Source organism: Camelus bactrianus, chromosome 19, assembly GCF_048773025.1.
Source record: "Camelus bactrianus isolate YW-2024 breed Bactrian camel chromosome 19, ASM4877302v1, whole genome shotgun sequence".
NCBI classification, from domain to species: domain Eukaryota; kingdom Metazoa; phylum Chordata; class Mammalia; order Artiodactyla; family Camelidae; genus Camelus; species Camelus bactrianus.
In genome coordinates, this window is record NC_133557.1 from 10,377,648 (window position 1) to 10,947,923 (window position 570,276).

The following is a 570,276-nucleotide window of genomic DNA, read 5'->3' on the forward strand; positions in this document are numbered from 1 at the left end:
CTACTCTCAGAGCAGCCGTTTACTCAGCTTAAAAGCAATAAGAAGACAATAAGAAAAGAGACCTCTCAAGATCAAAGAAAGGGATGGAACAATATGTGAACACTTTGGCAACTAGGAAGTGGCGTGTGAGCATCCAGTGATTGCCAGTGGGTTACTGGGGTGCCTGCCCCTTACTTCCAAGTGCCTGGTCTCCTACCCTCCTCAGACCCAGACCATCGAAGGTAAACAGAGGAGAGGATGGAGAGGGGGCGGCGAAGAAAAGAGGAAAGAAGGAAGTGGAGAGGGAGGTGGGGGGTGCTGAGAGGCAGAAGGCATGAGACTGGGGCCCCAATCCTCCGAGAAAGGAAGGAGAGGGTGACCTGGAATGCTCTCCCCTCCCCCTCTCCACTCCCAAGGGGGCTGCCCCCATCCGGCCACAGCCCTGGCGGGGTGGGGGAAGGGCGGGGGCGGCGCCGAGGGGAATGAATAATTGAAGTAGAGGGGAGGAGGAAGAAGAGGAGAAGGAGGAAGAGAAGGAGGCGGGAGCCGCCCGCACAGGGTCCTCCCTACTCCGCACCCCACCCCCTCCGCCGCCCGGAAGTCGCTCCCCGCCTCCTGCTCTGCCAACATGGCCGCGAAGTCGGATGGAGCGGCGGCCGCGGCCGGCCCGGAGCCGGAGGGGGCGGCCGGAGGAGCCCGAGGCAGTGCGGGCGGGCGCGAGGAGGCGGCAGCGGCTGCCGAGGGCCCTGGGGTGACCGGGGCGGGAGGCCCGGGGCCGCGCTACGAGCTGCGGGACTGCTGCTGGGTCCTATGCGCGCTGCTCGTGTTCTTCTCCGACGGCGCCACGGACCTGTGGCTGGCGGCCTCCTACTACCTGCAGGGTCAGCACACCTACTTCGGCCTCACGTTACTATTCGTGCTCCTGCCCTCGCTTGTCGTGCAACTGCTCAGTTTCCGCTGGTTCGTCTACGACTACACGGAACCAACTGGGGCTCCGGGACCCGCCGTCAGCACCAAGGACAGCGGTGTCGGCGGGCCCGTCATCAGCACCAAGGACAGCGCCGTTGCCTTCCGGACCAAAGAAGGCAGCCCGGAGCTGGGCCCCCAGCCCGTGCCCTCCTCGGCCAGCACCTTCCGCCGCCGCTGCTGCCGCCTCTGCGTCTGGCTACTGCAGACCCTCGTCCACCTCCTGCAGCTCGGTCAGGTCTGGAGGTAGGAGAAGCTCAGGTGGAGATAACTGAGTCCGAGGAGTAGTGATTGTGAGGGGCTGATTGCCACCCCAGGCTTGCTCTGACCCCTCTTGTCCTGACCTCAGCACCGCCCCACCCTATTGCAGCTCTGATTTCTTCTCTGCCAGCTCCTCCCTGACCTCTGCCCTGTAACTCTGACCAGCCTCAGTACCATCCTCTCTGATCGGGCCATTGAGGGAAGAGGGAATGGGTCAAGAAGAAAGAGAAAGATCCTCAGGGGTGTGTGGATGAGGAGGTCCCAGGGTCGATGGAGATGAATGTGAAGCTTGGCACAGGGCCCCAGGGCTCGAACCAGCCCTCTCCCACTCCTCTCTCTTTGAATGCTGGGCCTGGGCTTAGGGAAGATCTCAGAAATCCTTCCCTGCTCTCAAAGATTCTCAGTTTGGAATTGTAGTCCATTCCCAGCCTCCCAGGAGAAACAGAATTTGAGGCAGCTAAGTGAATATCCCGCCCAAACTTTTTGGGCTTTTGGGAAAGGGTGTACTGGACCCAGCTGGTCTAGCTCCTTCTGTTTTCCAGCATTTCCCCAGAGTCTCTCCAAGTCTCTCTTTGAGTCACCCCAAAAGAAACAGGGCCATGAGGATCTGGGATCTTGAATCTAAGATTAGATGGCCACTAGCTGTCCTTTCATCTCAAGACAGTAAGACAAAGTTGAGCTTTGTGTAAGCAGCTCACTTCTAGGCTTCTTCCTCTGCCAGGACGGAGGGTCCAGCTGAGCTGAGCTCAACTGAGTTGACTGGAGATGGGGAATTCTGAACCTCGGGTTCCCCTTGGGTCGGTATTGCTCTAGTAGCTAAGGCCCTACTGTGCACTGCAGAATGAACTTGCCTACTATGAGATTTTTGGCAAACCCCTCCTCCCTCCAAGCCTCAGTTCCCTCATCCGTGAAATGAGGGACATTCCCTATTTTTCTCATGTCACTGACCTACCCTTATGTTTTCTTACCTATTAGGATGTTCAGGTGAGAGAAGGTCTTCGTAAAGACCCTGCAGATTGTAACATATTTTAGGATTGCAATAGATTGTCATGATTATCACAGATATGGGGAAAGCACGGAAAAAGTCAAAGTCACTGTGGAGTAAAAGGTGACCATTGCTGTTGTTATATTTATTCTGCTACTTGTTAACATATTCTGCTTAACTCAGAAGATTCAGTTCTGTGTTGAGGGTTGGAAACAGGACTCCCAGGGTTTGTCCCAGCTGCTCACTTGCTGTGTCACCCTTGTTGTGTTGCCAGATCTCTCTTTGCCTTGGTTTCCCCATCTATGCCGTGCCTAGATAATGTGTATATTCCATTTATCTTGCCCTGGGGGAAAAGGTGGGTGGAGCTCTATCCACACAAGGTGGTGTTATTATTATTAGCTTGACACATAAAAATATTCATGTCTACATCCAGGAACTAATCTGCATTTATCATTCTGTGCCCGAGTGGACAGATGGTGAAAGATATTTTTAGATTCTGAAATGGTAACTTCCTATTCTTGGTAGCCAAAGCTTCATCCCCCTTTCCCTTCAGCCTAAAGTGGGCCAACTGCCCCTTGACTCACTCGCTACCTCAAAACCCCCTTCTCCCCTTGCTCAGAATCTACTTACAAGCAATGGATACTTCTTCCTTGAATTTCCCTCAAACAGAAAAAAATGACCATGGGGTGGGGGTGAGGGGGGTTCTCAGGGGAGCGGCTGCAGATGGCTGAGGGTCCATTGAGCACCATGCTTTCTTAGATAAAAGGGCTAGCGATTTCCACTCTACCCTATTTGTAAAGTGAGGGGGTTGGGATGAGATGATTTTGCAGGGATGACAGACTAATGGCTCTTGGGTTAAATCTGGCCTACCGAAGTGTTTTGTCTGGCTTGTATAGTATTTCAAAAATCCAGAGACCTAGATTCTCTTGAAAAAACAAAACAAAACATCAAGCAGCATCAGGCTTGAAACAATTTAGACAAGGTATATGTGCTTCAGTTTGTCTAGTTCCATTCTCTTTGAGCACAACTGGACTATTCCACTTATGCAGTAGGGGTATGGGAGCCCTAATTTATAGTTCTATAATAATTATTTTATTAGGCACTCACTTTGTGCCAGCCTATAGGTTGCATTTTTACCTGTTTCATCTCTTGTATCCTTCCTAATAATGTGATGTGGTTGTATTATCATTCCTACTTAACGGATGAGGGAATGGAGGCTCAGAAAGGGGACATCCTTGCCCAAGGTCACACAACCAGGGAGTAAAAGCGCAAGGACTCAAGACTCTCTGCTTTCAGAGCCCAAGTTCAATTTATCCACCCTGCAATTCTGCCACTAAAGTGTCCCCTATGCTCAAAGAATTATGAGTCTGAGATCCCAAGATTCCAGAATGGTAGAAAGTCAGGGCTTCTGCTGGACTGAGATAAGAATGGGAAAGGAGGGGGAGGGAGTTGAATAAGGATGAGGACACACTGTATATTGCAGGGAAAGTGCTGGACTGGGGGTGGGGTCGGATCAGGAAACTTAATCTGGGTTTGTAACCAGCTTGCTAGGTGACCTTGGGTGAGGCTCTTCTCACCTCAGTTTCCCTGTATGTGAAATGAAAATATTAGGTTTGATGACCTTAAGAGTCTCCCCTTTTCTGGAATTCTGACTTTGGGTTCAGTTATCAGAGCTAAAGTCCCTAGGCCCCTGACCCAAAACTTAGGATTCTGAAATGGCTAAGGGTCTGGCTAAATGGAGGGAAAACCGGACAAGAAGCCACCAGGGTTGGCATTCCTGGAAACCAAGCAATGTTGGTGCAACATGTTTGCTTACCCTGTGAAAATTTCCCACAAAGAATAGGTTCACTGTTCAGCAGGACTTCGTGCAGACGTCCTGAGGGGTGGAACTCAGGGTAATGAGGAAGGAGATGTGTGTCTAAGCCCTCAAAGCTGGGAGATTGGCTAGTCATTCACCTCCCAATCCCACATCCCTATTTCTGAATAAATTAATTTGAATCATAAAGACATCTTTTAACTCCTCATGCTTGTGAGAAGCTTGAATACTTTGAGGAGCCAGGTAACACGGACCTGTGTCAGTACATGGATGTCAGACAAGAAGACAGTATGGGACAAGCAGTGTCCTGGAGGAGAGGAAGCTGATACTCAGCTCCATCTGATGGTTCCATGAGAAATCATGTACCAGGTATTGTCAAATCTTGATTTCTCAAGAGAAATGGGAAATTGGGACTTTTTTTCTTTTGGTGAATTCTGCCAATATTCAACTATTAATTAAGGTTTTTAAAAAACAGTGTCAACTAAAGGAAACACATATGTGGGCCCATTCTCTTTGCAATCTCTGGTCAGCTCCTCACAACTGATTAAGGTCCTTTATTATTCTGTTCCCAAACCACTCTGGGAAATGAGTGTTATTCTTATAAATGCAAAATGGGGCCCTGAGGGTGGAGAGGAGGGGAAGGAATCCACAAACACTGTGCACCCTCCATGTCCCAGCTGGCCCCATGTGAGGTGGTCCAGGCTCATGATCTTGTTTTACCCTGAAACCTTCCCTCTGGTGGCAAATTGATATACCCATTTATCAGATGAGAAAGTGAGGCTTGGAGAAGTCATGTAACTTGCCCAAGATCACTCACTGAAGAAGTAGGGGAGAGGTGAGGTGCCAACCCACCTTTGCCCAATTTTCAAGCCTGGGTTCTATCCCTGGCAGCACCACATTGGCAGCTCTAGAGGATCCTAGAGAAATGGCCCTGTACATTGGCAGATTGATCCCCGAGAGAACACTCAGATCCTTGGGTCGGACATGCAGCTGGCTGTGGGCTGGACACCAACCTGTGTTTTCATCTCTTTCTGCCCACCACCCCCCTCCCCAACCCTCTGAGCTGTTAAGCCACTCAGGGCTGTTAAGCCAATTAAAGTCCTAACCCTGTCTCCTCTGACCCTGTGTGCAGCAGAGCAGTAAGCCATGAATCCTGCTTTCTCTAATCTTAAACTCACTGGGCCCCAGCTTTGGCCAGATAAGCATGGTTTTTTTAGCCAATTAATGGGAGGCGATCTGGCATGGGATTCCTCCCAGGCTGTCAGGATCTGGGGGACCCCATATTGGCAGGGGGCGGGGGGAGATGGAAGCAAACTGGGCATTGAGGTTCTTCCCTCTAATACTCCCTCTATTTCTAGGCCCCGGAGCTACTCCCTCTGCTTCCTCACAAGCCCTGCACTTAAGAGAAGTTCTGAAATAGTGTCTTTTCTGGTGGTCAGGTCTGGGTCTCCTCTTTGGGAATCTATATTCTTCACATGCTGGTTAAGAGCATGAACTCTGGATTCAAATGTCCTCAGTTCAAATCTGGACCCTACCACTTTATATATGTGATCCTGACAAGCCGCATAATCTCTTTGTGCCTGAGTCTAGTCTCAGCCCTTGTAAACTAGAGACCATGATGTCACCACCTCTTGGATTGTTTTGAGGTTTTTCCAGGTAATGTACCAAGGGTTTAGCAGAGGGCTGGCCCATCGTTGAGTGTTCAGAACCTCTGGCAGTGATTAGTGCCATCAGCCTGGGCTTTGTTCTCCCTTGGAAAGGGGTTTGTGCATTGAGCAGGTGGCCTGGGAGGGGGCAGGAGGGCAAGAGGGTCTTGAAGGCCCCTGAAGCCATAGTGACCTGGCAGCTGTGCATTTAATCTGTAATCATTCATTCCACAAATGGAGCACCATATAGCAGGAGCACCTGCTATATACCAGGCACTGTGCTAACTGCTGGGAATAGAGGGGTGAACAAGACAAAGTCCCTGCCCTTGTGGAGCTCAAGAGTCTTGTGATGGGAACCAATAAACAAACAAAATAAAGTATGTATTATATAAGATAAAATAATATCATACATGACTTAACGATAACACAATGTAAAGTATTGTGTTCAGTGCTAGGGAAAAATGAATCAGGGTGGTGTGTGGCTCTTTGAGATAAGGTGGCCATGGCAGCCTCTGTGAGGAGGGGGCATGCGGGCAGAGGGCTAAATGGGGTGAGGGCGAGCTGTGTGGATGTCTTGGGAAGGGTGTTCCAGGCTCAGAGAAGGAGAAGAGCAAGGATGAGGCCCATGTGGCAGAGGCAAAGAGGGGTTGGGGGGAGAGTGTAGGAGGCGATGGTGGACAGGTTGGCTGGGGTTAGATGCTGTAGGGCCTCACAGGCCACGGGGAGAATGTGGACTTTCAATCTGCATGAATCAGGGAGCTCAAGAGGATTTGAATAGAGAAGGAATAGGGTCTTGACTTATGTTTTTCAATGCATGCTCTGGCTGCTGGATGGAAAATAGACTGGAGGGAGGGCAGGGTAATCTTGGAGACCCATGAGGAGGCTGCTCAATGATACAGGTGAGAGAAGATGGGAGCTGGACCAGGCTAGTAGCACAGGGGGCAGGGGTTCTGTTCAGGCAAAGTGGACCCGATATCTTTCCTGTTTTTGGTTAATTTCCCCAGTGGAGTCAGACAGTTAATGATTAAGAACTCATACTCTGGAACCAGCCTTATCCTATGTCTGCCACTTTCTGTGATTTGGGGCAAATGGCATAACTTGTCTGTGCCTCAATTTTTGTCATCTGCAAATTGGACATTCTGAATAATAGTACAGTTACATGTGGCTGGGGGAGAAGTAAACTAAAGAACGTATATGGTACAGTGCATGCTTACCACGCACAAGGTCCTGGGTTCAATTCCTCAGTACCTCCTCCAAATATAAATAAATGAATAAACCTAATTACCTCCCCCTCATAAAAAACCAAACCAAAAAAAAAAAAAAAAAGAACATATGGACAGTATTTAGCATAGTGCCTGGAAAGACAGGAAGTCTTCAGTCTTAGTAGCCATTATTATTTGTATTATTATTCATAAAAAGGTCAGGAATTGGATTTCATAGTGTTTCACAGCCCTCTTATCATCATTTCAACCTGAGTATCTCTGAGTTTTTCTTTTTTGATATGTTGGTTACGCATCTAAGATTTCGTTTTGACAGTCCCACAGCTGAAACATGTTTACAACCCCCTGAACTCAGTGACTCTCTCTCTCTCTCTCTCTCTCCAAGGGCCCTCCCTGCTGTGACCTGGCAGGGTTGTTCCACCACCCACCTCCTGGGAGACCCCTCTCCAGGACGCTCTCCTCCCCCACCGCCCTCCTCTCTCTGCCCAGCTGGCAGCAACAGGCCATTAGAGCAGCTCCGAACAGACACAGCGGCGGCAGTTGGGCCCAGCGTCCCCCCTTTGATCTATAAAGACCACACAGGAGAAGCCCTGAGGGAGGAGGGAAGAGTGCCAGGAAATGGCTTTGAACCCCCAGCAGCTGGGGCGAAGGGTCCTGAGGGAGAGGAAGGAAGATGGGTTGGGATCTACTCTGGCCTCTCCATTCATCGCTCTGCCTTTGTTTGGGCCTCGGAATTCCTCCCCAGGGAAATCCTATCAGCCTCCAGTGCCCCACCTCCTGGGCCCCCACTCCACCCCATCCTGCCTCCACCTGCAGCCGGAATGATTGTTCTAAAGCTCAGAGCTGACCCTGCCACTCTGCAGCCAGAGGGCCAGCCTCGAGCAAGTCTTAATATTTCAGCCTTGTGACCAGCCCCTTACCTCCTGCCCTTTTGGCTCCTCACTGCTCTGCCCACCCCCCAAATAAGCCACCTGCTCCTTTCCTTCATGCCTCTGAGCAGCTGCCTGCAGTCCTTCCTCCAGCAACACCCCATCCCATCCTCCTCCAAGTGAAACTCTGTACATCTTCAAGGCCAAGCTCACATGCCGCCTCTTCCCAGGAGGGGAACAAACCCAACACGTGCCACCCTCTGCCCCATAGACCCCATCTCCCATTCCCTCAATCAGACAAGTTGTTGTTTTTAATCTAGAAAGGACATTGCTTGGTTGTTTTGTCTGTTTAAAAAGGAACCGAACACTCTTGTTGAAACCTCAAGCAGCACAGAAAATATGGAAAGAAGACCCCTCTCCTCTCATTGTCTCTAGGGTCAGAGAGGTGGGGTGAAGGGAGATTCTCACTTACTAATTAGATATTTCTTGTGTTGCTTGTGATGCTAGTCGCATCGGTGAAATGGAGATAGTGACAGTATCCACCTCGAAGGTTCTTGTAAAGATGTCTTGAGATAATATAAACGTACAGGCCTTTCACATACTATATGCTCAGAAAATATTTACCACTAATTATTATTGGCCCAAGTAGCAGCCCATCCTAGTCGCTTAGTAACAAGATAGGGGGTGAGAGAGGGGCATCAGGGGTCCTAACGCTCACCACCCCTCACCCATGGGCCCCCTTTCAAGGAAGGAGGCTTATTCTGTGACTCCAGAGACAGTGGGAGAGTAGGTGACAACCCGAGGTTAAAGGAAGGCAAAATCTGTTTGATAAGAGGAAAGCTTACCCTGACAATCAAGTTGCCCCCAACAGAGCGGGCTGCCCCAAGGGCATGAACTCTACATCCCCGGACACGTGCGGACAAAAGTGGCTGACTTTGGCAGAGAAGCTGGAGCAGGGCCTCCTGCCTTCAGTTTGGAGGAAAAACTAGATCATCTATAAAGCCCCTCACAGTTTTAAGAGTCTGGTGGATCTAATCGGGTGGCTTTATGATGCTAATCTGCCAGACCACAGGTTGTAAATCCAGCCTAAGAAGGTGTTTGTTTTGGTCCACACAGTGTTTTTTCCCCCTACTGTTCAGTGAAACTTCTGATTATGGAAAAAAATTTAAATGTACAAAAGGAGAGAGAGAGCAGGATAATGACCCCCCATGTGCCACCATCCTGCTCCAAGAATGATCAACTCCTGGCCAACCTTGCTTTATCTAAGCCAGCACCATCCAACAGAACTTCCTGCAGGGATGGAAATGCTTTATATCGGCACTGTCCAATACAGTAACTACCAGTCCCACGTGACTATTGAGCATTTGAAATGTGTCACTGAGGAACGAATTTTAAATTTTATTTACTTTTAGTTAATTTAAATTTAAATCACCGCACGTGGCTAGTGCCAGACACATAGATGCTGGAGAGCATAGGTCTAGACCCCACCCCGTTTTTTCCCTTACATGCTATTTTTGAAGAAAATCTCAGATGTCATAGCACTGCATCCATGAATATTTCAGTATATCTCTAAAATGAAAGACTTTTTAAAAGTATAACTATAAGTATGTAATACTGTTATCACATCTAAAAAAGGAATAATAATTTATTTTAAATTCATATAGCATTGTTAAAATTAGTTGCCAACATTTCCAAATTGGGGTGGTTTTTGTTTTTGTTTTTGTTTTTGCATAAATATCCTGATTTCCACTTCTTCTTGAAAAATTGAAATTCCAGCCACAGTGGGTTCACATTCTCCCATCCAAAAATCAGTTGGAGCTGAGGGACAGCTGCCTTTTTAGACGGGGCACCTCTTTATCACTCCCTGGAGTCCCTCATCATATCAGCCCGTCCCCTCTACCATCTAGGCTCTCACAGACCAGAGACAAATAGACGTGGTGATTTCTGCCTGCCTTGATCTTCTAGTACCTTCAGATGCTGCCAGGAGACTAGGATCTAACTCCCTCTCCTTCACAGGTTCACGCCATCCCAACTCCGCACAGGGATATCAGGAAAAGAGGAAAAGTGGGAGACAGGGGGCCATGGGCTAAAGTATGGAGTCGTCAGTTTTAGTCTTTGCTCTGTACCCACTTCACAGATGGAGATAGTGAGGCCCAGAGAGAGAAGGAGATCTGGCTGCCCTCATACAGTGTAAGACATGAGGCGAGAACCTGGTTGCAAATGCTTTGCTGGAGAGGAGCTGCCTGCTTCCCCACCTGGCAAAGAGAGGAGAATTGGCTGGGAGCTGATAGCAGTGGGCGGGTTGGGAGAGGGTCTCAACTTTTCAGCCAGAGCCTAAAATTAGTGGCAGAGAAATGTTTGGCCTTAACCCAGAAAAAAAAAAAAAAAAAAAAAAAAAGGTACTGTGACTCTGCAGGGGGCTGCGAAGGAGGAAGGAAACAGCCCAGCTACCAGCACCACATGAAATGGGAGCCAAACGTGTAAAATCGCATCCTTTACTGACATTTATGACTCATTTGGCTGCCAACTCCAGGAAGGTCCCATTTTGCATCCTTGCAGGAGTGCTCAGCGTTGAGGAGTGGACAGATGGGGAGGGGGCCTCAGGGCCATTCCCCCCAAGAGCTTCCTTGGCCACATTGCAGATGATGTAGCTGTAGAATTGGACACCCTGTGGTTCCCAGCAAACTCATAGATTGCACCTGGGTACCCAGGGCCTGGCTCAGCTTGATTTGTGCCCTAGGGTGAGGTGGGGGATTCAGCCATTCCTAATCTGAGGTGCAATTCTGATGCTTCTGGCTGTTGACCTTGGGCAAGTCACTTTCCCAAATGTCTGCTAAATGTCTCAGGGGTTCATCTCTTCTGTCTGGGCCATCCTCACCCCTCTCCTGGTAACTGGTCTCCCCCCTCCATCCTTGCCTCCCTCCAATCTGTTCCCTGCAGCCAGGGTACTCCTTCTAAAATGTGGAAGTGCTCTCTAACACTACCTTCTTGTTTAAAACCTACTCCCTTGTTTAAAATCTTTCTACGGCTCCCTACCATGCTTAAGATAAAGATCAAATGCTTCACCATGGCCCACCTCATCCTTTATTTTCTCACCTCCTTTTCTGGAGCTAGAGCCATCCTGACCACTTACCTCTCCCTCCCAACTCAGGATGTTTACCCATGTCTTTCCTCTGCCAGAAACTCCCTTCCCTCTCTTCACCTGGTTAACTCCTGTGCCTGCTTCAGATCATGGCTCGGTAGCCACCTCCCTCAGAAAGCCTTCCCTGATTGCCACACCTTTCCCAAGCTAGGCCCTTCTCCAATAGCACTGCCTTCCTTGGTGCAGGAGCACAGAAGCCCATTGGAGCATGTCTGGAACCCACAGAATGTCTGTTTCAAGTTTACATAACGATTTCATTAATGTCCAGGTCCCCCAGTAGACTATGCCAGATGGGCTGGGTCTGTCTCGCTCACTAGTGTCCCCACCAGCATTTTAGCCCAGTTCCTGGCACACAGTAGGTACTCAAAACTGCTGGGTGAATACATGTCAAGTATTCACATATCAAGTCTCCCTCTTTTCTGAGATTCAATTTCCTTATCTGAAAAACGAGGATCATGCCCATGAAACCTCATAGGGCTGCAATGAGGAGTTTAGCAAATTGCCTACAGAAGGCCTTCTATGAATGGCAGTTATTTTCTGGGGGAGGACAAAGACCCCAAAGAAGACGCTGCCTTGTGAACTTGCCCTGAAGGGACTTCTCTGACCATCTCTCTGTCTGAGGACAGATTCACTGAACACCAGGGAAACCAAGCGAGGAGTAGTATCAGCCTCACTGGAAACTAAACTGGAATCTGTAAGACCTCCTCTTCTCACCAGGGCCTCTGAGTTGGTGAAGTTCGTCAAATTTCTTGTTGGTTGAGTGCCCAGCACTGGGCTGGCCATTTTATACATATCGCCACTTTCTGATTTCATAGCTGTCCCATACGGTGGGCATTGAGCTGAGGGGTTCAGAGAGGGAAGCAACTTGCCCAAAACAACACAGACAGTAAATGATGGCCTCAGGATCTGAACTTGGGTCTCCCTGACTCCCAAAGCTGATTCTTTCCCTCAGTACTTGACAGCCTTCACTTGGGGGCCTTATAAAGTACATTCACACTCTTCATCCATTCACTCATTCAAGAAACAAATATATATTGAACATTACCTATGTGCTAGGCACTAGGGGCACAGCAGAGAAAAGGGCAAACATGGTCCCCACACTCATGTAGAGATAGACAAGAAATATGTAAGCAATAAATAAGGTGATTTCCAGTTGTAATATGTGTTATTAAGAAAAGAAAATAGGGTAATTGAACAGCCAGTGGCCAGAAGGGTGGGTAGAAGTGTTTTGGAAGGGGTAGGGGGCAAGGGGAACCTGGGAAGTCTTCTCTGAGGAGGTGGCACTGAGCTAAGATGGAAAGAATGAGAATCTGTGAGGCATTGGTAAAGCCCTTTCCACGCAGAGGTCCTGAGGTTGGAAAGAACTTGGGGTGGGCAGGAAGAAGCAAAACCAGTATCGCTGGAGACAGGGGAAGTGGGGAGGGTGGAGGGAGATGAGGTCCTAGAGGTGGACAGAGTTTATTGCAATGGGCTCCGAAGGTCGTGGTGAGGATTTTATTCTAAGGGCAATAAGGAGTGACCTGACCTGACCTAGGATTTTACAGGACCACTCAGGCTGCTCTGTAAAGAATACAGTCTAAGAGGGCAAGGATGGAGGGAGAGATCAAGGTGGACAGAGGCTGCTGCTGCTTGGATGTGGGTGGCTTAGACCAGAGTGATGACATCGGGGTGGAGAGAAGCCCTTGGGTTGAGGATACAGCTGTTGGTCCTTAATATTATCAGAATTGGATATCTGGGGTATCCAGATGTTATCCAGAATTGGATGGGTATTGGATTCTTGGGGTAGCAAGAATCAGGTTACTTGGGCCTATTTTGTAGGAGGACTAAAGAACACAGAAGGGTTGGACTTTTCCAGAAAGTCTAGTAAAAGCCTTGAGTCAGGGGCTCCTGCTTCTCCAGCTACTTATTGTCACCCCTCCCCTAGTTTTCTCTAAACCCACATAATTCCAGGCAAAGCTTCTAGCCCATCCCTGTCCAACTTGGGTCCTTCTGGGCAGCCCTCTGCTTGTCCTTTGTTCAACTGAATCACCTTTTCTGGTACAGGGGTCCATGAAGAGTCAAGGCTGAGTTCTGGGTCTGGCACTAACTTGCTGTGTGACTTTACATACGTCCCAGGCCCTTTCTGGGTCTCAGTTTCTTCGTCTGTAAAGTAAGGATAATCACAGTACCCACCTCAAAGATTTGTTGTGAGGAATGGACAATATGTATAAAAAGGCTTAGCACAGCCTGTCACACAGTTGGCGCTCAATAAGTGTGAGCTATTATCAACCCCTGCACACTATCCCCCTACAGACTCACAGAGCAGTCATGGGCTCAACTGGTGGTGTGTTCCTGCTCCTTCCCGTCAGACCAGCCTCCCCAGCCCCACCCTGGTCACCCTCCAGAGCCTCCAAGCCTGGCCAACGTTAGGGACCGGAGAGCTGGCCTTGGTGAGGGGCAGTTCCTGGATGGAACAGGAGTGAGGGAGCCGCTGGAAACTGCTGTGTTTTTGGCCCCGAGCTGTGAGGGGGAGTGGAGAGGGACGAGAACACACACTCGGAAACGCCGAGATCGACAGATGGAAAAGCCGAGGATGTGAGAGACGCAGACAGACAGAGAGAGCCCCAGAGTCGGGAAAGGAGGAGCAGGCAGGGGAGGGTGGCTGGAAAACTGGCAGTCACGCGAGCCACGAGCTGAGCAACAGACCGGCAGATGGACCGACCAGCCAAGAGACTGAAAGAAGGACAGACCCACAGACAGTATCCAAGAGACAGCCAGAAAGACAGACAGGAAAGCAGGCCTGGTATCCAAGGGGACAGACAGGCTATCCTGACGTCCAAGGGACAGACAGACTAATGTTCCTGGTCTCTAAGATCAGACAGACAGGCTGACCCAGGATGCCAGGGTCAAGATGACAGATGGACATAGGATCTGGGAGACAACGTGACCCATAGTTCGAAGACAGATAAGTGGACTGACCCAGGGTCCTCGGGTGACACTGACTGATAGATTAACTGACAGTAACTGAGGAACAGATAGGTAAATAGAATGACCCTGCATTCAAGGGGCAGACACAACAGGCTGATGTGAGCCACAGACAGAGACAATAACTGAGGATCCGAGGACCCACAAAGAGATGCGTCCAGGCTGACCATCTGCATGGAGACTGAAGCTCAGGCCAGCAACCCCGGCTGGTACCAGAGACTCCTGGGTTGCCCCAGGAACAAAGCACAGGAGAGAGGCATGGGGAGCCAGATGCTGGGCCCATAAGCTTCCTGGCTTCTTGGGGATGTGGGATCCCCTTATCCTTCTCCCTTCTGCCTGTTAAGAGAGGAGCCCCCCAGCCCGGAGGATGCTGGGAGGTCCCTGGGTCACAAAGGCAACCAGGCCTAGGGAGAAGGGAATGAAGTCTGTCCATCTCTTGCCCTGCCAGCTGCTCACAGAGGGCAGGGCGTCTGGAGAAGACAGCCTTTTGGATCCTGAATGGAGGGCTTTCAGAGCCTCACTGCTGGCTTCTTTCTTCTCAAGGCTTGGTTGTTATGTTCCCAACCCCACCCTCAATGATACACACTTATCTCCAATTTCCAGTTTCCTCCCAAACAGGTTTCTTCTCTGAGCCCAAGACTGGGAGTCAGCAAATTAGATCCAAAACAGATTTCTAAGCACCTCTCTCCTCATCTGCAAAATGGGAGTGGTAGAAACTCTTTGTTAGGTTCTGGCTTAGGCCAGCCTCAGGCAGTTTAAGGCTGGGAGATGTTAGAGTTGGGGAGGCCCAACCAGGCTGAGGAGCATTGGGGAAGGCTTCCTGGAGGAAGAAGGACAGATGTGCTAGCTCTATGAAAACAGGCAGAGAAGCCCCAGGGCCTCCAAGGTCAGGAGGGAGACACTCGCACTCACTCACTCACATGTATTCATTCAACAAACACTTAATTGAGTGCTTACTACATGTATGGATGCTGGGCACACAATGGTGACCAGGACAAATGAGGTCCCAACCCTCAGCAAGCCATGGTAGTAAAATAGAAAATTAATGTGTAAATTAATTTAAAAGATTGTTTATAGTGTATATTAAGAAAATAAGTGATATAAGAGATGAGAGTGATTTAGTGACGGGGGAGGGGCTGACATGGGATGAGTGGCCTTGGGGAGGGTCTCTCTGAGAAGGCGATGTGGGAGATGAAGATTCAGCCAGGCAGAGCAAGTAGCAAGTGCAAAGGTCCAGAGTCAGGAACAAGTGTGGCTGGCTTCCAGGAACCTCCAGGGCATCGGGAGTGCCGGGACAAAGGAAAGAGTGGTTTGCCATGAGGTGAGAGAGACAGGCAGGGCAGATGGTCTAGGGCCTGCAAACCAAGGGAAACTTGGACTTTATTCCAAGTGGGATGAGAGGCCCTTGGAAGCTTTTGAGAAGGGGAATGACACAATCTGACATAATCAGTTTAAAAAATATCCCACTGGTTGCCATGTGGAGAGTGGACTACAGGTGTCAGGAGCAGATGCAGGGTGCTTACTGAGAAGGCAGAAGATGACAGCAGCCTGGACCAGGGTGGTGGCAATGAGGGAATAGACAGACAGGGGATGTGTTTTGAAGGAGAGCAGAGGCACCGCCTCCAAGGCTGGACTCCTTTCCCTAAGATGGGGCATCCTTCTCTGCGGGGGCTATCTGTCCCATTTGTGGGGAAAATCAACTTCTTCCAACTTCCCTTCAAATAGAGTGGAATAGAGTGGGCTCCCTGGCAGAGGTTTTAAGGGAGGCTGCTAGTATGCCAACTACATTTCAATTATAAAAGAGAGGCTTCTTGGTGATCAGGGGGAGCCAGAGGCCTCTGGCTAGCACATGTTCCTCGTCACTATGTACAGGTTAGAAATGCTCACAAGGGAGAAAATGAGACTCAGAGAGGCAGAGAGATTACTCAAGGTCACACAGCATCCAGGGCAGGGCTGGAAAGCAAACCTACAAAAAAAGGAGTAAGTCCCTTTTTAGAGAAAGTGAAACTGAGGTCCAGGGAAATCAGGTTGAATGTCCTGGGCAGGGCTGTTTTAAGACCTGTGTGGGCCCCACATCTATCAAGCACATTAAAATGCAGCCATATCAAACATCAAAGGTAAATTATATATAACTAGATAAAAGCCAAATTGCAGTTGACCGGCTGATATCATGTTCTATTTTGCAGACATTTAATTAAACATTTATTAATTTTTGATTCTGCTGTTTTTCCCTGTGTTTTAGAGCCAATTTTTTCCCCCAGGCCTCTAACATTTTCGTAGACCCATGAAAACCTCGCAAGCCCTTGGCAGCGAGCATTTAGTGCTCACTGGAAGGGACCACCAGTTTTTGGTCCTGTTTCCAAAGGAGGGCAGAATAAGGCTGAACACCGTCCTGCTCATCCTCAGACTGCGGCACGGTCTTTCCACGCTCCCCGCTGACCCCATGCTCTTGGGTCTCAGTGGCCTTCTTTCTTCCCCTCCCCCTTCCTGGCTCCAGCCCACAGCAGCCCTGGCTGGATGTGCCCTTTGTCTGCGGCTAGCTGGGGTGTGGGGGCGCATGGGGTGTCGGGAGCTGGCACAGGAGGGGGCAGGAGTAGGCGGGGAGGTGGGCAGGCAGCCTGTCAGATGGTGATGGATGCTGGCCGAGCCGGGGCCTCCCTCATGCTGACCCAGGCCGGGAAACAGATGGTCTTCCAGCCTGAGAGAAACTTCCAGGGTGTTGCCCTCCCCCAGCTCCCTAGGCCCCTTCACGTTGGACCAGCTGGTCTCTCCTTCCTGTTCAAAGCCAGAGCCACAGGACTGGGGAAGGGAATGGGGAGGGAGGAGATGCAGGCTGGGAAAGGTGATCTGTGTTCTGAGCCCTGAGAAGCTCTGGAAAACATCTTGGTGTCTCCCCTAGTCACCCTCACTTCCGGCCATCTCCAGCTCTGCCTTTGGCCCCTCCTCTGTGCCCTGCCTTAACTCAGCCCTGTCATTTCAGTCCTGGACCAAACCCCAGCCTCACCTGGCCTTCCTCCCAGCTGGCCTCCAGAGCGAGCTTTCTAAGCCACCGAGCTGATCGTATCACCCCTGATTCTGGGATAGAATTCAGATTTAGAATAAAATATGAACTCTTCAATCCAAAATTTGATGCCCTTCATAATTCTAGTCTTCTTATGCCGCTGCCAGAGAAAATCCTCCCCTCCAGGCCTGGCAAAACACTGGCCATTCCCCTAAAAAGCCATGTTCTCTGATGCCGCTATACCTTTGTCTCAGCTGAGTCTTCCACCTGGCATACCCTTCCGCCTCTTGTGTGCCTTCAAATACCTACACGTGCTTTAAAATAGAGATCAAATGTTTCTTCCTCCAAGAAGCCTTCCCTGACTCCCTCCCCCAGCTAAAGTTACCAATCTCTTCTCTGGGTTCCGCGGCATCTTTGAGCATCTATTTCAGCTCTTAGCTTGTCTCTCTCCCATGGGGTTATGAGGTACTTAAAGGCATAGGGCCTGGCACAGAGCTAGGGGTCAAGAGACACGAATGAGTGATTCTAACTCGAGAGATCCTTCTGTGGGGGGTAGGCAGGAGCCCAGAGAATAGAAGTTACAGGGATACAAATTTCTGCTCATCAGAAGAAATATCATTCAGCCCTGGAGCTGCTCAGAAGCCCAAGGCCCTGCCTCAGGAGGTAGGGCCTCCCTGTTCTGGAAAGTGTGTGAGCAGGGGTGTAAGTGCGTGGCGCTGGGAAATGCTGCAGTGATTTCAGCATTGGATGGGAGAGTTAGACTGCGGGGCCTTCACATTTCTTGAGCCAGCTTCTGAGGGAACAGCCCTCTTCCCCATCCTGGCTGCCAGTCCCACACTGTGTCACACTGAGGGTGTGTCTATACCACTGGTTGGTCCTGGGAAGACCCAGGGGTGGGAAGGAGAGCCCTAAATGGGATGTTTCTGGCTACGTATTGTTGGGGGGAGAGTTTGGGTCCCAGAACATTAGCTCTGAAAGGACCTCCAGTGTCATCAAGCCCATCCCTTTTGTTGCCAGATAAAGAAACTGAGGCCCAGAGAGGGCCACACCATTGCTAAGACCAGGCTACTCATTTGGGGAAAGTTTGGGTATCGGCTGGTCACAAATTCCAGGGAGCACTGTGGTTCCTCCCTTGGGCTGGTGACACAATTGAACACAGTTAGTCCCAAAACAACATCCTGGAAATGCCGGCACTTCATATCTGGGAACAGACCCCCAAACCCTGGCTGCCCGATTTTGCATTCAGGCAGTAGAGTCACTGAATCTGGCGGGATTTTCTCCCATGGTTTTGGGGGATCTCATTTCTAGAGGCACCCTCTCTGGTTTTAGCCTGTTGCATGCATCAGAAAACTTGGGGGTTGGAGGGGCAGGGTCTGTAGCTGCAGTGTGGACAGGTCCTTTTTCACCCTAATGGTCACTGCACTTTATAGTTGCAAAGTATCTCATCCATTTAATCCTCACAGCCACTTTGGGAGGGATCACCCAGGGCTCAGAGAGGATCTTGCCCCAAATCACATGGTAGATTAGAGGCAAAGTCAGGAACTAAGCTAAGGACTTCAGGATCCCTTCCATACCGCCTACAGGGTTACTAGAGTTCCACTCAGTTAAACAAACTTGCAATCATGCACACATTCATTCATTCTGCTGACACAGAGTGGCACCTACTTGTGATAAGAAGTGAGGGCATAGCAGTTAGTAAGCTGACCTAGTCATCCTCATGGAATTCAGTCTGGGGGGAGTGCATAAACCAGGCAGTTACAACCCACTGTGACGAGTACTGGGTTGGAGGGCAGCTGGGGAGAGGCCCCTACCCTGGGTGAAGGGAGGTCAGCAGAGGCTGCCTACCTAGAAGTCATATTTAAAAGCTGATTCTTGGAAGAAAAACAAGAGTTATCCAAATTTGGGGCTGGGGTAGGGTTGGAGGGCAGGGCACAGTATTCTAGGCAGAGGGAACAGCAGATGCAAAAACTTAGCATTGTGATCTCTAGAATCTGTGACGTGTGCAAAGCAGCTGGAGCTGTGAAGTTTGTTGGGAGAAGTGGCACCAGAGGAAGTGGCAAAGTCTCAAACGCAGGGGGATCTATGAGCAGCTTCCCTATGGGGAGAACTGGGCTCTCAGAGATGGGGTTGAGGAAAAGGCCAGGAAGCTCCTAGTGGCAACAGGACTTGGGGCTGGCACCAGGGACTGTCTCTGAAGGATGTTTTGTGTGGGCAAACTCATTATGGCTTTCAGTGAGAGGCAGTGTTGTCTCATGGTTAGAGTATGGGCCTGAGACCAGCCCACCTGGGTTTGAATCCTGGTTCCATTGCTTCCAAGCTGTGTGACCTTGGACAAGTGACATACCTCTCTGGGTCTCAGTTTCCTCATCTATAAGATGGGGATAATAATAGGGCTATTGTAAGCTCAGGGTAAGGTATCAGGAATCCTGCAAAGAAAGCAGGCCCTACTTGCCATAGCAATAACGATGCTGGCAACGCTGTATTAAAGGCTTACTTGTGCCAGGGCTTTAAGCTAGTGAGCCCATTGGGAGCTGCCCAACAACAGCCCGGTGGGGCGATCCTCTCAATATGTCCATTTGGCAGCTGAGCACAGTGACTTTCCCAGCGCTACACTGCGCCCTGGCCCTTTGCACTTGCTGGGTGGCCAGGGACCAATTGGGAGGGGGCGAGGGGCACGAGCGCGAGAGAGCCTGACCCCTTGAGCACCGCGTCCTCCCGCAGGTATCTGCGCGCCATGTACCTGGGGCTGCAGAGTCGCTGGCGTGGGGAGCGGCTGCGGCGCCACTTCTACTGGCAGATGCTGTTCGAGAGCGCAGACGTGAGCATGCTGCGCCTGCTGGAGACCTTCCTGCGCAGCGCGCCGCAGCTCGTGCTGCAGCTCAGCCTCCTGGTGCAACGCGGCGGCGTGCCGGACCTGCTGCCCGGTGAGCCCCGCCCCTCCGCCCTGCCCGCCCCGGGGCTCACACATCTTCAGTATTTTGATGGCCCTACCTGTCCACTCTCGCAGCTTCAGGTCCCCTGGGGAGGCCCTGCCCATTTCCCCACTCCTCCTGCCACCCCTACCCCCGGCCTACTCACTGTCCAGGTTTTGGAGGCTCCCCTTCTACTCTCACTATCCTCCAGGCCTCTGGAGACCCCCATGTCCCCTCTGATGGCCCTCTTACCCTCAGGTAAGAGACCTGACTCCCGTCACCTCTTGCCTCCTCTTAGGCCCCCTGCGCGCTCCCCTCTCCCACCTTCCTCCCTTCCCCATTGCCAGGGTGGAACAGACACTCCATTTCTGCTAAGTCCGAAGAGGCCCTTGACCCCATCACCACACCTCAGACCCTCAGGGAAGTCCCCTGCCTGTTTCTTTCTCCAGACTGTCCTGGTCCCAGCCTGCATCTCCTGGGGACCCCACCGCCTCACAAACCTTCTTAAACACCACCAGTTTCCAGAGTGTTTCCATGCACCCTCTTGCTGCTCTTCAGCCCCTGGGGACTCCTTCCAACAGGCTAAAACTCCTGTCCTGGTTCCCATGTAGTCACCCCACCCACCCACCTTGTCCCTTTCTCTGATCCAACAGACTGGGCCAACCCCTTCAACGTCAGAGATAAAACACATAGCCAGTCTCCCTGGAGCTCCCCACACTCCTCCCATCCAGACGCTGCCCAACATACCTGCAGGGTTTCAAGAGACCCCATTACCACCTCTCAGGCCCTTGGCAATCATCCCTTGCCCAGGACTGGGCCCCAGTCAAAACTTCCCACTGGGATTTTCTTCCCATGCCCTCAGCTGTGCTCAGCTTGGAGATCCCTCTTCACACCCCAGCCACATCCTGGTGGCCTATAGCTTCTAAAAGTCCCCTCTGGCTCCTCTGTGCCCTAATTGTGACCCCCCTCCCCTTCACCTCCTTTTTCACTCCCAGAGTCCTGGACCCTATTTTCCCACCCTTTCACCAAGACCCTTGAACCCTAACAGCCCCAAACTAGATACTTGGTCCTGAAACTTATGAAGACCAAAACCATCTACCTTCCCTCTCCCTTTATGCTCCCACCCCTGTAGAAATACCCAACCCTATCCACTCTCACCCCTGCACCATTGCTCTTGAAGACCACCCACCTGGACCCTCCTCACACCCCTCTTGATTTATAGAGCCTTTCCTCACAACTCCTCAGAACCCAACTCCTGACCCAGAACCCTCCCCCTTTCCCCAGACCCCAACCCAGACCCACCCCTAACCCAGCCCACCCCGCCCCGACCCTGTCTTCACAGCCCTCTCCACCTCGGCCTCACTCGTGTCCCTGGCCTGGACGCTGGCCTCCTACCAGAAGGTGCTGCGGGACTCACGGGACGACAAGCGGCCTCTGTCCTATAAGGGCGCTGTGGCCCAGGTGCTGTGGCACCTGTTCACCATCGCGGCTCGCAGTTTGGCCTTTGCACTCTTTGCCAGCGTCTACAAGCTCTACTTTGGCATCTTCATCGTGGCCCACTGGTGCGTCATGACCTTCTGGGTTATCCAGGGCGAGACGGACTTCTGCATGTCCAAGTGGGAAGAGATCATCTACAACATGGTGGTCGGCATCATCTACATCTTCTGCTGGTTCAACGTCAAGGAGGGCCGCAGCCGCCGCCGCATGACCCTCTACTACTGCATCGTCCTGCTGGAGAACGCTGTGCTCACCGGCTTCTGGTACTCCAGCCACAACTTCACCGACTTCCACTCGCTCATTCTGGTCTGCGTGGTGGCCTCCAGCTTCGCGCTGGGCATATTCTTCATGTGTGTCTACTACTGCCTCCTGCACCCCAATGGACCCATGCTGGGTCCCCAGACGCCTGGCTGCATCTGCCGTGAGGCTCCAGGGCCCTGTGGCCCACCAGCAGATGCTGTCACAAGTCCCCCAAGGTCCCTGCCCAGGACTACAGGCACTGAGCGGGATGGGGTCTCAGCGGGAGGCGAGCGTGCGGGGACTCCCACACCACCTGTCTTCCAGGTGCGGCCTGGCTTGCCTCCTACACCCGTGGCCCGCACCTTGCGGACAGAGGGGCCCGTCATTCGGATTGACCTGCCTCGTAAGAAGTATCCTGCATGGGATGCTCATTTCATTGACCGACGGCTCCGGAAGACCATTCTGGCGCTGGAGTACTCCTCGCCCACAACGCCCCGGTTGCAGTACCGAAGCATCGGGACCTCCCAGGAGCTGCTGGAGTATGAGACCACAGTGTAGGCCAGTCTTCCCCCAAGAAGGGATGAGTTTCGGCTGACCCCACATCGACCACAGTGTTGAGCCCAGAATTTCAGGGCCACTGGGCTAGGGGGGAATGGATCTGTGGGTCCAAGAGGAGAGTGACCCTACCATTGGGTTCTTTCATGGGAGGAGGCAGCCTTGTGGAGGCCCCAGCCCTTGGCCCTGTTTTCAGCCCTGTGGCCCATTTCCTAAACTCCCCTGAACCAGGGCCCAGGGAACCAACTGGTGCTACGCTCCTGGTGAGCTGCCTCACCTTCATGGAGGCCTCTGTATCATGGCTGGTGCCAGGGACCCCGTACCCTCCCCCCTGCCAGGAGTTGCTCAACTGGTGGACCCACCAGAGAAGGGGGTCCATGACCTAGGCCCTGTGCTCATCAAGGGGTATGGGGGTGTGGGAGGAGATCTCTGAGCAGGATGGAGGAGGCCATGGAAGATGTGGGGTGAGGTGGGAACATCTGGTGGACAAAGTTGCTCCAGTTCCTATGGGGTCTGAGTTCTGGAGCCTGGGCAGGAGGGGAATTAAAGGAGGGAGTTGGGGTTGGGTGGGGAGTTGGGGTGGGGAGGGTTGACAGTGTTGGAGCTGGACAAGAGGAAGAACCCTGAGACACCTGAGGGGTCCAGGCTGGCAGAAGCTTGAAAGGGAGGCAGATGTGGGGGAGGGGAACCTTGATCCGGAGCATAGAGAATGTTCCTCAGGAAACACCCTTTGTTGTGGGCTCTCTTATGGATGAGGTCCCAGACACCTCAGGTGAAATGTTTCAAGGAACCATTCTTTGTTCTAGTGAGCATCTAGAACATTTCTTCTAGATAAAGGTCTGGAACACAACTGTCTAGAAAGATACTCTGGGCTCAATTGTAGATGACGTTCTGGCACATGTAGCAGAGGAACTGTTCTAGAGGGACAGTCTTAGTTCTAGATTAAATTCTGGGACACATAGCTGATAAAGTGTCCTAGGGAGTCACTCTGATCTGGATTCTGTTATAAAGGGGTGACTGGCAGACTGATGTTCTGCCACGGGGGATTCTAGCTCCTGCCTGGGGGCGGGGGTGGGGGCTCTAGAACCCTATGAGTGGAATATCAAGGAACAGGTACTCCAGTTCTAGACTTCGGAGGTGTATATGAGTTCTGTGCCCCTGTCCGCCTTGGTCCATAGCCATCTTCCCAAGAAGAAATTGTCCTCAGAACCCCTGGGACATTTCAACTGCCAACTGGCTTCCAGCTGGAAAAAGGTAGCTCTGGGGACATGACAGGCATCTTGGCTCTTAGCCACCTTGCGGATGCAGCTCCCTGGGGCAGCAGCTGTAAAACTGACTTGATTTGCCTCAGATCTGACAACCCTCCAGGACCTGTGGTTCATTTCCATGGCCCCAAAATCACAGGGTATCCTTGGGACCACTCACCCAGCACCACTCCCCTCCAGTCCCAGATAGCTTGGAGGAGGAGGACAGGACCAGAGAAGTAGACAGTTCTGTCAGGTGAGGGGCAGAGCATCTCAGCAAAGCTTGGAACCCCTCCTCCCAAAGTCAAGTTTCCACTCCCCCCATGCCTACTAAGGCGTGTTCACTGCGAGGGCACAGCAGGTCATATTAAAGACAGATGCAGACCTGAGCTGAGGTGAGGTAGACATAAGAATCCTAGACTATGCAAATTAGAAGGGCACTTAACCCTTTCTGGTTCAGCCTCCCTTGGGTTATTACAGATGGGAAACTGAGGCCCAGAGTGGCAGCTAGTCTCACAAGGTCCTAGATTCCTGCTGCCCCATCCGATAGTGATGGGTGATAGTGAATTTGCTGAGGGTGCTTGGAGAGGGCCACACTCAGGGTGCGGGGTGACTCCAAAGGCCGAGAAGGCAGGACTGCGCATGCACACACACACCCAAACGCAAAAGCACACATCACACCTGAGACACAAGTCACCTCACTGCCCGTCCCCTGCATCATGGGTGACTGCACAGACACCCACACAGGCCGAGATGGTGTGCGCATCCTTCCCGTCAACATTTTTCCTTCTTTCTTTCTTCTACTTCCCTGATCCCTAAGACGCCTCAGGAATCAGGCCTCAAGGTGATGGGTGGTGAGGGAAGCCTAAGGCTGACCCAGGCTCTTTCTGGTGGGTTCCCCCATCCTCCTTGTCCTCTGTTCCTCTGTCTTCAGAGACCAAATTCTATGCCCCTTTGTGAGACAGGAGCATTGAGAATGTGGACCCAGATCCAACTGACCATTTCTCCTGGGTTGACCATGCTGAGAGTTTTCACCTGTATTGTTTCACTTAAACTCTCCCTTGCTTCCAACATCCTTATAAGAGAGGTGTTATCAATCCATCTGACAGAGAAGGAAACTGAGGCTCAGAGAGGTGACATGAAGTTCAGCCTTGGCAAGTTATTTTACTCCGCAGTGTCCTAGGATGGTCCATCTGGCTGCCCCCACCCCCCGAATCCTAGAAGGAAAGGTTACATGTCCTCCGTGGGAGCTGGGAGTCCTGACAGCTCCAGGAGCTGCCCAGAGAGTAGGGACGAGCTGGCAGTGCTGAGGCGTGGCTTGAGGCTGTCAGAGAAGCCACGGCCAAGGTTTTGGACCTTACTCCACCCCCACCCCAACATCTCCTCAATCCTACAAAACTTTCCTCAAGGACCTCTGCCTGCAAGGACACCTGAGCACCAGAATGGTCACAAAGAGTGGCAGGAGAGGGCTGCAGGCCCCTTCTGCCTCTCACCCTCAGGAAAGGTCTCAGCCCCTTAAGGACTCCCCGCTCCCTCTATGCCTAGGAGCTCAGAACCTATCCCTCCCAGGCCTGAGGTCCCTCTCTCTGCTGGCCTGTCCCCCACTTCATCTTGTCCCTGCCAGCCACCTGATTCACTGGGTTGGAGGTGTCAGAGAGGCAAAGTGACACCATCCCATTCGAGCTGTTTTATTTTCCTTCCTGTGACACAATCTACCTCAGCCATTCTCTCTTCTGTGCCAGAACTGGACACCTGGGTCCCTGCCTCCTGCTCCCCATTCCGTGTCCCCCAACCTAGCCTGGCTGCTCAGTCCTTCCCAGAATCCCTTCAGGGTCCTTGTGGTGAGAGAAAGTTCTAGAACCACAGCCCAGAGGGGCCCTTGGGGCCCCCTAAGCCACCTGCCCTCCCCATCTACTATAGAGAAGAAATGGAGGCCCAGAGAGGGCCAGGGACTTGCCCAAGGCCACATAGGAAGTATGTGGTAGAGTTAGGCTTTTCCCAGGGATGAGAGGGAGTTGGGTCCATCTTATTTGCCCAGGATAGAAGAGAACAGGACACTCTAAGTACCAAATATGCCAGACCTACTCTACCCTCAGTATCTCAATCCCCACGAGACCATGTCCCCATTCCCAGGGCTGACTTCTGTCTCCGTTTTTTGGAACTGATGCCCCAGGCTGCTGTCTGTGCTCCCAAAACCTCTCCAGGCACCACACACCCCTCATCACACCCCCATGCACTGATGTACCACGTGCCTTGTAACTATCACCCAGGTTGGACAGCACAGACCCCCACCCCTCCCCAGCAGGGGACTCCCCAGCAAGAAAGGCTTTCTTGGTCCCCTCTTCTCATCTGCCTCATCCTTGTGTCTCCCCCATATCTGCCTTACCCCCAGCTAGCTCCCTGCTACACCTGTGTCCCACAGAGTCATGTCACCCGTGAGAGTCGAGGAAAGCAGAGGGCAGGGAGGACAAGACCTAGAGAATATCCAGGTCTCAGGATCAGGACCAAGGGGGCTAGGAACATCCAGGAAAAGTCTTGCCTGGTGGCCCCAATGCCCTCCTAAGGGCTAAAGTCCCATGGGTCCTTCCCTTGGAGATCACCTGGATTTGGAGTTCATAGAAACCTCAGGCAGTGGGGAGAAGGTTTTCTGGGGCAGTGGTGCCTGGGTTGCAAATTCAAATGCCTTCAGTTAATGAAAATAGAAGTACAGGTGCCAAACTAACCACCCATATCTGACCCGTGCACCACCAGTTTGAAACCTCTGGTGCAAAACGTTGATAAGGTTCTGGGAAGCCCAGGAGAATCTGGAAACTCCTTTGAGACTTTTCTAGTCCAACTCTAAATCCCCACCGCCTGGCTCCAAGCCCTCTCAACCAAAAAATCCAGGGAGGTCTGGGCATCCACAAGATGCCTGGTTTGGGAACCATCATCTGATAAGGACTACAGGCTCCTCAAGTGCCTGGCATGGGGAGCAGGGTAAGGGCTGGGGTCTTCAATCTGGGGGCCCCTGGTTAGGAGCCCGCACTGGGTACAGGGAGAGTTCAGGTACAGGATGAGGACTGAAAGCCAGGACCCAACTGCCCCCCCCCCCCCCCCCCGTGCTGGGCCATGCCACCCTTTGGTAACCCCAGGATGGCTCCCTCCCAGATAAAGCTGTAGATAGGGCCTGTGGGGGAGGAGCTACAAATCTCTGTACTGTGCTTTGTGATGTCTCAACAAAAAAGACTGAGTGAGTGCCAAGCCACGTGGGCAGCAGTGGGGGTGGGGCCTGCAATCTCTGATCCCCCTTCCCATCCAGAGGAGGCTTCTGAGACTGGGGCTGGACCAAAAAGGGACTCTAATGTGCCCTTCTGGTTGGGAAGGGACTAGGACATTCCTGGGTTCTTGGTTGCTCCAGGTAGAGGCAAGGGGAGGAAGAGTAGGAAATTGTGGAAGTGGGAGACGAAGGCCTGGTCTAGGGATGGCCTGGTTCCTGGAAGAAGAAAACTTCCCAAGGGGAGGGGGATGGTCCTCTTGTGCCTGGCCTTCCCCCAGCAAGAAGGGGGCTGCCTCCTCCCCAGCAATCCTGGCCTTTATTCTATGCACAATCGTTGTAAGGGCAGCCCTAGGCCAGGCTGAAGGGGTGGGGGCCTTGGGACACCTGCAATAATCCCAGAGTGGAGGGTAGCTTGAAACAAAAGGGGTGAGAAAGGCGTCAGGTAGGAAAAGGATATTCTACCATCTCCCTCTAACCCACATCCCAGAATCCGAACCAGGCCTGTCTCCTCTGGGCTAAACAACCAAACTTGGAGGGACACCGTATAAACAGCCCCCAAATGCAATGGCTTTTTTCATAAACTAGCTGGCAGGGACCTGAAGGATTCCCAGAGCATCCTGTCGTTTGGGATCTTAGTATTTTCACCCCCGAGGATCCTATAGTTTGGGAGATTTTTCTCCCAAACAAGCCTCACTTCTTGAAGGATAATTACTTTTCCCTCATTAAATTAACTCAAGCTGAGCTTCTGATTGCAGACAAATGCTTCCAAGGCCTTGGGTGAGCTTCTAGGGCTTAAGGGTGGGGGGAATATCTGTATTCTATTGGAGCGTTTAATACACAATTCTCAAGAGCACTTGTAGGCCCCCATTCCTGCCTCCACAGTCAGGCAGGGTCTGGGACCCCAAGTTGGGAATCTATTTAATCATCCAGCATCCATTTTACTGACGGAGAAGACCCAGAGAGGCAGCCATCGGAAGGTCACACAACGAAGGTTCTTCGGGGTCCCACCAGAACACCCCCAGCCCTGATGCCCTCTCGCTTCCACTTTTTCTCCCACTCCAGGAACCACTAGCCATGCCTGAGGGGCTAATTTCCCTTCCTCAGCACAATTCTAGGTGATTCTCCCCTCCAGGTTCTTTCTTCCCTCCCTAATCGGCCCCTACCCTCTGCTCACCGGTGTTTCCAGTCCTGGTCCCACCTCCTGGTATTTACTACATCTGTGCCATTCTCAGTCCCGACCCCACTCACCCCTCTGCCCTTCCCCCAGGAGGGGGAAGGGGCCCCAAGCTGGGACTTCTGTACTGAGACTCTTTTGTACACCACAAACTTTTTGTATATTTTTAATTTTGCTGCGACATGAGATATTAAAAGTCATTTCAGTACGTTCTGTTTGTGTCCTATTGTTTTGGCTATTTTGGGCCAGAGGAAGGAGATGAGGAAGGAGGAAGCAGGGAGGAAGGATACTCTCTGCACCAAACCCTGTGGCTCCTTTAAGAGACAAAAGTATTTGATTGGAAGAATCATGCAGTACACCAATCTCCCTGTTGATTGGACAGAGCCTCAATCAATCAACCAGAATGGTGGGTGGGGCTTAAAGTTTTAGGGATTATCTTCAAATTGTTCGTTTACAGATACGGGAAAAAAGAGATTGGATTCCGCGGGCGTCGGACGGGGTCGTCGGCGTTGGCAGCAGTGTCGACGGTGGCTGCCGGTGAGAAATGGCGGAGTACTTGGCCTCCATCTTCGGAACCGAGAAAGACAAAGTCGACTGCTCATTTTATTTCAAGATCCGAGCGTGTCGCCATGGAGACAGATGCTCTCGGCTGCACAACAAACCGACCTTTAGCCAGACCATCTTGATTCAAAACATCTATCGTAATCCCCAAAACAGTGCACAGACGGCTGACGGCTCACACTGTTCCGTGAGCGATGTCGAGATGCAGGAGCACTATGATGAGTTTTTTGAGGAGCTTTTCACGGAGATGGAGAAGTACGGGGAGGTGAAGGAGATGAACGTCTGTGAAAACCTTGGAGAGCACCTCGTTGGGTATGTGTACGTCAAGTTTCGCCGTGAAGAGGATGCAGAAAAGGCCGTGATTGACTTGAACAACCGCTGGTTTAACGGGCAGCCCACCCACGCCAAGCTCTTCCCTGTGACCGACTTCAGAGAAGCCTGCCGCCGAGATGGGGGAGTGCACGCGAGGAGGCTTCTGCAACTTCATGCATCTGAAGCCCATTTCTCGGGAGCTGCGGCGGGAGTTGTACGGGCGCCTTCGCAAGACGCATAGGTCGAGGTCCCGGTCCCGGGAGCGTCGCTCTCGGTCGAGAGACCGCGGCCGAGGTGGCGGCGGCGGCGGCGGGGGACCGGAGCGCGACAGAAGGCGGTCGCGAGATCGGGAGAGATCGGAGCGGTTCTGAGCCATGCCGTTTTTACGTATGTCTGCTAGAAAGTGTTGTAGTCGATTGACCAAACCAGTTCATAATGGAATTTGTTTTTAAAAAAAAAACAACAAAAAAACCAAAGATGGATTTCTGAATAAAATTTGTAGTTATACAGTGAAAAAAAAAGATTGGAGACAAACTTGCTAGAGGTCACAGAATGAGTCCATGACAAAGTCAGGACCTAGACTGAACTCCTAATGCCACTAAAACAAATGTTTTTTGAGTACCTACTACATGCCAGACACTCTTCTAGACATAGTGAACAAGAAAGATATAAAACCGTATATGATCCCTGCCCTCAGGGTGGGTATTGCCCCTAAAAGATCTCCCTACCTCCAGTGTTTCCACCCTTTAATCCAGTGGTTCTCAAACTTCAAAATGCATCAGAATTAGAGGGGACATACTTAAAATGGCAGATTTCCATCTCCACAACCAGAGGGTAGATAGAGCATGCCTGGAAATCTGAATTTTAAAGGCTCTCCAGAGGATCTGGAGCAAGGGGGGTCTGAGAATCTCATTTTGAGGACCACTGCTTTAATGCATCCTCCCCCAAATCTGATCATGGCATTTCCTGGCTTTAGAATCTCCCATGGCTCCCCAGGGCCTTCAGGATACAGACTGTTGATAAAAAGATGCACAATATAAAAAAGACAAGTTTATTCAGTGTCTCGCTGAGGACTCTAGCCCGGGAGACAGTCTCTTAGATAATGCTGAGAAACTGTTCCAAAGAGGTAATGTGAGAGGTTAGTATATATGCGATTTTGGTGAAGGAGGTATATGCAACCAAGTATACATCTCACTGAAGGTTGCTGCTAGCCTTGAGGAACAGGTATCTTAATTAATGGTATCAGTGCTTTTCTAAGTATGGGAAGATACAAGAATCTAGGTTCATTAAAAATTTCTCCTGAAAATATCTAACTATCGGAAGGCCCATTCTGCCAGTTTCCCGGAGTGCAGAGTGCCTCATTCCTGATCTCTGCCCTGCACTCCTTTCAGGGTGTGTCAAAGGTCAGCAGCTGCAGTGGCTTATGACTTAACCCTTGTAGAGCCAGATGATTAGCAACCTTCCTTAGTTGGCAAGATCAAACCCTTTGCCTGATGCTGACTTTTCACAACCTGAACCCCAATTCCTCTTGATCCTCACCTCCATCATAGCTTCACCTCAAAACTTCTCCAAACCACCATCTTCCTGTTTCTGTGAGCCTCTTCTGGTTGCCAGCCAAAGGCCTTTCTCACCATTCTTCCATGCAGGTAGAGTCCTATTTACTAGGATCCCCCATCCCAAGTGCTCAGGGAATGTAGCTCTTACCTGGAGGCAAGTCGTGACTGGCCCAAGACTGTAGTTCTCCAGCTGTGGTATCCAGATCAGCATCACCAGGAAATTTGTTGGAACTGTTGATTCTCAGACCCCACCACAGACCTACTGAATCAGCCAGTGTTGAGGTGGGGAGCAGCACGTTTTTATAATCACCTTTCAGGTGATTCTGATCCACACCCAAGTTTGAGAACTATTGGCCCAAGATAATTCCCCTGAGGATTGGTGGGGGCAGTATCATGTGACACAATTCCCCCAGTATCCATGCTCACCTTTTTTCTATAAAGGAATTTTTAGCTGGGCACATGGCAACTCAGAATAAAAGACTGTATTTCCCAGTCTCCTTTGCAATTAGGCATTGCCATGGAAACAAATTCTGGCCAATGGGATATGAACAGTAGAACTTTGTGCTGCTGCCAGGTCATCCCTTTAGATGGAGGAGCTGTGCTCTCCCCTGGCTTGGTTTACCCTTTCTAGGGCTGGACTTTAGCTGTGTGGAGAGCCATCTTGAAGTTGAGAGCAAACCCTAGCATGGTGGAGCAGTAAGACAGGAAGCCCCTAGGTCCTGGACACATGGAGTGGCCATACCTGCCCGGGACTTCTTATGTGAGGGAAGAGATCAACTTCTGTTTAAATTTAAGTCACTGTTATTGGGGCCTTTGTTACAGATGAAATATATCTTGGCTAATATACCTGGCCCCTTGATTCCTAAGGGAAGTCTTTTGAAGAATCTCTGAGGAAGTTTTTCCTTCTCAACAAAAAGACACCCAAGAAGGGGAAACCCTGGCCTCATCAAAGGTTGATAGCATCAAAAGCAGGATAATGATGAATGGCTTCATGTCTTTCTTGCTTGCTTCTACAACCGCCACAGCCCTCTTGCCAGCTGTATTTAGTTGGCTGGGGCTCCCAGAACAAAATACTACAGACTGGGTAACTTAACAGAAATTTGTTTTCTCACAATCCTGAAGGCTAGAAGTCCAACTTCAAGGTGTCAGCAGGATTGGTTCCTTACGCAGTTCCGTGCTTGGCTTGCAAATGGTGGCATTCTCTCTCACTGTGTCCTCACATGGTCTCTCCTCTGTGCGTGCCTGCCCCTGGTGTCTGTGCATCCAAATTTTCTCTTCTTAGAAGAACACCAATCAGATTAGATTAGAACCCACTCTATGGCCTCATTTTAATTTAATCACCTCTTCAAAGGCCTTATCTCCCAAAACAGCCACATTCTGAGGTACTGGGTGTTAGGGCTTCAACATTTTGGGGGTACACAATTCAGCCTATAATACCAGCAAAGCAGAAAATGTAAGGAACTTGATGTCATTTCTGAGCTGCTCAATTAACCAGCCCTAAAATCACTCACCATTGGACTTTTTTTTTTTTTTGTCTTGAGAGATAATAAATGTTCCTTATTGTTTAAACCAGCTTTGATTGGATAGTCTATTCTTAGTAGCAAAAAACATTGCATCTCAGGCACTGAATGCTCCCTCTGCTTAGAATGACCTTCCTGTCCACATGCCCTTCAAGGCTTGGCTTGAAGGCCACAGGCTTGGTGAATGGCTCCTGATTCTGCCTTCCCCAATCAAGTTGTTTGCCTTGTATCAAAGTTCTTTGCCTGTTTGTCTTTGTCTCTCATCAGATCAGTGTCAGCATATGCACTGCACACCGGCTTCCACATCCCCCGCCCCACCTCCTGTCCATTGACAGGCATTAATAAGCAATTTCTTTTTCATTAGGAGTAGATCTGATTTTTATAATCATCACTCCAGGGCAGCCCCTGCTGGTCAACTGGAGATGGCTCAAAAGAAGTGAATCCTGTTTGCCACAACTGTTAAGTCTTTGAGGGCACAAACTGTTTCATTCATCTCATTTTTGATTCACAAGCAAGATTGTTAATAAGGGTTACCGTTGTATGCTTCTGATTCCATTTAATCCCTGCAGCAGCCTTCTGAGACAAGCGCCATTATTATCCTGCTTTTGACGCATGAGCCTGAGACAACGAGAGATGAACTACCAGTTCAAGGTCATACACATTTGAACCTAGGTCCACTTGTCTCCACCCATTTCCACTGACCTGTTCTAAGCACTTGATCTGTTCATGGTCCTAGATGGGGCAATGCAGGGACTACAGGGACCGTTTGCTATTTCTAGTGGCATTTGGAACCCTTCTTACCCTGTTCGAGAGTCCCAGCAGTTCAGTGATGTTTGGAGTTAGTCTGGGAATCACAGAATTTTCTATTTTACAGATGGGGAAACTGAGGCTCAGAGAGAAGAAAAGGCTTGCAAAAGTCAGTTATAGAAGTGCCAGAGCAAGAGACCGGCTTTCCTTCCCTGCTGCCATACTGAGGATGGGACTTTGGGACCTGCTCAGGGGTTAACTGGGAGTTTCTATGTCTGGGGCAGTCAGGGGTTGGGTAGTACATCCTGGCCTCTTCCTGTTGGCCCGGCAGGCGGAGGGAGATCTCACTTCCTGCTGTTGGGAGGTGACTGGCAGGATGTGGGGGAGCAGGAGCGGGTGGCTGTGTGAGCTAACACTAAGCAGCCTGGGCCATTTCCCTACCTCCGAGAGGGGGAGGGAGAGGGAGAGGGAAGGTGGTGTCCGGGAGTCCCCTGTAGCCCTCACATCCAGAGGCAGTGGGCAGCTCGGGCCCTCGCTCCCAGGGGCACTGATCTGGTGCACCCAGGCTTTCAGAAAAAACTTTCAAAACAATCCTCTGCATTGGCCCCTGCACTTCACACTTTCTGACAGCCTTCTCATCTGCTCATCTTTTCTGCCATACCTCTGACTGCAGGACAGGGCTGTAGGGATTACTCTTCCCATTGGAAAGACAAGGAAGTTGAGGCCCAGAGAGGTTACAATAAGACACATGCCCTGGATCATACAGCAAACCAGTTCCAGGACTCGGGTCTCCAGAACCCAGGGGTCGTGGCCAGGTGAGGAGGGGTGAGTCAGAACCTTCCCAGCTGTCCTGGGTGGGCTGTGCAGAGTGCATAGGCCCTAGAGGTGAGGAACCAGGCTTCAGATTGAATCCAGACAAGGCCGCAATCCCTGGTCTTCGTCTCCTTCACTGTGTGCCATCCTTGGGTCAGCCTCTGCAGCTGAGCCTGTCTTTAAAATCTGTATAACAGGTATAATAATGGTACCCTAATGTGAGGTATCAGTGAGATGAAAGACATAATAAAGTACTCAGCCCCAAATCACAAGGGAGCCTTGCTTCCCTAATGTTATTCTCTCAAGAGACAATAAAAGAGCCCAGGACACACAGATAGGTAGTTGATATTTATTGAGTGTTTCATATGTGTCAGGAGTTTTTCTAAGACCATGTAATTTTACAAATTCTCTCTGAGATCAGGCTGGTAATATGCCCATTTTATAGATGGGGGAAATTGAGGCACAAGAGGTTACAGGCTTGAGGTCATAACCCAAGTAAGTGACAAAGCCAGGATTCAAACTCAGGCAGACTGTCTGGGAAGCCCATGCATACTGCCTCCCTTAATTGTAATGATTCCTTTTTAAAATCATACCTTGCTTGGACATAGTATTTCACAGTTTTTTTATACAGTATTTTCCCACCCACTCTTTAATTTACTTCTCATCACAGCAGCCCACAGAGGAAGGCAGTGCTGACTCCTAATTTATAAAGGGGAGGGGGAAACAGAGGCTGTCAAAGGGGGAACTGATTTGCCTTGCCAAGGTCACACAGCAAGGTCAGTGGCAGAAGTAGGGGTGAAATTTGGGATTTTCTGATTCCAAATTCAGGGCACCCTTCCCAGCCTTACTCAAATCCCAAGCCCCCTCTTTAGAAAGCCCATTGGCTGGAAGCCTTGGGGCTTTCTCCCCAGGTCAGTTGCTCTGGCTGGGATCCTACCGTTCAGCTGGAGGGTCCCAAGGCTGCATCCTCCACACCCCCACCCCTCTACCTCCACTCACTATCAGACAGGAGGGGCAGGAACTCCGGAGCTGGTGGAGTTTCCGACCAGGCAGGAAAAAGAACAAAGGAACTGCGTAGGGGAGAAGGTGGAGGGGGTGGCCTGGAGGGTGGCAGGAGTGGAGGGGACGCTTCACCATGGAATATGAAGTCAAGAAAGGGAAAAAGGTAGGTGGGAGTTTGGAAGGGATGTAGGGTAGAGAAATGCCCCCGGAGCTGGAGAAGTGGGAAGCCGGGGGTGGGGGGTGGGAAGATGGGAACAAGTGGCATCAGGAAGGCTTTTTTTCTTATTTGGAAAGACCTTCCTCCTCACCCTCAGGCAGCCAAACATTTGCGTTCCAAACTCCCTAACCTGTCTCCCTGCTCTCAGTGGCCTCTGCCATCCCAGCTACAGACAGACAGACAGGCACCTTCCAGGGAAATCCAGACAGACAGATTAGTTTGGGAGATACTCCCAATTTGCTTCTCTGGTGTTCCTGGGAATTTCCTCCTGTAGCTTCTCAAACAGAAGGACAGACAGATGCCCAACAAACACATTCCCCTGCTCCCTGCCTCCCCAGATAGAAGGACCTCAGCCAGGGTAATTCTGCAATATGAGGTTGCCTATTCAGGCTTGAGACACCTACCTGCTGCCCCGCTGGGCTCCAACCTAGACTGCCTCCTCCCTGTCTTTATACAGGGACCAGCTCTACTCCAAAGGCCTCAGTCTGGGGGTCACTCCCCCCAACCCCTAGATCTTTACCCCTTCCTGACTCTCAGAAATTTTCTAGTCCAGTTCTCCAGGCATCTCACCTTGTTGTCTTTGTGGTCCAGGGAGCCTCTCGGATTCCAACTCCCACTCCCACAGCGCCCTCTTCCCCCAGGAAACCTAGGTCGGGCTGTTTGAAAAGGCTCCGATGTGAACCTTGAGGGCTCCATAGGGAGCCAAGACACAGGTGCTTGTCCCCTCTTGGTTCATTCCTTCTATAGTTATTTATTTATTCAGCACTTATGATGTGCCAGGCACTGTGCCAGGTGCTGGGGATGATGCAGTGGTGAGCGAAGTCAGACAAGGTCCCTGCTCCCTCCCCATAGCTCACAGTCTAGTGGAGGAAGCAACTATTATTAAAAAAAAAAAAAGCAATTAATTTAAAATTGTATGAAAGTCTCCATTTTGCAGTGCTGGGAGACAGAATATTAAGGGACCCAGCCCTAGACTGGTCAGTTTGTGCTGCGGTCTGATGGGTGGAAGGAAAGGGCGTAGGGAAGGGTGTTTCAGGCAAAGGAACAGCATGTGCAAAGCCCCATGGTAGGAAGGAATGTAGCAAGTAGGAAGAACTGAAATATGGCCCTATAGCTGGAGGGCAGGAGTGAGGGGCAAGTTGGGTGAGATGAGGCTGGAGAGGTGGGCAGGGCTGGACCTATGAGGGCCACAGACAAAATATTTACTTCCCCACTCCACTCACACATACACACATGCTACACACACAGGATAAAACCCCAGCTCCGTAGCTGGCATTCAAGCCCTTTATAATTTGTTAATCTCATCACCCAGCCACAACGGACTACAGCACACATTCTCCAGGCTCCTGCTTATCCAGCCCTTGAAGCAGCCAGGGTTTTGCACATGCTGTGCACTCTGCTTGGAATGTCCTTTCCCAGATTGCTTGTTCTCATTTCTCAGGGCTTCCTTAGACTTTGTCCAGGCTCCATGATACTGATGGTAAAACGAGCTGGGCGTGCAACAGAACTGCCTGGGGCACACACTGAGGGCCACACTCACACTTTCCTATGAGGTTTAAATTCTGTCTTGGGCTGAGCTGGGGCCCTGGAATTTGCTCCTTTAACCTTGCTCCAGGCCATTTTTATGCAGGTATCTGCTGGATTATACTCGAATGTACTTATTAACCATTTCTAATTTTTAGGAAAGCACAGAAAATAGCTTAACAAATACCTATGCACCCACCACTCAGCCACGTTGAATGTTAATATTTTTCTGTCCTTGCTCCAGCTGGGCCGCTTCCTTAAACCTAAGCCTGGGCCTGGGCAGGGCTTCCGCCTTCACCTGGGTGTTCAGAATCGAAGGTTTGGAGCCAGACTGCCCAGGGTGAACCAGTGGTTCTACTGCTACTAGCTGGGGACCTCTCTGAGGCTTAGTGTCTCCATCTGTAAAATGGGAATCACAGAGGTAACCCCTCCACAGAGTCCTTGGAAGAATTAAATTAGACACTGTAAGTAAAATGCTGGGCATGCAAGTGCTGGATAAGATAAAGTCAGTTGCTGTTTTTGCTGTTTCCCCCCACCCCGCGACCCACCTCCCCCAGGGCTTCGTGTCCCCTATCCGGAGGCTGGTGTTCCCCAAGGCCGGTCGCCGGGCAGCCTTTCGGACCAGTGTGAGCCGCCGGCCCCTGCACTCGATGCCTCTTTATCCTCCCGACTACCTCATCGACCCCCAGATTCTGCTGTGTGACTATCTGGAGAAAGAGGTCAAGGTGCGTGTGGGATGAAGAGGAGGGGTGGTTCTTGGGGTGAAGGGTGTAGGGGAAACAAGTTTTCTTCAACACTCTTAGGGGCCTTGGCTAGGTCTGAAAATTAAACTGGACAAAGACAGATTAACAGGAGAAAAGCATACACGTTTTAACAAATTTTCACATGTACACAAGAGCCTTCGCAAGAGAATGGAGACCCTGAGAAGTGACCAGAGCAGGAAGCTTTGACATCTTTTTGATAGAGAAACAGTAAATTTGTGAAGAAGAACTGCCAAGGCAGAGGGGTTTGGACTAGGTGTAGTAAGATGAAGTACCCAGACGTCTCAGGCCTCAAGTCCTTGTCTCTGATGATAAGGATTTCTCTCTTCTTCCTGGTTCCCTGAAAGGAGGGTACCTCTCACCTGGAAGACTTATCTTCTGCTTTCAGAGAAGAAGGGTGAGGTAGGGGAAGTCAGAGTGACCTTCCTGCCTCTGCTGTCTTCTCAAACTCCTTCTGCTTAAGATAGTCAATGTGCCACAGTGCCATGTTTTAGGGTGGCACATCCTGGACCCCATCAGGAAAGATCTTACCTCCCCTGCCACCAACACCTGACCAGCCTTTTCTCATACAGGGGAGGCTCAGGGGAAAGAGGCCTGGATTCAAGCCAGCCTCTCCCCTGCATCATGCTGTGGACCCTCAGCAAGTGTCCTCCACCAGCTCAACCTCAGTGTTCCCATCTCAACATGGGGCTCAAAGACTACCCCCAGGGGAGAGCAGATGGGAAAGTGCCCTGTGCACTGAAAAGCCAGACCTTCCTGTGAAATTTTACTGCAGTGACGTTGCTGCTACTCGGACAGTGTCTAAATTAGAGGAAGCCACTTCTGCAAGCCACAGGGACTTAGATCAACTCAAGGGCTTGACTTCTATTTCATGAACTCCATGATGGAGCAGTGGAGAAACCCCACTACCCAAGGAAGACTGATATGGGAGTAGAAGTGTCAGATCTGGCAAAAACAGGTGCCCAGTTAAATTTGAATTTCAGATAGGCAATGAGTCCTTTTAATATTAGTATGTCCAAAATATTGTGTGGGACTAAAAATACTAAAAAAAACAAAACAAAACAAAAACTACAAAAACATTAGTCGTTTATGTGAAAACCAAACTTAACCAGCATCTTACATTTTACCTGGCAACACTATATGAAGGGAAAAGCTGACAAAGAAATCCCTTTTAAAAATTTGGCATAGAGGGAGGGTATAGGTCAGCTGTAGAGTGCATGTTCAGCATGCAGGAGGTCCTGGGTTCAATCCCCAGTACCTCCATTAAACAAACAAACAAACCTAATTATCTCCCCCACCAAAAAAAAAAAAAAAAAAAAATGGGGACTGAAATTTCATTGAGAATAAAAAGAAGTGGCTTAATTGGTAAAACTCAACTAGAAGAATAAAACTAAAAATAATGAAAAAAATAATGAAAAAATTCTTATAATGAATAATATTTAAGTTGTGATAACACTAAGCTATGTCTAAGAATGAATGAAGAATTAATTTACTGATTTGAGATATCATTTTTCTAACAAAATTATATATTAATTTGATACAACACATTCTTCCCTTTCCATTTAACTTCTTCAACAAGATTATAAAGAGGGCCAGTGACCTGCACAGTCAGTTGACACTGTTCCTTGGGGTGGACAGAGCCAATCAGACCAAGCAGGAAATCACAGGTGGTCAGTTCCTTCAAGTTATTATAGTGACTTTTGCTTCCACCATAGCTAAATAGCTATGTGCTCATAAAATAAGCTGATTTTAGCAAAAATAAGTTAACAGTGTGAGTGTGGGCTCTGTTGTGTGGGGTCCAGTATTGCCACTTGTGGCTTTATCATATTGGGTAGGTTTAGCTTTGCCATGCCTTAGTTTTCTTATCCTTAAAGCAAGTTGGGGCAATGGATGGGTATAGCTCAGTAGTAGAGTGCATGCTTAGCACGCAGAAGGTCCTGGGTTCAATCCCCAGGACTTCCATTAAAAAATATGTAAAGAAAAAATTTTTAAAGCAGGATGAATAAGTGCATAATGCTCTCTAGACTATATCTGGCTCCTATGACCACTTTAATAACAGTTAATATCAGATTATTATTATTAATTATTATATTTATTATTATTAATTTAGATATTTCTATGTCAGTCTACCTGCACTGCGTCAGTGAGGTCAGGGTCCTCCAAGGCTTCATAATGACATCTCTCTGCCCTTCTCCCACCCCCCGCACCCCCACTCTGTTTCCATCCAGTTCCTGGGCCATCTCACCTGGGTCACCTCCTCACTGAACCCCTCCAGCCGGGACGAGCTCCTACAGTTGCTGGACACGGCCAGGGTGAGGCTCCGAGGAGAGGGAAGGGCAGGGTCTCCTCCCCTCCTCTTCCACCCGAAGCCCCCGGGACTCAGGAGATCCGACTCGCCCCACAGCAGCTGAAAGAGTTGCCGCTGAAGACCACGGCGGAGCAGGACAGCATCCTGAGCCTGTCCGCCCGCTGCCTGCTGCTCACCTGGCGCGACAACGAGGAGCTCATCCTGCGCATTCCCACGCACGAGATAGCCGCCGCCTCCTACCTGCAAGACGATGCTCTGCACCTGCTGGTGCTTAAGACTGGTACAGTGGGCGGGCCTGGCCGGGGGCAGGGCGGGGATGTGAAGGGGTAGAGAAAAGGCCCAATGCCTAGTCTTGGGAATGGGCGTGACCTGGAGCAGGAACGGGGCCTGAAACATGATGATGGGGTGATGGAAAAGGCCTGACCAAATTACCCAGAGACTAGGGGCAGGGCATGGCCGTCTGCAAGAAGACGGAGCCCAAGGATGAGGCTGAACCGTGGGCTGCCTGACCCAACATCCTGAGGCCAGGAGGCTGATCCTGGGAAGGATGGAGAAGTCAAAATCCTGAGGCCTGAAGTTAAGGGGCGTGAAGAGTAGAGTTGTGGCAAGGCTCTGAAGCTAGGAGAGAACCTGGGGCTAGAGGCGGGGGTCTGATCTGGGAACTGGGCCATACACCGTGGAGGCGGAGCTCGCGGCTGGGTTAGCCGCTGGGAGATGTCAGACCCTGCCTAGCTAGGGGCGGGGCCTGAGGCCAGGACTGGGATTGAGGGGGAATCCGGAATTCAAGGAGGGGTTCCTGAAACGAGGGACAGGGTCTGAGTTAAGTGTAAAGAGGGAGGGGACAGTCTGACCACTACTGTCGGACCAGAGGGCAGGATCTGAGGCTAGGAGCATCGGAAGGGGGTTGGGCCGGCGGGACGGGCCAAACCCAGGGGTGGAACCCAAAAGGGAGGACTCGGAGCCCGGCTGGGTCCCGCCTCCTGACTTTGACGCCTTGGGTGGGACCTGAGAGCAGAGGCGGGACCAGGCGCGGCTGGACCACTCCCCCACCTCTCAAGCCCCCACCCCCGAGCGGCGGGGTCTGGTCCTCCAGCTGGCGATAGAAGAGGGCTCTCAGCCCGGATCTCCTGCTGCTGACGCCCACCCGGCTTCTCCTAGGTCTGGGCGTGGATCCGGTGCCAGCCGGCGTAGACGCCAGCCCCGGCGGCGCAGGGCGCGACCCCGGCCAGCCAGGCGCGGCGCCGGAGAAGCGGCGGGTGGGCACCACCGAGCGGCGCCACACCATCTGCAGTCTGGACTGGCGGATGGCGTGGGGCGGGGGCTCGGGCTCCGAGGCCCGGGCTGGGGGCGGGGGCGGCGGCGGCGGCGGCAGCCTGGAGCGCCAGCGCGCCGGGGCGCGGGCGTCGGGCAGCTGGGAGCGGAGGCAGACGTTCAGCGGCAGCTGGGAGCGGCGGCACGGCGGCGGCGGCGGCGCGGGCAAGCCGGGCGGCAGCTGGGAACGGAGGCAGGCGGGCGGCGGCGGCAGTTGGGAGCGGCGCCACCCGGGCCCCAACCCTCTCGACCCTCAGGACCCCAGCCCCGACGCCTACTGCAACCTCGTCATCCTGGCTGTGGCCAACAGGGTGAGCCTGAGAGCACCCCGCGCCCCTGCGCCCGGTCTGCCCGGAGCCCTCCCACCCCCGACCCTGCCCCATTCTCGAGGTTCCTGAAGTCCACCCCGGCCTCTTTCCTTCTCCCTCCTTCGGCCCTACGCAGGACTTCTGGTACTACCTGCGTGCCCATGACGCCAAAAGCCTTCTACACTCCAGCCCTGGACACCTCCAGGACACCTCCCCCTTCCTGTCCCAATGGGCTGAAAGCTCAAAATGCCCCAAACAGACTTGATCTAACCCCTCCACCAGCCCTGCTCCTTCTCCAAAATCGTCAGTGTCGGCACTACCACAGTTACGATCATGAGGACAGTAATCACCAGTGCGAATTGAGTGCCAACCTGTGCCAAACAGGAAACCAGCCTTAACTCATTTCATCCCCACAGTAACCCCTAGAGGCAAATATTGCAATCATCCCCATTCTATAGAGAAGGAAGCAGACCCAGAGGCTAAGCAACTTGTGCAAGGTCACACAGGAAGCAGGTGGTGATTTACTGGGACCCAGAAGTTCAGAGCCTGTACTCTTGTTAACGGTGGCAGTCACCCAAGGCAGAAGCCTTCCTGCCTTTTTGCCCTCCCCCTCCCCCATCCTCCATATTTACATTTTACATTTTATTCATTTGATCATGTTCATTGAGTGCCAGTGTATGCTAGGCATTGGGCTGGGTGTTGTGGATACAGAAATGAACAAGACATATTTAGTGTCCTCCCTTAGGGAGTTCAGACTCGCAGACACATTCAAAGCCCTGAGCCTTGTAAGCTTTTTCTCTGACCTCTATATATCAACCCCACACGGCGAACAAAACAGACATGGTGCCTGTGTAGAGGAAGAGGTAGATAGTAACCAGTAAACTCAGACTCTGGAGCTGACTTGAAACACTTTCTCACTTGGCGTCCAGCTCTCCACATTCCCCTGGTTTTCCTACCTCCCTGGCTCCTCCTCAGGAGCTGGTGCCTCCTCTTCTTTCCAGCCTCTTAAGGTTGGAGTCTCCCAGGCTTAAGTCCTCGATCCTCTTTCTCCTTTGTCCACACTCATTTCTGGGTGACCTCCTCTAGTATCATGGCTTTTAAAACACCGAGAACTCCCTAAATGTTATCTCCCACGAAATCTCCAGATATGTTTCTCTTCTCAGCCTCTCCATTCAAAGGTCTAATGACTATCTCACACCTAACACGTCCAGTTGAGCACCCAGTCTCCCCAAATCTGCACCAAGAACCGTGCCTGGCACATGATAGGTGCTCGATAAATATTGAATGGATGGATTAGCGCATCCTCTGTTGCTATACATTGTGATGGGGACCAAGAAGAAATCAAGCAGGTTGTCATGATGATGATGGGGGAATTCCAGAGGGAAAATGAGTTTGTGCTTTTTAAACTGAAATGTGGAGGAGAGGAGAAGAGCAAATTCCAAGCAGAGGGAACAGTGAGCCCGGTTTATCCCATTGGCCTGTGAGGGATTTAGGCCTCATCTAATTCACTTCTGAGACCCCAGAGCCTAGCCCAGTGGCTGCCACACAGTAGGACTAAATAAGAATTTGTGGAATAAGCAAATAACTGAAGAGTTGTTTTCCAGGAGTATCTGAGCCTCTGATGTCCTATCTGAGGCATTGTGGTCCCAAGGAGGGTACAGGAGTTAGAGTCAAAAAACCTGGGTGCCAAAATTAACCCCAAAGCCATGAGCCTGCTGTGTGAGCCTGGGCGAGTCACTTAACCATTCTAAGACTCCATCTCTTTAACTATAAAATAAGGATCCTCTCTTCCCTATCCGTTCTGTAGGGTTATTGTAAAGATCAATCCTGGTTTAATGATTATTTCACCTTCCCATCCCCAAATGCCTATCCTGAGTTACATGTTAATTATACCCAAGGCTGACTTTTTTAGAAGCACAAAATAAGAAATGGCTTCCTGAAAATGGCTTCATCTTTCTGTCTCTTGCTTAAAGACTTAAAGAGTTAAATTAAAGAGGCAAATTCCTCTTTGAAATTTGCGATCGCAAAAAAGTTTCACCCGAGAACTTAAATGCCTTTCTTCTATCAGAGACTAAAGCCTATGTATTCATCCTGCTTCATGTATTCATTCTGCTTCCATTTTTGCCCTGGGTGCTGGGAAGCTCATATCTAAATATGGCATCCAGTAGTAGTAACTATGTTGAGCCTAACATTTTCTTCTTTTTTTTTCCTTAAATTGAAGTATAGTTGATTTATAATGCTATGTTAATTTCTGGTGTACAGCATAGCAGCTTTCTACCTATAAATTAAACTAAATTAGGGCTTATTTTAGATAAGTTTTAGGAGGGCCCATAATTCCCCCAGATATTTGGGGTGCATGTGTGCATTTTTCAGGGCAGAAGAGTTACAGTTGTCACTGGATTCTGTGAAAGCCAGTAAGTGGCTATTTCTATAAATACATTTCACCCAGCGTGGGGCCATATAGTTTTCACGGGAAATGTCCTCTAAGTTGATTTAAAAGCATCCCTAGGTGTGTGTGTGCCCCTGTGAGCCTCCTCACACTGCATTTAGGAAGCAGGGGCATCCTGGTCACTGGAGAGGGCCTGAGCTCTGCCCTCCTCTCTGGACCAGGATGCTGCCGAGGAGTCCTGCGCCCTCATCTGTCAGGTCTTCCAGATCATCTACGGGGACCAGAGCATTGAGTGCGTGGACCGGGCCGGCTACCACTACATGTCCACACCCGAAAGGCCATGGCTGTGCAGCCGCAGTGAGTACTCCCACTTGTGGCCCCCTGTCCTGTGAAACATCCTGAAAGGCCAGGGGAAGGGGGATGTCCCTGGACTGGGGAGAAGGAAAGCCTTTAGGGGTCTTGACTCCTTCAGCAATTACAGCATATCCACAATATGTAGCTAAAACAAAATATCCAATTTCATAATCACCTCAAACCTAGCTTCTTCATAGGTGTTCCGGTTGCCAGATTCAGATCGACCCCCTCAGAGCTGACCTTCTCTTTCTCTCTTTTGTCTTTGGTGTCACTGCTTTGCCAGAACCTAAGCACGTGCATTGTTTATTGAGCCGTCTAGCCCCACTAGACTCTAGGTCAAAACCGAGATTTCTAGACTGGTCCTTGAATGCAGTCAAGGGCTGGGATGAGAATGAAACCAATAGAGGTATTTATTGAGCACCAACTAGGTGCTAAGCACAGTACTGTTGTGCCAAGTCTTATTTAATCCTCATAGCAACCCTGTCTGTCCCGTTTGCCACTGCATCTCATGTGCCTAGGGCAGGACCAGAGATAGATGCTTAAGGCGTATTTTCTGAACGGATGAAAGAACTCTCTGAGGCCTTATGAATCCAGTTTTACAGATGAGGCCATTAAGGCTCAAGGTAGCCAATAAATTTCTCAAGGTCACACAGCTGGTGAATGGCAGAGTCGGGATTCCAAGCCAGGTGTGTCTGATTCTAAAGCTTCTCTCTGGGACAGCCTCGCTGCCCATGCTGCCTTCAAGGCCACTACATGAGCTTCCTCAGCCACAGCCCCTCAGCATGGTCCCTATTTGCATAGCTTCAGCATCAGGAAGCTGGCTCTTCCCTTCTGAAAGGCACTCTCATCTGTGGGAACGGTGGTTACTGAGAATTTAGGAAAGTTCATTGACTCTCACAGGGATGATGGACAAATAAATGAGATCATTCAACAAATATTTCCACAAATTCATTCAACAAGTATTTATTGAATGCCTCTGTGTCAGATTCTGCTAATCAGCAGGATATACTGGTGAGTAAAACCAGACATAGCCCTCCCTCGCTCTGAGGCTTGCATTGCTGGGGGAAGCCAATAATAATTAAATAGTTACACAAATGAAATGTACCCACACACTGTGCTATGAGAACAGATAAGGAGGAACCAGCCTCTCCTGGAAAGTCAGGGGAGTATCCTGAGGAAGTGACATTAAGTAAACCAAAGTCAGGAGGGCAATCAATATTTCAAAGATTGCCAGAGAGCATGCAAACTTAGATGAAGTGATTTTTTCTTCTCTTAAAAGATCAGATGGCTCATCAAACACCATTTTATAGACTATAAATGAATTTTATGTGTTATTACTTTCCAAAAATCTTTTAAAAAATGTGTTCTTTTTTAGAAAATTTCTTTTGGGGGAGGAAGTAATTACGTTTATTTACTTACTTATTTCTAATAGAGGTACTGGGGACCTTGTGCATGCTAGGCATGCACTCTACCACTGAGCTATACCCTCCCCACATTGCATTTTATTTATGTATTACCTGTGTATAGAATTGCTCTTTTCATATAAGATAAATGTCAAAGTAGTAAAAATATGCATTAAATCAATTATGCACCCCTTCTTCCCCAAAAAAGATCAGAAGGGTGAGGCTACTACCTGAATTCACTGAAATGACAGGGCGAGGGACAGAGCAAGTTCTCTGGAACTGGTGCTGTTCTCCCCTTGTGATTTTGAGTTCTTTTCCCTCAAAGTTCTTCTTTGCTTGCTCTCAAACACACACAGTTTATAAAGCACTACCTCACCTATTAACCTGGCTTGCTATCCCCAAGGCCCCCATGAGGTAGGCAGAAAGGTGGTATTGTCCCAGCCTTGAGAAGTTGAGGGCCAGGAGAGGGGTAGTGAGTTGCCTAAGCTAGGCTGTGTGTTGGTGGTGGGGGCACATTTCACTCAGAGTAAAAGCCATCACCTGTACAATTGCTTAAAAAGCTATCTGCTCTCCAGCCAGGGTTGGGGCTATCTGACTTCAGGGTGGGGCTGAGCTTGGCACCTCTGGGAGCCGAGGATTTTGGCCCCTGCTTTGCTGCTTCTGACAGCCCTCTGTCTGCTGACCCCAGGTGAGAGCTGCCGCACGGACGGGACTTACGCCTATGACGCCGACTTCAGCTGCTGCAGCTCCTTGTGGGTACCCTGCCAGGGACCCCATTCTGGTCCCCCCTAGCCCTGCATAAACAAGGTTGCTCTTTGAGGCATTCTTGAGACCCTGCGGGCAAGAGAGGTGGGAGAAAATGACCCCCCCACCCCCGCTTGATTTGTGCTGAGACACTAAGCCCTGAGGATGGGGGTGGTAAACTGAACTTCCCAGGCTCCGCTGAGCTCGTAGGATCTGAGCCCCCGAGAGGCCCAGGGGGCAGCCAGAACCTAGAACTGGGTCCTCATGGGCCTGCGGCTCTCTCCCAGTCATCCAGACACAGTGGCCTGCAGAGGCCAAAATCACAGCCAATGCCAAAAAAAGAAAAAAAAATCATTTTGATTTACTTTAGTTTGGGCTCCATGGAATAGAAAACCCTGAAAAAAGTAGCTTGAACAAGATAGAGCTTTTTCCCCTCTGTCTTTTATATAAAATAGACTAGGAGTTCATGGCCTCGTGGTCATCTGGGACCTAGGCTTATCTTTTCCTCTCTCTTTAACATTTGCTTTCATCCCCAAGGTCACCTCATAGACCAAGATGGTGGTTATAGTTCCAGCCATCACAGTAGCATGCCAAGGACCTCTTTAAAGTGCTCTGCTAGAATTCCCATCTGACAGCCTCTGCGTACAACTTGTTGGCTAGAATTTGGTCTCGTGGCCACAACTAGCTATAAGCAAGACTAGAAAATGCAGGCTTTTTAAAAAATCTAAGTTGGGAACATTGTCCAGGGTTCTATTTAGGGTGACCAACCACCCTGGTTTGCTCAGGATTAAGGGGTTTCCCAGGACATGGGATTCTCAGTACAATAACCAGGCAGGTCCTGGGAAAACTGGGACAAGTTGGTCACCCTAGTTCTTTACTAAGACTTTTGACTTGATAAGGAACAGTCTCTGCCAGTGATACATGCCTTACTTTTTTTGTTTTCCTTTTTAGTGGCAATATATTTACCTTCCTAATACTGTGTGCCCTTAGGCCAGTCCTTAAACAAGGACAGATGACAATCATGAGCTTGCTGTGTGCCAAGTGTTATTCTATAATGTACTTCATTTAAAAAATCTACATGACAACATAACAGTAACTGCTGTTTATTCATTGCTTTGTTCATGACTCTAAATGCTTTACAAATATTAACTCCTCTAATTCTCATGATGACTTTAATTTTTATCATCCCATTTTATAGATGGAGAAACTGAGAAATAGAGAAGTTAAGTGGCTTGACCCAAGGTCAAGCAGCTAGTAAGTTGTAGGCCTGGGGTCTGAATCCAAGCAAGCTGGCTCCAGAGTCCACACCCTTAACCACTAAGCTACACTGCTTCTCTAAGGGTAATAACGGAAGATGGTTCTGGAACAATGTAGAGACCAGGAGGCAGCGGCCCACGGCTGACTTTTATTTAAGCAATATTTATTGAGTACCTACCATGTGCCAGGCACTGTGCTGTGTGCTAGGGATACAGTGGGGAGCAAGACAAGGATGAGTCCTGTGCTTGGCACATAGTAGGTACTCAACAAGCAGAGAAAACCAAGATCCCCACTCTTGCATGGTTTACAGTTTAGCACAGGAGACAGTAAAATCACTATTATTCAATAGCAATAAGCATCAATGAACACTAAAGAGAAGCTTAGAGTCCTGAGAGAGGCTGTGGAAACGCTATAGTCACCCAGGGAGTCAGGACAGCCTCTCCGAGGTGATGACATTTGAACTGAGATTTGACGAATAGAAGGGGGAACAGCGCTCCAAGTGGAGGGAACAGCAAGTGCAAGGATGCTGAAGCAGGAAACAGCCTGGTGTGTTTGAGGAGCAGCCAGGAGGCCACTGTGGCTGCAGCAGGGGTGTGAGGGCCAGAGTGTCAGAGAGGACATTTGGTGGGGGCATCTGAAAGGCCTTGCCTGCCACAGGTAGACTTACAGACTTCGTGACCACATTTGACAGAGGGTCTAACCTGGCTAAGGGGATCAGGAAAACTTTCCTGAGGAGGTGACATTTGAGATCCAATGATGAGGAAGAGTTAGCTAAGCAAAAGACAGGGAAAGAGAGGCATTCCAGGCAGAGGGAACAGCATGTACAAAGGCTCAGAGGTGAGGGGGTACTTGGAGTATTAGAGGAAAAGAAAGAATGCAGGGTGGCCTGAGTATAAACAGCAAGGGTGAGACCAGGCTTGAGAGATGGTCTGGGACCTGATTATATGGGACCTCGAAAGCCAAAATAGGATCTAGGATGAGGCCCCCAGCCCAGGCATTGGTGGCAGAGCTCCTACCTTCAGCCTATCACATGGACAGGAGCTGGAAGGAGGCGAGTGAGGATCCCTTTCCCCCTGTCCCTGCAGCAATAGCTCCCAAGACACATTCGAAGCGTGTTACAGCGGCACGTCCACACCCTCTTTCCATGGCTCCCACTGCAGCGGCAGCGACCACAGCGGCCTGGGCCTTGAGCAGCTGCAGGACTACATGGTCACGGTGAGCCGGGGCAGCCAGTGCAAACAGCAGAAGCAAAGGCCTGGAGGCCGGAGAAAACGTGGGGTATTTCAGGAATCATGAATTGTCCTTGACTTAACTGATGCGTAAGACCTCAGAGGTCTGGGAAGGATGTGAGGTTAGGAGAGTAAACTGAGTCATCTTGTGAAAGGCCTTAACGAACGTCAGCTGGCATTAACTGAATGCTGGCTATATACCAGGTGCTGTTCTAAGCACCTTTTATGCATCATTTCTTTTAATCCTTTCAACAACCCAAGAGGACGTGCTTTCACTATCCTTACTTTGCAGATGAGGAAAAGAAGGGTTAAGGAGGTTGTCTCCTACCCACAATCCCAGAATTGATCAGTGAAGGGGCTAGGATTTGAAATCAGGCAGCTTGAGGTCACATCTCGTTCTTAGATGCAGCCCAAGGGGTCTGGATGTCCCCCAATAGGCTGGGTTTTCCGAGGAGGGCTGGGCCAGATACACCCTTAGAGAGGGCTCTGGGTCTTTTGGGCAGGGGTGGGGTGGGGGTTGCTTTTGGGATTCATCTTGAACGGTGTCTCCACAGTTGCGGAGTAAGCTGGGGCCCTCTGAGATCCAGCAGTTTGCACTGCTGCTGAGGGAGTACCGACTGGGGCTGCCCATCCAGGACTATTGCAACGGCCTGCTGAAGCTCTATGGAGACCGGCGCAAGTTCCTCCTCCTTGGTGAGCCCCCTGCCCGGGTTAGGAGAGTTTAATCCGTAACCCTCAGCCTCCAATAAAGCTAAGATCAGGATACCCATGAGGCACGGTAGGAAACCAAGGTGCAGAGAAGGGAGAGGACTTGCCTGCAGTCTCAGAACCAGGAGAGAGAGCACAACACAGCAAAGCTGGGAGAGGGAATGATTCTTCCTATTTTAGCCCATGAGGAATCTGAGGCTCAGAGAGGCTAAGGAAGTTGTCCAAGGTCACAGAGCTAACAAGGAGAGCTAATGATAACAGCAACAGGAATGAAAATGTTAATATAATGATATATTATATAGTACTATGTAATTATTATAATACGAATAACATGTATTTGGCAGTAACCATGTGCCAAACATCATCTCATTGAATGCTCTCAGTTCTGGGAAGCTGAAATTATTACTTGCCCTCATTTTGCAGATGAGAAAACTGAAGCTTAGAGAAGCAAAGTACATAGATCACAAAGCTAGTAAGTAGCAACGAAAGTAAAACGGAGCCCACGATGTGTACTAAGTACCCTGTTTAATCCTCACAGCTGCATCAGGAGAACAAGTGCAATTATCTCAGTTTTACAGGTGGGGAAAGTAAGTCTCAGTAATTATTAAAGGAGGGTTGCCCAACTAGTAAGTGGAACTATAACAATCGAAATAATAATGACAATAATAAGCTATCATGTAGTGAGCAATTACGGTGTGCCGAGCATTGTGTGATTATTCTCTGGCTCAGAGAGTCAAGGAATTTTGCAAGGTCACACAGCCAGCGAATGGCAGGGAACGGATTTGAACTCCGCTCCCCAGAGGTGAGTCCTACGTGGGAGGGGAAGGGTTGATCCGCGAGGAATCACCCTGCCCCTCGGCCCGCAGGAATGCGGCCTTTCATCCCGGACCAGGACATCGGCTACTTCGAGGGCTTCCTGGAGGGCGTGGGCATCCGCGAGGGCGGCATCCTCACCGACAGCTTCGGCCGCATCAAGCGCAGCATGAGCTCCACGTCGGCGTCGGCCGTGCGCAGCTACGACGGCGCTGCCCAGCGGCCCGAGGCGCAGGCCTTCCACCGGCTGCTGGCCGACATCACGCACGACATCGAGGCTCTAGCCCCAGACGACGACGAAAGTACAGATGAGGAGGCCCGGGGCTCCCCGGGCGGGGGCGACGCGGCGGAGGACAACTACCTGTAGCCTGTGCCGCCTGGACGGGGAAGGGGATGTCCCCGCACTCACTCTTACCTGTGGACCCCATCTCCACGGCCCCCTCCTCAAACCCCAGCCCTGGGTCTCCCCGGGTCTGTCCCTGGGGTCTGTTTCTGCCCTGGGGGCTCCGGTCCATGCAGTACCGAGAGTGTCCTGCAGGGGGCGGGACCCTAAACCGGGCTCTGCCTGCTGGACTGAGCAGTGAACAACTTTGCCCCGTTAGCTCCGAGTGCCCGGCCTCAGGACACTCCCTCCTTCTCCAGACTCCGCAGCTTTCTGGAGGCCAGAGGAGGGATGAAGAGTAGGCTCCACCTGCTGGCCAATTGGGAGAAGAATTCCCAGAGCCAGGAGACCTCTGTTCCTCCTATTTTACAGTTTGAGAAACTGAGGTTCCAGAGGAGGAGGGACTTGAGGGAGTCTCCTGACTCCCCTTAGATGTTACCTCAAACTGACCTACTAAATAGTGTAGAGGATCTTTTTAAAGCTCTACATGGCAGGATCTCCCCTTCCCTGATGGCATGAATTAGATGGTCAGTGTGGAAAAGAGGTTTCTCTCTACTGAGAGTCCACCGAGAGGTGGGTGATCTGGGTCCCAGTCCTGACTGCAAGGCTCTGAACAGGCTTCTTGTTCAGATCTTGCATTTGGAGCTGGACAATCCTAGGCCTCCTGTCCGGTAGGGGTCCTAGCCTCTCTGTGACTCTGATTTCCTCTTCTGACCAAGAAGTCTGCCCCACCAACCTCACAGGGTGGTCATAGGTGTTATGGAAGTTCAAGACTATAGTGCTGGGTCAAACACATGGTAGGCACTCAATAAATGCTGTTCCCTTTCACATTGAACACTTTCTGACTCAGTTTGCCTGTCTTTGCCCTGTGTGCAATGGGACGGGAACTGGGGTGGGGGTGACATCTCAAAGAGACCCTCAGGGAGCTCACAGTTTGGGAAGAGGAAATAGGACTTGCCCCTCACAGCTCTGTTACAGTCTGGCTCCATGCTCAAGGTCCAAACGAAAAGTACAGCCACTGAGTCTAGGGTAGTCCAAGAAATCTGACAGGGTTGGAGGGGGAGGGAAGTCAGCGTCAGGACAGCACTCAGCACAGCCTCAGTAAAGACACATAGGCTGAGAGGAAGAAGCCCTAAGAAGAGACCTGCATAGAAGAGCTAAAATTTAATTCTCAAACTTTACTTGGCTTTCCATGGCCAGGTACATGGTAACTACTGTGAGGCTGGTACTATTATCACCATCATTAAAATAATATCATCATTATTATTAGGGCTTTGGATCCGGAGAGTTCCATGGTTCATACTCAGTTCGTGGCAAATGACCATCATAATTGGTCCATGCAAGGCCCTTCTGATGTTTTACTTACATTCCCCAAACTCCATCCACACATTCCTACACTCCTTCCCCTCCCCACCACGGGCACCCATGTGTGTATTTTTATATATCCCTGGACATAAAATATACGATGTTGTGTGTGTGTGTTTATATTACATAAATGGTACTAGGTAAGTATTCATTTTAGTGTTTCCTTTATCACCCATAATATGTTTTTAAAGATCTACTCATGTTACTATGGAAAAACCTAACTTTTTATATCCAACCACCTCTAAATATTCCAGGCTGAGCATCTGCTGTTTTGTTTATCTGTTCCCCCACTGATGGACATTCAGGTTGCTTCCAACCCCCTCTTACAACAAACAACACTGCGATGAACATCTTTGTGCATACCGTGCTGTTTGAAAACTTTTTTGGTTTTCTACCCAAGGACAGAATTACTGGATTACAGGGCATATATGTTTTAATTTTCACTGAAATCTGCTAAAATGACTCCACTAACAGTATGTGAAGGATGCTGTTCCCACATTTTCAGCAACTTCTATGGTTTCTGACTTTGTACTTTTTTGCATAGTTTGAATGTAAGGTGGCAACTCATTGCTGTTTTAACTTGCATTAAAATCTCTGGTAATCCTGAGATTCAGAACCTCCTCCTATACTTGACAGGCAATAAGGCTTCCCCTTCAGTGAATTGCCTGTTTGTATTTTTTCCCGTTATCTATTGGGTTTCCTGTCTTTTTCTTGTTGATTTGCAGGAGTAGCAGATATATTTTAGATATTAATCTCTTATTGGATATTGTTGTTCCAAATATCTTCTCCTAATCAGTTGTCCATCTATTAAGTTTATTTATGGCAGTGGTTCTCAAACTTTAGCATGCATCAGAATCTCCTGGAAGGACCCATATCTGGCTTACCCCATATGTGAGGCTCTTATCCTGTCTACCAGCCTTTGGGATACAATGATCACAGGCTGAGGCATTTGGACCTGCGGCTATGGGGAGCCTTAGTAAGTTCCTGAGTGAGGCAGCCGTGAGGGAGAAGTCCGTGGGCAATGGGCAGGGGCCAAAGAGATAGGAGTCCCCTTTAAAGGCCAGCAGGCTTTGCAAGAGGATCAAACTCAGAAATCACCTAGTCCTAATATAGGTCCAGCAACAGGGCTGCTGAGAGATGCTGGGACAGCTCTTACCCCACAGCTCCGAGGATGGAGCAATTTCCCTCATACCCCACGGAAGTCCCCACCCACTCCGGAGCTACTCTCTTACCAAAGCCATGTAACCCCTTGATTTCTGAGGTCCAAAGAACCCAGGCTCTGAGCATGGGGCCTCTGACCTTGCTTCCTCCTGCAGTGTTTGGAAACCCTGCCAGGATCATTTCCCATCAAGGTTCAGTTCCTAGCACAGCAAGACGGGAAACCCCCCGGGGGGTGGGACAGTTGATTCCTAAAGACCTTTAGGAGTGGGGTAAGGATGGAACTTCCCTCCCAGCTGGATCCCCTATGGGCAGTGTCAACCCACGGACAAATGGTGGTTAGTGAAAATGTCTCCAGCTGCCCCTTATACCCAAGCCCCTCCCATTTGGGGGCACTGCAACTTCTTACCCTGTCCCAGACTCCAACTGGAGACTCCTAGCAATCCTTCACAACCTGGGGCCACTGCCATTCGGTCACTGTCGTTTAGAGGGCACCCACACTGTGCCAGGAACTGTGAGTCACTAGAAGGAGAGACAGAATAATCCCCACTTGCTGGAGGGCTCCTAGCCTGATGGTCCCCAAATTATCACTGCACAAAGTTCTCAACTGTAAAATCAAAGAATGAGAAACCAGCACTTTCTGGGGAAGCTGGAAGGAGCTTCTCGAAGGTGACATATGAGCAAGACATTGAAGGATGAGTGAGATTTGGGGCAGGTAGAGAATAGCAGGGAGAGCCCCCCAGGCAGGCCCAGCCTGGGCACAAGCGGCGGGGGTGGGATGTGGAGGGGAGGGGAGCTGAAGGAGCAGGGCACACACCAGGACTGGTAACCAGTGGGTACCAGTGCACAGCTTTGGTGTTCCAGCTCCAAGGTCCGACTGAGAGGTTTTGAGTCCTAACCCTGTCATCTGCTAGTTGGGTGACCTTGGGGTAAGCCCCGAAATGTCTCTGGATCTTGGTTTCCTCATCTATAAAATGAGGTAATAATAACATCACTCTCATGGGTCTCAGAGATTGTGGTGAGGCTTAAACAAGATAATTCACATGAAAGGGCATCTAGTAAGTGCTCAGTAAATGCGACCATTATTGTTGCTGGAGGAGCACAGGGTGTGTGAGGTGAGGGTCAGGATTTGTAGGAGAGGAAACCAGAGAAATGGTCAGACTGAGAAGGCCCTGCCATGGCAGGCTAGGAAGTACAGGCAGAAAGGAACGAACTAATGGGCCTGCATTTTTTTGAAATGAATCTAGCTACTTGCATTTATAACATTTTCAGCTGCTAAATTTGGGGGTAATTTGTTACACAGCAATATATAACTAATACAGTCAATAAGTCTTTATTAAGCATTTACTGCATATCAATTCTGTGGGGAATGCAAGAGAAAAAGACACGGTCCTGCCCTCAGGGGAGCAGACCATGTGCACATTCAACCATTCAACCAATATTTATTGAGCACTTACTACATACCCAGCCCTGTGTTGAATGCCGACTCACAGAATGTTGGCAATTAAAATACCCTTCAGGACAAAGGGGAAATTTCAGGATTGATGGCAATGTCTATTTTAATGGCGTTGAAGTTACATAGATGTATATGCATTTGTAAAAATTCAGCAAAGAAATACTTAATCTTAAGCACTTTGTTGTACATAAATTTTACATTAAAAATACCATAAGCAAACACTGAACTCTAGGTAATATTATGTGTGCCAAAATAAGTTACTCTGAAACACATTTTAAAGATGAACTGATGGAGGGCTAGATGGATGGACATGTGATAAAACAGGTAGAATGTATGTGGTGAGTCTAGGGGTTTTGTTGTAAAAGTCTTCCAAATTTGTTTTACGTTTGAGAATTTTCATAATAAAATATTTGGGAAAAAGGACTCTCGATAACCATGTATACCAATCCTCTCATTTATTATTATTATTTTAACTACACAAATAAAAACAAATAGAGTCTAGTTTAAAAAAAGAGAAAAAGGTCACCATCTCTTTCTCCCTGACCCCAGTGTTCCTCTCTTCTTCAGTGACAGTCTCTGTTCTCGTCTACTGTGTAGTTTCCAGGCTCTTCTCTACACCTTTACACACATATATAGGTAAATACAAAAAACATGGGGGGTTGTGTATTTTTTAATGAATGTACTCTCCATACTATTCTGCAAGCATGTCTTGGAGGTTCTCTCCATGTTAATTCATATGCACCGTCTGTTTTAAACTGCTGGGTAGTTTGTACCCGCTCATTCAAGATGCGAGGCTCAGAGAGGAGGTCTTGCTCAGGAACAAACAGTACGTTAAAAGAGCTGAGGTGCCAACGGGTTCTCCTAGCTCCAAGCTTGGGAGCATTCTGCAGGAGCTCTGCCATCTTAGAATGGGACGGGGCGGGGCCAGGCCCTTTTATCCGGCTGAGCGCTGGCGGGCGGGCAAGTCCCGCTCTGCCCCGCCCCTTCCGGGCCCCGCCCCCTCCGTTTCCCCTGCCCCTCCAAAGAATAGGCCTGGACTCGAGCGCACCCGGACCCAGGAGGAAGTCAGCGTAGCGCTTCCTCTTTTCTTGGCCTCCGGAGACGCTGGGGGAAGGGAGGGGGGTTGTGAAACCGAACGGTCTCCCAACCCCTCCCCCTCGGGGAGACCCATCAGCTGGAGGTGGCCACGCAGCTGGGGCAGAAAAACAACTTCGTGGACACCCCCTAATATCCCCATCCCCGCCACACCCCTGAATAGGAGGCCAGCTGTTTCAAGGATGGTACCTGGGGTAGGTAAGCTTCCGAGAGGCCTACAAGCCAGCCTCCCTTGGTCACCCACACGAGAAAGCCCCAGCTCCTTATCCGCTGCCGCTTCTGCTGCTGCTACGGTCCCCAGCCTCATGGCCCGTCTGTTCTTGCCTAGGGCTTCAGGCATCAACCACACAGAAGTTTTGTGGTTCCTCAAACAGGCCAGGCTCTTCCTCCCTCAAGTCATTGTCAGGCTGTCCCTTCTGTTGGAATACCCTTTGCTATGACATTCCACTAGCATCATTTAAGCCTCAACCGATTACCTTCAAGAAGTCCTCCTGATGTACACCAGGCTGGACCAGTATCCCTCCTATTTGGTTCTACAATATCATGAGCCTCTCTCTCTACCCCAGAATTTTCCACTTCTCTAAGTTATCGGTCTAGTTTTTTGTCTCCCTATTTGGATTGGGCGTTGCTTGAGGGCCCAGACTACCTTGTCCAGTTTTGTCCTCCTAGCTCCTGGCGGCATTTGGAGAGATAAAAGGGCCTAGGCCCCAGCCATGCCCCCGTTCCTGCAGGGTGTGCCCAGACCTGAGAGCTAGGACAATGCGTTCCCATCCCAGCTATTCTAACTTACTTTCTGTTCCTGAGCAAGACCTCCTCTCTGAGCCTCCAATCTTGGATAAGAGGGCACATCCTACTCAGCAATTTAAAACTGAGAAGATATATATGAATCAACATGGAGAGAGCCCCAAGACATGCTTACAGAATAGTATAGCAAGTATGTTCATTTTTTTAAAAAATAACATGGTTTTGTGTTTACCTATGTATGTGTGTAAATGTGTAGAGAAAAGTCTAGAAACCACCCTGTAGGCCCTTAATACATGTTAATAGAATTAATCAAAAAATGAAGGGTTTGGATCCCAGCAGTGTCATTCAGTAAACGCACATTCATTTAGTTTCTTTCATTCATTCAATTTCCTTCATTCATTCAGTTTCTACATCTGTAAAACGTGCACATGAACAGTACCTGCATGGAACTTGCACAAAAAAAAAAAAAAAGTAGAAGAGACAGACAACAAACAAGTTAACATATAAATATGTATTAGAGTGCCTGACGGTGACAAGTTCTCTGGAGAAAAATAAGCCAGGGCAGGGTGGGGTGGAGTGAAAAGATGGGGGATGAAGGAGTTTTTTTTAAGAAGAGCGGTCAAGGACCTGCTGAGGGCTGTCTTCTCAGATTTTCATTTGCCTCTTGGAAAATGGGGTCGGCAGTGACCTCCTGCCTGAGAGGGTGTAGCGGTGAAGTGAACACTGGCTACTTTGCAAATAAAAGGGGAAATATCTGAGCCCTGAAATAATCATTGTGGCTCTCTTCCCCATCTGCTATCCTGTTTTGAATATAGAACAATCAGCAGTTCCCAAAGAACTTGAAATAGGAAAATATATTTTTTAAAGAGCCAGCTTCTGACTCCCTGTAAAGTGAACCTACTTTGTTCCCTAGCTCCTGCCCTCCCTCCAGGACTGAGCCCTGTGTCTGTCCTGTAGTCAGTATCTCTCTCCCTACTCCTCAATCTCCAGATCACACTTCCTAAGTTTGTGTAGCTGTTACAATCATGGCCTTTGGGGACACACTGGAGGCTCACAGACCTGGCTTGGAATTTGTTGCTGACTGTATGACCTTGGGCAAGTGTCTTTACCTCTCTCAGCCATCCACTTATAATCATCTCCATCTCAAAGAGATTAAATGAGATGGTGTAAGTGAGGGTATAATAATGAGTTTGCAATGCAATGATTCAATGATCCAATGATCTGGTGAAGTAAAAATTCTTACCATTCCATTTCACAGAATAGGAAGCAGGGGCAGGAGCAGTTGAGTAACTTACCCAAAGTGAGAGGCTGTCAGTCCATTCTTGATGCCTTTGCTTTCATCATTCCGACACCCCTGGCCACAGTGTCAGGTGCATATTCAGAAACTTTCTTGACTCTTCATCCTCTAAAAATCCTACCCAGCCTCAATTCAATCTTGTCCATGAAGTCTCTGAGTTTTTAAAAAATGACTTAATTTTTGAATAGTTAATATTTTCAGGTGGTTCAAAATTCCAGAGGACAAAGGGTATACTGGGACCAATAAGTCTCCCTCCCTCCTCTGTCCCCCAGCCACACAGTTCCATTCCCTGGAAGAAACCACTGGGACTGTTTCCTTTGTGTGCCCTTCCTGACGCAGTCTAGGCATATGCTGGTAAATTCCCACACACTTGTTCTTTTGGTTGACACAAATGGTAAAATACAATAGAAGCTTTTGTGCACCTTGCTTTCCCCCCTTACTCACTTGTTCCATATTAGTACATAAAGGTTTTCTTCATTCTTTTAAAAAAATTTTTAAATTGAATTATAACTAACATATTCATTAATTTAAATATAAAATCCAGTAATTTTTAATATATTCCCAGATTTGTGCAGCCATTACTACAATAAATTTTAAGATATTTTTATTACCCCCCCAAAAAAAACAACCACTCCTTATTTCTCCCCAACCCCAGCCCTGGACAACCACTAATCTACTTTCTGTTTCTGTAGATTTGCCTATTCTGGACATATCATATTAATGGGATTATACAATATATGATCTTTTGTGACTGGTTTCTTTCACTTAACACATTTTCATCCATGTTTTAGCATGTATCAGAACTTCATACCCTTTTATTGCCAAATAATATTCCGTTGAATGGATATAGCACATTTTATTTATCGATTGCTGGACATCAGAGTTGTTTCTGGTTTTGGGCTATTATGAATAATACTGCTATAAAAATTTCATGTGTAAAATTTTATGTAGACATATATTTTCAATTTTCTTGGGTAGAAACCTAGGAGAGGGTTTGCTGGGTCACATGGTAACTTTATGTTTAACCTTCAGAGGAACTGCCACACTGTTTTCCAAAGAGCCTGCACCATTTTACATTCTCACCACAGTATACAAAGTTTCTAAGTTTTTCATATTCTCATCAACAGTTGCTATTATCTGTCTTTTTTATTATTAGCCATTCTAATGGATGTGAAATAGCATCTCATTGTGGCTTTAATTTGTATTTTCCTAATGACTAGTGATATTAAGCATCTTTTAATGTGCTTATTAGCTATTTGTATAGCGTCTTTGGAGAAATATCTATTCAAATCTTTTGCCCACTTTTCAATCATGTTATATTTTTATTATCAAGTTGTAAGTGTTACTTATATATTCAGGATACCAGTACCTTATCAGGTCTATGATTTGCAAACATTTTCTTCCATTCCATGGGTTGTCTTCTCATTTTCTTGACTGTATCATTTGCAGCACAAGTTTTTCATTTTTATGAAGTCCAATTCATCTGTTTTTTCTTTTGTCACTTATGTCACACCTGAGAAGGCTTTGCCTAACCCAAGGTCATGAAGGTTTACTTCTTTTTGTAAAAATTATTTTATTTATTTTGGGGGGGAGGTAATTAGGTTCATTTATTTATTAATTTTTAGAGGAGATACTGGGGATTGAACCCAGAACCTTGTGCATGCTAGGCATGCACTCTACCACTTGAGTTAATTCCTCCCCCCTCACAAAGATTTATTTCTAAGAGTTTTATACTTTTAACTCATACATTTAGGTCTATGATCCATTTTAAACTAATTTTTGTGGATAATGTGCGGTAGGGGTTCAATTTTATTATTTTGCATGGGGATATCCTGTTGTTTCAGCATCATTTGTTGAAAAGACTTTTCTTTCCCCTCATTGAATTGTCTTGACCACCTTATTGAAAATCAATTGGCCATGAATGTGAGGGTTTACTCTGGACTCTCAATTCTGTTCCATTGATCTTTATTTCTACCTTTACCACAGTGTCTTGATTACTGTAGCTTTGTAGTAAGTTTTCAAATTGGGAAGTGTGAGTTCTCCAATTTTGTGTTATTTTTTCAAGATTGTTTTGGCTGTTCTTGGTTCCTTGTATATTTCCATGAGAATTTTAGGATGAGCTTGTCTATTAAAAAAAAGACATCTGGGGTTTGACAGGGATTAGGGTGATCACTCTGGGGCATATCAATGCTAAGTTTTCCAATCCACTAAGGGATGTCTTTTTCCATGAGATATTTTGTCCATCCTGTAAGATGACTTTATTTAGTTCTTCTTAAGCATCTTTCAAGAAAGTGTCTTAATTTTCAGGGAATCTTGCACTTGTTTTGTTAAATTTATTCCCAAGTACTTTATTCTTTTTGGTGATATTGTAAGTGAAATTGTTTCCTTAACTTTATTTTCAGATTATTCATTGTTCCTGTATAGAAATATAACGCGTTTTCACACATCCTTATCCTTTCTGACAACTGCTTGGTACTCCATTATTGTGTTATTGTTTATTTTCCCAGTCCCCAAATGATGAACATTTAGATTATTTCCAGTCCTGTCCTAGTAAAAGTGGTGCTGTAGTGACTCTCCTTGTACATACCCATGAAGTCTCAGGCATTCCGATCTTTTTTCTCTCTGAGCTCCTACAACTGCCAGTTGCCACCACCTTGGACCATGCTGCCCTCATCTTGCCCTTGGATGACTGCCTCAGCCTGCTCACTGGGTTCCCTGCTTCCCCCTGGGCCCTTCAATCCATTCTCCCCCCAGCAGCCAGAGAGATCCCATTAAAACACAAGCCAGTGTGGCTTACTCCTCTGCTCAGAACCCTCCAGTGGCTCCCATCTGGTGTCAAAGTTTAACATCAATACTAAGATGTTCATGGCCTCACAATCTATCCCCACAACTCCTCCAGCATCATTTCTATTCCCCTCCATGCCCACTCTGTTCCATCTACACTGGCCTCCTTGTGTTCCTTAAACACATCAAGTGCAGTCGCACCTCAGGACCTTAGCTATTACTCTTCCTTCTACTTGGAACACACTTCCCCTAGACTATCCCATGACTCACTTCTCCCATTCAGCAGATCTCTGCTGACATGCGCCCTCTTCAGAGAGGCCATCCCTGACCACTCTGTCTCCAGCCACATCATCACTTCCCCCCAACCCCTGCCACCTCTCCCCTTGCTTTCCTTTATTTTTCTTAATAATCCTTATCATTCTCAGGCATAAGATGTTAGTTGATTCTCACAATGACTCACTGAGGTAAACACTATTATTATTCCCACTTGACAGATTAGGAAACTGAGGCTCAGAGAGGTGACTTGACATGTGCAAGATCACTTAGTTGATAAATGGCAGTGCCAGGGTTTGAACTCTAGTTTGACTCCAAAGGTGCAATGTTTAGTGCCACTACTTATGGTCAGCTATGTTCCCCATGACAGTGAATGAATGAATGCACGAATAGACAAAATGTTTTCCATCCCAAACCATGGTAAGGCAGTGTTTTAGGATAAAATCTGTAATTGTATCAGTGTTCTTTAATGTTAATATGAGTTAGGTGGGAAATTTTTTTTTTTATTAAAATGACTGAATTGGCTAGGATGGGGAGAAACTGGAAACCATACATCACTGATGGAAATGTATAATAGTATAATTACTTTGAAAACCAATTTAGCAGTGTATTATAATGTTAAACATATACTTACTATATGACCCAGCAATTCCAGTCCTAAGTATTTACCCAAGAGAAATGAAAACATGTTCACACAAAGACTTGTACATGAATATTCATAGCAGCTTTATTCATGTAACAGAAACAATCCAAATAGCTATCAACAAGTAAATGGATAACTAAATAATGATATATCTATACTATGGAATACTACTCAACAGTAAAAAGGAACAAAATACAAGAACATAAAACAACATGGACTCTCAAAAGCAATGTATGAGAAAAAAGAAGACAAAAAAAAAAAAAAAACCCCATAGTGTATGACTGCATTTATGTGAAATTCTAGAAAAGACAAAGCTAATCTATAATGATAAAAAGCCAATCAGTTGTTACCTAAGGAAATGGGTGGGAGAAATTGACTGCGACAGGGTGTAAGGAAAATTTTCAGAGTGATGGAAATGTTCTATGTCTTGATTAGGGTAGTGGTTACAGAGATGTATACAATTGCCAAAATTCATCAAGCTGAATGTTTATAATGGTGCATTTTATTTATAAAATTATGTCTTAATAAAATTGATAGGGGCTTTAGGAACACATACACAGATTTTACTGCAGCATTACTTTAATAGCAAAAAAAAAAAAAAAAAACTGGGGAAACTGGCTGTTGACAGGAGAATGTTCTGGCTGTCAGTGGTCCTTTACCATCAGAATGGCAAACTTGTGGAATAAGATGTAGCCAAAGCTGACAATGACATTCTCATATCCCTAACATCTGCATCTCTCTTCCTAGGGGCTCTCTCTGGTGGCTGAACCGTGCATGGGGCAGGCCAGAAATCCTGGAGCATTAAAACCTACCCCACCCCGGGAGCAGCCCTCATCCAATGTCTGACAGGAGTTGGTGTATAAATGCCCCAGCTCCCTCATGTCTTACATGGGATAACTCTGAGGTGGGAATAGCACACTGTCCAGAGTTCCTTCCCCACTGGAACTGAGCTCCAGAAGCCCACAATTGGGGCTTGTTTGATAATGTCTTAATTGGCTTCCTTCCCTTCCCTGTCTCAGTCATCCACTCCCCTACCAGTGTTTTCTGCATCTTCCAAATAACCATCTTTCACTTGAATCCATGTCTAGAGTTTGCTTCTGGGGAATTCAAATTAAGATCAGCAGATGATACCAAGGGTCGGTCAAGGTATGGGGAAATGGTGGGAGAGGAGTCCCAGCAGCCGCCATCCTACAAGCATCTGTCATTCTCAGCAAAGCAAGTCTTTATAAAATCCTCACGTGGGTTCACAAGGGGACATGTATGAGGATGTCCCCTTATGGCATTGTTTATGGTAGTGTGAAGTTGTGTGCAGTCTGGGTATCCATGACTAGGGGAATGGATCAGTAGACTATGGAGGATGTAGAAAATGACCTTCAGCAACATGGCTAGATATCAATAGTATCTAGTGATGGACTGGAAAAAAAGTACAAAATTGAATAAGTACCACCCAAGTAAATTAAACACATAATTAAAATGTTATCTATTTTTTAAAGTGCATGAATGTATTTAAATACATAAATCAGACACATAAGAGCAAGGTCATTATCTTTCTTATTCAGGATTCTGTCCTCCCTCCCCACTGACTCCCAGAAGACGTTTGGTCATATCTGGAGACATGTTTAGCTGTCACAGTTGGGGAAGTGGGTTGCTACTGGCATCTACTGGATGAAATCCAGGAATGCTGTTCAGCATCCGACTATGCACGGGACAGCACCCCCCACAACAAGGAGTTCCAGGACCTAAATGGCAATAATGCTGAGGCTGAGGAGCCCTGTGTAGCCCAGTGCCCAGGATAGTATTGCTGAATGAATGAATGAATGAGAGATGATGGTGACCTGAACTGACTGGTAACACTTGGACTAGAGACTCAGTAAGATTCCTGTACATCGTGGAGGTGTGTTCGGCAGAATTTAGGGTGACAGCTCTCTTCCCAGGAGCAGGTGTGCTTTGCCCTTGTCTGGTCTGAGCACATCTCTCATCTGCAGCCTCCAGCTATGCCCTCCAGCCCCACTTTCCGCCCCCTCGATTTTCAAAGTCCTCTGAGCTGCCTGGAAGCCGGCAAGGGGTGAGCCAGGCTGGTTCCTGCAGGCGAGGAACTTTGCCTGGCGTTTGAATAGCGAGGGGCCTGCAGAGCGGAAACTGTAGACCACAGAAGGGCAGGAAAGGCTTGGGACGCAGCTTTGGGGAAGGGCCTGGGGCTAGAAGAAGGGGGTTGGAATGGTGGGGAAAACGGATTGGAATGCTTGGGGGAGGGGAGTGGATTTAGAATCCTGTGAGGGTGACGAGAGTGTGATTAGGATCCTCCGGAGCCAGTTTAGAATCTTTTGATAGGTGGCATCAGAAACCCTGGAATCTTTGGATGGGCCAGATTAGAATCCTGGGGAGTGGAATAAAATCTTACAGAAACAGGTTGGGATCACCTAGGAGCAAGATTAGAATCCCTAGGATTAGGGTCATAACTCTTGAGGGCTGGGTTAGAATCTTTTGAAGAAAGGTGTTATGATCCTTTGGTTGGGTGGGTTAAAATCCTTGGGGGCAGAATTAGAAATCTCAGGTAGGCGAGGTTAAAATTCCTTCAGATATGAGATTCAAAATCCTTTGGGGCAGAATTAAGATCTCGGGAGGAGGAGATGAGGTGTTGGGGTTCCCCGGAAGGGAAGGGTTTAGAATCCTTTGGGACCAGTTTGGGGCGTTGGGAGGCGGAATTAGAACGCATTCGAGGAGGAGATTTGGACCTTTGAGGGACCGGCTAAAATTCTTGGGAGCGGAGTTATTATCCTTCAGGGACGAGATTAGGATTCTTGGGGGCAGGATAGAAGCCTTAGATAGGTGTTTTTAAAAAATCCTTAGACGACTTGATTAGGATCCTGGAAGGTGGAGTCGGAGATTACAGTCCCTGGGGTGGGGTTAGAATCTTGGGGGCAGGGTTAGGATACTTGGGGGCGGAGTTAGCATCGCCCCGGGCGCGGCTAAGGCACCCAGTTGGCCTGTGGGCGCCACCGCGTCCCTGATTTCAGCTCGAGCGCACCGCCGAGCCTAGAGGCGAGTGGGAGGGGACGCCGACAGTCCAGCGCGAGTGGGGCCCCAAAAGACCCACGGAACCGAAGCCCCTCGGAAAGCAGCCCCGTTCTCTTCTCGAAAAGTCAGTCCATCTTCACTTGGGCACGGACTCCCCGGGATCCCGGGGGCTGCCAACCTGGGGGGGCGTTCGAGCTGCGAGGATCCGGGCTGCCCGCGGGACGAGGAGCGGGCGCCCAGGTGAGTGCCATGGACCCGGGATGGGGGACGCTGGCCTGTGAGCTCAACCTGAGAGTCTGAGCTGCGGAAGGAGCCGGGGGTGCTGGGTCGGTCAGCCTAGGATGCAACGGGAAGGGACCGTCGAGGGAGTTCGGACAGGCCGTGGGATGTGGGGCTGAGCTGCAGGGGAGGGTGCCCAGATGAACAGGGGAACTGCCCAGCTGTGAACTTGGGAAAGCTTTAGCATGACTGTATGCCTCAGCCGCCACTTCTCTAGGCTGTCCAGGTTCCCCTTCTGCGAGGGAAAAAAAAAAAAAAAAAAAAAAAACCAAGAAGGGCTTCACGGAGCTCGGGAGGGGAAGGCCCTTATGGTTCCTGGTGGGGGTGGGTGATGGTCACGGTCACGGCGGATTGGCAGCCATAGTGAGGAAGGGGACAGCTGGCCATAGGCGTGACGTGTGAGCCACACCCAGACAGGGCTGCAGCTGGGTCTGCTGGCTAAGCTACCTCCTCCCACGCTGGGCCCTGATCCCCAGCTGGTCTAAGTCAAACCCCAAGCCTCCTGGACAGACCACAGGACACCTGGCCCCTCACTTTTCCTCCTTGTGAGACCTTGGACAAGTCACTCTCCCTCTTTAAAATCCAATTCCCTCATCTGTCAAAGGGGGCGATTCAGTCTTTCCTCCAAGGCTGCAGTGAGCTAGAGTATGTTCGAGGTTTTGTATGTCAGACTTTACTGTAGTGGTTAAGGAAGGGGTTTCTGGAAGCAACCAGCCTGTTGGACTTTGGGCAAGGAATTTAGCCTTTCTGTACCTCCTTTTCCACAAATGTAGGATGGGGATATTAAAATAATGGCTCCCTCATAGAGTTGTTTTGAAGATTAGATTGCGATGCTGAAGGAAAGCTCTTAGAGCACTGCTTAATACATGCTAACTATTGTCTGGGCACCCGGTGATTCTCAAACTTCAGCGGCACATCAGAATCACAGATTTCTAAACCTTGACCCCAGAGTTTGTGATTCAGTAGGTCTGCTGCAGGACCCCAAGAATCTGCATTCCCAAATGATGGTCATTGCTGCTGGTTCAGAGGTCACACTCGAGAACCACTTTGGCCTGCACAGGGAAAGGCCTCAATAGATACCAGTTCTCTCCACTGCTTTATATCCCTTTTTGGGACGAGGGGGAGGGGGTTAAAATACAGAAGTAAAGAGACTAGCATGCTAAAAATCCCAGGAACCCACTACTCAGAATTAACAAATGTTCGCATTTTGTCCTGCTTGCTTCAGATTTTTGAAAAATAATATCACTAAAAGTAACAGATAAAATTGAAGCCTCCCCACCTGGTATTCCTCTCAGTCCTGTTTTTCTCCTTCCCCAGAGGCAACCGCTGTCATGAATTATAGCCCTTCCAGTCCATGCCCTTAAAAAATTAATACATACATGTGAGTGCATAAAGAATACATAGAATTGTTTTCTATGTTTTAATGGAAATGCTATCTAACTGTGAGATTCTTAACAAAATTTCATTTTCCCCTGCCTTCTTGTCATAAGCTGTCATGGTCTAGCCAGGATGAGAAACAGAGTTCTACTTTATAACTTCTAAGTGGAGGACCCCAGCAGGGGAACACCCTACCTTATTTCTCATTCCCCTGGTGATGAACATTCAGATTGTTCCAGCTGTTCACGACAACCAACAGCACTGCTGGGACCAGCCCGGATGTGTGGTCTTGGGCACATGTTATAGGTGTTTCTAGGGGAAAGCACCAAGAGGCTGGATGGCTCTCCAGAGGGGCAGCTGTTGCCTGCTTCTTTTGTGTATGAGGAGGACTGAGGCTTGGAAAGGTGACCCAGAGAGTCTGAGGCAAAAAGGGAAGAAAGAATCTGGCTCTGCTGACCTCCCAGCTCTCTCTAGACCCAGGGCCACTGTCACCTGCTCTCTGCTGCAGGAGAGCAAAGATTTTCATCCACCTCGTTCACTGTGCCTGACACTTAGTAGATACTGAAACAGTGGAAACATAAATCTTTTTAAAATTTTTTGAATAACGAGCATTTCCATTTATTTTTAATGGTCTTTTCTGAGCATGTTTTATTTAATGTAATTAGTAAAATGCTGCATGTACAATTTTTATCCCACTTATGTACCTAGTATTACATTGTAAGCATTTTTCCACATCATTAAAATGTCCTTGAATTTTTTTGGGGGGGAAGTAATCGAGTTTACCTGTTTATTTTAATGGAGGTACCGGGGATTGAATTCAGGACCTCATGCATTCTAGGCATGTGCTCTACCACTGAGCTATACCCTCCACACCCAAAACGTCCTTGTATTTTTAATGGGCGCATAATATTCCACTGTTTGGATGTGCCATAATTTGTTTAGCCATCATAGCAAGGCACTTTCATGTAGTTTGCAATTTTAAAAAATATTTTAGGGAAGGAAGGTATAGCTCAGTGGTAGAGTACACGCTTAGTATGTATGAGGTCCTGCATTCAATACCCAGGACTGCCATTAAAAATAAATAAAAATATAAACTAAAAAAATCTAATTACCTCCCCTCCAATTTTTAAAAAGTATTTTTAGGTGAAATCCACACAACATTGCAAAATTAACCATTTTAAAGTGAACAGTTCAGTGACATTTATTACATTCACAACCTCTGTGTAATTCCAAAACATTTCCAACTTCCTGAAAGCAAACACTGTACCCATTAAGCAATTCCTCCTGTCCTCCCTCTCCCCAGCCCTTGGCAACCACCAACCTGCTTTTGGTATCTATGGACTAATTTATTCTGGATATTGCATATAAATGGAATCACACACTGTGTGACCTTTTGTGACTGGTTTCTTTCACTTAATGTAAGATTTTCAAGGTTCATCCATGTTGTAGCCTATGTCAGTATTTAATTCCTTTTATGGCTGAATAATATTTCATTGTATGTGTACACCACAATTTGCCTATCCGTTCATCTGTAGAAATTCGAATTGTTTCCACCTTTTGACTATTGTGACTAGTGTGCTGTGAACATGCATGCACATATATTTGAGCACCTGTTTTCAATTCCCTTGGGTCTCTACCTAGGAGTAGAATTTCTGGGTCACATAGTGACTCCATGTTTAATGCTTGAGAAATTACCAAATTGCATTCCACTATTTTACATCCCCATTGGCAATGTACAAGGGTTCCAATTTCTCCATGTCATGGCCAACACTTGCTCTTTTCATTTAAAAAAATTATTATTATAGCCATTCTAGTGGGTGTGGGAAGCACGAATCTTAATCTCACCCCAGCCGGGCTGCTCTCTGGGGGCCCTTTCCCCAGAGGGTGAGGGGAAGGTTGTCTGCGTTCAGAGAACCAGCCAGGATTTGGACTTTAAATTCTTTAATAAAGTAAGTCCCACAAGGGCACAGACATGCCTGTCTCCTAAACTACTGTATCTCTAACACATGGGACCTGGCACATAGTAGGGCCTCAAAAATACTGAATTGTGACTGTTGAACAACTCCTCCCCTCCCTTGCCTGAGATATTTCAGCACGTAGGTGTCTTTCAGTTGGCCCTACCTAGTTACTCTTTTAAAATTAGTTGCCAACAATTAAAGTCAAGAGAGCGCACATAAATCAGGATTTCTGTCTTCTCTTGAAGAACTGGAAGTGTTGGCAGACCTGGGACGAGAACCTTGGTATCCTGTGCTCCTCTGCTATTCACTCATGGCGGCATCAGGGATGCTGAATGGGGGCTACCCCATAGACAGCACCTGAGCGGTCCAGTTTTCAGCCCCCTTGCCTGGACCACCTTCCTCCTGTAGGTGGCCCTATGGGCCCCTGCAGCCATTTCACAGCCCTCCACCTGTGACAAGGCCTCCTTTTTTTTTTGTTTAATCGATAATAATAAATCTGGATTTCTCTATGGAGTGTGGCTGAAGACCTCCCTTTTTATAGAAAAGGGATGTCTAGCCCAAAGAGGGTAAGTAACTTTCCCAAAATTACACAGAAAGTCCACAGTACAATCACTCTTAGCCTTTGACTTTCTAAACAAATCTCCAAAGCACTTTGATCCCCACCCCATTTCTCCAGTTTCCTCTACCCCAGGCCTGGGAGTTTCAGGGTACTTTCAGAGGCATGGGTAATGATGCAGAAGAAATCCTTGCTTGAATATAAAACATGCCCTATTCTTGGCCAGTGTCTGTGGCCACCCATGCTCACCCTTTGCTGTCACTGCACCTTCTGGATGGCACCGCACTGACGTTTGCCTTCCTGATCCTGCCTATAACACCTGCCCGAGCTCCCACCATCACCATGAAATCCTTTGGTCCAGGAGACCTAGATGCAGCCAAGAGAATAGGAGCACCTCCCTCAACTCTGCCAGAGAAATGAAGAGCAGGAGACAGAGCCCAGGACACCTGAGTTTGGGTGCTGATGCTGCCTTATACAGGTTGTGATGAATTGGGCAAATTCCTTCACTCTCTGAGTCTCAATTTCCCCATCTGAAAAATGGGAATAAGAAGAATACTGCCTCCCAATTCATACAATACAGTATTTCTTTGATGTTAACATACAGAAATGACATTCCATATTTTCTATGAGTTTATATTTCTCAGCTTGAGTTTCTTCAGAAGCAGACCCTAGAAAAGATTTCAAATGCATTTACTACTTAGTTTATTTGGGAGTGGATCCAAGAAAACCCTGGTAGGAAAGTGGGGAAGCAAGACAGAAAAGAGAAGGCAGCCAATAAAGGTGTGTTATGTTATCAAGCCAGATCCACTGTAGTCACCTGGAGCTCAGAGGCACTGAGAGCTCCAGGCTCCAGTGAACCCGCTCAAGAGATGAAGGAACCGGGATATTTATCCACCTGCTCCTGTATATCACTGGTTGAGGGCGGCTCCTGGGGGATGATAATTCTCTAGCACTTCCACTCGCCAAGCTCATGGGCAGAGCAGGCACCAATGGCCATGGAGAAATCTCTCAGGCAAGGAGATGCAGGTGCTGGCAGTTGGAAGTGCCGCAGAAGTGTTCCGAAATGGTGAAGAAAGGGGGAGTGAGGGGGCAGGGCACGGCAGCGTCTGTTTTAATACAGTGTGTGTCTGCAAGCGCACATGCAGCGACTACCTGGAGGTGGGGGCGTGGCCGTGGAGGACCTGTAAAGGGAGTAATCCAGAGGTGCCTTAGTTTTATCTGTATTGTTTTCATTTTTAACAAGGATGACATACTCTTTTACTGGGTGATGAAAGGCAATTTTTAAAATTGTTTTTAGAATATTTTATCTTTTTATTTTTATCTTTTAAAATTGAAATATAGTCAGTTTACAATGTTCCATCAATTTCTGGTGTACAGCGTAATGTTTCAGTCATCCATATACATACATATATTCCTTTTCATATTCTTTTTCATTATAGATTACTATAAGATATTGAATATAGTTCCCTGTACAGTAGAAACTTGCTGTTGACCTATTTTATGTATCTGCAAAAATGAAAGGCAATTTTTAAAACAAAATTCATACCCTCCAAAACAGAAAAGAACAGGCCCTGTCAGCTACAGAAAAATAAGTGTAAAAGGATCGGAGCACGTGATCTTGAGGCTTTGAGGCTTCCATTTGTGGGGGACAGGTTTGGAGGCAGCTGACCTTGGAGCATCATGGGAAGTTGACATGAAAAGTTGTCCCTGGGGCAAACTGGCCACCATGTCCTTTCTGAAAGGGGGCCATCTCCACTCAGCTCCAACCAAGGAAAGACTTTGTTCCCCTCCAAGCAGAGGTGAACAAACATGGACAGCCCTTCTCAGTTTAAACACACATTTGTAACTATTGTTTAAATGCGGAAAACTAGGTCACCCGGGCAGCTAAAGGAGACTTCATTCAATTAGTCAAGAATTTATTGAGCACCTCTAATTGTGAATTATGAAATGAATCATAAATATTTCACTTAAATTATAATGGAAATCACCAGAAGGCATAAAAAACAAAGAGCATTTGGAAGTAGTACTAGTGCTCCCTTTGAGAAACAGAATTAGGGGTAGAAAGAGATAAGAACTGCTAGTTTTCATTTTATATATTTTTTCCTTATAGTTGGAATATTTTTACTCTGCTGCTATAATCTAAATGTTTGTGTCCCCCCTAAATTCATTCATCCTGTCTCCTCTTGCCTCTTGCTACTCCTCAATGCACCAACCATGTTATGGGACAAGTAGTTGGAACGCATGTATCTCAGAGCCACCCCTCTGGCTGAGTCAGGCAAATGATCCAAGGCCCGAGCTCCTCTTCAGTGTGTTGCTCTGTCTCTTGCTGTTGTGTAAACCGGGGCATGACACTCGCCCTCTCTGGGGTCGCTGGTCCCACCTGTGTAACAAAGGTCTCTCCAATCCTTTCCTGTTTGCAAAGTCAAAGTTTTGGGCTTTTGATCAGAAAGAAGGGAAGAGATGGGGAGTTAGGGGTGACTCCCAAATGTCCATTAGGGATAACAGTCTCTTGGCAATTTGGGCGGTTCATTCAGAAGACAGTCAGGGAACCCAAGGAGAGGGAGGTGTAGGACTCCACACTCCAGAAAACTCTTCAGGGCACTGGTCCCTGATAAGGGAAAACTTTCTCCCCTACCCCCACGGCTAAGCTGTTCCGAGAAGGGAAAGTTCCTCTAACTGGACAGTCTCAAGCCCTGGGCCCCTGGCGGTCTGCCTTCCTAAGCTTCCTGTTTTGGTTACTCACGTCCCACCTCCCCCTTTCCCTGCTGCACCAGCTGACTTGGTGGAGGATGAGAGGCAGGAGAGCTGGGTTCTTGTTCTACCTGCCACTGACCACGCGGGGATCCTCTCTGCTGTGGGCCTCCATTTCCCCATCTGACAAATGTGTTCATAATTCTGGTCCTGCTGACTTCAGCCAAGTATGGTCAGGCCTATAGAGAGTTGAATCCAATATATTCACTCCACAAATGTATATGGGGGGCCTAATATACACCAGGCACATTCTAGGCATGGCTTCAGTGCTGTCAGCTTCATGGGGTCCATACTATACACACCCTCACCTACTCTAATGGGTCTAGTACCCTCTTTACTTTCTTCTATCAAAACCTCCCAGCAAGGAAGTCTTTACCATAAGCCATTTACACTTGAGTCTGAATTGCAACCCTTGTAAGAATTTCCTTTGTACTGGGCAGGACTCTGAAGATTAAGGAGGCAGAAATCCTACTCAGACTGGCTCATTCAGAAAAAGAGGTTATACTGGAAAGTCCATGAGCACATCAGCTTCAGGCGAGGCTGGATCCAAGGACTTGAGAATCTGTATTTCTTCATTTCTTGGCTCTGCTTTGCAACTGCAAGCCTCTTTTCCAGCCAAATGGATGGTTTTCATTGGGCAGGACTGAGTCACATGCCCACCTCTGCTTCTATTACTGCAGCTCTGACTGGTCAGACTTGGTCACAGATCCACCCCTACAGCCAGGGGCTGAAGTCAGCTCTACTATAATCCATGAATTGAGAATGAGGGAGCTGTTACCACCAAAGGAAAGGAAAATTGGGGAGCTGTTGTCAGAAGAACGGGGAGCAGTTGCTACTCAGGAAAGAACTATTAGCTGTGCCCTTCACAGAACTTATCACCCAATGTGTCTCTTCATATTTGGGGAAACTGAGGCCCAGAGAGAGGTTGGGACTTGTCTGAGATCACAGAGTGAGCTTAGGGCAGAGGTGGGAACCAAAATCCAGGGTTTCTCACCCCTAGTCCTCACAGGCCTCTGCTTGAGCCTAAAGCTCCTAGAAAACCACCTCCCGCCCACTCCTCGGGTTGTGCTGGCAGGGCCCTGGCCTCTCCTCCGTGGGCTTGACTCTGAGGGTTCAGGAGGAGTCTCTGAAGTCTCCACAGCCAGCATGGAGACCGTGGGAAGCAGCCAGGCTAAGCAAGCTGATCTTTCTCATTTCCCTCCCACACAGGGCCTGCAGAAGCTAAGGGACCAGAAGCCGGTTTCAGGTCTCAGGAGTTCAGCAGGGACCTGAGGAAGTGCCTTTGCCTGGAATCAGCAGTTCTAAGCTAGTTTGAGGCGAGGCAGGCCACTTCTGCTCTCAGAGCCTGGTTTTCAATCACATTAGACAAGAGATGTGTTTTCAGAAGTTTCAAAAAGCCTTTCATATCCCTGTCCCTTCAAGACCTCAGGCCAAGCCTGAGAAGCAAGGGCCTCCTATTTTACAGGAAAGAAAATGCATCTCAGAGAGCGGAAGTGACTTACTCGAGGTCACACAGCCATTCAGTGGCAGACCTGGGATCCAAACCCACATATTCAGACCCCACGATTGGTCTTCATTCTCTTACATTGGTCAGTCTCAAATTTTAGTGTGATAAGAATCTCCCAAAGCATTATTAGAAATGCAGATTCCAGGCCTTCATCCCCAGAGACTCCAGTTCATTCGATCCAGAGTGTGGCCCAGGAAGAGTCCAGTGAAGGCTCTTTCGGCATAGGTGACAGAAATTCAACTCAAACTGGCTTAGGCAAAGTTGAGAATTTATTTTCTCATGAATTAGAAATTTTCTGAGGTCGAAAAGTTTCAGGCATGGCTGGATCCAGGTGTTCAAACATGTTTTCAGGAATCACATTGTCTCCATTGCTCAGCTCTGCTGTCCTCTGTGGTGGCTGCACTTTAAGGCAGCCCCTCCCTTCATGATGTCAGGATGGCGCCCAAGAAATCCAGGGTTCACATCTACATCCCCACCTATACCTACATCCATATCCACATCTGCAACAACAATTATAGAGAATTGCTTTTTCCTAATTTTTCCAGCAAAACCCCAGGGCAGATTCTGCCTCATCTAGGATCACATGCATACCTATAACTGAACCAGCCACTGTTGGTTGCCAGGGGGACATGGAATTCTCTAATAGAGTCTGAATCGAGTTGTCAGTCCCCGAAGGCAAGGGTGGGGTTAGCCCCCTGCACTCCCATGCATTGAGTGGAAGAAGGCTGGTTTCTCAAGGAAAATCTAGGTGCTGTTATCAGAAAAGGAATGTATGCTGAGGAAGCAAGAGCAGATAGATGTTCACTCTGCCTGGGTCCCAACTAGGATGATCACACGAATGACCTGGGCCTTGTTAAAATGCACATTCCAATTTGGGAGGTGGGGCCTGAGAGTCTGCATTTCTAACAGCTCCCTATGGTGATGTTTTCCTCATGCTGGCCAAACTCTGAGCAGCCAGGCACTCTGTTACTTTTCTAAACTCACTTCAAGCCACTCTCTCACAGGGCCTCTGTAGTCCTCACCCTGCAGAGAGGCCCTGGGATGTAAAAACCTCTTTCCTTATCCTCTCCCCACCCTACTCCCCACCATCCCATGGTTCCCAAACCCACCCAAAGATTAGCGCCATCTATTTGGAAACCTCTCATCAACATATTGCAGACTCCGCTGCCAAATCACAGTGGGAGAAACTGTCCATTGTCTTCTTCAGTGACCTTTACATGAGGATCCACATAATAAATTTTCTTCTGAATTTAGTGCTCAAAGAATAGTTGTTTCTGTCAATAAATTGCCATGCTTCCTGGGATTTTATGGTGACAGTATACATATTCTCATTTTTATCTTGACTACTAGGAAGCTTAGAGATAAATCTAGTACCCGATGGCAGTAACTTCGCACCCTCGGATTCTGGTTCAATAATCCGTCCCTTCTAAATGGTGTAGCATAATCCTTTTTGAGTCTTGAAGTGCTCTGTGTATCGTTTAGTATTACATAAGCTCCCTCAAATCCTTTTTGAAAGTCAGTGCGCCCTTGGAACCTTGAGTTTCCTCAAATTTTTATTGAAAATGTTTCCATTCTTCAAAATCCAACACATTATCCTACTGCTCAATTGTTATAAACAGGTAGTTCTTCCTACGAACAAACTAACAGACACATTAGTGGCAGAACCGAGATATATATTCATTTTACAAAATGGCTTGATTTCATATATGTTTTGCAGTTTACTTTTTTTTTTCATTCTGTAAGTATTTTAGCAGTCTTTGCACAGCAATAGACAGTCTTTCCCCAGCACTAGACAGTCTTTGCCAATCCCTAACAGCTTCTTTGGAATGCAATTCTGTATGTCCAGTCTTCCCATCCTAACTGGAGCAAGAACTAAGTCCCGATGCTGGTACATTGGGCTGACTACATAGAGCACAGGCTGTGGGCATGCCTTTACTCCCAAACTGTGCATTATGCTCCTACTGTATGCCAGGGAGGTACTAAGCTAAGCGCTAAGGGACACAGACATGAGCAAGACCAGACTTTGCTGTGAGGCAGCAATGGAAATGTTCTGGATCTGCACTGCTGAGTACAGAAGCCTGAGCCACAGATAGCTATTGAGCCCCTGAAGTATGACAAGTCCTAGCTGAGATGTGCTGTACATGTGAAATGCACACTAGGATTTGAGGACTTAGCATGAAAAATAAAGAACGTAAAGTATCTCACTGATAATTTTATATTGATTACATGCTAATAATAACTTGGACATCTTGGGAAAAATAAATACATCCTAAAGTTAATTCACCTGTTTCTTTTTACCTTGAAAAAATATGGCTGTAGAAAATTTTAAATTATATATGTGGCTCACATTACTTTTCTGGGTCTAGTGGTCATGAAAATGAGCATTTCTGAGACCACTCCAGACCAGGCAGCGGAATGGTTTTCTTGGTTTAGGGGGAAATCACATTTCATGCAAATCTGATTCCTGTCAGTATATCACTTAAAAAAAAACACACACACTTTATTGTGCAAAAATTGAACTAATGGGAATTCCCTATTTTAAAAAGTGAACTTCTCAAGTACTGTGGTATCTCTAAACTTGTGGACCAAAGGACTTACAAACAGTACTTAATATATGCTCCAGGGCACCGCCACAATTGCTAGTGCACAGAAATGGTTATGGTTCACAATTCTGTAGTGCTTACTGCGTGGCAGACAGCTTTACACTTATCAACTCACTCTGTGTTCACCCCAACCCTGTGAGGTGGAACCCCACCATCCATGGATCATGCCTGAACACAAGGTTTTCGGAGACCCATCCTTGGGACCCTGTGGCCACCCTGAATATGTAAATTGATGATGTCAGGGATACCAAATAGGTACTCAGAGAGGTGAAGGGAGCTGCCCTACATCACACAGCCATCCTCTTCCCAGAACACGCTTAAGTGTATCAAAATATACGAAATGTAGTATTTTATGCTGTACAAAACCACACAATATGCTCCTTTATTTCCCACAATAGTAATAGCTATTTATCACAAATCAGAGGGGTGTTGGGTTTTGTTTTAAATGCATACAAGTACATTTTAAAGCAGTGATTAATTGCAATAATTTTTCAGCTTAATGATCCAACCCTCCAGGAATCTGAATCTGTTCCTTAGTTTATTCGCAAAAGGCAAATGAAGTGGAAACCGCTTAAGTCTTGAGGTGGTAAATTGTTCCCAGTTCCCACTAGGACAGACAAAAACATCCTTGTAAAAAAAAAAAAAGGAACTCTCAGCCTACAAATTTGGGTTTTTTTCTTAAACCACAAGCCTACGAATTTGGGTTTTCTTCTTGTTTATTTTAACAAGATAAGTATAACTGAGTTCTAACTGCTTTAGAAGAAAATTACAATTGTGTGGAGATGAGGAAAACAATTACTTCCTCATGTGGCTGCTCACAGCCTGTCTTCTCAGCAAATATATGTGTGCACTTTGAGAAAAGAAATGAAACATTTCTACCACTTTAACAATTAAGTTTTGACTTTGATCAGGTAAACGTGTTTTCTTTAAGTGTCTTTAAATTTGGTTAACCCATCAGCAAAGATGATGGGTTACCTCCAAAATATCTACCTCTAAAATGTCCCCCGAATATGTCTGCTTCTTACTTCATCGAAAGCCACCACCCTGGGTCAGGCCACCATCATCTCATGCCTGGACTCCTGCAGTGGACAGAGCTCCCTGCCCAGCTCACCAAGGTCCATAATCTACCCAGCATCCAGGGGATTATTTAAAGTGCAAATATATAAAAAAAAGAAAGAAAGAAACACAAATAAATTTAAAAGATAATAATTAAGTGCAAATATAATCCTGTCATCCTTCTGCTTGAAACTTCCATAGTTTCCCATCATCCTTAGAATCAAATCCAAATTCTTCACTGGCTGTACGAAATGGGGCAGCTTCGTCACATACTATCCTCTCCCCTGCCTGTGATCTTCAGCTACCCTGGCCTCCTTTCAGACCCTCGTTCTCTTCAAGCACATTCCAGCCTCAGCCTTTGCACTTGCTGTTCCCTCTGCCTGGAACACTGTTCCCTCAGAGTGTTTCATGACTGGTTCTTTTGTGTCAGTCGGGCCCCAGGTCCAACATCACCTCCTGAGAGAGGCCTTCCCCAACCCCCTTGTCTAAAAGGGCCCCGCCCAGTTGTTCCCTATCACATCCTCTTTTATTGTCTTCACACTTTTCACTAATTCAGTTTATCTTATTTATTTTTTTACCTATTTATTGTCTGTGTCTCCCATCCATCTCCAGTGTGAGCTCCATAAGAGCATGAACTTGCTTGTCTTTTGGTTTAGAAAAGTACTCAATAAATGTTTGAGTAAATGAGTGGATGGATGACCAGATAAATCCATGAGAGGAAGAAGTGAAGAAAGAAAAAAAGGAAAGAGAGGGAGGGAGGGAGGAAGCTGTTAAACGGCAATTATAAAATGAGAGGAAGAGCATGCTGCCTTGACTATTATTTAGCTAGACTGAGCCACGTTATGTGACCTCATCTTTGTCATTTAATATAAACTGTTAATTTATTATATAAAAAGCATAGTTATGCTTTACTGTTTGCTCTCTGACCCCAGAGCTGGTAGCTCCCACCCCCTACTCTGCTCTGAGGCTCTACCTGTTGAATTTCAATGATCCACATGATTTATTCACTAAATAAACTCCCCATCGCCGTCCTTGGGAGCATGCCCATGACAACTTGTCAACTCTGTGTGGGTTCTTGATGAACATGGACATGGGGAGGTCCACAGGTGATAAGGACAGTGTAAGCTCCATGTGTTGAGGGTGAGGTGAAGGGAGTTGACAGTGGGAGGGGAGACTGGGAAGTTGAAGGGGAGCCAGCCTGGGAGCAGAGGGTCTGGGACCCAGCATCAAAGGCTCCCCCCAAGTACCTCAGAGTAAAACAGGCTCACCTCCTTTCTCTCTGCTGCAGGATGGGCTGCGTGAAGTCAAAGTTTCTCCGGGAAGGAGGCAAGGTCTCAAAAACCGAGTCCAGCTCCAACCCACACGGCCGTGTGTATGTGCCAGATCCTACGTCCTTAGGCAAGCGGGTGAGTGGGGGAAGAAAGGGGAGACCGGCAGCAGCCCCGGCGACAGCCCCTGATTGCCCTCACAGCTTCCTGTTTTCCCAAGGGTGAGCAGGGTGTGTTTGGGGTGAAACTGAGCTGACCAGTCACCAGCAGCACCCAAACTCTTCAGGATACACCTGCACTGAGCACCCGGGGCAAGGACATCACTTCTCCTTGTCCTGCTGCCCATCGGCCTGAGCTTCGGTGACCAGGTCCCTGTGGGCACTGCAGACCTCACACATGGGCAGTAGCATAAGCAGTGCTGAGAGTAACGAATGACCAGATTAGTGACAACAGCAGTTCAAGTAATTATGACACTATCTGCATCATGGCAATAACTGTAAAACAATTGTATGATGATAGGGACAATGCTAATGGGGACATAACGGCAACCGCAGCAGGAACTGTGGCAGAAATAGTAAATGAGAGAAGTGGTCATACGAGCAGAGGTATTTTCTTACTTAAATTACGCTTATACAGAGCTTACAATGAACCAAGCACTATCCTAAGTGCTTTCCGGTTATTAACACTTTTAATCCTCACAATGATGCTCTTGTAGGTCACGATTTGTATTATACCCATTTCACAGATGAGACACAGAGAGATATTCAATAACTTGCTGAAGGCCACATGGTTAATGAGGATTCAAACTCAGGCAGTGCAGTTTCCAATGTCCCAGTGGTAGAAGCAAGAGTGACAGAGGCAGAGGCCAGTGCTGCTGGTAGGAACAGTGGTCACAGTGGCAATAGTGGTGGTCACGGTAGCAGCAGTTGCCCCGGAAGTAGCCCCACTAGTAATGGCAGTGGTGATAGTGATCAATGGAAGAGCAGTAACAATAATGATAGTGATGGTAACAATAATAGTACTAGTAACAGGAATGCCAGTACTAAGAGTAGCAGTAACATTTAATAATCATTACCATTCTTTGAAAACCTACTGTGTTCCGGGCTGGAACACTGGAATGAGGTGTTTCTACATCATTAATCCTTACCAGAAGCTGTGAGGCAGGAGTTACACTGCTTTATAGCCAGGGTGACTGAGGATCAAAGAGGTTAAGCCAGGAAGAGCTGGCTCATACCACTGGGATGGGGCAGAGCCGGCTCTTCCTAAACCCAAGGCTAGGGTTCTCTCCCACCAGGGTTTGGTTGTCCTCTCTGAGCATCAGATTTAAGGGATGCTATTAGCAGCCATTCACTGTTCCCCTCCTGCAGGGCATTAGTTCGGGGGTAAGTTAGTAAGTAAGAAAGGGTTCCCAGGTCAAATCAGTTTGTGAAACACTGGGCAATACGCTCCTTCCCTGTAGGACTTCTTAGAGCCTTTATGAATCTTTGTAATGGGCTTTGTGAATCTCCCAAAAATGGACGCGCTTCTCAGTGTTTCCCAAACCTGTTTCTCTAAATTAATGTTTACTTATGTGTGTGACACACAAATTCTTTCTCCTTGAAAATAAAAATCACAAATTACACTTAAAGCTACAGTGTCTGCTGACCATTGTCCCCCTTCCTAGAAATACCCCACCCCTCTCCAGAGATATCAGCTGTTGTCAGTTTGGTGTGGACCCTTGCAAACTTTTTCCATGAATTTACACTCATATAGTATGTTTCCACAGAAAGTGTTTAGGATGTGTGAATACACGTTTTATATGAATGTGTCATATTTACCATTCTGAAGAACTAGCTTTGTTCACTCAACAATGAATTTTTGAGGTCTAGTTGTGTCAGGAATGAAGCTTGGCCTCCCTCTTATAGGGGCTCCTTAGAGCATCACAGCATAAGCGCCATTTCCCCTTTGGCTGGACACATAGGTTGTTTCACATACACAGCAGAGCCTTTATTCATGGGCCATGTTGGTGGGCCTAGGGTTTCTTCAAACATAGCTCAGAAAACACTGATCTGGACCAACCTCCTCACTGTATGTCAAGGAGAAAGGACAACCCAGTGTCCCCCAGGATGCCCAAGGCTGAGGGCAGAGCCCACAACCCAAGAGACCTGGAAACTTGTGCTGGTGATGTCCTGAATGCACTGTGTGACCTTGGGCATGTCTCTATCCCTCTCTGGGCCACTTCCCATGACACACAGGCCTGGGAGGAGTTGCTTTGGATATCATTTTTGACACAGACCTTCCATGACTCCACACACACTATTCGATTCACCCCCTTCTCCTGTTTCTTCCCCACAGTGGCATGACAGCAGCAATGGCAACCTACCAGGGCCCATGGAGGGTAAGTATCTGGCAAGCAGGTGCAGTGGGGTCTTGTGTGATCTAGAGGATGGGGTGAGGAACTCAGTCAGAGCAGGAGGCAAAAATCCCAAACTGTCAAAACCACCCTTGAAAATCCCCTAAATTGCCCCACAGTACTTTGTACCAGCTCTTGTGTTTCCAGAACACTGTTTCATAACATGCACAAAACTCTGTTAGCTTTAAACTCAAGAATCACACCCTGCATGGCAAATGAGACAGACACATCAAGGGGTCCAGGACCGGGTGCCAGGGATTGGGGTGGGAAACACCCAGGGCCGTGGGTGTGCTCAGATAAAACCTCACCATCCCATGTGTCTCTCTTCCCAGCAGGTTCTGAGGACATCATTGTGGTTGCACTATATGACTACGAGGCCATTCACCATGAAGACCTCAGTTTCCAGAAGGGGGACCAGATGATGATCCTGGAGGAGTGAGTCCCCAGCCCACTCCCCCTAAGATGTACCTATCTCCAATACTCAATTATACTCTCTTTAGTTCTTGAATAAAGAACCTGATAGACTATCTTATACTAGAGTAAATGACTGATGCGAACCCGTCATAATAAAGGAAGAAGGGTTTGCTACTAACCTGGGTTAAAGTCACAATAAAGGGGCTGTGTGCTTGCTCCGAGTGCACATCCAGGCAAGGAGGGACCGCTGAAAGTGCTTTCCCAGGGAAGCCTTCTTTGGACTCCTGTGATTAGGCTGCAGGCTTACCTAGGGACCAGACCCTGTTGAGGTGACTTTGCATTCAGAAATCCTTGGATCTCTGAGTTAGCTACCTCCAGTCTCCTACAATCTTCATCATCAATGGGCGTAGTGTCCAGTATGTGCTGGGGCCCAAGGATGGGAGCAGTTATGTTTGGTCAGACTCCTGAGCCCAGTAGCTCTGGCTCTTGGCCCAGGCTGAACCACTGTGAGTCTGCCATAGGCACAGGGCCCCATCTTAAGTATGGCTGGTAAGGCCAAGGCCACAAGCCCAGGGAAAAAGATTGACCCAAAGACTAGGGCTGTGAGCTGTGAAAGCAGGGATAGGGCTCGATTCCAGGCCTGGATGGACCCTTAGATGCATGGTGGGGACTATTGTAAAGACACTTACATTAATCAGGGGTGCAGACTGGGGGCTGGGACAGTGGTGGCCCTGCCCTTCACCCTACCAGCTACCTGGGGTTGGGAATATTCTAGGCCAAAGCTGGGCAGCCCAAGAGGACTGGGATGGTCCTCCTGGCCCCTGACCCCATTGCTGCCTCCTGTCCCTCAGGTCTGGGGAGTGGTGGAGAGCTCGATCCCTGGCCACCCGGAAAGAGGGCTACATTCCAAGCAACTATGTTGCCCGCGTCAACTCACTGGAGACAGAGGAGTAAGTATTCTATTTCCCTGCCCTCCAGAGGAAGCATGAGCAGAGCCAGGCTTGTTCCTGCCCCAGGGCCTTTGCACTCACTGTCTCCCCTGCCAGGCATACCCTTCCAAGGGTTCTTTGCCAGGCTGGCTTCTTTTCATCCTTCGGGTCTCAGTGAGGCCTTCCCTGGCCACCCTGTCTGAAACACTTCCCCTCTGTGACTCTCTCTCGCTTTCTCATGGAAACCTGTTCTACTCCTTTCTGAATCCTTCTCATTGGCAACAATGATCTTGTTTCTTTGGTTGTTCACAGATTCACTGTCTGCCTCCCCTGTTAGAATGGAAGAGCATGAGGTCAGGGACCTTGTCTGTCCACTGCTGCATTCTCAGCACAGGCTGGCCTGCAGTAGGTGCTCTATGAATATTTGTTGGATGAAGTATACAGTTGTGCCAAGTCTATGGTTGCCTTTCAGGGTCCTCTGAGAGGCAAGCCAGCCCACACCTGGCCAGTCATCCCTCATGTGACTCATTCAGCAAACATGCCTGTGCCTCACCAGGCTCCGTGCCAGGCGGCGGCTGCAGAACCAATGAGACACTCCTCACCCTCAAGGAGATCCCCATCACCCGCTGTTCTTGGCTGCAGGTTCTTTGTGTCTAACTTGACTCTGAAAACATAGTTATATTTCATTCATTCACCCCTCCACCCAGTCATCCCACAGACACTGGAGCACCTACTATACCCCTAGTCCTATTCCAGGGATACTAGATGACTCAGGCAGAGTTCCTCCCTGGAGATGTTCACAGTGTGGGGGGTGAGACTGACAAGTAAAAAGATGGCCATACCAGCAATAGATCCAGTAAATACAGCAACAGATCCAATTTAGAATCATCCAGTCAAATAGTTGAAAACTGACAATCCCCATGATTTTATCTCCTCTGCCTCCTCCCTCTGGCTAGATGGTATTAAGAGTTTGGGATGCTTGCCTGTTAAAAATTAAAATGTTTGGGCTTTTTGCATCTTAAAGTCACCCTCTTCTTAGTGCACATGAAACCACTTTGCCCTTGGAAACCTCCCCTCTGTGGTCTGTGGTCCCCGCTCCCACCACTGACCATTCTGTCCTGGATCTCCCCCAGCAGGCCCCCTACATGCTGCAGGGGGTCTTGGCTGCTTCCCTCTGCCTCCAGGTTTTCTCCTGGGGCATCCATGCTCTGCTCCCCAACTGAGGGCTGTGACCATTTACAGAATCCCTTCACCACACCTCACAGCAGCCTTGGAAGAGGCATGGCTGGTATTACTCCTTAAAGGCAGCATAACTGCTAGGTGGAAAAGGCAAGGTGCAGATAACATGTGTGGTGCGTTATCATTTAGGTGATAACTTACATGGCTGATTCTCAAACTTGAGTGATCACCATCACTTAGAGTGCAGTTAAAATGCTGGTTTCTGGGCCCTACTCCCCAATTGCCTGGCTCCTAATTTGCATCGCTAACAAGGTCTCAGGTGAGGCTAATGCAGCTGGTCCAGGGACCCACCTTGAGAACCACAGATCTAAATACCCGTATAAGTCTTGCACTCCCAGCTTCTCGTGTCTGCATCAAGAAACCATTAACAGTGGCTGCCTCTGGGGAGGGCAGCTGGGGCCCAGGGAATCAGAGTGGGATGGAATCTTCCTTCCTCCTCTGCCTTGAAATAGGCAATATTTTCAAATGTTTCAAAATGTAAATGGTGTGGAAGGATGGACATAGAATAAAGAGTGAAAAGTCTTTCTCCTACCCTGTCCCTAGCCAGCTACTTCCTCTCCCCAGGCACAACTAGTCTCTTATAAGTCCTCTCATATGCTTTGCACTTGATTAAGAAAAAATGTGTATCTCCCATTATTTTACACAGTGGTGGGTATGACATACACTGTTCTGCATCTTTTGTTCAGATCTTCCATGCAGCACCTACAGTGACCTCTTTCCTTTTCCCAGCTGCAGTGTCTGTCCCGGAGATGCCCCACCATCTCTGTCAGTAGTCACTTAAGCTTCCTCCAGTCTCGTGCTGAAATAAATCTCCTTGTGTGTATGTCATTTCTTCCTGTGCCAGATTGGTGGGATAATTTCCGAGGGGTAGAATTGCCAGGGAGACAGCTTACAGTGTACCCTTTAAGATTGCTTGAATATTTTACCAGGGCATGAATCACTTTACAAAATGAAAGCAAAGAAGGCAGGTGGCCAGTGTAGTATGGTGATTAAGATCTTGGGCTCTAGAGTTAGACTTGTATCCTGCATCTGTCACTTCCTAGTTGTGTGATGCCAGGCAAGTTACTTGCTCTCTCTGTTCCTCAGTTTCCTCATCTATAAAATGGGGCTAATAAAGCCACCAATTCCATGGGGTTGTTGGGTGGATAGGAAGTACCTGATAAATGCTAGTTGTCTTTTTTCCCAGTTGATAGCAGAGGAAACAGAAGTCCAGAGAGAGAAAGCAATGTGCTCAGAGTCGCACAGCAGGTTCACAGCAGGGTCAAGGCCAGCTGACCTCTGATTTGGGTTTTTTTCGATCACAGCATGTGAACCACTCCTCAGGGAAGGAACTTGGTTGCTGCTGCTTGAACTTTTCCACCTAAGATCCCAAATATTCAGGGAGGATGAACAAAAGGTCCAAGGATATTGTCCCAAGTATAAAGTGATTTGTAATCTCACAATTTAGCTTAGAAATTCATGCCAACTTTATATTCAACTCTGTATCCACAGACAAGGATTATCTGTGAAGGTAATGAAGCTTTGGCCTTGCTCATATGGGCCTCAGAAACCCTGAGAGGATGGTTATATGATCTATATGAAATTTGCAAAAGTAAGACTTTTAACCACAGTTGGTCACAACTGCTGTGTCTTTCCACCCGGTCTTTCGGTCATCACCTTATCCTTCACGTTAGGTAGTGCTAGAGTGACCTGTGAGCATTTTGTATCTGTTATTATTTCCTTCAAGAAAGCTCTCCAAGTTGCATAAGTTTCAGCCTCAGCAAATTGTATTCAGCTGTGGTAAAATGCCTGTTTTAGTGTCAAAAGAATGGTTGTTTTCCCCAAAAGACTGAGTAAAATCGATGCCGCAGGAAGCTGGGCCCTCACGATGCCAGGCGAGAGCAGTGAGAGCAGGACCAGACTGGCCCGCGGTTCACACGCTGCCCTGCCCCTTCCCTCCAGGTGGTTCTTCAAGGGCATCGGCCGGAAGGATGCCGAGCGTCAGCTCCTGGCCCCCGGCAACGTGCTGGGCTCCTTCATGATCCGGGACAGCGAGACCACCAAAGGTGACGCCAGCCCTCCACGCCCTGTCCCCCTGAAGGGGTCCCCCAGGCATGACTGGCCACCACCCCTCCCTTGAGGAATCCCCTGGGGGATGGAGGGGCTGGACGATCCTCAAACACATCTGGCTGCCAGGCTTCCTCCTGACCTTTGCGCAAGCCTGTTTTGGACCTTCTCAGTCCCCAGTAGCTCTTGGCTTAGGTTTATGTGGAAGGAGGAGGCAGTGGTTACTGCCCCGAAAAACAACATCCTGGTGAACTTGATTTTCACGAGCTTGTATTCCTTTAAATACACATCAAAATATATCTTGTCCCAAGCCTGAGTCCTCCCTCCCTCCGTAAGGAAATGAGGTGAGCTCAGGCCACAGGAGGAGCTCCAAGCCAGCCTCCTCTGGCACCCTGCTTAAAATGGATCCTTCAAGGTATTTAGAAGTTTTGATGTTGGTGACCTGCTTCCCAAAATTCCTATGCTGTGAGGGTAGCTTTGTGCCCGGTCACCACCCCACAGGAGTCAACAGAAGTGCCCGAAAACATCACATAACTCAAACTCCAGTTTTCCCAAGGAATGAATGTAGGTAGTGATTTCAGATTTCACACACGGAGTGCACCTTCACTACTGTGTTGAGACTCAAGACTTCTTGGTTGAATTGTATAAAGTGTGACCTCACAGTACCCTGGGCAAACAGCTGGGGGACATCGATTGAAGGCACCTGTGTGGCCTTCTACTTGCCCCCTCGGTGTCTGAATTGGGGAAGCCTGGATGTGGCTGGAGGATGGCACTCCCGGTCAGTGTTTCTGGTCAGTGAATGTTTAGGCTTTATTTCCTCCCTGCCAGCAAGCCCCCTTCCAGTCCCCAGCGGGAAAGAAACAGGACAAAAAGGTAAAGCCAGAGGCAGCCCTTGGTTTCTCTTCTCCCGCTGGGCCATCCTGCACACAGGGGCAGAGAAACCAAAGAAACAGTGGCAGACCTGGGGGGCAGGAAGGTGAACCTGGGCCAGTTTCACAGGCCTCAGAGGTTGGGGAATAGGTCCTCAACACCCCCCCATAGGGGTTCACTGATTTAATAAAACTTGCAGCAGGAGTGCCCTGAATCCCGCTGCTTCTTGGATTCTGCCCCACCCCACTCAGCATCAGCCTAAGCCAGCCTCACCTTGACTGAGCAGGGTGGTTCAGTGGGATCCCAGAGCCAGCTGCTGGGTTTGAATCCCGGCTCTGCTAATTACAAGCTATGTGACTGGGGGTGAGTTACTTCACCTCCCTGGACCTCAGTCTCCTCGTCTATAAGATCATGATGATATAAAACTTCTACCTTGTGGGGTTATTCATTCATTATAATGAATAATATAATTTATTATAACGTGTATAACTACAATTCATTATAATATATGTTATATCTATTCATTCATTGTTTATTCCAACAAGGTTCTTAGACAGTGGATGGCATGTGTGGTCAATTGTTACTCTTGCAACAATTTAAGTCTCTCCCAAATCCTATGACATAGTGCTGTTGTGGTAGAGAAAACTGAGACACAGAGAGACTAATAACTTGCCCAGGGACATACAACCCACAAATGGTAGAACCATGGCCATGGACTGAAAGATGTGTGTGTTTCTGGTCTATGTGATGCCACGTGTACTAGGTTCCTATTGCTGTTGTAAAAAAAAAAAAAAAAAATCACCACAAGCTCAATGGCTTAAAATCAGATAAATGTATTATCTTACAGTTCTGGGGGTCAAAAGTCTAAATCAGTCTGAAGTGAAGGTGTCAGCAGGGCTGGTTCCTTCAGAAGGCTTCAGAAAAAAATCTGTTTCTTTGCCTTTTTCAACTTTTCAAGGCCACCAGCATTCCTTGGCTCCTGGCCCCTTTCTCACATCTCTTTAACGTCGACTCTCCATCTTCATACATCCTACTTTCACCTTCTTCCTTCCTTTTATAAGGATGCTTGTGATTACATTGGGCCTACCTGGATAATCCAGCATAATCTCCCCATCTCCAGATCCTTAATTGAATCACGTCTGCAAAATCCCTTTCATAGAAGGCAATACATGCATAGGTTTCAGGAATTAGGACCTGGACATCTTGGGGGCTTTCAGCAGACCACAGCATTTTTTTTTTAAGTAAGTCTCTTTCTACCTATTGATCTATCAATGGATAGATAAATAGTTTTCTTTTTAAAAATTTTTTTGCAGGGGGAAAGGTAATTAAGTCTATTTATTTATTTATTTTTTAGGGGGCAGTACTAGGGATTGATCCCAGGACTTCATGCATGCTAAGCATGCTTTCTACCGCTGAGCTATACCCTCCCTGCCAGCCAACCACAACATTTAATGTTTACATTTACATTTAAGTGTTTATATTTTAATAATTGAACTGGATTTTTGTTTGTTTGTTTGATCTTTTTGCTTATTTGTTTCAGAGTAGCATAACTTTTTAGCAAACTGATATGGTATCTTGGATTCTGAGATAGATAGATAGGAAGGAAGGAAGGAAGAAAGAAAAAGAGAAAGAGAGAGAAAGAGAGAAAGAGAAAGAAAGAAAGAAAGAAAGAAAGAAAGAAAGAAAGAAAGAAAGAAAGAAAGAAAGAAAGAAAGAAAGAAAGAAAGAAAGAAAGAAAGAAAGAAATATTAAGGAAGATGATGACAGCCAACATTTACTGAGTGTTTCCATCCCAAGTAATTTACAAGCATTACTTCTTTTAACCATCAGGCCATGTGATGAGGTGGTGAAGTATGGTGACCAATCCCATTTACAGATGAGGACACTGAGACACAGAGAGGGTCTCACAGCTGGGCATGGAGGAGACTGACGAGAACCCAGGCAGCCTGACTCCACAGCCCACTCCTACCCTATACTCCACTGCGCAGGTGCCAGGATGGTGCCAGCAGTGGGTTTACCGGGTGTCAGGGTGCTGATACGAGGTGGCAAGCCTCTGAGATTCCACCCCTGAGGGGTTTCTTTCGGACTAATGCAGGGAGCTACTCTTTGTCTGTGCGAGATTATGACCCCCAGCATGGGGACACAGTGAAACATTACAAGATCCGGACCCTGGACAGCGGGGGCTTCTACATCTCCCCACGGAGCACCTTCAGCAACCTGCATGAACTGGTGGCCCACTACAAGAGTGAGTCCTGCCTGGGGCTGCATCCAAGCTGGGTGGGCCTGTCTCCCGGGAATCCTAGTCAAGGGGGTACTGCCACTTCCAAGGCCTGCTGAGATTTTCCTGACCCTCCCCGGACAAATGCTTGCTTTGGATTCTCCTGAAGTCTTAGGCCTGTTGAGTAGGAGGGCAGAGAGGGCATCTCATGTGCTCTGCTTTCTTGGGAATGTCCTTGGTGGTGGCAACTCTGGAACACTGGCCAGATGCAGTGGGCCAGGAAGGGAGGCCTCCAAGGGGGAGCCTATGGCTGACTTGGAGCTGGCTGCCCTCGACTGATCAGGGGCTCTGTTCCAGAGGGGAGTGACGGACTCTGCCAGAAGCTGACCGTGCCCTGCGTGTCCTCCAAACCCCAGAAGCCTTGGGAGAAAGATGCCTGGGAGATTCCCCGGGAATCCCTTAAGTTGGAAAAGAAACTTGGAGCTGGACAGTTTGGGGAAGTCTGGCTGGGTAAGGACCCGGGGCCAGAGAGGGGAGGGGCGAGAGGGGAGAGGGAGGTCCTTGCTTCCAGGAATAGCCCGAGGCAGAGTGAGAATACCCCCCACCCAGGGCAGAGGGGAGATTTGAATAATAACCATAAAGGGGCAATTCCTCTGATAGCAAACCAAATTGTCCTGTCATGCAAACCCTAATTTGCCTTTGAGGCCAGGCCTGTTGGGATTGGAAACTTTCTCTTGGGAAGCAGAGTCCTAGATGAGGAATCTGCTCCCTCACATGGCACTGGGACAGTCTACCAGCGTGGGATTAAGGTAACTAGAGGCCTCTTAGGATGGTGAAATTAAGTATGGGGAAGGACAGCTTGCAGATTTCCAGGTGAGTTCAGCATTGACAGCTGATGAACAAGCTGTTCTGAGCACTCGCCGTGTGCCCAGCACCATGCTAGGACACTGGGAGTCACCAAACAGGCCTATTCCACCCATACTGTCTGGCCTCTAATAACCTGAGAACAGAAATGCCTGCTTTGCAGAATTGTGGGGTAGACACAATGCCTGGCGCAGTGCCTGGTGCAGTGCCTGGTGCTCCCCATTGTGTCTCTACTCCACCACGTTCCAAATGAGAGTGAAGACAACTTTCAGAGATACAAACAATTCGGCTGTAAAAAAAAATAAGTTTAAAACCACGTATTTCAACTACATTTATTGAGAGCTGGCTACATGCCAGGCACTGCATAAGAGAATGTGGCAGAGAAAGTCTGGAGAGGAAGGTAAGGCAGAGCTGACTGATGAGGTTGGAAAACTTAAAAAATAGTATATAAAGCCTTAGATTCTTACTACAGGAAGGCCTCAGATCTGGATTAGAGCTTCCTGGCAGCCAAAGCAAAAATGGAAACACAAGCAACAGAGAGACTGACAAGATCAACAAGATGAAGCAGGGGAGGGGTGGGGTGAGGTGAGGGAGCAACATGTACAAAGTCCCTGTGGTGGGAGGGCGGGTTGGGTGCTTGAGGGACTGGATGACATGCAGGCTGATTGGTGCACAACAGGCAGGGGGTAGTTTGGTGGATGATAAGGCTGGCAATGTGGGCATGGCCAGATCATGCAGGGCCTTGTGAACCATGATGAGACTGGTATTTATTTTGAAAGTAGTGTTAAGATGAAAGCATTTTAAGCAAAGACAGTGTGTATGTATGAGTGTATGACAAAACAAAGGTAGGTGTGTGTGAGTGATGTAATCTGAGTGATGTCTTAAGGTTATTCTTTAATCCTTGTAAGAGCCCTTTAAAGGCAATGCTGATTATTTCCCACTTTGCAGATTAGGCAACCGCAGCTCAGAGAAGTTAAGTGACTTACCCAAGGGCTAGGAAGCCTTCAACCCCATTTCTGTCTCAGGATGAGACTTGTGTCTCCCCTTCCCCCTCTAAGGGCTGAGATGGGCAGGAAAGGCTTCCTGAAGGAGGCAGGTCTGCAGCTAGAGCTTCTGGGACTGCAGGGAAAGAGCAGTGCGTCCTGATCCCCTTTCCTGCTTCCTGTCCCACTCCAGCCACCTACAACAAGCACACCAAGGTGGCTGTGAAGACGATGAAGCCGGGGAGCACGTCCGTGGAGGCCTTCCTGGCAGAAGCCAACCTGATGAAAACTCTGCAACATGACAAGCTGGTGAAGCTGCACGCAGTGGTCACGGAGGAGCCCATCTACATCATCACCGAGTTCATGGCCAAAGGTGCTGCGTGCCAGGAGCTGGGGATGCAGGCTGTGGCTCATACTGGTCAATTGCAAACCCAAAGGTGGCTCTGACATGGTTCTTGTCCTCAAGATGCCCACAGTCGGGCTGGGAGCTCTTCTGACACTTCTGAAGTGTTCATTGAGCATCTTCATATCCAGCCCCCCAGCCCTCCCCCTGAAGGGGGTGAAACCATGTGAGAGGAAGGGGGCACATAGGCTCCAGGAGAGAGGGTGGGGCCAGAATCCTTCTAGATGATAGAAGAGGTTTCTGTGAGTTCACTGTGACCTCTGGGGACTCAGGGCGACTCCTTCAAGCATCACCTTTGGCCACCTTCCCTTGGTGGACCAATGTTCCAGAAAAGAGAGTCTGCAAATCATCGCTTAGGAGCTGGCAACGCATCCATTCCAGGCTGCCCCCCCACCGTGCCTGCAGATGATCCAGGATTTCTCAGGGATATTTTTTAGGCCATCATTTCTCAATCACTTTGAATGCCTGCCCATTTTTCGAAATACAGAAACATCTCACATGACCTCCATTTAGAGTGATTTGAAATCTCAAAGCTTTTTATCATTTTCCAAACACACAATTATGCCAGCCTTATAAAAACCACAGCTCCAGTCATCCCGGCTCAGAAAGCTGTCTCAGTCAGAGAACCAGTTTAGCAATCACAAAGTCATTTTCAAAACCCTCAAATTCTGTTTCTCAGACACTCAGAGCAGTAACTAAAGATTTCTGTTTAACTCCATTACTCTGAATGATTTTACCCACACCCTAAAGTCGAAAGAGTAGTAAATGTTGCTTCTCCCCTCCCCCCACCACAGGCAGCCTGCTGGACTTCCTGAAAAGTGAAGAAGGCAGCAAGCTGCCACTACCAAAACTCATCGACTTCTCAGCCCAGGTGAGAGTCTAGCGGAGGAGTTGGGAGAGGGAGCAGGAATTCAATTATTTATTCAACAAACATTTATTAATCACATACTGTAATAATAATAACAGTAACTGCTAACTTGGGTGCTCAGGATCAAAGTGTCCTTTTTATATGTGCCTTATATGTGCAAACTCATGCAGTCCTCCCTTCAGCCTTCTATGGTGAGATTTTTCTGATCCATTCCTTTGTAACCAACCACTCCAAAGCTCAGTAGCTTGGAACAACAGTTTGTTATTTCTCATGATTCTGTGGGTTGACTGCGATTGCCTGGTTTTTCTGCTCCACGGGGTAAAACTGAGGTCAGTCTTGTGGATGCATTCTGTAGAGACTTGCCTGGAGCTAGAATGTCCAAGATGGTGGCTCATCTTCCGAGTCTCTCTCCAACAGTCCTACATCACTCAATAGTCCAAACAGAGCTCCTTTACATCATGGCAACGAGGGCTTCTTCGAAGGCCATATGAGCAAGTGCCTGTGAAGCCTCTGCTTTCATCACTCTTGCTAATGTCCCCTTGGCCAAAGCAAGTCACATGGCCCAGCCCAGAATCAGTGTGGGAAGGACTGCACAAAGGTATGAGTCCCCAGGAGGCATGGTTCACTGGGAACCACTGATGACAGTCCAGCCATAGGTAGGTAACTGTCATTCCATTTTACAGAACAGGAAATTGAGGCATAGAGAGGAAGTGAAGTAGAGATGACAAAACTGAGGCCCAGGGAGGTGAAGGAGCTTGCCTAAATTACCGTGTTCTTTCTTGGGAATACAGCAGTGAACAAAGGGTTCACTGGAAAGTATTGCTGTCCCCAGCAGGGTTTACAGTTATCTGACAACTGAATCTCTTAGGGAGCCATGATCCAAGTGGTCTTGGCTCAGTGTCCAAAGAATGCAGTACCCAACAAAATTAGTAATGTCCATAAATCACAGAAACACTTCTTAAAACCCCATTTTCTTTCTCACCTTATCTTTACTCTCTGCAGCTCTTCTTATCCTCAGCCTGAGTGCTTTTTACTTCTATTCTCTCTCATTCTCTCCTAACTGGGAAAACAGGGGAAGAAATGGGTGCTATGGGAGTACCCAGCTGGAGCACTTAAGCCCAGTACAGGAGCAATCTGGGAAGCCTTCCCAGAGGAAGCAGTCTCTAGGCTGAGTAGAAGTTAGGCAGGACAGGGAAAGTTATTCTACAGAAGGAACAGGCTGTGCCAAAGCCCAAAGGGAAAAACTAGAGCTCAGCCTGGGCCATTGGAGCCTGGGCCGTTGGAGCCTGGGCCTGACAAAAATGAAGAGGGTGTGAAAAAAAGAATGAAGGGGGTATGACTTGCAGCCTGGAAGGTGTTGAGAGAGATGGGCACCTGGGCCTAATGTTGGGCCTTCTGGAGATGACCAAGGCAGAGCTCATTTGAGTATGCAAATCCTGGGGGGCGGGGTATCATAAAAGGCTTTATCTTTCAGAGCCCTGGGATGCCAGAAGCATATGGAAATCAAGGCCTGGCATTTTCCCTTCAATGGGCCCTGCCCCCAGGGGGTCAGGGTGGGGAGATGGGGAACAATAGTCTAGCCTGTTGCTAAATGATAACGATCAAACTGGCAGAAACCGTGCCAGGTGGAGAGTCATAGCCTGGCGTAAGGGCCACTCTCCCAATTGCACAAATAGGAAATCAGAAACCACCTGAGGGAAAGAGGTTCCTGGCCCTTGTGCATTCAGGAGCTGAGGTAGGCTCAGTGTCCAGAGGCGGGAAGGAGCCAACCTGGGGACCTGGCCTTTGCCTCCAGTCCTAGAGAGGTGGGTGGGTGCGGGTGGGACGCTGCGCAGCCCCACCACCAGCTGGCAGGATGGCCTCAGATCCACTCTGCTCCACTCAGATCCACTCAGGGTCCCAGTGTCTCCATTTGCCAAATGAGGGAATTGGACCACCTCTGTGGTTTTCAAGTTCGAAAGCATTTTTTCTTTTGTTCTAGCCGTAACTCTTTTAGTCAAATGAATCTTGTACAGCAGCTGAATACTTTAAAATAAGTCAAAAGGAGCTGCTCTGATTGGAGGGGGTGGCCTTTCTTTTGTCCCTCCACCCCCAAGATGACCTTTAGTTTTCAGTTGGATACAGTCTGAAGAGCCCTGAGCTGGAATATCCCTATAGGTCCTTCCAGCCGATTCTGCGAGTCCGCCATACTCTCAGAAGCAAACCCAAGTTCCAACGCCTGACATCATGGCAGCCCACTTGGTGGTCATGAAATCTCACTACCTCATCAACCCCCAATTCTTAAACCAACTCTGAGATCAGTAAACCTATCCATTGTTCATTCAGTTGACAAACTCTTGAGAAGCAGCACTACATGTACATGAGCTTAGGAATCACATAAAAATTTTGCTGTTGACCCCAGCTCTGCCTGTGTGGCTTTGAGCAAATTGCTTAACCTCTCTGAGTGTCACTTTCCTCAACAGGGAATGTTAATAGCCACTGTTGATGGCTGTTGGATCTCCGGTCTTCCCTCCACTTCGGTCAGTTACTTCTCTGGGATTCAGTTTTCTCACCTGTGAAATAGTGCTGATCATACTTGTACCTCCCCCAAGGCAGAGAGTAAATGCTATTTAAGTTTATTAAGTACAACTTATAATTAATGTATAAGCTACAACGTCTGACATTAAAGTAATATCTGATGTCAACTGTTCGTCTAAGGACTCCTTATAAATTTTCCACAACCCCTAAGCCAAGACTCTGTCTCACTTACCCATAGTGGGCTACCTCAAACAAAATCAGAAAGTCTCACATTTTTGTTGGAAAGGCTGGAGCCTCAGACCTCAGTTCCCATGGCCACGGGTGCTCCCTGCTGGCCACTTTCCACAAGTGCACCATCCGCTTGCTTCAGACTTTGAACTGGCTGGTGCCTTGTTTGGTCTGGCCAGATGCCCCTTCTCCCCAAATAATCTCACCAGATTGCACCTAGACGCAGTTCTCCAGAGCACTGGCGTTCTAGGTAATTAGAGGCAGCCTGGGGGACTGGGACTGGAAATCTGCAGGCTGGTTTGAGCCAGAATTTCCCGAGTGGTGTGATCTGGGAAAGGTGTCCCTCCTCTGTACAACAGAAATGGTGATAATGCTTGGCTCAAGGACATCAAAGGCCAGTTTATGAACTGTAAATGCTATTTTCTGACTTTCTGAGGGTTAATAATAAACCTCTTTATGAGGGTTGATACACAAACCCTTGTAAGTGAAAAACATCTCTAAGGAAGAATCCCGTATCTTTTCGTCAGGCTTCTGGGGGCCCCACTGTGAATAAGAATCCTGCGCACAGTCTAATATTCACTCAGCAGCCATGATGACATTAAAAATATACCTCAGACCATGTCAGTCTCCTGCTCTCAGACTTTTATCTTCCCTGTGTGCCCAGAATACAGTCCCATGTCCTCTTAACTCTCAGCAACTTCTACTCAGCCACCTGTTCCACAAATACTCAAGCTCATTCCTACCTCCGGGCCCTTGTATATGATATTCTCTCTGCCAAGGATACTCTTATTTGACACATTTATTATCATCACTCAGATCTTTGCTAAAATTTCACCTACTCAGAGCAGCCTTCCCTGACCATCCAATACAAAACAGCTGTCTACACTTCGTGTCCTGCTACCTGCTTTATCCTTTCTTTATGCTACTTATTACCACCTGCAGGGACTTTGGTTGGCTCCCCACCTGTTCAAGAAACATGTCTGGCACCAACAAGATACTCAGTAGTTAATTGTTAAATGAATAAATGAATTTTCCCTACCCAGACTTGGGGATAAAAAGGCGTAAGAGATAGAGCAGAATATGACGTGAGCCTAGGTTGTCCCCAGAAAGGGGACTGGGGATAAAAGCCCTTCATAGTATCCTGGTGTGTGTGCGTGTAGGTCCTGGAGAAATCATGCTTTTCCTCAAAGTGTTCTCTGGAAGTCTTGGAACTTGAGAGAAGCCCCACACTGACCCAGGCCTTGAGGATCCCCACAACCTGGCTGGGTAGACAGAGAAATGCCAGTCTGAACCTGGGACCCTCCCACAAAAAAGGGGGAGCTAGTATACATATTTTTCAGCTTTCTCACACTTGGACACCCCTCTTCTGTTTTGGGGTGGGACCTGCCTTGGGCTGGGCCAGATCTGAGGGTTTCTCTGTTCTGGGTGGAGATTGCAGAAGGCATGGCCTTCATCGAGCGGAGGAACTACATTCACCGAGACCTCCGAGCCGCCAACATCTTGGTCTCAGCGGCCCTGGTGTGCAAGATCGCCGACTTTGGCCTGGCGCGAGTCATTGAGGACGAGTACCTAGCTCGGGAAGGTAAGGGTGCTGCCACTTGGGTGGGTTGTGAGTGTTGAGAGTTAAGGTCTGTGAAAGTGATGGGTAAAATGTAAAGATCTGTCCTGGTATCAGCTGTATGTTATGAAGCGTGACGACTCCTTCTAGCCTTAGGGTCTTGGCCTGCAGAATCTCACCCAGTGACTCTGATCAACTTTAGATTGAGTTAGTCAAGTCACATTGAAGTTACAGGTAAGAAAAACTTTGTGTGTAATAGGCAAAAACTGAGGAGCATCTGTATGTCCATAAGTAGTAGAATGGATGTTTAAACTGTGGTATATTCACACAATACAACATTATGCAGGAAGAAGAAGTTACAAACTACTGCCACGTGCAAAAAATGGATGACTCTCACAGGCATAACATAGAAATAAGTCAGACAAAAAAATAGTGCTGGGTAGTTCCATTTATGTAAAATTCAGAAAGAGGCAAACTTGTACGTGAGCATTCCCAGCAGCATTATTCTTAACAGCCCCAAAGTGGAAGCAATCCAAATATCCACCAACTGATTAAACAGATACACAAAAATGTGATATATATATATACATATATATGTGTGTGTGTGTGTGTGTGTGTGTGTGTGTGTATAAAATGGAATATTATTTGGCCATAAACAGGAAGGAAGTACTAATACCCTAAACATGGATAAACTTCAGAAACGTCATGTTAAGTGAGAGAAGCCAGATACAAAGACTACATATGTTGTGGTTCCATTTATATGAAACCCTCAGAACAGGCAAATTGTAGAGACAAAAAGTAGATTAACCCCAGCCTAGGGCTGGAGTGGGGAGTTGGAAAAAAGTGGGTAGTGACTGCTATGGTTTTGGAGAGATATGCTGAAAATATTTTAAAATCCACAACATTGTGAATATACCAGAAAACACCGAATTGCATTGAATTGTACTTTAAGTGGGTGAATTGTGTGGTCTGTGAGTGTATCTCAATAAAACTATGAAAGGAGAAAACAAAACATTTATGGTGCTATTCTGACCAGAATAATGGTTACCTGGAATTAGGGGTGGGGTTGGAGGGGTATTGATTGACTGGGAGGGGGCAGGAGAGAGCCTTCTGAGATGCTGAAAATGTTCTATATCTTTGTTTTGTTTTTTGCAGGAGGAGGTAGTTAGGTTTACTTATTTATTTTTTAGAGGAGGTACTGAGGGTTGAACCAGGACCTTGTGTATGCTAAGCATGCACTCTACCACTTGAGCTATACCCTCCCCCCAAAAATGTTCTATATCTTGATCTGAGTGGTGATTACAAGGAGATATACATATATAAAATGCATCAAGGTGTCTATGAAAGACATACACTTTATTTCATGTTTGTTATGACACAAAAAATATAAACTAAGGGCAACCACTGAAAGAATAACAGAATGTGTAATTTCTAAACCAGGAGAGGATAAGCAGGAATAAAGAAAACGAACTCAATCCCAAGGAAAGAAGACATGGGGAAAACCCACACAGACATTTTTAAAACTTGACTGTGCACTCAGTCATAAAGCAGATCTCAACAAACTCCAAAGAACATGTATCCTATACACCACATTCACCACCTGCAATAGAATTTTGATAGAAATCACTCACCAAAGGTTAACTAAACCTAACCCAGACCAGATGGAAGGAGGCAAGGACTAGAGGGGTGACACCCAGTCACTGGGTGAAATCTCAGAGGCCAAGAGCCAAATTCTTCCCTTCCCCCATTCCCAGTGGTTAGGGGTTCGAGGCATCAGCTGTGACCTGGACTTAAAGTCTCTTGAAGTTCTACTGATCCAGAGATCCTGGGACCTCTGGGACTTCACTCTTCAGGAGCTGGAGTTCACCAGGACATCAGCTTACCGAATGAGGCGGCCCCAGAGAGTGCATTCCCCACCTCTGCCCACTCCTCCCCACTTTAGCCATCTGTCCTTAGGATGGTTGTTCCTGCTTCCACGGAGGCCAGTTTGAGGGAAGTCGCAGTCCTGCAGGGGGCAGTTGTCGGCAGCTGTGCCACTGTCCTGAACCCTCACCCTAGAAGAGACCCAGCCCTGACGACTCCCCAGACTTCCCCTCACTCTGCTCTGTCCAAACCACAGGGGCCAAGTTCCCCATCAAGTGGACAGCTCCTGAAGCCATCAACTTTGGCTCCTTCACCATCAAGTCAGACGTCTGGTCCTTTGGTATCCTGCTGATGGAGATTGTCACATACGGCCGGATCCCTTATCCAGGTAGGAGACAGGGCATCAGCTTGGGGCTGCTACCAGAGCCCAGCCTGGTTCCCTTCTCTTGTCAGCGGGTCCATTCAGACTGAGTTCTTGACCCTCACCCCCAACCTCCCCTCGCCTGCCCTATCTCAGTTAAAGGCACCGTTGTCTATCCAATTTCTCAAGCCTGAAATCTGGGAGCTTCCCTGGACCTTCCTCTCTCTCACCTCTTTCCACATCCAAGAAGTCACAGAGTTCTGGCCATCTGATTCCAAAACATACCCCAGGTCCACTCACTTCTAACTCCACAGCCTCCACCTGCACCCAAGCCAACATCCTCTCTCACCTTGCCGCTGTGCCAGCCTCCTGATCAGTCTCTCCTCTCTCCTGTGGGCCATTCTCCACCTGTGGCCAGAGAGACTTTTCTAAAATTGTGAACCTAATCTTGTCCCTTCTCCACCGCTAACTCTTTAATGGTCTCCCAGCATCAATATGACAAAATTCCAAACTCCTAATTGTGGCCTTCAGGTCCTGCATGGTCCAGCCCCCTGCCTATTTCTCCCACTCACCTCATGCTGTCCCCCTACCACCCAGTCATCTAAAGTATTGTATATGTCCCTATGCTTCTTGTTCATAACACCCTATACTGTTTCATTCACAGCATTCATCACCATGATAACTATATATTTGTTTGGTATTTTCCCCATCAGACTCTTGGCCTATGTGAGGCCAGAAATCATGTCTGTATTCCTCACTGCTGTATCTGCGCTGCCTACCTCTGTGGATATGGTGGATGCTTACTAACTATTTATCAAATGGATGGATTTATCCCCATGCCTTCTCAGCCCCCTACACTAAGTAGAACACATGGGTATATGAAGATATACCTAATGTGTAGGTGGCCTGGGACTCAGTAAATAACGTTCTTTGTTCCTTTTCAGTTGGGATGTCTCCTAGGGTATCTGTAGCCAGAATACTGGGGAGTGGAGGCAAGGTGGCTATAAAGAGTCCCTGATTTTTTAAGTGAATAGTCCTGAGTTTTAATCCTGTCGCCTTCAACCATTCCAGTTTGAGAAATCCACTTCCCTTCTACCCCATTTCTTCATCTGTAAAATGTGTGTGTGTATATATATATATATATATATATATATATATATGATGTCTATTTTGCAGAGGAGGTCGTGAAGATCAGAAATAAAAAATATAGACACTTGGTCACTCATTGGTTCTTACCAAATTCCTACTGTATGTTAGGCACTGAGGATACAGGGAGAGACAAGGTTCCTTCTCACCAGAGCTCATGTTCTAGTCTGGAGGAACACACACTAAACAGACGCACCATCTTAGTGGAGATCACTGCTGAGAAGAAAATGAAGCAGGGGCATAGGAGGGGGAGTGACGTGGGCCTCCTGTGGACCGGGAGCACCTGTCAGAGCAGATCTGAGCTGAAAGCCAGCTGAATGAAGATTTAGGGAAAGGATTCCAGGTTAACAGCACCGCCAGCTCTTAGGGCCTGAGTGTGTCTGAAGAATAGCAAGGAAGCCAGGTAGCTGGAGACAAGGAGTGAGGCAGATGGTAGATGATGAGAACAATAAGCCAGGATCCATGGTCTTGGTGAAGAGTACGGGTGTTAGGCCAAGTGTACAGAAGCTGTTGGTGGATTTTAGGCCAGGAAGTGGCATCATCTGATTTCTGCATTTAAGTGAATGCAGTGTGGAGAATGGATCAGGGACTTGGGAGGTGGTGGAAGCTGCAGCAGTGACACAGGCAGTTGTGATGGCGGTAACAGACATAAGTTGATGAGTTGGTGCTCTGTTTTAAAATAAAAAAGGATGTGACTTGCTGATGTAGAAGATGAGGGAAAGAGAAGAATCAAGGATGAGTCTCCTGGTTTTAATTGAGCAACTGGGTAGGTGATGGTCTGGGGATAGAAAATCAAGAGTTCTGTTTTTGACATGTTAAATTTGAGGTGACCTGGAGACATCCAAGTAAAGATGTTCAAGGAAGTACTTGGAGATATAAATATGTTTAGAGTTCAAGACTGGTAATATAAAATTGGGAATCATAGATGTTTAAATGGTTATTGAGGATAGCTAACATAAACTCTAATTGAACAAAGAAATGGTCCCACTCATAGGGTGACATTGAGTTTGGCCACCTGACTGTTTTGTCTTGAGGGTACAGCAGTAAAAACCAGGCAATGGGTTATGGAACCCTGTATCCTATAGGATGCATTAGGCTGCAAGTGACAGTTTAACAGACTAAGAGTGATGGAAACAGTAGGTAAGTTATTATTCCAGGAGTCCAGCACTGGTGACTGGTCAGTTTAGCTGCTCAACAGCTCTCAGGATTCTGGGTTAGTTCTTCTGTGATTGACTTCCCCATGTGATCAGATGGCTGCTGCAGCTCCAAGGACCACATTGAGTCCAAAGGAAGGAGGAAGTGTCTGTCCTCCAAAGCCTCTTTCCTCTTAAGGGAGAAAAACCTTCCCTGAATTTCTCCTGGGAGTCTTCCCCTCAGCCCCACTGGCCGAAACTGGGCACCATACCCCTTTCCTTGCTGTAGGGGCAGCTGGGGAAGGGGTGCCTGGCTTTCACAGTGGGAGGGGCTCCCATAGGAAGGTGGGGAGTGATGGCTGTTGGGGAGGCAACAGTGCCTGCCACCCCAACACCTATCCCTCCCTTTTTAATTCCACGGCTCCTTCCCAGGAATGTCAAACCCCGAGGTGATCCGGGCGCTGGAGCGCGGGTACCGGATGCCTCGACCAGAGCATTGCCCTGAGGAGCTCTACAACATCATGACTCGCTGCTGGAAGAACCACCCCGAGGAGCGGCCCACCTTCGAATACATCCAGAGTGTGCTGGATGACTTCTACACGGCCACCGAGAGCCAGTACCAATAGCAGCCGTGACAGGCAGGGACAGGCAGGGCCAGGTGCTGAGGCCACGCCTGAGCAGTGGCTCTAGCATCACCTGCCTGGTACCCGCTCACCCTTCCCACTCCCAGACACCTACCTTCACTCCAGCCACAGTTCCTCATCTATCAAGTAGGTGGATTGGACTGGACAATCTCTTTCTGACTCTAGCGATACATCCAGAGTGTGCCAGGGGCCCATGGAATCTGTGCTGAATTGATTCTTTAGCCCTGAGTACCACAGCCTGTCATCCTCAGGACACCCCTGGTTGATATTTCTATTGCCTGGGACAGCTGGATTCCAGTTACAGCTGTAACTGGTTTGGATGGGAAACTTTAAAAATAACAGAATAAATATTTAAGGAAAAGATATGAATGCTAAAGATTTTACTGAAAATTGGCTTTTCTTGTCCTGCCGGTTCCTGAGTGTCTCCTTGCCTTTTGGCTGGCTGACAATAAAAGAAGAAAGGACTTGCACAGGGCTTCAGTGCTCCAATTTTTTGAACTACCCCCCAAATAGTTGCTGACTGTGTTAAGTTTCCTACGGCTTCTGTAATAAGTTATCCCAAACTTGGCGGTACATTCATTACCACAAATTTATCATCTTACAGTTCCAGAGGTCAGAGTCTGAGATGGGTTGGCAGGGCTGAGGGCTTTCTGGAGGCTCTAGGGGGAAATCTTTTCCATCCTTTTCCAGCTTCTAGAAGCTGCCCACATTCCTTCACTTGTGGTTACCTTCTGCTCATCACTCCAAATTCTGCTTCTGTCATCACATCTCCTGTGACTCCAAGGCACGTGCCTCCCTCTGTTATTTGTCAGAACCCCTGTGATTACACTGGACCCACCTGGATAATCCAGACTAACTTTTCCATCTGAAGATCCTTAATCATATCTGTAAAGTCCCATTTGCCACAAAGGTAACATCTTCACAAGTTCCAGGAATTAGGATGTGGACATATTTTGGGGATGGAGTTGGGTGAAGAATTATTCACCTATCACATTGGCCCTAGGGCACTGGAAGGATTTTTGTCTCCAAGGAGCTGGTTCTGCCAGGATGACAGGAATGATTTTTCACAATATGGGACACTGACTCTTCTGCCAGGCCACACTGCTATGCAATTTGGTTGGTCTGGATCTTCCCTAGGGCCGGGGGTTGCCTGCAGCCCCTGTATATCCCATGGCCAAGCAGCCATCACAGTTGTTAAGATGGTATCCCCCATTGCAGGAATCCTTGGGACTGGAGACGTGGCTGCTGAGCGGTATCTGGTACCCTGTGTGGGAAGCTCTCAAAGGAGAGTGGTGAGGAGATGTGGGAAGGAGGCAGAAAAGACAAGGTGCCCATGGGGTCTTCCTACATGTTGTCTCAGTTGGAAGTCCTTAGTAGTTAGCTTGGTTGTAGGGGAGCGATGAGAAGTGGACAGCGGGATGGGAAGCAAATGACACCTTACTATCTGATTGTATCCCCTAAAGGAGCTATCTCACAGCACCTGCCAGGGGCCCATGGAATCTGTGCTGAATTGATTCTTTAGCCCTGAGTAGCACAGAGTGTAACCTGAGGCACTGGGTATGAGAACAGTGGAAAATAAAGGTGGGAGTGCTTCAGTTTACCTACTTTATAATTGAATTTCTTTCTTGCTTTCTGGTTTAGGATTTGTCTTTGGGTATCACAGAGCCCAGGGTCCTGTGATAGGAATTTTCACATATGATGTGTGGTACACTGAATTACTGTTTAGTAATCTATAGGAGAAATGTATTTCTCTGCTCTGTTGCTATTGAGCTTGGCCATGGGCTTGCTTTAGCCAGTGGGATATTAGCCAATTGATGTGAGCAGAGGCTTGAAATGTGCTTATGGAGCTGGACTTGTTCTCCTGCTTTTTGCCCTGAAAAGAACATGGTCCAAAGAAGGTGAGTGACATGTAGAACAGATCTGGACCCAACCTGCAGCTTGGAGTTAAACCCAGCTGAGCTCAGCCTCAATCAACTGAAACCCAGCTGACCTGTGGACATGTAAGATGGAAGTGAATGCAATCATTGTACACCTTTGAGTTCTGGGGTTGTTTTGTTACATAGCATTGTTGTATAAATAGGTGAATGAAACATGATTTCAAAAGTTGGAGCCTATATGGACAAGATCAAAGGGTCAATTCCCACCCTCCTCCTCTTTCAATTTACACTGCCCTCTGCACCCCATTAGCCTACACTCTGATTTATCCCTTTGGTCACAAGAAAGACTGATGGGAGTAGGTACACCATCAAAAGTATGATCCGTGAAAGAAAAAACATCAACAAATGGGACTTCATTAAAATTAAAACTCTGCTCTAAGACATTTAAGAAAATGAAAAGACAAGCTCCAATCTGGGAGAAAAATATTTGCAAAACATGTATCTGACAAAGGATTCATATCCAAAATATACCAAGAACTCTTCAAACTCAACAATAAGAAAAAAAACAACCTAATTAAAAAACGGGCAGAAGACCTGAACAGACACCTCACAAAAGAAGATATACAGATGGAAAATAAGTATATGAAAAGAGGCTCAATATCATATGTCATTAGAGAAATGCAAATTAAAATAACAATACAATACCACTACACGCCTATCATAACAGTCAAAATTTAGAACACTGACACCACCAAATGCTGACAAGGATGTGGAGCAGCAGGAACTCTCACTCATTGCTGGTGGGGATGCAAAATAGTGCAACCACTTTAGATGACATTTGGCTGTTTTCAAAACAAGCACTCTTACCATACAATCCAGCAATTGTACTCCTTGGTATTTACCCAAATGAGTTGAAAACTTACATCCACACAAAAATCTGCACACAGATGTTTGTAGCAGCTTTATTTATAACTGTTAAAACTTGGAAGGAAACAAGATAGCCTCTGAAAGGAGAATGGATAAACAACCTGTGGTACATCCATATAATGGAATATTATTCAATGATAAAAAGAAATGAGCTATCAAGATATGGAAGAACCTTAAATGCATATTGCTAAGTGAAAGAAGCCAGTCTAAAAAGGCTACATACTGTATGGTTCCAACTATATGACATTGTGGGAAAAGGAGAACTATAGAGACAGTAAAAAGCTCAGTGGGTGCCAGAGGATTGATGAGGAGGGAGAGAGGGAGGGTTAAAGAGGTGGGATGAAGAGCATAGGGGATTTTTAGGGCAGTGAAAGTATTCTGTGTGATATTCTTAATGGTGGATACATATCACTATGTGTATATCAAAACTCATAGAAAGTACAACACGAAGAGTGAACCCTAATGTAAACTATGAACTTTGGTTAATAATAATGTATCAATGTTGGCTCCCACTGAGGCAAGATGTTAGTAACAGGGGAAAGAAGGGTCTGGACGAGGGGGTACATGGGAATTCTGTACTTTATACTCATTTTTCTGTAAACCTAAAACTGCTCTAAAAAATAAAGTCTATTAATTAAATAAATAGAGGGATAGATTTTTGTGTCACTGATTTTATGGGAAAACTGCATGCACTCCTGTCCTGGAAGATGGCACAGAAGGCATGGGTAAGATGCCCATTCTAAGATGCTAATGACTTGCTTCAACCTTTTCTCTTACTGTAGCTTTGAGTTTACATATATGGAAAGCACTTGTTTAATTTTTTCCCCTCTATGATTTGGAATAAAACTGCCTCCTTATTCCCCTACCTGGGGAATTTTGTCATGTATCTGTCCTCATCACAATGTATTCTGACATAAGGCTACATCAGTTTGCATTCTGTTTGCATCCCTTCCATTTGGGGGGGGGGCTGGCAATGACTGCTGATTATCCCTATATCCATGTTCTTCATTCTTCTAGAGAAATAGAATTTTTATCAGGGATGCATAATTCCCCAGAATGAAGATTACATTTCCCACTCCCTCTTGCAGCAAAGTGTGGCCACTTGATTAAGTTCTGATCAATGGATTGTAAGTGGAAGTGTGTGGCATCTTCCAAAATCCTTTCTTAAAAGACAATTGATGTGGGCTCTTAACCTCTTACTTTTCATTTCTTCCTCTATCTTGCTGTCTAGACTGTGCATGTGAAGGCTGGAGTTCTAGCTACCACCTTGGACCCTGAGGAAAATGAATTATTTCTAGGGATGGCAATGGTGGATGGAGCCTGAATCCCTGAAGATATTTTAGGCATAGCCACCATATTAGCTAGGACAGTCCTCCTCAGACTTTTTACCTTAGAGGATGTGACATGCACTGTTGGTATTCCTTAAAGTGGGCTGGACTTTTAGCTTTCATTATCTGCATCACTGTGCCTAAGGGCTCTTCTAAAACTGCAAAAAGCCTCAGCTGCCAGTGTTCCCAGAAGGCCAAAACTGCTAAGGCGTTAACACCCAGTAGAATCAGTCCTCAACTAATGACTTTTGGGAGTTGGTGCATAAATACTGCAGCTCCCTTGCCCTTTGGGTGGGATAATGCTGAAGTGTGTGTTTTGCATTGTTTCCCAGAGTTTCCCTGAAGAATTAAGCTTCAGTTAACCACAGTAGTAACTTGCTTAACAACATATGCTCTCCAAGTACAGTTCCAACACGAATGTGGGTTGATAGTTTCATTTATATTCATGACTCAGATGAAAAAATAAAATAATGAACATGTACATCAGAACTTCACTTGTTAGTCAATGACATGAGCAACTTCTTTGCTGAATAAATAGTTTCAAATGCTGTCACATTTTTCTGCTAATCAGACACATAGTCTTAAACTTTAATCTGCATTGACACTATCCATCGCTTTAAGGCTAGGCTAGGGTTTGGCAAACTATAGCCGCTGCATGTTATTGAAACACAGTCACACCCATTATTTATTGTCTGTAGCAGCTTTTGTGCTACAAGGCAGAGCTGAGTAGTTGTGACACAATCACCTGGTCTGCCAAGCCTAAAATATTTACCATCTGGCCCTTTACAGAAATATTTGCTAACAAAGTAAAATTTCAAGCCCTGATTTGTAGCATTTGCTGATTTTTGTGGTGTAAATACCCTCACCACGGCCAATGTCAAGCTACCAACTAGAACTGCACTATTACTTTCATGGGCCTTAGGCAATTTTGCCTTTGTAGGACCCTTCCTCTCTAAAATATATAGTATGTTTTATAAATATAAATATTTATGTAGATAAATTGTATTGAATACAAATGATAGTCAACAACTGAATTGATATAAAAATGAATACACTAATACCATATATGAAAAATTTTCCTTCAACCCCAAAGTTTATTTTTGTCTTCTGATTTTCAAAAGAATTAATTTATTTTAAACATTTTCATGGCCCCATGGTGGGCTTTGGGCACTGTACCTACTGTGTTAATGGATAAATTGGCTGTGCTACCAACCCAGGGCCACTGAACACAGAGCAGGGAAGAGATGTGTCACAGCACACCAACGATGAGTATTTCTGCTGTACACATAAAATAGATGTGAAAAACCTCAAGGGCATAGATACTAGTAAAATAAAGTAAAATTATTAGGAAGTGATGAGTTTTGAATATTTAATACTTTTGTTTGTAATATCATTTAATTTTAAATTCACATAACTTAATTTTCAATAATGCCCATGTCCAATAATTGGCTTACAAAACTCCTGAGAATTTAATATCAACTCTTGCAGACAGTGGAAGCTGGCTCCTGTAACATTGCCTTCTTGTATCCCTTCATCTCCCAGATAAATGACTTTTGCTTGAATCCTTGTCTTTGAGTCAGTTTCTAGGGGAAAGCAAACTAAGGCAGAGAAAAATAAGCTTCCATCTTGTTATGCCACTGGGGCAGTGGTGGGGAGGGTCTTCCTCACAGCTGGATGTATTCCCAACTGATAGTGAGGCTTGAGATTCATTCATAATGCAAGCATTCAACAAGTATTTTTTGAGCATATATTTAATAGGCATGAGGTTGTATAGCAGAGGCATGAACTTGACTCAATGGATTTGAGTCAAGCCTTGTCCCCCTTCTGATTTGTTGGGTTACCTTGAGCAAGTTCCTCAACAACTCTTTATCTTAATGTTTCCATCATTCTGGAAATTTAAAGGCCTGCCCTACTGACCTCAAAATAATAACAGCAAACGTGTATAGCATTTACCATGTGACAGGCACTATTCTAAGCTTTTGACATATATTAACTTATTCAGTCTGCATAACCATCCTATGAGGTGAAGTCTTTTATGATCCATGCTCTAAAAATGAGGAAGTTGAAGTTTAGAGAGATTAAAAAACTTACCCACCTTCACATCTATTAGTATGGTTGTTATTAAATATAACAGCAATAACAGGAAATAAGTGTTGGTGAGGATGTGGAGAAATTGGAACCCTTGTGCATAACTGATGGTTATGTATTTAAATGTAAAATGACGCAGCAGCACTGTGGAAAATAGTGTAACAGTTCCTCAAAAAGTTAAACATAGAATTACTATATGATTCAGCAATTCGACTTCTGGGTATGTACCTGAAAGAAGTGAAAGCAGGGATTTGTACACCCATGTTCATAGCATCATTATTCACAATAGACAAAAGGTGGAAACAACCCAAATGCCATAAAAAGGAATAAAATTCTGATGCATGCTACAACACAGATGAAACTTGAAAACATTATGCTGAATGAAATAAACCAGACACAAAAAGACAAATATTGCATAATTCCATTTATATGAGGTATCTAGAATAGGCAAATTCCTAGAGACAGAAAGTAGAATAGTGGTTACCAGGGGCTGAGGGGACGGTAGAGTGGAGAGTTAGTATTTAATGGGTACAGAGTTTCAGTTTGGGATAATGAAAAGGTTCTGGGTATGGATAGTAGTGATGATTGCACAATATTGTGAATGTATTTGATGTCACTGAATTGTACACCTAAAAGTCATTAAAATGGTCAATTTTATGTGAGGTATATTTAACCACAATTTTAAAATTGTTTCAGGGAAAAAATAAATTTTCCCATTACAAGGAACTGGTAGGTGATGAGATCTGTAACCAGGAATCTAGCTCCAGGATTCTGGTGTATGTTACCAAAGGAGATTGGGATATGAAAGCCATTTGGGAAAAATACAAGTATGAGGACAGGGAAAATGGAAATACTGAGGGATAATATGCCATTTGTGGAGATTTGTTCCTCATCAGTCATCCCTCTTAAGGCACCCAGATATGGTGAGAAACACCCAGAATTCAAACTCCAGGAGAACAGGTTGCAAGTTTGGAACCTATAGCTTACTAGCTATAAGACTCCAGGCAGATTCGCCCTAGTCTTTCAAGCTTCCTCCCCCTTGGGGATTTACGTGTTCTGCTACTCTTCAGGCTGGTTGTGTAGGTCCAAGAGTTAAGGTGTGTGTGTTCCAATTATCTATTGCTGCATGAGAAGCCACTCCAAAACCCAAAACAACCAGGCTCAGCTGGGCATTTTTTTTTGTTCCATATGGTATCAGATTAGGTTATGCATGTGGCTGCATTTATCTAGCAGTTCACCTAGGGTTAAAATGTCCATCATGACTTCATTCTCACATCTAGTGCTCAGCTGAAGTTTCTAAACTATCTGGAGGAATTGACTGGGCCTCCCTCCCTCCCTATATGGCTTCTCAGCAGGGTAGCCAGACATCTCTAGACCCAAGATGATGGAAGAAGAAGCTGCCAAGTCTCTTAAGGCTTAGCCTCAGAACTGGCAGAGTCATTTGTACCACATTCTATTGGTTAAAGCAAGTGACATGACTGGCCAGATTCAAAAACAGGAGAAATAGAATCTACCTCCTGATGGGAGAAACAGCATCCTCATGCAGCCCTCTTTGCAACAATGCACCACAGTGGTCCTCACAAGTGGGAATTCAGTTGCCCCCTGCCAAGAGGTAGACTTAGGTAAGAGTCTTGTGACTAGTTTCAGCATAATGCTAAATGCTGCAGCACACAGCAAACGTTCAGTAAGTGCTGATTATTATTATTAACCATTATTATTCTTTTAGCAACTTTTCCTAACAGTTGCAGATAGCACTGACACTGTATCCACTACAGCAATACATGGACCAAATGAATTTTCAGGTGTCTCCCAATTTTAACACCACGACTCTTTGAGTCCTCTTTTCCAGATGCTGGAAACTGAGGATTAGGAAGGTTGAGTGTCTCGTCTCGAGTCACACACTTAGGTAACTAGCACATAGTGAATCCACATCCAAAGACGTCTCCCTCCACTAAATCTGCTGCTTTTCCTTCCTTCATTTAATAAATAGTGTATTGTATTGGGCACCTACTATATGCCCACAGGAGTATACATAAGTGTATAATGATAATTATTTATTGAATAATATATGCCACATCATGTTATTGGATCCTCATTATAAATCTATGATGATTTTAGAATAACCCCCACACCACTTCACAGAAGAGAATAAGGCAGAGCGAGGTTAAATAAAAGACAGGATCCTACCCACATAGGGATTATAGTCTATTGGAGAGGATATAAGATAGTCAAGCAAATAATTAAATATATAATTACAAATTATTCTGCTAATGTAGCTCTGGTACCGATCCCACTTAGCCAGGTCCAGGGCCTCAGGTAACCCTGGCAACGGGTCTTCTGCCAATAGTAAAGATGGAACCCACAGAACAAGCGCGTTTACGCATACCGCCAATACCCACAATACACTGGCAGGATGGGGAGGAGCAGTTTCTGCCAGGAGTTAAGATGGCTTCCATAGTTACACCATCCTCTCTTTTCACCTAATCAGCGACCTAATTGCCCGGAGCAGGCTACACGGCCAAGTGCTAAGTCTTCCTTTCCCCTCCACTCACTGCAACCACAGAGTGACTGAAACCCAGCAGCGCCTCGCGGAGTAAACTCCGTAACCAAGGAAACACCACTTCCGCTGACGTCATTACGGCGACACGTGGATCCAAGATGGCGGCGGCGATGGTGAGTGAAGGAGACTCTGGGAGCCGGAGATGGAGCAGGGGCCCGCCAGGGGATCCCAGGACCTTCCGGCGCCCCATGCCTGGCCCGAGCCACCTCCGGGACCCTTAGCTCAGCCCTGAGGGACATCCCTGACTGGGATTATCTCCCCCAAACTACCCCTCCCCGGCATTTGCCCCACATTCAGGCTTGTCAAGGCCCGAGTTTTGGGGGAGGCACTGGGTCGGAGGAAAGGTCTCGGCTACCGCCCCCGCCGTTTCCTATTCTGGCCTTGGTCTCCGCCTCCCGTGACCCCGATTTTCCAGTTTTCACTTTCCAGCCCTAACCCCTCTGAAGAGCTCCCCGTTATTCCCCGCTTCGCTCCTCCTTCTCACGTCCAGACCCTGCTCTCTCCGCCTCCCCGCCTCCCCACTATCCTGACCAGTCCGCAGATGCGGCTTCACTTCTGTCCAGTCTCCCAACCCAAACCCTGTGTCAGATCCTTTACAGAACACTGTCCTCACCTCTTCCCTCAATTGTTTCCACTGCTCACCTGTCTTGACTTCCAGTATCCCGAAGCATGCCCTTACCCACCTATCTTCCATGCCCAGACCCTTCCTTAACCATTTCTCCTGTCTTCTCTCAGCTCCCCTTTTCTCTCCTGGGGAGCTTTTATCCCCCTGATTCTCAAACTGCATAAGACTCGGGTGTGTGTGGTAAGGCATGTTAAAAATGCATTTTCCTAAGATTCTAATTCCGTAGGGCTAGATTATGCTCAGGAATCTGAACTTTTTATAAGCACTTTGGTGGTTATGATGGAGGTGGTTTGTGAACTGCATTTGGAAAAACACTATACCAGCCCCTTCGGGAGCCCTCCCTTTCCCATGCCCATCCAGGGCCACGCAGTTCGTTAGAATGAAGCCTGTGTGTGGTAAGTTGTGCCTGGAAAGTGGGTCAGAACTTTCTGGCTCCTGGTACAGAACCAGGAAGTAGATCTATGTAGGACTGGCCCTTCTACCAGAAGTTCAGCTCACATTCTGCTTGTCAAGAGACCAGAACCAAAATTGAAGTCGCTTAGTACAGAGTGATTTTCTAGGTCTTTATGTATGTTGCTTCCTCAGCAGATAATATCATCCTAGGAGTGCATGCAGAGGACTTGACAAGTTGCTTTGCATTTAGCAAAGGAAGGTTCTTGTTTAAATTCTTTAGTGTTGGTTTTCGCCAAACAAGTGTAGGTTACTGGTTGATAACAAGTTTCCCTCCTTTTGTTAAACCAACTTTTTGATTAAATTATCCTTTTTGTTTAATGAGGGAGTCCTTGTTTAGAACCTTAGCAGTCAGGTAAAAGACTTCACAGCCTCGCTTGATTTCTGTAGTCTCAGGCTTCAATCTGAACCATGAGTGGGGAAAATCCCAAAAGTGGTATGTTGAAACCCATTATTTTTCTGGACCACATTCAGAACAAGGATGGCATAAGAACTTAACAGGAAAAGTCACACCCTCTTTTGCCATAGGGAAACAGTTCAGTAAAGTAGCATTTATAGCATTGCACTGGGAAATTCCTGCCCTGTTCAGAGGTTTTTAAGAGTAAGTTAATGATACGTATTTCTGGTACACATTTATTTAATCAACAAATATTTGAGTGCATGCTTTATGTCAAGACCTAGGGATGTACTGGTGAATCAAAGGGTCAAGGTCCCTGCCCTTGTGGAGCTTTTCTCGTCTGGGGAGACAGGCAGCGAGAAGGTAAACAAATACATGAATAAGGTATCCGTCAGATAGTGCTAAGTCTGAGATGGCAGCAAAGTGAAATGATCATGATTTGGGGTGATGGGGTGATGCAACTGCTTTGAATTAAGTGATCAGAGATATCTCAAAGAAAGTGACATGAGTTGAGGCCTAATTGATAAGAAGGAACCATCAATGCAAAGAGTTCCAGGCAAAGGAGATGGCAAGTATAGAGGACCAAGGTGGGAAAGAGTATGTTTGAGGAACACAGAAGGCTGGAGGGGCTGAAGCATGATGAAGGTGGTGGGCAGGGAATGATACAAGATGAAACTGGAAGGAAGCAGGAGAAGCTGTGTTTCTAGACACAAGCTTATAATTGCAGTGAATCGTAGGCTACAGTTTGTAGTCTGTGGAGTGCATTTTGAAAGACTGTTCTGTTAGGGTGCTTCCCCTCCCCACCATCTCCAGAACATACTTTTTTTTTTTCCAGAACATACATTAAGGGAGCCGACTTGTTCTCAGTGGAAAGGAGTTTGGATTTTATTCTAAGTACAGTGGAAAGCATAGTGATTTAGTGTTTGTCATGTCTCCTGGGAGTATTGTCCTGTGCTTTCATGGTGGATACAGTAACTGACTTCAGGAAAGTGGCAGTGTAATGTATACAGTGACCCACAGAGGCCAATTTAGAAGGTGCATATGAGAAACTTCATATTAGGTGCAATAGTGAAAAGGCATGGAAGCACATTTATGACGGGGATATGTGCGACAGGCAGAGTGGGTCACAGATAGACTTGAGTATTGTTTGTGTTAAGCACTTTATTATACAGAAGTCAGAACTGTCCCCATACCATCATACACGTAGGTTATTTTGCAACTGTTGGGGTTGGAGGTGTGGATCTGTTTGGGGGTATCTGGGTTTCTGAGGCAAGTCATACAGCCAAAGAGGAACTAAGCTAGAAGATTCAGTGACCGTGGGAACACGCTGGATTTTGGTTTGTTCTCGTGTTTTGAAAGTTAGGGTTGTGAGTGTAAGTTTCATGTGGTATTTAGGGTTTTTACTTCCCTCCCTTTCCTTAGTGAATGGTTCTTCTTCAGGGGTTAGCTGACACCTCCCAGGTATGTGTTAGCACAGTGGGTGTTTCCTGAACCTGCAGGGTGAGACTTTCCCCAGGACCAGAGTGGATGGCTGGTATAAACTGAAGTTATCTCTAATTTTCCTGCCTTCCTGGATTTAGATGACTCTGTAAAGTACAGGATCCTGAGTGGATCTGGCTGGATGTGAGGTGAGAAACAGGCTCAAATCTCACTCTTTATGGAACTGTTGAGCATATGGAATATGCTTTAGGGAATATTATTTTGGTGGAGCTTGAGAAATGACCACTGAGTGCATTCTCTCAGATATAGCGTTGTTCATACTGTTTCGGGTTCTTTTCTATTTTTATTGGATTATAATTCACATACCATAAAATTCACCCTTAAAAAAATTCAGTGGTTTTTAGTATATTCACAAAGTTGTGCAACCTTCATGCTATCTACTTCTAAAACATTTTCACCACCCAAAAAAAACTTATTAACAGTCACTTCCCACTCCACCCCACACCCCCCAGTCCCTGGCAACCACTAGTTTAGTTTGTCTGTATAGATTTTTCTGTTCTGGACATTTCATATAAATGGAATCATATAATATTTAGTGTTTTGTATCTGACTTTTTTTTTACGTGGTGTAATGTTTTTAAAGTGCATCCATGTTGTAGCATGTATCAGCACTTCATTCCTTTTTATGGTCAAATAATATTCCATTGTATGGATAGACCTTATTTTGTTTATCCTTTCATCCGTTGATGGACTTTGGGATTGTTTCCACTTTTTGACTGTTACAAATAATGTCGCTGTGAACATTTGTGTGCAAGTTGTTGCATAAACATATGTTTTCAGTTCTCTTGGGTGTACACCTAGGAGGGGAATTGCTGGCTCGGTTCTCACTGCTTTGAGGTTATTTGTGTTTGATCCAGTACAGAGGCAGGGGAATGGCCTGAATGACCCCAAGCTTCCTTTGAACAGATGGAAGCAGTACCAGGCAGCCCCCCGGCCTAGTCAGAAGTACAGGAGCTGTCTTTAGTGGTGGAATCTGGATCACAGAAGCCTGGGACAGGAGGCAGGAGGCCTGGACTCTGTGACCAATCCTGCAATCCTGTATATGACAAGTTGCTGTATCCCTTGGGTGTCTCCTGGGGATGGGCATTGGCCCGCTGAGGAAGAAGCACTGGAGCAGGAGTCAGCAGCCTGGGCTTAGTCCCAACACTTCCATGGATCCACCGAGTGGCCTGGGCCAAATTCCTTTAGTTTTATTGGTCTGTTTCCACATATGTCATATGTGAAATTAATGTTTGAACTTGCTGATTTCTAAATTCCAGGTTGAAGATTTTATGGTTTAAAATACTTGCATTTAAGGTGACTTTTGCTAATACGCCTTTAAATCAGATTGATTTTGATTTCTCTCATGATTGTAGCCCCTGCGGCCTTTCCAAGCTGGTCTCTGTTGGTTGTGTTGTCTGTCTGATCTCTCTAGTTGCTCCACCTGGCGTGTATTCTGCAGGAGCCAGTGTCCTTGGAGCTGGGGTGCCTATACCAGGCCTTGGTACAAATGTGTTTCTCTGAGGAATCCCTTTAAAGGAGTCCCCTTAATCCCCCCAGGAAGAACAGAGGAGGCAGAGACAGCATTATTGCCTCTTGGTTTCTCTTTTACAACTTGGACAAAAGTCACCCTTTGATCTCAGCATTAAAGAAGCAGATCACAGAATGTTGGAGAAGGCTGAGTTTTGATCTCTGGGCACCAACAGGAAGGTGGGAAGGACCCAGGATGAACAGGGCCGTCTGGCCACAGACGAATGATAGGAGCCACCTAACCCCCCAAACCTGCTTTGATCCCTGAGCCATTTGCTGGCACTAGTATTTCCCAAATGGCGCGCAGTTGAGGACACCCACGACTTCTCAATTCTATCTCATTTCTCTTCATTGCTTCCTTTGCTGCCTCCTATCATGATTTCTCACCTATGCCTGAGCATTAAACTGACAGACCTTCCAGGGTTTGAAATCTGAAGGTTTTGTATTCAGAGGGTATGCTGCTGCTACAAGGAGTTCTTAAAAAACAAAAATCAGATCACAGATTGGAGCTCAATTCTTAAGCCAATTTAGAAGGAAGTCTGGGTTGCCTGTCAAGTCTCTTATCATCTTTGGGCCTCAGTTTCTACTTGAAGTAGATCAGATGCTATAAATTGGCAATTTATGGACCACATCTTCATGTGGACTTGATTGGCAAGGGGCAGGGGTTGTTGGCAGGCACAGGACTTTAAATTTGTTTCTAATTAGTTGCCAGTATTTAATAATTGGGAGATTTCACATGATAAAAATTCTAGATTTTCATTTTCTCTTTGAAAATTTGGTCCCAAATTCCCCAGCACGAGCATTCCTTAGGCAGGGCCCAGTTCTTCATTCTCTCTTCCACTCCCTCTTGTCTTATTCCTTGGCAGCTTCATCATTTATGCCGTCTGCATGGCCTCTCTAGGTGGCTGAATTTGCAACCCCTGAATAAGGTAATCTCTTTGTAAACTTTTTCCTACCTTGATATTCTGATTCAAAAGCTGTTAAAGGTTTGTGGCAATCCTTTGTGTTACCTAACTTTGAGGGAAATTTTTCTACTCACATGATTCATTTCAGGTGATAAACCATATGCCCACCCATTATTCCATCTAATCCTTAAAAAAGCCAATTTACAGAGGAAAACACTAAGGCTTGGTTTAAAGACTTGGGCTAGAATCTGACACTGATTTTATGACTCTGGGCAAACTATTTGCTTCTTTAAACCTGTAACTTATTATTTTTTAATCTTTTTTTTTTAAATTATGATAACATTTACATAAAATAGTTACAATGATAAATTTGATGTTAAGTGTCCTGTGGCATTAAACACATTGACATTGTGCAGCCATCATCATCACTTTCAGACCTTTTTCATCTGAATTGGTTTCTTTATTTTTAAAATGAGGATGATACTCTCCTCAAAGGATTGTTGTGATAATTAAATGAAATATGAGATGAAGTGCCAACACAAAGAGAGCTCTCTGTAACTTTTCTACTCCAAGATCTAAAGTCTTTAGGAGGCACACCATCTAAGTCTGTTGCTTGGGCTAACTGAGAGTCCTTTTATAAATACCCAAGGGGGAGAGGGAAAGTCAGTGCATTTTTATGGTTTTATTTCTGTACTTTCTGGCTTCAAGGTTTAGGTCTGGTTGTCTGTTGCTTGGTGGGTAATTATTAGCTTGACCTGGACTTCCAGAGACTGTTGCAGGTTTTTCCCTACCCCTAAAGAGCAGTTTTGAGTCTTTTTATGTATCTCTGCTCAAAAGCTACTCTGTCTATGGGCTCTGAAATAAAGGCTACATTTTCTGTCTCCTGTAGCTAATTTGGTTCTGTTTTGCTGAGTTCTTTAGCTCTGTGGGGGCTGCTCAGTAAGTAGTCTTTAGCTGTCATTAGCCATCCTTCATGTGTGGTTGAATTCTTAGGGAGCTTTAACTGACTGGGTAATTGATTTCAGTTAACTGTTGGCAAACTCTGCCCCAAAGCCTTTTTCTTTTTCTTTGTTCTCCCCCCCCCCCTTAATCTGGGAAGCAGTTACTGAGTGATCTTAAAATGGTGACTGTATCTTTGAAAAGGAAAAAGAAGAATCTAGCTTATGTTAAGGGAAAGTGCTGCCTTTGCAGCAGGAAGGGCATGGAATAGGAACAGAAGGGCTGTTCAGATTGGCCAGGCTGTATCACTCAGTAGGGAAAGAAGACTGCAAGGCAGAGGGCTTCAGAAAAGAAAAGGTTAAACTTCTGGCCACAGAGAAATGTGAGTGAATGAAATAATTTTCAGTTCTCAGGGGAAACTTCCTATGTTCTTTGGAAGAAGTTAATTGTCCATACCTTTCAAACTGGGTAGGGCAAATTTGGGGGTTTAGTTCTAGTAGTCCTTAATTGGGCTGTTGTTTGGGATACGTTTTTCTCCATGCCCAGCCCCAAGAATAAAATAGATACTCAGGAGGGCAAGACCTTGATTCTTAGGTCACTTGAGCCTTATAACTTTCCAGGTCACCCATATCTTTGCCAGTGATGGGGTATTAGATTACAGCACAAAGGGCTTCTAGATTGCCATCACCTTGTTCCTTGACGTGCTACCTTTGCAGTCTCGCGACTTGGAAACCAAAGAAAGCAAAATAACGTTGAATGGACTGGTTCACCTCTCTTAGGACTCCCACCTCTTTCATGGCTCTGAATGTGCAACAAATGTTTGCTAAATACTTAATTGGCTTTTCAGACTGAACCTCCCATGAGAGGTCCTGTGGTGATCAATTAAAAATTAAAGGAAAATCTAAAGGAATTTCTCAAGAAGCAGGTACTTTGCTAATCCCTAACATCCTTACAGAAATGAACCGTATGTCAAATATCCTCCATCAGGCCGTCAGGGCTGCAGAGGTAATGAAGTCAAATAATCACAAAAAGTTGGAATGGGATCCTGTACAGGGTTTTATCAGTGGCTGTGAACTTCTAGGTCCTTGTTCCTCTTAGAATCATATGTCAGATTGTACATTCTGGAGCTTTTTTTTTTTTTTTTTTCCTGGGAGTAGGATCTGTACCTTTTACAAGATTCTCAGAGGGACTTACAACACCTTCCCTGAGACTAAAAATTACTCATCTGGTCTGGTTACCCACACCCTTGGCCTCAGAATCTCCTTTGCATCATTTTTATCTTACAGCTCCCATTTTCTGCACATCGTCAGGGAAACACACCCAAGTACTTTCAGAGGGAGCCCATTTCCTCCTCCTCCTCCTTAAAATGTAAATGTATTTATTTTGAATATGGGTAATCTATATTTATGGAAAAAGGAATAAAAGCTATAAATGAAAAGAAAATCACTCAGCTACCCCAATCCATTCATCAAGTATAGACTTTGATTTTTTTAAAAAAATATTCCTCCAGAACATTTTTATGCACACAAAAATGTGTATTTTAAAAAACCTTTATTATATACATTTTTCAACATACATGAAAGTAGAAGAAATAGTATAAAGAACCCCATAACCCATCACCCAACTTTAACAGTTACTATTATATTGCCAAACTTGTTTCATCTATACCTCCCCCTAGCTGGTTTTTTTTCTTCAGGTTTATGAAGGTATCATTTAACACCATAAAATTATCCATTTTATCTTCTGGCGCTGGGGGTCAGCCCAATATTACCAAGTTGATTATTACCAAAAATATTTATATATATGTCCATTTTAAGTGTTCAGTTTAGTCATTTTTAGTATAGTCTCGTACAGCCATCATCACAATGACAAAGTGTTAAACATTTCTATCACCCAGCAAATTCCCTTCAATCAAGGATTGGCACTTGAAGTTTAATAATCCTTGTTTTCACAACCAGCCAACTACTGATCTGCTTCTTTTTTTTTTTAATTGAAGTATGATCGGTTTACAATGTGTTAATTTCTGGTGTACAGCATAGTGAATCAGTTATACATATATATTTCTTTTCACATTCTTTTTTATTATAGGCTATTACAAGATATAGTTCCCTATGCTGTACAGCGAGACCTTGCTGTTTGTGTTCTATCTGCTTTCTGTTTGCATAGATTTGCCTTTTCTGGGCATTTCATGTAAGTGAACTCATACAATATATAGACGTTTTGCATCTGGCTTCTGCTTAGCATAATGTTTTTGGGGTTCATCCATGTTGTAACATGAATTGGTAGCTCACTCCTTTTTATCACTGAATAGTATTCCATTGTATGGCTATACTACATTTTGTTTATCCATTCACCAGTTGATGGGTGTTTGGATTGTTTCTAATATTGGACTATTATGATAAAAATTGTTAGGAACATTCATGTTCAAGTCTTTATATGCACTTACATTTCCTTTTCTCTTGGGTAAATGCCTAGGATTGGAATTGCTGGATAGTATGGTAAGTTTATGTTTAACTATTTAAAGATACTGCCTAACTTTCCAAAGTGATTCTACCATTTTACATTCCTGCTAGTATATGTGGGTTCCAGTTTTTACACATCTTTGTCCATACTTACTATTGCCTGTGTTTTTGAGATTAGCCTTTCTAGTCAGTGTGTGTGGTGATACCTTATTGTGGTTTTGGCTTGTATTTCCCTAATGACAGATGATAGTGAACATCTTTTCATGTGCTCGTTAGCCAGTCATATAGCTTTGGTGAAATACCTATACAAATCTTTGCCCGTTTTTTAATCAGGTTATTTGTTGTCTTTAAATTCTAAGAGTTTTGTAAAATATGTATTCTATACAAGCCCCCTATCAGGTGATTTACAAAGATTTTTCTCCTAATCTGTTGTCTGCTTTTGATTTTCTTTTTCTTTCTCCCTTAACAGAGGCACTGGGGATTGAACCCAGGACCTTGTGCACACCAAGCATGTACTCTACCACTGAGCTATACGCACCCCCTCATTTTTCATTTTCTTAATGATATCTTTTGATGTGTGAAAGTTTTAAATTTTGATGAAATCCGATTTATTGATTTTTTTAATATTGATTGTGCTTTTGGTGTTGTGATTCAAGACATTTTTGCTTAACCCAAGGTCACAAAGATTTTCTCCTAGCTTTTATTCTAGAAGTTTTCATTTTAGCTTTTCTATTTGGGTCTGTGAACCATTTTGAGTTAATTTTTGTGTATGGTGTGAGATTCCTTTTGCATATGGCTACCGAATTGTCCAAGCACCATTTGTTGAAAAGTCCATTATTTCCCTACTGAATTGCCTTGGCAATTTTGTTGGAAGTCAATTTACTGTAAATGTAAAGATTTATTTCTAGACTTTAAATTCTGTTCCATTGGTCTTTATGCTAATCCCTACCACGCTGTCTTGATTGCTGTAGTTTTATAACAGCTTAGAAATTGGGTAATATAGATCCTCTAATTTTGTTCTTTTTTTTTTTTTTTAACATTGTTTTGGATATTCTGGGTTCTTTGTATTTCCTGATAAATTTTAGGGTCAACTCATCAGTTTCAGCAAAAAAGCCTGCTAGGATTTTGACAGAGATTGCACTGAATCTATAGATCAAGTTGGGGAGAATTGTCATCCTAACAATACTCAGTTTTCCAATCCATGAACTTGGAATGTCCCCCAAATTATTTAGATCTTTCATTTCTTTCAGCAGTGTTTTGTAATTTTCAGTATACAAATCCTTTTTGAAATTTTATTCCTAAATGTTTTATTCTTTTTGAAGTTACTGTAAATGGAACTAGTTTCTTTAATTTTATTTTTGGGTTGTTTGTTGCTAGTATGTAGAAATACAATTAATTTTTAAATATTAATCTTGTAGGCTATGACCTTGGTCAACTTGTTTATTCGTTCTAGTAGTTGTTTTGTGTATTCCTTGGAGTTGTCTAGGTACAAGATATGTGATCTGCAAATGAGAGCACTTTTCTTTCTTTTCAAGCTGGATAATTTTAATTAATTAATTATTAGCTTTAGTGCACATTGTTTGCATGCATAGCACAGTGTTGAATAGAAATGGCAAAAGTGGACATCCTTGCCTTGTTCCTCATCTTAGGGGGAAGCATTCAGTCTTTCATCATCAAGTATGATGTTGGCTGTGGGTTTTTCAAAGTTGCCATTTATCTGATTGAGGAAGTTCTTTTTTATTCTTAGTTTGTTGAGTTTTTATCATGAATGTGTATTGGAATTTGTCAAGTGCATGTTCTACATCAATTGTGATGGTTATATAGTTTTTGTCCTTTATTTTATTTATATGGTGTATGACATTATCTGATTTTCAGATATTAAGCTAACCTTGCATTTCTGGGCTAAACCCCACTTGGTCATGATGTATAAACCTTTTTATATGTTGCTGGATTCAATTTGCTACTATTTTGTTAAGGATTTTTCTGTCTGTGTTCCTGAGGCATATTTGTCTGTAGTCTCCTTTTCTTGTGATATATTTGGCTTTGATACATGCTTTTTAAAAATTTATTTAGACTTACGAAATTTTGCTGTACATCACTACTGTGCATCTTACTTTTTTTGTACTTAATAACTTACTTAGCAGGGGAGGGTATAGCTCAAGTGGTAGAGTGCATGCCTAGCATGTGCAAGATCTTGGGTTCAGTTCCCAGTGCTCCTTTAAAAAAAATAAACCTAATTACCCCACCCCCCAAAATAATAACTTACGTTAGCAGTCTTTCAATAATAATTCTACCTCCCATTTAAGTATATATTGTGCTGAATTGCCCTCCCCCTAATTTGCCTATATCTAGTGTATTCAGATTTTTTAAAGCTTTGTGACTCTAATGGATAAAAAAGATGTTATTTTATTTGCATTTTTTAAGTTATGAATTATGTTGTGCATCTTTTTGTGTCTGACCATTTGAATCTTTTTCTTTTTAACTGCCCATTTTTATTCTTTTAGGTTATTTGTCCTTTATTGATTTGTAAGAGTTCTTGGTATTTTGAAGAAATTACTCCTTTGTCAGAAATGTAGGAAATATTTTTACTAAATGACAATTTTACTAAAATTGTCATTTCCTTTTTCTATAGTATGTATTTTTTCATATTCTTCCTTCTTTCTGTGTATTACTTTTCTGTATAGATTCTAGATTTTGTTTGATTCTTAGAAAACTTTCCATGTCAAGATTGTTTAACAATATATCTATGTTTTCTTCTAATATTTCTGTTTCAATTTGCATATTTGAAAGTCTTTTCTGTCTTCTCCAGTACCAAACAGTTTGGATAGCTCTGTATTTTAATATTCAGTAGAGCTAGTCTGCCTTTATTATTTTTCTTTTCAAAATAATTCTGAAGTAAAGGATGAATATGAAACTGACTAGAATGATTTGCTTATTGGTAGAAAAGCATTGAATTGGGGGAGGGACAAGGAAGACAAAGTTCAGAGAGGAAAAGAATTGGAGAGGGAGGGTAAAGGAGATGAAAAGCAATTAGTCTGTGGCAGCATAGTTCTCTGGACGCCTCTAATCATGTCCTAAAATTATGCCTGAGCATGGCTCCACCATGGTGACAACTTCTGATCACTCAGGTCTGCCAGGTTTGGTGCAGCTGGACTTTCTTCACTCTGCAGATAACCACATCACTTCCCTTCCCTGGGGTCCTGGATTACTTGAGCCCTGAGATTCTTCAAAAAAATGTCTTCATGGAATCCACCTCTGGGTAGAACCTTGCCTTGTTTTGTTCTACCTTTAGGTTTCTTGAGTTGATGGAATGGCCCATATTTTCAAGGTAATCATGAATTTCCTGAGTTTCATGAGAGGTCATAAGGCTTATGGTTCACTCTCCTCACTGGGGTAGGGATATCGTCTTTCACCTCCTTCCCTGAGCACCTGCCTCTCTCTGATTCACTCTTGGTGATGGCCTTTTCCTTAGATGGATAGCTCTTTTGTTGGATGTTTCCTTGGATTGAGCCTGCATCTCCCTCCCTGCCATGTACTCATTGGTCCTGCCTTCCATGCAGCCCCGGACAAGGCCACCCTGCCTTATCAAGCACCTACTACTTCACTTAATCCTTACCACCATCATCACTCTACCATCCTGCCATGAGCTTAGTATTATTTCCCTATTTTCTTACTACAAATAAGAAACCTGAGACTCAAAAAGTTTGAAAAACTTGCCCGAAGTCACACAGCTAGGAAGTGGTGGGTCAGGAATTTGAATCCATTCTGTATGGCCCCCCAAAGCCTGTGCTTTTACCACTACACCGGTGGTTCTCAAAATGTGACCCCAAGACCAGACCAGCAATACCCGCATCTCCTAGGAACTTGTCAGAAGAACAAATTCTCAGGCCCTGTTTCAGACCTACTGAAGAGCACTCTGGGGGTTAGACCTAGGAATCTGTTTTTAAAAGCTCTCCTGGTGATTTCCTTGCACACCAAGTTTCAGAACCACTGCCTACCATTCTGCTTCCCCTCCTGGCTGCTGCTTCTCTTCACATCAGACCAATAATTTAGAGGTGATTGCATTTATCCTTGTTAGGTGTCAAATCTAGAACTGGACATTACTATGTCTCTGGAGCAGAAATGTGCTGCACACCCACATCCTTCCCCCAAACACACACCTTTCCCCCAAACACACGCACACGCACACGCACACTCACGCACGCATGCATGTGGTAACCAGCATAATCTTAAAACTGCAAGTATGATGTTTTCTTTTCTTCAGTGTCTTCCAGCTGTACTAAGAACAAAGCCCTGACTCCTCATGGTGGCTTTTATGTGATGCATCCCTTACCCATTTTCTAGCTTCCTGTCTACACCCACCTATTTGTACTTGCTACTCACAGGATGGTCCATGAACTAGAAATATCATCACCTGGCAGCTTATTAGAAATACAGAATCTCAGGCCTCACCCTGGACCTGCTGAATCAGACTCTGCATTTTAACAAGGTCTCCAGGTGATCCATATTCATGTTAAAGTTCTAGAAGCACCGGCCTACACATCACCTGCCAAAAACTCCTCTTGGTTGCCCTCAGGCCTTCGTGCCTGTGTTTTGCTTTTTCTGGAATGCTCCCCCCTCTTTCCCTTCAGGCCTTGGAGTAGACTTGAGTTCTTAGATCTGCACCCCACTTCTCCAAGACTGGACTTGTTGGTGCTCCTGTGTACTCCTTAGCCTCTTAACTGATAGGATAAGATACTAAGCCCTCTCTAGCATCTGGGACCTAGTATTGTGATTGGCTGATGACTTGTCTCTGTCCCCCAGAGGGCTGAAAGTGCCTTAAGGGTGTGCATTCTGCGAGGCCAGCACAGTGCCTGACATATTGTAGGTGCTTAGTGTAGTGAAATAATTTCTGTGCTGGTTTGAACATGGGCCTTGAGATCAGACTGCCTGGGTATACATCCTGACTCAGCCAGTGTTATGTCACCTCTCTGAGCCTCAGTTTCCTCATCTCTGAAATGAGAGTAATTAAAGTCTCTACATCATAGGATTGTTGTGAAGATTAATTGGGTTATTGCATGAAAAGAACCTAGAACTGTGCCTGGCACATAATCAGTATGCAGTAAATGCTAGCTGCCGTTGTTATCAGCATCATCATTACATGCTTACCATCTTTTAATGCAACTGTCCTGCCTGAAAAGAGCATACCTGTTCCTCTACAGTATGCTTGGGCAAGTTAAATAATCTCTGGGTCTCAGGTCAGCTGGCAGTCATCTGAGAAATGGTGTCAGAAGTCTCCAGGTAGTTGTAGTTGTGAGAGTGGTGCCAGTCAGTTTGTTAAGTGCTTAGCACAAAGCAGGGACTTGGTAAATGGAAGGAAGGGACTATGTGTCAACAGTGCCTTGTACTTACTTTTAGGTGCTCAGTGACCCTGTGGCTTCTTGTTACTTTTTAGTGTTGTCTTCCACCAGGGTGAGTATTTTCCTCATTGTTATCTTTTTGTTTTTGTGTGTACTTGCTCCACTGGTTTGAGACTTTGGAACAAAAGTGTATGGAAGTGTTTCGGGATTTGCTTTTCATTCTTCTGCAACCTGAGCTCTCAGGGAGACCCTGAGTTCCCCAGGGCAGTGTCTCTCTGCTAAGATTGGAGGATTCTGTTTCAAAAGAACTGGAGTAACTTCTTAGATTTAATTGCTTGATAAACTCAGGAGATTGTAATCCTCTGCCCTGGCTTCAAGTCACATATCAGATAAGGGGGAAAGATCTGGTGTCTGGCTTCCTAGGAGGGGAAGTTTAGAACACATGTATTTTTGATTAGCAAGAAGTAATGATATTAACTGGGCTTTACGTATATGGCCTTTGTTGTATTGCAGTAAGTTCCTTTTATACCTCTTTTTTTTGAGAATTAAATCATGAATGAATGTTGAACTTTGTTAAATGATTTTTCTTTGTCTATTGAAATGATTTTGTAAGTTTTTTATTTCATTTTGTTAATGTTGTGTATCACATTGATTGATTTGCATGTATTGAACCATCCTTGTATCCCAGGGATAAATCCCAGTTGATCTTGGTGTATGGTCCCTTTAATGAGATGTTAAATTCTATTTGCTGGTATTTTGCTGAGGATTTTTACATCTATGTTCATTAAGGATGTTGGCCTATAGTTTTCTGCTGGTATCTTTGTCTGATTTTGGTATCAGGGCAATGCTGGTCTCATAAAATGAATAAATGCTTGTATTTTTGAAAGGACTTAAGGATTGATATTAACTCTTCTTTGAATGTTTATTAGAATTTACCTTTAAATCCTGTGATCCTGGACTTTTCTTTGTTGGGAGGTTTTTAATTACTGATTCAGTATCCTTTTTATCCAATTTGTTGACCTATAATTGTTCACAATAGATTTTATGATCTTTTTATTTTTGAGGCATATTGTAATGTCTTCTCTTTCATTTCTGATTTTATTTATTTGAGTCTTCTCTCTTTTTCTTCTTAGTGTTGCTAAGGGTTTGTCAATTTTATCTTTTCAAAAAACCAACTGAGTTCTATTTTTTTCCTATTTTTAAAATTCTTTTATTTATTTCTGCTCTAATCTTTATTATTTCTTTCCTTCTGCTAACTTGGACTTAGTTCTTTTTCTTGTTCCTTGAGATATAAAGTCAGGTTGTTTGAGATTTGTTTTTAAATGTAGGTGTTTATCACTACAAAATTCCCTCTTAGTACTGCTTTTGTTGCATTCTATAAATTTTGTATTTTTACTTTTTGCTTAAGATACTTTTAAAATTCTCATTCAGTTTCCTCTTTGATCCAAGAGTGTGTTGTTAAGTTTTCATGTATTTGCAGATTTTCCCATTTTCTGCTGTTACTGATTTCTAGTTTCATTCCCTTATGGTCAGGAAGGATACATGGAATGATTTCAGTCTTAAATTTGTTAAGACTTGTTTTGTGACCTAACATGTCTATCCTGGAGAATGTTTCATGTGCATCTGAAAAGAATGTATTCTTCTTCTGTTGGGTTGTAGGTCCATTTGGTCTATAGTATTGTTCAAGTCAGCTGTTTATTGATTTTCTGTCTGAATATTCTATCCATTATTGTAAGTGGGATGTTGAAGTCCCCTACTATATTTTATTGTATTGTAATTTCTCCCTTCAGATCTGTCAATATTTGCTTTATATATTTAGGTACTCTGATGTTGGGTGCATATATAATTGTTATATCTTGCTGTTGAATTTGTCATTATATAATGACCTTCTTTGTCGCTAGGCACAGTTTTGGACTAAAAGTCTGTTTTGTCTAAGTATGGCTATCTCTGCTTTCTTTTGGTTATCATTTACATGGAATATCTTTTTGTATCCCTTCACTTTCACTATGTGTGTCTTTAGATCTAAAATGAGTCTCCTGCAGGCAGCATATTGCTGAATTTTTTTTTTATCCATTCAGCCACTCTCTGCCTTTTGATTGGGAATTTAATCCATTTACTCCCCAGGTTGTTCTAATGTACATCAGGGTTAAGAACCACTGTCTTAGATGTACAAATAGGTTATAAGAGTAATAGATGTCTCAGGGATTCTCAAACTGTCCTTGGACAGTTGGAAAGGTGGGAGGTGTCAAGAACCCCTTAAATTTGAGAATTTGAAAAAAAAATCAGTTATCAAGTGGATACAGCAAAAATTAAGAACCATAGTATTCAACCTGGATGTGAATGAATGGTTTTATATTTTTATAGATCAGAGGTTGGTTGATGTTTATTATTAACTTGTTTGATAAGGATTTTTTGAGCACTCACATCAGCAAAGCCAGACAAGTGATTAGTGCAGGTGGAGACACAGCAGATACTTAAACCATAATTCGACATGAGAAGTGTCATAGTAGGGCCTTAAATAAGTACAGATTTAAATATTCGTCAGATAATTTAAGCACCAGTCTTTGAACATGTGTAGATGTGAAAGTTCATTTGGGCGTTGGGTAGTTTCAAACTTCTTCTTGTAGTGTCATCAGAGGGATATTTACAAAGTGCCTTGAAAAGTAAGGAAGGAAGAGAATAATTACTCCTGTGGGGATCTGAGGGGTTCTTGAAAGAAGAAACATTTCAACTGGACCCCAAAGGGTAGCTAGGACTTGAATAAGGCAAGGGCAGATGCCAGCAACAGCCTGAGCAAAGGCTTGAAGGCAGCCTCACCTGAGCGAGTCCACTTACTAAGGGCTCACAAACTCAGGGTCTTCCTGAAGGCTTAGAAAGAAAAGGTGGGAGGTACTGGTGGGAAGGTATCTTAGAGTCAGCAAGTGAATTCCTTCCATACTAAGCTAGAATTACTCTAACCTAAACTGTTTAGAACACTGCTGCTTTCTTTTGCCTAATGTATCTTATTGTTTTTCTTAAGTGGTATAAATACTATGTAATCTCAGAAAAACTGGAAAGTACAGATATACAAAAAAGGAAAGCATTGCCTCATTTTCTCAAAGATAACTTTTAAAAAGTGGGGCAGATCTTACTCTGCATGGTTCTATCCCCTGCTTTTTCTACTTAAATCTAAAGCTTGAATGTTCCCACTCAAGAAATATATCATCATTTTTCATGACAATATAAAAGGATAAGTGAATACACCATAATTTAACTTATTTCACTGATATTGGACATTTTACTATTGTACGTTGTGAACTATTTCACCATTTTAAATAATGCTATGTTGAACATCCTTTTATGCACTTTTTGGCATATTTATCATATTTTTCTTAACATGTCTAGAATTAGAATTGCAGGATCTCAGAGTATGCACTTCTGGGAGGCAGTTGATGCAGAGTGCCAAAGTGCTCCCTGGAAGTGTTTCAGTTTATAATCCCTCCAGCCATATGAGAATATCAAAACATGACATTTTAATATCTAAAACTGACAGTATCATCTTGGTGCACTCATTAATTCTAAACTGAACTTTTGAATTGCCTTTGGTTGCCAACTTACATTATTCAAAGGTTCTAGCATAATATGGAAATAATCCTTTGCCGTTTTTCATCTGTTGATCCTTCCTCTAAGACAAATTGACTTGTGGTTTGTTGATAGTATCTCATGTGTGAGAATTGTCTGTTTTCGGCATCATTTTTCAAAAATTTAGATCTGGGTTATTATTTTTAAACAACTTTTGGATGACAGTTTATGCCAGTAGTACAGGATTTATCTTCCTTATGTTTTAGTTAACTGGAATCCAGGTACAAAGTGGAGTTAGAGGAAGAGAGAGGACAGGATTTATTTATCTCACACAAAGCACTCACGGTCTAAGGACTGCCCACTGAGGCCTAGCAAAGAGGGAGGGCTAGAATCTTCCAAAGTCAGATGCTGTAACCAGCCCACAGTCAGTAGGCTTTCTGTCACAGAGAGAAAGAATAAAAATACCTTTGTTATTGTGTCAAGGCAAACCCATACTACTGAACCCTTTCCTCTGTGCATGCATAGAATGTTGCTGGAGAGATTTCCAAGGAACTGGTGCTGGGGAGCTGAAGAGGGAGGAAGGTTTATTTTTCATGGCATACCCATTTGTACTGTTTGAATTATTTACTGTGTATGTTTTACTTTTCCAAAACTTTTTAAACCTAGTTATTTTTTTTGAAAGCCTCTCTTCCCCATCGTTATGTAAGATGTTAACGTTAGAGGAAACTAGGTGAAGAGTATGTGAGAACTTGCATGTCTTCTGTAAATCTAAATTTATTTTAAATTTCAAAGTTAAAAATAAAAAAAGAGGACAGGAAGGGAAAATATCATCTTCCTATACAGAATCCTATCCTGTGAGGCATTTTCCACCTTCTTGTCTTGTCATTTCCTGCTTTCACCCCTAGGTCTGCTGACCTTGTGATTACCAGATACAACTATCTTAGCTACTTTTCACTGTTTTTATTGGAATCAGACTCTTTCATATTTCATAATGAACATCAGCTGGCAGATACTTACAAATGTTCACCATAGACCAGAGGAAAAACACTCTCTAAATATATTGCTTTTAAGACTCTGACCAAGCTGTGTGTCTAAAAAAGCGCACCAAGCTCAGAACCTTAAACTTTAAAGTCTATTTTTTTCTCAACTTGTGCTCCTGGTAAAAATGCAGATGAGTCTATATTCTCCGCAAGCCCCTGAGTGATTCTGATTCCCTTTAGAATTGAGTTCCAGAAAGAATAGCGTGTATGTGTGAGGTGGTAACATGAAGGATGGAGGGACTGCGAAGGCCAGGTGATCAGGAGGCTGTGGCCAGTGGCCAGTGGCCAGTGGGAGGACACGAGGGTCTGAAATGCCATAGCTTTAAAGGGGGCGGAGAGAGAAGGCAGATGCAGCAGCACATTTGAGTCGATGATCCAGGTGTATGAATGACAAAGTTCCTTGTTCAGACCAGGCAGAGAGAGAGAACCCCGGAAGCTCTTCTCTTTCCTTGAGGAGGTGAGGCTTGTTATCAGTGAAAGGCAAGAGATACTTTGATGGGGTGCCTTTCTTGAGTCCAATAATTGATCTTTCTTGCCTTTGATTCCCAGGTGACTGTCGTGCCTGCAGGTTCCTGAGTGTCTACTCAGTGCCAAGCACTAGGACACAGTCCCTGCTCCTGGCGAGATTACATTTGAGGAGAGGGGGGCAGACAGTACACAAGTAAAAAAAATACATATTGTATACATCAGTTAGCTAAGTCCATGAAGTGAAGTCAAACAAGGGGGTGGACAGTGGGCAACAGGAGCCCTGAGGATGCTGTTTCAGATGGGCTTGTCTGTGAGGAGGTGCCGTTTGAGAGAGACCTGAATAAAATAAGCAATGAGATCTGAGCCAGGCAGGCATCTGTGGGAAGGGCATTCTGGCAGAGGGAACAGTAAAGCTGATGACCCTGAGGAGTGGAGAAAGGCTTGCTGTCAGGAGACAACAAGGAGGCCAGTGTAGCTGGAGCTGAGGAGGAGGAGAACAGGAGACGGTGGGGTAATGACAGTTTTGGAGACAACTTGTAGGAAAAATATATTGGTGACATAGGAGATTCCTGACAAAGCAAGCCTATTGCTATATAGAGAAACGGGAGTTAATGGAACATCGTGAAGCTGTTTCCTGCCAGCTCTCCAGGAGAGTGATATGTGTGAAATGGTTAAAGGAACGTTGATCCAGAAACGGGGAGATGTGGCTCCTGTATTAGTCTACTCTTTTGCTTAATTACTTCACTCAGTTTGTGACTCATTTCTGGAAGTGCAGAATCAGGGCCTCTGAACAGTCTTGTGGAGGCATTTGGAAGGCAGCACTTAGTGGGGCCTCAGGCTTCTCGGCAGGGGCTGGGGGACACGAAGGTGCTCTGATGACCTGCCCCAGAGGGATGTTCACCTCTTTCCCCCATTCCGACTGCCGCCTCTCTTCTTCCAAGCAGGACTGGTTGCCGTGGTCCCTGCTGCTTCTCTCTCTCACGTGCGATACAGGCGCCTTCTATGTTCCTGGGGTTGCGCCAATCAACTTCCACCAGAACGATCCTGTGGAAATCAAGGTAAGTGCAGTCCTGGATTGTGGGAGCCACTGTGCTGGGCAGCCTGGCCGGAGGACCATGGCGGACTGGTCACATCCCTTCTGTGGTTACAAGGAACAGAGACCAGTGCTGGTACATAGCCTGGCAGGGTGGATAAACACCTATGACGAGTGAAAGCATCTGCATTCAGAGCTGCATAGTAGTAACGAGTAAATTCACCATGTGCTTCATGTGTTGCATTACTATGAGCATCTGTCTTCTTTGAAAGTCAGACTTGTAATTTTGGGGAACAATAATTAAAGTCACATTTACTGAGGATTATTTACATGCTAGGCTGTGTATGGTATGTATGGTATGGCTTCGCTCAGAATGCCCCCGAGTCCTCTGAGGCAGATACAGTATATTTTACAGATTAACTGAACATTTTACAGTTATAGAAACTGAGGCCCAAGGAAGTGAACCAATTTGCCGAAGGTCACGTGGTAAGGAAAACAGGGTTAGTTCAGAGCCCGTCTCTAAACCACTGCGGTGCTGTTCCTCCCAGTGCCTCTGCCAGAAGTCCCCCCAGAGAAAGCTTGTGGCATCCGGAGGACAGCATGGCTCTGGTTTCCAGTCCTGCCAAGCTGAGCCTGTGAGAGCGTACACCTTGGGTGGGAAGAGAGAGGGTGGGAGGGAATATGAAGGTGGGGCACTGTTTCTTGGTAATGTGGATTCTCTTTGGATTGTCCAAAAGGAAAGAATGCTAAGAAACACAAAATAATAGGCTGTTATAACAGACAATAACTTTTTAGTCATTTTGCCTCAAGCAATTCATGAAATGCTTAATAGAAGTTCTTAGTCCCTCAATCCGACATCTCTGAAAAGCTCGGAAATCCAGAGTTTTTCTAAACTCACTGTAGGCAAGACCTGACCTGAACTGTTTATTGACTTTATTTATCCCACTTGGTATGAATACTTTTGTTTTTCCTTGTATAAATAGTCGCTGAATATGGGGTACTGCTCCAGGCCCAACTGGGGGGTGTTATAAAATCTATGGTATGTTATACCACATTGCCCTTTAGAAATTAGAAAAAGTCCTAATTCCAAAGCAAGAGTTTAAGGATTGTGGATCTAGATTCTAAAAATTATTTATACTTTCAGATGATATATAAGGAGTGCTCAGTAGTTCCTAAAGAGAAAGAAAAATACCATATGAGATCGCTCATATGCGGAATCTTTAAAAAAAAAAAAAAGGAACATAAATACAAAACAGAAACATACTCATAGACATAGAATACAAACTTGTCATTGCCAAGGGGGCGGGGAGTGGGAAGGGACAGACTGGGATATCAAAATTTGTAGATACTGACAGGCATATGCAGAATAGATAAACAAGATTATACTGTATAGCACAGGGAAATATAGACAAGATCTTGTGGCAGCTCACAGAGAAAAAAAATGTGACAATGTATATATGTTCATGTATAACTGAAAAATTGTGCTCTACACTGGAATTTGACACAACATTGTAAACTGACTATAACTCAATAAAAAATGTTAAAAAAAAAAAAGAATTAAAAGAAAAAAGTAGTTCCTAAATAGTTGCACTTAAATTAAAAAAAAAAAAACTTTTTGCAACATTTTGATTGGTTCTATTTTATCCATGTTTTGGGGAGTTGTCGGTGGCTCTCACCGTTTCCAGAGCTACATTCTGTGTGCTTATACCACTTCCTAAATGGTCTCCTTCGTGGTCTTCTTAAACTTCACTTTTAATGGTTGCATAATATTTAATTGAATGAATATATTATGGTTTATTGATCAGTTTCCCATTGCAGGGCTTTTAGCTGTTTTTCCAGTTTTTCCATCTCTTCTGTCGTTATACAAACATTTAGTGAGCACCTATTGTGTGCCTAGCTCTGTAGGCACCAGGGTTACATAGGTGTGGTTACGCATATGGTCCTTGCCCTTATGGAGCTTAAATCTTAAATTCTAGTAGGGAAGACTGATTTCTTTTTAAAAAAAAAAAGGAAAAAAACAGGTAAACAAAATATATTTTATCAGACATGCTGCAAAGGAAGCTAGGAGTGTTGAAATACAGACGATGGAGGACTTCCTTTGGTAAGATAATTAGGAAAGGACCGGAGGGTGAGGGGAGTAAGCTGAGACCTCGGTGTGAGGAGTCAAGAGAGTTGGGCAGAGAGGAGCCGCAGGTTCAAAGTCTAAGGCAGGAGACAGCTGGTTGGGCTCAGGGAACTGGAGGCAAAAGACCACTATGATTGGGAATGAGGAGTGAACTCTTTATTCCTAAAGTTTTTTCCTCATTTGGAGTTATTCCCTTAGGAAAGATACCCAGTGAAATTATGGATGCAAAAGATATCAGCATGTTGAAGACTCTCAGTGTATTTTAAATTTAGTTGTGATTATAAACAAAATCTATAACGTGCTCTAAAACCAATGAAATGTGAAATAATTCAGAATTGTAGGCAGTATAGTATATAGTGTGCCAGAGTTGTGTCTGCTGCAGTTAGTTTGCTTGTTAGATAGTATTACCAAGTGTACTAAAGATGGGTGGGTACGAGGGAGGATTATTAAACAGTCATCTTGATTTCTGGGTTGAGAAATAATGACCTCTCTTCTCCCGCTAGGCTGTGAAGCTCACCAGCTCTCGAACCCAGCTACCTTACGAATACTACTCACTGCCCTTCTGCCAGCCCAGCAAAATAACCTACAAGGCAGAGAATCTGGGTACGTTCTCTCACACTGCTGTCACCCTGCCCCAAAGGGAACCCAGATCTTTCCAGGATGATAATAGCAGTTAACCCTTACATAGCACATACTGTGTGCTGGACACTGTTCTACTTAATTTATATGCATATTAGTTTATTTAATCCTCGTAACAGCCCCAGGGAAGTGGTTGTTGTATTTATTCCCATTTTACAGGTTAAATGACTTGCCTCTGATTACATTGTTACTCAGTGGCTAAGCTGGTCTTGAAATCCATGTAATCAGGCTTCAGATTTGGAGCCCTTGGCTACTGCGCATACTGGCTCTCCTTGATTTTTAGATAATCTTCTCATCTCTCTCATGGTTTCTGTAACTTGCTCTGCTTTTAATTAAAAGAGTGAGTGATTACCTCCGGCCCTAATGGAAGCAGAGACATTACCATAATTCTTGCTAAACTGTGTAAGACTTGCCTCAAATAATGTATGAAGCACCCAGTGCCGTGTCTGGCATATGTGTTCCATAAATAGCAGTCATTTTATTCTCATTCAGATTTCTTCCTTTGGTAGAATTTCGGGCTTAAAGAAAAAGACATTTGGAGGCCTCTGTTAAGGACATGATTATTAGTACTGACTCTGTACCTGTCTCAGGGTTAAGTCTTGGAGATAAAAACATGGAAAGACACCCTCCCTGACCTTAAGGAACTTAAGAGACTTTCCTCTTTTCTTATAGCTTAGGAAGGCGAAAGGAGAGAACTGATTCTTGAATAGGCCTCTGAAAGAGCTGCCTTCTCCATCAGGGCCACCCGTAGCTCAGATGTTTCCAGAACCCCTAGCTGACAGGTGTACCTACTGCCAGGTATTGGGTGTCCCAGACCAGCTGGGGCAGGCCTGAGCCAGCTTAACCAAAAGCAGGCAGCGCCGCCCGTCCCTGAGTCTTGCCTTTGCGGTTGAACAGAGGTTGGTCTCGGGGCCGGGCTGCTCTTGCTGCCTGCCACTTACCCTTCGTTTCTCTCCACGCCACGTGATGCTCCAGCCACCTTGCCTCCGCCTGGAAGCCTGACCCACTCTGTTCTCCAGGCCCCTCACAGCAGCTCCTCCCTTCCCTGGTGAGCTGGTGTGGATTCGATAACAGCCCAGGTCTCAGCAGTTGGGCAAATCTTAATGTGAGACTGGGTGACCTTCACCTCCACGAAGCTGGGGAGTGTGCCTGCCTCATAGAAATGGGAACTTCCGTGTGTACAGAAGTTAATCTGCCATACTCTATCTCATTCTGTCCTTGTGTAGGGCCCCCCCTGTGGCCTAGCAGCTCTTTGAGCAGAAGGATCATATGTTACATTCCTCTCTCTCTCTCCCACAGCTGACCCAGAGTCTGACACACAGTTGTCATTTGGTGAAAGTTGGTGTCCTCCCTGAGTAGAGCAGAAACATCCTTGAATGAGCACCTGTTGGCTCGCAAGCCCTGTGCTCCATGTTATCATCCTTGGCCGTTAGTACTTAGGGCTCTTCCTGTGAGCTGGGCATTGTTCTAAGCACTACTGTGCTTAGACTTAGTTATTCTCGCAACAGCCCTGTAAGGGAGCTACTCTTAGTATCGCCTTGTCATAGATAAGGGAAGTGGGGCGCAGGAGGTGAAGTCACTTGCCCCAGGTCACTCACCTAGTCAGTGGCAGAACCCAGACCCTCTGGCTTCAGAGTCCATCCCCTTAAGCACCACAGTCTGCACACTGTCTGACCTGATTCTTACTGTAACTGCAAAGCCGTGTAGGATTGCCTTCCTGCCATTGTACATAGCATAGCAGCTTCAAAGTTTGGAAAAGCTTGCTTGTGGTCACATGGTAATGTGTGGAGAAATTGAAATATTAACCCAGGTTTTTTAACTGTAAAAACAGAATTCTTTCTGTTGTCCAGGGCTCCTCTCTCCAGAAAGGTTCATTTGGGCTGTCTCAGGGCTGTGCTCCTGTTGATCACGTTGGTGGAGATTGATTTCGCAGTGTGTGTGTGTGGGAGTGCCTGGGGCAGATGTACTGGAGTCCAGCATCAGACTCCTTTTAGCTTGTTGCACATTTAGTCTGGCAGGCCATCTGCTCCCAGCTTTAAAAAATTAAAAGGAATACTTCTGTATTAGAAATAAGCTGGTCCAGACCAGTATGTCCTCTTTCTTGGTTTAAATTTAATTTCTAAATATCAAGAAATGATACCCACCCTACTTGGTCTGCAGCCCTGTTCCTCTCTTTGTATGTTCTTCCCTTCCTCAAGGGAGGTCCTTATTGACCTTATTGAAAGAAGTGGGCAGTAGGGTGTGATGTGGAGGAAAGAGCCCAAGGGGTTAGCACTGCCAGTCCCCTCATACGGTTGTAGGCGAGTCCCTGGCCAGGTCTGGTTCTCAGCATTGTCATCTCTAAAATGGCAGAGGGTGACCCAGGTCATTTCAGCAGTGGACCATGCAGATGTCTTATTGGTGTTCTTGCTCTCCCACTGGCTAGTCCTTTCCTGGGTTTTGCAGACTCATCTGCATTGCTAACCTTCTAAAACAAGGTAGAGGGGTAGGGACCTTCATCCAGGCTTCTCTTCACCCACCCTTCTCCTGAGTGGCCTCATCCACACTTGCCAGGGTGTTAACTTTGCAGCTGAGTGGTTCTCCCTGCACTAGCCATCTGTATACCAACAACTCAGTCTTCCGTCTACAGTCCTCACCTTTCCTCTGAGCCTAAAATTTAGATATCTCACTGCCTGCTTGACATAGCTACTTGACATATCCAAACTGAAAAAATGCCTTCAGTTTAAGTTGGCTATTTTTCCTGTTTTCCCAACTAGAATCTGATTGTAGAAACCTCAGAATCTTTCTGATATGCACCACCACTCATCCTTCATATCAGTCAGCACCAGGCCCCCTAGGTTTCGCCTCCCCAGTAGCTCCCAGATCTGTGTACCTGTTTCCGCCCTCACTGCACCCTGCAGTCTGGCCACCAGCACCACTCACTTTGCATAGCTGACTGCCTTCGCCCCAGCCAGTCCCTTGCATCTTCGACATTTTCTTCACAAAACAGCCAGGGTGGTCTGTAAGCAGAATCGGATAATATCTCCTGCCACCCATTAGAAACCATTTATTGGTTTTTGCTGTTCTCTGGATAAAGATCGAACCTCCAGTGTGGCCCACAGGCCCCCTGAGGTCCAGCTCCAGCCTGTCTCTCCACCGCACTTCAAGTCGCTCTCCCCCTTGCTGTCTGCACTGCAGCCACACAGGCCTCTCAAGTTTACCCAGTCCCCCAACCAAGGGGCCATTGCACATACTGTTCCTTCTGTCTGCAATAGTCTTCCCTATCTCTTTACCTAGATAATTCTCTCCTCCTCTAGAGCTCACTTCAAGCATTATTTCCTCAGAGAAACTGCTAGACCTACTCTTCCACAACTAGAGTAAGTTCCTCTTATAATATTCCTTATTATTTAATCGGTCTATCTTCCCACTGGACCATAAGCTCTGTGAATATGTCTGTTCAGCATTATATCTTCAGAGCCTAGTGCATAACCAATACCTTGTAGATGTTTGGGAAGGGATGAATGAATGAACAAATGAATGAGTAGACCAAAGGTACCACATCAGGCAGATCCACACTGGTAGGCAGCTGTTAGACCAGGTGTGTGTGCAGGCATCAGTGCCACCTGTGGCCTGTGGGTTGGTCTCCTTCAGCTTGCCCCAGTTTCACATCATCCCAGAAGAATTGTTAGAATGGCTCAGAATGAAAGCGTCGTTGGGTATAGTTGGCAGTCTCTAACTGCTCAGTACCTGCTTGCGTGACGTCTAGCAGCAGGTTACTCTGAGGCAGTAGGCGTGCAAAGGGTGTGCCAGTTCCTTAAGTAGAAAGACGTTTTGGTTAAAAATCTTGGGTGCTGGGTTTTATGCTCCCTCCCTGCCTGAACCAGGATCTGAAGACACAGAGATAAATGGGAAACATTGTCTGTCCTTAAAGAGCTCGTAATCAGGTAGGGGAGGCAGAGACTTAATCTATCAACACCTCATGCAAAAGTCACATCAGTGACAAATGAAAAGGTGCAGAGGTGGTGCTGGTGATAAAAATAGTGTTTGTTGCCAGCTCATTCTGTGCTTCTCACTGCTACCCTATGACATGGATGCTGTCATTATCCCCATTTCACAGATAAGGAAATTGAGGCTTATTAAGGTTAAGTGACTTACCAAGACTGCTAAGCTGCTGAGTGGCAGAGCCAGGGTTCAGTAGCAGGCAGCCGTCTCTCTTCACCACCGCACAATGCTGCCTCTGCACCAAGGGCAATCGAAGAGGGAGTGACAAGCTTGGGCCTAAGGAGGTCAGGAAGGGCTTCCCGGATAATGAAACAGAAGCCGAGTTTGAAGGGTGAGGAAGAGTTTCCCATGTGGGGCAGGGAATGGCACTCCAGGCAAAGGAAATGGCGTGAAGCCCAGAGGCATGTTTGGTGTACTCTACAGAGTCCAGTGGTGCTAGAGCACAAAGCAGGACCAGAGGGCAAAGGGCAGGCATCAGACAAGGGCAGGCTTGGTGTGAACAGGGGTTGGTGCGTTGAGTGCCAGGCTGTGGGATTGCTGAAGGCCCTGCAGGTTGGCCCTGTGTCTCCATGGTTCTGCTGACCTCAGCAGCCTCAGGGCTGAGGCTCTGAGCTCCATCTGTCTCTCTTATGGCAGGAGAGGTGCTGAGAGGGGACCGGATTGTCAACACCCCTTTCCAGGTTCTTATGAACAGCGAAAAGAAGTGTGAGGTTCTGTGCAGCCAGTCCAATAAGCCAGTGACCCTGACCGTGGAGCAGAGCCGCCTCGTAGCTGAGCGGATCACGGAGGACTACTACGTCCACCTGTAAGTTGTCCTCTGCTCCCTGCCAGCCTCGAGTTCACGTAGGGGAGGGCACAGAGGGAAAGGTGGTCCGAGGGACTGAGTGGGGCCTTGGGTTTCCAGCATCGCGGACAACCTGCCTGTGGCCACCCGGCTGGAGCTCTATTCCAACCGTGAGGGCGATGACAAGAAGAAGGAGAAAGATGTGCAGTTTGAACATGGCTACCGGCTCGGCTTCACGGATGTCAACAAGGTAGAGTGTCTTGGCGTGCTCAGAGGGCTGGGGGAGCCACACCCCAGAGTCACAAGCACTTGGGGCCACCGAGAAGGGGGAAAGATGTAGCACTAGGCTTTTTAACAGGAAAGACGGGGATGGCCAAGGCAAGTTCCTCCTGGTGCCCCCAGGCGTTATCTGTCAGAAGTCAGCGTGCTGTGGGCAGGACTCAGGCAGATGCTACATGGGAGGTGGAAGGCGCAGTCTCTAAAAATTCAGATTCTATGTTTATAAGATTAATCCCTTCTTCCTCCTCAAAAACCTGCAATTTCCTAAGTATGTAAGAGAGAGAGCTAAGTAGTGGTCGCAAGCATGCAGATTCCCTGGGTTTTAAATCCTGCCTCCACCATGTCCCCGTTGGTGAGTGACCTTGGGCCTACCTCTTTCATCTCTCTAAGCCTTTGGTTCCTTATCTGTAAAATATATGTAATAGCCATACCTGCCCTTCGGGGTTGTCATGCGGAGAAAATCAGATAACCTGTGTAAGCCCTTTACAGCACAGCCTCTGAGAAATATGCTAATAATGCCAGTGATCGTAAGTGATTTGCTCTGTCATTTTCTAAACTGAACCCATATTACTAAGGGAGTAAAGGACAAAAACATTCCTTTTAAGGCATAACTCCTGTCCTCCAAGGGCTTCTGTCATAACTGGGAAGAAAACTGATAGTGTAGGACCTTAAGTCCCAATACTGACCACACCAGTGCCTGGCCGGTCAGTGCCAGGGGGGTTCACAGGGAGCTCACGTGCGTTCAGGTTGTCATGGAGGAGGTAGGCCTTGAAAAACAGGTACGCTTGAGCAGAGTGGAGTCAGGATGGCATTCTAATTGGAGTGAATGTCATGAATGGAGTTGGGGGGGAGGGCGGCCCAGGGAGACCAGATCTAATGTGTCTGAGAAGATGACAGGCGGGTTTATTAGGGTCACATGCCAGTAGGCCTTGAATACCAGCCTGAGGGGTCTAGGCTTTTATCCAGTAAGCCCCACAGAGCCCTGGAGGGTTCCTAACTAGGGGAGTGCTATGAGAGCAGTGTTTTTGGAAGGTTGGCACTGCTGGACCTGCTAAATGAGGGATCTCATACCTGGGAGCTCTTGGAGTGATTTTCTGGTGGTTAATTGGCTCTGAGCTATTTCGTTCTGTCTGTTGCTCTGTTTTAGATCTACCTGCACAATCATCTCTCATTCATCCTTTACTACCACCGGGAGGACCTGGAAGAGGACCGGGAGCACACATACCGTGTCGTCCGCTTCGAGGTGATTCCCCAGAGCATCAGGCTGGAGGGTGAGTGGGGAGGTGTGACCAGAGGGGCAGGGCTGGATGGGCCTGGGCTTCCGCACCCATGGTCTTCGCACCCTTGATTCCTGAAATGGCTGACAGGCCCCAGTGTGACATACGGGCCCAGCCACAGTAGGGTCACTGCGTTCCTAAGAGAGGTGGGGGGGTTGGCGAGGGGAGACCTGTCATCTGTGGTTCCTGGCCTGGCACAGCCCCTTACCAGTTTACCACCTACCCACTACACCCAGAGGTGTGTACTGATTATGATGAGGAACCAGAGGCTCAGAGAGGTTGGTGACTTGGCTGAGATCAAACAGCAACTTGGAGCTTTTCCAGGCCTCTCATAAGAACCAGCCAGCTCAAGAACAAAGGGCAGGGGTACAGACAGAGCTGTTGGGCAACAGGTTTCAGTGTTTCCACTCCTGTGTGAGTGATTGGCATAGACTAAAATTGACCCACAGTGAACAGTCGTGCAGGAGTTTGAGAGCCCGGGCCAGCCCTGTGGGCCTGACCGGACCTGGTCTGGCCTCACCTCGCCTGGCAACCCTTGCTCACCACAGGGCACCCATCCATTCAGCAGGCCTGGCCTTTCGTCCACAGTGGTGGTGGGCTCCTGGGGTTTTTTTTAAGCCATGGAACCTGGTTTTCAAACAAAATCACACGCAGAAGTCTCGCATAAAATGTAAACCCTGCACTTTGGGAGCATCATGCTGCTTCTCCTTCCGTGGGTGTTCTGGGCACAGCCTGACGTTTACTGTGCGAGTCTCGTGACAGCAGCTGCTTCCTCGCTGGCTCTCTGAGGTTAGAGATTCTGTCTCCTTTTCTCACCATTTTCTCCCCAGCATAGTACCTGGCACAGAGTAGGTGTTTGATATATGTTTGTTGATTGCATAAGTGGACAGATAACAGGATGAACGAATGAGTAAGTGAAGGAAGAGAGCATCTGAGTGACTGAATTACCAAAGTGCTGGGACTTTGGGGACTGAGTGAGTGAGTAAACTCATGACAAAATGAGTCAGTGTTGTTTTGCGTGTTGAAAGAGACTGATTGGATGAGGAAGTGTTTGAACTGAGTGAGGGAAGATTGATTGACTACATAGGGGGCTCAGTCCCCTTCCCTCCACATACCTCCCTGCAGCCCCAAGGCCCTTTGGAAAGTCAGGGCTCTGGGGAGCATCATTTTAAAGCTATTTTAAGCTGTTTTAAAGCTATATTGTTTAAAGCTATTGTTGCCAGCTGTTTGCCCAGCCTCCACTCAGCAGTGTGCCACCTCTGAGGGCACCCCCAGAACCGTCCTGGGGTAGTGGCCTGGACCTCCCAGGAACAGACTGAGTCTCTGTCTCTCACAGACCTCAAAGCAGATGAGAAGAGTTCATGCACCCTGCCTGAGGGTACCAACTCCTCCCCCCAAGAAATTGACCCCACCAAGGAGAATCAGCTGTACTTCACCTACTCTGTTCACTGGGAGGTGAGAAGGGGCTGGAGTCCACACAGGGGAGGAGGGTTCTGATCTGGGCAGGAGTTGTCCAGCAGGAGGCCTGACTTTTGAGTGCTTCCTCCCCACCACCAGGAGAGTGACATCAAATGGGCCTCTCGCTGGGACACTTACCTGACCATGAGTGATGTGCAGATCCACTGGTTTTCTATCATTAACTCCGTCGTGGTGGTCTTCTTCCTGTCAGGTGAGAGATCTGTGGGTGGGAGGGTGGAGAGGACAAGGGGGTGAAGGATGAGAGGCTGAGGTGTCCAATCAGTCATGGGCAATGTCCTGGGTGTTCTTGGAGTCAAGTGTGGGTCAGAAACAGAGATCAGGGCTTTGTGTGAGGCATCAGGTGGACAGAGATAGATAGGAGTTGGCCTCTCCTCTGGAGAGCTCTGGGGGGAAGACAGATGCATCTCTTCACGCATAGCATCATTGATTCATTCAACAGGACATGGTCATTGCTCATTCTGTTCCGGCGCTGTGCCACTGCTGGGGGCGTGGTGGGGAGCAAGCACAGCCCAGTCTGTATTTCTGGTGATGGGAGAGGGACAAAAAAGCATAGATACAGTGCTAAGTGCTATGAGGCAGATACACAAGGTGACCAGATACACGGCTGTTAAGGAAAGGGTGATGGCTGCTTTAGAGAAGACTTATCTGAATGAGGAGGAGCCACCCTTCAGAGATCCAGAGAAAGAATTTTCCAGCAAGGGTCACGGCCCTGCAGCGGGACAAGCTTGGTGAGAAGCCAGATGGCAAGAGGGCAGTGAGCAGAGGGGAGGGTGGTAGACAGAGGTAGAATGAAACTGATCATTTCGGAATCATACGAGAAGTGAAGATCATGCTAGCTAGCTACTGTTGGTTAAACATTCACCCAGGAGCCAGCTGCTGTGCTTCACAAGCATCCCAGTCCTTGCAGTCCCGTGAGCTAAGCCCGAAGGTGTTAAGTTAGCTCAAGGTGCTATAACCCATTGTCAACCACTATGCTGTGCTGCCCAGAGAGGTAGACAGGGGTCTGTGGAAGTATAAATGGGGGGCCTCTGAACTGTTGGGGAGGTGCTGAGAGGCAAAGATGCCCAGAGTGAGTCTTGAAGAGTGAGTAGGAGTTAGAGCCGAGCAGGGCATTCAGTGAAGGGAATAGCCTGGTTTATGGGCATGCAGGTGAGAGAGAGAGGCTGTGAACTGATAACTGAGAGCAACAAGTAACCAATGAGAGGTGAGCCTGGGAGGAGGTTAAGGGTAGGGAAGTTGGTAGGAGCAGGCCGTGGAGGAGCTGGGATGCTGTTTTCTTTGGAATAAAAAGCAATGTCCTGTGACTGCCCCTACCCATCCCAGCAGCTCATTCCTTCCCCCTGCGTGAGGGATGACCCTCTGTTTGCCCTTCCCCTGGTGGCTGAGCAGAGCTGTGCCCAGGAAAGGGCCTGAGGCAGCTGCACAGTCGATTCCCACCAGAGGAAGCCATGCGTGCCAGCCGACACACAGTCAAACACCAAGCCCAGGAGGGCAAGCAGCGCGGAAGACTCAGTTGGCAGCACTGACTACTCTTCTTTCTCCCCATCCCTGTTTGTTCCAGGCATCCTGAGCATGATTATCATTCGGACCCTCCGGAAGGACATCGCCAACTATAACAAGGAGGATGACATTGTACGAGGTCTTGGCTGGGGAGGGATGGACTTGGAGAGGGAGGGCAGTTGGGTAGGGCTCTGGGCCTATGAGACCAGGAAGAGGGAGTGGGTGTGGATGGGGGGGGTGGATATGTGTGTTATCATTCATAGAGGAAACCTTGAAAATATTGAAAAGGAAAACAACCTGTTTAGTGACCCAAAGTGATGGGGATAGGTTTTCTAGTTTCTAAGGGTAAAAAACAATGAAAGAAATCACAGAAGGAAAATTCAATTAATTTGACGTTAATCTTGCATGTCAGAATACATAAAGCAAGAAAAGTGAAATGGCAAAACAATAATTGCAACAAACTTAAAAAAATGATAGTCGAAAGAACTGGTATAAAATCTTTTTTGAAAAAAAAGCACTAAAATCTCTCATGTGATAATGAACAAAAAATTTACAGACATGGTTAGTAAACATGTGAAAAGCAGTTTTGGGATATTTCCCAGAAATGCAGTTTCAAACAATAATGAGAAGACAGTTTTGGACCTTCAAATTAGCACAGATTTATATTTTATATATACTATATATATATAGATATAGTATATATAAAAATCTCATACTAATTGTCAGGAAGGTTAATGTGAGAGAAGCACTTTACATGCCACCCATGCACTTGTGTAAATCGGTAGTTTTCTGAAAAGTAGTTAATTGGTAGAACATATCATAAACTATCAAGTAGTTAACTTATTGTGACCCACTAATTATTCTAGAATTTTCTTGAAGCATCAAAATTACAAAAATTTGATCTAGAAATATTTATTGCAGTCTTGTTTATAATTTAAATAAGCTAAGTATGGCCTGATTTTCAATAGTAAGAGATTGGTTATATTAGGGTACAGCTGTGCAATGAAAAATTGTATGGGCATTAAAATAGTAATTGTAAAGCGTATTTATTGAAATGAGGGAATGCTCCTGATCAGACATCAACTGAAAATGTCAAAGTACGCAGTAAATACAGTATGATCCCAATTTTATTGCTTAAAAATTATATACGTATGCACATATACATACATAAAGGACAGTGGAAATATATCAAAACAGTATTATTAAGTGTATAAATCACTTTTCTGTATCTTTCTGGGTGTTTCTTTTAAATCTTTGATTTGTGAGATTTATATCTTTTGTTCAGTCTTTCTGGATTTAAAAAAAATTGTCTACGATACACATTTACTACTTTTTGTTCATTTGAATATCATACCATCTACCAAAAAAATTTTTTAACTTTTTTTAAATCATGCAACTGAGAGCACATACAGTTGTATCTCAGGTTCTGTTCCAGACCACCGCAATAAAGTGGTTATCACAGTAAAGCAAGGCAAACAAATTTTGTGATTCCCTAGTACATATAAAAGTTGTGTTTGTGCTATACTGCAGTCTGTTGAGTTGTAATAGCAGTATGTCTAAAAAAAAACGATATACATACCTTAATTTAAAAATACTTTAGTGCTGAAGAAATGCTGTCATCTGAGCCTTCAGCGAGTCGTCGTCTTTTTGCTGGTAGAGGGTCTTGCCTCAGTGTTGGTGGCTGCTGACTGATCAAGGCGGTGGTTGCTGAAGGCTGGGGTGGCTGTGGCAATTTCTTAAAATAAGATAGCAATGAAATTTGCCCTATCAGTTGACTCTTCCTTTCATGAACCATTTCTCTGTAGCTTATAATGCTATTTGATAGAATTTTACCCACAGTAGAACTTCTTCAAAATTGGAGTCAGTTCTCTCAAACTCTGCCACTGCTTTATCAGCTAAGTTTATGTCGTATTCTAAACCCTTTGTTGTTATTTCAACAATCTTCACAACATCTTCAGCGGGAGTAGATTTCATCTCAAGAAACTGCTTTCTTAGCTCATCCTTAAGAAGCAGCTCCTTATCCGTTAAAGTTTTATCATGAGATCACAGCAATTCAGTCACACCTAATTTCAGTCTCCACTTCTCATTCTGGTTTTCTTGCTGTTTCCACCGTATCTACAATTACTTCTTCCACTGAAGTCTTGAACCCCACAATTCCATCCTTGAGGATTGGAATTAACATCTTCCAAACCCCTATTGTTGATATTTTGACCTCTTCCTTTGAACTGTGAATGTTCTTAATGGCATCTAGAATGGTGAAGCCATTCCAGAAGGTTTTCAACTTACTTTGCCCAGATCCATGGGAGGAGTCACTTTATGGCAGCTATAGCCTTATGAAATGTAATTCTTAAAAAGACCGCAAAGTCACAATGACTCCTTGATCCATGGGCTGCAGAATGGTGTTGTGTTAGCAAGCACGAAAATAACCTGAATCTCACTGTACGTCTCCGTTAGAGCTCTTGGGTGACCAGGTGCATTGTCAATGAGCAGCAATATATAGAAAGGAATCTTTTTTCTGAGCAGTAGATCTCAACAGTGGGCTTAAAATATTCAGTAAACAGATGTGCTGTCATCAGGCTTTGTTGTTCCATTTCTAGAGAACACGCAGAGTAGATTTAGCATAATTCTTTTGGGCCCCAGCATTTGGGGGAAGACAAATGAGCATTGGCTTGACCTTAAAGTCACCAGCTGCATTAGCCTCTAACAAGAACATTAGCCTGTCCTTTGAAGCCTTGAAGCCAGGCATTGACTACTTCTCTCCAGCCTAAATGACATCTTCCAATCAAAGGCTGTTTTGTCTGCGTGGAAAAATCTGTTGCTTAGTGTGGGCACCTTCATTAAGTATCTTGGCTAGATCTTCTGGATAACTTCCTGCAGCTTCTGCATCTGCACTTGCTGCTTCACCTTGCGCTCTTATGTTGTGGATATGGCTTCTCTCCTTCAACCTCATGAACCAACCTCTGCTAGCTTCAAACTTTTCTTCTTCCACATCTTCCCCACTTCTCAGCCTTCATAGAATTGAGGAGAGTTGAGACCTTGCTCTGGATGAGGTTTTGTCATTTAGGGAATGTCATGGCTCCAGACCACTAACACTTTCTCCATATCAGCATTAAGGCGGTTTCGTTTCTTATCATTCGTGTTCACTGGAGTAGCACTTTTAATTTCCTTCAAGAACTTTTCCTTTGCATTCACAACTTAGCTAACTGGTGCAAGAGGCCTAGCTTTCAGCTTATGTTGGCTTTTTTTTTTTTGGCGGGGTGCGGGGGCAGGGGGAGGTAATTAGGTTTAATTATTTTTTTAATAGAGGTGCTAGAGATTGAACCCAAGACCTTGTGCATGCTTAGCGTGCACTCTACCACTTGAGCTATGCCCTACCCCCTCTGTGTTGGCTTACGATGTGCCTTCCTCACTAAGCTTAATCATTTCTAGCTTTTGATTTAAAATGAGAGATGTGTGACTCTTCCTTTACTTGAACACTTAGAGGCCATTGTATGGTTATTCATTGGCCTGATTTCAATATTGTTATGTCTGAGGGACTAGGGAGGCCAGAGGAGAGGGACAGAGATGGGGGACCAGATGGCTGGTGGAGCAGTCAGAACACAGATTTATTATGTTTGCCGTCTTCTATGGGCACAATTCATCATTCTCCAAATAAATTGCAATAGTAACATCAAAGATCACTGATAACAGATCACTATAACAAATATGATAATAATGAAAAAATTTGAAACATTGCACAGATTACTAACATGTGACACAGAGACAAACGAAGTGAGGAAATGCTATCGGAAAAATGGTGCCAATAGACTTGTTTGATGCAGGGTTGCCACAAACCTTCAATTGTTAAGAAAAAAATACAGTATCTGCAAAGTGCTAAAAAGTAAAGCACAATAAAACAAGGTGTGCCTGTTTACTTTTATAATCAGTAAAAAAAAATAAGTTGCTTCTAAATCTCACCACTCAGAAACCATCACAGTTAACATTTTAGTATGTTGGTTTACATTATTTTTCCACGCATAATGTTTATGGAATTGGGGAAGGAGATTTTCCTTTTATGTGGCTGTAAACCCCATGTGTGTACCCTCCTTTTCCTGTGTAACAGTTCTCTGGGAAACACTTTGTCTTGTCATGTACACTGCTACATCAGAGTGGAGCTGGTTGACATCTGAGGAACCCTCAGCCCTAGTCAGAGCACTTGGGTCCTTGGGGGTAGTCCCCACAGGAGCTGCCTCCAAGGAGCCCAAGAAGCAGCCTCAGTCTCTGGCCCTTTGCTGCAGGAGGACACCATGGAGGAGTCTGGGTGGAAGCTGGTTCACGGCGACGTCTTCAGGCCCCCGCAGTACCCCATGATCCTCAGCTCCCTGCTGGGCTCGGGCATTCAGCTCTTCTGTATGATCCTCATCGTCATCTGTGAGTGGACCTTCAGGGACAGTGTGGGAGCCTGTGGTCACCAGAGTGGCGCCAGCCTGAGTCTGAGAGAAGGGTGGGCTTCCCTTCCTGGGGAAGGGGCATGTCAGCATCTCTGAGCCAGACAGAGCCATCCCACCCAGCAGGAGGGCTGGTCCTCTCAGCCGCAGGCCCTGGTGATCTGATCCTCCTCAGATCTTTCCAGCACCATTAATCTCCCCCATGTCCACACCACCAGTGAAGCTGCTTGTCAGCGCCGTGAGGTGGGCCTCCTTTTGCAGTCGTGCGTTGTGACTTACCCATTGCAGCATCAGGATCAGGACTGGAATCAGGTCTTTTTTTCTCAGAAAACAACCCCCCAAAAATGAATATATTGTAGTTATAAGCAGTTCTGAAGTCTGCCTAAATTTTTTTTTTTTACAGTTTTAACCTTTTTTCCCCGACATATAACACTGTATTAGTCTAAGGTGTACAGCGTAACAATTTGATATTATATGCATATATTGCAAAATGATTGCCACAGCAAGTTTAGTTAATATCTGTCACCTCACATAGTTACAGATTTTTTTTTCTTGTGATGAGAACTTTCAAAATCTAATCTCTTTGCAACTAATCTGCCTAAATTTGTACCTCAGCCTCATACCTCCAAACTTTGTGACCTTCAACAAATCACTTAACCCCTGTGAGCCTGTTTCCTCATGTGAGGAATGGGGAAACGGCCCTCCACCTCCCAGTGTTGGTCAGGAAGACGCAGTGAGCTGGCATTCATAATGCTCTCAGCTCAGTGCCTGGCTGGTCGCAAGCTCTCTGCGGGCTGACCATTGCATTTAAGGTGCAGCCAGCCACAGCCCAGCCACTGCTGCACCCCTCTGAACCCCAGCGAAGGCCCAATCTTCTCCCGTGGAGAGGAAGGCCAAGGGAGAGGGAGCCGCATCTGGCCTCACCTGCCTCAGGGGCTGGAGACCCTGACTTTCTCTCTCTCCTCCCTCCTCAGTCGTGGCCATGCTCGGGATGCTGTCGCCCTCCAGCCGGGGAGCTCTCATGACCACGGCTTGCTTCCTCTTCATGTTCATGGGGTAGGTGTGTCTGAGTGGGCTCCGGGGCTGGCACAAACCGCCTGTGCTCCAGCTAACAGGTCCCCTTGGTGTGGATCCTTGCCGTTTCCCCCACAGGGTGTTTGGTGGATTTTCCGCCGGCCGTCTGTACCGCACCCTAAAAGGCCATCGGTGGAAGAAAGGAGCTTTCTGTGTAAGTGTCCTAAACCTCCCCACTGTGTTGGTGGGGAGCTTCCTCCTGGGAGCCTCACAAGCAGTGCAGGTAGGCCCTGGTGGGGGTTTAGGGCCAGAGGCTGAGCAGCAGCATGATGGGGCGGGAGGAGCACACCCGGGGCGGGGAATGCTGGGCTCTTACCTACAGGTGCAGCGGGACCTCTGAAGGCCTTAGGTGCTGCATTCATGAAAAGAGAGAATTGAACTTAGGTAATTTTTAGCCTAAATTGTTCAACAGCTCAAGCGAAAGAAGAAATAGGGGATTCAGAATAACGGGATTTAGGCACCAAGCCTCAGGTTTCAAAGTTTAAAATCAAAACCTGATCAGCAGGGTTGCTGGGAGAACACCCTGCCCAGCAGAGCGTAGAGAGAATTATCTGCCAGGGCAGAAGAGGCCAGGCCCCCCATCACTGGCAGCCTGATTTCCAGACTTTGGTGCCTCTGTTTCCCTGCAGTGAGGTCAACTCCTGCCTTCTCTGCCCTCCTGATGCTGAGGAAAGTTCTTGGCAGCAGAAAAGATCATAGAACCTGGAGGGCACCTGGGAGTTGACGCTGCCTCCCGGGGAACTCTGAGCCCCTTCTCCCAAAGCACTTGGGGCCCCAAGAGGACCAGGGAAGCCATCAGGGCCAAACTTGGAGAAGCCACTAGACCCAGCCTTCTGAAGCTGCTCTCGTAGCTGTCGAAAGCCCAGGGGAGCTCAGGCTGTCTCAGCTCTGGCTGATACCCCTGGCACTTAGCAGAAGAGCTGCAACAGTGATTGTTTTGGAAGGACTAAAAAAAAGTTCTGGATTCTTGATGCGTCAGGCGTTTTTCTTAGGCCGCTGTGTGCCAAGAGCCAGGGATCTTCAGAGGTGTAAAACCCAGCCGTCTCCTCTCCTGGTGAGACTTCCCTTGTGAGGTCTCCCACCAGATACCCTCCAGGGTCTCCCTCTGTGGGTCCCACGGCAAACCCTGTCTCTCTGCCCCAAACCTACTCTTTGGCCCCCAAGGCAGACACCTTCTACTCCCCAGCGCCCCGCCTCCTCTCATACATTGAGTGTGGAGGTTTTCTCCTGCCAAATAGTCCATGAATCCCTACCCTCTCCGTCTCCAGGACTCTGTGCAGGGTTAGGCATCTTCACTTCTTGGCTGGACCCTTGACTGTCCTGGGCCTCCCTGGTTTCCCTGCCAGGTTCTGTCCCCTCCCTGATGTGGTGCTCTGCCTCCTTCCGCAGGCAGGTAGCTGCTGCAGCCTGTCCTCTTCTCTCCTCCAGCCTCTGCTCTGACACACCACTCCCTCCCTCTCCTCACCTCATCCTTTAAGTCTTAGTTCCGGGGTCCCTCCTCTTCTCTCCCTCACCCTATTCAGACTTCGGTGTCCTCTCCAGAGGAGCCTGAGCAGAACCTGGGCCTGCAATGGGTGCCACATATGTTCTCCACTAACAAGTTTGTGCTCCATGCTTCAACTTTTTTCCTGTTCTTACCCCTAGTATCAGCACAGTGACCAGTCTATAAATTTCAGCCAGGAGGGCAGACAAGGAATTCCCTGCTACATGGCAGAGTAAAACAGGAACGCACAGGAAAAGGGGAAATGACATTTAAGCTGGGCCTTAAAAAGGAGGGCTTCAGTTGGATGGAAGCAGTCAGCAGGGAGGCCTCAGGTTCTAGAATCTCCTAGATCCCAATCCTGGCTCAGTTCTTAACTTGGTTGGTAACCTTGACCTGCGCTTGGAGCCTTGGTTTCCCCATCTCTCCAATGGGGGATGGTTGCACCTACATCTCAGGTTGTTGTAAAGATGGAAAGAGACATACATGGAAGGCCTCTGGTTCAGTGTTGGCTCTCAGAGGTGGATACCCTGAGATGTTGATGACTCTACATAGAGGCCTTGGGTCCGGGAAATGGAGGAGCAGTGGCTAGGTATTGGAAGTGAGAGGCTATGGGCCAAAGGGAAAACTGGCCACAAGGCTGAGCACCAGATTGCAGGGAGCCTCCTGAATGCTCAGGTAGCCGCAGCGGTGAAGGAGGCTCAACTGTAGGTCTGGGGCTTTGGTCCCCTGTGCCTGAGCCCCAGCCCAAGAGATCTTGACTGGATAGAATATACCACTGGGGGTCAGAAGCCTGGGCTTTGGAGTCAGACTGCCTGGGTTTGAACCTCTGTTTCACCCTTAACATTCTGTGTGAAGTTGGGATGGGGGATATTTAATGTTACTGGGCCTCAGTATTCTCTTCTTTGAAAGGGACAATGATAGTCCTTCCGTCTAGGCCCGTAGTGAGGATTAGGTGAGATGATGCATGTGGAGGCCAGCGCCTGCCGCCTGGACTCAGTTAAAGCTTCCCCACTACTCTAGGCAGATTGCGTTGAGGCCCAGACATCCATGTTTTGTAAAATTTTATTCATTCACCCTTATTCAACAAATGCTTATTGAGCACTGCTGTGTTCCAAGTGCTGGGAGCTCATCAGTGAACAGGATGTGCTCCTCCCAAGAGCCTCCATCTGTGGGGGAGGCAGACACTGACCAGGTAACAACAGCTTGTAATTACAAACTGGGGTGAGGGCAAGGCAGGGGCAGTTCAGGGATCTAGAAGGACAAAGAGCAGGAGGCTTGCTTAGTGTGAGGGTCAGGGAGTGCTTTCTAGAAGGAATGATCCTTGAGCTGAGTCCTGCAGGACAAGGAGGGCTTGAGAACCTCCAGTCTGGGAGCCCCGCTGAGGCAGGTGGGAACTCCCCAGGCGCAGCTCCGCAGCCTGGTCTCTCTTGCTTCCAGACGGCGACACTGTACCCTGGCGTGGTTTTTGGTATCTGCTTCGTATTGAATTGCTTCATCTGGGGAAAGCACTCATCAGGAGCGGTAAGTGCCCTCCCCGGCCAGGGAGAGCTAGCTGTGCTCCAGCCCTTTCCCGCACATCACATCCTGCCATCACCTTTTCTGAGTCCCCCGAGGTCTGTTCCCAGCCCTGGGAACTGAGGGCTGGCCGGGGATTCCCCAGCCACGCATCTCCATCTGCCCTGGCCTCCCCGTGGGCTCTTTCAGACAGCCGACCAAAGCTCACTTCTCTAAAGGGAGGTTTCCACAGTCTGGGGGCCAACTGGGGAATTTCCCCTTGTCTTAACCAAGGGAAAGCTGCCTGGCATGACTTTATTAGGTCAATATCTCAAAACCAGGCTCTCCCCTCAGTGTCCCTGCCCCGAGCTCCTGGCACCAGCCCCTGCAGGAGGTCTGTCCTCAGAGCGGGGATCCCTCCAGCTCCAGTCATTGCCAGCAGCTGCCCAGCACTCGTTACAGAGGCTGATGGACTCGGTTGGGGGTGGGGAGATGGGATCTTGATGGATCAGCAGGGCTGTGGTAGAGGCAGGGCAGGCAGGCCTTGCTATCCCAGCCTCAGCGGCAGAGCTGCCTCCCCTCCACTGGCAGGTGCCCATTGAAGGTCCCTGGGTGAGGCTTCTGGTCTGGGCTGCCGGAAGACTGGGTTCTTCCCGGCCGTCCAGGGAGCTGCCCTCAGGAGAGACAAGGTCATGCTCTTCTTCTTACTTCTTCCTTTTTATGTGTCTCCTTTCTCCTGTCTTTCTCTCAGCATTTTTCTCCCAGTTACCAGTTGCTCACTGTAAACACTCATTGTAGAAATTTTGGAAAGGAAAGTACAGAAAAGTTAATGTAGATAGATCTTTACTATGTTTTTGCAGTCTTTTTACCTCTTTCTAGATATATTTAGAGTAGAATAATGTGATTTTAAAATTATGAAAAAATAGCAAACATTTATGTAGTGCTTATTTTGGAATAAGTACTGTTCTAAACACTTTACAAATGTTAATTCATTTCTTCCATTCCGCATGAGTTTTGTAAAAATTTAAGACTGTATAGAGGGGGATAAAGAAGAAAATGAAAAATCAATTCTAACCCCTCATTTCCCGTCTGAGGAAGTACTGTTGACTTTCTGGTATAGACCTCTTTAGGCATGGATACATGTAAATATTGGGGTATTTTTATTAAAATGGAGTCTCCTATATATACAGTTTTATATTGTGGTGTTTTCATTGAACAAAATTAGAAACACCCCACTTGTGCAGTTCTGTTTTTTCCCTTTTTCTTTGCTTAACATACTGCATGTAATTTCCCTTCATTCTGACCTTCGTCTCTTTCATGCTCTCAGTCCCTCCTTCCTTGCTCTTTGCCCACGTCCTCCCTGGGACAGGCTCCTCTGGGATGCCATGGTTCCTTCTTTACCTCATGGCTCAGCTGGTCCTCCATCTGCCCTCTGCTTTCCCCAGGGCTAGGGTTAGCCCCGGAAGGTTTTCTGGCCAGGAGCTCTGTCAGGGGTGAGTCTGTAGGACCTTCCCCTCCACTGTGCTCTTGCTGTGCCCTTCCCTGGGACCCACAAGGCCCCCCTCCCCCCGAACAGCCCCCAGCCTGGGCTTCGGGGCCTGTGGAGCCTCATGGTGCGGTGCCTGCAGGTGCCCTTCCCCACCATGGTGGCCCTGCTGTGCATGTGGTTCGGGATCTCCCTGCCGCTCGTCTACCTGGGCTACTACTTCGGCTTCCGCAAGCAGCCATACGACAACCCTGTGCGCACCAACCAGATTCCCCGGCAGATCCCTGAACAGCGGTGGTACATGAACCGATTTGTGGGGTGAGTCTCCGGCAGAGGCCAGGCCAAGGACTTGTAGAGTAGGCAAGGCCAGTACTTCCCTGAGCCACCTCCTTAGGAGGACATGGACCAGGTAGCCTCCATGGGTGCTGTGACTGGTGCTCCTGCAGCTCTAGCTGGTTCCAGTAGATTTTATGAAAGCTTAGTTTCACTCCACGATAAAGAGGATCAAGGGGTAGCCAGACTTGGTGGTGGCCAGGGAAGGGGCGGGGTGGAAAGGTACAGTGAGACAGGTTAAGACTACCTTGGACTTCGGGCAAATCCCCCATCTCTCTACCTCAGTTTTCCCATCTATAAAATGGGGAGAATGATGCCTACCTCTCAAGAGGCTGTAATGATAGAAAAGCATGCTGAAAGAATTAGATCCACCACATCGTGTAAGCACTTTCATTCGTGCTGGCTCGGGAGGGGGCCTGAAGCTTCCAGTGGTCCAGGTCTCCCAGCAGCGTTAACCCTCCTGTTCTCTGCAGCATTCTCATGGCTGGGATCCTACCCTTCGGCGCCATGTTCATTGAACTTTTCTTCATCTTCAGTGTGAGTATTGCTACCTGTTCTCCATCCACACATTCACCCACACTAGCCGGGTCCCTACCCCTCCTCTTAGTTGCTCTGCCTCTTACTGCCTGTGAAACTTCAGACAGGCCTTTTAACCTCTCAGAGCCCTATTCTCACCCTGAAATGGGGTAACAGTCCTGCCTCTTGGGACAGCTTGGAAAGTTCAGTGAGACATACTGTGTGTGTGGGAAGGTCTCAGTGAATAGAAGCTGCTTTAGCAATACTGCAGTCAGTCACCACCATTATTGATAGTATTGGTGCCTCTCCTTTGATTTCTGGGTCCCTACATGTCTTTACCCAACTTACTCAAAACTCCTGGGAAAGTGTGGGGACTGATATCTGATTCTGAGGATCATCATGAGGCTGGAATGCAAAAATGTCTATCAAAGTAATAGTGCTTGGCATTCAGGAAATACTTGTTAACTTGTAGCTGTTGTTGTAATGATGATGACTTCTCTCCTGGGTGTGCCAAGATGACAGTTAGCAGAGGGTTCAGAGCCGTCCAAGTCTGGCTGACCCAGCTCGGTGCCCAGCACAGAGAGAGGGCCTTGCACTAAGTCAGTGCTGGACAAGCATCTGGCCCCTCCCTGCTGAGACGCCCTCACCCACCCAGCCCTGCCTAGGAAAAGGGTTAGAGGGGTTGGCTGCCTGCCTAGGGAGGCCTCCTCTGTTCTGTTTGTGTGACCCTGGGCCATTTCGCTGATGCCTCTTATCCTGACCTCCTTCTTTGTAAAATGCCGTGCTTTCATAGGCTCACATATGAGGTATATGTGAAGTGTGGCACTGTGCCTGGCACGTGGTGAGCTGCCCCAGGTAGTGGTGGCTGTTGTGTAATGTTGATTGGGATGGGATCCGTTAATTTCCATCACAGGATCAGCCAGGCCCCAGCCCCTCCCTTGGAACAGCCTGCCTCCCCTCTCTGCTCCAGGGAGGAAAGGCCAGTCAGAGCCACAAGCTAGACCCACAGGCCCCAGTGATGTCATGACAGTGCTGCCCTAGTGACAGGTAGTATGCCAGTCGTGACTGAGGGATGGAATTCCTGAGGACAGGCAGAGTATGCCAGGGAAGGGAGGGGCAGCTGCCTGGAGGCAGGCTCGCTGAAGGCCAGCTGTGGTGTATCCGCAGGCAATCTGGGAGAATCAGTTCTATTACCTCTTTGGCTTCCTGTTCCTCGTCTTCATCATCCTGGTAGTGTCCTGTTCGCAAATCAGCATCGTCATGGTATACTTCCAGCTGTGTGCAGAGGTGAGGGGAATGGGGCCAGGAGTTGGGGGTGAGGGGAGCTGGGGCCAGCTCTGAATGGGTCAGTGAGGTGTCTGTTTCCCATGTGATCCCCCTTCAGGCCATGAGGTCTTGAGCAAGCACATCACTTCACCTCCCCGAGCCTCCATTTGTTCAGCTGTAGGCTGGAGTTAATGATCCCTACCTCACAGCATAATTGTGCGGGGAAGTCTCCGCAACTTGATGACAGTAGATTTGTCAGTGCTGAGTCCACTCCAGGAGTGATTTCTTCAACAACTGATGCAGATTGAGTGACCTGCCTTCCCCTCTGTGGACCAGCTCTTGGCAGAGTGGGCAAAACCAGGGCTCCGGGACAAACAGCCCAGGCTGCAGCCCTGGTTCCTCCATTAGTAGCTCTGGATCTTGGGTAGTTGCTTAACCTGCCTGTGCCTTCCTCTCCTGCTCCTGTGACAGGGTAGCAGTAGGACCTGACTTTGAGGGCTGCTGCAAGGACTAAATGAGCACTTAGAATGGAACCTGGTGTGTGGTGAGCGTTAGCGCAAGAAATGTGTGTTGTTAGTACTGTTCTTTTGTTGTTGATTTTTTAAATTTTTTTAATTGAGGTTATAATTCATAAACAGTACTGTTCACCCATTTTAGCCTACAGTTCTGTGTTTACAAATGCATACGGTTATGTAACCACCATCACAGTCAAGGTAGGAAACCTTCCCATCACCCCAGTATTACAGTTCTTACCCAGGGTCATTAGCCCCTCAGGCAGCTGTGAAACTTGGAGAAGAAGTTCTGCCTAGAAACAGCAATGACAGTGCTCTGTTTCCTCCTCAGGATTACCGATGGTGGTGGAGGAATTTCCTGGTCTCCGGGGGATCTGCATTCTACGTCCTGGTCTATGCCATCTTTTATTTTGTTAACAAGGTACCACCCTGCATGAGGGAGCCCCCTAGCCCTTCCAGAGCAGGATGGTAGAGAGGAGGATGCTGGGAAAAAAACCAAGTGTCTAAATCTTCCCATCAAGGCGGGGGGCGGGGGTCAGAGCCATTCTAGAACTGCTCCTGCTCTAGAATGCGCATCTTTTTAGGAAAGAATATGTTTGGGTAACAAAAGCCTTCAGGATAAGTGACAGTGAGAAAGTTGCATGCAAAACCTGTGAGATGCAGCCAGAGCAGAACTTGAAGTATATCACCTTACAGTGCTTTTAGGAGGAAGTAAGAGAGGTTAATAATACAGTATTCACCTTAAGAAACTAGTGGGGGAAAAAAAAGAACAATAACATAAAAGAATAAAGAAAGTAGATGAGAAGAGTTAATAAAGATAAAAGCAGAAAATGCTGAAATAGCCTTTAACACTCAGATAGAGGAACTCAGCTCTACTCCCAGAGCTCACTGTCTCCAAAGAGTGGCTGCGTAAGAATGCAGACAGATCCCCACAGCAAGTTCGGTAGATCCGTGCATAACACATAAACCAGATGGGTCACTGGGAGGAGTCTGGGGTCACTCTGGTGGACCCCTCGCCTCTGGGGCTAACACTGAAGACAGTCTCATCTGCTGTACTTTGGGTCTCCAAAACCTGAAAGCAAGAAGTCCTTGGCTTGCAACCAGGGTGTATTCCCAAACTAGTCATAGGTCAGTTGGTTGGAATTCCTTTTCCCAAAATGTCAGGTTGGAAAGGACTGTCCAGGTCATTTAGTGTGGTGCCCACCCCTGTTTCCAGTTTGCTGACTGTGCCGACCATCTTTTCCAGTGATCCCAGCAAGTGATCATCTAGCTCAGGGGTCAGCAAAGTGTAGCCCATGGGCCCGTGGGCCTGATTCTGTAAACAAAGTGTTACTGGCACACAGCCACGCTCATGCATTTACATGTTATTGGGGCTGCTTCCATACTCCAGTGGCAGAGGGGAAGAGTTCTGACAGGCCACAGGGCCTGCGAAACCTAAACTGTTTATAATCGGGCCCTTTAAGGAAAAGCTTGCTGGCCCCTGCTCTGGCACATTCAGTGACAAAAGACACTCCCTCCTGACACTCTCGTTCTCTTTGGATAGCTCCTGTCATTATCAAGGTCTTCCTTCATTCACACTGAAATCCTCCTCCCTGTTACTTCCATCTGCAGGCCATGGTCTTATTCCTGACATCCTGCAGAACAAATTTAATTTCCTTTCTCTACAGCCCGTATTAATCAGAACTCTTTTGAATGGAAAGTGACCAAAACCCAATTCCAACTGGCGAAAGCAAAAAGAGAATGTATTGGCTGATGTGTGTTTAAGAATTTGGAGTTCCCTCTTCAGGCTTGGTTAAATCCAGCATCTCAAGTGATATCAGGGCTCTGTGTTCACACTTCAGCTCTGTGTGTTTTCTTGGCTTCAGTCTGCGGGCAGGATCTTTCCGCACAGTAGAATGATGGCCAGTGGTAGCTGTAGAGTCTCCTTTTCTCAGCTTTGCAGCTCTAGAGCTAAAAGAATGTCTTTCCTCTACCATCATGTTATCAATCCCAGGGACGATGATCATCGGTCTGGGTTGCATGCCATCCCTCACTGTTCCTTGGGTGTAATAGGATGGCATACTCTGACTGACTAGCTTAGGTTTTGGACTAGGACTGAGAGCCCCAACAGGGCCACATAGTGGAGAGTGGGTACCCGGGACACCGGGAAGGAGGAGGATGGGACACAGTGCTGGGCCAACAAAGCCGGTCTACCATAGCCTCCCACATGAGTCACAGCTCAGTCTCCTGCCCTTCCTGCCTCTGCCCCAGTCTGTCTTCTCTGTTCTAAAAACCTCCTTCAGCCCCAGAGCCGTGTCTGTAAAACGATGGCCTTGGCCTGTCTGAACTCTAAGGAGCTTTTCTAGTGCTGCTTTTTTGCTCCATCCCTTTCCTGGTTTTTACCACTGGATTTAGCACTGCCCTTTCCCCTCCTCCCCCTCCCCCCCCTTCCCCTATCTCCAGCCACAAGGAAGCTTGTAAAAGGAGAGATGGGAGGCTGAGCCAGAAAACATGGCCTTCACCCCTAGATTGAGAATATTTGACTTAAGGGAAATGGTCTCAACAGTGACCCTTATTGTTTTCCTCATTTTCCTCTGGGCTCCTGGCATTTTGTGACCATGTGTCTGCCCATGAGCCCTGAAACAGGCCCCGTTCAGGCCCTGGTGTGCTGGGCAAGTCTTGATACCAAGGTTCCAAATTAGCTCCACTTGGCCTAGCAAACACCACCACACCGCAGATTCCCTAGTATCCCTGCCCGGGCTTCTGAACTCTACAAAGGAGTCCAACTGCTCCAAGATAAAATCCCCATGAGGGATTTTACCAACAAAAGTGACAGAGCATACTCAGGCGGAGAGGACCATAGGCTGAGACAGGCTCATGGTAGCTCTCTGGTCCTAAAGTCAGGAGCCCTGACACCTTTCTCCTCCAGCCATCCAGGAATATCCCTGTACTGTTCTGGGGACTGTGGAGGGTGAAGAAGTGACAGAGCTGTGGCTGCTTAGAGCATTCTGGCCCTGGCCCCTGAGTCAGCCCTGTCTCCCAGTGAGCTCCCAAGCCCTTCCCACCCCCACAAGAAATGGCCTGGGTCAGTGGAATTGGGCTTTGGGCTCCTAGCCCTCTAGCCTGGGGTTCAGATCCCAGCACTTTCTACTTCCTAGCTGTGTAACTGTGGGTGTTGTTTAACCCCTTTGTGCGCCATCTGTAAAATGGGTTAATAACCTACCATGGTGATCGTGAGCATCTAAGGCGGTGCACGGGCCCTGGTACTGAAGGTTCACCACAGCTATGAGCTCACTGTCCCTTGGTGCCCACCTGAGGGCAAGCCCCTGGCCCTTTTCAGGCTTCAGACTCACCATGAGATCAGTGAGATGGCAGGGGGACACCCAGTTGGCCATGGCAGGCTGGCACTAAGCGTCCACCCTCTCTTCTCGCCCCCGCTCGTGCCCCAGCTGGACATCGTGGAGTTCATTCCCTCTCTCCTCTACTTTGGCTACACGGCCCTCATGGTCCTGTCCTTCTGGCTCCTCACGGGCACCATCGGCTTCTATGCAGCCTACATGTTTGTCCGCAAGATCTATGCTGCTGTGAAGATAGACTGAAGGGGGTGGACCATGGCCCGGCCCACTCCATCCACGGACAGGAAGCCACCCTACGTGGGGAACTGCAGGCACGTAAAATAAAGTAACTCCTGCTCGTTTGGAATGTAACTCCTGGCACAGTGTTCCTGGATCCTGGGGCTGCGTGGGGGGCGGGAGGGCCTGTAGATAAATCTTGCATTTTTCTTCATCATCTTATTCCAGTTTTGTGGGAGATGAGTTTTTTGTGGGTTGTTTTTCTTCAGTGCTAAGAAAGTTCCCTCCATCAGGAACTCTCGGACCTGTTTTATTCAGGTTTATTTTTGGTTTGGGGTTTTTTTCCCTTAGTTTTTTAACAAGTGGATCCAGGATGGATAAATCCACCGAGACACTGGGTTTTGGTCACTGTCTCCACCTCAGTTCCTCAGGGCTGTTGGCCACCCCACGACTAACTGGAAGATGAAACGCCGGGCCTTCCGGGCTTCAGTGAGGTTTCTGAGCCTCTCACTGCCCGTCCTCACCATTGATGCCGCGACAAAGCACAGCTCTAGCCCGGACATGCATCCTCAGTGTCAACCAGCCTCTTCCAGCCCCTTTCCCTACCTCTTCTCTCCTCCCCAGCCTCCTCCCAGAGCTGCTCAAGGCAGGGCTCCCCGCCAGGCCTCCAGGTCATCTTGTCACTGGGAGCAAGGTCAAGTCTTGGTTGCTACAAGGAAATCCCCAAGAAGTACTGGTGTACAGTGCCCCAGGACAGCAGGAATTGCCCTTGCTCAGAGCAGCGAGAGTTTGCTGGACCAGAGAAGAGACTTGCAATGAATTTTCGTGCCAAGAAACCCTGGATCCGGGGCCAAGTATTTCCAAAGCCAAGCCAAGCATCCACGTGTGTGTCTAGGATGAAGGTCCTCACCCATCAGGATTGTTCCTCAGGTCCTTCCTGGGTTGGGGGTTGCTGCTCTTTGCAAAATGTGCTGATGGTGGGCCCTCTCTTTCCCCACTTCCAGGGCAGGACAAGGCCTGGAGACCTCAGATTCCCTCCTTTAGGTGGCTTGGGAAGAGGCATTCTCTCCCTGACATCCCCCAGCCTCAGTGCCCATACACAGTTCTTTTAGCCAGACCCCTCCCCTCCACTTCCACCTCCTTTCTGAGTTCTTGCTTCCTTTGGGGAACACCCAGAACACTGCTTGTGAGGAGGAAGATGGAAGGTAAGTTCTGTAATTCCTTCCCCAATTCCCAGGAATAGGCAAGGAGCCTAAGTCAGAGAGAGCAGCTAACATGCAGGCCTGGCTGCTCCTCTGTCAACGCCCACTCTTCCTAACCCCCCTACCCACCCATGCATGTCACAGACATTTGCTCTTAAGTTGCAGGAGACCAAACCAACCCTGGGATTAGAGTTTAAGAAACAGCCACTCACCCTTGCTCCAGTCCCATAGGACCCCCATGGCAAGACAAAGCTCAGGTTGCTGGCTAAGCTAGGAACACCCCACCCTCTCACACCTCATCTCCCCAGATTCTTCCAGCAGCCCCCACCAGCTCCACCAACCAAACCAGTGATCTTCTCAATCTTGCCTCACAGTGACACCACAGTGCCAAGTGGTGTCCACCAAGAATCAGGTTGGAGAAAAGGGAACCCAAGCAGTAGAGTATAATGGAGTCTTTTGTTCACTCAAATATTAGATTTTTTCCCTAAGAGATTCTCTCTTTGAGGGGAGTGGAGAAACAGACTCCTCATAAAGAGTTCAAACATCATCAATTTTTCTGACTTTTTAAATCATCATCATCATTATTTTTAATTGAAAAATGCCTGTATGCCTTTTTTTGGTCCAATTGTAAATAAATATGCCATTGTCCTGTTGTCATGTCTCTTGAATCTCTTACAAGAGTTAGGGGTCTGAGATGAGACAGATTCCCCAAATGGGATGAGCTGAGTGGTTTTCCTCAAAACTCAGTCTCTTGTCAGGCTTTCTAGGACCTAGGCCATTGCTGTTCCCCTGCCTGGTGCAAGTCCTTAGCCTCTCCCATCCACTCAGCCCCTCCGTACTGAACCACAAGCATGCGCCTCTCTGGTCCTGCAAGTAGGAATTGGCAATCAGGTGTGAGCTTTGGTAGAAGTGAGCCCTGGTTTTGAAGATTCCCAGCGCCACTATTTTACTGCTAATTCACTTCACCGCTCTGTCATGAAGGACTCCAGTTACAGGCAGTGGAAACATGGGTCACACTGGCTTAAGCCCCAAGAATTGACTCATAAGTCATCAAGAAAAGGAGTGGTTTGGTTTCAGTTCTGGATAGATCCAGGGGCACAAAGGATAACCTTAAGATTCTCCCTTTCTCCACTGTGCTGCTCTGTACCATTTTGTCCCATTGTCGACAGTCTTCTTTCCTTTGGGGGAAGCAGGGAGGACATGGCACAGATGACTCTAACTTACGTTAGCCAGTTTGGAAAGCCCAGAGGAAAAGGAAAGACATCTCCTTCCCTACGTCAGTATATTCGTGTAGATAAATCTCAGGAAAGGGCTCTGATGGGCCCAGCTTGGATTACTGCTTGGACATCTTGCACCAGTCACTATATCCAGGGGGACAGAGTACCATTACAGGCTGCATACTTCAAGGGTACTGGATACTGTGAATTTGAATTTCAGCCCTACCAGAATCACATGGAACAGGTGATGAGGAAAGAATGACTCCCCACAGTAAGGGATGCAAAGCAAACAAAACAACAGTTGCCTATTATACCCACTCTCCAACTCGAAGCCTCAGTTTCCTCATCTGCAGTGGTGCTGTTTACCATTCATGAAATAATTCCTGTGTTCCACACACTGTTAAAAACACTGTCCTTGTGTTAGCCCATTTACTCTACTTGAGTGAGATCCTCTGAGGCAGGTTCTGTTATTAACCCCTTTTTGCAAAGGAGGTAACAGGCACCAGTAGTTGAGGTAGCCTGCTGGGGGTCCCATGGCAGGTGAGTGCTGGGGTAGTGCTCAACCGAAGCAGCCAGACTCCAAAACCTGTTCTTCCAGCCACTGCTATAGCTGCCTTTTAAAAAGAACACTTCTTATGTGTATATGTGTACAATTATAGTTGACATAAAATAAACACAATTTGATAAGTATTGACATATATATTCCATGAAACTATCACCACAATCAAGATAGTGAACATTCTTAACTGAAGTTTCCTCATGTCATTTGTAATCCTGCCCTCTAGTCTCTCACCATCCCCAAGAAATCACTGATCTGCTTTCTGTCACTAGAGATCAGTTTACAATTCCTAGGGCTTTATATAAATGAAACCGTATAGGATGTATGCTCTTTTGCCTTTTTTCATTCAGCATAACTGTTTTGAGGTTCATCCATGTTGTTATGTGTATCAGTAGTTCATTCTTTTATATTTCTGGGTATATGAAATCCCACTGTATGGCCATATCATAATTTATCTACTCAGCTGTTGATGGACATTTGGGTTTCAGGTTTTGGCTATTACAAATAAAGTTGCTGTGAATAAGTAAAGCAGTGAAAAGGCTGGATCATGTGGTAGTTGTACAGTTTAAACTGCCAAGCTCTTTTCCATGTGGTTGTATCGTTTTACATTCCCATCAGCAGTGTATGGGAGTTCCAGTTGTTCCACGTTCTAGCACTTGCTGTGGTTAATCTTTTTAATTTTAGCCATTCTAACAGGTGCATAATAATAGCTCATTGTGATTTCAGTTTACATATCCCTAGTGACAACTTTATTGAGCATCATTTCATGTGCTTATCTGTCATCCATGTATCTTCTTTGATGAAGTATCTGTTCAGATCTTTCTCCCATTTTTTTAAGTTGCTTAAGTTTTGAGAATTCTTTATGTACTCTGCATACAATATATAAGTTGCAAAGATTTTCTCCCAGTCTGTGGCTTGTGTTTTCCTTCTCTTAATAGTGTCTTTTGAAGAGCAGAATTTTTTAATTTTGAAAAAGTCAAATTATCAATTTGTTCTGTGGATTTTGGTTTTGGTGTCATATCTAAGACATCTTTGCCTAACTGAAGGTCATGATGACTTCTCTCTTTTTTTTTTTTTTTTTTTTTTAGGAGTTTCATAGTTTTAGGTTTTATGTTTAGGTCTATGATCCATTTTGAGGTAATTTTAGTATATGATGCAACATATGGATCCAAGTTCATTTTTTTTTTTTTACCATTTCTTGAAAAGCTTATCTTTTCTCTTTGTGTATTTGACAAAAATCAGTTGCCCATATGTGTGGATTCATTTGTAGAATTTCCATTCTGTTCCATTGTTCTGTCCACTTTTTCCTAATACCACACTTTTTATTACTGTAGCTTTATAATAACTCTTAGAATCAGTTGTCATTAGCCCTCCAGCTTTGTTCTTTTTCAGAGTTTCTAAGCCTTTTGATTTCCATATGAATTTTTAAACCATCTTGTCAATTTCTACAAAAAAATCTGGAATTTCATTTGGGATTCTGTAAACTATATAGATCAATTTGGGAAGAATTGACATCATAACAATGTTGAATCTTCTGAACCCTCAACAACTTATATCTCTCCATTTATTTAATCTTTAATTTTGCTCAGCCACATTTTATACTCTTCAGTGTATAGGTCTTTTGCATCTTTTTGTCAGATTTATTCGTAGATATTTCAAATTTTTGATGCCATTATAAGTGGTATTTTTTTTAATTTCTGATTTTTCATTGCTAGTATTAGAAATATAATTGGGTTTTATATATTGATCTTATATCCTTAAACCTTGCTAAATTACTTATTCTAGTAGCTTTTTTTTTGGTATAGTCTATCAAATTTATACATAGGTGATTATATTTTCCGTAAATAAAGACAATTTTACTTCTTCCTTTCCAGTCTGGATGCCTCTATTTCTTTTACTTGCTTTATTGCACTGGCTACAACCTCTAATACAGTGCTGAATGGTGAGAGTGAACATCTCTCTTTAATTTGCTCCATTCTAGTTTCTGAAGGTGGAAACTGAGGCCATTTATTTGAAGTCTTTTTCTTTTTTTCCAATATAGGTGTTGATAAATTTCTTCCTAAGTACTGCTTTAGCAAGATCCCAGAAATGCTGTCATGTTGTGTTTTCATTGTCATTTGGTTCAAGATACTTTATAATTTCCATTTGATTTTTTTTATTCATGTGTTATTTACAAGTGTTATTTAGTTTCCAAGTATTAAGGGATTTTTTTCAAGGATATTTCTGTTATTGATTTCTAATTTAATTCTATTGGGGCAGAGATTTCATATGACTTGAATCCTTTTGAATTTATTGAGACTTATTTTCTAGTCCAAAATATGATCTATCTTAGTAAATGTTCCATATATGCTTGAAAAGAATGGGTATTCAGATGTTCTTGGGTAGAGTGTTATATAAATGTCAATTAGGTCAAGTTGGTTGATAGGGTTGTTCAAGTCTATGATATGATTGCTGATTTTCTGCCTGCTTGTTTTATCAATGATTGAGAGAGGGGTATTGAAATCTCTTGACTATAACTGTAGATTTGTATATTTCTCCTTGCAGTTATGTTTTTGCTGTGCTTATTTTGAAAACTGCTCGATTCATATTGTACTTTGGATGAATTTATCCCCAGTAATAGTCATTGCTTAGAAATCTACTTTGTTATTAATATCGTCAATCCCACTTTAACTAATGCTAGCACATTATATCTTTTTCCATTTTTTTACTTTTAGCTTATTTACATTTTTATATTTAAAATGTATTTCTTATAGGCAGCATATAGTTTGGTTTTGCTTTTTATGTAGTCTAACAATCTCTGCTTTTTAATTGGAGTGTTTAAATCATTTATATTTAATATGAGTATTGATTTGGCTAGGTTTAAGTCTATAATCTTGCCATTTGTTCCCTGTTTTCACCCATGTTGTTTCTTTTTTCCTCTTCTTTTGTCTTCTTTTGGATAAATTAAGTATGCTTTTCATTTTAATTTCCTTCATAGGTTTATTGGCTATAACTTTGTTTTGATATTTCAGTAATTACTTTAGGGTTTCTAGTGTATGTCTTTAACTTATTACAGTCTACCTTCAAGTGATATTACACCACTTCACATATAAGAATCTTAACAGTACTATACTTCCATTTCTCCCTTACCAGCCTTTATATTATGATTGTCATTCCTTTTTACTTTTACATATGTTATAAACCCTACAATGTGCTGTTGTTGTTTTTATTGAAACAGTTGTCTTTGGAGAACTTAAATACTAAGAAAAAAATATTACATATGTACCCACATAGTTACTATTTCTAGTGATCTTCATTCCTTTGTGTAGACCCAGATGTCCATTTGGTATGACTTTCCATCCACCTGCAAGATATCTTATAACATTTCATGTAGTAAGGATCTACTGATGATGAATTCTTCCAGTTTTTGTATATCTAAAATGTTTCAATTTTATCTTTGTTATTGAAAGATATTTTTGCTGGGTATAGAATTCTAGGTTGACATTTTCTCTTTCCTAGTGCTTTAAAGATGTTACTCTACTGTTGTATTGCTTGCATTGCTTCCAGCAACAGATCTGATATCCTGCTTTTTAACTCCTCTGTGTGTAACAAGTCTTTTCTCTCTGGTTGCTTTTACTGTGTTAGTGATTTTGAACTATTTGAGTATGGATGCATTGGTATAGTTTTCTTCACATTTCTTGTATTTAAGGTACATTGAGCTTCTTAGAACTGTGTGTTTATTGTTTTCAGTAAGTTTGGAAAAATTTAGGTCATTTTCTTCAAATATTTTTTCTCCCCCCATCTCTCTCCTTTCCTTCAGTGATTCTGATTACCTGTAGGTATGGCTGCTTGAAGTTGTTTCACCACCGATGTCCCACCCATTAATGCTCTTTTCATTTTCCTTTTTTCTTTTTTAAATTCTTTTTTCTGTGTTTCATTTCAGATAGTTCCTATTGCTATGCCTTTATATTCACTAATCTCCTGCCATGTCTACTCTGTCATTTATCCCACCCAGTGGTTTTCATCTTAGACATTGTCTTTTGCAACTATAAAAATTTGATTTAGGTCTTTTTTTTTTTTTTAACTGTTTCCATAACTCTAAACTTTTTATTGTGTAAAATACATGTAACATAAACTTCACCACTTTAACCATTTTAAAGTATATAATTCAGATTGCTCTACACTGGAATTTGACACAACATTGTAAAATGACTATAACTCAATAAAAAAAAGTTTAAAAAAAAATAAAAATAAAGTATATAATTCAGAGTTATTAAGTACATTCACAAATTGTGCAGCATAATTTGTGCAACCGCTGTGTGATCATCACCAACCATCTCCAGAGGTTTTTCATCATCCCAAACTGAAGCTCTATATCCGTTAAGCATTAACTCCCCCATTCTCTTCTCTCCCCAGCTTTTGGTAACCACTGTTGGTTTCTGTCTCTAAAAATTTGACTACTATAGTGGAATCAGACAGTATTTGTCCTTTTGTGTTTGGCCTATTTTATTTAGCATACTATCTTGAAGGCCTATGCACATTGAAGCATATATCAGAATTTCACTGTTGAATATTCAGTTGTATGTCTATACCACATTTTGCTTATCCATTCATCCACGAGTGGTTGTTTTCACCTTTTGGCTATTGTGGATAATGCTGCTACAAACAACGGTGTACAAATATCTGTTCAAGTCTTTGTTTTCGATTCCTCTGGGTATATTCCTAGTAGTGCAATTGCTAGATCTTATGATAATTTTATATTTAATTTTTTTGAGGAGCCACCATTCTGTTTTACACAGTGGCAGTATCATTTACATTCCTGCCAGCGATATGTGAAAATTCCAGTTTCCCCACATCTGCACCAATACTGTTATTTTCTGTTTTTTGAAAATACCCATCCATCCTAGTGGATGTGAAGTGGTAAACCGTGCTTTTGATTTGCATTTACCTAATGATTAATGATGTTGAGCATCTTTTCAGTGCTGATTAGCTATGTGAATATCTTCTTTGGAGAAATGTCTATTCACGTACCTATTTTTTGAGTTGTTTAGAGTTGTTATTGAGTTGTAGAATTTCTTTATATATTCTGGATATTAAACCCTTATCAGATACATGAATTGTAAAATATTTTCTCCCATCTTGTGAGTTGCCTGTTTATTCTGTTGATAGTGTCCTTTGATGTACAAAAGTTTGATTTTGATGAAGCTCATTTTATCTTTTTTGTTGTTGTTGCCTGTGTTTCTGGTGTCATATCTCAGAAATCATTGCCAAATTCAGTATCATGAAGCTTTTCCTCTATGTTTTCTTCTAAAATTTTATAGTTTTAAGTCTTACATTTAAGTCTTTGATCGATTTTGAGTTAATTTTTGTTTGTGGTGTAAGAGTCCAACTTAATTCTTTTGCATGGAGGTATCCAGTTTTCCAGGCTTTGTTGAAAAGACTGTTCTTTCCCTGTTGAATGATCTTGGCACCTTTGTCAAAAATCATTTGACCATATGTGTGAGAGTCGTTTTAACCATAAGGTATACGATTATAACTTTTTTTCTTTTTAATAGAGGTACTGGGGATTGAACCCCAGACTTCGTACACACAGGCACTCTACCACTGATCTATATCTTCCCTTTACAATGATAACTTTTCATGTTACTTATCTGCTCATTTTAACATCTGTTTCAGTTGAGGTTGAGTTTGATTGCTTATTTTCCTCATCATGGATCAGGTTGCCTTCCACTTTATAGGCTTGATAGTCTTTGACTGAATGCCAGATGTTGAGAGTTTTACCTTGTTAAGTGCTGGATATTTTTGTAATCCTGTAAACCCACTTGAGCTTTGTTCTGGGACAGTTAAGTTACTTGGCAACAGTTTAATCCTTTTGGGTCTTGCTCATAAGATTTTTTAGGCACTTCCAGCTCCATGCTAATTATTGGCCACTATTGAGGCAAGACTTCTCCGAGTATTATCCCCAAACTCCATGATGTTCTCCCCAGTGCCATGGCTGATGGGAACAGACACTATTCCCCACTCAAGTGAGCACTGGGCACTATTCCCTTTCATTTGTCCTGTTGGTTCTTTACTTGACTTCAGGTAGTTTCCTCACACACTTGTTTTGATCACTGTCCTGATGAATACATAAGGGGACGCTCTGAAGATTTCCAGGGGTTTCTCTTTGTATACAAAGAGCTATAGCTTGCTCTCTCTTGCTCACTCGCGTGCTCGCTCTCTCTCTCTCACATCCTCTTATGAACTCCTTTCTCTCTCTCCCACTCTCTCCCCCTCTCTTTTTCTTGTTAGCTTTTAACCGCATTCACTCATTTCTTGCACTCCCTCATGCTTCTGGCAACCACCAGTCTGTTCTCTGTATCTATGAGTTTGTTTTTGTTTCTTTGTTCTTTTCCTTTTTTTAGATTTGACCTCTAAGAGCGATCATATGGTATTTGTCTTTCTCTGTCTGATTTATTCACTTAGTATAATATTCTCAAGTTCCAACCATATTGTTGCACATGGTGAGATTTAATCTTTTATGGCTGGGTTAATGTTCCATTGTGTGTATATGCACCACAATTTCTTCATTCATTCATCCGTCATTGGACACTTAGATTGTTTCCATATCTTCCTTATTGTAAATAATGCTGCAGTGAACATGGGGATATATGTCTTTTTGAGTTAATGTTTTTATTTGGATAAATACTCAAAAATTGAATTGCTGAATCATATGATAGTTCTACATTTCATTTCTTGAGGAGCCTCCATATTGTTTTCCATAGTGGCTGCACCAATTTATACTCACAGCAACAGCGCACAAGTGTTCTCTTTTCTCCACATCCTTGCCAACACTTGTTATTTCTTGTCTTTTTGATAATAGCCATTCTAACAGATGTGAGGTGATATCTCATTGTGGTTTTGATTTGCATTTTCCTGCTAATTAGTGATGAGCATCCTTTCATGTACCTGTTGGCCATCTGTATGTCTTCCTTAGAAAAATGTCTACTCAGAACTTCTGCCCATTTCTGAACTCTTATTACATTGATTCCCCCAGGCTCTCAGCACCATCTCTTCAACTCAGAGAGTGCGGTGGGCTCTGCTTCAGTCCCCCCCTTATGCTGACGCCTGAAAGCTCTCTCAAGGCAGGGAGCTGGGGCAATCATAGGGCTTACCGCATTTGTTTCCCATCTGTCTGGGATCATTGTCCTTTATCAGTCAATGTCCCAAGCCTTGAAAACCACTGTTTCATATATTTTGTTTGGTTTCTCTGGTTGTTTCAGGTGGGAGGATAAATTTTATCCCTGTTATTCCATCTTGGCTAAAAACAAGTCTCTACTGCTCCCTTTTTAACCAGTAAGATCACAGCGTTTCTGTGAAGGGCCGTGTGAGTTCTATTACGGAAAGGGGATACCACAGTAGGTGTTCAGTCAGTTACTCCCTCCTCACCCAAGTCTAAAGGGCCTAACTCCTAGGAATCTAAGTTTGGCAGTGACTTGGCTGGACTTAAGGAATGCTAGGTCCAGAAACCTTGCAACTGAACCTCTGCTAGCCTAGAAGTCAGCACCTTCTAACCCTGAGGGCCATCACAGGGTGAACGTGCCATCTGCTTGGGTCCAAGAGGAGAGCTGAATTATGACTGTGAGCTCCTAGAGATGATGGTCTTAGCTCTCCCACTGGACACTGTGGGCAGACATCCATTTCACCCCTGATGGTTGGTGCAAGTAAGTTGTGGTACCATGCTCCCCCTTGCCAATAACTGATTCAAGAGCCAACATGGTACCCAGTTCTAGCCAATTGGATTCAGGACCTGGAAAGTCTAGAGGGGCTGCTAGGAAAGTTCTCCTCCATTTTAAGCGAGTCAGGGGGAGAAACAGTTGGCCTTCTCTGGAGTTGCCATATCCCAAAGTGACTCTTGGAGCTACTGCCACCATTTTGGCACCAACCTGAGAATGGAGCCAACAGGAAGGACAGCAGATCAGAGAAGAAGGCCCAAGGCCCTGAAGACATCACTGAGCTGCTGAATCAAACATCCCCAAAGCCCATCTCGCCTCTGGATATTCACGTAAGGAAAAAAAAATCTCTTGTTTAAGTCAGTTAAACTTAGAGTATCTGCGGGGAGGGTATAGCACAAGTGGTAGAGTGCATGCTTAGCATGCATGAGGTTCTGGGTTCAATCCCCGGTACCTCCTCTAAGAATAAATAAATAAATAAACCTAATTACCTCCCCCCACCCCCCCCAAAAAAACCCCAAAACACTTGTGTTTCTGTTAGATGCAACCAAAAACACTGTCACTGAGCCAGCCACCTAGAGGGCCAGAGATGTATGGGGAGGGGGAGGCACCTGGAGGGAGTCCGTTCTCCTGCTAAGGAATTCCAGGTTCTCCTTTAGGTGAGAAACTGGAGCTGTGAAAAGATGTGCCCAAGGGAATCACAGTAGGGAATCAAGAGCATGGAGGCCCATCAGCCTTCCGGCTGGTGCCTGCTCCCCACAGCCCCTGCTCTTAAGGTCCAGAGGCAGCTCTGATGGTGGGGCCTGTGAGGTGGGGGCCTCAACGTTCACCGGCCCAGGTCAACATTTAGTTCTCCTGCTGAGCAAGGGCAAGCAGATACCAGAGATTTTCTTGAATTTGTGTGCTAAAATTGTGTCCTTGGAGGAAAATATCAGAGTCCCCCAAGCTGTACTCAGGGTGATTATAGGTAACAACTAATTGCTATAGTTTGAAAAGAACTTGTCCAAAGTTCCTTCCCAGGACCACCTAACAGGGCAAACCTCTGAAAGCAGAGGCGAGCAAACCTGGGGCCAGAGAGGCTCGTGTCTGCTCTTCACTCCAGAGTAGGGAGCCCCTCCATGCCCTGACCTCCTCCCTCTACCCTTGGAGCCTGTCTAAGCCAGGTGGACCATGAATGGGCCCAGAAGTACCTCCTCGAGTCCAGGGACAAAAAGGGCTGCTTTGGGCCATACAGAGTTCCTATCCCTAGAGATCGTCTCCCCCTTGCCCACCAGTTAGAGCCTCCAGAACCCTGAGGATGTGAAGCATTCATTCCAGAGTTACTGAGCCCCCAGCTGTGCTGGGCACTATTCTAGGTGAAAGGTATTCAGCAGTGAATAAAACAAAGTCCCAGTGAATGTGGAGGAAAAGGCAGATCAATAAATCAATATAGATTATAATGTCAGATGGTTGTAAGTGCTGTAATAAAATCCAAGTCAGAGAAAGGAGAGGGTGGTTTTCAGAAAGGGTGGTCAGGGAAGGCCTCCTTGAGGTGGTGAAATTGTAACAGGTGAGCTGAGAACCTTTAATGAACCAAGGAGTCTGCCATGCCAATATCTAGAGAAAGTTCCAGGCATGGTTTTGAGCCAAGTTTGAAGACTAACAGGAGTTTGGTGTTGCTGGAAAGTGATTCGGGGAAGAGAGGCGTAAGAGGTGAAGTTGGAGAGGTGACAAGGTAGGATCTTGGAGGTCTTGCAAGCCACAAGGAGCACATTGGCTTTCCCTTTTGTGTGTGATCAGAGCTGTTGGAGGGTTTGGAGCAGAAGAAAGATGTGACCAGACTCAGGTTTAAAGAGCCGCTCTGGCTGCTGTATCCATGTAAGCCCCTGGTACATAGTACGTCCTCACTAAGTGTCGGGGGGTTATTGTTACTGTTTTCAGCCTCATCGTTGGACTCTTGAGCTCAGTGAGGGCAGAGACCTGAATAGTCATCTTGTGCCCCTAATGTCCAGTACAGAGGATGCTAAGATGTATGCATACACAAATGAGTGACTCAGGACCTGAATAAATGAGCAAGCAGGTGTGGTCTCATTCTGAGGATGAGACTCAGGCGCCAGAAGAGCACTGAGACCCACGGCTGCCAAGGCCCCTTGCTGAGGCCAGTCACAGCATGAAGGAACCTTACCACTGGCCGTGCAGCAGAAAGATCAGGTGAGCATGTGTCATGGTAAGCACCACTATTGAAGGCCTAACTGAGAACATGTAGGACACAGCTCGGCCCCAATTTGCTGCAGGAGCCAAAGTGCACCTTGCCAAATACCAGGTGCAGAGCAGGCAAACCACAAGGGGTTTCCAGGATCATGAGGCTGCTTTCAGGCTCACCCTGATTCCCCTGCGAGCATTAGGGACAGGTGTTTCGCACAGAAGAGTACCCCAGAGGGTACAACGCAGCCAGGCACTGGTGTCCAAATTTTGGGTTCTACGTCTCCTTGAGAGGTGGCAGAGATCGTTGTGGGCTAGGGCAATCATGGAGGGCTTCCTGGAAGAACTCCAGCCTGGACAAAGGGAAAAGATTCAAACTGAAGATACTGGAGAGCTGGAGTTGCAGACACTGCCCTCCCCTTGCCTCCAGCTTCCCTATGAGGTTTCCCACCTCTGAAACACATGTGATACCCCTCCCCACTATCCACAGAACAGTGCTTTGGCTTTGCATTCAGAAGTCCTGTTTCCAGAAAATGACCTTAATGTACCCATTCAGCCTTGCCTCTCCTGAGCAGCCACACATAATGCATTTTCTTTTTAAAATTTTTTTTTTCTTCTTTTTTTTTTTAAACATCATGCATTTTCTATTCCAGCGCGTTTGGTCACGCTGTTTCCTCTGTCAGGAATTCCCTTCTCCAGGCCCACTTTCTAAACTACTGCCCATTCATCAAAGCCCTGCTCCAGTGTCCCAGCTTCAGAGAAGTCTCCACCCTCTGATCCCACATCACACACAGTTGGAAAAGCTGTATGCCAAGCTGCTCTTACTGGTTCTGTCTCTGGGGTGACTGTTACGTAACAGGCCTCTTGTCCTGGTGTAATTATTAGTAGTGTCCCTTTCACTCTCACTCCCAGATGTGTTCCAGCTAAAGACAAATTACTCAGTCACCCTTCATTGTCCCCACACTTCTCTTCCCACCTGAAATCCTTTGGGCAGGAACCATGTTGTCAGGGCTGAGCACAATGCCTTGACACATTTGGATAGACATTCACTTCACACAAGTAAATTTTGAGGTGCACATGGGGCAAAGCAGCAGACAGGTCCCTGTCCTTCTGACACGTTAGAGGGAGAAGTAAAAGAGGAAAACAAAATCACTTCAGAAGGCTACCAGGGACAGGGAGGAAGTCACGGAGGGTGGGGGGGGACAAGCGATGTGAAGGGGTAGAGGATGACTTAGGCAGGCTGGGCAGGAAAGGCCTCAGAAGAAGTGTTTAACGGAGGCCTGAAGGGATTGATAGAGCCAGAGATGAGAATATCTGCAGGAAGGAAATCCCAGAGAAAAGCAAGTGCAAAAATCCTGAGGTCATAACTTAATTAGTGTTTAAAGAGCAGCAAAGAGGCGAGTGTTGGGGGAGTGAAGGGAGATTAATGGGATATGTAAGCAGAGACCAGAAAATGATGGAACTGGTCAGCCGTGATAAGGAATTAGGACTTCTTTTTCCTGCCAGTGGAGGGTTTTGGAGGGAGGAGTAACATGATCTAAGTTATTTTTCCCCCAGACTGAAAGATTTTTATTTTTTCATCATGCAGTAGAAGGCAGAGTGCCATGAATCCTCTTCTGATTGGACAAAGCCACCTCATGACTATTTCTGTCTAGAAGCAGAGTTGTCAGTTACAGTGATGTCAATTACAACACAGCCGCTGGGGCACAGGTCATCAAGACCATCAGGGTTACAGATTTCTTTCTGGAGGTTAGCCTCACAGAACATGGTAACAATTTCCAGTCTTAAGTCCTACAAAACCATCTTATTCAAACGGCTTCTAAATTCAGTGTTATATTAACAGGCCACAACTTAATAACAATCGTGAATAGTCACGTAAGTTTCTAAATGGCATAGAAAAATTACGTTGATGTTCCTGGTAAATGTTCTCAGCTAAAAGCAACAAGCAGGCCTGGATAGCTCAATTGCCCCAGCGGACAGAAACAGAGAAGGGGATGCATAGGGTCTTTATTAAAATCTGTGAAGTGAAAAACATAGCATTTTTCTACAAACACAAGGTCAAACCTGGACTGAGTTGCAGTGTTCTGTTATTAGTTCTTCTAATTTTAAAAAACGTATTGGTGAATCCAAGAAGTTAGGAAGACAGGGGGCTCCCCTCCCTGCACCTCACAGGCTTTCTGCCACCCCTGCCTTTCCAGCTGGCTCTGGCCTCTGCTGCACTTCTCTGCCTAGAGCAGCTGCCCCTTTAGTTTGTGTCAAAGCCTCCCCAGGTCCTCAGGAGCAGAAGACAAGTCCTTCCATGGGAAAGGGCTTGGGTATGGTCACTCCCAACAAATGAGATGGAGATAGGGAGAGGGGTCTTGGAAGGAGGTACAGCTAAGCTCTTGTACCTACAGGATCCTATGGGAGCTTGGACCTGGGAGAAGGAGAAGAAAGTAGAGTTGGGGCTAGAGTTAGTCTCCAAGAACACAGCATAAAACAAAACAATGAACTCTCCCTGCCCCTGGGGGCCCAGACTTCCTGGTCTCTGTTGAGCAGCTCTGTGCTGTACCCTTTGCTGAAACGGGCGGGGCACAGGTGCAATGGGTGCAAAGAGAGCTCAGCCAATCTACAGGACAACCCTCCCTCTCTGGAGACAATCAGAGGCAAATTCAACAAGAAAGCCTGTCTCCTCAGCTGTCTGTAAAAAACCTTGCTTCTTTAGTTGTTTATTTTCTGTTTCTGAGCTATCACTTTAAAGAAAATTTTTAAAAAGATATGTGATCTAGGCAGGTGGAGACAGGCTCCATGACCAGAAACCCCTCCCCCCCAACACCCTCAATATGACAGCCAAAAAACAGGTGGAGACAGGGGATCTGGATTCTCTGTGTGTCCAGTGACTAGGGCTCAGGTAGGTAGGCTTCTGGAAGGGATCCCATTAATGACCCTGCCTGGAGCACATGCCCAGATATGCCAGCGTGGCAGAGTTTCTGGGGGTTTGGGGGCTCCCTTGTGTGTTGGCAGGTGGTCCACCTGGGTCCATAGGCAGGTCTTGAGGTCCTTATAGGCAACAAGGTTGGTGACTACCTAGGCAAAACTCATAAGAAGGGCAATGGCCAGACACTAGTAGAGCACAGAACTTCACAAACCAATAGCAGGCTGAGAGGTAGGACCAACACAGGGTAAGGAGAGCAGTGTGATCACAAAGAATGCACTGCCCACTGTTTCATGACCTTAACCTCACCCATGCCCATTCTGCTAGATGCCCAACAGTCCAGAAGCCTGGCCTATGGTCCTGAGGCACTGGAATGTCCAAGTCTGGTTGACAGCCAGCACCAAAAGCACCCACTTCACCTTGGGTGATGAGACTCAGCCTGCCACAGCCAGCTGTGGGGCCAGCATAAATATGAAGCACAGCATGTTGTGTCCTTGAAGTAGCAGGCCTCAAAGAGGCACTGGTCCTCCTAGCAATGACTTTCGGGTGCCCGTGTCAAAACTGGGTGGGAAGACCACGATCAAAGATAGGTCCAGGCCATGAAGATGATGGCAGTACCTGTCCACAGCACTGGGTGCTAGGGCAGACACTGTAGCATGTGACAGTCATGTAATGCATGGAGGCTACATGGAAACAGAAGACGTTGGCCATGCAGGCCACAATCTTACAGCTGCGTCCACTTAAATCCAGAGGGGTCAAAGTACACAGAACAGAAAGCAGAGAGCTGGCTTGGCTGGCCTAAGCCCAGGTTCCGAGGAGGCAGAAGGGAGTCTTGTGTAGGGGCCAGGTCCCAGGGCAGCACTTAGCCAGAGTGGAACCCATAGGGCCTGGAAGGGGCCTCTGTGGGTGGACTTGCTAGGCCTCTCCTGGCTCTGTGGGGCCTGTCCCCCAGCAGGTAGTACTGCAGGGGGTTGGGCCACAGGTCCTCTTTAATAATCTGGGCCACCTTGTCGGCTTCCAGGAAGCTGTGCTGTGAAGAACCAGCTGAAGAAGCTTCAGACAGTGTCTCGGGTCCTGTGTACCAGAGCTGGAAGTTCCTGGCCCCAGTGCCAGAGGATGCGACTTGCGACTGACACCACCCTGCCTGAGGATCTGCACTCATACTCCTTCACAATCACCTTGTTCCGGAAGTAGGGGTTGCTCCAAAAACTGAACTTGAACTTGCAGCCTGTCCTGGTGTGCTTGAGCTCCCTCATCTCCAAATTCATCAAGTAACAGTGCATGTCTTCATCTCGGGGGCTGATCATGGCTGACAGCTGCGGGTGATTCAGGAAGGCAGTGACCAAAAAGCCAGGAATATTCTGAATGATGAAGCTAGGTGCAGCCGGCGCACGCGCCCAAACCTGCGCTCCAGCCACAGGTAGGCCCTGTCGGCCTGGGCACACATGGCCTGCAGCTCCCACTGGACGGTTTCCAGTGGGTCCACAACTGGGCCACCAAAGTTTAGGGGTCCCGGGCCTTCCTGCACCTCCGCCCCCACCTCCAGCTTCTCCTTCCCCAACCTGCTGCTTCTCCACCTCCTCTTCTGCCTCCTCCATGAAGATGGCATCCTCCTCAGTCATCACTTCCTCGGCCTTCCCGCCGGTGCCAGCCCGAGCCCCCCACCTTCCTGCGTTTTTCCAGGCTCCGGTCAGTTGCCCCGGAGGCCGCTTCTCGGGGCTCCGGGGGAGGGGGGAAGGTCCCAGGGCCGGCTGCGTGGTCAGGTGTCCTGACCGTGTCCCCCGTTCTCTCGGTCTCAGACGCTGGGTCCGGGCGAGCGGCGTTTTCCAGGCCGCCCGCACTCTCGGCCGCCATCACCTGCGGGAGCCTCTGGCCTTGAGGGGCTTGGGGAGCGAGGTCGACACTGCGGGTTCCGCGAGAGGGGTGGTTCAGTGGCTTGTAGGAGCCCCGGGAGGCGAGCAGGCGCGATCTTCTCTTACTGACTTGCTCCGCCCCCTTGCGCCCCCACACACCCCCACCCCTTTTCGGATATGATTCGCAAGGGTTCTGGCTACCAGGGGCGAGAGGGCTGGTGGAGGGGCAGCGGGCTGCCACTGCGGACGCCCAGACAGAACTGGCAGCTGGCGGTGGAGATGGGGTGAAGTGCAGGGGTGTACCAAGCCAGGAACAGTTCCAAGCAGGCCACCTGGGATCAGGCCCAACCCCCGATCACGGACAGATAGAACCTTCCATCATAGCCACCATGCCAGGCAATTACTGGAACCCGAATCTGCATTGGGCAGGTAGGAGCCCCTCGGTGCCCACACTCCCCCAACTCGACTGAGGCTTTGGGGCAGTTGTAGAACACTTGGAGCTTTGTACCGGATAAATTGCTCAGGCATATGAAGAGGGCTCAAGAGACTGACCAGAATGAAACTTGAATGTTGATTGTCAGGCACACGGAGGTGCTCAAAATACTTAAGGAAAAAGGAAAAAGCAAGGTCAGAGTAGAAGGACCTGGGGGGCAGGGGAAGTTCTCAAATGCTGCCAACCAGGGAGAAAAGTGGGCCTCTGCCTGGTTTCCTCCAATGAGCTGGCTCCTCCGGGACTGTCAGGCTGAAGGGTAGGCATTGCTTCACCTCGTCCTAGGCCCACAGGCTACCCCTTGCGCTGTACCAGGCATTTCATAAATGTGAATTCTAGTCTGAAGTGCAGGGTCTGTGCATGGATAGGATAAGGGCTTGGATGGACCAGCCCCTACAGCTGTGATCCTGCAAATGCATTTGCACTCCTGTGGTGTCAGCTTCCCAAACTTGTGGCCCATGGATGTCAATACACCTAAAGCCCACCCCCTCACCTGGAAGTCCTTGCTACCTCCTCTAGAAAGCCTCCAATTCCTCCCATCCAAAGGATAAGATAGCTTTGAGCCCCCAGACCCATTCCAGGGTGTGCATCCCCTAGAGGGCAAGGTGGATTCCCTTGGGGGCCCCAGCAGGGATCTGACCCACTGGTTAGATAATCAAGTAAACAGAAGGCCAAGGAGATGAAGGGCCAGCCCACTGCCTTTGTACACAAACCACTTGTTACACACATTAACACTTAATGTCCCAGGAACCCTTGGGCTGGACTCTGGAGTGATTTGCACTGCATGACTATGGACACTGGCTCCAGACCACAGAAAAGCAAATTCAGTCTGAGATCTGGACAGGAGGATCTCAGCACAAGGGATGAGGCCCAGAACAGCGATGACTACCTTCGCTGGAGACTGGCCAAGCAAACGTCAGGTGAAGCCATGTCAGCCTTTCAGCAGGCTGAACCAAACAGGTAGACACAAGTGTGGGCAAGGTCAGGTCTATCACTTGCCAGGTGTATGCCTTTGGTAGTGGATGACATTTTTTTCTTGGACAACCAACATTCATTCCACGTCCTAACAGTACCCCTAATTTCCTTTGAGACACGTCTCAGCTTTGTCATCACTGGCTTAGTGACCGGTTTTAGGATGGTATAGGACCCTATCAAGGCCAATGAGACATAAGATGCTTACTGCAGCTTCTGTGAATAAAGGACTCCCCTCTCCTTAGAGAGCCTCGAAAGGGTGCCCTTCCATTCCTGGTCAGCACTGTGTGAGAATGACAGGTCTGGAATCATGGCAGCATTCTAGTCCTACATAAGGGGACAAGCCACCTTGTAGAGCCTGAGGATGAAGTCACAACTGCACAAGATAGGGCAGCGAGAAACAGGAATGCTGAGGCTAACCATGTTGGTGTTGCTGGGACAATCCTAACCTCAAGACTGCACTCATATGGCATTTTCAGTTACATGAAATTTCACTGATTAACCCAATTTGATTTTTCTGACTCTTGCATCCAAGATTATTAAGTGATGGTATGATACCACTTACCTCAAAGATCTTTCATTTCAAAGTACAAAGTTTGTAGGTGCTAATGTGAAGGGTTATTACTGTCTGCCCTCCACTCACCATGCCCTTGGATGCTAAAGATAGCTGGAGATTCCAATTCTCCCTCAGGCTTTCTCCAACCCCTTCCCAATCAAACAGGTTCACAACTTCCAAACACATCATTCAGAAGTTTTTAATAAACAACTTCATTATAAAAACTTTTTTTGAAAATGTAATTCTGTAAAACATTGAAAAATCTACTTTAACAAAGATAGGCCCTGTGCATTTTCTAATGGCACTTATATTTTACAATTAAAAACCTTGTTTTATATAAAGCCAAAAATACTCCAAGAGGTTATTCACTGTGTTTACAAAGTGCTAGAAGGTTTCTGTCTTGTATTTTTCTCTCTTTAAATAATCTGGCATTACGAAAGAGTGGCTCCAAAGCCTTAACCACTGGGAGGGAGGGAGGTGTATGAGAAGAAATGGTGTTTCAGTTCTAGTGCCGAATATTTATTAATAGGTGGAGAGGAGCATTATGGGGAAAATCAGCTAAGGAAGTCAGCTTACACCTGAAGAAACTGAACTGGAATACGTCTTCCAAACCCCTCCACAGAGGCACTAGATTATCATGGTGGATCCTTCTCCTGTCAGAACCAGGACACCCCTTTTTCTCATCCAGTGGTGAGGTCACAGCCAATTCCTTCCACAGCAGGTTCAGAGCTCCAGGAGAGGCCAGGTTGGGGTCTCAGAGGAATCTGGACTTTTCTGGCCATCACCTGCCTAAGGCAAATTTTCTTATTACATAAATATCCTTGTTAAAAAGCAAAATATTGATCCTGTACAATATAAACTGTTAAAAAAAAAATCGTGCTTAAAAACAGCTCCTAGATAAGAGGGGAGGTGGAGGTGGGCGGAGAAAACAGCTACCAAAAACGGGCTCAGGGATTTAAAGGGTTACTAGGGGAAAGTTTAGGGGAGTGGGAGGATTTCAACTTAGGACAATATCTACGAGCAAAAAAGTAATCACACCTGCTTCCCGGATTTCCATTAACAAAATGCCATTTGTAAAAGGTTGAGGAAAAAACTCATTGGTGTTCCTTTCCCTACCTCTCACCTCTTTAAGATGTGCACAGATCCTCTGAGCTGACACAGCTGGGCATGCTGCCCCCTGGCCCCTAGGACTGCACTCACCCTGACCAGCTACTGTGCAGTGGGGAGATGCCTGCCACTGTTTAGGGCAGCTCATTGCTGACAGAGGTTGGAGGTGGTGGGGAAAGGGGACATCACCCCTTTTCCTGGTCCCTGTTGAGTCTCTGCCAACATGCCACGGCTCCTGTCCTGGACAGAAATCCCTAGGCTCTCACGGCCTCAGTAAGGGTACTGACGTTGGTTTGGTACTGAACGTCGGATAAAGTTACTCTTATCCTTTGAACAACCAGGCCAATAAGGTCTTTTTTTTGTTGTTTTTTTTGTTTGTTTGTTTTTTAATTTGGGGAAGGGAGGTTTACAAGAAATGGCTGTGTGGCCCTGGTCCAAAAAATAAAAGGTGAAGGCAGATATTCCTCTGCACCAGCAAAGTTCACAGTGATAGGAAAATTCCTTGTAGAGGGTGAGGGCACTGAAGGAAGAGAGGAGGAACAGGTTGGAAGAAAGGGGAGGGGAGGAGGGGCAAGGCCCCAGTTACAAGGTTTTAAATAGTTGCTTTGCCTGTCCTATGAGTTTCCCAGAATCACTAAAGGGGGAGAATTTAAGGAAGGGACAGGAGAGAGCAGACAAAGAGGAGAGGAGTCCTCTAAAAGCCCAAGACTTTATAGTCTGTGGCCAGAGGCCCACTGCCTCTGAAAACGAAAGGTGCAAGGAAGGCGGCAGGGAGTGGGTGAAGGTTGCTGGGTCTAGTGATGAAGACCAGAGACAACAAGGAGAATGGCAGCACTGAGGCCTGCTTGGATCCTCACACACCATTTCCTATACAAGAGTCCCAATAACATGCACAGCATGCAGGAGGTGACTGCGTACCAAGGTGGACGCTTTTAAAAGTAAACCTTAATTAGTCCCTGGGACTCACTGAAATGAATTTTTAGAAAGTAAATCACTTAGTCTGATTCTAATCTTGCCAGACATCTTTATATCTGGTTTTGTGGGTTTTTTCTAAAGGTATCCCAAGCTAGCCTGCCTAAATTAAAACATGTTTATTCACTCCACATTGCTTCCAATCAAGGGCCAGGGAGCTACATTTTAAGGCTTTCACCTCAAAGAAAGAGTACTGGCCTGGGCTGAAGCAGAAGCCTAGGTCTTGGACCTGCTCAGTTCCTGATGATAAACTAAAGTGATTTCTAGACGGAAGCGGGAGAGGGGGAGAACTGTGAGGAGGCTGAGGCAGTTCCTTGGTAGTTTGTCCTGAAACCCTAGTGGAGAAGCCAGTAGAGGCAGCTACTGAGAAGTGCCTAGAAACTACTGGCTGCATCTGTAGGAGTTAACAGTAAAGAGGTAGAAGTGTGTTTCTGAATCAGAGTGGGTGTCTCAAGAGGGTCCCACATTGGTGGTCCCTGAGCTGCCTCCCTTCGACGAGTGGGAAGAGTGAAGCCCATGCAGAACTGAGATGAAGCAGGGATGGGGTTCAGCTGGGCAAGAGCTGTGCTGTCCATGGCAGGGAGCCCCACAAGTCAGAAGAGAACTAATCATGTTGCAAGAAAACTTGCTCCGTACTGGGGGCAAAACGGAGGGGCCACAAGAGGAAGGTGGAAGTTCTTTGATGGAGAGCAGAGAAGCCTATGCACAGTGGCCCTGAGTCCATGGGGACTGCAAAGTGGGAGAGGAGGAACACTGTGGATAAGGAAAAAGTCTGGTATGCGAGGAAGGACGTATGCCCACAGGTTAGGACTCAACCATCTGCCCAGTCCTTACTTTCTGAAAACTCTTCTTCCAACAACTCCACAACTTCCTGGAAAAGGGACAGGTAGGAGACAAATGAGGGGTTCACGCGCTCTCCTTTGCTATCCACACCAGCCTAGGACCCAAGTCCCTCTTTCCAAGACTAATTAACAGCTCATGATGTTTAGGGTGGGGATTAGGAAATGGGGCAGGGGTGATACAAGTAGGCATGCCTTTCATTTCTTGCCCTCTCCAGTTAAAAAGGAGGGTGAGGGGGTCATGATGTACTTGGAGAAAAACAGAATTGCAGACCTGTGAGAAAACTGCTCCAATCTTCTCGCCCGTCTCCAGTGGACACTGCCGAGGAAGGCAGGACAGACACAGTCACGGAAGATGGCAGAGACTGAAGCAGTCCAAAGTCAGTTTATTTCCCCACAGGGGAAGAATGTGACCTCAAGTGAAGATAAGTCAGCAAGACCCGACTCCGCCTTGTAAACAGGACTCCAGTTAACACCAGGTACCAAATGGTTCCGGCTGGTGCCAACTGGAACGGACTGGTGGGAATGGATTCACGGTGTGTAAACAATGTTCACTGCAATCATTCTAAGGCTAACAGCTGAGCAAGGGAGGTGAAATGGTGTGTCTGAGGCGACTGTGTAAACGGTACCGTTGCTGGAAAACACTGACTGAAAATGGAGGTGTTAGGACAGGAGGGATGGAGGTGATGGGGAAGAACAGGCCCTCTCCTGCCCGTTGGTTGGAAGCAGGCGATGGACCCTCTGCAGAAGGGCCTGACCAACTGCTGTGGGGTCTGCAGGCTGGGACCAGAAGGCGGGCTTCTTGGGCTATTTCTCTCGAGGTCATCCAAAATAAAACCCTCTGTGTCTCCGAGACCTCTCCCTTCTCCAAAGGGAAGGAGGTTCTGACACTTTGGAAAGGGAGAGGGCTAAGTGTGGCTCCCGATTCAGATAAAAAATAAAATAAAAGTAAAAATACCTGAAGTCCTATTGTATGAGATCTTTTCATGGGGCTGGGGCTCAAGGCTCCTCTTGGAACTGATCCTGGAGCCCAAGCCCCCAAACCAAGTGCTCCATACAGATACTGGAATTTTTTCTTTTTGAACCCAGCTCTGAAAGCTCAGCTGCCTTCATGGGGGATGCAGATGGGGTGGGTACGAGGCTCCCTGATAGAGCCCAAGACTGAGCTGAGGGCCTCCGTGGGGCTACTGGAATGCCTGGTGGAAACGAGGCAGGGTGGTGGTGCTCAGGCCGGAGGTGAAGACAGGAGGCAAGGAGTGCAGAGGCCCAAAGTTCAGTGGTCCCCCAGCTCCTGGGGAATCCTGAGGCTGAGCTTGCAAAGTGGTGAGCAGGGGCTGTGCCTCAGCCTGGGAGTAGCCCATGACCAAGCCTCCTGTGGCCCCAGGTGGGTTACACGGGGGCAGGTTGAGAGGAAGAAAGCCCAGTAAATGGGAGAAGTCCACATTAGCAGCGCAGAGGGCCTCAGAGAGGTTGGCGGGGCTCTTGGTGAGCAGTGCTTCATCTAGGAGGGCCGCAGCTGCCGCCGGCTGAGGTGAGGCGGGCTGGGGTTCAGCGGATGAGAGAGACAGGCTTCCAGGAAGCTCCGCCAGAAAACTATCCACCTCCACTTTGGGCAATTTGTCGGGCAAGTATGAGGTAGATCCAAGCTGGTATTTTGGAGGAAGCTGAGCTGGGGAAGAGATAGGTGAAGATTCCAGAGGGTAGCTCATACCCATGGGCAGCGTGTTGTGCACCAGGGAGTGTGGCACGCCCGCACTGGGCATGGTGGGGATGTGGGCACCATACATGCCCATGGGCAACATGCCAGGGAAGGCCTTGGCCCCCATCACGTCCCGAGAGGCCATGCACAGCACAGGGCTCAGCTCTTCCTTAACGTTGACTGTGGAGCTGCAGCTGAGTAGGCCTAACATGTCCACTGGCTCTGTCTTGATTTTGAGCAGCTCCTGCGAGTGGCTCTTCTTGACATGACGTGTCAGGTGGTCTTTGCGGCCAAATCTCTGGGCACAGTACTGGCACAAGAAGTCCTTCCGGCCTGTGTGTACCACCAGGTGCCGCCGCACATCCTTACGAGTATAGAACCGCCGGTCACAGTGGTCACAGGGGTGCTTCTTCTCTTTGGCACCGCCTGCTACCCGGCGTGAGTGGGCCTTCAGGTGCTCTAGCAGGGCCTGGGTACTCTCGAAGGTCTGCAGGCACACCTTGCAGCTGAGGTCACCACTGCTGGCAGCATGCATGGCCAGGTGGCGCCGGTAGCCCAGCTTTGTATTGTAATTCTTACCGCACTCAGAACAGTGGAGGGCCTCTTTGTTGGGGTCGTGGGTCTGCAGGTGGTTCCGCAGATGGTCCTTGCGGTGAAACATCTTATCACAGTACATGCACTGGTGGGGTTTCTGGGCTGAGTGGGTGGCCATGTGCCTGGAAGTAAAGGTAGAGGATAGAGGAGAAAGAAAGGAGATCACATGGGCTGGCCAGACAACTGAGTTGTCCATTAACAGGGAACTAAACACAAAAATTATGGTAAAGCCATGCAGTGGAATGGAATACCAAGATATCCTCACACACCTGCAAATCACATATGTACTGCTTCTTTGCAGCATTGATTTTACTAGCAAAAAAATCAGGAACAACCTAAATGTCCATTAATAGGGAACTGGTTAAATAAATTACTCTAAGTCCATAAAATGACTTAGCTTTTAAAAAAATAAGACAGCTTTACATGCAACACAGGTAACAAGCTCCTAAGATATAGTAAGTGGAAAAAGGTATGAGACAGACTAACGTGTACAGAACGGTACTATGCATGAAAAGAGGAAAGATATATGTATGTTTGCTTGTTATGTGCTTAAACTATTTCTGGAAGGACACACAAGAAACTGACAACACTAGCTGCCTATGGGGAGAAGAAATGGGCAGCTTTTATGGGTGTGATGGAGAATTTTCATTGTATACCTTTTGGTAACTTTTGAATTTTGAATTACATAAGTGTATTTCCTTTGCAAAAAAATTTATTTAAAAAAATTTAAATGATACAATAAAGGGAAAGCGGAATATATCTAACTTCCTGATCTGAAACAATCTCCCAAGATATAGAGAGCCAACTCAAAAAAGGAAGTTCAGGATAGTGTAATATAATCCCCTGTGAAAATAAAAAGGGAAGGGAATACACGTCTGAATGTCTCAGCAAGGATGTGCAAGAAACTGATCCTGCTGGCTGCCTTTGTGGAGAACGGTGGCTAAGTGTGACAATTCATTTTTCACTGCATGTCCATGTGAACCGTTTAAACTGTTTGTCATGTAAAGTGGCAACATTTAAAAAAATGTTTTCATAATATGGCACCTCAGTGTCCCTTGGTTTACCTGCTCTTATCTGACTAGAAAACAGCTCAGAACCCAGGAATTGCAATCCAGAGCTCCACAGTACATTCAGAATCAACTCAACAAGACTTTGGGGTCCCACTGTTTGCAAGCCCTGTGTGAGCTGTGTCATCAACCTTGTTCTTAAGAGCAGCCCCCCACCCCAACCAGTCAGTAAATGGCAGAGGCTAAATTTAAACACAGACCTTCCTGAAACCTGGGTTCACTCAGGTATGTCACTGCTGTCTCTAGCACAGTACCCAGTGATCCTTTCTACCTGGAGGGTAGAATCGTACCCATTACCCTCATGCTATGTGTGAGTGCTCATACCTATGAGAGTTACTATTAATCTCTTGTGACATAACTGACGTAATATATGAGAGGGAGATGCTGAGTGATCCACAGTCCATTTCCCCCATTTTGCAGGTGAGGAAACCAAAGCCCAAAGAGGTTTATTAATTCGCCTAAAATCACAGTGACTTGGAGTGGTCAGAAGCGCCTGTCTCCTGGACCAGGACCTTTCCTGCAGCCTCCTACTGACACTCAGACTGTCACCAAGAAAGTCTAAGAGGACAACCCCAACTGGAATCCTCCTAAAACACAGGAGCACACAAAATCAAAGCATTCCTGAGAACCACAGAACTGTCATGAGGGCAATCCTGGTCACACACTACCCTGTTTGGTACCCATTTTAGTTCCTTCCTATCAACTGTTTTCCAGACAAGGAACTGAGGCTTTCTGTGGTCACCTTGTTCATGTAGTTACTTGTTTGATGTCTGTCTCTGCTGTTAAGACAGTAAACTCAGGAGGGCCAGCACTCCCATCTGTCTGGCTCACTCATCTGTCCCTAGCACTGAACACTGTGCCTGGTATGAAGCAGGAGCTCAATAAATCCTAGTTGAGAGACGAATGACTGTGCATCAGGCAATCTATCTCATTGGTAAAGGGCATGTTCATGTTCTTCTAATGGAAAGGCAAGGATAAAATCAAGGTTACTTCTGAGCAGGCCCCCCTCCCTTCAAAGTAGGGGTTCCTGGGCTTTTAAGTTTCAGGAAAGTCTCTAACTCAGAGGACACTAGGGACTCTACAGAGACCTAAGTAATCATCTAAGTGGCAGGTTGGTTCAGTAGAAGAGGCACTGCAGGACCTAAGAAGCTATATGACCTTGGGTAAGATACTTCTCCACGCTTAGCCTGCACTTTAAAATTTACAGATTGCACCAGAGGGTCTCCTTTTCCTTCTAAACTTCTAAGACCGCTTCTAATTTCTGGCTAATATTCTCACCATTACCTGACACAGGTGGGGAAAAGTAGGACAGGCATACCTCAGAGATACTGTGGGTTCAGTTCAGACCACTGCAATAAAGTGAGTATCACAATAAAACAAGTCACATGAATTGTTTGGTTTCCCAATGCATGTAAGTTATATTTACACTATACTGTGGTCTATTAAGTGTGTAACAGGATTATGTCTTAAAAAAACTGCATAAAACTTAATTAAAAAGTACTTTATTGCTAAAAAATGCTAACCATTATCTGAGCCTTCAGTAAACCATAATCTTTTTGTTGGTGGAGGGTTTAAAATACTGTGAGAATCACCAAAATCTGACAGAGTAATGAAATGAGCAAATGCTGCTGGAAAACCAGGCCAACTTCCTTGACTCAGAGTTGCCACAAACCTTCAATTTGTAAAAAAAAACAAACAACAAAACATAGTATCTACAAAGCGCAATAAAGATGACGTACGCCTGTACTGAAAAAAAGATTCAATCTAGTTTGTTCATGATTGTCTGATATTGTACCCATCAGATTCTGATGTTTCAATAAAAAATACCACCATTATTTCTACTGAGTGACCTCAAATGGTTGGCGTTCAGAGTACACTTATGGGACAAATTAACCTCTATTCTTCTGCCACAGAAAAAGCCCCACACTCGGTGGAGTCTCTCTGGCTTTATCCTCTGGGAACCTCAGGGCAGGGAGAGGTATGGGAGTGTCACCTACCTATACAGCTTGTACTTGGAGGCAAAAGCCTTGCCACAGTGCAGCTGAGGGCAGCTATACGGTCTCTGCTCTGGATGGGGGAGGCTGTGAGGCCTCAGCTTCTCCCCATTTGAGAAAGGTGTCACCGAGATTTCACATTGGCACTTCACTTGACTCTCCGCCTCCCGGCCCCGAGGCCTGGGAACTAGTTTCCAGCCCACTTCCTCCTCCTGCTTTGCATCTTGAATCCAGGGGGGGACGCTGGTGAAAAATGTGGTCATGGCAAGGCTAATGGCGAAGGGCCATGTTATTGAGAAAGCCTCCCCATCAGCTCCACAGGGCTCTCTGCTCTGTCACAGCCTCCAACGCAGCCTTCAGAAAACAATCTCTTCACCTGAAACATCAGAACACCTGGTGTTAGGGAGCCCAATACCATGAAAACATGGGCTCTGGAGGCAGACAGATCCCCATTCCACCCCAGCCCTTCCACTTAGCAGCCATGTGACTTTTAGCCAGTTACTTACTTCTCGAGCTGTTTCCCCATTTACAAAATGGGCTTAATAATCTCCTAAAACATAAGGATGCTTTGAGGATTACATGAGATAATAAATATAGAGCATTCAGGAGAAGGCTGGGCACCTAGTATAGGAAACAGGCTAATCAGAGGAAATAAAAGCCCTAAACTCCAAACTTTACCTTCTAACTTTACTTTTACATCATTTCTACTAAATTTAGAGATAGCAGCACCTCCTCCTCCTCTTGTTTACCCTACCTTCTCCTCATAGAAGTGTTAAGGAGCAATAAAATGCCCAAAAGGAAACAGAAGAGAAGGGAGAAGCAGCCTTTTCTTAGGAAATTGACACCCTGCAAAGTCAGCCCCTGCGCCAGATGTGTTTCTTAGCAGTGCATCAGCATCAAGAGGTTCTGTCTGAGAAGGCAGCTGCAGACTCAGCATTTCTACTAAACCAGTACTGGTCCCACCCTGCCCTCCACCACTACTCTGGGTCTCTTGGGCTCAGGGCTCAGGCCACACTTCTCTAACGAAAGCCCATCCAGCACTTAAGGTGTTGAGTGGCCCCTCCTACAGACCCTCATACTTCATCTCTCCATGATGAGCAGGTAACACACTTGCGTTAGAACATAGGCTCCACCACCAAACTCTGATTCTTTGAGAGTTCATATCATATCTCTTTCATCTCCATACACCTAGCATTTAGAAAAGGACTTTCAACTTTCTTTTAGATGAGTAAATTAGTCATTAAATGCAGGTTGTTTCTCATAGGCTAACATGCTCAGGAAGTTCTGGTTTAAACTGGATTCCAAAGTTGGGAGCCAATATCTTGAAGTCTGATCCTTTCTCTTGGATTGGGAGAGGGAGGGTGGATGGAGCAAAGGTGATACAACTTCTTGCCTGACATCAACTCAGAGGAAGAGAGGATGGGCGTTACCATAATGATTCTCAAAAGGGGGACAACAGACCCATGTTCACACTCACAAGAACATCACAGATTACGAACCGCAATGCAACTTGCTACAACAGGGGGATTTCCTTTGAAGAGGTCATGCCAAAATGTGGTCATGAGGCTTTTCCATGTAAAGGGAGCAAAGCGGGTATCTGGGGATTGTCCACGAGAATCTAGGGAGGGCTCCAACCACACAAACTAGCTGTGGGCCAAAGAATGCTTGCTCAGCTCATTAGCACCTGCTGCTTACAGTGACCATTCAACCAACAGGCTGGCCCTGAACGAGATGATGGGATCAGCGGGTTCACGCCCGAGAGAGCTTTGCTCATCATCAACATGAGCTATGTCCTGTTCAGGAACCATTCCTCTTGTTGAAGAAACACTGCAATGTAATATGATAAACATTTCCCCATCACAAATGGAGATTTGCCTAGAAAGAGCTGCACAAAGGTGGCTGCATTTTGCACGAGTCACATGCTAGCACTAAAAACTAGTTCCACTTGAGTCTTCGAGTCATCATGGCATAGTTGCCTGCTGCATGATAAACCTCAAAGGCCTCTGACGTCTGGCTTTCATTGTTTAAGTCCCCTCCTTCTTCGAAAGGGTGGAATTACCTGTTTATAATACCAGTGATTACCAGGCAGCTTGGAACTGGGTTGAGAGCGAGCACAAATTTGAACACCTAGTTTGGAGGGAATTTCCCCTACCTTCAAAGTCAAATTCTGTTCCCCCTTGGTATCTGAAATCATGCACCTCAGGCTCTGGGAAGTTGGGAATGGCAGCCAGAGGGATGCAAGCTGCATCAATCTGGCTGCTGTGATAGGGGAGCCTAGCCCTGGAAATTCCACACAAACTCAGAAAGAGAGCAGTACATCCCCCACCTCCCACACATCCACCTCATCTATTCTCCTGAACAAGCACAAACAAGACACAGCAGTTTAGTATGCTGCTACTGAAAGAGTGAGTAATGGGCTTCTAGGAAAGAGGCTGGTGGTGGCTAAGAAGGGCTCATGAGGCTGTGCTGATAGAACCAAAGGAGGAAGGCAGCAGCCATGTGCTTGCCTTGATCTGCATTTAATGGGGCTGTGGCTGTGGTGTTACCTTAGGGACCCTTTTGGGAATCTAGTTTCTCTCCCTCTGTCCTTTGTCTGCAAACTCCTCTTATCCAGGAAGATTCCAGGGCCTCTCCTACATTATTCCAAGGCCTATTCCTTCAGACTTTTTCTTCAGCAAAACTGTGAAAGAATTCTGCTTCTCTTTCAAAGCTGCTCTTCTGGTCTCACATTCTAACCTTAACAACTCTAGAAGCTGACAGAACCTGTTCCCATAAAACAAACACAATCAATCCCTCCCAGTTACTGGTATAACTTGCTATATTTTCATCCTAAGATTCCTTCTGGCACCTGATCTGAAGAGGGAGGTATTGTGGAAAGAACCTTGGACTTGCTAACAGAAAGAGCTGCCACTTACTGTCTGAGAAACCACGGGCAGGTTACTTTGTTTCTCTGAACCTTGGTTTCCTCAATTTCTAAAATAGAGATTTATTTCTCTTACCTGTAAAATTCTCATGGAAGATTCAGTGAAGCAGTATTTTTGAAATATCCGACAAAATGTGTGAATACAAGCAGTGCTGTCTCTGAGATCTAAATTGTGTCTGTTCTCTACAAAGGGCCTGAGTAATACTTTTTTTTCTTTCCCTTAATGTTACTTCTCAAGCTTCAGAGTTTCCTTCCCTTCTCAACATCTCCCCAGAATGCAGCCTTCTCCTTTTCCCTCACAATTAACCCTCAGCAAATCCCCCCGGCCAGTCCCTCTACTTTAGCTTACTCCAGCACCAACCATATCCTGGGCCAGTGTTCTCTTACTTTAGGAGTCTCTTTTTTTATTAAGGCTCCATACCCCCAATACAAATGCCTACTAAAAACTCTGTATGGCCCTCTTTGGAAGCTGAAAGGAGACAAATTGCTCCCCCGTCTGTCTGTCTTCTGCTGTGTGCCACGATGCCTCTGATGAAACTATAGTTTTTATGGTGTTACATCATCTCTATAGAAACTGCGTTCTTTCTCCATTATTAGCCTGTTTCCTCATCTGTAAAACTAAAAATACTTACCTCACAGGCTTGTTATAAGGATTATTCTAGTCAGGTATGCAAAGCGCTCAGCACAGGGCTTGGCTTGCTCTAAGTACCCAACAAAAGGCACCTATTATCTTTGCCTTTGTGTTGAGTTGCATGTTCCCACCTTCTGCTGCCACAGTTGAATTCTCCCAAACCTCCCCCCAAAACTTGAGAAATAGCCCCCCTGCAGCCAGGAAAGGGTTAATCTCTAAGTGTTCTTAACTAGAGAGACCCACAGAGGATTAACAGCTCCACTTCAGTGACTACCCTAAAATAGCTTTTATCCCTCCTGCCCAAGAGCTACTTGGGGATCTGAAGAACTCAATTCAACACCTGCCGAAGAGGAAACACACCCAGGAACTTTCCTTGGAGTGGACAGAATCTCCTCCTAAGCAGAACCCAAAATAGCAACTGGGAAATTATAAATAGACTTAGAGATTTAAAAAAAAAAAAAAAGGTCCTGACCTGGGCACCAAAAACAAATCCAAAAGACACACTGACTGGCTGGAAAGCAGAAGGAAAGGGGGGAATAGGAATAGCTGCCCCCCTCACTCTCTCACACACTCCCGAGTGGTGGGAGAATTAAATTACAGGGAAGCTGGAGAGTCTCAATGACTTGCATCATTCCAAGAGACATCAAACAGGATTAACAGGGGTTGGATTTACTCTCAGGCTGCTAGTTCCTCTGTTAGCGTAGATGGGCCCTCTTTGGAGTCCCTTTGATGCACTATTTCCTCTGGTTCCCGCCGCCTCCCACTCCTGAGGAGGCCTTGAGCAAATGGCAGCAACTCACTATAGGCCCATTTTCACGAAGAGGAAACCTGGTTAGACCCCCAACCCCAACCTGGTTAGACCCCCAACCCCAACCTGGTGGCCTCACCCTGGGTGGTAGGGTTAGAAACCCAAGGCCTGACACTTTCAGAGTCCCAGGGAGACAGGTGGGGAAACACACACAAGCCAGGAGACAGGTACACTTGTAGGTGAAGGCACCAACAAATTCCCATACCCGAGGTCTCCTTATCCTGCACTTTACAGGTCTCTTTCCCCCAACAAGTTGGGGGCATAGCCTGGGATAGGATTTGCAGGGAGGAGCCTAGCTCCTGGGCAGTTTCTAGACCACCGCCTCGCGTAGGGGGAAAGGTTAAGTGCCCCTGGGGCTGGGAAGGCTGGGGGTGGATGGCTGCCGGACCAGGGACAGAAATTCAAGAAGTCTGGAGGAGGTCTCAGGGATAGGAGGGAGGGAGGAGCAATCAAGTTATCTGGGTCTCTTAGAGACCCCCTGGCAAAGATGTGGGGGGAAGATTACAAGGGTTGGAGGATTCCAGGGGCTGAAGAGAGTCAGAAACTAATTCCCTGAATTTCAGAGTCTCAAAATGGTACTGTGTGGAAGCTGTCTAGGGTTTGGGAGTAAAATCGCAGAGGAGGGTACTACGGGTAGGGCTCACTTGTGTTCCCTAGAACCAAATATTTGGAGGAAGTCTCAAAAGAGGTTATGTAGTTCTAGAAAATGAAACAGAGGGGAAGAAGCGGACTATTAGGAGCAGGGAAGGGGGTTATGTGGGTCCGGGTAGGCGTGTCTGAGGGGAGGGAGCAGGTGCAGCTTATCTGCGTCCCCCAGACCCGGGTCCCTGGTAAGGTCTGCAGCGCGTTATCTGGGTCTCCAGGGAGGCTGGGGATCGGGAGTGGGGGACCCTCAGGGTTGCGTCTCCAGGTCTCGGAAGGGAAGGGCCAGTGGGATTTCTTCGGGTCCCCCAGACCCAGGTATTGGGGTCGGGAAGTTTTCGTCACCCTGGGGCCTATCTGAGCCCGAGTTGGCGCTGAGGGGGCCTCGGGTCGGGGGTGTGGGCGACCGCGCCGAGCGGCCCGCGATGAGGGGAGCCGCCGCTCCAGGTGCCGGGCGCGCGGGCGCAGCGAGACTGCCTCCCGCCCCGCTCCCTGCCGTCCCCCGGGGCCCTCGCCGGCACTCACCGCGCTCAGGGCCCCGCGCTGCGGGCCGGGCCGCGCTCGGGCTCCGCCAGGCCCGCTCAGGCCCCGGTAGTGGCGGCGGTCGGGCCATTGTGCGGTGCATTGTGGGAGCCGCGCGAGCAGGGGCTCGGGCCGTGGAGGGGGCGGTGCCGCGGACTCTCTATGGTCCCGCCCGCCTGTCGGCTAGAGCGGCCGGGGCGGCGCGCGGGCGGCGCGCGGGGACCGCCGGGAGCGGGGCGGACGCTCACTCCAGTCCACTCTCCGCCTCCGCGCTGCGGCGCGCGCGCGCGCTCCGGAACCGATATGGGCGCTGCCGAGTGGGCATCGTCGCCCTTGCTGCCGCGTGTGTCTCTCCTGCTGCTGCTTCTGCAGCTTCCGGGGCTGTCGGCGGGCTCCTGGGACCCGGCCGGTTACCTGCTCTACTGCCCATGCATGGGTAAGGCCTCCCGAGCCCTCTGCTTAAATGGGGAAACTGAGGCCCGGAGAGACGAAGCCACTCCTCTGAGGCACTAGAGACGCCTTGACAGGTCCAGAAAAGGACCCCAGCGCGGGACAAGGCCTGCCCCTTGCCTCTCTACCCCAGTTGCAAAGACACTGAAGGGCCTCTGTGTCCAACTTTCCATTTGGCAGATGAGAAAACTGAGGCCGGGAGAGGTTATGTGTCTTGCGCAAGTTCTAAGCCAGCCCTAACTCCGGTAAATGGTGTTAGTGGGTCAGGCAGGACTTTATGTCACTGACCCATCGCTAGCTCTGGGCAATTCTTTAATTCATTCAACAATTATTTATAGGGCACCTACTCTATGCCCAGCCCTGTTTTCTACTGTGAGGATGCAGGATAAGACACAACGCTACACGCACTTGTAGAGCTTTCATTTTAGTTGGGAGAGACAGACAATAAAAGCTAAACATAAAAATAAGTAATTTCATAGTATCTTAGAAGAGGATGAGTGCTATGGGGGAAAAATAGAGCAGGATAAGGGAGAATCTAAAAGCTAGTTGAGGGGTGAAATTTAGATGGAATATCATTGTTAAAGTCATTCCTTCTTAAACTCTTCCAGGCTGCTGAGCATGATGGTTTGGCCCTCTGCCCATTGTCTCACCACTCCCTTCTCCCCAGCCCCTCCAGCTGCAGGCAGTTATCCTGTTCTGCAGCCTGTGCTATTCCCTCTGCCTCGGACACCCTCCTCTTCCCTTCTGCTGGACCAGTGCCTTCCCATCCTCAGCCCACAGCTTAAATATCACGAGAAAGGACTTCCCTGACCTCAGCCCAAATAATCTCCTCCTCATTGTTCTGCATCACTAAACTTTTTCCATTTCTCTCTGGAACTTATCAAAATTTATCACTATTTATTTGTATGTTTAATGTCTCCCTGGCTGGACTGCGAATGCCTTGAAGACAGAGACCTTGTCCTCCTTGCTCACTCCTATATCCCAGTACCTAGCAGAGAACCTGACACATTGTGGCCTCTCCACAGTATTTGTGGAATGAGTGAACAGATGCCATGCTGGGGATAATAAAAAGAATCAGAGAGGGTCCTTGCACTTGAGGCATTCACAGGCTGAGGAAACAACCGGTACAAAGGCCAGGAAGTGGGAAAGGATATTCTAGGAAGAGGGAAGAACCACAAGTAACTCAAATCCAAGATGGGAGGCAGAGGAGGGAGACTGAATATGGCGAAGGGGTAGTGAAAGGATCCCGGTGAGTGAGGCATCAGAGTTCCCCCTTCATGTGCAGGTGAGAGGAAATAGAGGTTGAAGGGCACTCTTCGCTAATGGAACAGCAAGAACAAAGGCATGGGGTGGAGGTGGGAAGTATAGAGCATGTTTAGGAAACAGCAAGGAACCTCAAGTGGCTGAGGCAGAAGGGGCATGGCCTGAAGGGCCTTGATATTCAGACCCAGGAGTCCAGACTTGATCCCATGCTGCCAGCTCCCCTGGCTCTCCTGGGTGTCCTGGCCCTCCCCACCCCTGGCTCCACATCCTTTCTGAGCCTTGCATGCCCCAAGCCTCAGATGCCCCAGGCCTCACTTCACCTGCAATATACCATCCAGGGCGCTTTGGAAACCAGGCTGATCATTTCTTGGGCTCCCTGGCATTTGCAAAGCTGTTGAACCGCACCCTGGCTGTACCTCCTTGGATTGAGTACCAGCATCACAAGCCTCCCTTCACCAATGTGAGTACCATCGCTTTTGGTCCCTGTCCACCTTTCCCCAGTCCTGCTCACCTCTGCTTGACCCCAAGTCCTTCTGTAGGCTTTATCTCCCATGCTTCTGAGTTTGCCTTGTCCCCCACCCAGAACTGTCTTCCCTGGCTAACTGGCTAAGGTTTACTCAGCATCTGCTGTCGGCCAGGCCCTATTTCTGAGCACTGCATGAGGATTAGCTCTTTTCCCTCTCATTGTATACCTGTGAGGAAATGGGTTTAGAGAGGTTAGGTAACTTACCCAAGCTCACACAGCTTGTGGGTAGTAGGCTGGAATTCAGGCCCATGTCTGCCTGACTCCAGAGCCTGTGACCTCAACCTCAAGGCTCCATTTCCAGGCCTGGTTGGTCCCACCCATTGGTCAAAAGTGATGGGTGCTATTAGTAGTTTTGAAGGAGAAACTGAGGCACAAGTTAGTTAATAACATGTCTAAGGCACAAACCCAAGCAGTCTGGCACCAGCACTGCCTCTCACCTCATCGGGGGCCCCTTTAGTATGGTGATGCTCAGCACCCTCTAGTTTCTCGTGTATTCTTTGTGTCTTCCATGGGTCCTGTGCCAGTCTCTGTTCCCACTGTAACTCCAGGGGTCTAGTAGTAGAAACTGAATTAACATTTAATGAATTGACTTTGAAAGTTTTTTTAATAAACTTTAAAAAAATTATATTTAGTATGTACAGAACACTACTTCATTCTTACAGCCTTTTCTCTGCATAGGTTTTATTTTTTTTTTCTATGTATGCTTGTATTTAGAGAGGTTTTTAACAGAAGTTAAAAACCAGAGTACCTGAGATCATAGCCTGGCCTGGCTACTTACTAACCCTATAGCCTGGGCAGGCTGCTTGACCTCTTTGTGCCTCAGTTTCCTCGTCTTTGAAATAGTCTGGCAATACTTGTTGCCACCTCCCTTAGTGAGTTAGTGACTGTGGCATGCCCTGAACGTTGTATGCCTCCCTCTTAGGATCAACTGAGCCCGTGAGTGTATGATGCTTAGGACATAGAAAGTCCTCAGTAACCAGGAACCAGGTTGATGTTCTGATATTTTTACACTCACAGTTGAAGTTTAGACATGGCCTCTTCCTCTCCCTCTGGCTGGCTTGCCTTCGTTGTCTTGCCTTCTCAACTTGGAGTCTGTGCAGAGTCTCCACTTCTTGCTTTCTGCAGGTTACTCAACCCACTCCAATTGGGCTCCCCTTCCCCATGGGGACTGTTCTCACAGAGGTCACCAGGTATCTCAGAATTGCCAAATCCAGGGGTCATTTCTCAGTCTTTATCTCAGCTGACCTCTCAGTGGCATCTGACCCCATGGGCCTGTCTCCTTCCTGAACTTCCCCCCTCCCCTGGCTTCCAAGACACAGCCTGTCCCTGCTTCAGCCTGACCTCTCAGCATTTTCCTCTCTGTGCTGTATCAGGGGCTCCTCTCTCTCCACCCACTGTTTAAACGTTGGTGTGTCTCCTCTTTCTGTTTGCTTATTAGCTGTGTGACCTCAGGTGAGTTATCTAGATTCTGTCCACCCAGATTTCTTCATAAGTAAACTGGAGATGGTTATATTCCTGCCTCTTACAATTAGATGGTCAAGTCCATGAAACACGATGAGTATAGCACCAGGCACTAACTCAGCACTCGGTAATAATATTAGTTGTTTTTACTACCATTATTTGCTTTGCTATAAATCTTTGTTGAGTCTGTGGCTTTCATTATTCTCCACATAGCGCCCAAATTCCCGTATGGCTCGGGCTCTCCTCTGACCACAGGCCTAGTGTTTCTAACTCCTAGGCCCTTGAAGTCTACTTGGTTGTTCCACAGATATCTCAAGTTCACAAAGCCAGAACTGAAGTTGGAATCTTTCCCCTCAAACCTATGTTACTTCCTGTATTTCCAGCCTTGGTTTATGTCACCTGCATTCACCTGGATACCAAGCCAGAACCTAGAATGCCTCCCTTTACTCTCTGTTTCACCTTCTTTTACATTTTCTAATCTGTCCATGCTTTCTCATCTTTCAGACTTATGGGAGATTCTTAAAAATACATGTTGAACAAATACCTGAACGCATCAAAGGACCATTGCAGTAGTCTCCTAATTCCTCTCCCTCTTCTTATCTTACCATCAGTACATTCTCTCTTCTGCCACCAGAGTGATCTTTTGAAAAAGCAAGTCTCATGTTATTTCTGCTTAAAATCCTTCAGCAAGACCTCGTTGCTAATAGTTTAAGGTTCTCACCAATGGCTCATGCAGGAGGGGTGCGGTGGTTAAGTTTGGGAAATTATATTCTCAATTCCTCATCCCCCCAAATTTGGAGATTCAAAATACCATTAACATATTAAAGGCCCTGAGAAATCCTGTAGTAAAAAAAAAGCTGCTTAGCATAGCATTTCCCAGACCTGTTTATTTCTGGAGCCTTTTTATTGCAGAACCCTTTACCCACCTGAACTAGTGGAACATGCTTGGGAACTCTGACCTACAGGATAAAGTTTAAATTTTATTTCATGGTGTTCTAAGAAATTTTCTTAAGTCTAGAAAAATACAGAGATTAATACAATTACCATCCGTGTATCCACCATTAGCAATGATAATCATTTAACATTTTCTCAGCTTTGCTTCATCTTTTCTTGTTAATAAAAGAAGTTGAAGGTTACAGATAGTCGTTAAAAGATAAACTCACTCTTGGCTCCAGGCTAATCCTAGTCCCTCTGCCCACCCACAGAGGGAATCCACCATCATGGATTTAGTGTCTTTGATGTGACTCCTTCCAAGTTCTTTCCTGTACTGCGCCCACTGTGGCACTGGGCATCCTTGTATCTATCTCCTCGTATGAAGCACAAGGACTTCTCAAGAGCAAATGCCTAGAGGTAGAAGGAGCATTTAAAATTCTACCAGATGTTGTAAGGGATTACATTCTAAATTAGTTGTTCCAAAAATGTATACTTCTACTAATGTTGGGAAAATGCCCATTTTCCCACATCCTTTTCAACAATTAGAGTTAAGCTTTTAAATTCTTGCTGGTCTTATGCATAAGAAGTGGTGTCTTGTCATTGTAATGTGCTTCTTCCTAATTACCGGTGAGCCTGCACATCTTTTGAGTGCTCTTTGGGTTTTCTTTGCTGTGAGTTGTTCACTCCTCTCCTTTGCCCATATTTTCTCTTGCATCATTTGTCTTTTTTCTTATAGATCAGCAGGCATTTTTGAACAGGAGGGATATTTCTATATGTTCTTTAGTTTACAGATGTCTTCTCCCAGCTTCTGTCCTGACTTGGTGTCTTTTGCCAAAAGTTTTTCATTGGCATGTAGTCCAAGCTGCCTGGGTCTTAGAGTGTATGGTTTTAATCAGTGTGTTTGAAACAGCCACCTCTCCTTTTCCCTCTTTTCCTGTAGCTCCATGTGTCCTACCAGAAGTACTTCAAGCTGGAGCCCCTCCAGGCCTACCATCGGGTCATCAGCCTGGAGGACTTCATGGAGAAGCTAGCACCCACCCACTGGCCCCCTGAGAGGCGGGTGGCATACTGCTTTGAGGTGGCAGCCCAACGAAGCCTAGATAAGAAGACATGCCCCATGAAGGTGGGTCTTGTGGGTTGGGGGGGCCCTTTCTGCCCGTTCCAGGCCCTCTAGGCCTCTGAGACACTGTGTCATGGCAGGATATGGGGGAAGGCCCCAGAAGGCCTGAGAATAGAAAGATGGGGACTTAAATCCCATTTCTGGCATTTGTCAGTGGTGTCACTTTGGCCAGAGGACGTTGCTTCCTCTGCACCTTTATTTCTACCTACAAAATAAAGATCCCAGTCCCTGCTCTGTCTCGCTCATAAAGTATCATGAGGGTCTGGTGTAAGAATGCTTGTAAACTATAAAGTTCCACATCAGTAATAATAACTAATACTCACGTAGCACTTACTACGTGCCAGGTACCATGTTAAGAACTTTCCACATATTTACCCACTTAATCCTTAAACTGCTCTGTGAGGAAAGTACTGTTAATATCCCCATTTTATAGAGAGGACACTGAGTGCAACAAAGAGAGGTTCAATGTTTTGCCCCCAAATCATATAGCAAAAAAGTTGTGGTAATATGACTCCATTGTCCACCCTCCTAACTTGTATACTTTCTTGCTTCTCAGCAGATAAATGAGAAGCTATTATATTTAGTCAGTAGAAGTTTGTAAGTTTCTGGTACTTTCGGACTAAGATAATCCCTAATATATCAGTGCTTGTGCAAAAGTCTGGGAGAGTGGTTGGAGTGGCCATGAAATTTGAGAAAGATCTCGCTTACAGCCCCAACATTGCCCTCACTTGCTGTGTGAGCTTGGGCAAATGTCTTACCTTCTTTGGGCCCTGATTTCCATCTTGAAAATAAAGGCATTAGATTAGCTGGTCTTGAAAGTCTCTTGAAGCTCTCACTTAGTGCATGGACCCAAATCCTCCTCAGACCTCCACCAGTGCTGCAGAGTCAGTGTGATATGGCATGTGAGCAGGAAAGATTCCTTTAGACACTGGTGAACACTTCCTGATGGAAACCAGACGAAGCTGAGCAGCCTTCCTTAGCCCCCAGCCCAGGAATTACATGAAGTGACATTCCTACTGGGCCACCATATGAGAGTATTTTAGCCTGAGTCAAATCTTCCAGGGTTCCCCCAACACAATTCCTTGGCCCCATCCCCCACTGGCTTTCCCTCCCCCTCAGTAAGCCTTTGACTTCTCTCTTTCTACAGGAAGGAAACCCCTTTGGCCCGTTTTGGGATCAGTTTCATGTGAGTTTCAACAAGTCTGAGCTTTTTGCAGGCATTTCCTTCAGCGCCTCCTACAAAGACCAGTGGATCCAGAGGTACTTGGAGGGGGCAGCGTTGTTGGGTTTAAGTGAGGGTTGTGGGGCCCATGGGCATTCAGCAACTCCCTGGCCCTCTCCCCCTCTACCACACCCTGATGTGTGAGACCAGAGGTGTGGCTGTTCTGTCTTTTGAACTTGGGATCGTGTGTGATCTGTTCCCATCTCAACGCCTGACATGGTGGGACGTTGACCTGCCACGAGGTTGAGCAAGAGTTTATCAGCCGATAAAGGATGTCATAAAAAGAATATTGTGCAGTCACAGGAGTCTATTTCCTCCTCTAGGCGTGAGAATCACTCCCCTGTTACCTTCCCCTTCACAAGGTGAAAATTGGAAGCAGCTTCTAGAGAAGAACAGCTTCAGGTGCAGGCTGAGGAATGATGTCATCCTGATAATAATTGGATGTGCTTTATTAATGGTGCTCCAATAAGCCCTATTTTATTAAAAAAAAAAAAAAGTAGGTTAGCAGGGCATAGGCACAGGCTGTGAAATATTTATAGTGTCTGTCACGTATGAGACATAGTGCTCAAAGGCCAGAGGTAATATATAGAAGTGAGGAAGACCTAGTCTCAGCCTTCAGCTAGCTACAGTCTAGTTATGATGATGACACTAACATAGAACACTTGCTCTTGATGCTATTGTGGCAAGAAAGAGCATGGGCTTAGAAGTCAGACTTGGGTTGGGAGCTTATGAACTTGGCGTTTAGTAAGCCAAAAATAGACTGATGCAGAGGAACGAGCATAGGCTCAGGATGAGACAGCCCTGAGCTCGCACCCAGCCCTGCCTCTACCTCAGATGGCCCTGAGTGAGCCACTTCAGCTGTCTGGCCTGAGTTTCCTCCTTGGTTTGATGGAAGGAGCACTGTGGCATCTGCCTTCTAGTGTAGAAAACAGATGGCACATAGTTGGAGGCAAACCAGTGGTACCTGTTATTATTATTCACATGCTTTATTTAAGCTTTTGAGAAATTTCACGAAGTGAGTATTATGATCAATTTCCATTCGAATTGTGTGAGGGCTTGGGAAAGTTTGTGCCTTGCAGCTGCACTTTTGGGAAAGGAAGACTAGTAGGGAAGATGAGGTCCCTGGAGGTAGTTTGAGAGAATTAGGGCCACCTGGGCAGCTGCATCCTTTCACTCGTTCCTTCCTTCCTTCCATGCATATTTAAGAAGCACCTCCTGAGTGTTTAGGACTGGTGTGGATGCTGGGGATACAGGCAAGAATAAAGCAGATAAGGCCCCTGCCCTGATGGAGCTGAGTCTAACAGGGGAAATGATGAATAAACTTTTACATATGATAGTTCCAGGAGACATAGTGCTGTGAAGGACATAAACTAATGATGTGTGAGTGGTGGACAGAGACCTGGTCTTTGTTGGCTCAGGCTGCTGTAACAAAATAACACAGACTGGGAATATAGCAGACATCTACTTCTCACAGTTCTGGAGGCTGGAACATCCAAGATCATGGTGCCAGCATCATCAGGCTCTAGTTAGGACTTCTAAGACTCAGTGGCTCAACAATAATTTAGTATTATCTCTCAGCATTCTGTAGGTTGACTGGGCTTAGCAGGGCAGGTCTTTCTTTTTTTTGTTTTTCCATTTTCTTTTTTCTTTGATCCATATTAAACATCTGATTTCTTAGAATGAATACTCTTTAGGATCCTACCCCATTTGGTGTTTTTTTTAATTTTTTAATAAAGAAGCAAAAAAAATTTACTTATAATCTCACCAACCTGCCAAAAAACTGTTAAAGCTTTGATGTATATACTCCCACCCTTTAAAATGTGTATATATTTTTATACATATACATACATACTTGTACATAACTTAAACTGAAATGTTATATATAGTTTGTAATTGAGTAATTAACTATCTTCTGAAGAGTAATTAATATTTATTAGGTTAGTAGATATTGCTGGCAGGATCAGTTCTAAACATGTAAAAATATGAGATTAAAAAAATGATTACTGGTATGTGTGTATTCATGCCAATGGAGTGTGTGTGAATTATTTATTTATTTTAACCACTTTTTAAGTGTACAGTTCAGCGGCAGTCAGTATATTTACAATGTTGCATAACCGTCACCACTGTCCCTCTCCAGAAATTTTTCATCACCCCAAAGAGAAACTCTGTGCCACTCATTAAACAATGACTCACAATTCCCCTTCCCCAGCCTCTATTCTACTTTTCTGTCTCTGAATTTGCTTATTCTAGGTTCTTTGTATAGGGGTAATCATACAATATTTGTCTTTTTGTGTCTGGCTTATTTCACTTAGCATAATATCTTCAGTGTTGTAGCATGCATCAAAATTTTAGACCTTTTAAGGCTGGTAAATAGTCCATTGTATGTATAGACCATATTTTGTTTATCCCTTCATCTGTGGATGGATACTTGGGTTAGCTGGGCACTTCTCGCTTGTGGTTTCACGTGGCGGCAGTCAGCAGTCGGTTGGGACTAGAGTCATCTGAAGGCTCGACTGGGCTGCATGTCCAAGAGGGACCCCTCATGGCTGGCAGGTGGTGCTGGCTGTCATCTGGAAGCTCAGCTTGGGTAGCTGGCTGGCAAGTGTACTCTTGACCTCTCTATGTGGCTTGGACTTCTGCCAGCATGGCAGCCAGGTTCTGAGAGGGTGTAGCCAGGGAGTGAGTGTTCCAAGAGACAGAAGGTGGAAGCTGCCGGCTCCCTAAAGCCTGGGCCTGGCAACTGGGACAATATCACTTCTGCAAAATGTTATTGGGAGGGAACATACAGCCCACTCAGTGGAAAGAGACTCGAATTAATCTGCTACATGGGACAGGAGATTGGAGAAGTGGGCAGGGGTCAGACCATGCACAGCTTTGTGGGCCCTGGTGAAGTGATCTGATAAGAGGACTGAATGCTTTGCAGAGATGGGTTTGAAAGTGTATATATTTTAGACGTTTTCTAAAATAGTGGATACTTGCTTGCTGTAGGAAATTGTCTTTTGGGAGCAGGGGCATGAGTGTAGGGAGAATGGCATTAGAAGGGGTTAAGCTCTTCCCTGGCTCCCTGTGTGACTCTGCAGATTGCTTCCCTTTTCTCGCCGCAGTATTCCATCTATAAAATGCAAGGGCTGAGCAAGATCGGTTGTTCTCAAACTGTTCTTTGAGTTTTAGAGTTCTTTTTTTTTTCAATTAGGATTGAACCTGGGACCTTGTGCATACTAAGCATGCATTCTACCACTGAGCTATAACCACCCCCACAATGAGTTTTAGATTCTGGAGAAGCTCTTATAGTGCCATGGGGGTGGCATTGGGGGCCAAGGTGGAGGGATTCATCCCTCCCCACTGCCTTCAACCAGTAACCCTCTTGTATATCAGTTAAAAATTTTCATGGCCACAGGTCTAGGTGTATCAAGTTTAGTTTAGGCTACATGTAACAGAAAACCCCAAATAAGAGCAATTAATAAAAAAGAAGTTTATTGTTTTCTTAAGTAAAAAAGGACTGGGGTATGCAACCCAGAACTGAATGTCAGTTCCATTGTGTCATTAGAAATCAGGCTCCCATCTCTGCTCATCCATCCCAGTACTGGCTTTTATCCTCAGTGTCACCTCATGGGCCAAGATGACTGATGAAGCTTTAGCCATTACATCCTTGCCCCAGGCAGCTGAAGGGATAAAAAGGGTCAGAAGAAAAGCACACATATCCTCACCTTTTTAAGAAGCCTTCTTTATAGCTTGCTTACAGCTCATTGGCTAGTACTTAGGCATGTGGCCATACCTAGCTGTGAGAAGTACTGCAAAATGTCTTTATTTTGGGCTGCTGTATATCCAGCTGAAAATTCAGTTCTAGGAGAAGAGGATAAGAAGTATTTCTTCCCTACTAAGTGATTTCTGAGGATCCTTCTAGCTTTGCCCTGATTGAGGTTTAAGTCAGCAGACCTTTATTACACATTTACTGTTGAAAGGCTGTGGACCATCGTGCTGAACCATTCTCTTGGCATGAAGGTAATAGGTATTTGAACACATGGCTTATTGTCTTCCCAGGCTGCAGCCTCCCCAAGAGGACATGAACGGGTGACATGTAATTGGCAGGGCTGAGACCTGAAGGATGAGAAGGAGCCAGCCATGCAAAGAGCTAGAGGGGAAGGAAGTTCTTCGTGGCAGGGACGTTGAAAGCAAGATTCTGCCATGTTTGTGTTGCTGCATCCTCTGCACTCAGCATAGTGTCTATCCACTGATATATACTGGGCACACAGGTAGATGCTGTGCATATAAAAACACCAGCTTGGTAGTGGGGCTCAGTAGAGTAGGTGCAGTGGTGAAGAACCCCAGAGGTTCACTGCATGCAGCAGCAGGAGAGCATGCCTTCAGTTGGACAGTGACCAGGCTAAGGGCCTGGCCTAGGGTGAACAGTCAGGGATGTGAACAGATGGAGCTGGTCAAGCTTTCTTTCCAAACAAGACCCTTATTCCCCACTTTCTCTCCAAACAACACTCTCCTCCCTCATTGGGAGCAAATGAGCACATCCATCCTGACCTCTTGCTGCTTGTCAGGTCAGAGCTAATGTCACACTGGGACAGCTATGTGCTGGTCCAGATCCACGTAGAGGGGATGGATATTCCAGATCTGGAATTCACCAAGGGTCAGCGGCAAGTTCTTTCCAGGAGGTCAAGGAGGGCACATAAAATGATTTTATCCTAATGTTCCAGTCCCCTGGGAGATCACAAACTTGCTTTCCATTTGAAATCTTTTGAGGTGGCCTCTGAAAGGCGCTTAGCTCAGGGTCTGGCCCATAGAAGGTGCTCAATTACTATTCACTTTTTCTTCCTCTAACCTCTGACAACCAGATCTGGTGAGATCCTTGAATTCCTCATTCGTTCATTCTAAACATATTTATTGTACGTACTGCATGTTGAGGCCTGTGATGGGGGCTGGGAATCTGAAGAATAACCACAGACTCAGCTTTTGAGGTGTTTGTTGGCTGGGTGGGGGAGCTGGGAGTGAGATGTAATAGTTAAGAACGTAGGTTCTGGAGTAGACTTCCTGCATTCAAATCCCACCTCTACCAGTTCCTTGCTGTGTGACCACAGGCATGCTACTTAACTTTTGTGTGTCTCAGTTTCCTCATTTGTAAAGTGAGAATAGCAAAAGTACTTACCTCACAGGGCTCTGAAGAGAATCAAATGAGTTAATATACACAAAGTAATTGAAACATTGCCTGTCACATAATAAGGCTCAGTACATGGTTCACATTTTATATACATATAAAATTAAAGTCTGACAAGACGAGTGTTACATAGAGCCAGGCTGTCAGCAAACCCATGTGTGTTGCTTCCTCGGCACAGGCCTTGGACCAGTGTGTGTGGGAATCTGAGTAGGACTGCTCAGGGCCTGCTGAGCAGACAGTGGACAGGGCAGATCATTATTGAGCACGTCTGTGTGCAGCAGGCAGCGGAGGAGAAATGGGACAGTGAGCCCTGCCTGGGAGCTGAGGCTTGGGAGTGGTGACTGGTCTTGGAGGTTTGGGAGGAGTTGTCTGCAGAGTGAGGTGTTTGGCTGAATGCGAAGAAAGAGCGGATGTACATTGCAGCACTGTTGTTTGGTTGAAAGATTGAAGCAGCCTCACTGACCAGCAGGAGGGGACTCAATAGGTAAACTACAGTTTATTTGTACAAATGGAAAACTTCAAGAGATGCTAACACAATCACATGATCCACACCATCAACCTGGCCAAATCTCTAAAACATAAAGTTGAATTTTTAAAAAATTGAAACAGACTCCATGCAATATGATGGTGATGATCAGGATGATGGTGATAGTGAGAGTCAGAGTTTTCTGAGAGCTTCCTGTGTGCCAAGCACTGTTCTAAATGCTTTGCTTGTATTAATCCATTTGATCTTTTAAACAGCCCTATGAGGACCATTATCAGCTCTATTTTACAGATAAGGAAACTGAGGCACAGAATGGTTAAGTCACCTGCCAAAGTTAGTAAGGGGCATAGTCAGCATTAGAACAAGGTCATCTGGCTCTGCAGTCCGAGCTTTTACCATTTGACTGTGTAAAGAGCACACAGAGTAATACCTTTTCATATATAGTAAAAGTGTAATCATACCTAAAACCATAGTATATTCTGGAGAGAGGAAGAAAAGGGAAAGAGATCATAGGATAGAGCTTTTATTTAGGTATGTATTTCTTTTTAATCTGAAACAAAGCAAAATGTTAATATTTGCTAATTTGGGTCACAGGTATGTGGATTGCTAAATCGTTTTCTGTATTTTCCTGTATGCTTTGAAATATCTGATAATTTTTCATTGACATTTTGATTGAGGTAATTGTAGAGTCACATGCACTTATAAGAAATAATACAGAGAGATCCCATGTACCCTTTACCCAGTTTCCCCCAATGGTAACATTTTTTAAAACTATAGCACAGTATCACAACCAGGATGTTGACATTGGTACAATCCACCCATCTCATTCAGACTTCCCCAGTTTTACTTGTACTCACTTCTATGTGTGTGTGTATTTAGTTCTATTCAATTTTATCATGTGGATATGTTCCTGTATCTACCACCACAGTCAAGATATCAAACAGTTCTAACATCACAAGGATCCTTTTGTGGCCAGTTTATAACCACACCCACCTCCCTAAACACACACAACATACATACACACCCCCTAGCCCCTGGCAACCACTAATCCCATCTCCATCTCTGTTTTCTCTACTTTGTCATTTCATGAATATATAAATGGAATCATACGGTACATGACCTTTTGAGATTGGCTTTTTTCCCTCGGCGTAATTCCCTTGAGATTCATCCGAGTTGTTCCCTGTATCAATAGCTGGTTCCTTTTTATTGCAATAATGTTCCATGGTTTGGGTGTACTATGGTTTGTTTAACCAGTCACTTGTTGAACAACATCTGAGTTATTCCCAGTTTCTGACTGTTACGAATAAAGCTGCTGTGAACATTCGTGAACTGGTAATGTGTGAATGTAGGTTTCCATTTCTCTGGGATAAATGCCCAAAAGGACAGTTGCTGGGTCACATGTTAATTGCATGTCTAGTTTTGCAAGAAACTGCCAGACTGTTTTCCAGAGTGGCTGTGCCTATTTCATAATTTTAGAAAAAGGATTCTGGCTGGCAGAGGGAAGCCATACCAGGTAGAGGGGACAAGACTGCAGAGATTTGGAGTTTGAAAGTGCCTTAAGAGTTTATGGAACGGTGGGGCGTTTCATGTTGCTGGCATATATTGTTAGCTGGCTTCGCTAACGAAAGAACACAGGTTTGCTTCTCACTCATTCAGTCAACAAATCTTTGCTGAGCTTGTACATGTGCCAGACACTGTTCTAGGCACATTGAGATACTGTCTTTAGAAACCTGAGTCAAGCAGAAAAGACAGAGGTGAAATAGTTACACGGTGCATAGTGTACACGGAAAGGGAGAGCCTTCAGCAGGGTATGACAGGGGCATCTACAGATGTCTGGTGCTTTTCCTCTACGAGAGCAGGGACAGTGCCTGTCTCGTTCTCCCCTGGGCCCCAGTACATAGTAGGCAATCGGTAGATATGTGTTAAATGTTGAGTGAATGATCTCACCGAGTGTACACACTCCCTGTGAATGTGACCTGTCCGTTGCCGGCTGTAAGCAGCTGCACTTCCCAATCCCACCGCGTAGGTAAAAGGGCAAAGACTCAGTCTAGACACCCCACCCTGGAGTGAATTATCGCACCGCGGATTGGAAGCCAGCATGACATACAAAAGGTTGGAATGCTCTACTGTAAATTTTTAATTGTTAAACAAGCAAAGAGGGTTGTAAATTCCGTGTGGCGGGACATTATTGCACATTGTGCCTGCTGCCGCCACTGGGGTTTCTTATCAGCTCGTTGGGGTTTCACAACCTCTAGTGCTTCTTGCATGTTACAGGGGCCCCTCCACAGGGTCTCGGGTGTGGTGTTACGCCATCCTTTTTTCCCGTGGGGGTGGTGGCCAGGCTGTCTGTCTGACTTCTCGTTCTGTCTCATGCCTAGATTTTCTCCAAAGGAACATCCAGTGCTTGCCCTGCCAGGGGCCCCAGCCCAGTTCCCCGTCCTGGAGGAGCATAGGCCGCTCCAGAAGTACATGGTTTGGTCAGACGAGATGGTGAGGACAGGGGAGGCCCAGATCCATGCCCACCTCATCAGGCCCTATGTGGGCATTCACCTGCGCATTGGCTCCGACTGGGTAACTTCCCTTTTCCTCTCATGGCTGGGTTGGACACATCCCTGAGCAGGGCCCAGGCCTGGGGGTTGAACACTGAACCCACTGCACCAAGTGCTAGCCAGAGATCTCACTCGTCCAAGTTCATGGGACTCTGCCCCACGATCCCACCACAGATACATGTCAGAAATATGGCTCCAGAGTGCTTGTTTGCCAGCTCTCATTTTAACAGTTGCCATTTTTATCCTCATTTTACAGATGGATAAACCGAGGTATCAAGCTAGACTCTGGGTCAGGCAGCAAGCCAGAGAGAGAGACCCACAGCCCAGTGTTTAGCCAGGACTCCTTAAAAAAACAAGCTCTGGAGGATGGGTGGGGCACCCAAGAAAGGAAGATGTCATCCTCCAAATTTGGCAGCTGCTTAAATGTGCAGAGACCTCATCAGATTATCCTCCATGTGAAAATAACAGGAGTAATGTAGACAATCTTATTAATTTACATAGGAAGATGTATGTATGTATATGTCTTAGAAATGCTCATTGTTGAAGACTTGAAAAATATAGAAATTAGGTCAAAATTCATTCAAAGTCACTTGAGGAAGTAATCACATATTTACCACTAGACTTCCTTTCTGTCCCCTTTCCATGAAAAAAGGGATCCTGGCCCAGAGTATTTTATGAGTGGTTTCAGTCAAATCTTCAAGGAATAGATAGTTAACATCTATAGTTTTCTAGAACATAAAAAGATGTAAGATTTTTTTTTTTAATAAAGCTAGCATAATGCTAATACCAAACTCAGGTAAGGTCAACTCAGATAAGTTGGGATACTGCCCATTCTTACTAATGAACATAGATGCCCAAATCCAAAGTAAAATATTACCAAGTAAAATTAAGTAGCATATTAACATACAACACAAACAAGTAAAATTTATCCCAGGAATGCAATGAAATTCACTATATTAACACCCAAAGAAGAAAAATCATATAATCATCTCAACGGAGGCCAAGAAAGTATTTGATAAAAAGTCAACACTCATTTATGATTTAAAAAAGAGAAAAACAACTCTTAACCAACCAGGAATACAAGGGACCCACCCTAGCTTGATAGCGGCTATCTGTCTCAAACCCACGGCAAACATGTACTTCACGGGAGCTATCAGAGGTGTTCCCACTGAAGTCAGAAATCAGATAAGGCTGCCCATTATCACCACCACAGTTCAGAATTCTACTGGAAGTCCCAGATAATGCAGTAAGACCAAGAAAAAAAATTTGTAGAATTCCAGTATCCCACTACCCAGAAATAACCACTGTTAGTTGTTTTGATAGGTCTCCCTCTTCCTTTAATGCTTTAAAAAAAAATAGTTGTGCTCCTTCTGTATTGCCTGCCACTGTCCACTTACCGGCCCTTGCTCGTGGGGTTGCGGGCCGCTGCGGGCTCTAACGTTGTCCCCCGCCTGCCCCACAGAAGAACGCGTGCGCCATGCTGAAGGATGGGACGGCCGGTGCCCACTTCATGGCCTCGCCGCAGTGTGTGGGCTACAGCCGCCACACCGCCGCCCCACTCACCATGACCATGTGCCTCCCCGACCTGAAGGAAATCATGCGGGCCCTGAAGCTCTGGGTGACTGCACTGGATGCCCGGTCGGTCTACATCGCCACAGATTCTGAGAGTTATGTGCCTGAGATCCAACAGCTCTTCAAAGGGAAGGTATGCGCTGGCCGGTGGGAGAGCAGCGGGAAAGGAAGGGAATCAAAGAAAGCGCCAGGGTAGTCATCCCGCTCCCTTCTTGAGCTTCATCCGTGTCCTCCCACCAGCAGGCTTTGACTCGAACATCCAGTTCCAAACCAGTTCTATAAACCCCAACTCACACACCTCCGCAGGTGCTCCACAGATTTCCGTCCACTCCTGGATCCCTACTGGGTGCTGTCACAGCATTTTATCATGTCTCCTCTTGAGACGCTTTCCAGGCTGTGAGACTAGTGTAGCAACATGTCTTATTTCTTCCCAGAGTTGTGACTCCTTGAAGGCAGGATCCGAGGCAGAGTCACTGTTCTGTTCCTCAGCGTCTAGCCTGATGCTTTGACCTCCTCTGCCCCACCTTGCCATCACTGGTGTCTGGGACAGCACCTAACACGTGGTAGACACTCGGTGAATGTTTGGTGAATAAGGATGGGCTCTTGGTAGGGATCCTGTGCAGCAGAGGAATTAAGGGCATGATCTCTGGAACCCAAGGTTTGGACTCTACTCACTGTGTACCCTTGCACAAGTTACTTTGCTTCTCTGTGCTATTTCTTCATCAACAAAATAGAACTGAGAGTAGTACCTATCTCATAGGATGATTGTGAAGAGCAGATATAAAGAAATTAAAACAGGTCTGGTACAGAATAAGAGCTCAGTAAAGTTATCTGGCATTGGTGGTAGAAGTAGCTGGTCGATGAATAAAGGGAAAGATCTGTGCTTAGTCAGTGCTCAAGGAAGTGGTGAATAGTAGGTGTTCAGTATGTGAGTAAATAGTAAAATGTGCTTGGTACTGTATGAGTGAAGAGTAGGTAAAAAGTATGTATCAATAAAATGACCGAAATAATAGTAAGCGTTCAGTAAGACTTTTTTGAATGAGTGAAAGCCCTAATTGCTTGTGCAGACCTTAAAAAGCAGACATCTGCCTTCTAGCTGTGAGTGCCCTTGGCTTTATGTCGGGGGGCTCTCCCTCTCTCTTACCCCAGACACAGGCCGGAAGCCCCGGCTTGTAGAGGAAGTGCAGAGTCAGTATCTTCTGTTCCTCCCACCCCTACTTTATAGAAGAGTATCAGAGCTGAGAGACCTTGGAGCACCCCTAACCCAACCCCTGTGTTTATAGCTAAGGAAACCAAAGTCCCAGGAAGAAAGAGAATTTACCCAAGAGATCTCAGAGCTAATTTTAGTGGGCATGACACAGAATGGTTAAGTTTCAGGGTGTGGGTGGAATTGTTCAGGGGATTTTGGCCATGATTAAACTGGTATTATTTCTCTGCTACCATCCAAATAGCAAGGTGATGATTTTTGTTACATCAGAAATCTCTGTGTGACAGCAAAGCACTTTCAGCCCCAGCTCTGCCCACACCCCCTGCCTCTGTACCAAGTTGAAGCATTTGGAGAGTCCCAGGGAGTTTTTTTTTTGTGAGTTTTTAGAGTTGATATATTTGTTACACTTCGAGCCTCTTGCTGTTTTCTGTTTCCTGTTCCTGCCCTTCTCAACTCCTCAACCCACCTTTCCTCCTGAACTAAGTGAGCCTTGCTCCTCCATGTAGCTAGCCCAGTGCTGATGCCAGGATACTGATAAATAAGGTGTGGTGCTGCCCTCCAGGGCTCACAGTCTACACTCAGGAAAAGAGACTTGCAGATAGCTGTAAGATATGCCACAAGAGACGGCCAGACATGGGGCTGGTGTACTCATTCACTCACTTGTCCAGTCAACAGGTATATATTAAGGCAGATCCCAGCCAGCAGTGAGAAGCAAACTGACAGCCCCAGCCCCCGTCAGGTACAGGAGACAGACATTGATCAGAGAATCATTAAGGAGTGAAAGCTACAAACTGAGTTGTGTCCTGCAAGGTAAAGGAATGTGGTTCTATGAGAACATAGAGTGGAGGAGCCTGACTAGACTGGGGGGCGGGGAGGGCTTCCCCAAGGAGGCGAGAGTTGAGCTGCAAAGTAAGGGTTAAGTAGAAGTTAACTTGGCAAAGAGACAAGCACCCCAAAGACAGGGAAGAGTGCGTGCAAAGGTCCTGAGGAGGGAGGGAGCCTGGCATGTAGTGGCTGGAGCTCAAGGTATGATGGGGGGAGGGGGCAGGTATGAGAGGAGGTGGAGAGGCAGCTGAACAGGCCTTGTGGGCCACTTTTGTCATCTTTATCTGAAGAGCAGTAGAGCACCAGTTAAGGATGTTCAGCTTGGGGTGGAGAGAGGGCTAGGGGGCTGGAGGAATCTAAAAAAGTTTCCTTTGGCTGCTCTGTGGTGAGCAGACCAGGAGGAGTGGCAGCGAGGGGGCCAGTGAAGAAGTAAGAGATTATGGTGGTTGGCCAGGGAGTTGTCATCTGTCAAGAGAAGGGTTCACCTTTGGGGAATATCTTGGGGTAGATTGGACAGGACTTTAGTCTCTGAGGCATCCAGGCAGCAGAACTGGGTGGGTGGGGTGCTCTTTGGTCAGATCATGGTTTGAGGGGAGAAGCCCTCAGACCAGGGCTTCATGAAAAAGTTTGACCTTGAGCTGAGCCTTGAGAGTATGGTCAGGATGGGAAAAGCCGTTCCCAGCAGAGGGAACCAACAAGCAAATGCAGAGTGGGAATGAGTGGTGTGTTTGGAGCTGAGAGGCTGAGGCAGCTGCTTTCAGCACTTCTCTCAAATGCCCCAACCCTCCCTCTTAATCCTCTATACTATTTATTTTATGTCTGTGACTTCAGCACAGGGGAAGAAGGTGGAGGGTGGCTGCAGGCCTTGGCTGAGCTGGCCACTTTGACCTACACCCTGACTAAAACGTCCTGCCCTTCCTCCTGCAGGTAAAGGTGGTGAGTCTGAAGCCTGAGGTGGCCCAGATAGACCTGTACATCCTCGGCCAAGCTGACCACTTTATTGGCAACTGTGTCTCCTCCTTCACTGCCTTCGTGAAACGGGAACGGGACCTCCAGGGGAAGCTGTCCTCTTTCTTTGGCATGGACAAGCCCCCTCAGCTGCGGGATGAGTTCTGATCCAGGCCAGAGCACATCACCTCTCTGAGCTGTTCCATCCAGCCTAGCCTGGCAACCAGAGGTGATCCCAGGATTGATCCCCAAGGATCAGAGAACAGAGAAAAGCACCATGAACTTCCTGGAGGAGGAAGACAGTCCATCTCCCAGGGCACAGGACTTCCAAGCTTCTAGTAGCTGGACCATCTCCCTTCCTCACGTGCTTCCTGCTGCTTCTCCTGGGAATTTCTCACACCAGCAAAGCAGTTCAAGCTCTGTCTTTTGGTCTGCTCCTGCTCTGTCCAGCCTGGGATGCTGAACTCTCTTCAGAGAGATTTTTTTATATAGAGAGAGAAAGAGATTTTTATAGTTTTGCTGCAAGATCATGACTACCCTAGAACTCTCCCTTATTTTAAAAACTCCATGAAGTTCATTAACGTAGGTACCTAAAGTGACCTTAAGAGAATATGGATAAGGCCAGGGGTGGGATGGGTGTATTGACCACTTTTCCAGGTGACCTCCAAAGTGGCTCACAGGCTTATCCCCACTGCCTGGCCAGAGCCATTGTCAACCCCTCCTTCCTAGGCCATTTCCGGGGTTTGGGGCACAAACCCTCTGCTCCACTACAGTGGACACTATGTGGATAGAAGTTATGGATCACTGTGCTGTCAGTCCTCCTCAGATGGCTAAGTGCTGCTCACACAGCACGTTGCTGGCAAGGAGCACATGCCATCAAGCCAGACGGTCACAGTATTGCTCTCAGAGTCTCTTGGTAGTTGGTGACCTGCCACAAACCTGGCATCATCAGGGTCTCATAACACATCACCAGGGCCAGAGCTTGCTGCCCTGGTGAGATCCTTCTGAAGGCTGCTGTCTCCTCTTCTGATCTCATGTCCCAAGGGGCCTGGCCGTAGAACTTTGCCATTAAGTTAGTATCCAAGGCCTGTTCTCCCAGCCTTCCTCCTGCAGCTGGAGCCCTCAGACCATATTCTCACAAGGGAGTGTTCGCTAAGCCTCTAACCAGATGGAAGATGCCCAGTACCCGGGAGCCACTGGGTCCCGAGGGTTTTTTTTTTTGCCCATCCCATCTAGTGTAATCTCAGCCAACCCCATGAGACTTAAGATGTTACAGTCGTTAAGTTTCTTTGTCTCTGAGATGCTATAGTTGTAAAAATCCATGACTCCTGAGAGCCTGTGATTTTTTTGTTTTTTTTTTCTTTTTCTTTTTCTTTGGCCTTACGGCTCTCAAATTCATGTCTAACACCTGCTGATCTCTTCCTGGCATTTGACCTCCCTCGGCCTTTGATCCTAGGAAGGTGGAGGAGATTGATGAGAGCCATGCCCAGAGCTCCAGGCGGCAATGTCTCCCTTGGGTTACCTTTGGGAAGAAATGGTTTTTTTTGGTCAGGGCAGACTGGGTCAGAGGCTGCAGGGCAAAAAGGACCTGAACACCAAAGGTGGCATTACCTGTTCAGAACTGTTCACCAGCCTCATTCAGAGACGCAGGAGCCCCTGCCTCAGTCGAGCAGCTGGGGAAGTGTGGCTGTCTGGCTGATGTCATTTGCTGAATTGACTTTCTGCCTCACCCTGAGCACATGTGGTAGAGTCGGGCTCTGATGAGTTGTCCAGATGCAGCTCATTGGCTGTCATACTAGCCTGTGCTTCTGGAGGCGAGGGCGCTGGGGTTGTAGTCAGATTCCATGTGTTCTGTAGGCGAGCGCTTTATTCCTCTTTGACACAGTTTCCTCACCAGTAAAATGATGATAAAACTGAGGGGTTGTTGAACGGCCCCAATCAGATAAAGCATGTATAAGAGCACAATGTAAACTTGAAAGAGACAAAGGCACATATGCAGCTGTTGATTAATTGGACTGTCACTTGTCACACACCTCCTCTGTGCCAGGCACTGTGCCTGCTAAGGGCTTTGTGGGCATTCTCAGCCTTAGCCCCCACCCCAGCCCTGGGAAGCAGGAACTGTTACTATCTTCTTTTTGCGCAAGGCAGAGTTAACGCTCAGAAAATTCTCATAGCCTTCTTGAGACTGCACCGATGGTGGTGGTGAGCCGGGATTTGACCTCCGAAAGCCAGTGCTGGTAGCCAGCACACTCTGCTGCCTCCAGTTCACAAGATGTGCTGTGTGCCCAGGAGGCCTCGGATGGAGAAATGGTCAGTCACCTTACTTTTCGCGGGGCTCCTGCCGTGGGTCTGCTGCTGCCCAGTGGTTTCGGGGAGGGGGAGTTTACCCAAGAAACAGAAAGCTCACATGAAGCTTCCAGTTCTCTTGGGTGGTTACTTAGTTCAGCATTCTTTCATTCAACAGGTGTTTGTTGACCCTACAGTGTGCCAGGCTCTGTGCTAGTTACTGGGGATTCAGCAGAAAATCAGACGTAAAGTCTTTGTTCTCAAGGAATTTGCATCCTAGTAAGTAGAAGACATAATAAACAAATGCACTGTGGGTGGTGTTAAATAAGTGCTAGAAAGAAGAATAAAGGACACGGCGGTGGGGTGCAGAGGGGGAGCAGTGCGGGTTTAGATGAGGAGCTCAGGTCAGACTGCTGTGGAGGAAGGAGGGGCACGCTCATTCAGAGACATCTGGAGACAGCACATTCCCACGGAGGAAACAGAGGGGCAAGTGCAAAGGCCCTGAAGCTGGAGTGAATGAAGAATTGCAGAGGCCAGTGTGGCTGGAGTGGGAGAAACAAGGCAGAAACAGAGCAGATGAGAGCAGATGAGGGGACTCGTCATTCAGCCTGGAGGGCAGTATCAGGTCAAGACTTGCCTTTTTTGGAGAGAGGTGGGAAGCCTTGTAGGGTCTGAACAGAGGAGGGTCAGGGTCTGAGTCACATTTTTGAAGGACCTCTCTGGCTGCCACTTGGAGAAGAGATGGGAGGGCAGAGGGTAGAAGCAGGGAGACCACCGTGGGGCTGTCACAGGGTGCAGGTGAGAAAGACAATAGGGCTCAGACAAAGGTCATTGCATTGAAGGTGGTGGGAAGCCTCAGACTGGATACATGCAATTACTTTTAAATTTCAGTCTTTTTTAGAGGTAAAAGTCTTTGCATAGTCTTAATCATGCAATATATACAATTTAATGTCCGATTTTTCGCTTAATAGTGTGTATTTTCCATGTTGGCACATGGCCTGAATAAATGTTTTTAATGACATAAAATTCCATTGAGGGGTGTCACATAGCTTATTGTCCTATCATGAGAACTTAGTGTGTTCCCAATTTTTCAGTGTTATCATTTGGGAAATATTTTTATTTGTAAGTTTTTTTCTGCATCTTAATTTCTTAGTAAGATAAATTCCCAGAAGTGGATTTGTTAGATCAAAGACTTAAAAATAAAGCTTCTTTTTGGAAAAAAAGTCAAATATACATAATAAACTACCCCCCACAAAAAATAAAATAAACTCCCAGTTTCCACAGTCCTCAGCATTTCCTCAGTCTTGTTTCACTTACCATCCTGCCCCTAAGTCCATGTGCTAGAGACTTAAGAAGATCTGAATATGTTTTGAAGAAAGCACCAACAGGGTTTGCTGACACACTGAACTGAGGCAGGAGGGAAGAGGAAAGTCCAGGATGCTTTGAGGCTCATGGCCCAACCAACAAGGAGGAGGAGTTGTCCGGGTCCCTCTCTTTTCTACCGCACGTCTGAGTTCCAGATGCTAATGGTGTTCTCCGAAGGTTCCTTGGTGTGCTGGTTGACATGGCAGATTCTGGTGGCATCCAGGCCTGAGGAATCACAATATCTGTGGTGCCCAGGAATCTGCATCTTAAGAAGTACCTACAAGTGGTTTTGATGCCCAGTAGCCCAAGACCTACTTAAATTATGGTCCTCAGACCGGCAGCATTAACATCACCTGGGCCAGCTTGTTAGAAATGCAGGCTCTCAGGCCCTGCCTCAGACCTGCTGGTGCAGAATCGACAGATGCAGCCCAGGAATCTTAAGCTGTCCAAGAGTCAATGTTTGTGCACCACTGATAGGAAGGCCATGGTGATGGTGCCATGCGGTCAGCCAGCAAGCATTTATGGAGGACCTTCTCTGAGCACCCCTACCCCTAGCCCCAAAGTAAAGATCTCTTTCCTCAGTTTTCTCTCCACCAAGCGTGGTCAGCGGCATTCAGCGGCATGGCTATAGGAGGTACCCAGTAGTGCTCAGTTTGTGTTGTAACGTTGACTTATTTCTCTTTTTATGCATTGGAGGAAATATACAACTAGCTGGCTGAACCCTCAATATAATGGATTTCATTGTTTTAGGATGGGGCCAAATTTACATAAGCCCCAGGGGAGTTATGATTTTTAAAAATTAAGGAACTACCAATAGAAGTGGGTTGTGGATTAGGCAGAAATGGAGGAACTCATGTTTAAAGGAACCAAAGCTGGGAAACGCTGTCCTGATACATCATAGACCCTCCAGAGTATGAAAGGGAGTGGAGGGGAAGGGGGCAAGGAAGGAGAGATGGGGTGGAGGAGGAAGAAAGAGTTGGGCTCTCATTTCCCTGTTCTGTTCACTTCAAAAAAGCTTAGGAAAATAATAACCTTTCCCTGGCCCCCAAATAAAGATCCTTTCCCTCAATTTTCTCTCTATCCTTAGTGAGGTTGACAGAAAAAACAAAACAAAAAAAAAAAAACATAGCCTGAAGGCAAATCCTGCTCTCTGGATTATGTTGTCAGAATTAATTCAAGTTCTTCCTTGAAACCTGGTTTATTTCAGGCTTGGGACCTTTCCCTTGAAATAACATTATTTAAGGGCAAGCAGGTTTGGTTTGTTTTTACAGCTAATCCTTTATATGGTTCACCAGCCCAGGACGCCAAGCCCATCCAGGTAAACAGCGGGAAGGGAAGGAACAAAAGGCATTTCCCAGAAACCACCTCCTTCCCCACTGGCAGTGGCTCAGCAGAAGTGGGGACCCCAGTACCCACCCAGGGGCAGAGAGAAGTCTGGGAGGACAATCCATTCCTCTCTGAAGATCTGCCTCTAAAAAAAAAAAAAAAAAAACACTGGCGACACGTTCATTCTCTGCAGCGTGGGGGACGTCTCCTTCTCTAACAGTGTACGTGGTGGTTAAGGAGGTGCGGGCACTGGCAGAAGGAGAGAATTGTCTTCTCAGTGTTTTCTCAGTCCTGCTAACAATGCCAAAAAGAAAGTCTCAGTTCCATGCCAGCAGGTCATTAGCTCCTCTACCACCTGCTAATCTGTCCTGGTAACAGAGAGAGCAGACAGAGGACATTAGCTCTCTAGAATTTAGTAACACTGTTTTGCTTTCAATATATATATTTTTTTGGATATTTTGTGTGTTTTCAATTATAGATGTGATTAAAGTTTCCTTTTAAGTAATTTATTTGGGTTACAAAAAGTGATTTGATGTAGAGAAAAATACTAAGTAAATGATGTGTGAATTACGAGGATGAAGTTTAGGAGACCCTCACTCAGCTTTATCTTTATGCCAGACCCTAAAGACCCTCAGAATAAGACCCCAGGAGCTGTCAGTGGGGAGGGGCAAGTATTGAAATTACTGAAGAGAGAAATTCGGCTGTCCGTTCATCCTCCACTCATTGTTTGCATCTCCCCGCTATCGTCAAGGCTTTTTCTCCGCTTATGTCATACTCATTAATGTTTCAAGATCTTATTCTGAGAGATTTTCCTCTTCTGAGCTCCCACAGAACCTTGAAATTGTAATAACAACCAACATGTGTTTATGACCATGTGCCAGGCTGTGTTCTAAGCTAACTCCAAGGTGAAGCAACCAGCCCAAGGTCACACAGCTTGTGACAGAGCGGGGACTCTAACCCTGAAAGTATGGGACAAGTGTCAGCGCCCTTAACCCCCGTGCTGCGCTGCCTCTCACGGCGCTTGGAGGACATTTGCTCCTCAGTTTCCCCAAATAGACCAGAGCCTCCCCCAGAACAAGGACTGCCTAATGTATCTCCCTGTACCAGCACCTAACCCAGGGCTTGGCTTATAAGAGTGCCCGTTGTATATGGGTTGAATGAATGAAAATGCAGAGAAAGTGGTCTGGGAAGGTGAGATGACTTCTGGCATCACGGAAGATTCATGAAGGATGTTGGAGTTGAGTTGCATGATGGATATGATTTCAACAAGTGCCGACGGGGGAAAGGAAAGGAATTCTGCGTGAGGGAAACTGCATGAGCAAAAGTACAAGTTAGGGACCATAATTTGTCTAGTTTGGCTGAATTAGGGGAAGATTTTGGAAAGATCATTGGGGTCAAAACATGGCGGGAGAGGGTGCCTTGAATACCAGCGTAGTTTGTATTCCTAGGAGCAGCGGGGAGCCAGTGAAGCCTATGTTGTAAGAGAAGTGACACAATCTGAACTGGGTGTTACGGTCGTTAATATGACTGTGGGTTTAAAATGACTGAGGGGAGAGACTGTATGGTGAAGACCAGAAGAGAGCTGAGCTTGTGGGGAGCAGTGAGCAGTGCTGTGTGTGTATCTCAGAGGTGGGGACTGAAGATGAGGCAGCATGGGAAGGTTTGAGCAGTGTGTCAAGGGCCTGGAATGCCAACTAAGAGGTCTTGCCCTTTCCCTTGGGGAACCAGAGGGGGCTTTTAAACCGAGGTGGGTGTTCGGTCAGATCTAAATCAGGGCATCTCCAGGTCAAAGGCCAGCAAACAGGGTGAGGGTGGGAGGAGGGGGTCTTTCACGACTCACTAAGGGGTCACTTGAGCCATCTTTGTATGAGTGAGGGGGGCGTCGTGGTGCCCCTTGAGAGCAGTACCAAAAGAGGGGTTCTGGCTGGGTAAATTATGCAAAGATTTTATTGAAAACAAATTCATGTATAAGGTAAAAAAAATTTTAAGTACAAAGGAATATACCTGTAGAGTGAAAAATTAGTGCCTCCTCCTAGCCCAGAACTCTCCCCAGAGGCAAACACTGCTAACACTTTATTGCAGGATTTCCAGAAAATTTTCATGCCATCTATAGGCATACATACATCCATGCATATATCCTTAAAACACACACACACACACAAAGCCATACTGCATGGCTCTTGCTTTGACCTTAGAGCTTTTTTCAGATCAGATGTGCAGATCTTTATCACTCTTTTTACCCTCCTCATAATATTCAATAATATGAACAGACTATAATGCATTTAACATTTGTGAGACATTTAAGTTTGATGTTTTTGGCCACCATGAACAAAGCTGCAATTAAGAACATGGAACGGGTCCCACTTCCCACGTGTGCAAATACATCAGTAGGATAGGTTTCTGGTAGTGGCATTGGTGGGACAAAAGGGTATGTGCATTTGTAATTTTGATTGGCACGGCCACATTGCCCTCCAAAGAAGTTATGCCAGTTCATCCTCCCTGGCATAATGCCTGTTTCCTGCACTGTCTGGTTTCATTGGTTTTTCATGTAGCTCTGGGAGAAGCAACTTACCTTGGGTCTAGATACTCTGATTTCTTTTCTGGTGCTGTAGTATGCTGGATCTACACAGTCGAGGAGGTTTGGGTTCCAATCCCAACTCAACCACTAATGTATGTCTCAGTCAAGTTATTAGTCTGTCTGAACCTCAGCTTTTGCATCTGTCAAATGGAAATAATGTCTTCAGTTGAGTCTCATCTTACTTTAAAGTCAGGTCCTAAAGTATAAAGACAAAATTAATTCTCTTTCTTCCCTAATTTGTTAAACCCAAATGTGATACAACTTCATCCTACCTCATAGGGCCATTGTGAGAATTTAAGGGACTAATATTGCCATAGTACTTGGCATATCATAGACGCTTGATGTTAATAGTGTTATTATTTCACAAAATTGCAAAATCATCTTTCTGAGGCTGAGTTTCTTCAACTGTGAACCAGCAGTTGGCATGGAGCTGCCAGTTGGCAGGAGAGAGCCCCTCTTACCTCTGGAGGATCAGGCTTCTGAGGAGCAAGCCAGTGGTGTACAAGGGGAGGGTCCAAAGAACTGCCTCTTTGTGGCAGGAAAGACCCTGGCCCTCTTTGAATTCTTGTTTCTTCTTTGACTAGAAAATGAGGTCTTTGGAGTGGGTAACCCTCTAGAAAAGCCACTAGGTTTGGAGTCCCAAGTCTTGGGTGCACAGCACACCTTTAACATTAATCTAGTGTGTAATCACTGGGACTCAGTGTTCTCAACTGTAAAATGGGAATACAAATTAAACCACTGAACCACTGTGACTTGAGTCCCTCCTCCCATGGAGTTTGCTTTCTAGTAGGGGAGAAACGAATGAGGAACCAAAAAATGTATCAAGTGTGAGGATATTATATAGAGTGTCTTTCATGACCTAGCTTCAGAAGTCATACAGCATCACTTCTACCATTTTTCGTGGTCACACAGGCCAACCCTATTCAGTGTGAGAAGGGACTACAGAAAGGCATAAGTACAAGGAGGTGAGGATCACTGTGGGCCAGCTTGAGGCTGACTACCACAAGTTTTGTTTTATTTTATTTTAATTAACATACAGTAAAATGTACTTTTTTGGGGTGTATAGTTCTATGAATTTTAACATGTGTAGATTTGCGTAACCACCACCACAAACAGGATACAGAACAGTTCCATCACCTTTCAAAAAACCCTCCTGTTTCCCTTTGTAGTGACACACTCTCCCCACCCTTAACCTCTCGTAACCGCTGATCTATCACTCTAGTTTTATCTTTGAGAATGTCATATAAATGGAATCATACGTATGTCAATCTCTGAAACTGGCTTTTTTCACTCAGAATAATGCCATTGAGGCTTATCTAGGTTGTTGCAAGTATCAATAACTCATTCCTATGTATTGGTGAGCAGCATTGCTTTATATGGATGTACCACAGTTTCTTTATTGATTTATTCATTGAGGGGTTTTTTTTACAGTTGAGGGGGTGGGTAATGAATAGAGCTGCTATGGACATTTATGCACTATAATTTTTCTCCCATCCTTCTATGACTCTGATGACCTTTTTGAATTGTACCACAGATCCCATTGATCCTGTTTTGTTTTTTTTTTCCTGTTGTTCAGATTGGGTAATTTCTATTGATCACTCTTCAAGTTCACAGATTTTTTTCCTATGGCATCTCCATTCTGCTGTTAGCACATCCATGGAGTTTTTCTACTCAGTTATTACATTTTTCAGTTCAAAAATTTCCATTTGATATATTCTATTATGAAAAAGATAACAAAAGCTCAGTCTTTATCCTTACTACTTGGAGTATTTTTTTTAATTGCAGTAAAACATACATAACATAAAATTTACCATTTTAATCAAGTTTAAGTATATAATTCAAGGGCATTAAGTATATTCACATTGTTGTGCAACCATTACCACTTGTCCATCTCCAGAACTTTCCCTTCTTTCCAAACTAAAACCCATTAAATACTAACTCCTCATTCTCTCCTTGGAGTATTTTTGTATCAGTCGCTTTAAGATTTTTCAGATCATTCCATCATCTTGGTGTTGGCATCTTTTCATTGTCTTTTCCCATGCAAGTTGAGATTTTTTTGCTTCTTTGTGTGGTGAGTAATTTGTCCTGGACATTTTGAATATTATATTATGAGCTCCGGGTTTCACTTAAATCCCATGAAGAATATTGATATTTCTGTCTTAGCAAAATAGGCAATTGGCAAAGTGCATTCAGCTCCACTGCCCTCTGTGGGTTTTGTCAATGTCAATCTGGTTTTCAAACTCTCTGAGATGCCGTGTGCATCTGCTCTGTGTGCATGTCACTCACAGGCCAGTCCGGAACTCAGGCGGTGGCCTAGCTCATGATTCAGTTCTCAAAGTCTATAGTAAGCTATTTAGGTTAGATTCACTAATATGCAGCTAACGGGTGAGCCTGAAGTCCATAAATCACTTTATAGGGTCGCTTTCCCAAACTTCTCCCTCACTGCTCTTTCCCTGGACTCGCTGGGGCTTTATATATCCAACTCTGAGGCTCGTTTCTCATAACTGCACCCAAGTGTGGGGCAAATCAGTAGGGGTTCATCCTGACATCTCAGAACCACAGCTCCTCCAGTTAGAGAGGGTCCCCCTCCTTATAGCCTCAAGCACCTGTAGGCACCTGCCACCACCTCCGCCATCATGGATGGCCTGGGGACTAGGACATGAAAAAACAGAGAAAAGAAAGGAAGTAGGAATCTCCACTAGTCTGCGTGTTAGGAGAGCTCTTTCCCGTTTCTGGAGCCAGAACTGGAGGGTTTCCCCTGACACGCCCTAGTCATGCTGATGTCCACGTCTAGGTTTGGGGCTGCATTGAGACAGCCCAGGGAATACCAGAGGAAGAAAAGAAATGTGAACTCACTGCCATGTTGGTAGCACTTTGATTGCTGGTGTGCTACCATTGACGTTTCAGAGCTCTCAGCCAGCTGCTCGATGCCATCTGTTCAGGGTTTGCAGCTGAATTCAGCAGCAGAGGCAGGGTGGAGACTGCTTACTCCAGCTTGGCAGAACTGGAAGCACTACCTCAGGTTTTTTATCAGTCCACCTGGCTGTTGAGTGGACAGTGGACTGACGGGGGCCAGGCTGGAAGCAAAGACGCATATGAGGATGTCTGAGAAAGCTTCACAGAGATGGCTTCTGCCTTGAGTCTTAAAGATAGAAGTGGCTATTTTCAGAGGGGTGGGTTGAGGGCAGAGCATTCAGGGTAGAGATCAGTATGAGTGATATCTTGGGGGTATAAGAGCAGATGGGGAAGTCTGGGGTGACGGTACAGGCTGGGGCAGGATGAAGGGTGAGTGCCCTCAGAGAGAAGGGACTAGGCTGGGACTACATGTTGGGAGGTGTAGTGGTTGATTTCTGATTTCAATGGGTTGAAGAAAAAGGCCAGATAATGTTTTCCACTGGTGTGCAAGGAGGGGAACCCCCCCGCCCCCAGACGTGAGACAGGATGTGGGGATGCTTGTGGGTGACTGAGGCCTTGGCAGGGAAAGGTGGCATCTAGGCAGAAAAGGCCCAGTTCCTGTGCAGAGAAGGGCACGATTTTACAGCTGCTGAAAGGGAATGCCATCCTGCTACAGCCTTTTTGGGTCAGATGTTCTTTAAGAGGGGCTGAGAAGATATCTGCCTCTTTATCCAGATAATAAATCTTCCGTTTCCCAAGGACTTTCTGTAAATTAGTTGGAGGTGGTGGGAGAGAATGGAGAAGTGACCAAGAGATTTTGCTGTATTCTTTTTTATATTTTTAAAGAATTTGAATTTCACGTACAGGTTATCTGTTGGTGCAAATAAATGACCCTAAAACTCAGCAGCTGAAAACAACAAATGTTTATTACCTCACACAGTTTCTGAGAGTCAGGAATCTGGAATCAGCTAAGCTGAGTGGTTCTGGCTCAGGGTCCCTCATGAAGTTACATCTGAGGGCTTGACTGGGGCTGGAGAGTCTCCTTCCAAGATGGTGCGCTCACCTGGCTGTTGGCAGGAGGCTTCAGCTGTTCCCCATCTAGACATTTCCATAGAGCTACACTTGGTATAGCAGCTGTTTTCCCCAGAACAAGGGATCTGAGAGAAAGCAAGAGACCAAGATAGAAGCTGCGGTGCCATCAGAAGTGGCACACCAAATGACTGCCATATTCTGCTCTAACCCTGTCCTAACCTCACAAGCCATTGCTGGCTCAGTGTGGGAAGGAACTTCACAAGGATGTGAATATGTGGGGGTCATTGAGGGCCATCTTGGAAACTGCCTACCACAGCATGTGAAGGGACCGCCAATTCAACTTCTTTTATAAATTTAAAGAGATCACTGAGATATGTTATTAATAGAAAAAAAGCAAGTTACCTTTTAGTGTAAGGCCATTTAAATAAAAAAGATTAGATGTATATGTTTCTATTATACACACATATGTAAATGTGTAGAAAAAGGTCTGGAAGGATACATTTGAACTTGTTAACAGTGTTACTGCTGGGCATGGAATGAAACGTGTGAAAGGGATCTTTTTACACTGGATTTTGCTTTATGGGTGGAATCATTGGCTTGCTATGCAAATTTTCTATTGCTGGGTAGCAAACCACCCCAAACTTAGTGGCATAAAATAACAATTCTTTTATTCTGCTCACAGATTCTGTGGGATGGGGGTGTGGGCAGGGCATAGCAGAATTGGTCTGTCTCTCTTCCATGATGTCTGGGGCCTAAGGTGGGGGACTAAAATAGCTGGGGGTGACTGCCTTTGTGGTACCTGGGCTTGTATGACTGGGATGTTGGATTCAGGTAAGGCCATTGACTGGAACACCTACAAATAGCCTCTCACCATGGCTTGGTCTTCTTCACAGCATGGAAGCTGTGTTCCAGGAGGGAGTGTCCCAGGAGGAAGCATTTGGAGAGAGGATATTCCAGGAGAACCAGGAAAAGATGCGTGTCTCTTTATGACCCAATCTTGGAAGTCGCAAAGCATCACTTCTACCCCCCCTTGTTGGTTAAATCAACAACAAGCCTACTGAGGTTCAAGGAAAGAGGACATAGATTCCTCCTCTTTATGGGAGAAAAGTTAACAAATCTGAAGCCATTTTTTTGTTTGTTTTGTTTGTTTTTTGTTTTAAGGCAATAGTTTATAGTAAGAGTGTTATGCAGCAATAGATATACAGACTCTTTGTGAAAATTCCACGATTTCTCCAAATCCAAGAACACTTGACAGAAAAGCAACACCTTATCTTTTTCCATTATCTTCTCAATAAATTTTTGAAAGCTAGGATTTTAACATGGTATTTTAAGAGCATGACAAGAGAGTTCATGAGATGGGCTGATTGCCAAAAAATTTTTCTCAACAGAGACTCACATTATAGCCTCCAGAGGCATTTTATTATTATTATCAGTCTCTTTCCACCTCTGTCAAGTACGCACTGCTCTTTTATAAGGCAAGGATACAGAATAAAGGAGAAAGTTCTTTGATGTTTAATGAAGCCATTTTTTTAAACTGCCACAATTAGTTACATGATTTTAAAAATCTATTTAAATAATGGGGAATAAAACATTAAGGCTCCCTTTCCTGAGACAGTAGGTTGGGACCACTGGACATGTGCTAACAGCTGCTGTAGCCCAGACTCCTAGACTCCCAGGTCCTTTATCTCCTTGAGCCCAAGCATCTCAGGGAAACTGAGATAGCTTGGCAGTTACAACGTATAATTCTTTTTTTTTTTTCTTTTCGATATCTGGAACCAAGCCCTTTATGTAAATATTTATGTCTGGATTTATTTGTTCCCCGTGCCTTTCCAAAAAAAGATTTGAGGAAGCTTACCAGAATACATACAGCATAATCATATGATTAAAAATATATAAATAGATCAAAAACCAAGATGAAGGGAAAAGAAAGATTGAAACAGTAAGTTGAGACCAGAGGGGAAGTTAGTTCTTAACAGCATATACTGAAAAGTCTTAAGTAAATATTTGACATTGCAGGGCTGGAGGGGTTAGGTACATTATCGGATTCCGTTCCCCAAATAGCTCTTTTTTTTTTAAATTGAAGTATAGTCAGTTTACAATGTTGTATCAATTTCTGATCCCAACTAGCTCTTGAAATCCCTTTCCAACACCCATACCAAGCAGCCAGCTAGCCTCAGGTTGCACATCTCTAGTGATGGGGAGCTCATTATATTGCAAGGAAATTGCACCTATCAGAAAGCATGGACCCAGGAGTCACAAACTCAAATGCTTCCAATGGTCAGGCTAGCAGTGAAAATAAATGAGGTAGGTCCACGAGGGACCGGTGAGCATCTGACAAAACGGAATGCACACATCCTGTTTAAGGGGGGCAATTGCTACTTTCCCCAGCTAATTATTATGTGGGAACCCAGACCCAGTATAGCCAAGTCTTTGGATATTTCAAGAGAAGCTGAAAATCCCAGTTGATATGAGAAACCTCCTAGTTTTTAAATGTTGGCAATTAATTCTCTGTTTTGGAAAACATAGAGTAAGCCAAATAGACAGCTAAAGGCAGAGGCTGCCCACAGCGCACCAGTTTGTGGGCCCAGAAAACCCCAAAGGCACGGGCTCTGAGGTTGGGTCAGAACAGGCTGACTCTGGCTCTGCCACTTATTCACTGGGGAATGGCTTGAGGCCTCAGCTGTCATCTGTAAAATGGAGAGAATAATCGTTCCCACCTCAAAAAGACATGGATATGTGAAAAGACAGGCTGTAGGGTACTTACCCCAGTGCCTGGCATAGGGGAGCACCGAACAAATGCAGGTTATTACTTATAAATTCTTTTATAAGAAATAATAAATATTTATAAATACACAGTGCTAAATATAAGCCATACATAAATAGACTGTTATGAGGGCCTCTCTCGGGCTTCCATGCGCTGATCCCAGCTTTGCCTATGAAAGAAACTTTTGATAAGAGTGGTTGGTACATTCTGAGTTCAGGGGACTTTGTTTTTCATCGTTAGCCACACAGTTCACATTTTCCTCTTTGGTGCCAGAACATACAGCATTTTCCTTTGTACAAGGCTGAGACAAAACTCAGTTGAGAGAGGAAGTTTGCAGGGCGCTACTTTGGGGCGGGGGCTGATGATGGAGTTGGACAGGGATCTGTCTTATGGGTGTGGAGAGAAGGATCGAGGGAGAGGGCATTCCAGGTGGGAAGAACTCCTGGAACAAAGTCAGAGAGGCTGGTGAGCTCACGGAGAGACTCCATATGGCCAGAGAGAAATAGGAAACACAGCTGGCAGTGAGGTTGTCCCATGTTTATGGGAGGAGCCTCCAAGCTATTCCCCTTGGGGAATCGGGAGTTCTGGGCTGGACAGAGTGGCAGATGTAGGGACAGGGATAAACGAAGATCATTCCTGCTTGTCAGTCAATGATGTGCTTAACGTGTTTCTCTAGGCCTCATCTCAAATCAGTTATTAGTTTGTGTCTCCTCTCCACTCGTCTGGGAGCTATGGGGGAGGAGGAAATAAGGATACATTTCAGTCTTGCTGCCCTAGAGACATGCCCAATATTTGCAGAAGCCTGGAGAGAAGTGAAGGGATGAACTGGGGCCACCTGGCTGTGGACAGAGGAATGAGTGTGTGCTCTGGGTTCAAGTGACAAATATGTAATCTTGGCCAGTTTTTCCATCTGTAAGGTGGGGATGATAATAGTACCTTCACAAAAGATGATTGTAAGGATTGATGTACTTGACTTGCTGTAAATGCTCTATAAATGTCCTTCAGCTCTCCTGTGGCCTTTCCCCTGGTCTCCTAACCCTAGGACACCACCTTGTACCTGTGGATTATCTGTATCCCTCTCCAGCCTATGTGCTCCCTCCCTTTTCATCCCCTGATCCCACTTTCCTACTGGTTACAAATGTGCCTTTGAATTTCTTTACTTCTGATGCTCCTTGGGAAAAGCCAAAAGATCACACATAGCTCATAGATACCAGAGTTGGGTCTCGAATCCAGGTCTGACTGCCTCTCAAGTTCACAAACTTTGATACTACACTGCTCTTGTACCTGATCCTCGCTGGCTGTGAGCAATCAAGTGTCTTGCCAAAGGCCCCACAGCCATCACTGGCAGAGCTGAGATCCAAACCTAGATCTGCCTGGCTCCAAACCTGTGACCCCTTCTTACCCCAACTCCCCAGTCCTCATATGGAATCTTCAGTTGCCGTTTAGAATAATCACCGTGCTTCTTCCGTATGGCCATTAAGTAATGAAGCATTTCACTACAGCATTTCATTATCAACTCTCCCGCAGGAATTCTTTGAGGTCATCCAGCAGGAGTCACCCCCAATTTGTGGATGAAGAAACTGAGGCTCAGAGAGGGAAAGCAGCTTATCCAAATTCATACAGGACTGGTTTATCGAAGATGCCCCATGCTTCCAGAGTCCTAGCTCTGTGCAAACGCCATGCCTTCACCATCCTCAGGTGTCTTGTTGCTCCTAAAGCAATGCCCCACCTACAATTGTTTCAGTAAGTGTTTCCATTGTATGTTTATACCGTATTTTGTTTATTCATTCATCCATCCATGGACATTTAGGTTGCTTCCATCTTTTGGCTATTGTGAATACTGCTATGAACACAGGTATACAAATATTTCTTCGAGACCCTGCTTTCAGTTCTTTTGGGTAAATACCCAGGAGTTAAATTACTAGATCACATGTTAATTCTATTTTTAATTTTTTGAGGAACTCAGTACTATTTTCCACAGTGGATGGAGCATTTTATTTTCCCACCAACAGTATATAAGGGTTCCATTTCTCCACATCTTTACCATACTTGTTATTTTCTTTAATTTGGGTTTTTAAAATACATTAGGGTGGGGAATGAGGTAATTAGCTTTATTTATTTATTTTAATGAAGGTACTGGGGATTGAACCTAGAACCTCGTGCATGCTAAGCACACACTCTACCGTTGAGCTGTACCCTTCCCCCTAATTTGTGGTTTTGATTTGCATTTCTCTAATGATTAGTGACATTGAACATCTTTCATGTGCCTGTCAGTCATTTGTACATCTTCTTTGGAGAAATGTCTATTCAGGTCCTTTGCCCAATTTTTAATTGGGCTGTTTGCTTTTTGTTATTGAGTTGTAGAAGTTCTTTATGTATTCTGGACATTAAGCCATTAAGATATATTATTTGCAAATATTTTCTGTAGGTTTCCTTTTTCATTCTGTTGATTGCCTAAGAGACTGTTTTTTGGTGACCACCATAGAGCATTAAAAGTTTTCCTAATGGATATAGATATCCTACTTTTCCTCTCATTGTATTTTCATGAGCATTCCCACATATCATTAGATGCTCTTCAAAAAAACATTTTCAATGGCAACATAATATTCATTCTTACTGACACATTTTAGTTTATCCATTGATTCCCCTGATGTTGGACATAATAGTTCCCTATTGTAAGTGAAGCTGGGATAAACCTGCTTGCATCTTAATCTTTGCTAGTATCTCTCATTATTTTCTTGGAATGGATTCCTAGAAGTGGTGTGGGCTGACTCAAATGGTTCTTAGTCATCATGTTAATTTTCCTTACAATTTGTGCCAATTCCACCCCATCAGCAGTAGGATGAAAGTGCTCTTCTTTCCTTTCTTACCAACACTGAGTATTATGCTTTACAAACCTGCTAGTTTGAAAAGTGAGCAATGACAATATATGGTTTTAAATACATGTGGTGTGTGCTGCTCTGTGCCATCCATTGTGCTAAGCACAGAGGATACAAGTGAGACAAAACCCAGTCGTACTGTATAGCCCATTCAACAGCTTGTAATAACTTACTATGAAAAAGAACATAAATGTATAACTGACTCACTATGCTCTACACCAGAAACTAACATAGTTCAATAAAAACAAAACAAAACCCAGTCCTGAGACTTTGATTCTGGTCCTGATTCTGTCACCAGGCTTCTATGCCTTCCTTCTGGCTCTGAGACTTTAACCATCCTTGTTGTTTCTTCAGCCCCCACCATTTATAGTTTCTTACAGGTCAGAAAGCGGTGTCCCATCCATTCTCTGGGTGAATTCTTACAGCAACCCTGCAGGGGGCATTTAGGGAAATGAAGTCCAGAAAGGTGAACTCACTTGCCCAAGGTCATACAGCCACTTAAGTGCCTGAGGAGGAAGCAATTAGCAGCCAACTTCTGTCTGGCTTTCATCCGAAAACATCAAGATGTGAATTTAGAAGGCATTAGCTTGATTCCCAGCCCTTAGAGCCACTCTCAGATCCCAGAGTCTCATCTGTACTGAACCTGGGCACTCAGCCAAGCAAGAAGCATCAAGTATGTCTCAGGTGCTTGTCCTCAGTCCACACTCAGTGTCTTGTTTTTTCCTGAAAGGGGCTCTGGGATGCCACCTCCTTGCATTCTAATAAATCATTCCCTTTGCAGTCTTTTTTTTTCCTCATTGAGGTATACTTAATGTAACATTATCTTAATTTCAGTTATACAATATAATGATTCTACATTTGTATATACTGCAAAATAATGATCCAGTAACATCTGTCACCATATTTAGTTACAAAAAATTTTTTTCTTGTGATGAAAACTTTCAAGATCCACTCTCCTAACTACTTTCAAATTTGCAAGGCAGAACTATTAACTATCGTCACCATGTTATGTGTTACACTGCTGTGACTTATTCATTTTATAACTGGAAATTTGTACCTTTTAACCCCCTTCACTCATTTCATCTGCCCCCCCCACCCCTGCCTCAGGCAACTACCAATCTATTCTCTATATCTATGAGCTCGTTTTCTTGTTTATTTGTTCATTTTGGTTTGTTGTTTGTTTTAGAATCCACATATAGGGGAGATTATGCAATAGTTATCTTTTTCTGTCTGACTTATTTCTCTTACCTTTGCAGTCTTTTTATACAACCACTTTTCCACCCTCTTCCCTAATTGGTATTAATTTTCCAAGAAGAGCAAACTCTTCTAACCGGTAGGACTCCTTACATTGCAACTATTGTTTTCCTGGAGGACACCATGACTCTCACCCAATAAAAGAGGGAAAGAGATTCACCATTTATGGAGCACCTACTAAATGCCAGGCACTGTCCGCCCCCCTCCCGCCCCCCCCCACCCTGTGTCTCAGTTAATCCTCACAATTAACCTGAGCAGTAGCATTAATAGCCCCATTTTGCAGACGAGGAAACTGAGACCCAGTGAGATAATGAGACTTGCACTGGGTCACTCAGCTATCTGGTGAGGGGGTGGAGCTGAGATTCAAACCTAAGACCATGGGGACCCCACAGTCATGCTTGTCATGTTTCACAGCCCAAAGCTGTGCTGTCCATTATGGTAGCCACTAGCCACACGTGGCCATGTAAACTTAAGTTAATTCAAGTTGAATAAATAAAATTCAGTTTTTCAGTAGTACCAGCCACATCTCAATGGCTAGTGGCTACTGTATTGGACACCACAGATAAGAAACATTTCCATCACTGTGGAAAGATCTGTTGGATAGCACTGCTCTAGAATGTTGGAGAAAAAAGGAGGCATGGGGAGACAGCCATCTGTCATTTGTCAGCCCTGTGGGGAGTCCATCAGAATTATTTTCCCTGGATGAGATCACAATAAAATTGTCCATGTGTTTCTGGGCTGTGTTTTATCTTTCTCCTGGTTTAGAAGGAGACTGCAAGCTGGCTCCACTCAGTCCCACCCATGACAGGTGCCAGCAGATTCCTTCCCTCACTCCCTTCCTGCCCCAAACTCCAAGGTACCCAGTGCCCTCCTCTGTCATGGGGGATTTGTGGTGCCCCTAGCCATTAAAATGGGATGTCTTCACAGGACAAGTCATATGGGGACTGAGCAAAATTTCATGATACAGTGGGCTTTGTTCCAGCTGGGTGGTGGTCACTGGGTGACCTGCTGGCTGCTGGGGAGAGGTGTCCTCACTGGGTGACAATGAGGAGGAGGACTGATGGAGCTCCTTGGCAAAGGAAAGTCTGGTTATAATGGGATATTTGTTTTCCCCTGCCTGAGAACAGAACTCCTTTCTTATGTCAAGGAATTCTCATTGTGTAAATGAAGGCAGAGTCTTCTCCCACCACAGAAGCCAATAAGTCAGATGTTTGCCTTTATAGCTTCCATTGCGGGTATGAAATGGGCATGTGATCAAGACTTGACCAGAGTTTGGGTTACAAAGAAGCTGGGACTGCGGAGAGTCCTCTTGGGGAGGGTAGGTGAGAATAGTGTTGAGACAGTGCCCATGGCCAGATGTCTGTGGTGAAAGCTGGGCATCCAGTGTCCTCATTAGACTGGCTCAGTAGTACCTAGTCTCACGTGACTGGGTCTCCCTCATTCCTGGCCATTTCTAGAAACTTCCTGATGATTCTTGAACTTCCCATTACCCTTTTAATAAATTCTGTTTCTACTATCATCAGTCAGATGATAGCTGGTTAGTATCGCTTACACAATGGTGCTCACTGGAATTAGACCAGATCATTTCTAGGCTGGAGTTTGCTCTGGGGGATGCTGGGTGGGGAGCAGGGGTCTCTGCTGTGGTCCACGTGATCTCGCCATATCGGGACCCCTTGTCCCAGCCCCACTGACCTCTTTCCCCCTGTTGCAGTCTCACCATTTCCTCTCCCTCAAACTCAGCAAATCTCCAGAATTGGGAGGTTGGAAACCCCGCTCTGACTTGTCAAGGCTTTTTCTATACCCTGAGTCCCCTCTCCAGGGTTTTGGAACTCAGAAAGTCCTTTCCCTATTTTTTTTTGCTGAAATAGCTCTTTCTTGAGCAATGTATGTCTCAAAGTCAAAGTTGGGTGGAAAAGGGGTCACAGTGTGAAAAGGAAATGGAAATATACTAGTATCTAGATTTGTTTTTAATGTTTTTTTATGGGGGTAGGTAATTAGGTTTATTTATTTAATAGAGGTACTGGGAATTGAACCCAGCAATTCATGCATGTTAAGCATACACTCTACCAATGAGCTATACCCTCCTCCCCCATACTGGTAATATATCAGAATATTATCCCATATGCTAGGATGACCAACCATCCCAGTTTGCCTAGCCGGAGGTTTTCTTGGAAGATGTGACTTTTGGTGCTAAAACAAGGAAAGTTTTGTGTAAACAAAGATGAGTTAGTCACCCTACACTTTAGTATTACTACTGCTACTACTAATCCTATTTTGCTATACAGTTTTATACATCTTACTAAAGAGAGAATCAAGACCAGAGCCTCATCAACAGGGCCTTATCAAAGTTTTTCTCTTCCTGATAAGAGAAAAAATTCTCAAGATTATTTTAATTTTCATTTCCTTTAATATGAGTGGGCAGAGCATCTTTTCATGTCTAAAAGCCATGTTTTCTGTACCCTTTCTCTGAACTACCTGTTCATACCCCTTTAAATCTATCTTTTTATTTTTAATTATAAAACAATAAAGTCATTGTTATTTTAAACATGATGGATTAAAATTCTTTTTTCATTGAAGTACAGTCAGTTACAATAAACATAGTGGATTGATAACATGTGTTTATTTCCCCTACCTCTCAAATCCTGCTAATAAGACAGTGAGGAATAAAAAAAGTATCAGCCCACAGTGAAAGTAGAACAGGAGGAAGACACAAGCAGTCCAGACACTGCTTTTGGCAAACTTTTGGCAGACAGAGACAGAAGGGGGAGTAGTAACTGACTTAACAGGAGGAAGAAGTTACAACCTAACATCTACAGAGGGGTATACCGATGACTGAAAGGTCAGCCCAGAATCCTTCACAGAAGAAATGGATGCTAAAGTTGAAGAAATCTCCCAGAGAGTAGAACAAAAAAGCTGAAAAGAGGAAAAATAAGAGAAAAACAATGAGAAAATTAGCTCAGTCCGTGAAATACAACTTCTCAAAAAAGTTCAAGACAGAAAGGTTTATTGACCATAAAGAAAAAAAAATTAACAATAGCTACAAAGAAAACTAGTGAAAATGAAAAAAGAAAGAAAGAAAGAAACGAGGAAATTATTGTCCTTAAAAAATACCAGAAGCTGTGGAAAAAATAAAATATAAATACAGCAAAACAGAAGCATAAACACACATAATTTGGTTCAGTAGAAAACAATATTTGTAGTCATTATAGGGTAAACATGATTCATGGACTTAACTATATTGAATAATGCTGTGTAGGAAAGTAGGATGGGTTAATGGGTGAAGGGAAATATGTTAGGACGCAAAGGATGATTCAGAGTTAGGTAAGTTATTGCGAGCTAACTGCTGTAACAAAAAGCCTCCTCTTCTCAATAGCAGAATCCAATAAAAGTTTATTTTCTTGTCCAGTTTGGACAGCTGCCCTCTAAGAGATGTCTCATTGATCCAGATTCCTTCCATTTTGCACCTCAGCCATCTCCTAGGAACTTTAAAGTCCTTGAAAGACCTTCATGTTAGCGGGGAGGGTATAGCGCAGTGGTAGAGTGCAGGCTTAGCATGCATGAGGTCCCAGTTCAATCCCTAGTAACTCCATTAAAAAAATAATTAAATAAATAAACCTAATCCCCCCCCCCACAAAAACTAAAAAATAATGTGTTAAGAACTTCATGTTAAAACAGAGAAAGTATGAACAATTGTATGGGAGGTTTTCATGGGCCAGTCCTGAGAATATTATACATCATATTCAATTGGTCTGAACTACAGAGAAGGCTGGGAAATGTAGTCTAGTTGTGTGTTCAGGAACCAGGAAAAAATGTAGGGGGAGTAATTAGCAGTATCATCCATACTGGCAAAAGTAGGGTGTGGGGTGGGGAAGAGCATCCCAGGTACCTACTATGGATCAAGCATGGTTTTAGGCAGATATAACAGTGAATAAAGGGAGCCTGCTCTCAGGAGCTTCCGCATAGTGAGTATCAGCAGCTATAAGTTCCTGGTGGGAAGGAGGTATGAAACCTGTCCTTCCAGGCCAGTGTGGCTGGAACAGAGCTTTATCGATTTTGTTGAACGTAGAAAGGGCTTTGGATTTGATTTTAAAAGCATCGGGAGTCCATTAAATGGTGTTAAGCAGAATGTGACATGAACTGTTTTATGATTTAAAATGATCACTTTGGCCATCTTGTAGAAAATAGATTGGCAGGTCAGGGCTGGACAAAAGAGTAGCAGAGACTAGATATGGCAGGCAGGCTAGAGATGAGAACTCCGCCTGGCCTGGTGTGGTGGCACTGAAGATGGAGAAAGGCTGATAGACAGGAGAAATATGTGAGAGGTACACTAAGGGACATGTTGACTGATTGGATGGGGGTGGTGAAGGAGAGGAGATAAGAATGATTCCTAACTTTTTGGCTTGAGTGACCAGGTAGACCCTAAATGGAAACTACCTCAGTAGAAGTTTGACATGTCAGACAATGGATGTGAAAGCCTTTAAGAAAGATCAAATGTTGTGACTAAGACAGTGCGTTCCATTTCAGAGGTGGGTAAACTGAGGCACAAGATACTAGCAGGTGGAGTCAGACCATGTCGCGCTCGTCTCCCACCCCTTAAATGGATGAAAGGACCGAAAGGTGTTGGGTTCCTACTAAGCTCCAGTACAGGGCCCGGCCCCGCCCCGCCCCGCCCACCAATCTCTCCATGTCCATCGCTCGTGTCCCAATAAAGTTATTGAAATTGACACTGGTTGCTAAGGAAGTGGGTCGCCGAGCCGGGTTGCTAAGGAAGTGAGCGGCTGCCGTATCTCCCCATCCGGGGCAGCTGGGAATGGCTGAGCCCACGGTTTGCCGCCGCCCCCGCCGCCGCTGCCGCCGCCGCCCGCTTTCTGCTCGGGGTGCAGGTGAGTCAAGGAAGAGCTAGGGCGACCGCCGGGCAGGGCCAATCCTCCCGCCGCCTGGGATCTTCCCGAAGGCCGGCGGCGGCACCGCCGACTGGCTTTGCTGCTCTGGGAGCGATAGCATCCTTTGCCCTGCCTCCCGGGCATCTACCGGCCGTCCGGGCGGCTTCTCACCTCCTGTCCCGGGCGAAGGTGCGGCCCGACCCCCTAGACCCAGCCGTGAGGGTCGGGGTCAGGGACCCAGCTCGGGAAGTAGTCGGGGAAGCGAAAGCCTGGGGTCCGAACCTTGGCGCTGCCCCTTGCTCGCTGTGTGACCTTGGGCAAGTCCCTTCCCCTATTGGCCTCAGTAGACCTGTTTGCTCATTGGGGTCCTAACATTTGCTGCTCAGAGTGGTTAAGATGATGAGATGTGTGTGTTGAAAGTGCCCTAAATGAGGAGAGTTCCACACTAGCGTGGGGGCCAAGAGTCTACCTTGAAGTCTGAGTGTCTGGATTTGAGACCCTGCATCTTCATTAAGTAACTGTATGGCCTTGGGCAAGTGAATCTCTCTGAGCCTTCTTTTCTTTATCTGTAAAATGGTTAACAAATCATTGTGGGAATCTAGTAAGTCGGATATGTCAAGTAGATTGGCACATAATAAGTTCTCAACAAGCTATTATGAGGCATGTGGGGTGGTTTGGGGAAGGCTTCCTGGAAGAGATGACTTTGAGATAGGTAGGTTTTGGATGTATAGTGCACCAGCTCATATGGGTGTTCCTCCTTCTGTTGTCTTCTCCCCATCATCAGTTTTACACCTCCCTTCTGCTCAGAGCAAGGGAGGGAGGTGGTGTGGCCTTCTGCAAGTGGCCCTAGTAGGGGAAACCCCGAGGTCAAGTCCTTGTAGATGGTTGAGGTTATGGTTTTCTTTTCTACTTTTTGACCCTTCCAGAAGAAAAAGAGTATCTTTGTGTCTTCTGAGAAGTGCTTAAACAGTAACAGCTATTTACAAGTGTGGTTGGCCCTTGAACAACACGGGTTTGAACTGCCTGGGTCCACTTATACACGGATTTTTTTCAATGAAGAGATGTACTTCACCTTTATATCTAAGTGGCTTGAGAATCCATGGGTTTTGGTATCCATAGGGCTCCTGGAACCAATCCCCCACAAATACCGAGGGTCGACTGTGTATGATTAAGAAGCACTTTTCAGGTATATTATCTCATTTATTCTTCACATAGACTTTGCCAGGTAGGTGGTGCTGTCATCCCCATTTCGAAGATGAGGCAACTGAGGCTAAGAAAAGTGAATGACTTGCCTAAGAATCTTATGCCTATTAAGTGATGGAGCTGGACATGATTCCAGGTAAATCCTGTATTTTCTCCCCTGATGTCTCTGATTTCTCAGTGGTAACTGTTCCAAAGCCACAGGGTATTCTTTTGTTACTTCTCATTATGGCTGGAGGCTTTTCTTCCACTGGCAAAGAAACAAGATCTTACATAAAGCTTCCTTTAAATAGATACTGTCCAAAGTGTGGACCTCAAAAAAGAGCTGGAATGTTCAAAAGGGGCTTCTCTGTCTCCCAGCCCCCTCCTCTTTAAACTGCGGAGAGTAGGCTAGTAGGCCCTTTCGGTGCTATTGTGCAATTCCGATTGTATGCTAGTGGCCTCAGGCATGAAATCAGTCTGCCTGGGTTCAATTCTTGGCTCTGCCACTTCCAAGCTGCGTGCCACTGAGCAGTTTACTTTACCTGTTTGTGCTACAGTTTTGTCATCTGTAAAAGGGGGACAATAATAGTATCCACCATGTATGGCTGTTTTGTAAGGATTCATTTGAGCCTAATACATGTAAAGTGCCTGGCGTGTTTGGTAAACATGAGCTAGTGTTATTGGGGTTTCACATAGCACCTGTATTATACCTTACATTCTGTTTATGGTTGGTGAATGAATAAAGTATGTGCTGGTGATACCAGGTCTGTCAACCTCGCAGGGCCACTGCATGCATGAAACAGTAACTGTCATGGTGTTATGCAGATGTCAGTCTTAGGGGAGTGAGTTGCAAAGAAAGATGAAAGCTTGTGGTAGGATGCTGGGTTGGTCGCCCAACTCCCAGTTCAGTAAATGTTTACTGACCCCCTTTATGCCAAGCACAGTGGAGCATGTGGAGATCAGCCCCAGCTCCATATTCTTCAAGGAGCTCAGAGCTTAATTTGCATATTACTAGCATTTGAAGTGAATTTGACTTCCTTAAAGGAATTTATAGCTTGTGCTTGCCCCTCCTCAGAGTAAAGCCTCGGATTCGCATGTCTTCTTTTGTGTCCCTAGGCTTCTATTGGGTGCCTAGGCTAGAAGCCTGGGCTTCCTCTCTAAGCCCTTTCATCCCCTGATTTATGAGTCCTTGAGAAAGAGCTTCTCTTGTGCTGGTTAATAATACAGTGCTCTCTTTATGGTGCCTAATGGTTTACAAAAATGCTTAAATGTGCCTTGACTCATTTGGTCTGTCAGTAACCCTGCTAGGAAGGAAAGGTGCATATTGAGAGTCCCATTTTACAGGCCAGGGACCCGAGGTAAGAGGTGCCATGCTGCTAGTAAGTGGCCCATGTTGGCATCCATGTCTTCCAACTCCAAGTTCAGTGCTCTCGCCCCTACTGCCTCAGTTTCATTCATTCAGCATTTGCTGACCACTTAGTATGTGTCAGGCCCAGTTCTGGCCCAGGGATGAGATGGTGGAGGGGTACATAAGGGCCTTGCTCTCACACAGCTTATGTTCTCGTGGCAGCAACAGCAAAATAAACAAGCACATGGACAGATCATTTAGAAGGAAATAAGTGCTGTGAAAACAATCAGACGGGGATGTCATGGAGAGGAACTTCTCCAGGGGATTGGGGGTGCTGCTACTTTATTTGGGTGGTCAGGGAAGGCCTCGCTGAGGCTGTCACATTTGTGCTGAGGTTTGCTGCCAGGAGTGGTTTCAAGGAGCCAACCGCTTGAAAATGTGGCAGAAGGAGCAGCAAGAGGAACGGCTGTGAGGCGACAATGGGCTTGGTCAGTTCTGGGAACTGGAAGAGGGCTCAGGGAGGCAGGTGGGCTGGGGCTGGGGCGGGGAGAATGGGGAGGTGGGCCAGTGGGGGCTGCAGGGGAGGCCTTGGGTCATACAGGACCTGGGATAAGTAGTTGGGATTTTATTCTAAAAGCAATGGGAAGGCATTGAAGGCTTTAAGATGGGGGGGCAGGGGTGACATGATCTATTTTTTGTTTTTTTTTTAAAATCACTTTGGCCCCTATGTGGCCAGTGCATTTTGAGGCGTGTGAGAATGGCAGCCAGGAGAGGAGTTAGAAGGCTAGGTGACGGGTGAGGGTGGCTCTCCAGGCTGGTGACAGTGGAGGCAGCACAAGAGGATGGATTAGGGGTTATGGTGGAGGTGGAGCCGGCAGGATCGGGGTTGAGAGGAAGAGCCAGAATCAGAGAGGACTCCTGGGTTTTTGGCCTCAGCAATTAGGTCGATGGTGGTGGTGCCATCTGCCTCTAAAATGATGAGAGAACGTTTGGTAAGGTGCCCTGTGAGGAAGAACTAGCTGCGGTTCCCTCTGAACCCTTTGAGGAGAGGCACAAGGTGTAAACGTCATACCTTATGGTCCCTGGGGAGGAGATCCCAGCTTGTGCTGCAGGAGGTCAGCCAGGTGCATCTCCTTTAAGCCTCCACCTTGGACACCCATAAGCCTGGCTTTTCTTGAAGTCTGACTCTTTGCCAGCTTGTAGACTGGCAGGTGTGGGCTTTGCTGGAGCAGTGCCCATCTGCCTCATGCTGTTGGTGTTGTTCTCCTGACTTGAGATCTTGGCTGCTGAAGGCTGGAAGGAGGCTGGCCAGCTCTGGGAGAGAGAATGGAGTCACTTGTGAAGCTTAGTGCCTCAGATGGCCACCTTGTCCCTGCCAAAGTGTTTCTTACTTGGCCATCAAATGACATTTCTAAAGTTTCAGAGCTGTTGATTTGGGAATCCCTTGAGATGCTGTTGTGTTCTGCTCAAATTCCTAGAGAATCCTTGAATGGAGGATCTCTTCAGAGTGAGGGAAGTCAAGCCTTCATCTCATATATGCTAATAATTGCACCTGTAAATTTAGACTTCGCAATGCTGAAAATTCAACATTGTGAATAGTAAGGCTAATAATCCTACCACCTCCACTTGCCTAGCTTTGTTTGCAGGTGAGAATGTTCTTTCCTGTGCATCCTCACTGACTGATGTTCAGTCAGGTAAGATCATGCGGAGTATGTATTACCCCTGGTTTACAGGTGAAGCATTGAGCTACAGATAGGTCATTCATTTTTGTGAATAGTATTAAGCACCTGGTAAGTGTTGGGCTAGGTAGATCCTTGTTGCTCAAAGTGTGTTTTGTATGACAGAGGCACCCATGTGCCCTGTGAGCTTGTTAGAAATGCAGAATCTAAATCTAGATATAATAAACCAGTTTGCATTTTATCAAGACTCCTGGGTGTTTCCTGTGTACATTAAAGCTTGAGATGTACTCATTTGGTAACAAGCAGCAAAACCAGGACTTGTCAAAGATAATGATAATTAAAGTACAGGCTTACCTCGTTTTATCGCGCTTCACAGATACTGCATTTTTGACAATTTGAAGGTTTGTGGCAACTCTGTGTTGTTAGATGATGGTTAACTTTTTTTTAGCAATGAAGTATTTTTTAATTAAGGTATAGATATTGTTTCTTTAGACAGCATAATCTTGCACACTTAATAGAATACAGTAAAGTGGAAACATTACTTTATATGCCCTGGGAATCCAAAAAATTCATGTGACTTGCTTCATTGCAAGTTGTGCTTTATTGTGGTGGTCTCGAACTAAAGCTGCAGTATCTCCAAAGTCTGTCTGTAATGGGACCTGCTAACGTTTATTGAACCAAACACTGTTCTCAGCGCTTTACACATGTTGTCTCATTTAATCCTCACAGCACCCCTCCCTGTCACATGAGTACTGTTATGAATCCTACTTCCTCAAAGAGCAAAGTTGAGGCACAGACAAGTCAAATAACTTCCCCAGGTCTGGGGACTCCAAGTCCATTGCTCTTCCTACCACTCTCTTGGTCACGTGTTTTTCAGGCGGGCAGTACATCCCTGATGTCTTGACAAAGGCCTTTCCTTCTTTTCTGTACCTGGGTAACTAACTTTAAATGCTGATGAAAAAAGTGACTTCATGGAATGTTTGAAGGAGTCAGGGGAAGACCCTTGAGGTATTTCATCATAACTCCGGGTGTCAGTTACTTGGCTGAGAGGCAGTGCACAGATACCAAGTTTGTGAGATAGGCTGCCTCTCACCCTTCTTTGCTGTAAGTTAGGGCTAACACATCTGAAGCAGGTAGGAGCTCCAAGCTTGTATTCTGAGTCATTCAGCCCTGAGCTGTTTCTTCATGCTGGTGATAGTGTCTCCTCCGGTGAGGAGAGGGTGGCTAAAGCCCTGAGCCACCTGCTGACTCATTGCAAAAGTTTCAGTTTTGTAGTGCCTCAGTCTCCCCTGCCTGCCGGGTGGGCTCATTATTTTCCTTACAGTATCTCCTTATCTCCAAAGAGTCTGAGAAAGATTTCTCGGTCAAGGCCTATGCTGTCCCAGGAAATTCTGATGTGAAAAGGCAGTGGGATCTGGGTGGAGGCATGAATTCCAAGAACAATTCTGCCACTTCCTGTGTGACCTGCCGCAAGTAACTCGGCCTCTCTGGCCCTCAGTGTCTATATAGGCAAAATAAGGACATGGGATAGTCTTCCAAGGCTCTTCCAGCCCTGCCTGAAAGACTGAGCTTTGAGTTGGGTAAATTTTTCTCTGCCTTGGTGACTTCATACTGGGCTTTCTCCCAGACCTTCTGGGGTGGGGCTTTTAGAGCATATTTCTTGGCAGTCGGAGATCATTACAATCAGCTCATTTTATCAGCATCACACATCTGCACTGCAGCTTGGGATGTTCTTGTTTAAGGCTTAGTTGATCCTGGTGACACAACATGCCTCCTCACTTTGTCACACTGATCGCAGATGCCGAGCTCCTCACACACAGGCAGGTCTATCTTTAGTATGCTGACTTATTTAAATCATAGTTTGCATTAGAGAGGACCAGTGATAATTGCGGTGGGTGTGGTTTTATTTTTACAGTTTTTGGCAAGATGTTTGCAGCACTTGCATTTTGTCATATTTGAACATAGTGTGTAAATGGAAGTGGGTCCAAGTGAAATAGAGATGTAATAGATTCCTGGGAGTTGAAACTTGACTTACTGTTACCCATTGTGGGGTCTGTAACATCACTTACAGCAGTGGTTTTAGGAAAGCTTGCTTTGGAGCTTTTGTGTGTGAAATAAACAGAAACTAAGTCTCACAGCCCCACCTCCAGCAGCTTAATGGAGTGCAGTCATCATTACTTCATAACACATTTCAATAACCTAAGCAAAAAAAAATCTAGCTAGTAAACCATAAAAGATTCCATCCAGGTAAGATAAATGTCAACTGAAGTTACTTAAGATAACCACAGAAGATAGTTCTTGGTGGAAATAGTTACCGGTTTTGCAAGATCTACAATAGCAAGTCAGATTCTAGTCTAAGAAATATATAGTGTTTTTCCTTCCTTATTTCTTCAATTGCCAGCATTTTTTAATAGAATTTTTTTCCTGATTATAAAAATAATAAATTTTCCATTGAGGAAAAATGAGGAAAATCCTAAAAAAGATTAAATAAGATTTACTACCCAGAAATAACTCTGTTAACATCTTATTGTCCACAGGTATATTCCTAAATATATTTTATCTCATGGATGTGCATTTCTTACCCATCTTCCCTATCACTGTCGTTTAGGCTGGCTTCAATATTTAAATGCTATAAATGGTGCTACCCAGAACGTCTTGAAGATTATCTTTGTGTAAACTTTTGTCTACATTTCTGATGATTTCTTTAAACTAAATCTTTTCATTGTTAAAAATTTTAAATGATAAAGGCAGCCTCCTTGTTTTTAACAAGGTGGTGTCTAAATAGAGTTAAAAGGCAGACATTCTTACACTTTGATGGGGAGGGATTACCTGTCAAAATGGTATTCTAAGTCAGTTTCAGCTTTCTTGTCCACTTGGAGATATATTTTGAGTGCATCTGTCTAAAAATGTATCTCCCATTTTGCATTTGGAAATGTTCACTTAACATCTCATAATCATTTTTCCATGTTTCCAGGTTTAGTAATTATGAACTAGTAAACTTTCCCCAGCATTGGGCACTGAAGTTGTTTCTGGCTTTTTATAGTCACATATAGTGCTGTAGAGAACATCTTTGCTTTCCTTTCAGCCTCGTAAGAGAACAATTCTAAACCAATAGTTTGGAGAAGGTTAGGACTTTAAAAACTTCTAAAGGAGAAGCGTACGTTTTCCTTCTTAAAATTTGATTAGGATCTTCTAAAAGTATCTTTAAAAAAGCTTTATTGAGATATAATTCACAAACCATTAAGTATCTTTTAATAGTATTTGTCAGCCTCCTTTTCTGCTTCTCCTTCATCTGTTTTTCTTTTTGATACAGAATTCCCTGTGAGTAGGACCCAGAACATGAGCCTTAAGCATTGAAACCCTTCATTCTCTGAACAGACTCTTGGCTGGTGACGTTAACCAGAAGTACTGTACGTACATTACCAGTTTCGTGCACTGTATGAGCTGTGGGAGTGAGCATATCATTCTGGAATTGGACACTGGACCATGACAGTTCTGGTGGGCTTTTGGAGAAGGATTTTAAAAATGTATTTAACCCATCATATTACTACAACAAATGCTGTGGTTTATAGGAAATTCTGCTTGATCAGCTTTGGGAACTGTTTACCATAAAGGTAGCATATGTAGGTAGCTTCTTCAACATTAATGTACACCTGCATCACCAGGGATCTTGATAAAATGGGACTCTGATTTGGGGGATCTAGATGGGGTTAGATTCTCGGGCTAAACCAGGTGGAACAGGAGAAGATTGTAGGGGACACTCAAACACAGATTCTAAGATATGTTGAATAACATGGTGAGAGTTACTCCCTTTGAAACCTTTTTGGTTCTTCCATGTCAAGGAGAGTGGTTCTAGTCTTTCCTAACACTTGCTAAGCTTGCTCTCTAAGCAAGAGAGATGGGGCCTCAGGCCTTAGGTAAGCTACAGTATCTAGTTCCAATTTAGTAATATTGTTATGTATCCTTTTATTTATTTTCTCAGTTACTTGCTGTTTACAACAAGTGATACTGGTTTTCCATTCATAGTGATATAAAAGTTTCTTTTAAAGATAACTTTGTGTTAAAGTAGATTTAAAGCAAACTCTTAACTAAGTAACAGTAGAGGTGGTGTATAGAGAGGGCAAAAACTGTGAAGAGACGATCAGATGACTGACATTTCAGACTTGTTGGTGTGGGAAAAAAGACCATGAACTTTGGAGCCAGGTAGACCTGGTTTCTGCTTACTTTGCCACTGATTAACTCAGTGAGCCATGTCGCTTCTCTCTCCAAGTCTCAGGTTTTTTCTCCTGTAAATTGTGTCAGGGCAGAAGCAGCTCCTGGGGCCGGCACTGTAACCTGCCCTTCTCTAATACCCACAGCCCCAAGTAGCTGGGTATTTGTGGAAGTCAGAGGAAGATATAGGCTTAGCGGGGTGAAGGAACTTGCATGGAGTCCCAGAGCTGAGAATGGTGGCACTGCGTTTCCACCTCGCTCTTTTAAATACAGACTTGCTGTGGCTCTCTACCCAGCTGCATAGCAGCCTGATTACAAAGAGAAGCCATTGAGCACACCCACGATCACCACAGCATTATTCACAATAGCCGAGAGGTGGAAGTAGGCCAGAGGTCCATTGACAGATCAGTATATGAAGAAAATGTGGTACGTACGTACCATGGGGTGTTGTTTAACCTTATAAAAGAAGGAGATTTGGTCACATGCTACAACATGGATGAACCTTGAGGTAGAATGGTGGTTTCCAGGGGCTAGGGTGACATGGAAATGGGGAATTGCTGTCTGATAGATTGAGTTTCAGTTTGGCAAGATGAAAAAGTCCTAGAGGTATGTTACACAACAGTGTGAATGTAATTAACATTACTGAGCTGTGCACTTAAAGATGGGTTAGAGGGTACATTTTATATTATGTGGGGATTTTTTTTAACCACAATTAAATTTTTCTTAAAAGTTAAAAACAAATAAGAAAAGCCATTAGTCAGAGAGCAAAAAAAATTTTTTTTTCCATTTTGGAAACTCTCAAGCATGCATGAAAAAGAATCATATCCTGAACTGTGAACCCATTACCCAGCTCCAGCAGTTATCAGCGCAGGGCAGTCTGTTTCACCTATAATCTCCGATCCACCACACCCCACCCCACCTCACTCCTGATTATTTTGGTCCCAGATAGCATATAACTTTATCTGAAAAGACTTTTGTGTGTATCTCTAAGAGTAAGAACCTTCTTAAAAAAAATAACCATTTTCACACTAAAAAAAATAATAATTCCTTAACATCATCCAATGTCCAAAGTTCACATTTCCTTGATTGTCTCATACACTTTTAACAGTTGATTTATGTGAATCAAGATCCACAGAAGGGCCCCAATCAAGGGCCAAATGTTGACTTGGTTGATTAAGTCTCTTACATTAGAGTGTACATTTTTAGCAGAGGAACAGTTTCATTTCTTTCCTGGATCAGTACATGGAACGAGAAGTTCCTGGCAGGAGGGCTCTTCCAGCTTCATAGCTTAGTGGTGGTTCTGAGCACGAGCCCTGCGTGCCGGGGTTGTGTGGGCAGTGGGTACAGTGTTGGTGGGAGGATAAATGGTAGCGCCTGGGGAGTGGGTACAATGGTGCCCTCTGTCAAAAAGGAACACACGTAGTGTTTACACCTCTAGGAGTAACTCCTACTTATAACCCCCATGTGTAGCTAAACGTATATGTTCAGGATGTTCACTGCAGCATTGTTTGCTATCAGAGAATCCCTCAGCAGGGGACTAATCAAATACACTATAAGACAACTCTACCATGGCACCTAGGCAGCTACTTAAAAGGTGGGGACAGGGTCGGGGCGGGAGGCAGGTTGTCTCCAAGATCTATAAAGTAAGATGGGAGAATGGTGGTACTATACTTACATTTGAGTTTAAAAAAAAAAAAAGTGGGGAAGCAATATAGATACATTAATGCTTGCATATGCTTTGACTATCTCCCCAGGGGTAAGGGGGAGATTTACTTGTGCACTGTACACTCACATGTGCAAATTGAATTGTTGTAATCTATGCCTATATTGATACACATATGTATGTATGCATGTGTGTGTGTTTTTAAATAAATTTAAATTAGGATTTTTAAATAAAACAAGCCTGGTTTTGAATCCTGACTGTTCCATTTAATTGCTGTGTGACCTTGAGCCAATTAGTGTCTCTGAACCTCCCATCCTTATTTTTAAAATAGGGCTAATACCTATTCCCCGTAAGGTGGTTTTGAGGATTAGAAGGGGAATACATATTAAGCTCTTAATATATTGTGAGTTGTGACTATTGAATACAACAGAACCCCAGATCCACATTGATTCTGAACTATTGTCCCCTAGACTTGAATATATGTGTTTTATGAGTGTATTTCTTGAATGTTTCACAGAATAGAATTTCTTTGCCTCTTTTTCCTGCTAGATAAATGCTTTCTTTGTTTGCCTGTTGGGGTCATCAAATGACAAGGAGTGCATGGCGCCAATTGCAGTTCAGGGCAGGCTTTTTTATTGTTCATGTTTCCTGTCTGTGACCTTTCTGGGTTTCTTTCCAGATAAGTAGCCTGTCTTCCTAAGACACCTAAGCTGAAACCAAGGTGCTAGAACTTTTTTCCCAAAGAAAGAATAGCTTTATTGCCATTCTCCTGCTTGATTATAAGAAACAAAATACATGCACCTATCAAGAAGGCCAAAGAAAGCAGAAACAATCACCCGCAAGCTCACCCCTAGAGATCAGTATTGCTTGCCTTTCTTGAGTGTTTATTACGCATCTTGCACCAGGCTAAGCATTTAACATTTATTAGCTTACTTAATCCTTAGAAAGTTCTTTATGGTGAGTTTTGTTATTAATCCCATTTTATAGAAGAAACTGTGACTTAATGTAACCTTCTCAAGATTTTGTAGCTTAGTGGCAGAGCAGAAATTCAAATCCTGACCCTGAATACTAAAATTTTTGCTTTTAACCATGACTTTACAGTGTCTCCCTCACATCTTTCTCTGCATATTTGCATGTACACTTATATACATAAATTGCATCACAGTAACTCTTCTGTTTGATAGCCTGCTTTTTTTTTTAACTGTAAAATGTCATGAACATCTTCCCATATGTAAATACCTAGAGGTTTATTGTCACTCTTAATGACTGCATAATTTCCCACTGTAGAGATGTGTCATGATCTAACCAATCCCTTATCGGTGAGTATTTAAGTGGTTAGAGATGGTGCGAGATAAACAAACATACACATACGTCTTGCACGTGTATTCAGTTATTCAGTGATGAATGACCTTAAAATAACTCCAACAAATGAAGTTGCTGTTTCAAGGGAATATTACATTTGGAGTGTTGCACTTCAGTGTTTTGATACTGATTGCTCCACTGCCCTCAAATAATTTGTGCTAGGTTGAGATGGTTTGGCTCTTTTATGTACTGCAAGGGACAGTTTGAAAGTGTTTATAGACAGCTCACACAACTGTTTGGCTTACAAAAAAAAGGATGATCTTATGTTTATCAACAGTGCCTGTAATAACAGAATGTATTTTATGAGCCTGTTATTTTGCCATTTTTGCTCTAAATGCCTTTTATGGCTGAGGCTACGTGACATGCTGTACTTACATGAGAAAGGTAAAGATTCTATTGCTAAAGACGTCATCGAAACCCTTTTTTGAAGCTTCACCATGAAGTTGAGAAAGCAGTTTTACTCTCAGGGCCCTTTGTTCATCAGTTGAAACACTTTATTACATTATACTCTTGATGGTCAGTAAAGATGCATGGATGAAAAGAGGAAAATGAGTTTTAATGTCTGGATATTGTTTAGTTAATTTCACAGTATTTTTCCATCTCTTTCCTCCCTTAGTTTTATTTTTCTGACTAGGTAATATATTTACATGATTCAAAACTCAAGAGGTATAAAAGGATGTACAATGAAAAGCCTCCCTTATAGTCTTGGCCCTTAGCCACCCAGCTCTTTTCCCTACAGGCATCCAGTGTGCTTATCTGGCCCTCGTGTCTCCCTCCAGATGTATTTTATATATGTATGAGCAAATGTAGAACTATTCCCTTGTCAACACAAATTCCATGTCCTTTTAAAAGTTCTGCAGACACTGATGTTTTTCAAGTGGCGATGTATAATCTTGTTATGAAAATTTTGCAATTCCCATTTTGATAACTGGCCATCATGGGAACCAGAGACCCAGAATTGTTGGACTTGCTCTTTCAGTATGGTTCAGAGATTGCAAACTAGCAGTCCTGATACTTCAAAACAAGTAGCAACAGTTGTGAAAGAGAGCAGTGTTGATGGTGATGAGGTGGATACAGAGTAGAAACAGCCGCTTCCCCCGAGAGAAACCTGCACAGGGAGTTGGTTTGGGCCGGTTAATAGGGAGTTGTTTTTATCTTCTGGCCTGAGTGTTGTAGTGCTCTTCTGATGGCCCACGTGATCGATGGCTTGGGGTGCCTTTCAGACACTCAGATTCCTTGAACTCCAGGCCAGGCAGTTGGCAGGTGGTTGCTTGGTCTGATCTTAGAGAACATTGCATTGATTAAAGATACATTAGTATGCACTCTGTGTGCCCGCAGACTGCTCCTCCTTGCAGGACTGTTTCTTGTGAATTGCCAGACCTTTATTTTTTCCCATTTGAAGATACCAGATGCTTATTAAAGAAAATTTGGAAAATACAGAAATGTTGAAGGAGCTGGAAAAATTACCTGTATGTAGCCCCACCACCCAAAGTAGACCACTACTGACATGTTGATGTGTGTCTTACTTTTATAGAGTTGTGATTGCATGCATTCAGTTTTGTAAACTGCTTTTTCATTTATGGTAAGCATTTTCTGTGTCATTACAGAGCCTTGGTAAATGTCATTTAAAAAGGTGGACTAGCATGGCAGGCCTTTCTTAATCAGATCATGTATACACGAATTTCGTCATAGACAGAGATGCTTACAGGAGCCAGGCAGAAAGTATAAATGAGCAAAGAATGCTGGGAGTGAGCAGTAGGGAGTGGGGGTCGGAGGAAGACTGGGGCGGCAGGCCCATCAGAGAGGCAGCTGTTAATTCAGTTCCCATTGCTGCCACCTGGGGCCTGGGCCAGGGGTTGTCAGATAGTCCCATTCTCCCAGAGAAGCAGAAAATCTGTTTTGTTGTTGTTGTTGTTGTTTTTAACATGAACTTGCTTGGGGTTTTCTTTTCTTTTTTCTTTTCTTTTTGAGAAATTTTAAACGTTCAGAGAATAATGTAGGAAACAGCCAGAATTGGCAGTCGTTAACAGTTCTCTTATTTGCTTCAAACTTCATTCATCGTTTTTGTTTCTTAAGAGAAATGATACAATATTACAGATAAAATTGAAAAATTCTCCCTATTTCTAGTCCCATTTTCTACGTTTCACCCTTCCCAATTTGGGCAGCCACTTTCATAAATTGCTGTATATCCTTCCATCCCATTTTTATATTCTTATGTATACATAAATGCAAATCCACAAGCACCATATTGTTTTCTAAGTTTTTAATCATAATCATCACTCTGCAGGTTGCTTTTTCATTCAACCTGCTTACTTATCCATGTAAATATATATGACTCTAATTGAGGGTTTGCACACTTTTTCTGTGAAAGATCAGGTAGTAAATATTTTAGGTTTTTTGGGCCTTACTGTCTCTGCTGCAGCTACTCAGCTCTGCTATTTGATAGCTAATGTGAGCTGTCATTTGCTGACCCCTGCTCTAATTCATTCTTTTCAACTACTGAATAGTATATTGTCTATAATATGAACATACCATATTTTATTTTTCAGTTCCTCTATAAATGAATGGCAGGCTATTTCCAGTTTTCTACCATTTTAACCATTCTGCAGGCGGCGTCCTTGCCCGTGTTTCCTTGTGTGCATGTGCAGAGGTTTTTCACTGGGACATGTGCATATACAGAGGTGGAATTGCTGAGGGTTTTGTTTTGTTTTTTTGTTTTGTTTTTTTAAACAATAGTTGGGCCAAATAAAATGCTTCAGGTGGAATATGACCAGTTTGTGACCTCTGCCCTAGAATCTCTATGCAAAGCAATACTTACTAAGAATCCAATCCATACCTAGTTCTAGAATTTGAGGTGGACTCCATGTTAGCTAGCAAAGGTGAGAGAGGAGTGAATCCAAGCATGAAAGATTCTAGAAGAGTGTGGCTGCCATGAGAAACATGCTGCTGATTTCCTCAGTGGACAGGAGAGATGAAGCTGGGAAAAAACTCAGTTTTTCACAGGTAGTAGCCATTCCAGCAGTGGTTGTTAACATCGGAATGACAGGTTCCGGCAGAAAAGGTATTCAGGATGAAGGTGATGAGCTGCTGACCTGTGGTTCCTTCTTTCCTGGCAGTGCTCTGAGTTCCTTTAAAGATTTATCACTGTAATTAGACCGACCAGAAGAAGGAGGAGGAAGGTAATAAAGTAAAGAAAGAGTATCAGGGCATCCTTCCAAGAAAACCCACTCCTTTGAGGAGGACCCACAGCAAGATTTTAAGCCCTGGTGGCAGGAAATTAAATTAGTTCATCTTCCTGAAATAATATGTCAATAATACATGACTAGTTCAGTCGAGCTTGGTAAGTTCAGAAAAGAGATGGTATTCTGTGTTCCGAGTCAAGGAGATTTAATTAAGGGGACACAGGCTTTGGAAATTACTTCTTTTTGTGTACATATATATATTTCTTTTTTTTGGATTATTTTATTTTTATAGAGGTTCTGGGGATTGAACCCAGGACCTTGTGCATGCTAAACACACACTCTACCACTGAGTTATACCCCCACCCTCCAGGAATTCCTTCTTTTAAAAAGATTTTTAAGATTATTGTAGGTCATTATCATTCCTTTTTGTTATTTTAGGGAACTCAAAAATATACGGGGCTATAACAGAAGCAGCTGAACACCAAGATCTGCAAGAAAGCCTACTGCAGGCTGTTTATTTATTTATTTATTTTTTTAAACAGGCTTGAGGCCACATTGTTTTGATAGAGGCTGGACAGTCCTGCTTCTTCCCGGGTATGTAACGCAGAAGAATCGGTCCTCTCCACCAACCTGTTCCCCACCCACCCTCTTATGTTTCTTACTCCTTCAGGTCCAGGATCTTGTCCATGCCCTGCAGCAGAGGACTCCCAAAGGAGACTCAGGGGGCTGGGGTTTGGACTTGGCACCTAGATGGCTTTTGCAGGCCTCTGTTGAAATGGAGGGAGAGACAGGCAGGGGATTGGCCGCAGCTGTAGCTTGGGGGCCCTTCCCTGGAAAAGAAAGAGAGACGCAGTAAACAGACTGGGCATTCTGGCATCTGGTTCTTTTTTCTCATTTGGCAAAGTTCTAATAGCACCTAGAAGGTGATGAATGAAAGTCTACCTTTTACATATTTTTTTTTAAAACAGCTTGAGATTTACTGCTAATTGAACATTGATTAGGTATTTGGAGCTCAGTTTGATCTGATTTGTTTTTTTTTTAAGATTGTGACTACAAATTGAACAAGATAAAATGTTAGTCTAGTTATGTTTAATGCATAAAACTAGGGCTCAGCAGTACACTCTGAAATGACCCTTTGACAAAGGTTTGGATGAAACTGTATTGATTAATTTGAATCTGGCTTTATATTAATATTGTATTATATATTCAGTTTACAGAGTACTTCCACCTTTTCAAGTGCCTCTTAGTCTCACAATCATCCAAAATGAAGAATGATCCCTATTTTACAGAAAATGGATTCAGAGAGGGTCAGAGGTCTTCTGGTTTTTCATCTTAGACATTATTTTATTACATGTAACAACTAGAAGAAATATGAAAAGTAGCTTTTCATGTTTCTGTGTGCTTAGCAGCAGAACAATTTTTAATGAAAGATCAGTGGGGGCTCTGTATTTATTGACTCTGCATTTATTAACCTGGAGCATATATACCTAGAGTGACCCATTACTGTATCACATTTTCCCACCTTTTGTTGGCAGGGTCATTTTCAGAACCAAAAAGAATACTGTTATCATTGTTGTAAGTATCTATTAAAATTACAAATGCATATATCCTGTGATTCAGCAATTACACTTCTAGAAATTTAGCCTTGCAGATAGATTTTCCCACACATGAAAGGATGTGGTCCTAGGTTTTTCACAGTAAAATGTCAGAAACAGCTTAAGTGCTAGGATAGTGGTTAAATAAATTATGCTTCCATAGAGGGATATTTTGCTGCTGTATAAAGAATAAGGCAGCTCTGCATTTACTGAGGAAACCTAACTATAAGATAGATTGTTTAGTGAGAAAAAGCAAGATGCAAGACCCTGCGTATTATTGTGTCTCACATACTATGCTTGTGTAAAATGGGAGAGGGTAAATATGTATTAATGCATATTTGCTTGTTCTGTGTAAACTAGCTCAGGAAGATTAAAAATCTAATAACACTGGCCTTGTAAGCAGGGAACTGGCTGACCAGAGAACAGGTAAAGGAGAAGGACCTGTCACCAAAGAGCCTTCTGAATCAAGAACCATGTGAATTACCTATTTTTAAAAAAAGCCTTGCCACTGAGGTTTTCGGGAGTTTAAGGTCCTCATATGTCCCTCTTTACTCTGATCTGCTTGCTCCCTATCCCTTCCCAAAGGACGCATTTAATCATCCTTTCTTCTGCTCCCCGATTTTCCCTGCACCAAATGAAGCTTTCTTTTTTGTTTTTACTTAAAAATTTCTTAACATCTAGGGTGGATAGGGTATAGCTCAGTGATAGAGTGCATGCTTAACATGCACGAGGTGCTGGGTTCAATCCCCACTACCTCCATTAAAGAAATAAATAAACCTAATTACCTCCCCCTCCAAAAAAAAAAGGACAAAGCTGAGTAGCTTTGATTTAAAACTATTTTCTTAACATCTATTTTCTTATTTGCATTCAAATTGTTTTAAATTTATTGATTGGATGAGTGCTTTCTATGTAATGTATTGACCCACATCCTCTTTTATCTGAGTGCATCTTGCACAAGCCATAGTTGGTGATTTTAGAATGGGAAAGTATTATCAGTACAAGATAGGAAATTCAAAGAGTACAAACAAGTGTACAGTGAGAAGTGTTTTTTCTCTCTCTAGACCTCTGAGTGTCCCTGGGGCCTATAGTTCCCCTGCTGAGGCTGTCACTGTTACCACTTTTACGTGCATACTTCTAGTAATACTGCACGCAGATCAAATACGAACATATCTCCCCCTTCTTACAGACTATGTGACTATACTACACACACACTGTTCCTCATCTACATTTTTCACTTAATAACATATTTTGATATAGGATTACATTTAGATTAACACATTCTTTTTAGGAACTGCGTAGGATTCCACTGTATAAAATATATTAAATTTATTCAGTCAGCTCCCTCTTGATGGGAGTTGGGGTTGTCCACAACCTATTGCTACCAGAAATGATGCCACAACACAAATATCCTTATGTCTGTAGGACAAATTCCTAGAAATATGACTGCTAGATCAAAAGGGATGTGCATTTTAACTTTAGCTGCAGAGTTCCAAGTTGTTCTTTGCAGGGGTTGTAGTAGTTCAGCGGCACGGAAGATTGCCCAGGCTTTTATAGATTTTCCAGCTGCCTCAACACATAGTATGAGACAAAATACCAGTTAAAGGGAAGACAAGCCAGTAAACCGTGCTGGTGGACTAGAGTTTTTATTTTTCCCGCAGAAGCTGGTTAAGATCCTGTGGGGAAATATACAATGCAGTAGAGTTATTAAGTGCAGCCGTCAGAAGGTTAGCAACATGGAGGTGACTTGGGTGTGTCAGCTGCTGTTCAGCAGCCCCGAGTGACAACTGTACTGTCCTTGCTTATTTTTTTTTCCCCCAGGACCCTAGCATCCTGAGACATTTTTGGATTCATAGCCCTTAGGATCGGATCAACCCAGTCAGAGCTCATCATGTCAAAGTTGAAAAGCTCAGAGTCAGTCAGGGTGGTGGTTCGCTGTCGGCCCATGAATGGCAAGGAAAAGGCTGCTTTGTATGACAAGGTGGTAGATGTGGACGTGAAGCTGGGGCAGGTGTCTGTGAAGAACCCCAAGGGAGTGGCCCATGAAATGCCCAAGACCTTCACCTTCGATGCAGTCTACGACTGGAATGCCAAGCAGTTTGAACTCTATGATGAGACGTTCCGACCACTGGTGGACTCTGTGCTGCAAGGTTTCAATGGGACAATTTTTGCCTATGGACAGACCGGGACTGGGAAAACCTACACGATGGAAGGAGTCCGTGGTGACCCTGAAAAAAGAGGAGTCATTCCTAACTCGTTTGATCACATCTTCACCCATATCTCTCGATCCCAGAATCAACAGTACCTGGTCAGGGCTTCTTACTTAGAGATCTACCAGGAGGAGATCCGAGACCTGCTCTCAAAGGATCAGACCAAAAGGCTTGAGCTCAAAGAGCGGCCTGACACTGGCGTGTATGTGAAAGATCTGTCTTCCTTTGTCACCAAGAGTGTGAAGGAAATAGAGCACGTGATGAATGTGGGCAACCAGAACCGTTCTGTCGGTGCTACCAACATGAATGAGCATAGTTCACGTTCTCATGCAATTTTTGTCATCACCATCGAGTGCAGTGAGGTGGGCCTCGATGGAGAAAACCACATCAGGGTAGGGAAATTGAACCTTGTAGATCTTGCTGGCAGCGAACGGCAAGCCAAGACTGGTGCACAAGGGGAAAGATTGAAGGAAGCAACCAAGATCAACCTGTCCCTTTCAGCCTTGGGTAATGTCATCTCTGCCCTGGTGGACGGAAAAAGCACTCACATTCCGTATCGGGACTCAAAGCTTACCAGACTCCTCCAAGATTCTCTTGGTGGCAATGCTAAAACTGTGATGGTGGCCAATGTGGGGCCTGCCTCTTACAACGTAGAGGAGACCCTGACCACGCTGAGGTATGCCAACCGTGCCAAAAACATTAAGAACAAGCCAAGGGTCAACGAGGACCCTAAGGATGCCCTCCTTCGCGAATTCCAGGAAGAGATTGCTCGGCTTAAGGCCCAGCTAGAAAAACGGTCCATTGGCAGGAGGAAGAGGCGAGAGAAACGGAGGGAAGGTGGTGGCAGTGGTGGAGGTGGGGAAGAGGAGGAGGAGGAGGGAGAAGAGGGTGAGGAGGAAGGGGATGATAAAGATGATTACTGGCGGGAACAGCAAGAAAAACTGGAGATTGAGAAGCGGGCCATTGTAGAGGACCACAGCTTGGTTGCAGAGGAAAAGATGAGGCTGCTGAAGGAGAAGGAGAAAAAGATGGAGGATCTGCGGCGTGAGAAGGATGCTGCCGAGATGCTGGGTGCCAAAATCAAGGTACTGTACCCTTCCTTAGGCCCATTCTTTTTTCTTTCACATCTCTTTTTGTTTTATCAAAAGAATGATACGAGGGGTGATGTCTCTAGCTTTTGTGATATCCAGTGCCCAGGAAACATTTGTTGAATTGAATTGGATGAAGAAAAACAGTTTTTCTTCAAGAGCAGTGAAACTAACACCCGTGTGCCCCCCTCCCCAACCCTGCCACCCAGCATAAGAAATAGAACAGCATCCTTATCTTTACAGGCTCTTTGTATGCCCCTCTCCCAGAGGTAACCATTACCTTGGATTTGGTGTTTATTATTTCCTTGCTTTCCTTTATAGTTTTCCCAAATGTGTATATATATTTCTACATAAAAGATAGTTTTAATTTCTCATAATTTTTTACTTTTATATAAATGGAATCCCACTGCTGTGATGTACTTTTATTCCCTCAATGTTATGTTAATGAGATTTATCCAGTTTGACTCCTGGAGCCATGATTCATCCATTATTACTGTTCTGAGAATTCCGGGGCATTCCATTCTCCTGAAAATGAGGGTTGTTTTCCATTTTTTGCACTGAACATCCTTGTACTTGGCTCCAGGAGAACACATGTCCTCGAGAGTTTCTTGTCTGACACCGTTGGGTCTTAGGCTGTGGGCAGCTTCAACTTCACTAGACCGTAACTGGTCGCTTTCTAACGTGGCCATGGGAATTGAAGCTTCTACTGGTATGAGTCCTGGTTGTTCCTCATCCTTTGCAACACTTGTGATTAGCATACCTGAAGTTTTGTATATCTGGTAGATATAAAATGGTATCTCATTGTGGTTTTAATATGAAGTACCCCTGATTACACAAAATACAGAACGCACAGCCCAAATGCTCCCTTGCAGTCAACCCCTTCCCCCAACTTCCAACCCCCGTGTAACGATGGCCGAGCAGTATTCTAGAACGTGGAGGCACCCCTTGTGTCAAGGCACCCCTTCTTTCAGGCAGCAGTGTCCTGTTCCATCAGGGCCTGGACTTTAGGCTGCTCAGGGCTCTAGTGGCAGAGGAGAGTGCAAAGCTAGCTCTGGAAGTCTGAGGATGGCCGCTGCTTGTGTGACCACAAGCTAGAATTCCTTTGAGGTGTTGGGTTTTATCTTACTGAATTTATACAAACTTTGATTTCTACTCTAAAATACATCTGTTTACTAATTTAAAAATGACAAGTGATCCCTTTATTGCCTCCCCTTCCCCCACCATGTGAGGCTGTACTTTATCTGTGGCATCATAGTAGCCCTTTCACAGAGTGGGGTCCTATTTCACTTCAGAGGCAGGAGTCCTTTCCAGGACTTTCAAGACCCGGTGTGAAAATGGAGTCATATCCAACACAATTAAGAGGTAACTGTGTTGCAGGGCGGGGCTCACTCTTGGGTTCCATTATGTCAGTCGCCACTTCACCCCTCCTCGCTCCTGCACTTGTGAAACTGGGTGTGCTCATGTTTGATTTGCGTGCTGTTTTTTAAGAGCACATCTGTTATTCAAGCCTGGGAACACCTAGACTCTCTAAACAACCTGGGGTATTTGGGCAACTCTCAGAAGCTGAGCGTGGCAAGACTCAGCATTAGCTCAAGGTCACTGAGTCTCTTACTCGTTTTGTTTATGGGAGAATGACATTACATCTGTCTTCCTCAATCCTGGGATGCTGTAAAATCATAGGACAAAAGAATTCTAGAGCTGGAAAGGGTGTGTGTTGTGGGAAGGGTTAGTAATCAGTCCAGCCCCTTCATTCTGAGAGAAGAGGAAAGTCTCAAGGGCTCACTGAAAGATGGCAATAGGGGTAGAAGTTTCTTAAAAGCAAGATTGTGCAGATTTTGGATTCCATGTTTTGCACGTGCAAATCATTCCCATGGCTTTAGTCCCCATCTAAATGCTGAAGGCTTTCAGTCGGTGTAGTCAGCCCAGAGCTGTCTCCTAACAGCCTGATAGCCTCTGCCTACTGGCCATTTCCACAAAGTTGCCCACGACCACCCAGAGCCCGCTCTGGCCTTCTTTCCCTCAGTCTAGCCAGACTCCTAGGAGTTGTCACTGCTCGCCTCCGCTCCCTCTCCCTACGGTCCCAGTCAGACCAAGGCCTCTGAATCCTGCCTCCTCAGGCAGTCTTAGAACCATCCACGCTGCTTTCCCCGACCGCCACTGCCCAACTGGGACCCTTAAAACAGCCTGCTGTCTGCTCTCCCTCCACCCCGCCTGCCCTTTCCCAGTCATTCTTCCTGTAGCAGGGGAGTTATGTTTCAAAAACACAAATCTGATTGTGTATCCTCACACGCAAAGGACACGTCAGTGGCTCCTGCAGTTCTCAGGATCAAGTTTACTCTCCCTTAACAGGGCTTTGAGGTTTTTGAACTGACCCCAGTTGCTTTGCCAACTTTGTGTATCACCACTCCCTACCCTACCCTCTCAAAACAATTTTTTTCTTAGCTAATTCCTATTTTTACTGCAACACTGTGTAGCTGCCCCTTGAGACAGGAGGCTCTCCCTGACTCCCTCCAAGACCCTGAGCTGTTTCCCAGCAGTGTCCTGTCCCGCTGTCACTCTTTACCTCATGATGGGGTCTGGCTCTATACAGTAAGAGCCCATGTACTTGTCTCTGGTCCTGAGTGGACTCCCAGCTTTGTGATTCATATTCCTGGTTGTATCCTCAGTACCCAGCACATAGGAGGTGCTTAATAGGTTTTAAGTGGGGTCAATACTTTGTACAGATAAACCAAAAAAAATTTTTCGAAAGAAAGCTGAAATTCACGTATGTCTAGAGAAGCTGCATCTTCAATGTTCCCAAGGGAAAGCCGCCAGTAAAGCTGCCTCAGCCCCACCCCAGTGATGGGAAGGGCACAGCTGTGCACAATATATCTTCGCCCAGAGTTCATCCCCTTTGGCTCAGTCCTGAGGTCTTTATCTTTCATGGGCTTCCCTGTGAGGAGTTGTGTTCTGAGGGACCCCATTCACAAGATGGATTCTCCTTTTTTTCTCACAAAGGCCATGGAGAGTAAGCTGCTTGTTGGAGGAAAAAATATAGTAGATCATACAAATGAACAGCAGAAAATCCTAGAGCAGAAACGGCAGGAAATTGCAGAGCAGGTAACTAACTTTTCATTCCTTTTTGGAGAGAATGGGGTGGGGTGAGGTGCAGTAATGCCACAGAGCGAATGTCTCTTGTATTAGACTCTTCAAGGGGAACAGAAACGAGTGTGCCAGCCTCTTCCTGGCGGGAGGCTCTCACCTGGAGCACCCAGCCCTGTATTCTTGTACAGACACTGTCTCTAGGCCCACTGATCAATTCTGTGATGTTGCTCAGAAACGTCGAGAAAGAGAAATCCAGCAACAGATGGAAAGTCGAGATGAAGAGACCTTGGAACTGAAAGAGACATACAGCTCATTGCAGCAAGAGGTGGACATCAAGACCAAGAAACTCAAAAAGGTATGAAAGGAACGAGACCAGGCAGCGGGGCCTTGAGGCTCGGGGCAAAGGGGGAGCTCTGTTGCCTGAAGGGCTGCCCTCCTCACCTGTCTCTCCCGTTCCAGCTCTTCTCCAAGCTTCAGGCAGTGAAGGCAGAGATCCATGACCTCCAAGAAGAGCACATCAAGGAGCGGCAGGAGCTGGAGCAGACGCAGAACGAGCTCACCAGGGAGCTGAAACTCAAGTAAGTGCTGGGCTTTCCATGGCGCCCCTGGCCACTTGCTGGCTTGCTGTGTGTAAGGAAGAAATATGCCCTTGAGGACAGGGCCCCTGCCTGCTTCTCTCCAGGCTGTCTCCTGCCACCCTGTCTGTCTTCTGTTGATTCCTACGAAAGTTGTTTTCTGTCTCCAGGTCCCATCTGTTAGCTGAATATCTTCCCTAGATGATCTCCAAGTTTCCTTCCATTGTACTTTCTTGAAGCCTTTCAGGAAGTCTTCTATCTATTGATAAATGGGAATCTTTTATTAACTAGAATTTTCTGAGTGGTATAATGAACAACCAAATATCTATTCCCCAGATTCAATGATAAACAATCTTTTGTCTTCGATTCATAAAAATATTTTAAAGCAAATTTTACCTCATGTTATTTCACTCCTGTGTACTTACTTACATGGCCACAGTGCAGTTTTTAAAAAAGCTTTATTGAGATATAATTCACCTATTTAAAATACACAAGTCATTTTAAAATATATATTTTCAGGATTTTAAAACATCACCACAATCTAATTTTTGAACATTTGTGTGTCCCCCAGGCTCCCACCCAAAGAAACCCTGTACCAATTAGCAGTCACTCCTTATTGCCTCCTCCCCCAGCCTAAGTAACTGGATCTGTACATGATGCCCTTCCAGAGAAGCTCATAAAGAAAAACAATTACTTTCAGACAATTACATAATTAAGTGCTAAACTATTTGTTGCAGACTGCTGCGTATTCTTGGCCAAGTCATTTGCTACCTTAACCGTCATGCTTTTAAATGACAAAGTACTCATCTGCATAGTCTTATTTGTGTGTTACAAACTTTCAAGAGTTAGGGAAAATATGTATCACCTTCTATTGAGAGAGTAAGTTTAATATGAAGATTAGGTTGACTCATTCTTATGTAAATGTTTTCCTGCTTGCTTACTGTTTGTCTCCTCATGCAGCGTAAATTCCAGGACATCGGACTGGCTTTCTGTCTGTATAAATTTGCCTATTCTGGACATTTCATATAAATGGAATTATACAGTATGTGGTCTTTTGTGACTGGTTTCTTTTAATTAACATGTTTTTGGGGATCATCTATGTTGTAGCATGTTAGGACCTTATTCTTTTTTTTATGGCTGAGTAATATTGCATTGTCTGGATATTCCACATTTTATTTATCCATTCATCAGCTGATGGACATTGGATTGTTTCTACTTTTTTAGCTATTATAAATAATGCTGCTATGAACATTTGTGTACAAGTTTCATGTTTTCAATTCTCTTAGGTCATCCAAGAGTCTTACAATTTTAGGTCTTACATTTAGATCTGTGATCCATTTTGAGTTAATTTCTTATATAGTCTGAGGTATGGTCCCAAATGCATTCTTTTGCATGTGGATATCCAGCTGGAGATTATTATCATCTTAACAATATTAAGTATTCGATCCATGAACATGGGATGTCTTTCCATTTACTTATATCTTCTTTAATTTGTTTCAAGAATGTTTGTAGTTTTCAGTGCACAGTCTTTGCACGTCTTTTGTTAGATTTATACCTAAGTATTTTACTTGTTTGATGTTATTTTGTATCTAATTGTTTTCTTAATTTTATTTTCAGAATGTTTATAGCTAGTGTATTAAAAATAAAATTGATTTTTGTATACACAATGATATCTTTCCACCTAACAAAATTAACATTAAGTTTCTTAGTTATTATCTCATACCCTGTCCATATTCAAATTTTCTTGGTTTATTCACATTCATATATACATAAGGACCACATATTGCATTTGGTTATTGTGTCTTTTTTTTTTTTTTTTTTTGGTTATTGTGTCTTTTAAGCTTATTTTAATATGGAACAATCCTTTTTAAAAACTTTTTTTTCATAGTTGACTTGTTGAGAAAGCTGGGGCAAAGAGCCTATAGAAGTATCCCACATTCTGAATTTTTCAGTTGGCTTCTTCACGGTGTCCTTTAACTTGTGTCTCTATCTCACTTACTTCCCTTTAACTGAAGAAGTGCACTCTGAAGCACCAGTTCTCAACCTTGGCTGCACATTGGAATCATCTGAGGAGTTTTAAAAATAGTGATGCTTGGGTCCCAACCAAGAGATTCTGATTTCATTGGTATAGGGCAGTGGTCCTTAAACTTTTGGCAGGCACCAGATCATCCAAAGGGCTTGTTAAACATAGGTTGCTGGGCCCTACACCCAGAGAGACTTATTCAGCATATCTGGGGTGGGACCTGAGCACCTGCATTCTCAAGAAGTTCCAGTTGTTGCTCCTGCTGGTTTGGTGAATACATTTTGAGAACCATTGATCTCTTGTGATGTCTGGGCAAGATATTTTCCAGAGCTCTGTAAGTGATATTAATGTGCAGCCTGGCTTGAGAACCACTGAGCTAATGGTTTCAGTCAACAGTGACCTTTGTCTGGCTCCATTATTTCATTAGGGAGTTTTGCAAAATGATGTTTTTCTATATGAATCCTTCCACAACATTTGCTTGAAGTTTTCTTTGAAGAGGAACTTTTCAAAGGAATTCTTTTAATGATTAAGCTTTAAATTTGGAAAGGAGCCCTTAAAATTACTAGATATGTACTCTTAGAAAAAAAAAGTCGGAACAAAATATGCCAAAATACAAGGAGGTTATAGCTCAGTGGTAGAGTGCACGCTTAGTACACATGAGGTTGTGGGTTCAATCCCTAGTACCTCCGTTAAAAAATAAACAAATAAATAAACATAAATAAATAAACCCAATTGCCTCCCCACTCAAAAAAAAATTTTTAAGCCAAAATAATAATAGCTATCTCTGGATAGGGCAGTTGTGTGTAATTGTATTTTTCACATTTCCTAATGCATAAATAGTACCTTTAAAATTAGAAAAAACCCAAATATATGGTATGAAAAATAATTTCTTAAATGTCAACTAAAGAAAAAATGTTATCTCTCCAAAATATTTTTTCTTTAAGGAAGACACTGTCATTGTTAAGTTTCTCATTTGTATCTTTTGAATAAACAGTGAATCAGCCTGTTTCTCACAGTCATCACCCCACACCTCTGTGGTGTTTGTTGCACATCTCTCTCACGTTAACGCCCCTTTGGCATTGTTACGTCCTGAGGTTTTGAAAGAGTGAACCAGAGAGGTGGCAGGAGATAGTCATCCCAATGGAGAGCCACAACCCAGTGGGTTCCAGTTTCATTGTTTGCCGTGTTCCCTGGGCACTGCTCATGCAGGGACTCTTCTCAGGAATGGTCTTTGTTCTCAGTGGTCTGAAGGCCTGAAATCCATCTTGTCTTGCTCTTTGTTCCAGTGATTAGAATGTGAAGTTTTCCACCTTGGGCAACAATCCATAGGACTGGAGGAAGGCAGTTTGACTTCTAACCCGTTTTCAGTTTTTTGGAAGTGAATGAGCTGGGTTAGCAGTACCAGTGCCCCCTCCCCAAATACTTCATTAGCACATGTTCTTTCCAGTACAGCCCAGGCGTTATCTCCTGCTTTAGTCTTTTTACTTGCTTGAGCTGCTCCTCCTTGGGCATAAGTGACCTTTCCATATTCTTAGGACAGACCACTGTTAGCACGCCTAAGAGTGTCTCTGTCTCCAGCTGTTGGTATGATGTCTCAGTAAATGTTCACTGAGTGACTTGACTCTTCCCTGTTACTTACTACACATGGGACCAGATGGCCCACACTCCATCCATAGCCTTTCTCTATCTATTCACCCATGTATCTGTGCTCTTACAGGCATCTTATTATAGAAAACTTCATCCCTCTGGAAGAAAAAAGTAAAATTATGAATAGATCCTTCTTTGATGAAGAGGAAGATCATTGGAAATTACATCCTATAACCAGACTGGAGTAAGTCACTCTTGACTTTAAGTAGCCTTTAAGGTGGGGAGGAGGGAAAGAATGTTGATAAGCTGGACTTAGCCGGAGGTGTATGGTAAGAACACAGTTTGATTCAGTTAAACTTGGAACCAAGGTCAGCTCTGACTTTGTGGCTGCTGTGAGTCCATGAGGTAAAAGTTTGGTGATGAGTATGGTATTAGGAACTGGGAGACTTTATCACAGTGAACTAATGACCTTTCCCAAGTTCCTGCTTTTCAGCTTCCCCAGCTGTCAAGTGAAGCATGCTAGGCCAAGTGAGAGGCAATGCATAGGTGTTATCTTATGTGTCAGTCTGACACACTGTTGAGAAGGATTCTCAGTCTACGTCTGGGTCCTGCTGGAAAGATGGGAGATGTCTGCCAAGGATGTGGGGGTGGGGAGTGTCGACAGCTCAGCTTCGTTCCTGCTGTCTAAGAACTGGATGAGGATGAGTCAGATCCCTTCCAGCTTAAAAGATGCCTGATGCTCACATTTGGCTCAGAGAGCAACTCAAGCAGAAAATATAAGCAGCTCCTGCCCCATCTGCATGTCAGTCCTCAGTTCAGGGAGTTAGTTGATTCAGGGTCCATCTAAAGCAGGCTCAGAGTTTTCTGAGTGCTGGTTCCGCAGTACTGATCCTGGGACTGTGGAACACACTCCAGCCAGGGCTTTAACCGCTGCAGTCCATTTCCAGGAATCAGCAGATGATGAAGCGGCCGGTGTCAGCTGTGGGATACAAGAGACCACTGAGCCAGCATGCGAGAATGTCCATGATGATTCGTCCAGAGGCTCGATATAGGGTGAGAAGACCGTTCTCGTGTTTCTCTCCTCTCTCTTTTAGAGGAGTTTAGATTTATGCAAACTCTTAAGCACCGGTCTCCAAAGTCACAGCTTGTATCCTGACTCTTTGTGTCCAAAGGTACCTGAGGACATTTATATTAATAACAACAATAACAAATAATAAACCAATATAATTAACAAATGACAAATAACAGTAAATAAAAAGGTAAAAGAGAATGAGATTGAGACAATCAGGACTAGGGAAGGAGGAGAGAACAAACAACTGTCCATGTGGCCAATAAATGTTGATAATGAGCTTCAGGACGGCTTTGTGGGGAGACGGGAAAGAGCGCAGATGTCTGCAAACAGGAGATGGAGCTGTGGTAAATAAAGACTTACAGTCCTTCCATTTAACATAATGTGTGTGAGTCATGTAGTTCCTTGAAGTGACATAATTGATGACTATTTAATGACCCAAACATATTTTACAATAAAAGTACCGTACAAGCTTCTATCTATAAGCACTTGCCGTGTGCCAGGCACTGTACTCGGCACTTTGCTGCTCGATCTCCGGTTGAGTCTGCCACCTGCTCTGTGCAGTCGGTCCTGTGGCGTTAAGGTCAGGGAGCTGGTAAGTGGATGGACCAGGGGACACATGTATTGTGAAGTTATAAGACCATTGGTCCTGGAAGTGTGTATACAAAAAAAAAAAAAAATCTGGTGCAAAATATATCAGAGTGTGAACTGGTTATCTCTGGTTAAGGGAAGTGCACTTAATTTAAAATTTGCTCTTTTTGCTTATCTGTATTTTATAACTTTCAGTGGGGAATCTGTATTATTTTTATAATGAAACATTTTCACTTCAAAAATTTAAAATGTTTTTGAGTTTCCCTGAGCAGCCAGAGCAAAACAGCTTAGGATTAGTTAGCGCCACAGGTGCTGTTCTTCCTGGCATTGAGTTATTTAAAATGAAGAAAACAAAAGCAAAAAAAGATGCATTAGCTGTGTTTTTATGTAGTGGTAGGTGAGTGATGTGTCAGACAGAATCCTTAGAAGCATTTTTTGGAGCCGTTTCAGAGGGTGCGTATCTTGCTGGTTATTTCATGTCTTAAGCCAAAAACATGATTTTAAAACATACAAATCAAAAATGTGGGTTTCCAAGCTGCTCACCTGATCCAAAGGTAGAATTTGAAGCAGTGGCTCTCAGATGGCTTTTAGCAAGGGACCAGCTCCATTAAGAGAAGTGTTATGCAGTATCACGATATATCAAATTGATAAATGGAGCCACTCTGTTCGCTCCTTCCACCTTCTCCCAGCTGTGGCCCTTCACACCCCCTCTGCAGCCCTGGGACTTGAACTCCACTGAGTTGGGAGGAGCTAGCAGGGAAGATGTGGAACCATGGGTGTTCTTCCCTCCTCACACTTGGCTTGGTATTTAGGTACTAGGGAAAGGTCTGTTACAGGGTAGCAAATGAAGGAATCACCTACAAGGCCAGTTATGAGACAGGGCCCAGGCTGATTTTTTAAATGTGGTAATAAATACATATACTGCCCCTCCACCCCCACATACATACACCGTACCTGGCTCCTTCCCTCTGCAACCAGAAAGTTCATCAGAGCGGCTGTGCTATTGGTGACTACTGTTTTCTTCTTTATATCTTTTTGTATTTTCATATTGTCTGCAATAAATGCATTTTGCTTAACTTATTATTTTCCCCTGATTATTCCCCTTAGGGTAGGATACATGTTCATTGTTTAAAAAAAAAGAAAATAGAGACAAGCATAGAAAAGAAAATAAAAATCATTTGTAATCACACCAGGGAAAAACTTAAAAAACTACATCACTTCTTCTAGGCAGGCCCTTGGTAGGCTTTGAGTAGCAAGCAGTCTGCGGTTCTGTTCTTGAGTATAGATTGCTTGAACTCTGTCTGTCTGATTGGTGGCCATCCTCACTGGTCTTGGCTCTGCTTCTGCAGGCAGAAAACATTGTGCTATTAGAACTGGACATGCCCAGCCGGACCACCAGAGACTACGAGGGCCCCGCCATTGCCCCCAAAGTCCAGGCTGCGTTGGATGCGGCTCTGCAGGATGAAGATGAGATACAGGTGGATGCATCATCCTTTGAAAGCACTGCAAATAAGAAATCCAAGGCCAGGTGAGTGGCTTTTGGTGACCTATGTTTGAACAGAACATGTTTGAACCAGGACAAATGAGGGTAAACGGTGGCAAAAGTGATTATCATGGAATTCTTTATAGAACACACCAGAAAATATTGCCACATTACTCCTATGTTTATTCCTTTATTCCACAAATATTTATGGTTCAGGCACTATGCCAAGTACACTGAATACCAGATGTCTAAGGTGCCCAGTTCCTACGTATAAGCAGCATGTGTTCTAGTGAAATAGAGGACAGTTTTTTGGTCTTCACTGGGTACTAGGCAGTTCTAAGTGCTTTAAAAAAATTCTCTTAATGAGTTCCTGCAGTAATTTATAAGGTAAATATTATCATCAATCCCATTTTGTAGATGAGAAAACTGAGACTTTGAGAATTTGAGAAAGTAGCCAGGGTCAAGAAAACCCAGCAAGTTAAGTGGCAGAGCCAGGGTTAACCTAGGTCTGTCTGAACCCACAGCCCAGGCTCTGAGCTTCATTTTAAATAACCACATACTTGATTTGGTGCTCAGTTAGAAATTCTGTCTTACTAAATTCTGGATTAGAAGTTTAAGGAAAATAACTGAGTGAAAAACCAAATATGGAAGAAATTCAACCTGCAAACTTAATACTTTTTACCAATTTGAAGAAGACGGTCAAGATTTGACTTTAAAGGAGGAGCAACTGCTGAGAATCAGTCTCTTCCCCGAGGTTTCACACCTCCACTGGCAAATCGTGTTGGCCCTGCACAGAGGGTGCCAGTCTGGTGGTTTTACAATCGAAAGTACACTGAGGAAAGGCCACCTGGAGATGTTAAAGGCACTTGAAGGGAAACGAGTCTGATCTGTGTCAGAGGCAAAGATGAGACATATAATGTGAATGTGTGCTTGACTTTTGCAGGCCTAAAAGTGGAAGGAAGTCGGGATCCTCCTCCTCTTCCTCAGGAACCCCCGCATCTCAGCTTTATCCACAGTCTCGGGGGCTGGTTCCAAAGTAAAGCCACTTCCTCCCCTCCCAGGGTGTAACCAGCATTTGCCTTCTGAGGGAAGAGACAAGCAAAAACCCGCAGAGAGGACTCAAGCCCAAACTCAGAACCATTCCCCTGGGGAGGAGCGATGGCCTCTTTGCAGATGAACCAACTTAATCTGGCTGAAACATGCTGGTCCTAATCTGACACTCAGCTCCTCTGGGAAACGTCCTTTAATTAGCATCTCAGAAATGCATGGGTAAGGTAAAGTGCGATAGTTGAAGTGGAAAGCAAGAGAATGACCAGTGACCTTGCTTCCTTTCTCCCCTGCCTCCTCCTCCTCTCCCTTCCCTGGCCCTCCCAACCCCTCCCCTCTCCTTTTCTAGCCTGTTCTTTACACTGGGCTCCCTTCTTGAACAGTAGGGCAGAATCAGGAGTCACCTTAGCAGGACCAAGTCTTCGGAGCCTCAGGATAAAGTGAGAGTGAGGTTGAAAAGCGAAAGCCCTAGAACTTGAACAGGTGCTTGTTCTTGGAGGTAGAAATGAGAAATCTTTGGATCCAAGCCTCAGATGGGCACGGTCCATGCACCTCAGTAAGAATTGGATTTGCCTTTGGGATTTGCTCAAGGAGCAAATGTTTTCCAAGAAAGCTACCAGTTTCTGCTCTGGAAGGATTCAATGTTGGAAGCAATAGAAATAACATTCCCTTTGCCTCCTTGGAGAGTTTAGGGAAACAGCTTCTTTAAAACCTCAAAACCATGACCATCTTGTCAAAGATATAAATCTGTAGGCAGATGCCATGTGCATACACCATGTTACTTTACACTTCATTTGTCACCGTCTCTTCCCATGCATGCGTACTCTGAGCGTCTGTGCCTGGGCCCATCCTCTGCCTCCAGTGTGCTCTGCAGTGGGCCTGTTTTGTGGGAGAAGGGAGGCTGGCTCTGCCTTCTCTGATGGGACAAGAGCTGGGGGAACAAGACACAGAGCAGCACTTTTGACTCCCCTGAGTTGTTCCATTTGCATAGAGAGCATAACAGTGACTAGGCAGGTACGGAGGTGGAGTTGTGAGGCTTGGTGCATTGGGAAGGGAAGATGTAACAGATGGAAGCAAAGGAATCCTGCCTGCCTTCAGCAGAAAACTCCCCTAATCGTGGAATTGTGGCTCCTCCCAGGCAGAGCCCAAAGTGGTGGTGAGGAGTGGCTGTGCGCTCAAATAGGCTCAGAGGAGAGAGTTAGGAATTCCCGTTTACATATACTAGTTTGGTTTGTAAGTTTTAGTTGTTTGTATTGTTGAAATTCAAGGCTTCATTTTGTGTTGGTCATTAGGTGAATGTTATTCATTTTTCCCCTAAGAGAAGCTCGTAAGTGTGTGTGGGTGTGTGAGCACGGTGGTACCTGTGTTCTTTGAATGTGTCCATGTATGTTTGTGAGAGAGAGACTGAGAACTTGCCCAACTTTAGAAATTCACTAATGTGCAGTTGTTGCCTTTGTCTGTGTTAAAGGCCCATTGAATGACTCATCCAGGCTGGAAGCGCTCCCATGTGGGTATCTGAGTCCACGAGCCAAGCCTGAGGGGACAATACAAGTCCCCAGTCAGCCACAGCGGCGCACCTTGCTGGCACGGTGCCTCGGGAATGTGGCGACTCAGGTGGGCCTTGAGTTATAGTTTAACTCAGCTGCTCAGTTCCCAGGGCACATTTCTGGATCAGAACCCATGGGAAAGTGGAGGTACCAAGTGCAATGTCTTAGCGTTCTACAGGTAGAGATCTGTCATCTGGCAGCTTACCTCCTTTTTAGTAACCATTCTTTCTGAACCCAGGGCCCTTTTCAGCAATTCCCAGAGCATAATGGAGGCTTCCCTCATCTTTCTCGGGATCAAACCCTGCTTCTTTATGATTTACTAAGAATTTACCTGTTTGAACAGGCACCAAGTGGTAAGATGGGTAGCCTGGGATGGTTACCTGCCAGTTACACCTGTCTCTTACACCACGTTTCCTCGAAGCTAGTCTGAATTCTGTAGGCTGAAAATACCCATCTAGCACATCTGAGAATTGAAAACTGCAGGTAACCCTATACGTGAATACTGATGTCTTGAGGTGGCTACTCTGACCACGGGTGGTTGAGCGACCATAGAACTTTCCTAAGAAGGCAAAGGAAGGAAGCCAAGTGGACAGGCAGGATTATGAAAACAGGCTTGCCTTGTACTTGGCTGTGTTCATCTGGTGGTCTGTGAAACAAAGTTGAAGAACACCTGGGTGGAGGTGAAGCCTTCCCCAAGCGGTCTCCGGTGCTTTTCTTCTCTCAAAACGGATCCGATAAATATTTGAGGAGAGTAGGCAGTAGAATGTCTTGCTGCCACCAGGAAGCTGCTGCTCTGGGCTGTGGTCTGACCCAAGTGTGTAGACCTACCAAGTCGACTGTAGTCATGCTAGAATGTTCCAAGCCATCTGAGGGCCTTCATGTCAGCGGCAGCTAATGAAGTTCAGAAGCAAGTCTAGCACGATCTGAGAAGCTCATCTGGGAGAAGGAGTTGGAGATGGTGTGGGCCTCCCTCCTCAGGCCCCTTTCTGCTCTGGTCAGTAGGAATGTATCTGGTCCAGTTTTAAAGTCACATGTCTCCCAGAGCCCTGGATTCAGAACCCAAGGCCACAAATCATAGGCATGAAGCACTTTCTTAAGACTCTGACATACCGTTGGATTGTCCCCCTTCGAATGCCTGCATGCTGCCTGAATCGCACCACCCACACCTCTTTGACCAAGGGCATCAGAGGGTTCCGCAGCTCGGGCGTGGGCCACGCTCTGCTTCTGTCTGACTCTTGTAAGTCCTCCTTCGCTGAATGTAGAATCGTTGCCAAGTTTCTGAGAAGTGTCGATTCCCTGTTAACGTGGGATATCAGTTCTGCCTCACGTTTCCCACTTGAGGTTGAGGCTTGCTGCGAACAACACCTTGGGCCGTCTCAACACCATCAGTGGACAAAAATGGGGCTATTAATATACTCTAAAAGCCATAATCAGAACGCTCAGAGGGAACTGGGTAAGAATAGTGGGCCTGGCTATTGTCGACCGCGCGAGGTTTTGTCTTGTCCTGTTCGGAAACCTGCCACCCTTCTCCCAACCCTTGTTTCTTGAATGCAATGCTTTTGAGGTTAGTTATGAAAGGAGTGATCTTGGGGCAGGTTGGAGGCAGTGGGCTTTATGGCTCCTTGGAGTTACTGTTGATCTTGACCTTCTCTTCGGCTACCTTTAGACAAAGAATATGCCAATACTTGGGGCTCTAAGTTTTACAATTGATATTTATTTGTATCATCTCTTTGTCTAGGAATGTAAAAGTGATTCTAAACTAAGCTGTGTAATAAAAATCAATCAGATTTATTGTACCTACAAAAAGATGTCCTCATAAATGACTAACGCTTTTGAAAATGACATGCCCGTGGCTGACACACTGCCAGTTCCTTTAAACATTTGAATTTTTCTAGTGAAAAGAGGGTGGGAGTGGAAAATGAAGATTGAGTTGGAATGTTGGCATTTAAAAAATATAGCAACGATGTAAAGAGACTTGAAATGAAAAAAGAGTGACAAAGAGAGCTTGTCATGTTTTTCCTTGGAGGTTCCTGAGACAGGCGTGGGCAATAGGCATTTCTCTTAAGTTCTGTGTTTTGTTTTTTTCCATTTATTTAGGTTTATTACATATTATACTTTTAAATACATGTCTTTTTTTAAACACAAAAATATTTTATGTTATTTACCATCAGGAAAAGAAAGAAATGCCAAAAATGGGCCACTCATTGGCTTTGTGGTTTCTCACATGGTCAGGCCTGCTGGAGTGTAGCCCTGTGGGGTTGTGTACCCTGTTTGAGGAGCAGGGACTGAGTAGAAGGAGCTCAGACCCTGGACTTTGAGTGGGGTTTGAATTCTGACTGCCTCTGCTTACCAGCTGTGTGACTGTGAGGAATTTAGTTGACCTCTCTGAATCTCAGGGTCCTTGTCTATAAAATGGGGCCATAACCCCCACCTTGTGGGGCCATTGTGAGGATTAGTATGGCATTTAAAGCAACAAGCACACAAGTATGTGGACCAGAGCTGACAGTTAAAAATATGCTTATTGCTGTGACAGGGCCCTGTGTTTGGAAGACGCCATGAAGAGTTTGCATCCTAAGATACTACAGCCTGGTACTTGTCACATGATGTTTGAAAACCCTAGGCCTCTATAGAAAAGCTTCTAATCACTTAACAAATACATATTGAGTACCTACTATGTGCCATGCTGCTCTGGGCACTGGACGTAGAGAGATGTGAGCAACGCTGACATGGACCCTGCCTGCATGGAGCTTGTGCTTTCATATGGGAGGTGGGGTAAATGTTACCCCAGATGCATAATTACAGCCATAACCGAGGTCGTGAAGTGATATTATAGGACATTATGAGAGAGTAATAGGGGTCTAATTTGGACTGGGCAAGTGAATAAGGGTAGGGCTTTCTGCAGAAATGGCATTTACAGTGAGATCTAGAGGACAAGGAGCTATCTGGGAAAGAAAGTATGGCGGGGAATTTGTGAAAGAGGGGACTGCATCTGCCAAGGCTTTGTGTAACAGGTGAGTAGAATTTCACAGCAATGTATCTGCAGTCCTTTTTTGCCCTCACTAGGGGGAAGCATGGAGAACTATTGTAGAAAAGATTACAGTATAGGATTTGAAATATATATATATACACCAACAAGAAATTTAAAGAGCACAGAGAGGACTTAAGCAAATAATTCTTAATTCTTCATAAAATGCCAACTAATTGTAATGCCCATGTACCCCTCTTTCTTCCCAAAATGAGTTAAAAACCATAGCTTAATTTAGCCTACATAATTACTGGTTTAGAATGGTTCAAAACCCATTAGCCAGAAAGCAAGGGTTCAAAGTGTGATTTGAAGAATTATGAGTGTGTTCTTGAAAGTGACAGAATTCTGGGTAGGTCAAGGACTAAACATCGGGGTTGGGGGGGTACAGGGCAGGGCAGCTAAGCAGCTTGGAAATTTCAGCTGACTCACCAGGTTGTCATCTCATCTTCCGGACTGTTAACAAAGTCAAGGAACTACCCAAACCTTGTGTGATACAGTAAGAAATCTATAGTTGGTCTCTGTCCCTGGAAAACTTCTATAGCCCTTGAAATTTCCTAAGTGATAGGAGTATCTTTTGGTATTCTCAACAAACCCCTTTCAACCACACCTGAGTTTATGCTAATTTTTTCTTTTTGTGGGGGGGAGGTAATTAGGTTCATTTATTTATTTATTTGTTTTTAGAGGCAGTCCTGGGGATTGAACCCCAGGACCTCATGCATGCTAAGCATGTGCTCTATAACTTGAGCTATACCCTCACCCCCAAATATTTTATTTATTTATTATTGTATCATTTTATTTTCAACTGGCAGGGGGAAGGTAATTAGGTTTTATTTTATTTTTAGAGGAGGTACTGGGGATTGAATCCAGGACCTCAAGCATGTACTCTACCACGTGAGCTATACCTTCCCGAGTTTACGTTAATTAAATTGACCCCGGGATAGCTTCTGGATAGAGGCTGGTTGCCAAAGGAACCGATCATGGGATTGATCATGTGATTAGTGTCAGAACTTTTGGCACCTCTCCTCACCTGCTGGGAGGTGAGAGGAACTGGAGATTGAGTTCATCACCACTAGCCAGTAATCTGGTCAGTTGTGCCTCCCTCATGGAAGGTCCATAAAAGCCCCTAAACAATGGGTTTGGAGCGCTTCCAGGTTGGTGAACGCTTTGAGGTGCTGGGAGGATGGCACATCCTAAGAGGGCAGGAAGGGCCTCCGTCTGCCCTTGCACTGTGCCATTTTTCCACTTGGTTGCTCCTGAGTTGCATCCTTTATAGTAAACCAGTAATAGTAGCTAAAGTGCTTTCCTGAGTTCCATGAGCCATTCATTTTAGCAATTACTGAACCTGAGGAGAGGGTTGTGGAAACCCCCAGATAGTTACAGCCAGTTGGTCAGAAGTACAAGTGGCAACCTGGGACTTTGGACTTGCATCTGAAGTCCAGTCTTACGGGACTGAACACTAAACTATTGGGAGTTAGCGTCAGAAGTGAGTTGGATTGAATTGTAGGACACTCAGTGTCTGCAGAATCGGAGAATTTGTTGTTGGGTGGAGGGGAAAAACCACACATTTGATTGTCAGAAGTATTGTGGATAAAAACAGCTGACCTTAGAAACTGTTTTGAACTTCACACTGATAGTCCGTCTCGGGGTGCGTGATTTTGGCAGGCCCTCTTGCACTAGGTTGCCATCTGATTGAAGTTTACCCTGAGAATCCGGTCTCTGAGGACCATGCGATGGTCACATCTGCCAGCTGGGTTGTCAGTGGCATTTGTCAAGGACCTAACTGGCTCTCACAGCTGCTCCTGTTTCATCCTCTGTTTCTATCACCAGCCTGTGGTTAACCGTCCCTGGTGCTTCAGTTAGGCGAGCCAACTGGGGACTGGTTTTGGGGTTGGGGGAACGGGCAGAGCGAGTTTGCTCATCTGCACCCCTGGGGACAGCGCAGCCCACAGGAACTTGTTGAATGCTCATTGTGTGCCAGGTGTCTTGCTCTGCACCGGAGCAGAGAGGAGTAAAATGTACTGTAGCCCTTCTGAGGAGGGGAGAGATGGAAATACCTGAGAACTGGTAATTCAGTGATTAGGATCTTGGAGAAGGCCTGCCTCCTCTCCTCATACCGCTCTCCCAGGCCTCCTCTTTGGTTCTAGGTTATACAGGTGCCTTCCTGCCTTGACACCTTCACTTACAGTGCCCTCTTTCTGGAAGTTTCTCCCCACTATTTGCTTGGCTCTCTCATCTGTCAGGTACCAGTTTAATGTCATCTCTTCCAAGAAGCCTTCCCCAACTGTTCATTCTGATTTCTCCCCCTCCACCTGGCTGTATGGTGTCTTTCACTAAAACTTCCTTCCTTCTTAGCCCTTTCCCTAACTTGCAAATATTATATTTCTTTGCTTGAATCTCTGCCACTAGACAGAAAGTTCCCTGAAGGCACGTCCTGTTGTCTTCTCCAAGTCTGACACTTAGGTGGATGGGATAGTTTGGGCTCACACCTGCAGCTCAGAACAGAGTGTTTTCTGTTGGAAGACAGGAGTGGTGGAGACACAGAGGAGACGGTGCTCCTGAACAATGAGGAGGGTTTCACCCGCCTGGTGGGGAGGGAAGGACACTCCAGATAAAGGCAACGTGAATGAGCACACAGGGAGCACATTGTGGAACCCAAGGCCTGGAGGGATGGAATGGAGCAGGGGGAAGGTCTTGACTCCAATGCACAGCCTATCAGCCCTTGGAGGCTTTGTGGGGAGGGGGCGTTGGGGGGGGTAGTGAAGCACAGCCCTACTGACACTCGAGTATTTTCTCCGTAAGCCAGTCTATGTGCTGCTATTTCTCTCTGAGATAACAGAAAGCAACTTCACTAAGTCCTGCTTTACGTTTGCTTGCCATTCACACAGGTTTTCTGGGCTCAGTTGGCAAATTCCATTCTGCAAGGAGCTTTCCCTGGCATAGCTCAGAACCTAAGGAATCCCAAGGGGCACGTGAACGTGACTTCAAGGCCTTGCTTCCTAGGAATGGGGCTGAGGCATTTCTCAGGGTAGTGGAATGGAAGATGGTGCCTTTGCTACGTTTAGGAACAGAGAAATTAAACTGCTGCCATTGGTTTTGTAGTTTATCTTCCTGGGCCAGTCAACAAGAGGTTTATATAATACTATGTCAAGATTCTACTCTGTGTCATGGGCCACAGCTCAGGGCCCTGTCCTTCCAGAGCTCCTAGTGTGATAAGGAATTATCATCATTCATAAATAAGTACCATTCAAAGTGATCAGTGGCTCAGATAGGGCACTGACAGGATACAGTGGGGATGGCAGATTTCAGTCAGGATTGTGTTAAACGCAGTGATCAGCCTCTTTGCTAGGTTGTCCCGGGGGAGTGAGAACAGCCAGGGCTTTGGCATCAGATTCATTCATTCAGTTTTTTGAATGCTCTGGGCATAGGGGCCCAGGATGGAGCTCCTGCCCCCAGGGGCAGCACATTCTAGTGGTGGAGATGATGGTTAACAAAGACATGTGGACTGTGCCAGGTGGTCAGAAGTACCCTGAAGGAAAACAAGGCAGGGCAGGGGTTAGAGAGTGACCAGTTTGGGGGTGGTGGCTGGGTCAGGTTGAGAGGGCTTCTTGGCAACATGTTCCATTCGAGTGGGGAAATTAGGAAGCAAGCATGTGGATATCCGGTACCTGGAGGAGGAGTATTCCAGGGAAAAGGAATCACACTGTGGAGGCCTGGAGGTGGGGGTGTGTTTGGGGACAGCAAGGAGGCAGCTGTGGCTAGTAGGCAGTGAGAGGGGACAGGGGCCAACTCTGAATTGTGAGTCAGTTTTATCTTTAGACTGTTGGAGGCGTTAAAGCAAAGAGGGAGATTTGACCGGAATGCTTTAAAAGGATCCCTCTGGCTGCTCTGTGGAAGGACAGGAAGCAAGAGGAGAGGAAGGAGACAGCTCAGAAGGGGTATGGCAGTTCAGAGGAGAGGTGGTGGCTTAGACCAGGCAGGCGGTGGGAGCTAGCGGAGAGAAGTGGTAACATGCCTTAGGATGTACGTTGATTGCTAATTGTATGTGAGAGGCGAGGGGAAAAGAAGAGGCAACAGTGGTTCCAAAGTTTTTGATCTGAAGCAGATGGAAATTCCACCTCCGCCACTTCCTTCCTTGTGCCCTCCCCTCTTTTAAGATCAAAAGCTTAAGAGATAATTCACCTTCCCATGCAATTCACCATTTAAAGTGTATAATTCTTTGGGTTTTAGTATATTCAGAGTTATGCAATCAGCAGCACTATCAATTTTAAAACATTTTCATTACCCCAAAAAGTACCCATTAACTGCCACTCCCCATTTCCTCCCAACCACACAGCCCTCAACAACCACTAATCTCCTTTCTATCTCTAGCTCTGTGTCTTCATCTGTCTGGTTCCTTTAGGGCCTCAGAACTCCAGTTTCCTCATCTGTGACTTCACAGGGTGATTGTGAGGTTTAAAAGAGAACAGGAAAAGAAAACACGAGAGCATGGCTACCAGGCCAAGCAGAGTGGCCTTGGCCTTAATAAGCGCTTCAGAAATCCCAGCCCTGCCTCTGCTCTGCCTCCTGGTTCGCCATCTTACGGAGGCAGCGTGGGCGCTGGGCCCAGACTGCTGGGTTGTGAATTCTGAACTCACCATTGACTAGTTATCTGATTATTGCAAAGTTTTTTAAACTTTCTGGGGCCTCAGATTCCTGAACTACCAGAAAGGGATCAAAGCAAGTACTTCCTAAGTTGCTCTGAGTCAAAATGTGTGAAGCACTGGGGACAGTGCCTGGTCTGTAGCAAGTGCTCAGTGAGTGGTCAGCATTGCGGTGCTGTTAACATTAGTCAAGTAAGGACCCCCGCGGGCAGGTGATGGCTCCCAACATCAAGGCCAGAAATCGACATTTCTGAATCCAGGCAGTTGCAGTAGTGGAGAGCGAGAGACCATGGATCTATTTTTAGTCTTGTCCTGTTGCTAGACCTCTACCTTTGGAAAAGTCACTTGTTCCCTCTAAGCCTCAGGTTGCTCATCTGTAAAGTGGGGGCAAAAATCATCCTTATCTTGTAGTGCTCTGTGGAAGATTCAGTAACCTATTCAGTACTAAAGACTGTTTTGAACACAATAGAGGAAAAAAACTCCGCCCCGCTAGAGCTTGTGTGGACAGAAGGTAAATAATAATCATAAAAGCCATAATAATCATCATAAATAAAAATACATGTATAAACAGATAGTGAAGCACCTGGTGCTTGGCATGTGGTGAGCATTCTGTCATTGGTAGCTATTGTGATTACTATACGAAAGCACTCTGTAAAGCTGGACAGCACAGCATAGAGGTGAATCTCCAGGCGACTTTGTGAGCATGTTGCCTTCATTTAAGCCTAACCTCATCTCTGCTCAATTAAATTTCACTCAGCCTCTAAGGCCTCTTTTGCGTTGCCCAGTTGAAATCTTTGTCTCTCGTGGTAGAGCTTTCTTTTTTCCTCCCTTCAGCTGACATTTACTGAATGCCACTTTGGGCCAGGCCTGCTGCTGGAGGCTGGGGCTTTTAAGCTGGAAAACCCAGGAGGGGTGTGGTCAGGAGGGTGAATGGAGGGAGCCCAGGGCACTCTAGGTACTTGAGGCAGGTGGATAAGAGCCAGACTGTGTTAAGAGTCTGGCTGCCTTGGGTTGAATCTGGGGAAACTCTGAAGGCTTCTGAGCTGGGTGATAAAATTAGCAGATAAACTAAGACTTCACACAACATTCTTGCTTAAATACTGCATGGTAAAAGTAAACATTTGCATTACGGTCAAATGCATAAGCTATATTTAAGCACTACAATCTAACCAAAGAGCTACAAGATGGACACGTACACGAGCAAAGACCTCAGGGCAAATAACGTCTCAAGGGGAAGGCAGTATTGTGCTAGATCAGCAGGAAATGTGGCAAAATGGAGCAGGGAGGTTTTGGAGCTGGATAAACCTGGGTTAGCACTTACTACCCGAAGCAAGCTATTACACCTTGGTGGGAGGGTTAATACCCACCCTGCTGCTCTCAGAGTTGCTAGAAGGATTAAAGAAAACGTCCATCAGTGCCAGGCACTTCATAGACACGCAAGAAGAGGTGTCTATCATTAAATATTAATAGCTGTATTAATTATTAGTAACAGTGCAGCATTATGGAAAGAACTCTTGTGTCAGCCAGATCTGTGTTCAGATCCTGATACTTCCATGAGAAGTTGTTTAACCTTTCTGAGCCTTCGATCGTCTCCTTGCCTGTAAAATGAATGAATAATACCGTCCTTGTAAGGTTGATACATGTTGATATATGATAAATGTGATAATATAAAGTTCCTAGGTTATCTAGTAAGTGTGGAGTTAAGTGTTATTTTAAAATTAAAATGCAACAAGCTTTATTGAATATTTTGATTATAAAAACTATATATTCTAATGGTAAAACATTCAAACAGTACAGAAACGTTTAAAGAAGTAATTACAAACCAGTGGAGAGGAGAGGGTATAGCTCAGTGGTAGAGTGCATGCTTAGCATGCACGAGGTCCTGGGTTCAGTCTCCAGTACCTCCATTAAAATAAATAAACAAATAAACCTAATTACTTCCCCCTAAAACAAAACAAAACCAACCAACCACTGGAAATTCCATTTCCTATAGCTGATGGCCAATCTTTTAGGTATCTCTTTATGCAAAGTCTTATAGTTTGACCTTCATAATTTACATGGGTTCATAGTACACATCTGTGCCGTCTTCGCTCAATGTTACTGACACGTGTCCAGTTAATATATATATAGATTTATATTATTATTTTTAATGGCTTCCTAGTAATCTATTGTATGGAATACCAGAATTTATTTAACACTGTAGAGGTCATTGAAGTCATTTCCATATTTTCTGTTTTATACAATACCACATTAACCAACCTTATACACAGATCATTGTTCACTTGCTTAATTTCCATATTGGGATAAATCACTGTAAATGAATTACTGGATCAAAGGGTTTTCCCATTATAATTTTGTTCCATATTGGTAAACTGTCCCCCAAAATGACTATATGAATTTGTACTCCCACCAGCGGTGCGTAAGTTATGCCCATTTCCCGATGTCCTCACTAAACTAGGTTCTGGCAATCTTTTTAACCTTTGCCAGTCTAACCTATTGAGAAACAGTTCTTAATTTTGTTTCTCTGTGCAGTTCCAGGATTGCTAATGAGGTTGAAAATATTTTCAAGTATTTATTTCCATTTGTGAGTTTCTTTTGTTAATTGCCTGTTTAGGCCATTGTTATTTGACCATTTTTCTATTCAGGTGTTTCCTTTTGACTTTTAAAAATTTTGTTTATGAGGAATCTTAACTCTGTCATATATGTGACAGGTATTCTCCCCCACTTCATTGGTTGTCTTTAACCTGTGTGTGGTATTTTATTTCCACATATGAATTTTTAATTTTATGTAGTCAAATTTTCACTTGATTTTACTTGATGGATTTTCTTAAGCTTTTATAACATGCTTGGAAAGACTTCCAGTTTCAGGATTATAAAAATATTTACTTGTTCTTTCTTCCAACGCTTTTATTGTTTCTTCTATCACATATACATCTTTGCTGTAAGAGGTGGAATTTAGATTTAAGGAGGGAGGTGGAGCTCCAACCTGATTTTTCTCTAAATGGCTACCCGGTGGTCCCATTCTGTTTACTGAGGTCCATCTTTTCTCTACCAATTTGAAATGCTCCCCTCATCATGCACTCTGATTCCTTACACACCTGGCTCTATTTCTGTACTCTGTTCGGTTTAATAGGTCTGTCATTTCCTTTGTCAGAATTGCACTGTTTTAGTTGGTGGAGCTATGTAATGCATTTTAATATCTGGTAGAATAAGTCCCAACTCATTAGTCTTCTTCAGACTTTTCTTGGCAGTAGGGCAAGTGCTTAAATTTGCAGAGATTGAGTTCACTCAGCCAACCTGAGGTTTAATCCCAGGTCAGCCACTCACTAGCTGTGTTATCTTGGGCAAGTTATTTTTTTTCTCTCTGAACTTCTGCCTCCTCATCTGTCTAAAGTTAACAGTAACAGTATCTACTTTATGGTGTTTTTGTTAAGATGAGATGAAATGATGCATAGCAAGCCCTGGGAACAGGATCTGGCACATGGTAAGTGGTCACTAAATGTTTAATCTTTTTGTTATGAAAATGATGCATCTATTTTTCCAGTTGAATTTTAGGATCATTTTGATAGTAAAATCGCACTGCGGTCTTGATTGGGATGACATTTACTTGATAGGCTAATTTTGAGATAATTAATATCCACATGTTTTAGGGTCTTCAGCCTGAGGCAAGCTGTGCTCTTTACCAGTTCAAGACTTGATGCTCCTTGGTAGAGTTTATAGTTTTCTTCATATAAAATGTGCAATTTTATGTTAACTTTATTTCCAGATGGTGTAAGTTTTTTTCTTGTTGTTTTTGTGAATTTCTTAGTACGTAAGAAAGTTATTCATTTAAAAAAATTGAGATATAATTGACATATAACATTATATTAGTTTCAGGTGTACAACATAATGATTCTGTATTTGTATATATTGTAAAATGATCACAAATCTAAGTTAATATGTATCACCCCATGTAGTTGCACTTTTTCTTGCGATGTAAGAACTTTTAAGATCTCCTCTCTTAACAACTTTCAAATATACGGTAAGTATTATTAAGTATAGTCACCATGCTGTACATTACATTCCCAGGACTTATTTTATAACTGGAAGTTTATACCTTTTGACCACCTTTACCTATTTTCTCCACTCCCTACCCCCACCTCTGACAATCACCAGTCAGTTCTCTATCTAGTTGCTCATTTTTATTTTTATTAGTTTTTCTTTTTAGTTTTTCTTTTTATTGACATATAGTTGTATTATAATGTATTAGTTTCTAGTGTACAGCATAGTGATTCTTACTCATTTTTAAATGTTTATTTTGCACCCAAAGTAGCTATGATTTTTTTTTTTATTTTTTGGGGGGAGGGAGGTTATTAGGTTTGTTTGTTTATTTATTTATTTATAGAGGAGGTACTGGGGATTGAACCCAGGACCTTGTGCGTGCTAAGCATGCACCCTACCACTTGAGCTATACCCTCCCCCAACTATAATTGTTGATTTGGAGAGTAATTTCTCTCCCACATAGTATCAGCTTTGAGACAGCCCCTTCTCTCAGCCCTAGGAGCACCCCAGGTTTCTATCGCTAGGGCACCTACCACATTGGCTTGCCATCACTTGAAATCCACCTCTAAGATGCAGGAACTGTGTCTTACTGGGCAGGTTAGTCCCCAGGCTCAGCACAGGGCTTGCATCAGTAGGAATTTATCAATGCCAATTAAAGAAGGTGCCGGATGCTGTATTACTGTTTCCTAAGATAAAAGAGCCTCTGTTGTAGGACAGAGGGCAGCACAGTAAAGGGGCCCTGACTTCATCTGGCTGACAGTCTAATTTGGGAGCAGACACTGAGAAAGATACCATTAATGTCAAGAGTGAATTATATTTTTCCTCCTTACGTTTTGAAGGAAGCTTTGGGTGCTACACGAGTGGAAAGGGCTAAGTGAGTATAGGGCGGCAGGGAAAGCCTTGCTGAAGAAATATTCAAGGAGTCCAGGATGATCCTGCACCTATCTTGCTTTCCCTCCACTGCAGACTGGAGTTAGCACCCAGTCCTGCTTAAATGAGTCCACTCAGCAAACAAAGAGCACCTGCTCTGTGTCAGGCCCCTTGCTGTTGGGTCCAGGGTCACAGGGTTGGGTAAGAGCCTGTATCTGAGCTCAACTCAGAGCTCTGTTGATTCCCAGTTGCTACAGGGGGCAATCAAAACTCCTTAGCATGGGGATCTACCTCCTGTCCCTCCCTCACCCCTCTTACTAGGCCCCAGCCCACTTTTCTGACCTTGTCTCCACCGGCTTCACCGGACTCCTGGTCCTGCTGAATATACTTGCACTTTCACACACACAGAGGCTGCCACCCCCTCACCCCATCATACTGTCACTTCTACCTAGAATTCCCTGAGCCACTGCTTTTTCCTTGGGCCTTCAAGAACTAGAGTATCACCACCTCTGTGAAGTCAGCCCTCCCAGAGTTTATTTCTGCATCCTTGTCCAAAACTGACGATAGGTCTTAAAGAGTGTGTACAGTAATCTGTTTCCATGTCTGTGATCCCATTAGACCAGGGGGTCCTCAGCATGGGTGATCCTGACTTTGTCTCTTTGATGGGAACTAACACACAATGGGTCACTTAGGAGCTGCAATTAAAATAGGGTCAGAGAAATGCAACTTCTATACTTAAAAGAAGAAAAGGGGTGGGATTATTTAGCTTACAGAGCCGTGTTTCTGAATCCAGGGCTCCAGGGAGACAGAAGAGCAGGGAGGCAAAGAGCGTGAGCTCCATGCAAACCTGGGGTACTTGGGTTTCAGTCCTGGCTCTGGCATATAGTAACTCCATGTGTTGGGACAAGTGGCTTTATTTCTCTGAGCCTTCGAGAAAAGAGAGAGTACTCCTGTTACTGGTCTTACTGTATTGGCTTCAGAGGGTCTGGGCATACCCTGAGATGCTATAAAGAATTTTGTATAAATAGCTTTAAGTCAAGTTTTTCTGGAAAGAGCATCCTTTGATTTTTAGCAGATTTCTCAAAATGTAAGCAGAAGGGAGGCACTGTCTTTATTAGTTGTCTATTGCTGTGTAACAAATTACCTCAAAACTTAGTGACTTAAAACAATAAACATTATCTCACACAGTTCCTTCGGGTCAGGAATCCAGGAGCAGTGTATTTTCGTGATTCTGGCTCTGGATCTTCCATGAGGTTGATCTCTCAAGATGTTAGCCAGGGCTGAAGTCACTTGAAAGCCTGCCTGGGGCTACTTGCCGTGTAGACGTCCCCTCCCCCTACCGCTGCTGAGTGTCCTCATGGCACGGTGTCTGGCTTCACCTAGAGCCTGTGATCGAAGAGAACAAGGCAGAAGCTGTGGTGTCTTTTATGACCTAGCTCCAGAAGCCACACGCGGTCATTTCCAAAATATCTTGTTGGTTCCATAGTCCAGCCCTATTCAAATTGGGAGCTGACAAAAAAGGATGTGGATGTCAGGGCTGGGAATCACTGGGGGCCGTTTTGGAGGCTGGCTACCACGGTGCCTTAGAAGGAATTTGGAATGAGGAGTTTGGGGTTTAAATCTTGACTCCAGCAACAACTAATTGTGGGATCTTGGGAAAGTTTCCTCCCTTTACTGGCCCTGCCAGTTTTCGCACTCAGCTCACGTGGTGGTTGTGATAGTTCAGAGTTAAGGCCTGTGAAAGTCATTTCTCTAAGCCCTCAACTTCACACTCAGCTATAAGCAATCATTAAAGAGGAGGAGAAAGACAAGCCTTTGGGGGGCAGCGTGTAAGTTAATTTTTCAGTATAAAAAAATTGAAAATGAAGAAATAACTCATCTACTAACATCATATTAGCACCACCAATCTTAGAATTTTGGCATTAAAATGCACTTAAAGTTTCTTTTCCTTCTTCACAAAGAAGAGAGGAAATGGCTTAAATTGAGACCAGAAAGATTTATGGTAGATATGAGTATATCTCTCTGGCATTGAGAGACTGAAAATTGGGACTGGCTCCTTGGTGGGCTCCTGAAATCCACACCTGAACATCTTAAAGAAGCAGGCAGAGGGATGCTACTATCTACAATTTTGATAAAAACTAGCTCAGGTCATCCTTTGAGACCATTTTAGTGGAGAAGGGTCCCACAAATCTTTTTAAGTAAAATGAAAAGAAAAATTCTTTATTAAAGGTATTCTTACACTGTTAAGCACTAAAAATTTTATTTTCATCATACTCAAATGAGTTTGAGTAGCACACACTCATTCTAGAAGATTTGGAAACTACAGACAAGTGTAGAAAAGTGAAAAACATTACATCTGCCACGTTAATCTAAAGGCTCTGTTTTATGGTTGGAATGAAAATAAATTTTTTTTCAATTAAAAAAATGTAACACTTTGTAGGAAAAAAAAAAACACTTCAAATTGACTATAGTCTTACAAACCAGGAGTAACCATTATTAACATTCTGGTGGAGTAAAATGCTTATAGTCTCACGGGAGACTGAAAAACAGGAATGGATTTAAATGACGGTGAATGGCAGGTGAGCAGAATTAGGGCTGCTCATCACATGGGCAGATTCTGTGCCTAACAACAGCAGTGAGGACATGAAGTCTCTCCCTGAGCATCTTTACAACTTGCATAGATCTGTTTTGGGTGAATCCTGCCTCAATCTTTACCAATTCTGCCTGGGCAGGTTCTAAATACTGTGTAGGGCTCATTCAGTGGGAAATTAGGCCTGAGGGATTTTCTCCAATAATTATCAAGCAAGTTCACTAATTCCATGGATTGAGAGCCTACCATGTGCCAAAACTTTGCCAGATGTTGGGGATGTGATGATGAACCCAAGAAAATGCTGGCAAGAGCACACACACTAAACCAAAAATCATATAAAGAAGTGAAATGTGGGAGGGGCTAGGAGAGGTACACATTTGTGGATCATCTGCTTTGTTGGAAGTTTAGCAAATGTGATCTCGTTTAATCATCTGGGACCTGAGGGAGATAATTTGACCTCTTTGAACCTCAACTTCATTTGAAAATCGGGACAGAATCACAGGGAGAGAACATTTGTTAATGGGGCAAACTCTGTTCCAAGGCTTGCTTCACTTAAGTATAAAAATGAGGCACTTTTTACACTTCAGACTCTAAACCTTCTTGGTGGTAAAGAGAGCTGGCCTTTAGTGAGTCCACTGTGTTCAAGGTGCATTAGATCCCATTAATCCCAATTCCACACTTTGAGTTTATGTACCCCATTGTCCCAGTGATGGCTGAGTCAACGAGAGGTTTCATAACTTGACCAAGACCACACAGCTGGAGAATGGTTGCAAGAAGACTCAACCCAGCGGCAATACATTATCTCACAGTGAGGTTCCAGGGGTGTATGTGGCCTATTGGGAAGGCCTGGGTCAGCTGGTGGTATGTTTGTTATTCAGATTCCAGAATGTGTGCTTTGCTCATAACTGTGCAGTTTGAGAACAGTGACTCATCCCCAAACAAGGCAGGGTTGAATATCAGTCCTGTTTATCTCATACTGCCCTGTGGCACCTGTGTTGACTTCAAAGAAACTTCGTAATAAAAGCACTGTGATAAAAACAGAAAAACACACTAAGAAAATGTACAAGTTTGTTTTTTGGTGCTTCTGACAAGAGAAAACACTCATGAGTTTCATTAACTTAAAAAAAATGACAACTACTTAAGGTTTAATGACTAAAGCCAATTTTCTAACACATATCTTGTAGAGTTCTCTGAACATAGTTTTCACACTTAACTATGATGTTGTCATTGGTATCTGTTTGATTCTGTAAGGGCAGAGACCCTGAAACAGTCACATCTGGATTTCCCTACTGTTTGACCCATCTGACAGCCAGGCAGTATTGACTGAAAAAATTAAAATGTTTCCACAGTGCCGGCATTAGCTTTCTTTTGCTACTGTAAAGTTATCACAGATTTAGTGGCTTAAAACATCTATATCTCACTTTCTGTGGACCAGAAGTCTGGCTCAGTTGATTCCCTAATAAAGGCTAAAATCAAGGTATTAGCAGGACCGGACTCCTCTCTGCAGACTCCAGGGTGGGGGTGGGGGTGCAGAGAATCTGCTTCCAAGCTCATTCAGGTTGTGAAAACTCAGTCCCATGAGGTTATGGGGCTGAGGTCCTGTTACTTGCTGACAGGGCTTGTTTTACAGATTCTAGTGGCTGCCTACATTCGCTGGCTCATGGCCCCTCCATCAATAGTGGATTGAGTTCCTCCTTTCAAGCTTCAAGTCTGATTCTTTTCCTGACTCTACTCTACAAAGCATCTCTTCTGCCTTCCTCTTCTACTTTTTAAGGGTTCATATGATTACACTGGGCCCAACCAGATAATCCAGGATAATATCCCTATTTTACCATCCTTAATTCCATCTGTAGTGTCCCTTTTGCTGTGGAATGTAACACATTTGCAAGTTCCAGGGACTGAGACATAGTTTTCTCCTTTTATTGTGGGTGGGGGCAGGACATTATTCCACCAACCACAGTGCCTGTACTAAACATGTACATTTTAGAACGAATCTTCTCTAGTTACTCTTTGGAGGTCAGAGAAGGGTGAAGCTACTCAAGAAGATATTTGAAACAAGCCAAATGACTTGTCAAAGGTATCTGTGTCAGCTGCAGATTAAACACCAACCAATCCTTTGTAAAAAATCAGGTCAGGTAATTTTTTTGGTCATGGAGGTGGGGTTCTTCCTTTCCCCTTATTGGGGTGAAGTTAGAAGAGGACAGAAGATTTAGAAACATGCCTTATTTCACCTTCTACAGTCTGTTCACTTTGCAGGATTTGCACTAGCTCTCCCATGTGCTAATACCAGAGAGTGGAGGGTGTACTTCCTCACAGAGAAAAACTTTCAAATGTGGCCACTGACCCTGCCTCCCTAATTTTAAAGAACCAGCCACTATCCAGTTTAGAACTGGTTCAGGAATGTTTCTGGAACGTTGACTGATTCAACAAATAGGCACAGGAAACCTATGTGTTACTCTGAACCTCACTTCATTTCATGCTCTGCAACCAAGGCTCAGAGAGGACAAGTGCCATGCTCATTGCCTCTCAGCTGGGAACAATTATTAAACACTTGCTCTATGCCAAGAGCCAAATTATATGCACCTAATGGTAAGGTCCCCTCTTCACACCCTTGTACAACCTGTCAGGTGTTTTATGTTAATTTTAATCTCAATAATATTGTGAGATACTAGACTTATGTAGATTAGAAAAATTGAGGCTGAGAGTTTGATTCTCTGTAGGCCAATATCCATGGAGTGGCTTAGCCAGGATTCCAGTCTAGGTCCATTTGACTACAGGTTGTGTATTCTGTCTACGGTATTACCTCTAAATAGGCCTCAGGTGCATTCTGATAAGTATGGCCCCAAAGTCCAACCTCTTTACACTACCCGTAATTGTATCACCAAGTTCACCAGGCGGTAAGAATACTGTAGGTTGTGGGTGCGGCTTCTGCAAACATATAGCGGCATGAAAATACAGAAGGAAATGCGGAACTGACTAGGTCCATCAATCGTGAAATAACCGTTTTACTGGTATGAGTGTCTTTTTGTCTCATTATTATGCGGCAGTTGAGTCATTTAGGGGAGGGCCAAAGGGAAAGTCCTGTCTCATCACCTACAAGAAGTGTCGGTGAGAACCACTTAGGCGGAGAGAGACACAAAGTGTGCATCAGTTTTCGATCCTCACGCTTACCCGCGCGGCGGCACCAAGGCGAGAAGCGCAGAAGGGGTTAAATGCAGCTTGGGGGGAAGGGGGACCCAGCCACCGCCCCTTCCCAGCATCACCTCCCAGAATGCCTCAGGCCCCCAGCCAGTTCCCGCACCTCGCGAGACTCCGCCCAGCCCCTTTCCCGAACGACTGCCTGTCCCCCTTCCTTACCGAGCTCTGGGCAGGGCGGAGAAAGGGAGGGGAGGGCGGAAAAGACGGACCGCGAGGCACTCCGGGAAGTGTGGTCCAAGCGTTTCACGCAGCCATATTCTTCCGGAGCGGGGGAGGCCAGAGAGGCAGCCGGGACTACGACTCCCAGCCGCCCTTTCGGTTTGTTTTTGTTCAAAAAAAAAAACCCACACTCCCCCTCCTCACTCTTCACACACACTCACACACACCCACGGCGGACACGCACACACCCGGGCGCCGAAGGGAAAGCCGCGTCTTGCCTCCCCACCCTGCCGCCAGTCCCGTCTTGTCCCTCCAGCAGAGCGGGAAAACGGAGGCCGGAGCCGTGACCTCTGACCCCGTGGTTATGCGGAGCCGCCGCATACCTTAGCGATCGCGGGGCTACTGCCTCCGCCGCCGCCACCGCCACCGCGGGTGACTGACGCAGCGCGGGCGCGTGGAGCCGCCACCCCTCCCCCACCGCCGCCCTCGCGCCGGGTCTCGCGCCAGCCGGTCCCCGCGCGCCCGCCCCTTCTCTCCGGCCGCACCCGAGACCTCGCGCGCCGCCGCCGCCACGCGCCCCCCGCCGCCGCCGCCACCGCCGCCCCAGCCCCGTGCCGCCGCCGCCCCAGCCCGCCCCGCCCGGAGGTCCCGCGTGGAGCCGCCGCCGTCGGGGAGGAGGAGGATGAAGGACAAACAGAAGAGGAAGAAGGAGCGCACGTGGGCCGAGGCCGCGCGCCTGGTGAGGCGGGCCGCCGAAGGGGGCTCGGTGGGGGGCGTGGGGGGGTGGGCTCGCCGAGCACTCCCCACCGGGAGGGGGGAGGGGCGAAGCCCTGCCCACCGCAGGAGGGGGCGGGCCACCTTTCTCCAAGAACGGGACAAACCCTCAAGGCGTTGGGTGGGGAGAGGTCCCCCGCCGGGTCGATGTGGCGCTTTTTTCTGCAGCCCCCCCCCCCCCAAATTCCTGCGGAGGGGCGAGCTGGCTGGCCGGCTCCTCCCACTCCGGGCGGCGGGGCCCCAGCCTCCCTTCCCCCACTATTTGGCAGCGTCTGGGGGTCTGGGGAAGCTTCGTTTATGCACTCGGGGGAGTTAGGTTTCCGGGAAGGGTCGGAAGCCCCTCCCTCGCTTCCTGGTGGGCAGTGGGGTGGTGCGTTTGATTCCAGGGGTGGGAAAGAGACCCTTCATTTCAAGGACGCAAGTGGCATTTTGAGCTTTCGCAATCTAAACCAGGTATGTGGATAGAAGGAAATGCTTACTCCCAGCTTGAACCCTGAGCCGTGGTTCTCAAACTTTAGTGTCCTGTGGGGACACCTGGGGAGGTTGTTAGGAATGCTCATTCCTAGGGCCCCACTTAAAACCTGCTGAATCTGAGATCCCGGAGTAGAGCCTGAGTATCATTTGAATCACCTTTCCAGGTTGGTTGTAATGCAGGTCGTCCAGGGGCCACACTTTGAGAACTGCTGACTGGACTTCAGAAGCTAGACTGGAGATAGGCACTCTGCAGAGAACTAGCTACACTTCGCAAAGAATGTGTGTGTTCTCTATTCCTTAGTGTCCTGGTGCATGTATACATGAAGTGTTGGATAAAGATCAACAGTCTCTGTTTGAAGATACACTGAGGACTTAGCAAAGGAGAGAGTAATTTGAATACTTGAAACAGCCTGGTGAGGGGGGAGTTGTGAATTTGCTGTTCTGAAAGCATCAGAGGACTTGCAAGTGAAGTATTTTTCTTTTGGATTTGCACCCACAAAGCCAAGACACTTTGAGACATGTTCTTATAAAATCTTGCTGATGACAATAGTAACAGGTTATACTTGTTTCAGATGTCACTTCCTCAGAATTGTCACAGAGCAGGGTTATAGTGCAGATAGCATAATTGTCTCTTGACACCCTGTAGTTTATTTGTAATTGCTGTAATTCACTTTTAATGATGAATGAAGCTCAACCTTCTAATCTTTCATTTTATTGGGAAGTGTGGTTCCTGCCTCAAAGGTGTTGTGCAAAAAAAATGACGTATTGGAGCTTTTTACAAATTTGTGGTGTGCATTTTTCTTTCTCAGAGCCTGTAAAACTCAGTTATTGACTTAAAAGAACTAACACTGTTTGATTTGTAGAATTTTCACTGGTGTACCTGCCATCTTCCTGAGGCATTTGTTGCCCAAGGAACAGAAATAGCAATTAGTTTGTGCGCTGAAGTTTTGCGTTTCAGTTAATTTGTTTTGGTTTGGGATATGAAATTTGAAGATTTTGACATTCCTAAATATTTTTTTCTGATTTAGTCAAATCTAAAGCTAGATCTGATTTAGTCAAATCGAAGCTTTGGTTAGCTTTCAGGATCTCTTGGAAATTTCAGGATTTCTCCAGTGTTGCTTCACCTGGAAACAAATTTTGGCCTGAAGGAGGGTAGAGGAGAGCCCAAAGGATGTGCTTTTTCTCCTCAAGATTGAGTCTTGGGTGTTGATTGAAATTCTCCTCAGTTTCTGTTACCCAGGTGTTTATGACTCTGGGCACCAAAAGGAAATTTACTTGCCAGAGTTTTCCTTGTTTGAGGTAGGTGAAAGTACCTTTAAATCCTGTGTTACTTATGTCCTGGCAGAATTCTAAAGTCTGCTTGTCTCAAAGCTCTGTTGACTCTTACCAGTTGAAAGACTCTAGGAATTTGGTGTCCACTGTTCTGTTAAGCTTCTTTAGGTTCTTGAATTTACTGTGATCTGCACTCCAGTATCCAGGTTGCTATTTCTGTTTTGTCATTGGCTCAACTCATGCCAGATTATCCCAGTAATTTCTTTCTCTTCTATGGTTCTTCATTTAAAAAATATTACTATGAATAGGAATTACTTTGTGGTGCACTTAAACATGTGAAAGATAACTCTTGGGAACATGGTGTGTAATTTTTGCATATTTTAAATTGTTTATTTTTTGTTTGTTTAGAATTTCTGTCCCTTTGGATGAGACCCATTGGTGGGTGAGGGGAACTTTTAGACTTCTCTCATTTAAAAAAAAAATTCTGTAACAAACCAAATGCTGGAGAGTTTGTGAGAGCATACACTGGGTAGAGAGAAGCTTGACTCTAGTGATCTGTAATGGTAGGGCAGTAGATTAGATCTAATTACTCTTTGGACAGGTGAATTTGGAGTGCTTGCCGTGGAATCAGATGCACTTGCTTGGGGGCAGTTTCATATTGCTCCTGACCTTGCTCAGATTGGTGGCTAGAGTAATACCAGGAATCCTTTTAAAAACTATTTTGGTAGAGAAAGAAGAAACTTCTGGAAAATTTCAGTAGTGTAGTAAACCTCAGGGGATTGATTTTTGCAGATGTTAATTATGTTGAGAAGTAGATGTTCTTTTAAACATTTCGTATTTGTCTTTCCTAGATGTAAGAGGTAGTCTTTAGGAGGTTTAGAGGGTTGGATGGGTATGAATTCTCCTGCTTGTTAGGAACAATTTGTTTGGGAGAAATAGCTGAGTGGGTTTCCCTTTAAACCGAATGCCCTTAAATGGATTCTCCCTGGCTTTGAGAAACTCTTCATTGTGTGCTTTATCTTTCACTTTGATTCATGACTGACCATTCTTACATCAAACATTTTTTTTCCCTTTGAAGTAGGAGAAGAGATACTTTTTTTTTTTCAAGTGTACTCCAGAAACACAGAGACTAGGGATAGAACACTGCTGAATTGTTCTTACACTAAAAGCTGGAGGCATATACAGTTTTAATAAAAGTGAATACTTTCTATCTTTTGATGTAACTTCCCTTTAGAGATTTTGTTTCCTCTGTCTTAGATTCTCAGGCTCTTCCTGACTGCAATTTAAATAACTGGTAACTAATTTTTCAGAGGCATGCTTCTTAAAAAAATTATCATACAAAAATTCACCAGCTCAGCTCACAGTTAGTATCAAAGAAGCTATATCAGTGGCAGTGAATATTAGTAGCTTGTACCAGGGTTTACTGTGGGTTTGTTCAAGTCAACACTGCTTAATTTGGCGCTTAGGTTCTTGGAATACAAAGATGGATATAAGGTTTGCCCTTGAGGAGCTTATTGTCTTTTGGGATGGAGAAGGTCCAGACACATGAATAGGATTTTATTACAGGCCTGGCAGGTGTCATTATAGATGTATAAATGGTAATAGACATCCTGGTTCCTGCATATTGTCTAGGTGTAATTATGAATAATTCCTCCTTTTACTCTCAAGTGTCCTGCTTTGAAGGATAAATTACATGTGTTGTGCAACTGTGGGACACTGTTTAACTCTTTGCAGCAAAGTGCAGAGACGGCTTCCTGGAGGAAGGTGCTTTCCAAACTAAATCTTGAAGGGTGAGTAGGAGTTAGGCCCATCAGAGAGACCATAAGTAGGAGCTGATGACAAAAAATAGGAGAATGTGTGTGCTTATTTGCAAGGTGGAGCATGTGGAAATTGGGTAGCCCTACATGTAGTTATTGGAACATAAAGTTCATGGAGCATCAGTTTGGCAATCATTTAGAGAGACAGATAGAGACCAGATTGTGAGGGCCTTGTATGCCAGGCCAGCACACACCCACTTTATGCCAGGCACTTATTTACATTATCTCTAATCTATAAAACAACTCTGAGAGAGGGAGCATCAGTATCCTTCCCTCACAAATGAGGTCACCTAAGCTCAGAGTGGGTAGGTAACTTGCCCAGGATTAGAAGGCTAGAATTTGAATCCACATCTGTCTGGTTTTAAAGCCTGTGCTTTTCCAGTGGGCTAGTGGCCTCTGGAAGCTTCAGTCTTCCAGTGTGTGATTAGGTTGCTATTGAAGGATTTTCAAGTAGGAAAATGATGAGGGCAAGTTTGTTTTGTTGGGCTGACCTCAGGCTCTAGCAGGTTTAAGTTCTGCAGAAGCAGAGATTTAGTCTTGTTTACTGATGAATTCCTAGAGTTGTCTGTGATATAAAGTAAATATTTCATGTATTTCTTGAATGAAGGATGGCAGCAGAGTAAGAATTTGAGGAAAGCAGGGCTGATTGCAGGGATATTAGTGAAGAGGCTGTTGTGTTGGGGCAGGTAAGAAACCAGCTGTGGGAACTAAGGGACAGGCGAGAGTGAAGGATGATGCCGAGAGGCTGCCATCCAAGGTAAGGAGTATTAGAAGAAGAAGGGAGATGAGTTAGAATTGCTGAGTAGATAAATTAGGGTGGAGATGAAATAGAGTAAATGATCACAGGGCATGCCCCGGACAGAACTGAATATTTGAGTCTGAAGCTTGGGGAGAAATCCAGGTAGAGGTGGAGATTTGGGAGTTATCAGAAGTTAGGTAGTAGTTGAAGCTGTGGGAGATAATGTTACTCAAGGGGAATATAGAACTTGAGCTAAGAGACTAAGAATGGGACCATGGTAAATAGGGGTTTTAGTTTGGCACCTACATCTCCAAAACTTAAATTCCTTTAGTGCTGAGGGCTCGTGTTCTTCCATAGAGAGATCCTTCACAGCAGTCCTGTGACACTTCTTGCTTTACATTGACAGAGCAATACAGTACTCGGTTGTTATGCTTGTTAAATGTTAAATGACTGCAGGATGTTAGTGGGGTTTGGACTAACCTCAGCAGCGGTGCTGGTAGCGACAGAACAGAGATACCGACAGCCTGTCTTTCCTCCCTGAGAAGGGTAGCACGTCAAACAGTTCAGCTTCTTATAGTGAGAGAGCTCTACTTGCTCACTGAGACACTACTGCTGTGACTTAGTTATAGATGTTGCTAGCATAAATGGGATGATCCATTTCTCATTGTTTTGCTTGTACCAATCATATAGAATCACAGTATTATGCTGCCAAATGGCAAAATGTACTGTGGCAGTGAACACCAGAATTTCACAGCCTACCTGCAAAAGTCATCATTTAAAAATATGAGTACTAATGTAAGTACAACACAAGGAATATAGCCAATGTTTTATAATAACTGTAAATGGAGTATAACCTTGAAAAATTGTGACTCACTGTATTGTACACCTTTTAATTATGTAATATTATACATCAATTATATTTTAATTTGAAAATTCTTTAAAATATAAAATAAAGAAGGAAATATCTTTATTCCTTAAAAAAGGTACTAATCAAACTCTTGAAAGAAAATCTGAATGCATTTTTGTCTTATACTTTATTGTGTAGCACGATGTATACTGTGGTTCAGCCATATTAATAACATCAAGTTAAACATCAAGTAACCAAGGTTTCTAAAGCCCCACATTATCATAGTGTGTGCTAAGAAGATGTCTGTTTTCAGAATTGAGAATTAGAATAGTTCAGCTTATTGTCACTTTCAGCAGCTAGATTGATATATATGTAATTTGGTTTTGGAAGTAATTTTAACTTGGGAAAAACCAAATTGTCAGCAGTCATATCTCATAGCAGAATTGTAGCCCATGGTATATACTGATGGACAAAAATGGAAATTGCACACCAAAATCAGAACATTTATATTTCTTCAGGTACTAGAAAACTACTCGGATGCTCCAATGACACCAAAACAGATTCTGCAGGTCATCGAGGCAGAAGGACTAAAGGAAATGAGGTTTGTGTTGCTCTTGTTAATGTGAGGGTTTCATAGGCCGTGTCTTTCTGTATTTATGTAGTGATGTGAGAAAGTCTACGTGTGCACGCGTGTGTGTGTATACCCATGCTCTGTCTGGTGGTGGTGTGGAACTCTCTCTCGTGTTGTGTGTCCTCCGAGTGGAGGGTGGGAGTGGGTGAACATCTGTGTGTTTTCATTGGAGGTGCAGCAGCTTTCCCGATCCTTGCTCTCCCATACATTTCTACATGAAGCTTATTTTCTGTGTAAGGAGTCAGCGTATTTTCTCTTATATTCTGTTTTGCAAGTTTCAGTGACAGAGCAGGGACAGACTCTGACAGGCTCAATTGTATCTAAAACTACCCTTCTCTCTATACCGTCTTTCTGAAGTACTGTGTTTTAGGAGCAAAGAAGTGTGGTCTCATCACTAAGAAAACCACTGAATTTTTCCCCCACTGATTTTAGCCATTTGTGAAATGAATATACTAAATTTGGGGGTGACCTTGATTTTGTTACCTTGTGATGTATTTTTCTTAGAGACGCAACAAGTTAGAAATATGAACAGAATTACAGGCATGAGCAAAAAAAAACCAGTGACTGTCCTTAATCTTTTCTCTCCTCACCCCAACCTTTTTTTTTTTTTTTTTAATTTAAATGAACAGAGCACAACACAGTCCCTTCTTGGGTACATGTAAACAGTAAACAGTACATGTTTTGCTGGTTAAGCTTTAGCTGTTTGAAATTGATCTTTTGGGGTCAAAAGATCCTCACTTTCCAGTTGTCAGTTGAAACATTCTCCAGTTGACATTTTGTGGGGAGGGAAGATCAGGACTGTCTAGATCACATTCATTTAAATAGTACCTGTGCACTGTGTAGTGTTATAATTGTGGCTTTTTTGTTTGTTTGTTTTTATGGGCTGTTTTCCATCATGCTGGTGTCTGTACTGCTGTTGGACCACTATGCCTACAGAAGGTAAATTAGTCCCTTTGGAACAGATGGAATTGAGAACCTTAACTTGTTTCTGCTTCTAGCTCTTATAGGAATTATGAAGTAGTCATGGTGTCTGATCATAAGTGAGCAGCTCTATAATTTGTAGACAGAGGTATAGTGTGTAGGAGTCACACTGTTCCAAGGACTCTGCCAGTATGCCGTTCCCCCTTGTAGCCGAGATGGTTAGCACACCCACGTGATACTCCAGATTCTCCAGAAAGGTTTCTTTTAGAGACAGGTTCTTGGTGACTTTTTTTTTTTTTTTTTTTTTTTTTTTTTTGCATCCAAGGCAGAATAAGTATAGTAGGGTTTTTTTTTAATGGCTTTTTTAGACTCAGAATTTATTTTTAACACTGTGCATAAATTAGGGCCTCTAGTTCTGAGAAATGTGAAGGGGCTTCAGATACTTATATTTATTTAACAAGCTGGGGAGAGGGATGAGAAGGTGCACAGGTGAACTCTAGCACTACCATGTTAGTGCCAAACCCAGTTAATAATGGGCATTTGTCTGTATTCTTGACAGTTTTCTTACTTTAAGATTCAGTAAGCCTCTAATTCACATGAACCGTTATTGTTTTGTGACCTACTGTTGTAGCAGGGACCATGAAATAACGAATATGCCATCTTTTTTTAGTTTAATGTTTGAGCATTACTGGGTGCTAAATCCATTTGACTTACTTTTCTTTTTATATTCAAATTTAAATTATTAAATTATCCTGGGTAGATGTAAAATAAAATCCATCTTTCTTCCTTCCCAACAGAGAAAATGCAAATGAAATACTGTTCCTTTTGTGTGCGTATTAGAAAATGTTCGGGGGAGGGTACAGCTCAAGTGGTAGGGTGCATGCTTGGCATGCGTGAGGTCCTGGGTTCAACCCCCAGTACCGCCTCTAAAAATAAATAATAAACCTGATTACCCTCTCTCCAAAAGAAACAAACAAAATATTTATCTAGAAAGAAAAAGTGTGCGTATTTTTTTGGGCTAGCACCATTGATTCTGTGGTCTTTGTGTTGAAAGTGTTACGTGGCAGTTTCTGAGCATGATATGCAAGTTGAAATGTAGAGCCTAGGAAGTGCTTGATTTCGTTTTTAATTAACATTAAAACTTAACTTAAAAATTTTAATGAAAATATTGGGTAATTTTTTTAACTCAGTATACTTGAAAAATCATTGTGCAGTTTTTCTAAATTTCTTGAGAATTTGGTTCATATTGTCAAAAGGCACTAAAGAAGTCCCAGTTGTGGAGCAGGAATATCACACAGTGTCTTAGCCCAGAGCTCTCTAGGTGTGATTTATGCGAATTTCATTTGTTACTCTTTTGTTCCTTTCAAAGTAGAATTCTTGTCATAGGATCTTTTCTATATTTCTTCCTCTTCTTGATTTAAGAATGAGTTGGAAGGTATTAGATCTTAGTAGGCATATTGATTTATATGACCTTCTTCATCCTTGCATGTTTTTACAGTGGGACATCCCCTCTCGCATGTCTTAATGCCATGCTACATTCCAATTCAAGAGGAGCAGAGGGGTTGTTTTATAAACTTCCTGGCCGAATCAGCCTTTTTACACTCAAGGTAAGTAATATAAACTCTGCTTTAGTACAGTGGTTCTTAAATTTTTAGTGTGTGTAAGAATCAGCTGGTAGGTGTGGAATGAGGCCCATGAATTTGCATGTCTAATAGGCAGGTAGGTGATGCTGATGCTGTTGGTCCTAAGTGGCACATTGATTGAGATGTTCTAGTGTGAACAGGGTCTTAGGAATTATTTAGCCATTATGTCTTTATTCAGCTTTTTTTATATCTTTGCAGATTGTATGCAGTAGAGGGATAAGTACGTGTGTCTTAATTAGTATTTTGTTTGTAATAATATTGTGAAGGATCAGTTACCAGGCAACTATGTTTCCTACTCTATGGAAAATAACTGAAATGTGAAAAATACTTGTGGAAATTCCGAAACTCATTAGCATTTACTAAGTGACAGAGATTACAAAGGAAGAGAACTTAAATCAGGTAGGGTTCATAATAAAGCTTAAATGGAGCCGAAATGAACAGCCTAATTATTTTTCTACCATTTGTAATATATATATCGCTGTCATTCAAACCAAGGGTTGGCAGATTTTTTTCTGTAAAGGATCAGATAAATAAATTTTGTGTACCACACTATCTCTGTCATAACCATTCAACTCTGCCATTGAAGCAGGAAAGCAGCCACAGACAATGCACAAGTGAATGGGCATGGATGTGTTCCAGTAAAACTTTATTTATAATAACTAGTGGGCTGGATTTGGCTTAGGGCTGTAGTTTGCTGACTCCTTATTTGGACATAGTTGACTTGTTGATGGTTACAAAACTGAAAATTTGATGCTGATCCTTATAATCTTCCATAATGTAGTTACAAATTGCAGTAGTCCATATGCAGGCTTTTCCCTATTAGTTTTGTCTTCTTAATAGACTTGTTTTCTTCAGTTAAATCAGAATTAAACAAATACCAACTATATAACCCGTGGTCATAAACTTGATCTTTAGGTATGTATCAAATGTGTCTTATGTTCAGATTCTGTGCTGTTTTCTATATTGTTTTTATTTGTAATATTTTGAACTTTAAAAGGCAGTATAATGTAATGTCAGGAACTGAGCCTTGGAAGAGACAGAGTCCTGAGTTCAAAATCTAGCTTTGTAACCTGACACAGATTCCCTGACACAGTCAGTCCTTAATAAATAGTAGCCTGTATGGTATCCCTTTAGGTTTCTTATCCTTAATTGTTTTATAATGGCATTTTTCTATTATATATTATTTTGTATATGTATGTAGTAGTTATATATAATTACATGTAGTTATAATTACATGTATTACAGATATGCTTGTTAATAGAACATTTCTATTTTAAGAAGGAGAAATACCTTTTTCTATGAACACTGAAAGATGGGAACTGAGTTTTGTCTTTGAAATTTGGCTGTGGGCAGAATTTGCATAGTCCATGCTTAATAAATATTTGAACTAAATTAAATTTCTTGATTTTAATATATCTGAGTAAACTCCATTGTATGAATTTGCTGTAAGCTTAGGGGTGTCCTGTTAGTCTGCAGCCTGTGTCTGAGATTCATCGATTGAACATGTGCTCAGCACGTTCTCTGATATGTGTTTGGCTTTATGTTGCTTAGTCTTCATAGTGTCTTGCTCATTGGAGTGGTACATCACCTCTCTTGATACTTTTTGTGCTCTTTTTAGGTTGATGGTTTGCTTGTCTGGTTCCCCCCAGTGAGACTGTAAACTCCTTGAGGGCAGAGAGTAGGTCTTATGCATTTCATTATCCACCAGGATACTGTATAAAGTAGTCACCAATAAGCACATGTTTAATGAATGAACTTGTGAATGGCTGCATTTTGGTACTTCATTATTATCCTTTTGTTTTGACGTTTGATGATAAATACTGCTTATAATCTTGATGAAATTATTCCTAGACCTGCCTCTGGTATCTAGCTCACAGCCAAAATGAAAGGTGTTTCCTGCTGTAGCTTTGTTAGAATTTTAGCTTGGTTGATTATCCAAGTATGTCTTCTAAGATTTTGACCTGTTTATAAAGCAATATATGCAAATGCAACAAAGCAAAATGCAACAAGCAAAAGTGGAGGTAACCCATAAATTATGCTATTTGTAGCCTAAATAATAATTTATATTAATAATATTTGAAAAAATTGGATTATACTTTTCTTACAGCTTTGCTACTTGATTTATTCAGTTAATGTATTTGACATGATGGTACGTACAGACAGATCTTAGTCCTTTTAAAGATTGTTGAAGGATTCTAGATTCCAGGTTATGAATGTGTGGTAATTATTAGTTTTATTAATTGCCTCATTACCATTGCACTATCTTCCAGAAGTTGTGTGGTTATTTACTTTGTTATTTGGGAATGAATACGAAAGGATACTAAAAACCAGCTGATTACCATCCTGATCACCTGAGAACCCAGGTCTGCCTGGTAAACATTTGAATCCAGTGTGGTGCATTTTAACCTTTTTTCACCTCCATTTTTTTATTTTGAAAGAATTTCAAACCTACAGAAAAATTGTAGTACTGCAGTGAACACATTGCCCATCTAGCTTTCTTCCTAATTGTTACAAGTTTGCCACATTTTCTTTATCTCTCTCTGCATATGTATGCTTTTTTTCCAGAATCATTTGAAAGTATTAACTAGTACTGGCACTTCACTCCAAAATATTTTAGAATGTGTGTCTTAAGAACAAGGACATGATCCTACATAACCATGGTATCATTATTATAGACAAGCTTAACAATGATACAGTAGTATATATAGTCCATACTCAAATTTTCTCTAGTTCTAAAAATATTCTTTATGGCTTATTTTCTAAATCCAGCACCCCATCAAGAAGCATGCATTACATTTGGTTGTCATGTCTCTTTAATCTCCTTAATGTAGAACAATTCCCTTGCCTTGTTTTGTACTTCATGGCATTAATACTTTTGAATAGTCCAGGTCAGTTGCCCTGTAGAATTCAATACATTTTTCAAGGACTAATAAACACGTAGAAATCTTGGTTATTTCCCAACTCCTTTATGTTTGTGCCACTAGATTGTGTCTACTATTCCAATTTGTAGCCCAGAGCCACTCAGTGGTCTACCTAAGGGTAGTTTGGTCAGAATCTTACCTGTAATAAGGGACAGGGAGACATAAATTATTAACTCGTATTTCTCATTTTTTCCTTTTTCAAGGTGGTAATGACACCCCTGAAGTTCTGTGGCATTTTCTTTGCCTAATTTTTTTTTTCTCACGTGTTAAGGAAAAGCATGTTCAGAATAGCTTGGTGGTTTTTCTCCCCGCTGCTTGGAAATCTCTTCTAGTGGGCCATCAGGTCAGAAACCACGTATTTTTGCTACTTAGTTGAAAATAGGAATTTTTTCAGTTCTGGATACGTTTCTGTGGCCTTATCTATGATTACCAAAGCTTTACTGATAAACTGGAGTCTTTTTGAGCTGGCCACAGGGTTCCTTTTCCGATAAAAGTTGTTCTGGGTAATGTGATGGTACATTTGACACTTTATGTATAGATGCTTGCATCAGGCCTCAGAGCTAGTCCTCAGGGATGGATGGGATAGATGAAATCTATCCATGCTTTGAATTCTTGATTTGAGTTGCTTCTCTTAAGCTTTTCCTGAACTCAGCTGTCAATGTCTATCATTGCCTGGTTAGCGGTAGGATTTATATTATTTTTTACACTTAGGATTTCCCATCCTTATAAAACCAGTGAGAGCTCCTTTGTAGTGTTCTACATCTTTAGGACTTTCACATTGAACTTCTTTGCTTTTTCTGACTAGTTGATTGTGTCATTGGTGAGGTTAGCCTGGGTTGGTGAGTCATTCCAGAACTCACTGTCAGGCATAACTGCAGTGATCTGAATATTGTTCAGTTTTATTGTGGAATGATGCTCAAATCAAGATATCACTTACGGCTGTTTGCACTTCATCATACCTCATGTGGTGTTACAGGGCTCAGCCTTCTGGGTCCTTTAATTCAATTAACAGGCCCAGTTGAATCCTTTTAATATGTAGAATATTTTTAAAAAAATCTTGGTGAAAGATATAGATGATTACACTTAAAATATCCATCCATTAAAATCCACAGTTTGCAAATAAAAGAGAGGAAAAAGCAAATGGAGGAAGAGAAGGAAGTAGTTATTGCAGTTTCGCAGTGTTATTCATAGAACTACAATTAAATTATTCACTTACAAATCCATACTTAGAGCAATTCCAAAACTATTTATATTACCATTAAATACTGAGGAGGAAACATGGAGGAAGTGTGGGCTTTGATACAGTAAAATCATGGAGTCTGTCATTTGAGAGGCAGTATCCGAATCCATGTTGATTTCTGATTGGTGCACAGCAAGCAGAGTGGTCTTTTAAAAATGCAGATCTCATCGTACCACCGTCCTGCCTGGCCCTTGCCTACCTCTGTGATCTGCTCTCTTAGCACTTTCCCCCTGGTCATTATACTTCAGCCACTCTGGCCTTTGCTTGTTTCTCAAACACCCCAAACTTGTGTCTACCTCAGGGCCCTTGTACTTGCTAGCCCCTCTGTCTGGATTGCTCTGGAGTAACTTCTTGTCATTTGGTTGTTTTCTCCAAAAGTATCTTCTCAGTAAAGTTTTCTCTAACTACTAATCCCAATTCCACAGCATTATGGGGATTTTTGTTTGTTTCACGGCCCTACCTTGTTTATCTGGTTACTTGGTTATTGTTTGCCTCCCTCTACTAGAATGTCAGTGCAGGGGCTTTGTTTTTACCGTATCTCCTGTGTCTGGCACGTAATACAGGTACATAATAAATCTTGGCTGAGTGAAAAGTAAAAGATAACATCATCAAAATCTTAAGCCAGCTAGTTCTTGTAATTCACCTTTCTTTTATTATATAATGCATATTCTGGGTTTTTTTTTTCTTCTCAGCAAGTTGACTTCTGAGAACCCTTTTTTTTCCCCTTGCCCTCTTTAGAGCAGTTCTACATAAATCTGTGAAAGAATCTGCTGACACTAGAAATAAATCTTTCCCAGGCTATGGCCATAGTCTGGTTTTTCTAATTGCTGAAGGCAGAAACTGAGCCGTTAGAAACAGTTTAAATGTTTTAGGTATGTTTTAGATAATCGTGTTATTCTTTTAGAGTTTTGAACTTTGATCATCATCTTTGTTAGAGAAAAGAATTTCGATATTCATATAAAATGGTGGTGACATTTTTAGACAATGTCTTTTATAGTCTGTGTTAGCCTTATCAAATATATGATCTTTTTAATGCTTAGAATCCTAGAATTTTAGTGTGGGAGGGCCTCTCAAGTCATCCAATTCATTTTCATATTACTGATAGAAATCGGAGCTTCTAATAGATTAAATGATTTATCTCTGACCATATATCCTTGTGACAAATGCATGTGGCTGAGTTTGGACTAGAACCCAGGGCCTCACCTTTTGAATTTGATTTCTTTTCATTATGTCAATTTAGAATAAAGAGTTTTTCTTTAGGTTTTGTGACCTCTGGTCACTTCATCTTTTTGAAGTGTCTTAAGAGTTCCTTGATATTTTTCAAAATGTTTATTGTATTCTCTTTAATGGAAATTCTTACAATTGTTAAGCCAAAGTAGCTTTTCATATCCTTAGATGTGAGCTCTTTAGTAATGGCTGGTTGGTTTGAATTTCTGCACTCTGCATTAATTATATTGGCATTTCTGATCGTAGTCATTCTTTTTTATACCAGAATGAGCGTTACATGGTGGTAGTAAGAGCACTGGACTAGGATAGAGGTCTGGGTTCCAGCATAGTGCCTCAGGTCTTACTAAATACCACCATTTATGCGTCTTTGTCTCCAACACTGAGACGTTAATATAGATTGGTTGTTTAAATACTTCAGGTGTAAAACCCTTTATCTCATGAAATGGAGCTGTACAATGTAAATAGATAACTGTGAAACTGCTCTGGTTGAAACAAGCATGAAGGCCCAGCTTCTCCATTTCTCATGGAGTCTGCCATCCCCATCCCATGCCTCAAGCAGCCAAGGCATCTTTTCCAGACCCTGGAGCTCTGTCGAAAACCTCCTTGAGTAAAAACTCAGTAAAGATCTTTCCTGTGGTCACATTCTGGTATCTAGACTATTTTGTGTGAAAAGTAAGTCAGCTTGGATATTTTTCTTTCCTGTTCTTTTATGGTGCATCTAGTATTTACTAGAGGCTGACTGTTTTATTGCAAACACTGTTCCACTCTGTTCTGCATAGAAAGCAGTACCATTTGCTCTGGTTAATGGTAGTAGCAGTTTGGTCTTGATGGAGGCTTTGACCCCTCAGTTGGTAAAGAGTTTCTTATTTGAGTAATTCTCAAGGGCCACTTGGATCTGCCTTTGAAAAATGGGATATTCCATTGTCTGACAGGATTCTCAGCCAGCTCAGAGAGGAAAGAGAACTTAATTGTTACAGGAGCCCTGGTCAGACTCGGGTTTGATGCCTGAAAGATGCCTTTTGTCCTTCTGCCTCCTGTTACCTTACAGTTCAAAGCCCTGTAAGAATGAAGTGGCCAATGGTAAACGTCAGGGAACAGAGGTTTGGAAAGCACTGTCACTGGAATGATTTTGTGTAGCTCAGAGAAGTGGGCAGGATGATAAATTCAAGGTTTCTAAAGTGATACATATATATTATATATATATATATATATTAATGTATTTTTTTAACAAAAAAGTTACAAACATTTTTAAAATACGATTTTTAAAGGACTAGGATTCTAGGAAAAGGATTGTGTATGCCGCAGGCTTCCTTGGGACTGTGTGTGAAAAAATACTTAAACTTTTCTTTGTCAGCCAATATGAAAACTGCATTTGATCTCTTCTCAGTCCTCCATATCAGACTTTTGTCTGAGCAACTTGTTTAAGAAAGTTGCTTCAAAAAAAAAAGAAGAAATTTGCTTCTTATTCTAGCTTAGCTAAATCTGGAAGAAAAGATGGAAACTGATGTTTAGTTGAGTGCTAACTATATTCCAGACAGGCATCAGACTCCTCACATCGGTCTTTTTGAAACATAAATAATGTTTCCTACTCCTGTACTAGTAGGGCAACAGCCTGAAAGAGCTTAAGTAAATGGTACAAAATCACATTTTTGGTTGAGAAATTGATATTTAACACATGGAGGACAGATTAGGGTGTTCTCAGTTTCTACCAGATGAGTTAGTTCTCACTTGTTTGAGATGTATACTCAAGGTTCTGAAAGAATAACTTCAAATGCTTTGTATCATGAGGCAGGAGAAGAATGGGGAGCAAAAAAGATGTCTCTTTTCTTCTGAAAGATGCTGTCTTTTTTGATTCAGTTTTACTAGATGGGCTTTGAAATGTCTGCCTTTAAGTGTCAGGTAATCCTTTTGTTTTACTTTTTCTCTTTGGCTCTTTATGCCAGTTTTTCTTTGGTAAATTAACTCCTAACAGTTCTTTTAAAACTGCCCCTCTCCCTAAAGTATTTCTATTGCCACCTTATTCTGAGTTAGCCTCATATGCTGGGTACTGAAATAGCTCCTGCCTGGTCTGCTTGCTTTCACTTTTGCATCCTCAGAATCCAGTTTGCTCCTTTGTAATCTACACAGCAGCCTGGGGGATTTTTTTTTAGAAAACATCTGATTATGACACATTTCTGTTTGATTCCTGGCAATGGTTTCCCATGGCATTTACCAAAAATCCAAACCTTACTCAATCACACTGCCCTTCTTTCTGTTCTTTGAATTCCTTAAGCTCTTTCAAGTTTTAGGGTCTCCATTTGGAACTCTTCCCTCCACTTTTGCCTGGTTCAACTTAATGGGTCTCAACTTAAATGTCAGGGGCCTTCTCTCTGAATTGGGTTTTCCCATGTGCCCTGAACTATATTTCTTTTCACTTACAAGTTTATAATTATATGTAATTATTTGGGTGATTGCTATGTCTCTTCTGACTAGGCCTTCAGGTCAGAGAATCTGTATTACTTCGTTGTTGGCTATATTAACATCTGTCATAGTAGGTGCTTAATAAATATTTGTTGGGTAAATGCAATGGAAAAACACATAGAGGGAGATTATTATGACTTGATTGGTAGCAGTTCTCTATGCTTAATAGTTGAATTGGTTCAAAATAGCAATTTTTAGTATCAAAATTGAAATATAGTATGGAATGTTTACCAGGATCTCTTTCATGAAATGGAGTATTTGAAAACCTCTGAAGTGTAAGCTTTATTTTCTCAAAAGAAAAAAAGATACTGTCCGATGTTGCTTTTTGAAATCTAGTGCTGTATTGATCCTGATCTTTTGTATGTGCCTCCCACCCCGTCTTTTTCCCACTGCACCTCCCTGAAAACTTTTAGGATCTTTTCCATGATTGTATACTTTAATGTGGGTCTTTTTCCACTCTGTGCCTTACTCAAATGTCTGATGTCTGTTGAGTTTTGGTTGAGGACTTGTTCTTGAGAGTCAGGCTGTTAAATCCTAGTGGGAAATTCAGTGCATTGTGGTTTTATGGCTTTCTTGTCTCCTGCAGCAATGGGTAGTGGTTGGAGGAGGGGTATCTATCTCCTCCTAATGCAGACAGACAGTTCCCATGTTCTCGCCTCCGTACCTCATCCCTGTCTGCTGTGGTACTGGTGTAAGTTCTGAGCTTGTCTGGAATTTAGGGGATGAATCTGCTTGATTCTTTTCAGTATCTCCCTCAGTAACACTTAGATTTCATCTTCCTTTTTTTTGCTGACTTGTCTGCTTTGCTTCTCTTGTTTCTCTGTCATGGATGACTTCCATATTTTATCTCCACTCTGGATATTCCTCCCTGAACATCAGTTGCCTACTCAATATCTCTGGTGGGATACTCGTGGCATCTCAAAATTCGCATGTACAAAACTGATTCCATGACTTCCCCGCCTCAAACCTGTTTCCCCTTTGTCTTGCATACATCGATTAGTGAGAATTTCATCTTTTAAGTTGCTTAATTAGAAACCTTGGTGTTTCCTTGGACTTTTCTTTTGCTCTCATGGCACATGTAATCATCAGTGAACCCTGTTGGCTTAACTTTCAGAATATATCCCATCTTCCCACCCCTCCCCCTGCCGCCATTCTGGTTGAAGCCACCATTATCTTTCTCTTCGGTGACTGTAATAGCTTCCTAACTGGTCTCCTTGCTTCCACTCTTGCCACTCTCCTCAGCACTGGAGCCCGGGAGATTTTTTTTAAAAAGTCAGATTGTATCCTTTCTCTGCTTGAAACCCTCCCGTGCTCAGCCACCCCACCACCCCTTTTCACTCAGGGTAAAGGCCGGAATCCGCAGAGTTGCTTGTAGTGCCCTTACATGATCTGCCTCCCACCCTCACTCCTGTTTCTTCTCTTCTTACTCTCTCCCCTATTCCCTCTGCTTGATAAACACAGTGGCTTCCTTGGTGATCCTTAAACTTGCTGTCGCTATCGTTTGCTTCAGCTGTCTGCAGTGCTCCCCCCCCCCCCACCTTCCAGCCTTGCTCTCTCACCTCCTTCAAATCTGTGCTCAAATTGTACCTTGACCTCTCTACACCCCACAGCTCTCCCAATCCACCTGTTTTGCCTTATGATTTTCTTGGTATTTATTGCTGTCTGATATACTATATTATGTATTTGTTCATTGTCTCTTTCCTTTGACTACACCTGGTCCACTAGGGGAGGAGTTTTTAATTTTAGTTAATGTTGTCTCTTCAGTCCCTAGGAAAAAAAGTGGGTGCTGAGTAAGTTTGTGTGAATAACTGAATGATAGTTTATTTCTTTGAATTTGGTAACATAGTGAATTATGTTAATAGATTTTTTCCCAGTGTTCAAGCATCCTTGTATTCGTGGCATAAGTGTCACTTTGACATGGTTTTCTTTTTAAATATACAGAGTATGAATGATTTATTTAGGATTTTCACATCTGTATTCATAAGAGACCTATTTATGATATTTCAGTTTCAAAACCTTGTCCTGTTTTGGTATCAAAACAAGCTGTGCTGTTTTCCGTCTCTTGATTTTTCACAGTGGTCTCTTTAGGACAGTGATTATTTGTTCTTTTTGGTAGAATGTACCTGTAATACCTCTTGGCCATGATGTGTCTTATTTTGAGAATATGTTGTTTTTACTTTTTTAAATTATGAAATATATAAATCATACAAAAAGGATATATGCAAATTTTGTGTTATTTTAAATAATAACTAAAAAATAAACTATGCACTCCCATATCCACCAGCAAGCTCAAGAACAGAACATCCTTTACACTCTTTGAAGCCTCTGAGCGTGTCCTGTTCTCTCCCTGCTGAAGATAACCACTATTCTGATTTTCATATTAATCATTACCTTGCTTTTATTTCCAGGTTTACCCACATGTGTATGTATTGCTGAACATGCCTTTTAAAAATATCTTTATGTGAAAGGAATCACACTGTATGTATTTTTCTCTGATTTGCTGCTTTTGCTTATTGTTTCTGAGCTTGATCTGTGTTAGTGCATTTAATTGAAATATACCATATTTTTTGCTTTATGCTGTTTTATGGTTTGAATATTCCATGATTTCTTTGTCCATTCTGCTTTTGGTGTGTATTTGGGTTGTTTAAGTTCTTGCTGTAACAAATGGTGCTGCATCGGGTACTCGTACGTCTCCTGGCGCATGTGTGCAGTAGCTTCTCTAGGGTGTGTATATTGCTGGGAATGGGACTGACTAGTAGGATGTGCACCTGATCATCAGTATGAGGTAGTACAGCTGTTTTTCAAAGTGATTGTGAATTTTACACTCCTTTTATAGTATATGAGAATTCCTGTTGCTCCACAGCCTGAGTAGTATAGTTGGTATAAAATAATATATTGTGTTTTCCTCCCTGTTTTAACATTATGGCATCATTTACGTACAGGTGAATTCACCCATTTTGATGTACTGGTGTACAGTTCTATGAGATTTTAATAAACAGTTCATTAGTTCACATTTGTTTGACATTTTATTTAGCATTGTAACAGTCTGTGTAAAGGTATGCCATACCTGGCTTGAGTGCAGTTGCCCCAGTAAACGTTGGCATGCTTCTCCCCCTGCTAAAAGTTCAGTTTTATGTATATGTACAGTAAAATTCACCCTTTTAGGTTGATAGTCCTTTGAATTCTGACAGATACATATAGATGTGTAATTACCACCATAATTAAGATAGAGATTCATTAAAATACAAGATTCATCACCCAAAAAACTTCCCCTATGCTTTTTGTAGTCAACTCCTCTCCCCTCCTAGCTCCTGCTGGCCGCTGATTTGTTTTCTATCCTTGCAGTTCTGCTTTTTCCATCCAGAATATCATATAAATGGAATTATGCATCATGTAGCCCTTTGAGTCTGGCTTCCTTCACTTAATGTGAGGTATTTGAAATTTAGTCATCTTGTAATGGACAGTAGTCACCCCTTATCCGAGGTTTCACTTTCCGCAGTTTCATTTACTAGTGATCGGCTGTGGTCTGGAAATATTAAATGGAAAATTCCAGAAATAAACCGTTCATGAGTATTGCACAGTGTTCTAAGTAGTGTAATGAAATCTTGAGCTGTCCTGTGGTATCCTACCTGGGATCCCCGGCTGTCCATATTGTCTGCTCCTGGCATCCAATCACTGATGTCGTCATGGCTCTGGTGATTTAGGATCACCCAAAGCAGATGATCAGTAGTCAGTAGTAGGTCAGTAGTAGCCTAACATTGCATCACAATGCCTACATCACTCACCTCACTTCATCTCATGTAGTCATTTTATCATCACAAGAAGAAGGGTGAATACAGTGCCATAAGATAATTTTGAGAGAGACCACATCTACGTAACTTGTGTTACTCTACTGTTACAATTGTTCTATTTTATTATTGTTATTAATCACTTACTGTGCCCAAGTTATAAATTAAACCTTTATCATAGGTATGTGTATATATAGGAAAAAACATACCATACATAGGATTTGGTACTATCTTGGTTTCAGGTGTCCACTGGGGGTCTTGGAACATATCCTTCACAGGTAAGGGGGACCTACCATATATGAACAGCTTTTCTTTTTTCCTCTGGCAATATCATTTCATTTTCCCCCAGAAATCTATTTTGATATTGATATAGCTTATCCAGTTGTCTTACAATTAGTTTTTGCATGGTGTATTTTTTCCATCCTTCTACTGTTATAGTACCTATCTGTCTTTTATATTTAAGATTTCTTTATATTTCTGGTTGGGTTTTATTTATTTTTATCCAGTCTAATGATTTCTGCCTCTTTAATTGGGATGCTTAGACCATGTACATTTAATGTGATTACTGATACCTTTGGATTAAATCTTCCATCTAGCTCTTTGTTTTCTCTTTGTCCTGTTTTCTTTCTTTTTTCTTCCTTTTCCTGCCTGTTAATTTTTTCCAGTCTTTTTTCTCTCTGCTTCATTTTGAATGCTTTCTGTTGCTACTGACTTTTTCTTCTCCAGTATTTAATTTGCTGTTAATCTCATCCAGTGAATTTTCCATTACAGATACTGTATTTTTTATCTTTAGAAATTCCATTTGTTTATTTAATATCTTCATTTTTCTTTTTTTTTACATTTTTTATTGATTTATAATCATTTTACAATGTTGTGTCAAATTCCAGTGTAGAGCACAATTTTTCAGTTATACATGAACATATATACATTCATTGTCACATTTTTTTCTCTGTGAGCTACCATAAGATCTTGTATCTTCATTTTTCTCGTTGTGCTTATTCTTTCTTTTAATCCTGGATTATTGCGTATATTTATAGTGGCTATTTTAAATCTTTGTCTATTAATTCCATCTCCTGTCATTTCTGGGTCTTTTGCTATTGATTCTTCTGCTTATGAGTCACATTTTCCTGCTTCTTGGCATATCTAGTGGTTTTTGTTTGGGTGCTGACAATGTGAATTTTACATTATTGGGTGCTACAATTTATCTTCCTTTCAAGAATGCCTGGCTTTATTTTGGCAAGTCTTTAGGTTACTTGTGGATTGATTTATTCCCTTTGAGGCTTGTTTTTAAGTTTTGTTTTGGTAGGTCTAGAGTAGCCTTTTCTCTAAAGGATGGTTTAATTCTCCTACTAAAGTATGTCCCTCCGGGGTCTCTACCAAATACCTCAGATGTTTAATAGTGTCCCTCCACTCTGGCTAGTCATAACTCTGTCTCTAGGCCTTTTACTCTGGGAATTACTCAGCCATTCATTGCCCAGCCTTACGGAATTTCACTATATATATATATATATATATATATATAGTGTACATTTTTCGAAGTCTTTTTCTACATAGCTTCCTCCTCTCTGGAATTCTGTTTTGCAACTTCCAGCCATCTCAGCCTACCAGAACTTTGATCTCTGTCTCAGCTCAGGAAACTTCCTGTGCTCTGCTTGGGACCCCCTACATCTGTATACATGTACAAATGTATATATGTTTTTAAGATAAAATATTTCATGAGTTCTTACTGATAATTCCAATTCAAATTCAAGACTGTAGGGTTTTTTTGATTGACGAAAGTCAATTTTATTATGTGTACTTCCTTTGTCATGTGGAAATTCTGGTTCGCGGTGAAACCACATAATTACTCATTTGCTTTTTCCAATATTCTCAGGATGACAATGCCAGCACCACCACCAATATGATTACTCTAAAGGGTTTTTAGTATTGTTGGCCTTAGGGTAAATCTTACTGGGGATTTTACACATCACTGCTATTTAAAAATATTTAAAATATTTAAAAATATTTAAAATATTTAAACATCACTTGAAATGATTCCTTTGTGTATGGTTATGCCATCAACTTGATACACAGTTTGGTTTATTAGTTTTTTTTTAAGGAGTTGCCTTTATAAATTTTAATTTTGTTTTATAATGATGTAAAATATGTATGGTTAAACACACAGCACAGTGTTTAGTTTGTGAATTCTAGCTCCTTCCCAATCCCCTTTACCTATTTCGTTTTCCCTATGGGTGAGCATTTTATTTAATCTGTTTTTTATTATTTTCCTTCCTTTTTAGAAATACAAACAAATAACATATTTGTATTTGTGTCCTCCTCCTTTTTTAGAATGGCATCATACACACTTTTCCCCACTTTACTTTTTTTACTTAACAGTACGTCCAGGAGATCACTCCATAGTCATACAAAGAGAGATTATTCATTCCTCTTTACAGCGGTATAGTACCATATTTTGTGAATTTGCAGTTGTCAGTACTGTTCAAAATGTGATCCACAGACTAGTGTCATTTGGTGAACTGTTGTTCCTGTCTGCGATGAGATAAGTACAGAAGTTGGGAGTGTTTAGAAGCTTTTTTCACAATTTGACATTGCTGCAATATCTGAGCATGATGGGTGGACTCATCTCCCTCTGTTCTAGAGTGAAGATCACATTGGGTGTTCTTATGCTCACACAGTGAGTCATGTGTACTAGTCATGTGCAGTAGGACCACATACTGGTCTTTGATGGATTGGGAAAAAAACTCCCAAGCCAGTCTTTTAACCCAGATAGATTGAGAAAGGGTATATTTATGTACCCTACTGTTGGACATGGCCCCACAAGTTTTGTTATGTATGCTTTTTTAATTTAGTTCTAAATACTTTTGAGATTTCTATTAAGAAATTTTATTTAATTCATTAATTAAAGTTTTTTTGAAAAGTTTCCAAATACATAGATTGTTTCCCTCCTTCTGTTTTCTTTTTTTTTAGATCAATGTCAAAGAAGTAGTATGTGTGTTTTGGCTTCTGTTGAGACTTCTTTTCTGGCTTAGTATGTGGTCAGTTTTTAAAGTGTTTAAGGTATGCTTTAGTAGCATTTTTTTTTAATTACTTGTCTACTTTATGTCTATATGTATTATCAGTCAGGTTTTTAAATTAAGTTTTTAAATCTGTATTTTTAATTTTTTATTTGCTTTATATATCAATTTGAGAATTATCCCTCTTTTTAACTGTAGATGTGTCAGTTTCTCCTTTATATATTTTGAGGCTATGTTGTTTGTATTTTTAGTTATATATTATGGTGTAATAAACCACTGCAAAACTTAGTATCTTAAAACAGGAACCAGTTTGATTATATCTCATGAATCTGTGAATTGACTGGGCTTTTAGTAGGGTGGTTCTTCAGCTCCACTTGAGGTGGAGTTTCAGACGTATGGGGCTCTGTTCGACTAAAAGGTCCAAGACACTTGTGGCAGGTTGGCAGGAATGGCTGGAAGGTAGGGCTTAGCTTGGATGCTGCTGGGATGGTTAGCCTTTCTTTCCATGTGGTCTTGGGGCTTTTCCCTTTCTCACAGTCCTTCCTATGCTATTTCTCCAGCAAGACTTTCCAACTTTCTTAAATGGCAGCTGAAGGCTCTCAAAAGTGTAAAAAGCAGGAATTGTCAGACATTCTTAAGGCTCAGACCCAGGACTGGCACATGGCCACCTCTACCACATTCCCTTGTGCATAGCAAATCAAGAGATCAGCCCAGATTCAGTGGGAGGACAGAAATACCCAGGCAGCTTCCTTTCTTGGGGTCATTTTTGGAAACTAGCTACCACAGTGTGAGTTCAGTTTTCTGACTGTTAGACCTTTTGGGTTGCCTCTTTTATGTCCCTCATTATCCATATTAATGCTTCTGCTTTAAATTCTTTTATCTTTTGGGTGGAATATGGTTTTTATATCATCTTCAATTCTTCTATTTTGAACCTTTCTCTATTATTGTTTTTGCTTTTGTTATAAATAGGTTATAGCTGGGTTGTTTTTTAGTATTTGGTCTAGAGTTTCTACATTTTAAAAAGTGAATTAAATCCACTTACAGTTATTGTTATTACTAAGATAGTTTTGTCTTTTTTTGTTTGTTTGTTTATTTTTAAACACTTAATATGCTTTTTATTGTGTTGTTGCTCTGTTCCTGGCTTTTATTGAAATCACTTTAAAAAGTAATTTTTTTTCCTTTCTTACTGTGGTAAAAATATACATAACACTATTTATCATTTTAACTATTCTTCAAGTATACAGTTTTGTGGCATTAATAAGTACATTCATGTTGTCGTGCAGCAGTCACCACTGTCCCTCTCCAGAACCTTCCCAAACTGAAACTCATTAAACACTAACTCCCCATTCCTTCCTCCTCCAAGCCCCAGACTGCCACCCTTCTACTTTTAGTCTTTGTGAATTTGACTACTCTAGGTACCTCGTATAAGTGGAATAATACAATATTTATCCTTTTGTGACTGGCTTATTTCACTTAGCATAATATCTTCAAGGTTCATCCATGTTGTTGCATGGACTCATTTTTGGAATTCTTCTTTTTTACCCTCTGCTGGCTTGGAAGCTGTTTATTCTATTTTTGTCATACAGGTTACCTTTACAAAAATGCTTAATAGTCTAAGCTGAATATCTATCTGTCATGAACAATAATTGCATTTTAAAATGTTTTAATTCTGAATGTTTCACCTCTCCCATGCTTTTCTCTAGTTCTAAAGTTCCACCTTCTAACTCTCTCAAAGGTAGGCATTAAAAATGTTTAAAAATTATAGTATTTATGTTGAGATATTACAGATTTATTGGCTTACCATTGCTTCTTGAATCCCACTCCTTCATTCTGTGTTTAATTTCTTTTGTATTAATGTACACCATTTATCTAGTTCTTTCAGTTTGGATCTGTAAGTAATAAGCTACCTTTTATATCTTAAGGCCTCTGTTCAGTTACTCTAAGGTGGCCTTTTACCAGTGTAATGATTTGCAGTTGTTATTTTCCCTCATAGGAAGATGTCATTCCTTTGTTTTCTGGCATCTGTTCTTGCATTTGAGAAGTCTGGTGTCTGTTGCTACTTTATAATCATTCTTTTCTTTTGGTTGCTTTTACTGCTTATGTTTGTCTTTATATTGTTGTGCAGTTTTGCTGTAGTGTATATTTGAGTAAGTTACCCAGGAAATCTGAAAACTCATGTATTCAGTCTTGGCCAGTATGTCTTTGAATATCATCTTATTGCTTCCTCTTCTGACATTGATATTTCTCTGTGTTAAAAACTTCTCATTCTGTCTTCTGTATTATCATATTTTCTGTCTCTTTATCTTTTTGTGCTACATTTGGTGAGATGATTTCAGATAAGGAATACAGTTTACTAATTCTTTAGTTTTGACTGAGCATTCAGCTTTATACATCACATTTTTATTTCTAGATTTTCTACCTGATTCTTTTTGAAATTTGCATTTTCTCATTCTGTCCTGTTCTTGTGTTTTTCTTTCTAATTTTATTTCTGTACATTCTAAACATAGTAATTTAAAATTTAAATTTTAAAATTTAAAATCTGTTTTACTTGGATCTTGAGGTCTGAGTTTGCCTATTTCTTGTGTCTCTTAAGACCCTCCCTGTCTTTGATGGCTCATTTCTTTATTTCTTTATATAGTTTATTTTATTTTTGGGGGTGGGTGAGGTAATTTGGTTTATTTCTTTATTTACTTAATTATTTTTAACAGAGATACTAGGGATTTAACCCAGGGCCTCATGCTTTCTAAGCATGTGCTCTACCACTAAGCTATATCCTCCCCCCACCTATATAGTTTTTAATTTTGACTTACATGCTTATCATCTGTGGGATTTATTTTTTATGAGTCAGGTTGTGGAGGTATCCCTTTAAGGAAGTTTTGAGCTTCTGCTGAACCCTTAGTGCCATTCCTGGGCTTAGGCTAATTTCTTGGCTTGGGTTCCTGGACTGCTTGGGTGCAGTGATTTTTGAAACCCATACTTATGATCATGGGGTTTCATATTCTGAGAGGTGACATTTTTACCTCTGACTTCTGGCAAATGGTGAAATTCTTTTTTGTGGACTGGAAATTGGAGTTCTGTTATTCCTGTGTAGTTTGTGGCTTTTGATGTTTTATGCATCTGATTCATTTTCAGTTTCTTGTCTCTTAAGTTTCTTGCAGGCATTAAAACACCTGTCCTAAGCCTCAAGCCCCGTATTGGTTTTAGTAGCCCTGTTAGTTATTTGGCTTTGAGTCGCTTGTTTCTAGCGTCAGTGAATTTCCCTTTCTTGCTTTTAGGCTTGCCTGTGTGTGTGTGCGCGCTGTATTTTGCAGTTTTTAAAATGTGTTTGGATTGGTAGATGAGTGCTGCTGTGTCAGGCCTTTCTGCTGTATTCACTGAAAGATCTGTGGCACGTTTACTCACTTGTAGCTACATCCTGTAACTCACTAAAACACAAAAAGTTTCTGAGTTCTGTTAGAATCATGCTACTGGTGATGCAGCTATGGTGTGACTGAGATTGTTTTACCTTGCTTACAAAGCACTGTCAGGCTGAAAGGATCTATCAGTTGACATCGTTAATGAGCCCTTTGCAGCTTGATTGATCAGAGTGCCTTTTATTGCCTTGTGCTGTAGCACAGTTCTTTCTCATCAGCAGTTCTTCTGGGAAGGAATGACTGTGGTGGCCCGCTGCTGGTTTCTGAGGAGTTTAGATATATCTTGGGATAGAGAAAAGATTCCTCATCTTTTCTTGTAGTGATCTAATCTTCAGCTATCCCAGCCGAGTGGGCAGATGCCCATATCTGTAATTCAAGGACTCCAGATCTGCATATCCAAAAGGACATTTCCAAGATTCCACTGGTATCACAAACCCACCTCTTTCTTCATCTAGCATCCTCTTACTGACATCACAAGTCAGCCTTCCTCTTATGTTTCCTGTTCCTGTCTATGCCCTCACTGTCTTCTCAGTAACCCAGATTCAAAACCTGATTACTCCTGATTTCTTTTTCTTCTCCCACAGGCAGTCAGCTGCTAGATCACATTACCACTTTCCCTTAGTAATCCTGTCTTTTCTCCTACCATGACAGAATCAGGGTAATATATTCCAGATCACAGTCTCTCATTATCTCTCCTAATATTCCTCTGTGATCAGTGAATCTATTTATCTTATCTTCTTAGCTCAGACCAAGATCCCACCTTCTTACCCTCCTTTCTAATCCTAAACTTTTGGTGAAGTTCCACAAAATGTCCTTTTTGTGATTGTGTGGTGGGGATATTTTTCCTTTAGGCGTATTAGGACATAACTAGAAAAAGAACCAGAAGTGTATTTCCCGCTTTTGTTTTGTTTTAAACAAGTTAATGAGTCATTATGAAATTATGTGTACGGTAGTCAGGGAGTAGGGGAAAGGCTGATCCTTGAGACTGGAGTTTTAGTCATTAACTAATTGGATGGCTTTGGATACATTTCTTATATTCTCTGAGCCTCAGTTTCATCATCTATAATATGAGCTGTTGAACTAGGTAACTATAGTTAGCACTTATTGAGCTCTTAATTTGTTCCAGGAACTGGGCTAACAACTTTTTATGTATTGTCATTTTTTAAAATCTTTGTATTTGGAAATAATTCTCAACTCACAGGAAAGTTGCAAGGATAAGATAAATGGTATAAAAATGCTCTTATTCCCTTTATCCAGATTCAGCTATTGTTAACATTTAACATTGTTAACAGTGGAAATATTTGCATCTCTGTTTGTGAGGTGTATTGGACTGTAGTTTTCTTTTAAGAGTAATGTTGTCCTTGTGGAATGAAATAGTGTCTTAGTTTGAGTTGCTATAACAAAATACCACAGACTGGGTACTTTATAAACAACATAAATTTATTTCTCACAGCTTTGGAGGCTAGAAGTCCAAGATTAGGGCGCTAGCATAGTAGGATGAAGGCCCTCTCCTGGGTTGCAGATTTCCTCTTGTACCTTCATGTGGTTGAAAGGGCTAGGGAGCTCTGTGGGATCTCTTTTATGAGTGCTAATTCCATTCGTAAGGATACTAATAATCCACCCTCATGACCTAATCACCTCCCAGAGGCCCCACCTTCTATCACTACCACACTGGTCATAAGGATTCTTAACATTTGAATCTGGTGGAGGGGGACACATTCAGACCATGGCAATTGGGAAATATTTTTTCCTTTTAGATTTTCTGAAAGAATTTTTATAGAATTGGTATTATTTCTTTCTTTCATAGAATTCCCCAATGGAGCCACCTGAACCTGGAGATTCTTTAATTATAAATTCAATTTCTTCTATAGATATATGGCTGTTTAGGTTATCTCTTTCTTCCTGGGTGAATTTTAGTAGTTTGTGTCCATTTCATTCAGATTGTCAAAATTATTGTCATAAGGATGTTCATAATGTTTCTTTATTACTCTTTTAATATTTGTTGAATCTGTAATGATGTCACTGCTCTCTTCATGATATTGGTAATTTGTGTCTTCTGTCTTCACCTGATTAGTCTGGCTAGTGGTTTATCAGTTTTAGTAATTATCTCAAAAATCAGCTTTTGATTTCACTGACTTTTCTCTGTTGTATTCTGTTTTCTGTTTCTTTGTTCTCTGCTCCTTTTATTTCTTTTCTTATGCTTGATTACGGTTTAATTTGCTCCCTTCTTCCCATTTTTCTCATGATGAAAGCTGAGGTATTTGAGACCTTCTTTCTTTTCTAAGAATGTATATAACAAAATTCGATGTTGTATTATTATTTTCATTTAGTTCAAAATATCTTCTTAATTTTTTTTTTTTTTGCTTGCTTCTTTAAATTATTGGTTATTTAGAAGCATGACATTTAGTTTCTATGTATTTGGGGAGTATCCAGAAATCTTTGATTTTTTAGATGGAGGTACTGGAGATAGAACCCAGGACCTCATACATGCTAAGCATGCACTACCCCTGAGCTATTACCCTGCCCCCCTCTTATTGATATTTAATATAATTCCCTTGTGGTAGAAAGCATACCTTGTATGATTTGAATCCTTTTAAATTTATTGAGGCTTGTTTTATGGCCTTGGAATATATTGTGTCTTGATAAATGTTTCACATTACTTGAAAAGAGTGTGTATTCTGTTCTTTTGAGTTGATGTGTTCTGTAAATCTTGAGTAGTTTGTTGGTAAATAACATTGTTCAAATCTTCTGCATATATTCTTAACTGATTTTTCTACTTATTCTAGCAATTATAACTATATAGAGAGGATGTTGCAATCTCTTAATTGTTGATTTATTTCTTCTTTTAGTTTTGTCAAATTTTACTTCATGTATTTAGAAATTCAATTAAAAAGTCTATGAATATTTAGGTTCCTCTTGAGGAACTGACTCCTCTATCATTTTTTCAGTTCTTTTTTGGGGGGAGGAGATTAATTACTTTTTTAATGGAGGTGCTGGGGATTGAATCCAGGACCTCATGCATGCTGAGCATGCCCTCTACCATTTGAGCTATACCGTTCCCTGGCTCCTCTATCATTTTTAAATGATTGTGTTCATCTCTGGTAATATTCTTTGCTCCAAAGTTTACTTATCTCAATAATAATATAGCCACTCCTGCTTTCTTTTGATTAGTGTTTGCATGGTATATATTTTTTCTCATCCTTTTACTTTTAGCCTGTGTCTTCATATTTCAAGTTGGTTTTTTGTTTGTTTTTGCAGGTGCCATACAGTTGGGTTGCTTTTATCCAATTTGATAATCTCTGCCTTTCTGTTGAAGTGTTTAGGCCATTTACATTTAATATGATTACTGATGTTACGGAGTTTAAATCTACCATTCTGTTCATTGTTTTCTGTTTGTCCCATCTGTTCTTTGTTTGCTTTTCCTTCTTTTTTGCCTTCCTTTGCATTAAGGATTTAAAAACATATTTTTTTGATTCCCCTTTTTCTCTTAGTTGAACCTCTTTATTTTGTTTTAGTGGTTGCTTTAGTGTTTATTGTATAGGTATTTAACATCACAGTCTGCCTTCAAGTACTATTATACCACTGTACCTGTATTTGAAGAACCTTATAGCAGTGTGTGTCCACATTCTCCCTCAGTCTTTGTGCTGTTGTTATCAGACACTTCACTTCCACAGATGTTATAAACTCCACAGTACATTGTTACTAGTTTTCTTATTTAAGCAGTGCTTTTGAGAGTCTTTAGAGAGATTTAAGAAATAAGAAAAAAAGTCTTATTTTTCCTACATATTTTCCATGTCTGGTGGTCTTCATGGTCTATGTGTAGATTTGTATTCTTATCTAGTATTATTTTCACTCCGCCAGAAGGACTTTCTGTAATGTTTTTTGTAGCGCTAGGCTGCTGGCAATGGTATTTTAAAACATTTATGTGTTTGAAAATTATTTCCCCTTCTTAAAGGATATTTTCGCTAGATACAGAATTCTAGGTTGGGTTTTTTTTTTTTTTTTCTTTCTGTTCTTTAAAGGCATTGCTTCACTGTTTCTGGCTTGTAATATTTCTGATATGTCTGCTGTTATTTTGGTCTTTGTTCCTAAGCAAGTAATGTATCTTTTCTCCTCCTTTTTGTTAATTTTAAGATTTTTCTTTTCATTACTGCTTTTCAGTAGTCTGTTTATGATGTGCTTTAGTGTGGTTTGTTTCATGTGTCTTGTGCCTGGATTTCTAAGTGTCTTGGTTGGATCAGGTTTGATAAATATTCAGCCATTATTTCTTCAGATATTTTTCTCCATGTCCCCACCCTCTTTGAAGACTATAATTACATATATATTTGGCCTCTTGTTGTTCCAAAATTTATTGATAATGCTGTTCGTATTTTTTCCAGTCTTTTTACTTTCTTTGTTTTGGGTAGTTTCTACTGTTACATCCTCATGTTCACCAAGGTGTTAGTTCTATTCGGATTTTTTTTTAATGTGTTACATGTCTCTAGTTAATGTGCTCAATTATAGTTATACAGGCATACATTGTTTTAGTGTGCTTTGCTTCATTGTGCTTTGCAGAGATTGCATTGTTTACACATTGAAGGTTTATGGCAACCCTGTGTGAAGCAAGTCTGTTGGTACCATTTTTCTGACAGCATTTGCTCACATCATGTCTCTGTGTCACATTTTGGTAATTCTTGCAATATTTTAAACTTTCTCATTACTATTATATTTGTTATGGTCTCTGATCAGTGATCTTTGATGTTACTATTGTAATTATTTTGGGGTGCCATCAACTGCACCCCTGTAAGACAACAAACTTAATTGAGCTTGTGCGTATTCTGACTGTTCCACTAACTAGCTGGTCCCCCATCTCTCTCCTTCTTGGGCCTCTCTATTCCTTGAGACATAACAATATTGAAATTTGGCCAATTAATAACCCTACAATGAATGACCTCTGAGTATTCAAGTGAAAAGAAGAGTCACATGTTTCTCACTTCAACTCAAAAGCTAGAAATGATTGAACTTAGTGAGGAAGGCACATCAAAAGTTGGGACAGGCTGAAACCTAGGCCTCTTGCACCAAATAATTCACCAAGTTGTGTATGCAAAGGTAAAGTTCTAGAAGGAAATTAAAATTGCTACTCCAGTGAACACAGAAATGATAAGAAAATGAAACAGCCTATTGCTGATGTGGAGAAAAATCTAGTGGTCTGGATAAAAGATCAAACCAGCCACAGCATTTCCTTAAGCCAAAGCCTTATCCAGAGCAAGGCCCTAACTCTGTTCAGTTCTGTGAAGACTGAGAGAGGTGAGGAAGCTGCAGAAGATAAGTTTGAAGTTAACGGTTTGGTTCGTGAGGTTTATGGAAAGAAGCTGTCTTCATAACATAGAAGTGCAAGATGAAGCCACGAGTGTGATATAGAAGTTGTAGCAAGTTATCCAGAAGATCTAGCTAAGATAATTACTGTAGGTGGCTCCATTCAATAACAGACTTTTGATGTAGATGAAACAGCCTTATACTGGAAGAAGGTGCCATCTAGGACTTTTCATAGCTAGAGAGGAAAAGTCAATGTCTGGCTTCAAAGGACATGCTGACACTCTTGTTAGGGTCTTATGCAGCTGGTGACTTTAAGTTGAAGCCAGTGCTCATTTACTAATTCCAGAAATCATGGGGCCCTTAAGAATGCTAAATCTACTCTGCCTGTGCTCTAGAAATGGAACGACAAAGCCTGGATGACGGCGCATCGGTTTATAACATGGTTTACTGAATATTTTAAGCCCACTGTTAAGACCTAAGTGCTTCAGAGAAAAAGATTCCTTTTGGAATGTTACTGTTCATTGACAGTGCACCTGGTCACCCAAGAGTTCTGATGGAGATGTATAACAAGACTAATGTTTTCATACCTGCTAACACATCCTTTCTGCATGAATTAAGCAGTCATTTTGACTTTCAAATCTTATTGTTTAAGAAATACATTTTGTAAGCTGTAGCTGCATTAGATAGTGATTCCTCTGATAGATCCTGGCAAAGTAAATTGAAAACCTGGAAAGGATTCACCATTCCAGATGCCAATAAGAACAATTGTGATTCATGTGAAGAAGTCAAAATATCAACATTAACAGGAGTTTAGAAGTTGATTCCAACCCTGATGAATGACTTCGAAGGGTTCAAGACTTTCATGGAAGAAGTAACTGCATATGTGGTGGAAATAGCAGAATTAGAAGTGGAGCCTTAAGATGGAACTGAATTGCTGCAGTCTAATGATAAAACCTAAACAGATGAGGTGATGCTTCTTATGGATAAGCAAAGAAAGATGGAGTTTACTCCTGGTAAAGATGCTGTGAAGATTGTTGAAATGACAACAAAAGATTTAGAATACTACATAAACTTAGTTAATAAAGCAGTGGCAGGGTTTGAGAGGATTGACTACATGTTTGATAGAATTTCTGCTGTGGGTAAAATGCTTAACAGCATTGAAATCATTCATGAAAGGAAGAGTCAGTTGCTGTGGCAGACTTTACTGTCTTATTTTAAGAAATTGCCAATTGCCACCCCAGCCTTCAACCACCACTCTGACCACTCATCAGCCATCACGAGATAAGACCTTCCATCAGCAAAAAGTTTATGACTCGCTTAAGGCTCAGATGATGGTTAGCATTTTTTACCAAATAAATTTTTTAAAATTAAGGCATGTGCGCTGTTTTTTAGATATAATGCTATATAGCACACTTAATAGACTACAGTGTAGCATAAACATAACCTTTATATGCACTAGGAAACCAAAAACTTTGTGTGACTTGCTTTACTATGATAATCGTTTTATTGTGGTGGTCTGGATCTAAGCCCACAGAATCTGCAAGATTTGCTTGTAATAACTTTCAGTATCCTCTCCAGTAGTTATTTCATTTGTCATTTTGGGGTCTGTTTTTTTCCCCTCTCTCTCCCTTTTTTTTGGTTGTTATGGATCAAATTTTTTTGGTTGTTTGCATTCCTAGTAGTTTTTTGTTGGATGACATTCATTGTGAAGTTTTCCTTGGATTCTTGTCTGGATATTTTTGTATTCATGTCAGTATTTTTGAGCTTTGTTCTGAAATGCAGATAAAGTTACTTGGAAATGTATCTTTTTGAGTCTTTGTTTTTAGCTGTTAGGTAGGGTTCCTTCCTGCCTTTGTTTTTATAAAGCTGTACAGATTTTTTAATTTCCTTTTCTTTCTTTTACAAAAATGACCTGTATATGTTCTTTTCATTCATTCTTATTTAATGCTCATAACAGTCTTTTTCCTTACAGTTCTAAGATTTTTACTCAGGCAATAATTACCATCTGGCCTAACTGTTGCGTTAGTCTCTTAATTGGTACTCCAGTTTTCAAATTCTTTCCGTCTCTAATGTAGTGTTCACATTGCTGTCAAAGTGATTCTAAATTACAACTTTGATAATGCCACTGAGTTGCTTTTCAGTGCCTACAGCAGTGGGATTCACATTTAAAAAAAAATTATTCCCCCAGTGGTAATAAAAAAACCTGTGTGCATGTGTGTGTGTGTGTATATATACCATACACTTGTTCATTTACACATTATACATATATATATATATATACCACTAGATGTAAGTTATAAATATATGTATCTTTTATAAGTATGTCCATTATGAAGTACACCCTAAAACAAATTTTAAAGTATTATAAAATTATACTTTGTTTTTTAAAGTGATTATAGTTAACTTTAGAATGGAATTATTAAATGGTAGAGGATCTATTATTTTTCAGCTAGTCTCATCTAGTTATCTTATCTTTGAATGCTTTGGGCTGACTTCTTTTTGGGTATGATTGCTCATCGTTTACTTACCTGATGAAGAGTTTATATTCTTGGTGTAAAAAGATCAGCTCTGTTTTCTCAGTGTCCCTTGTACTTGCATTATCAGTATTACTTCAAAACTGTCTTCTCTTTGTGGTAATGTTTGTAAGCTTGGTTAAAACTAGATAATAAACTCTCTTAATCCACCTGACTATACATATGAAACATGCTGAAAACAAAAGAATTTCAGGATACTGAGTATGTTGTAGGGCTGATGTAGACTTGAGAAAGGGCAACAGTATCAATCTATATACAGAATGGGTAAGGCTTCATTTCTTATGTTTTTGGATTAAAATATGCATTTATGTGCTTTTTATTTTGGCAGTTACTGGCCCCATCGATAGACACACCTGTGCCTGCTTTTTCTTAACATTTTTTTATTGAGTTATAGTCATTTTACAATGTTGTGTCAAATTCCAGTGTAGAGCACAATTTTTCAGTTACTGCAGTTATTGTGCCTAATTCTTGATCACCTTCTGATTCTTCTGTTTGGTAAAATAGTTTAGACATTTTAAATCAGTTAGCTTTTGCTGTGTAACAAGTCATCCCAAATGTGATGCTTTGAAACAACAATTGTATGTTTAACTTCAGTTCCTTGTGAGAATTGGTTGAATGGGCTATCTTTCTGGTATGATATGGTTCAGATTATTTGAGATTATCTGGGCTAGATCTCTCAGGTATCCATGGTCAGCTGGAGGGATTGGCTGGGGGGCTGGCTCTGTTAGGCAGAATTTTAAAATGACCCTAATAACACATTCCTCTCTATAATCTCTTTCTCTGGCATGGGAGTGAGATTTGCAGTTTGCCTTCTCACCAGTAGGATATGGCAGAGATGAAAAGATTTTGCAGATGTATTTAAGATCCTTTGTCAGTTGACTTTAACTCAAAGAGAGGTAATCTTGAATTGACCTGACCCAATCAGGTGAACCCTTTAAAAGAAGATTTGAAGGTCAGAGATGGAAGAAGTAAGCTGCCATATTGTGAGAGGCCCACATAGCAAGAATTGCAGAGGTCCTTAGGAGCTGAGTAAAATACCCCAGATGACAGCTAGGCCACAAGAAATTTTCTGCCAGTAACCGTGTGATCTTGGAAAAGGACACTGAGCTCCAGAAAAGAAAGCAGCTTGGTTGACACATTGATTTGAAACTTATGAGTGAGCAGAGAACCCAGCCAAACTGTGCTCAGATTCCTCACCCATGGAAATTGAGATGATAAATGTGTGTTGTTTTAAGTCACTGAGTTTTTTGGCAATTTTCTATACAACAGTAGAACACTAATATGCTTGATAGTCTAAGGTGGCCTCACTATAATTTTGTCTTTTCCAGAATGGATTAAAATCATACAATATATTACCTTTTAAGATTGGCTTTTTTACTCAGCATAATGCCTGAGATTTATCCAAGTTGTGTGCATCAGCACTTCCTTTTTACTACCTTATTGGGTAGTATTCCATTTCATGGGCATACCATAGGTTGTTTATTCACTCTTCCACTGAAGAGCATTTGGGTTGTTACCAGTTTGAGGCTGTTACAAATAAAGCTACTGTGATAATTTGCATACAGGTTATTTCTTTGGGATAAATATCTGTTAGTACAATTGCTGAGTCATATGGTATGTGTGTATTTAACTCAGTCTGAAACTGCCACACCGTTTTCCAGAGTGGTGGTACCATTCTTGTTCTCACTAGCAGTGTATGAGTTCTGCTTTCTCAACAGCGCTTGGTACTGTCAATATTTTTACTTTTATCCATTCAAATAGCTGCATAATAGAATCTCAAAAGGCCTTTAATTTGCATTTCCTTAATGGCTAATTATGTTGAATATCTTCCCATGTACTTTTGTTCCATTTGAATATTTTTTTTTGGTGTTTAAGTTCAAGTCTTTTGTCCATTTTCTAATTGGATTGTTTTCTTATTATTCATTGTGAAGTGTTGTAGATATAAATTATTTGTCCGATATGTGATTTGCAAATATTCTTCCAGTATATGTAAATACAAAAATTTCTTTTTTTTTTTTTTTAGGAATATCTTTCATAGAGGAAAAGTTTTGAATTTTGATGAAGTCTACTTTATGAATTTTTAAAGTTTATAGATTTTTTTTTGTAATTGTGTGCTTCATGTCTGAGAACTCTTTGCCTAACTGGATAAAAATTTTCTCATTTTCTTCTAAAAGTTTTATGTTTTACATTTAGGTCTATAATTTCTTTTGAGTTTATTATTTAATTAGGTGTACATTTATGTTAAGGTTTTTTTGGTTTTGTTTTTTGGCTTTTTTTTTTTTTGCCTATGGGTGGCCACTTGTTCGAACGGCGTTTGTTTGTAAAGAATATCCTTTCTCTGTCAAATTACTTTTTCACCTCTGTTTTAAAAAAAAATCCTGGCCATAGTTTGTAAAAGGTTCTTTTGGTCTCTTTTCAATTTATCTATATGTCTGTTCTGTCAGTAACATATTATCTTAATAACTGTTGTACAGCCGTATGATACACTGTAAAATCAGGTCGTGTAATTGCTCCAACTTTATTCTTTTTCAGAATTGTTTCAACTGTTCTTGATACCTTTGCCTTTCCATGTAGAACTGTCTTAACTATATCTACGAAACTTTTTGTTGAGATTTTAGTAGTAAATACATTGAATTAATTGATCAGTTTGGAAAATTGACATCTTAACTATGTTGAATCTTCTAGTCTATGATCATGGTATGTCTTGTCTTGTCTTTTTTTTTTAGATTTTTTTGATATTTTCAAACCTAGCATTTTGTGTGTGTGTTTTTAGCATACAGTCTACATGTTTTGTTAGATCTATACCATAATATTTAATTTTGAAGAAGTTACTGTAAATGGTATTGTGCTTTTAGCATTGGTTTCTACTTACTGATTTCTAGCATACAGAGAGTATTGAGTTTTGTGTGTGTGTTGACCTGTATTCTGTGAACTTGATAAACTCACTTATTCTAGGTTTTTTCTTTAGATTCCTTGGGATTTTCTATGTGGACCATCATGTCATTTGTGAATAGAGCCAGTTTTATATGTTCTTTTTGATCTGTGTGCATCTTGTCAGGTGGCTCATATTTCATCTTGTCCTGTTACTAATGATACCTACTTTTATCCCTTGGTTAAGGAGCATCTTCCAGACTTCATCACTGTAAAACCTCCTCTTTTTCCCTCTTTAGTAACTATTTTTTGGGAGGGGCTTTGAAGCTCTTTGATATCCCATTCTTCTAAATTTTGGTTTATTTGTATGTTTGAAATCACGGTTTTCTGTTTTATTCAGTGGGTTATAATCCATTATTACTCATTTAGATGTTCAAATTGTCCCTGATTTGGCTGGTGGGAATTTTGTCACTCTGGCTTCTGCGTTTCTTTAACATATTTCCATCATTCTTGGAGTACTGTCATCTTTCTGGCAAAAGATGATCTAGGCTCACTGTGTACTTTCCCTGCTGTAGCCTTATTATTGTTTCTCCATGGAGTCCTGGTTCTTTTAATGTGTAGTGGTATTTAGAAATCAAGATCTAGGTTTTAGATATGCTTGCAGTTCTTGGGGTCTTGCCAATCCCAGTTCCTCTCAGTAGGAAGAGGCTAAGGAATATTTGAGTGTATTTACATACATATATATATGTGCACTTACATCTGTATTTATGTCTAGCTTTATTCAAAGCCATAAATTTGCACTAATAACACAAATTCTAATGCAAGCCTACAAAGTTCATTCTACTTTTCTCCCTTTCCATGTTTGTAACTTCTTTCTCCAGCGGTGAGAATCTGACTCCTATTTTTCCTATTATTTCTAATATATCTCTAATATATTTACTTGTTTAATCTTCCCACTCTCTTCTATGACTAATCTTCTCTCCCATCACTGTTGCTGCCCTCCCCTCATGAAGATGCCCTCTTGACCCCTCTTGGACTCCAACACTCTCTGCTGGGTTGGCCCCCCTGGATGATGGCCTCACCTGCTCAAGCTCTGATCCCCTACAGCAGTCTGCCTTCTCATATAAACGCCCTCCTCATCCATCTTGGGTTTGGATACCCTACCCCTTGTCATTCCTCCTTTGGAAATTTCACCCTTCTTGAGCTCTGATTCCCAAGCAATGGGGCCCTCATGTGTGGATACTGTCTATTCCCCACTCAGCCTCTGACGTCCTACTCTTGGCCGCTAGGGCTCCTCTCCCCACCCTTCTTGTACACACCTAATGGAAGGAATGAGTAGTTTGGGGAAGAAAATAGTGGCCCTTCCCTTTTAAAAAATTAGTTTTTGGGTTTTTTTTGGTTTTCATTTGTAGATTTTTAAATTAATATAGTCTACATACAAGTCCTTTGTCAGATACATGTATTGCAAATTCTTTTCCCAGTCAGTAGGCTACCTGTTCATTTTCATTAAGCTGTCTGATTAGAAGTCCAGTTTTGAGAAAGTCCATTTTATCAAATTTTTAAAAGTACACAGTTAATGTTTTTAGAAATCTTTCTTATCCATGACACAAAAATACTTTATTATCTTTTCTTCTATAGAAGCTTTCTATTTTTGGCTGTTTAAGTTTGGCTCCCTACTTTACAGCTAATTATTTGCTCAATTCTAGAATAAAAATTTAATAGTTTCAGAATTACCAATCCATTTCACTGTGAAAAACAAATTAACTAGAGTTCAGTATGTTCATAGTTCATTTAGTTCTTTAGCCCAAGTGTATGTAGTTAATATGCTGTGTTTAAGAAACTTGTTGCTTGGGTTAGATCCACCCCTGCCACACCCCTTCAGTGTGGTTGTGTCAGTCATTTGAAATATATAAAGCAAAAAATTTTAAAGTATCACAGTATTTTCTCTTCTCAAGGCTGTAGGAAAACAGGCAGTTTCTTACATTGTTGCTGGGAACAGATAATCAGCACAACTTTTTTTTGAGGGGAATTTGTCTATTAACAAAATTATACTTGCACCTACCTTTTGACCCAGCATGTTTCACGTCAAGAATTTACCCTGAAGATACATACACCTTCACTGATATAAAAGTACAGATTCACAAGGTTATTCAGTGCACCAGGGTTTCTATTTGTAAAATATTGAAAGCCATCTAAATACCTGCACATAGAGAAGTAGTTGTATAAGTAAACTTTGGTACATCTGCATTTTGGCATACTATGCTGCTGAGAAGAGAATGAGGAAGAATATCTATAAAAAGAAAGAGTGATTTCCAGGATACGTTGTTAAGTAAAAAATGTATTTTGCACTTTGCCTATCTATAGCATGCAATTTTTTGTCTAAGGATGAAGGAGAAATTAGATATGTATATTATCATTTGTGTAAAAAGAGACATAAGAAAAATAAATCGGAAAGTAACAAGATTGGTTACCTAACCAGGGGATGCGTAGGAATGGAGTAGAAAGTTACGGGGTGGGAGGGAAGAAAGGGATAAAGGGGACAGTGTCAATTCTCTTGAGTTTGACCTTTTGTGTAATTTTGACTTTTATAACTATGTTATATTTCACATTTACTTGAAAAGTAAAATAATGAAGATGAGGAATAAAAACCAAAATGCATTACAAGCAGAAAAAATGAAGCCTAAAGCTGTTAATAGCTGTGAAATTCCTCTTATATGGCCAAACACATCAATTTCATTCTTTCTGAAGGTTGGTCCTGTAGCTGTCTCTTCTGTTCCCAGTATGGACTGTTGGAGAGTAACCAACTGTTGTGGTTTGTCCAGGGTTAAGCAATTTCCTGGGGCACAGAACTTGTAGTGCTAAAATCAGGAAGGTCCCAGGCAAACTGAGGCAAGTTAGTTACCTTGTCTGACATGCATACAGCTGTTTTCCTGGGACTTCTCTGATTCTCACCTTAGGAATTTTCATCACCTTTCTCCTGTGTTATAGCCTCTCTTTCCTGTATCTCTTGCGGCCGTTGTTTTTGTTGTTCGTTTATATAACACACATTCTTCAGTTGCTTCCTGAGAACAGGTGTAGAGGAGGTAAAATTTTTGAGACCTTCCATGTCTTCAATCTATGTTTCATACGAATTACTAGTTTGGTTCAGAATTCCAAAAGATGTTCTTCTATTACATTCTCCAAAACTGCTCTTGAGAAGTGTGATGATGCCATTCTGTTTCTTTGTTATGTGATGTGTTTTCTCTGACGGGAAGATTTTAGGATCTCTTTCTCAATCCTGTGTTCTGAAATTTCATTGTGTGGGGCTGTGGAATGGGTCTTTTTTCATTCATTGTGCTGGGCATTTTGCCTTACTAAACTTGGAAATTCAGATCTTTTAATTTCTCTTTCTAGAACTTCTGTTTGTTGTATGTGGGACTTTTCTTGATGCAGCCTATTTTCTCTTTATTTTGAGTCACTTCTCTGGGAAATAACCTACTGGTTGTTGATTTTTTTTTAAGTCTCATTTTAAATTACTAGCACATTGTTCATGTTCTCTGATGTTCCTTTATTATTTTTTTTAAATGGCATTCTGTACTTGTTTTTGGACTATCTCTGTGAAAACATTTGCTGTGAAATCTTCATTATCTCAATTTCCTTTCAGTTCCTCCTTTTGTTTTTTTATTTTGGTTGCTATCCTTCAGATAACAGTAGCGCTTACATATCTGGTAGTCCTTGATAGGTCATTCACAGTGAGAACAGATTCTGTGCTTGCAGGCACTATTTTCTGGCTGTGACAGAGTGGGAATCTAGATTTTTTTTTTTTTTTTTTTTGGCATCCCCCAATTATCTGAACCTTAAAGGTGTTTTCTTTTAGGCTGGTTACTTTTTCCAGGAAGAAGAATCCTCCCATCTCTTGCAGATAGTTGACAGTAGGCCGGGGTTAGGGATGTAGGGCTACACTGTTTGGAGAGCTTTGGGAACCACGTTGGGGAGGAGGGCTGGCGCTATAACCATTTTATATGTGGTTTTTGACTTACTAGTCTTGTTTAGAATGTGGCACCTCACTCCCTGCCCACTCTTTGAGCTGGTTTCTATTCCAGAACCTCTTTCCAGTCAGAATATTGATCTCCTGTTTCCTTCTGGAGCTGGAGAAGGGTATTGCCTGACTATTTGGGGACAAAGAAGAGACCTGAGAGGTCTAAATTCTTGTTCAGACTTCCAACCAGTTCTCCAGTTTCCATTCCCATGCCTCACCTCTGTTTGCAGTGGTTCCTGGTACGTCTTAATCCCTGCCCCTTGAGGGGTTTGCATTATAACTTGCTTGCTCTTTGTGGTTTTTCTCTCTGCAGCCTTAGACTTCAGTTTTCTTTCTCCTGCTGAGTTGGTCACTTCTTGTCTTCCTGCTCTCCATCTTCTAGAATTCTGTTGAGATCTATCATCTGTGGCCTTTTTCTTCCCTCTTTCTCTTTGTGTATTTATACATTTTAAAATGCAGTCATTCTATTGAGGCTTCAGGAATTTGCAAAGAACTGTGTTCATTTTGCTGTGCTTAAATGGAAGCTGCAGCCTTTGTGCAGAGAAAGTGGGAAATACCTTTGATTTCCATACCAAACCCCACCCTTGTTACCCTGCGTGCCATCCAGGCCTGTGGCCCTTGTCTTTCCCAGTAGCAACCAACCACTGTTGTTGATTTAATGCGCATCCTTCTTATTCATAGGTATTCATGAAAAGTGTGTGGTTTGTTTATATAGATGTATTTTTATTCTTTTGGTCTACTGTTTAATACTATACCATATAAATATATCTCATTTTACTTTTCCAGGCCCCTATTGTGGATTTTAAGGTTTTTCATTATTTTTCCAGTTTTTCATTATTACAAACTGTAATAGTAAAATTGCTGTAGTAATCATCCTTTTACTTTTGTAGTCTCCATATGCAAACGTGTGAGAATTTTTCTAGGAGACGACTTCCCTACCTTTTAATGGGTAAAATGGAGGTGATTCGGGGGTACTCTGTGGGCTTGAAAACCTTTCATTAAATTTTCTTTACATACTAGACCTATGATGAGAAAAGTAGAATTATAATACTTCCAAACCTTTTCAAAAATGTTATCAAGAAACATGCTTTTTTAATGGTTCAGTAACTCCTTATTAACAATACTGAAATCTGAAATATTTTGAGAACTGGAAAAATTTATTTCTAACTTGTTTGGCAGTAAAAACCTGATTTGTCTTTTGAAGCTCATTTGGTGGCAAAACTGATCTAGACTAACAAGGTTACTTTAAACCTATTACTTCAATTGATATGTGTATACATGTTAATTCAAAAAATATTAATGTATTTGATTATGGGTTGCTGGTGGTGTTAATATATGATATATTGCCATTTAAAATGTAAGAATTAAAAGAAATTCTAAGAAATCTTGAATTCTTAAACACACGTAGATGCAGTGGTTTCAGAGGAGGGATCATGGACCTGTGGTCACCGTCAGCTGCAGCTTTGCAGATGTGGGTGGCAAATCACAGACAAGAATTTTGTTTTATTTCTGATTGATGAAAACTCCTTTCTTGTCATTAATGAGCTCTTAGACCAATTTCTTCTTTTTAATCTGTGTTCGAAGAGTGGTTCATTTTTTAAATAACAGCTCTTCCTTTTCTTTCTTTGACAGCTGTAATATTGAAATTGCTTGTGATAATGCAAATGGGTTTCAAATTGAATAGAACTTTCTTATATTAAGTATTTTTAAAATGGATAAAGCCTTTTTCTCACATACACAGGTTTTTTTTTTTTTTTTTACCCAGAGGTTGCTTTACTAGTTCTGATTTTTCTTTAGGATTTACGTAACAGTGAAAACATCACTAATGGACTGTTGTTTAAAGATGAATTTTAATTTTGGATCTTTATGCCTTGTGTATACTTGAGTATTTTTTAATATGGTTTTTACACATTTTGATTAGATTCATCCATGTTTTCAGAGCTGTCAGTTAAATTTCGTAAGCTGCTTTTTATCCAGGTTTATTGGGATATAACTCACAGACTGTACAGTTCACCCCTTTAAAGTGTACAGTTCATTGGCTTTTAGTATATTCATAAAGTTATGCAACCATTACCATTATCTAATTCCAGAGCATTTTCATCACCTCTAAAAGAAACCCCATACCCTTTAGCAGTCATTTCCTATTCTCCCTTCCCTCACCCCCTAACAACCGCTAATCTACTTGGATAATAATAGCTTTGTAAAAAAGCAAGAAATCCCATCTTAACTGTTCAAGCATGTCTTGACTATGATCCATTGCTTGTCCCTGTACAGTCAAGTTCTACACAAAAAATCCAGTTGAGCGTTTCATTGGACTCTGCAAGTCAATTTGAAGAGGCTTTACTCAACATCTTTACAGTGCTGTTTTCTTAATCAAAAACATGGCATGGCTCTTCATTTATTTAGGTTTTAAACTTTTCTCTATTTTAATTTTATTTTTTCATAAAATGATTTATTTCTTTTGTGAACTTTATCCCAAAGTAACTTACTCTTTGTTATAAATTACATTTTCTAATTGGTGGTGTTATTACTGATGTTAGATTTTTAACGTGATTTTGAATCTTACAACCTTGCTGAATTTCTTACTGGGTCAGAATCTCTTCGATCTTTGTGTAGATAATTATACTTAACCGGAAATTATGATACTCTTGTTTCTTCTAATCCCTTCTTGTTGCTTTTTATTATCCATTGGTTAGGAACTCCAGTATACTGTTGAATGGTTGGTATGTTCTTAGTTTTTAATAATTTATATTAAAACCTCTCAGATCAGCCTTCCCTAAGAGACACTATAGATTTCTTGCTCAGGAAAGGTTAGTCATTCCCATAAAGGAAGGAAAGGCATACCTGAGATTTGCTTTTTGTTTTTTAGTTAATAACCTAGTCTTGGGCAATCTAAACTTCACTGGTTTAAGTTTTAATCAGTTTTATTCATATATGGGGCTTGTATTCGCAGTGCCTTTTATTTTATAAAACATTTGACTTATGAGAAAATATTTTGTCTGTGTTTTTTTTTTTTTTTATTAATGCTGGTTGGTTTTTTTTTCCCCATCACTAGCCTCTTTTCCAATTGCCTTGCCAAATTGTGTATTTTAAAAGCATGTATTTGTGTTAATAGGTGAACATGGGTAAAAATTATATGGCAAGTATTCTTTGTACTGTTTTGTTTTTTACAGGTTTTCTTTAAATTTGAAATTATTTCAAAATAAGTGTTTAAAATGTATTTATTTATAAAAGTAATACATGCCCATGATCAATATTAAAAAGTTTCTAGAACAGCTATAATAAAAAAGACAAATAACTCAATTTTTTAAAATTTTAAAAAAATTTTATTTCTTTAATCTTTTTTTTGAGGGTGAAGGAGATAATTAAGTTTATTCATCTGTTTATTTAATGAAAGTACTGGGGCTTGAACCCAAAACTTCATGTATACCAGGCATGCACTCTATCACTGAGCTATACCCTCCCTCCCAAATAACTCAATTTAAAAATGAGCAAAACACTTGAACAGACAGCCTCTAAAAAGAAGATAGGATAATGACCCATAAGCACATAAAAATGCGTTTGATATCTTTAGTCATCATGAAAATGAAAATTAACCACAGTAAGGTACTCACTGCATTAGAATGACTAAAATAAGATTGATAACACCGAATGTTGGTGAGGATAGGAACTCTCATATAGTACTATTGGGAGTGTAAAACTTTGGCAGCTTTTTTTTTTTTTTTTTAAATTAAGTTAAACATTCATCCATCCTATACCCAGCATTTCTACTTCTAGGTATTTACCCATGAAAAAAGAAAATATGTTGATAAAAAGCTGTATCCAGGAATGGTCAGAGTTGCTTTGTTCATAATAGCCCAAATCTGGAAATAACTCATGCTTCAACAGGAGAATAGAACAAACGGTTGCATAGGAATGATACTCTGTAATAACAGATAATGAATTACTGATGTATATACAGCAACATAGTTGATTCATAAACATTAGACTGAGCAGAAGAAGCCAGACACAAAGGAGTACATACTGTATGATTCCATTTACATGGAGACCAAAAATAAGCAAAACTAATTTTCAGTGATAGGAATCAGAGCAGCCTTTGTCTCAGTGGGGTAGGAGGGGCAGTGTAGAGTGGGGATTGACTAGGAAGAGGGCACAGGGGAACTTTTAGGGGTGTTGGATGTGTTCTATATTTTGATAATGCATTTGTCAAAACTAATCAGATGGTATACTGTGCATTTCACTCTTTGTAAATTATACCTTAATTTTAAAAAGTAAGGGAAAGGACATAAGGACATTGACCCAAGGACATTCTCCTACATAAACACAATACAGTTAACACACTCGGATATTTAACACTGATGCAAATCTACCATCTACAGTGCAGTTCACATTCAAATATTATGCTATTGTCTTTTACAGCATTTTTAATACTGAGGCTTTAGTAAAGGATCGCACATTATTTTTATTTTTTAAAGTGTCTTCATGTAAAATATCCTTGTAAGAGAAATTTTGAAATCTTGAGTCCTGGGGCATATTTTCTGGTGCCTGTAATTTCATTAAATTTCATTTAGCCTATTTCATTTTTGTCAAACTTTCTAGAGTTAATGTTCGGGAAGTTAATGGTATCAGACTTCTAAGTTTATATGGAAAGATTAATGATCCTTAAAAATACAGAATTAGAATTGCAAATCTTGCTTTCGTTTTCTTAAAAGTTTTGTTCTTCTGTTTGCCCTTTACTGAACCTGTATGCCTTTAGAAATTTTGGGTTGTTGTTTGAATTGCAAACAATTGGGTAGTATTTCTGTTGGTTTAATGAATGAGGTTTGTAATCAGCTCTAGGTTTCCCCTAGACTCTGGGACCTAGGGGAAAATTTGACTTAGCTGTTGGTGAAGCATTAACAACCTGATTTTTCTCTTTAAATGTTAATTTCTTGATCACAAAAACAATACACATTAATTGTAGAAAATACCCCAAATCAAAAAGAAAGTGAAGGACTCACAACTTTACTGAGTTTTAGAGGTGGTGCCAAGTAACACTTTAGGAAATAAATATTTATGTCATCTTTTGTCTATGCAAACACGTTCACACAATTTTCATTTTTTAAAACGATGGAATCATCCTGTATAAAGTTAACTGCTTAATTCACTTGCATCATCTCATTTGTCTTGTCATTAAGTATTCTACAGCTTTATTTCAAATGACTATTTGTTAGTATTCCTTGATGGAAATAACTGTAATTATTTTTGTCAACTTTTTTATTGTAGAAATATAAGACAGTAAAATGCATGGAACACAAATGTTCAGCTTAATGAATTATTGTAAAATAATTATCCTTGTAACTGCCACAGATCAAGATACCAAACGTGGCCAGTAGCTAGGAGGCCTTGAGTTCCTCTACCCAGTTAAAACCCCCTTCATCTCTTAGACATAACTACTATCCTGACTTATGGAAGTTATCTTCTTGCTTTTCTTTAGTGTATCCCACCTGTGTTTGCATCCCCAATGTTGTACTTTAGTTTTGCCTGTTTTTTAACATTCATCTATGCTATTGTGAGTAGCTGTAGTTCATTCATTTTTTATTACTGTATAATAGCTATTTATTGAGTATCAGTCAATACATTGATCAAACCATGTATTCATTCTGCTGATGGGCACTTTGGCTGTTTATAGCCCAAGTTACAAATGACACTGCCATGAACATCTGGATATGCTTCCTGATGTGTATATGCATGTTCTTCTCTAGGGAATCCAACCCTGGGATTGATATTGCTGGGTTATAGGATGTTTGTATCTTCAGCTGTACCAGATAATGCCAAAAACTACATTCTTAAATGTTTAGGATCCATTTTCAGTGTACCTATTCCAAATCCTTATTATTACTACTTGGTATTGTTTAATTTTAGCCATTCTTGTGGATATGATGATATCTCATTGTGGTTTTTATTTGCATTGTTTTGTGTCTTCCTTACTGTTAGTGAGGTTAAATACCTTTTCATGTGAATGTTGGCCATTTGGATATCCTCTCTGGTGCAATGCCTAGTTCATGTCTGCCTGTTTTTCTTCTAGCTTGCCTTTTTCTTAGTGATTCGTGTAGTCTAGGGACAAGTTCTTTATTAGTACGTAAGTTGCAGATCTCTTCTTCACCTCTGTAGGTAGTTTGCTCTTTTCACTTCATTAATGATGTCATTTGCTGAACAGAGGATCTTAATTTTAATGTAGTTCAACTGATTGGTTTTCTCCTTTAAAGGATTAATGCTTTTCATGCCCTGTGTGTGTACGTCTTAGAAGCATTGAGTTAAAAAGTATGTAACATTTTTAGATTTTTGCTTACAGTTTACTTTCCCACTGGCTGTGCATAAACCTTTTTATACACCATTTTCATGCTCACCAACAGTGTATATGTGATTTTCCCACACTCTTGCCAGAACTGGAGTTTTGGGGTCAGTTTTGATAATGTAGTAGATCTCTTTTCTTCGTTAATGAGTATTTTATCTTAGTTGCCGGTGTGATTCAGAGAATAAATTGTGCATCATTCCAGTAACATGGCAGTCAATAAGCATAATTGCAAGATTAATACTAAAAATATCTTTTAGCTTTTAATTCTGAGGAGCATTCATGGCTGGTAGGGAAAAGCGATAAAGATATGAAAAGCCATTTTCTTTTCTATTAGTTTAAGCCAGCATGATTTTGGCTTAAATTACTGAAAATAAATTGATGAAGACTTAATATAGTAGTCCCCCGGAAGTTCCTCTGGGGAAATATGCTCCAAGACCCCAAGTGGCTGCCTGAAACCCTGGATCGTACCTAATCGTACATTACTATGTTTTTTCTTACATACATGTCTACATACCTATGATGAAGTTTAATTTACCAGTTAGGCACAGTACGGGGATATAAATTAGGCACAGTAAGAAAATACAAATTAGGCAGAGCAAGAAGTACCACCATCATTACTCCTGCCTTTGGGGCCATTAAGTAAAGTAAGAGTTACTTGAACACAAGTGCTGTGATACCATGACAGTTGATTGGATAACCACGATGGCTACTAAGTGACCAGTGGGCGGGATATGCTGGACAAAGAGATGATTGACATCCCAGGTGTGAGATGTCATCCTGCTGCTCAGAACAGCGTGCAGTTTGAAACGTATGGGTTGTTATGTCTGGAGTTTTCCATTAAATATTTTCTGACCCTGGTTGATCATGGAATGCAAAAGAAACCACAGATAAGAGGGGGAATACTATATAGGAGATCAAGGGACCCATGGAATCGGTGAGTTAGAGCTTTGTGGATTTCCCTTATAAATTTCTGGCATATTTTTAAGCAGCAGAATCATGATTTTACCTACTCTTTTCCACACACTTTTATTCAAAGACAACACCCCCACCTCAACCTCTCTGCTCCTCCTCTCTCCAGCCCCCAATATTCATTCATATCCTTTCCTGGTTTTGAAGTAGCTCCTAAGCTCCTAAGTTTTCCTTGGGAATAGGTAGTTTAATCCTGAGACTCCACAGAAGAACCTGCTAGAAGAAGTGTTTGTTAGGAGATGAACTTTGGAGTGGAGCTCTCCTCTATGCTCTAGCCTTGTTTCTACTCTTAGTTTAGTTTAGATCTTCATCACTTTTTGCTGGATTTCTGTCATATTCTAACTTCCTCCTGCCTCCAGACTTCCCATGGTTAATAGAATGAAATTCTTAAAACTCGGATCATTCCCCTGGTTATCCTTTTGAGACTTAAAAACAGTCACAGTCTTTTTTTCTTCTTCTTTTTTTCCTTTTCAGTTTTATTCAGTAGAAAAAGTCACAGTTTTAATCCCTCAGCAGAACGTCATAATTGTCACCGGCCTCTTGCTCTCTCCCTGTCTTCCTCACATAACCAGTTTTCCACACACCTACTGAAATCTGTGAATTCCTTTGAGTGGAATGTTCTTACCCCATTACCTAGAACTCCCTTCTTCCTCCCCACTGCCAACCTATTTGCCTACTAGCTAACTTCTTTCAAAACCCAGCTCAAGCAACGCATCTCCTTGCAAACCTTACCTCCCTGATCCTTATTCACTTTCTGTACCCCTATGCCCTCTCTCTCTTCCAACTCATTGAATTTGATGCTCCCTCTTCTGGGCTGCCACGGCTCTGTCTGTATGTTTCCATCCCTGTGCTTTGCATTGTTACAGATATGATTTTCTCCTCTACTCATTTGAGCTCCTTGAGAGGAGGGCCCTGATTCCCCTCCTTATACCCCATCCTCCCACCAGGAACTAGCATGATGTAGCTTATAGGATGCACCCCATAAACGTTTAATGGACGCAGAATTAGATATCTAACTTTCTTGATATATGTATGAAAGAACTTTGTGAGAAAGAGGTCAATTAGAAAGGGATAGGAATTTAATCAACATTCTAATCCCTCTTCTCCAAAAGTAATAGCCATTTAGGAATGACTGCTGTGCTTGTAGGATTTGTAGGGTTTGCTCACCTGAGTTGTGCCTTGCTGTCACAGAAGGATGCCCTGCAGTGGTCTCGCAGTCCGGCTGCAGTGGAGGGAGAGGAGCCAGAGGACACAGCTGATGTGGAGAGCTGTGGGTCTAATGAAGCCAGCACTGTGAGTGGTGAAAATGATGGTAAGTATCTTTGACAAGATGGGCGGAGAGCCAAAAGCAGTTGCTAGGGGCTAACCTTTATTTCCCTCTCTTCCAGTTTCTCTTGATGAAACGTCTTCTAATGCATCCTGTTCTACAGAATCTCAAAGTCGGCCTCTTTCCAATCCCAGGGACAGCTACAGAGCTTCATCACAGGTAGGGAGGAAAGTTGGCGACAAGGCTGGGTGGGTACATGAGGCCAGGCACAGGACAGGACTCTGTCCTGCAGTTCACTGTGCGTGTTTGAAGAGTAGAGAAAATCAGTTTGGTCCAAACCTAGTATCACTGTTAGTATCACTTAGAAGTGGGCCATGGGAAAAGTGGGTAATAGACCTGAGAGCAGAGCTGTTTGTTTTTTTCTCCTTACCATGGATGGATAATTTTGTTTGTTTTTATGGTAAACATGGGAACAGCCAGGAAGAAGTATAGCAGAATGGGGAGAACATGAGCTTAGGAGCCAGCAGTTTGAATTACGGCCCTACCACTCACTAGCCTTGGACAGATTCCTTACCTGTAAAATGGGGAGAGCAATAGTCTTTTCAGCTTGGGGTCACGCTCGGCACAGTGGCCAGCAGCTGGCTCAGTGGCGTGAATCACTGCTGCTGTCGGCATTACCTGCCTGTGCTGGTTGAGTACTAACTCTGTTTTACAAGACGGTGGAGACGTGGTCAAGAGGGACTGCTGTTGTGGCCCTGCAGGTGACTCGGGCTCTTTCTGTATTCCCTCTGGGAATATAGGCAAACAAGCAAAAGAAAAAGACCGGGGTGATGCTGCCTCGAGTTGTCCTGACTCCTCTGAAGGTAAACGGGGCCCACGTGGAATCTGCATCAGGTATGTGTAAGCTCGTGGTTGTGATACTCCTTCCTCAGGTCCTGGGGACCTGTCTCCCTCTGGCAGCAGTTTCTGACCTGGCTAGTGCCATGTCAGTGGAGTCAGGAGCCCCTCCTCTGGCAGGCAGCGCGCTGTGGTGGTGAGACCTGACCTAGGTTCCAGTGCTGGGCTCTGCTGGGCGCCCTCCCCTTTGCCTCACAGGGCGGTCGTGAGGGTCCGATGAAGGTGTGTGCAGGTGCTTTGTAACAGGTGCAGTGCTGTGCAAACTACGATGGCGGTTTGGCATTCTTACATGATATTTTAAGTCCAGACCATGAGGTAGTGATCTCTGACAGCCTGAGGCCAGGCCATGGAAGCCAGCAGCATTGCTGGCCACGTCTCAGGGAGAGCTGGGAGAAGTAAGCTTGTCTGAGAGCCGTGGGCGTGGCGTGTGATGCTTTTGACCGGTGGAATGCTGTGCCTTCAGGGTTCTCAGGCCGCCACGCCGATGGCGAGAGCGGCAGCCCGTCCAGCAGCAGCAGCAGCGGCTCTCTGGCCCTGGGCAGCGCTGCTATTCGTGGCCAGGCCGAGGTCGCCCGGGACCCTGCCCCGCTCCTGAGAGGCTTCCGGAAGCCGGCCACAGGTGAGTGGCTTGGCACTCATTTCTCTGCCTGTAAGGGGGCTCCTCCAGGCCTAGAGAGAAGATGATGTCTTCTGCTCCACTTCCTTGCCAGTTGATTTTTACTTCTTGGGTGGCCCTCTATTTTCTGTTGGCTTTTTTACCTTGCATTTTGGTTATTTTACATATAGATCTTCTCTGCTAGACTCTCAGAGAACTCCCTGTGGGCAGAGATGGTGCCACATTGCTTGTACGTCTCTGTAAGGGCCTAGCCTGTGCCTGCCTTGGTACTGCTTAGTAAATGCTCAAGTGAGTGAAAAATTGCTTCTGAGCTTCTCAGTGAAGAATTCCAGCATTTGTTTCCTTTCTTTGGTAGCATCCTGCCAAGTTTGTTCTCAACATCTGCAGTCTCTGTCAGATGTCCTTTTTTATAACTAGTCAATATGTTGAGTGGAAGCCTATGCTGAATTTGGGGAATGCAGACAAATTCAGTAGTGTGTACCTCCCATCCCCAGCAGGGCTATTTGCAAGGCTAGTATGCTGTCTGCTATTCCAGGATTTAATTCTCAAAGCCCAGATGCTGGTTTTTTGTAGATGGGCCACGTGAAACCATTAAGAAGACGAAACCTTGGCTTCTGAAAGTTAGACTAAACCATTGCCCAAGTGGCATCTAGGTTTGCTGTCTTGCAGCTTCTCCAGCTCATCAGCAGTGCTCAATCTCAAAGTCTCACAGATCTCTCTTCCATTTGTTGGGCTTTTGTGAGAGGTATTGACATTTCAGTGGACTTTAAACAACCCTTAGTACCTTTCTGCATGGTGGTCATACCTCTCCAGCCCGTTCACAGAAGGCTTTTGCAGATTTTTCTGTTGGACACTCACTAGATTCACTTTTAGACAACTTCCATCGTTTCTCCCGTTGATTTTGTGGAGGGAAGCTCATAGCCTGTCCCCTGCCTGCCTTTCTGTGGGTAGAGTATCCTGTTCAGGCTGTGACACAGCATGGTGCAGTCTCATCTGAGAGGATGCAAGCCCAAGTGTTCTCTTAAGGTTTATGGTAGCAACAGTAACCCGAAAAGAATAATAGTAAGTGATAGGTTAGAGTGGACTGGACGATTCAGCAGATCATGTGCAGATAAGCTCTGGGTAGCGTGGGTGCTGCCACCAAAGTTTTTCCTTAGTTGGCATTTGTTTTGTTTTGTTTTGTTTTGAATTAAGAAGCTGAAAATCTATACGTTGCTTCTTACTGCTTCAAAAATCACAGGTCCAATGAAGCGCAACAGAGGAGAAGAGATCGACTTTGAGACGCCTGGGTCCATTCTTGTCAACACCAACCTCCGGGCCCTGATCAACTCCCGGACCTTCCACGCCCTGCCGTCCCACTTCCAGCAGCAACTCCTCTGCCTCCTGCCCGAAGTGGACAGACAGGTGCAGATGCGCAGCTTCCTCTTTGCCTCTCTCTGGGCAGGCTTCTCTTCTCTTTCTAAGTTTGTTTATTTATGGGGTTTTGTTTCTTGATCCTTCTAGGCGGGAACAGATGGCCTGTTGCGTCTCAGCAGCAGCGCACTGAACAACGAGTTTTTCACCCACGCGGCTCAGAGCTGGCGGGAACGCCTGGCTGATGGTGAGTAGACGTTCTCATCTCAGTGGCTTAAGAGGTGCTCACCATGTGTGGTGTCACTCATCTCCTGGTAGTTAAAACCTGAACAGTCATTTTTCAGTGATTTTTTTTTTTCAAGGAATATTTAGTATAAGGCAGGCTTTCCTCGAGTAGATACAGTGGGTGTGAATGTGGTCAGTACCGCTGAAGGAGGCACAAGAGTATTTGGGCTTTTACTGTTTTGTGTGTGTATAGTCATCTGTGTTGCCTCTTCGTTGTTAGAACTGCAGTCTCCTGTACTTTCCAGTAACCATGGCATTCTCTGGGTGGGTGGACGAAAGTGCACCATGGCATTGACCTGCATGTGAAGTTCCACCAGGTGCTCTGTCTTTTTAGACATTACCACTGGGAATGATTGCTCTTAATTCGATTTTGTGGGGAAGCTCTTTGGGGATAGCATTGGGAGGTCCCCAAGACCCTCCCCAGGTTCAATGATTTGCTAGGAGGACTCACGGGACTCAGCATACAGTCGTACTCACGGCTGTAATTCATTGCAGTGAAAGAACACAGAACAAAATTAGCAGAGGGAAAAGACATCTGGGGTAATGTCCAGGGAAGCCAGGTGCAAGCTTCCAAGTCCTCTCCCAGTGGAGTCACACAGGACATCCTCAGTTCCCTCAGCAAGGAGTTTGACCACATGTGTGAGATGTAGTCTCCCGGGGAAGCTCATTAAGGACCTAGTGCCTAGGGTTTTTATGGGAGCTCATCATGTCAGAAGCCTCTGCCTGGCACATCCCCAAATTCCAGAGTCCCCAAAGGAAGGCAGGTGCTCACTATAAACCATCTTGTGTGCATAAACTGTTTCGGCACAGTGACCCGTTCCTGTCAGTCAGGGGGATGGGAACCCTCCTGAACTAAGTAAGTTCCCAGATGTCAGCTGAGGGCCCACCTTGTCAGCAGGTCTTTTTAGGCCTGCTGTGTTGACTTTTTCCTGCATGGGGAGTCAGAATGTTACTCTTGTTTGTTTGTTTCTGTTTCGCTTTTTTGATCAATGCATTGCTTGCTGTTGAAGGACCAATTACCCAAGGGTACACTTCCCTTGTAGTAAACTTGTTAGTTCTGTGCTGAGAAAGAGCATGATGTCAGAGACCCTCCAGAGGAGATAGGAGCCAGCGAGGGTGGAGAAGAGATTTCCAAACTCACCAGAGTCACATGTTATTTTGAAAACTCCTGACGTGGTAGAACTGCAGGATTTGGCTTTTCACAAGACAGACCTTAACATCCAAACGCACCACTGTTTGGTTTCTCTCTAGGCGAGTTCACTCATGAGATGCAAGTCAGGATACGACAGGAAATGGAGAAGGAAAAGAAGGTGGAACAATGGAAAGAAAAGTTCTTTGAAGACTACTACGGACAGAAGTAAGGCACTTGACGCCCTGAGCCCTGGTCTGGCTTGGGGGGATAGCGGCCGACGTTCAGTGTCGTGCTCGCTGCTGTGTCGCACGGGCACGTGGGGATTGCATGACACTTGGCTCATTTGCCTAATGCCATCACAGGGAAGCTGACAGAGGTTTTCCTATGGTCAGTGTCATAGACCATGCAGGTTTTTTTTGTTCTAAGATAGCTGATATCTGGGTGTATATTATTCATGGAAATAAAATAGACATGCCCTCTCTGCCCTGTAACTGATGATATGAGTTTGATTTGCAGGTTGGGTTTGACCAAAGAAGAGTCGCTGAAGCAGAATGTAGGCCAGGGGGAGGCTGAAATCAAGAGTGACTTGCGTGTCCCAGGAGAATCAACACGGCCACCGCGTGGTCCGGCCACCCGGCAGCGAGACGGGCATTTCAAGAAACGCTCCCGGCCAGATCTCCGAACCAGAGCCCGAAGGAATCTGTACAAAAAGCAGGAGCCAGAGCAAGCAGAGGTTGCTAAGGACACACAGTCTGTGGCACCAGACATGCCCCTCTACAAGGATGGGGAGGCTGAGAAAGACTCAGCAGGGGCGGGTGGTCCCCACCCCCCTGGCACATCCTCTGCAGCACCCGACCCAGAGAGTCCCGAATTCCCGGCGGAGACTGGGGCTTCGCGGATCCAGTCTGATCCAGACGACCTGGCACGTGTCTCTGCGTCTCCAGACAGAGTTCTCAGCTTGCCTCAGGAAGCTGTGGATCTGGAACCCAAGGATCAGAAGAGGAAATCCTTTGAGCAGGCGGCCTCTGCATCCTTTCCCGAAAAGAAGCCCCGGCTTGAAGATCGTCAGTCCTTTCGTAACACAATTGAAAGTGTTCACACCGAAAAGCCACAGCCCACCAAAGAGGAGCCCAAAGTCCCGCCCATCCGGGTAGGAGGCTGTTTGATTCCTAGCTGCCCTGGGCCCAGTCCCCTTTGAGGAGCCCCTTGGCAGGGACAGAAAGCCCTGGGTCCTTGTGTCAGTTATGTGGGAGTGTAGTGCTCTCCAAGAGAGCCGTTCTTGAGGCTGACTTGAATATCAGGGATAAGGTTCTTTTCTTCCTCTCTTGTTTGGTCACTCGGTTGAAGTTACCTCTAGAGGTCAGAATCCTTTGGGGTTTTAAAGTCTTCACACAGTCCCACCAGAAATTAAATTTAGAAGTGTGGCATATAAGAGCCCTTGAGCAGAATCTTCTCAGAATGGGTGGTGTCTTGGACAGCTGTTTTACCATGATTATTTCATTTTTACGGAGAATGATTTGATTCTCTAGGCCGTGACCCCTAAGCTACTAGATTCCCCACTTAGCTGTACAGTTCCTAGATAAGAGCACTCAGTCAGTTAAAACTGTTTTATTCTTCTCTTGCAGATTCAACTTTCACGTATCAAACCACCCTGGGTGGTTAAAGGTCAGCCCACTTACCAGATATGCCCCCGCATCATCCCCATCACGGAGTCCTCCTGCCGGGGCTGGACTGGCGCCAGGACCCTTGCAGACATTAAAGCCCGTGCTCTGCAGGTCCGAGGGGCGAGAGGCCACCACTGCCATCGAGAGGCGGCCACCACTGCCATCGGAGGTGGGGGTGGCCCGGGTGGAGGTGGCGGCGGGGCCACCGATGAGGGAGGTGGCAGAGACAGCAGCAGTGGTGATGGTGGTGAGGCCCGTGGCCACCCTGAGCCCAGGGGAGCCCCGAGCACCTCTGGAGAGTGTGCGTCAGATCTACAGCGAACACAACTACTGCCGCCTTGTCCTCTAAATGGGGAGCACACCCAGGCTGGAGTTGCTGTATCCAGAGCCCGCAGAGAGGACCTGGCTCCTCTCAGAAAGGAGAAGAGCTGCCCACTGCAGAGGGTTCCAGATGTCCTCACAAGTGCGCTGGAAGATACCTCCCCACTTCCTGTTGCTCCCACTGGGGACCAGCCGCGCCAGGCTTTGCCTCCACTGTCCTCCAAAACCCCAGCAGCTGAGAGAGCAGCTGAACAGCCTGTGTTGCATCTAGATGGTAGAACTGAATGTGGGTTTGGTACTACCTCCTGGGAAGGGGATAATGAAGAGCGAGGACCCACTATCCCCCCAGAGAATGGGCCTGTTCAGTCTCTAGCAGGGGATGTTGTATTAGAAGAAGGAACCTGCCAGGCTCTAGACCATGGCAGTAGTCCCACCGTGAAGGATCCTGTGACTGTGACCCCCAGTTCCATCCCCAAATCATCACTGGCTGGTTGCCTGCAAGACAGACAGTTTGATGACGAATCAGGACTTGGTGACTCAGGCCCACCCTCGAGGGAAAGTGTTACTAGGCAAGAAAACTTGAAGACCGAGGCTCTCGACTCCGCCGGTGCTGCTCCTTGGGTGCCTCCCCTGTTAAGTGATAAGGCAGTGGGGCGGCCTGATCCTGACTCCAGAGATGACGTCCCATCTGTTGAGCCCCAGGTCCGAGAGGAGTGGGAGAAAGATGCTCCCCTCGTGCCGGCATTGCCTATGAGGTTGACTGCTGAGGACGGCCTGGACCCTTCTGGACAGCTCTGGACGGTACCATCTCAAGGGTGTGTTGACAGCACTGGCAGTGACTGCAAACAGCTGGAGGTTGAAAAGCTGAGAATCAATGGAGACTCTGAAGCACTGAGTCCTCACGGCGAGTCCACAGACACAGCCTCTGACTTTGAAGGTCACCTCTCTGAGGACAGCAGTGAGGCTGACCTTGGTGAAGCCACAGTGAAGAAGAGGTCCTTGGTGGTGGAGCGGGATGAGAAACAGGACTGGCGCTGCTCTGCCTCACTCTCCAAGGTGAACGGTGACCTGAGCCTGGTCACGAGGACAGATGGGATGGTTGTTCCTCAGAGCTGGGTGTCCCGAGTCTGTGCGGTTCCTCAAAAGATCCCAGACTCCCTGCTACTGGCCAGTACCGAGTACCAGCCAAGGCCATTGTCCCTGGGGAGGCCTGGGTCCTCAGTGGAGGCCACGAACCCACTTGTGATGCAGTTGCTGCAGGGCAGCTTGCCCCTGGAGAAGGTTCTTCCTCCAGCCCACGGTGACAGCAAACCCAAATCCCCACGACTCCCACTGACGAAAGAGCAGGGCCGTGGTGGCTCCCTGAGGATGGGATGTTTGCAAGACCCTGGGGGAAACAGCTGCAGAGCTGGCCGGAGCGGCCCCCCCTCTTTAAGAGCTTCAAAGGAGTCTCTCCTACCTGAGAGCTGTGAAGCAAGCACCGATCTTGCCACCCAGGCTCCTGGAGCACCCCCCAAAATTTCCAAGACAGTCCCAAGCGTAGACTCACTATATCCAGTGACAAATCCGACAGCTGCCTCTGGGAAAGTAGAAGTGGATTCCAAAGAGCAGTTCTCTCTCTTTAGTTTTGAAGATCGGCTGGAAGCCCATGACCTGTCCCAGGGCAGTAATTCACATGCTGCGCCAGGAAACCTCACTACCTCGAGAGCCCCTGGTTTCTCATCTCCAAATGTGATCTCCTCGGATCCCAATCAGACAGGTCGGGCCCTGGGTGATCAGAACAGTGCTAGAGGCCAAGGGAAGAAGCTCTTTGGCTCCAAGACCGAGGCTGCAGCCCTTCAGTGCCCCAGGCCTGTGGAGCCCACGCCACTGCCCGCTGGTGCCCCTCCCAGTTTTCCCAGTAGGAAGTTGGGGCCAAGCAAAAACTCTGTGTCTGGTGGGGTCCAGACTGCCAGGGAAGACTGGGCTCCAAAGCCACCACCCATCTCTGTTGGCAGCACTAAGAGCGAGAAGACTTTTGGTGGGGGTCCTCTCAAAGCGAATGCAGAGAACAGAAACGCAACGGGGCCTGGTCCTCGGGAACTGGTGGACCACTTGCAAGGGATGCCCTTTGTCCTTGATTTGCCCTTCTGGAAATTACCCCGAGAGCCTGGGAAAGGGCTCACTCAGCCTCTGGAGCCTTCTTCCATCCCCTCCCAACTCAACATCAAACAGGCATTTTACGGGAAGCTTTCCAAACTCCAACTAAGTTCCACCAGCTTTAATTATTCCTCCAGCTCTCCCACCTTTCCCAAAGGCCTTGCTGGAAGTGTGGTGCAGCTGAGCCACAAAGCAAACTTTGGTGCGAGCCACAGTGCATCACTTTCCTTGCAGATGTTCACCGATAGCAGTACGGTGGAAAGCATCTCGCTCCAGTGTGCTTGCAGCCTGAAAGCCATGATCATGTGCCAGGGCTGTGGTGCATTCTGTCACGATGACTGTATTGGACCCTCAAAGCTCTGTGTATTGTGCCTTGTGGTGAGATAATAAATTATGGCCATGGGAAAAGTTGTATATTTAGTGTGTGTATTTTGATAATGATTGAGCTTAAATCTGTATACACAATATCACTGATAAAATAGACTGTCTCTAGGCAAGTCTTGCCTCTCTAAAATTTATAGTGCTAAAGCCCCTCCATCACTTGTCGGACCTTCCGATCTTGCTGGAAGGGTTTCCTATAGGGCCACTCATGGGGCTGCCCAAGGCCGGCGGCCCGAGCTCTCACACAGACCGTCAGAGCCTCAGAGCCTGGTGCGGCGTGGGGAGCCTCCTCAAGACCTAGAGGGACTTGACACTGAAGCAGGAAAGTTGTGTTCTCCACCAGGGGGCTCACTTATCTGAACTGAGTAGGAATGTCAGTCTTCCACTGCCCCCTCCCTGCCGTCTTTCCTCCTGCTACTCCTGGGGAATTGATGGGAAAGAAGCCAGCACAGGGTTCAAGTAACTGCCAGCAGTGCCCACCAGAGGGCTTTAAGCACCTGCTGACCTCGGGTCACAGTTCAGTCATTTGCCAGTTGATGGAGCCAGTTTGACCTTCGGTTCTGTTACTGAAGCCAACTTGGGACTTTCCTGCCTCTGTATGGTCCACTGACCCACAGGAGCTTTCGGAACCTTGAATAGACCTGCTTGGACGACGGGTCAGGCATAGGGTTGTCTTTCCTCCTTGTGAGTCAGATGTCCAGACGTTTGAGAATTCCTCTGCTTGACACCCTCTCCGTCAATCTGGACTCTGGGAGTGGGCATCTCCACACACCTGTGTATGTGAAAGTCATTTTACATTTCAAAGCAGTGTGTTTTTCTTATTTTTATATTTTTAACTCTTTATCCTTGGATGTATAAAGTGAACTTTTGGCTTCTGTAAGTATGCTCTATGCACCTCTAATGTTTTATCATGTATTTATATGTTGTACACAGTACTGGCCGATTCTGTAAATGGATGTGTTGTACAGAGAACACGAATGTCTCCCTTATTTTACGTCTTCGGCATCATTGCATTAAAGTGGTGTAACTGACTTCTCTCCACCTGTGTCAGAGCCACTGTGTGCTGTGCTGCCCGACCGATGTGAGGGGTGGAGTGGTTGACTTGCCCTGTCCCAGGTCACCCGGTGGGCCTACTGCAGCTTACAGAGCCGTGGTCAGCCTGGCCGCCAGCTGCTGAGCGGATGTGTCTTGCTCCTCCCATCTCTTCTCCTGCAACCTTCACTGGCTGCCATATGTGACAAGTCACCACCATCAGTGTGTTCATTGCTTCTGGATGAAGGGTGAGTGCCCTGGGGAGCCCCCAGATGGGCCTTCCATACCCAGCTCCAGGGTCACCACCTATCAGCGGTACCTGGGACCATGCTTTTCTGGGGCCATAGGCTCCACTGGACATACTTTTGACAGCAGGTGGAGGAAGATACAGCCGTGCCTGCTGCCTGCCTCTCTCCCACACCTTTCCGGAAAGTAGATGTCTCCACAGCTGTCTTCCCTCGCCCTGCTTCCTGCCTTATGTCTTGTCCTCCGACTTGCTGCAGAGTTGAGCGTCGTCCTTGTTTAACGTAGGTCTCACTGTGTGAGTGCTTCTGTGTGAAGTAGAAAATTGGTATAACTTCAGCAAGTCTCATTTTATCTGAAGGGTCTCCCCCCCGCCCTTTTCATCCCATGTGGCATTTTTGTCATCTGAAGCATGAGTGGGAAGTTGGCAATGATGTGGTGATTTCAATGCAGTATTGGCCAAGTCCAAGTCGTCAGCTTCAAGAGTCTGTTTACCAAAGACAGGGAGCAGAGGCCCAAGCGTGTTTGATCCTCTTCTGCTGTGACCTTTGGGACCACTCTAGGGGACAGTTGGGAACTGGTCTGCCAGGACAAGCACTGCTCTTGTATGTCTCTGTGGTCTTGGAAAAATAAACCTGTACAACCTGCACTTGTGGTCTCGGTCCTTTTCTGCAGCTGCCCCGCCAGGTGGGAGGAAGGTCAGGTTGGGGGCAGACACCTGTCTCATCTCACCTGGCACTGGATTTAACATTCTTGTTTGCGGAGTTTTTTTGTGAGTTTAGTCCCAGAGGCACAACTTGTCGGTGTTGCTGGTCGTTAGACTGTGTGTGTGATTTGGTGAACTTAACACCGTGTGGGCTGGAAGCAGAAATCCAATGAAAGTGATGAGGGTACTTATCGCTTGTGAATCAAAGCCATGAACTGTGACATCCCTCCCGCTGCTTGCCCCACCCACCTCACTGAGACTGAGATTGCCTGGGGTTCCTAAATGGCTGATGATCTGTGGGGAGGGTGACCAGTTCCGACCTTGAAAAGCCATAAACACGAGCACCTTTCTACCTAGCAGTGGGGCGGCAGTGAGGGAGGGGCTGGCACGACGTGGGGTCTGATGCTGGTTGATGAGCCTCAGTGGATGGCAGGGGTTGATCTCTCAGTTAAAGTCTTCAGACTTAGCTGGAGTTCTTAAAATATGTATCGCATTTTTGTGCTTATCGGAAACTATCTTAGCATATAAATAAGCCTAAGGTAAGAAAATAAATGCTAGAAGTAAAGGTTAATTAAAATACATATTCATTAATTTATTTTCTGTGAATTGAAGAATGTAGGTTTTACGTGTGGTGAAAACACGTTTTGGGGCAGTCCAAGCTGTAATTTTGCGGTGCTGCTAATCGATCGAAGGGTGGGTGAAGTTACAGTTAGGTGGCTTTGTGGTGGTGACGTGTCCTTGTGCCTTCATGTCACGGAATCCATTTGCCCACTTGCTTCTGCAGAAGCTGAGAATGTATTCGAATCCAGGGTTGGGACCTGACATGCCAGTTGCATCTCATCAGGGAGGTTGGGATGGGGTGGTGAGTTCAAGTGTGGACATTGCTACCTACCAGCTCAGTGGTTGGGGCAACTCACTCAGCCCTTGTCAGCTTTCTCATCTTTGAATTGGGGTAATAGTTGCTGCTTCATAAAGTTGTAGTGTGTGGCACAGAGGAAGTTTGTGCTCCAGACTCTTAGCTTGCACCAGACCAGATGATAGCTCCGTGAACCGACGGTAGAGGTCTGTACGGCTCCTGTCGCCTGCTTGACCCTCACGCCAAAGAGGAGCCATGGAGGTGGGGGCTCACGTGCCGCGCTGAGGACTGGTGTGGGTGGAGTGGACTTCTGACTTCCGGCATCTCTCTACAGTTGACAACATAGTCCTGAGTTTAGAGACTGAGTGCTTGGCAGGAGGGGCTTATTTTACCCATGGTCCAGAGGACAAGAAAACGTACTGTTTCAGAATATGGAGAAAACACTATCCTATTGGCTTGGTGCAGTAGCATCCATGTATGCCCAACCTGCTTGTGAGGTCAGAGCCTGCTTGAGAGAGAAGTGTGTGTGTGCGCGCGTGCGCGCGCACGCTCACTCAACAGCAGCCCACGGGCCTTGGGAACCAAAGCTTCTGCCTGCCCTGTGCCCTGAGAGGGGATGGCACGGGCCATGTTTACCTTGGGTGTGTGTGGTGGGGCATTTAAAGTGGTGGAGAGGGTGGGCTCTGTGACCCTGGAGGTTAATGCTTGGAACCAGTGACAGTGTCCCGTGCTTCCTCTTGTCTTTGTACATCAATTTGAAAGCCTGGAATAAATATCTAACAACCAAATGTCAACGAAAGCTCTGTTAAGGAAAATAGAGTAACAAAAAGACGGCTGTTGGTACAGTGGTTCTTAACCTTTCTGGGAACACGGGGTCCTCTGAAAGCACAATGGGAGCCCTGGACCCTCTCCCCAACACCGGAACGCACATACACCCAAGGTTGTGTGTGTTATTTCAGAGGGTTTACTAGCTCCTTAGGCAGCTGGGGCCCCTCACTGAAGAACCCCCTGACTGGTTTAGACAAGAGATCAATCAAAGAGGGGAAAGGTGGCTTTGCAAAGGATGTTTCCTGTAACTGAGCTTCCCTGGTGCATTTAAATTACTTTAAAACTGCAGTTACAGGGTCATTCTCCGCTTCCCCTCATGGAGTAAAATGAGGTTCACCTGTTGGGTCATTGAGTTAGTTCACTGTTCTGTGGGGGCTTTCCCATTTGACGTTGTCCTGTACGCTTAACACCAGTGGTCTGGAGCCCCGTGTGAAGAAACCAGCCTGGGACCAAGCAGCACTTCTCTGTCCAGAGGAATGTCTTCTCGGATCGCAGTGCTCCGGTGGCTGCAGCGCTCGTCTGGAGGTAAGTGCTTTCCCAGTCGGTCAGCCAGCGCGGTCTGCAAGCGGTGGGTCGGGGGTCTGGCTGTGTTGTCCCAGGTGGCGGGGCTTCGTGGCCCCTTGGTGGTTCTCAGCAGTGGTAGTTTTGGCGAGACAGGTGTTATCATGGCATTACTGAGGATTTGCTGCCCTGGGTCCCCACCTGTGCATGAGGAGATGATGTACCAAGTTGCTGTCTTCTACTTTGACTGTACCTGCTTCTGTCCTTACGAACTGTAGCCCCAGAGTACACTCCCTGGGTGCAGCAGCTTCAAACTGTTGGCCCCTCTTGTTTTATCCATTTATGTAGTTGGTTATTGCACAGAACTTAACTTAAAAGAAAAAGATTCTTCTGCCATTATAAAAAGTTTTAAAAAACAACTGCCATATAGAGTGTGTATGAATACACACAGACATGCAACTTTAACAGTAAGTTACATTTATGCTTTTAACTCACAGAATTATTTTTAAACTCATGACCATCAGGTTTGTCCCCAGTCATATTCCTGCAAGTTTTCCTTAAAGTTTAACCTAAATGACAAGTAAGATGAAAAAAAGTCTGCACACAAGTAAACGTCTTTGTAGGGGAGGGGGAAGCAGCCCTTTTTTTTTTGTTTCCTTCTAGGTGGGGTCCCGGGCTTTGGGTCGAATGGAGTGTCAAGTCCTGTAGGTTCAGGTCTGAGGGTGGTGTTTCCTCAGTTTTCCCAGCTGGCTCTTAGGGACTGCTACCTGAGTTTTATTTCAACTGTGCCCTGGGGTGATGGGAGTGGAAAGAAGGCGGTTTGCAGGGAAACAGCTGCATTTAAAACCTTGCTTGGTCACTGACTGATTCCAGGCGAGGCGTGCATCCAGTGTGTCCCTATTCCTCATCCATAAGCGGGGCCAAGAGCATCCCTCTGGAAAAATGACAGTGAGATTTCAGTGCGCCATGTGCCTGTGCTGGGACCCAGTAGGTTACCTGTGAAGATTCCTTTCCTTCCCTTAAAGATGGATGAGGTGCCAAAAAATTGACAAGGTTATTTGTTCAAGAAAATTCACCAAGGATCTTCTAGTGTGCTAGCTTCTTGGCTAGGAAAGGGTGGAATCTACCAGTAGAATGGTGTTTCAGTGCCAAACTAGATTTGGAGGGAACAGAACTAGCTGGCAGTGTTGCTGTTGAGGACACAGTGGAAATAAAGCATTCAGTTTGTTATTCAGTGTTTATTAAGTAGATTCAGTCTTATATATGATATACAGATTCAAAAGAAAAAGGATTCCACATACTTATGAAATCAGTGCATTTAGCAAGTAATACCATGGAGATAACAGCTCGATTAACAGCTCATTGGTCTTTTTGTTAAGTGAGGGGAGAGGGAGTTGGCCTGTGCTAGTCATTCCACAAACAGAACAGAATTTAGTTGCATCACATAAAGAAGACACATTCTAAGAATTAAAATATTAAGCCACATTTACTGGAAAAACTCACTATATAGAACACAAATAATTTTTATGGAGCATTGAGGAGGAAGTCCTCACCTGCTTAGAAGAGCCACATTAAGTTGCATAGGTGCATATCTGTAAAAATATAATTTAGAGGTGAAGCCATTGATTAAGTAATAAAGAGTCACCTTTAAAAGTTGCTGCCATCCTGTTTGCCTTAAGTGCCACATGCTTACTGTCTGGAGCCCCCTGCCCCTCCCCAGAAGTGATGCCTCATGAACAAGCTGCCTCCAGGGGGCCCTGGAAAGTCTTAAAGTCTCATCTCAGGTTAGGGGATTTGCGCTCTTCCCAAACGTGTCTTAAATTATGCCAGAGGATTGGCAACCTCTTGGGTTGTCCTTAAATTCTAGGTGGCTGGACCCTGAAGGTCCCATGAGTCAATGTGACCTTCCCACTCCCAGGCTACTGGGGAAGAGCTCTCTCCAGCCCCAGCTCTACAGCCAAGTCCTGCTTTCACTTTTCACGAGTCCACGCAGTTACCCACTAGCGGCCCACAGGAAGTCTCCGTTCTGAGCCTTGCTCCCAAATGGACCACGTGACAGAGGCGTGTGGGCCATCTGCTGCATGCAGAAGATTTTTCTGAGCTTATCAAAGTGTTTTTCAGCAAATCTGAGTTCAGTGTGATGTAGGTTTTTTGTTTTTGTTTTTAGGTGGAAACAGGTAAAAAGTGAGAGGTTTGGTTTTGTGGCTTTGCTAAGCAGATGAGCTTAGTGAGGTGCACCTTCCTCCTCAAGGGCGAGTCTTGCAGGACACACAGGGACCGGGGCGTCTGTACATGTAAACAGTACACTTTCACTGAGTCCAAAATTAGGAGCAAAAATACAAAGGTTCACATTGGTCTTAGGTAGATACAGGCGAAAAAGGACTGAGCTGTTTAGCTCATAAACAACAAAAACAAAGTTTCTAAAGCACCACTAAATTATATAAAAATCAGACCATGGACGGATTGAAACTGGTATTCTGGTGAAATACTTTACTATCTTGTAAAAAGTTTTACAAAAAATTACAAATTAAAAGTATCAACCCTCTGAGTTCAAAGCAGCATTTTGAAAATGAACTGGTAGTTAATCCTATAACCACCCCTGGAGTCGTAAGTGGCCCTTGGGAATAGGGATGGCTGGGTTCCACCTGTTGGTAATCCTCTAAAACCCTTCTAGCCCCCTGCCTGCCTTCCTCCCCCTCCACACTGTCCTTGGGTATAAACTGTCTGTCTGAGTGGCGACGGTAAGATGAATCTCAGATGGGTTCACCCTTACTGGTCTACCAGATGATCCACCACTAAGACCAGGTTCCCATTTCTCCTCTGTTCCAACCCTCCTCGTGGGGTTCACCCCCTGCGAAGACTTGGGAATTGTACTCTTCTCTTGCATTACCTTTTAAACCTAGGATCCCACATGATTAATTTGTGCCCTGAGGCCCTCCATAAAAACTTTAAATGGCTGTGGGGCAGGGCTCTGGACACTCCCTTTGGGAGAAGGCAGTCCCTGGGGCGAGCGGGACGGCAGCGAGCTAGGTTCAGCAGAACCAGCTCTTTGGTGCTCTCCAAGTCAGGAGGAGAGGGATGGGGTTGAAGCTGCATCTCTTAAAACAAAAGCAAAACTGAACAAGTTCCCTGACCAAACTAGCTAATGGAATCCTGTTTCCACACCGTGACTTGCTCCTGATTCTGCCACCACCAGGGCTTCACGTGCAGCTTCACTAGGAAGGAGCCCCCTGCCCAAGAGGCGGGGCTGACGGGATGGGATCCACCATCCTGGAGAGGCTCTGGGAGCCCCCGTGGACCTTCACCACTAGCATTCACTTCCCTTCTCTTGGAAACACACCGAACCTACACCCTTACTGCGGTGCTAAGGCCGGCTGAAGGTGGTCAGTTAGGACAAGCTTGACTCAGAAAAACGCGACTTCAAACTGTAGCTTATACTGATCTTCAGGTCTAATCCCTTGTGGGGGCTGGGTGGCAGGAGCCCCTTCCCCAGTCTTTCTTACTCCTGTCTGTTAGAAAAGCGAACCGTTTGTGCCTGGCCTGGGTACTGCCTCCAGGAGGAGAAATGACTTGTTAAGCAGTTGGTATCGAGAATTCTAAGGCGGCGATTGTCTCTGCCAGTTTTCAACATTAAGATTTTCACAAATTGCCTGGGGTAACACTTTGCAAAAGATCTACTGATTACTTTGTAGTATTGTTCACACACAAAAATAAATATTTACACAAATTCAAACGTCTGGGAGTAGTACTGAGCAGGTGGGGGCCGGACACGTGGACGGCGGGGGTGGGGAGAGGCCTTGGGCATTGGAGCTTGTGCTGTGCTAAGGGTGAGTCTTGGGGTCCTGGCCCCAGCTGGAGGCCTGGGGACTGGTCAGATGGAAGGCAGAGGTGGTGTGGCTGGGTGGGGTGCTGGAGGCCACTTGAGAGAGAAAAGACCACTCTCAACCTCTAGGGCCTGGAAGCAAGCAGGGGGCGGGGCACCCCACCCTTCAGAGCTTCTGGATCCGAGGTGGTGAGGCATCCACCCCGGAGGCCGCCCCCTCCCCGCCCCTCCTGAGGGTGGTCTGCCTCAGTGCCAGGAGGCAGCTGGCTGCAGAAAAGCTGGTTTGGGAAGAGGTGCCTGCTTTGCGGTCAAGTGGCTCTCAAGCTAAGGGCCACCTGGCTCCCCTGGGACCTCTCTGCTCTGAGGGAGGACAGGCAACAGAGGGCGTCTGCCAGCTCTGGGCAGGGGCGGGCAGCAGAGAGCTGCTGTCATGGCTACGGAGTGTTGCATGGAGAGGCCCCGTGGGCCTTGTGAGGTCTGGGCAAGTCCCTGGTTTTAGCAGCACTGGTAGGTATTGCACTGAGCAAGAGGAAGTGCCTACTGGGGAGGAAGGAAACCAGGCCAGCCTTTTCTTTTTGCCCTTTTTCACACTCCAGGGTTTATGGGTTTCTTCCAGGATTGGTCCCTTCAGAAGGGCTGGTCCTAGGAGAACCCAAGTGGCTTCTCCACTTCTGCTAATGATCCCTTTACTCCAACCACAGTGGGAGGAGACCGGGAGCTGCAGTCCACTGGGAGCTCATAGCTGCCATTCCTGTTCCATGGTTGCCTGACAGCCAGGGCTCACCCTGGAAGAAATGGGCCCTTCCCGGTAGGTGTCCGAGGGGCCCGGACCTGGCTCCCTGGGGACAAGGTGAGGGCGAGGGCCCTGCTGACCGGCTGCTGTCTCCCAGCACTCTGTCCTGTCAAACGCCGAGGCCAGGGGAGGGCAAGCTGCTGCTCACGAGGGCCAAGGTCCTCTCTGGGCTCCAGCTCCTGGCCTCCCACCTGGACTTACCTCCCAGGAGACACACAGTGTGAGGAAGCTGGGAGACAGCCGCTCAGAACAGGCTCAGGACACATCCTGGAGAAAGCCCACGCTGGAGTGTGAGGTAGAATACAGGTGACCATGTGACTGGGGGGTCTGGAATGGGGGTGGGGGAGCCGTTTGTTTGTCTTTGCTCTGCAGCGGGTGTGGGTGAGGCCCTCCTGCCTGGCGGTGCTGGACATTCAGAGGGACAGCCAGCCCGATGCCCCCCACAGCCCCCCACCCTGCTGGCCCACAGCCCGTGCCAGTGTAGTGATATGGAATGTTAGGTCACAGGGACACATCCTTCTGATCAGACAGACACAGACTGGCAATCTGTACAAACACAAAAGAATCCATTTTCAGAAAAATAAATTACTAAGGGGAGAGGAAGAAAGGGTCCACTTTGTTTTTCTCAATAAATATGCAATTCTGCTCACCTAAGACTTGAAAGGTAATTATCTGGGGGTGGGATTCTAACATCAGGGTCCACGAAGATGATTCTAAATAGAGCTGCGGCCCCAGCGCCTTGTTGGGGGAGCCCCAGCCCTTCCAAAGCTGCCCCGTTGGCCTCTTCCAAGCAGGTCAGAGCACCCGTGTGGTGAGATTCCAAAAAAAAGTGTCCTTGTGCCCAGAGTCTCAGGCGCTTGGAGTGTGGCTAGAAACAGCTCTTCTGGATCCACCTCTTTCAAAACACAAAAGGTACCAACTGGTGAGGCGGGAAGCCGGTCCGGGGCTGGGAGGGCCTCCTTCCCTAGTGTAGTGCACTCCAGGTGCCGCGGGGTCAGTTCTGCTGTAAAATGAGGTTTTCCAGTTCATCTGCCGAGCGCAGCAGAAAGGCAGCAGACTCCCGGTAGCCGGCGATGAGCTGCCGCACAGCACTGATCTCCGTGGGGCTGAGCTGGGCGGTGGGCATGGTCCGGCTGGTGCTGTTGCTGGAGGGCGTGGGCGTGGGCGTGGTGGAGGTGGTGGAGGCCCCGCCTTTCATGCTGAGGTCTGTGGGCCCTGCGGAGAGGGAGAGGGAGGGTGAGGAGGGGAGCGGACACCTCAAGTGGCACCCTTCACGTTATCCTGGGGGCCTGAAGCCCTAACTGTTGTACCCCTAGTGCCTAGAAGGGGGCCTGGTACCAGCAGATGAGGTGTGGGGTTCTCCATTAACCCTCAGAGTTATCCTGCAAGGAAGGGGGCGTTATTGTCATTTGTGACAGGTGGCAGCAGCTGAGGCCTGGAGGTGAAGATGTCTGCCTGAGATCACGCTGCACATGTGCTCACACTACTCTGCGGGCAGGGTGAGGAGCAACGAGGGGCCAATCTTTGGCCTCAGGGGGAGAAGGACTCTGACCCCAGCTCCCTGGCACTCATCACACCTCAGATGCTTTCTGAGAACCGTCAGGCCTCCCTCGCTTTGGTCTCCAGGTGAGGAGGGGGCCTTGAGACAAAGGAACTCCCTGACTCTCCTCAATGTAGTGAGCAGAGCACTGAAGGGAAACTGATGGTGTGTGCAAACCAGGTGAGAGAGGCTGTGGGTGGGCCCGGGGGGGCGGCACTCCTACGTGTGCTACTCCACCCCCACGAGCCGGCTGCCATGGGAGATGGTGTTTAAGATGCCGCCAGTAGGTGATGACTCGATGCCCCCAAGAGGGACGGGTGTGTGGAAGGCCCCGGGGTCCCAAGTGGAAACACAGAAGGCCAGGAAAAGCAGCACCTGTGGATGCTGAGACAAGGAAGGAGCTTCTCACCCACTGGGGAAGAGCAAGAAAGAGGCCAGCTGCCCTGCTTGGTTGGCTATGGGACAGAGGCAGGGGCTGAAGCAGCCAGACCAACCACCTCTCACAGGAGAGGGACTAGAGGGGCAGGTGGAGGAAGGCGAGGGGAGTGCTAAGCTCTTCCTAATGGGCTATGGCACCTCGAATCCCCCTGACTCGGGAAGTGTCCAAGTGAGGTGGAAGGTTAATGCTGCTGGGAGAGAGTGGGGTGGGTGTACGGGGGGCAGACAGATTAGGACAGGACCCAGAGGTGCTGTCTAGAGAAATCACCTCCCCTTTGTGCTTGAACTGTAGCAGCAAAGAGGGAGCTGAAGTCTTACTGAACCACTCTCGGGGTGTGTGCTGGGGCCCCCAGGCTGGCTCCTCTCTGCCTTTCCTGAACAGCTCCACGGGGTGGGCCATGGCCTTGGGGCCAGGCGAGCCCGACTCTGCCACTCCCAGGCACAAACTCCTGTTGCTGAAGACATCCAGACCGGAAGCAACATCTTGGGAGAAATGGTGGAAATTTGACCACTGCTTAAAAAGAAGCTGGTGCAGCCCCCCAAATGGGGAAGGAAGTTAGAGTCTAAGATGGGGTAGTTTGTTACATGGGGTTATTTCCTCTCTAACCAGAGAATGTGGATGTCAAGCGGGAGGCCCAGTCAAGGGAAGTCTGTTCAAATGAAACGCAGGAGGAAGGACTAGGGCTACGAATTGCTGGAAACAGCAGCCATGCAGGTGGCCGACTCCCATGCTGGTGGCTGCTGGGATAGGCTGAGAGCAGGGGTGCCTCTGCTCGCTCCTGGTCCCCTCCGCACACTGCCTGGGATGGCAGAGCAAGGCTGGAGCTGCCTGCTCTAGTTGGCATGAGCTGGCCCTGGGCTTCCTCTCTTTCCTCTGTCCACTCCCAAGCCTTGTCTGCTCCAATTCTGTGCTCAGAGGTATCCCTGTCTCTCCCCCGGGGCTACAGTTATAGGCAGACGCCCAGGTGGCCGAGTGGTTGCTAAAGGGGCAGAAGCGGGCACAGACTGCCCAGCACCCCAGGCAAGACAGGCAGAGCCCGAGTCTTTCTGGGCAGATGTGCGTTTCCGAACCCACCCATGAGGAGCTCTAAGCCACAAATATGGCCGCCCAGCCAAGGGCTGCTGCTGCGAGGGCAGTGGGACTGGGACCACCTGTGGTGTTCTTCCCACTGCTGGAGTCAAACCCAGTGCTCCCAGGACACTCACTGCCCCAGGCAAGGAGGTCAGGAGCAGATCTCTGCCTCTGTGATCTCACTACCCACCTCAAAGGAACCAGAAGACTGAGGCACAAGAGCACAGCCAGTGGCCTTCCTTGCAGCCTCTCAGGCAAGTGTGAAGAGGGCGGGGAGGGCAGCAGACCCAGCGCCCTCGAGAGGCTGGTGCAGCCCCGACAGCTGCACCCGAGACAGGCCCTGCTGCGTGGCACCAGGTGGGGCTTATCACCATCTCCCACCTCCTGGGAAGGACATGCCTGGTGCACAACCCAGGACTCTCACTTCCCTGCCCTGGCACCTGTCTCCAGACGCACTCTGACCAGGTCCCCACTCAGCAGGGCTGTCTAGACAGTGCTTCTTCCTGGGGGGATGCAGCCCGCCTGGGGCAGCCATTCCACCCCTCACTGCAGCTGGCCACTCTGGCCTCAGCCTCAGGGATTAGGGCCAGGCAGCCTCTTATTTTAGGTTAAGAGGCATTAGGAAGGATGAGAAGTTAAGCCCAGGCAGGAATCTTCCAGGGACCCGCACATCCTTCCTGGTGGTGGGGGCAAGGTGAGTGGAGGGTGCCTGGGCTTTCCGCCATGGGGAGGGAATGGCCCTCTCCCTCGCTGCCCAGGAATGGTGAGGGGTCTCCTGCAGCCAAGGACAAGGGACTGAGAGGAATTCTCAGGCGTGTTCAGCCAAGACCTAGAACCAGGATTCCTGGCCTGAAGGCAGCACCTTCCTCTAATCTACTCCTCAAGGAGCAACTTGCTGTCACCCTCAGCTCTTCCTCTTGCCTCTGCATGACCCCCCTCACCCTGCTCCTGCTTCTGCCTCTTGTCCTGTCCATTAAAACTCACCACAAGGACAGACAGCACAATTCACAGCCTACTTGGCTTAAAACCTACCTGTGTCTCCCACTGCCCACAGAACAAAATCCAAATGCCTGACCCAAGAGACCCTGGTGTCACCCCTATCCGTCCCCTATGGCTCCCTGAGGCCATCGGGCTGCTCTCCACCAGCGGAAGCCACTCTAACCCTGCCACACCTACCACCCCAGCCTCTGTATGAAAGGGCCTGAGGCCCCACTCAGGGCAGCACCTAACTCCATGGGGAGGATTGTATCTTTCGGGGCCTTTTCTCCAATATTGGTTTGTGTCCTGTCTGCATCAGAGTCACAGGGAGAACCTGGGTAATCACCAGCTCATGGGGGTAGAGTAGGGGGACAGATGGCTAACCATCACCCCAGGTGACCTAGATGGGGCCCCACAGCGCAGGGAGGGGCAGGGCTGAGGCCCTGCACCCAAGTGAAAGAACCTTCATCTCACACGTGAGGTCATGAGGTGTGACCTGGAAATGGAGGTGCCCAGAGTCCCTTGGCAGGCTGCCCAGCGCCAGATCCTGGCTCTGCCACCAACTCTGTGGACCTGGGCCAGTGAGAGACTTGGTCATTGTGGTAAGATGGGGTTGTGAAGAGGTTCAACTTAGGTAAACAGCAGGGCCTTGGCCGGGACTCTGCTTGTGGTGGCCCTGGGGTTGGGGGCAGAGGGGACTAGGGAGAGGCCCAGCCAGCCTCCTAAGAAGCAAGGAAGGAGTGATAGGCTGTTTGTTTTAACCAGCTAGTTTTCCTTGCCTTCCAATCTAAGGACCGGCTAAGACAAGATGATGAGATAGGGTGGGTCCTTATGCTGCAGAGGGGTCACTGTCCCCAGCCTCTGCTGCCCTACCTGCCCTGCCCCTTTCCCAAAGCTGTGGTGCAGACACAGCCAGGTGTTGGTCAGGGAGCCAGAGCCTGGGTCTCCCACACTCACCGTTACTGTGATTTCCTGTTTGGAGGGAGGAAGGGGGCTGCAGGTTGCTGCCCAAGGCCCCATAACTGCGGTAACTGTAGTTGAGGCCACCGTTGACATAGACAGGGTCCTGGGAGTAGGAGGAGGCTGGCAGTGAGTAGGTGGAGTGGGTGATGGCTGCGGAGTCCCGGGAGTGCTGCTTGTCCAGGGCTATGGGCTCGTCCTGCAGACAGGAGGGAGGCGTTGTGGAACCACAGAGGCAGTAAGCCCTGACCCCTGTCCCTGGATGGGGGGTGGATGGAGGCTATGGCCCCAGATCTGCTGGGACCCAGTGTTGTGCCCTGTGGGACTCTGCCTGTCCCCCTGGTTGCCTTACCCAAGACCTCCCCGCAGCCTCCCATGAGCTCATCTCTCCTTAGGGCAGATTTCATCTGTTCCTGCCCTGCTGGAAACCTCAGGGCTCGGGGTGAAGTCCAGACTCCCATCCTAGGTCTGCAGGGCCTTTGTGTCCAGGCTCCTCTGACTTCCACACCTGCCTCCCAGCACTTCCCCGAGGTAGCTCCATCACTGTCTGAGGACGGTCCTTCCCGTTCCCTCTGCACCAGGGGCCCATGCTACCTGCCCTGCGGAAAGTCTGGGGACCCCCTCCCACCCCCGCTGGCCTGGGAGCGGGCCGGCAGGGGCTGGCAGCGAGCAGGCACCTGAGAGGACTGGTAGATCTCCAGGCGCATCCTTTTGGCTGCTTTTCTTGTCTCGCTCTCACAGGCAGCTGCCAGGATGTTTTCTGCCATGGCCGAGGTCAGGTGGGGTGGTGTGGGTCTGGTCTGCAGGCAGAACGAGGATGTAGCCAGTGTTGGGGTGCGCAGAGACCCTGCCCTAGTGGTGGGCGTGGCAGGGCTGGGGTTGGGGCTTGGTGCTGTTATCTGCAGAGCTGTGTGATCTTTCTGGGCCTCAGTTCCCTCCTCTGTGAACCAGGGACCGCAATGCCTGCTTCCAGGGGTAGTGGGAAGGCTGTGGGTAAAGCATCCGGCTGGGAGGACACCCGAGGGCCCCGGGGCTGGTGGGTCAGCGGGCCAGGGTTGGGGGGCCTACCATCTCCATGCCGTTCTTCTTCATGCGCCGGCAGGATTTGAGGTACGTGCGGATGCGCTTGCGGGCTCGCTCCTGGAACTCAGGGAACTGCCGGCTGCACGACTCGATGATGGCCTGGATCTTCTCCTTGGGCTGCTTGGAGATGGGCACCATGCGGTCCAGGTTCTCGTCCACGAAGAGACGCACGAACATCTGCAGGAGACACAGGCTGTGGGCAGGCCGGCCGGGCTGTGGCCCCCAGCCTGTCCCCATCCCGTCCCCATCCCTTGCTGGTGCTCACGTTGAAGGCCTTAAGGCGCTCTGGGTCCATGCCTTCAGAGTCATTCATTTTGTCATTGTCCTCATGGTCGTCGTGGTCATCATCATCGTCATCTGCGGTGGGGGCCCGGCCCACTGTCAGGTCCTCAGGGCAGCCACTGACTTCGGTTTTGATGGAGTCGTAGCTCCCCGAGCTGTACGGTGGGGACTGAGAGAGGGCGAGGGGTGGAGGGTCAGATCAGGCTCTCAGATGGGCCATGGGCAGTGTAGGGACCGGGATGGCGAGCATACCCAGCTGCCACATGAGCCAGGGGTGTGAGGCCCTGAGCAAGTCACTTCCCTACCTGCACCTGTGACTTGGGGAAAGCACCCGACCCTGGGTGGGGGGTAGGAAGGGCTGTCTGTGATAGTGCAAGCAGAGGCCTGGCGCCCCAGAGGAACTCTGGGGAGGGGGTGGCGCCCACACCAGGAATTGCCTCATCGTGCGAGGGAAAGGCAGATACAGAAAGAGTTCCCACCACCAGGCAGCCTCTCCTGGCTGCCAAGATCTGTTCTGGCTTCAGGGTTTTCCTCCCTGGTCCCCAAGGGGCTGCAACTCTGAGTTGACAACTGAGCTGTCACGAAAGCAGCGAGTGTGCTGTCTGTTGGGGACAAGTAACAGATGGGCTGGGAGAGAACCAGCCAGGGAGACAGGGCCATCAGGCAGAGTGCATCCCCGCAGCTCCCGGAGTGGGCTTCTCCCGTCTGCCGCCACCCCCCCGAAGTCACTCGATGCAGAGCGTGTATGTAGACGGGAGGAGAGCGAACCTGGCCCAGCCTGCCGGGCAGTCCCCCTGTCCTATAGCAGAGAAGTGACCCACCCCATTAGACCCTCCTGGAACTAGCCCCTTGCCCAATCTCTCCTTGAAATGCACTTCCCTCGTCTCTTCCCTGCTTTCTTCATCTTTCTCACCCTCCGTGGCTCAGTTTCCACCCTGTCTCCTGCCTGCCACATGTGCTCTGGGAAGGCTGAGGACCACTGTCATTTGCCTTTTAGAAAACTGACAGCTTTGGCGAGTCCTGACTTCACTCGGTGGGACCCTGGCCAGCAGCATCCTGGATACACGGTCTCTGCCCTCAAGGAGGTGGGCAGCCAGCAGACAGTCAGGCCCAGGAAACAAAGAACCGCAAGGCAGACCCTATGGGTGGCCACATAGGGGTCCAGACAGTAATACACAGCTCTTGCTGATGAACAAAGACATGAAGATGGACACTGCCTGGCGCCTGTTCCCGCAGTCACCACCACCACCAGCTTCCATGTAATCACACCCACCGGGGTTGACTCTTCCAGGTCCCCTGGCCTCATGCCCATCTCTTGATCCACACTGACTCTGAGAAGGCAGGGACACCCAGGTCCTCTGGCCTCCCACTGGGCTGTGTCAGACACAGACGCCTTGGACAAGTCCCCTTCCGAGGCACTCCCCGCCAACCCTCTGCCGGTGTCAGAGGGGACAGCCGAGCTGCCGGTGGCACTCAGGCTTCCATCTCACTTCTTGGTCCACGCGGGTAGCCTGACGCCACAGTGGCAAACCCACCCTCTCCAGCTCTTTACTGTGGCAGCAGCTATGCCTGCACCACGGACTCGGTCAAAGAGGGAACACAGTGCACTGGCCAGTACCTGCCCTGCAGCCTGGGCTCAGACACACAGTGACAATCACACACCTGTCATTTGTGTAGAAGCTTCCCATGAGACATGCCATTGGAGGCCAGCACTGGCACCCACCCCACCCCTTCTGCAGAAGAGAAAACAGGCCCTGGGAGGGCAAGAAACCTGGGCAGGGGTCCATGGCTGGAGCCCAGGAGAGTAGGGCTCTGAGAAGGCATCTCTGGCCCCCAGCCCCAGCAGGAGAAAACTGGCCAGGAAAGCTGCTGTGCCAGGTGCTGCTCTGCACCTGCAGGAAGCCTTAGAGGCCAAGAGGCGGCTTGCAGAAGCCAGAGGGGGAAGTGGCCCGAGTGCCAAATGGTGTGGTATCTGCCCACCCACCCTCACCCCCATCAGCTTGGTCTATTGAGTTTTGCACATCCAGATCCCACGGGCCTCAAAGGCCTCACCCTTTTCTTGTACCATCTGTAAAATGGGGCAGGCGTGCAGAGTAGCCAGGAAACATGAGGCCCAGACTTCTGTGCTGGATGTAGCCACTTGCTGTTGTCCTTCAGAGCAGACTGCTCTGGAGGTGGAAGGACCAGGCCGCACATCACCCACCACCTCCGCCACGGCAGGGCCATAATCCCACTTCACAGATGGGGACGTGGGCTCAGAGAAGTGAGGGCCTCGCTCGAGGTCACACACTGACTGACTGACTGGTCTCCCAGAGCCTCCCCAAGAAAATGACGGCATACCAGCTAGGGCCACCGCTCTGACTTAGTGTCACAACTCCAGGTACACGCGATATCATTTCAACCTCGCACAACCCTGACATGTACGGGAGCAGCAGAGGCTCACAGCTCAGGTGGGCCTGTGGCCCGCAGCCCCACACACCTCGGGGGTGGTCTTCACCCCATACTTGACGCGGCTCCGCAGTCCATCGGCGCCGCAGCCATCTGAGGGGTAGGAGGGTGTGCCGAGTGCCGAGCCCTGCGGGAGCTTGTCACACAGGTTGATGGGCTGATCCTCAGCGGTGGCGGTGAAGTCCATGGGAGCCACGGCGCCGTTGCCATTCATCTCGGGGAAGGCGGGGTCACCCTGTGTGCTGCTGGAGGTGGACGGGTTCAGGGTGGAGGAGCCATTGCCGCTGCCGCTCTCGGAGGAGGAGTCGTCTGGAATGAAAGGTCTGGGTATGAGGCCCCAACCCAGAATCCACTGTCCTCTAGGACCCCCAGGTACTGTGGCCACGGCAGCTGCAGGGAGTACTTGCCCCGTGCTGTCCTCAAGAACATCCCTGGGCAGGAGGTGAACGCTGCTGTCCCCACGAGGCGCCAAGAGGCTCTCCTTGCCCCAGACTGAGGTGGGGGCAGGGTCCCTCTGCCAGAAACCGGGGCCATCAGGAGTGGAGCAGCCATGGGGTGTACAGGATGTGGTGGTCTCCTGCGCTCCACGCCCATAAATGCCACACCCTGCTTCAATGGCCTGAGAGCAAGTGGCTGTGGCCCTAAGTCTGAGCCGCCTGCTGCCTGCCAGAGGTCCTCCAACACGCCAGGGGCTGCATGGGGCCTGACCAGCACCCCCCTCTTCCTCCGGCTCACCGCTGCCTTGCCCCTTCACACCTTCTCCCCATAGGACCCCCTCTCCACAGCAGGCCCTGGAATTTCTCCATCCTCTGCCTGAGGAGGGAGGGATGGCTCCACTGTGACACCTTCAGCCCAGTTAGTCACTCCCTCCAGCAAGGAGGCCCAGGCCAATCCTGGCAGCCGGTGCTGACACAGATCTGCCCTCTGTGCGTGGCCATGTGGCACTGGACACCCAGAGCGGGGCTGCAGGGTCTGGGGTCTGCAGCCCCTGCACCTCAGTGGGCCATCTGTGCTTTCTAGAGATGACAGCCTAACAAAGCTCTGTGGAGGGCGCCCCCTGCTGCAGAGAGCACAGCATTGCCTGAGAGATCCAGCAGGACAAACTTTAACCACCGGGCTACAGATTTCAGATAAATTCCAGGCCCCTTTCCCCGACCCTGCCCAAGACTCCTGCTTGATCAGGTAAGAAGGCAGAGGCTGAAGCTACACTCAAGCTCCCGGGATCACAGTCAGGTGAACATCGCGTGGTTCCTGGTCGCGCCCAGGTGCCAGAGCTGTTCTGCACCTGCAACCAGGGCCGGTGGGGGAGGGGCGGTCACAGTGAGCCCTGACCGCATCCCAGGCCACCCCTTCCCCCAGCCAGGGTCGTGCACGACCCCACCCCCACCCTCCCAGCCGGCAGATTATGAAGATTTAGTCCCTGGTGCTGGGCACTGGGCACGCGCTCCTCCGGGGCGTCCCCATGGCGACCGAGCGGCTCTAGCGCCCCAACCAATCGCTGGCCTCCTGGTTGCCCAGGGGCGGGGCCGGGCTGCCCATCAAACAGCCAGGGCCCTGGGCAGAGGGGGATGGGAAAGGCCTCAACACAGTGGTACCCCTCCCCCTTGGCTGCCGCAGGTCCCCTGGGCCAGGCTGCCCCTGCTTTTCCTCTTCCTCTGGGCAGCCACTGCTCTCTCCAATCTCCTGCAGGGCAGCTCCAGACTCTACTCAAAGCCGCCCCACAGATTCCCATCCATACCCCGCACCCAGCTACACCCCAGAATCCCCAGGCCGGCGGCACACAGGCGGGTCTGGTTTCCTTCTGGCAGTATCTCCAGCGACCAATCTAGACATTTGTGGAATGAACAAATTACCCAGCAGTCGTTCCTGAGCACCTACTGCGTGCTGGCCCTGTCCCAGGCTGAGAAAGTAGTGACTACAACCAAGATGCCAGCCCTCCTGTGGGGACAGATGCACACTACTGAAACACACGTAAAGTGAATGGGCAACTACCTTGCCAAACCACACTCACCCCCCCAACCCCATCCAGCCTTCTTGGCTCCTCCCTCTTCAGCAACCCAGCTCCCCTGGTCACCTGTCTCCCCCTCAGGCTTTCCCAGCACCAGCCTCAACACCATTACCATGTTCCCCACAGCCTGCCCCAGAAGAGTCTGCACTCTGGCTGGGTGTGTTTTGGGCCCTTGGTCCTCTGCAGCCTCCCCCAGCCCAGATCCCACATACTGGCCACTGCTGAACCTCACATCTCCAGGCCTCTGCTTGGGCTCTGCTGTCTGCTTCCCATGTTGCTTCCAGCTCAGGAAATTTCACTCCACCTTCAAGGCCTGGCTCAACCTTCTCAGAGCGGGCTTCCTTCCTCTGCTGTCCCTGGGAGGACGTACTCACAGCCCTGACACCAGCCTGATGCCTGACCTTCCGAGGGATACTTCATGCCTCCTTCACTGGCTCAGGGTTGGTCCTGAGAGCTGCCCACCTCCCACCAGGGCCAGACCTGTTGCCGGAGAAGCCCTGACACCCAGGGCCCAGGAGGCTTTGCTGGAGAGCTGGAACTGAAGGGCAAGGACTGACACCCATCCTGGCCGACCGAGCTCCTATGAGCACTGGCTGGTGCCCACAGCCTACTATGCAGGTATGACTTCACACCCTGGCACCACCCTCAAAAGGCCACTTACTTGACCTCAGAGGGCCTTGTCTTCCTCCTCTGGAAGGAGGGGGTGCTAGGAGGGTCACCTCACACCTGGCACAGAGGGAGCCAGCTGTTGCTGCGCTCAGTGTGGGTGGCAGGCCACAGCTCCTTGCAGTGCCACATGGCGCATGGGCCCCAACCACCTGCCTCCTGACCAGATTTTCTCCAGGGAGGATGGACCTTCTTGCCCTATGTGTCTCCAGGCATGAGCATGAAGGAGGCTTAGGTGCTGTGAGGATGCACATGCGCTTCCAGGGCCCTTCCAGCTCGTGAACCCAGGGTGCTGGCCCAGAGTCTTGGGCTGCCAACACCCTCACCTAGGGCTGTGCACCTGGGCTGCCCAGCCAAGGAGCCATGGCCACTGACTCCAATGGTGGTGCACCCCTCCTACTAAGCAGAAGCCACCCCAGTCTGGTAGGGCAAGTTGCTGGGTGGAGGGGACCCATGAGGCCAGGAGCCCAGACCTTGTGTGGCTATGCAGTCCAAGTTTTTAGAAGAAACTGGAAATCTGCACCATTATGTAAATATCCAGATTTTTGAATACTGGTGACTAACATTGTTTATATTTTCAAAAACCTTGCAGGATAAATAAACAAAATGTGGTCTGCCTATGCAATGAAATATTATTTAGCCATAAAAAGTAATGAAATTCTGATACATGCTATCACATGGATGAACTCTGGAAACATTATGCTAAGTGAAATAAGCCAGATACAACAGGACGAACAGTGAATGAGTTTGCATATATGCAATATCCAGAACAGGCACATTCACAGAGACAGAAAATACATTCGGGGTGACCAGGGGCTGGGCAAGGGTGGAATGGGGAGTTACTGTTTAATGGTTACAGTGTTTCTGTTTAGGGTAATAAAAACTCTATTTTGGAAATGATGGTGCTGGTTGCACAACTTTGGCAACGTATTTAATGCTGCTGAATTGTATGCTTAAATATGGCTAAAATGGCAAATTTTATGTTTTACAAAATTTTTCACCACAAAAAATTCCCCCCAAAACAAAATTCCCTGAGCAGGCCAGCGGGCCCCAGTTGACAAGCTCCATTTGCTCCCATTCCATTTACCCACGGGCCAAGCCTCTCCTGCCTCCACACCGTGTCCGGGGTTAGGGAAGGCCAGCCACACACACAGCCTGCAACAGAGGCACAAGCGGGTCACAGCGCCTCACTCCCCAATCCTGCTGCCCTCAGCCTGGCCTGCCTGCAACTGGGGCCACCTCGTGCCCACGAGGGAAGCCGTGGGCTGTAAGCAGAATGTAGGGGATGGGAGGGCATGTATCCTTGAAGACACCACTTCCCCTTCTTTCAAAATGGGTGTCATGTCAGTAAAATAGGATTTATAAGGTACAGACAATACTAGGTACGGAGAAAAGGTGCTTAAAGACTCTTGTTCCCTGCCCCTCACACCTTTTCATTTTATACCGCACTTGCTTCCTGTGCTGGTCTTTTCCAGACAGAAACAGGGGTGCTCCCGGGGGGCCCCTTGGAGCACAGCCTGGTGCGAAATCTGAGGTGGGAACAGAGGGCAGAAAGTGGGGAGAGGACGCGCGTGAAGAGCTGTTCCTGACTTTGTCCCCTCTTTTCTTGAACACCTGCTGAGGGTGGGGCCTGTGCAGCCAGGGGACAGGACACAGTGGAGAAAAGATAGGGGTGGTTACTGACCTGGGGGCTCATACTCTGGGACAAAGAAACCAAACATAAGGGTTCTAGAGGATGTGGGGCTCTGGAGAGAGCATGGGGAGTTTCTACCCTTGATCCATGCCTCCGGCCTCCACACCCTCTTCCTCCTTGGGGAAGCCCTCTGAGTGCAGCTCCCCAGTTCTGGACCACCCCTCTGCAGAATTCACCCCAGCGAGGGTGGGACTAGGGTCAACACTGTGCAGGACTGAGGGCGGAAGGGCAGGCTTTTTGGAAGAGACAGTCTATGGAAGCAGCCTCCATGGGCAGCACTGAGAAGGCCAGGGGAGAGGGCTGAAGCTCCTGACCCCAGCAGGGCACAGGTGCTTCCCAGGGAGGGGTGGTCATATCTGTCCATCAGCGCCCCAGACAGTGGCTCTGATCCAGCAGCAGCCTAAGGACTGAGTTCAAAGCTCCAAACTCTCCAGGCCTCCTGGGCCTTCCTGGCAGCCCCCACCCCCTGCCGTCACCCCATCCAGCCCTTGCCTTTGCACATTCTGTTCCCTCTTCTGGTGACACTCCACATTCCCTCCCCTCCAGGGCTTTTGCTGAAAGGTCACCTTCTCAGTAAGACCTCCCCGCCCCCACTGTGACACGCTGACCCCTTTACCCATTTTTTTTTCAGAGTATTTATTACCTTTCCACACATTATGTTATGTCTATGGTCTGTGCCCAGCCCCCCTGTAAGCTGCCCCAGGTCGGTCCTGCCTCTCCGGAAACCACACCCCCTCCTCTGGGGAGGGCACCCCGAGTTTTCCAGGGTGAGCCTGGCCTGGCCAGTCAGCACAGCCCATCCCAGCGATCCTGATGGGCATGTGACCAAGCCGCACCCATAAATGTCAGTCCAGGGGCTTCTGCAGAAGAGACTGGGAAGGTGTACTCTCTCCCCACCCCCAGGGGTGGCTGAGCCCACTCAGTGGGAGGCCCACACCCGGAAGGCAGGGCTGCCAAGCTGACCCAGATAAATCCCCCCTAAATCCATCCATGCCTAAAGCCAAGGGGGGCCCTAGACTTTCTGGTTATAGGAGCCAATGGTTTCCTTACTGCTGAAGCTGGCTGGAGGCAGGTTTGCATCACGTGTGTGTGTGGTTTGGTCTCTGAGTAACACAAGGTCCTGCCCCTCAGAGGGCCTGAGGGAATGGAGCCCTGCTGGGCTCTCTCCTCACCTCGGCCCACCCAACCCTAGGAGGGCTGGCTGTGGGGCCCTCCCCCAGCACCTGGCACAGCCCCAGCCCAGAGAGCTGCCAGCACTATTTGGGGAAAGGAGGACAGAAACCCAGGCTGGGGTAACTTGGGTTCCGATCCTACCCCTCCTCTCAACTTCATCTCAAAAAAATGTGACTTAGGGAGACATCATCATGCACCCAAACCCATGCCCAAAGGAGTGGGTCCGGGGGAGCAGGTGTGGGGCCTCGCTCTCTCCCGACCTTGGGCACAGCCCGCCTCCCTGGCTCCTCTTATCTGCAGTCTAGGGAGTTGCCGCTGACGCCCTCCTGGGCTCTGACACTTTATGACCCTGTGAAAGAACCCAGCTGGCCCCATAGGCACCAAGCGCCCAGGACACGGAGTACAGGAGTCAGGCCTCTGGGGGTGCAGGCCTCCAGGCACAGGACCCAGAGCTAGACGTGACCCTCTTGCCTCCACCAGGTCCTTATCTGCCCGGCTGTGCTGGGAGGCCCCTCTAGGATGGGCACCCACTCACAGCCAGCAAGCCAGAACCCAGAACCATGCCAGCAGGGCAAGACTGCCCCCAACCTGTGACTCTCTGAGTGACAGGGACAGTGCACCAAGGGGCAGAAGGGAAGCGGTGGGGACGCACCCCTCTGGACCACTTCCACAAAAGCAGGCCTCCCCGGCTCTGGCAAAGGGCTGCTCCCGATCTGGGCAGGACACAGGCCCACCACCTGTGCTGGGAATGCCTGCGGGCAGGGAAGGACTGTGTGCCCATCTATGTAACGTGGGGCAATGTGCTGCTATTCCAATGGGGGAATTAGCAATGAATGGGGGAAATTGTTCCTCCCTCTGTCCAGTCTCCAGGAGGAGACAAAAACCCCTTTTACCTCGGCAAACAATGCCCTTATGTGGGCGCCAGCGCCCCGCAGCCCATACAAGCCCGGCTCTGTGCGAGCCGCCAATGGCCACACCGGGCTCTGGGGCCACAGCCAGTGGTGCCCTCTCCCAGGGGGCGACCCCGCCAGCTCCCGAGGAGGGCTGGGCCAGGGCTGGAAGGTCCCCCGGCCCTGGGACCCCGGGCTGCCATCCCGCCCGGTCAGTGCCCAGTGCAGGCCGCCCGCTGTGGCCAGAGGTGCAGAGGCGGGAGGCAGCACCTCCCTCCTTTGCTTCCAGGCTGGGGGGTGGGGGTGGGAGAGGGGACATCAATAATTCATACACACAAGAGATGAGCTGGGAGGAGGCGGGGAGGGGAGAGTTCTGGAGGTGAGGACACCAGGCAGCCCCCACTGGATGTTGAAGAGCCAGCCCTTCCTCCTCCTCGGCCATGTAGCTCTGGGCTGCAGTCTGGGGGCACTGACTCTGTGCTGAATTTGGGGTGTGCCCCTCGTCAGGCCTGGCCTCTGCCTACTCTGACAAAGGCCAGTGGCGGCCGTGTTTACATGATGCATGGTTCCCGGGAGCACCAGGCTCCTGGCAGGCTACCCTGCTCTTCCTCCCGGAAGGAAAGGGGAGGGCCCTGGGGTCAAACAGGGGACACTGAGGAGCTGGGTGCCACTGGGAGCCCACCATCCTAGATGGGGGAACCACACTGAGCACCTGCCCCAAGGTCTGGCCTTCAGACCCCACTACCCACAGAGCTGTCCCTCCTGAGCGCCCCGCTCCATTTGTCCTAGTGGTTCCAAAGGCTGGCCCGGCCCCTGCTCCCCATCTGGGCTCCACTCTTGCCTCCTCACGCCTCCAGCACCTCCACTCCACAGCATCCACCTTCCTGCCCGACCTTTTATGACTCATTCCTTAAGCACGCATTAACACCTGAGGCCCTCAGAGTCCAGAGCGGCGCTGTCCAACAGAAAGAACGTGAATGCGAGCCACATATGGAATTTTCAATTTTCTAGTAGCCACATAAAAAAAAAAATGAAAGAGACAGAATGAATGTTAATAACCTATTCCACTTAACCCAACGTATCCAGAATATTATCATTTCAATAAGTATTCAATATTGTGTTAAACTGGGTCTTCAAAACTTAAGTGTGCATTTCACATATACAGTACACCCTGACTTGCACACAGCTGTCTGTGGCTCCCGTATTAGACGGTACAACAGCCCCAGGTTTTCATGACTCTCCCCTAAAATGGAAATCATTTCTCTCAGTGCAGTGACCCTGGGGTCTTGGCCCCTAGAGAGGTGTCCAAGATGCAGATGAGAACTGGGGTCTTGGGGCAGGTGGCCTGAGCGGGGCTGTGGTGGGGCACTGGGGATGAGCACACTCATTATGCCTGACTGGCACAACCACCCCCAGCAGACACCAGGGAGGAACCAGAGGATCCCAGAGGCAAGTCATCGGCCAACACCCAGTGTGAATGGCAGAGCCCAGAGGGGCCCTTGTGCTGCCTGCTTCCCCGAAGCTCTTTCTTCTCTAGGCCTTGATTGGCCCATCTGTACTATGGGACAGCCTCCCAGCCCAGCCACTGCCCCATGTTCTGCAGCCCCTCCCCAACACACATTGGCCAAATCCGCCCCAGGGGAAACACTCCCAATATGGACTGCCTGGGTCCCGGTCTTCCCAGGCCTGACAGTCTCCCTGGCTCCACCCTCAAGGCCAAGCACAGGCAGTGAGAATGTGATGCTAATTCAGTATGCAAAGCTCTAGCTGAGATGCCCACTGTACCCAAACCCTACTCCAACCCCAAAACAAACTGTATGTTCTGAGAGCAAATAGAGCCACTTTGAGCAACCATGTGTGAATAATTCACGGGGCAGGGCCCTGGCCCCGCAGCCTGTGTGCGTGTATGTTGGAGCCCTGAGGGCCCTCCTGGAAGCCAGTCCAGGTTCGGTGCATCCCAGTCCTTAGATCAGAGTGAAGACGCCAACGTGGTTCTGGTTGGTGGGAAAGTTGCCCTTGGACAGGCTCGGTGGTGATGCCTCTCAGGTGCACCCCTCCCCTGGTCTCCTCTCAGGCACAGTGGGACTTGCCTCCATAGAGAGTCAATAGGCAGTTAGGTCTATGTGTGTCCCGGGTTGAGGGGGTGGAGGGAAGGGCTGACTTCTCTGACGGCCCGGCAGGCCTCGGCAAACCTTCCAGGTGAGTGGCATCTCCCTCTCCCTTTCTCAGTAGGTGAACTTCACCTCTAGGGCCCTGGAGCTTGTCCTACCCTAATGTCCTTACCAGGTGTCTGGAGGCCTGTGAGGGCCTAAGGCCCTGGCAGCCTGCACAAGGCCAGGGCTGTGCAGGCCTGGCCCGCTCCCGGGATAAAGGGATCTCTTGGTGCTGTCTCCCAGCCTCCCTTACTCCGCGGTGGCCAGAGGCTGGGACAGCCCAGCATTGTCTGTGCCGTCTGCAGCCCAGCTGATGTTGGACACTTTCCTGTGACCTGGGACTGCCAGGGTGGCCCATGGCCAATCCCCGAAAGGGCTTGGGCCCTGGTTCTCTGCTCCTGGGGGAGGGGAGGGCAGGAGGCCACTGCTGCCTCTCTGTCCAGTATGGATGTTTGGAGCCTTGAATAGGAGCAAACAGCAATTGCTCTAGGAGGGAGTATATGACCTGTAGCCAGAAAATGAGGCCCAGACAGTCTACAGTCTCACCTGAGACAGGTGGAAGTCAAGGGGATAAAGAGGACCAAGATAAGCAGGTGTTGGGAAGAGAAGGCTCAGTTTAAAAGCCCCCTGCATGAAAAGTCCTTCAGAAGCCATCCCAGGGGGACTGTAGGGAAGGGGCCACAATCGTTCCCCCGTGTGTCAGTGACCAGACATGATGCCCAACCACTAATATCAGTTCCACAAGCAGCAGGGAGCCCTTGGGGCCCCTGCTGGGGAGAGAGCTGCTTCAACCCCTGAGATGGGCCTGTGGGAGGGTGGGCGCCCATGCGCAGAGAACACGAGAAGCAGCCGAGGTTCAGGAGTAACGAACTGTGTGACTGTCTCTGAGCCCGCATGACCTGGCGGCCCTAACCCCCACTTGCCCCTTCCCTACCAGCAGGGCAGCCTCTGGCCTGTTCCCATGCACAAGCAGTCTCCACCCCTGGCCTGGGACTCCTGTGGCATCCTCGGAGCCCAGGTGAGTGGCCAGCATACAGGAGGTAAGCTGCTGCCCGGGCATCTTCCCCTCGGACAGCAGAGTTAACTCAGCCTGCTGAGCCGCCTGCCGGCCCGGGAGCCTGGGACGGACCTGGGATTTGCAGATCAGGGAGCAGGGTCTTGGGGGACTTAGGGCCCCCCGACAGGCCCTGGCACAGACGGGTGGGATGAGAACTGATGAGATGCTAGAACAAGCTGTGAGTGCCCGGGTCCTCCCAGCTTGGCTCCCTTTCCAAAGATGACTCTGAGGGGCTGGACAGAACCCCACAGGGCTCAGTAGGTAGAGGGGACCAAGAGGGACCTGGACAGATGACGAGACAGGACTGGGCCAAGTGGGGCAGTAAAGGGTCCAGAGGCCTGGGGAGAGTGAGGAGGACTTCTCAGTCTTTCAAGGGAGTCCCTAATGTGCCTACAGCCCCTCAGCCTACAATGGCCAGTTGGTCATGGACCCCAACCTCTGGTTTCTCAGCACAGCGCCCTGCAGCAGCCTGGCCACTACGAGGAAGCAATTCTATCCCTGCTCACCCAGCCTTCTGTGTACCAGGTGTGTGCTGAGCCCTGTCCCCACTTCACCCAGTCCTCACCCCACCATCCAGTGAGGGAAGGCCCAGGCCACACAGCAAGGAGAGAGCAGAAGCAGAATCTGAGCTGGGGCTAGGGCAGTGTGGCTAGGTGCTGGGGTGCACAACCCCGCGGACCCACCCTGTGGAGCCGGGGGAGAAGGGCACATGGAGGAAGGCCTGGGCTGGTGAGGACAGGAGGCAGCACCACTGTAAATACCGAGCCCTGGGCAAGCAAGTCTCACACCTGCTCCCCAGGTGACCGCCCCTGCCGCCCAGTTTGCATTTCTGGGCAGTGGAGGGCCCCACCCGAGGGCAGCAAGAGCCAGGACCTCGGTCTTCTCACAAACAGCTCCTGAGACACACCAAGATTAATGGCCACAGTCACTCAGGCCACAGTACAGACAAAGCCGGGATCAGAGGTGAACAACTTGCTTAAGACCACACTGCAGGGCCAGGGTGGGCCAGGACCCACACAGGAGAGCTGCAGCCGGGTGCCAGGGACCGCCTGCAAGGAGCCATGTCCCTTTGAGACCCCGGGCCCATAGAGGAGGACTCACTTCTCTCCATCCTCTCAGAATCCTTGCAGGCCAGCCCCTAGCTGGGCTGTGGCCCTCTGTCCTGGTTGGAGCTTGGGGTCACAAGGAGCTTCTGGAGACATGTGACCCAGGAAGCCCCCAGCATCTTCCTCCCTTCCCAGCCTCCTCCTGACAAGTGGCCCAAGCTTCCCAGGCTGCTGTACACCTGCCCTCAGCATTGCACCAGGGCAACCTCCTCCAAGATGCTTTCGCTGGTCCCCTGTCTCCGCCACCACCTGCTCTGAGCTGAGGGCTGGGGAACAAAGCCCAGAAGAGGATGCTCAGTCCCCGAAGCTGCCCCATGCCGCACTGTTTGTGATGACAAAAAAGGGGGATGGAACATCCTCCTCCATGAGTGGCCCAAACGCAGGCTCTGGGGTCAGAGACACTCTTGTGGTCACTCGGGGTCCAGGCAAGTCACCTCTCCCTCAAGAGACGGCGTTTCCTCTTCCGTAGGAAAGGCCTAGTCATAGCTCTGAGCTCTCAGGCTCACAGCCAACCTGTCACCAGCTCAGAGCTGAGAACACAGTGGGCTCAGGGATGGGGCCTCCAGTCACTGGCATGACCCGACAACCTTTAAAAGTGCCACATCTGTGACAGGGACAGGTAAGACATCATGTGGGAAAAAAGGTGTCTCTAACACTACACGCTCCCCCTGCCCCTTTTCAAGAAAACAAGACTTTGATTTTACATGCAGAAAAGGCTGAGAAAAATATGCTCCAAACATTGGTTTTTTTGACTGTCTTTTTTTTTTTTTGCTCCTGTCTTTTTCTTAAACTTTCTATAATGAGTGAAATACTTGTGAAATAAGGGGAAAAAATAAGATACATTTCTTCAAAGACACACCTCCTGCCCTCAGAAAGCCCTTCAGGGATCCTGTGTTGCGTGTGCCCATCCCTCTCCCACAGGCTCCTCGAAGGGACAAAGGCAGGGACAGGCTGATCAGCCGCCCCTGCCACGGGGCTCAGTATTCACAGGACAAAACTGGTGGAGAGAGAGCCCTGAAAGAACCAAAGGCTTAGCCAGGACCCTCAGCACCTTTGTCCAGCCTCAGGACATGGTGACAGGCACTGGAGGGGAGGCCCCAGGTATCTGGTCTGCAGGCAGGAAGTGCTGGCACCATGTCCCTGGAGGGAGGGAAGCTCTGAGGTCCAGTGGGTCCCAGAGGCCCGAGGCTGGAAGAACTTCTCATCTAAGAGGCACAAACAAGAGGCCCCCAAATGCCCCAGGACGCGACACAGCTCCTGCCCAGCAACCCCCACCATGATCCTGCAGGAAGACGGAAGCAGGACCCTCGGTTCTCCCCTGGCGCTGGCTTCCTGTCTACCCGGGAGGTGAGTAATGTCCGCTCCCCACCCCCACGCATCCCTTCTGGAGGCCAGGCCTCACATTTTCCGTTCAGGAAGGGGCAGAGCAAGAGGCCTAGTGAAGCACATCATGGGGAAATGGAGGGAGAGGGCCCTGGCCCGGCCCCGCCTGCTGTGGTCCGGACCCTGGCTGAGCCATGCATCTGATGTCCGGAGGCCCGCTGGCCCACCTGCCTGGCGTGTGCCCTCCTTCATTTTTCCCTTCACTTATTCATTTCATACTCTGCCCACCTGCTCTGTGCCAGGTGCTGTGCTAGGCCCCGGGGAATGGGCTCTCAGGGTGTTTACGGTATCTGGGGAAGAGACGGACGTCAATCAGATAATCCCACTGATGGGGCGTAATTACAGACTGATGTGCTGTTCCATCCTAAGTCAACGCCAGACTACACTGTCTGTAGACAGAGTCTCAGCTGTTGGCTTCTTCCAATTGTCCTCTTTCCACCCCTAAAATGTAGCCCCTGGGCCAGAGTGTTTTTCCAGGCACCAATGATGAGACCAGGGCTCTGTTTGGACTCAAAAGAAAGCCCAAAGCCTCAGCCAGGGCTCAGTGGTGGGTCTGGAGAGGACTTGGCTGTACAGAGGCTGGAGGCAAGTGTGAGTGGCCTGGGTCACTTGGCCCAAGAAGGCAGTGCTCTGAGTCTGGGGCGGGGAAGCCTCCTCTTCTTCCCCGGATCCCACGCCCATCTTCCGGGGAACCTCACATATGGCCTCGATGCCTGCCAAGTAGGAAAGACGAGGGGAGCAGCCTTGGCACTCCCTCAACTCTGGCCAGATCACGCTACCTAACTCTCTCACTAATCAGCAGTTCCCTCCCATGAGACAGGACAAGAGCAATGTGCTCCCCCACGGCAGCTCCAGCCCCCTGGACAGGAAGCCCTGTGGTGGTCCTCGGCCAGCACGCGTGCTGTGGTTTCAGGGAGCCGGGAATGGGGCTGGTAAGAGACCCGTGAAGTGAGGCCTCACAGGCAGGGGCAGGCTTGGGGACAAAGCACAACCGTGTTCAGGGCAGGCACACTCCCACCCCTGGTGAGCCTCAGACAAGCTTCTGGGAGTGAGAGCTTGCCTGCTGCTAATTCATTCCTGGTCTCAGCCCTGGGACCTGCCCTGCCAAGGCCCAGCCTTCATCTGCCTTTGTTAAAATTTCAAAGAGGAGGACAAGGAACGGGAGGAGGTGATGGAGGAGGAGGGGGAGCCTCAACATCCACCAGCAGGCGTGTATCTGTGCAAACTGCCCAGCTTCTTGAAACGCTCATTGCTGGCCAGCCGGGGCGGGGTGCTCCCCTGGCCCAGCCTCGGGAGTCTCCACACTTCCTGGTTCCGGGAAAAGACCCAGGTGCTCAGGAACAAAGAACCTGACTTGTCCCCAACAAGGGGGCAGACCTCTCTCCCTTCTGGATGGTGTGCTCGGGGGTAGGTCTTAATAAATTTTTGTTCCTTTATTCATTCAGGCAACAAATATTCAGCAGGCCCCTCTAATGTGCCAGGCATGCAGCTAGAGTCACCGGAGACAGAGCAGACAGCAAGACCCATGTGGTCAGCCCCTCAGAACTCACAGTGGGGGTCTCAGACATGGAGGACCAAGGGCCAGAGACTGTAAACCAAGCCACCCTGGGCTTTGGTGGTGTTGGGGAAGCTTCTGGATGGAGACACATGAGCAGGGAGTGGAGACCATGAAGGGCTGTGGCCGGGTGTGAACAGAACCCCTGCTTGGCCTGTCCTCCGCCTAGTCCTTCGTTAAGAGGGGATGTGAAAACACTCTGAAGCTCCCGATGGTCTCCCACTGACTCACTAATGGGAGCGGGATCTCAGCTCGTATCTGCCCTGGGACGGGGGCTGGCTGCACGCCACTGCGGGGCTGGACGAGGGCTCCAGGCTGGGTCTGTGTTCAGTCAAAACTCTTTGGGAAGCCACTGGTCTGGATAGACACGCCAGTCACCAACAGATCCAGGACCATAAAGGGCAGCAGAGACCAGACCAGCAGGTGTCTCAAGGCCTGTGACCCCCAGTACTGGGTCTAGGTCGGCCTCTGGCCAGCACATCAGCCCACAGCCTCCAGACATAGCCTCTGATTAAATAATTAAATTGATGGTATCGTGGTCAACACCATCCTCCCTGTCTCCAGCTCTGGCTGCCCGCCCTGATGAACACCCTCGTCCTGTCAGCAGGCCAGCCTGCCTCGGCCCTGGCGCCCACGGCCGGGAGGGACCTGGGTGGCAGGAGCGGTGGGGGTGGAGTGGGGGATTTGTGGGACTACAGGTGGGCTCCCCGATCCGGCTCCTGTTGGACCAGCTGCAAGACATGCTGACCCCAACAGCCTCATGGCTGAGGAAGCCCTGTGACCCCCCACAGAAACACTCCTTTCTGCTACCTGATCCTGAGGCCCCCCAAATCACCACATCTCCCTGGGAAGTGTCTCCCACAGAGATCAGACCCTCAAAGGATGGTTGTCAGCAACAATAACACAAGACTTTTTTGAGAATGAGTTGGGGGGACAGGGTGCCCATTCAGTCCTACTACTCTGGGTTTAAAAAAAAATGTTCTGGATCCTTCTTGGGAAGGTATAAGTGACAACCCTGGGCTGGCATGGCCCTTGGGTGTGGCCCTCAATCAGCTCAGATGAGGCTGGAGGTCAGCTGCTGGGCACTTCCCAGCCCCAGAGCCCCCACAACAAGTGGCTGCCCCCGCCCCCACCCCGTGGGAACGCTGGAAGGAGGTCTTGGTCTGGGAGGCTCATAGCACGAGGGGCTCATGCTGACCTCACGAGTCATCAAGGGACAAAAGCTTTTTCTTTCCCAGCAGCCTTGTACCCCACTCCTCACAGAACCACACCCTGGGCTCCCCAGCCCCTGGCCCAGCCACCCCAGCTGCCTCCATGCCCGGTCTCCTCCCAGACAAAGCCGGATTCAGGACTGCCAGGGCCACGGGGAAGCAGGCGCGCGGGTTCTGCCATGGAGACGAACTTTGACCCATACTACAAGGCTCCTACCCCTTATTTACTCTTTAAGGCTAACCCGTTTCACAGAGTTAACATTACACCCCTTTTTAACCCTGCACCTCCCTCCCGCATTCCAGGCCCCGACCTTCGACCCCTCCTAATTGCGGCTCTACACCCCAGTTCTCTCTGGCTCATCTCCCACCCCCATCATCTCCTCCCCGGAAATCAGAGCCTGGTCAGGGACACTCCAACGACAGGCACCACTCCACGCCTACAACCGCATCTAACTGAGGCAGACACTGGAGCCCCAGAGCCCAGAGCCCAGCCCCATGGAGGGCACAACATAGGAGCTCTGGAGTGTACCTTTGGGGTCTGACTCTGACCCCAACTCTCCCACCCCAAAAAGGAAGCCTCTGTTCCAAGGGAGGCGGGAGGAAGCTTGGCAGGCCCTGGTGGTGGCGGGGAACCGGGCCAGGGAAGAGTTTGGACAGCTCCTCAGCTAGGTCACATCTCATCCCAAGGGGCTGGGGGCACACATGCGGTCGAGTGCACTGCCTGCTCACTCACCAGGTGACAGGCAGGGACCTTGTCCCATAGCCTCACGTCCGAGCTGCGGAAGCCCAGCCCTTGTTTTCATTACTGGGCATCTGGACTGTTCTGGGTCAGGCACACCGTTAACCTTCCCAGACCTGAATCGTGATAACTTTGAAATCCATATCCCACCAGCCCCTGAGCATCAGAACAAACAGGCAGGACACCATCAGGCTGCCAGTCCCCGACAGCTCTATCTGTTCACCGCTCTCCCTGGAACCAGGGGCTGGGGCCAGGGGGCTCATGGAGAGGCTGAGAATGCTGGGAACGGCTGTCAGCCTAGGCCTGGGCTACCCCCTAGAGGCCCCAGCCCAGATGCCAACACCTGGGATTCCTAGGCTCTTGCAGGCAGCAGGCATGGCCCTTCCCCCACCAGCCATGAAGGGACACTCACCGTCCTCTTGGCTGTGGAGGTTCTGCGGGCTCCGCATCCTCTCGTCCTGGCTGGGGCTCAGGCTGGAGGCCAGGTGTGGGTCAGCTGACATCCATGTGGAGTCGTTCATATCAAAATCTTCACTGCTCACAGAAGTTTCATCCTGATCGGGGACAAAGAAGGCAGACATTCAATGGGGACGGGCTCTCTATAGCCCTCGGCAGCATTCTGGGTGAACCCCAGGGCCCAAGGGCAATTGAAGTGCCCCAAAGGCCACAGGGAGCCCCCAAGCCCTGCAGTGGGGGCTGGGCTACTCCCCCTTCCCCCATGGAAGCAGCTCAGGCTCTGGTTCCTGTGGGAAGCCGGGGCTGAGGGCCGTGCTGTCTGTAATTGAAGACAATTACGAGGTCTTGCATCCTGTAGGGGCGGATAGCAGGGCCTGGCTCTTACCCTTGTGAGCCAAGGTTGAAACCAGCGCTGTAAACAAGGGCCACTGCTCCCCACTCCCTGCCCACAGCCTGGGGACAAGGGCTCACTCCACGCAGGGCCAGGCGGGCACTGCCGAGGACAGACTGGTGGCCCCCACCACGCCTGCTTCCCCCACTCCCGTGGAGCATGCATGGAATTCCTTTCTCCCACTCCCCCAGCCCAGAGGACATTTCTGTCTTCCTCCTTCCTAACCTTTGCTGTGCTTCAAAGATATGCTCTTGGGCGGCTTCCAGAGCTGAAAAGGCCAGCCCCAGAAGTACAGAGAAGGAAGGGCGTGGGGCCGGCAAGGGTTCGGAGCAGACCGCAAAGGGGGTTCGGCTCAAGGGCCTGGGGGGCCTCCAGGGCCTTCCAAACAGCCGGAGGGCCTGCTGGAGAGGACCTCGCCTGCCTCCTCTCCCTGCCTCCTCTCCCGCTGGCTTCAGTGAGCCCTTGGCCAGTCATCCGGGAACCCCCAGGGCGGGGCCCCTTCAACCCAGCCCTCCAGTGGGAAGGGACCCCACCTCCTTCTGGCCCAGCCTCTTTCAGGAGCAGCAAGCAACTGTGTTTGGGAGCTGGCTGTAAAACGCAAGAAAGATGACCCAGCAGCTCCCACACCCCGGAGCTCTGGCTTTGCCCCCTCCCCTTCCCCATCCAGCCAGATACAATGGCTTCTGTGGGCCCCCAGTAAGGACCTCTGGCAGAGCACTACCCCCCCAAAAGCCCTCCTGGGGCCCCTCACAGAGGTCTCTTTTACAGCAAGCAAACACACTTTGGTCTGAACTTTCTTCGGCTGCTGTCCGAGGCAGACACATCTGCTCTCCAAGTGCTGGGGAACCAGCGTGGATTATCCTCCATTCCCTCCCCCACAGGCCGGCTGGCAGGGAGTTTCCTGGAATTTACAGCTTCTGTGCAGCACGAGTGTGTACCCTCTGCGGCTGAATCAGGAGGATGAGAGCTGGGCCAGGATGCCAGCTCTGCCCAGCGAAGGGGGCCCCCACGCAGCACACCCAGAGCCTCGCAGATGGAGACCACGTGTGCGCTTGTGTCCTCTCCCCACACACGCACTCACACTGCCTCCCTCCCACAGGCGGCCCGGCTCCTTATACACATGCACTTGTACCCACAGCCTTCCTGGGGTGAAAGCATGCTCCCTCACACTCACTCTGACTGAGTTCTCACACCCTGAGGGACAGACACATGTTCAAAGGCTCTCTCTGCACAAAAGTCACAAAGAGGCAACAGGACTCTCCTCAGTGCTGACTGGACAGGACCTGAGAGTGAGAGGCGGCGGGCAAGCAAGGAGAAGGACCCTGGGAGGGGTAGGGCCATGGCTCTACGAGCCAGGAACAGGGGCCTCCTCACTTGGCCCCTGGCTCCTTCCTGGCTGCCCAGGGGTCACTGTGCTCAGGGTATGACACAAAGTCCTGGCTGAAGTAGGAAGGCCCTCTCGTGGCTCTTGGCTATTGTTAAAACACTCATGGTTTAAAAGACCAGGTATTCTTTCAACATCTGGAAGTACCACCTATTCAAAACACTACATCCATTTATTCAACAAGTATTTACTGAAGACTTACTATGTACCAAACACCTTTCTAGGTGCCAGAAAATTCAACTGTGGACAAGACATGTCCTGGCCTTCCTGGTGCTCACTGTCCAGTGGGGGTGATGGGTAATCAGCAGAAAACCGCATAGTGTCAGGGCTGATGAGGGCTACGAAGTAAAATAAAGCAGAATAAGAGTGGAGAGGGACCTGCAGGACTCTGTTTGCCAGGGTGGCCAAGGAGGGCCTTGCTGGTTAGGGGACATCTGAGCTGAGGCCTGCAGGAAGTGAGGAAGGCTGCTGTGTGGGGGTCCACGTGGGGAGCGCTCCAGGCACCGCACATGCTGGTGGATCCAAGCAGCAGCCAGGAGGCCTCTGTGGCTGGCAGATGGGTGAGCTGTGGGCAGGTGAGCCATACGGGGGTATCCTCTCCCCAGGGGCACATAACCCTGGGTGGGCGTCTCCAGCTTAGAGAAAGGAGTGTTCCACTAAACACGCAGGTTCTCACTGAAGATCAGGGAAATGTCAGAACAGCTAGGTGCAGTGCTGAAGGCGCCCATGCTCTAGGCCCACTTGGCCAAAGTTTAAAACAGTGACAGCAGAAGCCAAGGTTTACCAGGTGCCAAGTGCACCACAGGCCCATTGGGCAGACATAGTTATCAGCCCCATTCTACAGATGAGGGAATAAAGGCTCCAAAGGGTTCAGGCTCTTGCTTGCCCAAGGGCATGAGCTAACAAGTGGCAGAGCCAGAGGTGTGCAAATCTGAAGGCCCCAACACATCCCCTCCCCGCCTCTGAGCCTCTGCCAGAGCTGTGCCCCACAGCTCAAACTCCAAATGCCCGTCCCCGTGCCAACCAACCCGGCCTGGTCTCCAGCGCTCCTCTCCTACACTGTCTGCCTGCCTGTACGCGGGGGCGGGCACAGACCCCTCAGCTGTAGCCGGTCAGCACAGTGGCTCTATGCCCTGTCTTTCCCCAGAAAAACCTTAAGTCCTTCCAAGAGCAGGGACCAGGCTGGTTGTGTGTTCTCTGGACAAGGCCAGCAAGACCTGTCAAATTGGCTGAATCGCCTGCTATGATACTGGTGCTTAATGAGGATGCGGCATTAATTTGACAATCAGGGACTTGGTCCCGTTACACACAGTTCCTGAATGGAGACCACATGAAACCCAGACCCTGGCTGGCAGGCAGTGGCAACGTACTGCCGTGTGGTGTCCCCCTCCTGTGGCTGCCAGCCACACACACCCCTCTCTGACACAGAGCCCAGGGTTTCTCTGGCTCAGATCACTTCACTGTCCCCCAGAATGGTCCCCTCCACTCCCCTGGCCTGACAGGTCAAACTGCACTGAGGTGGGCTAAACTTTACATTGAATTGCAATCACCTGGTAATGAAGAGCACCCAGTGCCCACACATGATATCAGGGCAAGGGTTTTGTAAGATTTCCTCTCACAACCCCATTAAAAAAAAGGCAGGCACTCATGTCAGGCCTATCTCCAGATCTGGCACCGGCTCCCTGGAGACCTGCCTCAGCTGCCCAAGGGCACCACAGCTGGTGGCAGAGCTGCGATCAGAACCCAGGCAGTCTGTGCCCAGAGCCCACATTACAGTCTATCACACCAAGAGGCCGCCTCCCCACACTTCCTCCCTGCAATCGAAAGAACCAGACTCCTTAACAACAAAGCTTCTCAGGATGAGACCCAAAGGAACTCGTGGGAGATGAAGCTATATTTACAGCCACACCCCGCTCCCTCTCTTCAATGAGTCGACACACAGTTACGGAGCGTCTACTACATGCTGGTGGTGTGTTAGGGGCACGGTGACTACACTCAAGCTCCTTTCCTCCAGGGCCTTGTTATTTAGGGAAAGAGAGAAAAATTCTGACCCACTTGTAAGCTCCGAGAGAGGGGGGCTGGGGAACCCCTTCCCCAGTTATCTGCTGACTCTCGGGCTCTCCCCGGTGGGTTTCCCAGGGTCCTGCCACATGAATCCTGGTTTTGTGGGTGGTGGTTCTAGCTCAGCTCTTGACACTACCAATACAGCAGTTTTTTAAAGTGAGAAATCAAGCCTATTAAACCTAACTTAAAAAAAAAAAAAACAACTCTAAGTTCCAATCAAAATGAGTTCCCACCCCCTGACTTGCAGGGCTGACCTGGGAGAGGCGGCTTCTCAAGCCCCTCTGCCACCCACCTGCTACAGCAGCGCCCCCAGCTGCAGAGGGCAGACTGGAACCTCACCCGCTCACACCTAGCCAAGGCTCCAGGAGCAGGCCAATTACACAGGCAATTACCGGCGCACACAGTTCAGGGCCCATCAATGAGCGTGCAGAGAGCGGGTGCACCTGGGGCCGGAGGGACCTGCAGGGGCCAGACCTCAGGCCTGTGCACTGACAAGGGCGCTCCCCTTGCTCACCCAGAGGTCACAAGTCAGGCACTTCTCCTTTGTCCCTTCTAGAATCTCAAGGGAATTTGCACTAATTTCTCTTTAAGTAAACAAACTTCAATGAAACTTTCATTAGAAAATAAAAGACTGGGTACAATCCGTTACTTCTGGGCACCCTCTCTTCAGACCCCATGTGACTGGCCAGCCAGCTCTCCTGGCTCCTCTTACCTCTGCCCTCAGACACCCTGAGGTGTCTTGCCCACCTGTTGGAAAGCCCACCATTTATTCGGCACCAAAGGGCCCGAGCCACTTGTGGGTCACAGGGCGATCGGGCCAGCTGCTCTTCTGGAAAGGGAACTCAAGAGCTGGGGGCTGGGGGTGGAGGGGTAGGCAGGCAGATAGCACCCAGCCAGCCCCTGGGACACACCCCAGTCTGGGAGCCCTGACTCTGGGCAGAAGGAGAGGAGCCGACCAAACCCTCCCCCTCTCTTATCTGCAGTCCAAAATTCACGGGCAGGTTCAGTGTCTCTCCACCCAGGTTCTGAGGCCCTTCCTCCTCTGCAGGCAAACCAGCACCAACTGCTGCCCAGCCCAGGAGGAGGAGAAAATGGGAGACCAGAGAGGAAATGGTGGAAACGCGCCTGTATCCATGGCGTGTAACTAGGGGCAGGTGCTATCAGTAACCTGATTATTTTACAACTGGGGTCAATTTCTCGGGAACTGGGTTCCTGGTGCCTCTGAAGTTGAGCCATTTGCATCCTCCAGGACAGGGATCCTGGGGTGTGCCTCACACATTTTCCAGGCCTCTCCTCAGAGCTGTAACTCTATCACTATCACTTGCTTTGAGAGAGAAAAGGAGGAGGATTTGCTGCGAATTTAGAGCAGTTGTGAGCCATAAGCCCTGACCAGGAGCCTTGGGTGTGTGTTTCAGAGGAGGGGTGGAGGGCAAGTATGTTCCCGGGTGGGGGGGGGTACGTTTCTGGGCCAGGCAGGAAACAGACCCCTTCTCGGCCTAGACCCTGGGGTCTGTTGGATGAGAGGCTAAAGCTCCTGCAGGAAAAACCACCAGGCTCAGGGCAGTTGCCCTGGAACCCACTCTGCCCTAAGTAGGAGGGCACCAAGGTGGAGAAAGTGAGTACCTCCTTCTGGAACACCTGCAGGCCCTTCCAGGCCCTGGAAATTCTTCAGTGCAAGGCAATTCCCCTCCTTGTCTCCATGTCAGCGAGCATTACACACACAGCCTTCTGAGCATGCCAAGAAGGTACTGAACCGCATTTGACCCCAACTTAACCACTTCGGTTCATCAGATGGCTTATTAATGGAAGATGAAAACCCCCCAGGATCTAAAGCAACAAGGGTTCAAATCCCTGTTGGGAAGGAACAGCGCGAATGAAATCTTAGAGTGGTCTGAGCCACAGCTCCTGCCTGGGAGCTGAGGGGTCCCAGGGTTGCTGCTTCAAGCTCCATCCAAGCCCACCTGGCCAGGGGAGGAGGCCAGCATCGTGGGGACACTCTCCCACAATTCCACTCCTTCCTGCCAGTGTACCTCCTGTTTCCCAGTCATATAAGCATGGGCTCTTCTGGGAAATGAAGTGGGGAGGGCTGACAGCCAATCACCAACCACACTTTGGGTATTCTCCCCGCTCCACACACATACAGGGTCCTTCAGAAACATATTCACATATATGCAGAGATGCTCTGTTGTCTTGGCTGCCATGGGTGCCTGGATGCTGGGGTGAGCATTTTCAACACCTTCTTCCTAGGGTATTGAGTGTAAAACGGGCTTTTGTTTCCCAAGCAAAGGCAACTGGCTGTTTTCCCAGCACTCCTCACCATGAGGGCCTCATTGATACCCCAGGCCCCGCTGTTAACAGGGGTCTCTTTAAAAGGGAAGCTGGAGAGATGAGCTTCAGCAGACAGGGTTCTTCCAGCCAAAACGAGGGCTGGAGAGAAACCACTCTGCACTAATCCCCTGCAGGAGTTTCCTTCCAAGAAAAGGACCCAGACAAGACAAAAAAGTTCTTGAGCAACTCAGGGGCAGCTCAGCTCCACATGGCCTGAGGGTGGCGGAGGCCACACAAGTTCCCCAAATCAGCCTTGCCAGCTAGGAGGAAGGCCCTGGGTGCTCTGCTCTCGCTGTTCCTCAGGAAGGTGCTGAATGGGGTCTTGTCACCCAGCCATGGCGCAGTGGGTGTGGGAGGAGGTGCTGTCTCAAACCCCTACTGTACAAAACTAGCCCACCTGGAGCCGGGATGAGACAGGAGTTTGATATTATTGAAGGACACATTAAGGCACTAATGGTTTTCCAATGTAGGGGTAATTTACTACCTGGGGGCTAAACCACCACTGGGGCCTGGGCGCTACATAGATCTTTTCCCCAGAACAACCCACAGCCCAGAAGCAGGGGGTCATGACTCTCTCCGGAGGAGCTGTGAGAGCCCCACACCCCTCTTTCCACACCCCCCACCTGGTAGGATGGGGCCCAGGCTGGGGTTTCCAGCTGATTCTGGGATAAGTAGGGCTTTATCTCAAGGGAGAATCTATTTCAAGCCACAATCCTTCTCAGAAAGAGGAGGAAATCACAGAGTCCAAACACCATTTCAGGTGAAATCAGGAGGTTATTAATCTCCCCTCCGAGCAGACAGAAAGAAAAATCAATGTTTTAGTGGGGGGAAAAAGGTTCCATTTGAATTAATGGGTTTGTGGCTTCTCCATTGATCTGCGCTTCTTCACACTTTCTTTTTGTGCTTTTGTGCTCTTGGGGAGGAGGGGGTGGGCCTCCCGATAAGGAAAAGGACGGTCTAACCTTAACCTTTCTCTAGGAATAATGCTAATTAGCGAGGCTTAATGAGAACTTCCCCCAGGAAGCACAGCCCGGTAGGGGCGACCGAACTCGGGCAAACGCAGTTCCAGAGGGGAGTGGGGGGCCGGGGGGCGCTTCTGAGGCCGAGCGTCTGGAATACAAACGCGAATTGCACTCCCCCACCCGCCGCCCGAAAAAGTGTCCAGCCTTGGAGGACTCGGTGGAGAAGTGGAGAGTGGCGGGCGGAGGTGTAAATCCAACTTAACCCGGGCGCGCGCCCTCACTCTGGCCAGCTGCCCCCGCCCCATGTGTCCCGGTCAGTAAGGAATGCCCCTTCGCTTGGGGCCGCCGACGCCCCCAGCTTCCGCTCCGACAGTACGCTTGACAGGGGCACCAGGTCTGCTCCGGGGAGGGACCGGAGCCTGCCGAAGTGGGCTCAACTCTGCAAATCTCGTCTCAACTCCCCGAGCCGAGGCAGGGAGCCCCTCCCTGCCACTCAACGCTTCCAGTCCTCACATCTCCAAACAGTCCACTTCCCTTCTCGAGGCAGCCGCGGTGGCGGCAACCCGAGCCCGGCCCCCACCCTGTCGCCTGCGAACGCCTTCCTCCCCGGGACGCGGTGCCGAGCCCGCGGCAAACCGTGTGGCCGCCGCACAATACCGCGGCGCGGCGCACACAATCACCGCCCCCCAGGACCGGCGGCGCGCACGGCCCGGGAGTGGGGTGCGCCCGGCGGCCCCCGGCACTCGGAGCCGGGCACGCCTCTTGGGCACCCCGCGGCCCCCAAAGTACAGGCTTCACGGCGCGCACCCCACTCGGTCACCCTCACCCGCCCCCCGCCCCAGCCCACTCCGCCCAGGGCGCAGCCGCTTCCGCGCGCCCCCCTCCTCAGCCCCGGCGCAGGAAGCTCCTCCGCATCCCCCTCCCCGGAACCCCCCCAGCCTCCCGCCCCCCTAACCGCAGCTCAACGGCCGGCGGCAGCGGTAGGAGGAGGGGGGCGGCGGCCGGGGGCCCGGAAACGGCCCGATCGCTGGGATCCGGGCCGGACTCCGTACCTGGGCGGGAGGCGAGGTGGAGACGGGCGGTCAGGCTCGGCGGCGAGTGAGCAGGGCGGGCGGCGGTGACAGCCCCACAGCTCCAGCTGCTGCTGCTGCTGCCGCCGCGGCCGCCCGGGGAGAGGGGCTGGCACCGCCGCGGCGCGTCACTGCCCGGCCCGGGGGCGGGGGTGGCCAGGGGGAGGGCCCAGGCGAGCAGCGGCGGCAGCGGCGGCGGCGCCGCGGTCGGGAGGGAGGAAGGGGGAGGGGGGCACCGGGCACGGGGAGGCGGGGGAGGGGGGCGGGACCCTGCACGGGGCGGGGGCCGGGGGGAGGGGAGCGCAGGGAGGGCGCAAGCTGGGGGAGTAGGAGGAGCAGCGGGAGGAGGAGGTGGAGGGGCGGACGAGAGGGAGGAGTGGGCACGGGGGGAGGGGGAGAGAGGAAAAGGAGGCACCCAGGGAGAGGAGAAAGGAGGGAGAGGCGGTAGTGGGGAGGAGGGAGAGGAGAAGGAAGGAGCGGGTGCTGGGCCAGGTAGGGGGGGAGGGATGAGGGCGCGCTGGACGCGCCGCGGTGCGCTCCGGGGGGGAAAGCGCTCTTAAGGGGGAAGCGCTTGGAGGAAGACTCTTGCCCGGGGCTAAACCTGGGAAAGAAGGCGGTGGGGTCTGTGCCCGCCCCTGCTCCGGGAGGCCGCAGTCTTCGGGTCCCGGGGTGGGCGGGAGAAGGCACCCGGCCGGCTCTCTGCGTTCAGGCCAGGAGAGGAGAGACTTGGCCCAAAGAAAGTGACTCAGGCACCATTAGGAACTCTAGGTTCCCTGCGGCCTTCGAGCAGCCCTTGACCCCCGCGCATCTCCAGGTTTCCCGGGGACGCGGCTCCTCGCTGGGCAGGGCTGCTGGGCCAGAGGTCTGGGCCCCCAGGCGGTCGGAGCAAGACCCTGGTCTGGGAAAGACAGGCACGTGGTCGGCTCTGTGCCGCCCCCCACCTCAGGACCCCCCCTTTTCTCGATCAAGTTCAAGCTCAGGCTCCTTGGCGCGCTGCCCACCCGCTGCCCCCTCCCATCCCCCCTCCCTCTATTCCGCACCATCTCGCCTCTTCACTCTTCCTTTGTCTCTTTCCCACCACTTAGTTTACACCCTCCCCTGCTCTCCTCCTTCCCACCGGCTGGCGCCTAAGAATTCAGGCTGCGCTCACCTGTCCGACCCAAACATTTCAGCGATCTTCAGCGCCTGTCGCTCGCCTGCTCCCAGCTCCCTCCCTGCACCCCTCCCCTCCCGCCCGTCATTGTGCTCCTCAAGACCACACCGTTCAGGCTCCTTAAGGCGCGCAAGCTACAGTTGTAAAGTAATAGGCTAACATCAAGAATGCTGCTCCATCCAGGACCTGGGCGCGCAGTGTCCGCAGACACAGCATCGCAGTAGGGGGAAGACCCACGCGGACCAGAGTAGCGGTGCTCCGCGCTGACAGACCTCGTCCGCCTGGGGTGCAGAAGACTGCACCGGGCGTCGCGGGGTAGGGGGCGGGAGACCCTGGACCTCTGAGCAACCTCAGACTCAGCCTGAAACAGAACGCGCTTGTCCCCAAACAGCAGAATTAGACCCCGACAGAGAAGATGGGTCAGGGGCAGATTCCCCTCTCCCCAAATCCACGCCTCTGTTACAACAGATCAGCCTTCAGAAAAATCTCGTGCTTTAACAGGGATGGGGAGCTGCCCTTGCGCAATACAGTGAGGAAATGGCTACAAAACAAAACAGACCAATAAAGATCCCACCTCCTGGTCCCTCTGGTCGCATCCGAAGAGGAAGGGCAATTTCTACTTGACTTTACGCTACAACTCATTCACAGTGGAATCAGGAAAGAAGAGAAAACGAGACAGCCACTGCGATTGTTTGCAATTTTGAAACAGACTGCCTTTAACCTTCCAACTTTTTTTCTGTGAAAAGCCTTTTTCTTTCTTCCACTGAAAGCTTTGCATTGTGAACAATCCGAGGTAAACAAGGCTCCCTCTACAGGTGCGAGTTGGAAATACAACACCACAGGTTCAGGGCTCCGTATTCACCCATTAGGGGCAAAAAAAAAAAAAAAAAAAAAAAAAAAGATGACAACACATCAAATTAACGCACATAGACTTCCTTGTGCACAGGCTAAAGATTTTACTGTCAGTATAAAACTCACACTTTCTTTTTTAAAAGAGGATCTAAGCATGTTACTCATTAGCGTCTTTTATCCCCAAAATCAAATGTTTTCATACCAATTCACTCTTCCTACTTTATTAGATCTTTACTTCTCATCCTCTGTGATGGGGGACAGTTTGGAGGCTTTATTGCCTGAATGTCCACATACCCTGGTGACCAATAATGACTTTTAGAATTAGTGGCCATGACTCTTCAGTTCATACGGGGAAATGTGGGTGTTCCAACATAGGAACTGTCCTTCCTCACTCTGAAAATGAGATAATTCACGCCCAGGATTTCCTGTTTCTTCCCACCACATTTCTAGAGATCTTTCACGTCTCCTGTCCTGTCACTGTTTCACAGCAGTGGTGGACATCTGGGCTTGAAATATAAAGCCAAATCCAACTGACGTTCAAAGGTGGAATTGAACCCAGATAACCTAGCTCTTCTCTGACTAATAAGAGAGAGCTAGTACCGCCCAGGAGGGCAGAGCAGTGATTTTCTCCAGGCATGAAATGTGAACTCATTTACCATCCCTGAGATAAAACAGTCCCAGCCCCACTCGACCCACAGGAAGCCGTTGGGAGCCCTGGAGATGCCTGGCTGTTTAGCAGCACTGCAAATTAGGGGAGTTTTCATGTGTGCTGAAGGCTGCAGAAATCTCCCAGCTCTTTAATTCCTGCAGGAGCTGCCACTCCTTGAGTAACCTTGTGTAGGTTGCTTTCCGTGTCTTTGTGCCTCTCCTTAAAGTGGCCACAGCATGGGTCCCAACAAGGAGTGGCATGACCCAGTTTTTTGGCCACTAATTCTCCCAATGATGTGTCTCTTCTTCTAGCCCCAGTCTGGTGGGAGACAGAGAAAGGCTGCTCCCGTCTGCTTAAGGGAGCAGTACTACTGCCTTCATGCCCCCTCCAGGCTCTGCAAACAGTGGGTGCCTTTGTAAATGGCAAAATTGGAAGGGCATCTGCTCTGTGGAGCTTCTTAAGCAGCAGACCCCTCCAGGCAGATTCCCATATGAATTGAGCACTCCATGAGCTGGGACCTGGCCAAGGGAACCAGGAGTTTGTGATTAGGAATAACATGATCTTAGTGTGACCAGAATGGATACTGTTCAAGCATCTCAAAGCACTAAAAAAAAAAATTATCCCTACAAACTGATGATACAAGGAATATGTGCCTGTACAACGGAGAGACTGGCAGACACCCTTCAACCAAGTGATCAAACTCAGCAGCCCCCAAAGTGGGGCCACCTGACTTGATGTGCTCACGTCCTGAAGGGGTGCAGTAGGAGGACGGAGCATCACCTATGCTTTGTCTCCCTATGTCACATTCACTCCCCAGAATGCTCTACCTGAATCTGATGAAGAGACAACCAGACAAGAAATACTGAGAGGCCCTCCACATCTCGACAACACAAATGTCCTGGACTCTTCCAAAGAGTCATTGTCATTGTTATTGTTTGTTCTCAATCAGGAGACTCAAGAAAAATGACAACTAAATGCAAAGTTTGAATCTTGGTTGGATCCCCAAGACAAGGAGTGAGGTGGAGATGGGGTGAAGGAGGGGCAGTGAGGGGTGGAGGGCAGACAGAGGTTGACGGCAGAGACCAGGGGGGCTCGGGCTGAGTGGCCAGGGAAGGCTCCTCTCAGGAGTAAGTGCATGTGTGCTCTGACTCCCGGATGACGGAAGTTGACAGCTGGGTGAAGACCTGGGGGCTCAGTCTTGCAGGCAGAGGGAAGAGCTCATGCAAAGATCCTAAGGTGGGAAAGGACTTGGCATGTTTGAGGACTAGAAAGCTACCAGTGTGGTTAGAGCGAGGTGGGCAAGGGGGAGGATGAGAGGAGGGGACAGTGAGAGGGTGTGCAGGGCCAAGTACTCAGAGTCTTGGACACTACTGTGAGGTGTGTATATTTTATTCTAAGAGCAAGGAAATCAGGCAATCTAAATTATGTTTTTAGATCAGAAGAGATGGGATTATAAGGAAACAAGAGTGGCATGGGGAGACATTGAGGAGGTCGAATAGAAGGAGTCTAGCCAAATGGGACTGGTTCCAATTCTGGCTCTGACCTCGGGCAGAGTGACCTTGGGCCCGCATTTAAACCTCTCTTAGCCTCAGTTTCCTCATCTACAAAGTGGATAATAAGATAGTGTGTTTAATGTAGTATTTGACACCAACATTTCCCCTTTGAAATTGGCAATTGTGGTAGCCAGGCTCTCAGCTGTCCCCCAATGACCTTCACCTCCTGGTGTCACACCCTAGTCCCCTCACCATGAATAGGGCTGGGGAGATGAGGGTGTATGACTTCTGAGGTTCGGTCATAAAATACAGCTTGCTCCTTTCCCCGAGGGAGTATTTGGTAAATGGCAGCTTTTATCACCATCAGGATTCTGAGTTTCCACAGTGCTGGTCCGAGTCCTCTCCACAAACGCCCTACCAGGTTATTCAGCCCCAGCAGCCCTGGGCAGCCCTCATCTCACTACACACTTGTCAGCACTCAGCATCAGCAACCTCTTCTCTCTCTGCTGATCTGAGAAGTGGAAAATGGTGTCTCTTCCTTTGCCATCCTCATGTGAGCATATATTTATATGAGTCATGTGTGGGTTTTTTTTTTTTTTTTTTTTAAGCAATCTGTTCATATTCTTTGCCCTTGTATCTACTTAGGTTGGTGGTCTTTTTTTTTTTTTTTTTTTTGGTAAGCACTCTTTAGAAAGGAAGGAAATTAATCTTTTTCATAAATTTTGCAAATGTTTTCCTTTTGTTGTCTTCTTACTTTATGATGGGATTTTTCTGCCATATGAAAATTTTACATTTTTATATCATCCCATTCCTTTTTTTTTTTTTAAATTGAAGTATAGTCAGTTTATAATCCCATTCATTTTTTTTTTTTTTCCTTTAGGGCTTTAGGCTTTCAGGTCAAAACAAAGTTTTTTTTGCACTCTAAAATTTTTTTGCACTCTAAAATTTGCACTCTAAAATTTTTTGCACTCTAAAATTAATGAAAGTAATTCATCCACATTTTCTTCTAGAGCATTTGTAGCTTCATTATGGTTATATCTTTATTCTATCTGTAATTTATCACCACGTAAGAAGTGAGGTGAAGATCTAGCATATTTTGTTTTTTAATGGCTATTGCAGTTATCCCAATACCCTCTTTTATTTTTTAATTTCTCATTTTTATTTTTTAACACCTTTATTGTGGTATGGTTCCTACACAGCAAACTACACATATTTCAGATGTACAATTTGATGAATTTTGATAGATGTGTACACCCATGAAACCAATACCACAACCAAGAGAGCTAACATTTCCATCACTCCCCAAGACCAATACCCTCTTTTAAATAACTCACTTTTATCCACTGACTGGAAGTGCCATCTTTATACTAATTTCCCATTATTTTGGGAATTGTCTATTCTGGCCTATTGATCTATTTATTTCTGTCTCGATAGTATAGCTCTAGGATATATATTTTAATACCAGGTAGGGCCAGCACTCACCTCTACCCACCATGAACTCTCTGCCCCCAGCATAATAAAGACAATTAAAGGCTTGCCACAGCAGAGAGGGCTCTGGATGCAGCATAATTATGGCAAAGGTCAGGGGGTGTTTCTGACTGAGGGGCTGTTGGTGGGGTGGTTCCTGGAAGAGGTGACATCTCCTCTGAACCAAAGGAGGCAGGAGCAATGGGACAGGTGGCCAATGCACAGGGCATCCCGGCAGGAAGAGTAGCGTGGATGGCTGCACCAGGGCTTCACACATGCCTGAATTTGAAATACCTGCTCTGTGGGTTGGGTAGTAACTCAGCTTATCCATTTAGTCTTCACATTGGCTGATTCCTGCACAGCTGGCTGCAACCTCACAGTCAATTTGACACCTTTGTTGAAATCTAGGAGACACCGCCCAATACCGTTTCCTCATTCCTTCTCTGTTTAGATAAATTTCCCATGATGCGTATAACTAAGAGTTTGACTTGTTGAAATACACTTTCCTAACCACAACAAAAGGAAAAAATTACAGTTTCATCAATTGCCTTTTCAGAAATGTGTTGCTTTAAAATATCATCAGTTACTATCTCTGCTCATGTCACTCTCCTACTCTGGGCTAGCTGGCTGAATCTGGGCTGGTGTTGGAGGACTTCCACAGGCCTGCTGGCCTTCCAGCCTTCTGTTTCAAACTGTGAACTCTGCTTCCAACAGACTAACCATCTTCTGTCCTTCAATAACCCACGTGTGACCCCCTCCATGCCTTTGATCAGCCATGCTTCCAGACACGTTTTTTCCCATAAATAGAGCCCCCCTACCACATGCCATGCACCATGATGAGTATGGCTGACACAGCAGTGAACAACACAGATACAGGTCTACCCACTCAGAGCCTGCAGGCCAGCAGAAGAGAGAGATTAAACTAATGACCATAGTTTCTGGTCACAGGTATGTATATTCAATTTGTACTTGACATTCGTGGGAACTGCTAGGAAGGAAGTGCCTAGTATGTGAGAAGGACATAGTACATCCTGGAGGGCTCCACTGAGGAGGTGGCATTTAAGTTGGGCATTGAAGGATGCAGGGTGTTCATTAGGTAGAAAGATGCTTTGGGCCATCAACAAAGACATCCTCCACCCCTGCCAGATCTAGGCCCCTCTGAACACACAGATCACCCAGCTGGCTCTAGGGGCAGCTCTCTGTCAGTCTTACATCACTTAATGCACTTGTGGTACTCCCCATGTCCTGCGTTATGCATCATTGCCCCAATTGGACCGTGAGCTCTCCGTGGCTGGGACAGGCTCTTAGGTAGCAGAGTCCTCGGCAGCATCCTGCACACAGCAGGGACTCTCCACTGCATCACTCAGGACCCTGTCCTGTCTACTGCCCAGCACAGCCCTAAGGTCCACAACAGAGCTCTGAATTAAGCACACCAACCTCAATGTGGGCCGCATTTTGTAACTCCCCAGAGAATGCACCTGCTTGCTCTCTCTTCCTTCTTTCCAACACCTTTGGAGAGGCTCAGCCAAAAAGCTGAGGCCAGCCCCAACCGGGCACTTCCACTCCTAGGTGTGCACATGACAGAAAGAACTATGGAGAGTCCCTAAAGAACACAGACACCAGAATGGTCACTGCAGCACGATTCACAGGAGCCCTGGCCTGGAAACTACCCAAGTGTAGTTTGTAGAATGGATGATCGTGGTCCATCTACACTGTGGAATACTGCTCAGCAGTGGGAAGGAACAAACTAGTGGTGCAGGTCCCAACACGAGGATGCTCACCCTCATGCTTGTGGTCAAAGAGCACATGCTGTAGGATGCTGTTTATGTAAAGTTCTATAACAGGCAAAAGCAATCTTTGTTATTAGAGGTCCAGATAGTGGTCGCCCTTTCTGGGGTCAGTGACCATAAGGGAGCACAATGGGTCTTTGGGGGGCTGACAGTGTTCTGTCTCTCAATGTGAGAATTGGTCACAGGAGGTGGATTCAGTTTGTAAAAATTTACCGAGCTGTCCACTCAATGACATGTGCTCTTTTCTGTATGCATGTTACACTTCCATAAAAGTTGGGAAAAGGGAAAGAAGGCTGAGGCCAGTGACCATGGCCGAGCAGCTGAGAGCCCGGTGTAATCAATTCCTGCCACCCGTTCTACACGGGCACCGGAGCTGAGTGGCAGTGTATGTTACTTTATTCAAATAGTCAAATAACAAGGTTGATGTGAACTGCCAATCTGCACATAAAGAGTAGAGGCTCTGGGAGGAAGATTAAATGACACATCCAGTCACCCAATAGCTCAGAGATCAGGGGACACACCCACAGTGTCAGAGCTAAAAGCTAGTGGCTGTGCTGGTGTTTGGAGCAGGTGCGCTGGTCTCCAGAGTGGGTGGTGGGCTCAGTGCTGTGCTTCACCGACTGCCAGCTGAACAGAGGAACCCACCAGAGCAAGTGAAGTCTGGGGTGAAGTCAGTTTTGGGGTCAGTTTTCTCATCTCTGAAATGGGGGCACAATCACAGGAGTTTAAACGCAGGAATGCCTGCAGGGGGCTGGACTGGCGCCTGGCATAGAACACCTGCCCAGATCTTACTTATCGTTAATGTTGATGATGAAGATGTGAAAAATAAGTAATTAATGATACAGACATCAGTCAACAAACAATTACTGAGCCCCTACAATGTGCCGGGGCCTGACCTGGGCTGCTGACCCGGGCTGTGCCCAGGAAGCTGCTGGTGCAGGGGCTGCTGGGGACCTTGGCCTAGCCCCACCCTCACGGTCATTTTCTTTTTCCTTTCCCTCTCCCCTCCCCTTCCCTTGGGAAATCACAGCATTAATGTGGGAGGGAACAGGGCTCTCCCTCTCACGCACTCCATGACTTTGGATGGGTTACCCGAGCTCTCTGCTACCGAGCCTCAGTTCCCCATGTTTTCTGTGAGGACCCGGCACACACAGGGCCTCAAACAACCCTTCCTGTTCTCCTCCTCACCTCCCCCTCCTCTCTTCTCCTTCTGCCCTGCTTCCCCTCTGTTTCCTTCCTGACTAAGCCTTCGGCAACTTAACGCCCAAAGGCATTGTCAAGCTCAGTTGATGGCACCCAGGCCATGGCAGATACTGTGGACTAATTTACCTGATACCCAAACTCAACATTTCTCTCTTCCCTCTCTCAACTACAGAGGATGAGAAACAAAATTCTTTCTTTCCCAGCCCCTCTTGCATCTTAGGGTAGCCACGTGACCCTTTCCAATGAGATGTCCACAAAAGTCTATTGGCAACTCTCTGGGAAAGCTTTTGCACTGCTGAACTAGGCTTATACCACCCCATTCCCATCTTCCTCTCACCTTGAATGTGGACAAGATGGCTGGAGCAATTGCAGCCAACTTGCAAGCATGAGGAAAAGTCAACAACATCACAGAGTCACCAACCCAACATGGCCAACGTCAGCTGACCAGCAGTGGCTCCTGCATTCTTCCTGTTTCAGGTGTAAAAAAACTTTCATGTTTTGCTATACAGCCAGCTGGGTTTTTGGACCTGTAGTCAAAAGCATCTCTGGCCAATTCTCAGGGCTCCTATTTGTGGATGGATGGGACAGCAAGGCCCCCCACACCCCTGTGGCCTTTTCTCTAGAGAGTTGACTCCTTAAAGAGACTGAGGAGGGGGCCGTGTCAGGGCCCCTGCTTGGCCACTGCGGTACATGGGGCACTCTGCGGGGAAGGGACCAGGCTCCGCACAGGTGTGCCCGAGCACTTCCTGAGCTGCGGTAGTGTTCCAGTTAAAGAGGATCTTTTGTTTTGATCCTGTTTTTTTCTTGAGGCACTTTGAGCCATTCCAAACATCCAATGGCCTTAAAATGACCATGGGGCAGGCAAGCATGGGCTCTGTTACTCACTTCTACTGAGGAGGAAGCTGCAGGAGAGAGAGGAGTGGCCAGCCTGAGGCCGGGCTGCCTGTGGTCACGCTGGGCTGAGCCCCTGTCCCCACCTGTCCTTAGCACCCAGCCCAAAGCTCAGGGCTAGCCAGGCCCTGCTGTTCCCTGCTGAAGGCTGGAGGGGGGCTGGCTGCAGGGAGGAGGGGCAGGTGAGCAGACCTCTGGGTCTCTTAACCAGCTTTGCCAGCGACATGCCTGCCTACTGCTGACCCCTGACATACTGACTTCCTCACCAGAAGAGTTTCCTTGAAGAAAGGGGTTCCTCTGTCAAAAAGCAAACTTTGAAAACCACTGAAGTCTGACCCAAACCTGCTGTTCCAGTAACAGGGCAGCTGCAGCGTGGAGAAGTGAAAGTGAGACAGCTGGTGCGGGGCAGGGCCACGCCTAGAGTTGGAGTTGCTGGGCTCTCTCGGGGGCTCTTCTCCACCTGCTGTCACCCCCAGTTAAGCCCCTGCCCCTCTGGCCGAGGAAGGTGGGCTCTGAAGCTCCACATTGCACACGACGATGTGTAACAGCAGGCGGGCCAGGGGGCACTGTCTTCTGCAGGCTGCTCAGGCTTATCCCAAGCACATGTCCCTTGCCCCCCTGTTCTAGCTCCGCCTTGCTATTCTTACCCCAGGGCCTTTGCACTGGCTGTCGGCTCCACCTGGAAAGACTTTCTCCCACAGGGCCAGCCACTTCTTATCATTCAGGTCTGGGCTCGGATGCCATCTTTTTAGAGAGGCCTTCTCACCGAGAGGCACAGTCTATCAACAGATCCTATTTTAATACTCTGCCCCAAACTTCTCACTTTTGAGTATTTTTTTTTCCTTGTTGATTTGTCATCTCTACAGCCTGTGAGCTCCTTGAGAGTGGGCTCCTTGTCTGTCTCATTCACTGCTGTATCCTGTGTTCAGAACAGGGTCTGGGACATCGGAGGTATTTAAATGATTTTTGAATGAATGGAGGAGGAGTTTTTTGAAAAATTATACAAACACAGGGTCGCAGGGAGGGCAAGGGGTCTGGAGGGCTGTGAGCAGAAGCCGTGGGCCTCTGTCTCCTTCATCTGAGTGGAGGCAGGGGAGCTCCCAGCCCAGCGGGGGTCGATGCCCGGTCACCCTGTAAGCTAAGTGAAGCCGCAGGCACAAACTCACAGTGTGACACTGTGTGGGGCCACCCTCAGGAAAAAAAAAAAAGGGGGCCCGTTAATGAAGTAAACACAATCACAACCAGGAAAAATCTTGGCCATAGTTCTTCGAGTCCACCCAGAGCCATTATCTCTAATTGATCTCCAGACATCAGCTGCTGAAGCATCTGAAGCCCTCCTGCCTTTTCCAGGTCTGGTTACAAAGCCCTGGCCTACCCACCCACCTGAGTGGGGTCTGGTCTCCTGGAGCAGCTCTTTGCTGGGGGCCGAGACCTATCTGGGCTCCACCTGAGAAGGAGCCATCAGGCTCGCAGGGTTGGGGGGTCTAGAAGCTGCATAAAAGCCATGATGCTCACTGCTTGGCTGCCAGAGCCCAGCGGCCTGCACTGCGGTGCCTGAAGCCGAAGGCTCCACAAAGCCACCAGGGGTCTTGTCCTCAAAAAAATGGGACAAAAGATAGGAAGGGCTGGAGAAAGCGCCCGCCCAAGATATCCCCCCAGCTCGAGATGAGAGCCTCCGAGAACTGGAGCAGGAGAGGCGCTGTTAGAAATAACAGCACACAACAGGACTTGGCCACGAGACAAGAAGGCCCATCTGGGTCTCACGCCGGACCCAGAGTCGGGGGTCACAAGGTCAGCCATCGGTTCAGTGACCATCTGCATGTTTTGAGCTGCTCCTTCCTGCCCAACCCGGGAGAGAGACGCCTTCTTTCCTGCTGGGTCTCTCCTGTTCTTAGAGACGGATCAGGGAGTCAGCCACCCAGGGTGCCTGGAGGGGCGGTTCACAGTCACAGCACCGAGAAGACAGAGCTGCCCCCCATTTAAGAAGGCCCAGGTAGCAGCTCCTGACCTTGCCCCGCCTTTCCCCTTGACATAGATAAAGCCTCCCCAGGCCAGCTCTGCATGCAGGATCCTGCTCTGGGCACCAGGCAGCTCTCCTGCCTGCACCAGTAAATTATGGGCACTGCATGCATTTAATTTTTCCCCGGATAATGAAGTCGAAAGGCCACATCAGCATCCTCACATGCGTGGGGGTGGATCTGGCAGCCTGGAAGGGGACTGAGACTTTAGGAGCTGATGGGGACAATGAGCTGTTTAGGTTCGGGGTATCTACCAACTCCATCAGGCCACTGGCTTTGGAGACAGGATGTTGGTTGTTTTCTGCTTTTTTCCCACACAGCTTCAGGGAAGCAGGCGGAAAGAAGAGAGACGGAGACGTCTCTGAACCCAGGCTGTTCTGGCAAAACAGCCATCAGGCTCATTTTCTTTGAGTGTTTGTAAACTGCAGCAAGTTTCTTGAAAGCCCCCAAGGATTCTCAATGATATATACTGATCCCTAAAATAATGCCCTGTAACAAAGATGTTCGACAATGGGGCTTCTCACTCCCCTTTTTGTCCTCTCAGAAAAGAGGATTCCCAGAAAACTTTCCTTCTCAAGTTTGGAAATGCCCTATTTTTGCTTGACACCATCTTTAGGAGGGTGGGCACACTGGGTTGTCAGTATTTATAGCCCCCAGATTCCAACACGGGACCATGATGCTCCTGGCTCACAGTCACTCTGTTTTGGGGGTGAACAGAAACCTGCGGTCAAAGTGTCTCAGCTTAATGTTTATGTGGTCTGATCAACGGTGCCTCCTGCATGTCTCCCTCACCAAGAAGGGGGTACAAAATTTTTTAGGCATTAAACATTTTTTTCAAATAACTTTTTTTTTTTTTCAAGCCAAGAGAACTTTTAAAAAGAAGGACAACAAGGAGGGGAACCATTCCTGCTAGACAGTAAGGCATCTTAGTCATTAGACATACGAGTTATTAAGACATCTTAGTCTCAATACTTAAAACAGTGTGGAGCTGGTACGTGAATAGACAAAGAAACCAATGGACTGAATAGAAGTAGATTCTGTTTCAGATGGAAATTCAGCAAATTATAAAGATGGCATCTCAAATCAATGGGAAGAAAACAGATCCTTTAACAAATCATGTTGACACAGAGGGGTAAAGCAGGATCTCTATCTCCGAATATACCAGGATAAATCCCAAATGGATTGAAGATTAAATACGAAAAATGAAAACATGTATTTTTTTTTGCTCTATCAGCTGAGTGCGTCTAAAAGAAAGTATACTCCAGTACCAATAAGCACACTGAGTACCCAGATCTTGGTTTTCAATATGATTTTACAATAAAAGGAGTCAGAGCTCCTTAGAGTTATGGCTGATTCTAGGATTGGGGCCGAAAATATATAAGATGAGCCTGGAGGACCTTGTAGTGCCAGAAAGTAAAGAAACACTAAAACAAAACGAAGTCCTACAAAAAACACCCCCCCCCAAAAAAAATCGGTGGGGATATGTCGAAAGATCTCCCTGTGACCAAAACTGAAATAACTTTGAGCATCAAAATAGATAAAACAGTATTGAATTACAATTACAACCCAAAGTATGAAATAAATAGCTGTATAAATAAATGATTGAATAAATTTAAAAATGAGGAAGGAGAGACAAATATCCCATGTGAAAGAATTTCGAATAATGTATGTAGCTTCTTCATCCTCAAGGAGAGAAATTATAACCCCCACTCCTCAGGCGTGGCTGCACCTGTTGACTTCTCTCCGAAGTGCACGGTATAGAGAGGGTAAAAGAACAACTTTACACTGATGAGACCTGACACCAAGGCAACACCAACAGTCCTGAATAATGGTGACAGTATGTACCTGTAATATGATGTGGTGACAGTGGCTCTCGGTGTCTGTGGTCTTCCTCCTAAAAACCCATAACCCCAGTTTCATACTGAGAAGAAACATCAGGCAAATGCCAAAATTCTACAAAATACCTGACCAGTATGCTTTAAAACTGTCAAGGTCATTAAAACCAAGGAAAGGCTAGGAAACTGTCATAGCCAAGAGAAGCCTGAGGAGATGTGACAAGTGAATGTAATATTGTATCTCAGATAGGATTGTGAGACAGGAAAAGGACATTAAACTAAGGAAATCTAAGTAAACTATAACCTTTAGTTAACAATAATGTATCCATATTGGTTCCTTAATTGTAACAAAGGTATCATACTAATGTAAGCTATTAGCAATAGGGGTAAACTGCATGTAGTGGGGGAGAGTAATGTGGGAATTCTATACTATCTTCTCAATTTTTCTGTAAATCTAAAACTATTCTAAAAAATTGTCTATTAAAAAATGAAAATACTAAAAGAGAACAGGGAGGCAGAGTAGAGTTAGCCTTTTACAGATTCAAATACAGAAGCTATTAAAGAAAAAAAAATGATAAATTTGAGTACATAAAAATAAAAATGACAAAACACATACTCCATAAGCAAGATCAAAAGATAGAGGGCTACCAGAAATTGACACAACATTGTAAACTGACTATAACTCAATAAAATTAAAAAAAAAAAAAAGAGAGAGAGAGCTAAGATTGGGGAGAAAAAGGCAATGACTAACTCTGGGGAATCAAAAGAAAGAAAATGTAACCACAGTGGGCTAGTTGGCTCAGCTATGAATAACCTACATAGTCATAATAATATAAATATAATAATTTATCTAAATAGGGAGGTATAGATAATACTGAGGGATGGAGGAAGGAGAAATAATACCTGTGTTTATGAGAGGGTGTAATAGTGTAAATACTTATCTCTTACAGCAAGGAATTAAACAACCACCAAAATAGCCCAAATTGAAAAATCAAGAACTAGCAGTGTGATCATATGTTATTTAGAAATAGGAGATAAATTCCAGAAGAGATAGCTAAAATATAAGAAAGAAAAGACACCGTCTCTGAAGGGTAGAAATTGAAGTGGGGAGGCTGGGGAAGGATCTGCTGTTTTTCTGTACGATTTGTAAAATATGTATTTTATCGATAAAAATAAAAATGCATACAAATAAACAAAAAAGATAAAGGGCTGCTTGAGAAGCTGTTTCTGAGGGTTAGCTGCTCTGGGGTTATGGGGGAGGGCCTGAAGGGCACCGGGTAGAACCTGAGAGCTGCTACCCCATCTGCACATCTCACAGCAGAAATGTTCCAAGGATCATTCGTTGCTGGGAGAAATCCAAACATCAGCCTTGGTCAAGGTCAGTATTTCAGTGGCTTTTTGTTTTTCTTGCTGCAGTACAAACCTTCGGCAGTGCCAGGGATTTACTGAGATGAGAAAAGGTTTGTGCTAAGGATTCTCAGATCTTGAAAATGGGGCCAGTGGCATTTCAGACCCTTCTTGAGCTCTTCTGGAGGCAAGCTAGGCCTCCTTGTCTCAGCTGCATAGAAGTAACAGGCCGGCTGATCCCAGAGGACTGTTGGGGATGTCTGAGAGGAGGAGGGGCAAGAAATAGAGCAAGAGAAGAAAGCCAGAAGTGGACCAGGAAGGCCAGGAGTTGGGAAGAAGGGGAGGAAGCTGGGAATTGAGAAAGTGGACCCATCATACCTTGGTGGGTGGGCCCAGTGGGGAGAGGAAGAGAGGGACTAAAATCCAGGCAGCTAAGGCAGCAGACCCCACTTTCTCCCAAGTTCCACAGGGTCCATCCCTCATCTTGCTTCCATGCACATTTCCAGAGAGCAGACACTGATGCCCAAAGTATAAAGATACTGGTCTAGAGAGGTGGTTATAGAAAGTAACAAAAATTGCAAAGGTGAAGAGACTGACTATGGGGAAGATGCTGAGGGCTGAGAAAGAAAGATGCTGCCTCTCACAATGAAGCTCAAGGTACTCTTTGTGTCCATGGGACCTGCTGCCCTCCTCAACCTCCCCTCGGAGGCAGGCCTCTGAGGTCAACAGGCTCTGAAATCTTACTGGGAGACGGTGACTTTGATTAACATAAAATATCTCACTTTGCCTATGTAATGCTTTTTTTGCCTGGAGTATGTTTGCCTTGAATTTGTTTGACATTAATAGCAATATCTTTTTTTTCTTATGTTTTCATCTTCATTTTTGTGTCTTTTAAAAAGTGTTTTGTAAATATCAAATGGATTTTACCATCAAAAAGGCCTCATCTGAGCCTTTTTGACTCTTTGTAGTGGAATTTAACCAATTTACATTTATTATGATTTACTGGGGTTTGATCTTGTTCCTGTTAGGTTACCTGTGTTTTCTATTTATTATATCTCTTTTTGGTTGTTTCTTCTTTTATGCCCTCATTTAATTACTCCTGCTGGACTGATCAAGTTTTCTTTGTTTCTTTTACTTTTCTCTAGTGGCTTAGAAGTTATATGTTCTATTTCGATTCCATGAAGATTATTGCTTAATTTTCAAGAAACACACCCAAACCTCTCCTTCCTTAAGAAAACATTAAAGGTTATACAACATGGTGAGCCACAGCTGTGGACGTGGCAAAGTTCCCATTCTGCTATTTCTCCCCTGAGCTCACACCTCACCTGGGCTGCATTGCTATCAAGCGCTTAAATCTGGAGGTCAGAGTCAGCACTCACAGGTTCCCCACAGGTAAAAGTCCTGTGAGTTAGGGACTGTTAAGTAAGTGACAGGCTCTCACTGTAACCCATAAACTGTGCTTCTTCTTTGGGTCTGCCCATTTTCTTGGGGTCCTTCTGAGCAAGAAGGAGGTTGAGAATGTCAGTGAGAAAATAAAGCCACAAAAAGGGGTAAGACTCAGAAAGAGAAGGAGCAGATCCCTGTTTTAATCTTTCCCTGTCCCACAATCTGGTCCAAAAGATTACAAAGTGAATGTAGCTAGCCACTCATATGTCCATGAATGGATGAAGGGATAAACAAAATGTGGTCTATCCATACAATGGAATATTATCCAGCCATAAAAAGGAATGAAGTTTTGACACATGCTACAACACAGATGAACCTTGGGAAACATGCTAAATGAAATAAGCCAGACAAAGAGGACAAATATTATGTGATTCCCCTTATATGAGGGACCTAGACAGTCAAATTTATAGAGACATAAAGTAAAACAGTGGTTACCAGGGACTGGGGGTGGAGAGAATAGGGAATTATTGCCTAATGGTTACAGAATTTCTGTTTAGGATGATGAAGAAATTTTGGAAGTAGACAGTGGTAATGATAGCACAGCACTGTGAGTGTACTTAATGCCACTGAACTGTACAGTTAGGGAGAGATTGTCAAGATGGCAGAGTAGAAGGATGCATTGTTCATCCTCTCCCACGAATACAGCAAATGTATGGAACAGTTCTCACAGAATACCTACTAATCTTTGCAGAATATCTCTTACAATTGGAAATACAAGGAAATCCTCACAGAACTGGATAAACAACACATTTCCACTGTATAGCACAGGGGACTATATTCAATATCTTATGGTAACCTATACTGAAAAAGAATATGAAAAGGAATATGTGTACGTATATGTATAACTGAAACATTATGCTGTACACCAGAAACTGACACAATGTTGTAAACTGACCTCAATTTAAAAATGGAAAAAAATGGCTAAAATGGTGATTTTTATGTCACATATATTTTACCACAATTAAAAGAAAAGTAACTGTGGAGTGGGCTTGTTTCCTTCTCCAATAAGGGAGCTGGAGCCTGAGAAACTTCCGCACTTGGAATGTGCTCGCTTCCTGCCCAAGTGCTCGCCTGGCTCCCCGGGGCCGACTGAGGAAAGGGCTCTCTGCTGGCCTCACTTCCAAGAGAGGCACGTGCTCTGAGGCCCCTCTGCCGCTTCTTTTTCCTTCCTTCTCCTCCTTTCCCCAAACTGACCCTGGCCTTCCCCAGCCCAGGTCCTCCTGGAGCTGTTACCCCTCAGCTGCCCTCACCCGGGTATTCTTTGCTGGTCCAAATCTCATTTTAAAATAAGTGAGTGTCCCCTGAACTGCCTGGCAGCTTCCTGGTCTCTCCTTGTTTCTGTTGTCTGTGCTGGGTGACAGTTCCACAACTGTTATCTTGTCCCTTCTACTACGAAGAGTTCCTTGAAAGCAACTACGCTGTCTTATTCATCTTGGTGGCCCTGGTCTCTCTGACAAGGTCAGTCACTGTGTCTGATAAACCGAAGTTGCATAATAACATTACCATCAATAGTAGCAGAGGTCACTGAGATTTCTTCCATGCTTCTAAGGTGCCCAGCACTGTGCTAAGCACGAAGCCTGCTTTGTGTCATTGAACTCTTGGAATAACACTGTGAGGTAGGTGTATTGTTATTACTCTCAAGTAACATGAGGAAAAAGAAGCACAGAGAGGTGAAGCAATCTGCCCAAAGTCACACAGCTGGGAGGTACTAGAACTGGTACTGTCAGCCTGACCCCAGGGTCTGCAGTGGATGGGCTAGAATCCTGGCTGAGAACAGTGCTGCTCCACCCTGGCCCGCTGAGAGGAGCAAGAGGGCCAGGGCTCTGGAGACCCCAGAGCTCTGGGCAGGGGCTACCCTGCAGGCCTCGCGTGTGTAGGGGGAGGGGAGACCTGCCCCCCCATCCCCCAACCTCCAGGACCCAGGAAAACTCTGGGCCAGGAGAAAGCAGCAGAGGAGAGGGAGGCACAGGTTAATGGAGGCAAATAAGAGCCTCCATCATGCGGGTTTAAACAATGGAGCAGCGCACTGTTTCACAGGCTGCTGGGAGAACCATTAAAACCATTAGTGGGACATTAGCGCTGCTCCGAGAACTGGAGAGAGTGGAGGGGAGGAAGGTTCTGATTGACAGCCTTCCCTGCTCTGGACAGAGCAAGGAGTGGGGGCAGGGTGAGGAGGGCGGTGGGAACCAGAAAAGAGCCGAGCCAGGGGTTGCCCTGGGAAAGTTGCTGAACCTCCCGGGGGTCCCAGTCTCTGCTTGTATAAAATGAAAGTATGTGTCGGGGGAAGGAATATGGATGATTTGTCTCTCTTCTCTCTCTTCTTCGGATCTGGATCTGATTTCTGATTTCTACAACGGGGTCTTGGTTCAAACACTGCGATCTCAGGAAAGATCAGGATAACGTCACCCATAATGTGGATATCAAATTATACACGTATCCCTGCAGATAACTGAGCATTCACAAGGTAGGGGGCGACCCCACCCGACCCTGGCCCCCTAACAAATCCTTCTTCCCTGTATTTCCGTGAGCATCGTATATGTAAGGCGGTTCCCAGTTCCCAAGCCAAACAAAGCTCTCTGCCTGCTCTGCCAGCTTCTCTGCCGAGGACGTTTTCTCTCCACTACCCTGCCGGTGATCCAGCACTCAGTACTGCCTCAGATTCTAACGAGCAGGTCCTCATCCAGGAAGTGTGGGGAGAGGTAGGGCTTGTGCACAGGTCTGAATGGAAGAGATCTGAGTTTCAATTCATGTTAGTGGTTGTGTGACCTTGAGCAAGTCTGCGACCTCTTTGAGCCTCAGCTATGGAACCTTCCAGATGAGGATAACAGCGTGACCCTGCTGAGCTGTGAGGACGAGGGGTAAAGTGTGTAAAGTACTGGACACAGAACAGGTGCCTGATTAATAACCCACCTGCCTGAAAAAGCACCCACCCTGCTCGCTCCCCTGTCCCTCCTCTGTTCCTCCTCTAAGCTCTTCCTACAGACCCCAGAGTGCTGATTTCCGTTTTCCTTGTCTCTGTCACTGAACTGTGAGAGCTGGCAGGGCAGAGACCCTGAACAGTCAGCTCTGTTCACCACTGTCTCCTTAGCACCTGGAACCCTGCCGGCTCAGGTGCAGGATGGACAGATGGATGGATGGATGGATGGATACGGGTGAGGACTGAGTAAATGACAGAAAAACTATACAACCAGCTTATCTCGTAGGTGGAAATGTCAAGGCCTAGAGGGAAAAGGGGCTGAATAATACGGGAAATCAGCACCGGAAGAGCAAAGCAGGTGTAAAATGGTCCGTACAGAATAATTCTCTTTCTACTCAATAGTCTGCAACGGTGGACACCAAAATATTCACAGTGATCAGAGTGCTGGGATGATGGTGATTTTTGTCACTGTGCATTTGCTTTTTGGCTCCTGAGGCCATGTGTTAGTCATGTAATTTTTTTAAAAGTATGAAAGAACATCAAATGAAACAGAAAACAAAACCGGTGGCCAGGGGAGGAAGAGACCAGCACTCCTCTTGGTGCATCTCGCACTCAGCCCCGAAAGGAGATTTGAAAGCCCAGCGGCTGGGAATGGCCCTGGCTAACTGCCTCTGGCCCTATGAACACAGCCTGCACCCCTCCCTGGGACCCCATCTTATCAGAGAATGCTACGGAACATTCTCCAAGACAATAGACACATCTCATGAAATCTTCTCACCCTGACCCCTAGAAGAAAAATGAATTCATCACCAGTACAATGAAATGTGATTTCAGTTTTATATCTTTATGACTGTTTTCCCAAGTAAGGGGAAAAAAAACCCCAATTTTATCAGGCTACTCTCTCCCACTATCAGCTCAATGTGGCCACCGCAAGGACAGCTCCTGGGGGGAGGGTGGTCTGTGTCTTAGAATGGAGATCCTGGGAGGGTGCAGTCTGACCCCTAAATGCCTTGCATGCTGAGGACACCTTAAATATTTGCTGCATTGGGTCAGATCTCAAGAAGAATCTTTTTCCTTTGTGTGAATATGGTTATCGGATTTTCATATCACCTATATCCTCTGCAGAGAAAGATCCATTTCTCAGCACAGTAATCTGACACAACTGGACAAAAGGGAACATGATTCTGCCCAGTTCACAAGCAAACCCCACCACCTGTTTGTTGTCTGCTCAAATTAAAGTGAGAGGAGAATGTTCTACTCGCCTTACTATTTGTCCCCTGGACATCTAATGCTAGAAAAAAATGAATTCTTAGATTTTTTTCTCACCCAGAGTTTTTAGACATAGAGCTTTGTTCAGCACTACTAAACTATCATTTATCCCAGCTCCAGTTACTTTAGAATTGAGTTTATTTTCTGTGTAGCCTACACAAGTGATTTGCAAAACACGGCAGGTGTCCTCTGTTGGCATTTCAGGGTCAGAGTGGTGCTGCGAGGAGTGAAACCACTTTCAGAGCCTTGTGCTGGGACGTAGGGTTTGACAGCAGCAGAGCCAGTCCCATGGTGGCATTTGGACAGGGGGCCATTTGCCCACCCCAAGGGGAGCCCTGCTCTGGCTGCACTCCAGGAAGAAATTACCAATTCAAGTTTATGTATTTTTAGTTACAACTCAAGCTGAAGAATCAAAGACTTCTGGGTCCTTGGCCCTTCCTTGCTGCTGCAGATTATTTATCTGGTGAGCAATGTGGTTTCTTGTTTTGCCATGTGCCTGGGATATCGCCTGAGCAGGGATAATGGAGCTGGCTGAGAGGCTGAGGCCTGCAGAGCTCACTGCTGTGAGTGGAGCGCTGGAGGCGGACACGTGAAAGGCCCTAGGCACGGGCTGGGACGCTGCTTCTCCCGCCAAGTGTCTGCACCTTTCATCTCCTACAGCACACTGGAGAAAGCCAGGAACTTTCAGAGGGCCTCCATCTGGGAAACGAGGAATGGAGGCCAAGAAGACACAGTCAACTCCACTGTTCACTGAGGCCACCCTAATCTCAGCCCCAGCCCCGGGCCCGACTGGACTCTGGCATCACCCTGGGGACAGACACCTTCTTACCATCCTCCCTTTCTTTGGGAGCAGCCTGAATTTCACAAGGGCAACTTATTCATCTCGTTTCATGAACTTCAGTTCAGTCAGATACCCATCAAGTGCTTATGTGCCCAACTCTGTGCTTTCCCCGTTTTCTTCAGCTATAGAACTCCTCCCGTTCCCTGCACCAGCCACACCAGCCTCTCACATTCTTGCCAGCACTGTCCTGCCTGGAGCCACAGGGCCTTTGCACAAACTGTTCCTCAGCCTGGTGCTCTCTTCCCTTTAGATCTTGATCTCAGCTCAAGCATCCTCTTCTAAGGCAAACCTTCCTGATCCCTGCCTCGGTCCACCCTCACCCCATGCCCATCTGAATACTCACAGCACCAGGTGTCCTGCCTGGCACTTGCCACAGCTACACCGTGATGCACAATCATTTACCACTACCTTCTATGAGCTCGGCATTTGTGTGTGATTTTTTCATTAGCATCTGTGTCCCCCTAGATCATAAGAAGAGCTAGGAATGGTGCTGTCTTTGCTCATCCCAGAGCGTGGCTCATGGAGCGGGGCTCCATAAATATTTGTTGAATGGTTGAACCCTTGCTAATGCACCCAACCAACAGTCGTAACACCCTGCAGACAGTAAGAACTTGTATAACCAAACAAAACATAACAGGATCCATTGCCGAGGGATCACAGCTGGGCTACACTGAGCATTACTGGTTTTGGTTTTGGTGGTGAGCTGGGTCTAGCGCCATCGTGTAGGAAGGAAAGACCCAGGGGGCTGAACTCCCCGGCTGTTTGGCAGTTCGAGTGCCTCTGAACTTCACTTATGGTGGCGGCAGACCGACTGGTGATAAGAATGTATGAGACACCAGGTGCCCAGGACAGTGTGGATGGTTATAGGAAAAGAAAGGCCATCAGTTACTCTGCAGTGAAAGTCGGAGGAGATCTCATGCTGAACCTGCACAGCGGCATTTAGATTTTATAACAAGAGCAATACCCTTGTTCCCGGCATCCCTGTACAAAAACATCCTTGCCGTCGTGAGTTAGAAACCCCAACTCCATTTCCCCCATTGATGTTATTTTTGATTATGTAATGTTTCTTAGGGAAGAAACCATCATAGAACAGACAACCTCGGGTGAAAGGACGTGAGAAACAAAGAGTCGCAAACAGCTCTACCAGCCAGGGCAAAGCTTACTGCATTCGCCCTTTAGACACCACACCTCCTCCTCAGGAGGGAGCAGAAACTCATGCCAATCAGCTGAAATCCTCAAACTGGGTGCCACGGCCCCAGACGCTACCTGAACACGTCCTGCTCCATCACCTTGGAGCTGACTGCGAAGCCATCGCCCTCCTTGGCGTACACATGCTCAGGTTGTCAAGGAGACCAGCTGTACACGGGACGGCATGCACCCAGGGCTGGAAGTCAGACTTTCAACGGGGGAGAAAGAAATCATTCCCCTAGTCAGGCCTCAAAGATATGGTAGGTTTATATGTCACAACAGATGAGAAAATTTGCAGCGGGAGGTGAGAAATTATTACTCTGGTTTTGGGCAGTGGCAGAGGGAGAGGGCGGCGCTCACCTAGTCCTTCTTTGAAAGACAGTCAGACTCCTTGCTTTGCAAAGGGCTGGAAGGTGGACTGTGTGGGGAGGCAGGCAGGAGAGGTTTTCTTTTCATAGCCTGTTTCCATGGTGCCTGACAGCCCCTGGCAATCCATAGCTGAGGAGTCTTGGACAGTGGGGTGGGGGGGCGGGGGCGAGCGAGGGCCTTATCTCACCCGGGCCACCCTCCAAGGCCCATCCTCCTGGCCAGTCTGGGCCCCAAGAGTGACAGAGGCCACAGGCAGGCGGCCAGCTCCCCCCCACCCCCAACCTCCCTGGGGAAAGGAGACCAAGGACCTAGCAGACAAAGGGCAGAGCAGAGAGAGAACCACCCAGGAGCCAAGGGCGGCTGCTCTTACCCACCCCTTCTCTCACCCCTGCCCTTAAGGAAAGTTCACTGAAGACCTGGCAGGGTTGTCTGCCCAGCGGACCCTCTAACTAGGAACACATTCTTTCACTCCCCTCTCAGCCTGGACTGCACGGTCCAGATAACCAGATAAGGGCCTCTTTGATTTCCAGTGTGTTTACACAGGCTGTGGCCCCACGTCTTGGAAAGGATCAACCACATCCAGGCAAGTCAGGACGCCTCTGGGTGGGGGAGGGGGCCGGACGCCTTACCTGCTCTTGGGAATTCATCACACGCAGCTTCATCTGCTTCAGGTATGTGGAGGTGAGGGGCATGTTGTAATCGATGATCCCGGAGACCAGAGGAGAGGGAGGCTCGTTTTCTGGCAGAAAGAACAAAAGGAAGCCCCTTTCAGCCTGTGCTGTGGGCCCCCGCACCCTGGCACCCACGTGGGGAGATCAACACTGAGCCCGAGGAAGATGGGGGAGTGGGCTGGAGGTCACTGACCAGGGTTTCACCCACGGAATCTGGCCTGTGGATGCAGACTGCATGGCACTTAAAGTATTTTTCAGTTAGGTGCCGGTGTATAGTAAGAAAGCTCACATTTAAAAAATTAGGGATTTCTTCCTTCTTGGAAGATCTGGCTGCAGAGGGTCCTTATTCCCTCTGCAGCAAACAGTCACCACAGCTGAGCGGTGGCTGCTCCTTTTAGATGGGGAGTGGGCTCTCCATTTTGCCAGTCCCCACTCCTTCCTATTGCTCTGCACACTTGCATTCAGTTATGATGCTTGCCAGGCTCCTGAAGACATTTAAGTTTCCAACACTGGTCCTAAGCCCTCTCACATGCCACACTGCAACACCCCATCCCCCACCCCCTCTCCCCCAGCAGCGCTGGGTACCACGTGGCTCACAGGTCTGGGCCAGGTCTCCAGTACCCTCTAAATTCTAGTTCCTTTATAATCACATGGAGAGGAGCACTGTTCCTCCCATTTCTTGCTGTCTTGTCCTGAAGATCAAAGTAGTGCATGTTCTTTTTGTAGAGCATTTGCAAAGTGTGGAAAGATGTAAAGAAAATTTTTAAAAAACCGTAATTGCACCAAGCAGCTTGGCATATGCTTCTGTTTATTTTTTCCTTGTGATTTCTCTTCTTTACATACTTGATATCATAATGCATATAGAGAACTATAGGCTGCTTAAAAAAATGTTTTTTGGCTTAGCATTTTGTCATAGGCATTGCCCCCACCATCAAAAATCTTGTTTTGCTTTGCAAATATTATTTTTACAGCTCTGTACTATTTCATCTTATTTTCCTTAAGTCATTCACTTATGACTGGACACTCAGGTTGTTTCCTATTGGGGGCTATTATAAACATTGCAGGGAGCATCTTTGTGCATGAATATTGGTCTGTATTTCTGATCATTTCTTTAGAGCAGATTTCAAGATGTGGGAATTCGTGGGTAAAAGGGTAGGAATACTCGATAATTCTTAAAATCTCTGGCCATGCTGCCTTCTGCAAAGGCTGCTGCAGGGGACACTGCCCAGCACCTTAGGTGCCACTGTGGGTGCCATATAGGAGGGACTGCGATGGCACAGGAATGTCAAGAGGACAGGAAGCATGATTCAAAGGGAGCCCATCACCTCTCTCCCCAGCCCAGCTTCCCCTTCAGATGTCTCCTGCTCTGACCAAGCTCAAAATCCTGCAGCCACCTGCTGGGACCCGTCACACTAGGCGGGGCCTCCTTAGGTCATTTAGTCACTTGACCCTGCTTCGAGCTCTGCCCGGGGAATAGTCTTGCTTATCTGTTCTCTGGCTGCCTCCTCCCTCTGCCGCCAAAGGTGCCAGGCCTTTGACCCAGAGTTCCCCTGGTGCCTCATTCTGTTCATGGGCTGTGATTTGAGCAGTGCTTGGAAAAGTGGGAGCGACTTCTGGACGGACCAGAGCCTGCCTTCCACCATCAGCGCTGTCAGCACTGTGCCTGAGAGATGGGCTGGAGGGAACGTGGGTAAGGGGGCCAAGGTAGAGGAAGGCATGGATTCACTGAATCTGCTGCTCCAGAACCAGAGCCCAGGCCAGAAAGGAGCTAGACGCCAAAGGACAAATACTGTGTGAGTCCACGTAGATGGAATATCCAGAGTAGGCACATTCGTAGAGACAGAAAGTAGAATGGAATAACCCAGGGCCGTGCTGGGGGCAGGGGTGGGTCGGGGTGGGAGTGGGAAGTTATTGCTTCACGGCACCACAGTGTCTGTTTGGCGTGATGTAAAAGTTTTGGAAATTGATAGCAGTGATGATTGCCCAACGGAGTGATATAACTCACACCACAGAGCTGTACACTTAAAAATTACTCATGTGGCAAGTTTTATGTTATAAATATTTTACCACAATAAAGAAGAAAGGCCCCTGCAAACAGGGAGGTGAAAATACCCAAAGGGCACCAGGGAAGTTCCTACTTGGCAGAATAGCCTGCAGAGAACGGGCTCTGTGCAGTCTGAGGTGGTCTTCTTCCGGTGACCGTGCAGCTCAAATAGCATTTCTTATCAAGTTTCGTAGAAATGTAGAACTCTGTTTTGCTTTTTAAAGCTAGGTTGTCATGTGCAGAATTTTTATTCTTCCAGAAGGAGGTAACTCTCACTAGTAGAATGTCTCAGACTGTATTGAAATGGGCCAAACCCGTCTCTTTTTTGAAAAAAAAAAAAAAAAAAAAAAAGAGAGAACTTCTCTTGGTTCTGTGGCAGGGGGGTTCTCTGACACAAGTGTATATCAGCCCCTTTGGCCCAGATGCTCGATGCTGTGGGGAAATTAAATGTGTTTTGTGACCTTGAGCCCCGCCATCAACCCAGACTTGACCTGCAACCTAGGGGCACATTGGGACCTCTCCTCCAAATCAATGGGGTTGGATGCAATACCTGAGACAGACATTGTAGCTACACTGAGACAATGTCACTCAAAAGAGCCATGGTTCCTGTTTTCAGATCTTAGGTCTTCAGATGGAAAATTCTGCTGTTTCCGTTTCATTTCCTCAAAGACGTGGTTGTCTGGTGAAGAGTTGTTAGATGAAATGGTATGTGAGAAGGGCTCCCTCATCCTATGGGTCCTGGATCAGAGCCTCAAATGAAGGCTTAGTCGGGTGCCAGGGCGATGCTCTGTGTTCTGTTGTCCACAGAGGCCCGACACTGTGTTCCTTTACCGAGGGTCACCCAGGTCCTATCTGAAATGCTGTTACTTACAAAAAGGTAACTTTTAAAAAGCCAGGTACAGCTTGGTTTAGGGAAGAAACCCACAGTGGCTGAGATGGCTCTCTTAGGAGGCAAGAGAAGGGGTTTTCCTTGGCTTGTTCCCACCCTAGCATGTCCACAGATCAGAAACTGCTTCCGGTGCCCAGAGGTGAGCAGGGAGAGCTCAAGAAGAGGGGGTGGGATGTCCTCGTCTGAGGAAGTGGGGACATCCAAGCACACACACACAGATCCATCAGAGATCAGCGTGCAGTGAAATGCTTGCATCTGCAGTTCCAGCAGTGAGTTCTACTGGGGAGGCAGGACCTTGGCAGGCGAGAGACATTCCAGGTGAGGGGATGCGCCAGGGAGCTGGCTGTGGGAGGTCAGTGCTCGGCCACACCACAGCAAGGAGACAGGCAGGCAGGGTTTTCCGCAGCAGGGAGCTGCACAGTTCTGGGGGCAGTAAGCACCCTACTCAGAGAGGATCAGCTTAGTAGGAGGAAAGGGCTAAGGGGCAGGGCCAGTGGGGGCTTGGTGGAGTCGGGCGCTCACAGGGATGGGGATGAGCTAAGGTGGACACACAAACAAAGAAGTGGCTTCCTTGGGCTCTGCTGAGACGGGACAGGACACCGTTATGGTCAACAAATACAGTGGCCACGCCCAAGCCAATACAAATAACCTGAGACCACTGGTGGGTTAGGAGCTAGTAAGGGTCATGCAGCCGAAACAATCCAGGTTACTGCTGAGAGAGGCAGAGGAACCACCCAAAGAAATGTTTCAGCACCACTTTGCCGAGGAAAACTGAAACCAGCCCAAGCACTAGACCTAGTTTTACAGGCCTTGAAAATAACCAGCGATGCAGAGGCGCTCCCCGGGCCAAGCCGAGCGCTGACCTCCGGGGCTGGGCTCCAGCAGCATTCATCAGTCAACGCAAATTCCAGCTGAGGTGGTGGCCCTGGTCCCCCGGGTGGAACACAAGGGTCAAATTATCATGAGTTTCTACCTACAGTATGGAAGAACTCCTTGGTCCAGAGACATCCATAGCTTCTGCGTGCTGAGGAGAGTTTTCGGGGGCAGGGCCAGGGACTGAGGGACAAGCGACTGATGAAGGCCTGGCACAGTGGAGCCTAGGGACTGGCCAGCCTGCTTCAGATTTGGAACCAGAGATCACAGGCCTGGGTCCGGCTCAGAAAGTGAAGAAAAAAACCTCTATCGCAGGGAAGCGAATCAATATAGGTCAGCAAGTCTTCAAGGAGCACTCATGTGTGCACATTCAGGGTGGGGACAGCGTGAGGAAGCACGCAGGCACGGCCCTGTGCTCAGCAGGGCGGGACTGATGGCGAGTGCGTTAGCACTCCGAGGAGGAACAGCCTGGAGGGCTCTGGGATCGCTCCAGGCAGCTGTGTGGAGAGGGGACCCCAACGGGACTTAGGTTCCCCCACTCAGATGACGGCTATGAGCCCCGCAAGGAGTGCCACACAGACCCTCCTGCGGGATGTTCCCAAGAACATCTGTTAAAACCCCCATTTTACAGATGAGGCAATGGCTTCTGGGGAGGCTATGCAACCTCCTCGTCACACAGCAAATGAGTCTGAGAGCTGAGAGGACAGGCCGGCATAGGAAAGACTGCAGGGGCAAAGGAATGGCCAGAATGGGGTCCTCTGGGGGAAGGACAGCAAGGAGGGGCCTGGCAGGGAGGGCGCTGGAAACCACACAGAGGAATCTGGGCCTGGCTGCAAAGGTGCCACCCCCTGAGTGGACGACTCTTGCTGAGGAAGGGACCCTTCCATGGGTAACTGGTGTTGCCCGCTGCTAACTCCTGGTCTGTGGCTGCTCACACAGTATTTTGTCACATCAAAGAAAAGTGAAACATGTCCCGAGGCCCCTCTCCCAGCAGCCAGGGCTGGGCGCAGGGACATCGTGGTCTCATCTCCGTCTCCTCTCTGCCTGGACGTGGACCCAGGGACTGGTTCCGGGGGCTGATGGAAGAGGAGCGTGGCGCCCCCGGGAGGCCCTGGAATTTCCCATCCTCGGACTTCCTGATCCTCAGCAGCCTCCTTTGTTTGTGCTCCTGGCGCTGACGGTGGGGAGGGGGGGTGCACAGGACAGTCCAGGCCCCCGCTCCCTGCCGGGGACAAACCACTGAGCAGGGGACGCTGCTCTGCTTCCTTTCTTTCTTTATAACACGAGGCCAGGAAGTGAGGCGTTCTCCCAGCAGCCCCTTGAGAAGTCTCCATCCTGTTCCCTGTCCCCCTCCCGCCCCACCTTCCTGGGACAGGAACACAGGGCCTGCCTCTGAGGCCAGCTCCGATTTCCCAGAGGGCGGGTGAGGGAGGAGGGAAGGCTGGCATGGCAGGGGTGTCTGTGAAAGAGGGGTCGGTGCAGCTGACCACATCCAGAGAGGCCTGCATGGTGGGCGGAGATAGGATCTCCAGGCTCTCAGCTGGGGCAGGAGAAGGGAGAACCTGCCAGCTGGCGAGTCCCGACGCTAACGCCTCTGGCCATTAAGCAGACAGGGGAGCCTTTCAGCCTCTAAGGCTTTCCACTGGCAGCTCCAGAGACCAAACCCTTCTCTTTTGTCCAGCAGCCAGGTTGTGGGCCCAGGGTGCTCACCTGGGTGAATGACTGACTGTGTCTCCCCCTGGGACACCTTGACATTGGCAGTCTTGTGCGCAGGTGCAACAACGTGGCTGGGGGTGGACAGGCTGATGTTCCCTAGGCACCCAGAGGACCAGGCGCCCTACAGAATGGGCTCGTTTAATTCAACTGCTGTCTCATGAAAACCCCAAGAGGGAAGCCTTACTCCCATTTGTTGATGGGAAGATAACTTCTGCCTTCTGGGGACCTCAGACAAGTGATTTCACCACACCACCTCTGTGTGCCTCCTTTTCTCAGCTGTAAACCCAGACAGACACCTCAGAGGATTGTAGGAGCTATTAGGAGCAGTTGATGTTCAGAGAGGTCCCTGAACCTGCTGAGGGACACACAGCAGGGAACAGCAGGCACACCGGGCCTGCCAGACTCCCAGCCCACATTTTGAGATACTGAGGCCACAAGTCTCCTGCTCCCTCAGCATCTCCTCCACTGCCTGTGTAGGAAGCTCCACTCCCAGGGACATGGAAGTGGCATTCCATCTGAGGACGGGCAAGGATGGGCACGGTGCAGCCTCACTCTGCCTGCCCTCCGTTCTGCCGCAGCAAGCTGATGCAGAGAGGCTCCAGCACAGAGCCCACCAAGCCTCTCTCCACCTCCCTCCCCTCCTCTCCCCTCCCTGGGGTGGGGACACTGTGGTGGCAGCCAGAGAAGAAGCAAGCTGCTGCTGCGCTCAGCATCCTCCTCAGACAAGAAGGAGTGAAGATGCAGCCCTGGAGACCTCGCAGCCTTCCCTGGGGAATGGGGGAGGTGAGGCCCATCCTCCACACCAGCAGGGAGAAGGGAGCAGAAGAGATGGAACCTGCAGACCCCAGAGCAGCCGACAAACCAGCCCCTCTTGGCCTGCTTCAGTTCCCCTAGGGGAGCGGTCCTGTGCTGGATTCCACCAGTTGCTATGGAAACAATTAGGACAGCACAGGAAGGGACAGACAGACGGGTGGGCAGGGACCAAGCAACCAGCACCAGGGCCAGCGCCCCTGGGACCCAGAGCCCGGCAGCGTGGGGAGAGCAGCAGGGAAAGCCTCCTGGCCCACACACAGGCACCAAGTGCCGTCTTGGCCCAGGGGTTGCAGCTGCCCAGCCAGGGCCAGGCCACATGGGGCAGGGCCTCACTCAGGCCTAGGGCGGGCGTTATCACAGTAACTGCCACAGCCACAGCTCACAGCACCAGCACAGCAGCCCTGTGCCAGGTACAGGGATTAACTTTCAGATTTCATCAGCCCTGCCCTCCCGCTGACCTAGGTGCCACTCAACTCCATTTCACAGATGAGGAAAGCGAGGCTCAGAGAGGTAAAGTCAGTACACACAGCTGTGGAGCTGCAGAGCGGGGGTTTGAACCCACCCAGTGTGGCCCTGGAGCCCCTCTCTTAAACCAGGAACCCAGCACTCGTGAGGGATTAACTAAATTAATTCCTTTCCCTCTTACTTCAGCAGCTCTCTGCTGTGCTCAGTGAAGTGGCCGTGGACGAATGGCCCCCACGGACAGGAAAGCCTCTGGATCTGTGAGTGGGCCAGGAGCGGCATCAGGGGCCACTCTGATGGAGGAAAACCCCACCTGACACTATGCTTCAATTCCTTTGTTGTCGGCAGCCTTCATTGCCGGTGTTTCCCTGTGTCTGGTGGTGTTTCCCATCCTCAGGCAAACATGCGCCGACCTCAGCAACACCTGCAGGCCTGATGCCCAGGTGGGGCCTAGAAGTCACCTTGACAAGTCACCTACCTGGGCACCATTTCTCAGGGGGCCAACTTATAATCACACCAGCCAAACATATCGGCCCGTCTCACTGTGCCAAAGTCACCTGCGAACAGATGGCCCAGGCCTACTGGAGGCCTCTGGGATGTTCGGTTGAGGTTTAGGGGGGACTGAAATAGGGGTCCTTGCTACATCTCACTGGGCAGGGCGGAGCTGGAGAGAGTGGACATCGGTCCAGGGATCAGCTTCAGCTGGTCACAAGTACTCTGGGCAGTTTAAATTCTCACCAATCCCCACAGATTTCCCGGGTGTGCACCAGGTGGTGGGGGGACAAACACTTAGGGAGGCCTACTAATGGGCAGTGTGTGGCCACCGGGGGGGAGGGTGCACGCAAAGAGGGGTGTGCTCCTGTCCTCAGAGAGTGTAGAGTGGGGTCAGCGAGAGTAGACCCATGTGGACACTGGCTGGGGTGAGACCTGGGTGACAAGAATTACAGAGCTCAGGGAATGGGAGGAGGAGGTGACCATTTCCACCCAGGACCTTGCTGAAAGAAGACTCTTGAAGGGTGGTAGGAATGTACTGTTGGTTTTTAGTGAAACTTGACATTTTAAAAAGTTAAAAAGAAAAAAAAAAAAGGAACCTAAAATGAGGTTCTCTGGGCAGCTCCATGGACCCACACTGGCCTCTGGGAATTGGGACAACCGCTGGGCGTGCACTTTTCTGTCCTTGCCAGGAAAGGGAAGGCCCCTCTGGGGGGAGAGCCTCTCCCCACACAGCCTCCCCCGAGCCTCCAGCACACCCACCTCCTTCCCTACCTTTGGGCTCCAGGCCATTGGAATTAAAGTGCATCCTCTTCTGACACTCCGTGCAGCTCATCAGGAACCGGGTCACGGCTTCTCGTGGAAGGAAGGCATAGGTCTCTGCGATCTGGGGGAGAGAGGAGGTTCGCTGCTATATGGATCTGTGGGGAAGTGGCTTGGCACCGGGTCACCAAGGGCTGCGCTTTGGTGGCAGGCACTTGGCCTTTGCCAGGAATGGCAGGGATTTGAGGAGCAAGTGGCAGATGTCCTGGAGTCACAGTCGTGGTAATGAGTCAGTCCTTTTGCAGAATACCTTTAGTTTTAAAATTCTGAATTAAAAGAGCTTAAAAATGGAAAAACCCGAACACTGAAACATTATCTCGCATCTAACCTATGTTCTAATAAGTAAGTGATATCCCTCTCAGAACATTTCATTGCTGCTACTGAGGAATGAGCTGAGGAGGAAACAACTTCCGCTCTTAGAGACAGTTAAACTGAGACCCACTTATAAGTCCGCCAGCTCCAGGCCAATAAACAGAACCGCGGCTCTACAAGCTTTTCCCACCGTAACACACAGATCAAGAGCACTGTGAAAGGCTGATGCCAAGGGATCAGATTTTTCAAACTGGACAGGCTCTCAGGGACCCCAGTGTTCTAGGCAAGGTCATGAGGCCCAGAGAGGTGAACCAATTGGTCTCAGGTCACAAAGCAATTTAGATCAGTGCCAGACTAGAGCCTGAGCTCTAAGTCACCTCCCCCCGCCCCCCCCCCCCCGTGGGGAGGAGGAGTAAGCAGTGTGGGAGGGGAGGTGAAAGAGATGGGAGGGGACACAAGAAAGAGACTGGGTGGGGGAATAGGGAAAAGGGGGTGTGGGCCCAGATACTCAGCCCTCTCTTCCTGCTCTGGCTTTTGGGAAACCCACTGGCCCTGTTTTGACTGCGTGAGGGGGCCAGAAGGACCTCTTGGGCCCAGGCTCCCTGGCTGAGGGAGCCCAGTTGCTGGTTTTCACAGGTTTCCCGGAGCCCAGGCCCTCCCGCTCCTCTCCACTAAGGGGCAGCATCAACCCAGCGTTCTGCCGTCCTCGCCGCAGCCCAGCCAGGAAAGTTGGCCAAGGGCGCCGTCAGCTCACAGCAGGAGAGGGCTGCTCTCCAGGACGGCACCTGGTCTGCTCCTCCCGGAAGCACGAGCGCCCAGCTCCATCTCTGTGCTGGCCAGGAGGCGGGGTAGGGTGGGGCAGAGTGAATGGGTCTGGGGGATGCCGGGAGGCTGCCTCCAGCTTCAGCCAGGCCCTTGGAGGACCAGCTTAGGCTGCACTGCCTGTGGAGCTCCAGGGGCCACTCCTGCCTGGCGGCCGGCTGCAAACGCAGAGTTAATTTTGGTGACACAGTTGTTATTTCTCAGCTGATTTGATGCTCTGCGGAGCAGGCAGGCTCCTTGATGAGTTATCTCCCTTCCAAATTCCCTGTCTGATTGCCTTCCTCTGGAGGTCAGGGACAAGGGCAAACCCCTGCTCTCTGATTGGAGCCAGTAGATGGGAGGGTGTGCGGCCCATCCTCCTCGGGTGTGAGGGCTGAGGCATGGGGCTCTCCTGACACGCACACGGACATCTTCATCCCCGGCCCAGAGCTGCCTGGAAATCTCAGGGGCGGCTTGTCCCTCTCGGGCCTGCAGGGTGGGGAGGGATGGGTCCTGCTGAGGAGCTGATGGCTGCAGGAGTAAATGGGCAAGAGGCAAAGACGCCCACTGGGGCAAGTAGAAGGCTGAGGCTGAGTTGGGCCAACAGATGAGCTCCTAGATGCCCGAGGTGTGGCATCCCAGGTCAGGCCTCAGAAGAGCTGAGCCGAGGACATGGGGGAAGAGGGTGGCAGTCTGCTGGGAAAGAAAGAAAGGTTGATACTCTTGGGACAGTCCTACTTCACTACATGAGCTCACCAGCCGCTGGGCAGAGACAGAGTTTCTGTAGGGCTCAGGGGGAGCCTTCTGGCCTGGCTGCTCTGTGTGAGGGCTGCCTGTGGCGTGGGCCGAAGTCCTGCTTGCTGCCTGGCCCCCCTGAGGCTATAAAGATGGTTCCCAGAGAGGGCCCTGCCCAGAGGCCAGAGTGGCAGCCCTAGCTTCCTGGCCTTGGTGGGGACCAGCAGTATGCAAAGGCTGGCTGGTGTGCCACAGGGTGGGGGTGCACTGGGCACACACCTGGCCTTGTGTCCCACGGAGGGGCAGGTGGGGTGGACCCTAGGCAGGTAAGTGAGAAGTCCTTGGAACTATCTGAGGGCCAGGGAGGGAAGCCCTGCCCTGCATGGCTGGAATGTCTGCAGCCTTGCTAAGAGCTCCCTGGGGAGTCAGTAGAGTGCACAGGCCAGCTCCATGCTGCTGCTGGGACCGGTGTGGAGGAGGATGCCTTCCCCCACGAGGGCCTTCAACCTTCTGTGGGCATCTTTTGGTTCCCGTCCCTGCCTTGTCCACGTGAGAAATGGGACCTCCACTTCTGTTTGACTGCACGGATGCCCAAGGCCACAGGACCACAGGATGAGTTGAAACGAGGAGGACAATCCCAGCTGATGCCCTAGTCAGTAGAATGGCGGTTTTCAGATAGTGTTAGAGCTACAGACACTGTTCTGGAAATAGACTCTTATCCTGAAGCTCAAAACATGAAACAGATAAAGACAGAGCTGTTGCATTTAAGGGGAAGCTCCAGGACCCCTATCCCCGCCCTGCTGCCTTTGGAGGCCCTGGGCTGTCTGTTGCCTTGTTCTCGGGCCTTCTGCCTGGACATTGAGACCTGTACATGAATCTGCCTTTTACGTTTTTCTTAGTGGTAAAAACTGAGAGCGATTTTGCTGGCAGGGAGAGCAGAAGCTATTTGCAGAGTCGCTGACTTGCAAGGCCCCATTTTCGCTCCCCAACTCAGAGGCCGACAAAGACAGATGAGGCCAATTGGGGGGATTTGCACCACTTTACAAGATCCTCCTTCTGCCCTGCGGGTGGATTAGCACGTGGTGGGCCTGGAGCAGCTGCTGACCACATCTGGTCCCAACTCCAAAGTGGTCTGGGCAGCCAGATCAGGACTCCAGAACCCGATCTAGCCTACCAGGATCCTGGGCAAGGGGAAGGAAGCAAAGGGGCTTGCACTAACTCAGATGGGTGCAGACACCTGAAATGCGCCTTGAAAAGGAACCAGTCCTCTACATGGGTTCAGGGAATTTGTGGAACCCAGACTTCCCCTCTGCCCCACACTGGCAAGACTCCCTGGGATCCTGGGGCCACACTATATCAGAGGCAAAGTAAGGCAGGGGCTTCCTGCCCAAGATGGGAATTTTCTTCACTGTCTGTTGTGAATGGCCACCTACCCCTGACTCATAGACCTCCAGTTTCAGAGAGCTCATTACCTGCCCTCTCTGATCCACTGCTGGACAGTGGGAGGTGCAAGAAAGTTCTTTTCCCACTGAAGGAAGTGCCTCTTTTAATTCCCCGAACAAGCCTGCCCATTCCCTTCCAGTCCCCTGCTCCCTCAAGTACTCCAGGCTTGTAAGAATCTGGAAAGTTCTAGGTGCCCCAGAGATAGCAAGACAGTCCACGGATTCAGGTTTGCCAGAAAACACACAGACAGGTCCAAAAACCCCTCACAAGGTCCTGATGCAAACCCCGCAGTGCCAGGCTGTGCCTCTCTGCAGCCATCAGCGAGGAATTTCCTTGAGGGGGTCTCCTTCCACAGGCACAGGTGGGGCTGAGGAGCTAGGTTTGGGTTGAAGAAAATGGGAGAAGGTGAAGAGAGGGGACAAAAGCATCCAGGCACCACCCCCACCCCCCAGAAAGGAAAAAGGTGGCATGAGAAGGGTGACAGATGGGGAGGAGGAGGAGGGAAGGGAGGGGAGGCACCCAGGGGAGGAAGGAGGGGAGGATGCCCCCTCGGCCCCACACCCCCTGCAGGAGGGCCTGGCCTGCTCCCTCCGCCTTGGCCCTGCTGCTGAAATTCCAGCTCTGTGCGCAGCCCAGCTGGCTTGCCGCCAATCATGTGCCAGCTCCAGGCTGGGCAGCGGGAAGTGGGGCACGCGGCGGGCATATGGACGAGAAGCCAGGAAGTGCCAAGCCAAGGGCTGGATGTCCGCTTCGCCCGGAGATGCAAAGCCTGGGGGGACCAGCCCAGCCCTGCCCTCTCCACAGCATGGAGGTCGCAGACCCTAGCCTTCATAAATACCCAGGAAGTGCCTACCGGTGAGGTTTGGGGCTGGGCATCGAGGGGACCAGAGAAGTCACATGGTCCGGTTGGCCCAAACCTGTCCCCCTCAAAAAGCAACTCGGTGGGCTCACTAGCTGCCCACAGGAGGTTTGTAGAGAAACAGGACATGAGGTGGTCAGGGCTTGGGCTCTGGGGCCAGCTGCCTGGGTCCGAACATCGGCTAGGTGACCTCGAGGCAGGTGGAATCATCTCTCTGGGCCCTATTTTCCTCATCTGGAAACCGAGGTTTAATGGTAGCACCTGTTTCATCCATATAACCTTCATCTGCGTGATGGCTCAGAGAGCTGGTGCAGGGGAAGTGCTGAGCGCAGAGCCCGGCACATGCAGCTTCCAGCACCGGTGGATTCAGTGCTGAGAAAGTGGGCGGGGCCTATAAGTACCAAGGGGCCCACACGGGCCCCAGCTTGGGTATCCCTCCCTTGGTTCACGATCCTCCTGTGGAAATACCCTCAGAACTGCCTTCCCACAAGTCCTTTCCCAGCGCACAGGTGCTGGGAAGCAGGAGGGCTGGGGGCAGATGGTACAATCATCTCCTGCTTCCCTCAGCCTGACCCCTTATCTCTCTGAGGTCCTTGGCACATGGGTCTTTCCTTAAGGCTCATTTAGGGCAAAAGCCATCTTCTGAGGACAAGGACAAACCAGATTGTTGGATTTTTTTAAAAAAAAATCAGGCCATATGGGGAAAACGATAGACTTATATACCTCTGCTGCACTCCAAGGCTATTTATAAAAGAACTTAGGGCGGGGGGTGGGTTCATGTCTGCCTTGGATGAGGAAGCCCAGTCACTGAGGGGCAAGTATCTAGGAAGCCGGAGAGCAAGTCAATGCAGAGGGGCGTGATGGCCACTTCAGTGCTATGTGACCGCAGGCTAGTAGCTTAACTTTCTGGGTCTCAGTTTCCTTTACTGTGAAATGCGGCCACAGTGTCTCTGTCACAGGACTGCTGTGAGGCTTGAATGAACATAAAGTGCTTGGCTTTACTGGTTTAGTGGTGTTCGAGTGGTTCAGAGCTGGGCGTAAGCCATGGCAATGGGGGTCAACAGGAAGATGGCTAGATCCCGGGAAGGCCCCTTCTGCTCTGGCCACCATCCCCTCCAGCTGCCCCATGTGTGATGTTTCCCACTCTAGACTGCCATCTCTGCTCCCTACTGCCTACCCAAAGCTTAGAATGCCAGCTTACCTGCCACCTTCTCCATGAAGTTCCCTTGGCTTAGCACTTAACGTTGGTGCCTGGAGGCGCCTTTGCTGAACACCCAGGAACCTGGGTCCTTGTTCCCTCAAAGCTTATCTTGGAGACATTTGTTTCTCGAGTCTTAGTTTTGCTCTCAGCCTCCCCAGCCTAAATTGAACTGTGATCTCCTTGAGGGTGGAGACCAGGTCCCCAGACTTCCCCTGGGGAACTTCTAGTACGGAACTCACAGGGCTGTTGGGGACTGAGTGAACTCCCACTCAGGAGGTATTTGGGACAGGCTTGGCACACAGTGAATGCCAGGGAAGCTTTTACTGTTATTATTATCTAGCCACTCCCACCCCCACCTGCGGTCTCACCCTTGGCCCCGGGCTGGAGCTGAGGGGATGGAGTGAAGCAGAAGCCAGGAAGAGGAGGGCTTCCCTCCTGTGCCCCCACCCCAGTCCCTCTCCTTCCCTCCCTTTCACACCCTTCAACCTGCTTCTCCTTTGTGCTCAGACCACAGAGCCCGCCCCCTCGCCCCGAGAGCCATCTCTGGCTGCCATGCCCTTGCCCTGTGCCCCTCTGGGTCCCCAAAGGCCGTTTCATCACGCCTCAGCTCCCCGCCCCGCCCCCTGCCCAACATGTGCGGAGCCCATGGCCTCCTGCCAAGGCCTGGGGCTGCCAGCAGAGGCAAAGAGACAGAAATCTCACCGCTCGGTAGGTTTTCTTCTGCCCAGCGTGCTTGGGGGCTTTGCCTGGCTCCGCTGAGCTCTCCACATGCATCGAGTAGATGATGTCAAAGAAATCTTCCACCACAGCGACCCGCTTCAGAGAGATGCCCTCCGGCTCCGACAGGCCATCTGCCCCCTGCGACAGGGTGGACAAGCTGTGTTAGTGTCAGGGATGATGGCGGGGTGAGAGCTGGGCCCTGCGGCTGGGCACTGGGTTGGGCGTAGGGCTCACTGACCCCGCAAGGCCTCTGATGGTAGGTCTGGGGGCGGGGGGGTCTAGGGGGCAGGAGCCTGCTGCGAGGGCCGCAGGAAGGGAGCTACCAGAGTCGGGGTGGAGGCTGCTCCTAAATCCATCAGAAACAATGGGCAGAGAAAAACAACAACGAAAATACAAATTAAAAAACCAAGAGCCTCCATGTTCACAATTTCAGACAGATTGTGCCAGACTCAGGCGGGGAGCGTTCGAATCACAGGCTGTGCCAAGACCATCCTGGAAGTCTCTGGGGAAGTGGGGGGTGCTAAATAGATGCGGCCCCATCAGGAGCTCGCCAATTAGCAGTAACCTTTCACTGTGGTCCTGCCTGGGGTCCTGGGGGAATGGCTCAGATCACCTGGGTGACTCCTGCCTCGCCCTGGCCTTTCAGAAAAGCTTTTCACCGCGGCCCGCCTCCCCACTCCACTCCAGCAGCTGAGCGCCAGCCGCAGCACCCGGGCTCTTTGTGTGCAGAGATGTAGAGAATAACAGACACAAGGCCATGGGGAGGTGGCAGGGCCACGTGAGTGGGGTGGCCATGGGCCCCCCGAGCCTCCTAAGGGGCTGGCATGAGTGCTGTCAGCTGGCCCCAAAAAGGTGCAGCAGGATCTCAGGGACACGGGGCTCTCAGCCATCATCTCCCTAAGGGGAGACTCAGAGGGCTCTGGGGGTGCTTCAAAGAGGAAGAGCAAGGAGTAGGGAGGGGGGGATTCGGGAAGAAGGAGGCAGGCTTTTCTTTAAAAGTGCCTGAGACACAAATCTCACAAATCTCCAAGAGCATTCTTCCCCAAAGGATCCCGCTCAAGAACGCTAGCCCTTTGTGGAGGACTTGGGGGGTAGAGGGGGGGGTTTCTCTTGGCTCACAGTTGTCTCGCCAGAACTGAGAACAACATGTGGCACACAGTAGGCTCAATAAACAACTGCCAATGACTGGCTGGTTATCAGTGGCAGCCAGGCAGGGTAATTTGGACACACTCTTCTCCAGTTTCACTGGGGCCCCATGCATTTAAGTGGCTGTGTGACCCTGAGCAGCTATTTTGCTTCTCAGAGCCTCAAGTCCTTTATCCAGAAAATGGGGATAACAGAAGCATCTTTCCATGAGCTCCGAAGAGGAGTAAATGAGATGTGTGCGCAGTACTTAGCGCCCAGCCCGGCCCATAGGAACTGCCAGATAAATACTGTCATTAAGCAGTGCTTTGCCAATGGCCAAGCTTCCCTAGTGAGGAGAGGGCTGAGCATCACAACGAGCCTGGGAGATTGTTAGGGTTTGGGACCTGCCTGCCGGTTGGTGGCTGGTAAGTGGCAGAGCTGGCTGAGGACCTCTGTCTTTGTCGTCCGGGGAGAATAGAGGCCACGCTGAATGGGACACTCACTCACAACACATTCCGGCCACAGACAGGGTTTGGTTTTACCCAGCAACTTTCTCAACATGCCATGACAGGATGGCAGGGCTGTTTCTTTGCCAGCAGCCCACTAGAGAGCAGATGGGAGAGGAAGTGCGTTTGGGGCTTAGGGACCAAACCCTAGTGGGCAGGTCAGTGAGCGACAACCCTGGGTGGTGACCTCACTGGCCCTGTACAGGCCCTCTTGCCAATGGCTTTCTTCCTAATCAGGATCCATTTCAATGGGGACTTCTCAGCACGCATCCCGGGTGTGTGTGTGTGTGTGTGTGTGTGTGTGTGTGTGTGTGTGTGTGTGTGTGTGTGTGTGTGTGTGTGTGTGTGTGTGTGTGTGTGTGTGTGTGTGTGTGTGTGTGTGTGTGTGTGTGTGTAGGAAGAGCTGCCTGCTGGTCCTGCCTGCTTGCTGTGAGATTGTGGGCAAACTCGTCAACCTCCCTGAGCTTCACTTACGAGATGAGCTGTAAAATTCCACGACTCTTCTATTCTTAAAACTCTCTCAGAAGTCACTGTTATCTTTCTTGAGGGTATGTTCAGAAGTCCCCCTCTGAAGTCCTGGGCTCATTGGTGAGTAACTGATTTATTCATTAGCTGACTTGTAACTACCAGCATTTTGGGGGTCTTCAAATACTGCCATGATGGAGTATTTTGACGGGTCAGTTACAATATACTTCTAACCAGAGGTTCGCATTGGCAAAAACAAACAAAAGAACCTTGACAATGAAGATATAAGTGGGTTTCTATTTCTTGATCTGGGGTAATGGCTTTACAGGTGAGTTCAGTTTATAAAAAGCCATTGATCTGAACACTTACAATCTGTGTACTTCTCTGTGTCGGTTAATTTAAAAAGTATATTTTTTTAAAAAGTATAATGGGGTGGGTAGTTCCACAACATCTTTATAGTCTGAGTCCAGAGGCATAATGATGGGTTTAGCTGCTTAAATGTGAATAGACCTCTCTGTTCATAAAACCGTTTCACGCCAGAACACAGATACTTCCGGAAAAAGTAGATCAAGTTTGGTGGGAACGAACGGAGAAAGAAAACAGTCTGATAAAAGATATTTTAGATGGGTGAGATGGAAAGTGCCCCCTAACCAGCCTGGTGACCTTGGGAAGGTCACTTCTTGACTTCTTAAAACTCAATTTCCTTACACCTGTAAAACGAGCCTAAAAAGTCCCGGTTTGATGTTCCAAGACTCAGGTAAGAATGTAAGTCAGGCATCTGCCACATACAGGCTTGTAAATGTTCATCTCGTCCCTAAGACCCACAGAGTTCAGACATTTTGTGTTTAGGAATCTGTTCTTCTGTCCTTCTGATCCATTCAGGTTACAGAAGGGGTTCCCTGCGGTAATATCCGCCATCAGAAGAGATGCAGAGTCTTATGCAATTCCTAAGTAACATACCAAGGGCTGTCACACAGACTGGGAATAAGCTTTCCTAAAGTCAAGGTGTAACTAACCAACCCAGACTAAATAGCAAAACACACTGCCCAGTGCCTGGCCTGGCGCTGTCTCGGCCTCCCACCTCCATTCATAGGCAGACGTGGGTAACCAACAGCGTTAAACCTGGCCCAACGTGACCATAAAATTATCCCAGAGAAATCCTTCAGGGATGCTCCCTCTTTAAAAATTGGTTGTGATCTGCCCTGATGTTCAAACCTGGGTCCTGTGATCGGTCTATCCCAGCTGCAGAGATGTACACAGGAAAGGAGAGGGCCTGTAGCAACCAGAATTCAAACCATACAAGGTCTGCAGAACCACACCTTGAACTGTCCTCTGGTGAGCTGGGGCCACCTGGACACCATGTGTATGACACCCTGAGGGAGGAACACCAGGATATCTGTGTGGCCTTCAAGGAGAGCCGTGGGAAGAGGACAAAGGGATCCCACGGCAGTCATGTGCCACAGACAGCTCTGCCATGCCCTGCATCCACAGAGGTAATAACCTTCATGCTACATGCTGCAGGAAAGGCATGCCTTTCCCAGCTGAGAATCCAGACACAGTACTACAAGGCAAGAGCTGCTAATTAAGAGAGCCAAAAGCACCTTCTCCATAGCCTTGGGATGTCCCTGCCAACCACCTCTGCTTTGTACCCCAATTAGCTTAATCTGATCCATAGCCCTAAGCAAGCTGGGCCCTGGGTTGACAAAGGAAGCTCACTTCATTTACAGGCTGGATAAAAAGTGGGGCTGAAGCCTCCAGACGATCCCTGGCTTCCTAGGAATGCCAACCAGGAGTGATGGAATGGAACCCAGCGGCACCCCATGGGAAAAGCCATGAAAAACACACGGTCAGTTGTGCAGGACCGACCTCTGGGGCCTTCTTGCGTGGGGAAGAATATTGCCATGGTAACATACTACATCCTTTTGAAACGACTAACTCCAAAACAGCCAGCCAGACTCTGGCCTACAAAACCAGACATGGCAATAGTTTTTAAAGATTCATGGAGCTACAAACTTTCTCGGAGGTCACCATCTTCCTTAAAATCAGCCCATTTGGGTTCTAAACTAAAGGCCAGGTTGCCAGCCATTGAGGAAATCACCAAATGTCTACTGAAGTAAGGCTGGTATTTCAGAATATTTATAACAATGGTCCATAAAGTGTGGTCCCTAGGCATCACCTGGGAACTTGTTAGAAGTGAAATTCTCAGGTCTCACCCCAGACCTACCAAATCTGACACTCTGAGGGTTTTAATAGTCCCCCTAGATGATTCATATGCATGACAGATTTTGAGAACTGCTGATTAGAATGTCTCCATGATTGAGACTGGGAGGTAGCCAGTAAGGAAACTGGCATTGGATAATGAATGCAGACACGTTCTGTGCTGCTAGGCCTAATATATTAGTATTTTCTTCTCTAGTGAAGGCCCATTTTCCTAATGGGGGGAACAAAGCAATATTATTGGACGACATTAGTATGATTTCAAAACACCTGCCCAGAGATGCAATGTGATTTATGGATAGAAAGAGCAGGAGTGCCCAGCATCCTGACATCCAATTTTCAAGTCCTCTCTGGTAAAATTAATTAATGCTTAAGCAGGTCATCCCTTTACAGGTCTTTTCTGGCTTCCTCAGTTTCCTCAAATGATCTGAATTCTCAGCACAAGGAGGACTGCTGCGTCCAGGGCTGCCAAACCTATGAGGGAGATGAGCGTGTCTTCCCAGGTCCCTGCCTGGGTGGCCTCACAGGCTGCGGTTGGGAGTCATCCCTCAGGTGAATCTTGCCTGTCTCCCCACTAAGCCACTTAAATGGACTCCTGCCTTTGAAGGCAGGTCCAGTTGCTAATGGATCACAGTTTTTTCATCACCGGAATTCTGAAGTCACTTGCTGGTAAAAAGTTATACGCTCATCAAGGTGGGCTCACCGTTTCAGGACACCAGGGTGTCGTTTGGTGCAACATCGTCACTATATTAGTAGCATATGCTTTCCAGCAACAATGGGGACCTGATTAAGAGAATGTGGCTAGAGAGTGGGGACATTTCTCAGTTGGGTTCCTATGGTAAAGGAAGAAACCACAGAGAAAGTCCTGAGGGTGAGCCCTTTTGGTGCAGCTTTCAATAAAGAGTGAAAAGCAATGAGACTGCCGTCAGAGGAGAAAGTCAATGAGCAGAATCTGGGGAAACACCCCTTTGGCCACCACTTGTATGGGAGCCCAGGACTTCAGGGGGTTGATTGCACAGGCAAATGTGATGATGTGGCTCCACCCCAGTCGGCTAAGTGGCTGCGATTACAGGCAAAAGCTACTGCAAATATTAGCTGCATGCTCCTCCCAACTTCTGGGAGTGTGGCTGTTCCTCTTGTGCCCCAAACCACACTTTAATAAATTCAGGCAGGCCCAAGGTTTTGAAAATGGGGGTAGCAGTTTTTCCGGGTCCCCACAAAGTCTTATTCCAACTCCTGGCAGGGCTGGAAGAAGACCCAAGGGGAGGAGTCAGCTTCCTGCAAAAGGTCCTCAGAGGGAAAGGAAAGTGGTGGAGAGGAAATTTAAAAACCAAACTAAATTGAGAGAATGAAAAGAATTGAAAACCAGAATGAAGACCCTCACCCACATATCCAGAAATTCTCTCCCAAGAATCCCCAGGAGAAGCCAGTCACAGTTTGTAAAAGGCAATCAGATGACTGACAGAGGCGGGACAAGGACAGTATTTGAATTTTTCTCCATTATGATCACTACCTACTGCAGACTGGAAACCAAAACCAAAGCCAAAACCGAAAAACTCCAAAATAAAAAAATCAACACCAGAATTTTTGGACCCATAGTTGCATTGCGCTCTGTTGGCCTGGATGGGGCAGAGGGATGAGACCACCCCCCCCTTAAATAAATAAATACATAAACAAGGCAAAGAGCACTCAATGTAGCACCTGCCTCTTCTCCACCCCTGTGCACAATCTCCAACTGTTAGTGCGGAGCCGCCACCGCGTCGCACCTGCCATCTGGAACAGGCCTCACATATTCCAAGACCTCCTTTCTGCTTCACTGAACCTCCATCTTCTTTCAAATCACGCCGGGGACGGAAATGTACACCCCAGGCCACAGGAAAAGGTGCCTGGGATCAGTCCCCAAACAACAGCCATTACCTTTGAGGGATACCATTCCTTTAAGCAGCTCTGAATATTTCTTTTTCCCCCTCTTTTTTTTTTTCTTCTTGGTTTTGCTAACTCTGAGATGTCTGGAAAGGGTGGTGGGGGGAAAGGAGTGCAAAGAGAAAGGACTGCTGTGGGCCAAAGTGTCCCCCTCTTGGCAGGAGAGGGGCACTGACCTTGGTTTAAGGGATGGAGGGAGGGAGTAGCTAAGGCACTCTCAAGCACGATAGGGTGGGGCCTGGCTGCGGGATTCCGGCCTTGGGGGTGCCAGGAGAGCGCAGGTGCCCCAGGTGAAGTCACAGGCCTAAGGACAGTCCAGCCCTGACCTGAGCAAGGAACTGCCCTACTTGGGCCTCAGTTTCCTCCCGTGTCGAGGGACCACAGTATGTACAATGCCTTTTGCCACCTCACTGGAGAGTTGTGGGAACCCAAAGGATGCAGATAGCGCCCACCCTGGGCGAAACATCCGTAAATGACCTCGGTCACCACTCCTATGGAGGGGCGCGCTCTAGGACTCTGGGGACCCGCCTCCCTCGGCCGAGCGGCCAAGAGCAGGGAATGGGGTCGCTGAGGGGGTGTTCTCGGCGGAAGGGGGAGGCCCTGAGCCAGGCAGGGCCCGCGGGTGTGTCCCTTCGGGGCCGCGGCGGGCCGCCCCTCGCGCTAACGAGCCGGGGCCCCAGGTGCGGGCCCCACCCCGGACTCGGGGGGAGGAGGAGGAGCTGGAGGGGGAGGGGAGCAGCCCGCGCTAATGACTGTTGACAGCGCGCGCTGGGGCTGGCCCGGCCGCGCGCGCCACTGACAGCTGCTCCGGCGGGGGGCGGGGCGCGGGGCGGGGGTGAGGCTGCTCTCTCTGCCCCTACGGCGCACGCGCGTGCGCCTGGGTGGGGAGGGGCCGGGAGGCGCGCGCCCGCCGGGCCCGGGTTCGGAGGGCCTGCTGGAGCGGCTCGCGCGGGCTCCTCGCGGGCAGGCAGGTAATGAGAGTAACCATGGCAACCCACCAGAGGAAGTGTATTCTGCAGGAGACGTTAATCCCCTCTCCCCGGAGCTGGGACAGCCTGACTTTCCATTCTCACACAGTAATTAGATACCAGCTGTCAGTGCAGGGGGGACGGCTCCGCCGCTGCAGCCCAGCTGAGGGGGCGCACAAAGCGGGTGGGGGGAACGCGGGGCGACGGGCGTTAAAGACACAGGGACGCTTTCCGGCGGTGGGCCGGAGCAGCGCGCTCCCCGAGTCTCGGGTCACCAGGCGCGCGCCCGCTCACCTGGAGACCCCGCCCGGGCTGGGCCCCGCCCACTCGACACGCACCTGCTGCGCGCGCGTCCGCCAGCCCTTGCGTTCCCCCTCTCTCGGCCCCGCCTCCCCACTCTCCGCGCACCTGCTCTGCTCCCGCCCACCCGGGACGCTGCCCACCTGTCCTTTGTGCGGGGCGGTACCATTCGATCTGGCCAGCTCTCCTTCAGGGAGCGCCCGCTATGTGCCAGGCGCCGTGCCAAGTCTGATCTGTGTAATCCTTACAGACCCTCTGCGGTAGGCGCCTCTGCTGTTCCCCGCCCAGGGAGCAGCGGGGTGTGGCCATTTGCCCAGGGTCACGCAGACTTGAACCAGCATCCCGATTCCCATTTAACCACCAAGCTATAGCGCCTCCCCATCGCATCCACACCCATTATAGTTCCGGGGGCTTCCCAACCGCTCTGGGAGACAAAACAGTCACACTGGTGGCTGGCATCATAGTGCACTTAATGTGTGCACTACCTCTTCACTTTCCCAGCAGCCCGGGGAGGTTTATTACCCCCATCTTACAGGTGAGGAAACCAAGGTACAGAAAGCTGAAGCAACTTGCCCACAGTCATGGAGAACAAAGTGGTGGAGCTGGGATTCAAACCCAGGCAAACAGACTCCAGGATCCATGCTTTTGGCTACTGAGAACGGTTAACTCCACCCACCAGGTTCCCGGTGGCTGTAGTCCAGCCCTGGTCTTCTTTCACTGTTCAGACAACCCACATCCTGCCCCAACAACAGTAAAGGGCTGCCTCTCTTAGCCATACCTGAGAAATCGAAGTTCTAGGCCTAAAGCCGCTGCCATGTTCCTTATTTCTGCCAGACCTCCCAGAAACCCTTGCTCTCAGCAAGAATAGCCACTTGGAAATCATTGTAGGCCAGCCTCTCCATTTCCCAGGTAGGGAAATAAAGACCACCAAGGTGAAAGGCTAGCCCAAGGAGATAGCCTTATGGAGCCTTTTGGGGAGGGTTCAGTCCCTACAGACCCAACTATGCCTCCTGCCCCCCACCCCACAATCAGGCCTGGGGGGCATGCCAAGGAGGGGCAGGAAGTGCTGAGAAGCAGAGCAGGCTCCTGTCCCCAGTGGCGGCGGGTGTCTGGGGCAGGAGGAGGCTATCTGATCCCTTCCCCACTGCCCTGGCCATGACCTCCTCCCTCCCTCCATCTCTCCCTCCTCTCTCATGGCCAGGGTAGCCAGCACCCTGGGCTGTAGCTGAGAACCCAGCGTTCCCCAACCCAGGCCGCATTCCTGTGGGAGGAGGGGTGGGGGGAGGTTGGGCCAAAGGCTTTAGGGACAGGGGCACCCCTGGGGCTGCCCCACCCTGCCTGGGCCAAGGCCGGGCTGTCTCCAACCTCACCATTTCCTGCCTCCACTCCATCTCTCAGTAGCAGAGCTGCCTAAATTTGGCTCCAGGAGGGAATGGGGGAGGCGGCAGCAGGCGGGTGCTGTCAGAGGCCAGGGCGCAGCTCCCTGTCTAGCTGGCTGGCATTTTTGCTGTCTGGAGGAGGGCAAGGGGGCCCAGCAGCCCTCTCTGGGAAAGGGAGATTCGTACCTTCTGACATGCACTGAGTAATGTGCAAACGACATGCAAACCAAGCTTCAAATCAGCATCTGAGCCAGAGAACAGCTTGGGTGCTGCTTTTGGGATGAGAACAGAAGAACTGGTAGCCAACTCCCCAGGGGCCCCAGTGGGGATGGGGGTAGGTACAGGCTATCAAGGGCTGGGAGTTGGGAGACTCTGTTTCTTGCCAGGTAGAGCTTTTGGGCTTCAGATCAGCAGCTGAACCCTCTGGATCCCAGCCTGAGGGCAGGGCCATGGCTTTCTCTGTCACTCTGGCATAGTGCTTGGCACATGCTATCATGTGATCGAGCACGTGAGTTCACAGCCACCCTGTCCAGGTTTGAAACCTGGCTCTCCACTGGCCAACTTGTGAGTTCCTCAACAGCGCACCCAGGCAAACAGCTCGTGTGATTGACATCCCTTTTAGGACTTCCCTTCCCTAGAAGGTGGGCACAGGAACATCGCCCAGAAGAACACAGGCTTTGGAATCAGACCTGGATTCCAGGTCTGGCTTAGCCAGCGAGGCTCTGTGGCTCTCACTCCCCTCCTCCAGGAAATGAGTTCAGGATCTCAAGGTCAAGGATGTCCACGGGAGGGCCTGGCATGCAGTGGGCACTCCAGAAGTCTTCCCACTGATGCATTCATTCAACTACCTTCTCCATCCCAGTCCCATCTTCCCTCTCCTCTTCGCTCTGTCTTGGTTTTTCTCTTGTCTTGTAGATTTCTTGCAGTCTTCCCCCACCTCCCTACCCTGGCCTGCTCTCTCCACTTGTCTTAGTGATCTCGGGGAAGTCACTGCCTCTCAGAGTCTCAGTCTGCACATTTGGTGGGGGGTAATGGGATATGGGTGATGAGCTCTGTCTGGGGTCTAGGGCCCAGGAGGTACTTGATGGGTGGCAGCTCTTTTCATCCCAAGGCCCATTTACATCCCAAATGACCAGGAGGGGTGGGCTGTGCCCTCAGCTCTATCAGGTATGGAGTGTTGGGGCCCCGCTTCAGTAACTCTGTTTAACCCCAGATAACTACTCTCTTGCCCCTTGGCCGGGGCTGATATGAGCTGAATCCAGCTTCCTGCCACCCAAAAGCCACTTCCTGCCAAACTCGAGCTGATACCAGAAGAACTTGTTTTCTGTGCACAGAGCAGTCCTGGTAGGGCAGCCACCTGCCCGCCTCGGGTGTGAACATTTTTTCCATTTGCTGGGCAGTGGGGAGGATGGGGACTCTGCCCTCCTCACCTCTGAACCTGCCTGTCCTGTCCTACAGTAGCCTCCAGGCCTGCCAGCCACCCCAGGAAGGGTGCCAAGTGGCCCTGTGGGCCCAGACAGACGCGTGTAGGCAGCGATACACAGTCTGACACAGCCAGACACACAGCCGGCTTGACAATCCCCACAGCCACCAGGCGTTTGGGTGACTCTGGGAGCCAAGTGTGTGACCCTGTTAGACAATCACACATGCTCAGGATCCCACACAGGCAGATACACCCAGTCTCAGAGCCACTCACACACATGCACACGGAGCCCCCTACACTTGTCCAACATCCCCCTTCCAGATGTATTCACTAATTCAACAAATACTCTGTGCCAGGCTTTGGGCTAACCCGTAGTAAAAACTATTGGAAGAGTTAATAGCTGACCTGTGCCGTTCTTAGTTTCCTTCTCTGTGAAATGGGGATAACAGCACTGTCCCATAGGGCTGTTGGGAGGATCGAGGAGCTAATGCGTGCAAGGCCCCTGTCCCCGTCTGGCCCATAGACAGCACTGTCTAAGTTAGGCTATCTTAGTTAGCCAGGAGCATCCTGTGCCTGGCTCCGCTGAGATCCTCCACACCTTATCTCCCTGAGTCCTGGCCTAAGCCCCCAGCGCCTCAGGTCCTCATTCCCATTTCCACCGATGAGGAAACTGAAATTCAGGGAAGAGGCCCACAGGTCCTCGGGGTGTCCCCACTGATCGGTCTCCTGCCACATCAGTCTGCTGCCCCAGCCTGCCTCACTACCTGCCCCACCACACACACACTGTTGACTCTGCCTGAACACCCTTGCCCCTTGCTCTTGGTATGACTGGCTCCTTCCGAGCTGCCTACTTCCCCAGCTCCTCCCCAAAGCCCATGGCAGCCCCTGTTCACTTCCTTCAGAACACCCATCACTTGAACACTGGGCCCCCACTGGACTTTAAGGGCCAAGAGTTAGGACCATTTTGTCCTGTCCTCTGGCACACAGTAGGTGCTCAACAACTTCAGAAGCAAATGAATAAATGAAGCGGTCTGCTCCAAACAGCTACTGAGGACAGAGCCTGGAATCAAAGCCAGGACACCTGGAGCTGGAGCTCACTCCTATGCTGCCCTGATTCTCACACCGCCAGCAGGCACTTCATAACGTGTGAATAAAGGAATGAATGAATGAAACCAAGATTTTGGGACCCCAGTCCAGTGCTCTCTGGGCTAAACCTTCACTTCCTGGCAGCGTGGACATGAGCCAAGCTCCAGCCGCCTCGGATGGTGGCGGGGCTGACGGGCCGCCTGAAGCCGGCTGTCAGGAGCTCGTCTGGCCACAGCCGCCAGCAGGGGAGACCAGCTGGCGGTGCAGGGTCCATCGGCCCAGGCCTGGAATCTGAGCCGCCCTGAGAGGCCCAGCTTCTCTCCAGGCCCCCACAAACTGGCCTTTGTTCCCCAGGCCGGCCAAGACCCAGCAGCTTGGGCTTTCTCTCTGCCTGCGGCACCCGCGCTGAGCCGGCGGGGTAAATGGGCCAGCCTCCCCTCTGTCCGGGCCCAGGATGTCGCTTCGGGACTAAATGGAGATGTAATTTTCTATACAAATCCATGACAATTTAGATGGAGTGATTGTAATTGGCTTTTCAATGGGGGTTTTGTCCAGTGCTGGTGGCTAGAACTGGGTGGCCTGTTTGAGGCAGGCTCCATTTAAATGACAATAAAGCAATAATATTGAGGACTTGTACAGTGCCCAGAGCCCCTCCTGGCCCCAAGTGGAGCCTCATGTTTATGGATCTGGTCTTTCCCTGAGGCTGTCTGGACAAGTAGGGGGTGGGCGGCATCGAGCCTGGGAGAGGGGCTATTCCAGACACGAAGGCTCTGGGGCAGCCAGGGCAGGGTCCCATGTCCACTGGCTTACCTGCTCCCTCATTCATTACATGACCGCTAACAGGTGCTGCCCGAGGGCTGGCTGCTATTCCAGGTGTTGAGGGCGCTGAGAGACAGAGAACGCTCCCAGGCAGGTCGGAGGCAGGAGGGAACAGCGGCTAGCATAGCGTGAGGTTGGAAGGAGAGCATGACCCACAGCCAGATGGCACGGGTTCAAATCCTACCGCACTCCTTACTAGCTTCCTGGGCTTCCGCAAGTTACTTAACCTCTCAGTACCTCTGTCCTGCCAGCCATAAAATAAGAGTTGTAGTTAAAGTTACTGTGAGGAGATGACACCTGACAAGGGCTCAAGCCCAGCACCCGGTGTGTGCGGAAGGTGCTGTCAGTAAGTTACTGCCGTTGTTCATTAAAAGCTCCAGTTCTGGTGTCAGACTTGCCAGGTGTGACCGTGGGCTTGTGACTTAACCTCTTTCAACGTCCACTGGCTTCTCTTTAAGGTGGGGCTCTGAGGAGCGCTGACCCCACAGGGTTGCAGGGACCAAATGAGAGGCTGCAGGAAGCGCCTGGCACAGAGTTGGCGTTGGCTCAGCCAATGTTAGCTATCAGTTACTCGGCCTTGAGGAGCTTGTCATTCAGTGATAATTACACTGTTAAGTGTTGGAGACAGAAAGGGAAGAAAGCTCACAGGAAGCCACGACAGAGCTATCTCTAGCGTCAGGGGATGATGCACCCAGAGGGGGCCTCGGGGAACAGGGCGCGGCTGCAGGCTGTGTTGAGGAAGGAAGGCTTCACAGAGGAGGTGACATCTGGGCTGGGCCTTGAAGGATGAGTGGCATTTTTGCCAACATAGGGCGGATCCCAGTGCCCGACACTGTGGCCACAGTCACTGCAGACCCTGCAGCCGTGCCTCCTGAACACTTGCCTCGTTCCTGTGGGCGGGGCCAAGGTCCTGGAGATGCAGGCAGGTGGTCAGGAGGCCCTCCTGAAGGAGCAGTGTTGAGAGCTTCTAGGAAGGGAGACTACCTGTGCGAAGGCCCGCAGGTGGGAAGGTGGCTGGCATCTCGGGCCTTGGTGAGTGGACAGCAGGGAAATTGCAAAACGTGGCCAGAGGGACTGGACAGGGGCTGCGGTTTTACTCACAGTGAAGTAGGCAGCCACAGAGGGATTTTAAGCAGACAGGTGACCCCATTCACATTACATTTTTAAAGGATCCCTTGGTGGCTGTGGACAATGGGCTACAGAGAGAAAGGGGTTAGAGGGAGACCCTGGAGAAGCGGTTGGGTCACTAGGGGGAGGGAAGCAGTTGGATCCAAGAACTAGCAGGCGCTCAGTAACTGCTGGATGGATGATGGACAAGGAGAGCGGGTGAGGGGCTGGGCGCAGCTGGTACAGAAGCAGGGTTGGTGAAAGACCACGAGAGAAGGGTGAGGGCCGCCTCCCACTTCCCCTCACCAGGCTAGGGCTCTGGGGCATTTTCTTGAAGGCAGCAGGGAGCCAATAGGGTTTTTCTCCAAGCAGGGAAAGACCATGCTGGGATTTGTGCTTTGGAAAGATCATTCTGGCTGCAGGGTGGAAGGGTGGGAGGTGGCGGGTGGGCGAGGCTGGAGGGAAGGAGGCAAGGGAGGGAGAGGGGTTGGTGGGGGCTCAGAGGCATCCTGGCCATCACCAATGCCCAGAGCAACAAACTCCCTCTTCAGTGAGGTCTAAAACCTAGTCCTGGGTCACAGAGTCATCAAGGCAGAGCTGGGATCTGACCCCAGGGCAAATGCAAAGCCCAGAGCTCTGTTCCCCTTTGGCATCACCTGCCTTGGTTGCTAGTAAAATCCATCATGAATAGATGAACTGTGCTTCATTGTAACTATCAGCTCTGGAAGCTTTACTAGGAGCCCAGGAGATGGGCGCTGTATCATTCCCATTTTACAGAAGAGGAAGCCAAAGCTCTGAGAGGCTGAGTCACTCTTCTAAGGACACAGAGCTGGGAAATGAGATCCAGGCTCAGACCCAGGCAGTCTGACTCCGGACCCATACACTGGAGGTCCTAACCTGTATTTTGGGGGGTATGCAGAGGTTTATTACATTTTGAATTTATTGCTAATACTTAAAAGTTGGGAAATTTCATGGAAGAGGAAAACCTGAACTTTGTACAGAACCTCCTGATGTTGGCAGCCCCAGGACCTAGCCCTTGAACCTCACCCACCTAGTTGCCCCCAGGTTTACACCTCCAGCTGGGCCTCTCTGCTGCCTCTAGTCAGCCAACTGGACATATGTGAAAGCAAGTGTGTGTCTAGGGCCCCACTGGAGGGCCAGGGAAAGGCATCCATCTATTCAAGCAGCAAGCACTTGGACCACTACCACCTCCTCCGCCGGCCATCACCACCGAATCTCCTCCACCAGAAGCCTTCTCCATCTCCACTTACTCAGGCCAAACACCCAGGAATCATCCGTGGTTCTTCCCTCTTTCTCTCACATCCCCCTACACCCATCCCATCCGTTAGCAAATCCTGTTGGCTCCCCCTTAAACTTTATCCAGAATCCAACCACATTCCACTACTTCCCCTGCTTCTGGCCTCCTGTCCCAGGACCTGCAGGGATATCAGGGAGAGGCATGTGCTGGCACTGACAGCCCTGGGACCCTCCTCCCTAGGTCTCAGTTTCTTCATCTGTAGGAAGGGTGGGATACAGGAGGTCATTTTGATTCCCATTATCCTTTTGCCCAGATGGTGGAGCTGGGAAGAGCCTGGTTCACAAGACACTCCATGTTAAAATCCTAATTCCTTTCTGGCCCTGGCCTGGCAGAACACAGGAGGGACAAAGGAGAGAGTGTCGGTGTCTGAGACAATGACTGTCTTGACTTTCAACACCCTGAGGGCAGGTCAGGAGCTCCGTGGGGTGGAGGTTGTCTTGCTCACCACTGACTGGATCCCCAATATCTACTGGAGCCTAGTACAGAGTAGGTGCTCAGGAAACATCTGTTGAATGAATAAATGAATGAATGAAACTTCCTGGTTCTCCAGGGAGACCCTGGGCATTCACTCACTTTCAGAAGGCCTTGATTTTCCCATCTGAGAAATAGGCAGAGTAACCTAACGCTACTGCCTTCCTTCTCTGCAACGACTAACATATATTGAGTGCTTACTATGTGCCAGACACATATTAACTCATTTACTCTTCATTGTAACCCCAGGAAGTAGGAACAACTCCCTTTTATGGTTGAGGAAACTGAGGCCCAGAGAGGTTAAGTGACATGACCAAGGTCACACAGCCCATAAATGGCTGAGCCAGATACCAACCTAGTCAGCTTGGCCCTAGAGCTCTCATTCTTAAACATTACCCTCAAAGAAGACAGGAGGTTTGGGGAAGACTGCTCCAAGGAGGCAACTCAAATTGTAGATGGGGATATGCTGAACCAGGATGGGAACTCAACAACCCTTTCATGGTTCCCATTTAAAACCAGTCAAATGATACCCAAATGCCCACATCTGGGCTCGATACCCCTGGAATAGCTGCATCTTCTCCTTCCATAGGCCCAGTGCAAACTTACAACTCCAGCCACCCAAGCTGCTTCTCTTTCCCATCAGCCTTGGGGCCATCCCGCCTCTGCACCTGGACACACGCTGTCCCCTCTGTGTAGAATGCCACCACCTGGCTCCTGAGCCATCCCTCCTCCAAGTTTCATTCAAATGTCCTTCTCTCTCCCTCCTGCCTTCGAAGACTTCACTGACCCCCACCCATATTTCTTGGTTCGACTTCCTATAGCATTTTGGCAGCAAGGATAATACAGTTTAGCATGTCTCCATATGCCAGTAGGTATTATTAACAATGCCATTTTACAGATGAGAAAATTGAGGCACCAAGAGGAGAAGTAAGTCATCCATAGTGACATGGATGGAGTCAGGATTGAGCCAATGTTTGCCTGACCCAAAGCTAGATCTCCAAGCCCTGAGTCAGAACACATTTCTCTAAGTGCATCTCTGAGTCTTAGCTGCCTTACTAGCAGGGATGCAGCCTGAGGGCAGAGGCCTCTTCTCACCAACTTTGGCACCCTCGTTCTGAGCACAGTGCCAGGCATACAGTAGGTGCTTATTAGAGATTCCCTAGTGACTGAACAGCCTTTGCCTTCTGCATGAGTAAGTGCAGTCTTAGATTTTCTGGGCACTACATACTGAATCTGCATTCTTCCAGTAGTTATTTCGGAAGGGGTCTGAGGCACTCTGAAGGCACAGGGGTGGGACAGGATGGTGGAAAGTGAGCAGGGTCGGGAGTCAGACAGACCATGTGACCTTAGATCACTGTAGGGTGAGGGTTTTAATTCTAACCTTCAGGGTCATGGTGAGAATACACACAGTGCCAGGATATAGTGAGTGTTCAATACAAGGTAACCATGACTACTAATTAACGATTCATATTCTAGACATTGCTGCTGGGGAGTGGAAGGCAATCTGGCATCATCTATTAAGGACCAAAAGCCTATGGACCCAGCAATTCTACTCCTTGGTATAAACTCACGTGTGTCTGAAATGGCCATCTACATTCAAGGATGTTCACTGAGGTCTGGTTGTGAGAGAAAAATGCTGGAAACAACCTAAATGTCCATCCGCAGAGAACTAGGTAAATAAATTGTGGTACATCCATAAAATCAAATACTACACAGCTATAAAAAAGAATGAGAAAGTTCTTTATGTCCTGACATACTTATGCAATGACAGCACTCAGATTTACTGTCTAATTGAAAAACAACTTGAAGAATGTAGGAGCGAAAACTATAAAACCCTTAGAAGAAAGCATAGGGATAAATCTTTGTGACCTGGGATTAGGCCATGGCTAGAGATGACACCAAAACGCAAGGAACAAAAGAAAAATTAGACAAACCGGGCATCATCAAAATTTGAAACTTTTGTGCTTCAATGGACATCCCTCAAGGAGGTAAAAAGACAACCCACAGGCTGGAAGTAAATAATTGACAATCATTTGTCTGATAAGGGACTTGCATCTAGATATACAAGCAGCCAATAAGCACAAGAAAAGATGCTCAACATCATTCGCCATCAGGGAAATGCAAATCAAAACCACAACCAGGTACTATTTCACACTCACCAGGATGGCTCTAAGCGCAATGACAGATAATAATAAGCGTTGATTAGGATGTGGGGAAATAGGAAGCCTCCTACACTGCTGGCAGGATTGTAAAACGGTGCAAAGATTTTGGAAAACAGTCTGGCAGTTCCTCAACAGGTTAGACAAAAAATTACCACATGACCCAGCAATTCCGCTCTGAGGGAAAAGAGGATTGAAAACTTGTACATGACACAAAAACTTGTACGTGACCATTCACAGCAGCATTATTCATAACAGCCAAAAAGTAGAAACAACCCAAATGTCCATCAACTGTTGAACAGATAAGTAAAATGTGGCACATCTATACAATGGAATGTTATTCGGAAATAAAAAGGAATGAAGGACATGCATGAACAAATCTTGAAAAAATTATTCTAAGTGAAAGAAGTCAGGCACAAAAGACCACATATTGTATGATTCCATTTATAGGAAATCTCCAGAGAAGAAAAATCTCCAGAGAAGGCAGTGGTTTCCTAGGGCTGAGTAAAGAGGTTGGGGGAAACAGAGAGTGACTGCTCTTGGGTATGGGGTTTCTTTTTGGGGTGATGAAAATATTCTAAAAATTGATTGCGGTGATGCTCGCACAATTCTGAATATACCAAAAAAACCCCACTGAATTGTATTTTAAATGGGTGAACTGCATGGTATGTGAATTATATCTCAATAAAGCTATTATAAGAATAAAAAGCAACCTACAGAACAGCGTACAACATATTTTGTGTAAAAATAGAAACAAACCCCAGAAATACATGTGCATATGTGCTTATACATATGTATAAAACATCTCTGGAAAGATACCCGAGAAATAACAGTGGTTGCCCCTGGGGAGGGGAACTGGGTGGCCAACAGGCAGAGCTAGGAGGCAGACTATTTTTCCACTGTACATTGGTACCTGGCGAATTGTTGTTTTTTAAAATAATGAGATTCTATTACCTTTTCAAAATGTTATACTTTAGAAAAACCAAACCAGTGGTTTATTACTGGCCCTCAGCCAGAGGATGGGTTGGGCAAGGCAGCTCTGAAACACAGGAGATGGATGGAGAAACCCAACTTTTCAGTTTTCCAAGCCTTGCTAACATCCATCATCTCTTTTATTCTTCACACAAGCCCTGCCAGAAGGTTTCAGCACAAGCCCAGTTTCACCAGCAAATCCTGCAGCTTCCTTCTGCCCACTTCTCACCCTCCTCGGGCATCGTTCTGGCCCAGGCTGCCACCCCCTTCCTTGTGGCTCACCTGGGTCATGGTACCAGCCTTCTCCCAGCTTACATTCTCTCCAGTCTATGCTCCACACAGATCTGCCCTGGCGTCCCACCACCCACCCCCACTGCCTGGGCTGCAGCCCACTGGCCTCCTCACAGTTCCTGCCTCAGGGGCTTTGCACTTGCCTTGCTCCCAACCTACACTCTCCCACCAGATATCCACCTGGAGGATTCCTTACCTCCAATAGTTCTCTGCTCCACTGTTTCCTCATAAAGAGGCCTTCCAGACCTCCCTATCTCAAATAGCAGCCACCAGCCTTATCTTCTTTCCCTGCTTTATTTTCCTGTATAGTTCTGACATATTTAATATTTACATTTATTTGTCTGTGATCTGTCTCCCCACCCCCAAATATAGGCTCCATGAAAGGCAGGATTCTGTTTCTTTCCCTAGCACCAAGAACAATGCACATCGCAGGAGCTCAGAAATATTTGTCTAAACACAACTCAGTCCTAAGAAACTGTCATAGGCCAGAGGAGGTTACGGAGGGATGAGGACGAAATGTAGTGTGGTCTCTTGATTGAGATCCTGAAACAGAAAACAAACATTAGGGAAAAACCAGTGAAACCTAGGAGAAAAAAAAAAGCGTAAGCTTAGTTAATAGTGATGTATCCGTATTGGTTTCTTAATTGTAACAAACATAATATAATAGTGTCAAACGTTAACAATAGGGGAAACTGGGTGAGGGACATATGGGAACTCTCTTTGCCACTTTTCTGGAAATCTAAAATTGCTCTAAAATAAACCATTTATTTAAATTTTAAAAATACATTGAATGAAAGCACACATGTGCAAACTGAGGCTCAAAGGCGAAGGCAATTGCCACAGGCTGCACAGCTAATGAAAAGCAGTGGCTCATGGGCAGACGTCCCCCAAGAGAAGGAGGCCCCTGTCGCTGGAGAGCCATTTTATTTTGCAATGAGAGGCAACGTTACATTGTGTGAGGGTGGAGATTTTCTTTCCAAATATCACTGGAGGCTCAGACATTTTACTGAGAATCCACGCCTGGCCCTGTAGAGCTCAAACACCAAGCACATTCTCCCAGCAACTCCTCAGGAAATTATCCTTTTCTCCTTGGCTCCCAGGAGGCCCAAATGGCCTCTCCAACTCATAATACTGTTTGTCAAGGGTTCTTGGCTTATAGCTCTCAAACAGGAGCATACAAATCAGGTTGGGGACAAGGAGGAGGCTAAGGGAGACAAAAGGGGGCCCAGACAGGAAGAGAAAAGGGACAACACTTCTTGAGCACCTATGAAGAGCTGGTGCTGGCCAAGACATTTTAGGCCCACGTGACTCCATTCCAGCCTCCCAGCCCCGCAAGGCAGTTTTGGTTACTCCTATTTTACTGATGAGAAAACCAATGATTGGAAAAGGATGCAGTTACAGGGCGATGAAGCAAACGCACTAGGATTCGACCTCCTGGGCCTCATCTCGAACCCGTCTCCTCACCTGCCCTCCAGCCACGCCGGCTTCTCTCAGAACCACATCTGTGCCATGAGCTCCCTCCTGCCACCTGGTCTTTGCCTGTGCTGTGCTCTCTGCCTGAAACGCCCTTTCTTCCCTGCTACTACGTTAACTTCTATTTGACGTTTAGGCCTCAGGACAGGTATAACTGCCTCTTATGGGCTGAACTGTGTCCCCTGCACCCCATCCCCCACCACACTCCTCCCCACGGCAAATTCCTATGTTGAAGTCTTAACTCAGAATGTGATTGTATTTGGAGACAGGGTCTTTAAAGAAGTAGTTAAGTTAAATGAGGTTACTGGGGTGGGCCCTAATCCAAGATGGCTGGTGTCCTTATAAGAAGAGGATGTCAGGACACAGAGACACACAGAGGAAGGCACTTGTGAAGACTCAGGGAGAAGACAGCCATCTGCAAGCCAAGGAGGAGGGAGGCCTCAGAAGAAGCCCACCCTGCCGACACCTTGACATTGGACTTGTAGCCTCCAGAATTGTGAGGAAATTAACCTCTGTGGTTTAAGACCCCCTCGGTCTGTGGTACTTTGTTTTAGCAGCCCTAGCAAATGAACAGACTGCCTCAAAGAGCCCTCCCTGACCCCCATGCCCAGGTCAGAACCAGGTAAGCGCCCCTGCCTGCACGGTGCCTCTCAAGATGGTGAGACTCCTGACTTGGTGTGACTGTGAGGTTAACAGCTACCTCCCCTCAAGAGACGGTGGGCATCGTGAGGGCACAGGCAGGGTCTGCCGTGGCTCCGCCAGGGCCCCGCACAGTGCCTTGCCTGCACACAGTATGAGCAAGTACTGCAGGAGGCCCTGAGGCAGAAAGAACAGCAAAGCTCTACAGTCTTGCCCCTCCCTTCGTGCCTCTGTTTCCCTGGCCACAAAATGGCAAATCGAAGGCTTCTGGAAATTTTCAACTTCATTCTTCTTCTGAAGCAAAATTTTTTCCTGGGGGGAGGGGTTGGTTTTTAGCTCTGTTAGGCTCAGTTTCGCCCAGCAACTTTCAATCAAATCTTGGCTGAAAAATGTAAAATTCACTCCTGGAGTCAGCAAAAGCAAAGGTGTCTCACTCTTGGCTACCTGTCCTGGGCCTCTCTGAACCCTGTTTTTCCTTCTCCCCAGTTCCAGCCCTGCCCAAATCCGGCCAACTCCCTGGGGCTACATCCAAAAGATTCCCTCAAAGAGCTCACCCCGCCCGCCCGGAGCCTAGAGACATGAAGTGGAGGCTCAGAAAGGGAAACAATGTAACCAGAGTCACACAGCCAAGCAGAGGCTGTGCACCTGTGAAGCTCAGCTCTGGGCCCAGTCCCATGCCTTGGGGCATCAGCCGTGGCATCTGCCCACATAAATGTCATCAGTCCCGGGGAAACTGCCTTGCCCCTCCAACCTCAGGCACAGCAGAGGTCCTGGGGCACAGAGAGAACATGACCTGTCCAAAGCCACACAGCTGGGAAATAGTGAAGCCAGAGCTGGAAGTCCCGGAGCCCAAGCTGCCAACCGTTTGGCCGTCCTGCCCCTTCCACGTGGGCTGCAGGAGCCGGGTTATGTAACACTGATCCAACTCCCACTGCAGGGCGGGTGGGGAATCTTAGGAATCGGGCAGACCTGAGTTCAGATCAAACCACCATGGGACCTCAGACAAGGGATGTTTCCTCAACTGTAACATGGGATTGATCGAGTCCACCTGGTGGGGCTACGGCGTGGGTTCAATGAAACAATGCTAAGGTTAATGTTCATTCCTTAATGTTCATGTTAAGGGGGGAAGCCATTGACACAGAGCCTGTCCACCTGCTCAGCCCATTCCACAAAGTGGGGTCCAGCCTCCCCATCCTGCCCCCGTGGAGGGGCCCCCTTGCTGTTATGCTGCCCTGGGGTCCTGTCTGCTGAGTCACGGCACCAATTCTCCTCATCATTTGCTTTGTGGGTGATGCCGAAGGCGCTTGGGAGTAGTTAGTCAGGACGTTCTCAGCATCTCCTTGGTCTCAACTTACCACCTGTACAGAGACACACTCTGAAAGCAGCATCCTCGGCCACTCTGCAGAGAAGTCAGGAGCAATCCAGCCAGCTTCCCAAATCTCCCCATGGGGCATGCCCGGCACTCAGGCAGCGGGAGGCTGGTGGGGACTCTATCCCCGACCAAGCTCTGCGACCTCTGGCAATCCCTTAACGGGGGACAGAGGGCAAACTCTGACACCAGCCAGTTCCTTCTAGTTCTAAAAACAGGTTGTATACACTAGCGTTTGCCTTTGTGTGCATCAAATATCTCTGGAAGGACTGGTTGCAGTGGTCCCTTCTGAGAGGGGAACTGAGCAGCTGGGATAAGAAAAGGGGGATTTTTACCACACTTTTTTTTTTGGCTGACCAGCTTTTTAAAATTGAAGTACAGTCGGTTTATAATGCTCTGTACCATATCTTTTTAAACTTTAAAAATTTAAATCGTATGAATGCTTTGAGTATTTAAACAAAATTAAAACTAACAATAACAGAACCTAGGATTTATAGAAGATTTAAAATCCTCAGCCTCCTGAGTTAGCCTGACCCTTCTGCCATGACTACAGAAAAAGGATGCTGGCCAGAGGGATGTGGCTCCTGCAGGGTGAGCTGAGTGAGGGTCATTTCACCTTATGGGCCTCCGTATCCCCCTCCAAATCAAGAGAGCTGTTGAGATCCATGTCCTAACCTAACCTCGATTTGCTAGTCTCTTCTTTGGATCAGATCTGGAAAGGGCATGAAACAGTCCATCACCAGAGCTGTGGGGTAAGGGGTGGGGGGTGAGCTCCTGAGAGCCCCACTGGCCCAGGACTCTGAATGAGACTATTCAGCGCACCACCCAGGCAGACCCCTTCTTTCAGGAAAACAGGCATGGAGCTTGAAAGGGACTTGGGTCAAGACGACACTGTCAGGCTGGGCACGCACCACCCCACTGGCCTGCACCTGATAGTCACAACCGGGGGGCTCCATCTGCATTAACTTTGCCCCTACACCCTCAAGAGGCTGCATGGGCAGGTGGAGGATCTGGCCTGGATGTGGCCCCGTCCGCAGGCTGGGGAGGCTGGAGGGTCGGCTGCGCCGGCCTGGCTGGGCCTTTCAGGCTGCGGTATGGAGTCTGGTCTTTGTCCTAAGAGCCCCTGGGGAGCCACTGAAGGGTTTTAGGCTAGGAACTGATGTTGTCTGATTTATGTTTCAGAAGATTGCTCTGGCTGCTGGGTGGAGAATGGACTGGAGGGGTGAGAGGGGGAGCAGGAGACTGATGCAGAAGCTGCTGCAGCTTAGACCAGAAGGGGAGCAGTGGGAGAGCCGTGAATGGTTCCCAGGGAAGATCAGCTGATTGTGAATGGAAAAACTATATTCCTCTTCAGGTAGTGAGTCCCCTATCCCCAGTCATGTTTAAACCGAGAATAGACCACAACAAGACAGAGCTGTTACAGAGGGGACTTGATAAGTTGGACCACATGGCCAAAGTTCCAGGTCACCTCCTCCAGGAAGCCTTCCCTGACTCCTAAGGTTTGGTTGGCAGCCCCCAGGATATCCCACATTACAGTACTGATGATCCTGGGTCACAATCATCGGTTTCCAGATTTCTGTGCCCTTCCCCACCACCAGGGCAGGGGCCACTTTGCTCCTCTCTGGATACCCAGAGCTTAGCAAAGAGCCTGGCTCACATGAGCACCTCATACATCACTTCCCCTCCCTTCCTTATCCTTCTCCCCCAACGCCCTTTTTCCCAGGTCTTTCATCTGGTTATCCCCAATGCCCAGCCCAGATGCCAGCATACAGTAGGTGCTCAGTAAATGTTTCCTGAAATGGATTGTCTCTCCAGTGGCTCTAACACACAGAAGGAGTTCAACTTGCGTTCAGCCCCTTACTCTCAAGAATCAGTCAACAACAGCGCAGTAACACTTATTTGAGTGCTTCTTCGACACTGACTTCGACACCCTTCAGTGGCTCCCCAGGGGCTCTTAGGACACACTGACTTCAGGTAGGACTACTGTCATGTTTATTTTGCAGACCAGCAAATGGAGGCCTAGAAAGGTGTGGGAATTTGCCTGGCCCACCCAGCTGTCAAACAGCAGAACAGGGATTAGAACCCAGGCTGTCAGGCTCCAGCCTGGACTTTGTGGCCTTGTTCCGAGGGCCCAGCTGCTCCCACCACTGTTCCTGGCACATAGTAGGTGCTGAGACCTGTCTGTAGTGGGCCCCAGAAGGATGCAATCACCCCAACCCAGCTGCCATGGGGAGCACCGGCCTGATCCCACTCTCCTCCCAGGCTTGGGAGTGGGCCAGGCCATCCCAGGAGGCCGCTGCCAGCCCAGGCCTGCCCAGGCCCCACCACCCCCACGGCCTTCCCTGAGCCGCCAGCAGGCGGGCAACGTGGCCTGCCCCGGGGGACTGAGCCTCGGCCGCCGGGCAGCTCAGACAAAGGCCGGCAGCGTGCCCGATCCCCTGGCACTTGGGCTGCTGCCGCCTCCTCCTCCTCCTCCCCTTGTCCCTCCAGGGCCTGGGTTGGGGGCACTGGCAGAAGTTGTTTTCAAAAGGGAGGTGGCAGGAAGGATGAGGAAGGGGGCTGAGCAGCCCCCAGGGCAAAGGCTAGAGCAATTAGACTGACGGGTTGGAAGTGGGCCGTCCTGCAGGGCTGAGCTGCCCAGAGATCAGGTGGGTGGGGGGCTGGCAAGGGCACAGCCAGCAGGTCTGACTCCTCTCCCTGCCCCCACGCTGGCCCCCAGCAGGCTCCAACCCAGGTCTGTTGAATAATGACCATGCTTGCTCAGTGCTAAGTGCTGTCAGGGTGGGGCCCTGGGCACACGCATCGGTGATCCTCCCAACTTGCCCGGAAGACAGCAGGTATGGAAGCAGCTATTAATTATCTCCCCGATTCAGCCAAGAGGAAACTGAGATTCGGGGAGGCAAAATGACTAGCCCAAGGTCATACACAAACCCTACCCATTTCTATCTGATTGCAGCAAGCCACGTGCATCCCACTGCTCTGTCTCTTTACAATCAATTAATAATAAAAACAGAAATAACAGCTAGTATGTATTGAGTATTTAATATGTGCCAGGCACTCTCCCTAGGGCATTGCCTGTATTAAGTCATTTAATCCTCACAACAATGCCATGAGGTAAGAACAATTATTGGGACCATTTTACAGATGAAAAAACTGAGGCCTGACAAATAGAGTAATGTATGTGACCAAGACCAAACAGCAAGTAGGGTTTCAACCCAGCCATCTGGAGCCTGCACAATAAACCAGTTTTATCCTGAATGGATGGATAGATGGACAGACTAATGAATGGGGGCTCTGCCTTGTGTGCACCAGGCCTGCGGCTGGGCACCCAGTAGGTGCTTGGCCAGCAGTAGCCATGACGACGCTGTGCTTTCTCCTGCAGCCCCTGCCAGAGGGGCCTCATGTCCCCAGCAGGGCTGGAGCTTGGGGGCCATGGGCCGTGTGCCCGGGCTGCTGGGGCAGCCCGAGCTCCCTCGCTGAGCCGAGCAGTGGCATGACGGATGTGCCCGCCACCGCGGGGAGCCCAGGGTAGAGCAGTTGCCTGGAAACAGGCTGCTCTGGCGGCCCACACTCAGACCTTTGTCACCATCTCAAGGACCTTTTTTTCCTCCTCCTCTTTTCTCGCTGGAGCCAGACCCGGCACACAGGTGAGAAGCTGCAGCCAACACCACCAGCAGCCCCTGTCACGGGGGACCCACGGGGGGGCCGTGGCCCCAGGTCGGGGAGAGGGAGGCAGATGCGGGAGAGACAGGGGAGCCTGTGGTCGGGGAGACAGCTCCCGCCGGCGGCCCAGCCAAGGCTTGGAAAAATCCTGCTGCCGGGATGCTTCTCTCACTGGCTTTATTTCTCCCAGCTTCTCTGACAAAAATGAGCCTCAGTTCTTTTTCTAAATGGCGCAATCCTGGAAGCATCAGCTTCTAGAGCTGAGGATGGTGCCTGAAGAGATCTGGGCAGGGCTGGGCCTCTGTGGGGCCCAGAGCCGGGGGACAGGTGTGGTGCCCCCGCACAGCAGGCACTAATTGGCTCTTGTGCTGGTGGGCCCTGACGGGGATTAACTGGGCCCTGGGGACTGGCTGGGGACCGCACCACGCCCCAGCCAGGGCCCCGCTTGGAGACAGGCGTGTGGTGGGGCTGAGAGCAAGGATGCTGCGGCCAGACCAGCCTAGGCTCAAACCCCAGCTCTATCCCTTCTCTTCTCTGTTCCTCAGTTTCCTCCTCTATGAACGAGGAGGGCCTGCCTAAAAGGGCAATTGTGAGAAGGCAATGATATAATCTATATAAAATACCCAGCATACAGTGAGAGCTCAATAAAAGATCACGGGGACCTATTTGCTGAGATGCCTCAGGGTGCCCGGCCCCAGGCGTATCATAAAGATGATTTCCTTCCCGCTGCAAGCACTTGGGGAGGCAGGTCTAAAGCCCACTCGCTGTACACACGCAGAAGCTGAGGCTCCCGGAGGGATGCGGTTTGTGCAGGTTGGATATCCCGGAGGGTAAGATGCCAGGCCAATTCTCACCTCTGTCCAGTTTACAGTTTGCATAACCAATATCTCATAATGGGGCTGCACCTTGACTTTGAAAATCAGATCTCAAGGCCACCTGCCTCAAACCTGCCTTGGCTCCCAAGTGCCTGGGTAAAATCCAGGCTCATCTACCGGGCATTAGAGGTCTCTGTGGTGTGACTCTGCTCACTCCAGCTTTGAAGCATGCTTCGTGCCTCTGCAAGGCTGTCTCCTCTGTCTGGGGATGCCCACCCTCCACTCAGCTCCTTGCTGAGTCTTGTCCCTATGGTATGCTCTTCCAGAAAGGCTTCCCAGCCCAGCACTCCCCAGGCCAAGCTAGGGACCCCTTCACTTGTGCACCAACACCCTGGTCACCAAAATCCCTCTGCCCTGTAGCCCTGGAAGATCTCCTCTCTGGAATCTGGGGCCAGAGGGAAGAAGGCACCTGGCCTGGCATCCAAGGCTGCATAGTCAGACCCTATCTACCTCTCGAATCTCTGCTGTACCTCAATCTACCACAGCTGCTCAGCTGCAGGCTTTGTCCTGGGCCACCAGCCTCAAAGCCTCATGGCCCCTGAGCAGACTATCCACTTGTGCTCTACTTCTCTGCTCACACAGAACCCCCACCGCACTGTCCCCATGTCCCCATGCTGCCTAGCAGCCCCTGTCCCGTTGAGTCCAGTTCAGACTCGCCCTCCTCTGGAGCTTTCCTGACCACCCCAAGCCACAGGCAGCCTTTTGACCCCAACTTTTCCCCAGGAGTTGCAGCTGCCTCCCTCCTGTGTGTTCCTGAGGCATGGAGAGGGAGGGGGGAGGGGGGAGAGGTGGGAAAGAGGGAGAGAGGTGGGGGGAGGTGGGGGGAGAGGGGAGGAGGGAGGGAGGGATGGGGGAGGGAGAGCTGGGGGAGGGAGGAGGCAGCCTGGGAGGGAGGATGGAGAGGGGGAAGGAGCTCCACCTTTATTAGCGCTTGCTCTGGGACAGGCCCTATTCTAGGCACATGGCCACACAGCATCTCAATTATCCCATTCCCTGGGGGAACAAAAAAGAGGCTCAGACTCTGGGAGATTAAGTGTGTCTCTTGCTAAGGGCCTGAGGTCCAGCTGGGCTTCTCTTGCCGCCTGTGAGGCGGAGGCGGCACCACAGGGCCCCCAGGGGCTGTCCCTGGCCTTGTGCTCCTCGTACCCTCCACCCGGGCTAGCAGAGTGCCAAAGCAGCGGCAGCAGCAACACGGCCTGCTGATTACAGACATCATTTAGGTGCTGGGCTCTAACACACACAATCCTCAAGTTCAAGATGAGGAAACTGCCACTAGAGAGGCGAAGTGCCTCACGTAGGCCACCCAGCCAAAAAGCCATGGAGCCGGGATCTGAACCCCATGATTGAAAGGCCATGGTGTCCCGGAGCCCGGGACATTGCCTGGCCTCCCAGCCGAGCTGGCACTAGCCTCAGGCAGCTATAGCCCCAATTCCAGCCACCAGGTCCTGAGCTTGTCCCCAGAGGCCATCTGCTAATTAGCCAGGTGGCTTCTGCTTGCTCTGTGGCTGCTTTGGAGCAATTCTCCCAGGAAAGACCGAGCTTGCAGGAGCAGGAAAGTTACTTGTAATCTGCACAAGATGTGACAAAGGGGACAAAGGCGCTCTTGGCTGCCCATCACAGCCTGAGCCGGCCTCATGTCCACGTCTCAGGATGACTGGCCACTTGCCACCACCACAACAGGTTCCCTGAATGTCTGCTGTCCACAGGACACATCCACACACAGTCCCCATCCAGTCTGGGTCACTGGCCACTCCCCAGGAAGAGCAAAAGTGAGCAATGACATGCCCCCTGCCATCCTCTCCAGTGCTGCAGGGAGGGGTGGACAGGACGCTCAGTGATCTCAAAGCTCACTACACCTGTGCGTGCCTCTCAGCCTCTGGGAGCTCTGCATGGCAGCTCCCTGGACCTCATATCAGCTTGAGGGTTGATACTGCTCTTGGTCCATTTACAGAAGAGAAAACCAAGGCACAGGGAGAGGCGGTGACTACCCAATGAAGCGAAGGAACCAGGGTTCGCATTCAGCCTGTCTCACTCCAGAGCTCATGCTGTTTCCACGGCTCTAAACTGAGATCGTCCAGTTTCGGTCTGCCAATTTGCAGCTGTAGAAACTGAGGGCACAAGGCTACTTTATAGAACGAGCATGGGCTTTGGAGTCCCAGCTCTGCTCTCATGCCCTGTCTGCTTCAGGACATAACCTTTCCTCTTTGCGCCTCAGTTTCTTCATCTAGAAAATGAGCCTGGAAACCCCTGAGTTGTGTAGGCGCTGGGCAAAGGTTGTCTGGGGCCTTAAAGGCACCGAATAAGGAGGGGCTCCCTGACCTCTTCTTCAAAGGGTCGGATGGCCGGTCCAGTGCCCACAGTGAGCCGATGCAAGGCAGGGCTAGAACCTGAGGCCGTGAGCCCCATGAGATGAAGGCTGAGGCTGCAGCTACTAAGGAGCAGAGCCTGGTGGGCAGGGTCTTCCGTCAAGGGTTAGGAGGCCAGATTGTGGCCAGGGAGATGGGCAAGGGAGGAAGGGGTCCTCCTGCACCAAGCCCGCCTGCTAGCCCCTGGTGAGCTCTGACCAGCTCCCTGGGAAGAGCGGCCAGCCCAGGGGCCAGGTCAGGCAGACCTGCATCCATATCCTGGCTCCCCTCACGCCAGCTAGGCACGCCCCTGTCTGAAGCTCTGCTTCCTTATTCGTAACACACCCCGCCCCCTAGGGCTGTCCCAGGGCTCAGAGGCTGATCAGGACAGTCATCTGGACAACAAAGCACCAGGGGCCAGGCTGCTGGGAGACCAACCTGGAGACCCAGCCTGCCCTGCCCAGGAAGGCCAGACACCGGATGGACAAAACAGACCGAATGGACAATCACATGAGCCCAGACCTCTTCCTCTTCTCGGAGACCTGCCCCAGACTCCACCCGCCTGCGGCCTGAGCTTCCCCACGCTCTGGGCCTTTCAACATCCTTACAACAGACCTCCCACCCCACCGAGCCATGCCTTACAAAACCAGCTCAGGGACCACAAATCTGAAAGTCGCTATTGTTGCTTGGTGTGGGTGATGTGTGCGCATGTGTACACTCAAGCTCATGAGGGAGGGTGGGCTCTGGACCATCTCCACTCCCCCGGGCTCCCCGGGGTTCCCTGAGCCCGGAGACCCACATCTCAGCCTTCTATCGGCCAGACCCCACTGTGACCTTGGGCAAGTCATTCACCCTCTTTGGGCTTCAGTTTACCTTATGAGTCAGGGCTATTACTTTCTGCCCCCTCTTCGCATGGAGTTCTTGGAAAATTCAGGTAATATGACAAATTCTCAACTGCTGTGAAAACAGTTTGAAGTCATACAAATGTCAGGTTCCAGTTTTAAACATTTAGCACCTCCTCCTGGAAGGCACAGGCTGGGCATTTATACACATGCTCCCAGGTGTGTTTCCTGCAAGTCCCATCCCATCAACCCTGATACACAGGCACTGTAGCCCTCATTCTGTAGATGAAAACACTGAGGCTCGGAGAATGATTTGCCTAACATCACATGACTGTGGAAAACAGCGGAACCAGGATTTGAACCCAGGGCCATCTGATTGCCAGCCATATACAGTGAGGAGTCAGGACCATGGCGTTCTCTTTTCCAAGCCCCTCAGGTCTTAAAATGCACCCTTCAGATTGAAGAAATATGCAGCAAGGCCCCTGCCCCAGCCCCATCCAGGAGGCTGGCATCACCAGCTCTCCCTAGGATGGGCTGTGAGGGCTTAGGTATAATTTTGTTCTGGGCCCTAAGATCCTGAGTGGTAAAATATGGTCTTTTGACTCCCAAATACAGGGGGTGGGTGGGGCTAAGACACTGGCCTCCTCACTATTCCTCAAATCCACCAGACACACTCCTGCCTCAGGGCCTTTGCACTTACTGTTTCCTCTACCTGGAATGCTTTTCCACCAGATACCTGCAAAACTTGCTCCTACACCTCCTTCAGGGCTTTGCTTATAATATTGCCTTCTCAGTGAGGCCCTCTCTGACACCCTGATTAAAATCCAATACCTCCTACCCCAGCACCTCTGATTCCCCTCACTCATTGATTTTTCTCCACAGCATTTACCAGCATGTGATGAGCTGGGAGCTTTCCTTGTTTATTATGTAGCATCAGTTCCCACTAGAATGTCAGCTCTCCGAGGGCAGAGATTTTCATCTGTGTCTCCAGAGCCTGGCACAGGGCCTGGCACAGAGCAGCCACTCTGTAAACATTTAAACAAGTGGATAAAACTGAGGCCCAGAAAGGGACAGCAGTGGGCCCCAGGCCACACAGGGAGTGCAGAGGCAGCATCTGTGTCCAGGCCTCTGCTCCCAGCCCCCACCTTCTGTCCTGTCTCTTCACTGCCACGGGATGGCTTGGGTTTGCTAGAACTGAGTGTGCAGGAGCCTGGGTCCCAGAGGCATGAGAATCAGCAGTGGGTGGGAGAAAAACAGCCCCTCCCCTAGGGCCTGCGTAGGGAAAACAACAAAGGGGGTGTGTATGGCGTGTCCATCCAGGCGCCCCGGCCCCCCCCCACACCCCTCCCTATCCCAGACCCAAGGCAGACTCAGAACAGAACCTTTTCCATCCTGCTTTCTGATTAGGGGATGGGGTCTCTACCTGGAAACATCAACTGCACCAGTGAGGCTGGCGGTTCCTTGCCTGTCCGGGGGCCAACCTGGAGGATGGGTCTTGCCTTTCACAGATGAGGTGCTGAGGGCAGAGGAGCCAGGGTACCATTTGCCCAAGCTTGCTGGGGCAGAGCCTGACCCCAAAGCCTGTTCAGGCAAGTCAGACACGCACTTTCCCTGGCACTGGGCCCTATGCTAGGTGCTGGGTCCAGAAGGCAAGGAAGGGACCTGACAGTGATGGCAGCAAGGGGGGAGCTGCCAGCTGGAAGGGCCAGGTGGCCACAGCTGCTGGTCAGCCTGCCTGCCTGGGTTCACATCCGGGTGCCGCCCTTGGCTCACAGGGGGCCTTGGGCAAGTTGCATAAGATCTCAGTGCCTCACAGGGTGATTGCAGGAACCCAGAGTGCAAACACAGGAAGCATTTAGAGCAGGCCAGCACCTAGCGAGCCCTCAATCAATGTGAGCTGACACACCACCAACCTCACTATCACCATCACCACCAGCACCATCACCACCACCCCATCATCACCACCACTACCACTATCACTATACCGTGTAGCATCTGTCTCCCAGCATGCACCCTGAGCTCGGCCAGGGCAGGAGCCACATCTGTGAGGCTCGCCACTGCACCCCAAGAAGCTCTCTCCAAGTTGCTGATGAGTAAATGAGTGAGTGGATGAAATGAATGATGAAGAGGCTTTTATGGAGACCAAAGCAGCTAATACGAGGAGGAGACAGTTACATCCATTCCTTCTGCACCCCTCCAGCTCTCTCCACCTCATTTCTGTAGCTTCTGCTCCCATGTGGGCTGTTGTGCCCTAGAACCCAGAGCCTCCCTGGGCCTCAGACTCCAGTCTCTACTCTGCACACACTGGACCAGCCTCGGCTCCCTAAACACCTCTCCCCATGTTCCCTGCCCTGCAATACTCAACAGCTCCCACTGCCTGAGAGCTGGCTTTCTGGGCCCCATTAAGGGTTCACCCAGCCACATCCCCTCGGCCCCAGGCCTCCCTTCAGGCCAGTTTCTCTTCCCCTCTTCCCACAGCTGTGTCCCTGCTCTGCCTGGGCTTCACAATATGGTGAAGGAGTGAGTCCAAATGCTTCCATGTGGGGCTTGGGGTCCTCTCTGACCACCTGCTGACTCTGCCAGCCTCCTCTGGCTCTCTCAGCCCCAGGACTGGAGGAGCCTGCTCCATGGGCAGGTCAGACAGCCCCTGATGGGACCCTGGCCATCACGCTAGCCTTCATGTAGGCCCCGTAATAGCCCGGGTCCTCCATTTTGCAGAGGAGGGAACTGACACACAAAGAAGAGAATGAAAAGGGTTAAGGCAGTCATTTAACAAATATTTTCTGAGTGCCTACTATGCATCAGGTGCTATAGGGGGTATGTAGGACTCCCAGGTCTGGGCGGGCAGGGATCAAGTCTGTCCTATTCACCGCTCCCGGCACATAGTAGGTGCTCAGTAAATCTTTGTGGAGTGAACTAACAGGACCTGGCACAAAGCAGGTGCCAATCAAAGCTTGTTGAGGGAACCAGTGAATGAATGCACGGTGCCGGGAACACAGCAGTAAGCGAGATAGCACATGTCCCCTTCCTCATGGAGCCCAGCCCAGAGGAACACACACAAATACGGCACTAGCCAGGTGTCATGAAAAGCGCTAAAATTGGAGTAAGGGGCTTGAGAATGATGGGGGATAAAGGGTGTTTTGAACAGGCAGTCAGGGAGGGCCTCACTGAGGAGATGACATGTCAGCAGGGCCCAGTGAGGGCTGGGGAACAGCCTGGAGGCTAGTGTGGCCAGAGGGCAGAGAGCAGAAAACTTGAAGGTGGAGAGAGGGGCCGAAGTAGGGCTGGGCCTTGTGGGCCTTGGTGGCTTTTGCTCAGACAGCGATGTAGACCCACCAGAAGGGTCTGAGCAGAGAAGGAACACAGTCAGGTTGACATTTTTAATACAGCACTTTGGCTGCTGTGTGAAGAGGCAGAAGGTTGGAAGGACGGCGAGTACTATTGCTGGGGAGGAGGGGCCAAGGACTGGGGTGGGAGAGGGTGATGAAAAGGCCCTGCACCCCTCACCCCCACTCAGTTCTACTTCCCTGGGAAAGGGGGAGTCGGAGGAGCCAGATATGGGGGCAGCAGGGCTAGTTTGGGGATACCAGGCAGAAGTGGCCCCCTTGGGCTCAGCAAGTCGGTCACAACGGGGACAGGGGCCCGGCTGCCTGAGCTGACCAGCTGGATGGCATGTCAGGCCCTAGGTGCCCCCTGACCTCAGGCTAGTGGGGGTACCTAGGAATCTCAGGTCTGGAAGGGCAGAGATCGAGTCTGTCTTATTTACCACTCCTGGCACATAGTAGGTACTCAATAAATCTTTGTGGAATGAATGTACAGGACCTGGCACGTAGCAGGTGCCAATCAAAGTTTGCCGGATGAATTGGTGAATGAATGGATTGCCTGCAGCACTGTATTTTGTGCTATGGTTTCTCAGTTACGTCGTCTGAGCACCTTAAACTAATCACAGTTTCTGCCAATCAAAGAGCCTTACCGTGAGCCTGGCCCCCAGCTCAGTCTCTTACTTGCGTCCAGCAACCCCACGGTGCGGGGTTCATGGCTATGCCCATTTTACAGAGAAGAAAACTGAGGCCTAGAGAGGTTAATTAATTTCCCCAAGGTCACTCAGCTACCAAGCAGCATGGCCAAACTACACTTCAATGCCTCCCAAGCTGGGATCTTATCAATGACACCATCAGCTCACTTGTAAATCCCCTGGGGGGCAGAAACCTGCAGATGGGGTCTTGATAAACAACCCAATGTTCCATCACATCTGAGATGTTTCCCTGGCTCCTCAACACAGCATGGTACCACCTTCCTGATCAGGAAACCAAGTCAGGGAGTCAGGAACTTTTTTAAGAACTGTAGGAGTCAGAAGTGGGTAAGAGAGCTTAGAAACCCCATCTTCTGGGGCCTGTCCAAGGGCTCTCTCCACATCCCTTCATCTCATCCCTCCTGTCTCCACCCCTACCTTGTGTCCCCAGCACAGGGACAGAGGATGGAGTCCCCAAATCAGAAGCCCTGAATGAGGGGGTGGCTAGTTCCTAGGTCCCAGTCAATAACATCAGAGGCCTGTCTCAAGATTCAGGGCCATTGGGATGACCTCTCATCTTTGCCTCTTACCTAAATGGACAAAAGCAATGGAAACTGAGCTGCAGGACCTGCCAGGACAGCTGGGCATTTAAACCTCCTGCACAACGGTAGTCACAGCATCAACAGCAGGGGCGCAGCAGTGCTCAGCCTGGGGCCCTGCCCCCCGCTAGGCTTTAGGAGCCCTGAGCCACACGACAGTCCAGAGAAGCAGGTCCTATGATTGCCCCCTCTTTTTAGATGTAGAAACTGAGGCACAGACAGGTTGTGCCCAAGTCACTGTTAGCATATGGTTCCACAGCAGATGCATGATTCAAACCCAGGCAGTCCAGCTCCAGGACCAAGTATATCACGGAGGACACATAAGGGACGGGACCCCTCTGGGCAGGTGAACGAGAAGGGAGTGGGGTGGGCTGGGCACTTCTCGCCCTCTTGGGGGCTGCTGTTTGGTGGCTGTTGCTGCTTTAAGTCAGGTGTGTGTATTACCTTGAAAACAAACCCCTCCTGCTTCCTTATCCACAGCGTCCCTTTTCCCCTCCTGGGAGGCCTGATTCCCCTTCTCCTATTTCATGGCTCACCTCCCCCTAAAAGCCCTCCTGAGTTCCTCTCCAGCCTCAGTGGGGGCCACCCAGACCAGGCACTGACCACCCATATCCTTTCGGGGCTGCTGGTAGCTGGCTGTGACTTGGGCATGGAGCCACACCTGCCGGTGGGCACAAAGCCCCTCCTGCCTCAGCTGAAGTGCAGGGGGCTGGCTGACTGGCTGGCTGGCTGGCTATGGGGCTCCATGCCACAACCTCGCCCTCCCTGAACCACAGAATCCCTCGGTGATCCCCAAAGGTCAACCCTACCAGTAGATTCCATTTGTGCCTAAGCAGTGTGTTCCAGGGTCGGTACACTCTGCCAGACAGACTTATGCCTTCCTCCCCATCCTGGGAAGAGCCACTGTCCAAGCCCTGGTAATGCCACAGGGGACCCCAGGATCCAAGCCTTGCTGTCAAGAGAACGGGTGATTTTTAGGGAATAGAGGACATGACACTTCTCCACTGAATGGGCTCAAGTCCCTGCTCTGCCCCGTACTAGCTGTGTGGCCTCAGGCTTGTTACTTAACCTCTCTGAGCCTCAACAGCCTCATCAGCAAGATGACAATCATAATGGTGGCCATGTTTGGACAATCACATGGAGGCTTGTGCATAACGTGTTTAGCAAAGTCCCTGGTACTTCATAAGCACTCAGTAAATACCAGCTGTGTCACAGTTGTCATTGTTTCTGATCAGCAGCAGGCACTAATTATCCCCACAACATCCCTAAAAGGCAGTTGATACCACTGTCCACATTTTACAGATGTGGAAATGGAGGCTTAGAGAGGTTGAGATGCGTCCAAAGTTGCACAGCCAGTTGGTAAGGCAGGGTTTGAACCCCGGGCTCTCTACCCTGGGGAGCATGCCCATGCTTAGTCTCATAATTGTCAGCCTGGGCTCTGGGAAGCCCATTGCCCCTCTTGCCCTCCTTCCCTGACAGCTGACTGCTGATTAGACCAGCAAGACTTCTGGCCTCTCCTTCCCACCTGCTTTGGCTTGGTGCCTTCCCCCTGCCCTCTGGCTTCCATCAGGGCCTTCTCTCATCCAGATCTGGGGGTGGGGGTGTCCGTCAATCCTCCAGGGCAGACCCAGCTGACCACCCCTCCTCCTAGAAGTCCTCCCCTCTAGTTTCCCTGCACGCATACTACTGCTTCGTTCTCTCCCACCTCTGTGCATCCACTGGACTGCCCCACGCTCCGTACCCCCAGCTCTAACTGCCACTGGCCACAAGTTGAGAAAAGCTCACACCTGACGTGGAGCCTCTCTTCACCTTCCCACAGCAACCCTGTCTGATTTTACTGGGCCAATTTTACAGAGGAGGAAACTAAGGTTCAGAGAGCGACTTATTTCAAGGTCATCCTGCTAGTGAGTCACAGAGCTCAATTCAATCCTGGGGCTGGTCTGAGCTCCAAAGCCCAACTCAGCAGCACTGCTTGAATGGCCTTGTCACGGATTCGAGGATTATTGATTGGATCACAATCATAATCCTAATTATAGCTCCATTTTATTGAGGGCTTGATGATGGCCCTGGTATAAATGCTTCTAGTTTATAGAATATAGTAAATAGTACAGTATATATACATAGTATAGAAAACAGTATAGAAGGAGGATATAAGTGAAGCCACAGCTATCATCACCCCATTTTACAGATGAGGAAACTGAGGCTCAGAGAGGGGAAGTGACCTGCCCAAGATTGCACAGCAATAAATGGCAGAACCTGGACCCAGCCCCTTCTTCCACACTCCCTACTCCCCTGCTGACCTTCAAGGGCCTCACATTCAACCCTTTGCCCTTCAGCCTGCTCCTGTCCAGTTCGGGCCTCCAGATCTCTCAGGGAGGCCCCCAACACCTATGGAGCTTCCCAGCCTGATCTCTCTGTGCTGCCTCCCCTCCCCACCTCCCCATCTCTGCCTTGGCCCAGGCTCTCTTGTCATCCCACAACCATCTTCAGGAGGTTAACAGCTGTCTGGTTGGGGGATCTTCGCACTGGGGTTGGGGGGTCCTCCAAGGGACCCTGAGATGGAGCCGCAGCCCCAACTGGGTAGCCTATTTGTGAGGCTTAGTGTTATACCATCTTTCCAGCCGCCCCCAGGGTGCAGGTCATCATCCACTTACACACAAGCAGATGGGATCTGGGCAGGTGAGCCGCTTGCCCAGAACCAGGAGCTGGTGGCAGAGCTGGGATCCAAATGCAGATCTGTTGTTGGCCATGTTACCCTCTGGCCTGCCCTATGGCTGCTCTGTCCAACAGAGATCTCCTGTTGCCTGGGCGGACCCCTCTCCACACCCTCACGAAAATGATGATCCCACTATTTCACCATTTCATGAATCCCTCCTTCAGTTTTCCCAATCCTGTACGGGAGGGACAATCATCAGACCCATTTTGCAGATGAAGAAACTAAAGCACCAAGTGGTTACCTAGCTGGGTGCCCTGCAGAAGCTGTGCCTTGGTTTGCTAACCTGTAGAATGGGGTCATGACGTCTGCCCAGGGTGGCTGAGGTCTGCGAGATTGCGGAAGCCAGGGGTTCTTGGAGACACACCCTCGGGATGCTCTCGGACAAGGCCTGAGGCTCCAATGTGTTTTTCTGGACCTGCCAGCATCCAGTCAGGGCCTGGCCTGCCAAAGGAAGGGCCCCATGTCTCCTTGAACATATCCTCAGCCTGGGGACGCCGAGAAAATGATGAGTCATCCACCCAAGCACAAGCCTCCTAGGAGCCTGTGTCGGGTCCCAGCTGGGGCGGGGAAGGTTCCACTCTGGGAAAGGGGCCCCGTGAACATGCTGACTCCCAGGCTGATCCCACTGAGCCCCGAGTCACCAGGTCTCTTCTACGGCCTCCCACGGCCACAGGCCACCAGCCTTGAGGACAGCTCTTGGATTCCACCCACTGGACCCTGCCCCTGGGCCTTCACCCCAGATCTGTGTGTCTGTCTACATTCCTGGTTTCCTAAACACCCCACCCAAGAATACTAGGTCAACTGTGACCCTTGAGCTTCCCTCGTTCCCTGACCCCCAACCTCCCATGTCACCCAGTCTCTGCCACTCAACCTATTGTCCTACGAGGGAACCAGCCCCTCCTCTCTGTCTCAGTCTGGCCCTCTCTCTCCACACCTCACTCTTTCCCAGCCTCCTATTTCTCCTTCTCTGTAATATACCTCGCTCTTGCCACAGCATTCTGAGGCTCCTTTGAAAACCCAAATCTGACCTTATCTCCCCTCTGCTTAAAAACTCAGCTGCCGACTCCCAGCTCTCCTTGATGGTGATGCACTAGCCCCTCTGAGAGGCTTTCCAGATCCTTCCCTTCCATTTGGCCCCGACTTTTTTCACCAGCTCATCCCCCTCAGGACCCCAAAGTGGTTCTCAAGCTGATTTGACCATTTCCCCATCCCCACCCCATCTGAAATGCTCTGTAGAACATGCTTCTCCAGGAAAGTGGCCCCCGTCATCACCATACCCAGCCTGTGTGACCCCCCAAAACCTGTCCCACCCCTGGCCCTTGCTCACGTTCCCACCCACTGGAACAAGCTTCCTCATGTTCTGCTCTTGCTGAACAATTTGTTTTGGCCTTCAAAGTCCAGCTCAAATGTCGCCTCCCTGAGGACTCCTTGGACACCCTCAGGCAGGGGGTGGGTCTGGACCTTGGGGCTCCTGAAGTCCTGAGCGCAAAAAACGATGGCTGGTTCACAGACTCCAGCTCTAAGGCACCTGCTTCCCCCATCATGGGGAGTCCCTTAGGGGCAGGGGCTATTCTGGGCCCTGGGGATTCAGCAGTGAACCAAGCAGACTGGTCTACCCAGAGATTATAGTCTTGTGGGGAGGAAAATATTAAACATGTAAACTAGTAAAATATATATGATATCAGAGGGTGGTAAGGGCTCTGAAGGAAAATTAAATAGAAAGAGAACAATTAAGTAGAAAATTAAGTAGAAAGAGAGAGGGTCCTAAAGTGGTTCTGGCTGGGTGATCAGGGAGGGCCTCTCGGAGGAGGTGACATTTAAACAAGAATCTGAAGAGGAGAGGAACCAGCTATGTAGAGATCTGGGGGAAGAGTGTTCCAGGCTGGGGAAACAGCCAGTGCAAGGGCCCTGGGGCAGGATTGCGTCTGGTAGTTTTTAGAATAGCAAGGAGGCCAGTGTGGCTGACATCACATGAGCAACGAGAGGGTGGAAGGCAGTGAGGGCAGCAGGCAGCTGGGGCCTGTAGGCTTCTGGAAAGACTTTGGCTCTTGCTTTGAATGAGATGGGAATCTTAGACGATCCTGAGCAGAAGAGGGAGAGAATCTAATTTGCTTTTTGCTTCTGCTGATTTGCTGGCTATGTGAGCCAGAGGGTCTTCCAGTGGGGCCAGAGTAGACACAGGGAGCCCAGTGGGGAGGCTGATGCATCTCCAGGCTTGGACAAGGTTGGAGGCAGTGGAGGTGGAGAGAAGGTAAAATTTAAGATGTATTTTGAAGGTAGAACCAAAAGGATTTGTAAATGGGCTGGATAGGGAGGGAGGTGGTAGTGAGAGAAGGAGTCAAAAATGACACCCAGGTGTGGCCTGAGCAAGGGAAGGATGTAGCTGCTGTGATAGGGAGGACAGTGGAAGGAACAAATGAGTGAGAGAATGAATGACTCCTGGCTTTGGAACCAGACAGACTCACACTCAGCCCTGGTACCCTGTGGGACTGCACTCAGCCTTAGTCTCCCCATCTGCAGCAGAGGAGCCCCATGTCCCAGGGTGGCCGAGAGGACTGGATGCTGAAGGAGTCAATGACCTTGCAGGGAGAGGATCACTGCTCTCTCTCCCTGCCCCCTGCAGCCTGTGTAGGCAGGACGAGCAAGGGTGGTAGCCATGGTTGAGGTGAGAGGATGAAGAGGTGGACAACAGGGAGGGCATCTCTCTCCCCCAAGGCTGGGTCCAGGCAGGTAGGTCTGCCTCGAGCTCCAGGAAGCTTTTGTAGTGTGTTCTTAGATGAGGGGCCACCGTGAGCCTTAGGTGGGAGGTGGGGAGAGCCAGGGCACCTGTGGGCTCAGCCCTCCGGCCCCTGGGGGTTAGGCGATCAGACCAGCCACAGAACCCAGGCCCTGCCACTTGCTCACTGTGGGGCTCAGGAAGGTTCCCTGGCCTCTCTGATGCCAACTTCTCATCTACCTCATAGGATCCAGGGGAGATTAAATGAAATAAAGTGTCTGGCACATGGCAGGGGCTTGGAAACATAGGAGATGTGCTCAGACACCTGCCCCGGGACAGGGGCAGTCATTACACCAGCCTCACCATGTTCTAAGAGCGCAGAGCAGAGAGCTCAGGCTTCTGGCCAGGGAGTGCGGAGGGTTGGGGGGTTGTGGAGCCGGGGGGATGAGAGGCCTCTGGGAGCCTCATCCTTCTACCTTCTACCTGGAGAGTGCCTCCAGGCCTGGGTGAAGCCCCCACTCTCACCTCTCCAGCACCCCCTCCTTGACCTCTGGGATCTGGCATCCCGAGCACCAGGAAGGGATTCAGAGGCAGGAGGGACCACAGGAGCCTTCCCTGAACAATAACTAGGGAAACTGAGGCCCAGAGCAGAACAGGAGCCTGCCAGGGCAGAAGGGAACCCTGAGTCTTCAAGTCCCCAGCTCTGGGGGCTGATGCCATACCCATGGCCTTCGCCAAGACTTCTCTAGTGCTCTCTGCAGTTCAATACAACATTAACCAGGCCCCCAGTGGCACTGGAGACACAGAAATAACCCAGACACAGTCTCTAGGGAACTAATAGTTGCTTCCCACCAACTATGTGCCAGGGATTTGGCTGAATGCTTTATTTCCATTATCCCATTTAATATCCATGACATTTCATTACCATTCCCATTTTCCAGATGAGAAAACTGAGGCTCAGTGAGATCACATAGCAGCTAACATATCCTAAGACCTGCTACATTCTTCAGGCTCTATATGCATTGATGCATTAATCTTCACTCCAGTCCAGTGAGACAGGCTTATCAGCTCCATTTAACAGATGAGAAAACTAAGGTCAAATTGGTAAAAGGGCAGAGCTAGGATTTGAACCCAGGGCCCTGTGGCTTGGCACCCTAAGCCCTTCATCTCCCCTCTCTGTCAGGGTGAGTCAGGGGCAAAAAGTGGACTCAGGAGTCCTTGTTCTAAGAAGCCACCCACCTTGGTGGGCCCTTTCTCTCCCAGCTTCCTTCAGTTCCCTCTCCTGCTTTGGGGCCCAGGGCCCAGGCCTGGCTTTGACAGAAGTTAACAGAGTAACCTCCTAAAATGACAACAGAGCATTTTCCAGTTTGCCAAGCTGCCTGGAAATGGGGCTTTGAAGCCCATTTTCCAGATGAGTAAACTGAGACTTGGAGAGGTCAAGCAGGTTACTTGCATGAAGTCACATGGCAAGGAAGTGGATGCATTGGGATCCCATCCATCCTGGCCCCCTCACTTCAAGTCCAGAACCTTTTTTCCTACCTCATTCCCATGGTGCTAGGCTTTAAACTCAGTAAGTGTCCCCATGGCAAAGGTCACAAGCTTCTGCCGCCCTTATAGGGCAGGGAGTTGAGGGGCAGAGGAGAAAGGCTGGAAACAGGAAGGTGCTTTGGCCACTGTCATGGGAACAGCGACATGGCACCACCTCTTGTGTCCACTCCCTCCCTCACGCTTGGCTTCAGCAGCTGCTGAGACCCCAGGGGCAGCAGGGACCAGGCCAGCAGCTCGGGGAGACTCTGTTACAATGAAGGACACTCCTGTCAGCTCCGCACTCCCAAACAGACAGGGTCCTTTCACTATGATCCCTATATGTGTCATGCACACACGGTCATCCTCGTGGTCTGCCAGTGCCCACGCCCCAGGTACCTGCACATCTGCGAACACAGACGCTCAGTCACACACACTCACCAGCATGTAGTCTCTCCTCCACCTGTACACACACACCCACACCCACACACACACGTGCGCACTGTCCCAGGGAACACAAGCATCCCCAGCCTGCACATGGACAGGCACATGTACACTCACGTCCACACAACCACACTTCTGCACGCACATCCATATGCACACACACTCTCTAGTCCAGGAGTGCACGTGCATGGGCACAGTACTTAATCAGTCCCACAACCTCCAAGGTAAGAGAAGCCTAGGTTTGCCTGAGGCTGGGTCAGACACTTGACCTTTGTCTCTAGGCAGCCCCAGCCACAGGCTCCCCAACCCCTAGTCATCCCAGCAACATTTTCAGGGTTCCAGATGGGCCTTCTGATTCCCAGACACTCAGGGAGGGGAAGGCAGCCTGTAGGGGCCAGGGAAGAGAGGACATTCATGCCAGGCCTCGCCCAAGGAAGAGGGGGGACATGCTGTCCCACCTCCTGCAGAAAGTGCCCCAGCACCTTGTGGGATGCAGGGAGGCAGTGGGAAGGCCGAACCTGATCCTGCAGCGTCACCCAGGCTCCAAACTGCACCCCCTCAGAGTCCCCAAGACTACATTCACCCAAATCACCAAGGCTTAATTAACAAAATAGCGCACTTCTGCCACTCATGAGAAATCCAAATAGAGCCCGTGTCATTGTCAACTTTCTCCCTGAAAGTCCCCCAGGACCCAGGACAACAGAGACCTCCTCCCTTCTCCTCACCACATACCCATCTTAGTGTGCCCCAGGAAAGTCCCAGATACTTCACACAGAGCCAATCCTGCCTCAAGCACCAGCCTATGATTAACAGACATCCTGACTAGAGGAAGATTTCTGTACTAACTCAGACTAAAGTGTAATGAACTGAAAGCTTGTCATGAAAAGACCTATGCTTTCAAAGTGGATCAGGCTATAAAACACCTCGGACAGGGTCAGAATGGAGGCATGCACAGGCGGTACCCACGTTCAGGGTATCCTGTCAGTGGTGTGGCCTGAAGGAAGTTCTGAACCTCCCTAAGCCTCAGTTTACTCATCTGAAGGATGGCAGTGATAACAGTATTGCCGTATGAACCTGATGCACAGGGACAAGCACACAGTAGGTGACTAAGGAAGTGTCACTAATGTGACAGTTTAGAGAAAAGTAGGAAATACTGAGATATTCAACTGAAGGTCACAGCATGTACTATGTTGTGCTAAGTCAGAGGCCATTTCCCGCCCAGGGCAGCAGCCGCAGGTGCCAAAGGTTTACACAAAAGCTCTGGGGAGAAAGGCTGAAGACAGTGAAAATGCTCTCTGCTAAATGAACGTTGTCTGCAAACTGGGAAAAGACCACCATTAGTCAATCTGGCTAGCGGAACACCTGGGGTCTGGCTCGCAAAAGCCTGGTGCCGAGAGTGGAGTTTGGCAATCTGGCATTTCCCCTTGGGGGACGGAGCTCTAATGGGGGGATTCCTGGCATGTGATGGACCCAAGGGGAAGCCTCCATGGAGCACAGAGATCTGCATTCTAGTCCTGGCTCCCCACCAACGGAAACACCCTCTCTCGGGGCCTCAGTTTTACCATCTGGAAGATGGTAGAGTTGGGCTGAGAACCTTTATTTCCAAGGATCCCAGGGCCCCGCCCCAGACACAACCTGTGGCCCCTGCAGGCCCTGGGACAGCCCTGTTTTGAGAGACCAGAGGAAAAGGAAAGGGGTTGGTTCATTTTGTGGCCGACACTGGAACGGAATCGGAGGGTCTTGCCTCCGAGGGGTTTGCTTCCCCTGTTTGGCAGCCCACAGAGGCCCAAGCAGGCCCAACGCAAGAAATAATAAATCCTAACCAGGCTTTGCCCAGTTAGGAGGGCCCGGCTGGCTCCTGTCATAGAAAGGTCTTATCCCCAGAGCACCCCATGCAGCCCTATGGAGGACTCCGCCCTCCTCCCCTCAGCCCTCAGCCCTCCGCCTCCACTTCTATTTCCTGTGACAACCTGCAAACTGAAGACCAACTTGCCTCCCCCCACACCAACACCCGAGCTTCTACTCGACCCCCGCCCTGCCCCACCCCCAGCCAGGCCCCAGCTGCAGGAGGCCCCGGCAGAGTGTAATTCCCCTCGCCCTCCTCTCCACCCTGGGCCCCTCCGGACAGATTAAGCCTTTGTCACATACACCCAGAAAAGCTCAGGGCCAGATGGGACAGGACAAGTGGTGTCAGATCATCGACCCTCCGCGGCCCGGACTCGGAAGGGCCCCGACCACAGCACCACATATGGCTGTGGGAGGAGGAAAAGGGGCCTACAGAGGGGGCAGCCAGAGAGCAACATGGAAGAGAGATGACACACCACGGCCACCCTGGGGACCCAAGCCCACACAGGGGCCTAGGGGGCCCTGGTTCAGCGGCTGGATGACCCAACTCCCATACCCCCTCTTCCCTGAAATTGTTCTGCCTGCCTTCCTGCCCTCCCTTGGAGTCTCCGTGGGCTTCTTGACCAGATCCTGAGCTATGCCTACCACCCCCACCAGCTGGGTGCCCTGGTGCCCCCGGAACAGGCTCAGAGTCCAACCCACTCCAATGCCTCAGTGGCCCCACAAGGCCTGTGGATGCTAAACAAATGTCTCAGACAAAGGTTTATGGCCCTATGACCTTCACAAAAACCCACTCAGGACAAAACTACAGGATCTCTCCCAACTGCCACCAGAGTAGAGGCAATGATAACTTTAACTTTGTGTGTGTGTGTGTGTGTGTGTGTGTGTGTGTAAGCCAGTCAAGGTAGGAGATGTCCTTTGCACCTTTCAAAGAAGGTCCCATTCAGCCCCTCCCAGGAAGAGGCCATGGCTGCCCCAGAATTCCCAGCAGGATTTGTTCCTCTTAGATCAGTGAAAAGGAAAATGAAAATGTAAAAATAATAACTGAGCCCCAGGAAGGTGCTTGGAGCTGGGGATGGCAGGACTAAGGGCATCTCCTGTGGCTGGCTCCGCTTGTCTGGGCGAGGAGCAGGTAACTAACAGGCTCTCTGGGGACCAGCGGACCAGGCAGGTGGGCGTGGGTAGCTTGAGGGGTGGGCTGTCGCAGGAGGGCATGTCTGTTGTGTTTGTCATCCCCCTGGCAGCCTGGGCAGGGAGGCTTGGGTTCTCTTTCTCTGCCTCCCAGGCAGGTAGTCCCTTGGGAGGGCTTATTATTGGTCCAGGAGCTAGGGTGGAGTCTTTTGAGGCCCCTGCTGCCAGGCAAGGCAGGTCAGCGTGGGCCTCACGGAGGATCTGAAGGGACTGGCTGGGCTGGCAGGAGCTGGAGCCCAGGCCTAGTACCCAATTTCTGCATGTGGCCTGGATGGGCGTGTATGCACTTGCTCCGCCTTGACAGCTGTGTGGCTAAGCGGGTAGGGGGACTGGCGGCCCCATGATACCCACTCCCTAGGGGAGAGGTCCACCAGCACAGAGAACCGGTGAGCCAGCTGCCATGTCTGATGGTCACCTGCCCCCCAACTCCAGGAGTGGGGGCTCCTGCCTCAGACTAACAAGGAGGTTGGGCCAAGACTTCCAGCTCCCTGGAGAGAGATGACCAGAATGGGGTGGAGGTAGGGGGCACTAACTGACCTGGGAAGCCTGGATATCTGAGGGCAATGACCCAGGGTGAGGGGCATGGACCCAGCCAACCATCTGGTGGGTCACTGACCTCAAAAAAACCACACTTAGGCTGGGGACACTAGCCCAAGATGGGGGAGAACAGAGGAGGGTGCGGAACTGGCAGGATGGGGAGGGCTGACCTAGGCCGGGGAGAGGCAATGAACCTTACTGCCCATGTGGGAAAGTGGGCACTAATTTGGGCTGGGGGAGGGGGTCCCTGACTCGATGGGGGAGGAGACAATGACCCAGACTCCCTTGGTTTGGCAGGGAGCACTGATTTAGGCTGGGAGGTCCCTGACTCGAGCGGGTTGGGACACTATCCCAGCCTCCCCCTCCGGGAAACCGGCCCCGGCGCGCCCCTCGGCCCGGCCCCCTGCTTCGGGTCCGGCCGGAGGCGGCAGCGGCGCAGATGGGCTGCTGGCGGCCGCAGCGGCAGCGGCGCGGTTATCAGCGCTCCTCGCAGATGGGCCGCCCGCCCTCCGCGCTCGCGGCTCCCCACTCCCCGCGGCCTGCAGCCCCGTCCCCTGGGCGCGGGGGGAGGCGCCTCCGGATCCGCTCCCCGGCTCCCGCCTCCCTCACTCGCGGCCCCCTCACCCCGCGGGCCGGGCCCGGGCAGCCGCCGGAGGGGGAGGGGGAGGGGACAAGTGCACTTTTCGTAACGACCGAATCAATTGTGTGTGAAGAGCCCGCTCCGGCCGGGGACTGGGCTGAGCGCGGGGCGGGCGGGCCGGACGGGGGAGGAGCACGGAGGGGGGAGCGGGGGAGCGAGGGAGGGAGGGAGGCCGGCGCGGGGCGGCCCCGCTTGCTCGCTCGGGCCGGGCGAGGCCGGGGAGGGAGGGAGGGGGGCAGGGAGGGAGGCTGGCCCGGCCCGGCCGGGCCGGGGGCTGAACGCACTAATGGAGGGTCTCCGCGACGGAAAGTTCAAAGCTCAGCACCGCCCCAGGAGCAGCCGCCCCCCCCAGCCCCCACCCGCTGCAGAACAATGAGGTCCCGGCGGGGGAGCCGCGGGGCCCGCGCCGCACGCCCTCTCCAGGGCGCCCCGGGCCGGAGGGGACGCCCCCGCCCGGCCGCCCGCCTCCTCCCTCTCGGCGGCTGCGGTTCCCCGCCCCCTACCCCACGCCACCCCGCCCGGACCGGGCCGGCCCCGCGGACGGGGGAGGGGAGGGGATGGATAGGTCAGGCCGCCCCCGTCCCAGGGAGGGGGGAGCTAGGGGCCCGGGGAGCGGAGGGGGCGCCCCACCCACCCGCGGGAGGCTGCTCCTGCGCCAGGCTGCGGCTCGGGCTGCCCCTCCCCGGGCCAGCCCCGGGTGGGGTCGGGGAGACAGTACCCGGGCGGGCCCCCTCCCCTGGCGCTGGGAAGCCGAGCGGACTCCCCGTCCCGTGGCTGCCCCTGTCCCCCCCTCCCGCGGCACCACCCTCCACACACACACACACTCACATACACACACAGACACACACACACACACACACACACACACACACACACACACACCGCCCAGCCGGCCCGGGGGCGGGAGCGCGAGGCGCCCGGGACAGGCAGCCCCGGGGCGGGCGGGGGGAGGCTTGGGCTTCGGAGCAGCCGCCTGCTGGCTGGGGGAGGGGACGGGAGGACGGAACATGCTGGGGTGAGCAGCCCGGGACAGCCCGCCCGGCACGGCCACGGCCGGGGCAGCGGCGCAGAGGGGGGCTGGGACGCCCCGAACCCGGAGCGCTGCCCGGGCGGGCTGGGGCGGACGGGTGAGCAGGGACGCGTGCGTCCCGGGCGGGCCAGATCCACGGACAACCTCAGGGACACACGTTCGGACACACATCCACACCCCCACCCCGCCCCCGCCCGCCCCGAGCCCCGCGGCGGGACTGGCCCGCGGCAGCCGCGCGCGCACTCACCGAGCCCGTCTTGACCGGCACATACACCACTTGGCCCATCTTGGGTTCCCGGCCGCTGCCCAGGCGGAAGCCCTTGGAGCGCACCCAGAACTGGAACTTGCCTTTCTCGCCGGCTGCCGGGCCGCTGCCCGCGCCGGTCCCGCCACCGCCCTGCAGGACCTCGGCGATCCGCTGGTATTTGCTGCGTGTCACCGTCTTGGTTTTGGCCGAGTCGCCGTAGGTGCGCAGGCACCAGTCCCGGAACTGGCGGCCCAGCTCCGAGTCCCCGGGGCTGCGCTCGCGCTCCCAGCCCCCGCGCAGCAGCAGCGTCGGCTTCGGCATCCTCCCGCCGCGCCCGGCGCCCTCGGGGGCGGGCCGGCCGCCGGGCCGCCCGGTGCCGGGACTGGGCTGGGCTGGGCCGAGCCGAGCCGGGGCGCGCCGCGGCCCGGGCTGTCCCGCGGTGTGGCTCCGGCGCGGCTGCTTGATGGGCACGGGCGGCGGCCGGACGCGTGGGGCTGCGGCGCGCTCTGTCCTGCTCGGGCGGCGGCGGCGGCGGCGGCGGCGGCGGCGTTGGCGGCGGCGGCTCCGGCTCGCCTCCTGCTCCGCCTCCTCCTCCCCCCTGGCCGGGATGCAGGAGCGATGGAGGCAGCTTCGGGCCCGGAGGTGCAGAGGGGGCGGGCCGCCCCGCGGGCGGCCGGGGGAGGCGGGAGGCGGGGAGCGGCCCCGGGCGCGGGGAGCGAGACCGAGCCTGGGCGCGGGCGGCGGCGGCGGCTGTCAGCTCGCGCGGCTCATCCTGCTCCTGCTCAGGCTCCCGCTGCCGCTGCTCTTCCTCCTCCTCCTCCTCCCGCGCCCGCCTCCACCACGCCGCGGGATCCCACCTGTTAGAGCGTCGCAGCCTTAGCCGCCGTCCCCCCTCCCGCGCCCGCCCGCGGGGCCCAGCCCCCGCCCCGGCCCGGCCCCTGGGGGCGCAGGGGCTGCCGCGCCCGCAGCCGCCGGGAGGGCAAGAGCCGCAGGCGCGCAGTGCCCAGCCCAGGGACCGAGTTCCCTCTGGCCGGGCCTGGCCCTGAGCCTCGCAGGCCGCTCTCCGCCCGGACCGGGAGGTCTTGCAGGGAGTCGGGCGCAGACCGTGCCGGGCCACAAGCGTCCCTGCCTTTCCAGGCGGCCCCGCCCGATTTTAGCCCGGCGCGGGTGGTACAGGGCAGAGCCCCTTCCCTTCCTGCCGGCAAACTGACCTGACCGCCCCTGTGCGAGCCCGGCGCCAGAGGAGCAGTGTTCCCCTGGGGAACCCCAAACCGCCGCCCTTCGGGGGCCCCCAAACTTCCTCCCCTCTCGCTTCCCATCGAATTCCCCAAAGTTTGGGCGGCCTTGCCTCTGTCAGCCCCACTGCCCTGGGACAGCTCCAGGCCCCAGGGAAGTCGTCAACATTAACCGGTGGCCTCCCTCAGGCCAGCCCAACCAAGGTTTGGGGCAACACTCAACACACCCAAAAATTCATCCCAAGACACCCTGCCTCTCCCGGCGCACCTTGGCCTAGAATCTCTCTCTGAGTAAACTCAGGTGGACCTGCCATCTCCCCTTCTTCCTAGGTGAAACTGACCTTGGGTAGAGCCAGCCCCCTCCCCCTTAATGAGATTACTAACATAAATAAAGGCACAGGCCAATTCCCCAGGATTTTTGCCCTCCTTTCTTAACAGGTCTGAAAAATAGCTGTGCTTCTCTTCCTGCTGTTCCCTGGGGTCCACTCACAGTATCCCTAGGCTGCCCCTGCAGGCAAATCACTGTCCAAGCCTGAGTCCCAGATTTTGGCCTGTGCAGGACCATTTTCTGCCTAGGAACAACTGGCTACCCTCATCCCAAGTCCTCCCACTCTAGTACCTACAGAATGCCAGGTCCTGGCAACTCTGAGAGGCAGAAGGGAATGGACCATTTTACAGATGAAGGCCTGGGACTTGGAGAGGTGGCCTGACCTGGTCAAGGTCATGCCAGGAGGAGAGGAGGGTTCCAGCTCAGATCTGTCTGGCTCCTGCTACAGCATCACACAGGAAGTCTCCCCCTGCCATTCTGCTGGGAGGGATCCCCACACTGTATGTGGCTGGCTCACTTCTCCCAGTGGACTGGGAGCTCCAGATGCTTAGGGCCCATGTCTGACTAATCCCTATATCCCAGGCCCTAGCACAGCACCTGGCACACAGAAAGTGCCAATAACTGTTGAAAGAACCCAAGAGGTCTTCCAAGTCCCAACCCCTCTCTGCATTTCACATAGATTTATTTTTAGATAATTTACATTTCCTTGTTACTTTATATATACCAACAACTCCACAGTCATTTTTCCTCTTTATCTTCCTAAGAGCTCTTTTTGGTTCCATGCTAGCATGCCCATTTGTCAGAGATGACTACTGGGGCTCACAGAGGGCAAGGCACTACCCAAAAGGCACAAAACTCCAGGTCAGGGAGGAGGTTCTGCATGCTTTGGAAGCCCATGCCCTGACTTTTCCAATATGATCCCTTGACACTTACCATTGCAGCTGACTCCCTTCCTGAGAACAGAGGTGCTCTAGCCTAGCAATGCTAATGATCACTTTCAGCAAGTGTGCTTTGGTGCCCTTGGTGGGCCCCCTGTTTAAGCCTGGGTCTCTATCCAGTTCCAAGACCTACTTCAATCACCATTAAGCCAGACCACCTCTCCATGCAGTCTGGGTCTTTGCTTGCCGTTCAGAACCTGAAAACCTGGTTGTCCATCTTGGGCTGAGTTCTAGTGTGGCCAAAGGTGTAGTACAATGAAAAGAACATGGGCTTTGGGTAGAGTCAAACAGACTTTAGACTACCATTTGCCATGGCACAAAGAATACTTTCCAACTGAATGAACCCATCAGTCCACTCTTTGCTGGTTGACCTCAGGCAGGTCACTGAACCCCAACTTCATCATCTGTATAATAGGGAGACCATCATGGATATAATGATTTAGCAAAAATAATTTATGTGAGACAGCCTGGCATATATAACAGGTGCTCAGTAAATGCCATTTTCTCTTTCATAGAGGCTCCAAAATATTCAAGGAGGAAGATGAACTGTGTTGATACTTTTTATGTTTCATTCATTCAACAAACATTTCTTGAGCAGCCGTTATGCACCAGGTGTTGGGGATTTAGCTATGGGATCCCCAAGGTCCTTGTCCCCTCAGAGCTCGCCAGTGGGTGGGGAAGAAGGCCACTGAACAAACCAACCATCAATAATTGCAGCTTAGGGAAAGGGCCATGATGGAAATAGGGAGCTGTGATAGCAAATAATGGACAAGAGGGACCGCTTTTCTTAGGGGGATCAGGAAAGACCCCTCTGAGAAGGTAAATTTGAGGAGGGACTTAAATGACAAGGAATCAGCCATGCTACAGTGTAAGGGAAGAGCATTCCAAGTAGGGGAACGGCATGTTCAAAGGTCCTGAGGTAGGAAAGAGATAACATTTTCCAGCAATTGAAAGGCCAGTGTGGCTAGAGTGAAGTAAGTGAGGAGGGGTTGGAAGGCAGGAGACCATGGGAAAAACTTTGGATTACATTTTAGACATGATGGGAAACCATCAGTGAGTTTTAAACAGGGGAGTAGAGAGGAAATGAGGCATGGAGGGCAGCTACAGGAGCCAGGGGTCTGTGGTCAAGGGGCTTAGGTCAAAGCCTTGGTTTCTCCTACCACATGTCAGCTCACTTTACACCAGGCACATCCCAGCCTCTTGCCCCCCGAGGTACTAGGAAAAGATGGAGGTGGCTGAGCCAAGGATGAGAATGGCCTACTGCAGCCCATCCCCCCTTATGCAGAAGCAGATCCCTGGACCTCTGGCCTGTTCATGTCAGTGACATCCTTTAGCAGGGGTCCTGCCCCAGAGCATGCTGGATAGAAGATAAGTTTCTTACAGTACACCGCTTGTGGGCGAGAGTGGGACAGCGGATGGGCAACCAGTCCTAGGGGGCAACTGTCCTCCTTCTTCCCATAGTCAGTGAACTGTAGGTCAGTGAACTCCTGTTTTGTTTTTTTTTTTTTAACCCTTCATCCAGATGTCCAGGGGCGGCTGGGATTGAAGCACAGGGAGTCTAGACCCCCAGGACTCTTGTCCACTTCCAATACTGATAGTAATGTATGGAGTCACAGGAGGTTAAGTAAGGAAGGGTCTGCAGAGAGTGTACAGTCTAAACTCAGCCTTTACAGATGGGTAAACTGAGCCTCACAGAAGGGAAGAGTTTCAGGGCTACCAGCGGGGCACATGGCTTTGGCCTGGTTTGGCCCAGATCACCTGCTGTTAACTGAGCTCTGACTCTGGGCCCAGATGAATGAAACTCAGAGGTGAGGTGGCCCCAGCCCAGCCTGGGGTGGGGCAGAGTTCCAGGCCTGGGGTGGGGCAGAGTGACTCAGGCCCCCACAGAGGCCAGTCCACCAGAGGCTGGGAGGAGCGGCGAGGCCCCAGAGGCTCAAGGAGGCTTGGTTTCCACTGACAGGCACTAGTGCCACTTCCATCAGGGGCTGTGCACTTACTGCCACCCCTGCACCCAAGCATCTTCCCCTACAGCCCACTCGGCCATGGTGACCGGCTGCTCCGGGGCTGTCTCACCCAGAAAGGCTTCCTGACCCCTCAGGTTGGTTCAGGGGCATCTGTGGCCCTTCATAGACCCCTGGGCTTTCCCCATCCTGGCTCTGACCACACAATATCATGATTGCCTGATTACCTGTACCTACCAGTGCCTAGCGCCGTGGCTGAGATTTAATAATTACTGAATAAATGAGCGAATGAAGGGATGAATGGAAGGGCTGGTTCTCAAAATACACATCTCAGACTGACATCTATAGCATTTTGCCCCCTACTGCTCTGCCTCCCCCGAATCAATCAGTCAGCATTTAACATGCTCCTCCTGGCAGGTTCTGCCATTGAGTGACCTGACATGAGTGCCTTGATTTCTCTAAGCCTCAGTTTTCAAAATCAGTAAAATGGGGATAATAATTATATCTCATTCACAGGGCTGTAGTGCGAATAAACACTCAATAAATGTTAGCTTCTATTATCACCATGTCCATCTGCCACTCATTCCGATGTTTGTTTGAACAGCCTCTGTGGGTCAGATGCCATGCTTAGTGTTGAGATCACTGCTGTAAACAAGCTGGACCTGGCCCCAGCCACCATGACACTCAGGGACCAGCTGACTTTTAAAAGATTGTAACAAATAGGCTGAGAATTAGAAAACAAAAAGCTGCCATGAGGACACATAAAGGAGGCTCAGATGAGCATCTCAGAGAAGCCCTGCCCTGGGGGTTCCTTGGACAGAGGCACTCAGGGTGAAGACAAGAGGAAGGAGAGCAATGTCTCCGCTCCTATAGTGACCCTCGCTGTCAACCACACCCAAGTGGGAAACATTTGGCCCACCTCACAGAGTTTGAGAAGCCCTTGAGTCCAGCATCTCTGCCAAAAACCAAAGCGGAAAGAGATAAGGATTTCATTCAAATGTCATTGCCCCAGCTGAGCCCTCCTTGACCACCCTTTCAAAAATAGTCCCCAGTGTCTCTCTATCCCCTGTCCTGTTTTATTCATCTTCACAGAATCAGCACCACCTTCTATTATAAAGTGTATTCGTTTCTTGTTTCTGTTCACCTCATGCATTGCAACCTACGTATCAAAAAGGCAGGGATTTTGTCTTGTGGACTGCAGTATCTCCAACACTCAGGACAGCCTGGTCTATAGTAGGTGTTCAATATATATTTGTTGAATAAATGAGTGAATGAAGAAACCCTAAGTGTGTTTGCATGTGTGTGTGCGTGTGTGTGTTCACAATTGCATTGGTTGTAACTAAAATTCGCAATGAGATCCAGGAAGATTTATGTTGTTATTCATTTTGTCTGTTGCAAGTCACTTCCCTTCCTCAAGCCTCAGTTCCTCATCTGTAAAATGGAGCTAGTACCTACTTTGCAGAATCTTTGTGGGTGCAAAGTGCCCAGGTGGGACCTGGCGCACAGTAGGTGCCCTGTGAGCAACACTGTTATAATGATGGAGCCTTTCATAGGGGAGGTTCATGGAGGGGGATCCCCAGAGCCTGAGCCTTCCTGCAGGACACAGAGGAAGCTGACACTGGATCTATCCCGTCACCTGAACTCGCCAGTAATTTATTGATGCTGGATGCGGGCACTTAGCAGCTTGCCGGGTCAGCCTCAGAGAGCAGGTGTGGGGCCATGGGGCCTACTCCCAGCCTCACCTGGGAGGGGAGGGCTGGGGACAGTGGGTCTGCACAGCCCAGGAGAACTGATAGGTCAGCCCTTACAAATCCCCTACTATGTGCCAGGCACTGGGGGACTGGGAAAAAACCAGATGTGGTCCCGGCCTGACCAAAGCCAAAAGAGGGTGAGATAGACGTAATTCATAATTTGAATACCCACAAAAATAGAGCTGCATGGCTGCGTGAGGGCCTACTATGTGCCAAGAACTTTGTGCACATAACCATATTTTGGCCTCCTGTGAGGCCTTGTTCATATTCTATAGGTCAGAAAATGTCACCAAGGGGAGGTCAGGTGTTGTGTTCAAGGTCACAAGACTAGTGAGTGGCAGAGGGAGAGTCCGAACCCAGATCTGACTGGCTCCAAAACCCGTGCACATGTCACTGCCACCCTGCCCCCATCAGGCCAGCTGGCCCAAGGGGCATGTCAATAAAAATCCTAAATAAAGAGCTCTGTGAGGTCAAAAGTGAACAGAGGACCATCCTACTGAAGCTTCCTGGGGGCCAAGGCTTTTAACTGGCCTTCGGAGGATGGGTGGAAATACCAAAGGAGAGTGGATTTTAGGGCAAGGAAACAGCCAGAGCAGAGGTTTGAAGGTGGAAAAGGGAATGGTGTGTTTGGAGTGTGGTGGGCCGGCCCACTTGGGAGAGCTGAGAGGCCCTGTGGGAGCAGCGGAACGCAGGGCCTTGAATGCCTGGCCAGCTATGGGCCTCGCTGAGTGGGCAGTGGGCAGCCCTGGGCGGTTGTGGAAGATGAAGCCACCGTTTCCCCCTGACCTGTATATTCTAAGAGGGCGGCCAGTTAGGCCACAGGAGGCGTGGCACTCAAGGACCTCTAACTTCTAGTTCCAGCCTCGCCTGCCTCCACTCCCCTCTACCAGCCCTCCGGGCCTGGCATGCTCGCTGGCTCCAGAAGACATCCTGCTTGCTCTCACCTCCATACCTCTGTTCTCCCGGGTCCGAACTCTTGCATCACTCCTAGGCCTGTGTCCTCCACGAAGCCTGCCCTGACCACACCAGCTCTCGGTTATGTGCCTCAGCCTCAGAGGCCTGGGCTGAGCAAGGGCCCATCCTCCACTAAAAGCCACAAGCAGTCCCCAACCCGAGTGGTGGGCTGTTGCTCTCACCTGCCCAGCAACATTCTTCTCCTGGTCATCTGAAATGTCTCTGAGAAACTCCCCCTACTCCTTCTCTAGAGCATGTAGCTGGAGCAGGACAGACCTGAACCCTGGCCATCAAAATCATCCCACCCCCTTGACCACTGTGATGGTGGCTAGATTTCTGACAACATTGTTTGAGCCCCTTGATTCAGGCGTGCCTGAAGGCCCTTTTTATTTTCACTTAGGTCTCTTGGTGCTGGATTTCTTGCAACCAAAAGACCCTTGTTAGATACACTATCTGTTCATTGCAGTTTGGGCCTCCTCTGGTCTGGAACCAGACAGCTTACCAACCTCCTCACTGGACTCCTGGCCTGTACGTCTTCCCCACCACCCCAACCCAAAGGATCTCTTATCTCAATTATGACCTCTGTTATTCCCTAGAATAAATTCCAAAGTCCTCAGCTTAGCATTCAAGGCCTTTCACTCTCCTATTCTGGTCTATCCCTCTCTGTGTCAGCCACACTGAGCTCTCCATTCCTCTGAACAACATACCCTTCACATGACTATAATTTATATATGCTGTTCCTCTCATTGGGGCTTCCTTACTCCCCTCTGCCTTCAAGTCTCTTCCTGGTTTACTCATCCTTCAGACCCCATTTGACTGTCATCCTGTCTGCCAGATTTCCCTTGACCCCCAGTCTCTTCTCCTGGCACCTTGAGCACCCCAGGTGGTCTCCTTCAGAGCAGTGACCACACAATTTGGTTATTATCATCTATTTGGCTACCTTCTCTCCAGATGAGGAGCTCCCCAAAAGTAGGGTAACGCTTATTCACTGCTTATCTCCCAACAGGCCCATTAATGGCTGTCAACTAACTTACTAACAGGGACTCAACTCAAAGTCATACTGCCTTGAGGCCTTGTGAACCATTAAGTAAAGATTTTTGCTGGTCAACTGGAGTCAACCACCCACTGGGTTTTGTTTTGTTTTGTTTTTAACTTCAGGACTTCTCAAAGCCTTTAATTTGCCAACAGGCACAGTGAACCTATGCACCAGTTTGCTCCATTTCAGGAGTGGGGAAATTGAGTCCCAGAGAGGGACAAGGACTCATGTAGACAGTTGACAGCAGAACTGGGCCTAGGGTCCAACCTCCTACCCCCTTACCCAGTTCTCCCCACTACACCTCTGGCCCCTTTTAGGCACAAGTCATCTCTGCAGCAAAATGTTAGCAGTGAAGGCGCTGCCTTGTGCCCCTCTTTCCAGCAGTGTGTCCTTAGCCAAAGGATTTCAACTCTCTGAGTTTCAATTTTCTCACTTGTAAGGTGTTGGCAGTAACAGCACTTACCTCACGGGAGTGCTGTGGGGGTTGAAGTGAAGCAGTCCATGTAGAAACACTTAGCAGAGCACCCAGCACACAGTAGGCCCTCAGTAAATCACTGCTAGCATCTCTATGACCTCAGCTTTCTCAGGAAATGCTGGGCACACTGAGCCCTGAGATGTGGGTCTCTCTGGAGAAAGATGCCAACTAAATGCTAGGAGCAGGCTGGGCTCCCCTCCACAGGGTTTGAATCTAGGTCTCAGCACGGGGCTGGCTCGTGTAGATGCCCAGCTGTCAGGCCTTCCTCCTGCCTGATTTGCAAAGAGGCATTTTTTGTTTAGAGGGATTTCCCCCATTTCCTATTGGCTCCATAAATTGGATTTTGTTGAGTGGTTTTTGACAAGCAAGTTGAACAGGTATGTGTATGAAGGAAACGCAAGGCCGCCTCTGACCATGGGAGTGGATCTGAGGCCTTGAGTTCTGCTGGTTGCTGACCATGAGCTCAGCCCCTGGGCAGCTGCATCCTGGGGAGAGTGTTGTCCTTGGGGGTGATCTGGAAGGACGTCTTCCCCAAGGAAGTCTTTCCAGAGGTTTCCCAGAAGCTTCCCTTAGAGAAAAGGCCCCAGTGGCATATGGGCCTGGCTACCGCCCCACCTCCAGCAAACCGGTACCCTGGATTCAGATTCATGGCAGACAAGGGCTGTCCCTGAGTCTCCTACATCAGCTCAGTCCTCTCCAAGATGATAGTCAAGGATCGTGAGGAGCATTGCAACACTTCTCCACATCTTCAGCCAACCAAACCAGGGGAAATTGACAGAGCAAAGCAGGAGAGATTTCAGATAGGCAGCAGGAAGGACTTCCTCCCCGCCAGATGGCTCAAACCTGAGCTATGAGTGACTTCAGAAAGAGCACTAAACTAGGAGTTAAGATGCTTTGGCTGATGATTACTGGGGGACTTTAAGTCAGTGCCTCACTTTCTCCTTCCCTTGGTTTGCTCACCTACAAAATGGGGATTGCAATTTCTATTCACCATGGAGGATTTCAAATGAGGCAGTGGAATAAGGCCTTGAGGCCAGTGGCAGGGGTCTGGATCAAATGACCTCCTACGTTCCTCTTCCTCTCTTTTTTGAAAGGGATTCTCAGGGCCACGGCCCTGGCCTTAGGCTCAGAGACCCAGTAGTGAAATGTGTGTGTGTGTGTATGTGTGTGTGTGCGTGCGTGCATGCATGTGTACATGTGCACAGGACTCTGGGTCACATTGTAGGTGCTAAATTAACATTTGGTTTTCTCCCACTTCTCTCGGGCCTCTCTCCAGATGCAGAAAGAGCCCTGGCGAGATGTCAGGAAGCCTAAATTCTAACCCTGGGTCTGCCCCAACTTGCTTTGACCTTGGCCAAGTCCCTTACCCAACTGAGTCTCAGTTTCCCAGTCTGTACCATGAGCAGTTTGGGTGGTTTCCAAGACCCCTTTTCTCCTGAAAGTGTGAAAGCCACGGCTGACCCAGTGAGTCTGACCCTGCTCCTCCAACGCCCCCACCAGCCATCACTGGAGGTTTCAGACACACTGACCTTCCTTTGCTTCCTTACATTTGCCAGGGTCCTGGGAATGGCCTCAGGCCCCTTTCACAAGCTATGTGACTCTGGACATGTCACTCCCTCCCAGCCCAGGACCTCTGCCCAAACCCTTCTCCTCTTGCCACAAGTTCATCTTATTAACTCCAACTCATTCTTACAGTGCTCAGCTCAACCATCACTTGCTAAAAACCCCTCCCTCCCTAAGATCCTCCTCTACAGCTTGCTCTCATGGGGTACCCCCCTGCATCCCTTCTTTGTAACATTTAACCACCAGTGCTTTTCACATGTATGTGGTTTCCTTATTAATATCTGGCCTTCCCCAGACTGTAAATTCTACGAGAATTCCAGATCGGTCTCAGTCTCTGCTGTGCTCTGGTGCTCAGCACCGAATAGATGCTCAACTAACAGCTATTGAATGGATGGATGGATGGCCTCCCCATTCTTGGTCAGGAGCTGAGCTGCTGACAGGCCCCACCTGCAGAGGATGGGCTGGGGGTGTCTGGGGAGCTCCTCACAGCCTTTTCCGTAGGGCTCTCCCAGCCATCCTGAGACCAGGGGAAAGGCAGATAGGAAGCATCAGCTCCAGTTTTCAGACAAGGGAAGCAGCCCCAGGTGGCATGCTGGCTGGAGGAAGGTCACAGAGCAAATACACGGCAGAGCTGGGGCAGGACCCAGGGTGAACAGAGCTGGAAGGGTTTTCTATTCTCCATTTGACAGAGGTAGAAACTGAGGCAAAAAAACGGAAGAGATTGGTCCAAGGTTTTCCTGGCCTGGCAGCAGCAAGGTGAAGATGGGAATCCGTGGTTCTTGAACTTGGAGACCTTTCTCCTGCTGGGCTGAGGAAGACGATCTCTGGATTTGACCCTGGGATGACCACGTGGCTTCAGATGACCGATAACACTGTGTGGCAGCCTCTGGGAGTGGAGAATGCTGGTGAGAAGCACTCTAAGGGTTTGGGTATCTGTATAGAACGAGGTTGCCTGGGTTTGAATGCCAGCTCTGCCACTCTCCAGCTGTGTGACCTTGGTTAGGTCACTGTACCTCTCTGTGCCTCAGTTGCCTCATCTGTAAAATGGCGGAAACCTGGGTTAACGGGTAAATAGAATAGAGCACTGAGAGCAGGAAGTGGTCTGGGACAACTTCTGACACACGTGAATTGCAGAGCTGACCTGGCCAGAAGCAGGAGGAAGTGATTCATCCTCTCTGTGAAACAAGGGACTGGAGCTAAGACGTGTCAGGCCCTTGCTTCTTGCCCTCAGGTCCACAGAGAAAATGTACCAGAAGGGCTTCAATCAGCATGGCGACCATTTTTTCAGTCCTGTGGTACTTTACAATCCACTGAATCCTCAGAACCACCCCAGGAAGCAGGCCCTGTCATTACCTCATTTTACAGATGTGAAAACCAAGGCCCAGGCAAGTCACCTGTCTAAGTCCCACAGTTTGTGACCGGCAGAAGTGGGGCTCATGCCCCTGCTCTTATGATTTCTTGGCTCTGAAGGGCCCAGGAGCCAAAGGATGAAAAGAGATGTGTTGGCCTGGGGAATGGTGTCTTGGAGGGAGATCCTGGCCGGGTCTTGCCCACTGAGGAGACCTGGGCAGTGGGTGTTATTGGAAAGCACAGCTAGAGGCCCCACCTCCCCTGCGGTGGCACCCTGGGCGTGTCCTGCTTGGTAATCACGTCATTTGCCAAGTGCCCGCTGGGCAGGCTCTGTGAGGCCAGGGCTGACTCTCACCCCCGCCATCGGGCAGCCAGCCCAGCCCCGGGCAGGCGCTGTGAGTGCTTGTTGGATGAGCAGTGTGCCAGACACCCTACCCATTGTGGCCAGACCTCTCAGCCATCACAAGCCCCATTCTACAGGTAAGGAAACTAAGGCTCAGAGCAGGGAAGGACGCGCTCGAGGTCATACCGTTCTGTCCAAATCTTTACCTCCAGGGATGTAAGCCCAGGGACCACGTCTCCCTCCCTCCAGCAGCCAGTACCCTCGACAGACCCCAGAAGTCAGGTAAGCCTGAGGAGGTGGTGAACACAAAACATCCTCCCAAGGTCTCACCAGGCATGAACAGAGCAAAGAAGGGCAGCTTTCCCATGGCTCCCAAAGCACCAAAACATGGAAATGTAAGGACCATCTTTAGGGCTCGAGGACTCCGAGATTCCCCTTTTATAAATAGAGAAATTGAGGCCCCAAAAAGGTTGAGCCATATCCAGGGCCATCAAGCAGGTAACGAGCAGATCAGAACCCAGCAGAGCAAGTAGAGCAAGTTCAAAGGCCCTGAGGTTGGCACAAAGTACAAACTAAAGCTGGCAGGCTGAAGGGAGATGAGGCTGGAGAGGTGGGCTGGGACCAGGCTGGGCGAGGAGTTTGGACTCTAGGCTAGAGCAGTGGGAAGTCATTATACTGGAAAGATCTGTCCACAACCTGGTTTCAGTTCTTAAGAGACCTATCTGGCAGCCAGGGACTGACTGGCCTGCAGGAGGCAGGATGAGAATCGGAGACCTGGGAGCAGAGGCTGACCCTGAGCCCAGCCTGCCCCTTTCCCTGCCCTCCAGACCTGTTTGCCCACCTGCTGACTTGGCCTCACCACTCAGAGGGCTGAGGGCATCTTAGCAGCATGTGTCCAAACCTCAGCTCCCAATTTCCACCCCCACATCTGCCCCTCCACTGCCTTCCCATCTCAGGAAACACAAACTCCATTCTTCCTGTTGTTCAGGCCAAAAACCTTGGAGTCATCCCTGCCCACTTTTCTCCCACCCCCACACCTGATCTATCAGCAAATACCTTTGGCTTCATCTTCAAAATACAACCAGAATCTGACCACTCACCACCGTGCTGCTGCCCCCGGTCACCAGCAGGATGGCTGTGCCAGCCTCGCCCCACCCCAAGGCACCCCTTCCATCAGGCAGCTGGAGGCAAACGGCTCACACACAAGTCAGATCACGTCTCTCCACTGCCCTCAAGCCTCCCCACCTCTCTCATAGTTAAGTCCTGACCTTGGCCTTGAGGCCTTCAAGCTCTGCCTCCCTGTCCCTGCCTGGGCCTCTGTCCCCAGTCTCTGGCCCTCAGTCCCTGCGGCAGCAACTCTCTGCCTGCCGTGTTTGTATTCTTACCTCAAGGCATTTGCACGTGCTGTGCCCTTTGCCTGCATGTCCTTCCCAGATGTCTGCAGGGCTGGCTCCCTCACCTCTTTCAAGTCATCAGATGTCACCTTCTGGGGATGCCTCCCATGACCACCCTACTAAAAACGGCAAACCCCTCCTCCCATCACACACACATTCCATTGTCGGCTTCATTTTCTCCATAATTTGCATCATTTTCTAATATACTGTTTAATCGACTCATTCATACTGTTTTTCCCCAGCTCCCTTGACCCCCCTCACCCCACAGTAGGATTTCAGCTTCCTGAGGGCAAGAATCTTTGGATCACCAGTGCCTAGAACAGGGTCTGGTGTATAGCTCTTAAACTGGATTCACTCTCATGTGGTTCTAACAACTCCAGGTGGGAGACCACCTTAGTCTCCTGTCACAGGCAAGGAAACTGAAGTCCAGGGAGGGAAATAGTTTGCTGGGGGTCACCAGGCCAGGACATAGTGGGGCCGGGACTTGGATCCGGCCCAAGCCTCCCACCCTCACAAGCTCAGGCTGAGTGGGGCTTGGGAGCCGGACCGCTGAGCTAGCTGGTGGGGGAGGAGGCTGCCGGGCAGCAGATCCCGCCAGCCCCCTGCGGTCAGTGCCCTCCCCCAGGGGCCAGCAGGGAGAAGGCTCCAGGGCTGTGGTGTAAGACAGGCGTTGGGAAAGGCCCAGGGGCACCAAGTCCATCCTATGGTTGCCCAGTCCTCAGAGCCTGAACGGCCATGGGTGAGAAAGGAAGTCAGCAGGATCCAAAATAGGTCTGTGTTTTGGGAAGTGAAACCGGGCTCCGGGGACACTCGACCAGAAGAAGACCTGGGCCTCCTGGGTTGAGGCTGTCAGGCTGGGGGCGAATTCCCCTGCTGCCTCAGCCTGGGGAGGGTGGGCCTTGGAAATGGGCTCAGGTCCCTCTGAACATGTCACTCCAACTCTCTGATCCTCAGTCTTCTCATTGGTAACAGGGGACCTGCCTCGATCAGGACTGGGAAGGTGTGATGAGACCACGTTCTGAAGCCTTAGGCTATTGCTCAAAAGATGGTAACAGTTACTAATGGTGGTCCAGATCCATTGCGGGTGCCTCCTCTTCCAGGAAGCCTCCCTAGATGCTTAGGTCAGAATTAATCTCTCCTCCCTGGTGTCCCAGCCCCTCTCAACTTCTCTTTGTTTCTGTTCACATGTGTCTTTTCCACTAGAGGAGGCCAGGACCTCATCTGAGTCCTCTCAGTGTCTCCAGTGCCCAGGACAGGGCCTGACACATGGGAGATGCCACATACCAGAGCTGCATGGGAGAACGAAGGGCAGAGGCTGATGTATGCCCTTGAGGATCTGAGGTCTGCACCCTGAGAGCCAGCTCCTCAGGGGTGGCCTGGCGTTGTGGCAAGAGACGAGTAGGTGAGCTATGTTTCCTTTGAGCCTCAGTTTGCTCATGGTATAAAATGGGGACAACTGGAAAATGGGAGCCATAGTTCCTCTGTCTTGAATCAATGAAACACAGGCCAGCCAAGATGCCATCCAAGATGCCACCCCAGGCACCCGAGAAATTATGCTTGGGATACGGCTGTCCCAAGGTGGGGCCCTTCAGACCCAAGTGGCCCTGCATTCTCCTTGCTCCAGCCCCTGTCCTGCTCTGGTGAGAAGCAGGCCTTTGAAGCTGAAAAACTCCGCAGGTATCTCTGAGGACTTGACACCTAATGAAATCGGAAAGCTCTAAATCACAATGGAGTCAATAGTCTGCAGGGGCCCTCACATCATCCAGGTTTTACAGATAAAGCCCAGAGAGGTCAGGCTACTTGTCCAAGGTGACACAGCAAATTAGGGTAGAGCAGGTAGGTGTCCAGCCCTCCTAAGTCTCGGTCCCAGGGCTCACTCAGCACGTCTTACAATCACCACATCTGCACAAGGTGAGAATCAAGGCACCCATTCTATAACGAAGACCTTTGAGAAAGGAAGAAATTTTCCCCGGACCATCTTCCAGATGCCCCACCCTTGGAGCTTCTAAAGGGCTTTTGGGGTCCTTGGAAGGCTGGGCCTTCAAATACAGGGACTAAACTTGGGGTTGAGGCTCCTCCAGGAAGGACCCCGAAGGGCCATGTAGTCCTGAGTTTCCCATCAGCCCTCTCGTCCTGCCAGGCTCACCTGTGAGCCACCTGCTCATGCACAACTGGAAGCCCTACTGTGCATCCAACTAGGCAGACTCAGAATAATGGGACCCACAGGACATTTCCTCAGTGCTGCTCCCAGTTCTAAGGGCTTTAGTACGTGGACTCATTTGAGTCTCAGAAGAACTCAGTGAGGTCAACTCCATGATCAGCCCTATTTTACACAGAGGAAAACTCATGCACATTGCAGACAAGCTCAACATCTTCTGAAAAGCTGCTTCTCTCCCAATTCCCAGCCCAGGGAATGGCTCCTGAGGCCCCCAGGGAACCATGCTGAGAACAGGAGTCACTCTTGGCCATGCCTCTCCTCCCCAGACTCTCCAAACAACATCCTGTCAAATCAACCTCCTAACCTGGACACTGGAACTGAGCCAAGGAACTGAACCTCTCTGGGCCTTATCTGTCAACCAGGATAACAACCCAGGCCCATGAAGGGGACCAAAGAGTGGCAGAGATTCACCATCACTGCCCAGCTGTGTGACCTGGGGCCGGAGAACCAACCTCTCTGTGCTGCCATTTCCACATCTGTGAAGTGGAAAGGATAACATTGCTCATCTCCTGTGGTCGTAGGGATGATTCAGTGGCCCCTTCCCTCTGTCTTCCCTGAGATATTGCTCCAGCAACTCTCCCTTCCTCTTAGAACTCCTCAGCCTTTCCCTCCCTACCAGATAGACCTGAACAAGGCTGATTTGTTTCTCTGGGCCCACGTCCCCTCCCCTGCCACCCCGCTCTCTCTGACCCTGAGATGGAGCTCCTTGAAAGCGTGTGTATCCTCACCATCCCCACTCTGCCCTTGAACCTGCTCCCCTTGGGTTTTGACCTCCCCTGCAGAACACCGAGGACCGCCCTGGTCCTAAACCAGTGCCATCCCTGGCCCTCCTCCTCCTTGACACACAGCAGCACTGACGCAGTAACTCTCCCTGCCTCTTCAACGCCTTCCTGGCTGGCTGTCCGAATGTTCTGGTTTTCCTCTGACTTCTCGGCTGCTCCTTCTCAGCCTCGTTTCTGCTTCTTCCACCATCTCTCCCCCACCTCTCAAGGTTGGGGGCCCCAGGCTCAGTCCCAGTCCTCTGTTTCTCTCTGTCTACCTTCCTCCCTGGCCAGCTTTAAAGACGATTTCTCTGTGGGTCCCCCACACTGCTGTCGCCAACCTAGACATCTCCCCTGAGCTCCCAGTGCAGCAATCCACCTTCTTCCTCCACAGCGCCTCCCTCGTTTGCCTCATTCCAATCTGCTCTCCCGATATTTGCACATCGACCTGTTCTACCCTCAACCTTCCTCGCTCTTCCCAGTGCCGGGCCAGAACACTAGCTCCCGCCTCGCACTTCTCCCTCTCTCTGACTCTCTCTCTCCCTCCTTCTCTCTCTCACATCCCACAGGAGATGCATCAGCAAGTCCTGCTGCTCTAACTTCTAAATGCATCTCAGTTTTCAGCACTCCTCACCTCCCCTGGACCAGGCTCCATCATCTCCTGCCGGGATCTTCGCCCCAGCTGCCTCCTGTTCTCCCGGCTGCAGCCCCGGCTGCCTGTCCTCTAGTCACACAGCAGCCAGAGGGACCCTGCTCCGAGGAGAATGGCACGCAGCCTCCTGTGCTCTACCCTGCAGTGGCCCCTCACTCAGAGAAGCTCCAGGTCTTATAAAGACCTCTGAGGCCCTCCATGCTCCCCACCCTACAGGCCCTCTCTCTCCTTGCCTGCCCCCCTAACCCCGGTTCTCCCCACTCCAGCTCCTGCCTCACTGCGCTGGCTCCCTGGAATGTTCCTCCCCCAACAGCACGAGTGCAGAAGGCTCCTCCTGGGGAGGACTTCCCGGTGTCCTGTCCACAATTTCAACGTGCCTCCTGCCACCTGCCACTCCCTGTCTTCTTCCCCACTTCTTTCTTTCTTTCCCCTTCACACTTAGGACGATTTCACACACTATACAGTTTACTTATCATGTTTATCGTTGGTCTCTCCCAGGAGGGCAGGGATTTCTGTCCTGAGTTCTGTGTTCCTGCCGTCTCCTTGGTCTGGAATGGGGCCTGGTGGGCAGCCAGGGGCTCTGTGGGGTTGGGGGTAGGGGGCGCTGTGTGGATGCTGGGTGTGAGAGCTCACTGAACCCTGGTTCTTCTTGTGATAAATAGGTCCCCCTCCCACCCCCAGCCGTGCGGGGTTGGGAGGCTTCCTGCTCTCCCAGGCCCCTGTTCTGTCTTCTCACTGCCTCCCTGCCTCCGCTCCATCCCCTGGTCCCACTGAGAACCACTCTGTTCTCCACAATGGAGCCAAAAGGGTTGTTCAAAGCCTAGATCTAATCATGTCATCCATTCCCCAGGCCCTCCTGACTGCTGCCCTCAGCCCTCAGGATAACTCCTGACTCTCTACACAGCATGGGAGTCCCCTGCAGACCTGCCCAGCTACTGTCCCTGCCTCTTCCTCCCCTGCTGGCTCTCTCGGCCTCCCTGTGCCCTGGGAGGCTCCTCCTGCGGAGGGCTCCCCAACCGGGTCCCTCACACCCAGGCCAGCAGGCCCCGTGCGCAGGCTGGGCCTGTTCAGAGGCTCTGCGCTGTCTGTAATCCTCCAACCACCCACCGTGACAGCAATGCCAGCTTTTCTCAAGCACCACCCATGTGCTGGGCGCCCAGAATGGAGCAATAGGGAAGACATGCCTTGTCCTCGCCCACTGGAGGCACATTCGAGAGAGGAAGGTAAAATGCCTCCTCAGGGCCTCTGCCCCGACCTTTCCAGCAGAGCCCCAAACTCTGCCTCTGCTTCTTCAGAGCCTCATGCTCCAGTGTGGCTGTCTCTGTGACCCCCACCCCACCACCATAGTCCCCGCAATTCCCCACCCCCTCCTGCTTTCTTTGTCTTACTGTGTCTCACACACTAGAATGTGCCCTCTGGGGAAGGCGGGGCGGGGGGGGGGTGGTGTGTTGAGTTCTCTGCTGTCCCCAGCACCTAGGACAGTGCCAGGCACAGAGGAGCTGTGTGTCAAATAAAGGAATGCAGTCTAGAATGACCGTGAACCCAGACAGAATGGCTCAGCGATACGGAGGAGAGGGGCAGCTCTACTCTGACTGGGGTGGTCCTGGCGGCCTCTCTGAGGAGGTGGCATTGAGCAGAGACTCAGGGCCGTGAAGGCTGAGCCTGAGCAAGCAGTCCATGGCAAAGGCCCCAGACAGGGTGTTATGGAGCAGCAAGGGAGGCAGGAGCTGAGTGGACCTGCAGAGAGCTGGGCTGGTAGGGGCCAGGGGAGGAGTCTTCCGAAGCCCTTTTCTAGGAGGGTCCACTGAGACCCAGTGAAGCTAAGCGACTTGTCCAAGGCCACAAAACAAGGAAGGGGCAGAGGCAGGCCTGCTGGGGGAACATGGGGCCAGAGACTCAGGACTCCCCACCCCAGGTGGGGCCCCTCCCTGGGGCTCTCTGGGGCTCACCCATGCTCTGCTCATTAATAGCTAACCCAGGTGGGGCCCTGCCTCCCGGGCAAAGCCCAGTGAGTGAGGGAGTGAGCAAGGGGCCCGCTGGGGAGCAGCTGTTGTCCCCTGCCCGTGCCTGCCCCGCCCCTGGCCCAGCCATCGCCACTCAGGGGAGGCTCAATTTGCCGGAGTCGAAGCTGACTGGCTGGGGCAGGAGACATCATAGCCAAACGCTGTGAGACTGTGCAAAAGTCAGACCAGGTGGCCCCTGCTCAGAGCCTTCCCAGGGCAGGTGGGCCCGGGATGTGCTGTGGGACTGCCTACAGCTGGGACTCCAACCTCCTCCCCTCTCCTCACCCTTGTGCTCAGGCCCTGCAGGCCGCTGGGCTTCCTTGCTCTCCCAGGCTGTGCCAGGCCATGCTCACTCATTCCCCCGACCCAGCTTCTGCCCTTGCCTGTCCCTCTGGTGAGGACTCTCCTCCCCCAGAGCTGTGTGGCTGGTTCCTGCTCAGCCTCAGGCCTCAGCTCAAATGTCCTCTCCCCAGAGGTCTTCCCTGACCCCCTGTCTAAAGCAGGTCAGCCCCCACCGTCTCTTACCCTCTGTCAGAGGGCATTTTTAGGTCTTTCGTGGCCCTTAACAAAAATGACAGCCATCCTATATGTTGTTTACATGTCTATTGTCAGTGTCCCCATTCCCACATTGGGGTGTGATCTCCCCATGCACCTGGTTCCCCGGAGTCTCCTTAGGGCCTTCCCAAGGCTTGGTGCACATTAGATGATCAATAAGTATTTGTGGAATGAGAGCATGAGAATCTACCCACCTCCTTGTACAGAGGTAGCAACTGAGGTTCAGAGAAGGAGAGTCACTTGCCCAAGGCCACAGAGCAAACCAGAGGCAGACCCAAAGCAAGGGACAGCTCAGCTCTCCTGACTCAGTGTCCAGCTCTCTTCTGCTTGCATCATAATGAGCACTCAGGGCTCAGCCAGTCCCACCACAGCCTTGCGGATAGGACCTCTACCCTCACCACTATCTTTTACTTCTGGAGAGGAGGACAAGGCGGGTAGAAAGGGTAGAATGGAGCACAAAGTGAGTGTCAGAGACAAATGGGTCCTCAGGAGTCACCAAGCCCACCCGCCTGGCCTCAGCGAGCTTGGGAGCCTGGTCTGGGGCTCCTGGGCCCACAGTCCAGTCTTGCCCTTGCCCGCCTGAGCTGGAAGGGGTTAAATTTTGTGCTTGGCTCCTGGCTCGCTGTGGACCGTGGCTGGGACAGAACATCTGTCTGTTGCTATGGTTGCCGTACACTTGAAGGGGATGGCTGGATAATTACAGCAAATGCTGCTGAGCAAGTGAGCAGGTGCCCAGAAGAGGCTCAGGACCCTGGCCCGCCGAGTGCAGAAGAGGCCGCAGGCCCCTGGCCTGGCAGGTTCACTGTGCGCCCTGTCCCCAGGCTTCAGCTCCTGGGCCAGATGGAGGGGAGTCAGCTGGAACCACCATGACCTTTGCACAATGAATAGGCCTGGCCACAGGGCTCCTGAGAAGCCTGGAGCAGGGCAGACACTGGCAGTCTTGGGCACTGGAGCCTGAGGCAGTGGGCCGGCTGGCATGCGGGGGTGGGCCCTGATAGTGTCCCAGTGCCTCTGTGACCTCCCCCCGGGGAGAAGCCCTGGCATCTGTCCCTACCTCCATGGGTCCCATGGGGCCCAGGAGGTGGCAGGCAGAGACTGGCTGCCTCAGCCCCAGCCTCTCTGCTCTGTGCACTCTCTGGGCAGTGCAGGTAGCCCACTGCCCCCCTGGGCTTCCGTGTCCTCGTCTGCCCGTGGAGGCAGAACTGAAGGAGCTCTACTTGGGGCCAGGGCAGGGCAGAGGGGGCTCTGGGGCAGGAAATGGTGGCCCCAATCTGGCTCGTCGGGCCTCTGGTGAACCTCACTCCAGCAGCCCTGGATTCTAATCTGCTAAGTGTGGTCTGTGGAAGGGCTGGAGACAGCCCAGCACTGTGGCCAACCACACGGCTATCCTTGGATCCGACCCCTGCCCTGCTAAGCTGTGGGCAGGGCGGAGGGGCTTGCGCCAGGAAGGGTCACTCCCCACACTCCCCCCTCCCCTCCCAGCCTAGGGCTCAGCTTCCAGAAGGCTCTGTGCAGACTCACAGGCCAGGAGACCCCAGAGGCCTGAAATTTCCCTTTGCAGCGGGCCAACAGGAAACAGAGGCCTGGCACCTTCTTCAAGGTCACCTTTACAGGTGCCTGGGTTTCCCCATGCCACTGCCCCCTTCTCCTGGCAACTTCTCTCCTCTCCCCCATTGGCTTCCACCCCATAACAATTGTAACAATCGCAATAACAATAACCATCATTGTGCAGGTGCCGAGATCTATGCTCATCAGCTTCTTTACCTCTTTGAACAACCTAGGGGGACAGGGCCATTTTTAATGATGTTTTCAGAGAGGGATATAGAGGCACAGAGCAGGAAAGAGTTCCCCTGGCTGGTAGGTAGTATAAGCTCAAAACGGGGCCACTCTGGGAACCGACTCCTCTTCTGTCTCCCTTCCCTCTGAGGATGACCTCCTCAGTGTCAGAAATGGGTCTAGTTTTCTGTTTCTCCAGCTCTGTGCAGACAGGAGACACAGACACACGTTTACCTTTCTGCTCATTCATTCATGCTTGCGTTCATTCATTCAACATGCGCTGAGCATCCCTTTTGGGCCAGGCCCTGGGTTGGGTGAAGTAATGGTCCCCTTCCCCACATCGGTCAATGCAGAGGTCCCCGAGGACATCTGACTTCAGTGCACAGAGGTTGATTCAAATGAAGGCTCAGAGTCACTCTGGCAGCCCAGACATTCCCACTGGCCTGAGAGGGGCAGGGCAGTGGCCACGCCCTCAGGTTACAGAAATTCACAGAGATTAGGGGCCCTGCCCAAGGTCACATAACTATGTCCCGGGTGGGGCAGTCCCTGGGACCCAGGACAGTTGCACCCCAAGGAGCTGTCAGGATGGGGGAGGCTTTGGTCTTGGAGTACTTACAGTAGCGCTACCTATTTGTCCCAGTTTGCCGCCTTTAGGACCAGGCAAACTGGACAGCCGGTGATCCTTGCTCAGCACCTCCTAGGTGCCACAGACCCAGACCTTGGAGTCCGGCTGCCTGGTCTGGGATCCAGGCTCCCCCCTCACTGGGGGGTGTGATCGTGGAAAAAGGAGGGCCCCTCTGTGCCAGGTTCCTCCTCCCAGCTCCTCCCTGGGACTTGTGGGCCCCGCCCCAGGCTGCCTTAACAGGTTGGAGTCACTAGTTTTGTGTGGGGAGACACCAGGCCTGCCCAGTTCCTGTTCCTCAGGGAACGGAGACTGGGTAGGGAGGCCCAAGCCCGCCTTAAAGAGACAGGCACAGGCCACAGCCAGGCTCCTACTTAACAGGCAGCTCCTGTGAGCCATGAATCAGCATCCCAGGGGCCCTCTAGGCAGCACCAGAAGCATTTTCCCAGCCAGGCGCCTCCTGCAGGGGTGGGTGGGCAGTGGGACAAGGAGATCTGCAAGGAGGGGTCTGTAGGCCCTGGAACGCTGCTCCTCTCCCAGCTGCAGGGCCTCCTTGGGGGTTGACAGGTCCCAGGCAGGGCTTCCAGGAGACCTGCAAAAAAGGACTGCAGTGGGAAGCATGAGGGGGACTCTGGTACCGAGCCCGGTCCTTGTGTTCTGGGCCATGCAACCTTGCACGGGGACCTGAGCTTCTCTGGGCCTCAGTGTCCCTCGAGCCATGGCATCTGGCCTCTGTGACCTCTCTGGCCCTTAGCCTTGCTAAGATCCTCTAACTGAATCTGGACTTCCAGATTCCCAGTGACAGCTGGCTGAACCTGGGCTTTCTGGTCCCTGTGTCTCAACATTCGGCCTAATACCAATAGGTGCTAAAAAACATAGAATAGAAAGATGGCTGACTGGCTGGCTGGATGCTGGGAGATTGGTTGGGATGATAGATTTATAGATGAATGGATGGAGAGAGGGACCTCTGGGCCAGTAGACTCCTCAGTGCCCAGTGAAGGGACTGCCTGATGCTGCTTGGGTAAAGGATGACTCAGTGGGTGAATGAGTTCTTGACTCCTCCCCTGTTCTTAGCCTCACACCCACTCCACCCTCAGGGCATCTATTTTACCTCTAACTTCTTCGCCATCTGTCCTGGCTAAGGTCACTACCTTCTTAAGCCTGGACGACTACAGCACCCTTCTCACTGGGCTCCCTGCTGCTTCCCTCACCCACTTCAGACCATTCTCCAAGAGCAGGAGGAGTTAGGGTGTAAATTAGCCCCCATGTCCTCCTGCCTCAAATCTCCCCCAGGCCCTCCTTACCTGGTCCACAGGCGTCATGCAGTTGTACCCCCAATCACCGCTGGACCTCATCTCCTGCCCCTTACACACCCCAGCCCACCCCGATCTCTCCAGGCTCCTTCACACTGACTGGTCTCCTCGAGGTTCCCCACATACATCAGGCTCCTGCCCACCTCACAGACTGGGAACACTCTTCCTCCTCCACCCTCCACAGCCCTGTAACCAATGCACCCGCCCTGTACCCACTTACCTCCACTCCCTTCAGATCTCAGTTCAGCAGCCACTTCCTCCAGGAAGTCCCCCTTTACCCCCCAGTCTGTACCAGACACTCCCATGACACACTCTCGTGGCACCCAGACCTTTATTTTATAACCTTCTTACCGCTGCAAGCTTGTGCTCGTGTAGCTAATAGCATTTGTTCTCCTGTCGACGTGGACCGCACAAGCCAGAGCCTCACCTGCCCCATTCCCTACTGGGTCCCCTGCACCCTGCGCAAGGTCTGCCACGCAGTTGAGACTCACTGGGTATTTGTTGAATGAATGAAGGAACAAATGAACAGATGGAAGGATGGATGGATGTGGGGGAGGGTGCTGGATAGATGGATGGAAGCACAGTAAAGAGGCAGAAGGTAAGGATGCTGTGACGGCTGTTTGGACAAGGGTGGGGGCTGGAAGCCTCGGGAAGGAGGTAGCATTTGGGAAGAGTCATGAAGGTCGGGAGGGGGCAGGTTGTGGGCGTCCAGGCAGAGGGAAGAGAACTGCAAAGACCTGACCAGAGACCTGCACACACCGGGTGTGTGCAAAGGACACGGCGAAGAGCAGAGTCAGAGAGGGCAGAGGGGCTCCAGCAGGCGTGTGGACGCTGGAGCGCGTTCCAAGTGAGGTGCTTCCTGAGCTTTCTCCCCTTGGAGTGGACTGTGTGCTCAGGGAGGGCAGGCCCTGGTCGGCCTTGTTCGCTCACAGCAGTAAGTACGGATTCGGGAAGTGGCTGAGTAGTCGTGGCACAGGCGTCTGAGGGGACATCGGCCATCCCTCTCCCTGCTACAGTTCATCCTCCATCCTGTCAGGCAATGTCCTCCCTCTGCTTAAAACCCTCCTGTGGCTTCCGGACCCCTTGGAGCAAAAGCCAAAGGCCTTGCAGCAGCCCCTGCGGCAGGGCTTCTCAGCAGCTCCAGTGATGTTCAGCGCCCGCCACTCTGCTGCGGGGATGTCCTGCTCTCTGCCCACTAGATGCCAGCAGCACCCCACCCCCAACTGTGACAAACAAAACTCTCCAGACACCGCCAACTGTCTGTCTCCGGGGGCAAAATCCTCCCTGGCCCAACCAGATCTGTACCATCCCCCATCCCATCTCTGGTGCACCTCCTGCTGAAAATAGCCCCCACCTCCGCTTCCCATCCCAGCCCCAGCTTTATCTTCTCCATAGATCTTACCAGCATCTGACATTTCTTTAGTTCCTTTGTGTGTTTAGCTGGTCTGACTCCCCACTTGCAATGAATTCCATGAGGGTGGGCACCAGCTTGGACCTCCAGTGCCCAGCACAGGGCACTCTATATATTTGATGAGTGGTTGCCTGAATTTGGATCATCACTCTGTGTTTTATGAATGAGAAAACTGGATCAGGAAAGAAAAAAACTGGTCAGAGAGGTTTAGTGTCTCCCGCAAGGTCACTTAACTAAGTCTGTGACACCAGCAAGACTAGAACCTAGGGCCTCTGATTCTAAATCTGGGTTCATTTAACTCTGTGCCCTCGAAAGCCAAAGTCAGGCTGGGCAATGCAGGGGGAGACCAGGGGCGCTGGGGCCCAGGAAACAGGATTCTACTGGGGCTCAAACCCGTGACCATCTGGATGGGAAGCAGATCTGTGCCCTCCCCACCAGGTGTCAAGTGTGGGGCTGAGGGAGAGGGGGCCCTGCTGGCAGACGAGAGCAAAAATCTCCCAATGATTAATTCATCCTAATTGACAGGGTTTTATTGAATTCCTAAGAAGCCCTAGGCTGGGTGTTTCGGAAAACACAGTTGTAGTGTCTCCTCGGAAAATGTTCTCCAACATCAGGCAAGCCAGCAAATGCTCTTTAAGATAAAAGTTTGTTGAATTTACCCAGTAAACATTGCAGCTGGGGTCAGGGGAGGTGGTGCTTGGGAGAAGGGGTGTGATTTCCTGAAGAAGGGAATACACTTTTCATAAATTACCAGGGGGAAAACTGTATATGTCGGAATAAACTCTGTCAAGAAATATAGCAGGGCTGCCAGATAGTTAATAATTCAGAGCCGTTCCCCAGCACGACACGGGACTTAAAAAATATTTCCTTGGGTTCGTTGTTTAAAAATACTGTTAATGGCTGGGAACCTTCTCATCACATTAGATGGTCATAATGGACCAGCCAGGATGGGACTTCTGGTGGAAGGCAGACGGCAGTGACACAGTGACCCACTGTGGTGTGTAAGTGAAGCTCTGTTCCCTAGGAAAGCACCATGGACGCCCATCTCATCTTCCTCACAGTCCCCAGGATGGGAGGTGAGGACTGTGGGGCTCAGAGAGGGTAAGAGCACAGCCCCAGACCACATAGCTGGAAGCGGAGGACTGGGCTCCAATGAAAACCCAGGTTGGGGTGGTTGAATTGCAATGACCCCACCCTGATTTTGGGCAAGGGAGTCCCCTCCTCTGTGCTTCAGTTTCCTCATCTGTAAACTGGGGAGCTGTTCATTCACTCCAACAACACATATTTATGGAGTACTTGTTAAAATCCATGTGTTGGGGTGAAGTGTGACCAAGACAGATCCAGTGCTCACATCCATGGAGCTCGGTCTGGAGGAAGAGTCAGGCGATGAACAAATACATCCCATTGCAAATGGTTATCAATATGATCCAGAAAAATAAAGGAGAATAAAGGGACAGGGTGGGTGGGAGGGTGGCTGCTTTAGCTAAGAGAATCAGGGAGAGCCTCTCTGGGCAGGTGATGGTTGAGCAGACAGCTGAAAAAGAGGGAGCTGAGAAGATTTCTAGAAGAACAGGGCAGAGGGAACAGCAAGTACAAAGGCCCTGGGGTGGGACTCTGCCTGCCATGCTGGAGGAGCAGGAGGAGGCCATTGAGGCTGGCGTAAAGTGAGCTTGCTGGAGAGAGGGGAAATGAGGTCACTTCCAGTGGCCAGATCACGGAGGACCCTGTAGAAGTTTGGGTTTTATTCTGAGAATGCTGGGGACCCACCAGAGGGCTGGTTTGTAGCAGAAGGACCAGGTAGAGTATATGTTTTTAAAAAGACCTCCTAAAAATTCTTCAGATTGGACCATCAAGGGAAATAAGCACGGGGCAGAACCACGTGCATGGTATGCTACTGTCAGCTTTAAGAAAAAAAAAAGAAGGGAGATAAAGGTATGCATTTGGCTTGTATATGCATAAAATTATCTCTGGCATGATGGATGAAAATAGGAGGAAACAGTGTTTGCCTCTGGGGAGGAGTTCTGCCAGGCTGGCCCTGGGTGGGAGGGGTACTTCCTTCTCTTTTTATTTTTTCTTGCACCTTTTGAATTTTGAGTCGTGTAAATTTGTTACCTATTCAGAAAATAAATAAACACATTTTTGGAAGCAAAAGAAAAAAGAAGGGAAAAATAAAAGGCCCCTCTGGCTGCCGTGTGGATACTGGATTAAAAATTTAGTACAGGGGTGGCAGCCAGGAGGGAGGTGGGGAGGATGCTGGGACCCTTGGTTGGTATAAGAACTGTGGGGCTCCGAGAGGGCACGTGCTGAGCCCCAGACCACACAGCTAGGATATGGAGGATGGGCTCAGGGGACCTCAGGCCTGTTGGGTTCCTCTCGGCCTCCCCTGCATTCTCTGCTCTGTGTCCTTGGATCGCATGCCTGGTGATGTCCTCCTCAAGGCCAGGGTGTGAGGGATTTGGTTCCCAGGCCTTGTACCAAAGCAACATCTTGCCTGCAGTGAGTGCTTATAAATGTTTGCTGAATGAGGAATTCCTTCACTCATTCATTCACTCAATGATGGTATTGTGCCTTCCTTGAGCCAGGCCCCAGGCCCCAGGATTCAGCCATGAACAAGACAGATCCCTTCCTTCGCAGAGCTCACATCTCAGAGGGGAAGGGTGTGGGAAGGCAGACGATTAGACTTGGCCTGAAATAGGTATCATATAAGCACCAGGAAGAAGACTAAAGCCAAGTAGAGGGGTAACAAGTGAGGGGGAGGCATCTTTAGATGCTCCTCTGAGAAGGGGGCATTAGAGCAGAGGCTTCAAGCAAATGCAGGAGTTCGCCCCCTGGAGATCCGAGGGAGCAGCATCAAAGGCAGCGGGAAGAGCAAGTGCACAGGGCGCAGCAGAGGGCCTGAGGGGCAGAGGCGGCCAGGCGGAACACCCCGGAGTGCTGAGGCCAGAAGGGACTGCCCCGTGCTTTGAGAGCCCTGGGGTGTGCTGGAGAGGACCTGGCCATGTAGACAGAAGCTGGTGTCCATTCCAGGGGCCTCAGCTGTCTGCCTGGTCGTAGGGGAGCAAGGTCATGGTCCCGAAGGCTGGCAACACTTAGCTCCAGGATCAGCGGTGCAACCGCCACCGGTAGAGGCTGACCTGGGCAGCTGAGGCCCGCCAGGAGGAAGGGAGGGTCTGGAGGCCAATGCAGCACCCCCACCACCATCGCCTGCCCCACCGCAGTTCCGGCTCTGGCTCTGGAGCCCTGGGTTTGGCCTCCTGTGCTTTCACCATCTGTGCAGCACGGCTGGCCAGGCGTGCCCCGCTCTGGGTGCCCATCTGGACGCCAAGCTGAAAGCACATCCGGCTCAAGCAGGGCATCTCACAAGCAATCATTCACAGATTCGTCAGGCTTCCAGCGATTTCATTTTGTTTTGTTTTGTTGGCCCATCTCCTCTCCCAGTCACACTGACAGGGAAGTGGGGGAGACAGGAGATCAGACTTCCTGTTGACTCTGGGCTGGAGTCGGGCTGGCTTTGACATCCATCATCTCATTCTGTCCTATACCAGCCCCCTTTACAGGTATGTAAACTGAGGCTCAGAGAAAAGGTGGCCACCTAAGTGTTAAGAAGCAAAGCCAGGATTTAAACCTGATACTGTCAGATTCCAAACCATCACTTTCCACCAAATCCCAATTCCTCCTGGCAGCAGATGTCTGGAAGGGGCTTGGGGTGAAGGCTGGGGGTTGACAGCCTTCCTCTAGGTTCAGAGAAGGCCACGGTTCCCCATGGCAGCGAGGAGGGGAGCCAGCCAGCAGACTGCATGGGAACATGGCTCCCTCCTCCCTGTGGAGCGGCCATGACCTGGGCTCAGGTGACACAGCACCTGCAGTCCGAGCCACCACCTGCCTGGCCTGCCAGCTACAATGTCCTCAGAGCAGCGGGCAGGCAGGCTGAGGGCCTCAGTTCACTGGCCCAGCCTTGGGAAGCCCAAAAAGGGAGGTCAGGAATGCTACTGCTAGGCTTCCAGAAGCTTCTCCAATTTCTGCAGCCCCAGCAACTTCTGGAATGGACCCAGGGCAGCCTGACCCCAGTCCAGACCCCCTCACAAGTGCCAGCTCCCATATGCACACATGCTGCCACCCAGAGTGATGCCTTCCGTCCTTGGCTTGTTAGGGGCTTTGGCGATTCTGGTAAAACTCACAGTGGTCCCACTCTGCCTGAAATCCATCATCAGCCAGTATCGTTTTGGGTTAAGAATTGCCTTGCCCCAGCTACCTTTTTTTTTTTTTAATATGCCCATAGTCTCATGAGGGAGAAATTGACAAGTCTTTAACATATCAGTGAAATAATAACTGGCTGGAGGGGATGGAAGAGCATCAACTTCCTGTTAGACTCATCAGACTTGAACGCTAATTGTGATCCATGCCTCCACTCCAGTGGACGCTGTCTGCTCTCCTGGCCTCACCTCGGTCTTTCGGCCCCTCTCAAAGGCATCTCTTCCTCTCCTTGCCTAGGCACTCCCTTGGAGTACCTCCTCATCCCTCACCTGGACTGCTGCAGCAGTCTCCCAGCTGGTCACAGCCACCCCATCTCCCCTCCACAGAAACTACAGAAACTTCTCTCTCAAACACAGCTCTGGCCCTCCGCCTCCCCTACTCAAAACCCTACTATGACTCTCTAGCAGCTCCAGGATTGGGTCCTGACACCTTAGCTTGGCTTTCAGGAACTTTCATGGCCCAACTTGAACTGTTTGTCCAATTCCACTCCTGGGTGTTTGAGAGCATGGGCTTTGTGGTTGCTGTCTGACCCTGGGCAAGGGACTTAACTTCTCCAAACCTCAATTCCTCATTCATAAAAGTGAAATAGGCCTCTGCTGCAAAGGGAGCAGGGTTTAAATTGTGTGACTCCAGTGAGCTCACGCCTGTAGCACTAGGCTAGGCATACAGTCAGTGCTCAATAAAGGTAGCTATCCTTATTTATCACTGACCCAAAGAAACAATGAAAAAACAATACACTACCATATTGTGCTGTTTCCCATCTCTGAGGCGGTGCAAGTGCTATGTCTTCTGCCTTGGCAGCCTAGTGAACTCCTATTGATCCTTGAACACCCCTCTCAGGTAATGCCCTAACCTGTGTCAGCTCTCCTTCCTCAGAACACTCCCCCATATTAGCCAAATAGCTGATCTGGAATTTTACTATTTACTTGTTGATCCTCCACCATATGACTGTGGGCTCCCAGGGCAGCAGCTGACAAATGACTGAACCAGCCAGGAAGGGCTGGGATTCCAGAGAGGAAGGAGGGAAAGGTGGAGGGAGAGGAGCTCTGTGGTTGGCCAGTGCAGAATAAAACTACCATTCATTCAGTCTTTCATTTGTTTACTCATTTATCCAACAAATATATTTTGACCTCCTTTTCTACCTAAAGCCACTTGCTAACTTGCCATGCTTTTAGAATCACACCTAAAAACTCTCCTGAATGGCTCACGAAGCCCTAAGATCCAACCCCGGCGACCTCAGTCTCCCTGCCCCTCTGTGCTCCAGAAGTCTAGTTCCCTCTGGTTCCTCGAGCAAGGCCATATTCTAGAACGTCCTTCTGACCTTTACAGGCCAGTTCCCTGGAGGGACCCTTTCTGATTACTCTGTAAATGAGGTCTTACTCCATCTGGCACTGTCTGCATCTCAGCCCCCAGGTTTGTCTCCTTCTCCACCATCTCAGCCCACACACCAGACACACTCGTGGGATTAGGTGATTAACACTGCCTCCTCACCAGGCTGGAACTCCCCACTTCCCAGCTCGCTGTCCTGACTGGCACCCACTAGAGAGGCCTCACCTTCAGAAAGCCACCTGGATCACCTGACACCAGTCAGAATGGCCATCATTCAAAAGTCCACAAATGACAAATGCTGGAGAGGCTGTGGAGAAAAGGGAACCCTCCTTCACTGCTGGTGGGAATGCAGTTTGGTGCAGCCACTGTGGAAAACAGTATGGAGACTCCTCAAAAGACTAGGAATAGACTTACCATATGACCCAGGAGTCCCGCTCCTGGGCATATATCCAGAAGGAACCCTACTTCAAAAAGACACCTGCACCCCAATGTTTATAGCAGCAATATTTACAATAGCCAAGACATGGAAACAGATTAAATGTCAATCAACAGATGACTGGATAAAGAAGAGGTGGTATATTTATACAATGGAATACTATTCAGCCATTAAAAATGACAACATAACACCATTAGCTGCAACATGGATGTCCCTGGAGAATGTCATCCTAAGTGAAGTAAGCCAGAAAGAGAAAGAAAAATACCATATGAGATTGCTCATATGTGGAATCTAAAAAAAAAAAAAAAAAAAAGAACACAAATACAAAACAGAAACAGATTCATAGACATAGAATACAAACTTGTAGTTGCCAAGGGGGCGGGGGTGGGAAGGGATAGACTGGGAGTTCAAAATTTGTAGATACTGACAGGCATATGCAGAATAGATAAACAAGGTTATACTGTATAGCACAGGGAAATATACACAAGATCTTGTGGTAGCTCACAGCGAAAAAAATGTGACAGTGAATATGTGTATGTTCATGTATAACTGAAAAATTGTGCTTTACAGTGGAATTTGACACAGCATTGTAAAATGACTATAACTCAATAAAAAATGTTTAAAAAAAAAAAAAAGAAAGCCACCTGGAGAGCCCCGGGAGGCTAGAGGCTCCTTGGTGAGCGTCTTGGTCCTCCTCCTCATGTTGGAACAACAATAATAACAGCTACCGCTGCCCACATGCCGGGCTCTGCATGTTCCACTCACTGTTTTCTCTAATCTGAACAACAGCCCCAGAAGGGGAGGTTCAATTATATCCCATTTTACAGGAAAGCAAAGTGAGGCTGGGAGAGATGGACTTACACCCCCAACCCAGGCCAGAGAGCCTGCACTCAGCTAACCTCTAGGCCACACTGCCAGGTGACAGAAGGACAAGGAAGAGCCACAACAAACACCACAGCAATGGCCGGGCAATGACAAGACTGAACTGGGTTGAGGCACTACATTTTCACTTGTGTGACCTTAGACAGGTGATATAACCTGATTAGCCTCCGTTTCCCCACCTATAAAATGGAGATAAACACAGTCCTCTTCATCAGGAGGGGGGCCAGCAGGGCCTCTACTATTGAGTGGAGGGACATGGGTGCCAGGAGGGCAGGATTCTAGGAGGGGCTCCCCAAACACTACCCCAGGCCCAGGGCCTCCCCGACAGACAAATGCCCCACAAAGCCAGTCTTGCCCCTAGGCTGCTCTGGGCTTGGCTCTACCAGGACCCTGGCAGCATGGGGGAGTGGAATCATAAACACCCTTCCCAAGAAGCACCCAGTGACCACATGCTCCCTCTGTAGAGGGGAGATGACATTGAGGGGTTCCTGGGTGTGCCATGGGCACCCGGGTGGCAGCCCTGGCCCCAAGCTGAACCCTGAGCCACAGGGACCCCGAGCACACCCAGCCCTACAGACACCAGCTCCTCGTCACCCTACGGGCCCCAGCAGCAGGAACAGGGCGTCTGTTGGAGCCTCCCCTGGGCTGTGCCAACCTCTTGGTGCCCAGACAAAGCCCCCCCCGCCTAGGCCTCCAGGGAGGGGGCGGGCGGGCGAGGGAGCTGACAAAGGGAGCCAGTGGGGCTGCGCCTGGGGCTCGTGCCACCCCCTCCCCGACCTGCCCAGAGTGCCCACACCCCCTCCTGCCACTCGGCCGCTGGGCTGGGGCGCCAGCACCGTTGCTATGGCGGCAGCGCTGGGGAAGCTGCAGCTGGGTAATTATTGCGAACATCCATCCTGCCTCCTGCCCGCCTGCCCGCCCAGAGAGCAGGGTAGCAGCAGCCAGGGCCGGGGCCGCCCCTCCTCACTGCCTGGTGGCCGCGCCCTGGCCTGGCACGGCGCCCGCCTGCCCGAGGTGTGGAGCAGAGGGGAGCCGGGCAGGCGGCTCAAGCAGCCGGCTCCAGCCGGGAGACCCCACTTCCACCCCGGCCCCCCACCCCTGGCCCACTCTTGGAGCTGACCACCCAGCGCAGAACTTATTCTTTCTTGATATAAACATACACGCCACACACAGAACCCACCAGAGAGGCTCCTTTGTTCAGACAAAATCTTGCCTCAGCCTTCTTGGGGGCAGTGGGAGCCAACCGTGACTGGTCTGGGCTCCGGCCTTCACACAGGGACAGTCCCCCTAGTCCAGGAGGTCCCCCTGGGGCCCCACTGTGGTCTCCACCATCTCCTCAGCCTCAGAAGCTTGCCTGGGCCCTGGTGTCTAAATATAACTCAGCCCGGCTGAGCTCGGGGTCACACACACTCCCAGCCGCCTGGGGTGGCCACGAGGAGGGCAGCGAGCGATGTCCATTTGTTCAGGCGTCTGACAAGCATCTCAGGAGCCTTTGTCGGTGCCGGCACCCTGCCAGGCTTAGAGGCCCAGGCACGAAGCAGAAGCAGGCATGCCTCTTCCTTCCAGAGCTCGTGACCCCCTTAGAGAGATGCACACTGACACAAGGCACTCACTCTGTGGAGAGGACACAAGAAAGGGTCCCCTCACGTGGACTGGAGGCAGCACAGGAAGGGAGGTCTGAGTGAGATGAGGTGACGTCAGGGCAGAGGGAAGGGCTGGGGTCCAGGCAGAGGACAGAGGAAGCAGACGTGCTGGGCCTGGGACAGCCCCTTGTGGGTAGGAGCGTGGGGTGCACCCCAGGCAGGACACGGGGCCAGGAGCAGTGGGAGGTCACTCCTGCAGGCCAGGGGTCAGCGAGCTTTTCTCTCCTTTGGCTCCAGCCCCTCATTGAGGCTCTGCACAGGCCGAGCCTGGTGGAGGGCGTCGGAAGGGCGGTCAGCAGGAGATATCTGCTGGGATCCTTGATTTCCAAAGATCCTTGGGGAGAAATGGAGGGGGTACAAGGGAGAGGGGAAGCTGGCAGGGGACGGGGCCATGGGTGAGGAAGGCACCCTTGGGATGGTGGGTGAGGAGAGAAAGGGAAGAAGAGACAGGACACGGGGCTGAGAGGGACAGCGGGCGTGGCCTGCCTCTCCAGGTTTACTCAGGGCTTCGGGCTGTCTGTACCCCCTCCCCAGGCCTTGAGCACCCAGGCATTGGTCAGGGCCCTGCATGGGATGGATGTGTAAAAGTAAAAGGGGAAATGCTGTTGAAAGAAAGCCCAGCCCCAGGCTGCTCCCAGACATCAGGGCCCCGGAGAGAAGGCCATCTGCTCCTCCATGGCTAATGGAGAGAGAGTGGCCTGGGCTCCAGCACAGCCTTCTGGGAAGGAACCGTCCGGCCCTGATGGCCTTTGGACCTGATGCTTACAGTCACGGCAATATATCTTCCCAATGGGCCAAGGTTTTACATCAGCAAAGCTCTTTCCCATCCAGCATCCTACACCAGCTTCAAACAGCCCCAGCCCTAGGCCTCAGGGGGAAGCAGTGTCCCAGACGGGGAGACTGAGGCTTGGAGAGGGAGCGGACTTGCCCAGGCACAGAAAGGGGGAGAGGGGTCATGATGTCAGGTACCCGCTGTGTCAGGAACCTCGCACACATCACTCAGGGCTGAGCTAGAAAGCGTCAGGAGCAGAACGTGAACTCACAGCTGATCCCCTGGTCCAGGGGTCCCCTCGCCTCCTGAGACAGAGGCTGGCAGGAGCCAGGGCGGGGCCAGGCTCCACTCACTCTAGCAGCACGTTTTCTGAGATTAGAAGCCAGAAGGGCAGGGCCCCAAGACAAACAGAAATGCCTGTAGGAATGATCCAGTCTGACTGTGACCATTTCTATCTTACTGATGGGGAAACTGTGGTTCTGGCCAGGCCCAGACCCAAAGAACCTGCTGTTTTCCAAATCCTGGAGTAATCTAGACTAGGTAGGTGAGTCCCATTATCCCCAGAGTCCTATTGAGTCTAGCTGTCCATGAAGCATGTGGGGTTTTCATTTGGAATATGGGGGAAAGAACTCCAGATGCAACTTCAGGAGAGAGGCTTCCGGGCCAGCCCTGCAGCTAATGTCAGCCCTGAGGACGTGCAGGTCACTGGGTTAAAGCGACTTGGATCAGGAGGGATGGAGGGACAAGCCGCAGCATTCCCAGCCACCTGCAGGAACCTCAATAGTGCAAGTGACAATGACAGTGCGCGTCCAGCAGCCGTGTAGGAGAAAATGAAATTAAGGCCCTTGAAAGAGGGGCAGACACACGATGAGGCTGCAAGACACACTCACCACCCTTAGTATCATTGTTCTTATCCCTCTGCACCAGGTCTCTGCCCTGAGTTTTTCTCACTTCATCCTTGGAATGACTCTGTGAGGGAGCCTCTGGTATTATCTCCACTTAAGAGACTAAGAAATGGAGACTCAGTGACATCCATCCATCCATCCATCCTCCATTAACCATCCATCATCCATTGTCCATCCATCCATCCATCCATCCATCCTACTTCCTTCCTTCCTTCTTTTCTCACATCCATTCCTCCTATAGCAGAGACTCAGTGCCAAGTACAGGCATACAGGGGTGAGTCAGTGATGATCCTGACCTCAAAGGGCTTCCAGCCTAGTCAGTTTCCTCATCTGTAAAATGGACATCATGGTGTCCATCTCCTGGAGTTGTTGGAAGAGTAGGCTTACTATATGGAAGGCCAGAGCGTCGGCAGCTGTAATAGTAATGGAGCTGTCATTGACTGCAAATGATAACAAGGGTGGTGATTAGTTGCAAGCCAGTCCCCTGCCTGGCACTCATAGCCTGCAGGGCAGGCCCGCCTGGTCCCCATGGCTCTCTCCAGCTTTGCGCATGGCACCATGACCCAAACCAGGCTTTTCTACTATCAACATTCCAGGTTCACTCCCACCTCGAGCTTTTGTTCAGGCTCTTCCACCCACCTTGCCTGGAGGGACCTCTCCTTCCTCCCCAAATCCCACCGTCTCTGCAGATGCCTCCTTCTCGCCAACACACACACACACCTCCCTCCTTCATTGATCGCAGGCTCTCCAGGGAGTCAGCACTCCCTCCTACACACATCTCAGCTCCTTGTGGGTACAGAGCCTAGGCCCTGGGGCTGTAGGGGCCTGAGTTCAAATTCTGGCTCCTCCACCCTCCAGGCCTCCACTTTCTCACTTGCAAGGTGGGGGCACATTCAAGCACCCACCGCACAGTGTGTGCCTCAGGCAGGTGTGGTGCCCGTGCACAGGAGGCACTTTGTAAGGAAGAGGCCCTTAGGATGGTTGCTTCTTTTGTGCCCCTGCGCTTCCCACCTTCTTTGCCCCACGCCTGCCTGTGTGGCGGGAAGCCTTAGGTAAAAGGGCTCCAGAAGGGGCAAGGCCTTCCCCAAACCAACCCCTTCATAGAGGAATTTCAGGAGGGGTGGCCTTGGGAAGGGGAGGAAATTTGGGGATGCAGGGGTTCCCTGCTTCTCCCTGAAATCACCCCAGGTAGCAGGCCATTGGCCAGCAGGCAAGCCAAGATGGCTGGAAAGTTCTCTGTGGCCCAAGATTCAAAGCCAACCCAATGGAGTGATTGGAGGCTCAGGGAGGAAGGATTTTGCCAGGAGCGGTGGCCAGATGCAAACCCGTGACCCATTGGGCCGCTCAGCACCAGTAAGGAGCACGGACACAGGCGGTCTGCACTCTCGGGTGGGAGTGTGGCTTCTTAGAGTGCGATCTGTGAGCACCTGTCCCACATTCCACCCAGCCCCGCAGCAGTGCGGGGTGAGCCAGGGCCCCCGCGCAGAGAAATTGCACCAGGAGGCCAGGGCTGTTTGAGGAAGCAAAACAATGAAACAATTTCAACGTTCATCATGCAGGGGATTGGTCACAGAAATGACGGGCTAGCTCATGTGGTGGAATACCGCGTGTGCGGCTGTTAAAAAGCAGGAGGTGGTAGTCTGTGTACTGGACCAAATGTATGTTCTTAACATGTTCGGTGAAAAATAAAGCATCTTGCAAAACAAAACATAGAGAATGTTACCATTTATGTGAGAAGTACACTTAAGTACTACACACACCTAAATACACAGTCATAGATACAATGATGCAGGTGCAGATATGGATATAGGTACAGATATAAATAGAGGTATAGATATATACACAGGAGAGTAAAACTTTCAAAAGGATACCTACCAACAGATAATAATGTTGGAGGGAAATGGGACTCAGGAAGTACAGGGAAATTACTTAGGCTTTTATGGGCTACGTTTTATTAATATTTGAGATATTAAAATGAGAATATTTTCCTGAAATACATGTGATGCTAAACATTTAAAAAGAGCCTGGCCAAGTGGCTGGGAGCTCGAGGCAGGGCTGGGCCGGGGGCTCGTGGGAAGTAGGTCATTGGAAGTCAGGCCTGCTGGGGCATCTCAGGCTGCACCTGGAGCCTCTTCCTAAACCAGCTGTGGCTCCTTCTCACCAAGGTCAAAGGCAGAGAGGACTGGCAGTGGCAGCAGCCCATGCAGGCTCCCTAGTCTGGAGGGATGTGGTCCCACCTCCACCCAGCAAGGCGGGGCAGCCCTCAGAACCTGGCAGAGAGTGACCTCAGACAGGCAGGCAGAGAAGTGGGCGAGGGAACCCAGGAGCTCCCAGATCTGCACTCGGGATGCCATGTGGAGCCTGAAGGTGTCTTCTCAGATTGTGCTTGCACCTGAACCTGACATACAGAACGTTACCATTTACGTGAGAGTCACACCTACCACTGCATTAGAGGAGGCAGCGGTCCACCTGGGCCCCCGACCGCCCAGCCCTGTGGTTGATGACATTGTGGCTGGGAGCGAGGAGAAGGCCATTTGTGGAGCATTTCCTGGTGCTGGGCCCTGACCTAGGCACCTTTCCTACTCTGTAACTTTGGCCTTTTAATTTTGCTCAGGGTGGGTTTTTTGTTTTTGTTTTTTGACACACAGAGTTGGGGAGATTTTTTGGCCAGATAATGAAAACAAAGAATTAAAATAATTCCAACACTGCCAAAGGATATATAGTGACAAGCAAGTCTTTCCCCTACTTTTTCTCCCAGCCTCCCAGTTCCTTCTCAGGGGAATCCACGGACCCAGGAGCAGGTGTGTCTGTTCAGAGCCACCACCCTGCCCCAACTCCATACTAGCAGAAGCACGCCACATGAAGCGTTTTGTACTTTGCCCTTTTCACCAAAAATATGTATCTTAGAGCTTCTTCCTAGCAGTACATGCTGGCCAGCTCATTCTTTTTCATGACTGGATTTCCATGGCACACAGAATTCTTTAATATTCATGTAACCAGATCTAGAATTCTGGCCCCACGCTTTTGTGCCTTCCCCTTGTGTTACTTCTGTTCTGCACAACAGCCCTGGGAGGCAGGAGGTTCCCCAAGTTATGGATGAGGAAACAAGGGGACCACTCATCCCATTTGCCTGGGGACTGTCCCAGTTTTAGTGCTCAGAGTCCCGCATCCCGGGAAAACCCTCATTCCCAGGCAAACCAGGATGGTTGGTCACCCTAAAGGAAATAGGCTGGAAGAGGCAGGAACATTCTCCACGACCTTGTGGGTGGTCAGCTCAAGCCTGACCCTGCAACTAAAGTCCACTCAGCAATGATGACGTCATAGAAGGACCCTGATAGCAGCTGTTGCTTAGCAAGCGTGTCCTACGTGCCAGCACCTCATCTGGTTCACACCACGGCCTCAGGAGGTAGACGGCAGGGCAGTATGCATGGAACCCATGACTGGCAAACCCGGCTTCAATCTCAGCCATAGGGCTTGCTATGTGTGTGACCGTGGTGGTCAGCTCCCTCTCAGCCTCCATTCTTGGTCCCAGGACAGACACTCAACAGTGTTTGTTATGTAGAAAAAAAAACTGAATGAATGAATGAAGTACTAACATTTATTATCCTTATCTTACAGGTGGAAAAGCTGAGGCACAGAGAAGTTAAGTCACTGGCTTGAGGTCACACAGCTCATTAAGCAGCAGGGTCAGGATTTGAACCCAGCTGGGCCCCAGAGCCCATGAAACTTTTTGCACTTCTGGAGTTTTCTTGCCCATGTTACCCATTGGTGCCCTTTGCCTCTGACTCCTCAGATCTGTCCCCCAGCCAGCACCTCTCTCACTGCACTGTACTGCCTGGGCCCCTGGGCCCAGCATCCTTTCACAGAAGTCTTGCCTTCCAGCTCCCCACTCCAGGCTCAGGGGCCCTGCTCCGCCCCTCCCTCTGTCCCCCTCTGCCCAGGACTGGACGCTCATCCAGAGCCCAGTGTCTGAGCTCCTGCCTCCCTCCCCTCCAGACTTTGTTTCATTTGTTCATTCATTTCTCTGACTCTTCATTCCTTTGCTCAACAAACATTTACTGAGACTGCAATGAGCTAGCTCAACCCCTGGTGCTGGAAATTCAAAGATGAAACCTGCCTGGGCCTTGTCCTCAGGGGACAAAGAAAACCAGACAAAGAAACGGCACTCGTATCCCAGCGAGAGAGCAGCTCTGATGGAGGAAGCCCCGGCGCAGCTGCAGAGGGGGTGGGAGCGGGGGCACCCGACCTGGGGCTCTGGGAAAGCTTCCTGGAGGTTATGCCAGCGTCTGGGAAGATGAGGAAGAGTTGGCAAGACTGGGAAGCAGGGAGAGAGAGGTGGCGGCGGGGCCTGTAACAGCTCAGACAAGGTGGCCTGGGGGTAGGAGAGAGCGTGAGACATTCAAAAGGTGCAAGGTGTTCCTTACAGCTGGGCACTGGGCTGTCCTCAGCTGGGGACACGTGGCCCTGGGAAACCCACCCCCTCTCCTGGTTACCCAGCCAGCTCTGCGCCCAGCGGGCTTCCAAGAATCTCATGTCTAGGAATTAATCAGGAAAAAACAAAATTATCAGCGATGTGGACACGGAATTATGTATGTATGGAGGCTATTTACCACAGTGCTCTTTGTTATAGCAAACAAGTGGAAGCAGCCCCAATGCCCAGCCAGGAGAACTCGCCTCCCCACTGGGAGGTCACCACCGGCCGGAGTCATCCGAAGGGCTTAGAAGTCAGGTTTCAAGAGATTATTTAATGGCACTAGAAAATAGGTCCCATATAATTTTAAGCAAAAAACAGCAAGACACAAACTACTTTATTATTCTAAGTTAGGATTTGTGTATGTACATGTGGGAAGATACTAGGAAGAAATGTATCAAGCACTTCAAGGTGGTTCTCGCTGGTGATGGGCTAACCTAGGGGCTGTATCTCCTTTTTAAAAATAATTTCCTGTGCTCTCTGATTTTGCAATGGTGGTCCAGTCTCACTTTTGTTTTCAGAGACTGAATCTAGGAGACAAGCTCCGTGAGGCCACGACTTCCCTTTCCAGCCTCCTCTGAACCGTACTTCCCAGCCCACCAAGAACCCTCCACTGAGATGGACATCCCTCCACCTCAGGCTCTGTGCGTTTGCCTCTGCCGTTCCTCTGTCTGCTCTTCCCTTCCCTCTCCTCTGGTGAGACATCCTCAGCCTCCCTAGCCGGCCTCAGGTTCCTGCCCTTGAGGACACGGAGCGCCCACGCCACTGCAGGCTGGGTTTACGCACCCAGATCCTCACTGGACCCTGAGCTGCTGGAGGGAAGGACCTGCCTTATCCCACCCCCCAGCCCAGATGCTTCATTTGGGGCCCAGATTTATCCTTATTTATTCCCCCCAACACTTTATTTTGAAAACCTCTAAATTGACAGGAAAGAATACACTGAAAACTCATGCACCCTTCACTTAGATTCTGCACTATTCGCTTCTTCCCTCCCTCGCCCCGTCTTGGAGACCCATTGTAGACATCTCGGCCAGGACCTGGGGGTTGGAAGGTGCTCAGTGCCCCCTGGAATGAAGGAAGGAAGGAACAAAGACATGGCACTGCTCCCCTCTCTGCCCTCTGCTCCAGCAAAGCATCACTCTAAAAGGCAGACAGTCAAGTTGCCCACCTGCTTGGAGGCTGGCTGCCCACAGTCAATGCAGCCCCTTTGCAGACACCCAAGGCCCTACCGTCCCTTCTGGCCTCATCACCTACTGAGCCCCGGAAGGCAGCCTTGTCCCCACACTGACCTGCACCGCACACACTGGGACACTTGGGCTTTGAAACCTCTGCCCTCCTCGCTCAGGAACAGGCACACGGCTTTGCTCTCCCACACCCTCAGAGAAGTGAAAGTCTTCACTGACCTTTCCTCAGCCTCTGGGCACCAAAGGCAGCCTCTATGAGGGTGAGGGTGACCTCTCATGCTGGTTTGCCCAGGACTTTCCGGTTTAGCACTGAAAGTCCCGTGTCCCGAGAACCCCTCAGTCCCTGGCAGACCACGATGGCTCCTACAGGGTAGGCAGATGTGTACTGACTCCACCACTGGGAGAAACAACCTGTGAGCCACTCAGAGCAAGCCCAACTCCCCGCACAAGGCCACTGAACAGACCCAAGATGTTTCCTGATGCCGGCCAACTGCCTAGAGGAGTGAATGAAAGAATGAATGGCTGAGTATGAATGGATGGATGGATGGATGGATGGATGAACAATAACCTCACCTCCTTTGAATCTTTGTTCAAATGTCACCTTCTCTGTGAGGCCTTCCCTGGTGGCACTCTCTCAAATGACAACTTCCCCAGTGACGCCCCTCCCCCACACGCAGTACCTGTTTCCTCAGCATCTATCACCAGGTGACATACCCATATGTCGCTCTTCATTTCCTCTGGTGTCTGTTGCTCCCACTAGAGTGTCGGCTGTCCCAGGTCAGGAGCTTCATCTGTTTTGTTTGCTGTCGGGCCCCCAGTGCCTAGGATAGTAGGTGTTCACCAGGTGCTAGTTGAATGAATGAATGAGTGAATGAATGAAGCCATGGTGACTGTCTCTGACACTTCATGTGGGCCGGGCTGATCACCATCCGCTGGGCCTGGAGAGAAGCATCAAAAACTGGGCTGGGCAGCGGCCCCTCTCCCAGCCACACCTCCTGGGCTCCTGGCATCCAACCACCTGCCCCATCTGCTGATACCAAAGCTTATTCTGCATCAGGAGCTGTGCTGAGTGACTCAAGGTGCTTTAACTTGCCTAATTCTTGTACCCATCTAATACAGACAGAGGAATCGAGCTGACACAGCCAAGAAACTGCCCAAGTCACCAACAGGCCAGGGGATTACAACCCCAAATTTGTCTGGCTCCAGAGCCTGTGCCCCAAACTCCTACCTGGACATGGGCCCCAGCTCAGCCTGCCTCCCACCCTGCCAGCCTGTGCATTCCAGCAGACTCGGCACTGAAGGCCCTACTGTGTCACAGCTCAGTGGAGGACTCAGCACACAGTAGGCACACACCAGCACATCCTTGTGACTCAAATCCTGGCGCAGTGACTTCTCCTTTGCATATCCCCCTCCAGGTCTGGGAATAATAGCACAATCCCTCATTTGGACAGAACTCAAGCCTTTTCAAAGACATCTCTTCATTGGAGGGCACAGAAGTAGCAAGAATGCTAGCTTTTGACCAGCAAGCCTGGACATGAACCTTAGACCCACAGCTGTCTGAAAAGGTTAAGTGACTGCACTTCACTAAGCCTCAGTTTCCCCCTCTGTCATATAGGGTCGGTAACAGTCATTTCGAGAATTAAAGGAGACACCACGAGTCAGTGTTGGGCACACAGTAGGTGCTTGGAAGGGTGGTTTCTTTTCCATCAAGGGTGGCAACAACCTCCGGGGCTCTCCCAGGGTCTGACCCTGACCCCCTCCCTACTATGGATGTTTCGAATCACAGTATGTGTGAAACATACAGAAATGAGCGGCCCCCTGGTTGGAGTGCTCCATGCCTGCCCGAATGCCATCACAACGAGGCCTCCGTTTCCAGAGTGTCTCCTCGTGCCAGGGTCTGGGCCAGGCGCTGGAGGTGTGCGGACTCCTTCCTTCCATCCTCACAGCTTCCTCTGCAGGGGTCCTTCGGCTACCCCACCTTACAGAGGGAGAGACCGAGGCTCCGAGAGGCGAGGCTGCTCACCTGAGGCCCACGGCCAGGGCGCGGCGGAGGTGGGGTTTGTTTTTACGTAGAGGTCTAGTGCTTGACATGGAAAGACGTTTACAATGTATTATTAAATGAAAAAGCAGCACATGGGGCAACAGACTGTAATTTGGGAGAGCACCATTAAACGTAACAGTAGTGGTCTCTAGGCGACAGTGCCGTGGACCTTACAAGTTTTTCTTCTGCTTCTGTGTATTTCCTAATTTCGCATAGCAGCTTTATGGAGATGTAATTCACATAGCATTCAAGTCACCCATTTAGCGTCCAATTCAGTGGGTTTTAGCACATTCACAGAGTCGTACAACCATCACTGCTGTTTTCTAATATTATCATCACCCCCCCAAAAAAAACCTACCCGTGAGCAGTCACTCCCCACTTCCGGCAACCCCCTCTATAGATTTGTCTATTCCAGACAATTCATACAAATGGGTTCGCACAACACGTGGTCTTCGTGATTGGCTTTTTTTACACAGCATCATGTCTTCAAGTTTCTCCCATGCTGCAGCATGTATCAGTATGTTATTCCTTTTTATAGGCAAATAATATTCCATATTATATTTATTAATTCATTGGTTGAAAGGCATTCAGGTTATTTCTACTTGTTAGCCATTATGAGTCATGCTGCTATTAACCTTTGTGAAATTTTTTGTGGGGATGTGTGTTTTCAGTTCTCTTGGGTGGATACCTTAGAGTGGAATTGCTGGATCATGTGGTAACTCTGTGTTGAACCTTTTGAGAAGCTGCCGGACTGTTCTCCAATATGATGGCACCATCTTACATTTCCCCTGGGGCAGTAGACAAGGGCCAGATTTCTTTACACCCCCGCCCCAACACATGCTGTTATCTGTCTGTCTGAGTCTAGCCAATCCTAGTGGGTGTGAAGTGATATCTCATGTGGTTTAGATTTGCATGTCCCTGTCCCTGATCGCTAATGATGCTGAGTGTCTTTCATGTGTTTATTGGCTATCTGTATGTCCTCCTTGGAGAAATATCTATTCAGATCCTTTGCCCATTTTAAAAACTGGGTTATTTGTGACTTTACTATTAAGTTACTAGAAGTAGGATTTGAACCCAGGTCCTGTTCTTCCAATAGATCCTGTGTTTACAGGCCTGCACCCCTGCCTCCAGGAGGTCTGGAAGCACCCTGGAGTCCCGCCAACCCTCGGGGCTGGGGAGGACCAGCACAACTGCTGCAGAAGCGAGTCTGGCTGGGGCCTGGACCACAGAAGATGCCCAGTGCCTACGGAGGGACAGACGAACAACTCTATCTCCAGGAACCGGTGAGCCACAGCGGAAGAAAACACATCCAGGACAAAAAGTCTGCACCCCAGAAGGAGAAAGCCACCAAGGCCCTGCCCCAGGAGGTGGAGATAAAGCCCTGAGCAGCCGAGCAGCCACCATGGCAACTGCTTCCCGCATCCCTGATGGTGGTGACATATCTGCCTGTTTTTATGCTACTGACTGTTGGCCCAAATAAGCCTGGGAAAGGGAGGGCTGGGAGATGAGCAGGGAACCTGAGACCACATCTGTCCAGAGGCGGGGGACGGTCGTGGGTTTGCCGGGGCGGCCACCAGCTGAGGAGAGCAGGGGCCTAATGGGGTGTGGCCCCACAGCTGTGCCGCTGCCCTGGCCACAGGAACCCACTGCTTCGTCACCAAGGGCACCTGTATCTTGAGCACCCAGCTCTGGAGTCCAATAGCCTGGGTTTAAATTCCAGTCTCACCATCTCCCGGCTGTGTGACTGGGTAGGTTACTTCCCCTCTCTGAGCCGTGGTTCCCCTCTGAGGCTATCCTGTGGAATGGACATAACCAGGCTGAGGATGACAGGAGAGCATCACACGGCCTTCTGGTGGGGCCAGGCTGCTGGTGGGGAAGCTGGGGACAGTAGGGCTCACCCACGGGGCGTCCCAGGCCCCCGGACTCAGAGCCAGACGACTATCCCTCTGTGAAACAGAAGACACAGACCCTCCTGAGAACACTCGACACCAGCCACTTGCCGGAAGCTTCACCCTTAGACAGGAGCTTAGATGTGTGGCACCTGAGAGAGGCAGGTTCTGGAGCCTTCGTGGTGAAGGCGGATCACACAGTGGGTTTGGGAGCGGCCCCTCAATCAGGCAGCCTGCGTTCAAATCCCAGTGCCACCACTTACCAGCTGTGAATCTTGGGCCAGGACTTGTCCCTCTGTGCCTTGATTTACCCCTTAGAAAATGGAGATGACAACATGCTTACTTTACAGGGTGGTGGTGAAGATTAAATGTGTTAATATAGGGAAAAGAGGGATTAAAGCCTTAGCTTTAAAATAGAGCATCTCCCAAATCCTTTTTTTTTTTTTGGACCCTAGATTCTCCAGGGTCCCCAGGATCCCCCTAGCTCTGGTATGTGGAGGAGGGGGCAGTTTGTTTGTTTGTCTGTTTGTTTTTACTATGTTGGCATTTCCCAAAGTGGGTTCCATAGCCCTGTAAGCTCACAAGATGGTCCAGGACAACTGAAAAGAACACTGTTGTCAGAGAGGCCTGGCTGCTGCCTCTTAGAACTTCATAAATGCACATGAAAGGCTCCGAGAAACCCTGCAGAGAAGAAACCATGGTTGGTTGTTTAAGTTGGTGCTTCCCAAATTTATTTGACCACGAACACCCTTTACTGCCCAATATCAATTGAATTTCTTCCTGGAAAAACACTGATGGCCAAGGTCATTTCTAGCTAGCGGTTTCTGCCTCACAGAAAAGACAGAAGATTTTCTAAAGATCATCATCCCTGCAATTAAGAAGCCCTTTCCAGTTTTTCTGGCACTTTCACACTCACTCACAGGAAAACGCTACACCCCAGAGACGGCCCCTCAGCCCTGCTCCCTGGGTCAGAGGACCAGGTGGAAATGCCCCCTCAGGGATGACCCCCAGGACTGGCCCAGCTCCCTTCCACCCCCTGAAGCCGCCCCCGGCTCCAGACCAGACTGCATGCCCAGAAAGTGGTCAGGACAGTAGGCGGTGTCCTCCAGGAGCCTTAATGAGTTGCCAAAAAGAAACTGCTGTGGGTTGAGCCAGCCCAGCCTCAGGCCGAGAAGAGGTGCTGCTGGATCCAGAGTCTCCTGGCACCTGCAGGGGAGGCCCCGTGACCCCTGGGTCCCATCAGTAGGGACAGTGCCGCTTTCACATAGTGTCCCCCATCTCCCCATCAACGTTTCAGCAATTCTAACATTTGGAGACACAAAGTGCCTCTCCCAGACGGCCGAGTGAGCACAGGACAAGTGCCAAAATTTGTCTCCAGGCCTGTGGGGTTTTGAAAATGAGATTAACCAGCTAGTCAATGGAGGAGAGTGAATTTATTGAGCATCTACTACATACCATGCATTGTTTAAGAAGCTCTACCATCACAATGAGGTCTCAATTCTGATAATAACCCCATTTTACAGACGGGGAAAGTGAGGCTCATGATGGCAGAGCTGGAATTCCAACCCAAGCCTGCTTCTGCTGCCCCACCCCGCTGTGCTGTTCTGGGCAGCCTGGCTGAGATCACTGACAAACACCCCAAGACAGTGTTCCATACCTCAGTCCCCAGGTCCCTCTCATTACTAACCCAGGCTCCCTGGGCCTGGGGTAGGAGCAAGTGAATTGGGTAGAGACTAACGCAGTCTGGCCTCTCACAGTCTGGCCCACATTGTAGATGAAGAAACTGGCTTTTGCATTTGTTGGTCGATGTCCTGTTGAATCTGGTGATCTTAGCCCCAATAGTCTGATTACCCTTGGGCTGCAGCAGGGGAGAAGTAGACAAATTGGTTTTCTATGCCTGCTAAGCTGAAAGCCAGCCCACCAGCCTGGGGCGGTGACATGACTCTGCCAACATGAGGACCGCTTCCTCGGGAACCCAGCCTGAGCCGGCACCTGGGCTGGGCCCCTTCTCGCTTTGTCATTTCTGCGGCTGCTGCCTGCAGCCTCCTCCCCAGCACCCTGCCCCACCCACCCTGCAGGGTCCTGGCACCCAGCCTGGGTAAGGGGTGGGAGGGTTGGGCTTACTGCACAAACCTCTAGAAACCCCTTTTCCCTCTCCTGACTCCCCGGAATTCCTGGGTCAGCAGTGTGGCTGTGGGCTGGGCAGAGGGTGGACGGGCTCCACCCACCTCTCTCCTGGGGAGCCCTTCACCTGCTCTGTCTGCACAGCTGCGGGGAGGGAAGGCCCCACCCTGAGCTCCCAGCCCCCTGAAACACCCACCTGGCCACCCCCTTACTCCTGCCCATCACAGGAAGCGCCCGCTGGATGGTCTGGGGAGCAGTGTCCCAGCGCCACTCTGGCCAGAGGCCTCTCCCTCTGCTCTTGCTCATCCTCAAGCCTTCTGGGAGGCAGGCTTCCTGTTCTCTAGCCTGGGTGGGGAGCCAGATCACAGGGGAGACAGTGACTTGTCCAAGGCCACGCAGCTAGGCGGTGGTCAGCCTCACTCCCGCGTGTGGTTGACTCTGGGGTTGGCATCCTTTCTCCTAATACAGTGCGGGGCTCAGGGGTGCAGGTTCAGGATCAAGACTGTCAGACTCAAGTCCTGGCTCCTCAACCTCCTTGCTGGGTCACCTGGGGCTGGTTACTCAACCTCTCTGTGCTTCCGTTTCTTCATCTACATAATGCTGTCAGAGTCCTTGAGTCCAAACCCTATGTTAGCTGTGTGGCCTTAACCTGTCTGCACCTCAGTTTACTTCAATTTTAAACAGAAATATTGATATATACACAGCAAGGGTTGGTATGAGGATTAAAAGCAACCAATGTGCATCTAGGGCTTTCTGGCCATGGTGCCTGCCAGGCCCGTGGGGACTGCTGGTTGTTCGCTAGTGTTGTGGTCAAGGTGCTGCTCTGGAAAGATGCACAAGAAACAGGTCTCAGAGGGCATCTCTGGGGAGGGAAAGTGTAGGGGACCTTAACTTGTCTCTATATGTTGTTTCGTACTTTCAGAATTGTGTATTACATAAGTATGGTATTACTATTTCCAAAGTTGATTACAAAACTGTTGTACAAAGATGCTCCCTTGCCCTGACACACAGCCTTGTGCTGGCCAGAGACCCACCCCTTGGGTGCCCCCTCTCCTGCTTGACCCACCCCTCCACAGCCACACCCAGGCCTGGTCCAGGCCCCGCCTCTTAGCCCTCTCTCTGTCTCCCAGGAAGTCCCCAGCACAGCACAGCCGCAAAGGGCCACAAGGTCTCCTTCCAAGCGCAAGCCTGTTGCTTTCACCTCAGGGATGTGGGCGGAGTCTCTGTTCCTCCTCGTCTCACCTGTAAGTAGATGATGGTACCTCCTCACAGGGTAACTGCAAGGGCTAAAATGAGGTGCTAATTCACGGAAAAGGCTAGATATAGTTCCCAGCCCAGAGTCTCCCTCCTCCCTCTTGTCCTTTGACAGCGACAGGAAGCTGCCAACCTCTCTTCTTCACCCACCCCTGCAGGTGGACCTCAAATCTCCCAAGCCAATTCCTGCCTCCAGGCCTTTGTGTCACCACCAACTCCCTCTCACCTGGCGATAAATATTGATTGGTAAAAGGAGGCAGGAAATGGCAAAAACAGCTGACGATTACTGAGGACTGCCTCTGTTCTGAGTGCACTGAACACTGTAAGTCATTTAACTCTTACAACAACCCATGAGGCAGATGTTACCTGTAGGGAAACTGAGGCCAGCGCAGTCTGGTGGCTGGCTGAGGCCACACGTTGGTCAGTACCAGGATGGACTCAGGCACTTCCCTCAGGTTCCAGAATAATGCTGATCCTTCTACATCCTTGTCCACATAAGAGCAGGGTGGTTAGCACCCTTCTGTAGCCAGGATGCTGAAGCCTCAGTGTGGCTGATTTGCCTGAAGCCCCAGGATGGACCAGCACGGGGATGGAACCTGAGCCTCCTGCCTCCAGCTGGCTGCCCCGGGGCCGGCAGCTGCCCTGGCTCTGCAGTAAGGGTGTGGGGTGTCACTCCCAAGGCCACCAGCCCCGCCCTGCTTCAGGGAAACAGAGGGTGCCTGGTTCAGCCACCGACTGTGGGCTCACTCATGTGCCCCCAACTCCCAGGGCCCTGCAGATGCAAAGCAGAGCTGAGACGCCCCCACCCACCTCCCTTTGCTCATAGCCTGGGCCTGGGCCTGGGCCTGGGCCTCCAGGATCTGTCTCTGGGGAAGGATTCAGCCTTCTCAGGGGAGACTGCTGGGCCCTGGGACAGGGAGAGCAGGAAGGAATAGCTGTCCCTTTCCAGATGGGGGGGTGGGAGTGGGAGCAACACCTCCCAAAGGGAAAAGCCATCCCCAGCAGTCGCACACGACTGAGACAGCCACCCCCATCCAACCTGGGTTCCACCCAGCGCCAGCCTGGCACAGACTCGAGGCCCTAATAATGTTTGCTGGATGCCTTCAATACAAGCACCAGTGCCCAGAATCTCCTTGAGGTTTCAGCCAGGCGTGCCCGCCCCATCCCCCATTCTGGGGAGCAGAGTCAGTATGGGGGGGTGACAGGGGACACCGTGAGGTGGTGGCAGCCTCTGTGAGAGAGGCAGGCTGCTCAGCCCAAAGCTGGGGGGTAGGGGCGCCTTGTGTGAGGCTAATTAAACAGTGACTGTGATGAATCGGGGAGAGGCTGCTGCTTGCTAATTAAAGGTGCGGGCGTCTTGCCTGGTGAGGATGGAAGGCAGGAGCAGCCCTGGAACCCTGTCGAGGGGCCAGGCCAGCAAGGACAGCGCTTGGCCACAGCCCCCACTGTGCAGGCTCTGGGCATCCCTTCCAGCCTTGGGCCCTCCCAGCAGCAGGACCCCTCGGGCCCCCTCTCCACTTCCCTATCTCTCCTCCCCACCTTGCCAGAGCCCGAGGCCTTGGTCCTCCCCCTCCCCCACCAACCCAAATTGCATTCCTGATAAGGGCCTGGGCGTTGGGGAGGAGGATCCTGTTGGTGCCCAGCATCTGGGCTGGTGGGTGAGCATCATTTTGAGCCTTTGAGTACTCCTTCCCTCCCACCCTGGCTCCCAAGACCCCAAAGTTGGGAAGATCAGTCCAACCAAGACGGAGGCTGGCTGTTGGGAATGAGGCGGCCAGACAATTTTTGGAATCATAGATCCTGAGACTCACAGGGCTTTGGCATCATCCAGTTTCCCAGTCAGAGCTACACTGGATGTTGCTGGGTCCTGCTTTGCCCCAGATGCCCGACTGTTCTGACCTCAGTGCTCCAGTCCCGAAAAGGGAAGATCAGAACCCATGACCTCTGACTCCTGAAGATCCCTACATAGTGAACAAAAAGGCCCCTTAGCTGCCCCTCCCTGCCTTGTGCCAGCACAAATGGGGAAGCTCGGTGGCTGAGAGCCCGGGCTCCAGAGGCCAGACACCAGGCTCCAAGTCCCAGCCCTGCCCATCATTGGCCAAGTTTGTGATCTCAGGCCAGGTAGCAGATTGCTGTGTACCTCAGTTTCCCTGTCTGCAAAGCTGGGCATGGTCATGCTGCCTACTCGAATGGTCACTGAGGGGATCCAGGGCCAGAATCCTGGTGAGGTACTCAGCACAGTGTCTGGTCCGTAGAACAAACCCAGAAAATGTTGGCCATTGTTATTTGAAAACTGGGGCACTCGGGAGGGTGTGGCCTGGCACCGCCTCTCCTCCATGTGACCTCTGCGTGCAGCTGGTGCTCTGAGGACAATTACACTTGACACAGGGAGAGCATATCACTCTTCACACCAGGGCGCTCACACCCTCTCTGACCCTGGCAACCTTTTGAGGAAAGTAGAGCAGCAAAGAAGAAAACAAAGTGGATACTCAGAGAGGCTCAGCAACTGGCCCAAAGCCACACAGCTAAGCGAGGGGCAGAGGCAGCACTGAGGCCCTTGAGTGGGAGGAAGATGGGACCCGGGTTTCCGTGGTGAAATCTGTCGCGCTTCTACTGGAAACCAAGTCCTGAACCAGCCACCAGGGAGGGAACTGAGGAGAATGTGAGAGTCACTCTGCCTTCGAGGGGACCCAGTCCAGAATGGGAGGGAGAATACATATGCAAGTAATGGGACGCAAGGCAAGCAGCAGACATCAGGGCGGGGGCTGGGAGATGCTGCTTGGAGATTGATTTGCAAAGCAAAGGTTCTGCTTCTGCTTGGGGGTAAAATCAGGGTGGAGGAGTTTGGAGTGGGGCTGATAGGACCCCTCTGGTGTTCCCAGGAGAATCTTTCCCAAAGCAGGTCAGATGCTCTGCTCTGGGAGGAGCTGGGTGGTCCCTGATGTCCATGGTGCCTGCCTCTGCGGTTCTGCGGTCCATCATGTGAGGTATCCGAGGGTCCTGGATGTTGTGGTTTCCAAGACTACACTGTCCAGGGCCCCCAGCCTGAAACTATCCATATGCAAAATGGGCTGTGCGGTGCCCCTTCCAGGCGGCCAAACACTCACCAGGACAGGGGCTTCCCACTGCCAGGCAATGCGGCAGGGGAAGGATGCGTCCCCGGTAAGAGGCCTAGAGACAGTAGAAACCTTTTGAGGCTGAGAAACTCAAGGCTGTTGGCCCTGACACTGGACGCCTGGACCTTATGCAGCCAACCCAAAGCAGACAGGGATGAGAGCAAGGTCGCTGGCCTTGAGGGTGATGTCTCCATCCTCCCTCCTCAGAGACCAGTGCTCAGCCAGAGGAACGGGGCAGATGGCTTGAACAGTCTAGCCATAAGGAAGCCCTTGCAAGCAAAGCTAGTGGCTCCTGGAAAACACACCCTGTCTCTCAGCCTCCCTGGGGCCCCCCTGCAGCGGAGCTGGGCCAAGTGCTGGTATGGGGCGCCCTCTGGTGGTCACTCTGGGCAGTGGCAGAAGCAGCTGTGGGTTTAAGGGTGGGTGGTCAGAGCTGGAGGATTTCAGAGTGGACCACCTCTCCCACCGCACAGATGGAAACACTGAGACCCAGGGCAGGGTGGATGGAGTGACTTGGCCCAGATCACACAACAATTTAGTGGCCAAGCTGAGAACAGAACCCAGTCCTCCTTCTGTACCAGTGGCTGCCCTTGGTGGGGCTCAAGGCATCCCTACTAAGGGAGGGAAGCCTGAGTGTCCAGGAGGCTCACTCCCCAATGACTGTGGGCAGCTGGACGGTAGGTGGCTGAGCGGCTGTGTAATGAGACATGCAGCACTCCCCCTTCCTGGTCTTTGGTTCCTCACCTCTAAAACCTGGGGCTATCATGTTGGCAAGGGGCAAGGCAACTGGGGTCCCTCTCATACACACTAGTAGTGAGGCTGTAACCAGCCAACCTTTCAGGGAATCCTAAAATGAGCCTTCCTACAGCGACTATTGTATTTAATGGTGAAAGACTGGGTGCTTTCCCCCTGAGATCAAGAACAAGACAAGAATGTCTGCTCTCACTGTTTCTATTCAACAGTGACTGCAGGTTCCAGCCAGGGCACTCAGATAAGAAAAAAGAAGGCATCTAGATGACAAAGCAAGAAGTAAAACGATCTCTTTGTGCAGATGACATAATCTTGTATATAGAAAATCCTAAAGAATCCACCAAAAATATTAGAACTAATGAATGATTTCAGTAAGGTTGCAGGATACAGGATGAATATATGAAAATCAGTTGCATCACTATGCACTCACAATGAACACTTCAAAAACGTAATTAAGAAAATAATTTCATGTACACCGGCTTTAAGGAGAATAAAATGCTAAAGACTAAATTTAACAAAAGAAGTACAAAACTTAAACTCTAAAAACCACAAAATACTACTGAAAAAAATTAAAGAAGATTGAAATTAATGGAAAAACACCCTATGTTCATGGATCTGAAAACCTAATATTGTTAGGATGGCAAAACTTCCCCAAATGATCTCAGATTTAACACCACCCCCATCAAAATTCCAATTTGCTTCTGTGCAGAAACTGACAAGCTGATCTTAAATTCATATAGAAATTCAAGTAACCCCAAATAGCCAAAACAATATTTAAAAAAGAAGAAGAATGTTGGAGGACCCACACTTCTAATTTCAAAACTTTCTACAAAGCCAGTAATCAATACAGTGTGGTCCTGGCATAAGGATAGACATGTAGATCAATGAAATAGAATTGAGAGTCCAGAAATAAAGCCTCACACTTATAGTCAATTGATTTTCAGCAAGAGTGCCAAGACACGTCAATGGGGATAGAACAGTTTTTCAACGAATGGTACTGGGACAACTGGTTATCCGCATGCAGAAGAAGGAAGCTGGACCTTCCCACACCCTACACAAAAATTGAAATGGATCTCAGGCCCAAATGTGAAAATTAAAACCATTAAACTCTTAGAAGAAAACATAGGCATAAATCTTTGTGACCTAGGATGAGGCAACGGTTCCTTAAATATGACACCAAAAGCACAACAAAAAAACAAACAAACAAAAAAACGGATAAATTGGACATCATCAAAATAAGAACTTTTGTGCTGCCAAGGATATCATTAAGAAAGTAAAAAGGCGACCCACAGAATGGGAGAAAATACTTGCAAATCACATATTTGATAAGGAATTGCAACCAGACTATATAAAGAACTCTCACAACAATGAAAGAGAAATAAACCAATTTTTAAATGGGCAAATGACCTGAGTAGACATTGATCCAGAGAAGATGTACAAATGGTCCAGAAGCCCATGAAAAGATGCTGAATATCGTAGCCATCCGGGAAATGCAAATCAAGCCCACAAGGTAATACTTCACAACCACCAGCTTTCCTACGATAAAAAAAGACAGATAATAACAGGTGTTGGTAAGGATATGGAGTAATCAGAACCCTCACACACTACAGGTAGGAATTTAAAATGGTGCAGCCACTTTGGAAAACATTCTGGCAGTTTCTCAAAAGGTTAAACCAGCAATTCCACACCTAGGAGGTAGCCAAGAGAAATGAAAACATATATTCGCACAAAAAACTTACAAGAATGTTCACAGAAGCATTATCCACAAAGGCCAAAAGCAGAAACAACCCAAATGTCCAAAGACTGATGAATGGACGACCAAAGTGTGGTATAACCATGCAATGGGATATTATTCAGCAATAAAACGGAATGAAGTACTGGTACATGCTATGACATGGATAAAACTTGAACACATTAAGCTACATGAAAGTCAGTCACAAAGATCACACACTGTAGGACTTCATTTATATGAAATGTCCAGAATAGGCAAATCCATAGAGACAGAAAGAAGACTATCTTTCATAGGAACAGTTGCCTAGGGCTGGGGGAGAGGATTGAGGAAAATGGGTATGGGGTGCTTTATGGGATGACGATAATGTGCTAAAACTAATTGTGGTGACGGTGGCACAACTCTGAATACACTTAAAAAACATTGACTTGTAAGCTTTAAATGGGTGAATTGCATGGTATGTGCATCATAGGCTGAACAATGCTGTTTAAAAAAAAAAAGAGGGTGTCCTTTGGACCCATGACTCCACTCTTAGAAATTCCTTCTAGGAATCATTCAAGTGCACAAGGACATATGCATAAAGATTTCCATCATAGTGTTGTATATAACGGCAAAAGTGTGAGAATAACCTAAGTGTCCATCAGCAGGGGAATGGGCCAGTTATGCTCATCCAACGGACTCATTAAAAACGAGAGTCACATTTACTAACAAGGACAAGGTCCAAGATACATGGCCAAGTGAAAAAAAAAAAAAAAAAGCAAGTTACAAAAATAAACCTGTAGATTAAAGGGATTTAAAAGACAGATTTAAAGACAAAATTATAGCATCTAGGGATACACACTTGGGTGACAACAAGCAAGAAGGTGATTATCTTAAAAATCGAGATAATGGAGAGGGGAGGGTATATAGCTCAGTGGTAGTAGAGTGGGTGCTCAGCATGCACAACGTCCTGGGTTCAATCCCCAGTACCTTCATTAAAAAAAAAAAATTGAATAGATAATTAAAGCTAATTACCCCCCCAAAAAAACCCCTAAAAATTGAAAAAAAAAAACTAGACAGTGGCAACTTTTGGCAGAAAGTAGGGAGTGATTGAGATGGGGCATGCTGAGGGCTTCTGGGGTGACTGGCAGAGTTCTTCACCCAAGCAGTGGTTCCCAGGGTGTTTGATGTGTAATACATCAATCTGAGCAATCATTTTATATAATCTTTCTGTAGGTGTCATATTTTATAACAAAAAAGATTTTGAAAATAAAGTATATTCATTCCAATTTTTTAAAAGCATATTATCATAGGATTCCATTTTTGTTAAAACTATCTAGGTCTACATGTGTATATGTAGGAAACACCTGGAAGTTTGAAATTTGGGGTGCTCTTAATTTATATTTTTCTAATTTTTTTCCCACAATGAAGAATTACTTTTACAGCCAGGGAAAAAAACAACAATGCTTTTTGCTGTGTCTTGGGTGTTCTCTTGGAGCGCTGGCATTGCGTGAGCAGAAAGGTAGATGGTGATGATGTGTGACCAGCTGGGAGATGGTGCAGAGGCACGTGCAGGATACCCAGGTTCATTGCCGCTCGGCCCGGATGCCCAGCCAAGACCCCAAGGCCCAGCCTGGAGACTCGGTCCCCTTCAGATTGTTGGTGGCAGCTGCTGCACAGCCGTCCCACTGGCCCCGTGCTCCAGAGATGCTGGGAATGCAGTTCTGGGCTGGTGAGCTTGATGGAAGTTGCTCTGCTCCCATCTGTCCGAGTCTCCTATCACAGGCTGAGGAGGAGGAGCCCTAGGCAGAGGGCAGGTTCTCATCCTGGTGGGCCTTGCTACCACCCCCCCAAAACCCCATAATAATAGCTAAATGAGCACTTTCTACATGCCGGGCACTCATGCTAGGTGGGTTACACAGTTCGTTTTATTGAGTCCTCTAGATGACCTGAAGTGACGGCTGGGATCACCCCCTTGGTATTACAGATGGGCAAACAGGTCCAGGGAGGCCCCTGGGGCAGGCACGAGCTCTGAAGCTGGACTTGGCCCGACCCCTCACGTGCGCAGCCGCAGTGGCTCCTCCCAGAAGCCCGGGAAGGCGACTGCCCTCATTTTGCAGATGGGGAAAGAAAGTCAGTTGTCCATGTCCCACAGCATCTAGGCCACTGGGCCAGGTGGCCTCTCCCGGCTTTGAGGAGCCGTGGGCACGTTCCCCGCCTCTGTGGGCTGGATCCTCGTCACCTAATAATTATATTACAACCTTGGGCCAGAGTGCCGTCCGTCATAGGCACCATCTCATTTGCTCCTTTCAACAGGCCTGTAAATCTTCAGCCCGACTGCGTTTCTCCCCATTTGAAAATCTGGAAGCCCAGAGGATTGAGCGACAGGCCGAGAGGGCCTGGGGGCCTCCACGATGCAGCTGCTGTCCCCGCCCTGCACCGGGGAAGCTGGTGTGGGAGCCCGCCGTGGCTGTGCAGGCACTCCTCTTGTGGGGAGACAGGAAAGCAGCTCTCCAGAGGAGCTGGGGCCCCCTCCTGGTCCAGCCCTCCAGCCACAGCACACCGCAGAGAAAGGACATCCAACGGCAGAGCCAAGGGTGGGGTGGCGGGGACAGCTGCCAGGGTGTCAGGGGACCCAGAACCCACCACAGCTCGGATGGTCTCCTGTACCTCCGTCAGTCAGCGGTCAGCCAGCTCCCGTCAGGCAGCTCACAGTGTGCACAGAGGCCAGGCCACTGTCAACAAGAGTCGGGACCACTTCTCCCTGAGTGCCCACTACCTGCCAGGCACTGACTGTGCTAGCCTCACCATGCTTTCAATATCAGCCCCATTTTATAGAAGAGGCAATGAAGGCTCAGAGAGGTTGAGTGATTTGTCCAAAGTCACCCAACCAGGAAGTCTCAGTTTCAGCCGAGGACGGCGGAGGAAGGGACCATTCAGGACCCTTCAGTGGGAGGGAAGGGACCGCATATTGGGGAGGTGGGGAGAAGGGAGGCCCTGCATAATAAACTCTGACTCTCTCGAAACATAACTTACTCATCAATCCATCTGGTCTCTGTTTACACATTCGTGCACCCTCTCCACGCACCAGTGTGTTTGCTGGGCATGGAGGACTCAGGTAAACCTGGCTGCTCTCTGCTCTCACAGAGCTCACCGCCTAGCAGGGCAGGATGGAAAGGGAAACTGAGGCAGTCAGAGGCCATTGCTGCCTTGGTCTGCTAGTACATATGGAGGGTCTACTGTAGGCCAGGCCCCATGCTGGGCATGGAGGGCACCAAGTGAATGCGAAGCACAGGCTCCTGCTCTCCTAAAGTGTGTATGCTAGTGGCATTCAGTCCTGGACCTCCAGAAACCCTGCTTGCAGGACCCTGGAGCCCGAATATGATGGGAAATTTCTCTGGAAGGGCTAGGGGATGCAGCAGACCCAGGGGTTCTCCAGGAGTCATACTGGGGGCCTGGCTCCGGGCTGCTGAGCAGGGATCCAGGAAAGGCAGGGAAACTCGATTAGTGCCTTGTTAGCGACTAAATCAGGACCCTGGGGACGCCAGAGCTGTTCAAAAGGGCCTGGAGTCGTCCAGTCTGGACAACTGGAAGGCCAACAAGGGCCAGCCATTCAGGGTGTAGCCACAGGCCCCGGGGGCTGGGGACACATCAGAGAATCTCAGAGCTGGGAGGGGCTCCATGGCTCTTACAGGGCAAAGATCACTTGCCTGAGGCCACCCAGGCCCCACCAGGCCCCGTTGCTTTGCTCAGGCAATACTGGGCCAGAGGCAGCTTTACCGCATGCTTCTAGCCACTCCAGCATAAGGCCCATGGTGCAGCCTAGGTAAGGGAGAAATGGAGCAGTGCGAGGACTTCCCGAGATCACACGGCCCCTCGTCACAAACAGAGTGTGAATGGCCTGACCCTTTCCTGCAGCTCACACCCCAGGATGCTGCCTGGAGGATGGGCACATCCAGACCCGCTCGGATGATGTGGCCGGCACTCTGACGGGGACCCAGCGGGAGCTGCAGCCACAGAGGGAAACTCCCTTTCTCAGCCTCCCCAGTGGTGGTGGTGGGTTTTAGTTTTTGTCTTTTTCCAAACACTCAACCTTTGCTGTCACCCGGAGATGTTAAAACAAAGGGCCTTCCTCAGTGTGAAAAGCAGAACTGCTCCACCTTGGCCGCCAAAGAGCTGGACTTGTTTTGGTTTCTTCTGGGGGGGGGGGGGGGGAGGGTGCAGGTAATCAGGTTTATTTATTTATTTTTTAAATGGAGGACCTGGGGATTGAACCCAGGATCTTGTGCACGCTAAGCACGCACTCTACCACTAAGCTACACCCTCCCCTCCTTGGACTTACTTTTAAGTGGAAGTTTTAAAACTGCCAAATTCCCCCTGGTTGAAAAAAAAAGAGAGTTAAAATAAGAGAATGGGAAAAAATAGGAGAATAGCTAGATAAATTATTAATAGAATATTATACAGCCATTAAATAACTTTAAAGAAAATTTGAACGCTGTGAGAAAGTATTCACGATATAATGTCATGTGGGGCTGGGGGAGCAGCTACAGAGCATGATTACAATTAAAATACATACTTATATACATATGTATGATCTGTGTAGAAAAATAGGTCTGGAGAAAAATACAGCAAAATGGCAACAGCGTCATCTCTGGGCACTGGGATGACAGATGACTTTCATTTTCTTCTTTCTACCTTTCTGTAGTTCCCAAATTTTACAAAGAGTACGAATTGCTTTCATAATTAGACATAAAACAAAAAAGCAGAGTTGGGGGCTGCCCTTGCCCACGCTCCTCTCCCCTCCATGGGGCCCCGCCCTCGACACCAAGCTAGGGGTCCGCCGGGCTCTGTTCTCCCTGAGCAGCCTGGCTCTGGTCAGAGGTCGTGGGATTCACCAGACACCTCTGCCCATGGAGAAACCAGCAGGAGACACTGCCCTCTTGGAGCCCAGGCCCCGTCCAGGCCCTCTGGAAGGGTCAATTGCAGTCTGTAAATTTCCTGGCTGGGGACACTGGGAGATGATCCTCTCCAGGGCTGAGAACCAGAATGTTCATTATCTGCTGTATGAGAGAAGCCATCTTCTTTGTTCCTTGCATTTCTTTTCGAGCTGCCGAGTGCAGCAGCCACTGAAGGAGAGCTGCCCTTGTCACCTTCTCACCGTGGGCCTCAGGGAAGCTCCCAATGTCTGACGTGGGATTGGAGCCCCGGCCCACCTTGTCTCCTGGGTCCTTCTAACCTCAAAAGTGGAGGCCCAGGGGCGCTGGCCCAGTCTTAGAAAAGCTGCCTGGATTCATTTAAGAGCAGTGGATGGAAAAGGACACAGAGTCAGAACACAGCTCTCCTCCCACCTCGCCATATACTGTGCTCCAGAAGGACCCAGACTCAACTGGCTGGCACTTGCTCCTGCCCCACCCTGTGCTCACCCACAGGGGCTGGACTAGCAGAGGTTTCCAGACGGGGGGCTCCCTGCTCTCCAGGCCAGCTGTGGAGCTGGGCCAGTTCCAAGAATGGTGCCCTCACTTCCTTTCAGCCACCTGCTCCTGGTTTTGGAAGCTTCTGCCCTCCTCCTGGTCTATTTTGGTGATCAGGTCACCCGTGGTCTCACTCTGAGCTAGTGGCCAATTAAAACCCAGGGCTGCCTCACAAAAATAGTGGTATCTCCTCCTCCTCCTCCTCCTCCTCCAGATTCTGCTAAAGTCAGGGTCCTCGAGGTGAAGACAGAGAACAAGATGGTGACCCGGTGGTCCACCTGTAGTGGGAGGCGGAGGGCTTACTCGGGAACTGAGGCCACACATTGATTCTATCCCCAACGTGGCCAGCGTCCTGCAAAGGTGGCTGTGGGCTGGGAGGGAGTCCTGGTCACGAGGACGTTGGCATGGCCTGAGCACCTCTGTGTCCCCACATGGCACCCCATGGGCACTGGACACACAGCCCTAACTCTGGTCCTCGCCGGCCCCAGGCACTGAGCCACGATGCTCATTTGGAGTGGAGTTGCGTGACCTGCCCAGGTCACCGTGCTGCTGAGCGGCAGGGCCAAGGTGGACCCGGGGCTGCCCTGGTGATTTCTGAGGGCCTGGCACACAGCGGCAGCTGACCCAGCTGCCAAATGAATTCTCATGAAGTCTGGGAGTCTCCATGCCCCTGGTTCTACTCACACATCTGCTCCCAGGACCCCACGAAATGCCCAAAGCCGCTTGTAGCCTGTGTTCTGCTCAGAGCCGCTGATCACTACTCCCGCTTCAGCTAAATCCTGAACAACAGCAGGTGGAGCCCTCTGGCCGAAGACCCCCACCTCCCCTGGCTCTGGGCAAGGAATGTGGGCCAGTTCCCACCTTCCCTCCCCCAGGCTTCTGGCAGGCCGCAGGCCTTTCCGGGCCAGCATGGAGCCAGGTGCTGGATGGAGAGCATAGCCTGCACTCCATCAGGGAAGGAAGATAAAAAACACGCAAACGGGAGGGTTCAGGGTGATGGAGCTCCAGAGGCGCACCTGGGCCGGGGGCAATGGGGCAGGAGGGAGGAGAGCTGTGGGCAGAGGGATGCAGGGCCCAGAGGCCTGAGGCCATCCAGGAACCGAAGGAAAGCCAGGGTGGTCAGAGCAGTGCTGTCCAATAGGGAGAGAGTGCGAGCCACACGTGGAATTTACAGTTTTCTAGGAGCCGCAATAAAAAAGTCAAAAGAGGGAGCTGATGGGAGGGTCTCTGCCCAGACCGGCTCCACTATGTCAAAGATTTCTTTTAAGATCGTGCTGATGTTGGACCTGAGGCTGTCTTACAAAGTACTCAGTGTTCCTGAAAGTACACCTTTCACAACAGTCTTAAAATTTGCAACAGAAGAATTTAAAGTTCCTGCAGCAACAAGTGCACTTGTTACTAATGATGGGACAGGAATAAATCCTGCACGGACGGGTGGCTGGAGATGCTTTTTCAAAGCATGGTTCAGAACTGCAAATTATTCCAAGAGCTCTAGAGATGGCGTTGGAAGTTAATACCTGCTACTTGGAACATACAATTACCTTTCAGAATAAATATTGGTATTGTAAAAAAAAAAAAAAAAAGTAAAAAGAAACAGGTGAATTTCATTTGAATAATATATTTTATTTAACCCAATATATCTCAAATATTATCATTTCAACATAGAATCAATATTAAAATTATTAATGAGACATTTTTACATCTTTTTTTCTACTACGGCTTCGAGATCCAGTGTGTATTTTATAGGGACGAGCACATCTCAGTTTGGATCGGCCACATTTCAAGGGCTCAGCGGCCCCATATGGCTCATGGCCACTGGCTGGGACAGTGAAGGGCTACAGGAGGATGAGTGAAAAGGAGGAGGTATGCATGGGGTCAGAGAGGTGGGCAGGGGTCACCTTGGGTTTTATTACAAGAGCTTCTAAAAGCCATGGGAGGGCTTTATGAGAGGAGTGATGTGATTCATTCCTGTTTTTAGAGGGTGACTCTGGCCACCACCTGGAATGCTTTGGAGCAGGTGAGACTGGATGCCCAGAGAGTCACCCAGGTCAGGGCTGAAGGTGGCCTGGACCTCGTTGCGGGGAGCCGCGATGGAGCTGAGGGAACACTGAAGAGGCCCCGCCCGGAGAGGCAGCGAGACAGGGAGAAAGGCCTTCCCATCTGCTTTTTACCTCCCTCTCCACCAAAATCCCTCCTGAGTAACCCTGTTCTAACAGTTGCCTTCCTCCTAGGAAGAGATCTGCATGGTTTCTATTGAACAAAGCCTACAGGAACTCAACCAGAAACATTTTGCCAAGGGCCCAGAATTGAAACAGCTGCCACTTTCTGCATCTCAAAGAATCACTGCCTTTCTGAGCAAGAAAAGATACATCTTCTAGAGGCTTAGTATCGTCTAGGGATGAGGTGAACTCTGGAGCCAGCCAGCCTGCCTGCATCCGAAGCCCTGCTGTCCCTCCAACTAACTGTGTGACCTCAGACAACATACTTAACCCTTCTGGGCCAGGGTTTCCTCATCTGCACACCAGAGGCATTAATACTATCTCTGGGGGGTGACGGGAGGAGTAAATGCGTTTACAGCTATAAAAGCGGTTAATGCAGGGTGAGAAGGGGTAAATTGGGAGTTTGAGATTTGCGGATACTAACTACTATATATAGAATAGATAACAAGTTTCTACTGTACAGCACAGGGAACTATATTCACTATCTTGTAGTCACCTATAATGGAAAAGAATATATGTATGTACGTGTATGACTGATGCATTATGCTGTATGCCAGAAATTGACACATTATAAACTGACTATACTTCAATTAAAAAAAAAAGTGTTCAGCAGCAGTTCCTGACACATAGGAGACGCTCATTATAATGTTGTCTGTTATTATTGTTGCTGTTATTGTTAACAGATAAGATAACTAAGGCCTAGGGACAGGGAGGAACCTGTCCAGTGTCACACAGCAAACTTGCAGCAGAATGGGAAACAGAATCTAAATTGTCTGATTTCTGGCCCTTATACAGAGATGCCTCTCAACTGAAATTGCTAGTCGTCCCTTCGTTCAGATATTTACCATGCTCTCCGCATGTGCCAGGTGCCATGCTGGCAGCCAGGGGAGGCACTAAGATGGTACAAGCCCCATCTCTACAAAATCAAGGCTTTCCAGTTCAGAAGGAAAAAGCTCTTTGTCAACCACTCCGGACTCCAGAGGGAGGAAGGTTTTGTTCGGTGCCGGCAGAGAGCCACATGCTGATAACAGGGCAGTCAAAACAGTGCTGGCCTGAGAACTGGGAGACCCCAGGCCAGCTGCCTCTGCCTGAGCTGCTCTGTGATGTGGGCAAAGGGCTTCACCTCTCTGATCGCAGCACCCCTGACTGCATGGCAGTGAACAGACGTTAACGAGCACCTCCTCTGTGGAGCCCTGAACTCTAATGTGCCCATGGTCTGACTGGGGAGAAGGAACCAACTGACAGTCAGTCTGGGATGTGGCCTCCAATGACATAGTCCTATGGCCCAGATTTTCTGGAACATTCCTGACTGCCCCACTCTTTTCATAAGAGCCATGTGTATACTGGACCACACATCCTAGTTTTAAAAATACAATTTGTCACTATAATAAAGTTATAAGACTGGTTCACAGGATTTCATAGACCAGTAACATTTTAAAGGAAATTCTGGGGAACCTGCAAAGGACTGAAAATTTGTTATTCTGCCAAGGAAGGCCCTTAAAACAAAACAACAATTGGTGCTGGGAAAACTGGATATCCACATGCAAAAGGATGGCATTGGACCCTTATCTTCCACCATACACAAAAATCAACTCAAAATGGATTGAAGACTTAAATGTAGGACCTGAAACTATAAAACTCCTAGAAGAAAACATCGGGGAAAAGTTTCATAACATTGGTCTTGGCAATGATTTCTTGGATATGACACCAAAAGCACAGGCCACAAAAGCAAACATAGGCAAGTGGGTCTTTATCAAACTGAAAAGCTTCTGCAAAGCAAAAGAAACAATCAACAAAAAGGCAATCTGAACTGAAACGGGAGAAAATATTTGCAAACCATATATATGATAAGGAGTTAATATATAAGGAACGCTTACAACTCAACAGCAAAAACCCAAATAACCAGATTAAAAAATGGGCAAAGGACCTGAACAGCCTTTTCTCTGAAGAAGACACACAGATGGCCCACAAATACATGAAAAGGTGCTCAACATCCCTAATTATCAGGTAAATGCAAATCAAAACCGCAAAGAGGTATCACCTCACATGTGCTAGAACAGCTATTATCCAAAAGACAAGAGTTGCCAAGTGCTGGAAGACATGAAAAAGAGAACCCTTGGGCACTGCTGGTGGGAATGTAAAATGGTGCAGCTGTTAGGAAAAACAGTATGGAAGGTCTTCAAAAATAAATATAGAACTACCATATGATCTAGCAATCCCATTTCTGGGTATATTTCCAAAAGAACAGAAATCAGGATGTTGAAAAATATATTTGCATTCCCATGTTGACTACTGCATTGCAATGGAATTGGTAACATCATACGTGCCCACTGGTGGATGAATGAGAGTAAAGAAAATGTGGCATATTATGTACAATGGAATATTATTCAGCCTTTAAAAAGAAGAAAATCCTGTCTTACACTACAACATAGATGAAAACTTGAGGACAAGCTAAGTGAAATCAGCCAGTCACAGAAGGACAAGTACTGCCTGGTTCCACTTAGATGAGGTATTGAGAGGAGTCAAAGTCATAGAAACAGAAAGTAGAACGGTGGTAGCCAGGGGCTGGGGGGAGGAGGAAATGGGGAGTTGCTGTTCAGTGGGGGTAGAGTTTCAGTCGTGCAAGATGAGTAAGTTCTAGGGCTCCGCTGTACAGCGCTGGGCACCGGCACGGGGGCATACACTTACCAGTTTGTGAAGAGAGTACAATTCATGTTATGTTCTCTTTAACCACAGTGAAAAACAAACAACAAAGTACCTTCTGGAAAGGACATGAAACCACTGAAAAAAAGGAAAGAAAAATACAGGAAGGCCATCATCTCAGAATAAAGAAAAGTCCTTCAAATTAAACAGCTTTAGTTTTGTGGGGAAAATGGACTGTGTGTGTGTGTGTGTGTGTGTGTGTGTGTGTCTTGCTTTCTCCGCCCCCCAACCCCGTTTCTCATCACAGCAGACCCTGTGTTTGGAAGTCTGGGGAGGAAGCCATGGACTCTTCCTCCTCTGACCACGGCCCCACCCTCCCCTTCTTCCTTCCAGCCCACAGCCCTTTGCACACACAGTTCCAGAAAAGTGCTCCTCTCCCTCGCTTGGGGCGGTTCTGCATCTTCCCACTGGGCTGTGAGCTCTGGAGGGCAGGGCGCGTCCCACTGCTCTTCCCCCGTCTGACTGGTGCGGAGCCTGGCACACACTGCTGGCTGGAAGGTGGCTGCTGACTGGTCGTGCGGAGGCCATGCGGGTGCCAGGCCCCAGAGGCCCGGAAGGACTCGGGAAGGGGAAGAGAGGAAACCATTGGGAATGAAGGGGCTGAGGAATGTCCATAAACGAAGCCCCTAACCCAAACCCCAAGGCCCCTTTGTCCAGAGAGCCAGGCACCTCTCTGTCCCCCTCACAGCCTGGGGGAGGGTGGGGAGAGGAAGTGGGGAGGGGCGGGGAGAAGCCCTGGAAAGATTCCTTCCCGATAAGGCCCAGGGCTGGGACAAATGGCAGGAAGAGGCTGAGCTGGGCCCTCAGAACCACAGACCGGCTGGGAGTTAGGAGGCCCCAGCCCCTTCTGGGACAGTCCAGCTGCCCCCGCCAGCTCCCCTCCACGCTGGCCCGAGGTGTCCCGGCCCCAGCAGCCAACCACAGGGAGACCAGAGGGCGGAAGCGGCCGGCTCTTCAGACCTGGCTGCCGGAGGTGGGCTCAACGGCCACACGCTCCCCTCACCCACCCCCGCCCCTGGCAGCCACAGGTCCCCCAGGCCCAGAGGCCTAGATGGGGCTCCAAGGGACATGTGACGGACGGGGAGACCCAGATAGCAGCTTCGAACGCACACACTGATCTTTCTGCTTGATCTGATCTTTCACCCAGTCACTTCCTCCCCTGCTTAAAACCCCTCAGAGCCACCCCATGCCCTCAGAACAGAAAAAAGCAGCTGTGCCTGGCCAGCTGCAGGCGCCCTCACCCTTCACTCACCCGTGCCTCTTGCCCGGGGCCACTTGGCTCCGTTTGCAATTATGCATTTATTTGTGAGATTCTTCAAGTGCACAGGGATACATCTGCTTTTGCTCGCTGTGGCATCTCCTACATGTTGCAGAAAGCCTGGCCGGTGGTAGCCAGGCAGAGCTGTTTGTTGGTAGGATGAATAAAGAAGCCGGGGAAGATGGTGGGGTCATGGGGGCAGCAAAGGGTTTGGAGATAGGACAGGCTTTTGAAAACCCACTAGCTGTGTGGCCCTGGACGGGTCACTGCCTGGCAAGCCTCTCCCAGCCTTTGCTGGCTCAGCCATCGGTGGGTCTCACCCTGAGTGTAAAGCAGGAGCCATGCTGTTCAGAGAATTGGTTTCCTTACTTTCCTTTTATTCTTTTAAAATCCAGCCCTTTTACTTTATGGGCAGGACCTGTTGCGGAAATGACCCAATCAGTCTCTTCTTGGTGTTTATCTGAACCAAAAAGGGATTGCAAATTGGTGCAAACTATTTTGGAAAGAGACTTAAGATGTCACCTGCCTACATGTAAAACACTAGCATCCACCACCCAGCCCTTGTGCTTCTAGGAACCAGTCGTACAGGAAATATATTGTATTTGGATGCATTAGTCTGGTATTCAGAAAAAAGTACAATACATTGTTTTAACAAGGGAGAGAAAAAAGCAAGTGGGAGAACAATCAGTATTTTTATATCTGGCCACCAGGAGGCACCTTTGGGTCAGGGGCTCGGTCAGGTTAACCCAGGGCACATGGATTTAAAGGACAAAAATGAATGACAATACACAACCCACCTCAAAGGACGTGCTAGTCTTCATCTCACCCCTGAAGCTTTTGTTATAGACAATATCTACATGTTTTGCATCCTCTCCGCCCTTCCTCACAAACAACACCTCTTGCCAAAAAAAGAGGCAATTCTAACTCTTATATCCTTATTTTGTTCTGCTGGGCTTATTCTGGCCCATCTCTCAAAGCTCCTTGGGCAGAATTCAGTTTGTTAGAATTTGGGATGTGATTTGTGCAATGTCTTTCGGGGGCTTCACGACAAATGGATGCTGTAAATCGTTATTCCCGTGAATGGGTGGGGAAACCGAGGCCCACACAGCCCAGGCCATAAAACAGATGATGGCAGAGTGAAGAGGACCTGGGGGCCAGAGCCACCTAAACAAAGTCGACGATCTAAACCCTGACCTCAGGCCCGTGCTCAGCCCTCTAACCTCTCCTGCTGCCTCCTCTTTCTGCAATTTCACTGATTCCATGTCTCTAAATACAACCTTTCCTTCCGGTCTGTCGAGAGCCTACCACTTCTCCTCCTCATCTCTGTCTGCTGCAGTTCTGGGGCCCTCCTGGTGGGCCATGGTTCCCCACCAACACCACCCCCAAAGTCCAGGCAAGGATTCCTCAGATAAAGTCATCAGTCATCAACCCGCGGGTTCCTTCCCACCCCCACACCCTCTGCTAGAGACCCCCCACTGTGTGGCCGGAAGCTGGGCTCAGGGGATAGCCGGCGCCTTGTTAGCAATGGGCCACCGCTCGCCCTGGGAAACAGTCCGGTGCCCACCCAGCGACAGGAAGTGCAGACGCCTCCTCACAGGCCCCAGTCTCCCCGAGCTACTCCCTCTGAGTCTCCAGGTGTCCTTCCTCCTGCCCTCCCTCAAGGCCTGTGAGCACCCTGCAGCCCCTTCCCGCCCTCCCATCGCTCCCGGACACTCTGACAGCCACTTCCCAGTCCCGCTGTGTGTCAGGCACCTGGCCTGTTCCCGGCACTGGGAGTGCCTCTCTCTGCGCCCCTCTCAGCGCAGACCGGCTGCACTTTCCTCTACCCCCAGTGCAGTCGTTTTTCATTAAGCTAGTCTTTCAAGGAGGAAAAGAGAACTTAAAAGAATCTTTTTCCTGGCCTCCAGGCTGTTTACAATGACAGTTCATGAGGAACTGGGCTCTGAGCTGAAACAACTCCACTTTGGAAGGGGTGAGGTGCAGAGGAGAAGGTGGAAGAAAAAGGAGCCAGTGACAGCCTCTCTGCTGCCGCAGGGCTCCCTCTCCTCACCGCTCACAGGCTGACAGGGGGGCTTTTCAACAACACAGTTGTGGTCTTCTTGTTGCTGCCTCATTTAACCTTCCAGCCTTTCCCCTTCTCCAGGGGGCAGCCCTTGGCGTGGTGAGCAAGGCCCCACGGGATCTGGCAGATTCATTCATTCATTCATTCATTCATTCAGCAAGTATTGATTCAGTGCCAAGCTCTGGGCTAAGGAGAGGAAGACCATACAAGGGGCAGCACATCACAAACATTCTGCTGCACCTGCTGTCAGAAGGAACAGTGGGGGAGGGACAGGGGCAGAGGCTGGGTGGTGAGAGAAGGCCTCTGGCAGGAAACACTTCGGCTGAGACCTGACTAATGAGGAAGAGTCAGCCTGGCAGGCTGCAGGAGCCCCAGAGAGTGTGACTCCGGGGCTGCATCCTGCAGGACAGCCTGACAGATGGGGAAACTGAGGCACAGAACCAGGTGATTCGTGCATGGCCCTGTGGCTAGTTGGCTGCTCCCTTCCTAACTGCCCCCATTCAAGGTACCCAACCCTCTTTTCAAATGAATCACCTGGTGTGGGTCACACATCCACCCTGGGGTTTACCGGGGCAGGGGCTGCACCACCATTGCAGAGGCCCAGGGCCTGGTGGGTAGCAAATGCTCAAAAGAGTGAGTTGAGTTGGATCTTGGCATCTCCAGGATGCAGCCCAGTGCCTGGAAAATGGTAGAGGCTCAGAGAGAGTGGAGGCTGTACCAACGCGGCCCGAGGATACACCCCCCAACCAGAGGGCAGCCCAACAGCCGAGTCAGTCTGCAGCAGCTGCGTTGTACCATCCTGGGCCTCGCTGCTCGCCATTGATTAGAGCCGTCACCAAAATGCGGGGGCTGGGCAGTGCTGAGAACATGTGTGCCCTCAAAGAGCTCCAGCTCCCCACGGACGTTTCACCTCCAATCTGTGTCCCGTAAGCCCAGCACGAGTTCACACTCAGTGGCAGAAGCCTGCAGTGCTGTGACTCAGGGTGTCGCTGTTACTTAGCCGGCTCTCCTCTCTACTGTGTTGGTGCCTGGGAAGAAAACCCCACCCCAGCAGGTATCCAGCAACCACATACCAAGCACCTCTGAGGTTTGGGGCCTTCTAGAAGGCTAAGGGGGGAGGTGTACTGGGGAGTGGCTCCGGGCCTCCCTGTGCGCCCGCAGGTTTATCAGCTCTCGCAGAGGAACAGAAACCACGTCCAGGATGTGGCAGGTGTGGATGGAAGAGGAAGTGCGTGAGCTGCAGCCCGGCTCCTTCCCAAGGTGGTCTGGGCAACACTCCGCTTCTCCCCCGGGTGCCACGGGCTTTCTGAAGTGGCCACATCACCTAGAGGTAGCCGAGTAGAGGGGGGAGTGCAGAGCGGTAGCAGTGGGGAAGCCCAGCCTCCCCCCTCCCCCTGCTGGGACTGTCAAAACATCCACCCAACAGGAATGGGTGTGGGCTGCGGGGGGCACAGCCCTAGAATTCCAGGACTGCACTGTCTACGAGACAGATGTGTGAAGAAGCAGGTACCGTTCAGGTGCTCAGATGGAAGTCCTAGGGGAAGAAGGAGATGGTCGTCTCCATCCAGGGGCTGTGTCCAACACAATGCAAGAGGGGGGCTGGGTGAGGTGTCACACCAACCACAACAGCCACCCCAGCAGCGACAGCTGCCACTGACCAGCTCACCACGGGTGCCAAGAAGACACACTTGGCTTCGTGTACACCCCCAATAGCCCCAGAGTAGACTGTTCCCATTTCAGAGATGGGAAAACTGAGGCACAGAGAGGTGAGTGCCTTGTCCACAGGCCACCAGGCAGTAAGGGTAGGTCTGGAAGGAGGAAGCTGGCACATTGGTTCCAGAGATGCTCCCCCACAAGGTAACAGTGATGGGGCTTCTTGGCACCAGTTGCTTAAACTTGCTGATAGGCATTTGTTCCATCTTATTTCCAGCATCACCAGCCACCCTTGCTACTCTGCCTGTTCTCTGCCTGCTAGCCGGGACCTCTTTCTGGGGTGTGGCACAAAGACCAGGACCAGAGAGCAAGCCTGACGTGGCCTGCAGACAAGCCTGGGAGGAGGAGCCGGTGACCCAGATGCTTCTCAGCAGCTAGATTTCCTTGGCCCTCCAGAGGCTGCCTCCTCCCCTCTGCCCCCACCACCTGCAGTCAGTCTCCTGCAAATTGCCAAGTGTTGATAATTAAAGGAGGCCCAATCTAATCAACACCTCACAAGAAGGAAGCAGGGTGTGCGAGTGTGCGCGAGTGCATGTGTCCCAGAGCACTGGGCTTCCTTCTCTCCCTGAGCCCTCAGGATGGAGGCAGAAACATGGGCCATGGGCCCGGCACTCTGAGGCTCTGGCCAACATCAGCAGACCACCCTCCAGACCAAGCTGGGATCGGGGCTCGGCTTCCATTTGCCAGCAGTGCCTCTCCTTCCCTGAGCCTTGAGAGCCCCTCAGGGAGATGGAAGGCCCCTAGGAATGTGCCCTGGTGGCCACAGCTGGCCAGGACTCTCAGGCCAGCCAGTGTTCAAGTCCCCTTCAAGGCTCTGGGCCTTGGCAAGATGGTTTCAGGAGAAAATGCAGGCAGGACCAGGGATCTCAAAAGCATCGAGTTTAAACCTTTTCTGATCCAGATGGGGTAACAGAGGAGCAGAGAAAGGGCATAGTTTACTCAGAATCATGCAGCAGGTTAGACTCAAGTCTCTTGACTCCCCCATCCCACACTTCTTTTCTGGCACCAAGAAGATGGGCTCCTCCTCCAAATTCACCTTCTTCGCAGGCTTTCCCTCCAAAGGCAGGGAGTGAAGTATAAGGAATGGCTTCAGTGCTGGGCAGACTGGTTTGAAACCTCACTCCCCGACTTAATTGCTGTGTGACTGTGGGCAAATAAATTTCCCTCTCTGAGCTGATTTCCTCATCTGTAAAAAATTGGGAAAATAATAACTTCTTCTTAATGTTACAGTAAGAATTCAGGGAAATACAGTGTCTCCAGGATGGAAAGCTCCCCTTGGACCCCTGGCAGGCTTTCCTGATGCCTTGCACGTGGTCAGACACTCTGCAGACTCCCTCCCCGCTTCCCTCTGTGACGGCAAATACATCCAGGCTCAGAAACACACGTCTTCTGCCCAGGCTTTGAGACAGGCTTGAAAATCCTCCCACACTGGCCACAAGCACAGGGCTTCTGTCTGGAATGGTTTCTCTGACCCGGGGGAGATGGCAGAGAGAGCACTGGAATTCTCCAGGGAGAGCGCTCTGGGGAGCTGGTACCTGGATGGAGGAGGCAGAATCCCTCCTTGCTTCTGCCTCCCTAGTTTCCTGAGAGCTCGGCCCCCATCCCAACCCCCAAGAGCCTCCTGGTTTGTGGGGAGCTGCCTTCACCCACTTGCACAGGCACAGGTCTGCTGAAGGCAGTGCAGGCGGAGGCTCCAGGCGGGCAGTGGAGCTGAAAGCTGCTGACAGGAGGCCTCTGAGGAGGGGTGTGGAGAAGAGGGGGGAGAAGGAGAAGAAAGAGGAGGAGGAGGGGAGAGGCCTGGTGAGTCCCGCCCCCCCCCCCAAGCCTACCCTGGACAGGCTAAGAAAAGCTCCGTTCTAGGGGAGAAAAACCAAACCGCCAAAGATGCACAGTTGCCCTCCCCACTGAGCTGGGGGCCTTCCTTCCCTGGAGCCAGCTGCCCCAGGCAGATTAGTATTCAGCTCCGGAAAAGCAGGCCCCACACACCAACCCACGAGAGGCTGCCAGCTGAGTCAGCCTCTCTACCTGTCAGGAAATCATTCATAAAATATGACACCTTCCCAGCGCCCAGCTCCCAGCCTCACCCCAGCCACTGTCCCCCAGCCAGCTCCACAACCCCCGCGCCTCTGGCCCCCCTCCCGCCTCCCCCAGCCACTTCACTTTTCTCCTGGGATAAAGACAAATGAGACCATCGTGAAATAAGGCCAGCTCAGCCTCAGTAAATCAGCATTTACGGGTCTGCCCTGGGGACAACAGCTGAGTCAAAAAGAGCGACGACTTCACTCAATTATGAACAAACGTCGGTGACACTGCTTCCAAAGGGTTTTCAGTGTCACAGCCATGCGAGTGGTGGGCACTTCTTTATCTTCAGTTTATGTTTGGGCAGCGGACAGCTGGAAGCTCCCAGGATACCTTACTAGACACAGCTAAACACAGACTGTGTGGCCGATCCTTCCACAAAGGAAACTGGGGGCCACAGAGGGGAGGCAACTTGCCCCAGGTCACACGTGAGTTCAAACTCGAAGCCCATGTCCTTGAAATGACGATATTCCATGCTCCTCTCACTTCCCATCAATCAAACCCTGATGTACTCTCTTACTCAGGAGATAAAAGGCAGGTTATTCTCCTGCTGAAGAACTGGATTCTTTATTACAGTCCTGTGTGCCTGGACCCTGCTACCCTCCGCCCTCATCACCCTCCCCCTTGCTCTCCTTCTGCAACCACTCTGGCCTCCCTGTTTCTCAAACACACCAAGCATGCCTCGGGGCCTTTGCATATGCCACTCCTCTACCTTCCATTCATTGTCAGGCTCCCTACCATCCCACAGGACTAGATTCCTTGTCACCTCCAAGAGTCCTTTCCTGACCACGTGAGAATTCCCCCAACGTTATTCCCTATCCTTGTATGAAAATTGTTCCCATCCCAACTCATATTACAAGTTAACCATGTACCTCTTCACCTAGCTACTGTCTGTCTCCCCTGGGAAAGAAAGGCTGTGAGGTTGGTCTTACTGTGATGTAAAACTCTTGGTAAATATTTGTTACATGAATAACTGAATGATTTCTTCCTGCATACAATGAGAAACCCCCAGGCTGGCACTCCAGTCCCTTTATCTGCTGACCATACCACTAAGTTGAGCAGTTAAGTGATCAGAACATGTCTTCCTCACTCATCATTCCTATTTGGTGTTGATGACAGAGAGGCTCAGAAGAGCCCTGGAGGATAAGGGTGGAGTCGGAGTTCGGAGCCCAGGTACAGGGCCTTGCGTCCCCACCCAGCCAGCAGGGCGCAGTGCCATGGGTGCTGGATAAGAGAGTTCTGTAAGAGACTCTGAGACTGCCCTGACCTGTATCATCTGTGCCCCCAAGAGTGGCAGCCATCAAACACTCACTGCTTCATGAGAAGGGCTTCAAGCTGCATCTGGGTCACCCTTCTGATCACTCTCTAATCACCACTGACCCACCAGGGCTCAGACCTACTTTAGAAGCCAAGGCAAGTATATCCAAATGATATGATCAAGGGTTCTCAGCATTATGTGTACATTAGAATCATGCGGGAACCTGTGAAAAACGCAGCTGCCCTGACCCCTGCCCGCTCTGTCCCGTGCTGATTTCACAGGCCTGGGCTGGGGCGAGGCAAGCACCTGGGAGACTGATGTACAGCGAAGGCTGCGGGCATTCCAACCCTGGCTGTGCGCTGCGTCTACATGAGCAGCTTCGAAAAACGCTGAGGCCAGGCCCCTCTGCCACTGGAGATCCTGATCCAAGGGCTGGTGTGGCTCACACATTTCCCAGGTGATTCTCTGGTGCAGCCAGGGTTAGAACCCCAGATGCTAGATGCTGGCTTTCTAGACTGTTCTAGCTGACCCAAGTCAGACCTTCCTGCAGGAGGCAGATGTTCAGGTGAACACTGACTGAGCGCTTGCTACAGGCTGTGCTGGACAATTCCCTGCCCTTAACGTCTTCACTCCCACCGGAGCTGGGAGACAGCAAGGAGGCGGGCCAGGCCAGAAGGCAGGACACAGATGCTCCTGTCACTTTCCTGCTTAACCCCTGTTCATCACTCCGTTTAGCTGGAAGATCTGGTCCCTACCTTCCCAGCCTCCTCGCCTGCTGTTGGCCAACACTCACCTGGGCTTCCTTCATCTTTAATTACCTCCTGTTCTTCCACAAGTGCCACGTGGCTTCCCACCTTCCTGCAAAGGGAGCACTGTTCCCCACAGCAGTGCCGTCACCCCACCTCGCCAGCCTGCCTCACTCCTGCTGGGGCCTCACCCAGCTAGTCAGGCGGCTCCACCAGGGCTCCTAGGGCGTGTCCCACACGTCTGCTCCAGTGGGCATCTATCATGCTGCCCTGGAGTCACTGTCCTCCTCCCTGGGAGCAAGATTGTGCATCCCCAGCATCTAACAGAGGCCTGTAAGGGTCTGGGGGAACTTAGGGTAAGCAAGGACAAGTTCTATTTTGGGGTTACTTTGGCCAAGGCTCTAAAGACTTGTTGGAGAACAGACAGCCGGAGGCAGGGCAGTCAGAGAGGAGATTATTCAGTACCAACCCAAGGATGAGAAAGTCGCCACAAGAATGGAAATCTGGGAATAGATGGGCTAGAAATTACCAAGAGTTGCCCTACCACTTGGTCAAAATCCAGACTCTACCATATACCAACCGTGGGCCTTTGGGCAAGCTATTTAACTCTCTGAGCCTCAAGTCTCCTCATCTGTACAATGGAGATAATTATAGTTCTACCTCGGGGCTGCTAAAAGCAGGAAAACAAGCCACAGCATATAAAGCCCTTAGCACAGCAGTGCCTGGCATAAGGAATCACTCAGTAAACGGTGGTAATTATTACTGTTATTATTACTCATGGAACACCTGTGTGGAAAAGGCCTTTAGAGATCATCTAAATTAACTCCTGCATCTTATAGTCAGGGCACCGACGTGGAAAGAGGAAGGTCTCACTGGCTTTTCTGCCCAGGCTTGCAAACCCAGAGCAGGACCAAGCCAAAGGGGTCTTCTCCCGGGCCACCGAGGAGAGCTGGGGAGGGGCCGCTGGGAATCAGCTGATGTGCTGGCTGGAGTCCAGCTGGAGTTTCTAATGACTTGGAGCCTGACGGTCCCCACATCTCAGCTCTGTTTCAGGCAAAATCGTTGAGCATATTTTAGGATCAACGAAAACCCACAATGCCTTTGGCTGAGCACTTTCCCTCTTCTTGTTGAAGCCCAGGGGTATTTTCTAGGAAATTGAGTCCATCTGTTTCTGATTCATTTGTACTTAACTCATCACCAAGCTGTTTTGTAAGAGCCCTTTGATGTAAAAGCAGCCTTATTCCATAAGCCTCTCTAAGCCTTTATTTAGTCAACAGTAGGTAAACGGGTCTCTCCAAAGAGGCCAGAGGCAGCTTCTTGAGCTCCGTTAACACACAGGCCACGTGAAAGGCGAAGCGTGGCCCCAGGATCCCCCTCTTGAGGCTTGTCAGGGCAAAGCGACCACTCCCTGACCCTGGCCCAGCCTGCAGCACCTGGCCACCTCTCCTCACCGGGCACTGTAAGCCAGAGTCCTCCTTGTCCACCGCTCACAACCCGCCCACGTGGACCGACAATTTCCTGTGTTGCTTGAGCTTCTTTATTTCAAATCCCTTGAGGATGAGTGGCTGGCAGGTCTCCTAATTCACTGCGCCACCGCAACACTGCGGCACCGTGCCTTGTACAGTTACAGGGACCATCGCTTCCAAACCAAAAACCCATGGAAAAGGCCTAACAAGTATAAGGGCCCCCAAAGGGATCAAGTGCCAAAATATTTGAAATTGGGGCTGCCAGAAACAGTGAGCAGCTCAGAGAATCACTGCCAGAACTGAACGTCCCAGGGTACGAAGGCAAGAGTCTGTCTCCCCTTCCCTCCTCCACCCAGACCAGAGCACGCCACAGAGTCCCAAACCTGCCTGTTTTATGCAGCAGGATGAAGAAATCGAGGAACCCCCTAATCCAAGAGAACAGAGGACACTCTTCACTGAATTCAAGGTTGGCTGAGTCCCACGGCGTTTCGGGGGACAGCCCTAACTTTGGGGTTGCTTTCAAGACACCACAGCCCAATCCAGAGGCATCTCTGTAAGAGGTAGGGTCTTGGAGGGGCCCACTGGGCTGGTTGTATCCTCTGTTTATTTAAGATGTTATTAGGGGCTCTCAAAGGCAGGGGATGGTGAAGCCCAGTGGCTCCCACATGCTAGCATGCAACACAATTGCCCTCCAAGGGCTGGTTACCACGCAGAGGGCTAGGTCACACTCCCAGAGTTCCTGATCCAGTAGGTCTAGACCAGGGCCCAAGAATTTGCATTTCTAGCAAGTTCTTAGGTGATGCTCATGCTATTGGTCCTGGGACCACACTTTGAGAACCACTAGTCTAGCGACTCATTTAGTCCTGGGGTGAAAATATCAGGGGTGGGGCAGCTACCTACTGGCAGTGAATGTTTCGTTTCCCCTTTTCTCTGAATACCGTGGCTTGAGTACTAAGTGACAGCAGTGACGGTGGTGCACACTCTGAAGCAGGTGCTGGGCTCAGTGTCCCACGGAGACCACCTTGTTCAATCCTCACAATTACCCTGCGAGGTCGACATTATCTCCATTTCACAGGTGAACTGGAGAGGAGGGGTGAAGCAAAACTTCTCGGGTCACACACAGACTGGAGGCCAAAATATTCTCACTGAGTGTGCGCATCCGTGAACACAGATGGTGAGAGGCGGATGTGAACCCAATCTGACTCCATAGCTCAGGCTCATTCTGCCACGTTAGCAGGAAGCATGAAAGGAGGCAACGCGAGCTCTGGGAGGGAAAGGGCAAAAGCTTCTCTCTCTACCCTCTTCCTCCCCTTTGCTTTCTCTCCTCAATTTATGAAAGCGGTGCTCTGACGAAAGCTTTTCTGAATCTCCTGTCTGGCTTCAGGGACTGACCTAGGGAAGCAGAAATGAAAAGCCATGGAGAGGAGCTGGGCCCAGAGGGGCCCCGAGAGAGAAAGAAGCGGGACCACCTGTCGAAGACAAAGCCCAGGTTATGGGCCCAGATCAGCCCCGGGTAGTCACCACGGCCTCCTTAGGAACAAGGAATCTAGAAATAGTCCAGGTAGTTGGTGTGAAGGAAGTTTAGTTGTTTTGGTTGAAAAAAAAACTTGTTAACAAAAGTAACAGATGTTCTTAGCAATCCGGGGGGTAGGGAAGGAGGCTGTTTTTACTTTTTCAGGTCTGTTTGAATTTTTTACTGTGTGCCTTTCATGTATTATCTCTATAATAGAGCACACTCATTTGTGCTTTTCTTGAAAAATGCATAAACTACAGAGAAACAAAAGAAAAAATTAAAAAACCCTGTAATTCCACAGCCTGGAAATAACCACTGATACTGTTTTCCTTTTCATCCCCTTACTAGTTTATTTACATGTAAACATTTTGTACAAGAGTAGGTTCACCTTAATCTTACTGTTTTGTAACCTGATTTCTTTGCCTACACATCATGACCATGATCCATCATACTGTCTTCTACAACATCCGTTTCAATGGCTGCACATTATTCCCATCACATACACCTACCGCCAAGTATATAAACTAAGCTCCCATTGCCTGCTACTAGATTGTTTCCAATCATTTGCTATTGTCAATTTTAGTCTTTTTCGGACTAGTACTTTTTATTCATCACTGGGTTACCCACGGTTCAAAAGAGGCCCATTTGGATCAAGAGATGGTGTTTTAAGTTTCCTCTTGCTTTAACACAGGGTGAGAAATAAAACATTCATGGAGATGTTTCAGTGGGGGTTTGATTTTGTAATACTTCCTAATTTAGGTAAGTTCTGTTAAAACCTTTCTAATTGGAATTCTATGGAATGTGAATTGTATCTTGGTAAAAACCAAACAAAAAGTCCTTTCTAGTTGGGAGTTAGAAGACCAAAGTTCCAGTTATTGCCAGGTGATCTCATGCAATGTAACCCTTGCTGTGTCCCTTTTTCTTAGACACTGGTGCAACCACACCCAACTCTCAGGGGGTCCTGAGCTTCAAACAAGATGATGTATGTGAAGGAATGAACTCTGGGAGTTACAGTGCTGTTCTTTATTCATAATCACCAAAGCAGGATACAACCATTCCACTGGTCACTGGTAAACAGATAAAACAAAACGAAACAAAACTGGGTTGTAGCCAGGTATAAAAAAGAAAAAAATCTACTGACATGTCAATAACATAGATGGATCTGAAAGACATTACGCTAAGTGGAAGAAGCTTGGCTATGTACTGAATTATTTCATTTATACACGTCCTGGAAGAGGACACTGGGGACAGGAATCAGGTTAGTGGTTGCCAGGACTAGTGGGGAGGGGAGGGGATTGACTATAAAGACCCCTGAGGGAACTTTTGGCAGTGATGGGGTGATGGAAATATTTCATCTGTTGACTGAGGTGGTGGTTACATGACTGTAGATGTTTTGCAAAACTCATTGAACTGTACACTTAAAAAGGGTGAATTTTACTGTATGGAAATTATGCCTTAATAAACTTGACTCCCCTCAAAAAAACAAAGTCTAGTGTTGCGCAAATATAAGGTATCACCCATCAGGCATTATCTGTAGCACTTTCCACAGAAATCCTGAAATATGTTTGTGAAATATGACAAATGTGAAAAAACACAACCCAGAAAAGACCAAGTATGCTGTGTCAGAACTGAACAGTGAATGCCTCCCCAACCCCAACCCAACAGTCCTTTTTCCTCCAGGGAAAAAATACAGATATTTCTGGTTGATCTTCTCTGGGCCTGACCATTGCCATCTTAATGAACACCACGCTCCAAAAGTAAATAAAATGTCAAATAGGAATAACTTGCAGCCAAAGACTAGGTTAACGGACAGCAGATTTCTAAGCAGAATAGGAACAAGGGGGAATCGATACAAAGATGAAGTGTTAACAGTAAGAAAGAATCTGCTCAAATCCCCCAGCACTGCAGCAAAATCCCTTCCCAGCAGTCTAGGGCCCTGATCAATGCCCCTGATTCGATAGATTATATTTGTGACAAAATTTCAATACCACCGTGGGACTGGAGTAGTTCCTGGAGTTCACAGTGGGATCTGAACTATAGCAAATGGAGGGGAGGATATAATCTCCTCTTGCATAGAAATCAGGTCACTGAAAAGAGAGGGGCAGTTAGTTATCTGTGTGCACAGCTCATCACCCCGTTCCCACAGGGTCTGGGGGAGCTCTGGCCCGTAGGAGGCGCTCCAAGAATGTTCGTGGAGTCAGGGAGCAAGGCGTTTACCTGCTCTAGGGAGGTGGTCCCTGGAAGATGGGTGCCCAGCCCAGTCACTGTATGCTAAAGTCTTATCTATGATCCGTGTTAAAACTGACCAACAATCAGCAGGTGGGTATAGCTCAGTGGTAGAGTATGTGCTTAGTGTGCAAGAGGTCCTGGGTTTAATCCCCAGGACCTCCATTAAGAAAATTAATTAATTAAAAAAACCCTGACCAATAATCAAACCAACTTACCCAGATTTATATTATTCTTCTAAAGCCAGGCAGGTTTGTTAACAGTCCTGCCTACATCCTCGCTTCTACTAACAACAGGGCCTGTAACCCTGCTACCAGGTGGGAGTGGGGAGCAGTGGAGCTGACTGTGCAGGTGTTGGGGTTACTGAGTGGAAAAGCAAGCCTCCTATCCAGAAGCTCACAGGCTAGTGGAGAAGAGAATTCTAGAAGCAATTACAATAACTTGATAATGAAGAGCTCACTGTTAGCTGAGCAGACATTGTGCTAGGTGATCTGTTGGATAACCTTGTGAGGTGAGAACTGTACCAGTTTTACAAATGGGGAAACTAAAGTTCTGAGAGTTTAGAAGCGTGCCTGAGGTCACACAGGGGCAGAGCTGAGGGGCCAGGAATGGAACCCGAGAGGTCTGACTCCAGAGCCTACACTTCTGGCCCTGCAGCAGAGGTAGTGGACCTGAGGAGTGCTCATCATGGACTGGTGCCGTCAGGGGAGGCCCTCAGAAGTGCCCTGAACCCTACATCTGAAGTATGGGGGATCTCTGTGGGCCTAAGGGGAGGAGAGGCAGAGGGCCTCATGGTGTGGCTGGTGCAGTCTGGTAGACCAGATGCTGCAGGACAGGATACCTGCCATGAGGCAGAGGAGGTAGTGGGAGAATTAGGCAGGGCCAGACCGCTGGGCTTGGCATGCCTGGAGTTTGGACGTTACCCTGGACGCCAGCAGAGCATTTGGATCTGCTGGCTGACATGAGTCTTATCCATGAGAATGTTCATGCAGGCAACAGGCCAGGTTGTAGAAGCTGTAAGAATGAAGACTGGGGTGGAACCACCAGGAAGCCACTGTGGTGACCAGCTGGGGTGGGAGAACCTGAACTGGGCAGGGCAAGGGGCTCCTTAGAATCCACCCCGCAGCCAGTTAGGCCCAGCTCTCACAGAGCACCTGATGGGGACCTGCACTGGATACCTTGCTGGGCTGATTCCTACCAGGTCTCTCAGGATCCTGTTTCTGAACAAGCAGGACCCCATGGTTCACAGGCAGCACAGACCAGTGACCAGTGACCAATTTCCGTCTCCAGTCTCAGTTTCCCCATCTGTAATATGAACAGATTTAACTTGATTGCATTTTAGTTACCTTCCTGTTCTGACATTCAGTGAATTCTCTTTATATTAGATTCCCATGGTCTCAGGCACACAAAATCTCATGGACACATTTGTTTACTTGTTTGTTTATTGGGGGGAGGTAATTAGGTTTATTATCATTTATTTTTATTTTTTTTAGTGGAGGTATCAGGGCTTGTACCTGGGACCTTGTGCATGCTAAGCACATGTTCTACCACTGAGCTACACCCACCCCCTTCAAGGCCACATCTGGAAGTCTTGTCCAAAGGCACTGATTTGCTCATCTTTGGGACCTGTGGACAGTAATCTTACATAAATTGGAACAATCTCTGAAGAGATCAGTTTGGTACTGTGATGTTTTGTTTTGTATGTTTATTTGGCTGGGCCACTGAGTCCAGATATTTGGTCAAACATTATTCTGCATGTTTCTGTAAAGGTTTTTTTTATTGGATGAGATTAACATTTAAATCAGTGGACTTTAAATCAGAGTAAAGTAGATTTCCCTCCATAATGTGAGTGGGCCTCATCCAATCAGTTGAAGGTCTTAATAGACCAAAGGCTGACTCCCCCACCTCCTCTCAGCAAGAATGAACTCTGCCAGCAGACTCTGGCCTTGTTCTGCAACTCTTCCCTGGGTCTCAAGCTGGCCAGCTTACCCTACAGATTTTGGATTTACCAAACCTCCACAATCCTGTGAGCCAATCCTTTAAAATAAACCAATCCTCCCCCACTCTCCCTCTCCTTCTCTCTCACATACATACATACACACGTGCCGCACGCACATGAGTGCACACACACACACAGTTGGTTTTGTTCTCTGGGGAACACTAATATTGGCACTATTTATCAAAATTGCAACTGCTGGTCATAACCCCACCACACACTAGAATATATGTATAGTTATCTGCATAAACAACAAAAAAAGAGTAAAAATTCAGATTCCGATTGTCTACACATGGGGGCAAACTCTCTGGAAGGACAGCTAAGAAACGAACACCTGGGGTTACCTGTTGGAGGAGGGCGGCAGGGGAACTGAGTACGGAGACAGGGCAGAGGGGCTTTTGCTTTACCCCTTCTATACTCTGATAAATACACATATTCTTTGACACAGCAATTCTACATCCATATGTCTACCTTAAAAATACATTTCTATGCATGTAAAATGATATATAGATACAAAAAATTCCTACCAAAAATTCAGTTGCATCATCGTTCATAAGAGAAGAACAGAAACAACCTAAACACCCATCAGCAGGAAAATGGTTGAAAAATCATCCATGTGAAGAAACTGTGGTGCATTTGTTACAAAGAATGAGGCTGCTCTCTCTGTTCGGACTGGTAACCATTTCCAAGTTAAGTGGGGCTGGGTGGGGGGAAGCAAGGTGCAGGTCGCTGTGTGTACAGTATGCTACCATTTGCGTGGGAAGAGAAGTCAAATGCTATGCGTGTATATTTGCAAGTGTATGAAGTGTGTCCAGAAAAACACAATAAACCAGTAACAGGGGCTGCCTCCAGGAGGAAAAAATTACTTGACACTGTATCTTTTGAATCATGGGCATGTGTTGCCCACTCAAAAAAAATTTTTTTTTGCTTTTTGTTTGTTTTTAGGGGGAGGTAATTAGGTTTATTTATTTATTTTTAGTAGAGGTACTAGGGATTGAACCCAGGACCACACAGATGCGAGGCATGCACTCTACCACTGAGCTATACCCTCCCTCTACCTACTCAAAATTTTAAAAAATTTCTGAGGAGGAGTGAAGAGATAGGAGGCAGACAAGTCACTTGCCAGGTTGGGGCTAGAGTCATCTGAACACAAAACATTCACTTGCTCTGCTTTTTATGATATTTTTAACCTGAGTTTCCCCTGAACTGCTCTTACAAATCTCAACTTTGGACCGCAGCTAATGTCACTGAAGACCCAGGGCTGTCACCAAAACCAGGAAGATCATCTTCGAAGATAAGAGCACTAGCTCTCAACTGAAAAATTGTGCTCTGCACCGGAATTGGACACAACATTGTAAAATGACTATTACTCAATAAAAAAATGTTAAAAAAAAAAAAAAGAGCACTAGCTCTCTACAAGGCACGTGACTCCCTCATCCACACACAGAGACATGCCTGGATGCAGATTCGTTCTTCAGAACCTTTTTTTATTCATCATTTAACCCACAGAGAAGATCAGCTTGAACCCAAACAAGCTAAAATAGCCTCAAAAGGCCCACCTCATTACAAGGCAAAACCTGAAAACGAGGACAGAGTTTAGCCTCAGTTCTCCTCAGAGCAGGCCAAGCAGTATCCTTACAGGGGTGCCCCATGAAGGACTGATTAGCAATGCACCGCCGCCGCACACACAGCCTGCTTTGGGGCCTCCCCGCCTGTGTCATTCAGAGAGTCTGCCTCTTCCTCAGCCATAAACAAGCCCTTGCTCTTTTGCAGGGGAGGGCAATCAGTGTGTATTTTGAGTGGCAGACCATTTGTTTACTCTGGAACTTTGAAGGGGAGGTGACTCAACTTATTTCCTCCCCTGCGTCTGAGATGCAATCGCCTCTCTGAATATCTAAACGGTGACCCGGGAGATAGGTGGCGGAGGGTCCCTCAACAAAGACTCTTCAGGAAGGTCATCCTGTCAGGCTCTTTAAGTACTTAATCCCGTTGTTTTTCAGAGACCTTTGCACCTGGGCTTCCAAGAAGCCAGCGGGTCCAAAGGAGTGGCCCACAGGCCTGGGAGTAAGCTGCCTCTCCCAGCGGAGCAGTCACCCGGGGGTGGGGGTGGGGGTGGGAAGGGGGTGGCGAGGGGAGAAGGGGGTGACAAGGGGAGGGGGAGATGCAGGGGACAGAAATCAGCTGAAACACTCCATGCTGGTTCTGACTCGCTCCATCTCGTGCAGGAAGCTGTAGAACTGAGGCAAGGTTAATTCTGGGGAGAGAAAATTTGGCTTCAGGTAAATGTTTCCAACTCCGCAGAATCACCCAAGAAAATTAATTTCCACCCACAGATTGTTCTTCTTTTTTGGCTATAGTTAACCTAAGCAGTTCTTGATGGGTAATTGATCATAATAAAGAACTGAGAGCCTTGAACATAGAAAGTTCTCAGCTCCATTTAAAAAAAGGAGGGGGGATATAGAATGGCATTAACTCCCAAGCACAAAGGGATGAAAGGCCGTCATTCGGGACATTCACCGCGACTCCTACAGCCAGAGCTTCTTGCTCTTCGGTATCGCCATTCCCCCCCTGCTCCTTTCCCCTTAGGAAAAAAGTCTTCAACTGTGGGAGACCCCGCAGGTCTGCAACCTGCCAATGGCTTATCGTTTATGACAGCAAAGGTGGCAGAATGGTGGCTCCACAGCTCGGTTATGACAGTGATGGGCTTCCCGAGCCCAGTGATTAAAGAGAACAGGGAAAAGTGAAAAGGCTCAAGTGGGAATTTGGACTCACCTATGTACACATTTTCGGTTTTATTTCCTTTCTTAATGACCAACTTTAACTGATCCAAGAAAGAAAAAAAAGAAAAAAAGGAAAAGAATATTTAAATTAAAATGACGATGTTTGGGCAAAGAAATTCTTGAAACCTGAACTTTACGTAAATGTCAAAGCATCCAGCGTCTAACTTGAGAGTCACTCAGGAGCAATCTGGATCGTCCACCACCAAAACATCTTCACAATTCCCACAACTATAAGACCAATCAAACCTGCAAGAATCACAGCCATATCCTATTCATCTGAAAGTGGGCATGTTTGTGAGCACATCTCTGGCTGATCACTTTGCTATGAGATACATGAGGCACTTCAGTGGAACATCCATTTCATTGGATATTAAAGAAACCCAATGTAGATTTGACACTTTTTAACCAAGTGAAAAATCTCCCAATTTTCAAGGATCAGGAGGAGACTTACTTGTAAAAAAATACTTCCCACTTTTTCCAGTTCACTGCTCCCAGATGTCACTATGACACAAAAGAGAAAAACAGTAAGTGACTGAGGGCACACTCTGAAGACCCCAATCTTGCAGGTTGTACAGCAGAAGCCATGTGAGGGCCAGTATGAGGACGGCAAGATGTGCTTTTCAGGAAGTGAGCTTTTTGAGAGCCATGGACAGAAATTGCTGCTGAATGTGGACAATGACACAGAGGAGCAGCTGCTGGTCCCAACAGTCTCGGGAGACTGAGGAGACCGCTTCCCCAGCGAAGCCATCGAAAGCCTCTGCAACCCAACCCTACGTCCCCCAAATGACCCAGGAATGGCTCTAACTAGTTACCTCCAAATTTCCACTCCATATCTATAAGCTGGTTAATCATCAGAGTCTGACCTATGGCCCATCGAGCAAGGGTGGGGGCATTCTGTTTCCACTGGAACAAAAGCAAAGAGCCAAAGTCATAACAATGGGAAAAATGTCCCCTCTTCACTCTGCCCCCAACACAGCATGTTTAGTCTTTAGGCAGACAGTAGGAAGAACGCAGAACCAAGGGCTTGGCCTATGAGCACAGATCTGGGGGCTGAGGGGAGTAGAGAGGCAGGAGGTTATACAAATGTTTTAATTCTAAGATTTAACCCAGGTTGGAACGGAAACTGTATGACATTTATGTTCAGTCAAATCAGAGGGAAAAAATGAAAGATGCACTAAATAGCGCTGTTTAAAAGCTGGATGTATGTCATTTGCATGAAACCAAATGAAAAACATTAAGCTGGGGGAATGACACACAATGATTGATGATTTTTCCTTAGTCTGTGCTTTAAGTTTGTTTCTTTTCATGAAATAAAAAGCAAGCCATCAAAATTAACCCTGGTTAAGAGGAATTATGATACCTTTTCAGAAAAGTAAGTGGCTTTCTCCTCACTAAGACCTACAAGAGAGTAGAAGGAGACATTAACATAATGAAGAGCCGCAGTGCCGGTCACCCTGAGCAACCTTGGGTGGTGACCTACCCAGAGTTATGAAATCAGCCCGGACCTGCTCGGCCGTGAGACTCTTCTTCAGGGCACCTGGGAGACAGGGGAGAAATCAGTCAAAAAGGGCAAATCAATTGGCAGCCGGTACTCGGGCACAGCCTAAACAACACAGATGACTAGAGGCGCCCGTGAGACGCAGCGCTCAGGGCAACCCCAATCCAGCCGGGGAGGAGGGAGCATCCGACATGGGGGAGAAGGAGGCAGCACATTCTTTTTCTCATACAACACAGGTGTTGGCCTGTCCAGAAAGTGTGGAAGACGTGAGAGGCAGGGGCTCAGGGACGGGGTACCTGATCTGAGGAAAGGCCACAGCCTCCGGAGCCCAGTGTCATGTCACGTCAGGCGGGGCACAAGTGAGATGTAACCACTAAATGCACGCGTTTATTTAACTTTAAGTGAATTAAAGTGAAACAAAATTTAACATTCTGTTCCTTGCTTGCCGGAGCTGTTTCAAGCGCTCAACAGCCACCTGGGCCCAGGGGCCACAGTGCTGGTCAGCGCAGCTTACAGATTGTTTCCATCTACATGTTGGGCAGCGCTGCTGAGGAAGATCAGCTCTCAGGAAGTAACCAAGATGAACTAAGCAGTTTGGTTACGGTTCCCAAGTTGCTGGCAGAGGGGTTGTGGAGGCTTCCCCTCTGCAGCTCTGGGAACACACCCATGGGGGCAGATTTGTTCTGCTCGCAGGGCCCAATTCCTGAAAACCAGGTGCTGCCAGCAATCTGGGCTTCTCAATGTTCCACCTGCAGGCTACAGTCCAGAGTCACAATCTGGCAGCCACTTTAAAATTTTCCACTTCTTGGTCTTCCAGAAGATGACTAAAGAGTAAGAAGACATCCACCGCCATCCAGGGAAGGCCCTGAAGTAACACCCTAAACCTGAGCCCCCAACCCCCATCACACTCCAGAAAAACAATCCTAAAAGCTGTTGTCTCCTGCAAAATAAACCATGTCAACAAAGGGAGGAAATCTTTTATCTCCAAAATCAGACTGAGAAAGGAAGCCACAGGGAAATAAAAAAGGCAAGACCCCAGGAAACCTCAGCCATAAAAGCCCTCCAAGAATGGGGCTACTTCCTAGCTGACCCACTGAACTTCTAGCTACCACGTGTCCACTCCTTAGTTTATACCCAGTTCAAATCGAATATTCTGTTTGATGAGCCCACAGTACTCTGAGGTAGAGATTATTATTGTAACTTTTAATTTACCAAGAAACTAAAGATCAGAAGGATTAAGCTTTGAGGGGAGACAATTTGGCAAATCCATAGTCAACAACGGTGCTGCCAAGAACTCACCCTATAGACATGCCCTCAAAATACGCTGAGATCTACCTGGGAAGCTCTTCGGCCACATGGGCAGAGGAGAGGGAAAGTTAAGAATGGTGCACTGGTTTTGGTGCATCCACACAGCAGCCTGGGCGCCAAGGTGCTTTTGTTAAAACTTAAGTCAGACCATGTCTCTGCTCTGCTCAAAACCCTCTAACAGCTCCTGTTTCACTCCCAGTAAAATCCAAAGTTCTCACAGTGCCCAGCAGGGTCTGGCCTCCGCCAGGACCCTGTGCTCTCTCCCTGGCTTACTCAGCTTTTCCTGTAATTTGCCAGGCAGGTTCCTACCCCCTGGCATTTGCCCTTGCAGTTCCCTCTGGGAGGAATACAATGGAATACTATGAGTCTCTAAAAAGAACAAGCTGGGGGAGGGTATAGCTCAAGTGGCAGAACACATGCTTAGCACGCGTGAGGTCCTGGGTTCAATCCCCAGTACCTTCCCCCAAAATAAATAAACCTAATTACCTCCCCCTCAAAACAAATTAAAAAAAAAAAAAGAATAAGGTAGCACTCAATGTAGACAGAGGTAAGGCACAGTTTTTCAGAACATATCCATAAAAATTTAAAGAGTAGATATCTCTGGGGAAAGGGACTGGTGGGACTATTTTTCTCTGCGTCATTTAAAATTTTTCTAGCTGCAAGTACTTTTTTTTTAATGTGAAGGTGGCAAAATAGTGAGCCATTTTAATTTCCTTTCTTGTACTTTTTACATAATTAAAAAAAAAAGTTACCCCTTGCCCCCCAAACAAAGGTTAAATGAATTGCCTGGGGCCACAACAGCCAGCAAGTGGCAGACAAAGTAGCCTACAGGCCAGAGTTCATTCTGAGCTGCCTCTTTCTACTCCAGGTCATTCTGAGATGCCTTGAAAGCGACTGACAACAAAGGCTAACAAGCTGCAGGGCCACAGAGCAAGCTCTTCATCCTGATGTCACCTCATTACCTGGGGCAGGCAGGAGCCGTATTTTAGAAAATTTGTATCCATTTGTGTCAGGCTAGGCCTTACGTCCTTAACTTCTTTTTCACCTTTTTCCTTTGGTGATTCCTTTGTCCAAAGCACCCTGACCCTATGTCAGGCAGAAAACTGTGTGAACTCCAGGGCTGGAGTCACCAGAACATATCACTGGGGGAAATCTGAGAATGTCCTTTAAACACAGACATAAAGTCCTAGAACTCCAATTGTCACAGGAGCAGTTGCCTTAGGCAAACCCCCACTACTATCAAATAATGTGGGTGACAAGACAGTGGTGTATGTGAGGGTGAGGGTTTCAGGAAACAGCTGGAAAATTAGCAAACACACTTCTTCCATCCCAAACCTATGTAAACTTGTTTAGTGTAATGAGAACTAAGCCTTGGTAAAGACCCCTGGAGGAGGAAGCAGATGGGAGAGGATGGTGAGCCCCATTCATTTGGTGATTACTGACCCTGAAGGCTGACCAGCTGAATCCACCCCTGCGAGGTTCACAGGGCAACAGAGGTCATGGTCACTGTACACAGACTTACGAAGCACCTGCTACACGCCAGCACTCTGCTGCAAGCTGGGGAACGTCAATGAACCAAACAGACAACAATCCCTCATGAGGCTCACATTCTTTCCGGAGAAAGACCATAACCATAATGTAACAAATCAGTAAGCTACATCAAGTATTGTTGAAGAGTGCCATAGAGAAAAGCAACAGGGTAAGGTGACGTTGGGAGCCCTGGGGAAGTTAGTTCAACATTTGATTGAAGACCATTTGTGACTATTGTCAATGCTGATTAATTATTCCTTTGTTGTTGTTGTTGCTGTTGTTCAGCCAGATAGACTCCTTTGGAGTGGGGTAGGTGAGTTATCACCTTTCCTTGCAAAACAATCAGTTCAGAGTACCCACAAGGGCCAGATACCTTGCTAAGTATTAAAGTAAAAACAGGCTTAAATTGTGGCCCTACTGTGACATTATCTGTAATCTTTTCTGGGAGACAACTCATAATCATCATCACAATGATAATAGCAGCAGTGTAGCTACCACCTTATTATTGAAGCAAGCACTTTACATTCATTATCTTTCTCCATTCTTGTAACAGTGTATGAGCTACTAGTATTAGCTCCATCTTATTCCTGAAGAAACTGATTTCACTGGTTAACTGCTTGGCTTGAGGTCTCAGAGCTGTGAAACAGCCACAGTGACAAGTAAGCACACAAGGGCCACTGAGTAACCAAATGCAAGGTGGGGGCCCTATCTGGATCCTGATGAGAACAACGCTTTCAAACAAAATGCATACGACAATGGGGCAGTTTAAACACTGACTGCACATTTTAATTTTAGATATGATAATTGCATAGTAGTTTGATAAACAGGGAAAAGTCCTTTATCTTTTAGAGATACGTAACTAGGAACGAGGAATAAAATGATATGATGTCTGAGATTTGTTTTGAAATAATCCAGTTTGTAGAGCAGTAAGGAGAAGTAGATGGGGCACAGATGAAGCAATTTGGCCATGGGTTGATAAACGTCCAAGTCAGATGCTTTTAAGAATTACATACTAAATAAAGAAAGAAAAACATTAAAGAACAATAAAAACACACACAAAAATCCACAGGTTTTGAGCTAATCAAGGGAGGTTCTAGCCCCAGTTTTTCCACTGTAAGATCTTAAGCTAGTCACTTCTCCTCTCTAGGGCTCTGTTTCTTTATCTCCAAGACAAAGATCAGACTAGATCAGCATTTTACAAAGCTTTTACTTGACCCTCCTCCATTCCCCCCTCCACCTCTAAAAAAGGAAGCGTTCCATAGTTAACTGTTTCACAGATACTGGTTAAGCAGGTTGCTTTTTACTGCAGGACCTTTCAGAGCCTGAGATATGTGAATGTGTCTGTGAATCTCCAAGATTCCAAGGCTGGGGGGTGGAGGGATGGTATTTTACGACCTTGTCTGGCCACAGAAGTCTTTTCTGGATGAAAACACTAATTTTGAGGAAAAGGGATCTGGAGGGTTCTCCAGGTGCCTTCAGCTCTAACAGGCTGCACTTCTACAATGAGGTCTTACCGCACAGGGAAGACCAGGATGAGGGAAGGGAAAGAGAACGAAGGCCTTGCATTTCAGACTAGACTGGAGAAGGCCTTGAAAGCCAAGTTAACGACAAACAAATTCATTCTGCAAAGTAAATAGTTGAGAGGAGCTGCAGGATCCAAGGATCCAAGTTGTACCTGCATTCCAGGGCTACCTGGAATCCAGGATGGAAGAAGAGAGGTGGAGATGTCACTGCCATAACGAGGCATGAAGGGCTGGGAACTTGTTCTGGGATGGCAGCCTTTGGGATCAAAAAGAAGATGGCACATCAGGCCAAAAGATGAGGAAGAAGCCAGGAGACTTATAAGCTACCATTTCAGATGCTTAGGAGATGCTCTAGAAGAAATGGAGAATTCAAGCAGAAAAACTATGCAGGAAGAGAAAAGTCAGATTGTATAAGAACAAAAAGAAGAGTAAAATAAACAGAAATTGTTGAGTGCTACTGAGAAGCACAGCAAACCCGAGGTGGATTCTAGAACTTGAAAAGCTTTGGGGTGTTAAATAGTCAAGAGGTGAAGTGAATTCAGATCTTCTCCATTAGACAAAGGAATGTTTTATCTGATGATTTGATATCGAGGCATAGGACTCTAACTGAACTATGAATAAATAATGCTAAAGTTCAGCAAGCACTGTATTAAGTGCTTTATGTGTATTAACTAATTTATTCCTAGCACCAACACCATAAACTGCTCTTATTACTCTGTTTTTCAGATCAGAAGCTAAGAATCCAAAAGGCTGATCTGTCCAAGGTCCAACAGCTCTGTTAGGTGATAGGACCGACACGCAAATCCAAACAAGCCTGCAAAGCCCACCTCTGAATGGTATGCTTTTAGTTCCTCTGTGCTGTCTGCATCTATATAAAACGACCTGCTATCAACATTGATAATCAATCCTGCTTGAAGATTATACACCCAACATCCGCTGGGAGGATTACAGGATCTCCCAAATTCAGCTCAACTCACTCAGCATGGTCTAAAAGCTCCCACACTCTGTCATCACTTTACTGATAACTGTGGTTTAGGAAAGTAGTACGGACTGTCCCTGACTTCAAGGAACTAGCTCTCTGTTAGGGTCATGGGACAGACACATACCAAACAGCACCGACAACAGAAAACAAAATGATTATGGTCCACGATGGCTGCAGATAGAAGAAATCTCGGTTGCTAAGAGGAAGGGAGGTCACTGTGGACTGAAATGGTTTGGGATGACTTTCTGAAAGTAGCAGCACAGGGGCTGGAGCTCAAGAATTGGGAGGGACTAAGGCTCTGGCAGGATGGAGGAAGACGGCAAGCAGAGAGGAGATGGAAGGACAGGAAAGAAGGGAGGACACCAGACAGAGGTCTCCTGAAAATCAGCGCCCACAACGGCTAACAGGTATGCACCCACTGACAGACTCATTCCTACAGTGAGATTGACAAAGGGCATAAAAACTTCTGGTTCTGCATTCTGGGTGCCCATCCTACCGAAACGCTCACAAACGTGCAGTACGTGGATGTCGTAAGGATGTTCACCGCGGTATTGTTTCTAAGAGTGAAGAGTCAGAATAACTGAAATGTCCAGCAATAGGAAATGGATTAACTAAAAGAAGATACATTCAGTCCATGGTACACTGCAGATAGCAGAAGAACAAAAATGCAAGCTGCAGTCCAAGTCTATGGTTTACTGCTATTTATGAAAAACAAAACTACGTGAATGCATATATGTGTGTCTGTCAGTATATGTAAAAATATAAAAGGGTATACACCAAAATTGTACTGTGATTATTTCTAAAGACAAGAGTAGGATGATCAAAAGGGGATTTTCCCTGCACTGTTCTGCACTGTTTTAATGAAAATTTATTCCTGTGTTAAAAAGACTGCAAGTTCCCATCCAGCCTTGTGGTTCTCATGCTTTTAACCTGTCATGAGGGCAAGAACGCAAGAATCACATAGAGGATCATAAAATTTCACATTTGGAAATCTCGGAGATGTTCTGATTGAAGCGCCCTGAACCTTAGGAGCACAAGACAGGGCAAGGGAAAGGATGTGCACTAAGATATATGGGAAGGTGCCCAACAGGAACAAACAAATTAAGCTCCCAACTTTTAGTGCACCACTGGGCTGAGAGCTTGGGAAGATCAGCTTATTACTGACTTTTAAAATGTGCAAAGTAGGGATGCTGTTTTACCTCTTCTCAGCCTGGTCAACATTTATTCATTCTTTTAAGACTGGGCTCAAATGTCGCCTCTCTCTTTAAATACAATTACCTCTTCATTAAATTGCCAAATTAATTCTAACAACTTTTTAGACAATACACAGCTAAAAATAAACAAAACAACTTGATGCCCAGTCAGATACAATCACAGTTAACTTTTTTTTTAAACACAAAAATAGGACTGTGGTAGACAGTATTAAGCAGAATATTCTGAAAGGTTTTCCATATCATTACATTTTCCTCCACAGCTTCTTTTTAAATTTCTACATAATTTGAAAAATAAGAGCAACCTTTTACTAAGGTACTGTGCTAAGCATTTAATTTAACCTTATCTTAATTAATTTTCAAAACAACCCCAGGGATGCACCGAAAACAAGTTTAGAGGGGGGACAAGCAGCTAGTGGAAGGTTGTTGCTAGAGGCTGAAAGAAATCTGGTACCTAGCCAAAGTCACACTACTTATCAGGGGTCAGACTGGGATTCACACCCAGGTCCTCCAAACTAAAGTTCTTGACCACCACGATAGTCCCCTGTGAAAATGGGCCACAGCTCATTACACCAAACTCCAGCTGATGGGTGATTTGACTTTTCCTAATTTTTCTCTACTATAAACAGGGCTACAACGAATAGTCCTACAGCTCAACCTTTGTGATCACCACCCTCCTGGCCAGAAACTTTCCTTAAATGCTCTAAGGCAAACACTGCTTCTCAAACCATCTGCGTCAAAAGACCTATCTTTTTAAATTTTCAATCCATCATGGACTGATATTTTTGTAAAACACAATGAAAATTAATTCCTAGAAATATGAAATGAAAAGACAAATAGTTAAAATGGTCAATTTAATTTTTAAAATTTATTTTTAATATTAACCATGATTTTAAAAAATTTATTAATTTTTATTCTTTTGGGGGGGGTAACTAGGTTTATTCATTTATGCTTAGAGGTGGTACTTGGAGGATTGAACCCAGGACCTCGTACATGCTAAGCATGTGCTCTACCACTTGAGTTATAACCTCCCCAAGGTCAATTTTATATTATGTCTATTTTACTACATTAAAAACAATACAAGTTCCATTTTTAAAAGTTAGTAGATTCAAGAGACTTTGTCAAATTGCTATAGAAGTTTCTAAATGCTTACTCTCAACTTCTGTACCTATCATGTAGAGGACCGGGTAAGTCTGGGGTTGGAAGCCAGGATGCAGACTGCGCTTTGAGCTGCACCTCGGTCATACTCTACCACGGTTGTCTGTTTACCTGGCTTCCCTCCCTAGACTGTGAGACCCGCCCATGTCGGGCTCACTACCGAATGCTCTGGATCAGTGCCCAGAGCACGCTTGCCAACTCTGTGGATTGACGGGATGTTCAAGTAATATCTCTGGCCTCAGCTGCTGGGAGAGGCTACTCACCATTTGGAACCAGAAGGAGGCTCTTAACGATGCTTCTGAGGGGACCGAGACTGATCTGATTGGTGGCGGCAAATTCAGAGAGCTGAGCCAGAAACTTTTCCACCTGCAGAGAGGGAACAGCACAAACCAGGACTTCACTTTCTAAGCATCTCAGGACTGGAGACCCAGACTCGGGAACTCTCTTTCTCACAAGATACTTTACCTCTTTTGGTTCAGTTAGGAAGTGGAAGAGCACTTCTGTCAGGGCTGAAAACTGCTGTGAAGAGAATAACACAGAACATCAGTAAAATTCTACTCCTGGGTTAGTGTTCCCACATCCCATCCAACTACAGCCTTTGAAAGAGAAGAACACACAGGTGTTGGCACCTGTTTTGATTATCTTGAAGTTACAAATATTCATAATGTGAAAAGAATGTTCACTGCAGCATTATTTATAATTGCCAAGATATGGAAGCAACCTATGTGTCCATCGACAGATGAATGGATAAAGAAGATGTGGTGTATATATACAATGGAATGTTACTTAGCCATAAAAAGAATGAAATCTTGCCACTGGCAATACCATGTATGGATCTAGAGGGTATTATGCTTGGTGATATAAGTCAGAGAAAGACAAGTACCATATGCTCTCACTTATATGTGAAATACGAAAAACAAAAACAAAACAAAACAAAAACTGACTCATAGATATAGAGAACAAACGGGTAGGGGGAGAGGGTGGGGGAAGAAATAGGCTAAGGGGATTAAGAGGTACAAACTTCCAGTTATACATTAGCCATGGAGATGTAATGTACAGCAGAAGGAATACAGTCAATAATATTGCAATAAGTCTGTATGGTGACAGATGATTACTAGACTTAGGGTGGTGACCATTTCACAATGCACACACTCAAGACCTGAAAGGGAAAATCACTGGAACATTAACAGCAGTTACCTCTTTTTCTTTTGTCTTTTTGTTTATACTTCCTCATATTTATTATTCAAACATACATCAATCCAAACAAATAATTTCTCACAAATGGTAACATATTGCATGAACTTTTTCTCCACCTTGCTTTTTAAAGCGGTGACTTCGTGTGGCAGGATTTTGGGTGATTTTTATTTTCTTCTGTTTTGTCTATCTGTGTTTGCTGGGTTTTTTTTCCCCACAATAAACATCTTGTTGTGTACATGACAAAGCAGTAAAGTGTAACATGTTATTATACTCTGTCTTAGAACTGTCTTTTATTCTTTTGTGCATGTTAGTCTCTTTACCAGTACTATAGTGTTAAGAACTGAGTTATCTGTGTTTTCCTAAAATTCATCTGCAGTCCTAACCCCCAATACTTCTGAATTTGGAGAGAGGACCTGTGAGGAAGTGACAAAGGTTAAATGAGGTCATAAGGGTGGGGCCCTAACCCGATAGGGCTGGTGCCCTTGTAAGTAAGCAGAGGAAGACACCCCCAGAGCTCGCTCTCGGTGAGGCACATGTCATGAGGACACAGCGAGGAGGTGAGCCAGGAAGAGCACTCTAGCCAGGAACTCAACTCATTGGCACTTTGAGCTTGGACTTCCCAGCCTCCACAACTATGAGAAATAAATGTCTATTGCTCAAGCCCTCAGTCTATGGTACTTTGTTACAGCAGCCCCAGCATGCTGAGACACATATTTCTTTCTCATGTCACCTCCCAGTGGGCACCATTTATGTGGCATCATGGGGGAAACCAAGACACAAGAGTTTAGAAGACCCAGATGTGAATCAATGTTTTGCTACTGAGCACCCACGTGACCCTGGGCAAGTCACTTAGCCTCTCTCTGTCTCAGTCCCCATAGGGAAAACAAAGGTAATAATACATAGCTTCCAGAATGGTACTAATTGTATTGGCACATGAAATGCCTCCAGTTCAGTGCAAGGCTAGAGGCTAAATATATGGCAGCAATTACCATAGCCGTAATTAAAGTCACTAAACCATTTGCTCTACCTTCCTAAAGCAATACAACATTAAAAAAGAAAAAAAAAAATTACAGGCAGGTATTTCAGCTCAAAGTCCCTAAAGCTGTACGAATAATATGACTGCAAACGCACCTGCCCCTTTGACCATGACACACCAAACTCCACGTGATCCCCTGGCAAGACTCTGTGGTAATTTATTCTAAAACGTATTCTATTTTAAAATATAACTAGCCTTTGAAAATATAAAAGTAATATACATGCAAAGTTTTTTAAAGACTCAGCTACCTTAAAGGAATATAAAATGTCTTGGGAGGAGGGTATAGCTCAAGTGGTAGAGCACATGCTTAGCATGCACAAGGTCCTGGGTTCAATCCTCAGTACTGCCTCTAAAAACAAATAAATTAACCTAATTACTGTCCCCTACAAAAAACTAAGAAAAAAAGTCTTGCTCTCTCCCGGCCCACCTCCTCTGCCCTGAGTCCCACCCTGCACAGGTAGTTACTGCTAGTACCTCTGTGGTCTTCCCCTCAATTTTATTTTCATTTAATTTCTTTTTAATACAAATGGGATCATACTGAACCCACTCCCTGCACCTTGCCTTTTTTTCATTCAATTATATCTTAGCGACCAATCACGTCAGCAGATCTAAATCTACCCAGTTCCTGTAACAACTGCATGGCATTCAACTGTTCCAGACTTAGCATCATTTAGCTCCCTAGAGATGAACATTAGTGTCTGTGTATGTTTTTGTTGGTGTGATTACAAACAAGGCTGCAGTGAACATCCTCCCACATATTTCTCTGTGACATGTATGTCTATAAAATATATTCTTAAAATGTATCTTAGGTCAAAGAATATATGCATTTTCAAAAATTGAGGTATAGTTGACGTATAACATATGTTTCAGGTGCACAACACAGTGATTCACAATTTGTACAGGCTATATTCCATTTATAGACATTATAAAATATTGGCTATATCCCCTGTGTTGGACAATATATCCTTGAAGCTTATATATTTTATACATAGCAGTTGCTACCTCTTGGTCCCCTACCCCTATTGTGCCCCTCCTCCCTTCCCTCTTCCCACTGGCAACCACTAGTTTGTTCTCTAGGACATATGCATTCTAAACTCTGAGAAAATGTTGTCAAATTGCCTTGCAAAGAAGTTTCATGGAGTTATACTCCCACCAACCAATGGCACAGAAGTGTCGGCTTTCTCAAAACTTCATGTATATTCCACGGAAACACTTTAACCAATGCTGACCCAGGGACTGTCTTTCTGCAGTATATGATACTGGGTTTTAGCCCTGCACAACCGCTGATAAAGTAAAAACAAGAACAGTCCAGAGTGGCTTGAGAATGTGCCCTCAAACTGAATTTTCCTCTATTTCTTTACATTTTTATTTTTTGCTGCAAACCTGTGGAACTGTCAGGTCTCTGGCCAACTGTTTCTTATGCCACCTAGGGCCTTTAAAAAAATGGGGCAGCTGGAAGGCCTCCAGCTACTTTTCTGTTTCCAGGCCTCAGTCCGAACACTCAGGCTCAAGCTCCTTGTGTAGTCTCATCCCCCTACTTCTCCCAAGACAGGGCTCGAGCTAACCTGGTCTGTAGGCTGTTACGACCCCCATCCCTATCTCCACTTTTCCAAACCCTCCTTATCCTTCAAAGCCCTGCCAAGATATCATGACACTCCCAACGAGAAAGGGACCTACCCAGATTCTTAACTTCTGAGGCTCCCTCTTGGAACCTCACCTGGGGGCACTTAGAATGTTCAATCTTGATAAGGAACACAAACCTGTCTTAACAGAGAAGGTTCCTCCTACGGCTTTGTATGGTCACAGCACCTTAATCATTGTAAGTGCACAGTAAGTATTTGTTGAATAAATCTTCCCTAAGCACCTTCCCCATTCTTTGCCTTTGTACCTGCATAGCTATCTCTCCCTGGAATGCTGAGCTCACCTGCTCAGGACTACCCAGGAAATCAAAATCTTAATAAGTCTCATCAGTTAAATGTATGAAAAGATGCTCAAGATCATTCCAGATGAGAAATACAAATCAACAAAACAAGGAGATACCACTTTTCACTTATCAGATCTAAAAAAGCTAAAAATCTGATGGCACCAGTGCTGGTGAAAATACAAGGAATCAGACATGCTTGCATACTGTTGAGAGGATAAACTGGGGCAAACTTTTTGGACGGCAATTTGGCAATCTATCTAATTTTTTAAATGATCATACCCCTTGACCTAGTAATTCCACTGCAAAAAGTATACCCTTCAGAGATGTTCCAAAAATCTATAAACCCAGACACATTTCACAATACAATTTGTTGACAGTATTGTTCACAAAAGCAAACAACTGAAAGCAACTTAAGTGTCTATTAATAGGGGACTGGTTAAATTATGGTAGATCCATTTCAAGGAATATTACACAATCCCTTTGGGGTAAAAAAGTTTTTAAAGGATACCCACATACATGGTAGCAGATGTAGACTTTTTTTTTCTATAAAGTTACACAGGAAGCTATTAAAATGATGATTTCTGGGGACAAGAGAAATAGATATTTTAATTTCATACCTTTGAATACTGTTTGAATATTCTGTGTGTGTTGCCTTCATTTACAGCTAGGTGAGAGGACTGCATGTAGACCATTTGTTTCCTTCTTTATATTTTTCTGAATTTCCCCTCTCATAACCATTCTAAAAATGATTATTTCTTAATCCTCCCTACTCTCAAGGCTCCACTTTATTTAGGACTGACCACAGGCATCAGAGAGCACATGCAGATCCACTTAGTACTGGACTGTGTCTCCATTTTCTGAACCTCCTGAGCAGATCACAACTTCCCTACCACAAAAGGCTTCATTTAGCAAGCTTTTGTAACCTCCCTGGGTTAAGTGGCTGTTTTGTGCATAGTAGGCATTCAGATAAATACCCACTAAATAAGCAAAAATGGTGATATTAACATTAATACAGTAAGGCCTAGACCTCAGACTTCAAAGTAAGTTCAGCTAATAGAGTGGGTACTCAGAGAAGTTTGATCACCTAAAAGATGGGGGAGAAATGGCCCAAATGACTCTGGTAAGTTACTCATCAGGAAAAAGGTTTTCTGTATTAAAAACAAAGGTGGGGGGTAGGTTATAGCTTAGTGGTAGTGTGCATGCCAAGCATGCAGGAGGTCCTGGGTTCAACCCCCAGTACTTCCATTAATAAATGAATGAATGAATGAATGAATGAATGAATAAACAAACAAACCTAATCACCCCCCCAAAAGAAACAACAACAAAAAAAACAAAGGTAAAGGTTTAGAGTATGTCTCAAGGCTAGAAAATGAGTCAAGTTCTGCTCTTCAAACAAGTGGATTATATTTTCCAGGAATACCAAATTCAAGATAACTTTAGGGATCACATAATACAGGAGCTTAAAAAATTCTTTTAGCAGCAGAATTTTTTAATTCTCCAAATGGAAGTCTTCCAGAAAACTCCAATACATAAACAAGTAAAGGCTAAACTACCTGGCTGGGGAGATCATCTACAAAGCTCTACTCTAGTATGTTTAATTCCCCAGGATCTTAAGTCAGGCGTCCGGTTCAGAATTCCTGGCTTCACCACTTCCTGGCTGCCTGACCTTAAACAGGTCAATTTATTTCCCTGTCCCAGTTTTTTTATGGTAATAGTACGTGACTCCTAGGGTGGTTGCAAGGACTTAGGGATTTAATACATATAAAAGCACTTAGAACTGTGCTGTCCAGTACAGGGGCCGCTAGCCACAGGTGGCTACTGAGCACTTGAAAAAGGCTAATCTGAGATGTGCTATAAATGCAAAACACACTAAAATCAGAAAACTTAGTACCAGGGGGGAAGGGTATAGCTCAGTGGTAGACTGCATGCTTAGAATGCACATCCTGGGTTCAATCCCCAGTACCTCCACCAAAATAAACAAACAAATAAATAAATCTAATTACTAACCACCACCCCCAAAAACTTAGTACCAAAAAATGAAAATATCTCATTGATATTTTTTATAGGGCTTACATGTTGAAATGATAATATTTTGATATAATGGATTAAAGAAAACACAGTAAATTCATTTCCTGTTTCTTTTTCATTTTTAAATGTGGTTTCTAGAAAATGTAAAAGTAGACCTGTGGCTTGCAATTTATTTCTACTGGACACTGCAGCCTTAGAACATGACTGGCATTATAACTAGTGTTACTTCATGAGAAAACAGTAAGTTGTGAGGATGCTGAGGTGAAAGAGAGGGGCCCCACCTCCCTGGAAGTTACAACCCAGTGGGGGAAACAGATGCACATTTGCAGTGATGGTGAGAAGTGTCATTTTAACTCGCTTATTTCGGCTGCCTTGGTGGTATGAAAAGAGCATCCCAACTGGCCCAGGAGCAGGACGCCTTCAAGGTGACTGGCTGGCACCTGCAGCCTGAATAGGGAGGAAAAGGCTTTGCCAGCTCCACTACCCTCTGCTGTGCAGGGTGCATGGCTTCTTTTCGGGGGACCACCAGTAGCTACCTTAATTGGGGGTTGGGGGTGGAGATGAGGAGGATCCCACTATGGCCTGGCCATTACCTACTCTGACGTCCCACCCCCAGAGGACCTGCCCTGACTCCAAGCTCCCTTCGGCCCCCTCGGGATGCTAAGACCCTCCTCAGTCTCCCCAAGTCCTCTCAGCCCCCCTACTAAACGTCTCAGGCCCTCGCCTGGCACACCGAATTCCACGGGTCCCCCAAACTCCCTCAGCCTCCCAACGCCCTTTGTCCGTTACTTCAGTTCTCCAAACTCCCTTCTGCCTCATCAAGGCTCCCCTTTAGTCCCTCTTCCAGGGCCCTGCAAACTCTCCTGGTTCCCAGGACCCCCACCAGTCCCCCAGTCCCATATCTGGGTCTCCGAGATCCCCCTGGCACACCTCAACTTGGCCTTAGGCCTCCCGAGATCCCTCCGCCCCTAAACTCGCCTCAGACGCAACGGCCCTTGGCCCCTCCCTGAACCCCCGACGGCCACCAGGCACCCCGGGCTGCCCGCGGCCTAACCCGCCCTCCCCTCCCCAGGGCCCGCGCTCGGCCCCCGCCCCGCAGCCCCCGCGCCGCGGCCTCCGGCCCACCTGCGCGCCCAGCTGGTTCAGCTGCTGCATGTCGCCGCCCACGGCCTCGGGCACGGGGTCCTGCGTGCAGTGCAGGCGGCCCATGGCGTCCGGCCGGCCCCGCAGGCCCCGCAGCTCCCGCGCCTCCCCCGACTTCCTCCTTCGCGCCGCCGGCCGGCCTCGCCGCGCTTCCGCAGCCGCACTTTCGCCACGCGCCGCCCGCCGCCGCTGCTGCCGCCGCCGCCGCGCTGCTCCCGGGCCGGTCCCGGGTCGGGGGCGGGGAGCCCTCGCAGAGCCCAGGATACCCGCGGCTGCCGGGGCCAGCCGAGGGCCCAGGGCAGCACAGCCCTCAAACGAGGGATTCCCTGCGGCATCTCCCGCTGGGTAACCCCTGGGCACAGAGCTTGGCCTCTCTGAGCCTGCTTCACTATCCGTAAAATGATCCCTAGGTG

The 570,276-nt window shown here is 47.9% G+C and overlaps 10 protein-coding genes, 2 long non-coding RNA genes, 2 other non-coding genes and 3 pseudogenes across 38 annotated transcripts; 9 read left to right on the plus strand and 8 right to left on the minus strand.

The window, feature by feature from the left end:
* The first annotated feature begins 607 nt into the window (after positions 1–607).
* On the plus strand, positions 608–22,088 carry XKR7 (XK related 7). Its single transcript, XM_010960960.2, has 3 exons — positions 608–1,191; positions 19,571–19,773; positions 21,104–22,088. Exons 1-3 carry the CDS (start codon positions 608–610, stop codon positions 22,054–22,056), a joined length of 1,740 nt encoding a protein of 579 aa, XP_010959262.2. The 3' UTR covers positions 22,057–22,088.
* Positions 22,089–28,120: 6,032 nt separating this feature from the next.
* Positions 28,121–32,288, plus strand: LOC105073577 (splicing factor U2AF 35 kDa subunit-like; annotated as a pseudogene).
* Positions 32,289–34,263: 1,975 nt separating this feature from the next.
* Positions 34,264–50,781, plus strand: CCM2L (CCM2 like scaffold protein). Of its 6 annotated transcripts, none has more exons than XM_074347106.1 (10): positions 34,264–34,401; positions 36,537–36,704; positions 38,969–39,052; positions 39,145–39,328; positions 40,207–40,670; positions 43,278–43,413; positions 45,502–45,565; positions 47,900–48,029; positions 48,598–48,736; positions 49,618–50,781. In XM_074347106.1, exons 1-10 carry the CDS (start codon positions 34,372–34,374, stop codon positions 49,929–49,931), a joined length of 1,713 nt encoding a protein of 570 aa, XP_074203207.1. In that variant the 5' UTR covers positions 34,264–34,371; the 3' UTR covers positions 49,932–50,781. The 6 variants fall into 6 exon arrangements, 4 of the variants coding, with proteins under 4 accessions (XP_074203207.1, XP_074203208.1, XP_074203210.1 ...); XM_074347107.1 differs by having other exon boundaries at positions 43,323–43,413; XM_074347109.1 differs by having other exon boundaries at positions 49,175–49,760.
* A 12,949-nt stretch (positions 50,782–63,730) lies between these two features.
* On the plus strand, positions 63,731–100,280 carry HCK (HCK proto-oncogene, Src family tyrosine kinase). Of its 2 annotated transcripts, none has more exons than XM_010960880.3 (13): positions 63,731–64,019; positions 77,155–77,272; positions 79,469–79,511; positions 79,859–79,961; positions 80,792–80,890; positions 84,050–84,153; positions 87,120–87,269; positions 87,600–87,752; positions 89,283–89,462; positions 90,287–90,363; positions 94,537–94,687; positions 96,783–96,914; positions 99,599–100,280. In XM_010960880.3, the coding sequence occupies exons 2-13, from the start codon at positions 77,156–77,158 to the stop codon at positions 99,790–99,792; spliced, it is 1,503 nt and encodes a 500-aa protein (XP_010959182.1). In that variant the 5' UTR covers positions 63,731–64,019; position 77,155; the 3' UTR covers positions 99,793–100,280. The 2 variants fall into 2 exon arrangements, with proteins under 2 accessions (XP_010959182.1, XP_010959184.1); XM_010960882.3 differs by having other exon boundaries at positions 79,862–79,961.
* TRNAS-AGA (transfer RNA serine (anticodon AGA)) lies at positions 66,232–66,304 on the minus strand. The gene has a single exon. It is a non-coding gene; the product is annotated as a tRNA-Ser (tRNA).
* An 8,282-nt stretch (positions 100,281–108,562) lies between the features above and the next one.
* On the plus strand, positions 108,563–158,878 carry TM9SF4 (transmembrane 9 superfamily member 4). Of its 2 annotated transcripts, XM_010960879.3 has the most exons (18): positions 108,566–108,703; positions 128,729–128,842; positions 131,446–131,545; positions 136,199–136,367; positions 136,467–136,596; positions 137,773–137,896; positions 139,239–139,357; positions 139,460–139,571; positions 140,943–141,013; positions 145,159–145,291; positions 146,283–146,364; positions 146,461–146,536; positions 149,303–149,386; positions 150,988–151,163; positions 151,652–151,715; positions 152,862–152,981; positions 153,804–153,893; positions 156,901–158,878. In XM_010960879.3, exons 1-18 carry the CDS (start codon positions 108,689–108,691, stop codon positions 157,048–157,050), a joined length of 1,929 nt encoding a protein of 642 aa, XP_010959181.1. In that variant the 5' UTR covers positions 108,566–108,688; the 3' UTR covers positions 157,051–158,878. The 2 variants fall into 2 exon arrangements, with proteins under 2 accessions (XP_074203218.1, XP_010959181.1); XM_074347117.1 differs by lacking the exon at positions 152,862–152,981 and having other exon boundaries at positions 108,563–108,703.
* A 10,611-nt stretch (positions 158,879–169,489) lies between these two features.
* LOC141574117 (putative testis-specific Y-encoded-like protein 3) lies at positions 169,490–175,062 on the minus strand (annotated as a pseudogene).
* Positions 175,063–176,841: 1,779 nt separating this feature from the next.
* PLAGL2 (PLAG1 like zinc finger 2) lies at positions 176,842–190,608 on the minus strand. Of its 2 annotated transcripts, XM_074347118.1 has the most exons (3): positions 190,460–190,608; positions 184,934–185,306; positions 176,842–181,991 (listed from the first exon to the last, which is right to left on the minus strand). In XM_074347118.1, exons 2-3 carry the CDS (start codon positions 185,191–185,193, stop codon positions 180,761–180,763), a joined length of 1,491 nt encoding a protein of 496 aa, XP_074203219.1. In that variant the 5' UTR covers positions 185,194–185,306; positions 190,460–190,608; the 3' UTR covers positions 176,842–180,760. The 2 variants fall into 2 exon arrangements, with proteins under 2 accessions (XP_074203219.1, XP_074203220.1); XM_074347119.1 differs by lacking the exon at positions 184,934–185,306 and having other exon boundaries at positions 190,460–190,577.
* Positions 190,609–190,656: 48 nt separating this feature from the next.
* On the plus strand, positions 190,657–223,178 carry POFUT1 (protein O-fucosyltransferase 1). 7 transcript variants are annotated; one of them, XR_012500595.1, is made up of 9 exons: positions 190,660–190,892; positions 192,508–192,629; positions 196,030–196,212; positions 197,357–197,469; positions 205,458–205,650; positions 207,091–207,333; positions 210,160–212,490; positions 212,645–212,745; positions 222,556–223,178. XR_012500595.1 is itself a non-coding variant. In XM_045521053.2 (7 exons), the coding sequence occupies exons 1-7, from the start codon at positions 190,760–190,762 to the stop codon at positions 210,346–210,348; spliced, it is 1,176 nt and encodes a 391-aa protein (XP_045377009.2). In that variant the 5' UTR covers positions 190,660–190,759; the 3' UTR covers positions 210,349–213,752. The 7 variants fall into 7 exon arrangements, 2 of the variants coding, with proteins under 2 accessions (XP_074203222.1, XP_045377009.2); XR_012500597.1 differs by lacking the exons at positions 212,645–212,745; positions 222,556–223,178 and adding an exon at positions 209,076–209,217 and having other exon boundaries at positions 190,658–190,892; positions 210,160–210,294; XR_012500594.1 differs by having other exon boundaries at positions 210,160–212,745.
* A 10,121-nt stretch (positions 223,179–233,299) lies between these two features.
* KIF3B (kinesin family member 3B) lies at positions 233,300–277,582 on the plus strand. Of its 2 annotated transcripts, XM_045521051.2 has the most exons (10): positions 233,322–233,442; positions 234,658–234,781; positions 251,484–252,957; positions 255,958–256,059; positions 256,277–256,399; positions 256,504–256,622; positions 260,360–260,473; positions 261,177–261,282; positions 263,239–263,417; positions 264,316–277,582. In XM_045521051.2, exons 3-10 carry the CDS (start codon positions 251,554–251,556, stop codon positions 264,410–264,412), a joined length of 2,244 nt encoding a protein of 747 aa, XP_045377007.1. In that variant the 5' UTR covers positions 233,322–233,442; positions 234,658–234,781; positions 251,484–251,553; the 3' UTR covers positions 264,413–277,582. The 2 variants fall into 2 exon arrangements, with proteins under 2 accessions (XP_010959178.1, XP_045377007.1); XM_010960876.3 differs by lacking the exon at positions 234,658–234,781 and having other exon boundaries at positions 233,300–233,442.
* A 2,048-nt stretch (positions 277,583–279,630) lies between these two features.
* On the minus strand, positions 279,631–284,625 carry LOC141574040 (uncharacterized). Its single transcript, XR_012500598.1, has 2 exons — positions 284,490–284,625; positions 279,631–279,928 (listed from the first exon to the last, which is right to left on the minus strand). It is a non-coding gene; the product is annotated as an uncharacterized LOC141574040 (long non-coding RNA).
* A 408-nt stretch (positions 284,626–285,033) lies between these two features.
* On the plus strand, positions 285,034–345,673 carry ASXL1 (ASXL transcriptional regulator 1). Of its 5 annotated transcripts, XM_074347111.1 has the most exons (13): positions 285,034–285,228; positions 290,256–290,360; positions 290,931–291,013; positions 293,463–293,571; positions 334,886–335,006; positions 335,083–335,180; positions 335,762–335,855; positions 336,322–336,477; positions 337,715–337,878; positions 337,978–338,074; positions 339,364–339,469; positions 339,761–340,394; positions 340,870–345,673. In XM_074347111.1, the coding sequence occupies exons 1-13, from the start codon at positions 285,172–285,174 to the stop codon at positions 343,753–343,755; spliced, it is 4,710 nt and encodes a 1,569-aa protein (XP_074203212.1). In that variant the 5' UTR covers positions 285,034–285,171; the 3' UTR covers positions 343,756–345,673. The 5 variants fall into 5 exon arrangements, with proteins under 5 accessions (XP_074203212.1, XP_074203214.1, XP_074203213.1 ...); XM_074347113.1 differs by lacking the exon at positions 336,322–336,477; XM_074347112.1 differs by lacking the exon at positions 290,256–290,360.
* TRNAS-AGA (transfer RNA serine (anticodon AGA)) lies at positions 310,963–311,035 on the minus strand. The gene has a single exon. It is a non-coding gene; the product is annotated as a tRNA-Ser (tRNA).
* A 3,465-nt stretch (positions 345,674–349,138) lies between the features above and the next one.
* On the minus strand, positions 349,139–470,798 carry NOL4L (nucleolar protein 4 like). Of its 4 annotated transcripts, XM_074347122.1 has the most exons (11): positions 470,439–470,798; positions 423,185–423,340; positions 417,084–417,195; positions 408,979–409,088; positions 377,379–377,520; positions 361,364–361,641; positions 358,868–359,053; positions 358,588–358,779; positions 358,197–358,319; positions 357,517–357,718; positions 349,139–353,746 (listed from the first exon to the last, which is right to left on the minus strand). In XM_074347122.1, the coding sequence occupies exons 1-11, from the start codon at positions 470,757–470,759 to the stop codon at positions 353,526–353,528; spliced, it is 2,043 nt and encodes a 680-aa protein (XP_074203223.1). In that variant the 5' UTR covers positions 470,760–470,798; the 3' UTR covers positions 349,139–353,525. The 4 variants fall into 4 exon arrangements, with proteins under 4 accessions (XP_074203223.1, XP_074203224.1, XP_010959175.1 ...); XM_074347123.1 differs by lacking the exons at positions 408,979–409,088; positions 417,084–417,195; positions 423,185–423,340; positions 470,439–470,798 and adding an exon at positions 385,604–385,775; XM_010960873.3 differs by lacking the exons at positions 408,979–409,088; positions 417,084–417,195; positions 423,185–423,340; positions 470,439–470,798 and adding an exon at positions 378,039–378,269.
* A 52,697-nt stretch (positions 470,799–523,495) lies between these two features.
* Positions 523,496–530,071, minus strand: LOC141574041 (uncharacterized). The gene is made up of 2 exons (XR_012500599.1): positions 528,178–530,071; positions 523,496–523,663 (listed from the first exon to the last, which is right to left on the minus strand). It is a non-coding gene; the product is annotated as an uncharacterized LOC141574041 (long non-coding RNA).
* Positions 530,072–530,172: 101 nt separating this feature from the next.
* LOC141574042 (uncharacterized) lies at positions 530,173–531,354 on the plus strand (annotated as a pseudogene).
* Positions 531,355–534,035: 2,681 nt separating this feature from the next.
* On the minus strand, positions 534,036–570,013 carry COMMD7 (COMM domain containing 7). 3 transcript variants are annotated; one of them, XM_074347126.1, is made up of 9 exons: positions 569,846–570,013; positions 563,001–563,051; positions 562,799–562,901; positions 554,806–554,862; positions 554,686–554,723; positions 554,138–554,228; positions 553,777–553,826; positions 553,318–553,366; positions 552,012–552,799 (listed from the first exon to the last, which is right to left on the minus strand). In XM_074347126.1, the coding sequence occupies exons 1-9, from the start codon at positions 569,927–569,929 to the stop codon at positions 552,723–552,725; spliced, it is 600 nt and encodes a 199-aa protein (XP_074203227.1). In that variant the 5' UTR covers positions 569,930–570,013; the 3' UTR covers positions 552,012–552,722. The 3 variants fall into 3 exon arrangements, with proteins under 3 accessions (XP_074203228.1, XP_074203227.1, XP_074203226.1); XM_074347125.1 differs by having other exon boundaries at positions 563,001–563,054; positions 569,846–570,010; XM_074347127.1 differs by lacking the exons at positions 552,012–552,799; positions 553,318–553,366 and adding an exon at positions 534,036–540,447 and having other exon boundaries at positions 563,001–563,054.
* Positions 570,014–570,276: the final 263 nt, after the last annotated feature.

Bases quoted from the DNA above. Each gene is read 5' to 3' on its own strand.
- TM9SF4 (XM_010960879.3), top strand. The intron at 137,897-139,238 runs GTGAGTGGGGAG...TGTCTCTCACAG, and splicing joins CCAGAGCATCAGGCTGGAGG to ACCTCAAAGCAGATGAGAAG. The intron at 141,014-145,158 runs GTACGAGGTCTT...CCTTTGCTGCAG, and splicing joins ATAACAAGGAGGATGACATT to GAGGACACCATGGAGGAGTC.
- NOL4L (XM_074347122.1), bottom strand. From the start codon at position 470,759: ATGCCGAAGCCGACGCTGCTGCTGCGCGGGGGCTGGGAGCGCGAGCGC. The intron at 358,320-358,587 runs GTAGGCCCCCCA...TTCTGCCTGCAG, and splicing joins AGAAGAACGGCATGGAGATG to ACCAGACCCACACCACCCCA. The intron at 353,747-357,516 runs GTGAGTGTGGGA...CCCTCTCCGCAG, and splicing joins AACAGGAAATCACAGTAACG to GGCCCACAGACCTCAGCATG.
- HCK (XM_010960880.3), top strand. From the start codon at position 77,156: ATGGGCTGCGTGAAGTCAAAGTTTCTCCGGGAAGGAGGCAAGGTCTCA. The intron at 79,962-80,791 runs GTGAGTCCCCAG...CCTGTCCCTCAG, and splicing joins CAGATGATGATCCTGGAGGA to GTCTGGGGAGTGGTGGAGAG. The intron at 90,364-94,536 runs GTGAGAGTCTAG...TTCTGGGTGGAG, and splicing joins TCATCGACTTCTCAGCCCAG to ATTGCAGAAGGCATGGCCTT.
- CCM2L (XM_074347106.1), top strand. From the start codon at position 34,372: ATGGAATATGAAGTCAAGAAAGGGAAAAAG. The intron at 45,566-47,899 runs GTGGGTACCCTG...CTGTCCCTGCAG, and splicing joins TTCAGCTGCTGCAGCTCCTT to CAATAGCTCCCAAGACACAT. The intron at 48,030-48,597 runs GTGAGCCGGGGC...GTGTCTCCACAG, and splicing joins TGCAGGACTACATGGTCACG to TTGCGGAGTAAGCTGGGGCC.
- POFUT1 (XM_045521053.2), top strand. From the start codon at position 190,760: ATGGGCGCTGCCGAGTGGGCATCGTCGCCCTTGCTGCCGCGTGTGTCT. The intron at 190,893-192,507 runs GTAAGGCCTCCC...TATACCATCCAG, and splicing joins GCTCTACTGCCCATGCATGG to GGCGCTTTGGAAACCAGGCT. The intron at 205,651-207,090 runs GTAACTTCCCTT...CCTGCCCCACAG, and splicing joins TGCGCATTGGCTCCGACTGG to AAGAACGCGTGCGCCATGCT.
- COMMD7 (XM_074347125.1), bottom strand. From the start codon at position 569,929: ATGGGCCGCCTGCACTGCACGCAGGACCCCGTGCCCGAGGCCGTGGGC. The intron at 562,902-563,000 runs GTAAAGTATCTT...CCCTCTCTGCAG, and splicing joins TCCTAACTGAACCAAAAGAG to GTGGAAAAGTTTCTGGCTCA. The intron at 554,863-562,798 runs GTGAGTAGCCTC...CCTGTCTCCCAG, and splicing joins CCTCCTTCTGGTTCCAAATG to GTGCCCTGAAGAAGAGTCTC.
- PLAGL2 (XM_074347118.1), bottom strand. From the start codon at position 185,193: ATGACCACATTTTTCACCAGCGTCCCCCCCTGGATTCAAGATGCAAAG. The intron at 181,992-184,933 runs GTAGGTGACACT...CTTTACTTCCAG, and splicing joins TCCAAGTACAAGCTGTATAG to GCACATGGCCACCCACTCAG.
- ASXL1 (XM_074347111.1), top strand. From the start codon at position 285,172: ATGAAGGACAAACAGAAGAGGAAGAAGGAGCGCACGTGGGCCGAGGCC. The intron at 291,014-293,462 runs GTTTGTGTTGCT...ATGTTTTTACAG, and splicing joins GAAGGACTAAAGGAAATGAG to TGGGACATCCCCTCTCGCAT. The intron at 335,007-335,082 runs GTAAGTATCTTT...CCTCTCTTCCAG, and splicing joins TGTGAGTGGTGAAAATGATG to TTTCTCTTGATGAAACGTCT.
- XKR7 (XM_010960960.2), top strand. From the start codon at position 608: ATGGCCGCGAAGTCGGATGGAGCGGCGGCCGCGGCCGGCCCGGAGCCG. The intron at 1,192-19,570 runs GTAGGAGAAGCT...GTCCTCCCGCAG, and splicing joins CAGCTCGGTCAGGTCTGGAG to GTATCTGCGCGCCATGTACC. The intron at 19,774-21,103 runs GTGAGCCCCGCC...CTGTCTTCACAG, and splicing joins CGTGCCGGACCTGCTGCCCG to CCCTCTCCACCTCGGCCTCA.
- KIF3B (XM_010960876.3), top strand. From the start codon at position 251,554: ATGTCAAAGTTGAAAAGCTCAGAGTCAGTCAGGGTGGTGGTTCGCTGT. The intron at 256,060-256,276 runs GTAACTAACTTT...GATGTTGCTCAG, and splicing joins GGCAGGAAATTGCAGAGCAG to AAACGTCGAGAAAGAGAAAT. The intron at 261,283-263,238 runs GTGAGAAGACCG...CTGCTTCTGCAG, and splicing joins GTCCAGAGGCTCGATATAGG to GCAGAAAACATTGTGCTATT.